The sequence below is a fragment of the Typopeltis vanoorti genome, chromosome 12 (assembly GCF_054136105.1).
Source record: "Typopeltis vanoorti isolate ZY-2024b chromosome 12, IOZ_Tvanoo_1.0, whole genome shotgun sequence".
Classification (NCBI taxonomy): domain Eukaryota; kingdom Metazoa; phylum Arthropoda; class Arachnida; order Uropygi; family Thelyphonidae; genus Typopeltis; species Typopeltis vanoorti.
The window spans coordinates 121,925,439-122,502,154 of NC_143560.1; the positions used below are offsets into that span (position 1 = coordinate 121,925,439).

The window sequence follows — 576,716 nt, forward strand, 5'->3', positions numbered from 1 at the left end:
ATGGAGTGAGTGGTTCATAGCACAAGTTAGATACGCGTGAGAAACTCGCTACGGAGGAGGAAGCCTTCTACACTGCATTAAAAGATGCTCCGAGCGAGGAACCACGGAGTATTTGTGGTGTAATCACACGATGATTGGAGGAAAATCATGCAAATAGTTTCACCCTAATTAGACTAATGATGCTCAAGTATGACACTGCAATAGAAAGCTTACTTTTCTTCGGCTAAGTGAGTGCTAAAGAGCACTATTAGGACTAACAGTCATAAAAAATAATAATAAACAAATCATCTAAATCACTTACTTGAAAAGATTTCTTAAATTACAGTTCGTAATCCATTTAGCATCAATTTATTTGGTATAGATGTGATATTGTATGGCAATCCCACCCGCTTGGTAAGACTGTCAGCCCACAGTATCAAAAAGTATTCCAGGTGGGGGCCCTAACTAGATTACAAAGATCCTGCTCTGCACACCAAAAATGGGAGTTTTTCAAGCCACCTCCGATGTCCGATAAGGGGAACTGTGGTGTCAACACCATGCGATGAAATTCACACCTAAAGACATTGACGAACATTCATGCCCCCGTGGGATTCCAACCCATATTTGGTTGGAAAGCAGGTAAGCTCTCCGCTCAGCCAAAGAAGCCAGGGTTACCATCTTCTAAATTTTCTTAACGAAGAAAAGGAATGTTATTAACTATTGTACTAAATACAAAATTTTAATATTAACCATATGTTTTTTCTAAAATCATAATTAACGAGTATTACAACGCTACAACTTTATTTTCTAAACGAAAGGGTTAACTTTAAATACGGTTATCTTTAAGTATTCGTTAATTGCCACTATCAAAAAGGTTAAAATGCGTAGAGTTATCACTTACAGTTTGTGCGCATCTCACACAACCAAACGATCGCCAATACAAGTCTTACACATTTGGAGCAGTTAAACGTATAAAAATAGTTATAGAAAGTAATTAATATTATTCAATGATGTCGCTTACAAAATAGAAAGATTTCGCCACAAAATTAAAAAAAAGTTGTCCATAGATTTCAAGCTAATTTTGGTTACACGATTTATACCCAGAAAATCAATCTAAGTATTCCGACAATCTTATTAAAGAACTGGACGATTAATTAATAATTACAAAGAGCTAAGCGGTTGTATACAAACCCAATGGTTACCTGACTATTTACTGTGCAATTATTTTGAGCAGTCACTGAGAAGATAGTTGTGTAGAATTTATATCTGAGTTCGTCCAGTTTAGTATGAAGTATTTTGAGATAATCGGTCACTATCTAACTATAGCAGAACAGCAGGGAAGTACACAAATGACATTATTTTATCTTTCTAGTGATTATACTAGTGTATTCGTACCACTAATAAAATGAACCCAGGATTTGAAAAGCCGCAAACGATTCCATCTTCAGTTCGATAAATATTGGTTCCGAATTAGCTCAATTTATGGATGATCCAAGATTATTGTTAGCGGCCACTGTTCGACGCAACACAAAGGACAAACTATCTTCGACACGAAGGCAAACAAAAGAAAAAAAAAACTGTGTGAAAAAAGGCGATGTCGTAGTCGCTGCCAGTAACATTGCCTGATTAATATACAAGCGCGTATTCGTTGTAATTAATGCGTCATGAACGCGACACAACACCAGGCAAAAATTAATATTCCTTGGGAATTCAGTGGCAGATAAAAGGTGATTAATAATTCTTATGAGAAGCAAAAATCGTAAAACTCTTTAATGCTCGATTTAAATGATTTCTTAAAACACACTCACAAAATAGTTAAGCGAAAAAATCTTTGACAACAATATATAAATGGAGAGGCATTCTGTACAACGCGACATGAGAAAATGCTCCGCGTGCGTTGCTTAGTGAGAGCTTTTTTACGATGAGTTACTTCACAGAATAGTACATCGGTATTGTGGGGATGCTAATGGTTAGATAGTCCTGCTCTCTAGGGACCAAACATGGAACTTTTTCAAGACACTTCAGGCCTCCAATAAAGGGGGTTGTGGTCTCACAGCAGTCGATGACATTTATCTACTGCCCGAGAGTGGATGCAAATATGACGGCAAATGAAAGGATAATAAAGTTGGTTCGGTTCTTAATCGCATCTTTTCCAGGCACCGATCCCAACTGTTGTCCTCAAGATATTAATTCTGTGTACATTTGATATTTAAAAAAGTATTCTTGGAAATATTAAAAGCGCAATTTCTCACAAGACAGTGCTTTTAGAGGATAATCCATATCTGAATAACTCATCCAGCAATGGCATACAAAAATGAGTTACATTTTCAGTTCTTTCAACGTCTAACAAAGAGGATGTGGCTCCTGAGTAGAGTTTTTCAAGCGTGAAGATGGGGTTCGATAGATTTTTTCAAGCATTTTTTTCTAGGACGAGTTTGCCTTTTAAAAGACCTTCGTGTTTTTAGGTGTGTTAACAGTGCAACGAGGGTTGTAAATACTCAATGTCTCCAGCCTAATTTCGCGAACAGATATGCGCGTGTATTTCCTCCCAATATTACGTGTAGTATATAAATCTTAAATCAGATTATTACATTGATATATCTGTATTCATATTTACATCTTCCTATATGTGGATCCATATTTACCTGTATATTTGTGCATCTACTTGTATTTACACGATACAATCCTGACATTATGAATTGTTCATATTACATTACAACGATTGGAACTTTGTCCTCCCAGAAACTCGAGTTTTTCATCTTGCAAACCAGTTAAACCGACCGGAAGAACATCCCCAATTTACAGGCCTGCGTAGTACGTTGGTCTCATACAGTCACTTGCTTAGTCCATAGATTCAAAACATCAACCAATTCTTATAGGGCCAAGCAGTCCCTATTGAAATTCACAAAACCAATCATTAAACCAGTGATCTTATTTCATTTTGGAAAGAAAAACAGAATGGCTAAAATACTAAATGTCATCTTATCACAGACGAGAGAGAGAGAGAGAGAGAGAGAAAGAGTTACGTGTGCGTGGCTTGCAATCATCACACAATGTGTGATACGACATTTAATTAATTATGGTTGATTCAATATATTTAACTATGCATATAATATAATAGCATGTAATGTAGTGTTTATGCTCTGTTTCTGCATCGTCTCTCTTTTATAGATACTTTATGGGCGTTACTCCCTGAACTTGCCTCTACCACCTCCCTACTTTCTTATCATATCATCCGTGCGCAGTCCAACTCTAAACGTTTCTTCTATCTATGTATACAGAGTCCGTCAAAAAAGTGTGTACACGCTTCAGAAAAAGAAAAACCTGCAGAAAAATTGTAATGCTAAAATTTATACAGACATCAAATGATGAATACAAGTTACCTTTGACTTCTACAATTACATGAGGTGCTCAACGTTGTTACCATTAACGTCCAGACACTTATCACTACGGTGAACTACTGCTTGGGCAACGTTGGCCAAAGTGTCGCTGCGCATGCGCAACAATTTCTTTCCGAAGGGCCAGCAGTTTAGCTGGTTTTCTACGATACGCTATATCCTTTAGAGTTCCCATAGGTAGGAAGTTCAGGGGTATTAAATCAGGAGAACATGGGGGGAAGACTCAACTGCACCTCTTCGGCCTATCCATAGTCCCTGCAAACTCTCATATCTCGGTGGTAGTGGTGCGCCATCTTGTTGGAAGAGAAACTGATCATTCCCATAAAGTGCATGAATGGCAGGTAAAATGGATGTGTAGATGTCTAGGTGCACTTGAGCAGTAACAGTACCTTTAAAGCAGAAAACCCCTAGATGACAATCCAGTGGATTTTCATCTAGTGGTTGAATCCACATCAGACATTGAGCCCCGGTAAATTGACTGCCTTGTCCACATGAACGCCCGAATTTTCTTGAGCCCAGTAAACACAAACGAACACGTGCAATTGTCATGTGTGTTGCAAACTCACGCCTCCATTGTCGTTGAACTTCAGCAACATTCTCAAATTTGAAATACCACTTTAAAATGGTCTTGCGTTCCTCGAACGACAATCGTGCCTCTGCCTTTATGTTTGACTGTTAATGCTAATATTCATGTAAGTAACGACATCTTTTGAGAGAACATCATACTACACACTGCTACTGCAATTCGATCAAACCTCGAAAAAAGTCCATAGATGACATCTGTTAAAGTGTGTATACAATTTTTGACGGACTGTGTGTGTGTGTATATATATATATATATACACATATATATATATATATATATATAAAAAACAAACGGAACTCTACTATTTCAGACTACTGATACGACAATATCAAGAATATACAGAAACTGAAATAAGCGAGACGTCTGGAAAGAAAAAACGGAGTTTAAAATATGACCATCCAGCAAGTACAAACCTCAACATGTTCAGAAAGCGACTTCGGAACAATAATTGCTGCACCATTTTTGGCGTCATTTACGTGAGAGAAAACGTCAGTGATGACAGCGACGCACTACAAATCGACAATCTCGGTAGCCAAAACCGTCTTCGCAAAGATGAACAGTCCTGTCCCACCAGCAACAGGAGGGATCAACCTCCCTTTAATTACATATTTAAAACAAAAATCTATAATAAGAAATCAGTTTTTAAGATAACACCGGGTAATCGTTATAAGAAATATTTACATAAATTGTTGTTAAGAACGTCATAATAAACAGCGGTGAAATACTATATGAATTATTTAAAAAACACATACGGATTTGGAAGAGCTCGTATCTTTCAAGTAGTGCGGCACCTCCGATGTTGACAGTTATATTATCATCAACTCTCTGCTAAATTCCAAAATTTAAGTTTCTTTCTATATTTGGCTATAAAATATGGATGGAGCCATCCATTTTAATAAGTTTTCTATGAAAAAACGTTTCACACTATCTTTATTCAAAATGGCGACATCTTTGATTCAGTCAGTGATTGTGTAAAAATGTCTGTCGAAACTTTTCAGTTGACAATGCAAAGATTCTGATAAATGACACGATGCTGAATTTGGTCCTTTGGTTCCTGGTGCTGCTTAAAACCTCTTTCTAAACATTGTCAAAATTCTGAAACTCAACTATGCGTTGAATTTGTATCGATGGCTCCATTTCCCGAGTAGAGCGATTGACTCCACTCGGGAAATGCTATCACCATGTTTAGTATCCTCCTGATCAGTTTAATTAGAACACATCAGTTTGCCGATAATTAATATTATCGAGTGTGTGATGTTCTCATTTATAGCACTGATATTGAATTTAGTCGAACAATGAACGTGATAAAATTTCAACGCATCTTATTAACGAGGGTGTTTGTTCTTGATGTACAAGGTGCAGTTCGTATCCCAGACTGGATTCGAGCTCCGGTTTTTCCAAGAGAAGCGCAACTGTTGCTTAGCTGGAGGGGTGAGTTCGAATCTCCGACGATACCCTTGGGTTGAAAAGACCGGCGTTCGAATCTCGCTAAGAACCTTCGTAAGGTATTTTTGACCGAAATGCATTTGATGAACGTAGACGACGGGAAAGTGACTGCAGCAGAATCATTGAGAATCATCATGCAAGACGAACGGTGTTATGCGCGATGGTGGGGGTGGAAGCACGTGGGAAAATGGATCACGAGGATAAGTTTGAAGTCTTAAAGCTATCGTAAGGTCTCTATGTAAATACAGCACGGGACTGGATGGGTGAGCAGCGCATATGTTAAGGGAGAGAGTACGATGGAATTAGCAGTATCTTTGACATTTCATGTTTTAAAAATGGCAGCGGTGCAATAAGGCTGTCTCGCATTCTCCGCTCCCTTTTGTCACGAAGTTACGAGCACGTTTTTATTCCAAGAGTGGCTGAGACCTGCACGTGGCGATATGAAATTTACGATTTTTTTAATGGGTAATCATGTCTTTCTCATATTTCGTAATAAAGTGAGATCGGGATTATTAGTGGACTTTGTAAGGATTATTAAACGGTAACCACGCTACTCGGTCATTTCGTACATCAGCGGGATTAAGAACGTGTAATAAGCTCGTGGTGTGGTTAACAAGTGCCGCGGACAAAATACGTCATCGTGAATGTTTGAAGAGGGACACGAAGTTGGGAAGCGCAACAAGAAATAACTCGCAGTATCCAACTGTTACTGAGGGGAAAGGGGGCGGTTTAGCGTTGCCTAAAGAAAGGTTGTGCATCTTAGACTGAAGCGGGAATGTTCTCGAGATGGATGGGGAAATGAAGTTCGATAATGTATTGCGAAGACGATAAACAACGCACACCCACACGATAGCTGCTACGTTGAGAAGAATATCGACGAGTGGGGATATGAGGAAGGTTGCCGTTTGTTTCTCTTTATAAACGGCCGCATCTGACCTGTGGTGCAGAGATCGCAGATTTCCGGGATGAGGGAAAACTGGCAAGAAAGAGAAGATTAAGACAATAGCAGGATTGACTAGAGAGATTTAAAGGCAGCCTTTTTTGGTAAATCTTATTATTAATCCATCCTAACAAGCTACAAAATTTGCTTCAAGTGTTGTCCAACTTTTCACGCATTGAGGTCGGAATTCGAAATTGATCTTCACGTGAATTATATTTGAGTAGAATATTAGTAATGAGGATTCCTCTCAAGTGAGGTTCGGCAGAAATTTGCTGGGAAAGATTAACACAGAAAGGTTGGCGTAGTTTTGAACACTCTCCTCATGCGAGTTCACATCTATATAAAGAACCACTCCCGACAGAGAGAGAGAGAGAGAGAGAGAGAGAGAGAGTAAGGGGGCGTCTGTTGTGCTTTGTGAATTGATATTCGTCAAAGAAAAATTTTTAGATCGTCTTAGTTAATGGTAAACACTCGAGAAATGAAGAATGTGAGAACCAAATCCTCTGTTAAACCCTTCACTCATTCAAATTGCACAGGTGAGGAAGTGGGGGGGGGGGAGTAGCAATATCGGTTTAGATGCGGCGCTTGTTCATTTGGATAAATGCATTAATCCAATATTCATTACGACGATAGAAGTGGTGACGTAGGCGTCTGTAAGTTGATCCAGAGAAAGTGGATTTGCTTTACGTGGTTACTGAAAAGAAGTGGCATCTTCACTCTTTCATCTTGCTTGTTTAGTAACGTGAAGAAGCACCACAATTTAATATACGGGATAACGTCGTAAAACACACACACAAAGCAAATTAAGTTGGTTTTTCTTTTTTTTAAAAAAAAAACTTACACTAACGCTCGTCTCATTTATATCACACGAAGAGAAAAAATGTGTAAAAAATTTCATAAATTAAAAATGGCCGCAGTCAGTAGTACTATAAATATCGAAATAATATTGCGGGTAACAAAAAAATAAATGCAGCGCAATTATTATTATTGTCCACAGGCAGTGAAATCCTCTACAAGTAAACGTCGCTTTGCTGTAGAACATTCACATTTGCCTCTAAAATATCTTTAAAATCACACGGTGACAGCTTAGAAGTGCCAGATAATCAAAACAGAATTCACAACCCTTTGTTTACTGAAAGTAGCCAGATGTGCAACACTGGAGATGAAGTAGAGATTCCCTACTTCATCAGCAAGTTGGCAAGCTCTTTAAGTGCTCTCATTTTGAATTACAGAGAACAAGAAATTATGAGGCATTGGCAAATGGAACATTCACACATACGTAGAAATTAGGATAAAGTAACCAGTTTTTACCAAGCTTTATTCTAAGACAGCTACTTGGCAAGCGACTCGTTCCAGTAATACAACTAGCAAGACTTCGTGTGGTCATAGTCAAGTATATTCTTGTAATCTCTGCCAGTACATCGGACGAAGAGCTGATTTACTAAGAAAACACATAAGAAAGTCTCATAATAAAATATTTGCTTGCAGTTACTGTAGTCGTAGGTTTGGCTGCACGTGTAATTTAAAACGACAGAAAGTACAGGGGGCATCGACCCGAGTAGTCTATTTCTAATTCATCTGCAGTATTATCTTCTCTATGTCTGAAGAATCCAGAAGTGATATTTCATTAACGGAGACCGATTCAAAAGAAACTTCTGGTGGCTATTCGGATGCCATTTTTGGTGTCCAAACTTCGGGTGTCCTTTCAGAGACTAGAAGTGAGGAACAGATGTGGCATGAAATAGACAGCAAAGAAAATGTTTTAAGCAGCGTACAATGGATGAATAATTGCGATGAAGATGGATGTTTCTTCTATAAGAAAATACCAGAACCCACAGATCTAGAAAAGGTGAGAATTAATATGAATGTAGGCACATACCGATATACACATTTCGTGGCTTGCATGCTCTGTTTTGTAAGTTTGATAACAGTTTTCAGTAGTTTCTCGTTTCTTATATAATCAATAAGAATGCACGGAAAATCATTTGATTTGTGTTAGTTATTTCTGGCATCATTTCAGATTGAATTCATCCACCTTGATTATGGTAACTGCTAACTTGAATTCACATACGACACTACGCATGAATTTCTTATTGTTTACAAGTCAGTTACTCTCCATAATTTCTAAAATTCACTCCAATTCCTCTTGATATTGCATGAAAACTTGAATTGTGGGAAGCTGAAAATTCTGAGATTTTTTCTATTTGCCTGAAATTTGAGATTGCCATTACAATTGCATTTTTACTTTTTTGACTGATGAAAACCAAAGGAGTGGGTATTATAATAGCTGTATTCTACTATGCCGCGAGTATCGTGTTGATTTGTTATATTTAAGCAAGTTTATCATTTTTATATATATATATATATATATATATATATATATATATAAGATAGATTTTGGACAAGTTTATGATGTGCCCCTATTACAATCAGCTCTCATTATAACCAGCTCATTTAAGCCAAAGGAATAATTTGTTTATAGCGAAACATTAGCAATCCTGTAGAACAGATTTTATGTTGTGCAGCTTTAGTAGAGATTCTTCATAGGCCGCTACTGCGAGTGTAGTTGTTATAGTAGTGCTTGCTGTGGTGAGAGTTGATTGTAAAATGAATGGAGCTCTCAAAGATGAAATCAAAAATCTTTTGGCGCATTTCATCTGGGATTTTATTTAAAATATTTATCGGAAGAGAAAGGAATCCAACAATAGAATCCAATTTCCTAACCATAGTTGTGGTTAATTTGTTTTGCCGATAATATCCTCATTATTCAAGATGCTCCATAAGTTGGCTGATATGTTAAAGAAGTTAAATTATAAGGTTTTCTCTATCGATTGATAATAAAATGAGAAAGTATGTGCAATCAGTGTACTGTATCTACTTAATTCATTTAAAAATGAGGATTCAGAGAAACATGCATCTCTTTTTCAAACTCATTTGGACAATAAAAGATATTGTTTTTGTAAAAGTAAAGTAGGTTGAAAAATTCAAAATGCTATATCATTAAAAAGAGGTTCTTGCACTCACAACATCCAATGGCAACTCATTCCAATCACGCACCACCCTATGAGAGAAAAATCTACCCCTCACCCCGCCCTTCTTAGCTGCCTTCATTCTCAGTTTCCAAGGATGCTCTCTCGTCCTTTCTCCATCCTCCTTAAATTGAAAAATTCCATCAGTTGAAAAACTTCCTTTCAAAAGTTTGTAAGTCTCAATCACATTACCCTTTTCTCCAGTCTACAAATTCTCAATCTGTCTTCATAATCAGTATTCCACAATCTCCTTCGCACTCCAATGTATCAGAATCACAACGGAAACCGCCAGACCAGACCTGCGCACAATAGTCCAAGTGAGGTTTTATCAAGGCCTTCTAAAGAGGCAAAATGACATCCTTATTTTTACATGTGAAAGTTGGTTTCAGCATTGAAATTATCTTTTGAGGTGTATTTGGGATCTTTGATACATGGCCCCTGAATTTAAATTGCTATCTATTAACACCCCAAGATCCCTAGCCTGATCAGTTTTTTCTAGCACAATCCCACCAATATAATACGACATTGGATATCTAATCACGCCGAAGTCAATAACTTTACATTTACAGACATTGAACTGACACCAATTTTTCCATGCCCACAGTTCCAGCCTATTCAAATCATTCTGCAAGTACTGCATATCAGCAGAATTCCTGATTACCCTACCTATCTTTGCATCATCATCATCATCATCAAATAGCTTCATGCCGCCTGTTAAATCTTTCCCGATATCACCAATGTAGAGATTGAATAACAGTGGACCAAGCACTGATCCTTGTGGTGCACCACTGGTGACCTTAAATCTTGCAGACTCGCATTCCCCGTATACCACTCTTCGATATGTCGGTCAGTCATCCTCTTATCCACGCTAATGTTCTTTAATCCAAACCCATATTCTCCAATTTATGCAATAGTCATAAATTGGAGAATATGGGTTTGTATTCTCCAATTTATGACTATGCTACATGGTAGTATTCTGACAGAATACTACCATGCTGTATTCTGTCAAAAGTGCTTGAAAAATTCAAAAGTGTCCTGATGTATCTATTCCCCTGATCTAACTCATTATTATAGAATGTTAGCAAGTTGCTAAAACATGACCTTCCCTTAATAAAACAATGCTGTCCATTGCAAAGTAGAGATTCACTGTCAACTATTTCTGAATGCGAACACTAACCAATTTTTCCAAGATCTTCACCACCACCACTCCTGAGATAGTGATTGGTCTTTGCACTACTCTTGTGCCATGGTATTACCATACATTCTTTCCACTCCTGCGGAATCTTATCTGTTCTGAGACTCAATTCACTGAGTCTGATTAAAGGAACAGCCAGTTCAGCTAAACATTCTTTTAACACCCGTGCTGATATCACATCAGTCTCTGTTGCTGAATTATTATTCAGTGTGTGCGCGCACAACAGTTCTAATACCGCCCCCTCGTACAATTGAGTTTCTTCATTCAGTGAACTCAATGTTGAATTCACAAGGTTGACAGCTTACAGCAAAACGGACACATGAATTGAACAACCTCTTCTGAATCTGTCACCCTCGCATCATTTGCATTCAGACGACCTATTTTTTCACATTCATTCTTTCTTTTACTTGCAGCATATCGATAGAATTCTTGTGGGTTGTCTTTAGCTTACAGAGCCAGTTTCTTTTCATACTCAGTCGTAGCTTTCCATACGACCTATAATACTTATAATTTTCATAACTATCATCATCCTTATGCGCACGGCATTCCTTCCACATTATCCGTTTCTTACGAATCTCTTGCTTAATAAGATCGCGCATCCATTTCACACCTACCCTATTTATTAACCTTAGGGACACGTTCTGATATTGCATGATTTAAATCATGTTTAAATGCTTCGCATGCACTGTTGATACACAGGAATAATTTGTCATTAGCCATATAAACTCCCACTCCTATGGGGAGATGTTTCCTGGTGGGAAGGTGGATTAAAAATCTCACTCGTTGCCCTCTTCTATTGCAATGTGCTTCTTACTCCTCCTCGCTGTGGGGGTCGTCAAAAAACATTCTCCATACTTTTTTTTTTTCCTTTCTGAGATTAAAATTTCTGCTTCGGTGTTTGGAATGTCCACTAAAAATCTCTAACATTTTTGTTGGCAAAAATGTTACTTGTGCTGGGTTCATTAGACCGGTAAGATCGGTCAGCAATTTAACAACTACTCACTGATTGCCTGTCTTCCCCATTGACCTGAACGCTTTCCATAATTCGAACCAATCCTTGCTTTCCGATTTTTTTTTTAAATAATTTTAGGCTGCGGATTAAGTGCTTCCGTTTTCTTTTCAAAAACTCATCTTAGCTGTAGCAAATTTGGAAATGTGTGCAGGGTCCATGACTACTGTTCTAGATGGGGTTCTCCGCTGATAATAAAAACATCTCGTCAGAATTGAAAGCAAATCTGCTGAGCGAGCATCGCTAGCGTTAAAATCAACGCAAACTGTGGATGGCTTGCTTTATATTTTATTCAGTTTATATAAAGTAGCTGTAATTACCATCAGAAACCGATGAAAATAGCGAATATTGTACTAATCGACATCAGATACCAAATGTCGCGCTTGCATTACAAAAACGAAAATTTCACAAACTGATTTATTGCAAATATTAAGAGTTGGATTAAGAACGTAAGAGGCGGAACATGTTCTCACTCTTCTCCTTCAAAATAAACATAATCCTAAGACTTGTTTCGTGACTAAGATAAAATACAATTAAAGAGATCGTTTGCAAAGAGCCCCGCTTTATACACGATAATCTGAGCATAATCCTCGAGCAGTTAATCCGAAACATAAAATAAATAAGAAATAAATAATAATAAAATCTTAAATTAAACACGTGAGGATAAAAAAAATCACAATCTAATCTGAATTAAAACAAAATAATCAGACAAGAAACGATAATACTCTTTACGCCATTGCAGTCGACCAGCGTGATCCATCGCAATGGAAAAGACGTCGTTTGAGATGAAAGAAGACGAAAGGTAAGACTTGTTTTCTTTGTATTAGCTGCAAGTTTTCACCGACTGGTTTATCAGTTTGAAAAAATTCATTAACTCGAAATAAAACCGACGCCACCTCAAAAATGAGGCAACTAACTTAACTTCGATAGGAGAAAAAGTCTTTGTAGAAATGTGCTTTGCACGGGAGGCAGAACCAGAACGCGGATCTTTCCGGCGCTGTAAGGACGCTGAAATGGGAAAAGGCCCAAGGGTTCCTGCTGTCTAATTTTACTATCCTCGATGTCCGAAAGATCTACGACCTATTCGACAACACTTACTAGCTCGAAGGTGTTGATTCCTTCTGTTGATAATCCCCCGACCAACAAAACGCGGTAACATTTCGCAGAGGAAGAAGCATTCACGACAATTTACACCCTTAATGCGATTAGGAATGTTCCTCGGCATTCAGAAAACCGTCCCGACCTACTTAAAAATAGCAAAACAAAAAACTGCCGTACATATCTGGTATTGTACCATCCTTAACTGAATGGTTACAGTCTTGTTCTCCGAATCATCATAAAGAACATGCGCAGTGGTCTCCACCTCGGAGGAAATTCATCTCCAGCAATAAACGTCGGCTTTATAGGATGGAATGCTAGGATGGTTGGGAAATGTCGAATCAGAGAGAATGCCCTTCTCCAAGCTACGCGATACTCCCTCTTCAGTATGATTTCTTTAAAAAAAATTCAAAGCAGCAACAACAGGAAAAACGAGCAAAACAGAACAGACCTCCGAATTCATGCAAATGGAAACGAACATACTCAAAAGATCCCGAGCTTCCAGGACAGGGAAATTTGTCTTCTTATGGCAGATTTCTCGCGAAACTCGAGTGGAACTTCGCAAAGATCACACGCAGTGGCGCACTCAGCATTTAATCTTGGGGAAAGAGGCGAGTTAAGTAGACGATTTGAGATTACACACTATGCATTGCATACGACCTATGACTGAACATCTGCAGGATACTCGTGATCTGTGGCCCGGCGCAGGCAAACGAAGTAGGGCTCGGTTCGCCAGAGCAACACTTCGTTCTGCCTTGCGTTCAAAGCGGCCGTGATTCCCGAGAGCTATAGGGTATTCCCACCTTATAGCGACCGCTAATTCATAAGCAGTATAGAAATAGAAGACACGACTCAACATAAAAAAAAAAATTAGGAAAAGATTTCTGAAAAATTTTCTAGTGTTTGTTTCCTTTTCCGGGGCACGCCCCCCCCCACCTGGGTGGGCCCCTGATCACACGTGCCCTCAACTCTTCCGTTGGAGACACTTAAAGAGGTCATAAATTTCAAAATGGGAATTCGATTTATCAGCGTTTGAAAGATGCGCTGCGACGATTTCAAAAGGAATCAACCAAAACACACACAAAAAAAAGTCCTGAAGTTTATAGCGTGAGTCTAAGCCCCCTTCCCCCGTTTTTTTTTTTTTTTTATTAAAGTTGTTTTTTCTTATATATCATAGAAATGTAAGCGAAGGGATAGGCCTATCCCTTCGCTTACAACAAGAAAAAAGAATGTAAAAAAAAAAAAACCTGAAAAGCCAATAATAATAATAATAATAATAAAAACCCTTTGCACTCATACTCCGCCCAATACTTTCAAGATGAAGAAAGACCCAGTTTCGCTTTCACCCGAAAACACCTTCCCTCCCATTCTAAAGATCTACCCTCTCAAATTCCTCGGAATCCATCCATTCATCAACTAGAGTATGCTCTCCCACACAGAGTAACAACTGCACTAGAAACTACCCCTCTATTTCCTTACATAATTTTAAACTAAGTTGTTGACTCCTCTGATGCCGAAAAATAAATATTTACTGAACTAAAATGTTCTTTCTTTATTTTTTTATTTTTTTTTTGCCTTTTACACATTCTCGTGAGTTACTTTGCGAGGATGAAGAATGTGCTGCCATCTACTGAGCAACTAAAACACCATAATTTTCTTTATTCTCAAGTATTAGAAACTACTGTTAAAATATAAAATTACTTAAATTTGAAAGTATTTACATTTCATTTTATTAAATGCAATGTTTTTCATTTTTACAAATAAAGGTGAGCGTCTTTATTCCTTTTATTCCATACATTTCTATGATTTATAAGAAAAAGCAACAACTTCTAGAAAAACGGGGGGGGGGGGGGTAGAGACTCACGCTATAAGCTTTAGGATTTTTTTTTTTTAATGCGTTCTGATTGATTCCTTTTGAAATCGTCACAGCACATCTTTTGAACGATGATAAATCGAATATTCGTTTTAGTTGCCTCGCTCAAACTCAGTGTGTACTTACAGTATTTAAGGATCATCACAAGTCGCAACTTCTTCCCCACGCCTCTTCATACACACGTCCCCCCCTTCCCACAATTGTAACGTGTAATGAACAATCGATTTACTGAATTCCTTAATTACAACACAAATAATTATTGTCCAAGAAAATTATTTACAGCGTATCTCTCTATTAGGAGAGTGTTGCAAATCCCCCTTTGTTGGTTCCTTTGTCAAAATGCCCCCAAAAATGCACACAGTAAAAGAAGTATATTAACATTTTTGACAGTTCTTCGTTTCCTAAGCTGTGCTAGTTCTGTGGAAATTATCTGATCTGCATTTACTTTGGAATCAAAAGTATTTGTGTAAAATGGTAAGGGAGGGAGGGATAAACAAACATTCCGAAATATGCCTGCAATAAGCTACTTATCCTACCTCGTGTAGGTTTAAAAAAGCATCCCTCATTAAGATACAAAATTCTTCAGCAGCCGAAGATTAATAAGACATCCAATACATTTGAGCACATATTATCCTTCCGTGACTCACCGCAGGAAGGCGCTCTACACTACGTCATCTACTGCTCACTACCAGCGTTTTGCTGTTTAATTTCATGTGTTCTCTGGCTGATTTGTCTGTATATGGGATGAAAAATCACAGTTGTCAAGATAAAGCAACCTCGTCTGACATCGGTTAACATCTTTGTAAGGATTAAAATTTGCCGACTTGTCTACGTTTACTCATCAATTTATGAGAAATAAAGCTTATTTTAGACAATCAAAATCCGGAATCAAAATTTATAAAATATTTTTAATTTTTATTATTTTGGTTAGCCGATATACACTCAATACATATAGTAAAGTATTACCTAGCTCAACATTAATATAAATCAGTATCATTAATAATTATTCAATGATAAGAGAGCGCTGCTAGCAAATCGCAGTGCCGCAAAAACTAAAATAAAAACTTCTTTCGTGTTCGCTGAGGAAAAGACACTGCTTGGCTAGAAAAACCACTTAGCAACATTATTGTCATATATGCAAATCTGTACGTCATTTTTATTTTCACCCAAATGACAAACAAACGAACTTTTTGCGTGGTTCAATGCAATGTGCAGCCATGTTTACACTTGGTTCACAGATGGCAAGCATTCTGCGTGTCCGACTAATCCGGTTTTAAAAGTACACATCTGAAGCGGATTACAAACGTCATTTGCTTTGAACATCGTATTTTTACGTAAGGGAATATTACAGTTGCAGAGAAAGAAAACAAAATGCAGTCCGAATGCGGTTTTGAACGTACTTGTTTGTTCACTTACTCGCTATTCAAATGAAAATGCAACTATGAAATGGCTTGAATGTGCATCCCTTAAGTAATTATTATAAAATAATTATAAGCAGTCCTTGAATGTTTGCTGCAGAAAGGTCGTGTGAGGTAAGGATCGATGATGAAAGGGATTGTTAAGACTATTCCACCTACTTTTCTTTGGCCATCGCATTCACAGCTACGGGATGTCTTTCAGTTCTACCTTGTAAGTCGGCGGATTAACCTATTTTAACTAGCGACACACTCGGCTTCTAAAACTTCGACGTCTTACGAAATGAAACTGTCACTTATCTTACAATCAAATTCTCGACTGACTTGCGTCGAACTCTTTCGATGGTTGGGAAAGAACTGAAGTAGAAAACACCAATTCGAGCACGTTTTATATCCCATCTTCCCCTCCCCCCATCTCAGTGTTGTACGAATGCCACGTATACAGTATGTGTGTGTTGCGATTGAGTGACGTACATCCCCAGTCCACTGTCAGCGAAACGGACTACTTTCCTCAAAAAAGTAATTGCTGCTCAAATGCAAATTTGGTTTCCCACGTTTGCTTCGAGTATGAGGTTGTTTTATCCTTTTCGTTAAATATTCGCCGAGTAATATTGTTTAAGTCGGCGCATAAGTGTTATTTAAAACCTCCTGCATACGCTCTGACTTCGAATTCATTTAAAATCACGTTTATTTATATTTTTTTCCTTGTGCTCTGACAATTTTCTACAATAATTTCAATTGCATGTTTATAAGAATTCTTTCAACGTCGAAACACAGTTCACTTATCTCTACGAAGGCTTTCTTTTTGGCAGAGTGGACTGGGGGTGGTGTTTGTAAACGTATGAACGGGAAGTAATCTGAAGGATATCTCACTCTCCCCCCCCTCCCAAAAAAAAAGTCTTTAGTTCCAGCTTGTGATGTTAGTATAAACGTCATATTATTCTGATAAAAATCAACCCCCCCCCCCCCGTGTTATTGATCGCAGATGTTTTTCTTGCCAATGAAACGCTGCCGGAGTAAGCATACTTGAGACATTCCCTTTCTTAAATTCTTAAAACCTTTTCTGCGTGGTGTGTGCGTGTTCTTCTCGTGCCTCCATATTTTTCTTCGCCTAGGGAAGACCAAGAAGAATACACTCCTTAAACCACGCGTTTAGATTATCTTAGCGATATTTCATGTGAATATAATGTGGATACAAATAAAATGAGGTTGAGAAGCGAAAACAGCGACATTAATTTGGGAATAACCAGACGTTTAGTAAAAACTGACGCGTTGAAAATGCGGTCTGAGGAGAACCAATCAGTTCGAAACGGCTGCCGAGTTTGATTTCATCAACTTCGCAGAAAGATTTCGGATCCGTGTTTTAACGCGATATCCTTCGGAGCGATTTCTTAGCACGTGAGATAGCTTTCCACTGCACCATTAATAAAAAAAAAAATGTTATCCCCTCCCCTCAATTCCTGCGTATATTTTAGATAAATACATCTGCCCTATATAATTAAGGTTTTAAGGATGTGCGCTTTTGATTTTTTATTTAATTCATAGTTTTATCCAGGAAAAGCTTGTCTTAGTGACTTCCGTTTCTTTTTCCGATCTTGATTTATCTCCAAAACTGACAATCAGCTATATATGACACCTTCTTACCTGTATTACGTACAGGTAAGAAGCCAAGCTACCTGACTGTCGTAAGCATTAAGCCTGATATGAAAATAAAGGATGCGATGCACTTCAGATAAATACAGACTGGAACATGCTGTCAAAAAATATTAAAAAAACAAAAAACAAAGTAACTTATTGCTCAACTAATTACTAATAATAATGTCACAAACAGACTGCGTTTGGAGCACCACTGGTCACGACTTGTGAAGCCCCCACCCAGTTAGCAAATCAGGAAATAAAAATATGAAAGAGGTTGCAGAACAGAGTAATATAGTTAAAACAATTGATTATAGCTACACAAATTTATTAGTTTCTTTAATAAACGCACACACAATTCCGAATAATTAACGAAGCACTCAGAACAGCTACAACTTGTTAGCGCGTGAACTTCAAGAGGTATTTTTAAAATTAATTCTAATCGTGAAAGTGTACTTATCTTAGAAATTTTATTCTGAGATACTTCTGACTTGCTTGCTCTGTTCTTTAGATAACAAAAGTAATCCACAAACAAAATCCTTAAATTCAAGATCACCAATGTTGCCAACTCTCATCCTTCTACTTTGCAAGTACGTTTTGCTTTAGCAATGCCCTTTTGCACTGTGGGACAAGTTTCGAATGGGCCTTTCATTCGAAATGTTTCAAAAAAAAAAAAAAAAAAATTAACATCTGGCAATTCATTACTTCCGTACAAGTTCGAAACCAAAGGAATTTGGTAACAAATGTCTTCCATCTCCTTTCTGTCATGGCCTGAAGAGTCGACCAAATTCTGCTTGCTTTTTTGTGGAGGAACAAAAGTGTCTTCTTTCGATTTCTTTTCAGGGTCTGATTATCAAATTGGGACCTTTCAAATTCTTCTTTAAGCGTTCGAAACAACAACCAAAGAATTCCAAGGAACCACACCGGGAGAGTGCTTAGTCCGCCGTGTCCACGTGATTTCGTTTTCAGTCTCAAACAGAAGGGAACGAACAATATTGAAATCCGTTTCAGATTCAAATTTTCGGTTAAAATTCAAGTGGAACTTATAATAATTCCAGCCTCGTTTTAACTGCCCAACACCGTGGACTAACTTTTGTACTTGATCCACGGTTTTGTCGACGTTAATTGCCATTCGGAGAGCGGATGGACCACTTTCGATGTATCGTTAGTTTTTCTGTCAATTTTAAATTCGCTACAAAAACATGTTGCTTCCCTTCCAGACATCGAAACAGAAATCTGTGTGAAAATGATACGCGTTTAACTTAGCTCAACATGTACACACGCATTCAGTACTGCGAGTATGTGAGTTATAGTGCGAATGCAGTTATTTATTATTACATCAAAAACCAAACTAAAGCCACGTGTGTACTATATTTAAAATTACAAAAAAAAAAAAAAAGCGACGCGATTTGCTAACACAGAAGGAATATTTTTAACCACGAGCGCTCTTGCATTAACCAGCTCTTTCTACAACTGATTAGCGGGAATTAGCGTCCGCCCCAATCAGTACGAGCTTTTTTATACTTCCTCTACCGAGGTAGATAACACGGTTTTACTTTGCCCCCCCTCCTCCCTCCCCATCTCGCGCACACATAACGACAACAGGGACGGTGTTGTGGACGAAACTGTCCACTGCCGCTGCTAACCAATGTCGACAATGTTTGTCTTTCATACCCACGAAGACGGCCGAAGCCCTGAGGACACGGAATACTATAAAGTCAGAACAAAGAAGCCTCACTCGGAGGCGGTCCAATCCAAACAGTGCGTAGATTCGCAAGAACTGAAGGGAGGGAGGGGGGGGGATGGAGAGAGTCACTAGGGTGGCGAAAGAACAGACGAAGAGAAAACAAAACCTTCGTCAGAATGTGCCGGCATTTTTTCCCGTTACGCTTATTTTCTCTATAATATTATCTCGTGCCTGGAATCTTCCTTCACTACCGCTTTTCTAAACAGGCGTAACCAACGCTCCAGGTGAACTTTGACACGAAGTAATGCCGCCTTGCCTTCGAAATAGATTCAGTGCAGATCACTCGCAAGGAATACTTTTTTTTTTTTTGTCTGAATTCATGAGCGTGGTACGGGTGTATCCTGTACCACGCTCAGCGAATGTAATCAGTCAACATAAAATACGGACGCAAATATTTCTCGACCTTCGTATGAAAACAGGGGGATGATTCATGACAAAACAGCCCAAAAATGTAAGGCGCCAAATTTTTTATAGCTATTCTTTCTAAACATAAATCTTGCGTAAATGAATGAACTTACTTTCGACGGAAAGAAAAAAACTCCCGAAGTAGTTGAGCTTCAAAATTCTTATCCCCACGCAGCAAACATCGGGTTATTCGGGTCGATTGTGAAACATCCCACTTGAACGAATATAAAATGTTGAAAAAGGGGTGGATGGGCACTCGAACTTTCAGGTTTTTTTTAAGGCAGATGAATGATTTTCGTCTTCCGATGTGATACTACCGCTACTTTGCTTATTAGCATTAAGCTGCACGTAAATAAACAGGTTTCTAAAGCCTGTTAGAGAGATCCAAGACTTCTGTTGTTGTTGTTTGTAGAATTAGCTGATCGCAGACACGCTTAAAAAATTGCATTATGGGGGGGGGAGCAACATTTCGAAATTCGTCTAAGAATACTCAACGACACTCTGAGGGGGAAGGGGGAGGAAAGCATACAAAATTCCTGTCATCAATTTTGAATCCCTTTCGCAGAAGCGACACTCGGGAATGAATGCGTTTGTTCTCTTCGCCAAAGAAATACGTCGAAGGAAAAGCTGAGGGGGGGGGGACTGGTTTAAATTACACATCAGTGTATTCTGACTTTCAACTGTATTGAAAGGCGCTGAAAATAGTTACCGAATTGAGTATTTTGAATAATTTTCGAAGGAATAAATCTCATTGGATAAAATAGAATAAAAGACTAATCCAATAAATAATTGGAATCCTTGAAGTGGGCGCAATTATTTGGGGAAGTAAAATAAAGCCCAACTGGAATAAAGTTGGGACAAAACTAGAAAAAAAAAAGGAATAAATTCAAAATTAAAATGATTGGAATGAAAAAGGGGAATCGTTCCGTGTTTCAATTATTGTACAGTTTTTCTTTTAATAGTTATAAATATTTTAAAATAAAATAAAGATACTTCTCTGTGTACAGCTTGAAGGGATTGCAGTATGGAAGACCTTCAGAGATTTTAAGGAAACACTTTACAAGTCTGTTGGCCGAGTGGATTCAATCTCAGACGTGCGCGATTATCTTTCAGTGAGAGATGAATTTCATCTTCCGGTGTGAAACCACCGCCTTGCTTATTGGAGGCCTGAAGTGGCTTGAAAGTTTCATGTTTGGTCTCTAGAACAATAGGGTTTCTGGATTATGTAAAAACGCAAAATTAATAATAAAAATAAAAAAATCCTTAGCCCACTTACCGGACTAATGTACTATAATTTTACAGAAAAACCTTTCGTGCCACAAAAAAAAAAAAAAAAATATCCGATCAGCTAAATAACTTAAATAAAAAATAGAAAAAAGATTACATATATCTGAAACTCATTGGACGACAACCTGATTTTTTCCCCCTATCTTTCAAGTTAATAATAACCAGTCATCTGGCACTCTTCTCTTCTTTCACGCTTTCGGTAAGTCTCGAGGGCATCCGAAAATACTTTCGTGACTCCAAACCTTCCCCACTCGAGATTGCAGCAATACTCCGGTTCCACAGGTCGGTCTCTAAGAAGGACAAGGGATCGAACCCGATGATAACACATCAGGAGCGGAGGGAGTCTAAGTGCTCTGGTATTTAGCGGATAAAAGAATGAACTTCTCTGTATAAGACATGCTGCCGGGATTTCACCCCACACCGTGTGACCCTAATCTGTAATTTATCTTCCCCAACACGCCATGAATAATTTCGATAACACTGGAGATCATAAATCTCCTCGAAATCCACAAAAAAGTAAATAAATAAAATAAAATGAAATGAAAAGCATATACTCCCCCCCCCCCCCGAACTTTCAATGCTGCTCTCATTCTGAATAATCCTTCCGCCGTAAGGATGGTACACCTGCGAATTGTAACGTCCCTGTTTCTTTCACCACTGATGATCTTTTCGTTTCCGTTACGGGTGATGACAACCTTATCAACTTAAATGCTACCGAAACACAATCCTGTCTTATCCCTCACAAGGAAGCCCACATTCACCTCCCCTCACCTTTGATAATGCCGAGATCTCCAGGCAAGGCCACGCATGTCTTCTTGGACCGAACATTTCTGGCTTCCCATGGCATGAGCACATTGCATTCATATCCTCTACCTCCGAGAGAAAGAAAGCGTTATTTTCTATTTAAGACATCATTTCTCACACGTGCAACTCCTAACAAAACATAAATCTCAGATCCGCCCTACCCCAGCATCTTGTTCTCACATGTGGAGTGCTGCAACGAAAATTTCTCTAGAAAGGCTTGATGGTAAACTAGCGATCCTTCCCTCACAGACTCACTCCAGCCACTCTCGTAGATAATCCGATATGCCGACTGCAATGAAAGAGGAATGAGTACGCATGCAATGAAGATGGAGTCATTACTTTATTATCTGAGTAATTTATTTGTTTTTGTCTGAATCCTGACAGCATACAGAAATCCACGAAAGGCTATAAACCTGTAGTACATTTAGTACCGCTGGGTTAAGTAAACCCAAAACCTAGCTCTAGAGGCCATATATGAGTGGGACTTTTAAAGATCATCACAGACATCGTCCATACTAATGTATCTTGGTGGAAATAGACTAACCATGAAGATAATTCGCATGCAAAGTTTGTTTGCTTGCTGTTGATAGCATTTGTACAAAACTACTGTAATGGCGTCTCAAAATTCCTAGTAACTAAGCGAAAGAATGCAAAAATTAATCTTTTCCCTTTGGCGTTTGTACTTCCTCGCTTCCCTTACTCCCTCCTCACCGAGTAGAATAAAATCGTAAGATGCGCATACGTTCCTCAGTGAGGAATTAGCATCGTCAGTGACTTAAAACGTGAGATTGGCGTTTAAGGTTCTCCTACCGAAATTTAAGTTGAGTAGTGTGTAGTTAATCAGTGGTGTAGCTAGAGCTTTTGCCGTCCGGTGCAATCCCTGAGTTTGTCGCCCCTCTCAGTACGCACTAAAAATACCACAAAAAGTCAAAACGACGTACAGGGAAATAAATTAAAACGCGATGTTTATTTTGGAAGTAAAACTTTAATTTCAACATTCTAAAATGTCATTTTTCTTGCTTTTCTGTTAGCAAATCGTCGATGACATTGGCGAAGTCTATTTCATACTAATGTAGGTAATCTTAATCAATTTTAATTTAGAAAAACTCCTCTCGCAACTAGCAACACTTACAGCAATTGTGAAGAAAATTCGCAGTAGTATTACAATATTTGGAAATGAATTCTCGAGACTGTATTTTAGAATTAACTGCAAAAGTTCAAAAAGGTTCAAAGTGCCGCCCAGGAGGGGGGAACCTCCCCCTCCGCCTCCCCTAGCTACGCCTCTGATAAGAATAAAAGCATCCGACGTCATGCATATAACGGCAGCCACAACGTAAACTGTTGATTGAGCCGAAAAACACACGCTTTGTTGTGGGATAGAAAACCCTGTGATGTTCGAGAAGTGTGTGCTTTCTCTCATATCGGAAACAATACATTGGAGCAAGTGGGAATTACTAATGTATAGGAATCAATGCTGGCAATCACATACATTACTCTATACGATTACATATTTTATATAGCCGGTACTACACTGTTGTTCTCCTGGATAGAATGAAGTGCAATTACGTGTTGTGTTTTTTGCGGAAGTTGCAAAGGACGCAACACAAAACTGCGCTTTACAGGTATTGCAACTGAATGACTGTGTACAAACTTCTAAATAACTGGAAGTGACTAACAGATTTTACTCTACGAATTCAAAGAAGCAGCTTTGCGCTAGATTAGGTGGTGCCATCTGTCGGCAAACTCCAGCATTTGTGATCACGTCTTGTATGGATTCAAAACTTCCTGTGGCCAATTTATTTTGTGTACTCCGATCATCCAGGAATTAGCTGTTTCGTCCGAGACACAGGCGGAATGTCTTATTTTATACTTTGGATGAAACGGGGACATTCTGTGGATAAATCAATAAAACTGAAGGTACTAAAATACACAATTACTTAAATGTAAAACATCTTATTAGCATATTAATGTATTATAAACTTATAATAATTTAATAATATTAACAACAAATAACTAATAATTTTATTTTGAAATAAAATAACATATTAAAACAACCGTATTTCTACGCAGAAAAACTTGTAGTTCAAAGGGGTTATTAATTTTTGAACGATAATCAAAGGGTATAAAAATAAAAGATTTAATTCGATAAAAGAGTGTTTTAGAAATACCGCGCAAAAAAAGTTCTCATTGATATTTCTGAAAGAAATGAAGTTTACTACTTGAATGATGGCTGTTTAAATGTCTATAAAAAGAAGCTTTAAGGTGTGTGTGTGTAAAACGACGGTAATATCGACAACTGAATATTTACCTCTGATTAGTAATACTCCTAACCCTCGCTCTACACGGTACTCGAATTGCACTGTCGAAATAATGCTGCAACTTTCGTTTTATACAGTACAGTTTCGGTTTTAACCCAGGTGAAGAATTTAAAAAAAAATGCACGTTGTATTAAAATGCTATGCAGGTGCGCTATTGCCATTGTTATGGGTTGCCTACCCATTGATAGCAAACATCCAGTGATTATGTTACGCCAGTTGTTATTCAACTGACACGTTACACTGAGGTAACACGTGTCTTCCAGACACGTGCGTGCTGCTTTTAGATGTTATAATTAAGCTGCAAAATAATATTATAACATATTAATTCTAATCTATTCTAATAATAGATTTATTAATTCTAATCTATTAATCTATTCTAATAATAGATTCAAATGATCTATTATTATAAGCATATAACTGGCCCACAATCTAATCTAAGTACTACCATATTATTTATGAATGTAAATTGTTTGGAATAAAACATCGCCTCAGTGGCTCAATTGGAAGAACGACGGCATATTGCGCCCTTCGATTGAAAAAGGCCTAAGTTCAATTTTCGTACAAGAATTGAACTTAGGCCTTTCAAATGAAAATAGACAATGAAATGAAATGAAAAGCCCATATAAAGGTTTCTTTATATGAGTTTTCATTGCACACGAGACCGGGTCAGCCGGTCTCATGTGGAAGTAGCAGGATTTTTTTTTTTCTCCAGAAACTCGGGTTTTTTCATCCCGCGTACAGACATATCAGCCTTCGGAACACACGCAATTTACAGACAGAATATACTGTCGGTGATGATGGTGATGACCAGTAGATGGCGTTGATGGTAGTTGCATTTAGTAGAAGTATTAAGTAGTAGGGGAGACGGTTAGGTGTGTGTGTGTATGGCAGAGTGTCATCCCGTGATGAGTTCTTAGAGGTGTCATATAATAATAATAATAATAATAATAATAATAATAATAATAATAATAATACCATTGGATGGTCTTGCAACCTCTCAATTCTGTAAACAGCCAGAGACACCTTACCATATAATGATTTATTGTAAAAATCAGAAGAAATCTGGAGTCTTGTGAAATAATGGATGCCACAGAATCAAATAATAAATGAAAATCTAATATTTTGGCTAAACAAGAAAAAGTTAAGCAGAGTACAAACAATCATAATTATTATAACTATGTATACTACTTGATCGTACAGGTGTGACCATTTTTTTGTTTGAAAATGAACTTTGTTTGAAAATATCCAAACAAAGTTCCGTAGATACCTCCAAGATGTCATGAGGAACACTGTCCTTATGAAAAAGATGAACGCAGAGGAATGGGAGTTCTCAGGAATTCACTTGCATCAAATTAACCAAGGCCACTTTTCAGATAGATGAACAGAAAGAACCTTTATATATGGTGTTTTTTTTTTGTTTTTTTTTTTTAGTGTGTGTGAGAGAGAGAGAGAGAGAATCTTAACAAGACAATTTCTGGAATGCTAAGAGAACTTTAAGAAATCAAAATGTGTAATCAAAAATATCTGACAATTAAATAGTTAATAACAGTAAAACCAAGGTACTAAGAGTTAAAACCTGAATGTAACTAATAACGTAATTAGTGTCATGTAGATTTAACTGTTAATGACTAAGAGAAGTAAGTTCACAAAATGAATGACGTGTAACAAATGGTAATACCCTTAAGGAGGGCAAAGCATATTTAAGTATGTGATGTATTTATTTGTTATTGGTTTAAGAAAATATACTCGGTGGAAGTGGCGTTTGCATCCTCTGCACTAGGTCGCCTGAAGATAGAGTTAAGTTCAAGTCTAGTCGCCGACTGGAGGAACTTTTTCTAAGCTTTTCTTCGACCGGTTCTCGAATTAGTCGATCTCTGGCACGGGAAAGCCGGTTTTTTTCTCCCGGAAGATCAGATTTTTTCTTGTAAACTCAAGAAAATCGACTGTATTTGTGGACTGAATATTGGTGGCCGCCTATAATTAGTGATAGACATGGGCCAGCTATCTCTGATTGGCTTTCGATGGAGACTGAACTGCCCACTCAGTCTCCAAAAGCTAGATAGGATTGAAGGCCTCACTTACTCCCTATTAGGGAATAAAAAGCGTTAGCTTATTATTATTATTATTTATTTTGTAAATTGTTTAAATAAAAGTTTATTTCTTTTGTTCTATAGCAGTGTATCTGTATCTAATTTAAATTTGTTTTAGAAAATACTAAATATTTAATTGAGTGTTATGTGAATTATCCCCTCATTTCATCACAAATGTTAGTCACCATTCACTGAAGTTTCATTTACACGCTATTTGCACAAACAATGTAATGTATAAATCGAGATGTTTGCATTAACGTTGTATTGTTGTGTAAAGAATACTTGACTGTTTTTTTTTAAGATTTATAATTTTGTTTTTATTAGAAAAACGAATTTAAATATTTATAATCCTATAATTTTTTCCCTCTCTCTATAAGACTTCTTCACTATTAGTCGTCATCGGTACTTGAGTTCAGTGCTACAGACGATCTGTAAGCTTACAGGAGACCAGAATGCGACAGCAACTGCCGCCATCTCGTGTTCATCATCCTAACCAATATTACTTTATGTAAAATGGTGATTTCTACTATTGATATTTCTGAACTGTGAAATTCAAAATCTGAATTTCTGGAAAGAAGAGGGAGAAACTTTATTTGCCTGTACTAAAGATCGGCTAATTCGGGAATTGGCTAAAAAGAGAACTAAAACCATTTCTGTAGTGGCGACTGTGGTCATGTTTCCCCATATTAGGCCAATGTCATCAAAGAAATGCGCAGTATCATAAAGTAGCGAAGCAGGATAATATGAAGAAAAGTAGACTTGGCCATTCTCATACAAAGGCGGCAGGGTTTTCCTTCTGGAAACTCGAGTATTTCATCCAACTTAACAAACTAACCGGCCACAATAAAATACGCAATTGACAGACATAAATAATAATCTGATCTTATTATGTCTGCTATGCCGAAGCGATACTTTAGTACTTCAGTTGGCAGTAATAATTAAGTTGCCATCCAAGAACCGTCTAGGTAAATTAAACCTCAGAAGTTATCGTGTTTTGTTACATATATTGAAATGATCGGAGCCAACGTAGCTCAGTCGGTATAGAAGAAGCCCTTTGTTCGGAAAGACCTGGGTTCGATTCCCGTCCTTGACGCGAGGAATTTTATCTGGTCTCTTTTGACTAAAGGTAAGTGAACCAGTCTCACTTTTTAACCCGGAAACTCGGGGTTTCCGTCCCTCAGAGCAAGCAAACTGGCCCATGAACACACACACACACACACACACGGATTTATAGTCATAAAATACATACTTAAAAATCCCTCGTTGCCTCGTTGGAGGGCTCAAGCAGTCCTGAGGGAATGTTGAGGAAAATTGGGATAATATCATCAAAGAAATGTCATGATCATAGGGTAGAAAAGCAGCATAATATGTGAAGCCAATCAATATCGATAAAACCGACATGAAATGGTCATTTTGTTGAATGCTTATATGAGTTACATTTAAATCTCATCTTCACATAATTCTGATCACTTGAGTGATTTGACTAGTTATTTAATGTTCATATTTATATATTCTTCTTTGACGCTATATGCCATTTTGTTTATTTATTTCTATGCGAGTAATCTCGACCGTTTGCAAATCTGTCGCATATATTGATATCTAGGATGAGTTAAGGGTTGTAGAATCCGAATCGACTTTTTATAGACCAAAACCCAGTACTTTTTTAATCTAGGCTTTTCACACCGGTACTTTTTCAAGTTCAAGCTTCCAGTAAGCAGGATAGCAATTCCACATCCAACGATGACATTTATCTACCATCTAAAGATATGCAAAGCCATCCACATCTGCACTGAGATTCTAACTACAGTCTCTCAGTTGGAAAGCGTGGAGAAGCCATCCACTTATTGCCAACCAGACCAGCAATTATTTATCTTATTTTAATTATATACTTTAATTGTATAGCTTTAAGTTACCTATCGCTATTGGTAGGGTAGCCAACTTTTGATGTTCACGAACCAAGGGCGCACGCGGGCGACATGATCAATAATAATAATAATAACAATAACAACAGAAATCCCATCCAATGAAATTTCCTTTATCGGTTCTTTTAGCTCATATATATGAATTATTCAAATAATAATCGAATAATTGCTTTATTAATAATTATAATTTTTCAATTATCATGAATGAGAAATTATAGTGAATAACGGCCTCCCACGATGAGTCTGTCGACTCCATGGAGAGTATTGTAATAACAACTGATAAAACACGTCTGTGTCTTGTTGATAATTATTAAGTCTTGTTACATTCAAATGAAGAACGGTTTAACTATAATTAAACATTTAGAACCAGTTTTTCACAGAATTTCGAAGATTTTTAAATTAATGTCTCAGAAATTAAATCCAGATCTAAATTTGGCAAAGGTATTTAAACTTGCTATATGTTTTAATAGTCCATATTATCAAATAAAATATTTTAGACATTTTGTGAAACCAATACTTAAAACTTGTAATGCGTGCTTATTTCACTGCTATTAATTACGCTGGTGGTTTCAGCAGATCATCAATAAATCATTAAAACTAATAAGTAACGAATCCTAAGTATACTTTCGTATTTTATTTTACAGGATCACTGTTTTTTTTTTTTTCAGCAGTACCTAGGCGAACTGGAGGCAGATTTCAATATTTCTCCTTTTGCTTTAATATATTCATAAAACTCCGAGCAAATTAAATCAAACTTCAGTTTTACCAGAAGCTCGGATTTGATAAGATCCACACTGCATCCGTTTCGCTTACCTGTCCGGTGTCCTGCCATTATATTGAATATCCAATCAACAAATGCATTTGAGCGTGGGATGCTTATAATACATACCTCAACTGTAAAAATGAAATGCATTGAATGTTTATTTCAGTAAGAGTTTCAAAGATTGCTGATCACTTTTGATCTACTTCTTCATCCGGTTTCATTATCCACAACCTACTTAGAATCTACGCATTCCTCATATAGTCCATATCAACATTTGAAAGCGTCAATAGCAGCGTGGAAATAATCATAATTTTTGGTTCGATCAATTAAACCAACAGATTACAAAACAAAAAAGACAGTTAGCTAATGGATTATGTAGCAGTGTAAACATGTAATGTAATCTTTATTTTGTTTGCTATTGCTTTGAATAACTTTTAAAATTCCTGAACAGTTAAGAATCCATAAAAAGTATCTGCTTTGCATCCATTGACCAGGAAATTTGTTTATGACACCAATGCTTCAAGTTAAGAAAAATTATTTGCCTCCAGCTTCTTCACGATATCTTCGAAGACATTTTGAAAAATAACATGTAAGTCTTAATGGTTGAACGATAAATATTTTCCCTTTGTCATCGATGAACTTCCAAATAAACCTTGGACATTCGTCTTTAACAAGCGACTGAAAGAATGCTGTTATCCTCGTCCAGTATTTAAGCATTCTATAAGAATTCGATAGAGTGGTACGTGATTGGAAGGGATTGCCTTTGGAGGTTGTCTGTGCAAGTAGTGTGAATGAATTCAAGAACAAGTATGATAGCTGGTGCGTGTAGTGTGGCCTACCTCGATGAGTCCCTGACTCCCTGGAGGACTCTCTTAATAATAATAATAAACAGGCAATAACGGTAGCCATTTTGTTGGTACATGTGTCAAGAGAGTAGCTGCTTTAATTTCAAGAAATTTCAATAAGTCTTTTTGGGTTTCCACCCGTTTCGATGACATTTCCAAATGCCTTGATTTTAAAAGCATCTAGCATGTCGCATGCTTTTCTTCTTCGCCATTTTTAATTATGTGGGCAAGACACTCAGCTGGAACGATTTTTCATTGGCTTTCTTTTAAAATTTTTATTAAAAAAATTCTTTTATAAAAACTGAAAAGACGACAGAAAGTTTCCTTTTCTTTTGTAAAATATCTCAGGATCAAAGGAAACATTTTGCGATTACCCAAATTGGATTGGTCTAATATAAACAAAACAGGTTTTGTTTATATCAGATAGTAATAGTTGAGTAGTGTGTGATGCCAAAACATTTGTTACCAAAGTTTTTAGATTTTTTTTTTTTTTACATAATATTTTTGTTATTGTCTTAGATTCACTGAAAACTGAGCTACACAACTTAAGGGAACAATCAAGAACTCTCTAAAAAATCGAATGTTTGTGACATACTGCACCGGCGACGGCTTTCTTTAGATTCCACATAATTTTTACCGCCAGGGCTCACACTAAATTCCTTTTTTTCTCTAAGTCATTGAGAAAGCCCGATGTTTTGAGTTTTGTACACTTCGCAACCACTGAAATAATGCCTTCCATTTTTCGTTGAATGCACACATCCTTTCACCATAATCTTTTTTTTTTTTTTTTGTGGCGAAATTCATTTGTTTGTTATAGTCTGGTTATGCATCTTCACTCAACATCGCTTGTTACTTTAAATTTTATTTCTGAAACTAACATCCTCTTATATAAAACTTAAGAACGTGTAATTGTGACTCACTTCAATGTAGTCTGCGAAACTGTGGAACCTAAAGTGAACGAATGAGTCATCACAATTTCGTAAGGAACATCCGTCCATTCCTGAAAAGTAACAACCGAACGTAGAGAGGCAAAATGGCTCGAGCCACAGATTAATACTTTATTCATAGTTCTGATTACCAGTGCTCTTTACAAAATTCAGTTTCCTTAGTTTTGTTTATTTATTATTTTTTTAAACGAATAACTCGTTCATGAAATCGGGACTTACATCTATTGGGCGGACATTTTCTGGAAAGCGTGACAAAGCTGGCCACACTAGATATTGGTGATGTATATTTTTATTATGCACATTGCAGTTTTTATTATTATTATTTTTTTATTCCTGACACCTCCAAGGAGTCCGAAGTCTCATCGCGGGAGGACACCTACAACTGTCTCAACCACTCCACCGAACCACTACTACGAATCATCTCCATCAACGCTATCTACCGCCCACCTCCACCACCACCACAACTGGTATTCTATGTCTGTAAATTGCGTGTGTTCTGAAGGGCCGATTTGTCTGAATGCGGGATGAAAAACCCGAGTTTCCCGGAGAAAAAACCCTGCTACCTCCGTATGAGTTCGGCTAACTCACCTTCGATTGAAAATCGTCCAGATAAAGATTCCTCCCGTCGCGACGAGAATCGAACTTAGGCCTGTTCCAATCGAAGGGCGCAATGTACCGTCGTTCTTCCAATTGCGCTACGGAGGATATGTTTGTGATTAGTTCATATATTGACAACTAATTACAAAAGGTTAAAATGAATGATGTAGTGTGAAAAGAGAACAACAAAAAATACTTAGGATGGCATATATGTCTGACAGAATACATAATTTAACTCATATTTCTAAAAGACGTTCTGCTTCTACTTTGTGCTTTTCTATAGACACTTTGATGACTGCTGTAGCACCAAAGTTGCAACAATAATTTCTCCGCTCCAAACATCTGTTGTCAACATCCACACACATAGTTTACCTCCGAACTCACCAACACTTCAACAGGTTTCTTCTCTCTGATGATCCACTTGCCCTTATATTCACATCCGAAAAATAGTGATTAAAAAAAAAAAAAACTTTATCCCCGCCCAAACTGCCACACGGATAAAATTAATAAAAAATGTGAGCTCCATACCCACGTTATTTCAAATTGAAATAACGTGGGTATGAAATATGGATACTTCGGATACTATTGAAATTTTCAATAGTATCCAAATGTTGTAATAACTTCGCAGACGATTCACATCCATACAGTTATTGACGTGTAAACACGTCAAGGCCGGTTCGGTGGTTAAATTAGGTGCAGGAACGCCTTTGACCCTTAACTCAGTATATAATCTATGTGGTGAACGATCTGTATCATTAATTCATCAGAACTCTGAGATATGTGTCATGGAAAATTATTCTCCATTCTTTTACACAAAATTCTATCAGTGATATTGGCCTCCAGAGAATATCCTCCACATACCTTTCACTTCTTCCAACAAGGATATTGTAGTGTTGGAAGACATGTACATTTGGTAAGAAAACACCTAGATTCGATTCAAACTGGTGGAATAAGAAATGTTTCTTTGAAATCAAAAGCCTCACTTACTAATGGAATAAAAGACGTTAGTGGATTTTTTAATCCCTCAAAATAGCCTACAAAGAAAAATGCATTTCAGATAAAAACATGGCAAGAGGTACAACTAGCCTGTAAGAGGCTTCCGTATATATTTTGATTGATGGTCAGTGTAGGAGTATGTGAAGCTGGCAGGATCTGGATTTGGAAGTGAGAAAATATTAGGAACACTGATTTTGTAGCTATAATTATATTACTTGAAACTCAGAAAAAAAGGTGCTTGGAAAGGTGTTTACCAGACAATCGACCATTTCCCATTAGATTTCATTTTAGATTGATACCTTAAACTGGCCAGTCCATTAGATCATACTGTAATGAACAGATGTGCAGGTCCTAGGAGGTGCAACATATCCTGAAGACTATACATATGAGAACAAAGCAAGTGTAGCAATGTGAAACGGCAGATTTTATTTTTGTTGACAATTCCACTCACAAATGTTATAGAGGGAGTAATGGAGTATAACCAATGACGAACAAAGAAGAGTGTTTTCACACTTTTTTTTTACTGCGATCCACAATAAAAATACATTTCACATTTGAACCCAATAAACGCATAGACATATACTAACTAAAACAAAAGTTTCACGAAACAATAACGTACCCTTATTGCATATAATTAAGTAAAAACGAAAACGTAACAAAGTTAATATCAACTATAATTTATTTCCATTTAAAAGAAAAAACTTCAAAATAAACAATACAAAAAACAGCGATTAAAAATATTTTAATTTTATTAAAATGTAATGAAATATTTTATTTGTAGTTCCTCACGATATAGCATGACTACTCTATTAAAAAGCGTGCTGAGGATTCCAAGTCATTTATATGTTTTTTGTATAGCATATTTTATGCTAATTATCAGCAATAGAGGATAATGTTACATGCATATATCTAATATATTGTTCATCATCTTTATTTCTTTTTTTCAACCGGTTCAAGATCGAGAATCCTAGTTTCGAAAATTCCCCACTCCTCGATAACGTCTTTTTGGGAAAAAAAAGCCTTGGTATGTAACAAGGAATTTTTCATAAAATACTCATGAAGATAGATGTTGCTAGAGGTCTCTAGTAAAGGCAAATGTCAGAAATCTTCCCCACACGCGCGTTAACGAATGAAAAGAATATTTTGGTAAGTGCGACGTTCATTTGCATTCTATAATTATATTTTAACACTTTCATAAAATCAGATGAAATCAAAGTATTTCAAAGCTACAAAATCTGTGGGATCCACTGTGATATTTTCTATTTTATTTCACAGGAAAAAAAAACTAGTCATAACCCATTAAGCTGATGTCACGACCCACTAATGGGGTTGCGACCTGGAGTTTAAAAAACGATGATGTAGGATATATCCAGCCAGCGGAGCACCCAGAGGGACCTTCCCCCAAAGAAAAAGGAAAAAAATCACTAGAAAATTTTCCAAAAATCTTTTCCTCATTAAAATTCATTTTTTATTTATGTTGTTGTGTCTTCTATTTCTATACTACTTATGAATTAGTGATCATTGCAGATGCTCAGTCATAGGTCGTGTGCGATGCGTAGTAGCGTGCATTCTCAAATCGTCTACTCAACTCCCCCCCACCCACCCCCAAGATTAAATCCTGAGTGCGCTACTGTATCCAGCGTTAGATAATATGGGAAATTCGCTCCAGATAAAACATTGAACTTTTGTGTTTTATAGATAAAAACGAATATAATTTTCTACAAAGAAGCAAATTAGTAAATATAATTTAACTGTCCGCCTTCAACACGGATTCATGATAGACATTGCTTTTCAATACACACTTGTGTAGTAAAATCAAGGTATGAGGCTCAGAGAATGAGAATTTTTCAAATCATTTCCCTGCCACTTCTTCCATTCTATGTTTAGCTTTACTCAACCATTACATCTCAGCAATCCTAAGAATATAATCTTGTCATCTCTTCTTTGGTCTACTGCCATCCATGAATTTCAATTCTGTTATTGATTTATACCATATTGCATTTATATAACTTGCAATGTGTCCAGACCATCTGCATTTTGGATGTATAATGTAACTGATGATGTAATGTACATCTGTTCACAATCTCATCAATTTGATAAGATAGAGAAAAGGTGCAATAATATGCAAAGTGAAAATATAACAAAACGGCTTGTACGACTTAGTGGAAGTGGAAACTGCATCCACAGCTCTAGGCCACTCGAAGAAAGACCTAAGTTCGATTTTAGTCACTGACTAAAGAAACTTTTTCTAAGCCTGCATTCGACTGGAATCTTGGGTTTTTTGGTCCCTAAAATCGATCAAATTTTAGAACCTATATTACTTCAGACAATCATATATTGTATTAGGATTACGAACCGCGAGAGATGCTGCTTAAAATTAGTGATAGTCTTCTGCTAGCTATCTCTGATTTGCTACCAGTACAGATTGAACTGCTCACTCAGTCTCCAAAATAGTCATTTTTTCATATTTTCATTTTTTGTTAAAAAGCAGTATTTGTACTTGTGATTTTTATGACAAAAACAGTAAATGAAAATATTTCAAACTACTCGAATTCATTGACATATATATGAGTCACATTTTCAATGATACTGAGAGGCCCAAAGAAATCTTCAAATGCCACTAATCACAGTAATTATGCCACATGGAATATTAAATAATGCATGAGAAAATTTTTTATTATATGTAAAACAGTATAGTGCTAAATAAAACACGTTTGCAGTTTATAAATAATATTCTTACTATTAATGTTTGGAAAGGTTTCTAGTAGTTTGTGTAATCCAGTGGAAATGGCCATGCTTGTATTCATAGCAGTAGGTCGCCGAAGAAAACCCGTTATGATATGTTGGATTACAGTTGCCGACTAGAGAAACTGTTTTCTAAGCCTCTCTTCGATCGATTGCCGACTTCGTCGATTTCTTGCATATGAATGTAGGATTTTAATACTGCATCTCTCCCCCCAAAAAATCAGTCCTGTCAGACAATAATACGAATGTTTGGCCTTAGGCGAGATGGAGCAGTTGTTTATCACACTCACTCTCCTTAAAAGCTTGGATTCGTTGACAACCTGGGCTCACTATTAGTAAAGGCATGAAGGACAGAGATTAGCTACTTAGTAGTTTAAAATATTAGTCAGGACTAAAGGAGGTCTGCCTTCTTAACTTTAAAGAATAAAAGGAGTTTGAGTCTATTCTTAGTATTTCCCATAATATAAAACATATCTCACTAAAATATGTATACTGTTATACATTATGGGTGTGGCGGGGGATCACTACCTAGATCGGTTTCAACCTTTTTTGAGGTCTCCTCAGTGAGTAGCTAGATCCTGAAATACCAAGGTTTTTAGTAATACAGAGCCTTATCAACTTACCTATACAAGTTGCTACAAGGTGCTTTTACTTTGAATAAGAAACTCTGGATGAGATAAAGATGTGAAAAGTTTTTTACCTTGGGGAAATATATATTAAGGATACCAGTAAGTTTATAAACTTACTGGTATCCTTAATATATATTTGTGTTTTTATATATATTGTGGCGTTTGCACACCATCGCGCTAGGCCGCACGAAGGAAGTCTTGGTTTCGAGTCTAGTCGGCGACTAGAGGAAATTTTTCTAAGCCTTTTTTCGACCGGTTCCCGAGTTAGTCGATCTCTGGCACGGGCAAGCAGGTTTTTCCTCCCGGAAACTTGGTATCCTTAATATATATTATCCCCAAGGTAAAAAACTTTTCTCGCACGCACACACACACACACACGCACACACATATATATATATATATATTGGGCAAGCTATCTCTGATTGGCTACAGGTGGAGATTGAACTGCCCACTCAGTCTCCAAAAGCATAATGTATAAAGGCCTCGCCTACTCCCTATAAGGGAATAAAAGGTGTTAGCTGATTTATTTTTTTAAAAAAAGGCCTGTGTAGCTCAGTGGAAGTGGCGCTTGTGTCCTTTGCACTTGATCGCTCAAAGTCAGACTTAAGTTCAAGTTTAGTCACTGACTGGAAGAACTTTTTCTAAGTCTTTCTTTGACCGATTCCCGAGTTAGTCGATCTCTGGCACGGGCAAGTGGGTTTTTCCTCCTGGAAACTCGTTTTTTTTATCCTGTAAACTCAAGAAAATTGACTGTAGTACCCACATTATTTCAGACAGTAACATATCTTGTTAGGGTAGGTACCAAGAGAGATGGCAGCACTTGTTTGCCGGCCTCTTCATCGGCATCTGCTATAACTAGTGATAGACATGGCCAGCTATCTCTGATTGGCTACCGGTGGAGATTGAACTGCCCACTCAGTCTCCAAAAGCTAGATAGGGTATAAAGGCCTCGCCTACTCCCTATAAGGGAATAAAAGGCGTTAGCTGATTTATTTTTATTTTATTATATATATATATATATATATATATATATATATATATATATATATATATATATATATATATATATATATATATATATATATATATATATATATATATATATATATATATATATATATATATATATATATAAATTTAGCTATTACTTACTGCAAAAGAAAATTCACATATTACTTTTTGAAACTCTCTTACTATTTTTTGCACATATACAGATGACTCTTGCTAGCACATTTTCTTAAAACTTCCTGATCCTAAAGCAACTTTTTAGGGTTTGCATATTCTCGCTTGTTATCCATATTTCAATGATTTCTAAGCATTTTTTTTACCTAAGTACAGACATAACCAGGTCATACGATACGTTAGATTCCAGACCACTGTCGTGTAGCGAATCAGTGCTTTTTTTGTTGTTGTTTGATTGTTTTCACTTGTACATTCATGTGATGGTTTAATAAAGGTTTTAAACAGACATATATGTACGCATATGACATAAATAAAACATTTATTTGTGTCAGATACGCAAAAAAAATAATGTTTTTTTTGCAAAGGAAAAAATTATTCTGGATAGCTCTGCTTAAGGAAACACACCTACCAGCTTGGCCATCAATGTAAATTAATAAAAGTTTATCCATTTCTGGAATAACTTCTCATATTTACGGATAACTGCAGTATTAACTAGTGTAGCACTTTCACTTCGCTTGGAACTTTATTTTTGCTATTAACAACCATAGTAACAGTAGTGAGACTTACTCGTAGTTCAATTTGCGACCTCTGTCGGAGTTCGATACACCATCGTATAATAATATAAGCGCCTCCGTAGCGCAATTGGAAGAACGACGGTACATTGCGCCCTTCGATTGGAATAGGACTAAGTTCGATTCTCGTCGCGACGGGAGGAATCTTTATCTGGACGATTTTCAATCGAAGGTAAGTTAGCCGATCTCATACGGAGGTAGCAGGGTTTTTTCTCCAGGAAACTCGGGTTTTTCATCCCGCATACAGACAAATCGGCCCTTCAGAACACACGCAATTTACAGACATAGAATACCAGTTGTTGTGGTGGTGGGAATGGGCAGTAGATGGCGTGATGGAGACGATTCGTAGTAGAGGTTCGGTGTAGTGGGTGAGATAGTTGTAGGTGTGCTTCCGCGATGAGTCCTCGGACTCCTTGGAGGTGTCAGGAATAATAATAATAATAATAATAATAATAATAATAATAATAATAATAATAATAATAATAATAATAATAATAATAATAATATAATGTAACAGGTTTACGCGTTTTCTTCTTTTCACAGGAGCAACAGCATGCTTGCTTCGAATTTTATCTGCCACCATTAACAACAGTAAACTAAAACATCGGTTATAAACAGTTTATAATTCACAGAGAAACACCAAAATACAGGTAGATATAGCTAGCAAAGTCCACGAAATTTGTTCATCAGTTGATTCGAGCGTCATTGCTAAAACAGTCGAATGAGCAAACACAGCGTCATGTAAATAGGCACTGGTTATAATGAAAAGCGTCATATGAACGGATCGTCGTAAGGCGACATATTTCTGTATTTGGCTTCCATTTTACAATCGGAGGACTGTGGAGTAAAAATTTACCCGAATGGAGACCTTAGCCTCATTAACCGCTGCATTTGTAATACATAAAAGATGAGCTTCTTATGTCGTGTCTAAATTTTCCTCTAAAATGGCTCCATTTAAACAAAACTGTACAATTCAACAAATTTTGGTAGAGATCATAAAAACTAGATTTCATCAGATTCAGTTCATTTTTTAATGAAATTCTTATTTAAAACAAAACTTATTACAAACTGAAGGCAGACGAATCTGATAAGTACTGCTCCCTTATCAAGGAAAATATTTCAGTAAAGATAATGTTAAAAAATGTAAATGAAAGAGTCTTCTTTCGTTTACTCATTTATATGCTGTGATATGTTCATAAAAATACCATACATCAAATTAAAAAAAAAAAGTGTCTGTCGTGAAAGATATTTTTATTTACTCTCGTAAATAAAAAAAAAAGAAAAGAAAAAGTTTAAAGGATTCCTTTTTTGTTTATCTTGACATTTCATAAGAATACTATATATCAAATAAAAAAATGTTAAGGAATCAGAGGATAATTCATTCACAGAAGAATAGCTATAGTAATTATTTAATTTGTGCATTATTCATATCCTTGAGAACGAGGCTTGAATTTGGTATTGCAGGAAGGCCATCATGTCAGCTCGTGTGAAATCGAAAGATGGTTTTCATCATGAAGGATAACGTATGTATCTTCTAAAGCCTTGATGTGACGTTAACAATACCTATAGTTAATTTTAGTAAATAACATGACGAATTCCAGTAACTTTTTTTCTTTTTATTTAACGCTTAATTAGTTAAAAGAAAAATCTGAAATTCTGGCTCTTCAAGAAGATGGTTCGTTTTGTATAACTACTCCTGAAATTTCTTAAATGTGTAGAATCGTGATCTAATTTTAAAAAATACAGCCAGAGAAGTATGAATGGTTTCTGTAAATTCCAGTCTGCTCCGTGCATTAATTTTTGTGTAGGACAACAATCTTTCTGATTTCTCGATAATTACCATATCAGTGCTACCACCTTGCGAGCAAATATTTAAACATCGGTAAAATTACGGGCGGTTTACGTTAAACCTAGGTGTCCAGGTAATAACTTTTTCAGTCATCATATCTTGACAAGGAAACCTTAATGTTCTCCTTTAAAGGAGTTAAGTGTTTTTATAAAAACATTAATCATTTTTAAAACTAATATGTGTGCCGCTTCAGAAAACAGAGTGAGCGGTTGCACTGTTGAACTGTGTTAACTGAATTTTAAATAAAATATGCAGTCATTACTGACGTTGCAGAAGACATCCATTCATTTACAGATGTAGATTTTTTTTTTTTTTTTTTTGAGAATTAATTTTGGAAACTTTTCTGTAACATTTCATTGAATATAAATACGCAGAATTCGCTGTCAAAACCATCCAGGATACTATCTGCTAATGTGGTAGACAGAAAAAAATCACGACATGTTTTGCTAAATTAATTTTATTAATAAAATTATTTGGATATTTTAATTATCTTAATATAATCCGTACATCAGTGTGAACTAAGTTTGCTTTTAATATCATGGCACTTTATTTGCGAATAAATGGATTAATTATCAAAAAGATCTGTCAAGCGATTGGGGTGCATTGACTTGTAGGGATTATGAAGATGATTGCCGTACTGAATAAAGCGCTATCACAAACCACAGTTGGCCTGCTACTGTCTGATTTGGTCATCTAGTTTTCAATGTGATGCAGAAGCCTTAGAGAAGGTTTAAAGTCCAGTGACTAAAGCTGGGATACAAACTCACATCCTCTTCATTAGAAAGCAAGCATAGATGGAATTTACTTTGCCATATTGTTTAATACTCCACTTTTCTATGACTTTTGTTTACTTTTCTATTACATTTACTTCACAGTGTAGTACACAAGGGTATTCTATGCATTAAAATGTTGGTCGATTGATAGACCCTCTGCTACTAATACTCCACTTTTCTGACTTTTGTTTACTTTTCTATTACATTTACTTCACAGTGTAGTACACAAGGGAATTCTATGCATTAAAATGTTGGTCGATTGGTAGAGTCTCTGCTACTAATGGCGCAGGCAAAAAAGTTAAGCAAGTTTGAGCACGGTTAGTGGTTGGAAGGGGATAATCGTTTGAAAATGTTGGCACATTCTCCCTTGATGAGTCCAAAGACACATCGAGGGAGAGTGTGCCAAGAGTGTATAATAATAATTATTATTATGTGACACCTCCAGCTGTCCAAAATCAGCTGATGGCTGAACACTCATAAGTGCTAAAGTTGAGGCATTGTCATAAACTTCTTGTGATGTGTAGACTGTTCATGTGTTTTATGCAATTCCCACTTCCAAAAGGTTTACCTATAGTACGTTAGTACCTTGTATGAACTAAGAGTTTATTTTTAAAATATTTTTATTATTAATATAAGTATTATATTTGCATCATATAGAAACCATGCTCCACAGTCCAAAGAACAGGAATTTGCTTTTTCTCCCCATAGTGAAAGGTTGTCACTAATAAGTAGGGATGGTCTCAGTAGGTAGTAAAGCTCATCTGCCTTTAACAGGAAGAAAACAGTGTTTTTCATCAAATAAGTGATTTTAGATAATACCAGTACTATTAACAAATATGAACTGTTTCCTAAAGAACAGCATTTCTCCTTGAAGAATATAATTATGCTTATTAACTATGAGAACTAGAATGCACAAAGTTGAGACATATATTCTACCATCATGATACATAACTCTCCTTGCAGTTTAATTTTCATAAGGCGAATTGTTATGTACAGCAGTTTTTTTTCTGACTGTATGTGCTATGGGGATTAACAATATGAAATTTTCTTAGATTGAAGGGTTTAGAGACATATTTTCCTTCAAGGCCAGTAAAATTGCATGCCCATGTGTCTTTCATATTTATTTGATTTTTGAAACTTGCAGATTTATTATACATTTTAACAAATATAATGAAACAAAAGTATATGAAATTTTATTAGTTATTAACCACAAACAATCAGCCAACGAATGAAATAAATCAATGATTTTAAACTTCACATCCATGTTTTGCATTATAGATAAACATGCTATGGCTGCTAGAGTAGTTAACATTTCATAATGCTAATATTTCACCATACACCACACACACATCTCTGGCAGCAGAAGCTGCCACAACAGAAAGAAGATGGATTAACATTGTTAACAGGTCACGAGTCCTCAGACATGAGGAGACAGAGGAAGAAGAATAATATTCATAATAGCTTTCACTGTTCAGAAATCAAAAGATTTCTGAACAGTGAAAGCCATTATTTTCTGACCTATGCAGGTAACATTCTTTGCTCTTTTGAAACTTTCATCACAGTAATGTGACAGCATTATCTGTTTTTTGTCTCGTCAGCTTCAACCAGGGCCTGATTTAGACTTGCTGAGGCCCTAAGCTATACAAAACCCAGAGGCCCCCTACTGTTTTAAATTACATCAGCTGGTCTTTTTGTTTTTTTATTTGAGGCTCCGGCAGATTGCGAGGCCCTAAGCTGTAACTTTTTTAGCTTATACATAAATCCGGCACTGGCTTCAACCTATCTGTAGGGAGGCAATCATTTTCAAAAGATATCTTCATTTTCTCCCCATAAGTGAAAGGTATATCTGGAAAAATGTCCACAATTTCAACAAATTTTATTACTACACATCTTATTTTCTGATTATAACAATATTGTTTCTCCTAGGTGTTTCCACATAACATGATTATACAGCCTTAGTTTTAGACTGGGAAATGTATAGTAGTAAAAAGTAACATTGACCTCTTTCATCTCCTATTCAGGTGTTGTAGATCATGCCATGGCTCATTTTAAAATCAAATGGCACTGTGCAACTCTGCACAGCCACTGTTTTTTTTAAGTATGGATGTGGAAAATGAACTGTGATAGGAATATTTTATTTTTGTTTTGATTTGTTTGATTGATCTGGTTTGAGAATATCAGTAGAGATGGATGTAGGAATGTTAGTATTATTTTTGCTAAGTGTATGTGCTCACATTTGGTTGTCTTGATTTTACAGATGAGAAAATAGTAGAAAGGATTCAGAATTGGGTAACCAGTTGGTAACAGGTCTGCTGAATGTTTGTTATGAGAGAGTATGTTTCAGGTGTGGATTGCAAAATTTAGTTCATAAGTAGAGTACCTTACAGAAAAGCATTTACAGGAGAGAAGTATGTTCAGTAATCTAATTTTCTCCTAAAGATTCCCAAAATCTGGAGAGGTAATGTACACAGATGCATGAAATAATTTCACCAATGAATGGCATTTAAGTTCATAGTTTGCTGTGCCAGTAAACTCTGCATCCTATCATTTGAATGTGATGAAATTTTACTTTTGTTTTTATTTACTCCCTTCTACTTTTTGCATTTTTGTTTTGTGGTGGGATGATGTAAGATTTAACTGATTTGTGGTGTAAGAATCAACTTCAGGTTTTTAGCATTCTTGTGGACCCAACTCCCACAGAAGCATGACCTCGACAGTTCCTTCTGCAAGCTGCTATATGCAGACTCCTCTAGTCATAGCTGGCAGAGTATGCAGCAGCAGCAGCAACAGAATTGCCAGCTGATTAGGAAGGCTTCTAAAGCATTACCAATAAGTTCAGCTCCATATACTTTTAGCAACTGGCCTACACAAAAAACCTAATTATTGCTGTACCCTTGAATGGAGGAAGTGCTTGCTCCTTAGTTTATTTATTATGATGTGGGAGGCTTGCTCATCAAGGTCATCACCACTACCTCACTTATCACATCACCAACCCTGAATGCATAAAGAAAGGGAGGGGACAGAGACCCTACTTTGGGGACAAAATGTCACAACAACTGCTTCATCCCTTCTGTAAGTGCATGGGGGGGGAGTGTTCACTGGCTGATGAAAAGTTATCTACCACCTACAGATACAGTTAGTATTTCCCATAATTAGGAAAGATCTGCTTGTAAGGCAGCAATGTTCACCTTTCCAGAGCAACATTTGTGGAAACAGGTCCTATTATATGAATGCAAGGTTGAATTGGCTGGGAGATGCTGTATATTTTGCTTCATCAGACCATGAATGGCTCCAATTAATTTACCATGAGGACCAACAAGAACTTTATGTACTTAAAATATAGCCTAAATGAATTAACAGGGTGTTACTCCCATAATCACCAAAAAAAGTAATTAACATAAAAAAAGGATTGAATCTCAGCAGTAAAACTGATGTTTTCAGGAGAATATATGATCACTTTTACCATTGAGATTCAATCTGTTCTTTATGTTAATTACTACTTGTTGATTATAGAAGTAACACTGCATCTTTGATGCTCAGTACTACCATCAGCCTTTAGGCTACTTAAAGTTCTTTTTTGGGTACTAATGGCAAATTAATTGAAACCATTAGTGGTCTGGTGATGTGCAGTGCATAGCCTCTCCAGCCAAGTCAACCTTACATTCACATATCATGACCTGTTTCCATAGATGTTACTCTGATGACGTGAGTGTTGCTGCCTTAAAAACATATCATCCTTAAGTAGGTGGGAATACCAACTGTATCTGCAGGTGGTAGATGACTTTCATCAGTGTAAAATGCCACTACCTCACTTATTGAAGGCCTGTAGGGTTTTTGCCATGTTTTGTCTCCAGAGTAGGCACCCTGGTTTTTGTCTCTCCTCTTTCTTCATAAATGCAGTGCTAGTGATGGCTTGATCGGCATGAGCACCTTCTTCATTCATTGTCATATCAATGAATGGAGTAAGCACCTTCTCCATTCATTGATATGGCATACTTTCATTGCAGTTTTAGAAAAGAAAAAAAAAGCCAGATGTTTGAAGTACATGGAGCTTTACTTGTTGGTAATGTCTTGGGAGGCTTCTTCATCAGCTGGCAGTCCTGTTGCTTACCCTACAAGGTTGTGCTTGGAGGATGTCTGGGTGTAGTGGCTTGCTGGTTGTATTGCTGATTCCATTTTGGTGTCTATGTACTCCTCTGGGAATTCTATCCATGAGTCCTTCACCCCAGCTGCATGTCTATTTCACTACTGTGAAAGGCAGCATGACAAATTAGAATGCCATTACAGTTTAAAAAATATCTGTCACAGAACCCAACATAATATTTCAAAAAATATGAAAAATGCAACAGTATGCGCAAAAAAAAAAAGCAACAAAATATACCCTCAAAAATCCAACAAAAAAAACAGAATTCCAAGTATTAAACACGTCCACGTTGACTTTGCTAACACCTGAGGTCTCATGCTAACATCAGCAATGTGCTCCAACACTTAGACACCCAAACCTGTGTTTTATTCATCACTAAACCTCAACTGGTACTTCCTCTCTCTCTCTCTCTCTCTCTCTCTCTCTGACTACTTACCATTTCTTTGTTGTCTTCATTTTCTGCCTCTCCTCTCCTTTAATTTAATTCTGACAGTTATATCAGAATAAGGAGATATCACCCAGATAGTGAAATAATCTTCTTTGGAGATTTCAGTGTCTATAATTCAGACTAGCTTTCTTTCTCTAACTTCACAGATCAAGCTTAAGAGAACCTGAATTATTTGTTAGTATGATCTAACACAAAACAGTCACTAACCTACCACAATACCAGATAATCTTCATCATTCTCTGAATACCCTGGATCTTGTTTTAACCAGCTTTTCCTCCGAATATACTGGTGACATTGTTAGATCTCCTCTTGGTAACTCTGACCATAACGTTTCTTTTTCTACAGGATTATCTTTCTTCAGGTCACTCTCAGCCTTGTATTTCATGGCTCTAGAAAGATGCCAATTACCTTCGGGAATTCTTTTCCTCTTTTCTTTAATTTGAATACTTCTTCCACTGTCCTAATCCAAGCACTTGCTCCAATTATATAACAGAATTATTCTTTTGCTGGAATGAGTGCCTTTATTCCTCACTCTTCTCAAAATCCCCTTACACCTTATGCAAGTCATAGGTGCCAGATGTGTCAGAGCCCATCTGAGACAAAAATTCAGCATACGTTCGATGGATCAAGTTTAAGAACTCCAGCTTCTCACTCAGTTTACACTAAGAGCTTACCTCTTGTTCAAATGGCATGTGAGGCTTCTGGCTCTTTGCCTTGGAGAAACAACTTCTGCCATTTCTTGTTTCAGCATTTCTCTCCTCCTGATGGCACAATAGTTACATCTTCTAAAGATAAAGTAGACCCCTTGGCATCAGTCTTTTTTTCCATCCCTTGATTAAATTACCTAGATAAATCTCATATCACTTTTCCACAAACTATCCACAGATTGTGCCCACAAATTTCTACTACGAACTACTCGCAAACTATGGCTCTTCTGATCTTTTGTCAGAAGGACATCTGAAAAATACTTAATATATATAAGCCCCTTGCCCAGATTATATCCCCTTCAGTTGCACTAAAAGTTTGTGCTCTCTAATTAACATCCATCCTGCATTGCCTTTACAAGCTCGCATACTCATCTGACATCTGTCAACAGCATGGAAGCAACCTTTTATCTAGCCTGTTCTTAAAAGAGAGAAAAGTCAGCCATCAAACTAATGATTGTTCTTGTTGCAATATTTTGAAAAATGATGGAAAAGGGATAACTAATATGGATTCCACCACTTTTGCTCCACAACAGATTTCTTAGCTTACCCCCCCCCCCCCTTTGGATACAAGCCATGAAAGACTTGGGAGAAACTTGCATAATTACTCTTGCTGTTTCTAAGGCATTTAATTGAGTCTGCCATCAGGGCCTTCTTGCCATGCTACCATCTTATGGTCTTCCATTTGTGAGTGAATTGCCAGATTTCTCTCTGGTTCATGTGTAATGGTGGATGGTTTCCTCTCATCAGGTTTTTCCATCAATGCTGGAGAACCACAGGGTTCTGCACTTCCATGTGCACTCTTCTTCCTATACATCAGTGATCTCTTACTAATACTAAATTGTATTCATAGTTTTGCTGATCATACTATTAATATTATTATTATTATTAACATCTGCCCTCCATGGAGTCAGAGATTGATCATGGGGAGGTACACATTATAGCACACAAATGCTCATCCAACCATGCCTTAAATTGATTCAATATGTCTACATTCACAACACACTCAGGCAATGCATTCCACTCACCAACCACTCCCAGTGCAAAGAACCTGCTCCTTACTTCTCTGCTCATATCCTCTTTATATAGTTTCCAGCAATAGAAACTGTTCTATCCCTCCTCCTCTTCCATGTCAACCATGGGGATATGCCACAATCATATCCCCAATTTCCTCCTCCTATTCATGAAGCTTTGCAATTTGCATTCTCTCAATCTGTCCTTATACTCTACATTCCAAAGACCACTGACCACCTTTGTGATTCTTCTCTGGATCCATTCTAACACATGCTCGTCACCATAAAAACCTGGCAATCAAATTTATGTGCACTAATCCATATTGAGGCCTGATTAGGGCTGGATATGAGAATTATTGTGCCTTGCCTTGTTATAGTGCATAAGTAAGTTAGTAAAACATGATCTCCCTTTAATAAATCCATGCTGATAACCACAGAGAATGCTGCTATTATCAACCCATTTCTGTATCCTACTTCTCACCAATCTCTCTACTACCTTCACGACAACTCCAGATATACAGATTGGCCTATGATTTGTAGCCACAGCCTTATCACCACCTTTATGCATTGGAACAATTTTACCTTCCACTTTCTTGAAACCTGTGCTGTTGTAAGACTTTTATTAAACAAGCATGTCAGTGCTACTGCCAGTCCCCTGGAACATTCTCTTAAGATGCATGGTGATATGTCATCAAATCCTATCCTTTATTGACATCAAGGTTATTTATTTCCTTAAAGTCCATGCGGTTAGCCTAGTGACTTTGCGCTTTGCAACCCTCTGCCTGGGGAAGGAGTGTCCTAGGTTTGATTCCCATCAACAACGTGAGGAGTTCAAGAGGAGTTCATAGCCAAGTTAGCCGGGCTTGGGCAGCAAAGTTTTTTCCTCCAGTTTATCTGGTGTTTTTCATCCTGCAAGCAGGTAAAGTGGTCCGAGGACACACACGGACTACAGGCAGGAATACTGACCCAGCCATATGTCTGATTCGTCACCCTATGCCGGTTCTGGAGCCGGTTTCGCGGTACCATCTAGTCCCCCCAAATATTGGATAAAATTTGGGGGGACTAGATGGTACTGCGAACTCTCGTATAAAGGGGGAACGCTGTATCATCACACGGAATTTATTTATTTATTTTTATTTATTTCTTAAATACCTCCTGCTCACCTCAGTTAAGCTATCCTCTCCTTTCTCCTCCACTCTTAAGTTAATCATGATTTCACTCTGAGGATGAAACACCCTTATAAATTTATCACTGAATACTTTATTATTACACGAGACCTCCGAGGAGTCCAAGGACTCAATGCAGGAGGGCACGCTACTCTGTTTCGCTAAATACATCTCATCCTCTCCACTACTACTACTTAATTCTACTACGACACTACTACCATCAGTGCCATCTACTGCCATCATCACCAACAACAGTATTTTTGCCTGTAAATTGCATGTGTTCTGAAAGCTGATTTGTCTGTATGCAGAATGAAAAACCCATGTTTCCAGGAGGAAAAACCTGCTACCTTCAATTGATCCATATGAGATCAGCTAAGTCACCTTCAATTGAAAAAGCCCATATAAGGATTCCCCTTGTCACGACAAGAATTGATTGATTCTCGATTGATACTTCAACAGTGTTTTCTGCAGCAGTTACCATTCTACCATTTTCATCCATTAACATCATACCATAATCGTTCTTCCTTCTACTTGCCACTTATCTGAAAACTCTCTAGGATTTTTCTTTTGCTTGATTTGCCAATTTCTTCCCCACTGCACTTCTGTTTTACTTACTGAGTTGTTCTTTATACTCTTCATGTAACTGATTATTACCATTATTCATCTTGTACTGCCTCCAAAGTACCTTCTTCCAGATTTCATGCTTAAGCCCCCTCATTCATCCATTTTGCACCTACCTTAGTCGGTCTTTTGGCCTCTGGAATATATTCACACATTGATGCTGTTATGTATTTCTTTGTCAGTTCTCAAGCAGCATTTATTTCCCTACCACTCAACTCCTCATTCCATGCTATAGCTCAAAACGGTCTCCTAAGCTTGTTATAATCACCAGCCTTGTACTTCCACAAATATCCTTTCCTCACAAGTCTATGTATGGCTTGCCACAACTCAGATGATTATTTCATGATCGCTCTCACCAGCTGGAGGTAAGTGCAAAACCCCACTCACAATTACATTCTCTGATGAAATCATGAGATGTAAAACTCTAGATCCTTGCTTTCCCTCTTTTACATGCTGCCTGAGATGGTTCTCTTCACTTTACACCACACTGTCTCATAACCTTTGCCACTGTTTTCTTCTTTCATTATGTCTACCTTATGTGAACATAATTCCCCAGCTATCATCAGCAGCACTCCTCCTCCCTTCTTGTCCTTTTGATCCTTTCAAAAAATACTGTATCCTTCTATTTCAATTAGAATATCATCTTCATTCAACCATGTTTCACTTATTGCAATGATTTGGGATGAATAAACTCAATCAATGAAACCAATTCATCTTCCTTATTTCTAACTTCTGGCCTTTAACAAATGCAGCAGTTCATAAATTAAGATATCAAACAATTATAAAGGAGATTAAACCAATATTCTTTATCCAATATATATTGGTTTAATTCTTTATCCAAGTGTAAGCAAAGAAGTTTGCACCTGAACTATTTTCAGGACTGGGGCAACTCATATAAAGAAGCTAATGACTTCACATCATTTGCCTTACTATTCCATAATGTAAAGCACATATCCTTACAGACATGTATAATGCTATGCATTATGGGAAGGGTCACTACCCAGATCACTTGCCTTTCTTTCTTTATTACTGTTATTAGGATACAGAGATGATGTTTAGCATTATCAGCATGTGACTTGGCCATATATGGCATTAATGTGCAATATAGGATTTTGTGTGTGTTGGGTGGATTGATATTTACAAAAATCTTGAATATTTCCAAATTTCAAATCATCTGGTATCATTAATGTACAAAATAAACAGATGTGGTCTAAGTTCATAGCCTTTTGTCACACCATAGGTATGTCACAGAGCCCAGTACATGCACTGGCTTTCTCTGTGATTCTGCTTTCATATACTATTCTTTGATGTCTGTCTATCTTTCTACTCACCCACACTCTTATTCATGTCACCAGCATCATATCTAATCCCATTTACCTTCAGTTTGTGCTGGATTTCTGCAGCTTCCTGTCAAATATTTTTGATATATCTGGTTGTAGCATAGCTAATTTTTTTTATCTAACTCAGCAACTGTATCTTGAAGAAATGTGCACATTACTGGAATCTATCAAATCTATCTTTCACAAAGCTGTTTCTTCTACTTCATAACTTTATATTCTCATTTATCTATTCCTGAACATCATGTAGGCCTGTAGTAATTAAATGCCATGTATAGGCTGAGGTTGATAGCAAAGTAATTGTTGATATTCTTAAAGAGCTGGAAGTGTAGTCCTTAAGGAATGCTTCTTGGAGAAGACTGTTCCACAGAACTGACATTAATAGAATAAAAGAGGACTGGGAGTAGCAGGTTCAGTTAGTCAGCAGTTCAACTGTAAAACGATGTTGGGCAGTTGTTACTCGTTTTCTTTTAGGTTTAAGAAAAATGTGGACATAATGAATACTAATTCTGTTGAGCAGCACCCATGGAAATAGAAGAGACACAATGCAGAAACTAACCATCTGTGAAACAGTGGCTGAAGAGTCTCTGAGAGAGAGGGCATCAGTCAACCAAACTGCTGTCTTCTGAGCAGCATCAAGAATTTATACAGAGGCCTTTAGTGCATGTAAGAGCAGTATTCCAAGATCAGATGGATTTGGGATTTGTACAGAGTAAGCATTTAGATAGAAGTAATGTCTTGAGCAAAAAAAGATGCCAACGTTTTTTGGAAGCTGAAGATGCTATAGCGGTGATGTGATTATGTCGAGAAAGGCTGGGAGTAAGAGTCAGTCTGAGAAGAGAGATCATCTCATATCAACTGTTAAGCATTATCAAAGGTAAGTGGAGAAGAAATAAGTTTTTTTTTTTTTTTTGTCAGAAAATAGACAAAACTATGTTTTTGAAGTGACAGGTCATTTATACGTATGAGGAAGAGGTCATCCATTGTAGTGGATGACCAGAGAGAAAACAAAGGAGGAAAGTATGCCATGAGATGGCAATATGCTGAGAAATTCTTGATGGTGGACCCTATTGGATGCCCCTTGGAAAGGTCAAGTGCAACAATGTAGGCTTCTCCAAACCTTTCCATGGCACATATCCAGAGGTGAGTGATGTATGCCAGTAGATCTGCAGTGTATCTTGATTGGCAAAATCCATATTGGTGGTCACTGATTATTTGACAGTTTTCCAGGCATAGGAAGCTGACTATTATTGATTTTCTCCATTACCTTGGACAACCCTGAGGTAAGATTAGTGAGTCGATAGTTTGATAGTAGATAGACACTTATCACTTTTTGGAATTGGCCGTACGTGGACCTACTTTCATGTGGTAGAGTGAATGCAGCTGGGTATAATATAGTGTATAGGTAATTGAGAACATGTGTTCATGTGCACATCTTTTGAGCACAACTTCTAGGATTTCAGCTGGACCAGAAGTTGTTTTGGCATCCAGGTTGTTTATGATTCTTCTGGTGTCTTTCTGGTGAAAGGTTACAGAGTTTATATAATGCAATGCTACAGGTAAAGGAAGTGATTTGCTTTAATGCATAGGAGTTGGATGAGCAGAATGATTTTGTAGGTGATATTACATTGCTACCATTGGGTAAGAAAGAGTTGGAAGCAAAAATGGACAAAAGTCGTGCCCAATAGCTTTTGTGAAGGACCAGCCAACATGACTGTCAGTCAGCAAGTTTAGCCCTTTTAATGATGGTTTTGCAAGTATTATGGCTTTGGTATAGGTTACAAATGAAGGTTGAATTTTTTTCCCTGAAGCCTTTCAGTAAACTGTTTTCTTTTTTTCTTAGCCCACCCTGGCACACGTTATGGAAAAACCATGGCTGGGATATAGGGTAAAGAATGAAAACCTCCATTCCGGTGTGGATAATTTATATAATATGATCAAAACAAGTATCTGATTTGGAGAATGGAAAAGTGGCTTGATCATGGAAAAGAGGAATAAGTCTCAGAGTTCTTACCACTTGGCCTTGTTGTAGTGCTCAATGGCTGGTGTGTATGTTGTGGAGGTGGGGGGAGGAGTGTTCCACTAGAGATGAAATTTTGTTCTTTTGTTCTTAACCACTAAGAGAAGCAGTTATCACCCCAGCAGCATTACCTGGAAGTAGAACTGATTAAGAAAGATCCAGAGTGTTGGGAGAGTGGAGAGTATTGTCGAGGATTCCAGTTGGGAGATAAATGATTTATTTTAAATCATTACTTGTAGCAAATATCTCTGATTCTCTTTCATCTTGTTCATTGGAATTTATACCACTGTGGTATAAACACCAACCTATAAGAAATTTTGGAGATTTTTTCTTTTTTTATTGCAAATTGTTTTTGACTAAAATTTTTTAATAACATGCACAGTGACTATTTAGGTTTACTGTTATGCGGAAGGACATACACCGAGAAAGATTGTTGCCCATATAGATAGCATCCAGTCTCCATGTCATAACATAGTCTTGACTATGGTGCCACTTGCATACCATTACACAGCCTACCTCTAGGCATGATCTTGCAGTGAGATTATATGCCAGCTGATTGAGAAGCCTCCTAAATGCATTGTTGTCTGTTTTGGTCCCATACTCTATCTGGCAGCCAACTTGCGGAATTGTTTTACTGCTGCACCTTTGAAGATGGGGGGGTATTGGATATCCCTCCCTACTCTGGGAGCTAAACATGGTAACACTACTACTACAGTCCACCAAGGAGCAAGGTTGTGGTAGTATTTTAGTATTTCACTGGTTGACGATGATGGTCATCTGCCACCTAGTAGGCCTAGTTGACATTTCCCAACTAGGAAGATAAATTCTTACAAGAAATACAGCCCCCACCCCCCCCAATTATTCATAAGGTTAGGGATCAGAGCACCAGCGAAAGCCAGAAATTGGGAAAAAGTGGAACCAAGTCTTTATTTAGCTTGCAAATGCAGTTTGGCTGCTGAAAAATTTAAATAACACACCATATATCACTTGTGAATGCATGCAAAAAGCTAAATAACACACTAGGATATACAAAAAGTAGAATAAAATGAGTTTAGTTTGCACTGGCATAGTGTTTTTAATTTCTTCTGAAACTTTATTCTTAACAATTGTACCAACTGTTCTGCAAGGTACACCTAGCTTGCAACCTATATCAGTTATGCACATGCCTTCCTCACTAAGTTTGATTAGTTCTTGCAAACTGAGAAGCATATGGCATCTTCATCATTCCACTTAGATAACATAATAATCACTAATATAAGTATGAATACTGTATTATAGGCAAATATAAGAGATGCGTAGCATACATTTTCTAAGAGATGTACTCTGCACAACTTCTATAAACATACTAATCACAAGAAAGAGAAGAAACGTGGAAGGTCAGTCAAAAAGCAGTGGACTACTGTACTTGTTGATGCCAGAGCTGCTTTGGTGGAAACAGGCCATGCCTCGGGAGGGTGTGTTTGACTTGATTGGGAGATGCCGTATATTGCATTTCACCAGTCATAATGACCAGTATTAACTGTGGTATAATTTGCTGCTTCATATTGGTGCCACTGTTATGAAATACATCTTTTTCACTTTGTCTACTTCTTGACCCCCCCCTTAGTACTGAGACTCAAGCAGCCAAGTCAAGCATACTGCTAGTTCTCTTGTATTTTATAGAGCACACGTTGATAGCTCATCTACTTACATGGAGAATTACATAAAATCTCAATTACATTGAGATTTTATAATATCCTAAGCACCTTCAGTTCATCAACATTTATTCTCACGTTAGCCTCTCTCACATCAGCTGCTCATTTTCTCTACCTTGATGATTCACACTCTTGAAGTGATGACTGAACAATACAACTGTTTCTTCTAATTCTGCCACTTTCCCCATCTATATTCATTAAAGTTACCATTTCATAATTTCTCTCATTTACCACACCTGAAAGAAATGGTTGGGATTTCTTATATTTTCTACTGCACATAAACTTACCTTTTCCATTATATTCCTCCCACAACATTTTCTGCAGCTGCTACTCAATGATGGTACTCATCCATTTAACTCTCATCTAATTTAACATTCTGACCCTGGATACAGTTTGATACTGCTTCCTTCACACATCCATATTTTTCATGCTCTGCTAACATCTTTCTCTTGCAGCAGTCATTTATGCCACAGCACTGCTTCAAGCTGCTCTCTAAATTTGTTATAATCACATTTTCTGTAGTTCCACATAACCAAATACCCAAACATAACTTCAAAACTCTTAGCTTAAATTTTGCCAGCGTCTCCACCTTTCAGGTCAAGACTGATGATCACCCTTCTCCCCATTTGGAATAACAGTGGTTACTTTGGTTATGGACATCCTCTGATACTGTCTAGTGATACAACTTTTATATCCATATTCTCAGGTGATCACCTCTCAAGTACAGACTGCATTTAGCTTTCCTTAGCTTCAGTGGTCAGACAAGAACTGGTACTTTAAGCTTATCTCTCTGCCTAGTTGTCACTCTCTGCAAAAAACTGGATATCACTTATTGTACTATCTTCAGTATTATTAATATGTAAATTGAATTGCAGCACTCTAAGGATAGAGTGATATGGTATTCACTGGTCATCTTCACATTCTTCCACTCTGTTGTTCTGTATATGACTTTTTGATACCTGTCATTCAGCTGCTCTTCGTTGTTACCTGCATATTTTTCATCCTCTTCAGCAGGACCATCGTGTCTACTAACTAAAGCAGCCTAGGAGTGCCAAATTTTGGAGGGTGGCAAAAACCAGCATATTGTTATCTCACCCACAAAACACTTTTACATATTTTCTTGAATTTAGAGGTGGCATGTACCCAACAGTTCTCCTACTTATCAGTTTCATATTTGTGACAGACTTTAGTGTCAACCACAGTAATAATTCTGTCAAAGTACAGTAATGTGAAATATCTATTTCTTTTGTACATCTGGATTATCATCTGTATAAAGCAAAGCAGATTTTAAGAGAAGAGTTACCCTTAACAGGACCATGCTGTCTGTACAGAGGATCATACCCAAATCCATATGTTTCAAAATATAGGTCCAAAAACTGGTTTCTCTAGTATCTTAATAAGTAACAGAGTATACTGATTAGTCCATAATTAGCTGCCTCTATTCTAATGCCACATTTTGTATAATGAAATTGTTTTGTTTATCCTTCACAGTTCATGAATCCTGCTTGTGCTGAGATCCAAGTTAAATATATACATTATAGTATACAAAATTTGCATGTGAAGTATTATCTTCATGACTATGCTACTTTGTAGTGGCTGTCGACTTCACATCGATTGCCTTAGTATAATGCAAAGTACAATTCCTTTTGGACGTGGTTATTGCTATGCATTATCAGAAGGACCACTACCGCAACTGACTTTGATCTTTTTACATGTAGCCTATTCGTGAAGATACTCCATTTACAAACTTTGTTTGCTTACACTTGGGTAAAGGATTAAGAAAGAATGTGAAATATAATTTACTTAGTAACCAAGTGAAAACACTTTCAGTAATTGTACTATTAAAAAAAAAAAGAGAGAGACCACAACTCAAAATCTGTTATTTTATTATTATTAATTTATTTTTCTTGCACATAGCTTAATATAACATATATGGATTCATTTAATTGCCATAATTCTGGGGCAGAGTGCAATATTTCAGCAGTAGGGAACATTTCTGCTTTCTAACAGTGTTTATTGAAAATAGATGCTTACATCCTTTGATATTCTCCCACATCACTCTGATCCACAAATCTATACCATTATTTTTAATGATGAGTTATCCATGATTTGCTTATCCTCAGGCTTTTAACAGCACTTATTTATCCTGTTTGTTTCCCATTCTAATACCCTGAAATCCATTATCTCTTAACTAGGTATATTCTATTCCTGTTAGTATATTCTCCTCCCTCCACAAGATTTACTAATGTGCTAATTTTCAATAAGTTTACATTGCTCATTATCACAATTTCTGTTTCTGAAACTTCTGGCATTAGTGAATAAGCATAACTGTCAATCTCTGGTCTGAGTCATTCATGCATGCCTCAGTTGTTCTCTTCCTACCAAGTAACCCATGAGAAACATTTTGCCTTCTTCCTCCCCTCACATATTCAGCAATGATCTCTACCTGTAAGATGTCTGCTCAGATGCTCCACCATTTATGTTGCAACTTTACGGCCATCTCCTCCACACATTTCTGATCAATGTTATTGTCACTATTACAAGTAATCTGTTTTATTTATATGTATCCCGCCTACAAAAGATTATAAACTTATCATATTTAGTAACATGGGTTCTCTAAGGCTTAGTTTAGAACCATGCTGTAGAGACCAAACAAGCCACTTCAGGCCTTCATATTGCTTAGTGATGGACTTGCACCAGAGATCACAAATATTGCATAAAGACTTGAACAAACATCCATGCTATAGTTGAATTTAAACTCCCTCTCTTATTGGCTGAGTAGATAGTATCTGCTCTTGGCCTGAGCTTTAAAGTACATAATTGCTTATCTTTTCAGCATAATTGGTTTCAATTGATCTATTTTTTTCTGAACCAAATAAACATGTAGTTCCAAATCTATTCAGTAGATAGAAATCATTTGATACACTACAGTGTTGGATTAAGAGCACCACTGGAATTGATGCACATGTGTTTGGGTGAGTCTGTTACTTTTATAGCAGAAAAGCATCGAACATTGTATTTCTCTATAAGATATTGATTTTTATTAATATTGAATAGGAAAAAAAATCTTCATTCACTCATGCTCATGATCAAACATGATATCTTTACCCTCCTTTACTGTGCCCTATTACTAAATTACCACCCTGATACTGAAGGAACAAGAATGGGCCGGCTGTGACATAACTAACCAGATTGTATTCTCTGTTGATTTAAACATACTGAATGCATTACAAATTGTGAATTTTTGTACTGTACGTTGATAATTATGATTGTCAGCCTTCCATTAGAAAAATTAAAGTTGTTTGTAGTGTGGCACTTGCATGAACTAAATGAATTGCCCCATACTTAGTATAAACTACTAACAAATGTGCTTGGCATTTATTATTAGTTTTATGTTTGTAAAAGAAAACTAGATGAGCTGCGTAGTGTAACTCATTTACTGTTTGATTTTCATCTATAGCCAAACTCCCATGTACAACCCAAGATTCACCATCAGAATATACAGGACAGTTCACATTCACACCTCATAGCATGACCTGTATCTCTCCTTCTTGGATTTCTTTTTAATATATGATCATCATCAAATTCTTGATATGCACACTCAAGAGTTGCACAAGGTACTTTGATGGTACCACATGAAAAGCATACATTACTAACTTCCTATTGACAGTTATCCCTCAAATGAATCTGTCACGTGTGAACACCCTGATATTGTTAGCTCTTATAGTTCTCTGTTTTGGGGCACTTCTGATTGCATCAGTCAATCTAGGTCTTGGTCTTTTTCCTCTTCACTTCTGGATTCTTTTCTTCCTCATCTTGACATCCAACACCTGCTTTGCCAACCTTTCCTTTCCCATTATATTTAATTGGCCATACCATCTCACATTAGCTCTATTCACACATTCCTGAAGGCTAACAATGTCAACTTCCTTCCTAATATCTTCATTTTTAATGAAGATATTAGGAAGGAAGAATTCAGAACTGCCTATATTTGGTCTCTGGTCTTTGAACAACTGTTTTATTTATAACCAATTCTTAGATCCATAAGTTAAAATTGGTATGAACACTATCTTGTATACTGCTAGTTTCTCTCTCTTTCTCTTATTCCATATAAATTTATTCAGTTGGCTCTTCAACATACCAGCCTTTGCTTATTTCATGGTCTACCTCCATATTTAATTTGCCATCTTCACTAAAAATTGTGCTTAAATAGTTAAACTATTTTACTTGTTCTATAGATTTTTCCATTCAGAATGTGGTTGAAGTTTTCAATGTTCATGCCTATTTTTGTAGTTATATGTGTTTTTGCTGATTTTCATACCAAATTTGTTAAAGCAGTTATTCAGTTTAGGTAAAGAATCCTGGAGACATGCACTGGATTTCTTTAGCAGTATGTCTGTTAAAAAATTAAGTTTATCAGGTTTTGATGTCATTTATGATGTGATCCATATAGATAATGAATAAGAATGGAGATAGTGTGCACTCTTGTCTAGCTCTTGATTTTACATCAGACTATCTTCCTGCACTTCCTTTATTTCTAAGTGTTGGCTAAAACTTAAAATAGACTATGTATTACTCTCTGCAGTGTACCATTTATCCCACATAATTGTAACATTTTGAAAAGCTTTTCTCTTGGCAAATTATTACTTATTACTATTAGTTTAGCTTTTAATTTTTCAGGAAATGTCAACATATACTAGAATATTAATTATAAAAACTTTAATACTTCCCTTATTTTGGCAATGTTACATTGCCATCATCAGGAATTACAAAAAAAAAACAATGATATGTGCACTTTGGCTAAATTTACCCAAAGTGCTCACACAGTATATTGGCAACACATCTTCACACATAAAAAAACTCAGCGCACTTTAAAGCTAGTATAGAAAACCTCACATTTCAACACATTGACATAACGGTCAGTTTGATGTCCCACTCAAAGATACTTTAGACCTCATCCAAGTCATATTTTCTCCTGATATCTCAGCCCTATTTCAAATTCACCATGAACTCAGGCTATTTTGTTTTGTTAAGAAAATTCTACAAACAGACCGAGGAGATTGCCATGGGTTCTCCACCCCCTGGCCAAATTCTTTATGAATATCTTTGAAGGAAAGCCTTAAACTCTGCCTCACAAAAACCCACTGTCTGGCTACACTATGTGGATATGTTCTCCATTTGGCCACATGGCCAGGATACATTCCACTGTTATTGTCAATCCATTTCTGAATCCTACAACTTTTCTCATACCTTAAAATGTTCTTTAGGATGCTCAGCATAGATTTGTTAAGGAAGCTCATACTTTAGCAATCTGCCTACATATCACAACAAGGTGGCAAATTCACTGGATAAAGGAGATGCATATTCAGTAGTATACTTTAATTTTTCAATGACCTTTGATAGATACTATGCTAATGACATTGATACTAGTTTATCTGGAGATGTGCAGCTGTTTGTCAATTATTATTATTCAGGCCTCCATGCAGTCAAAAGACTCATCATGGAGGTCTTGCCTAAGAAACACAAAGTCTATCAAGACTCATTGAGGGGACTTCCCCCCTGAGAAACACAAAGTCTATCATACCACTCCTTAAACTCATTGACCGTTCTTGCTCTCACCACTCCATCAGGCAATGCATTCCATGGTTCAACCATCCTCCATGCAAAGAAACCACTCCTCACCCTCTTGCAAACAGTTTCCTTTCGTAACTTCCAGGGATGGCCTCTTGTCATCACTCCTTCCCGCTGTTCAACTAAGCAAAAGAACTCCCCAGTGTCAACCCTGTAACCACCTCTCAACAGTTTAAAAGTCTCAATGATATCACCTCTCCTTCTATCCACCAAACTCTGCAGTCCACATTCCTTCAGCCGATCCTCATAACTAACATGATACAGTCCTGAAACTATCTTTGTTATCTGCCTTTGTAGCCTTTCCACAGTTAATTTATCCCCTTCAAATCCTGGGGACCAAATCTGAGAACAATAGTCTAAGTGTGGTCTGATCAGAGACTTATGCAATGGAATGATAACCCTTTTATCTCTGCAGTCAGTGTCCTTCTCATTATTGCAGCAATCCTCTGTGTTACCTTCACCACCTTTGCAATATGTCCCCTAAATTTTAGGTTTCTATCAATCATCAACCCCAGATCTCTTGTCTCCCCCACCTCCCCAGTATAACTCCTCCCATTGAGTATGCAGTGTCTCATCGATGTTTCCCAAACCTCAAGACCTTACATTTTGCTGCATTAAACTGACACCCCCATTCATTTGCCCATCTATCTAGCCCATTCAAATCCTTTTGCAGGGCTACCACATCTGCACTATTACTAATAATCCTTCCCAGCTTCACATCATCTGCAAACAACTGAATATTGCAATCCACTGACAATGTCATTGATATAAAGGTTAAACAATATAGGTCCCAGTACTGAGCCCTGTGGGACCCCACTTGTAACCTTCTGCTTCCTTGAAACTGTCCCACTGTACACAACTCTCTGATACCTATCGGACAGCGAATCCTGAATCCAGTTAACCAATCTGACATCCAGACCCATGTGCTGCAAGTTAAATATCAGCTTATCTTGTGGAACCCTGTCAAATGCTTTCGCTAAGTCTAAGAAAATGGCAGTATATACCTTTCCCTCATCTAATGCTCTTGTAACTTTATTATAAAAGGCTAGCCTATTGCTAAAACAAGAGCGCCCCTTCACAAATCCATGTTTTGACTCTCATGGATAATACCACCCTCATCTGCCCAATGCTGTATACTGTCCCTCACTACTTTCCCCAAGATCTTAACAACTACTGATGACACGCAAACTGGCCTATAATTAGACACTTTCAATCTGCTACCACCCTTATGCAATGGCACTATCTTACCTTCCTCCCATTCCATGGGAGGAAGGTAAGATAGTGCCATATTAATTTAGCAATATACCACCTTTCCTGCAGCCAGACTTTCATTGAAAAGCCAGGTCAAAAGCACTCTCAGTTCCCTAGAACATTCTCTCAAAACTCATGGTGAAATACCATCCAGTCCCACTGCTTTACTGACATCCAGAGTACTAAGTATCTGAAACGCACTCTCCTCCTGTACCTCTAAACCTCGAACCAGCCCTATCCCTCTAGCATTAAAACTGACTCCTCTAGGTTGAAATACCCCAATAAAGTGTTCATTGAACAATTCCACTATGTCCTCTGCATCAGTCACTTTATTCCCATTTTTATCCCACAATATCATTCTTCCACGGTCATTTCTCCTCATCCTGTTGTCCACATAGCTAAAAAATTTCCTAGGATTTTCTTTGGATCTTAGGGCCAATCTCCTCTCATATTCCAGTTTCTCCTTCCTTACCATACTAGTCACTCTTCTGGCCTGTGTCTTATATTCTTCATGCATCTTCTCTTCACCTGTCTCCTTATATCTCTTCCATAGCCTCTTTTTCGCATGCAATTCCTGCTTAATATTGTTTGTCATCCACTTTACTCCAAATTGTGTCCTCTTCTTCACTCGTGGTATACAACTTACCATTGCCTAACAAATATTCTTTCACAATTTCCCATGCACTAATGATATCCTGGCCTTCCAATTCCTCCCTCCATGAAACTTCCCCAAGTGTCTTAGACTATTATAATCACCTGCCTTATAATTCCATAAGTCAATTTCCAAGTCAAAACCGTATGGTTACTCTCTCCAACTGGTGGGAGAGATGTCATCTCAGTTATTATTAACTCTTCTGATGCTATAACCAAATCCAAAACTCTTGACATCTTGTTCTCTCTATTACATGTTGCCTAAGACATTTGTCCCTCAAGAATTCTAGAAATTCCATTCCCTTATTGCTACATGCATCTTCCTCTCCCCAATTTATACTACTGTAGTTAAAATCTCCCATAACAATCATTCTTCTTGCACTTGCCAAACTCAACTGTCTAAACAATGATGGAAAGTTGGGAAGAACTATGAAAAGTTGAGCAGATGCTGTGGCATTGCAGGAGAATCTCAATAGGCTATGTGAGTGGAGTTGTCAGTTTAATGTTGCTAAGTGCAGTGTCTTGAATTTTGGTAGGCAAGGTTAGGATGCAGAGTATACCATTAATGGAGAAATTTTGAAGGAAGTGGAAGAGATGAGAGATCTGGGAGTGAATGGCAGAGACTTGAAGTTTAGGAGTCATTGCCAAAATTGTAAGAACATCATCACAGGTTATGGCAATAATGAGAAGGACATTGACATGCAGAAGGAAAGAGGTTATGGCTCTCTTGTATAAGGCTTTGATCAGACTGCATATAGACTGCTGTGCATTGCCTAGTTTTCAAGGGGATGAGGATGTATTGGATAGGGTCCAGAGAAAGTTTACTAAGTCATTGTCAGAGTATTTTCATAGTAGAACAAGAGGCCATCCAAGCAGGTTTTTTCCTTGGAGAGTGATTGGTCACTGGAATACATTGCTGAGAGTATGGTGAGTGTAATAACTAGTAACTGTGGATGAGTTTAAGGCATGGTTTGATGATCTTTTTGCATGAGAGTATGGACTTCCCACAATGAGTCTTTTGACTCCATTGAGGTCAGATGTTAATAATTTTTCTTTCTTTATTATTATTTTTTCAACTGCTCTTTCTTTGGAACAGTCTTCCCTCTTATGTATTTCCTAAAAAGTACAAACTATATCTTCAATTCCACTGTTAACAAGTTTCTCATCTTAGTGCATTAGTATTGTGGATAGCAGAAAAATGAGAAACTTGTTAACAGTGGATTTTTGATTGAACAGTCTCATTTTGGTGGTATTACTATTAAAAAGATGGGGTCAGTTACTCATATTGCCTTCACAGTTGAACTCTGGACACACAGAACAAATTTTTCTTGTTCATTTTCTCTACTGCAGTCCTTTGGAGTAACCTATATTATACACAACAGTGCATTAGTGCCCTTCAGGTATTGAGCAGTGGCAACAGTGTCATATTGAGCAAGATTTTTTTTTTTAAACAATTGCAGTAAATTTCACACATGTTAAGGACTATATAAATGTGCTGCATTTTTTTCTTTTATTGTTGAATAAATGATGAGACATAGTTATTGTCTTAAAAAAATAGCTTGCTGTTTTTGTTGAAAAAAAGGTGATAAACCTTTTGGCAACTCCCATAGGCACAGATGACTTGCTACTGCTTCTGCCTGGTATCTCCAGCTCTGGGCCTGGCTCCCACTGAAGAGACCTCAATAAAGGTCGAAACTAGTCTGGGTAGATGGCCAATCCCTTTAATGCATAACAGTATACATATCCACATAGGAAATGTGTTTTGCATTATGGGAGATACTGGGTTAGAAGTGCCTGGTAGCTTGCTCCACCTTTGCCACGAGTTGCCTTGGTGTTACACTACTTACTGGATAAGATAGTACAACACTATATTTAGTCCTGAAGATATTTTCAGGCGCAAACTTTGTTTGCTCTCACTGGGATAAAGGATTAAACTAAATCTATTATAGCTTGCTGTTTTTTAAAACAGTAAACAAGCATAAATTCATAAATTAATTTATTTTTTAAAGATAATCAGAAAGTAAGTTATTTTTGTGCATGAATCCTGAATATGCTATTGAAATTTATGAAGCGTGTGTGATTGGGAGGGGGGCGAGGGGGGTCAATGGAAAATTCTTAGCTGTATGGATTAATCAGATTTTCACAAAGTTTTATAGATAGTTCGTTATTTTATTGACCAAGCAAATATACCTAAATTAAATCTCTTAAGTATTAAGGTTACAAATTTTGCTTTTAATATTGTTCAGAATTCTACAATTGTATCCAATTGCCACAAAAGATTTTTATTTTTGGTTTTTATCTTCAATTTAGAAATGGTAATTATTGCATTAGGCTCACTTGACACACCCACAAAAAAATTCTCATCAAACAATAAAAAAATTAAGAAAATTAATTGAGAACATTAGCTTTACTTAACTATTTGAAACGATCTGAAAAATGTTGATAAATTTGCAAATTGTTTGAAGGATTTAGAGGTCCCTTATACATGCTATGTTGAACTGGTTATACATGCCATATCCAGTTCAGTAAAGCACAGAATCATTAATATTTATAAAAGGCTGAGAAAAGTTTTTAAAACTTCAGATAGAGAGAGAGATCACCAAGATTAAACTGAGGAATATGTTATGTTTCCATAAAAAAAAAAGTGTTTATGAGAATGTACCTGATATTTCAAAATTTTGTTAGTATGCTTTATCTATGCTTCTGTAGTTAGTTTCTGGTATTGAGACCACATGATTTAAGATAATAAGTTTAATAAAATATAATCGTACAAGTTTCGGAAGTCATTGGACCATCATCGTTAGATATTAGCAAAAGTTATGCAGGAAAGAGACTAGACATATTAGTCTAATTATTTATTATTAATTACACACATTAGATGTTATAAAAACTTCACAGTTCATGCATATTAATAACCAGAATAAAGAACTACACTACCTCAGGCATAAATCTCATCCTTAATGGTGATGAACCCAAAACAATCAACAAAATTCTTAATACACCTCCTACAACTTCTGTACTTAAACAAGATTTTAAGAATGCAATCATGCTACCTTACATCAAGAATGTTAAATGGCAAAGTTGCTCCATGAGTACAACATGAAAGTGGTGTTTTCAGCATTGCATAAAATCTCCAGATTCTTACATCTGCCAAAACCTCCACATCATCCTATGAAAAAATTGGGCATTTATGAAGTTCATTGCTATTGTGGCATTTGCTATGTACGGGAAAGTTGGGGAAGATCCACCACAGGTCATCAAGTAGTTTGGCAACAAACAAAAATGCCTTAAATTGATCATAATTGTTTTACAAGAAAGCGCAAGAAAACTCTGAAATGCTGCAGATACCCACACAATGTAACAAAAAATAAAAGCTTAATTTAACACCAAATTTGGTGTGCTTTCATTAAAAATCTAATTGCTGTGGACCTAGGATACAATATGTGTGACGCAGCAGCAACTAACAATGTTCCAACATATATACAGTAATTAATTTAACGTTTTTATTTTGGTTATTTATATGTATGAATTGTGAAGTTTCTGAATAATATCTAATATCTCTAATTAATTGTTTCTAGTCCTTTTTTCTGTACAACTTTTGCTAAAACCCCTGACAATGTATGTCTGATGACTTATGCAACTTGTAGGTCATATTTTATTAAACTTGCTAATTATCTTAAAACGTTTATCTCAGTATCAGAAACAATCTACTTTCTTGTATAATGAGACCTGTGGAGTATCCATAACTATAGAATAACACGTATACCACAGTTATACATCATAAGCCATCATTCATACAAACAGCAAACAACAAGAAATTGAATAAAAAAAAAAACAGTAGTGCGCATGCATTAAATTGGAATCACTTTATGTATACAGTTGCATGTTCATGGATTAAAACTATTGGGCTGAAAATCATTAAAATTAGTTAAAAATAAAATATAAGAGATTAGAAATTTATTTAATACAATTGAGGATAACAATTTCCCACACATTTGGAAGAATAGTGAGGCAGTCATTGCGATTTAGGTTAGGTCAATGAAGTAGGGCTTCAGCACTTTCTTTGTATAAATATTTATGAATTTAGGGACACAAAATTTGTATAAACATTCATGTTTATATATGGATCTATGCAGCATCTTGGCATTTTCTAATTGGATCCTTGGCTAGTGATTTCAATTCCATGTTGTACCAGATTTGTGAGATTTTATATGCTAGATGTGGTCTTAATGTTCAGAGATACATTTACTTGCAGATTTTCCTGAAAAAGAAACTTTCTGAAGAATCTCTAAAACAAGAACTGGAAATTGTTAAAGAAACAGCCTTATTAAATACATATAATCCAAGAATAATCCAAAAAATAAATAACCACTCTCCTATACAGAGCGTATAGATAAGAAACAATAGTGCCCACAGGACTCCTGTAACATATATTAAAGCCATCTCTGAACATATGGCAAAAATTATGAAAAAATATCAGCTCATTGCTACCTATAAACTCATTAGCCAAATTCATAACCTGTTACCTTCTCCTAAAAGCACTCTCACCACTGATTGATGTTACCTGGCTTATACCAAGTACCATGTTCATACAACTTATCGTACTATGGACAAACAGGAAGATCTGTAAATGAACATCATGACCACATCCGGCTTATCAAACCTCACAAATCTGGCATGGCACACAACATAGCATTGAAAACACTAGCCACAGAATCCAATGGGAAAATACCAGGCTGCTGCTTAGATCCATATATAAACATGAACGTTTATATAAAGAAAGTGCTGAAGCACTACTTCATTGGCTAACCTAAATCATAATGACTCTCACTATTCCAAAAGTGTGGGAAATTGTTATTCTCAATTGTATTAAATAAATTTATAATCATTTATTTTATTTTTAACTAGTTTTAATTATTTTCAGCCTAATTGTTTTAAACCATGAACATGTGACTGTATACATAGAGGGATTCCAATAATACATGTGCTCTGTTTCTTTATTCAATTTCTTGTTGTTGTTTGCTGTTTGCTGATGTCTTATGATACATAAGACAAAATATTTACATAATAAATTTATTTCTACTACCATATACATGTTATTCTATAGTTAGAGAAACTATCTACAGAACTGCTGAGTCACAGAAACTTACGCATTCATTTATTTATATTTATAATTATAGTTTGCAATGTTTATCACTGCTTCTGTTTAATTCAATGGCTGGCTGTTTAAATATAAATCAGATTCCTCTTTTTATTATCAATGTACATGATTTCCACAAAAGAATGCTGGTGTATTCAGATATTATCAAACCAGTTAGTTTGATAAATACCTAACTTATGATAGTTACTCATGTACTTGTTTTATGTGTATGTGTACCCATCCCATTGTAATGTGATGGTGACAGTTCAACAGAAAGCTAAGTGGTTTATTGAATTCAATATTTGAGTAATTTTTTTTGTAATGCACTGAATTAAGTCATGAGTCTGATAGAAGTGAATCTGTCAGGCTAATGAGAACATTCACAATTGACAACATTGAGAATATTAATCTGCAGGATACACAAATTCTTTGGATGTCCATTTCCTGCAAGTAGAAAAAGAATCAACTTCCCAACTCACCCAATTTCCCAAGTCATTAGTCTGATAGAAGTGAATCTGTTAGGCTAATGACATCATTCACAATTTACAGCAATGAGAATATTAGTTATCAGGATAGACAAATTCTTTGAATGTCCATTTCTCAGTTAAGTAGAAAAATAATTAATTTCCCAACTCACCCAGGCCCAACTCATTGGTTCTTCTTCCTTTGGATAAAAGCTAGCCTTGGTTGGCCAAGTGGATAATGCTTCCATATTCAAAGCTATAGTCCACAGATATGAATTCCATTGCAATCATGGATGATTGAGGGTGATAAAATGAATTTCATTACTTGATATAAGCCAATTTCCCTGCTTTTCAGAAACCTTCATGAAATGGTTTAGTTTCCTTGAGCAAAGTTTCTGTTATCTAACTCCATGGTATTTTTTTGTGGGTGGGATTCACAAAAAATGTACATGTTAAAAATGACTTAATTTTAAGAGTTAAAAGACAGTTTGAAAATGCTATAACTGTTTCAGTTTGAAATACTGTAACTACTAGATGTTCTCCGAATCATGGAGAAAGCCAGGTTGTTATAGAGCTTCATATCAAGCTCATATTGAACTTCTTCACTCAAAAAAGAACTTACATTTCATACTGTCAGCTCAGTTTTTATTCCTGCAATGTGTTCATATTTTTTGTATTAAATATGTACAATTAAGTTACCAGCATTCTTTTGTCGTAACTCCATATTTGTAAATCAATGGAAATAGCTATTATTTTTGAGGAAATTATAATATAATTAATTAATTATAATTATAATTCTATTGTAGTTATATAATTATAATGGAAATATTATAATTAATAACTTTAATTAATACCGATATTTCTGCAATGTTACATTGCCATCATCAGGGTTCATCATCACGAACCATGGGCTCACTGCCCATTGGTGTCTGATGCCTCCTTCACTATCTTCTTCCACCTCTCTTTGCACAGTGTCGCAGTTTCTGTACACCCATTCCACACCAGTCCTTTATATCATCTATCCATTCTCTGTATGGTCTACCTCTTCTGTTTAAACCATCTAAAATACCAAACATAAATGTCTTTATCTTCTGGTCCTCACTCATTCTACAGATGTGTCCAAATAATTGCAGCTTCCATTTTATAATCTCCTGCATTAGATTCTCTTTTGGTTGTATCTTCTAATAGAGCTCTTCATTTGTGATTTTCTGTACCTATCCTATTCTTAGAATCTTCCTGTAACAAGTTCTTTCAAATACCAAAATTCTTTTTCTTGATTCCTTATTTATTACCCATGTTTCAGATCCATACAGTACACTGCTAAAGATGCAAATTCAGGTTTTATTTGTAGCTTGATCACTTTACTTTTCAAATGTTATCCATGGCCTTCAGATTTGTTCTTCCCTTTGCAGTCTTGATCTTTATTTCTTTTTTACAGTCCAAATCATACATCATTTTACTTCCGAAATATGTGAATTGTTCTACATTTTCAATATCAATTCCATCCACTTGTATCCTTTGTTTCATGTGCTTTTCACCAAATACCATTGTCTTTGTTTTTTCCAAGTTCATAACAGGTCTAAATCTCTTCCCTTCTGCAGTTTCTGCACACCCATTCCACACCAGTCCTTTATATCATCTATCCATTCTCTGTATGGTCTAGCTCTTCTGTTTAAACCATCCAAAATAACAAACATAAATGTCTTTATCTTCCAGTCCTCACTAATTCTACAGATGTGTCCAAATAATTATTATTATTATTACCCTAAGACCTCATGGAGTCAAAGACTCATCTAGGAGGTCCTTTTATCACACATACATCTCATCATACCGTGTCTTAAACACACTCAAACTCCTTGCAGACACCACACTCTCAGGCAAGGCATTCCAATCATTCACAACTCTGCATGAAAAAAACCTGCCTCTCACTCTCCTACTCACACCCTCTTTATAGTTTCCAGGGATGACCTCTGGTTTTCCCCTGATCTCCCACTATTCTCTGTAGAACTTCTCCACCATTGATCTTATAACAACCTCTTACCAACTTGTAGGTCTCTATCATATCTCCCCTCTTCCTCCTCTCCACCAGACTCTGCAAATTACATCTTCTCAATCTTTCCTCATATTCAACATTCCAGAGGTCAGAAACTACCTTAGTCAGTTGCCTTTGGACCCTTTCCAACATCGCCATTCTTCTGAAAACCCGGTGACCAAATCTGGGCACAATAGTCCATGTGTGGCCTTATCAAAGCCTTATACAACGGAACAAGAATCTCCCTACTTCTACACGTCAGTGTCCCCTGCATCATTCCCAGAAACCTTTGTGTTGTCTTCACAATTTTGGCGATGTGTCCCCTGAATTTTAGATCCTTATCCACTATCACCCCCAGATCTCTTATTTCCTCTACCTCCAACAATATATTCTCACCAAGCATAAATTCTGCATCCCATCTTTGTTTTCCAAATTTTAAAACCTTACATTTTGCAACATTGAACTCACATCCCCATTTCCGTGCCCAATCACTCAATTTATTCAAGTCTTCTTGCAAGTCCACAACATCCTCACTACTCTTTATGGTTCGTCCCAACTTTGCATCATCTGCAAACAACTGAACATCTCCATCCAAATCTTCGCCAATATCATTAATATAGAAGTTAAATAGTAATGGCCCTAAAACAGACCCTCAGGGGTCTGTTTTAGGGCCACTAGTGACTTTCCTTTTCCTGGATATCGCATCCCCATACACAACTTGTTGATACCTATCAGATAGCCAGTCTCCAATCCAATGCACTAATCTAATATCCAACCCCATCTGCTCTAGTTTGACTGTCAACTTATCATGAGGTACTCTATCACCTCCCTTTAGCAAATCCGTGCTGTCCATCAAAGATTATACCATTGTTGTCAACCCAACTCTGGATCCTAGTTCTCACAAGCTTCTCCAACAACTTAACCACAACACCTGACACAGAGATAGGCCTATAGTTTGATGCTTGAGTTTGATCACCTCTTTTATGAAGTGGCACAATCTTGCCCTCCTTCCACTCTTTAGGGACTTGACCAAGTGCAAGACTCATATTACAAAAATATGTCAAGGCAGGTGTCAACTCTCTGGAACATTCCTTCAGAATACGTGGTGATATATTATCAAGTCCCACAGCCTTATTTACATCTAGTTTACTCACCTCCCCAAACACCTCTTGCTCACTTACAGTCAGTCTCTCCTCCCCATCATCAACTGCTCTCAATCTCTCCATTAAGTCACATTCACAAGATTGAAATATCTTTATGAACTGCTCATTAAGTATCTCCACCACACATTCTGCAACAGCTGTCTTTATGCCATTTTCTCCAATCAATGTCATCCTTCCATAATCATTCTTTCTTTTGCTGGCTACATATCAAAAGAGCTCCCTAGGATTCTTTTTGGCTTCATTAGCTAACTGCTGTTCATACCTCTCTTTAGCTACTCTCACCAACCAAGTCACCCTCCTTGTCTGGTCTTTGTAGACCTCATGAAATTGGTTATTTCCACTTCTCTTATGCTGCCTCCACAATGCCCCTTTTCTCTGTATCGCATGCTTAATCTCTTTATTCATCCATCTCACACTTACCTTATTTAACCTTCTCACCCTTGGAATACATTTAGACATTGCATCTACTAGATAGTTTTTGAAAATCCCCTAAGCTACATTGATCTCTTTTCCAGCTAACTCCTCATTCCACACTACACCTGCAAGCTGTCCCCTGAGCTCTTCATAATCACTCCCCTTTGTAGTTCCACATATACCCTTTTCTCACAGGGGTCCTTGCATTGCTGGCAACCACCCAGGTAATCATCTCATGGTCACTCTCACCAATCGGTGGATGATTTGACACCTCATTTATAATTACATCTTCTGATGAGGATGTAATTATCCTCAAAAACTCAAGAAACTCATTTTCTTTACTTCCAGTTGCTATCTCATTATTCCAGTCTATATTGCCATAATTAAAATCGCCCATAATGATCACCCTTTTCTTATTTGATTGGCTAATTTGGCTATACATTTCACTGTCACCACCATCCACATTACCAGGTCTATAACAACATCCCACCAAATATTTGATTCTATTCACCTCTATCTCACACCATACTGCCTCAAAACCACTGGCCCTATTTCCCTCTTGCATCTCTACCTTGTATGGACATAACTCTTTCTCTATCATCAATAGCACTCCCCCCTTCCTTTTTACCCCTTCTATCCTCACGAAACATATCATACCCTTCCATCTCTATTTCTATCAGGATGTCGTCTTCATCCAACCATGTCTCACTTATTCCGACAATCTTTGGGTGAACAGATGCAATTAGTGCAACCATTTCATCTGCCTTGTTCCTTATACTTCTAGCATTGGTATACAAACACAACAGCTCATTTCTGGATCTACAGCTAGTTCCAATACCACTCACTCGATGTGATCTCTCCATGCTAGACTGGGGCCATTTCCCTTTCTGCTTCTTCATTTCAGAACCCTTTTCAATTCCAACTATTTCCTCTTGATCCCTGGTCATCCCATTCCTTTTCTGCCTGCACATGCTCTCACCTCCTCTTGGAGCATCCACCTTTCTCACTATGTGTACCCCTGTCCACCCTGAGCCTCCCCGTTTCCCTGCTCCTCTTGCACACCCATTCTCTCATTTTCTATACTCATACCACTCACTTCCCCATTCATAACCACTTCTTCAATCTCTCCTGTCTTACTCTCCTGCTCTTCCATATCACTTCCCTCTCGATCTGATTCATTCTCTCTATTCATTTCTCTACCTTCCAGCAGCAGTCTCTCCAAGCGACTCACCATAACCACTCAAATGCAGTCCATCGCTCCCATACAACTCACTTCGTCCCTCAAACTCATTCCACACATTAACAAACTGTACTCCCATCTCCTCACACATTTCAGCCAGCATATCATTCATAATCCTTGCTCTCCGCCTCATTTCACCACAGCCATACCTAGGCAACACACTGACTACCCTTCCTATCACACTATTTTCTTTTATCCTTCCAAGCAGCCTCCTGATATATATTCTGACATGCTTTTTGTTCTCTCTCAAATCCTTTGTACCAATTAATACTATTAACTCTTTTGCTCGCTCCCGCCTCATATCCAATGCCTCAATCACTCTACTCATTTTACCACCTGGAAAACATACCTTGTGCATTCTATCCTCTAGCGCACCTTTAATAATGGAGTCACCATACAATGCCACTCGCTCATCTTTTGTTAACTCTTTCATGCCATCATGATTTATTTTAATAGTTTTGACCTGAATTCTCTTAATTTCATTCCGCATCCATTTCATTTCTTGCCTCATCCAATCCATTTCAACTTCCTAATCCCGCAACACATTCTCTCTATCATTAAATCTTTCTAACTCTCGGCCCCCTCTTCTCACTTTCACTCTCATTCATCTTTCTTTGTTTCAGTACTTTCAGTCCAACATGCGTTCAACTTTCACCATCATTCATTCTTTCGATTTTTTTCACTTTTGATTTCTGCATCACACCATTTCTAGTTTCATTCGTTCTCTCAATTTCGTTTCCTTCTGCCACTCTCGTCTTACTTTCGTCCCTTTTAAAATCCGGTAAAAGGGACGAAATCGCTCAAATTTTCAAATCGCTCTTTTTCTTTTTTACTGATTTTTTTAACATTTTTTCGCCTCTCTTTCTCACCATCCTTCTCTTTTACATGTGCACACATGTTCCTGGCGACATTCTCGTTACTATCACTTTCTGTCATCAATTTCATATTGGCATTCATCAATTCCTCGTTCAGGTCACACTTCGCACATACCCTTCTTCCATCCACACTAAACAGCATCTTCTCTTTTATAATCTTCTGCATTAGATTCTCTTTTGGCTGTATCTTCTGATAGAGCTCTTCATTTGTGATTTTCTGTACCCATCCTATTCTTAGAATCTTCCTGTAACAAGTTCTTTCAAATGCCAAAATTATTTTTCTTGATTCCTTGTTTATTATCCACATTTCAGATCCATACAGTACACTGCTAAAGATGCATGTTTCCAGTACTTTTAGCTTTGTTTGCAGCCTGATCACTTTACTTTTCCAGATGTTATCCATGGCCTTCAGAGTTGTTCTTCCCTTTGCAATCTTGATCTTTATTCCTTTTTTACAGTCCAAATTATACGTCATTTTACTTCCGAAATATGTGAATTGTTCTACATTTTCTATATCAGTTTCATCCATTTGTATCTTTTGTTTCATGTTCTTCTCACCAAATGCCATTGTCTTTGTTTTTTCTAAGTTCATAACAAGTCCAAATCTCTTCCCTTCCTCATTTAACAGTTTCAGTGTTTTTTGTAGTTCTCTTTCATCTTCTTCAATAATAAAAATGTCATCATCAAATCTCAGATTGTTAATTCTCATTCCGTGTACAGATATTCCTTTTGCATCTTCCTTCAATTTGTCCATTGCTCTTTCTAAATGTGCGATGAAAATGCTTGGTGATATTGGGCCCCCCTGTCTAGTACCTCTGCTTATTATAAACCATTTCCCCAAATTCACCTATTCTAATGGCTGCAACTGCATTCTGATAAACATCTTTTAATATAGCTATTAGTTTTTTATCAATTCCATAGGATTCCAGAACTGCTAATGTCACTTTCTGGTCAGTACTGTCAAATGCTTTCTGAAAATCAACAAAGCAAGTATATATGTTTTTGTTTTTTCTCCTAGCTTTCTCTGCTATTAACTTCATTGTCAAAATCTGTTGAATTGTAGCTCTATCCTTTCTAAATCCTGCTTGCTCATCTGCATGGTATGCTTCCAATTGTGTTCTCAATCTTTCTGGCAATATCATTATCACTTTACCAAGGTGACTTGTCAAGGCAATTGTTCTATAATTTTTACTTTTTAGCTTATTTCCTTTCTTGTATAATGCTACTAATATTGATTTCACCCACTCCTCTGGCATTTTCCCTTCTTTCCATACCATATTACATAGTTGGTGCATTTCTCTAACCATACTTTCACTACCATATTTAATCATTTCTCCAGTGATGTTATCATTACCAGGACTATTATTGTGTTTTAACCATCCTATTGCTTTTTCTACCTCTCCTCTTAAAATGTCCATATCATGCTCATTACCTGGTGGTGATATCTGCTTCAATTCTTCAGTCAGTTTCCCAACGCTATCTAAATCTAGTTTTTCTTCATATAACCCACCGTTGTACAATTTTACCTTTATTCATCAATACTTTGCCTTTTTCATCTTTAATTGTGGTCTGTTTTGGTTGCCACTTTCTATTAATGGTTCTGATCATTTTGTATAACTCCTTTGTTGTATGCTCTCCATAGTACTGTTCTATATTGTTGCATTGGGCTTCTAACCATTTCATCTTATCCATTCTGACTGCTTTTTTCACCTCATTACACTTTCTTCTATATTGCTCCTCTATTTGTTCTGATGTATCCCTTCTTATCTTCAATTCATTCTTTTCTCCTACTAACTTCAGTGTTTCTTATCTAATCCATTTCTTTTTGATCTTCTCTTCTTCTGGTACAGTTTCTTCAATTGCATCTTCTATCGCCTTCATTACTCTTTTCACTCTTAGATTCGAGTTTTTTTCTTTCTCCACACTTTTAAGTTTCTCTTCTAACATTGTTCTTTACCCTCTTCCTATTTCTGCTTCACTTATTCTTGCTGTATCTCTTCTATTCTGATGTTGGGGTTTATATTTCTTTTTTAATTTCAACTTGATGTTTGCAATCACTAAACTATGGTTTGAGCCTCTATCCGCTCCTTGAAAAGTTTGATACTGCTGTACTGATGTTATCCATATTCTTTTAATCATAATCATATCAATCATGTTCTTGGTTTTCCCATAATTTGATCGGCATGTCAATTTTCTATACTCCTTTTGTTGGAATCTTGTGTTACAAATCATCATCTCGTGGGCCACAGCAAATTCTAGCAATTTTTCACCTTGTTCATTTCTTTCTCCGAAACCATATTTTCTCATGCCTCTTTTCCAACCATCATTATCTATTCCAACTTTGGCATTCCAATTTCCTTCAATAATTAGCACAACTTACTTTGGTATTGTTTCTATTGTCTCTGTCAGATCTTTGTAAAATAAGTCAATATCCTCATCTGTGCTGTCAGATGTGGGTGCATATATCTGGACTATCGATATGTTAAATGGTTTTGCCTGAAATCTTGCTACTATGATTCGTTCATTGACTAGTTTGTAGTCTAACAGTGCCTCTCAAGCTCTTTTGTTAAGAAGGAACTCAACTCTTGCTTGGTGTAATGTCCTGACCACATTACTTTGCATCCATTGATCTCTCCGGATGATGTCCATTGCATCTCCGGCAATCCTAGTATATTACACCAATATCTCTTCATTTCCTCATGAAGTAATTCTAATTTTCCTGACATTCAGAGCGTCCACACATTCCACATTTCTACTGATAACAATTCTGTTAGTTCCAGTTTCTGTTTCCTTTCAGTTTCATTAGGGTTCACAGAACAATATGTGCACACAGACACACACACATTACACAAGGAAAGCAACAACAATCTTCCCTTCCTAGACACTGCTTGAATGCTGCCAGCCTAATGGATTCCTGGCATTCTCTGTTTGCAGACAACCCACACATATTGGTAGATGCAGTTATCCCTTGCCCTCCAACAATATGGGATTATAAAAACCCTATATAAGAGGGCAAAATTAATCAGTTCTGATAGTAGTGTCCTAACTACTGAACTTGATCACATTCTTAATACTTTCTTAGCCAATGGCTACAACCCCCACAAAATCTGAAAAATATTAAAACCCAGTAACTGTAACCACCCCTGCCTTCATAATAGAGATTACACAAAACTGATCACCATTCTATATATCTGGGACCAATCTGAAAAACTAACAAATATCCTAAAGAAATACAACCTTACAACCACTTACAGACCACATAAAAAAATTATCCTTATCCACTCCAACACAGATGTTTTCCATGTTCCTTTCAGTTGCAAACTGTCCTACTATGGTCAAACAAGCAGGACAGCCATCAGAATTTTTGAACATGTGAACTATCCAGTTCCACCATTACAGCCACTCTGGACTTACTGACGATGCTTTGGACACCTGCTATAGGACATGCTGGAAGAAGGCCACTCTATTGCACCACAGCAAATGCAAATATGAGAGTCTGTTCTTGGAATCTGCTTTAATCCTGAGAAACTTTCCAAACCTCAACAAATTGGGATGCATGAAACTGTCCCAAAGTTCAGAAGCACTCATCCTCATATCTTTAGCCCAACGGCCAAGACCACTCAATTTATCCCATAGGGGTACCATTTAGGACTCTAGACTCAACTTTGGTTACCTTTCTTCTGCCTCATTTACCAATTGTTTGTGCCTGCATGTACACATATCATTGTTTTGTGAACCCTGATGATGGCAATGCAATGTTGATGAAATATCAGAAGTATAAATTGAAGTTATCATAATTAATATTCAGTATACATTGTAATTTCCTCAAAAATAGCCTTTTGACACCAGAAAGGAAATACTTTATTCTCCTGTCACTTAAATTTCTTTATCCATCAATCATTTAGCCATTTTTTGTCTTTCATCTGACACATCTAATTTTCCATCTATTTTATGTGCCAGATTGAATTCTGGTTTTTATTGCAACTTAACCATAGATCACCAGCTGTCAGCTAGTTGACATCATTTCAAGTAATACAACGAAGTTTTTTACCACAGAAGACATAACTGGCACATTGTTCAGAATGAAGGAAAGTATGATGAACCTGTAAGGTTGTGCTGTAACAAATGATGATAAACAATGCTACTTGATCTTTTTGAAAAGACAAAGGTAAGTGATCTGCTGCTTGTTTTACTTTGGCATTAATATTTTTCAATAAAAGTAGCCCTTTTATGAAATAAGATTCAAAATTTGAATTTTGCACTTAATCACTATGTGCGTGAGTTTGAGTGCATGCAATAAAATTTATTTTTTAACAAATTTTGCAGTGATCAATATTTAAGCAAATCTTGATCACTGCAAAATTATACCAGCTGAAAAAAAAAAGTTGCATTATTTTAAGAACATTACATTATATAGTTTAGATATTAAATTACTTTGGACATGAAGATATCGAAATTGAGTCAAGATCTGAACCAAGAGATAGCACTTATCAAGAGGGTCGATGAATCATGTGACAAATCGAAATCTGTCTTCATAGAGAAATGTACCAATACTTTGTGTCCTGATACAGCAGTAAAAAAGAATGATTGGATAACTGATGACATTCTTTCTCTCATGGAGAAGCAGATCATATAAAAATTATAGTCCAACAAAATATAAAGAGGTTTTAGAAAATTATTGAAGACAAGATCAAATAAGCAAAAGAAATCTGGATGAATGAAAAATGTAAAGAAATAGAATTTCTACAGGAAAAACATAACAGTTTTAATCTACACAAATAGCTGAAATAGACCTCAGGTATATTTAAGAAAAAACAACTATGTATCCTTCGAAACAAAAAGGGAGAAATAATATCTGAAAAGGATGATAATATACAAGAGTGGATGAAATATGTAGAAGAACTGTTTACTGATAACAGACAAAACTCATAAAATACTCATGAGCAGATGGAAGGACCATGCATTCTAAGATAAGAAGTAGAATATGCGCTGAACTTGGCTAAAAATGGTAAAGCCTTAGGCTCTGATAGAATACAGGCAGAAATAGCAAAGTTAGAGGGCGACAACATTACTATATTAATAAAGCTATGTAATAAGATTGACGATACAGGCATAATCCCTCAAGACTAGTTACAGTCAACCTTCATCGTGCTACCTAAAAATACAAATGCCAAAACTTGTAATGACTACAGAATGATCAGTCTAATGAGTCATCATCATCAAATTCCTAATATGTATCCTCAAGTGGTGTACAAGATATGATATTACTACATGAAAAACCTACATCATTACTAATTTCCTATCTACAATTTTCCTCCAAATCAACCTGTTACCCGTCAAGACTCCAACACTATCAGATCTTATATTTCTGTCTTCTCAGGAACTTTGTACCGTATCAATCCACCTATATCTTGGCCTTCCTCTGGGTCATTTTCCTGCCAACTTGGCAGAGAACACTTGTTTTGCTAATCTTTCTTCTCCCATTCTGTTTAAATGACCATACCACCTGAGATTAGCTCTGCTAACACTTTCCTGGATGCGAATAATGTTAAGTTCTTTCCTAATATCCTCGTTTTTAATATGATATTGCTACTGATGCCATCTGTTCACAGCTCTAATCTTTCTCAAGACTCTCATATCTTTGGTCTCTAGTCTTTGGTCAAGTGTTTTATTTCTAACCCAGCTCTCAGATCCAAAAGTTAAAATTGGTTTGAACATTGTCGTGTATAGAGCTAATTTAGTGTTTTGACTAATTTCTCTCTTATTAGATATAAATTTATTATTATAAATTTATAATTTATAATAATAAGGTAGGAAGTCAACAAATCTTATTAGGTATGTTGACTTCCTACCATACCAGCTTTATTGATTCTGTTGTCTGTTTCCGTATTTAATTTACCATCTTCACTAAAAATTGTGCCCAAGTAGCTGAAATGTTTTACTTGTTCTATAGGTTCTCCATTCACAATGCAGTTGATATTTTCAATGGTTCTGACTATTTTCATTGTCTTGTTAGTGTTGACTTTCATACAAAATCTATTACAACAGTTGTTCACTTTAGTCAGAGAATCTTACAGACATGTACTGGATTTATTTAGAAGTATAATATCATCTGCATATAGTAAAGAGCTAAGATTAACACCTCCAGTTTTGTTATCAGGTTTAATGCAAAATATAAAATGATGGTCCCCTAGTTCTCCCACCACCATCAGGACTGGTGGTGGGAGAACTAGGGGACACCCATGGAAGCTGGGCAAGAGCGTGGTTAGCAGGGGTGTTAGAGCTGGGTTCTTTACTTTTAGAGTGGTAAATGAGTGGAATAAGCTGCCAGAGTCTGTTGTGGGTGCTATGACAGTGAGCGAGTTCAAGGCAAGGTATGATAGATACTGTGAGAATGTTGAACAGCTGTGTGAACATGATGTTTAGGGCCTCCCTCGATGAGTCTAAGGACTCCTGGAGTAGCCCGTGGTAATAATAATAATAATAATGGTCTAATGAGTCATGTTCTCAAAATGTTTCTGAAAATAATTCAAAAAAGAATATACAGAGAGTGTGAAGACACCATCGTTGATACCTGGTTCGGCTTTAGAAGTGGTCTGGAAACGAGAGATAGGCTCTTTACTGTTCTCAAGTCTTATTCCAAAAATGTAGTGACATTGGTCACTACATTTTTGGAATAAGAAAGTATTTATTTGCTTCAAGAAAAAACAAGAAAGTATTTATTTGCTTCATTGACTTTGAGGAAGTATTTGATAAAGTCCAATGTACTAAAATGATTGAATTATTAAAAAGAATTGGATTAAATGGTAAAGACATCAGGATCATTATAAACTTATATTGGAACCAAAAGGTATCTGTTCAAATTGATGACATTATTACAGACTCCATTAATATCAAACGAGGAGCAAGGCAAGGATGTATGCTGTCACCTCTTCTTTTTGACATATACTCAGAAGCCATATTTCAAAAAATATTAAAAGGAAGAGAGGAAAGAATTAATGTAAAAGGTGAAATCATCAGTGACATCCGATATGCTGATAACACAGCTCTCCTGGTTGACAATATTCAGGATCTTCTAAACCTTCTTGAACTAGTGAATGAAGAGTGTGAAGAAATGGGATTATTAAGAATAAATATCATCAACAACCATGGGTCCAATGCCCATAGGTGTCTGCTGCCATCTTGATATGATTCTTCCATTGCATTCTGTTTTGTGCAAGATGACTCAGTTTGTGTATAGAGTTTCCGCATCATTTGACGATGTCATTGCTCCATTCTCTGTTTGGTCTTCCTCAATCATTCCAAACAGCAACGTTTTTAATTTTCTCTCATCATTCACTCTACATATATGGCCAAATAGACGTAGTTTCCTTTTGATTATTTTCTGGATCAGGTTTTCTTTTGGTTGTATTCGTCTGTAGATTTCCTCATTGTTCACTTTCTGTATTCAGCTTATTCTCAAGATCTTTCTATAGCACTTACTCTCAAATGCCAATATCCTTCTTTCAGATTCTCTCAGGAGTACCCACGCCTCACATCCATAGAGCATGCTGCTGAAGATACAGGTTTCTACAATGCGCAGTTTAGTTTGCATCTTTATAGCTTGGCTCTTCCATATTTTGTCCTTGGCTTTTAAAATAGTTGTTGCTCTGGCTGTTATAATTTTTATCTCTTTTTTGGGGTCCATGTCATGCGTCATGTGGCATCCAAGATATGTGAAGTGTTTTCCACATTTTCCAGTTGAAATCTGTCTATCGTAACTCTGTTCAGTAACTCCTGTTGTCTGAATATCATTGTTTTAGTTTTTTCAAAGTTGACATTTAGTCCATATCTTTTTCCTTCTGTGTATAGTGTTTGCAATATCTGTTCCAGCCTTGATGCGTCCTCTTCAATCACAACGATGTCATCTGCAAAGCAGACGTAGTTTATTCTTATGCCATTTATTGAAATGCCTCCACCTTCTATTTTTAATCTTATCTAGTGTTCTTCCTAGATGTGTGATGAAGATGATTGGTGATATTGGGTCCCCTTGTCTTGTGCCTTGACTAGTGGCAAACCAATCTCCAGTCTCACCTGCTATTCTCATTTTTGCTTGTGCTTGGCTGTTTATATCTTTCAGCAGGCGGATCAATTTATTATCCACACCAAAGGATTCCAAGACAGCCCATGTTATATTTTGGTCAATATTATCAAATGCTTTTTAGAAGTCCACGAAACAGCAATATATCTTTTTGTTCTTTCTTCGAGCTTTCTCTGCTATTAGTCTTAGTGCGAGTATTTGTTGCACTGTACTTCGATCTTGTCGAAATCTGGCTTGCTCATCCGAAAGATGTGCCTCCATATGCCCCTTCAGGTATTTTCATCAGCACTTTGCCAAGGTGACTTATTAATGCAATAGTTCTGTAATTGGTGCATTCTAAAGCACTGCCTTTCTTATGAAGAACAACCAAGACCGATATTTTCCACTCTTCGGGGACATACCCTGATCTCCATATTGCATTACATAGCTTATGTATTTCTTTTGCAACTGATTCTCCCCCATATTTTAGCATCTTGCCTATTATGTTGTCATTTCCAGGACTCTTGTTGTTCTATAAAAGATGTTTTATAGCCTTAATAAATATCACCAGAACTAAATTTATAGTCATAAGCAAGAAACCAATACCAATACTTAATTCATCACTTTCTTTAAACAGGAAATAAATAGAGTGACAAAATTTAAATATCTCATATGCTGACTAAATGAAGAATGCAATCCAGAAATGGAAATGAAAGTTAGAATTGAAATGGCAAGAAAAAAATTTTCCCTGATGAAATCAACACTGTGTAACTGCAATTTAAATTTAGAACTTAGAGTACGCATGGTTAAATGCTATATATGGTCTGCACTGCTGTGTGGTGCATAGTGACTTTGACCTTGAAGACAACATCGATTAACAAAAAAACTTGAAGCCTTTGAGATGTGGTTATACAGATTAATGTTAAAAATCCCATGGATAGCAGGAGGTGAATGTTAGTCCAAGCAGAGAGATCTGATCCTGATTGGTGATTTGTGTATTCTGAGCGTAAGGAATTCTGAGATTTCTTTTGCGAACAAAGTGGCAAGATTGTGCTTTAGTGGTTAAATGTGACCAGATTGTACATAGGTCACTAGTTGTAGATGATCTTCATACTTGGGATGCCTGTGTACTGACTGCATGGTTTGTCGAATGAGCAGGATGAATGTCTACAAAGCTTTGTAGACAATAGTATGTATTGTCTACAAAGTGGTGGTGGCTGAAAGTAGGTTGTTTATGCATATTTATGCATACCTTGAGGTCTCTCTTAATAGTAATAATAATGTGAGAAAGAGTCCTTTCACCACCAATGCACTCACCCCAGGACAGAGCCCTGGGGTGAGTGCATTGGTGGTGAAACTCAAAGAGAGGGACCAAGACACATAGGGAACAACCAGAGAGGAAGTTAGTAACCCATTTAAAGAGGATAGCAGTTTATTTAGCAGGCTTCAATTCCAGACACAATCAAAATCTCTGGAAATTGTCAAGAGCAACTGCAGATGTTTTGCCGAACCTTTCCATTGCACATGTCTAGCAGTGGGTAATGTATGCTAAGAAGTAAGCAGTGGATCTTGAATGGCAGAATCCATACCACTGGTGTGGATTAATTGATGGGCCTTTAGGTAGTGGAGAAGTTGGCTATTAGTGACTTTCTTCAATATTTTGGAGTGGACTGAAGCGATGGCCATTGATCTGTAGTTTGACTTCTATCTCTCTCTTTTTTTTGGAATAGGTTGCGCATGAGATTGCTTCTAGGTAGTAGGTACTATTACTGGTCAAGTGTACCTTAGACATGCTACACACACATCCATTTTACCTGCCATTCATGCACTTTATGGGAATGATCAATTTCTCTTCCAACAAGATGCCGCACCACCGTCACACTACCACGAGACGTGAGAGCTTACCTCGATGAGAGTTTGCAGGGACAATGGATAGGACGAAGAGGTGCAGGACGTTAATGGTAACTACTTTGAGCACCTCGTGTAATTGTAGAAGTCAAAGATAACTTGTATTCATTCCTTCATGTCTGTATAAATGTAGTATTACAGTTTTATACAGGTTTTTCTTTTGCTGAAGTGTGTATACATTTTTTTGACAGACTCTGTCTAGTAGTGGGTAATGTATGCTAAGAAGTCAGCAGTGGATAGGTGCTGATGTCTTAAGCACCTTAAGACATTTTTATGGTACATGTACGCTACCAATTTTCTTGAATCTCTCCTTAAATCCAAACAAAAATTACAATAGTACACTTTAAATTCCACTATATTTGCCTAATTCACTGAGCTGCCACAAATGGCATTGTGTGTGCACATGCCTGCTTAGATATTTACATCTGCACTTTGATGGAGATCTCTTAATTTTGAATGATTCTTAGCTTAATTTGCTTGCATTTAACCTTAGCTAGAGTTTTTAAGCAAGGACCAGTTCACAGTAGTGGTGTCAAGTGTAATCACAAGTCCATATTCACTTACATTATATCATTTATACCATTTCATTTTATTTAATCACTTTGTATTCAATTTACATTGAATATTTAAGTTTCCAGCAGTCCGGGGTGTTTAAGACATTTGAGTGGTGTAATTAATGGGTCAGAAGTTTAATGACGTGATAATATTACATGACCTCCGCTGGTCTAATAAAACAGCTAATCCAGCAAGGCTCTGGAACCAAGGTGCCAGAAAATCAGGTGTACCTGTATTTCTGTTTTTTTACTACAACAAGCAGTTAGGGTTGCTGTTCTTTCATAAGTTCTGCTTATGAACAAAGACATTTCCTTTACAAGCATTCCACTTTTATAAAATCACCTTATCAAAATAGTTATTCTTTCACTACAATATCTTCATCATGTTGACTTAATGTTCTCTGATAATTTCTTTGGTGCCATTTTTACCCTAAGAATATTATGAACAATAACCAACAGTGTGCAGTTTAATTGTTTTTTTTTTTTAGTTTTTTTTTTTGTGTGTGTGTGTATGCACATATGTTCATTGCCAAGTCAAATACCTACAAACTAATGCCACTATACTTGGAAAGAGACTATTTTTAGAATCATCTATGAAATACTCCCCTAACCTCAAAAAATATGGCTGCATTAATTTGCATAAGATCCAGGAGATGGTCATTCTAAGGCCCCATTTAGCTTGACTTTTCTGAATTAGCTTTAGTTTTTTTATCTGATCCTTATAAGGTGCCTTGATATGATGTTAGTTCAGTTTCTACAACATTCTAATTTATTGCCATGTTGTAATTAGTAATCACAGTTGTATTTAGTGCTCTGAAGATACGGGTTTCAAATCCAGTGAAGCATTAATAACAAATTATTTTGCTTCTTTTGTGTTATTCATACTGTAAGGTGCTATTATGAATAAAGTTACCTGACTAAGAAATCAATATTTTCCCTTCCCCTTACCAGATTGTTTTGCTAATTTCTGTAACAACCAGTTGCGGCTCATGGCTTGAAATCATGGTGATGCTGCAACTTTTGAAATATACATACACACTGTAAGTACAGTGTATACGTGTTTGGATAAAATATCAAAGTTACGGTAAAAATTTAAAAAAAAATTAAACATGAAAAAATATAGTTTATTATCGATAAAATTATACAGTTTGGTATAATTCAAAATTACTTAAAAATAATATATATTCTTCTTATTTTATTTCATGAAAAAATATTGTTTATTATCGATAAAATTATACAGTTTAGTATAATTCAAAATTATTTTAAAATTCTGAGGTCATAATTGTCAATAACCCCAGTAATGTTCTAAAATAAAAACAATAACAAATGTTGTCTTTAATTGTAATGTTGAAATATTTAAAGAGACGGAGTAAACACGATAAGCACCACGAACACTCTACTACTGGCACAAATCGCATATAAACAACAGTGGAACTGCATGACGGACATTGATACATTACGCTAATAGCTCGTCTCTCACTATGATGTGCATATGCTTGCGCATGTAGCAATATGATACTGGGGTAAACACAGTGCTGCTAGCGTCCTTCGCCTTCCTAAGTGCTACAAGATGGATTTTTATTATTTTTTATACAAAATAAGAGAATTGTATAGGATTGTTGATGATAAAATAAATATTACAAGCAAATATACATAAATTAATAAATATATTTATATATCGAGAAAAATTGGGGGTGCTGCAGTTCCGCAGTGCCTATGCGCGAGCCGCCCCTGATAACAACACAAATTATGATTTTTACTTATGAAAGAAGCAGAAATATACAAAGTGTGAAAAAAATAAAACACTTCTATATCATAATTTCATATTGTACAATAGACAAGCACTCTTTAGATTAATAAAATAAAAAGACAAAATTGAACACACAATATGGAAATGCTTATCTAGCTTATTTTAATAGCATTTACATTTTTGATTGGATAATGTGAGCAAGGAGGTTAGGAGCAGGTTCTTTGCCTGAAGAATGTATTGCCTAAGATAATGGCGAGTACAGAAATGTTGAATGAGTTTTAGGCATTGATGATCTTTTTAGTGTGATAAAGGGGGATCTCCACAAGAGTCTCTTGACTCTATCAATGTCTAATATTAATGTATGTTTTATCAGAAGTGTGAATTCTGCTATTCACAACAATTCTCTATATTTTTTTTATAGTGAAGTATATTAATTGACATTAGTACCTTTTATCAGTTTATATATTTTATAATTTGCTGGCTTGGTTGGCCGAGTGGTTAGCGTATCCGCTCTCCAGCCAAAAAAAGGCTGCGGGTTCGAATCCCACCGTGGGCATGGATGTTTGTGATTTTCTGTGAAAGCACTAGTGGTGGTAGATGGCGTTGGTGTGAGACAAAGAGTTGTAGAGTTGATGCCCTCCCTCGATGAGTCCTTGGACTCCCTGGAGGTGTGATATAATAATAATAATAAGTCACTCTTGACAATTAGGTTTGTAACTGAATGAATAGTAACTGTATTTGCATTTAAGTAAATATAAACTATCATACAGAATGATTCTAAATCAGGGGTCAGCAGGCCACATGTGCCCCAAACGTACATTTTTGGTGGCCCATAATAGGTTGACCATACTTACATGGCATATAAGCCCATATGTTGAGTTATTTAAATAATACATTTTATAATATGAATAATAAATTAAAAATAATTTTATACCTATACTTCGTGATATTGCTATGGAACTTGCCACGAGTTAACCATTTGAGTCATCATGAGTGGGGATAACAAAGGTGACTTCATTCGACGACAACCGAGATTTTGGTGCACTTTTGCAGTCGCATTCCCTGGTTCATCTTAATATGATTCAATAACGTCAGCTATTATTTTCAGAGGATATATATTTGTTAAAAATAATTTCAAAAATTATTTTTGAATCCTTTTAATGTTGACATTGATGAAGTACAACCAACTACAGATGGAAGTTTTGGAATTACAACACAATGAAACATTAAAGAACACATTTACTGCCATGAATTTTAGAAAAAATAAATTTTCTTCTCGACTGACTAATGAACATTTGCATGCTTCGATTCAAATTTGCATCTCGGATTATAAAGTGGATACAAATAATTTGGCTAAGGGAAAACAATCGCAGAAGGCATATGAAGCAGGGAGACACACTTATATTGTGATGCATAAGCTATATTACAGAAAAACCACTATATAACAGACTAATTTGGGTGAGGGGGCGTCTGTTATATAATAAAGTAGATTTTCCGAATGCGTATGTTAAAAAATTAACAATGACTTCTAATTTTTGATTTAACGTTAAATTAACTCTTTTCTGTTTGTCCATATTTTAAGGTTAGGGTTACAAAGATCTGTTTTATCATTCATACATATCTAATTTTAAATTTATATTAAATAGGCCTATAAAATGTGTACGTACATAAACCATTCACTGTGAGTAAACAAATACATACTACTGGGCGTGGCTTAGCACACGTCGGAACATCTGCTGACACGTGTTAAAACTGCCGCAGAAAGTCACACCAAGTGACAAAAGAACCAATTACAGCACAGTTGGTGTGATCACGTGCTAATCATTCGCCGAACATGTTTTATGAGCGGTGACTCATTTATGTTGGCTAAATTTCTACAGTGTTTTTCCAACATATGATGGCCTGTTTGCTAAAATTTGTTAAAAATAACAGGAAATTAATAACAAAAAATACCCTGTTAATTTAATTATAAGTAAATCTTGGTTAAAAGCATCTTAAAATTAATAGGGTGTTAATTTTCACTTGTGCATATGGACCGGAAATTTTGACCTTTAAATCCAAAGTCCATTAAATCGAGGGTTTACTGTACTTTGTTTTTACGTGATAAGTTTTCATTGAATTTCATTTTCATGCTAGTTTCATATCTCGTACTTTAAATATTTCTGTGTTTTTTAAGATTGATACTTAATTTGTCATTAAACATTCATAAATTAAGTATTTTTTTCACTCACTATTTTCTCTTAATTAAACGCTTGCGGCCTGATTATTAAAAATAAAAGTTGAATGCGGCCTGCAAGTCTGAAAAGGTTGCCAACCCCTGTTCTAAATTATTGTCATGGTTTCCCATGGCCTTTAATTTTTAAACCAGAAAGAACAAAATAAAACTGCTTACAGAATATGAAAGTGTAACTCAAAAAGTTTTATTACCTATAGAATCAATACTGCAGAATGCTAAACAACTTCAACATGCGTGCCTTTCATAGCATGTAAGATGCCCGAGTTATAATCAATTTTCCTCCAAGTGTTCTCCATCATTTACAGCGTAACTGTTTCTATCGCTGCAACAATTATGGTCTTCAGTTCATCTAGGGGAGGTATCCCCACAGGAAGAAATCAAGTGGTGTAATAACGGGTGAGCATGGAGGCCATGGAATCGAGCCAACACACCCTACTCACCTCCCAGGAAAATGCATGTCAAGAAATTCTCGGACAATAAGAGCCCAATATGGTTGTGCTCCACCTTGCTGGAACACCGCATTTGGCTGATGATTTTCCAACTGGGCTAACAGATACAGCTATAGTATGTCCAGATAGTTCACTTCTGTCACTGTTTTTTCCGCAAAGCAAAAAGAGTCCCAAAACTTCTGAACATGACAAAGCACACCAGACATTCCCCTTTGGACTATCTCTTTTGAATACTCGAATGGCTTGAGAGTTTTCTGATCCTCATATTCTGCAGTTATGATGATTTACCCTGTTTGATATACAGAACTTTGCTTCATCACTAAATATCATCTCTGAAGGTAATTTTCATCAGCTTTGACGTTTGACAAAATGTCTTGGACAAACTGGAAATGACGGGATGTATCATCCGGCTGTAAAGCCTGCAGTTTGTGGGCATGGCATTGAAGGTGGTCATGAAACTACAAACAATCATTTGTGGAGTACCTTAACTGCAAAGAAGCTCGTCTAGTTGATTTTTGTGGGCTTCGATAAAATGCTTCCTGGATTCGATCAACATCTTCCTGTTAAGTGCTCGGTCTTCCTGCTCCTTTTTGGCACTGAACATTACCAGTCTCTTGAAATTGCTTTAATGAGGATCAGATAACATGGAAAACATCCACCTTCAGATAATGCTGAGTTCTGTAATGATGTTGCATTGTAATAACGGACTTTGTTTCAAAAAAGTACACACATTTTTTTCTCTTGAACAGTTGCCATTTTGAATTATGGTATCATATCTGCAAGTACAGCATTGACAAATAAAATTTTTTGAGTTATACTTTCATATTCTGTAAGCAGTTTTATTTTGTTCTTTCCAGTTTGAAAATTATAGGCCATGGAAACCACGACAGTAATTTAGAATCACCCTGTGTGTTGTAAAACTACCTTTTGAAGTTGATTTTAAATCATGTGATATGTATGTTCATAGAAACTGGATAATCATTTTTATTACACCAAAAATGGGGAAGCAGAAATTAAAAGCCTAAAATGCTTATTTTCACTGTGTTTATTTTTTAATAAAAAATATGGTCAGTGTCTTATTTGTACATTGCATTTTAGTTTCAGTAAGCATGACTTGATAATGGTATTTCCTAATATTGTAATAAAGCTATAGTATTAATAAATTAATTAATATAAATTAATATTAATTAATTAATATTATCAAATTAATAGTAAAAATTCGATTCCCATCTAAGATGTGAGGAAACTTTATCTGGTCTCTTTTGACTAAAGGTGAGTTAGCTGATCTCATATGCAGGTAGAGGGTTTTTTCATCCGGAAACACGGATTTTTCGTCCCTCAGAACAGGCAAACCGGCCACGTGAACACACATGGATTACAGTCATGAATAATTACGACAATGACAATGTGTGGAAGAGATAGACTGGTCTTGTGACTTCGTTCCAAAAGATCATACAGATTTCAACAAGTACAACTTAGCATATTGAATTGTTCATAGTAGAAAATACTTGCATTTGGTAAAATTCAGATAATATTGTGTTTAAAGTGTAAAATATTAAGGTAATAAAATATAACAATTAGAAAGTATCAGTTTATATAATTGCAGAGATACATAACAGATTTGGAATTATATTATGTTATTTAGAAGTTTTTTTTTATGAATTATAAGTCAGGATTTAGTATTGTACAGTGTAACTAAAATTAACTTAAACACTCTACTGAGCTAATTGTAAGGATTGGTCAAAAGGTTTGGTACGTGTTAGTGTAAGCGCCTGAGGCTGTGTGATACTAGGAGCAGGTGTGCATAACAACAGTCACGTGATTGCCTGCTGCAGAAAAAAAGCGCTGACATCATTCGGAGTACGAGACTAACATAGCGCCGCACAAGGTGTTTCAGGAGAGGATAGGAGGTGCTATGTGATGCGTAATATAAGGGATTGCAGGAGGAGGAACAAGACTTTTTTCCTTTCCCGGGATCTTATGGTCGTAAGGAGAAGGTCGAGGTAGCTGGTTCCAGGCAGAATGGTGGGCGAGGATGCGTGGCAGCGGGAAGTTTGAATTGACCATAATCGTGATTGCAGATGTATGACTTGTGTTCTTCTAACCTGATGATTGCTGATCTGCCTGTCTGTCCGAAGTAAGCCAGGTTACAGGAACAAGGTATACTCTATACACTCCAGGCATTTTCATATAGCTCTTTTCCTTTGTCACCAATTCTGGTTATTTTTCTTGGATGAACAAAATCTACAAACAGGTAGAGGGAACTGCCATGGGTTCCCCCCCTTTCTCAACCCCTCTTGCAAATTTTTAAATGGAAAATTTTGAAAAACAAGCCATAGACTCTTCCCTTCTAAAACCTTCTATCTGACTAAGATATGTAGATGATGTGTTGTCTATTTGGCCTCATTGCCTAGACACATTAGACTTCTTCCTCAGTCACCTCAATAGTCTACATCCAAGAATCCAGTTTACAATGGAAAAGGAAAATAACAATAGTTTACCCTTCCTAGACACCCTAGTAACACTCCTTCCTAATGGTAACCTTTCTTTCTCTGTATATAGAAAACCTACTCATACAGGCAGATACATTCACAAACTCTCCCACCACCACCCCCTCTCAGTAATATGGCATTATTAAAACTCTAACAAATAGAGTCCACAATCTTTGTTCCAGTGAAACTGCCCTTTCAACCAAACTCAAACACATACACAACATCTTCCTTTCCAATGGCTACAATGATTATAGAATTAAAAAAATAATCAAGTCCTTCCCCATTCCCTGACCATCTCTTCAGAAGGACTTCAGAAATGCCATCACCACACCTTACATCTGTAGCACATGAGAAAAAGTAGCCAGATCGTTAAAAAAGTGCAACCTCCATACAGCTTTTAAACCCTACCGTAAACTTGCTATCCTTATCCGTTCCACCAAAGATCAGCCCCCCTCCTCTCTCAGTGCCTGGAGCATGTAGAGTGCCTTGTTCCCGCAAACTGGCTTACTTCAGACAGACAGGCAGATCAGCAGCCATTCGGTTAGAAGAACACAAATCATACTTCTGCAATCATGATTATGGTCAATCTGGCCTTGCAGACCATGGTTTGGATACAACCCACAGGATCTGGATAAAACCACCATGCTCCACCATAGTAAATTCAAAAAAGAAAGACTGTTCTTTGAATCTGCATCTGCTCTCAGGAATCAACCTAATTTAAACAAATACGGTTGCATAAAACTTCCCAAAATTTGGGAAACATTAATTATCAGAGATCCCTCTTTACATCCTAGGCCACCTGCCAACGCCCATAGAGAGCAAACCACCTAGATAGGACTTTAGTTTCACTCACTGTTGTATTGCATTTATAATCCCTGAAGATGTGACTGAGATGAAATATTTGAAGCATTAAAATTAGTTTTAATCCTTTCTCAGTGCTGATAATATTCCATTAAACCTCCAAAATGAATTCTTCACAGCACTTAAGCCTCAACACACACATAATAAATTTAGTTTAATCCTTTATCCAAGTGTAAGCAAACAAAGTTTGCACCTGAAGTATCTTCAGGACTGAGGCAACTTGTGGTAAAGTATGGGTAGTATGGGAGATACTAAGACAAGTGATGAGAGCTTAGTCCACCTTTACCATGAGTTGCCTCAGTCCTGAAGATACTTCAGGTGCAAACTTTGTTTGCTTACAAACTAAATTTATTATAGTCTAACCAAGTGGGGAAAAAACTTCCAACTTCCTACTACTTGCCTAACTGTTTCTGTTGTCTGATTTGGTATGAAGAAAGACTGATAAATGCAATTTGCAGTGGCTAGTAGATAATGGAGGGGGGGGGGTGATTGAGACATTAAATTGGTAAGGCTTTATCAGATTAACGTGGAAGAGGTTTTTCACAGAATTGGGAAAGATGGGAAGAATAAGAGGCCATCCCAAGAAGCTGTATAAGTACTGTATGTGTGTGTGAGGAGTAAATTTTTGTGGAGAGTGGTGGGTGATTGAGATGCATTACCTGAGAATATGGTTAGTATGGAGGCAAAAAATATTTAAGGCATGATGTGATGAGTGGCATGTGAAATAGTAGGACCTCCTATGATGAGTCTTTTGACTCCATCATGATCTGATGATAATAACATATAATTTTTTAATCAAACATAAATATTTTGTTGTAATTATTTATTTATTTTAGTGGAGGAAAAAATCTTTTAAACTTTACTTGTTATTACTAGTTTATTTTTCCATTTTCAAATAGTTTCTTATTTTAGCCTCTGTACAAACAGTAAAACAGTGCCACTTTTCTCTCTATTTCAGTAATTTTTTCACATATCCTAATGCCACTTCATGCTGTTTTTTGGGCAATCTTGAAGAGCCTGCATAGCCTTCTATATCCGGAGCTGCTGTTTTTTCTATGGCAATCAGACCTGGAATTAGGAATGGTAAAGTGATTATTAGATTATTTGCATCTGTGTATTAGTTTTTTTTTTGCGATTTCAGTTTAATTGCTGTTTATTTCTGATGGGATGCCTAGTGTTATACTAGTCATGAGTTTTCTTTCCAAATGTATGTTATTTTTTCCAGTAAATAAATAGAGCTAGTATTCTATATTGATTTATTTATTGCATAAGGTATGTATGAAATACTTGTTCTATATTTCATACATACTTATATATTCTCAATGACTGTTTTTTATTGTATTTAATTATAAATACTCATATCCACTAAAATTGATGAGAATTCAGATCTCAAATAATTTCCTTATAAAGGAAATGTGTAACCTTAATTGCATTAATAAGTGTTGTGCTTTTTTTTTTTTCAGTTAAAACCAGTGAAACACATATTTTAAAATAAGATTTTTGTTTGTTTGTGGATACTTACAACATTTCTGGTTCCATAATTTATTATTACACAACACCTCCAAGGAGTCCAAGAACTCATCAATGGAGAGTATTCTGCTCTATGCATTCCATCATCTGTACTACTTAAACTTCCATCTATACACTATGCCAGAACTCATCACCTACACAGCAGCATCTACCACTACTAAATAGAATTTCTGTTTATAAATTTCATGTATACTGGACCAGTTGGCACACATATATAGGATGAAAACAGGAGTTTCCAGGAGAGGGGAAAAAACCTTCTACATCTTTATGAGATTGGCTAACTTACCTTCATTTGAAAAAGCTCATGTAAAGATCCTTGTCATCTTGGAATCTAACTCAGTTCTTTTCCAGATGAAAGGCACATCGTGCTGCTATTCTTCCAGTTATTACAATATGGTGGACACTTCATTAGCATAATGCTAGATTACTAAAAGAATGTTCTTGATTGGTTCTAGTTGGTGATTAGAGGAACTTTTTTTTTTGGTCTTTTTTATCAGCTAGTTCCCAAGTTAGTTGATTTTTTGGCACAGGCAAGCAGGAATTGTTTTCTTCCATAATCTTGAGTTTTTAACCCAACCGCAAAAATTGACTGCAGAATCAAAGAACCATATGAGTTAGGATTTATCAGCATGACAGGGTGGCAATTTCCTGCCGTACTCTTGCCCTTATGCCTTCAAAATCATTAAATCCATTTTAGTCCAGTCAGTCACAGTGTTGTTATTAACACTCTGACTGGACACTGGAAGACTGGAAAAAAGTCGTGGTCTGACAAGTCATAGTCTGATGGTAGGCAGAGAGTTTGGCAGGAACTTCATGAAGCATTGAATTCAGCTTGCCTTGTAAACACAACTCAAGGTTCTGGAGGCAGGGTCATGGTGTGGGGCATGTTTTATACAGAATGGGGTCTCTGATATTGCTGGAAGGTTGAGCATCCTCCAAGGAGTTGCTGATGAAGTCCATCCTGCAATGCTGACTTTTTATCCAGCTAGTGATGGTTGTTTCATGGATGACAGTGCTACTGTCCATCACACAAGAATTGTTCAGCAGTGATTCACTGAACATGACAGTGACTTCCACCTTCTTCCCTGGCCAACACAATGTCCAGATCGGAAGCCCATTGAGAACGTATGGGATATGTTAGAAAAACAGATTTGGGAGCAAGTCCTCTTCCATCAAATCTGAGTTAAAGGACTGGTGAACATCTTTTGTGATGTAAACAAAGATGCAATCCAACACTTTATGGACTCTATGCCAAACCGCATATGTGCTGTAATTCAGGCTAAAGGAGGTCCCATCTGATATTAAATAAGTTTCTAATCCAGTTGCTGGTATGTGTAGTGGATGTGTTATTCATTTTTGAAGCAACTTGCATGCATTTAAATATAGTTGAATTTGTTATAATGTCTTGTTCTGAACATTTTTGTTATGTAAGTTTTGCTAAATACGTATTCAAGTTATTTTGGAATGCTGGTTGCATAAAATTTAATACAATTTGGGTGTACACAAACTTCCCACTGTGGTTTTTGGTTTCATTAAAATAATTTTTCTTGCCATAATATGGGGAAAAAAAAAGATTCTGACTGAAATTAATAATTCTGTATACTGGATGTATTCATGAAATTTGATATTTAATATTTTGTTCTTTGTTTCACTTTCAATTGGACCTTTTATATTGGCAAAATTAATCCCTGCCATACTGAATTAAATGAATGAATTAAAAACTAAGTTTAATTGTTTTCTACCAAATTACTATTTACACAACAATGTTTTGATAATGTAATAAGTTTTAAAAGAGGTATACCATGAGTAGACAAATCGATACAAAATTAATAACGGAAAACTCACGTACAAAGATTATTTAATAGTATAATTAAGGCATCCTCAGTACATTTTAAGCTCAAATTAAAAAATAACTGACAATTCCAAAAAGTGCCACCTAAGTGGCCGGTGTAAGATAACTAAAAAGGTTAATAAATTTCTTAACAAAAAAAAAAAATGTATACAATAAAAAGTTAGGAAAGATTAGCTGATTTATGAATTACTATCTCCCATAAAGGGGATAGACGTAAGCCGTCGGATCTGTTTAAGTTAGGAGAATGAAGTAAAGTTTCACATGTTTCTTTATAAAGGCATTCCATGAGGAACCAACTTTTGTGAAGGACTCTTGTCTTTCTCCAATGAACTCTATGTCTGGTGAAGATGGCATATTCTGCAAGTCCAGACTTTTTAGGTTTAAAGTATTCAATATAAGATTGGTGTTCTTCTAGCCGAATAGAGGCAGATCTTCCTGTTTGTCCAAAATAAGATAATCCACAAGAGCACGGAATCTGGTAGAAACCTGGATAATTAAGATGTGGCAGCTTGTCCTTAGGAGACGTGAGAAAGGTGGAGATTTTTCTAAACGGTCGAAAGGCAACAAAAATATTCAGTGGTTTTAAAACTTTTGCTATACGTTCACTAATGCCTTGTACATAAGGGATAGGAATGCGCGTTATTTCTTCTGTATTCGAAGAAGAAGACATATTAAAACTACTCAAAGTTCTTTTAATGAAGCAATTCTTATAACAATTAGATAGAAAGGAAGACGTTATATATTGCAGTTCTTTCTGTAAAAGATCGTCTGAAGAACAAAAGGAGTGGGCCTGATGAACCAGTGTTTTAATAGTTCCTGCCTTTTGACTGGGATGGTGATGAGATTCAGCATGGATATAATGGCCTGTATGAGTCTTCTTTCTATAGACTGAAATAGGCTACCATCTGGTTGACGAAGAATTAGAAGATCTAAAAAGGCTAACTGCTTCTTTTATTCTACTTCTAGGGTAAACTGGATCTTAGGATGAAGTGTGTTTAACTTAGTGAGAAATTCATCAGTCTATAGAAAGAAGACTCATACAGGCCATTATATCCATGCTGAATCTCATCACCATCCCAGTCAAAAGGCAGGAGCTATTAAAACACTGGTTCATCGAGCCCACTCCTTTTGTTCTTCAGACGATCTTTTACAGAAAGAACTGCTAAGAATTGCTTCATTAAAAGAGCTTTGAGTAGTTTTTAGCATATTATCATTGCTTTTTTGTGTGTTCATTGTACTTGGTATATTTCTTGATATTTTGTTGAAATATATAATATTAATTTGGTACCCTAAATTGATGCCAAAATCTCATGAGTCAAATAGAGCAGCAGAGAGGAATTTGAAATTGTGAACCAAGGTTGCCTCAGTGAAAAGAATCTTGCTATTTTGGAAACTAATGAGGAGATATCAAAAATGGATTAATCAAAGAAATATCGAGACAAACAAGTTATCTGTATTTAAGTTTTGTAGATTTGGAAAAGGCATATGACAAGGTGCCAAGAGTAAAGCTATTCAAAATGCTTCAGTTGTATGGTGTCAATGGAGCATTATATCAAGCAATACTTAGTCTCTATTTGAGTTGTAAGTCAGCATTTAGAATTGAAGGAAGTACAGGAAGATAGTTTTATGTTATATCTGGTGTCAGACAAGGATGTACATTATCCCCTCTCTTAATCATTATCTATATGGATCACATTATGAAGGAAAGTGGTATTAAACATGATATGAGAATTGGAGATGTTAATGTCAGCTCTTTGCTTTATGCAGACGATGTTATACTTCTAAATAAATCCAGTAAAAGGCTGCAAGATTTCCTGATTAAATTGAGTAACTGTTATAATAGATTTGGTATGAAGGTCGGCAATAACAAGACAATGCAATGAAAATAGCAATGAAATAGATGGCAATTAAAAATTGGCAGAAGCATTGAAAATATCACTGCATTGTGAATGGAGAACCTATAGAACAAGTAAAACATTTCAGCTACTTAGGCATGATTTTTAGTGAAAATAGTAAATTAAATATTGAAATAGACAACAGAATCAATGAAGCTGATATGGTAAGAAGTCAACTGAATAAATTTATATCTAATAAGAGAGAAATTAGTCAAAATACTAAATTAGCTATATACAAGACAGCGTTCAAAACAATTTTAACTTATGGATCTGAGAGCTGGGTTAGAAATAAAACACTTGACCAAAGACTAGAGACCACAAATTTGAGTCCTGAGTAAGATTAGAGCCATGAACAGATGGCATCAGTGGCAATATCATATTAAAAATGAGGATATTAGGAAAGAACGTAACATTGTTAGTATCCAGGAATGTATTAGCAGGACTAATCTTAGGTCACTTAAATAGAATGGAAGAGGAAAGATTAGCAAAACAAGTGTTCTCTGCCAGGTTGGTAGGAAAAAGACCCAGAGGAAGATCAAGATATAGGTGGATTGATACAGTAAAAATTGCCTTAGAAGATGGAAATATAAGATCTGATAATGTTGGGGTCTTGACAGGTAACAGATTGATTTGGAGGAAAATTGTAGATAAGAAGTTAGTAATGATTTTTCATGTAGTACCGTCATATCCTGTACACCCCTTGAGGGTACATGTCAAGAATTTGATGATGATGATGACAAGTTATTAGATAGATGAGTGGATGAATTGGAAAAAGTCAAAAATCAATTAGAGAGGTATCTGTAGGATGAGAAAATAAAAGAAAAAAACAACAAAACACTGAATCAAGATATTGTATAATGACAGTCAGGTAGGTGTAAAGTCTTATAAAAAAAAATGATAATATATGATATTGAGATTCAGTTATAAAATGTGTTGTGTACTTAGAGTTTTCCAAGGAATAAAATAAAAAATTGAATAAATGCAATTGAAAAACAGAAAAGTAAAAAAGATGGTAGTTCTAGTAGGAACAAGTGATTTAACTGGTGATAAATACAGTGAGAAAGTAAAAATCAATAGTATATTACCAAGATATGATAGCACTGAATTAAGAAAGGCTATGATGGCAAATGATTGAGTGCATAAGCTGTGTAGAAAGAATAGTTGAGGTGTGGTGCTCAGAGGCAGCTATACTAACTGGTATAAAGTTAACTGGATATGTGGAGTGAATTTGAAGGAAGAATGGCTTTATATAAGAGGAATAGCCTGCACTTTTCAGGAGGAGCGCCTGGAAAAATTATTTATTGATATGAGTCCTCAGGAGATTTGGGGAAATGAACATTATGGAAGAAATGATCAGAAGCTTAAGAGCGACTGAATTATGCAACAGTAATGAAAGGAATATGTTTTAATCATGGATATTATTATTGTGTTGCTCATCTGATATGGACTTAAGTATGTCCGTGTAAGTGAAATGTTAGATATGAACAGGAATCTAAAAGCTGTTGAACTAGGTCATGCAAACTACAGAAGTGAGTAAACAAAAAATCATGGAGGTAATTTATTATGTCTCTACACAAGTTCAGAAGTATCAGGAACAAAAAAGTTGAGTTTTCTTACTTTGGTGAATACATTGGGGCCTAACATTGTTGATATTAGTGAGACCTAGCTCTAAAATGGAGATATACTAAATGGTGCAGTGAGTGTAAAGAGTATAGTATTTTTAGGAAGGGTAGAAAAGATGGGAGATGAGAAGTGGTAATGCTAATGATATCAGATGATTTTAGTGATTTTAGTCCAGTCAAGGTAGAAAGCTATGGTGCCAAAGGTATTATTATTATTATGTGACACCTCCAAGGACTCATCAAGGGAGAGCACACCATTCTACAGCTCTCTGCCTCCACTACTTAATCCACCAATTACACAGAACACCATCTACTGCCCACCACCACAACTAGTATTTTTTGTTTGTAAATTGCATGTGTTCTGAAGGGCCGATTTGTCTTTATGTAGGATGAAAAACCCGAGTTTCCGGGAAAAACCCTGCTACCTCCATATGAGATTGAAAAAGTCCATATAAAGATTCCTCCCGTCACGACGAGAATCAAACGTAGGCCTTTTCTAATTGAAGGGTGCAACGTACCATCGTTCTTCCAATTGCGCTATGGATGACTTAATTAAAGAGAACATTAGGTTCAATCCCATGGCATTGGTTGTTGGATATGAAAGATATCAGCAGTCATGCACTGCCATGACTGCCAATTTTTACTACTTCCCATATGGAACTAATAAAAAACAAATAGATCAGTGATGCAATATCAGAACATTTCCCTATAGTTCGAAGAATAATTAGGTTTTGGAGTCAAATGGATGTGGACTCTTATTAAGCAAAATATTCTTAATAAAAAGATGTAGAAGGAATACCATCTACATAAGGATGATGTCAGTTATGAAAATTCTGATCTGCAGGCCAGAAGAGTTACAATTGTTGCTTGATAAGTATGAAAAGAATAATTCTACAGAAGGGTGGCAGAAGATATTGTTTGACTAATGCATGCTTAATTTACTAAAAACTATGAACCTTGTCTGTGTGGCAGGAGCTCAGTGCTACCTCTATACAGAATGAAGAAACTCAGATGTACGAGGAGGAGGATGTATTAGAGCTGTAAATTCAAATTTATATATTTCTTTACATACAAATAATATTTTAAAATATGGTATTGAATGGATGTAACAGTGTATGTTTCTCAAATGCTATATACACATTTACATTATAACAGAAAACTTTTGTTCTAAAGAGAAAAAAGGCCCACAAATATCAAACATATACAACAGTTTTTTTTTTTTAAATAACGAAACCTGTAGTGCGTTCATAATTAGAAGAAACACACGTATAAACCACAGTGAAAATTATTTAATTGTAAATATTTCATCCTAAGTATCTTAGGACATCATCAGTACAGTATTTAAACAAAAATTAGGAATAACATACAGTTAGGGCGCATGATTACAATAGAATCTCATGAAAATGTGCATAATGTGCTAAAGTAGTACAAAAAAAAAAAAAAAAACCGTTAGTTATTTAACACAGTTTTGTATGATAATTTCCCATACTTTAGGAATAGTAAGAACGTCGTTGCGGTTTAGGTTTGGTCTGTGTAGTAGGGCTTCAGAACTTTCTTTGTATAAACGTTCATGTTTAAATAAAGATCTATGTAAAAGTTTAGCCTTTTCCCAATGGATCCTATGGTTTGGTTTTCAATTCCATGTTGAGAGAGGCCAGATTTCTGCGGTTTAAGAAGATGAATGTGGTCTTGATGTTCCGAGATGCGTTTCTGAACAGACCTACCTGTCTGTCCAAAGTAAGATAATTTGCATGAGCATGGAATCTCATAAACACCAGGTAACATCAAGGGTGAGAATTTGTCCTTAGGAGAAGGTAATAAGTTGTAAATTTGGTTGTTAGGTTTGTAAGTAGTGGCAAAATTGTATTTCTTCATAATTTTAGAAAGACGGTCTGAGATGCCTTTAACGTAAGGTATGGGAATCCTATGCACTTCTTCCTGTCTGGTTTGATGTATGCAGAAGTGACTGATTTTTTGAGTTGTTTTGGGATTATATCCATTTAGGATGGCTGTATTTTTGATAACTTCTAATTCCTGGTTTAAAGATTCTTCAGAGGAGCAGAATTTGTGTGCTCTGGAAACTAGTGATTTAATAATGCCAGATTTCTGAGATGGATGATGAGCAGAAGAATTGTGAATGTAGCGACCTGAGAATGTAGGCTTGCGAAAGATGGAAGTGGCGATGGAACCGTCTTCTTTTCTTTCGATGTGTAAATCCAAAAAAGAGATACCCTGTGGAGATTCTTTTTCTAACGTAAATTAAATAAGCTACTTAATGAAACTTCCTCCTTAGATGAAGAAACAATCAAAAAACTTAAGACATACCATGCAAGACCTCCTAGAATTTATGGTTTACCTAAGCTACACAAAACTAATGTTCCACTTAGACCTGTCATAGACTGTATTGGCTGTCCAACGTACAAGTTATCAAGATTCTTATCTAACCTTCTCCGCCGTCACATAGGCCACTCAGTCTCTTCAATCAAAAATTCTGCTGAGTTTCACACAAAAATTAAAGACATTCAACTATCAAAAACTGACTTGTTAATCAGCTTCGACATTGTCTCCCTCTTCACTAACATTCCCCATAAAGAAACAATAGAATTACTAACTCAAAAATTTCCGTCTGATATAGTTGAATTGTTCAAGTTTGTTATTGCATCAGGTTACTTCACCTGGAAAGGTCAAATTTACAAGCAAGAGGAAGGAACAGCAATGGGATCTCCTTTATCACCAAACCTAGTAAATTTGTTTCTAGAACACCTTGAGGAAAAAAATATTCACTTTTGAACCCAAACCAAAAATTTGGCTAAGATATGTCGATGACGTATTTGCAATATGGAATCATCCCAAACCTGAATTACAACTGTTTCTAGATGAAATTAACCTTCTTCATCACCGCATAAACTTTACGTTAGAAAAAGAATCTCCACAGGGTATCTCTTTTTTGGATTTACACATCAAAAGAAAAGAAGACGGTTCCATCGCCACTTCCGTCTTTCGCAAGCCTACATTCTCAGGTCGCTACATTCACAATTCTTCTGCTCATCATCCATCTCAGAAATCTGGCATTATTAAATCACTATTTTCCAGAGCACATAAATTCTGCTCCTCTGAAGAATCTTTAAACCAGGAATTAGAAGTTATCAAAAATACAGCCATCCTAAATGGATATAATCCCAAAACAACTCAAAAAATCATCAGTCACTTCTGCATACATCAAACCAGACAGGAAGAAGTGCATAGGATTCCCATACCTTACGTTAAAGGCATCTCAGAACGTCTTTCAAAAATTATGAAGAAATACAATTTTGCCACTACTTACAAACCTATCAACCAAATTTACAACTTATTACCTTTTCCTAAGGACAAATTCTCGCCCTTGATGTTACCTGGTGTTTATGAGATTCCATGCTCATGCAAATTATCTTACTTTGGACAGACAGGTAGGTCTGTTCAGAAACGCATCTCGGAACATCAAGACCACATCCGTCTTCTTAAACCGCAGAAATTTGGCCTCTCTCAACACGGAATTGAAAATCCAAACCATAGGATCCATTGGGAAAAGGCTAAACTTTTACATAGATCTTTATTTAAACATGAACGTTTATACAAAGAAAGTTCTGAAGCCCTACTACACAGACCAAACCTAAACCGCAACGACGTTCTTACTATTCCTAAAGTATGGGAAATTATCATACAAAACTGTGTTAAATAATTAACGTTTTTTTTTTTTTTTTGTACTACTTTAGCACGTTATGCACGTTTTCATGAGATTCTATTGTAATCATGCGCCCTAACTGTATGTTATTCCTTCTTCTAATTATATACAACATAAACGTCACACAGAATTTCTTCTTATCTCTTTAAGACGACAGGATTTGATGACCACAAATAAAAGCAGTTAACTTCAAATTTATGAAGCACAGTTCTCTTAGTAGTGGCCATTGAAATATGATTAATTAGCTCATACCTGTTTTTCTTTGTAAACAGCAAAAATAGTTTGTGTACAGCCTTTCTTGAGTAAAATAATTGCTGCATAAACTACTAGCAAACAAAAACAAACAAATCAGACTAAAAGTATACAATACATTAGCCCTACCTGTCCTATTGTATGGAAGTGAAATCTGGACAATAAAACAAAAAGACAAAGATTATTAATAGCTGAAATGAAGTTTATATATGAGAAAAACTGCAAAAGTATACTCTATTCGATCACAGAAGAAATGAAGAAATTATGAAAGAATTAAATCAGTAATAGAAAAAATTAAAAAATATAGACATAAATGGATGGAACACATTGAAAGAATAAAAACAGAAAGATTACCAAAACAAGCCTTAAATTACAAACCACTAGGAAGAAGAAAACCAGGATGTCCTCTTAAGAGATTCAATGATGACTTCTAAGGCCGGAGCAGTCCACTCTAGGCCTAAATCCTTGACAAGCATGATGATGATAAACTACTAACTCTCTGTCTTCTTTAACACATCAGTTCCATTTTCTATCTCTACAACAAAGATAATTTAAAATTTTTTATTTTTTTTTTTGCTCTCGAGCACAAAGAACTGTCCATACTTTGGTAGAAACTGTATAATTCTTATCATTTTTACCTATACTCCAACTTAGCTTCCGAAAAAAATTCATATATTAAATTTGGGAGAATCATTTGTTTCCCTGTAACTCTTTTCCAGCGACTTAAGAAATGTCTTTCCTTTAAACTATATTTCTTCCATAAATTTCTAACTTTCAGAACCTATTCTGTTCTATCCAACAGCTGTTTTTTTACCCCTCTGTCCCGCTATATGAGCTTCCAATTCAGGAGTATAAACTTTGCATAAATATGCTGCTGGCTGGTGTGGCAGATAACATAGCAGTGAAATGAATGTAAAATCGTTTGTTGTGTAAATGAGACTACGGTTCTTTATTGGTGTGAAAACCTTCTCAGAAAGCTCAGTATTTTCTTTTCTAGTTTTTTTTTTTTTTTAGTTACAGGAACGAAACCAGATTTGAAGTTAGATGTTTTTTTACTAATAAATATTGCAATTAACAGTTTATGACAGGCCTTAACTATACAAAGATTTCTTTTATACAAAACATTAGTAAAGAAATTTCTAAATACAAGAAATGCATTATCATGATACACTTATTGAAATATTTTTGATCATGTGTAGTATGATCTTACGTATGTAATAAAACTTATCCTTCCCTTTTTATTTATTTGTTTTTTTTCTAAATCATCCATCACTAAAAATTAAAGTAAGATAATCTATCACTAAATAGCTGATATCCTCCACACGGATGCTAAAACAGTATTCAGTTGAACATACTGTTTCTTTGATCTGGCCATATAATTTAAGTATCAGCATAGTGAAGATTCTACAGGAGTGGAAAGAATGTATGATAATTCTGTTGTACATGGATGCTGCAGAAATTGGTTTCTAATTATCAACCAGTCACTATCTCTGGAATTGTGGTGAGAATTGTGGAAAAGTTGTTGAGTTGCATAGAGAATTGGGACGAATGGAAAGTTATACCCTTTGAACAATGTTTACTAAGGGAAGATCATCTTTCAGTAACTTACATTTTATAATAATGGTGTATTTGAGTTAGACAAGGAGAATGAATGATACAGCATGATACTTTTGGACTTACCTAAGACTTTTGACAATACAGTAGGAAAAACTGTTACATAAGTTGGAAGAAAAGGGATTGAATTTAAACTGTTAGCTTGAATAAAAGAATAACTAACTGTCAGATATGAAAAAGGGGATGCAAGTCTGTAAGGTTTAAGGTGACCACTGCTGTACCTCAGAGATCAGTCCTTGGTTCATTGTTATTCAGTCTTTATATTACATACATACATAGCTCATGGCAAAAACATGATGTTAAAAAAGAGAATCATGATGTCATTATATATTAACAGAATTGAAGAATTTAAAATATTTTGAGTTACAAACTTTGAAGGAAAACATAGATCTAATCCAAGGAGTTGGGAAAAAAAAAATCAGCTAATGCCTTTTTATTCCCGTATAGGGAGTAGGCGAGACCGTTTTTTTAGCCCTATCTAACTTTTGGGCCAGAGATAGCTGGCCCAAGGCTATCACTAATTAAGCAGCATGTAGTGAAGAGAGACGGCTCAAAAAGTGCCTCCATCTCATGGTCCATAACCCTAACACAATATATTTAATGTCTGAAAATAGTGTAGGTTCTACGGTCGATTTTCTTGAGTTTACGGGATGAAAAACCCGAGATTCCGGCAGAAAAAACCCGCTTCGACTAACTCGGGAACCGGTAGAAAAAAAGGCTTAAGAAAAATTTCCTCTAGTCGCCAACTAGATTCGAAACCAAGAAGTCTTCCTTCGTGCGGTCAAGCACTGTGGTGTGCAAACACCAGAGGCTCTCAGGTTGGAAAATTAAAATAAAAATAAAATAAATAAAAGTTAAAAGTAAAAGTCTTAATATATTATAATAAGAAAAAACATATATCATAAATTCAGATCTAAATTTGTTATCCAGGTCACAGCTTCAGGATCCACTTGTAAAAAGTCATTCCAGTCATTCTGATAAGCATGAAGGGTGCATTCTTTTACAATATGTTGCATAGTCTGTCGTGGAGCACCACAGTCACATACTGGTGATGATTGTCTGTTCCATTTATAGAGTATCTCCACATAGGCTATGGTTTGTCCAAATCCTATTTAGTATTGTCCAGGTTTTGTGAGGTTGATCCGATCCTGTAACGATTTGATCACCTTTAAAGATGTTATGCAAATGTTCTTTCGTATTTTTCTTCCATGTTTCCTCTCACTTTGATAAAGGATTAAAATTATTTAGAACTAGTTCTTCTGCTGCTGGCAGTGATGAATGGCGAGATTTCAATCTGTTGACGTTAAGAGTTGGGAGATCCTGATGAATAGGTAGGTTTGGATTACTAGCAATTTTTTAAAATTCACGGACTAAAGAATTCAATCTACGTAGTTCTGTAGGGATAATGCCTGCTAAAAGAGCTAACCAATATGTTGGAGTCGATCTAATAGAGCCTGTAATTAATCTTAAGGTATTATTCATTTGAGAATCGATAATTCTTGTGTGAGGGCTATTTAGCCACACTGGAGCACAATATTCAGAACTTGAGAATACCAAAGCAAGGGCTGTTGTACAAAGAGTAGAGGCTCTTGAACCCCAGGTAGTGCTGCAGAGTCTCTATAAAATATTATTACGTGTCCTTATTTGTATGCCAAGTTTGAAAGATGTTGCCTGCAAGTGAGAGAACGGTCACGTGTGACTCCCAAGTACTTAGGGAATTTATTATATGGAAGTATACTGTTGTTTGATTCAATTTTTAGTTCCACATTTGCCAAGTTATTATTTAGATGAAAACAAGATATTACTGTTTTGCTCTTATTTAAACAGGTCTCCATCTATTAAAATATTCATCCAGTATAGTTAAGTCAGCCTTTAGAATTTCTTCTGTTCAATTTATGCTGTATAGTTGTTGCTATATCGTCAGCATAACAACATTTCCTTGATGTAGTGACAGGAAGATCAGATATATACATGAATAATAAGGGAGATAAAACAGATCCCTGTGGCAATCCATTATTTAACTTCCTTTCGCTGCTAGTTTTATTACCTATAGCCACTATAAGTCTTCTATCTCTTAGCATATTGTTAATGATATGGACTGTTGTTTTACATGGGATAATTTTATATAATTTATATAGAAGGCCTTGTCTCCAGAAGGTGTTGAAGGCTGCTGACAAATCGATAAATGCTGCTGATGTTTTTAAACCTTGAAAACCAGCTTCTATGTGAGTTACTAAAGAGAGAACCTGGTCACAACACCCACGATTTAGTCTGAAGCCAGCTTGTTCTATTGGGACATATTTAAAATTGATTTTATTGATTGGGAGTACGTGATGTGTTAACAATATGTATAGCTAGTTGATCTGGGGTGATTCTTGGTTGTTCTTTAATCAGCAGAGCACTACCACCTAGTTTCCTAAGAAGGCTCCAAGCTTTATGGCTGGAATGAGTAAAGTCTATACCTTCAACTGTATTTACCCATTTTTTTCTTTGGGATATATCCAATTTTTCTAGAAGTTCGTCTGCCATTTTTGGGTCATTGTGGAGCTTATTCTATCATAAATAAGTCTTTCAAAGAGTTTATAACAGCAACTGAGGAGAGTAATAGGTCTTCTGGTTTATGATTAGGCTTACCAGGTTTTAAAATTGAAAGTATTTTTGCCTTTTTAAAAATAATGGGATGTTTACCAGTTATAAGTATGTCAGTATAGAACTTAGTTAACCGTAATCTTGCATTTCTTCCCAGATTAATCAAAAATTCTGGATAAATGTTATCAAAACCAGGAGTCTTACCAGGTTTTAATTCCTTTAAGGCTGCTTCAACTTCTTGCTGCGTAAAAGGGCATGCAAAATTTGAAGTTATAGGTGAAGACTTGAAGACTTGTATGCTTTTTATTGATTGGGGATACGTGATGTGTTAACAATATGTATAGCTTAGTTGGTCTGGGGTGATTCTTGGTTGTTCTTTAATCAATGGAGCACTACCACCTAGTTTCCTAAGAAGGCTCCAAGCTTTACGGCTGGAATGAGTAAAGTCTATACCTTCAACTGTATTTACCCATTTTTTTCTTCGGGATATATTTAATTTTTCTAGAAGTTGGTCTGCTGTTTGTGGGTCATTGTTCATCTGATATTCATTATAAAGTAATTCACATTCTTCACTCCAACCATGTATATAGTTATGCCTAATACCTCTAGGAATACTATTCTTGGCAGTAAGCAGGACTACACCTATAAATTGATTAAAATTACTACTTATTGGAGATATCAAGCAAATACATTTGTCAAGTTCATTTGCATATTTATTCCAGTCAGCCTTTTTAAATTCCAATGTGGGAAAGGCATTGATCTGACAAGTGGAATAGAAATACCAATGTCAATTAATACTGGTCTATGTTGACTATAAGGAAAGTCAGTTAAGACCCTTCTCAAATTTTGCATAGGGTGACCTGAATAATTTTTCTCACAAGACATAAATCAGAGTTAGAGTCTCTTTTCCAGACTGCAGATCTAAAATTGCCTTTGTCTTTGGCATCGTAGACTAAATGAAGATTATTTAGTTTGATCCAATCAACAAGTTTTTCACCACATTCGTTGTTTCGAGCATAATTCCACTATTCATGGTGACTATTAAAGTCCCCAATATAAATTGTGGGATGTTCAGCAATAGGAATAATTTTTTACGGCCAAGATGATCCAGATCGCTTATGAATATTCGTAATTGCAATATCTTGAACTTTTATCACTACTGTATGTATGTTTTCTTCAATATTTTGAGATAGAAGAAAAACTTCTTTAAGACAATTTCACATGTAAGTTGCTATTCCATATACTTCATGATAAATTGCACCAATAGCAGTGTAAACTGGAATGCAACCTCTTTTAAGGAGCTGTTCAGGATCAGTAGCACGTGTTTCCTGGACAGCAATCACGTCAACATTGTTGGTTAACAATAAATTCGATAAATAATCGCATTTGGCTTTGCTAATAGATTCAGTATTTAATTGACAAATACGTTGTGTAGGGCCAATGTTTCTAAATTGTGGTTTCTGCAAGTCACTATATTCAGTAGACATCATGAAATTGGCTAGGAGATCCTTAGGATGGACTGGCTACCTATCACTGTTACTCATTTAGCACCACCCAGGGGACATGTATAGCTTAAGGATCGCTATGGACACGAGCAGCATTGTCTCCCAGTCTTTATATTAATAATGTTGGAAGGATTTGACAGGAGACATATGGCTATTTGTTGACATTGCAAAGATAGGCAGAATAATCAGGAATGCATTACATGCAGTATACTTGCAAAATGATTTGATTAAGTCGGAACTGTAGGCATGTGAAAATGACTGCGAGTTCAGTGTTAGTAAATGTAAAGTTCATTATACACTAATGATTTTATATTATTTTCGATCATCTAATGAATGCAAGAGATTAACATGAACTGGGTTGTATATTGGCTGAAGGATTTTAATAATTGATACTAAGTAAAAAAAACACCAAGTTTTGCCAACTTAGCTGTCTGGCTTCGTCAGGGTGTATAAAAGAGATACAAAACAACTTAAACTGTTTGTGAAGGAATGAACTGAATACAATTGTATTTTTTTCCAAGTACAGAAGAATGTATACATCAAACGGATGGAGCATGTATGATATCAACTGTTGTTATGCAGGAACGTTCTGTAATTAGCAGCAAAATTTAACTCTGGAGTGCTTAATGATCTAATGAAAGTCTTCCAAACATCAGCTAGAATTAATTCTTAATTTCTATTGAGGATGTGTTTAGAACAGATGACTGCTATAGCTTCTTTTATGTTTCGGGAGTGGAAATCTTCCTCTAAATAGGGCATGGAGCTTTTGTCCCATTCGATGGTATGGTTTGTCCTCGAGAAATGAAGGGCTAACTCAGAGTTGTCTTCTCTGTTGTTGTTTACATCTCCGACGTGTTCTCTTTTTCTTATTTCCAGACTTCTTGAGGTCTGACAATGCAATTTAATCCACATGAACAGGGGATGTTGTAGATACTGGCGTATTTGAAGAAGGCATAACTGTCTTTCGGAGATCTTAAAAAGTGGCAGATAGTCTTTAAAGGTTTAAAAGTCACTCATATTTCATGTGGCTTGAGGAGTGTAGCAATCTTTTTAGAAACTGTCCCAGCATAAGAAATGGTAATGGTGGATTTGTAACATGTTTCCTCAGATTGTTGTTGTGGGGGGTTGCAGAAAAGTATCTTATCAATCAGGTTTTTTGGATAACTATTCTCTATCAGGGTTTTTGATATATGGGATAATTCATCTTTGAGATCTTTTTCTTCTGTTGTGATGCGAGTGGCCTTATTTTTGAGCATGTGTACGATGCTCAGTTTTTGAGAAATGTGGTGTGAACTGGAGGAGAACTCCACATAGCCTTTTAAGGAATGCAGTGAACTCACCAGGCTTCTGGCTTAATGTACAATCCTCATCTTCTTGTGGTGTATTCATTTAGTGGGTATCTACCTAGATACTGAACAAAAGAGGATGAGCTGGCAATTTGTGATTTAGCTGACCAGATGGTACAACATTGTAGAATTTCATGCCTGTTAAGGCTAGCAGAAAACCAGGACAAACAGTGAAAAGTCATCTGCTGGAACATACTCCAACCTCAGCATCAGCAGACTTCAAGATTAGCACCATCAACATATGAAACATCAATAGAAAAGAAATGCAATTATCAGAAGAATTGCATTGACATAATGAGTATTACTGAAATGAAGACAAAAACAAATAAGATTCTTCTAAGCAACAAATTCAGGCAATAATGATCAGGTAAAAGGAGTAGTAACTGTAATATTCAACACTAAATGAGGATAATTTAAAAAAAATTATATTTAAGAATTGCTATATTTAACTATAGCAATACTTAAATTATATATTTATATATAAATACGTAATTTAATAAATATAAATTTATATAAATATAAATCTATATAAATATATAATTTAGCAATATATAAATATATATATATAGCAATATATATTGCTATATATATACTGGGGAATTGGATACTGACACTTATTTGCATCTTCTGGTGCATGATTTTTTTTTTTTTTTTTTTTTCCATTAAAGAGGACATTTGACACAAAGAAAAGGAAAAGTTGGTTCTAGTTGGAGACCTAAACAGCAGAGTAGGAAATGATTACCATATATATATATATATATATATAAATGTTTTGGAGAAAAGAGCAGAGCTGATAATAAATTGTAGGTACCACTAGATTTCTGTTCAGGACATATACTAGTCATTACTAACATCATGTTCCAGCATGAAGATGTGCACAAATTCATATGGTGAGAAGACCCAAGAAATACAAAAAGTCTCATTGTACTATTGTCGATAGTTACATCTTCATGTTGGTTTAGGACACAAGAACATACAGAGAATTTAAAACAGGAATTTATCACCATTTCATTTTGAGTAGGATAAATTGAATATTGTATTGAAAAAAAAAGTGTATAAAAAAGTTCTAAAAATAATCAGAGTTGACCAATTTCAGAAGTAAACTTGGATACACATATGCATGAATGTTATTCAAGAAAAAATGAAAGAGTTCGAAAACAGTAACTAAATCTGGAAGATTCACTTGCAGAACCCTGAAGAAAACATTGATTCAACCCAAAAGTCGTGTTTTAACGTTTTCTTCAAGGATAGAAAAATCAAACTCCATGGTTGACTCAAGAAGTTACACGGCAGTCAAAGAATAAAGGAAAATGTAACAAGAGTTCCCAGCAAGTAAGTTAGAATGTGCTCTGAGAGAATACAGAAGTAAATGTAAGAAAGCAAAGCAATGTGTAAAACTGGTGGTAGAAAATATTCCAGAGGAATGTAGTCAGTCATCTTTGCTAAGGTTATCAAATGATGCAAAGTACTTGTCCTTTTGGACCTGAATATTGCTATGCATTACAGGAAAGATTACTGTTCTGACTGACTTTGAACTATATCAAAGCCTCATCAGTAGGAACTGGACTCAGAAAGATGCCAATTAATGCAGAAGTCATATTTTTCATGTACACCAGCCAGGCCAGCAGTGTTTCCACCACAGATAGTTATGCCAAAGTCCTGTAAAGAGGTGCAGCATTGCTATTATCACATACATCATTTTTACCACCTTTGCACCAGAACTCTTCAATACCTATTTGTCATTACTCAGAAATACTAAGTCTCAATATATTGGTGCATTCCTGTCAATATAATATGTTATCTGGAATCTTGTCAGATCACAATGTATAAATATTTCTCAGACACATGTATTTACAAGATTAAAGAATAATAATTATTAGTATTACAAATGTTTTGACCAGAAATTAATGCACCATCACCAGTGCATCAGCATAATTTTAAGATGAAGCTAGAACATGGAATATTTATTTCATTCTATTTTATAAAATAGAATAATAATTATTAGTATTACAAATGTTTTGACCAGAAATTAATGCACCATCACCAGTGCATCAGCATAATTTTAAGATGAAGCTAGAACATGGAATATTTATTTTTATATAACGAAACCTGTGGCGAATTCATCACTAAAAACACATGTAATAACCACAGTAATGACTATTTAATTCGTAAATATTTCATCCCAAGTATCTTGGGACATCATCAGTATAGTAATTCAAACAATACTAGGAATAACGTACAGTTAGGGCGCATGATTACAATGGAATCTCAGTATGCGTGCAGTAACGTGTTATAGAAGTAAATTAAATATAACTGAAAAAAAAAAAAATAAAATAAAATAAATAAATTAAAATATATATAAATATAAAGATTATTTTACACAATTTTGTATGACAATTTCCCATACTTTAGGAATAGTAAAAACATCATTGCGGTTTAAATTTGATCTGTGTAGTAGGGCTTCAGCACTTTCTTTATATAAACGTTCATATTTATATAAAAATCTGTGTAAAAGTTTTGACTTCTCCCAATGGATCCTATGGTTTGGATTTTCAACTCTGTGTTGGGAGAGACCAGATTTCTGCGGTTTGAAAAGACAAATGTGGTCTTGATGTTCCAAGATGCGTTTCTGAACAGACCTACCTGTCTGACCAAAGTAAGACAATTTGCAGGAGCATGGGATCTCATAAACGCCAGGTAACATCAGAGGTGAGAGTCTGTCCTTAGGAGAAGGTAACAAGTTATAAATCTGGTTGATGGGTTTGTAAGTAGTGGCAAAATTGTATTTCTTCATAATTTTTGAAAGACGTTCGGAGATGCCTTTGACGTAAGGTATGGGAATCCTATGGACTTCTTCTTGTCTGGGTTGATGTGTGGGAAGGTGATGACTGATGATTTTTTGAGTTGTTTTAAGATTATATCCATTTAGTGTAGCTGCATTTTTAATTATTTCTAGTTCTTGGTTTAGAGAATCTTCAGAGGAGCAGAATTTGTTTGCTCTGGAAACTAGTGATTTAATGATGCCAAATTTCTAGAAACAGGTTTGGTGATAAAGAAGATCCCATTGCTGTTTCTTCTTCTTGTTTGTAAGTTTGACCTTTCCAGGTGATGTAACTGGATGTAATAACAAATTTGAATAATTCAACTATATCAAAAGGAAATTTTTGAGTTAATAATTCTACTATTTCTTTGTGGGGAATGTTCGTGAAGAGGGAGACAATGTCGAAGCTAATTAACAAATCAGTTTTTAACAGTTGAATGTCTTTTATTTTTGCATGAACTTCTGTTGAATTTTTTATTGAAGAGGCTGAGTGGCCTATATGAGGACGGAGAAGGTTAGATAAGAATCTTGATAACTTGTAAGTTGGACTGCTAATAGAATCTACGATTGGTCTGAGAGGAACATTAATTTTATGAAGCTTAGGTAAGCCATAAATTCTGGGAGGTCTAGCATGGTATGTCTTGAGTTTTTTTAATCATTTCTTCATCTAAGGAGGAGGTTTCATCAAGCAACTTGTTTAATTTTCTGAGTTGACGTTTTGTAGGATCATAATCCAGTTTGGCCTAAGTATTACGATCTCGGAGTAATAAATTCATTTTTTGATCATATGAATTGGTATCAAGAACCACAGTGGTACTCCCTTTGTCAGCTCTGGTAATGATTATATTTTTATTCCGTTTTAAGGATGTAAGAACTTTCAATTCTGATGGTGGGATATTTAAGTCCGAAGGTCTGGCATCGTAGATTACTTTTGCTACCTCGAAATGAAGTCTGTTGGCTTCAATACTGGAAAGATGGCAGATGTTTCTCTCTATGTTATATATGAAATCTAGATATGGGAAACATTTGGGTGAAATCGCAAATTTATGACCTCTTGCTGGAACATGTAATTCGTCTGTTGTTAGTGGACGGTTAGATAAATTAGTTTTTTTATTTAGATATGTAGTTTTTTTTTTATACAGCTGTCTGTATCCCTTGCAATGTATAAAATTGAGTATTGTGAGGTAAAAAAATGATTTGTAAAAGGTTTAACCAAAAGAAATTCATTCGAAGTTCATGGACACTCTTCTCTTTCTTTTTCAACAATTAAGAAATCTTCTGTCAAGTTTAAACATGCCCATACCAACCTTGAAGATGATCCACGTGAAGGACGTCCAAAAAGTGTAACAACACCAGAAATCATTGATCAAGTGCACGATATGGTATTGGATGACTGGCAAGTCAAAGTCATGAAATTGCTGAGCCTATAGGCATTTCAAAAGAATGTGTAGGATATATTTTGCATGAAGAATTGCAAATGAAAAAGCTTTGCGCAAGATGAGTGCCGTGCTTGCTCACAGCAGATCCAAAATGCACTTGCGTTCTGTCTTTTGCTCTCTCTTAAATCTTGTTATTGCATGTCTTTGATATAGTCGTCTGAGCGTGATAACTTAGGACTGTTAGTTTGTCATTCCACCATGGTACTGATTTTCTTCCATCAATGTTTAGCTTCTTGGTTGTTCTGAGTGTTTGGTCGCTGGATATTTTCAGACCTGATGAAAGCACGAAGCAAGGAGGTCTATATCAGCCTGTACAGATGGCTAGGTTCTTATTTTAGCTGAGCAGTTGTTCAATGATCCCATTAAAGTGATGTTCTGAGATTAGACATGAAAATTCTCTTTTTAATGCTTTTACAAATATTTCCAGATTGGTTTTATTGGTGAAGTACTTGATGTTAATGCGATGGTTTGTGTTGTGTATTCTGTTTAAATTTTTGTTACTGATAATGAAACTTAATTATGCGATGATCAGAACAGCTTTCCTTATCTTCGCTTCTTCATTCAGATACCCAGGGTAAAATAGCGTTGTTTGCTATTGTCAGATTAATGAAGCTGTGTGCTCTGGTATTTTAAAATGATGGAGTGTTACAGTTAACGTTTAGTATGTGTAGGGAATTTGATGCTAAGAACTTCCAAATTTTTATCACCATTATTAGTGCTCTCATTAAACCATAAAATCGAATGGACGTTAATATTTATTCCAAGAATTAGGCCATGGTTGATGGTAAAATCCACGATGTTGCGCATTTTTTCTAAGTCATATTTTATATCAGCATGATAGTTTAGATACATACTTGCAGCAGAAGTTTTAATTCCTCTGTATGTAATTTCAATAAGTACTGAGTCCTGCGATTTATATTATATTAATTTATAAATAATAAATTAACAATAAGAAATAATATACTTGGTTCAATCCCTTATACAAGTGTAAGCAAACAAGTTTATTGTTTTAATATTAAGTTGTGACACCTTTTGGCAAATTGTATATGAAAATATGACTTCACCTTTGTGTCTGGCTCCCACTGATGAGACTTCAGTAAAGGTCGATACCGGTCTGGGTAGTGACCTTTCCCATAATGCATAGCATTATACATACCTGTAAGGATATGTGCTTTGCATAATGGGATACTAAGGCAAGTGATGTGAAGTCATAAGCTTCTATATACAAGTTGCCCCAGTCCTGAAAATAGTTCAGGTGCAAATATACTTTCTTGGTATCTTTAATTTATAGCAAGAATTGTTTTCAGATTTATCTTTGTTTTTAGCATTGTTTTTTAACGACTTGCAAGTATAGCTGAATAGGCTGAGCTAAGTTACCCCGTTCCTGGTTGTTTGTAGTAGTCTGTAGTTCTATTGATACTTTAGTTTCATTTTTCATTTTATTGAATACCTTCATTAGTTTGCTCACTGCATTTAGTATGTCCTTTTTAAAATCATTTCTTATATTACCGCTTACTTTGGCAACATTATGCAGCAAATTGAGGGCTTTTTCGAACTCTAATTCGTCCTGTGCCACCATCTTAATATTACTGTAGTATTATAACTTCCTATTGAACTGCTAAGTTTTCTAAGGTACAAAGTTTAAGAAAATGTACTTACAGTTTTGCTGCTTGTTTCTAGAAGTGAGCTTCCATAGAATCATACTTCAGAGGGTTGCTTCTTATTACCTTTGTGCCTCCCAGTGGCAGCAGTGGGGAGGGGGTACTTCTTTGCTCATAATAGGATTAACTGATATAGACATTGTCTTTAAGGGTAGCTGAACAATAGATGCAGTCTGACCAGCAGTATTTGGTTCATAAAGATTGAATAAAATTTACTCATAGGTGCTTAGAACTATGAAACAATTAGGAGTAAATTAGTCACTGTTAGGAAGAACACTGTGCAAGCTTTCCGTCGGTACTATATACATCCAGTTATCTTGTTCGATACCATACAAAATCAAGGTAAAAAGAGGAGCGATTCCAGGCACATCCGAGCCTACTCATGTTTATATGTCATAATTAATGTCAGCGGCGTTCCCAGTTAGTACTTGGGAGGGTTCCCAGGTGGTCATCTTCCGAAGTAATAACTGGGCTTAGGTTTGCTTAATTTCAGTTATCAGATGAGAACTGGTACTTTCAAACCGATCTGGCCATTGACCAGATCGTGTATGTGTGTGTGTTTTATACTCCAGATGATGACCTTAATATGAAGGTCGAAATGTCAGGAAATTGAAGTAATTATTCCTAACACGGTTTAGTTCTCCATAATTTACCAAAATGAATGCTGATTACTAATTTGTAACACTAATTTGTGTTAAAATCCCATTATCATCAAATTCCTGATATGTACCCTCAAGAGGTGTACAGAATACCATGATAAAACTACATGAAAAGTTTACATTATTAAGAACTTCGTATTGACGATTTCCCCCTAATTAGTCTGCTATCTCTCACATCTTTCATATTGTCATATATTCTAAGGCATTTCTACTTTATCAGTCTACCTAGATCTTGATATTCCTCTGTGTCTTTTTCTTGCTATTCTGGCATCAAACAGCTGTTTAATGCCAGCCTTTCCTCTCCCATTCTGCTTAAGTGACCATATCGCTGCAGATTAGTTCTGCACATTCTTAAATGATAACAATGTCAAGTTTTTTCTTAGTACAGGTAGCTCTTGACTATACAAGTTACCGTAATTTTTCGTGTATAAGACGAACCCTACTTTTTCAAACCCAAAATTAAGAAATCAATATTTTAAACATAAAACAGAACACATTTGATAATTTTTTAAATATTCAAAATATATTTAGTAATTAGGTAATATTTTTAAGATATATATATTAAGAAATTATGCATCACTCTCAGTTCTGGGCATATCATTTTCTTCATCACTATTAGTTCCATACATATCACTTTCTTCAACCTCTACTGCATCACTGCTGTCCTCTGAGTCACTGTCTATATATATGAGATCATCTTCAGTTCCATCCATGGCATTGTTGATTCCACATTTCTTAAAGGACTTCACAATCATCTCTTGCTTGACTCCATTCCATGAGTTTAGGACCCATTTGCATACCTCAGTAATGGTTGGTTTTTTTTCACACTTCTTGTCAGTGTCAAGTTATTACCTGCTTTTTGTATCCATTTATTCCATTATTCTTTCATCAGAACTTTGAAGGGCTTGTTGATAGAAATATCTAGTGGCTGTAACTGACCTGTAAGTCCACCAGGAATAACTGGTAGCTTTGTTCACAAATCCGCTGCAACCCTTTTTGTCTTTTCTGCTAAATGTGCTCGGAACTGATCAAACACGAGCAAAGCTGGCCTCTTCGAGAGCCCTCCAGGTCTTCTGGATCAAATATTTGCAAACCAATTAGCCATGATCTCTTCATTCATCCAGCTGTTCTCATGAACTTGGACAAGAACGCCAAGTGGTATGCTCTCTTCAGGATACATTTTCCTCTTAAAAATGAGCATAGGGGACAGTTTGGTACTATCTGCACAGCATTGAAGGACAGCAGTATAGTGTCTTTTCATGACCACTTGTTTTGATTGCCACTGTTTTGACCCCTTTCATATCAACAGTTCTGTTGGAAGGCACATCAAAATTGAGAGGCACCTCATCCATGTTTGTAATATGACTTGGTTCAAAAGTATATTTTTTCTGAAGTTTTATGACATAGAAGTAAAACTGTTGATTTTATCCTCATAAGCTGGTGGCATTTTCTGGGCTAACTTGGTTCATGTTCTCATGGCCAACCCTTCTCTCCTCATGAAGTTGAAGCACCATTTTACTTTTCCTGTGAAATCAATGATGTTCATTTCTCTTACAAACCTTTTTGCCTCATATTGAATAAGCTTGGTCCACACACACATATCCCACTCTGGCTCTGCTCCATAATCCAAGTCTTCAGCCTCTGCTCCAAGTTTGGCCATTTTGCTGGTTTTCATCTTAAGGCCCTCTTCTTTTTTGGCATCTTGAGTAGTTCTTCCTGTTTTCTCTGCTGTCTAATCATACACTCCATGGGAGGAGATCCAGACTGTCTCTCTGAAGCTTTATTTCCATGTTCTTTTGCATTATTGAATTTTGAAGAATACGACAAATGTTTTTTTATTTTCTGACATTTTTATGGGCTACTGCTCAAAATACATTAACTTATACATTAAACTACATAAAATACATTAACTGTTAATGCAATAACGTATCCTGCCAACGAGTTGCAGATGTATGAATGCTTTCAGAGGCCCGATTGGTTTATTCAGATCAGTCATCAATCATAATGACATCAGTCGACACAGTTAACAAAGGCTAGTGATTGGCAGAAGCCTGTTCGCAGAGACAGGGTACCAGCAAAGTTTTGCCACGGCAACCACAGGTTTCTCAACCGGTTATCCCCCCTCACACACACACACATGTATAAGACGACCCCCAATTTTTGGTCTAAAAATTTTAGAAAAAAGTATCGTCGTATACACGGAAAAATACAGCATATTCTTGGTATCATCTTTTATCCAAGAGTAAGCAAACAGAGTTTACATATGAAGTAATTTCACAACTGTGCTACTTGTATATAGAGGCTAATGACTTCACATCAGTTGCCTTGGTATCCCATAATGCAATGCACATCCTTGTGACATGTATAATTCTATGCATTATGAGAAGGGCCACTACACACACTGGTTTTGACCTTTATTGAGATCTCATCAGTGGGAACCAGACCCAGAAGTGATACAGAGGTTGAAGTAATGCAGAAGTCATATTTCCATATACAAGTAAACAAACAGTGTCACACGCTATTACTAAAATACTCTGGATTAGAGATAGATTTTAAAAGTTTTTCACTTGGTTATACTATAATTTAAAGATGCCTAGAAATTATATTCTTGGATTCATCCTTTATCTAAGTGTGAGCAAACAGAGTTTACATGTGAAGTCAGTTCATGACTGGGCTACTTGTATTTCATTACTTCAACTTTGGTATCACTTATGGGTCTGGCTCCCACTGACGAGACCTCAATAAAGGTCAAAACTGGTCTATGTAGTGGTTCTTCCCATAATGCATAGCATTATACATATCCACAGGAATCAACAAAGCTGGTATGGTAGGAAGTCAATTGAATAAATTCATATGGAATAAGAGAGAAATTAGTCATAACACTAAATTAGCTGTATACAAGACCGTGTTCAAACCAGTTTTAACTTATGGATCTGAGAGCTGGGTCAGAAGTAAAACACTTGACCCAAGACTAGATACCGCAGATATGAGAGTCCTGAGAAAGATTAGAGGCGTGAACAGATGGCATCAATGGCAATATCATATTAAAAACGAGGATGTTAGGAAAGAACTTGACATTGTCGGCATCCAGGAATGCATTAGCAGAGCTAATCTCAGGTGGTATAGTTACTTAAACAGAATGAGTGAGGAAAGATTAGCAAAACAAGTGTTCTCTGACAGGTTGGCAGGAAAATGACTCAGAGGAAGACCAAGATATAGGTGGATTGATACGGTACAATGTGCTTTAGATGATAGAAATATAAGATCTGATAATGATAATATTGGATTCTTGACAAGTAACACACTGATTTTGAGGAAAATTGTAGGTAGGAAGTTAGTAATGGTGTAATCCCTGTACACCCATTGAGGGTACATGTCAGGAATTTGATGATGATGGCAGGCATATGTTGGATTTCTGCTCAGGACATGGACTGGTTATTACTAACACCATGTTCCAATAATGGAGGCAACAGGCAAGGAATAAGAAAAGTTTCATTGACTATGTTATTGTTGATAATGAGGTGTAGGACACTAGAGTGTACATTGTTGATGGTGCAGGACACTGGAGTGTACAGAGGATTTGAAATTGGAAGTGATCACTATTTAGTCTTGAGCAGGATAAAACTGAATTTCATATTGAAAAGAAGAACATGTAAGAAAGTTTTAAAGCAAATAAAAGTTGAGCAGCTCTCAGATGTGAACTGTAGATTAAAATACACAAACATTATTCAAGAAAAAATGAAAGAGTTTGAGAACAGGAACCAAACTTTGGAGATTCAGTGGCAACTCTGAAGAAAACATTGATTTAGAAAGAGTGGCATGTGGTGAGGTTCTCTGCAAGAATTGAAAAATCAGAACTCCATAGTGGACACAGAAAGTTAAAGTGGCAGTGAGGGAAAGGAAGAAAGCATATCGAAAGTTCCTGGCAAATAAGTCAGCTTGTGCTCTTAGAGAATACAGAGACAAATGTAAGAAAGCTAAATACTGTGTAAAACTAGCTAAACAGAATCATGGGAAGACTTTGGTGAGAATATAGAAAATAAATATCAAGAAGATGGCAAGATATTCTGGAGGTTGTTGAAAAGTCTCTGAACTGGAGGAAAGAGTGCGGTAAAAGGAATTAGATATGATAAAGGTGACATGAAAAGTGGAGTAAAAAATATCCTTGATGTATGGAGTAATTAAGTTCGAAAAATTACTAAATGAAGCAATCAGTGACAGCACAGTCGTAAAAAAACACTAAACAGACATGCAGTCAGGAATACATATCCATACTTGAAGTAGAAAAAACAATCAATAGCTTGAAATATGGAAAGGCAGCTTGAGTAGATGATATTTGACCAGAAATGCTCAAGTATAGAGGTATAAAAGTCTTACAGTGGCTGTGCTGCATTGTTCAGAAGGACGAATTTCAGATGATTGGAGTATTACTCTCATAGTACCCATATATAAAAAGGGAAATAAAACTGAATGTGAGCAATACAGAAGTATTTCTCTACTGAGTGTTCCTGGTAAAATTTATGCCAAGTATACTTTTGAGAAACGGTTGAGAAATATTGTGGAAGAGAAGCTTGGTGAAGAACAAGCTGGATTCAGACCAAATAGAGGCTGTCAGAATCATGTTTTCACTTTACAACAAATAGTTGAGAAGTCATGGGAATATAACAAAGATCTGTATTTAAGTAGATCTGGAAAAAACATATGAGATGGTGCCATGAGAGAAGCTATTCAAAATGCTACAGTTGTATGGTGTCAGTGGGACATTATATCAAGGAATACTTAGTCTTGATTTGAATTGTAAGTCAGCAGTTAGAATTGAAGGAAGTACAGGAAGATGGTTTTATGTTATATCTGGTGTCAGACAAGGATGTACATTATCCCCTCTCTTATTCATTATCTATATGGATCACATTATGAAGGAAAGTGGTATTAAAGCTGATATAGAAATTGGAGATGTTTATGTCAGCTCTTTGCTTTATGTGGATGATGTTATACTTCTAAATAAATCTGCTACAAGTCTGCAAGATTCCCTGACTAAATTGAATAACTGTGGTAATAGATATGGTATGAAGGTCTGCAATAAAAAGACAAAGACAATGAAAATAGGCAGAAGCATTAAAAATATCAACTGCAGTGTGAATGGAGAACCTGTAGAACAAGTAAAACATTTCTGCTACTTAGTCACGATTTTTAGTGAAGATGGTAAAATAAATATGGAAATAGACAACAGAATCAACAAAGCTGGTATAGTAAGAAGTCAGCTGAATAAATTTATATGGAATAAGAGAGAAATTAGTGAAAACACTAAGTTAGCTGTATACAAGACAGTGTTCAAACTAGTTTTAACTTATGGATCTGAGAGCTGGGTTAGAAGTTAAACACTTGACCAAAGACTGGAGACTGCATATATGAGAGTCCTGAGAAAGATTAGGGGTGTGAACAGATGGCATCAATGACAATATCATATTAAAAATTGAGGATAATTGGAAGGAACTTGACATTGTTAGCAGAGCTAATCTCAGGTGGTATGGTCACTTAAACAGAATGGGAGAGGAAAGATTAGCAAAACTAGTGTTCTCTGCCAGGTTGGCAGGAAAAAGACCAAGAGGAAGACCAAGGTATTGGTGGATTGATACAGTAAAATGTGTCTTAGAAGATAGAAATATAAAATCTGACAATGCTGTAGTCTTAACAGGTAATAGATTGATTTGGAGAAAAATTGTAGATAGGAAGTTAGTAATGATGTAAATTTTTCATGTAGTACTATCATTTCCTGTACACCGTTTGAGGGTACGTCAGGAATGATTATGATGACAGGTATATGTGCATTGCGTTATGGGATACCAAGGCAGTGGACATGACGTCATTAACTTCTATGTACAAGTAGCATACATTGTGACTTCACATATACAAACTGTTTGTCTAGAAACTCTAGAGCAGAATTTCTGGGCTATTGTAAAAGATAAATGAAACAATAACACACACACACGCACACAATATATATATGTGTAATAAATTTTTTAACTTGGGGATATTGTATATTAGGATAACCAAGTTATTTTATAAACTTGGTTATTTTAACTCCTAATCCCAAGTAGGCAAACAATTAAGTTTGCGCCTGAAACAAAGTTCAAGTCTAATGATGGTACAACACCATCATTAGGGCAACTCATTGTAAAGGTGGGTAAAGCTCTGATCACTATTCTTGGTATTTTCCCATAATGTAAAGCACATCTCACTAGAAGATGTATACTGCAATGCATTATGGGTGGGGTCACTACCCAGACTGGTTTCAACCTTTTTTGAGGTCTCCTCAGTGAGTAGCTAGACCCTAAATACCAAGGTTATAGTAATACGGAGCCTTATCAACTTTACCTATAGAAGTTGCAACAAGGTGTTTTTATTTTTAATAAAAATCTTTTAATAAGAATGTGTCTTATCACCCTTACTGTACAATATATATAGTGAGCAAGTTTTTAAAAATATTTCAGAACTGAAGGGTGTAAAAGTCGGAGGTAGGAACTTCAACAACTTCAGGTATGCAGATAACACAGTTCTTATAGCTGAATCTGAAGATGATCTTCAAAACTTAATCGCAGAAATTTACAACAGAAGCTTAGGCGTGGGACTAATTATTAACCTAAAGAAAACAAAGTGCATGATTATTTCAAAAGAACCAATAAATAAGAAACTGAACATAACTGTTAACAAAAAGAAAATTGAACAGGTTCAGTCTTTTATATATTTGGGACAAATGTTTACAGACAGAGGAAATTTCCTTAAAGAAATAAAAAGAAGAATAGAGATAGCAAGAAAAACCTTGACTGATATGAAAACTGTTGTAACATCCAGAGACATTTATATAGACACAAGAAGAAGATTAATAAAATGCTATATCTGGTCAAGCCTTCTCTACAACAGTGAAACTTGGACTCTAAATAAAGAAGCAGAGAAAAAATTAGAAGCTTTCAAAATGTGGACCATCAGAGGAATGTTGAAAATACCATGGACAGAGAGAATGAAAAACGAAGATGTTTTAAAGAAAGCAAAAATGAAAAGAACATTAATGAAAATAATTAAAGAGCAAAAACTTAAATATTTTGGACATCTAACTAAACAAGAAGGCATTCAGAAATTAGTATTAGAAGGGAAATTGGATGGAAAAAGAGGGAGAGGTAGACCCAGGAGAATGTGGTTCGAAGACATTAAGGACTGGACTGGCTTGAATTACCATAAATGTTCCAGAGCAGCAAAAGAAAGAAAAAGGTTCCGTGACATGGTTGCCAATCTCCTTCTAGGAGATGACACTTGAAGAAGAAGATCCAAATGAAGAACATGCTGGGAAGTTTTCACGTGAGCTTTAGTTGTTAATGTCTTCATACAGAGAATTATATCGCGACTTATCTAAAGCATCAACACAGAGATTAATAACTGAGTTCATGCCTAAAACTACTGAAACAGCCAGTGGTACTTTTGTTCAAGACATGACAAGAAGAATTCCACAAGTTGAGGTGGAAGTCGATGACAATAATTCCATATCTAGTAATTCTAGTGATATTACAGTCTCACGAAAACGAAAGCTTTCGCGTTTATTGTCAGAAACTGATAGCGAATAACATAATTTTTTTATAGAATCTTTAGCAAACAACTGAAATGAATATGTTTTTTTTTTTCAAGTTATTAAAATTGATTATATGTATTGGTGTTCTCCACGAAATATAAATAAAAATCTTATGATCCCAACGAATTTAATGTTTGTTTTTTTCATTATTTTGCTTATATTTCAGGTTTGGAACCAATCTTCACTTTTTCTATGGAGTCAGTAGTTCTTTTTAAGCTAATTCTATTTATGCTTAATTTTTAGGAACAATCTATCCTGTAAAAAGAGGTTTAGGTGTATATAAAACCAAAGACTAGCATAAATATATCAAACAATTTTACTGTTCTTTTTACGCGAATTCTATTTACGCATAATTTTTAGGAACATATCTATCCTGTAAAAAGAGGTTTAGGTGTATATAAAACCAAAGACTAGCATAAATATATCAAACAATTTTACTGCTGATTGTGTCATGCAGGTAGACATCATTCATAAATTACAGTAAAGAAAATACCTGCTGTGATTTATATTTATATATACACTTTACTTTTATTAAAAGTAATATGTAAAAAGCAGTCAGTGGTATATGTAAACTTTGTGGCAGTTTTATATGGTGAGAATAGCACATAATAAATTTTGGGAGTTACCTTGTATGCCAGCATATATGGTAAATGTTTGGTTTAAGTGCTCCACTAGAAGACAAAGACACCTATTATAAAGATCTTTCTGAAACTGGCATGAATATCCCAGTTCACAATGTCACACTCATTGGTGGTGATTTTAATGCCCAAATTGGTAAAGACATTGCTAGTACTACTGAAAACGTGGGTAAATACACTTATCATGAAACCACAAATAACAATGGACATTCTCTTATAAACTTCTGCAATAGCCATGACATGGTAATCACCCAAACCAAATTTCCCCATCCAAAAGAAAGACTATGGACCTGGGAACATCCAAATGGTTCTCATTCCCAAATAGACCACATACTAATCAATGGAAAGTGAATCAGATCAATCAAGAACTGTCGAGCATATAACACGGTTGAACTAAACTCTGACCACAGAATAATCAGTGCCCACATTAAACTTTCACTAAAAGCCTCTAAAAATAACAAGCCTAAAATAAGCAACTGGGACAAACTAAATAACCTACAAATTGCAGCATCTTTCCACAGTACATTAGAAGTCAATATGGAAAACATTCTTAAAGATCCAGTTAATGAAAAGTATAAGGGTATCATTGAGGCAATAAACGTAACATTCAACAAAATTCTTGGAAACATGGATTACCCATTAAACTGAAAAATATATAGATGAAAGAAATAAAGCAAGGAAACTCTACCGCTTAAACAGGAATGAAAAAAATAAAAATAAACTAGACATTTTAAATAACAAGGTCAATGAACTAATGACCAGAGACAAAGAAAATCAAATAAATAAATACTGCAAGGAACTTGAAAATAATTATAAAACTGGGGATACTAGAAACACTTTTCAAATGATAAATTATATCTGTCACCATAAAACAAAAAGAAGTGGAAATATTGTCACACATGACAAAAAACAGTAGACAGCTATCAGTAAATTCGAACTTGATGAAAGAATGGAGAAACTACTTTCAAGAATTACTGAATATTGATAATCCCCAACATTCAAGTCAGTTAGCAGACCTGCATCTAACCACCACTCTACCAATAAATTCTGAAGACTTCACTGAAAAGGAACTAAAAATAGCAATAGATCAAACCAGAACAGGAAAGTCCCCAGGGATTGACAGAATTAGAGCAGAAGCTTTCAAAAATGCTGGGTATAATACATATTCCAATCTCCTTGCCATAATGAATCAAGCTTTAAACACTGAAATAATACCTCAACAATGGAAACAAGGCCTTACATTCCCTATACCCAAAAAGGGCATTCTTAATAGAATGGATAACTACAGAGTTTTTACTTTGCTATCAACCACAGTTAAAATCTACAATAGGATGATACTCAATAGAATAGAACCTTACTTAACACCACTTTTAAGAAAAAACCAAGCTGGATTTCTAAAAAAACTATGTACAACAGAACAGATACGTTGCATCAGATAATAATAAATGCAGTTTAATCCTTTATCCAAGTGTAAGCAAACAAAGTTTGCACCTGAAAATATCTTCAAGACTGAGGTAAGGTGGTGCACCACCAGGCAACTCTGAGCAAAGGTGGACCAAGCTCTCATCACTCCTTATCTCAGTATCTCCTTGTGGACATGTATACTGCTATGCATTAAGGGAAGGGCCACTACCTAGATTGGTTTCAACCTTTATTGAGGTGTTGTCAGTAGGAGGCAGACCCAAATGTGAAGATACTAAGGCAGAAACAATAGGAGAGGTCATATTTACCTATACAAGTTGCTAACAGGTGTACTGCCGTATTATTGAATTACTCTGGATTTAGAGAAAGATGTTGGAAGTTTATAAACTTCCAACATTGCATCAGAAGAATCATTGAAGGTTCACGTGATAAAAACTTACCACTCATTTTAACCTTTATAGACTTCAACAAAAGCCTTTGACTCCATTAATAGAGAAACAATGTTTAAAATACTCAGCTTCTGTGGTCTACCCTCAAAACTCATACAGGCAATCTCAGCGGCTTATAAAGATTACAATGCTATAGTAATCTTTAAAACAGAAACATCTGAATCATTTCCGGTGACAACAGGAGTCCTGCAAGGTGATGTACTAGCACCTTATTTGTTTTTAATATGCTTGGACTACATCTTCTGGACCATCAACACAGAAGATCTTGGTTTTAACATTAAAACATCCATCCACACCATGCAAATAACTGATCTTAGCTTTGCTGATGATGTTGTACTTGTTGATACAGAACCAACAAATGCACAAAAACATCTCAGTCTATTAAGAAGCACAGGCTAAACTTATTGGTCTGCAGATCAACATCCAAAAGTCCAAAGTATTCTTAATGGGTTGTGAAAACTTTATACTTCATATCAACAATAAACCCTTAGAAAGAGTAAAGGACTTTCAATACCTTGGATCATACATCAGCAATACAGAAAATGATATCAGAAAACGTAAACAGCTGGCTCTGGTCTTCCATAGCAAACTTCGTCCCATCTGGAAATCATCATTAGTAGCATTAAAGATAAAATTAAGACTATACCATGCAACCAGTAGATCCATCATCTTGTATGGTTCTCAATCCTGGACAATAAGCACCAAAAAAACTACAGATCTAATTAACTCCTTTGGAACTACATGTCTTAGACTGATCCTTGGATACACCTGGATGGACCGTGTCACTAACTCTGCTGTGCTTAATCTGGCTAAGCAAGAACCACTTGTCAGTATAGTCAAAAAACTACAACTCAGATGGCTTGGGCATCAACTCAGACATCCTAAAGTCTTGCCCTTTTTGGAATCCCTCATCCTGTACAAACCAGAAGATGGCAAACGCAGTAGAGAAAGACCATGCAAACAATTTTGGCAATACATATGTGAAACCATCATTTAGCTCAAGATAGAGAGACTTGGAAGACCATAATTTGCAATATTTAATTTTTAATATAAATGTCTTTTCCCTTTTCACATTGTATCATATTGTGAATAAACTATGTATGTATGTATGTATTTAAATTGAAGTCATGGTTGGATAACATATTGTGGGTTGGCTTGGAGATTGGTTCTGTAATAGTTCTCAGATGTTTGAGGATAATTTAGTTGTTGAAAGTTGCTTCTTATTTACTGCAAGGAGAGCTGCAGGTTTTAACCCTCTGTAAGACTTGGATGTTCATAAAAGCCCTCTGTACAAGCTTATAGCTTTTTGAATGTATAGGAATGCATCCCTGTTATTTGATTATCAGCTTCAAAAGAGTGTAAGATCTATATCTTACTCATGTTAAGATACCTTGAGCATACTCATGGATTGTAGAAGGTTAATGCCTTTCAATCTGCAAATTTAACATCACTTTTAACTTTTTCATACATTATCACAGTCTCATTTTTAATGGTATGATAAACTACATTTTGTGATACGTGTTATTATTATTATTACGTGACACCTCCAAGGAGTCCAAGCACTCATTGAGGAAGAACACCTACTCTACAACGTCTCCACCACTCATTCCACCAATTACAGCGAACTGCATCATCTACACTAATACCATCTGCTGTCCACCACCACCACTAGTATTTTCATAGACAATCGCAAACATCTGGAGAGCAGATACGCTAACCACTCAGCCAACCATGTTATAAACACTTAATCTCAATCCCATCAGAGTTGTCATGTTTTATTTTTAATTAATATTTTTATTAATTTATATTAAAATTAACATTTTATTATATTGATATTAATTATATTATAAATGTAAATAAATTTAAGTATATTAATAAACTAATTAAAAGTTAATTTTCTCAGTAAATGTTAGGTTACTTTTTTGTGGTCTGAATGCTTTTTTTCCTGTTTTAGAAGGGCAACTTATGCCACCTGGAGAACAGGAACTTGCAACAAAAATGCTGCAAATTCAGTCAAAAAGATTTTACTTGGATGTAAAACAGAATAGGCGGGGAAGGTTCATCAAAGTGGCAGAGGTAAAATTTGTTTTTGTCTGTGGGTTGTTAAGAATTCTGTACTGATTCATGAATAACTTTCAACAGTAGAATAATAAGCAAATCATCGTATTTCAATATGTAACTTTTCAATATCTCAAGTAAATTCCTCACATGCCTTGATAGCAATCAGAAACCTGCTTTAAGAAGGTGGGAGTGCATGAGCTAAGTCTTCTATGTATACTAACTTTTCTACCATATATATCTGAATTTGTATGTTCCAAAGTTTTTTAGCATAATATTTGTGTGTGGGTATGATATATTGTTAAATTTAGAATCAATAAAACTAGCAGCATAATTCGGATTGATTTATTTTTAGATGTATTTCACGTTTAATTAATTTTTATGCAAAATGTATTCATCATGACTTTATAGGTCAAAGCTTTACTATATATATATCATATCAATGGGAATTTGTTGCTTTGGAGAGCAACAAATGGAACAGTGAGTTAAAGTTCAGGGGCCACGTATATCAGATAACTATACTGTTAAAGAGAACACTAATTTGTAGAAAAGAGGAAGTTATTCTCTCACTTAACAAGGCTTTGAAGTTCATATCTGGATTACTGTGTGCAGATATAGTCACCTTGGTTCTGAAGAGATTGGAAAATGCTCAGTTACTAACTATTATAATAACGGATTAACTTGCGTCAATATTCTTTATTCGTAGAATTTTCACCTGATATCACAGGCATCATCAGTACAGGTACAAGGCTAATTAAACAATAACTGTTATATTCACAAAGCGCCACCTAAATAGCTAAGGTTAAATTTTCTAAATTTATTTAATTATTATTTTATTTATTAATTATTTTTTTAATTATTTAAATTTAATTATTTAGTTATTTAATTATTAAATAATAATTATTTAATTATTCAATTATCATGATTATTATTATTATTTTTTTTATTTTATTATTATTTTTTAATATATATATGTGTATACAATTATATGTTAGGAAAGATTTGCTGCTTTATAAAGTACTATCTCCCACAAGGGGGAAAGACGTAGACCATTGGATCTGTTTAGGTTAGGGGAGTGAAGTAATGTTTCACATGTTTCTTTGTATAACTGTTTCATTAGGAACGTGTAGGTTCTTCTGTACTTGAAGAGGATGCTGGAGCACGACTACTTAAAGCTCTTTTTATGAAGGACTTCTTATAGCCATTGGATATGAAGGAGAAATTAATATACTGTAATTCTTTTTGTAAAAGTTCTTCTGAAGAACAAAAGGAGTTGGATCTGTGAACTAGTGTTTTTATAGTACCTGCCTTTTGGCTGGGATGGTGATGTGATTCAGCATGGGTATACTAGCCTGTATGAGTCTCTTTTCTATAGACTGTGAATTGTAGATAACCATCTGGTTGGCAAAGAATCAAGAGGTCTAGAAATGCTAACTGCTTGTTTACTTCTACTTCTAGGGTGAACTGGATCCTTGGATGAAGTGCATTAATTTTTGAGAAAAACAGTTGTAGTTCTTCTGAGGTGCCCTTCCATATGGCAAAAATGTCGTCCACATATCTGAACCAAATGTCTGGGTGTAATGTTGTCAAAGATACGCTGTTCGAAATGCTCCATGAAGTAGTTGGCAATAGCAGGAGATGTTGGATTACCCATTGCTGTCCCTTCGATTTGTTGGTATAACTGGTTTTTGAAGGAAAAATAACCGGACTTTATATTACAAATTCAAATAATTTGACAATGTCTGGAGGAAATTCTTGGTGTAGTAATTCTATGCTGTCCGCCAATGGAACATTCATAAATAGCGAAACAACATCAAGACTAATCATAATCTCCAAATCGTGTAGAAATTTTATTTCTGAAGTCCACAGAATTTTTTATATATGTAGCAGTTCTTCTAGTTGAAGAAGTGAGTAAATTTGACAGAAATTTTGATATTTTGTAAGTGGGACAACCTATACAGTCTACAACCGGTCTTAATGGAATTCCTGGCTTATGTACTTTTGGAAGACCATTTAATCTCAGTGGGTACCCGAAGGAGGTCTTTAGTGTTTTCTTTTTATCTTCATCCCATATCGATATTTTTTCTATAAGGGCATTAAGCTTTTTTATTTGACTACTGGTAGAATCTGAAGTGAGGGGCCTATAAGTCAAATAGTCGCAGAGTAACAGTGATATTTTTCTTTCGTATTCTCTTCTGTCTTGGATGACTACAGCCTTCCCTTTGTCAGCTTTCGTAATAATTAGGTTCTTGTTATTTTTTTAGCGAATTCAGTGCTTTTTGTCCAGCATACGACAGGTTCGGCCGTGGAGTGTGCAAGCCAAGCCTCCGCGGCCGAACCTCTCATATGCTGGACAAAAAGCACTGAATTCGCTAAAAAATAACAAGAACCTAATTATTACGAAAGATGACAAAGGGAAGGCTGTAGTCATCCAAGACAGAAGAGAATATGCGAGAAAAATCACTGTTACTGTGAGTGGACTAAGAGTTTTTCAAATTTTTTTTTTTTTTTTTTTTTATATATTTTTAATTTTTTTTGTATATTCCAGAAGCCCTGCTCCAAATACCAAACACAGAACTTTTTTAAGCCAGTTGAGATCTCCAGTAAGTGTGGCAATAGTTTCACACTGGTCAGTGAAATTCATTTCCTGCCTAAAGACTGCCCATGGTAGGATTCAAATTGCAGTCTCTTGGCTGGAAAACAAGTAAGCTAAAACACTCAGTAAGCCATGGTAACATGTATATTTTATATAAAATAACTCATTCGTGTGCAGAATTTTTATGTAAATTAAAATAAATAAACTGTACTCCTTTAGGGGGGGGGGGCACTTAGAATAATTTGATGTGTTAATCATGATCAGTGTTTAGTGTGAACCCACAGCGAATGTACAAATATCATAGAAGTCCAGACATAGTTATTAATTATTTCTTGAGTGGCTTTCTTCATATTTTCCTTTTTTTATATGATTATGCCATCAAGCTTTGTTTTTTCTTTTTTTTTCCCCCTAGTAAATGTAGATGCTGACTTATTTAGCTAGAAATTTTATATAATTTATTCTTTTGATAGACTGCTTTTTACCTTCCTGTATGCACATTGGAGTTCTTATTTTTATGTCTTTCTGCATAACTTCCCATATGCTTACCTGCTTTGATTAGTAATTTTCTGCAAATTTTGCCCCTCAGTCTCTAAGGGTTGGTTGTTTTCAAACTCCTTTATTCCCCCCCCCCAATAATATTTGTATGTTTTATGTATGGTTTACTTAAGATGTTTATTTGATTTTGATAAGACACATTTTCTTTTCATTGCAATATTCATTTTTATCCTGTTCAGTAATAGATAGTGTTTGTTTCCTGTTTCAAATTCTTCTGTTTTGGAACTATTGAGAAGGCATCAACCATAACATAATCATAGTGTTTAGAGATTACTTTTTATTTTTATTCATAAGAGATTGTTTTACACTGAGTGTTTATTAATCACACAAGGGTTCAATTGCAATTGGTGCAATGACTTTTAACTATTTCATTTAGAATCCAAAAAATCAATGTCTCAAGACCAACTAAAAAATATATATATATATATATACATTTAATGAAACTTAAACAATATATACACTTTAAATAAAATTACATAAATAACTACAAAATTAGCTGGATCCAAGGCCTTCTAAAATAAATCTACACTTTAGAGATTTTCTTATCCAAATATTAAAATCATTCATTCTCTGACTCGTTCGTTATATTATTGGATTGTTTGACATATATTTAATCACGTCTACCAGACTAAACACCTTGTTTTCGACAAAAAATGTTCATCAGAGTAAGTTTCTTTGTTAGGCCCTTTCCAAAAACATAGAACTACCTCTTAACTTCCATGGGATCCTTTTTTAAAATTTCTAATCATTTCTCCTATTTCACTGGAGTATAAATATTCTTACCTCTTGCAGTTCTATTTATCTCTGTTTACTAATATTTGTACCAGAGAAAGAAATTTCTTCTACTACTTCATGAACAACATATCTAAGTTGAGCTCATCATGTTAAGCCACTTTACAGTTTCAAATTTCACCAGTTTCTTTTTCCACAGTAATCCAGTGTCCTTAAAACCGAAGATCAAAGTTTCCATTCAGCGTTTTCTTGAACGTTCATTTAGAACGTTGACTGCAATATCTTCTTTTATTTACTAAATACTTGTTGACAGTCTGAACTCCTCCAGTTTAAGGACTCACAGCTCTACGATTCCTTTTTAGAATCTTCTGTTAAATTTCTCCCGACTGTCATGTAAAACTTAAAAGCTTCTTAAGAACAAAATTTCTCGGTTTGCATTCTTAAACTTCCATTAGCTTTCTACTTGTTTTCCTTGTTACCCTGATACCGAACGCTCTCTCTCTCTCTCTCTGTCAGCTGTCAATCAACCATCAAACTTCTCATCAAGCATGCACACTCTATGTAAATGGCAAGCGAGGAGTTATGTATGATGGCTGACATGTTGTATTTGTTAACGTAACGAGAATGTCTTCAAAACACAAAACTTAATTTTAAATCACAATAAAGAAGATTAAAAATTATTGCAAACTATCAGAATCTAGTAAGTACGTAAATTTTCAAAATGCTTTACAATTCATTTTGAGAATAATAATATCAATAATGGACACATCGCAAGTGCCGATATACATGTTATGAAACCAAAACTAATAATATACTAAAATAAACAATTTGTAAAAATAGTCATAATTTAAAATTGTGACTATTTTTACAATAGCAAGTTTCTTCACTTTCTCAGAAAGTAAATTATACTTGATAAGAAATTGTATTCTTGCTTTTATCCTTTATCCGAGCAAACAAAAATTTGCATATTAAGTATCATTACAACTAGTTATTTTGATGCCGAGGCAATTTAATGTGAACTCAACAGCCTTCATATAAAAGTTTCCTAGTCATGAAGATATTTCATGTACAAACTTTTATTGCTCTTGCTTAGGTAATTTTTTCAATATTTTTGATGGATAGAAAACTATGCGAAATCCATTGAAAATATAACAAATATATATCCACAGTAAAAATGCTAAATTAGCAATTTATAGTGTAATTATAAATATAATTATAATTACTGTATATTCCGGCGTATAAGTCAACTTTTCAGCATTGAAAAAAAGTACTAAATTTTTTAGGTCGACTTATACGCCTTGTCAAAAATCGATTGCTTTCCAAGAAAAAACTAGTATGTATCATACTCTGTTAAATTTATTAGCAATATACAAAAAGTGTAAATAAGTAAAAATATTTCAACTTATATCAAATTTATTTACAGAAAAAATTATTTACATGTTATATAATTATTTATTTACAAAAGAAAATAGGTAGGTTTACATACATAATTCAAATTTAATTTTCACTCTGAATATATGAAAAGTTCATTGTACTCTGGTTCTGTAATTTCTTCTGGTATATGGTCATGTAAATTGTATTCGTTTTCTCCATCGATTTAGCATCAATTTCGTCATCATTGTAAACAAAATCATCTTCCGAGCCATCTGATTTGTTAGATATAGCACATTTTTTAAAAGATTTTATTACTGTATCTGAATTTATTTCATCCCATGCTTTCGCTACCCATTCACACTAGTTACTGAAGACACGTCGCATTTGTCCTCTTTTTGTGTAACTTTTCTCTCCTTCTTGCATCCATGCATTCCACTGTTTTCGTAAACTGTCTTTAAATGGCTTGTTTATACAAACATCCAATGGTTACACTAGTGAAGTTAACCCACTTGGAATCACTGCCATGTTGGTATTATTCTCTCTTAATAAAGATTTTGTGCTCTCCGTTAAATGGGATTTGAACATATCCCACACTAAAAGACTTTTAATTTTTTAATGCACCTTGTCGTGTATTCCAAATATTTTTTATCCACAGCTTAACTCCTGCTTCATCTGTCCAACCATTGTCATGAACATGGACAAAAACGTTTCTTGGAATTTTGATCTTTGGCATTGTTTTTCTTTTAAAAATTATCATAGGTTTTAATTTAGTACTATCAGCCATACAAGCCAGTACAACTGTGAAACGGCTTTTTTCATGTCCAGTTGTTTTTAAAGAAATAGGTTTACTTCCTTTCAATTCTACTGTTCTATTTCCGATCATGTCAAACATAACTGGAGTTTCATCCATATTTTCGATTTGAAACAATAAATACTTTTTTTGCTTTCTTTTAGCAATTATAAATCTTTGAAAACTTAATAACTTATCATCCAAATCCTTTGGCAGCTTCTGTGCGATTTTCGTTTTTAGGTCGAAGCACTAAATTTTTTCTTTCCATAAACCAGCTACACCAACTCACTGTAGTTTTGAAGTTTTTGCTGTCCTTTTTATTTGCTTTGCCCCACTTCAAAGTAAATAAATAAACATTATTTCTCGTTATAATGAGTCCATTTTGGCGATTTTCTCGAACCCAATCCGCAACATTATTTTCCACTTACAAATTCCTTTCCATAATGCGCTATTTTTTGGCATTTTCATTATTAAAGTTTAATTTTTTCTCCAATCGCGAACTAGTTTTTCGTTTACTCCGAACTGACATGCAGCAACACAGTATTTTATTTTGCAAATTTAATCACTTTGCACTTAAAATTCGCATCATATTTCATTCTTTTAAAAGGAGCCATTGCACTTTAGTTCACTATTGGTCAACTGGTTAATACGAAATAAAATTTCTTTTGTCAACTAGGTATTTTATATCTTTTGCTAAAACAAAGAATGGAAAGACTAAAAAGGCAGTTATGATCCTAGTGGTTGACGCTTGTATAAAAATTTTACTTAAAAACTGTCATAATTTTTATTTTTAAAGAAATTTTTCGAGTCGACTTATACGATGAGTATACTATAAAACTCAAATAAACTCAAAAAATTACAATATTGACGTATACGCCAGGTTGACTTGTATGCCGGAATATACAGTAATAGTTATAAGTGTCTCACAAACTCGTTAGTGAAAGAGAATAAATAATGGAAGTTCAAATACAGCGCTTTACAAACTATGAATTTGGATTTTCATTATTTATTCACTTTCACTGATGAGAGTCTGTGAGATGCAAGTTGAAATATTTGTAATTAGATTATAAGTTGTTAATGAAATATTTTATGGTCAATACATATTTTTGTTATATTTTCAAGACAAGAATATAATTTCATGTCAAATATAAAAAATAACATAATTGTTAAGACTACATTTTGTTGGTAACAACTTCTTTTACTTGGATAATTCTCAAGTCTTCAGACAACCTCAAATTTCATTCTCTGGCTGACTTACATCCAGCCTTTTGTGGCCCAAATGCATTGTTACAAGCAGAAATCACAAACACCCAAGCTTTTTTAGAGCTCTTATTAAGACTCTAAAAAAAAAGCTTGAGGTTATTATTAGTATTACTTTTTTGCTTAAGACTATTTCTCATCTGTTCAGCTGTATATTACTAACACTATATAAGCCCAGCATCCACCCAACCTTAGAATACTGTTCTTACATTTGGGGTAGTGTACCAAAAATCTTCCTAAAATAGCAGTACACTTAATAGATGATCTCTCTAACAGATTCACTCCAGTCACTGTTTCACTAAACTGGTCAACATCAATATTGATCAGCAGCTTCAAACTTAAAATTAAAAAAAAAATCTCATCCTTCTCCATTCTGTTTATTTCTGTTCATTAGAACATTCTTCTTCACTGTTTATCCTGTGATGATTGAGATTAACTGATATCTAAAGGAGTAGTTATATGATGTGGGTGAACCACATCAAACACTATTGATGCTGCTGATCAAACAGCTCTAACCGCCAGACAGTCACATCACTTATGTGATGTTGGTCTTCCATAGTCTACAACCATGGATCTCAAGCTTCATCCTAGCCAGATTCTAACTGTAGCTGAAGTTACAAATGATCCCCTCTCACTCAGTCTGCATAAAAATGGAAATTAAAATTTATGTGAATCTCATATGTGAAAAGTTCTCAACATTATGTTACATTAATACCATAGTTAGGCTGTAGGTTAGATAATCCAGGACACCTGCTCTAGAGACTAGATATCTTACTTTTTCACATCCATTTGTCCTTCCACTAAGCTAATCAGAGTTGTGTTTCACACCAAGCAACAGAAATTGTTTACCATCTGAAAACTTTTGCCAACAGAAGCCACAGGGATTCAAGTGTACAGCCTGTTGGTTGGAGAGCATAGATGTTATCCACCAGTCCAGCATCATCATCATCATCATCATCAAATTCCTGCCATGTACCCTCAAGGGGTGTACAGGATATGACAGTACTACATGAAAAAATTACATCATTACTAACTTCCTATCTACAATTTTCCTCCAAATCAGTCTGTTACTTGTCAAGACTCCAACATTATCAGATCTTATATTTCTATCGTCTAAGGCACTTTGTACCGTATCAATCCACCTATATCTTGGTCTTCCTCTGGGTCGTTTTCCTGCCAACCTGGCAGAGAACACTTGTTTTGCTAATCTTTCCTCTCCCATTCTATTTAAGTGACCATACCATCTGAGATTAGCTCTGCTAACGCATTCCTGGATGCTGACAATGTCAAGTTATTTCCTAATATATTCATTTTTAATATGATATTGCCAATGATGCCATCTGTTCACGCCTCTAATCCTTCTCAGGACTCTCATATCTGCGGTCTCTAGTCTTTGGTCAAGTGTTTTAGTTCTGACCCAGCTGTCAGATCCATAAGTTAAAATTGGTTTGAACACAGTCTTGTATACAGCTAATTTAGTGTTCCGACTAATTTCTTTCTTATTCCATATGAATTTATTCAATTGACTTCCCACGATACCAGCTTTGCTGATTCTGTTGTCTATTTCTATATTTAGTTTACCATCTTCAGTAAAATTCGTGCCTAAGTAGCTGAAATGTTTTACTTGTTCCACAGGTTCTCCATTCACAACACAGTTGACATTATCAACGATTCTGCCTATTTTCATAGTCTTTGTCTTTTCATTGCTGACCTTCATACCATATCTATTACAACAGCTATTCAATTTAGTCAGAGAATCTTGCAGACTTGTAGCGGATTTATTTAGAAGTATAACATCATCCGCATAAAGCAAAGAGCTGACATTAACATCTCCAATTTTGATATCAGGTTTAATACCACATTCCTTCATAATGTGATCCATATAGATAATGAATAACAGAGGGGATAATGTACATCCTTGTCTCACACCAGATTTAACATTAAACCATCTTCCTGTACTTCCTTCAATTCTAACTGCTGACTCACAACTCAAATAAAGACTAAGTATTGCTTGATATAATGCCCCATTGACACCATATAACTGCAGAGTATTGAATAGCTTCTCTCTTGGCACCTTGTCATATGCCTTTTCCAAGTCGACAAAACTTAAATACAGATCTTTGTTATATTCCCATGCTTTCTCGACTGTTTGTCATAAAGTGAAGATCTGATCCTGACAGCCTCTATTTGGCCTGAATCCAGCTTGTTCTTCACCAAGCTTTTCTTCCACAATTCTTCTCAACCGTTTCTCAAGTATACTTGCATAGATCTTGCCAGGAACACTCAGTAGGGAAATACCTCTGTAATTCTCACATTCAGTTTTATTTCCCTTTTTATATATGGGTACTATGAGAGCTCTACTCCAGTCATCGGGAATTCGTCCCTCTGTCCAGGCTTTCTGAACTATGCAGTGCAGCCACTGTAAGACTCTTATACCACCATACTTCAGCATTTCTGGTTGAATATCATCTACTCCTGCTGCCTTTCCACATTTCAAGCCTTTGATGGCTTTTTCTACTTCAAGTATGGATATGTATTCCTGACTGCATGCCTGGTTAGTGTTTTTTATCACTGTGCTGTCATCACTGCTTGTTTCATTTAGCAGTTTTTCAAAGTAATTACTCCATACTTCAAGGATATCTTTTTCACCTGTTTTCATTTCACCTTTATCATCTCTAATTCCTTTTACAGCACTCTTTCCTCCATTCCTAAGCTTCTTCAACAACCTCCAGAATATTTTGCCACCTTCTTGATATTTATTTTCTGTATTCTTGCCAAAGTCCTCCCATGACTTTTGTTTAGCTAGTTTTACACACTGTTTAGCTTTCTTACATTTGTCTCTGTATTCTGTAAGAGTAAAAGCTGACTTATTTGCCAGGAACTTTTGATATGCTTTCTTCTTTTCCTTCACTGCCTCTTTTACTTCCTGTGTCCACCAGGGAGTTCTGATTTTTTTATCTTTGCACACAACCTCACCACATGCCTCTCTCGCAGAATCAATCAATGTTTCCTTCAGAGTTTGCCACTGAATCTCCAAGGTTTGATTCCTGTTCTCAAACTTTCATTTTCTTTTCAATAATATTTCTGTATTTTAGTCTACAGTTTACATCTGAGAGCTGCTCAACTTTTATTCGCTTTAAAACTTTCTTACATGTTATTCTTTTCAATATGAAATTCAATTTTACCCTGCTCAAGACTAAATAGTGATCACTTCCAATTTCAAATCCTCTGTACACTCTGGTGTCCTGCACCAGGGAGAAAACATCACTATCAACAATAACATAGTCAATGAGACTTTTCTTATTCCTAGCCTCTTCTCTCCATGTGAATTTGTGCACATTTTTATGTTGGAACATGGTGTTAGTAAATTGATGAATTAATTTATTTAATTAATTATACAAATAAGTAATTAATACATAAAATAGTTTCAGTGGAAAAACAGAATTCATGAAGATTGGCTTTACCAGAGAGTGTGTTTCCAGTTAGCTATAGATCTGTAAAAGTTTACTTGCCACCACTTTATGTTAAACTGTGATTGGCAAAAATTTTGTTATACCTCAAAATCAGAACACTGAAATATTTATTTGGGAAGAGAAATTCCCAAGGATAAAGTGAATTTAGCATTAAAGAAGGCAGCATTAGTCCCACTGATACAAACATTTGCAATAAGACATATAATGATAAACTGATCAGTATGATTGGTCTTTGAGCATTTTTTAAACTTCCTTGATAACATCAAGTCTGATTGTTACTACAGTAATACTTCAAGTGAATGATGTATTTCATGATCAAGTTGCTCAGCTCAAAATCTGTGTAATTTGAGTGATCATATTCCAGATGATTGGAAATGGAAACAAAGAAAAACAATCAATTAGTTTTATAAGTGGAAGACTTATTTGACTCTCAAAATCAGAAGTAAATGTATATCATAATATTTATCAATCATGATATAAAATTATGAAAATTTAATAGCAGAAAGAAGTATTAAAAACAGTAAACAAGAAAGAAATAACATATTAAAGTGAAATCAGAAACTCATGGATTTTTCATCTTCACTTCATGTTTGACATGAAGACTTTGAAACATTCTTATTAATGAAGGTGCTTTTAAAGTTTTCTTGTGTGCAGCTTCATTTCTTTCTGTGCACTTCCTCATAGCATGTGTTTACATCCTTGATCAGCTGTGAAACTTTCTCACTACTTTCTTTAATGGAAAGAGTATTTGGCTCTGCATGCATTTTATTGATGTTCAACACCTTGCTTATGTTCATAATTTCGTCATCAATTTGATAATGAAATTTCAGTAACTTCTATCAGTCTTACATTCTGGAAATCATAATGTTCTATGAATTTCTGGAATCATTGGACACTAGTGTTAAATATTTTAGCTCAAGATCATTACTTTTAAGGACTCATAACTGTTTCAGAATATTTGTCGAATCACTTGGGTTGAAATGAGAATGCCTTCTTTTTGATGCCCAATCCATGAAGAATCCTTTTTTTTTCTTATAATTACACTTGACAAGAAAATTTTCCAAGTCATGCCCCCAGATTAATCTAGTTTATAGATTTCGAGGTGCTGAACATTAATATGATATTGAAAATGCAACAACAGCTATGGTTTGTGAGAAATCTGCCGTTGCTTCTTGTATAATAGAGTTCGTACTTATCGCATATACTGATAAATGTCTGCTTCTACATCCCACGTTGCTTTGCCTATTGCAAATTCAGACTAAGTATTGCTTGATGTAATGCCCCACTGACACCATACAACTGTAGCATTTTGAATAGCTTCTCTCTTGACACTTTGTCATATGCCTTTTCCAGATCTACAAAACTTAAATACAGATATTTGTTATATTCCCATGATTTCTCCACTGTTTGTCTTAATGTAAAAATCTGATTCTGACAGCCTCTATTTGGCCTGAATCCAGCTTGTTCTTCACCAAGCTTCCCTTCCACAATCCTTCTCACCTGGTAAGATATATTTGCATATATCTTACCAGGAACACTCGGTAGAGAAATACTTCTGTAATTCTCACATTCAGTTTTATTTCCCTTTTTATATATGGGTACTATGAGAGCAATACTCCAATCATCTGGAATTCGTCCTTCTGTCCAAGCCTTCTGAACTATGCAGTGCAGCAACTTTTATACCTCTATACTTGAACATTTCTTGTCAAATATCATCTACTCCAGCTGCCTTTCCACATTTCAGGCTATCGATTGCTTTTTCTACTTCAAATATGGATATGTATTCCTGACTGCATGCCTGTTGAGTGTTTTTTTTACCACTGTGCTGTCACTGATTGTTTTATTTATCAATTTTTCGAAGTAATTATTCCATTCATCGAGGATATCTTTTACTCCAGTTTTCATGTCACCTTTATCATCTCTAATTCCTTTTACAGCACTCGTTCCTTCATTTCTGAGATTTTTCAACCACCTCCAGAATATCTTGCCACCTTCTTCATATTTATTTTCTATATTCTCACCAAAGTCTTCCCATGATTCTGTTTAGCTAGTTTTATACAGTATTTAGCTGACTTATTTGGCAGGAACTTTTGATATGCTTTCTTCTTTTCCTTCTCTGCCACTTTAACTTCCAGTGTCCACCATGGAGTTCTGATTTTTCTATCCTTGCAAACAACCTCACCACATGCCTCTCTGACTGAATTAATGAATGTTTCCTTCAGGGCTTGCCATTGAATCTCCAGGGTTTGATTCCTGTTCTCAAACTCTTTCATTTTTCTTGAATAATGTTTGTGTATTTTAGTCTGCAGTTCACATCTGAGAGCTGCTCAACTTTTATTTGCTTTAAAATTTTCTTACATGTTCTTCTTTTGAATATGAAATTCAGTTTTATCATGCTCATGACTAAATGGTGATCACTTCCAATTTCAAATCCTCTGTACACTCTAGTGTCCTGCACCATGGAGAAATGGTAACTATCAACAATAACATAATCAGTGAGACTTTTCTTATTCCTTGCCTCTTCTCTCCATGTGAATTTGTGCACATTTTATGTTGGAAAATTGTGTTAGTAATAACCAGTCCATGTCCTGAGCAGAAACCCAATTGCCATTAGTATTAGCTTTACTCTTTTCTCCGAATTTTCCCAAAATATTTTTGTATGTCTGACGATAATTTCCTACTCTGCTATTTAGATCCCCAACAAGGACCAATTTTTCATTGTGTCAGTTGCTTTCTCTAAAGCCTCAAAAAAAAAATTCCTCTACTTCTACCTGAGTAGAACCTTCTGTGGGACCATACACACAAATTAGTCTCATTGTCCAGTTCCCCATTCTGATATTTGCCTACATCACTCTACTTGAGACGACCTGCCATTCAAGAAGATTAGCCTCATATTTAGTGTTGAATACTATGGTTATTACTCATTGCCTGAATATAACATTTTGTATTTATTGTTCAGAAAGATCTCACTAGTTTTTGCCTTTCTTGCTTCAGTCACCCCTATTATGTTGATCTGGTACTTATCCACTTCTTCAGGTAGCTCCATTTTCTTTGCCATTCAGGCTTCTTATGTTGATAGTACTGATCATGAACTCTGGTGATGTTGAGTTGGGGTGTGTTTTAGGATTTGTTCAAGTTGCTGACTTTTCACTGTTCACTCTGGTTCCCTGGCAAAAACAACAGGAGCCTTGTTTAAATTTTTATTCTACTTCCCTAAATTCTAAAATCAGATTTGAAATCATCCAAATTTATAAAAATTATCTAATTTTGTTTGAAGGACAAAAGCTTTGAATCAGTTGCATTGTTACATTTTTTAGTAATTTTAATATTTTGTTTCATAGTATACTAAATCATACTCATTTTTTCCATTCTTCTAAAATTTTATTCAATAAATTTTCATTAGTTTCTTTCCCCAAATATAATAACTAATTATTTTACCACTTCCTGTGATTTTATTTAACTTTTTAATTATATCTAGTACAACTAAAATTATAAAAAAAGCATTTATATCTGTCATTTGCTTATATTCTCAGACCAACCTATTTGTTTACTTTGGGAGGCTGGCAGAGGAATTTTCTACCCTTTTCCTCTGATTTCCTGTAGAGGAGGTGTGTGTGTGTGGGGGGGGGGTAAAACTGTCATCTCCATATGCTGGCCAACTAACTTTTGCTCAAAAGAATTATTTATTTTAATCACACTGCTTTCCACCTCACATGTTTAAAATAGTTTGTCGCTTTATGCAATGCACAAAGTGGGATTTATACATTTGCAAAGGGATAATTACATGAAACAACATGTTATAGAGGGGACAAGGAATTGAGGGTGTTGGATCTGATAATAGCATCAGAAGGTGTATCCATAACCAAGGTAGAGACTCTGCCTCCAATTGGGGAGAGTGACCATGCTGTCTTGTTCTGGGAAGTTGCCAAACATGTGGAGTTCTCTGTCAAGAATGGGTTTATATTCAACTATAGGGCTGGTGATTATGAGAGACTCAGGAGTCATCTTGGAACAGCACCATGACTTGAAGCTACAAGGAAAGAAATCAGTAGTACATGGCAAGTGGTCAGAGATTGCTTGAGAGTAGCAGTATCAGATTGCATACCCAAGGTCTAAAGAATAAACTAAGTTGGAATTAAGTGGATTAGTAGGGATATAAAGCAAGAGCTGAAAAAAAAAAAAAAGAAAAGAAAACATTGTGGAGGAAATATAAATAAAAAAGTGATCAGCATACTCATGAGCAGTACAAAGTACAAGTAAGAAGAGTGACTAGTATGATAAGGAAGGCCAAATCAGACTATCACAGAGAATTAGCCAAACAGGCCAAAGTAAATCCAAAAATGTTTTTTCATTATGTAGCAAGTAAGAGGAAAAATGACTATGGTAGAATGACTTTAAACAATGCTTAAGGTATTAGGGTGACTGAGCCAAAAGAAATAATTGAGTTGCTGAGTGAACATTTTGCAAAGGTGTATCATCCAGGTGGAGATTTTACAGTTGCTGATGTTACAGAGACACAGCAAAATTGAGATAGATGAAGAGATGGTGTTCAGAATATTAAAAAATACGAATGTGAACACAGCAGTGGGACTGGATTTCACATCAGCCTGTGTACTATATGAATGTGCAAGAGAATTGGCATTGATGAAGTTGTTCAATCTAAGTCTCATCTCTGGCAGGGGTAAGATAGTGCTATTGCATAAAGGTGGCTTCAAGATAGAGATAGCAAACTACAGACCCAGACCAATTAATATGTCAGGAGTAGTTGTTAAAGTATTGGAAAAGTTGGTGAAAGGTAAAATACAACAGTGGATGGATAGGGATGCAATATTATATTGTGGGCAGCATGGCTTTGTAAAGGATAGTTTCTGTCTTAGTAACTTATTCACATTTTGTAATAAAGTGCCAGCAGAATTGGATAAAAGTAATGGCTACGCCATGATACTGCTCGACTTTGCCAAGGCATTTGACAGAATACCACATGGAAAACTATTACAAAAACTGGAGCAAATGGGAATGGATATGAGGCTAGTAGCATAGATAGGGGCAGATGGACAGACACCAGAGAGTAGTATATGGTGGAGTGGAGTCTAGGAGAATGATGATGATGATGACGACTAGTGGAGTACCTCAAGGTTCAGTACTATGGCCACTACTCTTTCATTTGTATAACAATGACATAGGGAAAGATTTAAGAGAGGATATTCATTTGTTTCTGATGATGCAAAACTGGGGAGAGCAATAGCTGACAAAGGTGATGTAGATATCCTGCAGACTGATTTAAATAAATTGGCATTATGGACAAAGGATAACGATTGTCAATTTAATGTTTCAAAATGTAAGGTTATGCAGCGCGGGTTGAAAAGGTTGCATATGGTGTATCATATTGATGGTATTGGTTAGCAGGAAATTGATGAGGCTAGGGACTCGGTGGTAATGGTGGACAAAGTGTTGAAGTTCAGAGGACATATTGCAAAAGTTGGTAAAAAGCTCAACGAATTACTTGGATGCTGAAAAACACTAACAAGTAAAGATAAGGAAGTTATTATCTGTCTCTATAAGACCATGATTCAGCCATATCTTGACTACTGCACACAGATTTGGTCACCTGGGTTTTTTGGGGACCAGGAGGTGATCAAAAAAGATTCAGAGACGAGTGACCAAGATGATGACAAGTCTGTGGAATACTCCCTATGAGGATAGGTTGAAGGTTTGTGGGTTATAAAGTTTAGTTGGCATGCGGAAGCGGGGGACATGATAGAAACTTTTAAGATATTAAAGAGGTATTATAAATTTGATGCAAGCAAAATTTTTCAATATGTGACAAATGGTCAGAGAACTAGGGGCCATCTGCAGAAGTTGTGTAAGAGTGTGGTTAGTAGGAGCATGCAGACCAGATTTTTTGTGTGGAGAGTGGTAAGTGATTGAAATGGGCCAGAATTAGTTTTTAGTTCCCTGACGGTGAATGGATTTAAGGAGGGGTATTGATAGGATTGGTGTGTACGATTGTTGATTTGGGTCTCCTGCGATGAGTCTCTGGACTATATGGAGATGCCATAAAATAATAATTATTATTATAATAATTAAGTATGGAAATATAATATAGAATATTGAAAACTGGTTGTGTGTGTGTGTGAGTCAAATAGTTTTCAAACCAGTTTTAACATATCGGTCTGAAAGTTGTATTAGCAATAAAAACATTTTACTGAGGTCTGTAAGATTGCAGATATGAGAATTATATGGAGAATTAAAACAGTAAACAGATGCCATCATTTGCAGAATTATATTTAAAACTTAAGATATTTTTGAATCATCATAGCAGACTTGGGCATAGTGTTGGTTTGTAGGTGTGTTTCGTACTACTCGCAAACATTAGAAATTCCCTTATTTATCTGCTTATTATTCTCTATTTTATTTTTTCACCATTCAATCAGGTAGTTCTTTTTCCTGTATTTTTGGTTTCATGGAAAGCAGATTCAAGATAAAACTTCCATTTTGGTCTTCCATACTCTGCATTTTGGCTCTCCAGGACCAAAATGCAACTCGCAATATTCTAGAAATATTTTATCCAGTATTAAACCACAGACATAGATGTCAAAGAGAAACTATTTTTTATTTTGAAGTTTTGTGAAATACTTTGTTCTACTTCATCAGGGAATAAAAAGAATAAACTAAAAAAAAAAAAAAATAAAAAAAAAATAAAAAAAAAACCTAGAAAGCAAGTAATAATAGTTAAACATCTCAAGTGAAAAATATTTGAAAATTGTGCATTCATTGTTATGATAGTTGCTGGTTTGTGGGTTGCTATATACTTCTGGTTATGAGTGTATCATAATGGATACTCTAGGTATTGTATGATATCACTCATACACTACAGGATGGTATTGATGATAAAGATGGTAAGGATGGTAAACTTTCATGAACATCTTGTAATAGTATAATAGCATTTGAACCCACTTCCTGTTATTTGGAGACTGGAAATGCCATCCACTTGGTCAACTAGCACACAATTTTAGGACAACATGCAAGATTAGGCTGTTGTATCTTGCTCAGTAAATGCCTGCAGACTAAAGCTCATCATAGTTTAGCATGTGCATTAATAATAATAATTCATAATGATTTAAAACAAAACCTGCAAATATGTGTTTAGTCAAGTTAACATAATGACAGTTATTCCATTGCATTTAAGTTTCACAAGCCACATTGCATGATGTTAAAAAAAAAAAAAAATTAAAGCATAAACCATAAACTTCAAAGAAAATAATGTCCGACAAATCAGTGACCTCATGGTTTTAAAGATCAAAAAAGTAAGTTTAAAATTATCCATTTTATTGATATGTAACAATCTCATTGTATTTGCTAATGGACAGTAAATTAAACATAGAAATGAAAATGGAATAATTAGAAGGTATTTGATAATCTGAAAAACCTTTTGAGTGTTATAAGCATCTGAAAAATTTGTTCAGGAATTAAACCAATTAACTTGCAGTATAAACTTTTAAACAAAGATAAGGGTCATCACATATAAATCTAAAATTAATGGATTTAATCTAGGCAATATTGGTTATATTATCTTAATTTTCACATTTCTTTAAATACCCACTATATTGCAAAGGATATAGTGGAATTATTGAATGATCACTTCATCAGCATATATCATACTGGTGTAAATGATGCTGTGCAACATGTAGAAGGGAGACAAGTATTAAGACCATTGGATGTGAAAGAATCAGTGATGTATCAGGTATTGATTGGGTTAAATACTAATAATGCTGTGGGAATGGATAACATATCACCAAGTATTTTTAAGAAATGGACGTGACAGTTAGTTGTGCCCTTGACCTGGTTATTTAATGAAAGTCGTGCAGTGGGTAAGGTTCCAAAGGAGTGGAAAGAAGGCAAAATAGTATCAATCCAAGAGCATGGTTCTAGGATATAAGTTTCCAATTATAGACCAGTTCGCATAACTGCAGTTCTAGTCAAGGTGTTGGAGAGATCGGTTAGGAACAGAATACAAGATTGGTTTGAACATAGTATTCCTTATGATGGTCAGCATGGATTTGTAAAGGGTAGGTCTTGTTTTAGCAATTTACTCATTTTATAAAATAGAGAGTGTTTAGATAAGCAAGAATCATATACAGTGATATTCTTGGACTTTGCAGAAGTGTTCGATAGATTACCACATAATAAGTTGATGTACAAGCTGTAGAGAATGGGAATAAATAGTATATTGGTTACATGGATTGGTAATTGACTCTGAACTGCTCCATCATACCCAGCTTGCTGACATAAGTTGGGTATGATGGAGCAGTGTCCCAAAAAAGGAGAGTAACTCGTAGTGTGCCTTATGGTTCTGTTTTTGGGCCTCTGCTGTTTAACTTGTTTGTAAATGATATATCATGTGGACTGACTCAGGATCTTCAGCAGTTTGCTGATGATGCAAAGTTGGGAGAATTATAAGTAGTAGTGATGATGGTAATTCCCTTCAGGAAGATGTGAATAGGTTTTTGGCTTGAAGAAAGGAGTGGGGGTTGTAGTATAATGAGTGCAAGGTATTGCATTTTGGAATGCAGAAATATAAGGCTGTATACTATATTGATGGCACTGTACTGCGGGAAGTCGATGAGATTTGGGAGTGATGGGTGACAGTAAACTGAACTTTAGAGAGTATATTGAAAGTGTTGCAAAGACTGCACATCATAGTACCACTGTGATAAGAAGTGCAGTAACATGTAAGGATAAGGAAGTGGTTGTGCCACTGTTTAAAGCACTGGTCAGCCCACACAAGGACTCTTGTGCTTAGATTTGGTCACCTGATTTTCATTGTGATGTGAAACATTGGAGAGCGTCCAGAAACAAGACTAAGACAATATCAGGACTTAGAATGTTGGCTGTGGAGAGAGGTTGAAGGAATGCAAATTGCAGAGTTTGATAGGAGGATATGATAGAGCGGAGATGTGATAGAGATGTTTAGGTTTGTGAGGGGATTTTATTTGGATTAATCCAGAGGGGATTATAAAAAAGAGTAGAAGGCAAGAGAGGAAGGACCAGAGACCATCTCTGTAAGTTATATAAGAATGTGGTGAAGAAGGGTGTGAGGAGTAGAGTTTTTACATTTATAATTGTGAGTGAGGAACCCACTACCAGAATATGTTGTTAATGCAGGGAGTGTTAAGGATTTAAAGTTTCAGTATGATAAATATGTGTCAGTTGAATGAACCTCCCATGATGAGTTTGCTGACTCCATGGAGGATGTAATAACGATAAAAAAAAAGTAATAAAAAATTCTAATAGTACACACTGGCACCACAAATATTGTGAAAAATGTGCACACCAGGAAGAAGCAAAGGCAAGAAGTGCAAACACAACCATAAATCCAACAAAATGCAACAACCTTTAATTTAAAATAAATAAGTAAATAAATAAATAAACATAGTATGCTATTTAAGGAAGCCATGGCATGTTGCTAAATGTTCGTTCTGTTAATAACTTCTTGGAGTTTGGATATTTTTCAAGTGCAAAACACTATTTTGGAAGTTTTTTTCCACTTGATTAGACTATAATAAATTTCGTTTAATCTTTTATCCAAGTGTAAGCAAGGTTTGAGCCTGAAGTATCTTCATGACTGAGGCAACTTGTGGTAATGGTGGACCAAGCTCTCATCACTACTTGTCTTAGTATCTCCCATAATGCAAATCACATCTCCTTGCAGACATGTATAATGCTATGCATTAAGGGAAGGGCCACTATCCACACCGGTTTCAACCTTTATTGAGGTATCGTTAGTGGGAGCCAGACCCAGAGGTAGGGATACTAAAGTGGAAGACACAATGGAGAAGTCTAGTCATATTTACCTATATGAATTGCCAAACGGTGTCTCACCTTATTATTAAATTACTCTGGATTTAGAGAAAGATGTTGGAATTTTTTTTCCACTTGGTTTGACTATAATAAATTTAGTTTAATCCTTGATTCAAGTGTTAGCAAATAAAGTTTGCACCTGAAGTATCTTCAGGACTCAGGCAACTCGTGATAAAGGTGGACCAAGCTGGGTCTGGGTAGTGGCCATTCTCTTAATGCATAGCATTATACATGTGCTTTACATTATGGGAGATACTAAGACAGGTAGTGATGAGAACTTGGTCCACGAGTTGCCTCATTCCTGAAGATACTTCAGGCACAAACTTTGTTTGCTTACACTTGGATAAAGGATTAAACTAAATTTATTGTAGTCTAACTAAGTGGGGAAAAAACCTTCCAACATCTTTCTCTAAATCCAGAGTAATTTAATAATAAAGTGAGACATCTTTTGGCAACTCGTATAGGTAAATATGACTTCTCCATTGCTTCCACCTTAGTATTACCACCTCTGGGTCTGGCTCCCACTGACGAGATCTCAATAAAGGTCGAAACCGGTTGAAAGCTTGGGTGATGAATGGTAATACTGTAGCTATGAAGTTTTAATTGAGGCTCCGCTGTTGCTGTCACTCAGGTCCTGAGTAGGGGTGGGGGTAATGAATGGCAATGCCATAGGCCATGAAGTTAACTGAGGCACGGCTGTTGCTGTTACCTCTCAGATGACATATAAGCAAATGAGTGGCTCTGCTCGGTGGTGGGGTGAGCCTGCCATGGGGTAGAGCCAATTCTGAGAGTTCTTCTCAGTAGCAAGGTGAGCCTGCTACTTAGGGGAAGAATGCTGAGTTTTTGGAGTTTGACCTGTACTTGAACATTCAATAAAGGTCGAAACCGGTCTGGGTAGTGTCCCTTCCTTTAATGCATAGTATTATACATGTCTGCAAGGAGATGTGCTGTGCTGTGCATTATGGGAGATACCAAGACATGTAGTGATGAGAGCTTGGTCCACCTTTACCATGAGTTGCCTCAGTCCTGAAGATACTTCAGGTGCAAACTTTGTTTGCTTACACTTGGATAAAGGATTAAACTAAATTTATTAAAACAGTATTTTGTATACTTATTAATTAAATTCTGAGATAATAAAATTCTAAAACATATTAGTTTTCTATTCTTTTCAATTAATTTTTAGGTGGGTACAGCAGGTAGGAAAAGTCGTTTACTTTTAGCAATGCCTACAGCAGCAGAATTCCGAGACCATCTTACAACCTTTAGTGAAATTTATGCTTCACTAGGTAAGCTTTTGTTTGCTACTTTTAATATAATTTATCCCTTTATGTAAAAGTTTGAGTGGAGATATGAAACAGCGGTTTGAGATTTGAGATATTTTAGCATAAAAATAATACTTAGTATTGTATTTTATTGCTTGGGAATATATTTAAAGTCGTTTATTGTAATGAATTTCTCAGATACATAAGTTGTTTAGCAGTTAATGTTTTACCGAGAAATTTACATCTTAGAAGAATTGTAGTAACTAGTGTTATCATCAGGAATTATGCATAAGCCAAATCAAATTAATACACACTAACACAGTGGAGTCTCTTCATAATTTTGTGATCATAATCGTTAGATGAAAGAAAAATTATGAATTAGTAAATCTTGTTGGTAATGAAAAAAATTGTCATTACTAATAATAAGTAAATGTATGTTTGTGAATGTTTCGTCATTTTCTAGGAAAATGGAAAATGTTCTATTCTTAAGTTCAAATGAAGATTTAAGGAAACAACTTCTAAAAGTATGCCAAATGCAAACAAAAATGACCATCTCATACTCCTCAGGAATGACATCCCTTCAGCAGTCAATTAAAAAATAGTTCATACTGCAATACAGGGACTCTTCTGCCACTGCAACAATTAAATCAGCTGCTGTATGTGTCTATTTTCATCGTGAAGGAAGGACTTTGAGATTCCATTGCAAGTACTTACTGGTAACAGGTGTATGAACCTTTGCACTTCATCACTAGAATGTTGCTTTTCATATTTCATATAAAACTGATGCTAGTATATGTCTCTCTATCTAACATGAATTTTATCACTTTTCTTAAATTCACATACTTCTTCTTCCTCTTCTGCTCATAGCAGGTTGAGTTCCTCAAAGACAAATTTCTTTGTCTGCTGTCTTTTTTGTATACTTCTATTATGGAGTTTTAAGTGGATGCTTTCTTTTATGTTGTTGATTCATCTTTTTCTTGGTCTTCCTCTGCTGTCCTTCAATTCTGCCATTTAATAATATGTTTGGTAGTCTTTCTGGGTTCATTCCTTAAACATGTCCAAACCAGCTTAGTTGGTTCTTCACTATTTCTCTCTCTGGAGTAGGGCTTCTGGATTCTAACCTTCGGCCTACCCACTTATGTGTGAATGATTGATTTACAATTCTTGTGAGCAAGATTATCATAAACTTTCAAGTTACATGCTGAATGCTTCAAGCCTCACATCCTTTGCTTAATGAACGTTGCAAAGTGGGCACAAAAATCTAATAGAGTATAATATTCTTTTATCAAAGCAATATTAGAACTTGATATTTTGACACTATTTCATGCTATTATATGGTATCAAAATAATGACTGCACTCTGTTTTGTTTAATTGATACATGATACACTTTACATTCATGTGACTTACATTAACATAATCAAGAAGATTTTTACTTTAAGAGCTATGAAACTGTTATATTTAACTATTATGTTAAATGTTGAATATGCGATGATAAAATTTATCATCATTATATTCCTGATATGTTTGCTTAGAGGTGTACAGAATTAAGTTTGCATCATTACTAGGTTCCTGTTGGCAATTTTCTTTCAGATTAATCTGTTTTTGTCAGATTTCAGTATTGTCAGATGTATTTGTCTGGGAAAGGAAACACCTTCTGGTGTTTCCTCTCCCATTCTGTTTAAGTGACCATATTACTGTAGATTAGCACTGCTCACACATTCTTGAACTGATGTTGTTGAACCAATATCTTCATTTTTTATATTATGTTTATTGATACCATCTATTCACTGTCATATCTGTTGTCTCTGGATCTTGATCAACTGTTTTATTTTTTATTTCTAAACTGACTCTTAGATCCATAAGTTGAAATTGGTTTTTTCACTGTCTTCTATTCTTCTATTTTGTGATAGGTCTAATATCTCTCTTATTACATACACAATTTATTCATCTGGCTCCCCATCATATACCATCTTTGCTTATTACATTATCTATTTCCAAATTTAATTTGCCATTTTTACTAATCACTAAATAAACAAAATATTTGGAAAAAGAATAGTAAAAAAAAAAAAATGGAAATACAACTTAAAATGTTCCAAAGAGCATAGAATTACAAAAAAAGCAGACATTAGAAAGAATGAAAAAATTGTTCTCATTCACAAAGCCAAACAATTAATTAGTTGTTTAATTATTTGGAAAAGCAAAGACAAACTAGGCTGGCAATTTTGTTTGGAAAGATGACATGGATAGCTCTTACTACAGCTTATCTTCCCAGAAAGATAAGAGATCCAGAGAAATAGAACTTTCCCCACCTTTTGGTTCGATGTCATCTATTAATTGTACCTGTTCCCCCTCATTTAAATCTGTTTTGTCATCAATTAATTCATTAATTTCGTTTTCAACCATATCGCCAAAGCTCTCTAAGTGGCCATTACTATAAAAATAAATTTTTACATAAAAAAGCATTACATATTGTATGTAACTCACTAGAAAATAAAGTGCTCAGCTTGAGATTAACAAACTTATGATTTTTAATGCCCTTTCCTGGCAGAAAACAAAGATAATTTTCAATAATAAACACTTTATACAGTAAACAATTGACATACATTCATGCTAAAGGGTATTCCCCCTAATATAAATTCGCTACTTATAACTACATTTGCAATACAGGCAGATGCAAATTTAATGAAGATATAATTTGATTTTTAAGTCGCACGCTGAAAAATATATGAAAAGATAAAGGGTTACAATTTGCAAACGGTGTTATATCGAAACCACTTTGAACAAGTCTTACTACAATTTGTAGACCACGTTATATCAAAACCACATTGTGTAAGTACTGCATTATACGAGGGTTACCTGTATTTCTTTTTTTGGGGTACTTAAGGGTTAAAGCTGTATAACTGAGAGGAAACCTTCACATAGCCTTTAAAGGAATGTGGAGAACCAACCAGGGCTTCTGACCTAATGTCCAGTCCTCACCTTCTCATGGTGCACTCTATTAGGTATCTACCTGGATACTGAACGAATGAGGATGGGCTTCCAATTTGGGATTTAGCCAACCAAATTGTATTCTTACTGGCTTAAACCACAATACAAAATGATTGAACAATATAACAGAATTTCATCATGGTTGGGATGTTGCCCAGTTAAACAGAGTCCCCATTGTTTTTGTCAGGGAACCATGGAAAACAGCAAAAAGTCAGCTATACTGGAACAAATCCTAAAACACACCCCAACTCAATATTACTAGAGCTCGAGATCAGTAGTATCAACATAAGAAGACTGGATGGCAAAGAAATGGAGCTAGCAGAGGAATTGGATAAGTACCAGATAGACATAATAGGAGCGACTGAAACAAAAAAGAAAAAGACAAAAACTGGTGAAAACTTTTTGAGCAATATATACAAAATGTTATATTCAGGCAATGACAACCAAGGAAAAGAAGGAGTAGCCATAGTATTCAACACTAAATACGAGGCTAATCTTCTTGAATGGCAGGCAGTCTCAAGTAGAGTGATGAGGCAAATATCAGAATGGGAAAGTGGACAATGAGACTTATTTGTGCATATGGTCCCACAGAAGATTCAGCTAAGGTAGAAGTGGAGGAATTTTTTGAGGCTTTAGAGAAAGCAACTGGCATGGTGAAAAATGAAAAGTTGGTCATCGTTGGGGATCTAAATAGCAGAGTAGGAAATGATTGTCAAACATACAAAAATATTTTGGGAAAATTTGGAGAAAAGAGCAAAACTAATAATAATGGCAATTGGGTTTCTGTTCAGGACATAGACTGGTTATTATTAACACAATGTTCCAACATAAAATTTGCACAAATTCACATGGAGAGAAGAGGCAAGGAATAAGAAAAGTCTCACTAACTATGTTATTATTGATAATTATGTTTTCTCTCTGGTGCAGGACACAAAAGTGTGCAGAGAATTTGAAATTGGAAGTGATCACCATTTAGTGTTGAGTAGGATAAAATTGAATTTCATATTGAAATGAAGAAATACACAAACGTGATTGAAAAAAAAAAATGAACAGGATCCAAACCTTAGCGATTCAGTGGCAAACCCTGAAGAAGGTACTAATTCATTCAGCCCGAGAGGCATGTGGTGAGGTGGTCTGTAAGGATAGAAAAATCAGAACTCCATGGTGTATACAGGAAATTAAAGAGGCAGTGAAAGAAAAGAAGAAAGCATATCAAAAGTTCCTGGCAAATAAGTCAGCTTGTGCTCTTAGAGAATACAGAGACAAATATAAGAAAGCTAAACACTGTGTAAAGCTATCTACACAAAGGTCATGGGAGGACTTTGGTAAGAACCTGGAAAATAAATATCAAGAAGGTGGCAAGTATTCTAGAAGGTGTTGAAAAATCTCAGAAATGGAGGAAAGAGTGCTTTAAAAGGATTAGAGATGATAAAGGTGACATAAAAACTGGAGAAAAAGATATCTTTCATGTATGAATTATTACTTTGAAAAATTGCTAAATGAAACAAGCAGTGAAATGTTTTTTATCACAGCACAGTGGTAAAAAATACTCAACAGGCATGCAATCTGAAATACATATCCATACTTCAAGTAGAAAAAAAAAAAAGCCATCAATAGCCTGAAATGTGGAAAGGCACCTGGAGTAGATGATATTCGACCAGAAATGCTCGATTATGGAGGTATAAAAGTCTTCCAGTGGCTGCTCTGCATAGTTCAGAAAGCCTAAACAGAGGGATGAATACCAGATGATTGGAGTACAGCTCTCATAGTACCCATATACAAAAAGGGAAATAAAACTGAATATGAGAAATATAGAAGTATTTCCCTACTGAGTGTTCCTGGTAAAATTTATGCCAGTTTACTTGAGAAACGGTTGAGGAGGATTGTGGAAGAGAAGTTTGGTGAAGAACAAGCTGGATTCATGCCAAATAGAGGCTCTCAGGATCAGATTTTCACTTTGCGACAAATAGTTGAGAAATCATGGGAATATAACAAAGATCTGTATTTAAGTTTTGTAAATCTAGAAAAAGCAAGGTGCCAAGAGAGAAGCTATTCAAAATGCTACAGCTGTGTGGTGTCAGTAGGCATTATATCAAGCAATACTTAGTCTTTATTTGAGTTGTAAGTCAGCAGTTAGAATTGAAGGAAGTACAGGAAGATGGTTTAATATTAAATCTGGTGTCAGACAAGGATATACATTATCTATATGGATCACATTATGAAGGAAAGTGATATTAACCTTTCTACCAGTTGTGGTGGATGAAATAGTGAGACCAAATTGTACTTCTTATCCATGTTATTGAATAGGTGTTAAAGAATCGTATCCAGATTTTACTGGACGTCTATAGACATCTTGGTTGGGGTATTTAACCTGATATCAAAATTGCAGATGTTAATCTTATCTCTTTGCTTTATGCAGATGATGTTATACTTCTAAATAAATCCACTAGAAGCCTGCAAGATTCCCCGACTAAATTGAATAACTGTTGTAATAGATATGGTATGAAGGTCAGCAAAAACAAGACAAAAACAATGAAAATAGGCAGAAGCATTGAATATATCAACTTTTAGCATTGTGGGCAACCTATAGAACAAGTAAAACATTTCAGCTACTTAGGCAAGATTTTTAGTGAAGATGGTAGATTAAATATGGAAATAGACAACAGAATCAACAAAGCTAGTATGGTAGGCAGTCAACTGAATAAATTTATATGGAATAGGAGAGAAATTAGTCAAAACACTAAATTAGCTGTATACAAGACAGCGTTCAAACTAATTTTAACTTATGGATCTGAGAACTGAGTTAGAAGTAAAACACTTGATCAAAGACTAGATGTGACTCTCATATCTGTGATCAGAGACCACAGATATGAGAGTCCCGAGAAAGATTAGGTGCTTGAACAGAGGCATCAATGTCAATATGATATTTAAAAATGAGGATATTAGGAAAGAAGTTGATATTGTCAGCATCCAGGAATGTGTTAGCAGAGCTAATCTCAGGTAATATGGTCACTTAAACAGAATGGGCAAGGAAAGATTAGCAAAACAAGTGTTCTCTGCCAGGTTGGCAGGAAAATGACCTAGTGGAAGACCAAGATATAGGTGAATTGATACAGTAGAAAGTGCCTTAGACAATAGAAATGTAATATCTGATAATGTTGGAATCTTGACAGGTAACAGATTGATTTGGAGGAAAATTGTAGATAGAAAGTTAGTAATGATGTAAATTTTTCATGTAGTGCTATCGTATCCTGTACATTCCTTGAGAGTACATGTCAGGAATTTGATGATGTTGATGATGAGTGGAAAAAATTAGAAGTATTATTATCAGTCTACTGCATCCCAATCAGCTGTAGGATATAGTAGGATGATAATCTTCTTCTTCTTCCTCTGTACATTTTTCCTGTTTCCATTGCAGTGTCCACGTGTTATGTTGATACAACTTTTGTTAGTATCAACCCCCAGCCAGCCTGCTGCTGAGGGGGAAATGCATTTTTGACTGTAGCAGCATGTGTTCACGAGGCCAGTTTGCCTGCTTGCGGGAAGGAAAAACCCTACTGTCCATGCCCAAGGACCAGCTAACTTTGCTATGGCTGAGAAAGATCCTTAAGCTCCTCATGTCATCAATGGGAATCGAACCTAGGATACTCCTTTCCTAGGCATATGGTTGCGAAGCGCATAGCCACTATGCTAACCGTGCGGACATATAGTTGGCTGATAATAACAACAGTTTTTCTTTGAGAATGCATTCGATGTTTTCCATGAAATATTCTCTGCACTCATGCCTGTTTTTCTACTTTCTTTTTTATTACTTATTTTCATAACCAAATTTGCTATAGCAGTTAATTTATTTTAATTACACTCTTAAAGAATAGTGCTGGATTTACATATGAGTATGATGATTTCATCTGAATAAAGTAAAGTAAAAAGTTGAATGTTTCTCATTTGGATATCACGATAATGCTGTTTCCTTCATAATGTGATCCATGTAGATTATGGATAACTGTAAAAAGTATGCATCTTTGTTTGTACCACCTAATATTATATCAGACCATTTTCTTATACTTTCTCTAATTCTAACGGCTGATTTACAGTTCTAACAATACAGGCTATATATCTTCTTCTAAGCAGTTTTTATAACCATTTTTTGGTTATAGGCCTTTCCCAATTTTCTCTCTCTCTTTGTGCGTTGAAGGCTTCCCAATGTCAGTACACACACACAATATACAGAGGCACATGGACAGTGATAATGTCCCATTTACATCCTATTACTGTATGTTTTGAATTGCTTTTCTCTTGGCCTCTTATCATATGCAAATACATAACTTTTCTAATGCAGGTTTCTGATAGCTTTATATTTAAAGTATTGATATGCACTCCTGATTGCATTTCTTGTGAAAATTTGCTCTGCTGCTTAGATCCAACATGGACCACATTTTCCATTTCCTTTATTTCAGCTGCCTGTTCTAATGACTCAAAAAAATTCCTTCATTTCTTCCTATACCTGTGGTCCACAGAAAGGACCATAGGCACAGATATGCATCATTGTCCATTTCCCCATTTTGAAGTTTGCCCACATAACTCTTCTTGAAACTGCCTTCTAATCAAGAAGTTTATCTTCATGCTTGTGTTGAATGCTATCGCTACTCCTTCCTTTTCTTGATCATTATCGCCTGGAAATAACATACTATACTTATTAGTTAGTAAGATCCCACCTGTTTTTATCTTTTTTGTCTCAGTAATGCCAATGGTACTTTTCCAATTCTTCTGCAAGTTCGATTTCCTTTTTATTAATAATATTGATGGTTCCTATTTTCAGTACTTCTGATATTGGATTTATTCCTCTTCTAGATGCTGAGTTGGAGCAAGCAGCAGGCTTGATATTAGAATTGGACATGTCAAACTTTGCTTCCTTTCTTTAATTTCTCATATTAATCTCATGTATAAGAAGTTGTATGCTATATGTGGGAAAAGAGGTTAAGAAAGAAAGAATCTCTGATTTTCTTGAACATTGGAGATTGTAGACCTTAGATAACTCTATATGAAGGTATGTCAGGAAATCAGTGGAATGAAAGAAGATAAAAGAAGTTTAAATGAAAGTTGGCCAACAACTAATGAAGTTTTTATGGGAGAGCAAAATGGAGAAATGATGTAAGATAGGTGAAAATGAAAATGATGGGATCAGGTGTAATGGGTATACTATTTTTAGAAATGACAGAAGAGATAGGAGAGGAGGAGGAGTGCTACTAATGATATCAGATGACTTAAGTCCAGTTAGGGTAGAAACACAAGAAAACAATGATGGTAACAATGTCCCATGTTGCAGTGAGTTTTAATCTGTCTAGTGTGAATTGTAGGTTAACACAATGAAATACATGGTGTTACTACAGACCTGGCAGCTCAGTTGTAGGGAACAAAGAAATGCATTGCCAATTTAGTCGTATGGGTACCAAGTGAATGATCATTATGGGTGACTTTAATTTTCTAAACATTAATTGGGTAGAAAGGAATTCTCATGATAAGAAAGAAGAGGAATTTATTGAATTGTTGCGAGACGACTTTCTCGAGCAGCATGTGAAAGAAAGAACTCGAGATCAAAGAGTGTTGGATTTGCTCATAGCATCAGAAGGGGTCTCTGTCAAGAATATCACTATTTTACCACCAAATGGTGACAGTGATCATGCTGTACTTCTACTCGTATTGAAGCCCTGATTAAAACAGGTTACATGTTGAACTACAAAGCTGGAAATTATGATCAACTTAGGAGAATACTATCTTTGGTCCCATGGTATCAGTTACTGGATGGGAAAAATGTCAGCAATGCAATCTTTGAAAAAGTGCTTGAATGAGGTGGCATCTCAATGTATCCCTAGTGTTCGAAGAATAAATAGGTTGGGAGTGAAATGGATGTGCAACCTTATTAAACAAGAGATCCACAAGAAGAAGATGACGTGGAAAGAATATCGTGAGAATAAGAGTGAGAGGAGTTATGAAATATTTAAAGCTCAGGCCAGAAAAGTAACGAGTATTGTGAGGAAAGCTAAAATATGAAAAGCAAGTATGAAAAGAAATTGGCCATGCAAGCTAAAGGCAATCTAAAAGAATTTTATTGCTATGTTCACGCAAAAGAAAGAATGAATGTCGAAGAATAACTTTATTGAATGCAGATGGTACTCGAATGTCGGAAGCTAAGGAGATTGTTCAGTTAATGTGTCACTTTGCTAAGATATATCAACCAGGTGTATGGTGCACAGTGCTACTGCTACGTTGGATGAAGAGTTAGAGATTCGTGAAAATGAGGTTGAAGAGCTGTTACATAACCTGGATAAGAATTTGTCAATAGGGACAGATGGAATATCAGTCTATTTGCTAAAGGAATGTTCAGCCGAATTGGCTAGGCCTTTCACATATTTGTATAACACTTGAGTCTCAGCTCAGGAATGATACCACAGGAATGGAAGGAATGTATGATAGCTCCATTGTGCAAAGGTGGTGCAAAAACTGATGTGTCTAACTATTGACCTGTCAACATCTCTGGTGTGGTAGTGAAGATTTTAGAGAAGTCGGTAGGAACTAGCATACAGAAATGTGTAGACAAACATGCTACACTCTGCAAGGAACAGCATGGGTTTACTAAAGGAAGGTCATGTTTTAGCAATTTGCTCATATTTTTTAACAATGTTACGGCTGAGTTGGATAAAAGGAATGGATATGCTATGATAATGTTGGATTTTTCTAAGGCATTTGATAGGATACCACGCGAAAGACTGTTGCATAAACTGGAGAATATGGGATTGGAATATAATCTCTTGACTTTGGATCAGGGGATGGTTGACAGACAGATATCAAAAGGTGGTATACAGTGGGTGTGAATCTGCCAGATTTAAGGTAACTAGTGGTGTATCTCAGGGTTCAGTACTTGGGCCATTATTGTTCAATCTATACATTAACGACATCAGGCAGGGTCTATCATCAGATGTGCAATTGTTTGCCAATGATGTGAAGATAGGCAGGGCAGTCAGGGATGCTACTGATATTCAGCAATTACAAAATGATTTGAATAGACTGTAAATTTGGGCAAACGAAAATGGCTGTCAGTTTAATGTTAGTAAGTGTAAAGTTATGCACTTTACACTTTGGCATAATTAGAGTTCCAACGGCATATTATATTAGCAGGATTATGCTACAAGAAACTGAAGAGGCAAGGGATCGTGGTATATTATTGGTGGATAAGAATTTAAAGTTCAAGGGTCACATAGCAAAAGTTACAAATTCAACTCAGAGGATAATTGCGATGTTGAAATGAACCTTGACATGTAAGGATAAGAAAATCGTTTGGTCTCTTTATAAGGCTTTGATAAGACCACACCTGAATTAGTGTGCGCAGATTTGGTCTCCCACGTTCCAAAGGAATAAAGAAGCAAAGAAAGGTGGAAAGGGTGCAAAGAAGAATTACAAAGATTATATCTGAATTATGGGATTTAGATTATGAGGACAGATTGCGAATATGTGGATTGCAGAGTCTGGTTAACAGGAAAAAGAAGGCTGATATGATAGAGGTTTATGAACTTTTGAATGGGTGTTATAGGATTTCAACTGATGAAATTTTTAGATATATGGAAGGTGAGGAGAGAACACAGGGGCTTCCATGGAAGTTAAGTTTGTATACAGTCAAGAAAGGGGTAAGAGCTAGGTTTTTCTCCCAGAGAGCAGTGAGTGAGTGGAATAATTTGCCGTTAGGGGTAGTGAGTGCGTCTAGTGTGAATGAATTTAAGGAAGGTGTGATAGCTGGTTTGGATGATGTATAGCCTCCTTCACTGAGGTCTCAGATAATAATAATAATAGTTTGGTTGATCAGCATCCATGAAAATACCTATAAAAAAGACTTAGGGCAGAAACAGAATGCCTGTGAAAAAAGTGGTTTGATTGAATCTCTCTTTCTTTCTCTCACTCGCAGAGAGAGAGAGAGAGAGAGTAACAGCTAAACAGATTGAGCTCTTTCTCATTCTCATCAAGAATTTTTAGAGTGTTATTGATGTGCTATCTCTAATTCAGTAGATTTGAGATTTATGAGGCTTTATGTTATTGATTTCATTGATAGTGATAATATGAAGAGCATTCCAAAAGTAATACATTCATTGTGATAGTTCCCACCCAAAAGAGAGATGACATAAAATAAAAGCAGTTAAAAAATGCTTGGGTCTTCTGCTTTATTTTCATACCCCAATTTTCACCAAAACTCCTTTCCTTTCAATTCATTTTCTCATCTCTGTTTTGATCTCTTCATCATTTTCAAAATGAGAACGAGACATGTCTTTAGTTTAGGAAATAACCAGTGAACCTATAATAAGGATGTTCTACAACTTTGTTCACTTCAACAGGAATTGAATTAAGGCATTGTTATCAAAGGCAATGCAAAATACAGAAGCTTATACTAATTTCTTTCATAATGTTTAAAAATACATTAGTCTTTGATTGGTAAGCAAAATATGAAGAGTGTGAAAGAAAAATATAATATGCTTTTTAATTGATTTTGATATGAACTTGTTTATAATTATATATTTATGATTAAAATTGCAGGCCCACCAAATCCAGATAACGTAGCAGAAGATGGAAAATTAAAAAGCGAAATAATGGTTAAAGATAACCGACGTTATTATCTGGACTTTAAAGAAAATTCACGTGGAAGATTTTTAAGAGTAGGTTTCTTTGATTTTTCACTTGATACTTTGTACATTCTGAGGGACACAATAATGTAACTTTTTTTGATGACTATAAGCATAAAAATGTCATCATTTCCTGATATGTATATTCAATAGGTGTACTGAATACTTCGATAGTACTACCTAATTAATTTTACATTATTACTAGCTTCTTATCAATTCCATGTTTATCTGTTATTTGTAAGATTGCCGTTACTGTAAAATCTTACATTTAGGTCTTCTTGTACATCCTGCACCTCAAGTTGCTTACTTCAACTTCATTAAGCTTCAGTTTGCATCTATGAAACAGCAAATTGGAAACTATTCAGGAGTGAACTAATATAGATATTATTGAGGCGTATCATTCACATCCCCTCTGAGGAAAGGCCAGACCTCTTATATTAGGTACCACTGGACACGAGGCACCTGCATATAGATATATTTGGCTTTAGCAGAATAAAACTTTGTTTAAATTTTAAGGCTTTTGGAGTGGTATGTGTTGTGATATCTATTAATGAAGTCAAGCCTATTTGACAGACTGTCCCAATTTCAGTTTCCACTTACCTAATGTAGACTAATGGTCTGCTTTATATGTCAGTTAGGTAAGTGGAATTATAATAATTTCAAAACATATTATTATAACAAAAATATTTTTATACAACCACAAAAATTTTATAACCAAAGCATAAAAGGGTAATTCAACTGTCATAATAGATCAAACGGAAATTAGTGGCTTTCTAAAATACTCCTCTACTTACCAGATTATAAATCTGGATCCCCATCAAAAGAAAAGATATATATAAATTAATATTTTTAAATTTTTTAATTTATTAAAAGTTTAAATAGTTTTCATATATGAATATTAATTCATACATTCTTTCTTTTAAGGTTGCACGGTGGTCAGCATTCATAGTTAAGAATTTATGGAGACAAAACACATGTATTAAAATAATTAATTTACTTAATATTAGGAAAGTCACTTTCGACGTTTCGACCTCTGTATGTATTGAGGTCATCATCATCAGGAAAATACATATGTATAAGTTCCAAGCTACATGCTACTGCACTTTGCAAAACTGCTTATTAATTCATATATGAAATATATGAATTATTAAACTATCCCAGGTATATACAAGGTGTTAAACATTCACAAAACCAATACCAACCCTTTGTCATTTTGTTGTTTCAGTATTGGAATACCATTAGTTGGCATAATAATAATAACTATAAAAATGGAGGAAAAAAACTTATTTATTGCATAATTTTCACATAAGCATCATAGGCATCTTTAGTACAAGATTATATACTGCTTGGAAAGAAGTCAATGGACACCATACCCTTGGGCAAGGTGCGTCATGCCATGTAACAAGTCACGTGTTTGTAGCCAGTATAAGTTGGAGGAATATGATGCTTCCAAGTCAGTGCAACTGTGTCTGAGTAAAATGGCTGCAAGAAGGGCACTCACAGGAGTTTGAAAGAGGCATGCATTGTGATAGAATGCCATGTTGCAGGCCTATCTTTTCAGCAAATTGTTAACAGATTGGGCCATCCCAGGTCAACAATTAGTGATACCATACTGAGATGGAAGCACAAGGAGTCAACTGCAAGTGCTGCCTGCAGTGGACAACCCACCACACTCACCGAACATGACCATAGGGTGCTATAAAGGATAATATCTAAAGACTGCCATTCATTGGAAAACACACCGGATGCAGATTCCAAGCATCAACTGGAACATGAATCTGCACAAAAATTTCAGAATCAAGGCTCACAACATATATTTCCATGGCTGGACCACAACATGAAAACCCCACATTACTCGAACCAACATGCAGCATCGTCTTCAGTGTTGCAAAGAGCATGTACAGTGAGACATAGAAGCTTGGAAAGCTGTGTTGTGGAGCGACATCATACTACACCCGCTACCAAGCAGATGGGCAGGTATAAGTGTGGTGGATGCCTGGTGAATGTGGCCTTTCTATATAACTGACCTTTGTCTCTTTCAGCAAGGCAATGCACCATACCATAAGGCTGCTGTAACTGCATAGTTTGTGGATATGAATATTGCCACACTTGACTTGTCTTCACAGAGCCCCGATCTCAACCCTGTTGAACATCTGCGGGACGAACTGGAGCATTGGGTGAGGTTAAGGGACATCTGCCCCACAACAGTTCAGGACTTCATTACATGCCTACAAGAAGAATGGTCTAAAATTACCATTGGAACCTGTCATATGCTTTTGGAAAGTATTCCCCTTAGGATAGCTGCAGTCATCACTGTGAAATGAGGCCCTACATCTTATTAAGGTGGATACCATGGCTATTTTTCCTCACACTATGGTATCTGTTGACTTCTTTCCAAGCAGTATATAATGGCAATCAAACAATAACAGACAGTTTTAAATAGTGCTACCTTAATAGCTAATGTAAGATAAGTATGGTCAATAATTTCTTATTTGTTTGTAAAGGTAAAATAATTAGAAAGTATAAAAAAATCACATAGTTTAACAATATCTAAAGGAAATTCTTCTTAAATGAATTCAATTGTGTCTGATAAAGGAATATTAGTAAACAAGGATACAAATTTAAGCTGATCATAACATTGTAAGTCCATAGATGAAGACCATATATTTTATTTTTAAAATCTGAAGTGTTTTTTATCTAAGTAAAAGATCTTCTAGTAGAATCTGCAAGAAAATTGGATATGTATTTAGAAATCTTGTAAGTGGGATATCCTATACAGTCAACAACTAGTCATAAAGGAATATCTGGCTTATGAACTTTCAATAGACCATATAATCTAGGTGGACAACCATAGAAGGTTTTAAGTTTTTTCTTTTGCTCTTCATCCCAATTAAAAACCTTGTCAATAAGAGAATTATGTCTATACAAGTAGGATCAGAAGCGAGAGGTCTATAAGTAACAGTTCTATCATATTCTCTTTTATCTTGAACAACAACAGCCTTTCCTTTGTCAACTTTAGTAATAATTAATTGTTGTTATTCTTCAAGGACTTCAGCACTTTAAATTCAGAAAAAGAAATATTAGAAGATTAGGATGTTGAGGCTTATCATAAATATAATTTTTGAACATTTAATCTGAATCCTAAGCTTTTTTTTAAGAGATAAGGATCAAAGGCTTCTATCTATTCTGTGAAAAAAAAAAATCCATAAGAGGTACCATTTTTTGAGAAACAATAGTCATGGCCTTAAAACAATGAGTTTATCCATTTAGTTGATGGGTGGATGTATTGAAAACAATTTTATCCAAGTCACAGACATTATTACAACATTATTAGTCTGATTCTAAAGTGACTTACAATTAAATTAAACTTGCACTTTAAATTCTCATGAGTAGAATTAAAAACAAAATTTAGCTACTAGTATAGATTCTGTAGCAATCTTGATAGAATCGATTTCTCTATTTAACAGAACTTAAGATTTTATAGCTTCATGAAGTCGACAATTTAAAAGTGACCTACTAACCTTCAAGTAAATCTGATGGACTTTAGGAGATATAAATTTCTTTTATTTTACAACAGGCTGGAATAATCTGAGCCATCTCACAACATTTTAGAAATATTATTCTATTAATATATTTATCCCTCTTCACTGAAAGTGAGTACCTCAGTTTGATAGAGTACCTCATGATAAGTTGACAGTCAAACTAGAGCAGATGGGGTTGAATATTAGATTAGTTCATTGGATTGGAGACTGGCTATCTGATAGGTATCAACAAGTTGTGTATAGGGGTGCAATATCCAGGAAAAGGAAAGTCACTAGTGGAGTGCCTCAGGGGTCTGTTTTAGGGCCATTACTATTTAACTTGTATATTAATGATATTGGCGAAGATTTGGATGGAGATGTTCAGTTGTTTGCAGATGATGCAAAGTTGGGACGAACGATAAAGAGTAGTGAGGATGTTGTGGACTTGCAAGAAGACTTGAATAAATTGAGTGATTGGGCACGGAAATAGGGATGTGAGTTCAATGTTGCAAAATGTAAGGTTTTAAAATTTGGAAAACAAAGATGGGATGCAGAATTTATGCTTGGTGAGAATATATTGTTGGAGGTAGAGGAAATAAGAGATCTGGGGGTGATAGTGGATAAGGATCTAAAATTCAGGGGACACATCGCCAAAATTGTGAAGACAACACAAAGGTTTCTGGGAATGATGCAGGGGACACTGACGTGTAGAAGTAGGGAGATTCTTGTTCCGTTGTATAAGGCTTTGATAAGGCCACACATGGACTATTGTGCCCAGATTTGGTCACCGGGTTTTCAGAAGGATGAAGAGATGTTGGAAAGGGTCCAAAGGCAATTGACTAAGGTAGTTTCTGACCTCTGGAATGTTGAGCATGACGAAAGATTGAGAAGATATAATTTGCAGTGTCTGGTGGAGAGGAGGAAGAGGGGAGATATGATAGAGACCTACAAGTTGGTAAGGGGTTGTTATAAGATCAATGGTGGAGAAGTTCTACAGAGAATAGTGGGAGATCAGGGGAGAACCAGAGGTCATCCCTGGAAACTGTATAAAGAAGGTGTGAGTAGGGGAGTGAGAGGCAGGTTTTTTTCGTGCAGAGTTGTGAATGATTGGAATGCCTTGCCTGAGAGTGTGGTGTCTGCAAGGAGTTTGAGTGTGTTTAAGAAACAGTATGATGAGATGCGTGTGTGATAAAAGGACCTCTCAGATGAGTCTTTGACTCCATGAGATCTTGGGGTAATAATAATAATAATAAAAACATTGCAGAATTTTGGGAAAAAGGGAAAAAAATACAATACTAGTCACAATAAAAAGAGACCTTATAATGATTGACTTACTACAAATAATAGATCTGTTGTAATGACAGAAGTTGTTACAACAGAAATTATGAACTGGTTTGAAAAATTTTAAATTTCTTTCTAAAACTTTCTTTTATGTGGATTTTAGTTATCATACATCTGTTACATTGGTGTATTATGTTTCTCGCTGTATTTTACCATCATATTATTAATAAATAAATAATAGATCTGTGGCACATAAAGAAAAAAAAAGAAAAATTTTCTACTCAGAGCACACCTGAATTGCTAAAAAATCACAACCAATTAAAAAAATAAAATGACATGTGAACAAGCAGAATCAAACTGAATAAATCAAAAAGCATATGTCAGAATGTAGCTGTCCATCACAATACAAAACTAGTATATAACACAGTAAAATATCTTTCAAAAACACACAAATCTATAAAGAAGCAATCTGACTGGTAAAGTTTAAAAAAAAAATTGAAATTTGGACGGACTATTTTAAACAAACTTTTGCAAAACTTAACACTGAGAAAATTAAGGAAAAAAGTTGGTAAAAGTGAAGAGACCCCAAAAATATTAAAGATGGGAATAGATGTTGTGATCAGACATATGAAAACATTAAAGCTCTGGGTAGAGATGAAATACTAGTAGTGATTTGGAACTATGGAAGAAAAACAACAAAGCATTATTTAGCACAGTTATTTAACCAATTCTTAAATTCAGAAGAAATTCTTAATAACTGGAAATAAATTGGGAAGAATAATTCCCATACATAAAAAAGGCAGTGGGGTGCTTAAGGGTCAAAGCTCTATAACTGAGAGGAAACCTCCACATAGCCTCTAAAGGAATGCGGAGAACCGACCAGGGCTTCTGATCTAATGTCCAATCCTCACCTTCTCATGGTGCATCCTGTTAGGTAACTACCTGGATACTGAACGAATGAGAATGGGCTGGCAATTTGGAATTTAGCCGACCAAATTGTATTCTTATTGGCTTAAACCAAAATACAAAATGATGGTACAAGATGACAAAATTTCATACCTGCTGGAGCGTCACCCGGTTAAACAAGGCCCCCGTTGTTTTTGCCAGGGAACCAGGGCGAACAACGAAAAGTCAGCTACTGGAACACACCCCAACTCAATATCACCAGAGTTTAAGATCGGTACTATCAACATAATAAGCCTGAATGGCAAAGAAATGGAGCTAGCTGAGGAATTAGATAAGTACCAGATCGACATAATAGGGATGACTGAAACAAAAAAGACAAAAACTGGTGAGATCTTTCTGAGTAATAAATACAAAATGTTATATTCAGGCAATGACAATCAACGAGAAGAAGGAGTAGCCATTGTATTCAACACTAAATACGAGGCTAATCTTCTTGAATGGTAGGCAGTCTCAAGTAGAGTGATATGGGCAAATATCAGAATGGGAAACTGGACAATGAGACTTATTTTTGCCTATGGTCCCACAGAAGGCTCTACTAAGGTAGAAGTGGAAGAATTTTTTGAGGGTCTAGAGAAAGCTACTGACACGATGAAAAAGGAAAAGTTGGTCCTTGTTGGCGATCTACGAGGGCTGTTCAATAAGTAATAAGATTAATTTTACTGTCGTGAAACCACTCATCACAATATTAATTTCTGTGGAATAAAGAAATGTTGCTGTCTGTATTAACAAAAGAGGTTGATAGATGGCATATACGGGCTGATGTGCCACAGTGTCACGTGACCAAACGCAAGCTTGTTTCGGTGCGCCTACGAGCCATGACCAGTCGTCGAAATGGAAGCGTCCTTGGAACAGTGTTATGCGATTAAATATTGTGTTCATTTGCAACAATCGGCATCGGACACTTTTAACATGATACGTGAAGCTTTCCACAATGAAGCAATGTTGAAGACAAGTGTTTTTCGCTGGCATAAAACTTTTAAGGAAGGAAGGCAAAATGTGGAAGATCTTGAACGTGAGGGAAGACCTTCAACGTCCATCACAGAGACAATGATCAACACAGTAGCGATTATCATCAAGGAGGATCGCAGAATTACAGTACACCAGCTGCATGTTGTCCTGAATATATCTGTGGGAAGTCTTCACTCAATCATGGCTGAACATTTGTGACTGAAACGTGTTTGCGCCTGATGGATTCCCAAATTCTTGACACCGGAACAAATGCAGCATCGAGTGGATGTGTGCACAGAATGGAAAGAAAGACTGGAAAAAGAAGGCCATAACTTCTTAAAAAATCATCATGACAGCAGATGAAGCTTGGTTGTATCACTATCACCTACAATGAAACAACAAAGCAGTGAATGGAAACATCTGTCTTCGCCTACCCCCAAGAAAGCAAAAACTATAAAATCGGCTTGTAAAGTTATGACCATAATGTTTTTTGATTACCAACACGCTGTAGAACCCGGGAATACTGTAAATGGCTCATATTATGCAGATGTTTTACGGACAATGGTACAGCACATCAAAAGGACGCGTCCATTGCTGAAGAATGGATTCTTATTGCACCATGATAATGCAAGGCCACATATTGCTGCTGGTGTGGTGGACATTTTGCAGAAGAACAACATAGATATCCTACCACACCTCCATACAGTCCTGATCTCGCACCGTGCGATTTCTGTCTGTTTCCTCAGCTCAAGAAACCACTAAGAGGCCGCCATTTTGAAAGCAACAAACCATGTGTAAAAGCTGCGGAGGCGGTTTTCAAAGAACTCTCAAAAAACGGACTTTGACATGTGTTTAAGAAGTGGACACAACGTTGGGATAAATGCATCGTGTCTCACGGTAGTTACTTCGAAAAAGACCATGTAAATGATGACTATTAAAGATAATCTGTTTTCTGTATAAATATAGTCTTATAACTAATTGAACAGCCTACGTAAATAGCAGATTAGGAAATGATTGTCAGACATACGAAAATATTTCGGGGAAAATTTTTGGAGAAAAGAGCAAAGCTAATAATAATGGCAAATACCTGTTGGATTTCTGCTGAAGACATGGACTGGTTATAACTAACACCATGTTCCAACATAAAAATATCACAAATTCACATGGAGAGAAGAGGCAAGGAATAAGAAAAATCTCATTGACTATGTTATTGTTGAAAGTGATGTTTTCTCCCTGGTGCAGAACACCAGAGTGTACAGAGGATATGAAATTGGAAGCGATCACTATTTAGTCTTGAGCAGGATAAAATTGAATTTCATATTGAAAAGAATAACATGTAAGAAAGTTTTAAAGCAAATAAAAGTTGAGCAGCTCTCAGATGTGAACTGTAGACAAAAATACACAAAGATTATTGAAGAAAAAATGAGAGTTTGAAAACCGGAATCAAACCTTGGAGATTTAGTGGCAAACTCTGAAGGAAACATTGATTGATTCTGCGAGAGAGGCATGTGGTGAGGTTGTGTGCAAAGATAAAAAAATCAGAACTCCCTGGTGGACACAGGAAGTTAAAGAGGCAGTGAAGGAAAAGAAGAAAGCATATCAAAAATTCCTAGCAAATAAGTCAGCTTGTGCTCTTAGGGAATACAGAGACAAATGTAAGAAAGCTGAACACTGTGTGAAACTAGCTAAACAAAGTCAAGGGAGGGCTTTGACAAGAACATAGAAAATAAATATCAAGAAGGTGACAAAATATTCTGGAGGTTGTTGAAGAAGCTCAGAAATGGAGGAAAGAGTCTTGTCAAAGGAATTAGAGATGATAAAGGTGACATGAGAAAAAGATATCCTTGAAGTATGGAGTAATTCTAAAAATTGTTGAATGAAACAAGCAATGATAGCACAGTGGTAAAAAACCCTCAACAGGCATACAGTCGGGAATACTTATCTATACTTGAATTAGAAAAAGCAATCAAAGGCTTGAAATGTGGAAAGGTAGCAGGAGTAGATGATATTCGACCCAAAATGCTTATGTATGGTGGTATAAAAGTCTTAGTGGCTGCACTGCATAGTTCAGAAAGCCTGGACAGAGGGATGAATTCCCGATGATTGGAGTAGAGCTCTCATAGTACCTATATATTAAAAGGGAAATAAAACTGAATGTGAGAATTACAGAAGTATATCCCTATTGAGTGTTCCTGGTAAGATCTATGCAACTATACTTGAGAAACGGTTGAGAAGAATTGTGGAAGAAAAGCTTGGTGAAGAACAAGCTGGATTCAGGCCAAATAGAGGCTGTCAGAATCATGTTTTCACCTTACAACAAATAGTTGAGCAGTCATGGGAATAAAACAAAGATTTGTATTTAAGTTTTGTTGATCTGGAAAAGGCATATGACAAGGTGCCAAGAGAGAAGCTTTTCATTACAACTATAGTTATATGGTGTCAATGGGGCATTATATCAAGCAATAGTTAGTCTTTATTTGAGTTGTAAATCAGCAGTTAGGATTGAAGGAAGTAGAGGAAGATGGATTAATGTTAAATCTGGTGTGAGACAAGGATGTACATTATCCCCTCTGTTATTCATTATCTATGTGGATCATATTATGAAGGAAAGTGGTATTAAACCTGATATCAAAATTGGAGATGTTAATGTCAGCTCCTTGCTTTATGCAGACGATGTTATACTTCTAAAATAAATCTGCTACAAGTCTGCAAGATTCCCTGACTAAATTGAGTAACTGTTGTAATAGATATGTTATGAAGGTCAGCAATAAAAAGACAAAGACAATGAAAATTGTTGAAAATGTCAATTGCGTTGTGAATGGAGAACCTGTGGAACAATTAAAACATTTCAGCTACAAAACAAGTGTTCTTCACCAGGTTGGCAGGAAACGTCCCAGAGGAAGACAAGACCAAGATGTTTACTTTTTTATTTTTTCCAAAAACAAAAATTTTTTTTTGAAACATATTAAATGACAAACTCATACAGTAACCTAACAAAAATTAGTCTATTCAGCAGTGCATAGATTATTTGGAATTATTGTTTCAACTCCTCTATAACGAATGCGCCCAAGTTTGAAAATAAAATAAGCACATGCGCTATTTTTACCCTTCTCCCTTTTATGCTCGACAATGCGAGGCCTTTGTTAAAATTTCCATAGCTCACCACTGGTTATAATGTATACTATTTTTATGTGCACTAAAAATTTAAATTTATTTAAATGTCATATGGCATCTTATCTAAATTAAAAAAAAAATTTAGGAATAACATTGTACTAATTTTGTTGTAATGACTTTGAGCAAATCTCAATTGTTTTTAATTAATGGTGGTAAACATGAAAAATTATATTTATACATATGGCATGCTTTAGAACAAATCTCATAGTATAACAAACACCATTATAATAAATTGCTGAGAAGTTCTGACCAAAGCCTCCCATTGGCACTATATGGAAATACTGAAGAAAATTTCGTACAGCAAAACCTTACATACATACATACATCTTCAAGGCCCACCTTTCCTAATTGGGGTGTGGGGGCAACAGCTGCAAGAGGAACATCCAATGGTCACGATCCTCTGCCACCAAGCTCAGGTGTTCTGGTGGGATTCCCAAACATGTCCCCAAGGTTTTGGATATAATCTATCCAGCGAGTCCTTGGCCTTCCACGTGACCTCCCACCCTGTGGCTTGGCAAAGAGGGGCTGCTGAGGGAGCCTCTCTTGTGGCACTCTGACCAGGTGCCCGTACCAACGTAACTATGATCTCTCAACACAGAGAAGCAGCAGTTGAGTATTGAGGGTTCCCTTAATTGCAGAGCTTCTGACTCTGTTGAGTCTTGTCAGCCACAACCCCTCGAAAGAACCTCATTTCAGCTGCTTGGATTCGTGTTCGCATTCTTTCGGTCATTACCCAACTCTCATGACCATAGATGAGGATGGGGATATAGACTGTATTGAAGACAGCCAGCTTTGCCTTCTGGCTTAACTCCTGCTTCAATACTACTGAACGGCCAAGCTCCCGCAATATTGAGCTTGCTAAGCCAATTCGAGTATCTAGCTCTACGTCCCAGTTTCCATTATTCGTGAATATGGACCCAAGGTATTTAAACTTCTCCACCCGCCTCATTGGGACTCCACTTACATGTAGAGTGCACTGGGATGGTTGTCTTGAGACCACAAATGTTTCAGTTTTGGCCACGCTGATCTTCATTCCGGCATCTGCACAAACAGCTACAAACCTATCCAGGGTCCGCTGGAGGTCATCTGTGGAAGAGCTAAGCAGAACTAGGTCATTTGCAAAAAGCAGACGTCCAATGCTACATCTTCCAATTCTGACACACTCACTGCCTTGGCTGTGCCTATCAATCCAGTCCATAAATATTATGAAAAGGATGGGTGACAGAACACACCCTTTGCGGAGGCCAATGGAGACTGTGAAAGGTTCAGACTTTGTGGTGTTTACCCTGCCACAAACTCTGGGCATTCATACAGGGACTTGATGGCAGCTGATAGTTGGCCATCCACTCCATACTCCTGTACCACTTGCCAAAGCTTATCCCGAGGAACCCGGTCATATGCCTTCTCCAAGTCCACAAAACATGTGTAGACATTTTTGGCATATTCCCAAGATTTCTCAAAGACTTGCCTTAAAGTGAAGATTTGGTCAGTTGTCCTTCTACCAGGACGAAAGCCACATTGTTCTTCCTGGAACTTTGAATCAACTATACTCCTGCACCTTCTTTCCAAGCACCTAGCATACACTTTCCCAGGCATGCTAAGCAGAGAGATGCCACGATAGTTACTGCAATCCTTCTGGTCCCCCTTCTTGAAGACTGGTATTATTATGCCTGTCTGCCATTGCTTTGGTGCTCGCCCAGATATCCAAGCAGCCTGACACACTCAAGTCAGCCAGAGAACACTGTCTCGATTTAAGACTTTTAGCATTTCGGGCCAAATTTCATCATCGCAGCAGCCTTGCCCGATTTTAGCAATTTTATTGCTAAATGGACCTCTTCTGCTGTGACTAGTCATTGCCCCAATCTGCACCTCTTGGATGTCCACAACTACTGGGCCACCCAGGTTAAGAAGGCTCTCAAAGTATTCCCTCCATCTGTGGAGGATATCCTGCTCAGTTGTTAAAAGTGCACCATCATAGGCCTTAATTGCCCTTGCTGTGCACGATTTCCTCCCTTGAAGGCAGCGGTGGTCTGCCAGAATGCTTTGTTTGCATTTGCATAGGATGAGTCTAATCTTTCTCCAAAGGATTTCTGCAAAACCATCTATTATAAAAAAAACTATTTGTCCAAGGGCCCACAAAAGTACTTTTTTATTATGAGAATCAATAACCTTTGTTATAGTGAGAGATTACTTTATTTGAAACAAGAAGAAAATAATTAATACTTGCTTTATTAAGAAAGTTGTTTAAATTGTTCATTTCCTTATAAAAGCAGTAGTTATATATGAAATCTAGGAAAAAAATGAAGAAATTTCCATAATAGCAGCAGATAATTGTTCCTTATTTATGATCAAGATGGGTACTTATATTCAAGTCCTATTTCATCTCCAACATTCGTTCTTCCCGAAGTAACAAATGTTCCACATACTTGGCCACATTTAATGTTCTGTCATTGTACATAATTATGGTGACTTTTTTTGTGTGATCAACTTAAATCACCTTATATATACTTTAGTTGGCTGCTATTCAGTGAAACAAAAAACTTTATTTTACCAGAATTGACAAAATACATGGTGGTTCTATTATGAAGATGAATATCAAAATATCCATTTAACAAGGAAGCACTATGTTAGAAATAGTTCTAAATATCTGAAACAATTTTTCTCTGATTGCATTTATTGTCTTAGGATATCATCTTTTGAATGTACAGTTCACCTCAGAAGCTGCTCAGCTTTGATTCTTTAAAACTTTTATATTTCATTTTTCAGACTTTTTTTTTATTCTACTCAAAAAAATGTGGTAATAATTACCACATGCTAAAACCATGTGGTAATTACTTGCTATTTCAGGCTGTATGCTCCTGTATCCTCTACCAGTATGAAGATATCACATCAACAATAAAATGGTTAATAAGACATTTTTTTAATTTCATGTATTTTCTCTTTATGAGAATTTGTGCACATCTTTATGCCAGAACATGGTCAGTTGCATCTGTTCTTTAGACCATTTTTCCTATTTTGCAGAATGAAAAGTAGAATCTACTAGGAAAAACTTTGCCAATTTGCATCCTCCACTTGTTTCATAGATAAATTTGAATGAGACCAAGACACAAATAAGTCTCATCATCCCATTCCTCATTTTGAAATCTTCCCACATCTCAATACTTGAGACCACCTACCATTCAAGAAGTTTATCTTTGTGTTTAGTGTTGAATATTATGGCGGCTGCTTCTTTTTTCTAATCACTACTGTCCAAATATAAATCTTATAGTAAACATATCAATGTATATATGTGTGTATATATATGTTTCATTTGTTTTGATCTCAGCATTATTCTGTTGTGTCTACAGATTACTTTTTTAAGTCTTTTGCTGAATTTCCTTTGCTACTTCTTAAATTGATGATACTCATCTTAATTTCTGCTGTTGTTGACTTTTTCCTTGCAGTAGCTGGCATTTCACTGTTCTACCTGGTTCTCTGATGAAAGTATTGGTATCATCAGAGAATTCTGCAATGTCTGGTTAAACCAGTGTAATCAATAATCATTACAACTTAAAAATAATTACACTTGAGCTAAATATTAAGATAAATAGTGTTAAAGTAGAAATTTAATTTAAAATCAAACACTCTTTAAGTGAAAAGTTTTGGCTTCCAAATTGTTCTCTACAAATGCATAACCAGAAATCCATCTATTTATAAATTTGGTAACAAAACTTGGATTCTTTGCATGGAGAGTGATTTGAGTGGAATGTGTTGCCTGAAATATTGAATGCAGATACATTTGAACGAGTTTTAAAGCATGGCTTGCTGGGCTTTGTAACAGTGTTTGCCTTCCACAATGTCTTTCGATATTATTATTAGCATCAGCCCTCCATGGAGTCAGACTCATCATGGGAATTTTTTTGATGATGAAAGTTTATTTTTCACTTGGTCAGACTATAATAAATTTAGTTTAATCCTTTATCCAAGTGTGTGCAAACAAAGTTTGTGCCTGAAAGTATCTTCAGGACTGGGGTAAAGTGGTACAACACAGGGCAACTCCTTGCAAAGGTGGAGCAAGATACCAACACTCCTATCTCAGTATCTCCCATAATGCAAAACACATCTCCTTATGGATATGTATAATGTTATGCATTAAGGGAAGAGCCACTACCCAGACTAGTTTCGACCTTTATTGAGGTCTCTTCAGTGGGAGCCAAGCCCAAGTGGAGATACCAAGGCAGAAGCACTAGCAAGGTCATCTCCTCCTATAGGCTCCTATAGCTGAAGAGAACTCAATACAGGTCGAAACTAGTCTGGGTACATATCCGCAAGGAGATGTGTTTTGCATTATGGGAGATACTGAGATATGAGGGTGGGTAGCTTGCTCCACCTTTGCAAGGAGTTGCCCTGTGTTGTACCACTTTACCCCAGTCCTGAAGATACTTTCAGGCACAAACTTTTTTTTTTTTTTTTTTCACTATATAATTTAAGGAAATTACAACGTACTAGGATATACATTAAAATAAATTTTAATATATTTCGGCAACGTCACGTTGCCATTTTCAAGAACTTAAGTATAAGACACGTGCATGCAGGCACAACAAAACAATAAGTGAGGAAGAAGTAGGAAGCTATTATTTCTCCTAAAGTCCTGATGGTGCCCTCTAGCAGGCAATGTTGGTATTCTTGGGCGATTGGGCTGAAGGTCTTCTGATGTAGGTTTCCCAAATTTGAGGAAGTCTCATGCAGCCAAATTTGTTGAGGTTTGGATTGTTTCTTAGGGCTGAAGCTGATTCCACGAAAAGCCTTTCATACCTGTATTTGCTACGGTGTATTATCCTGGCTTTCTTCCACCGCATTCTATGGCAGGTATCAGCGCATGGTCAGCAAGACCAGAGTGGCTGTATTGGTGAAAACGGATGTAGTCCTTGTGTTCTGAAATTCTGATATTTGCTGTCCTGCCTGTTTGGCCAAAGTAGGACAGCTTACAGCTGCAAGGGACCTGGTATACACCAGGTAGGTCTGGGGGGGAGGTTGGTCTTTAGTAGAGCGGATAAGGGATGCCAATTTTTTATATGGTCTGTAACATGAAGTTAAGTTATGTTTTTTTAGGATTTTTTTGATTTTTTTTTTGATTTTTTCTTAGGGCTGAAGCTGATTCCACGAAAAGCCTTTCATATCTGTATTTGTTACGGTGTATTATCCTGGCTTTCTTCCACCGCATTCTATGGCAGGTATCAGCGCGTGGTCAGCAAGACCAGAGTGGCTGTATTGGTGAAAACTGATGTAGTCCTTGTATTCTGAAATTCTGATATTTGCTGTCCTGCCTGTTTGGCCAAAGTAGGACAGCTTACAGCTGCAAGGGACCTGGTATACACCAGGTAGGTCTGGGGGGGATGTTGGTCTTTAGTAGAGCAGATAAGGGATGCCAATTTTTTATATGGTCTGTAACATGAAGTTATGTTTTTTTAGGATTTTTGTGATTTTTTTTTTGATTTTTTCCGAGGTGCCTCGGATATAGGGTATGATGATGGATTTAGAGTAATCCTTGTTGTGAGGGGGGGGGGAGTTGTGGTTTATTGGTTTCAATATTTTTTGGATATTTTTTGGGGGGGGGGTAGCCATTGGCTGAGAAAGTGTTGAGAATGTGGTTTAGTTCTGTGGTTAGGGCATTGTCATTCGAGCAGATAAGTTTAGCCCTGTTGTGTAGTGTCTTAATGACTCCATATTGTTGTGAGGAGGGGTGGTGGGATTGTTGGTGAATGTATCTGCCTGTATGGATGGGTTTTCTATATACTGAGAAAACCAAGGTTCCATCAGGTTGGCGGGTGACTAGTGTGTCTAAGAAAGGAATGCAGTTGTTTTTTTCCTCTTCCAAGGTGAATTTGATTCTGGGGTGTTGGTTGTTTAAGTGTGTTAAGAAGGAGAGGAGTGCATCGGAGCCATGTGGCCAAATAGCAAATACATCATCTACATAGTGAAACCAAATGGTTGGTTTTTGTGGGACAGAGGTTAAGGCTTTCTCTTCAAAAGTCTCCATATAAAAGTTGGCCAAGGGTGGGGAGAGTGGAGAACCCATGGCTGTCCCCTCTATTTGTTTGTAGAATTTTCCTTGCCAAACAAAATAGCCTGAGTTCATTGTGAACTGAAATAGGGCTGTGATATCGGGAGTAAATTTAGCTTGGATTTGCTCTAAGGATTCTTTGAGTGGGACATTTGTGAATAAGCAGGAGACATCAAAACTTACCATTATGTCAGTGTGTTTGAGTGTAAGGTTTTCTATGCTGGCTTTGAAGTGGGCTGAGTTTTTTATGTATGAAAGTGTACAACCGACACCCCCAGAATCAAATTCACCTTGGACGAGGGAAAAAAACAACTGCATTCCTTTCTTAGACACACTAGTCACCCGTCAACCTGATGGAACCTCAGTATATAGAAAGTATATAGAAAAGATGGTTTTCTCAGTATATAGAAAACCCACCCATACAGGCAGATACATTCACCAACAATCCCACCACCCCTCCTCACAACAATATGGAGTCATTAAGACACTACACAACAGGGCTAAACTTATCTGCTCGAATGACAATGCCCTAACCACAGAACTAAACCACATTCTCAACACTTTCTCAGTCAATGGCTACCCCCCCCCCCCCCAAAAAAAAAAAAAAATCCAAAAAAATATTGAAACCAGTAAACCACAATCTCCCCTCCCCTCACAACAAGAATTACTCTAAATCCATCACCACCCTATATCCAAGGCACCTCGGGGAAAAATCACAAAAATCCTAAAAAAACATAATTTAACTTCATGTTACAGACCATATAAAAAATTGGCATCCCTTATCCACTCTACTAAAGACCAACCTCCCCCCCCCCAGACCTACCTGGTGTATACCAGGTCCCTTGCAGCTGTAAGCTGTCCTACTTTGGCCAAACAGGCAGGACAGCAAATATCAGAATTTCAGAACACAAGGACTACATCCGTTTTCACCAATACAGCCACTCTGGTCTTGCTGACCATGCGCTGGATACCTGCCATAGAATGCGGTGGAAGAAAGCCAGGATAATACACCGTAGCAAATACAGGTATGAAAGGCTTTTCGTGGAATCAGCTTCAGCCCTAAGAAACGATCCAAACTTCAACAAATTTGGCTGCATGAGACTTCCTCAAATTTGGGAAACCTACATCAGAAGACCTTCAGCCCAATCGCCCAAGAATACCAACATTGTCCGCTAGAGGGCACCATCAGGACTTTAGGAGAAATAATAGCTTCCTACTTCTTCCTCACTTACTATTTTGTTGTGCCTGCATGCACGTGTCTTATACTTAAGTTCTTGAAAATGGCAACGTGACGTTGCCGAAATATTGAAATATATTAAAATTAATTTTAATGTATATCCTAGTACGTTGTAATTTCCTTAAATTATATAGTGGAAATGCATAACCAACGTCTAAGCCTTTCCACGAGAAAGGCGCAAACTTTGCGCCTGAAAAGTATTGGTGTGCCACCTTTTTATTAAATTACTCTGGATTTAGAGAAAGATGTTGAAAATTTATTTTTCACTTGGTCAGACTATAATAAATTTAGTTTAATCCTTTATCCAAGTGTGTGCAAACTTTGTGTGTTTTGTGTGTAAAACACACATAAACCAAGTGATGCCACTAGTAGCCACCAAGGAGACCACTATGCATAGGAAATTTTTAGAGACGGCTTTACTTATTCATAAGGTTGAAACTAGTCTGGGTAGTGGCCCTTCCCTTAATGCATAATATTATACATATCCGCAAGGAGCTGTGTTTTGCATTATGGGAGATACTGAGATAGGAGTGTTGGTAGCTTGCTCCACCTTTGCAAGGAGTTGCCCAGTGTTGTACCACTTTTTCCCAGTCCTGAAGATACTTTCAGGTGCAAACTTTGTTTGCACACACTTGGATAAAGGATTAAACTAAATTTATTATCATCATGGGAAGTACACACCATTGCATACAATGCTCATCCAATCCTGTTTTAAATTGATTCAATGTGTCTACATTCACAGCACACTCAGGCAATGCATTTCACTTACCAACCATTTTCCATGCAAAAAACCTTCTCATCACTCCTCTGCTCACACTCCTCCTTATACAGTTTCCAGTGATGTCCTCTTGGTCTATCCTCCCCTCTCTCTCATTCTATGAAAAATCTTTTCTATGTCAACCTGATAACAACCTCTGACTAACTTATATGTCTTAATCATACCCTCCCCATTTCCTCTTCCTCCTATTCAAGAGATTTTGCAATGTACATTCTCTCACTGTCCTTGTACTCCACATTCCAAAAACCACTGGCCACCTTTGTGAATCTTCACTGGATCCTTTCCAACATATCCTCGTCACCATGAAAACGTGGCGACCAAAGCTGTGCTCAATAATCCATATGTGGCCTGATCAAGCCTTATACAATGGCATCATAACCTCTCTCTTTCTGAATGTCAGGATCCTCTGCATCATTGCGATTATCCAATGTGACGTCTTCACAACTTGTGCAATATGATCCCTGAATTTCAGGTCCTTGTCTACCAACACTCTTAGATCTCTCATCTCCTCTACTTCCTTTAAAGTTTCCTCACCAAGTGTATATTTCGCATCCCATCATTGCTTACCAAATTTCAAAACCTTACACTTTGCAACATTGAACTGACAGTTCCACTTACCTGCCCATTCATGCAATCTATTCAAGTCCTCTTGTAAGGCCATACCATCCTCTTGACTCTGCATTGCTCTCCTCAGTTTTGCATCATCTGCACACAGCTGTATACCACTAGTTAAACCCATCCCGATATCATTAACATACAAATTAAACAACAATGGTCCCAACACCGATCCCTACATCACACCACTAGTGACCTTCCACTTTCGGGATGCACCCCCACATATAACTTTCTGTTACTTATCTGACAGCCAGTCGCTGATCCAACTCAGAAGTCTGTTATCCAATCCCATTTGTTTCAATTTATTTACCAGCTTGTTATGCAGCATTCTTTCAAAAGCTTTTGCAAAATCCAAGTACACCACTGTATATGCATCTCTCCTGTCCAAGATATTTGTCACCTTGTTATAGTACATAAGTTAGTGAAACATGATCTCCGTTTAACAAACCCATGCTGATAACCACAGAGAGTACTGCTGTTATCAACCTATTTCTGTATCCTACTTCTCACCAATCTCTTCAGTACCTTCACAACTCCAGATATATAGATTGGCCTGTAATTTGAAGCTACAGCCTTATCACCACCTTTATGCAGTGGAACAATTTTACCCTCCTTCCACTCCCTTGAAACCTGTACTGTTGCACGACTTATTAAACAGGCATGGGCAATCTGATAGGCAGCGCCTATGAATAAGTTTCGTTAAACTTGTGCTCTCAAATTTTATCGTAATTGCAAGTATCTTTTTTGTACAAAATAACCAGTAAACGGAATACAGAGGATACTAAGGAGCCAATTACTTCTACACAACTCATAAGTACTCATAGGCCTTCATAATGGTTATTTTTACAATTAAAAAAAATAGCAACGTGAAAGCATCCGATATACCTACCATGCGAAGTAAAGATGGTGGCAACAAAGGCCAACAACGAAAGATTACTTTGAGTCCTGTCAGCGTAGCGCAGCTGATATCCAACAAACCGAAAGACAATACGAAGTGCCGCAGTTGCGAAACTGAAGTTACCGAAAGGAAAAAAGGTATATTGTGCAATTTCTGTTGCAACTGGCTGCATACTTCCTGCATGAAAATAGATGAATCAGTGCCCAAGCTTTTTATCGAACTGAACCAGCCTTTTTTCTGTTCAATGTGCCTTCCTTTTGTTAAACAGTTGCTGAACCTAGGCAAATGAGTCAAAAATCTCGAACAACACCTAAATAACACGATCGATACTTTCTCATCCAAAATCCGAAAGTTAGAAACAAAGCTGGAGATACTCGACAACCAGCGGCCAAGAGACTCAACGCTGTTATTCTGAACTTTCCAGAGGAAAACGGTAAATCTTTAAGAGAAGATGTTAGCAAACTAGCAGGTGAATGCAACTTCGATCCCAGGAATATCATCAAATGTCATTGTTTCGGACCCATAAACAAAAGAAAGGACAGAACAAACTTTCTACATCTCGTGAAAGTGATCTGTGATACACCGACAAACACATCCAAATTAATAAATAGCAAGCTAAAGGACAGTTGCCCCCAATTGCATGTACGTGCTTGACCTGACTTAACCTTTGCATAAAGGGAACAAAGATGCCAACTCCGAAGATAGCTAGAAGAAAAATGCCAAAATGGAGACAACAGCTAGACCATAGACTACAAACAAACCAAACTAGTGCAAAAACCAAGTGATGCCACTAGTAGCCACCAAGGAGATCAGTATGCAGGCACTGCATAGGAAACATGCAAGACCCCTGCAGTCAAAGCCATGCCCCACAGACCCTTGCATATCCACTACACCAACATTTGTGGTCTCAACTCCAACCTTAATAGTGTTCACTACCATCTGCAGTCAACCCAACCCCACCTACTCTTCTTAACAGAAACTCAAATTTCACTTTCCCTTGGCACTATCCATCTCAACGATCCAAACTATACACTATTTAACTTCTTTCAACCCAGGGTGGTGTGTGTGTGTGTGCATATATCTGCTCTGACATACCCTGCCAGAGAGCATCTAACCTAGAATTGCCCAACTTTGACCTTCTTTGGCTAAGAATATCCCTCCCCCACTCAGTCAAATGCATCTGCTGTCTCTATCGCTCTCCTAATACCACCAACCACTCTGAGCTCTTTAATTTCCTCTCCTCAAAAGTTGATTTCCTCCAGGCCCACTCTCCTAATAGTGAAATCATCCTTCTAAGCGATTTTAATGTCCACAACACCAACTGGCTTTCCTCTTCCAGTTGTACAGATCCTGCGGGCAGAGACTCTGAAATATTTTCCATCACCAACGACCTTACACAAATTGTTCACAAGCCGACCAGAATACCAGATAACCCAAATGACTCCCCAAATACCCTAGATCTCTTCCTTACCAATGACCCTCCCAAATACACAGTGAATGTAGTGAGCCCCCTGGATAATTCTGACCACAACCTAGTGCTCATCTCCTGCCTCATGCAACAAAGCTTATACAGTCACACCTGCACAAGTAGTTTGGCATTATAACAATGCCAAATGGGACAGCCTCCAAGACTGCTATGCTTCATTCCCATGGTTGGACTATTGTTTGCAATCTTCCAATCCAAACATATACACTGAACATATCACCAAAGTAATTCCCACTGGCATGATAACATACATTCCCCACACTTCTCTGAACTGCCACCCCCCTTTCCAAACCCTAGTTCTCCAAAAGATATGCCAAGGCTGTACAAATGAAAAATCAGGCATACCACATCTGGCTCAAATTAAGAACTCCATCCTCCTTCAGTGCTTATGCTGAATCCCAAAACAGATGCAAAAAATTATCAATGATTCCAAAACAGAATTTGAATGGGCAAAAAGCAGGAAACTTGCAGCCTGTCCTAGTGGCAGCCATGCCTTTTGGTCTCTTGCCAAAGCAGTTGGTCGCAACTTTTGCCCTACACTACTCCCACCCCTATCATACCCAGATGGCTCAATTGTAACATCACCCACAGAAAAAGCTAATCTCCTGGCCTCACACTTTGCCTTCAATGCATGCATAACTGACAATGGCAAATGCCCCCAGTCATTCCAACTGCCCAACATGCAATGCCCCCCATATCCTTTTGCCAGAAAGAGATCATAAACCTGTTGTCAAAATTAGACACACAAAAAAAAAGCTTCTGGCCCTGATGGCATTCCTCCAATTGTCCTGAAGGTCTGTGCAGCAGAATTGACTCCTATCATATGCTGTCTGTACACACTCTCTTACTCTACTGGTATATATATATCCCAAAGCCTGGAAATTGGCCTATATTCAACCTATTCCAAAAAAGGGTGACAAATCGTTGCCTTCTAACCATTGCCCTAGCTCACTCACCTCAATCCTATCTAAAGTGATGGAGAAAACCATCAATTCTCAACTCCTACTCTCCCTTGAAGGTACCCAGCTATTAAGCGACCACCAGTACCGATTCCGTCGATGCCGATCAACAGGTGACCTGCTCTCATATATCACCCATCTCTGGACATATGCCATGGAAAAATTTGGTGAATCCCAAGTAGTTGCACTTGATATCTCTACAGCCTTTGACCGGGTCTGGCACAAAGCTTACCAAGCAAACTTCCATCATTTGGACTGTCTCAGGACTTCTGCCAGCTTCCTGTCTGGATGCACACTATGTGTAATGGTAGATGGCTCCCTATCCTCCCACTGTCCAACTAATGCAGGGGTCCCACAAGGTTCAGTTCTCTCACCAACCCTCTTCCTTCTGTACATCAATGACCTACTTCAGTTGACCTCCAACCCGATACACAGTTTTGTTTATAACACTCAAATTCCCAGACAAGATGAAATTTCTCTTCTTGGAATTACTTTGACATCAGGCCTCTCTTGGCATAAACACATCACCACCATTGCATCCTCAGCTTCCAAAAAACTAGGCTTTCTCTTTCGCTCAAGACGTTACTTCACTTCAAAACAGCTGTTAACCTTATACAAATCGCAAATCCGCCCAGCTATCGAATACTGTTCCCATATTTGGAGTGGGCTCCTAAAAGCTCCCTCAAAATGCTTGACTCAATACAGAGGAGAGCAATTAAACTGATAAATGATCCATCTCTTACCAACTCACTCCCCTCATTTTCACATAGACGTTTAGTCTCTGCAATTTGTATATTCTACAAATATTTTCATGGAAAATGCTCATCTGAAACAGCATCAATAATTCCCCACTCTGCACTAAACCCATTGGAACACATACAGCTACCTCCCAACATCCCTTTACAGTACACCTTGAAACCCACAGACAAGTTTCTTTTCCTCCTCCTTCATCCCTGCTACTGCTATACTGTGGAACAGTCTTATGTATTTCCCAAGGAATACAATATACAGGCTTTTAAATCAATTGTCAACAAGTTTCTCCTTTCCCATCCCACTACCCATATACGGTACTAAAGTACTATAGGTTGACCAGCCAACCTCTCATATATGAGCCCAACACAAAAAAAAAAAAAAAAAAAAAAAAAAAGCTACTGCCAATTCCCTGAAACATTCCCTTAAGATGCATAGTGATATGTCATCAAATCTTATCGCTTTATTGACATCAAGTATATTCACTCAAATACCTCCTGCTCACTCACAATTAAGCCATCCTCTCCTGTGTCCTCTACACTTAAGTTCCTCACGATTTTACCCTGATCAGGATGAAACACCCTTATAAATTTATCACTGAATACCTCAATAATGTCTCCTGCAGCAGTTACCATTATACCACTTTCATCCATTAACATCATCTGACTATGATCAATCTTCCTTCTAATTGCCAGATATCTAAAAAACACTAGCATTTTTTCTTCACCTGATTTGCCAATTTCTGTTCATACTCTATTTTTGTTTTCCTTGCTAACTGAGTCAGTCTCCTTATTCTTTATACTTGTTCTTTATACTCTTCATGTGACTGATTATTACCATCATTCATCTTGTACTACCTCCAAAGTACTTTCTTTTTTCAGATTTCATGCTTAAGCTCCACATTCATCCATTTTACACCTACCTTGTTCAGCCTTTTGGTCTTCAGAATACATTCACACATTGATGATGATATGTATTTCTTTGTCAGTTTCCATGCAGTATTTATTTCCTTACCACTTAATTCTTCATTCCATGTTATATCTCCTAATTCCACATATATCCTTTCTTCACAAAAGTCTGCATATTGCTATCCACAACCCAGGTGATCACTGCATAATCACTTTCACCAACTGGAGGAAAGTGTGAAACCCCTCTCACAATTACATCAGATGTAGAACTCTTGATCCTCGTGTGCCCTCCTTCATGTGCTGCCTGAGATAATTATCTCTCAAGAACTCTAGAAATCCGTTTTCCTTATTCCCAAATGCTATCTCTTCATTCCAATCTATACCACCATAATTAAAATCACCCATAATAATTACTCTTCCTTTGTTCACTAATCCAAGTTGTTTACATATTTCTTCATCACCATCCCCCACAATCCCAGACCTATAGCAACATCCAGCTAAATATGTCTTCTTGTCATGTTACACCACACTATCTCATAACCATTGCCACTGTTTCCCTCTTTCATGTCTACCTTATGTGGACATAATTCACATGCTGTCATCAGCAGCACTCCCATTCTCTTCTTGTCCTTTCTATCCTCTCAAAAAATATTGTATACCTCCGTTTCTATTCCTGTTAGAATATCATCTTCATTCAACCATGTTTCACTTATTCCAATGATTTTGGGGTGAATAAACCCAATCAGTGAAACCATTTCATCTCCCTCATTTCTGATACTTTTGGCATTTGTAAACAAACACAGTAATTCATTTTTAGGTCCATAACCAGTCCTATCCATGCCATTTGTTGGTTATGATTTCCCCACCACACTTTCCCAATCACCTTTATCACCACTTACCACATATATCTTCTCAACTTCCCAACCCATATCGCATCATACTCCATCTTCATACACACATTCACTGCCACTTTCAACATCCACTCTCCCTATGCCATGCCTCCCTGTCCACCCAGGCTTTCCCCGTTTTCCTGTTCCTCTTGCATTTTCATTCTCTTTATCTCTCACACTACTGCTGTTTCCACTGCCAAGCACTTCTGTCTCTTCAGTACCACTCTCCTGATTTTTCCCTTCATTGCTTTCTTCTGATCTCTTGCACGCTTCACACACTGTACTTCCATCCATTAACACTTTCTCCATTGCACTCACTCCAAAGTTATTCAAATGCAACCCATCATGTCTGTATAATTTCATTCTTCCCTCAAACACATGCCATACATCCTCAAACTGTACTCCCTTCTCCTCACATAGTTCTGCCAGATATACCATTCATGATTTTGGCTCTTCCTCGCAACTCATCATCACCATACCTTGGCAACACACACTGACAACCCTTCCTACTACACTGTTATCTTTCACTCTTCTCAATAGCCTTCTGATGTTCACCCTCACATCCTCCTTATGTCTACTTAGATCATTTGTTCCCAGAATCACAACTAACTCTCTCTTGCTCATTTCTTCCTCATGACTATTGTCTTAATTATCCCACTCATTCTCCTTCCTGGATAGTAGACCTTATGGACTCTCTTAGTAACTAATCCTCTAACTATGGAATATCCATATACTGCTATCCTGGAATCACTTTTCACCTCTTTTACTCTTTGTTCTTTCATTCTATTCTCTTACACACTTTCATTAGTTTCCACTAGACTTCTAACATCACTTCATGTATTCCTCATTTTATTTTTCATTTTCAATGACTCTTTCATCAAATCTTGCATTCCAACTATTTCATTCTCTATGACTCCTGCAGTCTTGCAACCTCTCGTTTTTGCCGCACTTTATTTCTGTTTTCTCACTCATACTTCCTTTAGCTTCTCCATTCTTGCATGCTTCCAACTCCCTCTGTTTCTCTAGCTTTCATTTCCATTTTTTTCATTCTCTGTCACTCCCACAGTCTTGCTACCTCTCATTCTGCTGCACCTTACTTCCATTTTCTCATTCATACTTTCTTTTGTTCCCTTATGACTAACTTTCTCTTCTACATTCTTGCATTCTTTCACTCTGTAGTTTCTCTAGCTTTCATTTCATTTCTGTTTCTTTCATGTACACCATCTTCTATCTTTTCAGTCAGTTTCACATTCATTGCCTTGTGGTCTAATAATATATTGCATTTCCGACAAATTCATACTCTCTCGCATCTCTTGTTCACTCTCTCTCTCTCTCCACAAACATGTCTCTTCGCATTAAAAATTTAGAACTGGGACCAGTGATTTCTGGTTCTCATTATCCATTTGGTAAAGAACAAATTTGGAAATTTAGGCATTGTATATTATACATTGTAACATTCAATTATTGAAAGTCAACACTCTAAGATAACTAAATATTGTTGAAATATTGGATGTAGAGAGCAAGATGAGGGCAATATTTCCTGATTCTAGAGTAAGAATGGAAAAATCAAAGCTTAGAGAATGGTAAGTGGATGGATGGATAATTATAATCAAAATGGATTTTACTTCCTCTCTAATATAAGATTTGCTGTATCGGATACGGAAAGACTAGGAGAAAGGGGTGGTTGCCTTTCATTACTCATGATTCATGTCTTTATTATACTGGTTTGTAAGAATCAAGTTTTTTTTGCTAGCACCGTATAATGAACTTGTTTTTGGTAAGAGATGCATGAGGTAAATTTATAGCATTAAATTGTATCCTTATATGAAATCAAGTAAAATCATATGCATATTCAATTTTGCATTTGGAATTGAATAGCCATGTGTGTTTTCTTGAATTTTTAATATGGTTTTTCATTTCTACAAACCAGGAATATACCTTGAATGTTCATTCACTTTATAAATATTGAGTGATATAATATTCAAAACTTGCAGAATATATTAAATGTCATTTGATTTGTTCTGTATTACAAGGAAGGAATTAATCTAACTACATGCAAGCACACACACACTAGATGCTCACAGATGAATAAAGGAAATTATGGTAAATCGTACATCGATGACAAAACATAAAGAGTTGGCAAGAAACATACGTAAAACAAGCACACAAAATGACAACATGAAAAAGTACAAATGTAAACAATAATGGGAAACATAGAAAAGAACTGGAAGAGTATGAAATTATAAAAATAAAAATCCAGCATTAATGTTTAACTTTTGAAATATTATGTTAGCATAAATGTCACTTACCTGAAATCTTCATAATAAACTAAATATGTACAGTCTACACCAGGTGTTCTCAACCTGGATGTGGTTGTGGGTGCATTCGAGATTGGGAAGAAAATGGAAGGCACCAGTATTTTTTCTATGAAAATTTATACTTGTTTATCATATCAAATGACAACAATTAAGAAATTAATTAACTATGAAAGTATGATAAATACACATGTAGCATTTATTATACAACTAAATTAAACACCATCACATAACAGCAAAAGCATTTCTGTTTACTCTGGATAAAACAATAGTCTTCACAATCGTTTTTGAATTTATAGGTTTGTTGTTTTTATTTGGATTACTCATTTTGGGACAAAACTTTTAAACACGAGAAAACAATGCATATATAGCCAAAGCATGCCGATAACACTGTGAAGTGACACATCCCTCAAGCGCATGATACATAAAACATACGTACAAAATTGGCACTAGTAATGCTCGCACTCAAAGACAGAGGAATTACAAAATGTTCATAATATAATATAAATGTTAATATTTTTTATGATTTCAATAAATATTATTACTAGAAGAAGACATATTTTCCAGTTTTAATTTTATTTTTTCCTTATTTAAGAATTAACAGCAGGCACAAATAGCTCCGCAGGCATAAATGCACCCATGGGCTGAGTTGAGATTCTCAACAGGGTTGAGAATCACTGGTCTACACCATCAAAATCAAAAATAACTTCAAAACTTCACCAATCAGCCAACTTTATAACTGGTCACTTCATTTGCAAAGAGAAAGAGAACACAAGTGATGAATGTTATTATATTACGTTAGTTACTCAGCATTAGTCGGTCTGAGGGGAGGGAAAGAGTGATTGATATACAGTTGGTGTGAATGTCAGCTTTGTAATTGGACAGACACCAATGTTGTACAGCCAATATAAATTGATACAGTCCTCTTAGAACTAAAATAAAAAATATTGCACAATATGCAATATTTCTCATGTTTGAAGGATTCTTTATAAGGTCAAACATTTTAAATTTCTGATTTAGAATTTTTGACATAATTTGTGATATGAATGGTACACATATTTAGTTCATTATAAATATTTCAGGTAAGTGACATTCACCTAAATGAATGTAACATTTTGAAATTTTGAATATCATTTCTTCATTTTAATTTTTATAATTTCATAGTCTTCTTTTTTTTTTGTCTCCCATTATTGTTTGCATTTGTATTTTTTCATGTTGTCATTTTGTGTGCTTTATGTATGGTTTCTACCAATGCATTGTGTTCTGTCATTATTGTCAATGTACAATTTCCCATCATTTCCTTTATTCTATTTCTCATAATTTGTTTTATTTCTCCATGATTTTTTTTTTTTTTAATTTGTGATTTTCTTTGTTTTGGTATCACAATTTTCTTTTGTTTTATTTCTCGCAATTTCCTTTGTTTGCAGATATTTTCCTTTGTAATGTGTAGTCCATATAAACTTTTCTGCTGTATTCTTTGTCTACTGATTGTGACTTCATCTACCAAGAAATTTAGTTTGCTATTTTGAAGGTCTTGAGCCTTTACTATTTGTAATAGTGAGTTTAAAATAGCGCTGGGACTTTTCTTTAGTACATTATAGTGTACCATTTTGTTATAGTGGTGTTGGTTATACTACATGTCTTCTGTGTTTGTACACAAGAAAAGTAATGTATAATATATAGACAGGTTGTATTTTACTGCAATGCATTTGTTCCTATATGTTGGCATAGTATATTAACAAAAAAAAATAAAGAAAAATCCTGATTCCCCCCCCCCCCCCCCAAGACCTATATATTTATATGCAGTATGGTTTGTTTCAGGTTTCACAAACGATTGCTCGTGGTGGGCCACGCTCACAGATTGCTATACCAGCACAAGGCATGATTGAATTTCGTGATGCTCTCACTGATCTCTTAGAAGAATTTGGTACAGATGATGGTAGTAAGAATCAAAAAAAAAAAAACTTGTTTTAATATGTTATTTTAAGTATTATATAGTATTTGGACACCTAGTTCTGATAAAAAAAAAAAAAAAAAAAAAAAAAAAAAATTTACATTTCTAGTACCACATGGGGCCACTTTTGGCCTGGATAACAGCATCTACCCTTTGGAGTATGCTTTCAGTCAACTTTTAATATGTCGCAACAGGAATATTCTTCCATTCCTCGCACAAAGCTACTCCCATTGCTGATGACTGCCGCTATGGTCTGGAGCAAATTTGATGTTCTAATTCATCCCAAAGATGTTTCAGTGGGGGTTGAGGTCTGGACTCTGAGCCAGCCAGTCCAACACTTCAACATTTCTAAAATAAAGAGCCAAAAGGCTTCAATTCGGCGATGTAAAATTACATTAATTAAGTGGATATTAAATCCAACATCATTTCATAGCCGAATACAGAAACTATAAAAGTTTTGTGTGAAAATTGACCAGAGAGCTTGCAGGAATACATTTGCCACCATACTACGAGTTCCCTTAGCTGAACCTAATAGGAAAGCATGGATACTAAAAGTGCCTGTATATTGCCTTCTATTGGTCCATTTTGATAAGGTTTCACTGACCTGACAGCTGTTTCAAACTTATTGGTCTTCATCAGAGAAGTGTGTTTTCTGTAAGCGAACTCTCGGTCAGTGCATAAAGTATTTACTAAAATATTTACTAAAATAAAGTGCCAAAAGGCTTCAATTCAGCAATGTAAAATTACAAAAATTAACTTATAGTTTCTGTATTTGGCTATGAAATGATGTTGGATTCAATATTCACTTAATTTATGTAACTTCAACATTGTTTTGTGAAAACCAGTCTCAGACATTCAGTGCAGTTTGGCATGGTTCATTGTCATGCTGAAACATGCAAGGATCACTGCTCAAGTACTTTCACAGTATTAGAAGCATGAAATTATCCAGGATATTCAGGTAGTTATCAGAAGTCATTGTTTTGGGCATACCAACCAATGGATCAAGCCTCATCCAACTGAAACACCCCATACCATTAATGAGCCTCCACCAAATTTGACAGTTGGAAGGATGTTCTGTCAGAAGCGTTTCCCCCAGTAATCTCCAGATTCAAACATGGCCATCACTATAAACTAAAAATGCAAGAAATTATATTCTTGGTTTCATTTCATCCTTTATCCAAATGTAAGCAAACAAAGTTTGCCTGTGAAGTCGCTTCACAACTGAGCTACTTGTATATAGAGGCTAATGACTTCACATCAATTGCATTAGTAACCTATAATGCAGTGTACATATTAAATAACAAAAGAAAATAGCGAGAGAGAGAGAGTTAAGATAGTGAGTTTGTTACCATGGTATGACAGAGTCGAGCTGAGAAGGAGGGCCATAATAGTGAATGATTCGATGCATAGGTTATGCAGGAGGAGTGGTGTGGAGTTTGTGGATGTGTGGAGTGAGTTTGACAAGCGAAAGGACTTATACATCAAGGATGATTTGAATCTGAATGGAATTGGTGTTTGGAGACTGGAAAAAATGTTGCTGAATGAAGTGAAAGTGGATGTGCAGAATCAGGGAAACTAGAGCTTTTAGGGAGGGACAAGCTGTTGAGTGGATATGTAGACATCAGTGGGGCTGTTGAGTGTTGTCTTCTTCTTCTTTGAGTGCCATCTCCTATTGGAGGTCAGTGACCACCTTGGCAAATTTTGAGCGATCATCAGCCACTCTGAACAGTCCCTCAGAGCTCATTCCTGCCTGATGTCTGCCAGTCAAGATTTTCTTCTTCCATTTATCTTCCCTTTTATAATCAATTGAAGTATCTTATATTTTCATTACAAAGTAGGTGACAAAGCTATGCAGTTTTTCTTCTTTTTATGGTATTTAAAAGTTCATGTGATTTCCCCATTTGTTCCAGTACTTCTCGATTGGACGTTTTTGCTGTCCATGGGATTTTTAACATTCGTCTATATAACCACATCTCAAAGACTTCAAGTTTTTGTTTTTTTTTAATCAATATTGTCTTCAAGGTCAAAGTTTCTGTACCACACAGCAGTATACCACACATACATAGCATTTACCATGCGTACTCTAAGCTCTAAATTTAAATTATGGTTACACAGTGATTTCATCAGGAGAAAATTTTTTTTCTTGGCATTTCAATTCTAACTTTATTTCCATTTCTGGATTGCATTCTTCATTTTGCCAGCATCCAAAATATTTAAATTTTGTCACTCTTTCTATTTGTTTCTCATTTCAAGAAAGTACTGAATTAAGAATTGGTTTCTTGCTTATGACCATGAATTTAGATTTGGTGATATTTATTCTTAATCCCATTTTTTCACTCTCTTCGTTCATTAGTTCCAGAAGATTTTGAAGATCCTGAATATTGTCAGCCAGGAGGGCTGTGTCATCAACATATAGGATGTTATTGATGATTTCACCATTTACATTAATTCCTTCCTCTCTTCCTTTCTAAATACAGCTTCTGAATATATGTCTGTAAAAAGAAGAGGCGCCAGCACACATCCTTGCCTTACTCCTCGTTTGATGTTAATGGAATCCGTAATAATGTCATCAGCTTGAACAGATTCGTTTTGGTTCCAGTATAAGTTTTCAATGATACTGATGTCTTTACTATCTAATTCAATTCTTTTTAATAATTTAATCATTTTAGTATGTTGGACTTTGTCAAACTTTTACTCAAAGTCGATGAAGCAAATGAATACTTCCTTGTTTTGGTCACTACATTTTTGGAATAAGCTTTGAGAACAGAAAAGAGCCTCTCTCTCTCATTCTTAAACCATTTCTAAAGCTGAATGGAGTATCACTGATGGTGTCTTCACGTTTTCTGTATATATTTTTTTTAATTATTTTCAGAAACATTTTGAGAACATGACTCATTAGACCGATCATTCTATAGTCATTACAAGTTTTTGAATGTGCTTTTTTAGGTTGCATAATGAAGGATGACTGTGGCCAGTCTTGATGGACTATGCCTCAGTTGAGTGTAAGAATATGCATAATATGCCTAAGTTACCACTGGTAACAAACCAGAAGGGGATAGTTAGTATAAAGCATGAGCTTAGCTGTGGGACTAAGGGACTACTTTTGCACTTTAGGTACACTAATACCAGGAGCATTCAGAACAAGCGGGAGGAATTTTTGCCATTGATTAGTTCATCCTGGCGAAAGGTTATTGGTATTAGTGAGACATGGCTAACAGAAGATGATATAGTGGTGGGATAGAATGTGAAAGGTGTGTTCAGGGAAGAGGATAGAGAAAAAAGAATGGAGGGAGTGATCATATGATCCTGACATGGGAGGTGGCTAAATGTGTAGAATGTTCAGTTAAGGTGGGGTATATGTGGTAGGAGATTGTCGGTGCCACTGACCATTTTGTTTAATGTAAGTCTCTGGACATAAAACTGCAAGGGCTGGATGTTGACAGTGTTTGGAAAGTGGTAATGGAGTGTTTTAGGGAAGTAATGGCAGACTTGCATACCTAGAGTCAGGAGAGTAAATCAAGTGAGAGTTAAATGGATGAATATCATCATTAAACTGCAGCTTCAAAAAAAGAAACAAATGTGGAGGGAATTTAAGGAGGAAGGTGACCAGCAGGCACATGACCAGTACAAGGCATAGGCCAGAAAGGTAACTAGTGTGGTAAGAAAGACAAAAGCAGAGTGTGAAGGGAAGTTAGCAATGCAGGCTAAAGATAATCCCAAACAGATCTTTTGATATGCTGCAAGTAAAAGAAAGAAAGAATGTATATGGTAGAATAATTTTAACAAATGCTGATGGTAGGGAGGTAACTGAAACAGTCGAAATAGTAGAATTACTAAGTGAACACTTTGCAAGAGTATATCATCCAGGTGGTGATATTGCAAGAACGAGATAGCCAAAGGCTTATATGGCAACTGAGGTAAATGAAATGGAGGCATAGCATATTAAAGAACTTTAATGTGAATACAGCTGTGGGTTTGGATGGTATACCAGCATGATTTTTATGTGAAGCTGCTAGGAGATTGTCAGTGCCACTGACTATTGTTTAATGTAAGTCTCAGCTCTGGGTTAGTCCTGAGGGGGTGGAAAGAGGGGGAAATAGTTCCATTGCATAAAGGAGGCTCCAAGACTGATGTAGCAAATTACCAACCAATCAGCATATCAGGAATTGTTATCAAAATATTGGAGAAGTTGGTCAAGAACAAAATACAGGAATGGATAGATGGAAATTGGATACTCTATGGAAGGGGGGAGGGAAGCATGGTTTTGTGAAGGGTAGGTCATGCCTCAGCGACTTGCTTACATTTTATAATACAGTGACAGCTGACATGGATAAAAGTAATGAGTTTACAGTGATACTGCAAAACTTTGCAAAGGCCTTTGACAGGATACCACACAGAATTCTATTTAGTAAACTGCAGCACATGGGGATGGATAGGAGGGTGGTTGATGGAGAGATATCAGAAAGGAGGGAATAGAGTCCAAAAGAAGGCCTGTGACTAGTGGCGTGCCGTAAGGTTCTGTTCTAGGACCGCTAAGTTGGGTAGAGCAATAGTTAATACAGATGATGTCAAAATTTTGCAAGATGATTTGGATAGATTGGTAGACAGAGCAATGGAGAATGGATATCAGTTTAATGTAGCAAAGTGTAAGGTTATTCATTTTGAGGTGAAAAGATTATCAGCTGTATACCACATTGGTGGAACTGTACTCCAGGAAAGTGACAAAGCCAGACTTGGGAGTGTCAGTGGATAGAGAGTTAAAGTTTAGGTGACATATAGCAAAAGTGGCTAAAGCAGCTCATCAGATTACTTACCATATTTTTCAGACGATAAGACGCATTCCAAATTTATGAAACAATTTTTAGAAAAAAATATTTTATTATATAATGATATTTACAAATTCTTACTTAATTTTTATTTATTGTTACAATCATTTGCATTAGCAATATTCAGTTCATCTTCACTCTCAGTACTATCACTCGTGTCGTTAATGTCACCGTTCGTATTATTTTCGTCTGAACTATTGTTGTCACTCCCTTCAAAAACTGCATCATCTTTGGTACCATCCATCGCATTTCTTAAATGACTTTATAATCGTCTCTTCTTTCACAGTTTCCCATGAATTTTTCACCCAGGTACATACTTCTGAAATTGTTGGCCGTTTCATACATCCTGTTGCTGTAACATCGTGATTTGGCTTTGCCATCCATTTGTTCCACTATTCCTGTATAAAATTTTTGAATGGTTTATTAATAGATCCATCCAAGGGTTGTAATTGACTTGTAAGGCCTCCAGAAATTACAGCTAATTCTGTATTCATTTCTTTTAGAAGCGTCTTGGTTGATTCTGTTTTATGCGCTCTGAATTGATCCCACACTAACATCGCAGGCTTTTTAAACAACGCACCTGGACGTTTTGCCCATACCTCTTGTATCCATAATTTCATTCCTGTTTTGTCTATCCAGCCTTTATCTTGAACATGGATAATAATGCCACGAGGAATTTCATCTCTCGGTAACGTTTTTCTCTTGAAGATTAACATGGAGGGTAGTTTTGTTCTGTCTGCGCAATAATCTAAAACTACAGTGTAGTGAGTTTTTTCATGACCTGTTGTTTTGATCACTATTGATTTGGTGCCTTTTGAATCTACTGTCCGATTTGAAGGAACATCAAAAGTTAGAGGCACTTTATCCATGTTCGCAATTTGATTAAGCTCAAAGTTAAATTTCCTTCTCGCCGATATGACAAATCTATGGAATTCTATAATTTTAGCTTCATAGTCAGCCAGCATTTTTTGGGCTAGAGTGGTTTTTGTACGCATAACCCATGTCTTTTCATAAATTTAAAGCACCAAGACGGTGATCCTGTGAAATCTAAAATTCCATTAGTAGTTGCCCATCATTTCGCTTCAAAAATTATCATTTTCGTAGAAACAGATATTCCCATGTTTCGATGATTTGTTATCCAATTTTTCATTTGTACTTTTAATTCTGGCCATTTTTCCAGGTGCGAACGGAATGTTTTCTTGTGTTTACTTAGCAGTTTTAATTGTTCCTCTTGTTTTCTCCACTCACGAACCATTTTTTCTGCTGGTGGTGGACCAAAATGTCTTTCTGCTGTTCTGTTTCCATATTGTTTTGTATAATTTATCACATTTAATTTATAACTCACATTATATGAAAGTCTTTTTTGTTTTACACTCATTTTTTCTAATTTTAAGATAAAAATTTTAACGACTTATAAAAAATAATTCAAATGAACAAATAATTCAAAATAATTCTAATGACACTATTGATGCTCTCAATAGGTGATTCACCCACATGCAGCGAGATAACTTAGGTACCTACCTTCAGTGGCGTACTTACTAATTTTATTAACATATTGCGCCAGTAATTGAACTTCGCCAACAGCTTCGGTACAGTGTAAAGATTTGTATTTTAATGTTACCTTTGGTAAGACGCACCCCAATTTTCAGTCAATTGTTCTATGTGAAAAGGTGCATCTTATGGTCTGAAAAATTACAATAGTTACTAAAGAATACTTTGACAAGCAGGTTATTGTTCTTCTTTATCGAGCCTTGATAAGACCCCATCTTGACTAGTGCATGCAGATCTGGGCACTAAGGTTTCTCGGTGATGAGGTGGAGGATCCAGAGGTGAGTGACCAAGATAGTAGCAGGTCTGTGGAAGGATCCTTACGAGAACAGGTTGAAGATTTGTGAGTTGTTGAAACTTGTTGATAGGTGGAAAAGGGATGTATGATAGAGATATGCAAATTACTAAGGGGTATTTACAAGATTAATTGAAAGGAAATTTTTCAGAACAGGTGTGGTGGTGGAAGAGCTAGGGGATCATCCATGGAAACTGAGTAAGAGTATAGTTAGCAAGGTTGTTAGAACTAGGTTTTTTGTTTGGAGAGTAGTGAATGGATGAAATAGATTGCCAGAGTCTCTGTGGGTGCCATGACTGTGAATGAGTTAAAAGCATAGTATGATAGATGCTGTGCAAATGTTAGATAGTTCTTGACATGATGTTTAGGGCCTCCCTTGATGAGTCTAAGGGCTCCTTGGAGTAGCCCATAATAATAATATCCTTACAGACATGTATAATGCTGTGCACTATGGAAAGGGCCACTACCTAGACTGGTTTCAACCCTTTTAGTCTATATACAAGTAGTCCAGTCATGAAATGACTTCATGTGCAAACTTTATTTGCTTACACTTGAATAAAGGTTGAAATGGATATGAAACCAGGCAAGGCTCCAGGTTTCGATGGAATTCATCCTGATTTCCTGCTGAAGACAGTCCAAAAAGCTCGACAGTGGTTGGCTAGCTTTTTCTCTGACATCCTCCAGACTGGTAGACTTCCAAAAGAATTTAAGAGGACAAAAATTATCCCTATCTTAAAAGCAGGAAAAAACCAACAACAAACCAGAAAACTACCGACCAATTGCCCTGCTTAGCACCTGCTGTAAGCGCCTAGAAAGGCTCATCCTTAATAGAATTGCCCCTAAAATAATAGAACAAGTCCCAGTGGAATGGGCCGGATTCAGACAAACGAAGCTGCTGTGATCAGGTTCTGTCACTCACCACACATATAGAGGCAGGCTACCAACAATGCTTGAAAACAGCTGTAGCTTTTGTAGATCTTACTGCAGCTTATGACACAGTCTGGAGGCATAGTGCAGTCTGCAAGTTGCTCCGTGCAGTCCCATGCAAAACAATAGCAAAACTAATCGATAACATGCTAAGCAACCGCCTGTTCTAAGTGTGTATGGACAAGAACAAAAGCAAACAAAGAACACTGGATAATGGATTACCACAAGGGTCAGTTCTGGCTCCCCTCCTTTTTAACGTATACATCACAGATATGCCTCATATAGCCTCTAAGAAGGTTTGCTATGCTGATGACATTGCTCTAGCCACCAGGCACACTAATTTTACTACAATGGAAGATACACTAACAAACGACCTTGCAGTCCTAGATGAATACTTCAGCAAATGGAGATTATTCCCGTATCCTAACAAAACACAAGTTTCATGCTTCCACCTGAACAATAACCAGGCTAACAAAGAACTCATGGTCTACCTCAACCACAAACTGCTACACTACAACAGATTCCTGAAATATCTGGGCATTACTCTAGATAGAACACTATCTTTTAAACCACATCTCATTAACACAGCATCCAAGCTAAAAACAAGAAACAATATACTGCAAAAACTATGTGGAACAACTTGGGGTGCCTCAGCAACAATGCTTCGTTGCACTGCTCTTGGCCTCATTTACTCTACAGCTGAATACTGCTCACCCATATGGCTGAACAGCGCCCATGTGTATTTGGTTGATGCCCAGCTTAACACCACTATGTGCCTTATTTCTGGAACTGTAAAATCAACCCCAACCTACTGGCTCCCAGTGCTAAGCAACATCTTGCCTCCACACATCCGCAGATCCAACTTTCTTCTACATGAATACAGCAAAATCATGGAAATCCAAAATCTTCCAATCCGTGAAGACATCCCACCCCTAGAAATAAACAGGCTAAAGTCAAGGCACCCTCCAATCTTAACAGTAAAAAATCTTGCCGAGACAAGCTGCAACATGAAGGAGAAGTGGAAAGAGTCCTGGTGTAACACTTCAACAGGGATCTTCCCATGAATTAGTGGACCCAACACAGATACCTTCGGGTTTTGACCTACCTCGTAAAACTTGGTCTACCCTTAACCGAATCCACACACACCAACCATGGCAGATGTGCAGACCACCTTTACAAATGGGGCACGATTGCCTCACCCAGGTGCAACTGTGGATCACCTCGCCAGACAATCATATTATAACAGAATGTGTCCTACGTGCATACAGTGGAAACCTGTCAGACTTCATCCATGCTGTCAAGTGCAGTCGACTGGATAATCAACCTAGACATTCAGTTGTAGCCTATTCTTGAATGTCTCTTTTATGACTGTATTATGTCTTCTTATCATACATATGTCTATTACTATGTCCATATATATTAAGGATTAATGTAATGTAACTTTTCATGTGTGAGCCATACACTAAATAAATAAATAAGGTTGAAACAAGAATATAATTTCATGCCATGTTTAATTTATAGTATAACCAAGTGAAAACACTTTCAAAATCTGTATATAATCCAGAGTATTTTAGTAATAAGGTGTGACACCTTTGGACTACTTCTATATGGAAATATGACTTATGCATTACTTCAACCTTTGTATCACTTCTCAGTCTGGTTCATTGGTTGTTGTTGTCTTGTCCTTTGAAGAGTCTTAGATGTTTCCGTGTGCTCCTTGTACTGCTTTGGCTATGTCTGTGATTTTGTTTGTATAGAGCTGTTGTTCAGGATTAGGATCTATTTCTTGCAAGGCTGCTGTAATTGCCGGACAGGTAAAGATGTGAGTGGGTGTCAGTTCAGTATTGGGGCAGTTGTTGCAGTTTCTATATGTTCTCGTATCATCTGTATTGATCTTCGTTCCTCTATAATGTCCTGTTCGTAGTCTTGCTATCGTGGTGGAGGTCCTTCTGTCAGCATTGATCTCGGGAATTTGATGTTGTATCACTGATTTCAATGGAATTAGTTTAGCTTTTGCTAGTGCATTGGCATCAGCAAGAGTTATCATATGAGTTTCTTGGTTGAGTTCTCTGGCCTCTTTTGCTAATTTATCAGCTGCTTCGTTGTGATCAATGCCTACATGAGCAGGAATCCATTGTAAAATGCAACTTTTACCTAAACACTTTAGTTGATTTAAGAGTTTATGGATGTCTTGTGTGAGCTTGGTATTGCCATTTTTGATTGCCTCCATAGCTGATCTTGAGTCACTGTAAATTATAATTCCTTCAGATTGTTGAGATGATGATAGATTTAAGTAGGCTTCTAGTGCTTTATTTATTGCGTAGAGTTCGCTGGTAAAATTGGAAGCGATTCTCCCAGATCCAACTTTTATTGAAAGTTTTTCACCTTTCGGGAGTAGAAGGAGAAGACCAGCGCCTCCATTAATCATATTGGTGTCTGATGATCCATCGGTATAACAAATAACCTGTTTGGAGAATGAAAGAAGGTTGATGGTGTTTAGGCCTTTTTTTTTAAGCATTTCTTTTGGTTCTTTTTTTTGTACAGAGTTTGGTAAGGTTTAGATTTATGGAGGTATTTGAGGGTAAAGGACTGGAAAATAGAGGTTCTTTGTTTATGTGAACATTTAGCTGATCAAGACCTATTTCTTTCCTGATAGTGTCATCATATTGTAAAGTTGATGATCTGTGAAGTCTGCAATTTTGGTTCCAATGTTCATAAGTTTTTAGGGAGATATGATCACTTTGGTAGCTTCTGATATTATTTATGAATTTTATGGTGGAAAATTTTCGTCTGTCCTCCAGCAGGTCAAGCCCACATTCCTGTTGGGCTCTGATGTTGTTAGTGGATATGACTGCACCAATGATAATCTTGGATGCTTTTGCTTGTATTTTGTCTAGTTTTTTCTTTACCGATGAGGCCGAAGGTGACCAGATAGGTGCTGCATATTCCATTATTGGCCTTATTAGTGTAGTGTAAGTAGTTTTGAGGATTTTTGGCTTTGCACCCCAATTTGTTCCACAAAGCCTTTTCAGTATATTTAATTTTTTTAGAGCTCTGTTGGAAGTGTTAGAGATGTGTTGTGCAAAACGTAATTCCTGATCAAGCGTAATACCAAGGTATTTTGGATTTGTGACTTTTTCAATTAGCTTGTTATTGATCATGACTTTGGGATTGTAGGAATGTCTATTTTTCCTGTCTGTGCTAAATGTACTTAGTTTTGTTTTGTCTGGGTTGATTTTGAGTTTAAGTTCGTCTGACCATTTTTCTAATCCTCTCATGGATTTGTTTAGAATTTCCTCTGATTCTGTGATTTTAGCACTAGTGTGCCAGATGGCTATATCATCTGCATAGCAAGTTACTTTTGTGTCTTCTGTAAGGTAGGGATGAATATTATTGACATATAGAAGGAATAGTAAGGGACTGAGTACTGAGCCCTGGGGAACACCAGCCCAGGTTCTCCGCTCTTTTGATATTGCTGCATTGATTCTGACTTTGATCTTTCTTCCTCCGATGAAATCAGCAATCCAGATTAAAGCGTTTCCTCTAATTCCAATATCATGTATTGTTTGTATTAATTTTTTGATCCAAACACGATCGAAAGCAGCAGTCATATCAAGGAATATGGCAGTTGTCTTTTTTGTTGGTTTTTCCTGAAATGAGTCTATTATTGTTTGGCAGAAATGGAATAATTGATCTGTTGTCGAATGATGAGTTCTATAGGCAGTTTGGTAGTAGTTGATTTTCTTATTTTTTATCAGCCAGTGCATAAGCCTGGAGTGTATGATTCTTTCAGTAATTTTACAAAGTATGCTAGTTAATGCGATAGGTCTATAACTTTGACATTCTGCAGCATTTTTGTCAGGTTTCAGGATGGGTACAATAACTGATTTTTTCCATTCTTTTGGAAGTTTGCCTGTTCGCCAAGCGGTATTGAGAATGTCCAGAAGTTGTTCTTTGGCATTTTTGCCAAGGTGTTTGACCATATGACCAAAGATAAGATCATTACCAGGGGATTTATTAGGTGCAGTTTTCTCGATTGATGAATTTAGTTCACTTAGTGTAAATTCTTCGGAGAAGATGTCATTAGGTTGGTATGTTCTTGCTTGTTTTAGCATTTTACTTGTGAGTTTATTGAGGGTCTTGTCCTCTGTTATACTGAAGTTTGGAGTTGTTTGAATAGGTTTTTGCCAGTGTGTTTGCAATTTCTTGATCTGTAATAGCTTGTTTCCCAGCATTTATGATGAAGTTTGTTTTCTGTCGGTTCTCTTTTTTGATATTGTCTAGGATTCTAATAATGTTCCAGTGTTGGCTGTCTTTTCTTGGATCCAGGTTACTGCAAAGTTCCGCCCATTTCTCTTGTTTGCACTTCCAAATTTCCTGCTCTATTTTGTGTGTTATGTCCATTAATTTCTTTCTGTAATCATCAGTTTTATTAATTCTGAATTGTTCATTGATATTGTCTCTTTCTGTAATCATTGAATCAATATTGTGATCTTTCCAGTATGGTATCCAGGTATTTTTCCGCTGGCCTCTTGGTATTGTTGCTTTGGCAGCTTTACTGATGTGTGAAGTAAGGATTTGTAATTTTCTGTCGAGGTTTCCAGAGACAGGTTCATCTTGACAGAGGCTCTCCAAGGTTTGAGTAAACCTTGTCCAGTCGGCTTTTCTGAAGTTCCACGTCCTTTTGGTTTGCTGTTCTTGTTCAATCTTGAAGTTTAGTGTTGTTATTATGGGTCTGTGGTCACTGATGGCATTTCCCAGAATTTTCCATTGTGCACTTGATGCAATACTATAATTAATGGCTGTGATGTCAATAGCAGATTCAGTTCCCGTAGTTTTAGAAAGATAGGTGCTCTGTCCATTGTTAATTGTTGAGTTCCAAATCTGTAAAGAGGTCTTCCAATTGTTGACCTTTATGGTCTAAATTGGGGCAGCCCCACGTTGGGCTTTTTGCATTTAGGTCACCAAGTATAATGGTTGCATCAGTTAGAGATTTGCTTAGCTTTTCAATGATGTCTGTATCAATATTTGTATTATCAGGATGGTAGACGTTTGTGATTGAAATAGAATGGTTTGGTAGATGTATTTCAACAGCTTGAGCTTCCGTTGAACTATCATTTTTTAAATATTGATTTAGGGTGATTTCTTTGAATTTGATTTCTGGGGTCTTCAAAAGGATAGCAAGCCCGCCACCTGTTCTTTCTTCTCTATCCTTCCTAAGAACTGTGTATCCTTTGATGTTGAAGTTCAAATTTTTATTTAGTTTTGTTTCTTGTAGACAAGCTATATGGATATTATTTTTATAAAGCATGTATTTGAGTTCATCCATTTTTCTCTGAGTACCGTTGATATTGAGTTGCAAAATGTTAATATGAGTCCTCGTAGCATATTTATCATCAGGAGCCCGGACTGCAGCCCCAGACGCGTCGGCTTCCCCGGACGCAGTAGCATTGGTTGAAAACTTTTTATGACTCTTCATTAGAAAATGGGTGCCGTTGCCACGTTAGTCACCTTGAAATCGGACCATAAAAAATTTGGTCAAGAGCTTCAAGGGGTCCAGGGGGGGGCCGTGAGGAGGTGTGGTCGGACTTCTCCCCTCATTGGTGAGACCTCTATAAAAGTTGAAACTGGTCTTGGTAGTGGCCCTTCCCATAATAGCATTATACATATTATATTTACAGCCATTTTGCCTGCTTCTGTTTATGAGTGCCCCTCATTGGCTTTCTTACTCATGGATTCTTAGGGCATTGTAGATGTATGTTTACCAATAAATATATGTAGCATAAAGGAAGAGAAATTTACACATACCTTTTTCTGGGTGTTGTGGCTTTTCTTCCTTCTGCAATGTCCAAACTACTGTGGGGGGGGGGGTTAGGCAGTGTGGGAGAATTAAATAGAAATGGAAAAAACCTGGGTTTTTTGAAATATATATATATATATATTATATTATTAGGGATAGGCGGAGCGTTTTTTATATTTATATAAGGTGGGAAAGGGTGAAGGGGTTGAAAACAGCAACTGATTTTTAGAGGGGGGAAGGGGGGTTGACAGGGTGTGGTCCGTTTCAACTATGCTTGGTCGTCGTTTGAACACATGGAGGAAGTGGATGCTATGTCAGGTTGGGTAGGTGCTTCTGCTTTTGAAGTGTTTGTGTTACCGCCTATTGGTCGGGGTTGTGACCTCAATTTTATGTTGTGAAGCTTCCAAACCTCGGAGATTATATAGGGCCTGTGGACGTTGATAGAGTTTGCGTCACATTTTATGGCTATTGTTTCTGATATTCGAAGCATTGTTTCATTGTCTTGTCTATCTACTATGATGGCCTTGTCGATCTACAGGGTATGTTTTTGTTCAAGGGCGGTGAACAGCTATTTCTGTTTTTCCTGTGTTTTGTATTCGATTTTTCTTTTTGATATTGCGTTTTTTAGTGTTTAAATGTTTTGGAATAGGGATGTTACAATCGCAGAAGTGTTATTGTAGTCTTGCCCATAAATACCTGATGGTGGAACCCATGTAGGTGATATCACAGTCTTTTTGGCAGGGAAATTTATAGAACTACGTTGTGGCGTTCAAATATTTCTTTTTGTGTGTGAGATTTAGTGGGTTTTAGGAAATTTGCCAATTTTGGTTTGTGGTGAATACCAGTTTGTAGTCAGTATGTTTGAAGATGTATTTATAGGCTTTGTATGTGTTTTGGGTGTATGGTAGTTTGATAATTTTTTGTGTTGGGAAGTTTGTTATGGTACTTGGGTTGTTTTGACGGTTTTTGGCCATCTTGTTTGCGTAATTTATTAGTTGTGTAGGATAGTTGCAATTTTTGAAGATCTGTGTTAGTTTTTTTATTTCTGCATTTAGATTACTCTGATTGGTTGAAAATTTGTATGCATTTATGAATTGTGATAAGATGACCGATTTTTTAACGGAATATGTATGGTATGAGTGGAAATGGAGGTAGTTTCCGATATGCGAGGGTTTGTGGTATACTTTCGTGGCTATTTTGTTGTATGTTCTAATTAATGTCAAGTTTAAGAAATTGATGGATTTGTTCTGTTCGGTTTCTATGGTGAATTTTAGTCTGTTGGTGTAACTGTTTAGGGACACTTTTATGGTGGTGATGTGTGTAGGATTTCCAATGCACAGAATATCGCCCACGTATCTGCCATAAAAGGTGATGTCGGGGGCGGGGAGGTGGAGTAGGAGTGAGTGTGTGCTAGGAATAGTTGTCCGCTGATGTTTTGGCCCATGGAGAGTCCTAAGATTTGAATGTACATATTGTCGTTGAACTTGAAGAAGTTAGCCGAGATTATTAGTTTTTATTAAGTTAATAATGTTATTGGGTGTTAGTTTAGTACGAGAGTGTAGGGCAGTGGTTCTCAAACTTTTTGAAGTTGGGGTGCATGTAAAATCCTACAAATAATTGTAGGTGCACTATATACAAATTTCTGAGAAATATGTTATAATAATTAAGTCAAATATTACAGAAAAAAAATAATGCGATAAAAAAAAAATAAAATGAAACATACCTTAAGTTTATTCATTGAGCCTGATGTGTCCTAGCGATTGCTTCAATGTTTGGGCATATATTTGAAATGCAAACTCTCATTTCCTCGTCAATACATTGAAGAGTTCCTCTCTTTTTACACTTAATTGTGGTGAGGGTAGAAAATCCTAATTCACATAAATATGATGTTGAAAAATTGTAGGAAAATGTTCAAAGCTTTTTTAGATATTGACACATATTCTTCTTTTATAGAAATCCAAAAGGCTTCAAGAGACAATTCCTTATGTTTAATCATCAATCCACGATCAGTGGATATAGCTGCCAGTTCTTCTTCTTCTGTTAATGTTAAACCAAAATCACTTGAAGTTTCCATAAATGGGTTTCTAATCCAATCATATTGTTCAGTGTTAAGTGGTGGAAAATAAGAACTCAATTTTTCTTCTAAACTTGTTAAATGTTCAACTATTATTGGAAGTGTTTCATTTATGCAAGTGTTACTTACCAATGGAAACATTTCCAAATTACCAACAGCTTTTCTTTTCCAAATCTGTAGTTTTCTCTGAAATGCTTTCATTTTGTCAATGGATGTGAGAATATTTTCTTCTTTCCCTTGCATGCTAGTATTTAAAATATTGAGCTGCTGAAATATATCGGCCAAATACTGTAACCTGGCAATCCAAAATTTGCACCGAAGGAGATTAGAAAAATGTAATTGTTTCATCTCTTCAAAAAACGCAAGAAGTTCTTGTCATAGCTCGTGTACACGGGTAAGTACTTTCTCCCTTGACAGCCACCTTGACCTCAGTGTGTAAAAGCAGCCATCTGTGTTGTGAATCCATATTAATACAAAGCTTTTCGAATAAACGTGATTTGACAGGTCTTATTTTAATAAAGTTTACCATCTGAACAACTTGATCTAAAACTTCTCTTAATTTTTCTCCCAATGTTTTTGCCATCAAGGCCTCCCTATGAAGAAAGCAGCGAGTTACGATAACATTCTCATTTTGTTTTTTTACAAAAGATGTAAGGCCCTTAACACAGCCTACCATGGAAGGGGCTCCATCTGTACAAATTCCTACACACGACTTCCATGTTAACTGCCATTTATCAAGATGCTATTCAAAATGTTAAAAATGTCCTCACCTTTTGTAGTCACACTTAATTCTTTGCAAAAATGAAACTGATTTACTATTTGATCTTCATTAATAAAACGGACGAATGCTAAGAGTTGCACCTTGTTGGTAATGTCTGTTGACTCATCAACTTGCAATGCAAAATTTGAATACTGAAGTTTATTGCTGCATACATTTTTCTTGATATCAGAAGACATTTCTATAATACACCTGTGAACTGTATTGTTGGACACAGGAATGTTGCTTATTTTCATTGCTGCTTCATTTCCTAGCATTGTCATGACCATTTTTTTGCATGCAGGCAAAATAAGTGACTCACCTAAAGTATGATCTTTCATATTTTTTGCTATCAGTTCTGAGACATGATAAGAAGCGATTTGAGCTTTATCAGAAACAGTCATTATACTTTTAAAAGAATTTGCCGCTTTTGTTTGCTGTTTAGACAATCTCTTGAAAAAACTTACAGATTTATCTTGTAAATTAGAGTGTATAGTTTTAAAATGTTTACTCAATTTACTAGGAAGCAATGATTCATTTGCCATTTTACATCCACATACTAAACATAGTGGCAAAGGATGATCTTCACTTCCCGCCCAAGTGAAACCAAAGCTTAAATAACTTTCATTATATTTGCGAGTAGGTCGCGATTTTGCTTTCTTACTTGCACTTAACTTTTGCTCACTTCCAGAATATGATTCTTCAATATCACACTTCTTTTTGAGAAATCTATCCATTTTATTTGGGTGTATTTATCTGAAAATAAGTAATATGCACATAACATCCACTTCCAACACTTTTAAAATAAGTAATATACACAACAAGAATAAACCATATTCTTGTTCTCTTTGCAAGAAAAACCGCTGTTCATTAACATAATAAGGATGTGTTGACAAAAAGAGCGGTATATCTGTCATGAAAAGGTATAATAGAGTAACTATATTTATTTTTATATCTGGACACACATTTCTCTGGAATACCACAGGGCGTACCCGGAAATTTTCTAGGGCGCACCAGTGCACCGTGGCACACCCTTTGAGAACCACTGGTGTAGGGTATGGTCTTCTGTGAGTAGTGTGTGGACTATGTCTAAAGTTCTGGGGACATCCACGTTGGTGTATAAAGAGGCCGCATCCAATGAAGTGAGGATGTCTTCCTGAGATTGGGATAGGTTTTTTATTTTTTTGAAAAGGTCGTCCGTGTTTTTTTTATCATGAAGTTAGAAGTTGAAATTAATGGTTTGAGAAGTTTCGCAACGAATTTCGATAAAGGTGCTGTGGTGGTGTTTTTGTAGGAGACTATTGGCCTCATCGGGTACTCATCTTTGTGGGTTTTTATTTGTCCGAACATACAAGGGATGCTTGTGGTGCCAAGGATTGTGTTTTTCATTGTGGTTTTGTCGATTTTGTTTTCATTTTTTAGGGTGTGTAGGGCTGTTGATTTGTTTAATGAGGTTGGGGGTGGGGGTCAATTTGGATTTTTGGTAGGTGTGTTGGTCGGTTAAGATAGCTATTATTTTGTTGTGTTAATCAGTTTGGTTTGCGATGACTACTGTATCCCCTTTGTCAGCTTTATTGATAATGATGTTTGGGTTCCTTTTTAGGGATAATAGGGCTTTTTGTAAGTTGTGGATGATGTTTGGTTTTATTATTATTTTACTGTTTATGATGTTGTTAATTTTGTGGAATATTGTTTCTTTGTTAGGGTCGTACTCTAATTTCGCTTGAATTTCGGTAATGATGTCTCTGTTTTGTGTGCATTTTGGGGATATGCCAAAGTTTAGTCCTTTGCTCAGGATGGTGATTTCGTCGGGTGTGAGGTTGTGGTACGATAAATTGATGATGGAATTGTTTATTGTGGGTTTTAAGATGGTAATATCCGATGGGTTGGAAGCAGCACGATTTTGTATTGGGTGTTTGTTAGTGCATACCATTTCTTTGCATGTTGAGCTTCTAATAATAGCGTGTAGTCGTTGATGTGAGATTGGGTAATATCCCAAAAGACTGCCCATTCGTTTGAGGTTACTAGCGTTTTCAATCGGTTTTTGTTTTGTGAATGTATGAATATGCTTTTTGCTTCTTTTTAAATCTGTTGTTTATGGCTTGTTTTATGAGAGCAAGGTATGCCCGGTAGCAAATTTTTTTGTTGCCACGAATTTTGGTGTGATGCATTTAAAAAATGTTTATGATTTTGTTAACAGTCATTTTTTTGAGGAAAGTTATGTGTATTTTTTGTGCGATGTATGTTAGGATGGTTTTTTGGTATGTACCTTTTGTAAAGTTTATGCACTCATTGAATGTGTGACGTGCAACCATGACATATGCTTGTGTTGGTATGTGCGTTAAGTGAATGCTATTTTTAAAGGTGTTTTTGTGATCGGGGGGGGGGGGGGTGTTATGAGTAGACAATAGCCATAAAATGTGATAATACAAACTCTATCAATGTCCACAGGCCCTACATAATCTGAGGTTTGGAAGCTTCACACCATAAAATTGAGGTCACAGCCCAACCAATAGGCGGTAACACAAACACTTCAAAAGCAGAAGCACCTACCCGACCTGACATAGCATCCACTTCCTCCATGTGTTCAAATGATGACCAAGCATAGTCGAAATGGACCGCACCCCCATCAACCCCCTTCCTCCCTCTAAAAATCAGTTGCTGTTTTCAACCCCTCCACCCTTTCCCATCCTATATAAATATAAAAAAACACTCCGCTCATCCCTAATAATATAATATATATATATATATATATATATATATTATTCAAAAAACCCAGGTGTTTTCATTTCTATTTAATTCTTCCACATTGCCTACCCCCCCACACACACACAGTAATTTGGACATTGCAGAAAGAAGAAAAGCCACAACACCCAGATTTCTCTTCCTTTATGCTACATATATTTATTGGTAAATATACATCTACAATGCCCTAAGAATCCGTGAGTAAAGAAGCCAATGACATTTAAACAGAGGCACTCCTAAACAGAAGCAGGCAAAATAGTCGTAAATATAATAGTTTGTTAAGAGGAGTAACATAGGAGTTTTCCCAGAAATAATGTCCAGCGTTATACATGTTTGTAAGGATATGTGCATTGCATTATGTGATACGAAGGCAATTAATGTGAAGTCATTAGCCTCTAGATACAAGTAGTCCAGTCGTGAAGTGACTTCATGTGCACACTTTGTTTGCCTACACTTGGATAAAGGATGAAAGCAAGAGTATTTTCTTGGCATCTTTAATTTATAGTATAACCAAGTGAAAACACTTTCAACATGGCCATCAGAGTGAAATGTTTGGACGTGTGATTTGTTGTGCCACAAAACTCTTTTTCAATCATCTACAGTTCAGGAATGGTATATTTATCTACAGCTCACCTAATGTTGTTTTGGCATTGAGGTGGGGAAAGATGTGTAGCTTATTTGCAGCAGCTCTACTGTAGTAAGTTAAGGCATGCAACTCTCTGCTGGCAGTTCTAAATGCTGACAGATATCTCTGCAGCATTTTTCCAGGTTGACTGTGGAGTCTGCCATTAATGATATGCGGGTTGCTGTAACATTCTGAGACAGCTCGTCAATGAGTGTCGGTGGTCTCACGGGGGGGGGGGGGGGGGCATTTTCTTGCTGTGGTAGCACCATCAACTTTTCATCTACAAATGACATAAGCAATTGTGGATTTCAGTATACTGAGACAGGTAGCAATGTAACAGAGAGAAAGAACACTGATGTGACTGCCAACTACCATCCCATGTTGGAAGTCTATCTGTTCAGCTGAACATGACATCTTGACATTGAGTGCAATGCAAAACATGCAGCACTTATGCTTGATTATTTGCCTGCCACATAAGATGTCCAAATAGTTTTGTCAACATAGTGTTTGTGTCTGTGTGTATACAAAAACACACACACACACTATAAAATTATATATATATTATAACATTAAGTACAGGTGTCCCTCGATTAACGCAGTTAATTAATCCCTCGATGTCACCACGTATATCAAAATCACGTTAATCAAATCAATGGTAAAAATTCAATTCGTCCATGATCGATTACTGTTTTAATAATTCGTTTTATATGGTACTCTTTTAGGAAAGATAAAAAATGAATGCTAAGTAAATGTTTAATAAATACTTGTACCTACATTATTTACTGCAATTTTTTTATCAAAAGAAGTTATCAAGAGTGGTTTGAACAGTTTTAGTTCTTTTCTTATCGGTATAAATTCTACAATAACAAGCAAAGTGACTCTCCAGACCTCGACAAACAAGCAATAAAACATAAAGAACAAACATTGCAAATATAATACATGATGGTACAAATTAAGTGGATGTTGAATCCAACATTATTTCATAGCCAAATATAGAAACTATAAAAGTTTTGGTGGATGCAAGCATAAGCAACCTTATGGGCAACTTGTAGTAAAGGTGGAGTAAGCTCCAGATCACTTTCCTTAGTATTTTCCATAATGTAAAGCGCATTTCCTAGAAGACATGTATGATAAATAAGTCTTTGGTTCTCTATTTCAGTAATACATGATGGTTTATTTATTTTCAGTTACAATCTAGAAATTACTGAACAAAAAAAAAAAAAAAAAAAAAAAAAAAAAAAAAACATACTATACTGACATTGGAGGTCACGGTATCTCTCAGATACAATTTACTGTCAAATATCACAAACCATTACATAACATGTGTTAAACCAAACTGACAGCAAAAAAAACAGTTTGGAATATCACTCGTAACATATGAATACAGCTATTCATGACCTCCAAAGTATACACTGAATTGTGTAAGAATATTTATATTAAACATTTTGCATATATCTTTCTGATCAGCTGCGAGCTCCGCAGGGTTAAAGGGCCATTAACTAAAACTCTTGCCACGTATATCAAGGGATTGCCGCAATTAATTTCGCCGCATTAAGCAAGGGATACCTGTATTATATTATATTCTTACAGAACCAAATGATACATTGGATATATTGAACTTCGACATTCTGATAACAGATCTTTTATTGTCTATATGAGAAAGTCAAAATGCATACTCCAAAATAACTGATCTAATAATTATATTAACTAGTTCATTGATACTCCATTCAAAAAATATACATGCACACCCACACAAGTAATTTAAATGTGACAAAATACCAAGAACACTAGATTATGCAGCTTGAATGTCTATACCAAAAGCGTGAATAGTTTTCTGATGTCCTTCTGTTTCTTGTAATTAGTATGAGGGAGATTCAGAATTTGTGAAGATCATAGGTCTGTGTGTGTATATGCGTGTCTGTTTACACGAACACACGAGTAATACAAAAGTATAGTACAGTTTATACTTTTTAATAATTTTAAAAAATTGTGAAGATACTGTACTGCATAACTGACATGGTGACTCTACTAAAAACAGTACTGTAGTGATTAGCATACTCAGTAACAGCTGTATCGATTCATGCCTTAGTATTATTTCAGCTTTGGTGCAGAAAAGCGTGGTCACTCTACCAAGTTTATTTTTTATTACATATTGGCTATCCTTTTATGCACAATTATAAATGCCTACAAAAGAATTCTTATTAAATGAGTGTTTGAATTTTATTGGAAAAATAAACAATGCATCTGACTTTCTTATGGATGCTGATCCTAACATTGAATGAAGCATTAAAATTTGCTAAGGATTGCAAAATGCTATTTGATTTTACCATGATATGCATACAGAGAAAATGAAGAAAAACTCTGTGCAATCTCCGTTGTTTAAATAAAATTTTTCCAAATAAAAATTCATGTTCAATTATCAACAATAAAAAAAATTTTTTTTTTTTGCTTTATTTTAATCATTTTCAATTTTTAACATTAATTGATATTTCTGGTAATGATACATAATTATTTTTTTCACCAAGACTAATTTTCTGTTTGCAATGCATTACAGTATAACACATTATATTAATGTTTTAAATAGCATTGTTTTGCATAGCACAGAACTGTTTCGTACTTATTAATCACACTATGCAAGGTATTATTGTATATATATATATATATATATACCTGCTCTCCAACCAACAGGCTGTGGTTTCAAATCTCACAGTAGGTATGGATGCTTGTGATTGTCTTTAGACAGAAGATGAATTCATTGCCTGGTGTGAGACTATTGTCCTGCTTATTGCAGGCCTATAATTGCTTGAAAAATGTTGAAAGTTTATTTTTCACTTGGTTAGAGTATAATAAATTTAGTTTAATCCTTTATCCAAGTGTGAGCAAACAAAGTTTGCGCCTGAAAGTATCTTCAGGACTGGGGTAAGGTGGTACAACACCAGGGCAACTCGTTGCAAAGGTGGAGCAAGCTATCAACATTCCTGTCTCAGTATCTCCCATAATGCAAAACACAATAGGTAGAGATGACCTGCAAATGCTTCTGCCTGGTATCTCAGCTTGGGCCTGGCTCCCACTGAAGAGACCTCAATAAAGGTCGAAACTAGTCTGGGTCGTGGCCCTTCCCTTAATGCATAACATTAGACATATCTGCAAGGAGATGTGTTTTGCATTATAGGAGATACTGAGACAGGAGTGTTGGTAGCTTGCTCCACCTTTGCAACGAGTTGCCCTGGTGTTGTACCACCTTACCCCAGTCCTGAAGATACTTTCAGGCGCAAACTTTGTTTGCTCACACTTGGATAAAGGATTAAACTAAATTTATTATAGTTGCTTGAAAAGTTTTTTCATGTTTGTTCTTCAGAGCAGGGTTTCTAGACTATGTAAAAAATAAATTAAAAATACAAAATGTATATATATGTGTGTGTGTGTGTGTGTATATATTATTATTATTATTATTACCTGGCTATATGGTTAGCATACCAACAGCCTCTGGATTTGAATTCCACTCTTGGGCACAGACATTTATGAATATCTTTAAGTAAGAGATGAATTTCATTGTCTGGTGTGAAACCACCACTGTGCTAATTAGAAACCTAAAGTAGTTTGAAAAAGATTCATGTTTGCTTTCCAAACAGGGTTTTTGATTTGTCTTAACTTTTAGCTCACTCATGGGACTAATGTAATATTATTATTATTATGTGACACCTCCAGGGAATCCAAGGACTCATTGTGGGAGGGCACACTACTCTACGTCGCTAAATACATCTCATTCTCTGCACTACTACTTAATCCTCCAACTATGACATTACTACCATCAATGCCCTTTACTGCCCATCATCATCAACAACAGTATTTTTTGTCTCTAAATTGCATGTGTTCTGAAGGCCAATTTGTCTGTATGCAGGATGAAAAACCCAAGTTTCTGGGAGGAAAAACCCTGCTACCACTGTATGAGATCGGCTAACTCACCTTCACCTGAAAAAGCCCATATAATGATTCCCATTGTAATGACGAGAATCGAATCCAGGTCTTTTCCAATCGAAGGGTATGCTGTTTTGCATGTGTTCTGAAGGTCGATTTGTCTGTATGTGGGATGAAAAACCTGAGTTTCCAGAAGAAAAAACCCTGCTTCCACCGTATGAGATCGGCTAACTTGCTTTCAACTGAAAAAGCCAACATAAGGATTCCTCTCATCATGATGAGGGGAATCCTTATTTGGGTTTTTGAACCCAGGTCTTTTCCAATCAAAGGGTGCAATGTTTCACTATTCTTCCACTTGCACTATGGCAGCTACAAATGTATATGATATGTTTGCAACCATGTTTTTTGGGGGGGGGGAGGTGAGTGGAAGAATGATAAAAAAATAAACATATGTAGGTTCAAGATTTGTAAAGATAATATGTGTGTATGTGTATATATATATGTATATATATATATATATGTGTGTGTGTGTATATATATACACGAAAAGTTCTCAGCCTCGATCATTGATGGCAACACCATGGTGGTACATCTGTCATAAGCATCCATGTGAAATTGCAAGTCATTCTATCAGGTAGTTTTTTATGTACAGCTGTCTTAAGCAAAAGTGTTGTCTGTATCCCTTGAAATGAATAAAATTGAGTATCGTATGGTTATAAAATTCTTTGTAAAAGAAGGTTTAATGCCAAAAGAAATTCATTCTAAGTTCATAAAAGTTTATGGGCACTCTTCTTCCTTTTTGACAATTAAGAAATGGACTGCCGAGTTTAAGCTTGGCCGTACTAGCCTTGAAGATGATCCATGTGAGGGACGTTCAAAAAGTGTAACAACACTAGAAATCATTGATCAAGTGCATGATATGGTATTGGATGACCAGAGGGTCAAAGTGTGTGAAATTGCTGAGACTGTAGGCATTTCAAAAGAACATGTAGGATATATATTGCATGAAGAATTGCAAAGGAAAAAGCTTTGCACAAGATGGGTGCCACACTTGCTCACAGCAGATCAAAAACGCAATCACATGAAAATCTCTGAACAGTGCTTGGAGCATTTTAACAAGAGTAAAACTGATTTTTTGCATCGATTTATTACTATGGGTGAGATTTGGATTCACCATTACACACCAGAATCCAAACAGCAGTCAAAACAGTGGACAGAAGCCAATTGTTCAGCCCCAAAGAAAACAAAGTCGGTTCCATCAGCAGGAAAGGTCATGTCATCAGTGTTTTGGGATGCTAAAGGCATTTTGTTTATTAATTATCTTGAAAAGGGTAAAACAATAACTGGGGAATATTAGTCCAATCTTTTAACCAGACTAGACGAAAAAATTCGTGAGAAAAGACCCTGTTTGCAGAAGAAAAAAAATTATCTTTCATCAGGACAATGCACCTACCCACAAAGGTGTTTTGGCAATGGGAAAATTAAGGGATCTGCACTATGAATTGTTGGAACATCCACCATATTCCCCAGATTTGGCTCCCTCTGACTTCTGTCTCTTCCTAAAACTCTTCCTCGCGGGTCAGCATTTTTCTTCAAATCATGAGGTGATTGCAGCTGTAGAGGGGTATTTTTCAGATCTTACTGAGAACCACTACAGAGATGGGATAATGGCGCTGGAGGATTGCTGGAATAAATGTATTAGTCTTAAGGGAGATTATGTTAAAAAATAAAAATAATTTTGAAGTTATAAATTAGTTTTTTCATTGTTAGGCTGAGAACTTTTCAGACCACCCTCGTATATGTGTTTTATCTTCACGAATTCTGAACTTCTCTCCTCACTTTCATGTTACATACAGCAAACAAAAAAACTGTTCTTACCTTGTGACCTTCCATTGTAGCTTAAATTACTTGCATGGCATCATTAAACAATGCATTTTGTATTAGTAATTTTATATAAATTTTCAGCTACCATAAATTTTATTAGTAATGCTCAGTTATTTTTTGTAACTGATTTCATTTAACTTCTTTCGTTTCTTTCATTTAACTTCTTTCATCTCATTTTATCACTGCATGGTACACAGTAAACAATTTTAATCCCCTCCCTTTCTTATTTGGAGGGGATTCCTAAAGTGACTTGGAGAAAAGCACCATGTTTGGTCTCTAAGCAAGCTTTCTGGATTAGCTAACTTATAACCCATCTCTATTGCTTGATATACTACAGATTTATAAGTTTATTGTGATTGAGATTAACATACTCCAATAGATAGCATTGAACGTTTTTGTTAGACAGAATAAAAAATGTTGCATCTGTTTTGAAGATGGTGCTAATAATGACATTAATCCTTTTTAATGAAAGCAACAAAAATACTATATCCCTAGAATCATATTGGGAAGGTGTTACTTCTTGTCCAGAACAAAATAAATGAAAATAGAAAAGCTACTCTAGAAAGATTATATCGGAACAGTGGTGTTATTAATGATTAGTATGGCTTATCTACATCCATAGATCTAGCAGATACTTATTGTTATTAACTCTCTCCTTTACTCCCAAGTTTTTCAAACTGTTTTTGAACCAGCTTTTTCCTTTTTCTTTATATCTGCCCTCTTTGATCACTCAAAAAATTCCTGTGTTTCTTCCTTCTAGAAATTCTAATAAGACTATAGGCATGAATCTCATTGTCCAGTTTCTCAGTTTGAAATTTACCTAAATCACTCTACTTGAGATTGGCTGCATTTAAGAGACCATTGGCATATCTGCAGAAAAGGAAACAAATCCTGAACATCTGTATGAAAGAACATGGAGTAAAGAATTTTTGGGAGGTCTTAGGGACCTGACAACAAATGTGGCTGTAGATTTGAGATTTATTTAGAGAATGGTTTTTAGAGTTTACTCTGAACAACTTTTTTTCTTGCTCCAAGTATTACTTTAGTAAGACTTGGAGAAAGGATGGGCAGAAATCTCATTTCTTGGATGATGAAGAGGCATTATGTGATATGTTTCTGCCGAGAAAGGTTGGAGGTTTGAGTTATCCCAGGAGAAATTTTGTCTTGTGTAGAAAAATTGTGCATTAACAAAAGTAAGACCCAGAAAAAAAAAAACAGTTTTTGTGATAGGATGGTAAGAAGACTTCTTTATTTGTTTAGTAAGGAGGGTGCAATGTACTATCATCTTCACAGCTGTGTATTTTATTTACAGCTGACTAGAGAAGGCCATTATCTACAATAAGAAGAAAGCAGGAAAAGGAATGAAGGCTTTGGAATCTACCATTAATTTCACAGTTTGTGGATAAATATTCATCTGCCATGGTATTATCTGTCTGCTGACATTTTCAACTGGGTTGCAGATTTCTCTCTGGAGGTATTAAGAATAACCATTTGACTTTCTTTAGACTTTTCTATGGCATTTGTCCAAAGTTGGGGACATGCGCAAGAAGACCTCCTGTTGATCTGTGTCAGTGATTTGGCAGTCATTTATTAATTGAACACTTTCCTTGTAATGTAGAAGTCGAGTGTTATGATTTCTTAAGTACTTTAAAGTGAAAGCAGCAGGTCGATAATTTGATATTTGTATGCAAATGCTTGGAAATTAGCCTTTATCCAACCTGTTCCTTCTTAAAAATGTGCAGCCTTATTAAGCAAGAGATTCTTAAGAAAAAGATGATGTAGAAGGAATACTGTGTAATTAAGGGTAATGTCAATTAAGAAAGTTATAATTTGCAGGTTAAAGAGTTTCAACTGGAAATCTAAGGGTGTGTATGAAAAGAAACTGATCTTGCAGTTTCTTTTAGCCTGCACTATTGTAATAGAGCAGGCTAAAGACAATCCAAAATAATTCTGTCATGCTTTAATAGCAAGCAACCATGTATTTTATCCTCCTGTTAATCTCTACCTCACACCAAACAGCCACGAGTCCACTGCCTGTATTACTCCTACTATCACTATTCAAGATCTCTACCCAATGCACAGAAGGACTCCTGGAAACTAGTACCAGAGAACCAAAGGGTGGTAAAGAAATTTTGTACTTTGATGTTCTTCTTTACCATCCTTAGAGCTACATAGTCTTAGTTTTTATGGTAGGGAAGCTGTACATACACCACTTCTCACATCCAAATGTTGTAACATCACCCAAACACGAGGCTATCATTCTTCTTCTCTCACCTTACCAAATATAGTAAGGTGAGAGAAGAAGAATGATATGAATAAGAATGACTCCTATGCTCTTTCATGAAAGATATCAGAAGAATCTTGAATAGCTTAGATACCATCTCGTCTCCTTGTTCTAATCTCTCCTCAGTTATGCACAAAACCTGAACTCCAGAATTAATTCTCATCCTATATCATTTATACTATGTTTCATATTCTTCTGGCATCTCTTCTAGAACATGAAAGTAAGCCTGTATTCAGCCTTTTCAAAAAGAAGAAGAAAAAAAGGGAGATAAATTCAGCCATCAAATTATTGCCTCACAGTAAGTCATCAGTATACTTCATTACCACTTACTCCACAATTATTCAGTGATCACCAGTATGAATTCTGCTGCTCTTGAACCATCCCAGATTACTTCTCCAACATCAAACACTTTTGAACAAGATGGAAAGGGTTGAAGAAACATGAGTTTCTTCAACCCTTTGAAATGCCTTTAACATTTCAGAACAATTTTGACCAGGTTTTGCACAAAAGTCTGCTTACCAGACTGTCATCTTATGTTCTACCACTCACTCTTTTCACTTAGATAGCCATCTTCCTCTCTAGTCATTCCCTACATATTGTGGTGGATTGCTCCCTTTTTTCAGTTCTTCAATAGTGTAGGTTACCCTAGGGGTCTGCCTACACTCTTCCTCATATGAATCAGCTTTCCTCATTAACATCGAATCCTATCCATAGTTATACTGATGGTGTGCATTCCATTTCTCTTTGTCATTTGACAAACAGAGCTGAAAATTTCAAGCAACAAGATGCTTGATAACTCATACTAACCTCTTTGCTATATCCCAGAAAGGCAAGGACAATTCTTTTCAATTTCAGTAAATACAATTTACACCTCTTTTATATAGCATGAGCATATCACATCTATGCCTTGTCTGCCTTCAGAAAATTTGCACTAGTTTAAATACTGTTTTCACATTTGGGGTAGCCAGAAGAAGCAGTCTGGTTCATTAATGCCCCCCCCCTCTCTCTCTTGCTCTCTCTTTCTCTCACACACTTTCTGTGACATGCCTCTTCTGCAGGTATTTTCTTAGGTTCTCTTCTGCTGAATGGGCAACCACCATCCCTTGATATTTCATTAAACCTGTAAACACACGAGCAATATTCATTCGCTTTCCAGCTTCAAACCTGCCAAACCAACTTCTCATCCTTTTCTTCCTTCCACTTCTTCCTGTTCTTTGAAAAGTCTTCCTCAAACTGTTTTTCCTAAGCACTGCTTTCTTCCATTCTCAAAAAAACCAGGTTCCTTCTTTTTCATTACATACTTGCCATTACACAGCACTTATACAGAGTAATTATAAATTAAAGTATCCCTGCTTAAGGCCTTGTGGAGCACCATCCAGTGAGCTGAATGCTAACAGACTTTGCAGTCATACATTGTGCATCATGTGGAAGCGATATCTCAGAAAAAAAAAAGTAATTCCAAACTTCACCACTGGGGGCATTGTAAACACTAAATGTATGAAATTTGCATATCATGCAACTTGGCAGGTGCTGGGAGGATTTAAAAAGATGGACACAGTATTTTTCCTTCATTCTGTTTGTTAATACCATCCACAGTGATGGCACTAACCTTGCCCCAAAGTGCGTTGCTCATGAAGCCGTACTACCTAAACAATTGCAGTGCTTGCTGCACTTCATGAATTTTGTTGCCTGAACAAATGTCGGTCCACTATCTCTATGTGCTCTAATCAAAAGAACTTATAAAAAAATGCAAATATACGGATGCCTCAACAATGCTCATGTTTTTTAAGTAGTGCAAGCTAAGACAACTCTGATGCTAATGATTATATTCTCATAAGCTCTACAGTCAGTTTTCGAAGCTTTCAAAGTTTCTATACGTATATATTTATTCATAAATAAATGAATATTGGTTTATTTTCATGTTGTTATGTGATTTAGATGAAGAATTACACATTTTTTTAATCTTTCTTCATTCTGCAATTTGACTGAAGTATTGAGATTCACCCAGAACATAATTAAATTTTATAGAGAACTGTAACAGTATTTATGGCTAGACTAGGTATTTACAAATTAAGCAAACTAAACAGCCCAGTCAGAAGCAATGCCAATTCCTTTGCATATTCTCCTAATTTTCAAGCTGATAACCTATCTGATCCAACAGCAAATATTGGAAATATCTTAAGCACTTCCATTTCATAATCATAATCTATTCTCACACTTGTTCCTTTTGCATCTGTCACAGCAACTTCCTCACTTGGATGATAGACCCAGGAAAAGTGGTCACTGTAAATTTTAGAACATTTTGGATTTTAATAAATTTAGTTTAATCCTTTATCCAAGTGTGAGCAAACAACAAAGTTTGCGCCTGAAAGTATCTTCAGGACTGGGGTAAGGTGGTACAACACCAGGTCAACTCGTTGCAAAGGTGGAGCAAAATATACCAACACTCCTATCTCAGTATCTCCTATAATGCAAAACACATCTCCTTGCGGATATGTCTAATGTTATGCATTAAAGGAAGGGCCACTACCCAGACTAGTTTCGACCTTTATTGAGGTCTCTTCAGTGGGAGCCAGGCCCAAGTGTGGAGATACCAGGTAGAAGCATTAGCAGGTCATCTCTACCTATAGAAATTGCCAAATGGTGTGCCACCCTTTTTTAATAAAATTACTCTGGATTTAGAGAAAGTTGTTGAAAGTTTATTTTTCACTTGGTTAGAGTATAATAAATTTAGTTTAATCCTTTATCCAAGTGTGAGAAAACAATAAAGTTTGCACCTGAAAGTATTTTCAGGGTGGTAGCTTGCTCCACCTTTGCAACGAGTTGCCTGGTGTTGTACCACCTTACTCCAGTCCTGAAGATACTTTCAGGCGCAAACTTTATTGTTTGCTCACACTTGGATAAAGGATTAAACTAAATTTATTATACTCTAACCAAGTGAAAAATAAACTTTCAACAATTTTGGATTTTAGATTTATTATTTCAATAAATTAAAGATGCCAAGAAATTATATTCTTGGTTTAATCCTTTATCCAAGTGTAAGCAAACAAAGTTTGTGCATGAAGTAACTTCATGACTGGGCAACTTGTGCAAATATATAATGTGGTACATTGTGGGAAGGGTCACTACCCAGACGATTTTGGCCTTTGTTTAAATCGGTGGTCTCATCAATGGGAGCCAGAAAGATACCAGTTACTTGGCATCTTTAATTTATAGTATAATCAAGTGGAAAAACTTTCAGCATCTGTCTCTAATCCAGTTCTTATTTCAGTTTTAATGTACTTTAAATTTATATATTTCTTTAGCTTTTCATGAAAATGTTCCATAGTCTTCTTTTAATGCTAATTTTTAAATTCTTCAAGTATTCAGTCTTCTATAATCAGACATCCATAAATGATATCCTAAGAGGAACTGACCATATATATGCTATACATTATGGGAAAGATGGAAACAATACAGTCTTGCATTTTTAGTAAAATATAATTGACTCTCATGAACTTTACTTTCATTTCTATAAAAGGTACATAGAATAATTGGCACGTACATAGAAACATAAGTTCTGTGTTAAGACAGTCATAATTCTAAACCTCTTCTTACACTAGTAGCAAGATTTATACGTTGGTTAGACATAACTGGTAATTAGTTTACGGAATTAACAACGCATATAAAGTATATTAATTAAAGGTAACTTTAATGAATAACTTCTATATTTCGGCAATGTCACATTGCCATCTTCAGAAACATAAAGATATGGTATATGCACTCAGGAACTAATACAAAGCAAATGAGGAAGAAAGCCAGAAACTAATATTGTTCCTAAAGTCCTAATGGTGCCCTCTTGCGGGCTAATTTGGTAGTCTTGGCAGTTGGGCTGAAGTTCTCATAATGAAAGTCTCCTAAATTTGGGGCACTTTCATGCATCCAAATTTGTTGAGGTTAGGAACGTTTTTTAGAGCTGCTGAAGATTCTTTGAATAATCTTTCGTATTTAAACTTGCTGCAATGAATTATTTTTGTTTTCTTCCAACGAATTTTATGGTGGGTATCCAAGGCATGGTCTGCCAGCCCAGAGCGGCTGTATTGGTGAAACCGGATGTAGTCTTGGTGTTCTGAAATCCTGATATTTGTTGTTCTGCCTGTTTGGCCAAAGTAGGACAATTTGCAGCTGCAAGGGACCTGTTATACACCAGGTAGGTCTAGGGGAAGTGGTTGGTCTTTGGTAGAGCGGATAATGGATGCCAACTTTTTATATGGTCTGTAACAGGAAGTAAGGTCATATTTTTTGAGGATATTGGTTATTTTCTCAGAGGTGCCCTGGATGTAGGGGATGGTGATAGACTTGGTGTAATCTTTATTGTGGAGGGGGAGGGGGGTTGTGGTTTACAGGTTTTAGTATTTTTTGGGGTTATAGCCATTGGCTAAGAAAGTGTTGAGGATGTGGTTTAGTTCAATAGTCAGGGCCTTGTCATCTGAGCAGATTCATTTTGCCCTGTTATATAGTGTTTTTATCACCCCATATTGTTGTGAGGGGGGGTAGTGGGATTGCTGGTGAATGTATCTGCCAGTGTGGGTGGGTTTTCTGTAAACAGAGAAAACCAAAGATCCATCAAGCTGGCGGGTGATTAAAGTGTCTAGGAAGGGGAGGGTGTTGTTTTCCTCTTTTTCTAAGGTGAACTGGACTCTGGGGTGTTGGTTGTTTAAGTGTGCTAGGAAGGAGTGGAGTGTGTCTGAGCCATGTGGCCAAATAGCAAACACATCATCCACATAACGAAGCCAAATAGTGGGTTTTTGTGGGGCGGAGTTTAAGGCTTTCTCTTCAAATGTCTCCATAAAGAAATTGGCCAAGGGTGGGGAAAGTGGTGAATCCATGGCTGTCCCCTCTATCTGTTTGTAGAACTTTCCTTGCCAAACGAAATAGCCTGAGTTCATTGTGAACTGAAATAGGGCTGAGATATCGGGAGGAAACTTGGCTTGGATGAGCTCAAGGGTTTCTTTCAGTGGGACATTAGTGAATAGGGAGGAGACATCAAAACTGACCATTATGTCAGTATGTTGGAGTGTGAGGTTTTCTATACTGGCTTTAAAGTGGGCTGAGTTTTTTATGTGTGATGGTGTGTTGCCATTGTAGTGTGTGAGCGTTTTGGCTAAATGTTTGGCTAATTTATATGTGGAGGAATCAATGCCATCCACTATGGGACGCAATGGCACATTTTGTTTATGTATTTTTGGGAGTCCATATAATCGGGGGGGTTTAGAGTTATAAGGTTTAAGTTTGTTGGTTACTTCCACAGGCCAAGAAGTGACTTTCTTAAGGAGTCTGTGGATAGTTCTAATCTGAGAGCTGGTCAGATTATATTCAATGGGGAGGTAAGTAGTACGGTCTAGTACTAAAGAATTTAACTTACCTTTGTAGTCTTTTTGATTGAGTACCACAGTGGCGCTTCCCTTATCAGCTTTGGTGATTACTATTTTTTTTTGTTGTTTTTCAATTCTTGTAGGGCTGTATATTCGTTTTTGGATAAGTTGGATTTTGGAAGTTTGGCTTTAGTGAGAACACCGACTACATCCAGTCTCACGTTGTTGGCGATATGGTTAGGTAGGTTGCGAATTCCACGCTCTATTTGGATCATGATTTCTTCAGCAGGTATCCTTTTAGGAGCTAGGGCGAAATTGTGACCACGTGAAAGTTCTGTGAGTGCTTCAGGCTTTAAAACTGCCGACGAGAGGTTGACTAGTGTTGAGTGGTGGCTGAGGTATGGAAGTAGAAGTCTTTGTCAGGTTTTCGTATTTTTTCACGTGCCGACTACGTATTTTTTCGAATTCCTTTCTTGCCGATGCGCATGAGATGTCATGAAGTATAGACCATAGATCAAGGCCGAGTGTATTCGATAGCTCTTCCTCTAGCGCCCGTAAGGTTTTGTTTTCATCGGCAAGGAGAACGCGCGTCGCGGTAATTTGTTCTCTTAACAGGGTGAAGCTAGTGTGGTTATAAATGCGTAGAGCTTTCTCGGAAGTGAAACGGTGCTTCAATTTGACACAATAAGGAATCACTTTGTTATCCCGGCAGCGTTTTAGGAACGTCAGACGATTTATTTGCCTCGATAACTTAAGAAAGTCACTTCTTGGCCTGTGGAAGTCACCAACAAACTTAAACCTTATAACTCTAGACCCCCCCCGATTATATGGACTCCCAAAAATACATAAACAAAATGTGCCATTGCGTCCCATAGTGGATGGCATTGATTCCTCCACATATAAATTAGCCAAACATTTAGCCAAAACGCTCACACACTACACTGGCAACACACCATCACACATAAAAAACTCAGCCCACTTTAAAGCCAGTATAGAAAACCTCACATTCCAACACACTGACATAATGGTCAGTTTTGACGTCTCCTCCCTATTCACTAATGTCCCACTGAAAGAAACCCTTGAGCTCATCCAAGCCAAGTTTCCTCCCAATATCTCAGCCCTATTTCAGTTCACAATGAACTCAGGCTATTTCGTTTGGCAAGGAAAGTTCTTCAAACAGATAGAGGGGACAGCCATGGGTTCACCACTTTCCCCACCCTTGGCCAATTTCTTTATGGAGACATTTGAAGAGAAAGCCTTAAACTCCGCCCCACAAAAACCCACTATTTGGCTTCGTTATGTGGATGATGTGTTTGCTATTTGGCCACATGGCTCAGACACACTCCACTCCTTCCTAGCACACTTAAACAATCAACACCCCAGAGTCCAGTTCACCTTAGAAAAAGAGGAAAACAACACCCTCCCCTTCCTAGACACTTTAATCACCCGCTAGCTTGATGGATCTTTGGTTTTCTCTGTTTACAGAAAACCCACCCACACTGGCAGATACATTCACCAGCAATCCCACTACCCCCCCTCACAACAATATGGGGTGATAAAAACACTATATAACAGGGCAAAATTAATCTGCTCAGATGACAAGGCCCTGACTATTGAACTAAACCACATCCTCAACACTTTCTTAGCCAATGGCTATAACCCCAAAAAATTCCAAAAAATACTAAAACCTGTAAACCACAACCCCCCTCCCCCCCTCCACAATAAAGATTACACCAAGTCTATCACCATTCCCTACATCCAGGGCACCTCTGAGAAAATAACCAATATCCTCAAAAAATATGACCTTACTTCCTGTTACAGACCATATAAAAAGTTGGCATCCATTATCTGCTCTACCAAAGACCAACCACTTCCCCTAGACCTACCTGGTGTATACCAGGTCCCTTGCAGCTGCAAATTGTCCTACTTTGGCCAAACAGGCAGAACAACAAATATCAGGATTTCAGAACACAAAGACTACATCCGGTTTCACCAATACAGCCGCTCTGGGCTGGCAGACCATGCCTTGGATACCCACCATAAAATTCGTTGGAAGAAAACAAAAATAATTCATTGCAGCAAGTTTAAATACGAAAGATTATTCAAAGAATCTTCAGCAGCTCTAAAAAACGTTCCTAACATCAACAAATTTGGATGCATGAAACTGCTCCAAATTTGGGAGACTTTCATTATGAGAACTTCAGCCCAACTGCCAAGACTACCAAATTAGCTCGCAAGAGGGCACCATTAGGACTTTAGGAACAATATTAGTTTCTGGCTTTCTTCCTCATTTGCTTTGTATTAGTTCCTGAGTGCACATACCATATCTTTATGTTCCTGAAGATGGCAATGTGACATTGCCGAAATATAGAAGTTATTCATTAAAGTTACCTTTAATTAATATACTTTATATGCATTGTTAATTCCGTAAACTAATTACCAGTTATCTTCTGACACTAGTAACTTTTTTTTTAATCTAATTATAATTATGTTAAAAATTTTCAACTCATTTAAACATAATTAGACATTTAAATTTACAAATTAATATTACAGAAAACTTTATCATTAAAAATTCTTATGTAAGTTTTGTGTTGTATTAATTTTTACATTTAAATGTTTAAAAACATGCTTGACAGCAAAAGGATTAGCATTTGATAAATGAAAGCCAACTTAAGAAAAAAAATTCTTAGGTAAAGCCATAGCTATGTAAAAATTTATAACTAACTCAATAAATAAAACAACAAAATTATATTCATATGTTATATAGAAATGACCTTTCAACATGTGTGCCATTACTTTATACAGGCTTTAAAGGAGAGCTACCTGAGGGACGGCATATGCGTGTAGAAAATAAAAATTTCTATTTTGATATTGGCCAAAACAGCAGGGGTATCTACATGCGCATATCAGAGGTATGTGTATCTTTTATTTAGCTATTTGTTTCAATCAACTCATTATGCAGTGTATGCTGTTTAAATGAGTACTTGTAGTACAGCTGAAAAGTCCTGGTCAAAGCAAAGATATTTTAAAATCATGATTGTAAAAAAAAAAAAAAAAAAGCTGCTTCATTAAGCCACATTTATTAATAGGCATTATCCAAATGTGAATCCTAAGATTTTTCATGTGGAAATGTAGATGTTAATTTAGTCAGTAATATGCAGATCAGAAAGATGTCACAATGTTGAAAGATATGATTTCGTGGAAATTGGAGGAACAATAGGCACTGAAGCAGGTTTTGAAGGGAGGGCAGCATTAACTAACTGGCAAGGATACAAGATACTAATTATCATTCATACTTTTTCTTCAAGAAAGAAACGGAAATCTAGGGATGATAATTAAATAACCTTTTATTAAATTATTACCAATATTTTGCTTTAGTCACTAAGGATATGATGCGCACATGCATGCAGTCAGAATTTTAGGAAAGCAAACATAGGCTGAGTTTAAAAATGGCATATCCCAATGTCCTAAATGGTTCTTACATATCAGGAGAGTTTTGATCATTACAGTCTCATGAGGATAATCTCCCAGATTTTTATAGAGTGAGGCAGTAGTATTTATTTATTTAGATTAAGCAAATATTGTATGGTTACAGGCAAATTCATTGAAAAACAGTTAATCGAAAGACAATTCATCAAACAGCAATTCGCCGAATAATCAATTCATCAAACGACAATTTAACGAATGGCAATTCGTCGAAAAGGCAATTCATTGAACGACAATTCGTTGAAAATGCAATTCGTCGAAAAAACAATTCACTGAAAATTTTTCGATGAATTCTTCCATAATTCATCGAAAAGTAATTTTTCGTGCAAAGTATTGTTTAAAAATCTTCGGTAACAATACGGGACGTTACTTCTGATACAGACAACATATGAAAGTGGTCATTGAAACATAATAATTATTTTCTTGCATTTTATAACATTTAATGTAAGTGTACATGCTGTGTTATTGTTCAGATAGCGATTTATCTGTAGAGAAGACATTTCGTTCTACCAAATTTTGTCACAATAACTCCAATCCAACTGAAGTTAAAAATTTCACTAAATTTCATCCAGCCCAAGTGGAATTGATAATATCATTTCGGGAATAACTTCTTTATGGAAATGTTATGATAAAAGTGATCCATTTGGAACTGAACCATGCAGACAGTTTCTTGTACTGAAAACTTCTGCTAAGTCAGCGAGTTATTGTAATACGTAATTTCGACACTTTTCTTTGTAGCCCTGAATATAGCTGAACTGAAAACTGAAATGGTTCGACAATTTTTTGTAAAAGTTTCAAATAGCAAATCTGAGTAAAATTTGTTCATTAAGAAATGTATGAGGTGCATAATTTTTATCAGTCATCTCTGTATTAGGCCTACTAACTTATCTTCAGTTGAAGAGGCTTTTCCTCCTGGAAATAGGCAAATCAGTCCAATGAACACATATATACAGACAGGAAACTCTTATCGGACAAGCAAGACAATAAGAATCCATATTGTTCTATAATTATTCCTTAGTAAAGTAGCATTGCTATACTAATAATCATTATATTGAGGAGGATGAGGTAAATAGTATTAATCATTAATATTACTACTACTAATAATAATTTTTTATATAATAATAATAATAAATTGATTCTTTGATATTAATATTTTTCACAATATAATAATAAAATATACAGGAATTCAGAGTAAAAATATTGGAAAACTTGAAAAAGAAATCATTCCTGAAGATTTTTCAATCATGTTTCACTTATTTACTCCTGTTTCTGTTATTCCTCAACGAAAGGAGTGACACATGCACTTATCTCCCGAATAACCTCGAAAGCAAGTAATTGCAGTTTAATAAGGGGAGGATTAAGCTAAGAATAACATATGCTTTCAATTTTCAGTTGTAGCTGAAAATTGTGTTACAGCTGTTTATAATAATCATTGGATACAGAAAGTGCTCAATTTATGAAAAGTAAACGTGTAACTTGAAATCAGTTTGAATTGCATTTCAGATACTCGATGCCATCCAGATACTTAAATGTTAATTTTAGATATAAAATTCTCCTGAAAATAGCTGCAACTAATATACTGAAAAACTTTGTGAAAATGCGACCGCTCAAAGCTAGTACCTGCCAGGGAAAAAAGGAACGGCAGACACTCAGATGCGAACGTGACGTGTTAATATAATTTTAAATACGGAAAGTACACACAGAGGGTTTACACTTCTTGATGAGATCAGATTATCATTGGCAAATACTACAGTGAGACAAGGATAATTGGAATTTTTTAATTCGATTTTTAAATACAACCATATAATATGCACAGAAATCGGAAAAAGTAATCACTTAAAATTATTATTTTTCTGGATTGAAAAATAATAATTTCCGGCAAGAGGGGCTGAAGGAATTTGTTTTACTTATTTATGCACAAGTTCCAATCTCCTGTTTTTCCTTAGGAATTGTGTTAGCGCATCATCATAAAATGAAGTTTTTTTACTTCAGTTCCAACATCCAATGTATTTTTCAATAGCGATTAAGCTTAGGCCATACAGCCTTTCCTGTGTTTGTATTCCTCTATAACGTATGTATTCTCTTCATCAGTGGTGCACCCAGAGGGGGACCAGGGGGGGCCCTTGCTCCCCAAAGAAAAAGGAAAAAACACTAGAAAATTTTTCAAAAATCTTTGCCTTGATCCTTGATGGACCTGTGTTTCATTCAGTATTTCTCCATGAGTGCAGGTCACAAAGATGCCTCCAACAATCTCGATCTTGAGCCTCTCTCTTCCATGTTACACCCATAAATTTCACTAGTGGATCTTCCCAGCTTGTAGGTGGTCTTCCTGCTTTTCTCTTTATTCTTGGTTGCCAGTTGAATATTCTATATGTCCATCTGTTATCCCTGAGTCTGGCTATGTGACCTGCCCATCTCATCTTGTTTTCATATACTGCAGTTACCACATCTTTTATGCCTGATCTCTTTCTTAGTTCTGTGTTCCTAACATGTTCCATTTTGCTGATGTTACAAATCCTGCATTCTATTGCCCGCTGAGTTATTCTGAGAGTTTCTTCTTCTTTTCTTGTCGTGTTCCATGTTTCTGATCCATATGTGAGTGATGAAAGTATGTCACTATTAAATAGTTTTGCCTTCGCAGAGATGTCAAGATTTGAATGATAGCCATGCAGCTTTCTTTCTTTTTGCTAGTTCTTCAGATAAAGAATTATTCATTTTTATTGTTTGTCCTAAGTAATTGTAGGAGTCGACTTGTTCTATAAGGATGTTATCAATACATAGGTTACTGTCACTTGTGTAGATGTTTTTAATCCATTTTGGTTTTTCTAGATTCATTTCTAAGCCTATCTTACTGATGTTTGTGTATATTCTCCCCCCCCCCCTCCCATTTCTTCTAGGTCTTTTGGGTTGTGCGATATCAGTACCAGATCATCGGCAAACATAAGGATTTGTAGTTTTTCACCATCTATGCTTATTCCTCTGTTTAGGTCTATTTTTTTTCAGAATATATTATAAAGTGCTGGTAAATAGATTTGGAGAGATCACATTGCCTTGACGGATCCCTCTCTTTATATCTATATTTATAGGTTGATCAAATAGGATTATTTGTGTGGTCTGATTTTTGTTAATTTCTTTTATCATGTGGACGTAAGTAGGATCCACATTATTTCCAGTAAGGCACTGATGACTGCATTGTGTTCTGTGGTATCAAATGTTTTTTTAAAATCAATAAAGAGGAAACATAGAGTAATTCAGTATTCTCTGCATTTTCTGTTAGTTGTGAAATGACCTGGATATGATCTATTGTGGAGAAGTCTCTTCTAAATCCTGCCTGCTCTCTACTGGAGTTGACTTCGAGAATGTTTTGGATTCTGTTCATGATTTTATATATATGTGAGAGAGTAGACAGAGAACAAGGAAGACATTTTTATGTCTTCCTTGTTCTCTTTTTAGAATAGAAATATGGTTTTTGAGGTCTTCCATTCCTCTGGAATCTTTCTTTCTTTGAAGTACCATGTGAATCTGGCAGCCAACGCTTTAAAAATAATTGGTCCACCTTGTTGAATTTCTTCAGCCTTAACATGATCAAGTCCTGAGGCTTTACCTTTACTCATTTTCTTAAGGGCATGTTCTAATCTTTTCCTAATAAAATTAATTTTTTAAAAATTTATGTTGTGTCTTGTCTTCTATTTCTATACTAGTGAATTAGCGATTATTGCAGATGCTCAGTCATAGGTTGTAAGCGATGTTTAGCACGTATTCTCAATCGTCTACTGAACCCCCCTCCCCAAGATTAAATCCTGAGTGTGCTACTGTGTGAATATATGTAAATATGAAAAGAAAAAAAAATTATGAGAATTTCTTTATTGTTTAACACAAAATATCAAGATTCGGATTTTTTCCAATACATTGAATTTTTTTTTTTTTTAAAAGGAAATATTTTGAAGTAGATATGTTTAAATCTTTTAAAACTTGGTATAGGTCATATGCACAGATTTATGAGCTTTGTAAAGCTGTATTCCCAGCGGCATAGGAACACTTTGGCATTGGGGAAGTTGCCATGGGCGCCAGTGACCTGCTGCATTACCAAGTATGTTACATTGCAACTGTCTAACTACATATATTATGAATAGTTAGGAATTAGTCTAGAGAGATAAAAGTCTAGCTATGCTGCCGAGTGTTCCACACACTCAGATAATCTAATATCGCAACTACTGGAATGATTCATTCCGAATGAGTGGTAATCTCAGCTGTGCTGTGTGATGTTATTAATGGTTGAAGAGAATGGGAGGGGGGGGGGGGTAGTGGTTAACAGTTTGCTAAATTAACTATGAAACGCAGTCGTTTTAATACAGTATCATAGGTTTCAGAAGTTAACTCTGCTATACATAGAAGTGATAGGTACAGTGATTATACAGACAGAGCTTATGAGAATACAATCTTCGGCAATGATCGAAGTTACCTTAGCTTCCTCTACTGAAAAGAATACTTAAAATAACTTCAGAGCTTATGGGGATTGTATTTTCATAAGCTCTCAGGTCAAATTTTGGAAACTTTCATAGATTCTAGAAATATTCGTTTAGTATCTTTTTGTATCTTTAATAGCCACTATTTCTATGTGTATCCATCAGCATGCTTTTAAAGCAGTATGCTCTAAAAATCAGCAATTTTTGAAAAGTCATTTTATTCATCTGTTCCAATATACAGGGATTATAAAAATGAAGATATTTCAGAAAGAAAGTGCATCGGTAGCATAGCATGATCATTGGAGTTTGAAAAATTCGCAGCTATGCGCCTTTTTTCAGTGTCCCATTTTTAATATAATATTGTATTAGTGGTACCCTTCTGACACCAGCCAAACCATTGCGTTCCTACCTCTGCATAATGATATATATCTCTTAGCCTTAATGGGAAAACGTTTCTGTTATAACAGTAATATAACTTGTGTTATATTACTGTTATAACAGAAACAACACTGCTTAAGTCAGCATGGTGAATACATTGCAGCGAAATGAATAACCAATGTGAAGGAAGTTTGGTTTTACAATTTGAAGTGCCATTGTGTTTTTATAAAAGTGGAATGCTCAAAAAAACATTTGTTTATATCGAGAGCATGGGATGGGGAAGAAAGAAAAAAGAAGACCATGTAATTGCTTGATGTGATAGCCAGAAAAGAGAAAACATCATAGAAATAAAGTGAACAGGAAGCAGGGGTCGTGCCGGCCATATGTGCAATGTGTGTGATGCACATAGGTGCCAGGATAGTAAAGGCGCCAAAGAGGAAGAAATACTTAAAAAAAAACGTATTTTTAAAGTGATTTTTTTTATTGAACGGGGGGAGGGGTAGGGGCACCAACTAAAGTTTTGCACACAAGCGCCGGACACTACTGGCATGCCCCTGACAGGAAGTTAGATAGCTCTAATGTAACAACTGCCGATACTCCTGTGATTCATTTACCATAATTTATCATTTTAGTTACCTTTAAAATTATTGTGAAGTTTTATTTTTTTTATTTTTTTCCTCTAACTTTTTAGAATAGCAGAGTGGATACTATCATCTATTTATTACACATACATACAGAGTATATATTTTACTTCTGACCATTTTGAATTGCATTGCCTTTTAAAATTTGAAATGCATTTTTTTAAAAATTTTTTTCTTTTCTTTTCTGAAACAGTACAACAATTATTATTTATCATTTTATATTTTTTGAATGGGAGGGGATTTAGAATTTACTATTTGATTGAAAGGATGTAATTTATGTACAGTTTAAGAAAACAATGTCTTTATATTAGAAGCAGACTTATCCTCCCAAACAGCCAGGACATCTATAGATGTCCAGCTAAATCTGGATATGATTCAGCCCACCTGTTGATAGAACAGGGATAAACAGTGCAATTTGACCTTCATGTCCATTTGAAGGTGTGATAAACCCTCACTGTTGCCTATAACAAGAAACGCAAGTTACATTACGTTATTGTCCGAGGTCTCATGCTAAGAAGCTTAGATTTTGTTTCTTCAATTTAAAACTGTCAGTGTTCGAATAAAACAGTTCATATCAACAAGTATAAAAACGTGCAGAGGCAAAATAAAGGTTTAAAATATCAGTTTGAAACTATAAGAACAAATCTGGCTAACCCATATGTGTAGGAAACAATTAAACGTTCACTTAACTGGATCTTAGTTATATTGGATAGACTAAAAATATCGAAATTATTTATATTTTTGTTTTCTCTTTTTATTGTACAATACAATTTTAATGTCTGGACAAAATAAAGATCTTGCATAATTTCTTCACTTAAATATTGCCTTACCTTGGAGAACCAATTTCATTTTTAATTTTTTTGTGCTAATTTTTTTCTAATTGCTTACTCGACAAAACATTTTCTTTGTTCTCGAAGAAATTAATTCACGATACTTATTTGAAATATTATTTTAAAAAAAAGAAAAGAAAACCGGCTGCCGACGTTCCAGATTATTTTATTTTTGTTCTAAATCATCAAAATCGAATAATACTTCACAGATTTCTTTTAGGACATGCTTGAGTCAGTTTGCTTTATAGAGAATAACATGAAATTCTTTAATCATATCACTAATTTTTTTCTTTAGAGGTGTCACCAATAATAATAATAATAATAATTGACTGTTCTTTGTACTTTCACTTTCTTGGTTTCCTTGTATAATTGGTCATTACAAAGTGAAATTAACATTTATGATTTAAATTTATATGTATATATTTTTTACATAATTCAGATATTATACTCCAATTTTTAAAGTAAGCGATACGTTTGCTTATATTTTATCATTCAAAATATGCATCAAATGTGAAATTTCATTTCCATATTTTTACAATAGACTTGAACTTTATTTCACCTTTGATAGTTTAACCCCCCCCCCACCACCATTGCATCACTATCACACACCCGAAAACTGTTATGAAACATAGGTACAGTTTTTTTTTCTAATTGCTTATTTAATTCGTTATATTTCTCTAGTAATTGTTCCGCATAACTTTAATTTTTCCAGAAACTATGTGGTGATTACTATAAATTAGCAAATTATAAATCAGAAAATATATATAATATTTCCTGATTATTATAAATCAGGAAATTATGTGATATTCGATAATAGACAAAATTAATATTTAAAATCACTGTCATCCTTCAAATGCAATATCAGAATAAAGAAAGATGGAAAAACCAAATAAGGAATTTCTGCCTGTAAAATATTCAGATATTGCTTGAGGCTCTTTAGTGTGCTGCCTACTGTGCATGTTCTATTGTTCTGTTTCTCAGTGGGGGTTAGTAATCTCCGTTAGCTTAGAGCTTATTACTGGGCAGAAAGGAATAAGTATCGAATAAAAAATGTTTAATTTCAGGGCCATTAAAACAGGTACTATCAATGTTTGTAGTCCTGAAAAGGACTACAAACATTGATAGAGAGATACCTGAATGTACTGTTTCATCGCATCTTGAAGGCGAATTTTTAAGTTCTTTTATAACACAGAATAATATTTTCGAATGAATAAAATATAAGAGGAATTGGAATACTCTTTCCAGTTCTTCAACTGGAAAGAGTATTCCAGGTAAACTATTTCACCCAAAAAATAAAAAAATAATAAAATAAAATTAATAAATAAAATATAGAAATAACAACGTGAACATTTTCACCTTGCCAACACTCAACATTGATGTGATATAGGTTCCAAATTTCTTGTTTCGGAGATATATATACATATATATATTACAAAGTTTTGTAATAAAAATTTCAGCTACAATGAAGTTTGACAGAATCAACAATTTTATTACTACCTTATTTCTGTTTCTCGTGTGGGAGAAAAATGGTGAAATGTCACTCTTTTAATTATATCAGATGTTATAATGGCAACAATAGTAAGAAAAAAATCATTTGCGCTTTCTCTTCAAAACACAAAGAAAGAACATTGTAAATTCAGCCAATGAAAAAGAAAATAATGCATATTTTTCTTCTGTTATCTGATTTTTTTTCTTGTAGTACAAAGAAGAAATCACTGCATATAACATGGAGCATGAAGGAGAGAAAAAATCTGGAAATTGGTTACATTATAACGAATAGAGAAATCATGCCAGAAAAATTATTCACATAAGATTCTAATATCAGGAGACATAACATTTTCTTCTCGTGAAGTTTTAAGTGGGGATGCTGCCTATACAAAACAATTTAAAAAAATTATTTTTTTCCTAATTAGTAACCAATTTATTAATAAATAAATCTGGATTTATTTATTAATAAATTGGTTACTGATTAGGAAAAAAAGAATTGTCCTTTAAAGGATATAGTTTTTGATTTTTCTGTTGATGTTATCATACCATAATCTTTGGTTATCTCATTTAGATCTAAAATAGCTTTCTGTAAGTTATCTTCAGAATTTGTAATTATTAATTGGTCGGCAAAAAGGAGAGTGTTTAAGTTCACTGTAGGAGAAAGTTTAATACCTTGATATAAATTTTTATTCCATTTTATTATTATTTCATTTAAGTCATCATCATTATGCGTATCACGGATTTAGGCCTAGCATGGCTTGTTCCGGCCTTAGATGCCATCGTTTAGGAGGATGTCCTGGTTTTCTTTTCTTTTAAAGAAAAATTTAAAAATTTCATTTAAGTAAATATTAAAAAGAGTTGCTGAGAGGGGACATCCCTGTTGGACCCCTTGATTTATCTCTATCGTATATGATAGCTCGTGATTTAATCTTATTTGTATTTGATTATTTTCATATATACTTGTGATAGTTTTTAGGATATTATTTGGTATTTGTCTTTCTTTTAATATGTTAAATAATATGTTTCTTTTAACTTTGTCAAATGCTTTTTCAAAGTCAATAAATGCAATATGTGTTTTCAAATTGTATTCTCTTCTTTTCTATATTATTAATTTTAGGCAAAAGGCCCAGTCTATACATGATCGTCCTTTTCTAAATTCATTCTGTACTTCTAAAATAAAGTTTTCAGAATATTTCCTTAGTTTGCTATTTAAGATTCTGCTATATATTTTGTAACAGGAATTTAGTATACTGATACCTCTATAGTTTTCATCTCTATTACCTTTTTTAAAGATAGGAATCATAATTGCTTTTCCATTCTATTGGGGGGATACCAGTTGAATAAATTTTATTTAAAAATAATAAGAGGCTTTCTTTGAATCTTGTTCCTGCATATTTATATAGATCTGAACCTAGCTTATCTTCTCTAGGTGATTTTCCATTTCTTTTTTTTTTCAGCGGATTTCTAATTCTTCTTTAGTTATTTCCTTTTCATTTTCATTAATTGTTTGACAGTTATCTTTTTTAAAAAACAAAATTATGTGTAGTAATTTAGAAATTCTTCTAATTTCAATTCTGTGCTAATAATAATAATAACAAATAATACATTGGGTCTTATTTTATATAAATCATGTTCTAAATTAGAAACAAATTTGTTCCATGATTCTCTGTCTTTTTCTGAAAATAAATAAATATTATTTAAAAATATAAATATTTGACATAATATTTTCAAAGCAAACATTTGAAAATTGTGAAATTCGAAAAAAATTGTTTCTATATTATAAGTAAAGTGAAAGAACAATCAGTGCAACACTTCCGGTACACTGATTTGTAGAATAAAATACACCAAATTTACTATCACTAAATAATCAATCCTGAAATGACCACCGATCAGCCATTGCAAAGGCTGATCGGTGGTCATTTCAGGATTGATTATTTACGCACATGTGAAATTCATTTCAATTTTTGGGAAGACACAATAAAACATTTTAGAGGCAAAAAAAGTCAAATATCTTAGGACAGTAAAGGAAATTCTAAGCAACATAATAGATGTAAAGACAGGGGGACACAAAGGTCACTCATCAACATTTAATCCACCATTGGCCCTAGAATAGAGTAATGAGGTCATCTGGGGAGGAAGGTAATGGCATGATAAAAGGTGGAATGTGGACGAAGATTTGATCCATAAAAAAAGCTAGGGAGAGCTGACTTTCATGGATCAAACATATCCACTTGGGCTGGTTGGGGGGGGGGGTTAATGCAGCAAGTGAAACTTCCATTTTTGTTTATACTGTAGTTCTGATAAATATTTCTCCCTGCTTTTGGGAATCTTCTAACAGTTAACTTCTTTGGTTTGTTTGTGAGAAAGACATTATGGCGAAAATATTATTTACTACTTTTTATTTATTATTTTTGTTTTTTAAACTGATGTAACCAAAAAGCTTTACTGATTATGTTTTAATTTAACAATAACGCGAGAAGCATTTATAATCCCTGAGATTAGTGACTTAGGGCAATAATCCTTCAAATTATTATTCTCATTACAGTAATACCAGTCTTATGACGTTTCGCTTTATGAAGATCCGCTTATACGACGTTTTTCAATTATAACAAGCACCCATTTATACGATGAGGGAGAGGGGTTCTGATGAACATCCACAAGAAAAATCAATTAATTTTATGTTTTCTTAGATTAAAATTTTCTTACATTTTAGATTAAAATTTTCTTAGATTAAAAGAAAAAGAACAAATTATCAAATTTGAAACATGCGGTTAAAGGATTTTAAGATATGTTCTTTCTTGTGGTCATAACAGTTTCTTTAAAATAATAACATTTTTGTTCTAGGTGATTATCAAAACATTCCAGCCTCCCCACCATACAATGCAGCAGTAGCTCATACTATGGTTTTTTAGCAACGAGCGGCTCTTGTGAAACAATCGCTGTGCGCTTCCGTGGCTGTTAATTTACAGCATTCATTGCTTGTTACCAGTTGCATACTCAGGATTTAATCTGGGGGGGGGGACCGAGTTGAGGTAGGTGATTTGAGAATACACACTATGCATTGCATATGACCGATGACTGAGCATCTTTCCTTTTTTTTGGGGGACAGCCCCCCCCCAGGTGAGCCACTGCTTGTCACATCTCTTTAGGTTTGGGTGTTTCATTGGCTGTGAATTCTAAACTATTTATACTAATTATTTTCTTGTCACAGCTTTGATAAAATTCCAAGTATGGTTACTATTGCTTCCAGTGAAAAGAAGTCACATGAGCTAGATGTCGCGTTACATTACCTACTAAGAATAAAATAATTAAATTTACTGAGAATGATGTATTGTAGAGAGGCCATAGGCTAAACTTACTTGGCACTACTGTTGTTGGATTTGTTAAAAACAAATATAAAGTTCTTAGTCAAGTGGGGAAAAAAAGCCACTAGTTAATATTACAGTTATCCGTAAACGTGACAATCTTTTTGACGAAATGAGAAAACCTTTAATGATGCAGATTGGTATGTAAAAAGGTCGGTGTGTTCCTTTTAGCCATGCGATTCAGAATAAGATTTACGTTTCCGAAAATTATTCTAAATATTTCTTTTGTGTAACTGACATAGACAGAAACTTTATTCACGTCATTTGCGCACATACATGACTAATCTAAAACGTTATTTAGCCATTATATGCATTTTGCAAACGTTATTTAGCCATTACATGCATTTTGCAAATGTTATTTAGCCATTACATGCATTTTATGCATTCTGATAAAAAAAAAAAAAGGCATTGGTTCACTATACTGAGGTGGTCTGGAACCTAATGTGTCGTACGACTGGGTATGCGTGTATTATTATTATTGTTATGATTATTATTATTATTAGACCTCCCGGTAGTCAACGACTCATGTCGGGAGACCCTCCATTACACACACACAGCTCATCATATTGTGGCTTGAATGCATTCACTGTCTTCACACCCATTACACTTCCAGGCAATGCATTCTAACCACCCTCAAACTCAACATCATTTATGATCTTCTTGTACAATGTCAAGGGATGGCCTCTTATTCTCCCCTGACTCCACCCATTCTATGAAAAATCTGATACTCATTATTCCGATAATTATCCCTTAATAACTTGAATATCTCGATGACGTCCCCGCCCCCTTGTCCTTGATCCACTAGACGCTACAATGGCATTCCCTCAATCTGTCTTCATGCTCAACATTCCAGAGAATAGAAACCACCATTAGTCAATCGACTTTGAATCTTTTACAACATGTCTTCATCCATTTGAAAATCAAGTAACAAAATCATGGCACAGTAATCCATATGCGGTCTGAATAAAACTTTATAGAATGGAGTCATTACATCTTTACCCCTATATTCTCGGTATCAGTGCCAGAATGCACTGTGCAGTCCTCACAATTTTAGCAAAATATCTTCAACATTTCAAATCCTTATCCACTAGCATCACCAATGTTGGTGGATAAGGATCTGAAATGTTGCATTTCCTCTACGCCCTCTAAGATATCTCCCCATCATTCTATATTCTGCTTCCCATCTTTTCCTCTCATACTATTAAATCTTGCGAGGGTGTGCGGAATATTTCTGATAACCACCGTGAAGAATTGAGGTAGAACCTCCTAACTTACAAATTATTCTACATATTCCTCACGAACTGTTATACACTTGTTACAACAATGCTGTCATTTCGAATCCCCTGTTAAAAAGTCTTTCCCTTTTGGCACAAACCAGTCCTTCATATTTCTAAATTTGTTCCTCTAAGTTTTTTATTTTTTTTATTTATTTATTTATTTTTTTAATTTGGGAATAGGAAATAATCAGATGGGGCCAGGCAGGGCCAGCTCTACCAAAGGTGAAAAACTTGCATTTGCACGGGGCGGCAAAATTGGCCTAATGTATACGAAAAATAAATCATAAAAAAGTAATTTATTCTCCTTCTCTGTTGAAATCAAACTTCAGTATGTCGTTAGTTAAATTTTTACATAATAAAACTTCATTGTGCTATATATATTTTTAAAAATCATAATAATTAAAAGAATGTAGTGTTAAAGGTTTAATTCTCTCTCTCTGTCTCTCTCTTTCTTTCTGTAAAAAATATAGTTTATGATCATTTTTCATTAACTTATGAATTTTTATTAGCTAATGCTGCTATTTATAATTTCTGATCAGAGAGGTTGAAGCCTAGCTTAACAGCATGGCTTTTAAGATGTCAATAAAAGAGATTTTTTTTTTTAATGGGAAGTGGTGGCAAAATATGCTACTGCACGGGGCGACAAAATTCCTAGGTCTGGTGAATATGGTGTTTGAGGTAGACATTGAAATCCCAAGTTGTATTGTCTGTTGGATTTCATAAGCAGTTGCATTGTCCTGCGAAAGCAACACGCCTCTGCTTAGTTTCTCGCAACGTTTTTCCTTCAGTACCTCCTTTAATTCCTTTAGAGCTGCTGTAACAGTTTCACCTTTTTTGAGGTACTTGGTAAGAATTACACCATCCATATCCTAAAAGACAATGGCACGAACCTTCCCTACTGACTTTTTAGTTCGAAACTTCTTTGGCCATAGAGAAACTTTGTGTCTCCACTCCATCGACTGTTGTATGTTCTCTGGGTCATAGTGACGAAGCCATGTTTCATCAACGGTCAGAATAAGAGCAAAACAATTTGCACCTGATTTCTCAAAATGATCAAAAATCCCTTTAGATGACAGCACATGTTTTCTGTTTTGGTTGGCATTCAAACCTTTAGGGATACTTTGTTGAGAGTATCTGCATTTCCAGATTTTGGTAGATAATGACACCAACTCGTTCCCTGGATGTCTCCAGAGTCTTTGCGATGTTTTTGGCTAGCATTTGTTCATCAAGGATCACAGCATGCATTGCATCAAAGTTTTCAAGTGTGATCGCTGTGGAAGGTCTCCAGCCCAGGATGCCCAGCTTTCAATTGTTGGTTATACTGGAAGCCACAATCCCTTAAATTCTCACGCAGTGTTTGGTGAATCTCAGTTGCAGACTTTTCTTGCAGCACGAAAAACCTGATGGCCTGCACCTCTGTGTCTTCGAATTTCTTCAAAACCACTAACATGTTTTCTTACATATCCTAAATGAAAAACAACAATTATTACGATTTCAGGAAACATAGGTGTTAAAGGGTTTTAAGATATGGTCTTACTTGTGGTTTATATCAGAATGCTTTAACATCATTTTGTTCTAGATGTTTATCAGAACTTTTCAGTTCCTCCCCCCCCCCAGCATACAGCTTGTTACTTTCAACTGGTCCTTTCACCACACCACTAGTGACTTCCTCTTCTGAGATATTGCAAAGACACATGTTGATATATCAACAAGTCCTACATGCTGATTGATATCGAGTTTACTGAATTCCTCATGTATACTTCCAACTCACTTACCATCAGTGTTCCACCTCCCTCCCCACTGACCCCAAGTTCTGTAGGATTATTTTCACAAAGATGTAATCCTTTATGAAATGTTCATTTAACATCTCAACTATATCCGCCTCAGTGGTTATCATTCACTGCAACCAGTATGCCCTGCAAAAAAAATCGCTTTCCCAACGAATTCGGATAAATAGTAGTTTACCGTATATAAGTGACCTGAAAGATATATCCCTCACAAAACATTTTTAAAAAGAATTGCGCACAAATCTTCACCCCACATGCCTTATAATTTATTTTTTGGTGAACTGTATTTTCGATGAATTGTGAATTTTCGATGAATTGTTGTTTTTCGATGAATTGTGTTTTCGATTAACTGCTGATTGGTGAATTGCTTTTTCGGGGACTTGACTTTCGAGGAATTGCTTTTTTGATTAATTGTTTATTCGGTGAATTGCTTTTTCGATAAATTGCGTTTGATGAATTGTCTTTCGGTTAACTGTTTTTCGGTGAACTCTCCGGATACCTATTGTATAACTATGGCAGATTCCAAAAACAATCACTCAGATTTCTATTTATATGGTAGAGAGGTTTTTTATTCCTCCACAGAATCTGTAATTTGGGGGTAGTTCACCAAATAACTATAAATTTTTTATGCTGTCTGAAAGGGAAGAAGTTCAGCTGACCTGTCTCTCTTTTTCTCACTGATCATTGTCTTGCAGGTGATTTATTTCTGCATTCTTTTTTTAAAGCTACCTTCCTGGCTGTTTTTTAGCATAGCTGGTTCTTCCAGCTAAAGATTAGTCAATTGGTAGAACCTCTGCTACTAATGGCTCACACAAAAAGTTAAGCAAGTTTGAGTGCAGTTAGTAGTTGGAAGGGGTCAATCGTTCGATGCTGTTGGCACACTCTCCCTCAATGAGTCTTTGGACTTCATGGAGGTGTCGCATAATAATAATAAAAACAAGCAAACAGCTTTTCCCCACACTTATTTATGGTGCAGTTGCTAACTTGCTCAACCTGTTACACCTATGCATCTTTTATTCCATCTATGTATGTGCTCAGAAACAGCCTTCCCTGTGAAGTATTTCCCAAAGACTGCATTTACTATCTCTTCAAAAAGAATAACTGTTCCACATATCTTTATCTTTGTCCACTCACCCACAACATTTTGTATTCTGCTGCTTGGTTCTCTAATAATGACCTGCTTTTTCATTGTCAGTTGCCTTTTCTGATGACTCAAAAAATTCCTCCATTAAAAAAAATTTTTTTTTGTTTGATTTTCTTCCTGGAAGGAGAAAGATACAAAAGTTTGGAACAATCAAGAATGAAAGAGGTGAAATTTTGATAGAAAAAGAAAAGATATTACAGAGATGGGAGGAATATGTAGGTAAACTGTATGAAGACAGAGAAGAAGAGAAAATTGAACGAACGGGTATAGTGGGCATAGGTTATACATTATGAGGGAGAAATTGAATCTAGCAATTCAAATGATGAAAGAAGGAAAATCCCCCAGAATAGATGATATACAGATAGAACGTATCAGAAATATAGGTGAAAAAGGTATGGAAGAGTTATGGCAAATTATTAACGGAATTTATGAGGGACAAGGAGGAGTTTAGAAGATCAATTTTTATCCCCATTTCAAAAATGATGAGTTTTAGACTGTAATATTTAGAATTTAAAATTTAGAATGATAAGTCTTACACCCTCTGTCCAAAAGTAAACCGACTTTTCTAGTTTCTTCTAAACTTCTTTCCACTAGTTTCTTCTAAAATAGAAGAAACTAGTGGCGCAACCTGTTGTATCTTTTTGTTGTTGAAAGCTTTTGGTGTCTCACCTTATTATTGACGCAACACTAATGAAGGTTGCCGCTTTCAACAACAAAAAGCTACAACAGGTGGTGCCACTAGTTTAAGAGTAAAATAGAAAAAGAAGTGAAGAACAGTTTGGTTTCCGAACAAAGGAACTATAGTGGCTATAACTTGTTTAAGAATTATTGGGGAGAAAACACTAAACCATGGTGGAAAGGTGTTTTGGGGGTTTCTAGATTTTGAAAAGGCATTTGATACAGTGAAACATAAAAGGCTTTTTGATATTCTAGAAAATATTGATAATGACTCGTATGATTTGGAAATCTTAAAGAGAATATATTGGACACAAACAGCGTCAGTATGTGTAAAAGGAGAGGAAACAGGAGAATTCCTGGTGAAGAGAGGAGTTAGATAAGGATGTAAGTTATCACCATTATTATTTATCTCCCATTAAGTATCTCCCATAATGCAAAGCACATCTCCTTGTTGACATGTATAATGCTATGCATTAAGGGAAGGGCCACTACCCAGACCGGTTTCGATCTTTATTGAGGTCTCGTCAGTGGAAGCCAGACTTTAGAGAAAGCGTTGAAGTTTTTTTTCCACTTGGTTAGACTATAATACATTTAGTTTAATCCTTTATCCAAGTGTAAGCAAAGTTTGCACCTGAAGTATCTTCAGGACTGAGGCAACTGCTGGTAAAGGTAGACGAAGCTCTCATCACTCCTTGTCTTAGTGTCTCCCATATCTCTCATAATGCAAAGCACATCTCCTTTTGGACGTGTATGATGCTATGCATTAAGACAAGATCTCGCTAAAGGTCAAAACCGGTCTTGGTAGTGACCCTTCCCTTAATTCATAGCATTATACATGTCCGCAAGGAGATGTGCTTTGCATTATGGGATGGAGTGATGAGAGCTCAGTCCTGAAGATATTTCAGGCGCAAACATTGTCTGCTTACACTTGGATAAAGGATTAAACTAAATGTATTATAGTCTAACCAAGTGGGGAAAAAACTTCCAACATCTTTCTCTAAATCCAGAGTAATTTAATAATATGGTGAGACACTTTTTGGCAACTCGTATAGGTAAATATGACTTCTCCATTGCTTCCACTTTAGTATCACCACCTCTTGGTCTAACTCCCACTGACAAAACCTCAAACCTCAACAAAGGTCGAAACTGGTTGGAAGCTTGGGTGATGAATGGCAATGCTGTAGCCCATGAAGTTTTAACTGCGGCTCGGCTGTTGCTGTCATCCAATTCCTGGGTGGGGGAGGTAATGAATGGTAATGCTGCAGCCCATGAAGTTAACTGAGGCACGGCTGATGCTGTTACCCCCTCAGATGACATATGAGCTGCTCTGCTCAGTGGTGGGATGAGCCTGTTACTGAGGGGAACAACGCTGAGTTTTTGGAGTTTGACCTATGCTTGAACATTCAATAAAGATCGAAAACGTCTGGGTAGTGGCCCCTTCTCTTAATGCATAGCATTATAAATGTCCACATGGAGTTGTGCTGTGCATTATGGGAGATACTAAGACTAGGAGTGATAAGAGCTTGGTCCACCTTCACCACGAGTTGCCTCAGTTCTGAAGATACATCAGGCGCTAACTTTGTTTGCTTACACTTGGATAAAGGATTAAACTAAAGGTATTATAGTCTAACCAAGTGGGAAAAAACTTCCAACATTATTATTTAACCTTTATAGTGAACAGATGCTTATAGAGGCACTTGAGGATATAGAAGCAATAAAAATAAATGGAAGAATCATCAATAAATAACTTAAGGTATGCAGATGATGTAGCGGTAATGGCAGAAAGCAAAAATGGATTACAACAAGTTGTTCAAAGAATTGAAACCTCCTGTAAAGAGTATGGACTAAGGATTAACACAAAGAAAACCAAGATAATGGTAGAAAAATAGGAGATAATACAAAGATAAGATGTGGAGGAAAGATTTTAGAAGTGGAAAGATTTCAATATTTAGGTAGTTGGATCTCAGAGAAAGGAACTTCAGATTTGGACATTATAAGTAGAATAGGTAAAGCTCAATCAGCATTTATGGATATGAAGAGAATTTTAATAAATAAGAATATTAAAATAAGTGTGATAATTGGAATAGTTAAAGCAACAGGTAATGGAAGCGAGTCATGGACACTCAGAAAGAATTAATGCATTGGAAATGTGGTGTTATAGAAGGATGGAAAAGATTAGCTATACAGAGAGAATATCAAATCAAGAAGTTTTAAGAAGAGTTGGGATGGAAAGAACACTGCTTGAATACATTATGCAAAGAAAGACTAGATTTGCAGGACATCTTCTGAGTGGTTCCTCAGGACATCTGACAAGAACTATATTACAAGGGAATGTTGAAGGGAAGAGAAGACGTAGAAGGCCAACCAAAGAATGGTTTAATGACATCATGGAATGGACTGGTTTAAGAATGATGGAGGCAACAAATTGAGAGAAATGGAGAAGAGCTGCTCATCTGCTGCAACCCTCTTTTTTAGTCCTTTCTTTTAAGCTTACATGGTGATCTGAATGCATTTTTGGAAATTATGGAGACAACTACCGTTTTTGAATAAAAACTTTAGTTTAACATAACTAAAATCTACATTCGACGTTTCAACCTTTATGTCAAGGTCATCTTCTGTAGCATACAGCTATACACAGAAAACAAGCTACACTACAATCGAATTGGTTTGTTAAAGATACTGACCAACCGCTACAACAATTGTTGGCCTGACCTCTGGTGAAAAAAAAATTAAAAAAAAAAAAATTATACATCAACGCTAGAGTCCTATTATTAGTGTTATCTATTGGTTGTAGAAACACATTGGGCGCAACAACAAGTATCTATCTATATACATATATTAACATCATGATTAAACCTGTATATTCCAGCCAATTGGTATGGAATAGTTTCTAATACTAGTTGAAGATTGGCTAGAGTCCTGACTTATGCTGGGTCTTATATATTAGGTAGGCTGAATGTGTGCCATCAACAGATCCTTGGAATTTTCATGCCATCTTTGTTGTTGATATTTGGGTGGTTTATCAGGATTTCACAGGCTTCCTTAAATTTCCTTTCATACCAGGTTTTTTGTGTGGTGTAAAGAGCGGGTGCTTTTCCAGTTGATTTGGTGTACGGTGTTGAGCGTGTGGTCTGAGGGCCTGCTTCACCATAATGGTTATATTTAATGTGTCTAAAGTGTTCTTTCTTGCATATAGGGATTGTCCGTCCTCCTTCACCAATGTACAGTAAGTTACAGGTGCAGCAGATGCACTAGACTTCAGGATGTGCTAATGGGAGGAGAGGATCCTTACAGGAGTTGAATATGGTTTTAAGTTTAGTGGGTGGTTTAAAGGTGGCATTGAGGTTATAATGTTGTAGGATTCTGTTGATTTTTTCTGATAACCCTTTAATGTATAATGTATGGGATGGCTATGGTTTTACTGTAATCTAGATTCATTTTTGTTGTTGTTTTATGGAGTATTTTATTAATAGTATTTTTGTTATAGCCATTATTTATGAATGTGTCGCTGATGATTTTTAGTTCTTGTTTCAGGGCTTGCTGGTTAGAGCAAATTGTTATAGCTCTGTTTTTAAGGGTGTTAATGACTCCATATTTTTGTAATGGGTGGTGGTATGAATTAGCATGTATGTATTGGCCAGCGTGTATCGGTTTTTGGTAGACCGTAAAGGATAGACTGCCTGAAGGAAGATGTGTGAGTAGTGTGTGTAGGAACGGGAGCGAATTTTGATTTTTGATTTCGATGGTAAATTGTATGCGTTTGTGTTGTTTGTTCAGGTGGCTAAGGAATATGTTTAGCGTTTGTCGTCTCGTTTTTAGGTTGCTACCAGATGACTACATTCGATTTTCAATTTTGAAATTTGTGCACATCACTCAACTTAAAATTGCCTGCTATTCAAGCAGTTTGTCTGAATATAGCATCTTACAGTTAGCAGACTATCACCCATTTTAGTCTTCTTTGTTTTGATGATGCAGATTGTCCTACTGTATCAATTTTGCTGATGTTAAGTTTATTCAAATAGCTGATTTTCACTATTCTTTCTGGTTGTTCTCTGACGAAAATATCTGGAGAGCTTGATTTAAACTGATGTCTCAGCAGGTATGGCATTTGATCATGATGTTCTTTACTTTTATTTTTAGTTTACGCCAATGTGGAATATGGAAAATAAATCCCAGATTGCTAGACCGTCCTTTAGTTAAGTATCCAAATGTATATAATACTAACAGGAAACACTGTGAGAAAGTGACATTAGGTCAGAAGCCCTGGTCGGTCCTCTTCATTCCTTGAAGATTATGTGGAGGTCTTCTCCCAGTTTTATAACTTTGACCTTAAGCAATCCTGTTGTTGCGAGTTAACACCTTTAAATAGGTTCCTCATAAATCATTTCCTCTTTTCTGTATGGATATCCTACAACATGCACTGTTATTATATGAAAGTCGCACAGTAGTTAAGTAGGTTGTGCATGTCACATCATTCAGGTCCTTTAAAATCATTAGTGTTGGTTTATCATTCGAGGTAGCTATTTTTTGATTCTGACTCCATTGCTAAGAAAAATAAGTTTTGCATGTTGTGAGGTATACTGCCAAGGAAACAAGTTTTAAAAGTGATTTATAATAGTCTAGTTTCATCAGCTGCATAAGGTAAGTATGTTTTTTAATTTTTTAAATTTTTATCAGTAGTCCACTGCTGTGAAGCATGAATGGGCTTAATGGGTTCACTGGTTAACTGCTGAAAAGTGAAATATCATGTTTTATTTCCTTTTGAAGTAAATTATTTTACTTTTTTAATGCTTGAGTCCTTTTAAGCAGGGCTCCAGGAATCTGCTCACCACTGGCAAGTGAATTTTTACAGTCCTTCTAATTGCCATCAGAATATATTATTCTTTGAAGAGTGTACATTTTGTTCATTAATTTTAAAACATCGCATTCATTGTCAAGTTATTTCATCATGGGTGGCTGCCATTGAATTTATTAAAGAAGTTTTATTTTCAACCAGGAGATAGCATCTTTATATAATTAATAAACTGAAAGTCATTAAAATCTCACTGCTGTACTTCTTTCCCTAACAGCTATCTGTCATCATTGCCATAGCATAACAATTGATAACTTTTAAACATTTTTCTTTCTATTTGAAAGACTTTATAATATCTGCTATTGAATTCCAAAAATACTATGATTTCTCTGCTCATTTTAACTGCTGACTTACAACTTAAATATACTGTGTTCTGTTCTGTTCTGTATGATGTTCTGTTTACACCATCTAATTTTGAACAGCTTTTTTCTTGACACCTTGTTACAAGCCTTTTCCACATCGACAAATAAATATCGATCCTTGCTGTATTCCTGTGAATTCTCAACTATTTGTCTTTAAGTGAAAATCTGATCCTGACTATCACTATTTGGCTTGAACCAACTTCCCCAAATATCTCTTTCAAGTTTTTCCTACCCTCTTTTCCAGAATTCTTATGTAAATATTTCTTGCAACACTCAGTAGGGAAATTCCTCTAATTCTCACATTCAGTTTTGCTTCTCTTTTTATAGATGGGCACTATGAAAGCTCCACTCCAGTCATCTGGCATTTTGCCCTCTGAACTATGCATTATGTAAAAAACGTTTATACCTCTACGTCTGATTTGAGCATTTCTTGTTGAATATTATATAATTCAGCTGTATTTTCCACTGCAGGTTTCCAATAGCTTTTTCTTCCTCAAGTACACTTATGATTGCATTCTTCTTGAATATTTTCTACCACTGTTCTGTCATTGCTAATCTTATGTAATAATATTTCAGAGTAATTATTCCAGACTTTTATTATATCTTTGTATTCACTTTTTATATCACGTTTATCATATCTGATTCATTTTATAGTATTCTCTTCTGTATTTTCAAAGTTTTTTCAGTAGTCTCTAAAACATTTTGCTACCTTTCATGATCTCTATCTTCTATATTTGTACCAGTCTTCCTGTAACTTATGCTAGCTGCTTTTACACAAAGCTTTCTTACAGGTTTTCCTCTGTCTCAGGGTATCTGTTGACTTACTTGCTAGGAACTTTCAACATACCTTCTTTCTTTCGAGGACTATGTTGTTAACTTCTTTTAAAAATCCAAATTTGACCATGGTGTTTGGACTTTCCTATTCTTGCAATCAACTATATCATATGCCTATGTAGGTTGGATCATTTGTTGTTTTCTTTGATAGTTGCCACCAGGACTTCAAGGTTTGGTTCTAGTTTTCAAAGTATTTCATTTCTTTATGAATAACATTCATGTTATTAAGTCCACAGTTCACTTCTAAAAGCTTCTCTACATTAGTATTATTATTTTTTATTTTATGTTTTTATTTCTTAGATTTTTCTCTTCAATGCAATATTTAGTCTTGTGTTTTTTCCTCTATGTGAATTTGTGTATATCTTTATGTTGAAATATGGTTGGAATATGGCATAAATCCAACAGTTACTTACTACTGTTATTCTGTGATGAGTCTATTGACTCCATGGAGATCTGCCATTATTAATTTTGCTTTTTCTCCAAATGTTTCCAAAACCTTTGTATATGCCTAGGATTCATTTCCTATTCTGCTGTTAAGATCTCAAACAAGGACCAGCATTTCATTTTTCTCTTTTGTCAGCTGCCTTCTCTAACAGTTGAAAAAATCCTCTCTCCACTTCTTCCTTAGCAGCATTTTCTGTGTACTGTAGGTTAAACTAAGTTTCATTGTTTAGTTCTTCGTTTTGAAATTTGCCTACACAACTTGACTTGAAATTGCCTGCTAAACAAGAAGTTTATCTTCGTGTTTGGTGTTGAATGTTGCAGCTATTTCTTCCTTTCCCTGATTGCTGTTGCCCAAATATAACATTTTGTATTTATTATTTACCAGAAACTCGCCTGTTCTAGTCTTCTGTATCTCAGTAGCACCAATTACATTGACATTGTGCTTCTCTAGTTCATTTTCTTTTCTGTTGCTTTTTTTACATTGCTAGTGCTTGTCTTTAGTTCTGCTGATGTTGAGTTTAAGTTTGTTTCATTAGCTGACTTTTCAGTTGCTTGTTTTTGTTCCCTAATGAAAGCAACTGGGACCTTGTTTAAGTGGGTGATGCTCTAGCCAGCATAAACTATTGTGTTGTACCATCATTTTATTTTTTGTTTTAGCAAGTACAAAATACAGTTTGGTTGGCTTAGTCCCAAATTTCTAGTTCATCCTTGTTCATTCACTGTTCAAGTGGATAGCTACTAGTGGGGCATACTACATGAAAGTGAGCACTGGACTTTGTCAAAATCTCTAGTTAGTTATCTGGTTTTGACCTTTCATTGACCCTCATAGTTGGTGTTTACAGTTCAATGCGGTGATATAACTGTACTAAAAAAATAGTTCTTTTGCTGATTTTAGGCAGAATAATACTAAATCTATGAAAGGTTTCTGGCATAATAGTAAATACCAGCTAAGGAATCCCCCCCCCCCCCAAGGCAAGATTTATAGAATAATAATAAAGAACCCTTTCATTGAACTTTCACCTTATTATAAAACCTAAATGATAGTTTTTATAATATAATTAGACTCTCTTGGTGCCATAGTTCATATTTTATTTGCTTTTAATGGTCAAGAATACATATATAAATAAATATATATAAATAACTGACCCAATTTAAATTTATCCACATGTAGTTAAATTTATGTGCTACATGAGCGTATTACTTGCAAGCACCTTGCACAGATTTTGAAGTAATGGTTACAGGTCTAGTGGATTGTGCTTACAGTAATGGGGGAAAAAAAAACAGTCCAAAGATTGATTGATAATAATAAATGTTTCACGCATCTGTGTGCAACATATAACATTGTCAGGTAACACAGCAGAATACATATTTTGATCAGGCTGTCCAGATAATATCATGCTTTTATTAACAAGTCATTTGTATATTACTTGCAGACATGTTGCATTTTATTTTATTTTTTTATTTTTTGCACTTAAATATATTCATTCTACGCATAACTGTTGTTATAGTAGTAAAATACATTTACTGTCATAAGGGTCATATCCCAATGAAGTGAACAAACTTTTACTGGGTCTGGATGATGACTCATCATTGTGCTAATTGTTTGATATTTTATTATTATTAAATTTTTGGTTTGTATGTTTTTAATTGAAAAAAATGTTTGGCACTTTCAGGTGAAAGTGACTTAAGATAACAAAATGCTGCAGGCATTTTTGCTCTTGAAAATAGATCAAGCCCAGAAGGGTCAAGTCAAAAGACAGGGCCATGAGTAGGAAAGGAAGGGAAGCTTTCTCCCAATAAATTACAAAAAAAAAAAAAAGTAGAAATTTTTTTGAAGAAGAAAGTAGTAAACCTTTCAGTTGGATTGATAAGTATATAATATAATAAAGTGAAATATTGTCATCCAGTATAAAGAAGTTTGGGATCACAAATAGAGGCAAGAATACCAACTCTTTTTCTCATACTTGATTTTCTGTTAGTTTCACAGTGCTTAGGGTTGCTTAAATAATGTAGAAGGGATGATTCAGCTTCAAATGCAGCTCTGATCCAAATTTGTTTATTATGGCCATAAATTCATATATTCATTGGGAGAAAGAAACTTTAGTAATCTTCCCCAATCATTAAATTTTCCTAGCGTACACTTAAAAAGTATCCGTCTTTGATTTGAAGTTGATTTTATTGCATTGGTTAAAGAAATATGTTAGCAGCTTAAGCAAGCTAGAAACCCAATCTGAAAAGGTGATATATTATTATTATTATTATTGTAGGCACCTTTGAGCCTGCATGGCTCAGTTGGTATAAACGAAGCCCTTTGATCAGAAACGCCTGGGTTCGATTCCTGTCCATGACGTGAGGAACATTTATCTGGTCTCTTTCAATGAAAGGTGAGTTTAGCCGGTCTCATATGGAGGTAGGGTTTTTTCTCCTAGAAACTTGAGTTTTTCGTCTCCCAGAACAGGCAAGCTGGCCCCATGAACACACACACACACACACACATCTACAGACAGAAATACATCGCCCCCTCATCCCCATGCCATGCTTGGCGACAGGCCATTGGGGTCGTTTAAAGTCACAGAATGTAATAGCAGACCCTGCACCAAGCAGGATAAAAACACTAGAAAGAAGGAATACAGGCACCTTCATGCAGTCGAAAGAATCAGAGCAGGAGACCCAAACTGTCCACACAATCTATCATACCTCCCATTGAATCCATTAACAGACAAGGTACTCCCATCTGACTCAGACAACCCCTTCCACTCATTCATAACTCTCAAAGCAAAAAACATAGTCCTCACACCCCAACTAACCATGCCTTTATTCAACTTCCAGGGATGACCTCATGTTGTTCTAGCCCCTCTATCCAAGTGCTGAAACACTTCACCTGCATCAATCCTATAAAATCATTTAAGCAACTTAAATGTTTCTATCATATTCCCTCTTTTCTCCTATCAACTGACTTCTACAATCCACACACCCCTCAATCTATTCTCATAGGGAACATTCCACAGACCACTCACATCTTGGTCGCTTTCCTCTTAATCTTCCCCAGCATTTCCTCATCAGGTTCAAGGGTCAAGTTATATGAAACCTGGTAGAACAGACCTGAGCACAGTAATCCAGATGTGGACATATCAAGACATTATAAAGAGGAATAACAACTTTCTTATCTCTACTTGTTAATCTGTTCTTCACCTTTCTCTTTATATACTCTCCACAGCATTTTCGTCTTCTGCCACTCATGCTTAATGATATTACTCATCCATCTAACTTCTATCTGATTAACCCTCCTTACCTTAGGTATACAATTTAATATTACTTCCTCTAGATTACCTTAACTATCTCCTATGCATCCTTATCCTGCAGTGTTTTATGCCATTGCACAGATTTAAGTTCCCTCCTAAGCTTGTCATAATCACCTGCCTTGACAGAATATTCCTCATGTTTTACAATCTCCCAAGTCAAGATTGCATGTTCACTTTTGCCAATCGAAAGGCAATGTTGGCCACATTGGTTAAGGATAGTTCTTCTGATCCTATGACCAGGTTCAGTACTCTCACACCCCCTCATCCTCTCCATCACATGCTGCCACTAGTAATCATCTCTCAGTAGGTGTGTAAATTTCATTTCCTTCCTGCCATGTGATCTTTCTTCCTTCCAATCTATATCTCCATAGTTGAAGTCCCCATAATAATCACTCAACCTGTATTCATTGTGCAGTTTGCTGATGTAAGTCTTCCAGATCATTCGTGGAATTCCCCGACATATGGCAACAGCCAACTGTATATTTTGTTTTACTGGCCTTGATCTCACACCAGATTGCTTCAAATTAACAGCCAACCTCCTGCCTATCTCATATTCCTTTTGGCTGCAATTCATATACTGTCATCAGCAGTACCCCCCCCCCCATCATATCTTCTCTATCTTCCCTAAAAATACTAAACATTTCACATTCTATCCCTGTAACTACATTATATGTTAGCCAGGTCTTACTAATGCCTAAAACTTTTGGTGAGGTTGCACTAACTAGTGCCAAAAACTCTTTCCTCTTGTTCCTAATGCTTTTGGCATTAGTATATAAAAACTGCAGCATCCCTTTAGTTCCCATCCACCTTTACTTCCTGAATTGAGTACCCTATCCAATATTTTTTGCTTTAGAGACTAGATTCTGCATTTGGTCATTCTCACACTCACTTGCCTCATTTGTTCCTTCACACAAACTTACCTGCTTCCACCCTAATTGTTTAAATTTTCCTGAATTAGCATTTCAGTATGCTCAATGAACAATACCCTCTCTATCTCTCGACACCTAACACCAAAACCATTTTGATGCAGTTCATCAGCATTATACAAATCCTTCTTTCCATCAAACACAAATCCACAAACCCTACATCATTTCTTCTGCACAACCTACCTATTGATTCATTAGCTACTAATGCCCTCCTCATTTTGCCTCTATCATAGCATGGCTAGAAACTTACAGTCTTCACCTTCTTACTCTTCAGTTTTGCCTCTTCTAACGACTTCTTTACATCCTCCCTCATAGATCTAACTAGTGCCAGAAACTCTTTCCTCTTGTTCCTAATGCTTTTGGCATTAGTATATAAAAACTGCAGCATCCCTTTAGGTCCCCATCCACCTTTACTACCTAATCTTTTTGCATCCGGATGGCATGACTAATATTGTGAATTTTTACACCAGAGAAACACGATTTTGTAACGCTTTCATTAAGTACTCACCTGATCATTGAGTCTCCTTACATAATTTTCTCCATAACTTGTTTTTCTTGTTTGTTCACTTTGTCTTTATTATTACTTTGGACCGCCTGCTTCTTTCTCTTCTCAGCCTTGATAATCTCTTGTCACTTCTGCATTTTTTAATTTTGCACTTTGTCCTGTGAAGGATAACATTCAAGCATGCTATTTCTTTATTTATGTTCATTACACTCTCCTCTGTTTCCATGGCCACATGTTCGACATTAATTCTGACATTTTCCATCCTACCATCAATATTATTAAAACACTTAAGGAATAGAACAACGTAGTTAAGGATATAAATTAAATTAAACTTTAATAAATATTTTCCGATATTTCGGCAATGTCACATTGCCATCTTCTAAAGGAACTTACACAAAAAAGCACGTGCACGTAGGCACTACAGACACAGTAACTGGGAATGAAGAGATGAAGCTATTGTTCTCCTAAAAGTCCTGATGGTGCCCTCTAGCGGGCTAAGTAGGTGTTCTTGGCCGTTGGGCTGAAGGTCTGCTGACGTAAGCCTCCCAAATTTGGGGCAGTCGCATACAACCAAATTTGTTGAGGTTTGGAGAATTTCTTAGGGCTGAGGCTGATTCCATAAATAGTCTTTCGTATTTGTATTTGCTATGGTGTATTACTGTAGCTTTCTTCCACCGTATTCTGTGGCGTGTATCCAGAGCATGGTCTGCAAGACCAGAATGGCTGTACTTGTGAAACCGGATGTAGTCCTTTTGTTCAGAAATTCTGATATTCGCTGTCCTGCCTGTTTGGCCAAAGTAAGACAGATTACAACTGCAAGGGACCTGGTATACACCAGGTAGGTCTAGGGGAAGTGGTTGATCTTTAGTGGAGCAGATAAGGGATGCCAATTTTCTGTAAGGTTTGTAACAGGAGGTCAGGTCATGCATTTTTAAGATTTTGGTAATCTTTTCCGAGGTGCCTCGGATGTAGGGAATGGTGATGGATTTAGAGTCCTTGTTGTGGAGGGGGGGGGGGGAGGGGGGGGGGATCTGTGGTTTGTAGGTTCTAATATTTTTTGGACTTTTCTTGGGGGGGTAGCCATTGGCTGAGAAAGTGTTGAGGATGTGATTTAGTTCAGTGTTTAGGGCCAAGTCATTTGAACAGATTAGTTTAGCCCTGTTGTATAGTGTTTTCACTACTCCATATTGTTGTGTGTGTGTGGGGGGGGGGGGATTGTTGGTGAATGTATCTGCCTGTATGGGTGGGTTTTCTGTAAACTGAGAAAACCAAGGTTCCATTAGGCTGGCGGGTGACTAGTGTGTCTAGGAAAGGGAGGCTGTTTTTTTCCTCTTTTTCCAGGGTGAATTTGATTCTCGGGTGTTGGTTGTTTAAGTGTGTTAAGAAGGAGAGAAGTGTTTCAGAGCCATGTGGCCAAATAGCGAACACATCATCAATGTAGTGAAGCCATATGGTTGGTTTTTGTGGGGCAGAGGCTAAGGCTTTTTCTTCAAAGGTCTCCATAAAGAAATTGGCCAAGGGTGGGGAGAGTGGTGAACCCATGGCTGTCCCCTCTATTTGTTTGTAGAATTTTCCTGGCCAAAAGAAATAGCCTGAGTTCATTGTGAACTGAAATAAGGCTGAGATATCGGGAGAAAATTTAGCTTGGATTAGCTCTAGAGTTTCCTTGAGTGGGACATTTGTGAATAAAGAGGAGACGTCAAAGCTGACTATTATGTCAGTATGTTGGAGTGTAAGGTTTTCTATACTGGCTTTGAAATGGGCTGAGTTTTTTATGTGTGATGGTGTGTTGCCAGTATAGTGTGTGAGCTCTTTGGCCAAATGTTTAGCTAATTTGTATGTGGGGGAATTAATGCCATCCACTATGGGACGTAATGGCACATTTTCTTTATGTATTTTCGGGAGTCCGTAAATATGGGGGGGGGGTATAGAGTTGAATGGCTTTAATCTGTTGGTAACTTCTACAGGCCAAGAAGTGACTCTCTTAAGGAGCCTGTGAAGTTTTCTAATTTGAGAGTTGGTGGGATTGTAATTGATGGGGAGGTAGGTAGCCCGATCTAAGAGAAGAGCATTCAGCTTACCTGTGTAGTCCTTTTGGTTAAGGACTACAGTTGCGTTTCCCTTATCTGCTTTGGTGATAACTATTTCTTTATTATTCTTCATTTCCTGTAGAGCTTTATATTCCTTGTTGGATATGTTGGATTTTGGTGTGACTGCTTTGGAAAGGACACAAGCTACATCCAGTCTCACACTGTTGGCGACTTGATGTGGAAGATGGCAGATTCCACGTTCGATCTGGATCATAATATCCTCACTGGGTATTTTTTTGGGAGCAATCGCGAAGTTGTGGCCAAAAAAAATACCCAGTGAGGATATTGGGTCTGAAACACTTCTCTCCTTCTTAACACACTTAAACAACCAACACCCCAGAATCAAATTTACCCTGGAAAAAGAGAAAAAAAACAGCCTCCCTTTCCTAGACACACTAGTCACCCGCCAGCCTAATGGAACCTTGGTTTTCTCAGTTTACAGAAAACCCACCCATACAGGCAGATACATTCACCAACAATCCCCCCCCCACAACAATATGGAGTAGTGAAAACACTATACAACAGGGCTAAACTAATCTGTTCAAACGACTTGGCCCTAAACACTGAACTAAATCACATCCTCAACACTTTCTCAGCCAATGGCTACCCCCCCAAGAAAAGTCCAAAAAATATTAGAACCTACAAACCACAGATCCCCCCCCCCTCCACAACAAGGATTACTCTAAATCCATCACCATTCCCTACATCCGAGGCACCTCAGAAAAGATTACCAAAATCTTAAAAAAGCATGACCTGACCTCCTGTTACAAACCTTACAGAAAATTGGCATCCCTTATCCGCTCCACTAAAGACCAACCACTTCCCCTAGACCTACCTGGTGTATACCAGGTCCCTTGCAGTTGTAATCTGTCTTACTTTAGCCAAACAGGCAGGACAGCGAATATCAGAATTTCTGAACACAAGGACTGCATCCGGTTTCACAAGTACAGCCATTCTGGTCTTGCGGACCATGCTCTGGATACACGCCACAGAATACGGTGGAAGAAAGCTACAGTAATACACCATAGCAAATACAAATACGAAAGACTATTTATGGAATCAGCCTCAGCTCTAAGAAATTCTCCAAACCTCAACAAATTTGGTTGTATGCGACTGCCCCAAATTTGGGAGGCTTACGTCAGCAGACCTTCAGCCCAACGGCCAAGAACACCTACTTAGCCCGCTAGAGGGCACCATCAGGACTTTTAGGAGAACAATAGCTTCATCTCTTCATTCCCAGTTACTGTGTTTGTAGTGCCTACGTGCACGTGCGTTTTTGTGCAAGTTCCTTTAGAAGATGGCAATGTGACATTGCCGAAATATCGGAAAATATTTATTAAAGTTTAATTTAATTTATATCCTTAACTACGTTGTTATATTGCTTAAGTGTTTTAATAATGCATAACCAACGTATAAGCCTGTCTATGAGTACCATCAATATTGTCCACTCTATTGACATTTGCTGCATTCTCGTCACCTAATAGGCACTCTCTTTTGAAAAATTTCATACACAAGCTCTCTCTAGTTTCAATTTCCTTCCACATGTACTTTAATTTCATGATGAATATATCTCACACACATACTGCACCAGAAAAAAAAAAAAAAACAAATTCAAATCACCTGACAAATGTGGTCTTTGCCACCATTGTTCAACCATGCATTGGTGCTATACTGGCAATATTGTATTTAATATTAGAAAATTATTAGAAAAATACAAGGTTTACCTGCAGAAACCATTTAAAACCAAAACTGCAATAAGTTGACCAGTATTTTCAACTAAAGTATGAAAAAATTACTTATTCTTCAGGAGTGCTAATAAACCACTCTACACACGCAGTATGCCACCTAACAGCAAAGAATTCAATATTTCAGTTATAGTCAGTAATGTGTGTGCTATAATATTCATTACAGCATAAGCATTACTTAACATAATCACGTAATGTTCATTCCCTTTTCTCCTCCCCCAGCATACATATACTTCCCAGCATATGTTGTGAGGTCTTTGGTATTTTAGATGCTACTGCTTTATTAATTTTTCATGGTTTGCTATCATGTTTATGTTTAATTGGGAAGTAGGCAATGTCACCTGCTCACTTTAAATATTAGCTGCTGTGTTTGTTTCAAAAATATTTGATTTTTGGTTTGTTTATGAACTTTTTTTTATCTTTCTTGTGTTCATTGGGTGATGTAATCTGCATGCAAACATTATTACGTCACTTACTGCTATGTATTTCTTCCCAGCAACAAATTCTAATGCTTAATGTTTCATATTTCTCATAGCATTAGGATAACAAGTAATGAGTTGAGAAAAATTAGAAAACTAAATGTCACCATGCAATTCAAATTGTTGAATATTGTTATATAAGAGGTAAGCCATATTAATATATAAAAGTTTTGTTGAATTTCCAATAAATAAGTGATCATCAAAAATGACCTAAAATTTTGTGAGTATTAACATTTATGAAAAGCACCTTAATAGGGTTTTGTCAGAGATATGTAAAACATGCCTTTGCCTCACCCAAACCTCACTTTTTGAATAAATTATCTTCAAATTCACTTATATAAGTGGGCTTTTTGGTGGTTTATGAAAACTATAGTTATACTCAGTGTCATACTTTTCTATCTATAGGTAGCAGCTCCTGTATTTTTACATGCTTTTTGGTTGCACTTGGGAACAAATGCACCACTGCAGGCTGAAGGTGAGGAGAGAATAATTTGAAGGAAGAAGAAGAAGCAACTGTGTTCAGAAATAATATCCTTGCAAAATCAAAATAAAATAATAATTGGTTCATAAAAACACTTAAATCCTAACTTCATTCACAGTATAAATTACAAAACTTAGCATGCATCTGTGAAATCTAATGTTTCTACAGAATACAATTTGAATAACGCTGATCTAGACAAGTGTGAATTAAAATTGTAATTTCTGAGGTTTAAGTACTTATAAATGTAGGTTTTTAGTGTATCTATATATTTATATATATATCATTTCTTTCATTTCATTTCATACAATAACAAATCACAAAACAATAACAAAAGGCTTCACACTATAGTTCTTTACTGGAAAACTATCCTTGGAAATGTTCAGTTCATTTCATTTTTAGCAGTCTCTCTCTTTCACAGTTGCTTGCTCTCTGTACTAGTTTTTCAGTTTATTGAAAAATTTGAATTGACAAGATCCTCATAGTAGATCCATCAAAAATTATTTACAGTAAATTGCCATTTATCAGATTGCACTGAAAAATTGATTTTTTGTTTGCAGATTTTAAGGATTGTTAACTTGATGGAATGTAGCTTTTACCTCGGGAATCATCGGTCCCAGGGCTAATGAATGCTTGCTTTTATTGTCAAATTATATAATCACTGAAATTTTCAGTTGGTTTCTTCAAATAAAATGAGGTAGTAATTAATATTTCTGGCACAATAACTTTCTCACAAGAACACAAACGAAGGTAGCAATTAAAAGAATCTTGAATCAGGAAAGGAGAGTATTAATTATAAACAAAAACATTGTTTCTATGAACAAAAATTTGCTTTCTGTTCATATTTATAATCTACAGTGCACAGCGAAATGTGTACATGTATACATGCTAAACAAATTACCACAGATGAAAAGTTACTTTACTAAGAGATCTTACCTTACCCTTACTGAAATATTTTGCTAATGCTTGTAATATTGTATGTAACATCAAGAAAAATTTTGAATGTTAAAATCCACAGATTTTTTCATCTAGGTGAAGGCATATATCGATTTGCTTCCTTTCTAAAATACTGTATCTTAATTTGGATAATTCCACCAAAAACGTCTTTGATATATTTATCCAAAGTGTAATCTGATCTAAAAAATGATGCATTTCAAAAATTGCTGATTTTTAATTAGGTTTAATGGAATAGATACAGGATGATATTTCATCTTTGTCACCAACATCTTCTGGATATAATATAAAAGTTATAATAACATAAACAAAACAGCAGGTGGAAGAAGTTAGACTAGAAGTCTATGAGATGTGCATCTATGGGTTCTGTTAGCTAGCCTTGAGTATATCTTGGAAGGTTTAATGCAGCCTTATTTATTTAGATTAGGTTGGGAATTTAAAATCTACTGCTGATTTAAAAAACAAAAAAAAAAGTCAAGTTTGTACTTGCTGCAGTGAATAATGGTTTTTTTTTATCTAGACCTGATCGACCATAATTGTAGTGACAGATGTATTTCTTGTCAAGGCATATGGCAGATCTCCTACTTTGTCCATAATATGATAAATTGTAAGAACAAGGAACTTTGTAAACACCTGGAATAGAAAAGGAAGGGAGTGGATCTTCAGAAGAATGGATTAAGGCTGCCAGTTTCAAATGAAGTTTGAAAGCAGTACAGAGATTATATTTCATTAAGGTTCTGGCTGTTTTTGTTGAGGTGGTCTGGATATATTAGAATAATGCTGTACTCGAATGTGTATATTCAGATGAACATAAGGTGATGGAAGGATCAGTTATTTTGCTAATCTTTTTAGCATTGTAGCCATTGAGCAGGAAGGTGTTGAATAAATGGGTGTTTGTTCAGCTGTGAGAGAAGCCTAGTTGGAACAGAGGTTGAAGGCTCTGTTGACAAGGGTTTTAATATTGCCATGTTCGTGGGAGGTGGGTGTGTGGGGAGACAGTGGGAAAGTTTGTGTATTTATCTACCTGTGAGGAGCAGATTTTCTGTAAACAGAAAGAAAGGGCACCATTAGGAAGATGTGTGATTCAAGAGTGTCCAGAAAAAAGCAGGCTATTGTTATTTTCTTTTTCTGTAATGAACTGGATTCTGGGGTGCTGATTGTTAGAGTGCAGGAGCAGAAAAAAAGTCTGATATGTCTGAGCCATCTGGGCTGATGGAGAACATATCAACGTATCTAAAAGATTTGAGAGTGGCAGCATGAAGAGCATATTTTTCTAACTGCTTTGTATAGAAAATGACTGGAGGGAGAGAGGAGAAAGCCCGTGGCTGTGCCTTGTATATAATTGATCCTCCCATCACCTTACATTCATCTGAACATACACATTAGAGTATAGCATTGCTCTAATTTATCCAGAGCACCTCAGAAAAAGCAGCTAGAACCTTAATGAAATATAATCTCTGCATTGCTTTCAAACTTCAAGTGTCAGAAAGGGAAATATTGGTAAATAAAGAAGTGATGTTGAAACTGACCACATTATGTCAGTATTATTTGAAACTAAATACTGGATTAAAAACTAGAGTGGGTTGAAATTTTATAAAAGATGAATTATGGCCAGTAAAGGGAGAGAATTAAATATTTAGTTGTTTGTTTAGTTTAAGGGAGTTCACTGTCAGAAACAGTCTACTGCATGGCAGAGAGGGTTATTGGGTTTATGAATTTTAGGCACATTATATACAGTAAAACCCCGAAGTTACGCGGTAGGTGGGACCAACAAAAAGCGCATAAATCAAATTGACGTAACTCTGGGTATAATTTTGCATGTAATTTATATATACAAACATACAATTGGGACCAAAGGTTTACAAAAACACCTATATTTTTTAAGAAATATAATCATAATTGTAGTTTTTCGTACATAAAAAAAAGAAAGTTATTTCGATGTCGATGGTTTCATAAAATCTAATAGATTCGTCTGATGGCATAATGTCTTTTTCTTGTCACGTAAAATTTCTTCAAGCAAGCTAATGATTTTTTATTCCTTGCCTTGTGGCTACAATTTGTTCCTCATTAGAATCTATGTCCTCCAAAATCTGTAAACCTTTCTTTTATGATTGTTCTTACTGTGGATTCTTGTAGATCGAACTTCTTTGCTAGCTCACAAATTTTCAATCCACCTTCAAAATCCTTAATAATGTTGAGTTTTGTTTCCAAAGTCAATGTTTTTCTTTTCTTGCTAGCTGTAGAAGAATCAGACTTGCTTCTTTTGGATGACATTATTATTTTTTATGTGATAAAATTTTTATCAAGAACATAACATTAAACAATCGCAAGGTTTGTAGACCATAAAAATCGTGTATGAATGGAGACCACGCGAAACACGTCAGTGCTTGTTTACAGGATCACTGGCAAATGCGGGTGGTGCCTGAAAGATATGATTAGTGGTGAGGCGTGAAGCAGGACGGGAATACGTACATATAAGAAACCATGTAACTCCGGATTCGCGTAAGTCAGGGTATGACTGTATATATATATATATATATATATATATATATATTTTTTTTTTTTAGGGTGGGGTGGGGGGTACAAAAAAGGTTTGAGTTTAATTAATGCAGTGGACCAAAATGTAACATTTTTAAGAAGTCTTTAATGTGCTTTTTCTGAGAACTGGGATTCTGAGATCTGGTGGCTTTTAAGTGATGCAGTTTCTGAGCAACATTTTCCAATGATAATTACTAGTATTGAGGATCACAGTAGCATTACCTTTATCAGCTCTAATAATTATATCTTTGCATAATTTCTGCAAAATTGTTCTTTGCAGAAATTATTTCTTTGCAGAAATCAATCCTTGATTCATATTAGGTGTCTGTGAACAGATGGCCGCGGTGGATTCTTTTATGTTACGAGCACTGAAGTTGTCCGTGTAAGGCATATAGCTCCTATTCCATTCGATGTTATGGTGTGTGTATGTGTGGAAAAACGAAAAGCCAGGTCTGAGTTGTTTTCTCTGTTGTTACTGATGTCTCCAGTATGTTCTATCTTATTGCTAAACTTCTAGATGTCTGTCCTAAGTAAGAAAGGCCACAAGAACATGGAATATTGTAGACTCAGGATGTTTGTAGAAAGGGCTGTGGTTTTTAGGCAAGCATAGTAAAGGACTTGAAGCCACTCTTATGGCATGAAATTTGAGTAGATGGTGATCTTGAAAGTCTACCAATGTAATGGAGAAGTAGAAGTCCCATAGTGAATGTTGGAATTTTGCTCTAAATAGTAGTAGTAGAGAATAGTAATTTTTCTACAAGTTTCTTTGAATATCCATTGCAAACAAGTAGTTGGAGCAGAATTTGTAATTCTTCCTTTAGTTGGTCTTTATCTCTTGTGATAGAGACTGCTCTTTTTTTTTTTTTTTTTGTTTTGAGTGTATATATAATACCTAGTCTTTGTAATACATAGTGTAATGTGGAAGAGTGCAGGTAACATAAACAGAGATGACAACTGGGCTTTTCTTCCCCCCCCCCCCCACACACACATCATAACATTGAATGGAATAAGAGCTCCATGCCTTACATAGAGGACAACTTCACTGTTCATAACATAAAAGAATCCACCACCATGGCCATCCTTTCACAAGATACACTCATTAGAAATCAAGAATCTTTCTGCATGTTGGACTACAACTTTTTGGTTAACTATCTGCACACAATCATTATATATTGTTTACAATCAAATAAACCAGTGTCATTTTCTTTGTTGAAAGTCTACATATTCTCATTATATTCTTGTTTAACCCAAGTTTGTGCTTGAAGTACATTCACTACTAGGCTACAGGTATGTAGAAGCAGTTGCTTCAGTATCCATAATCTAAAACATACTTCCTTTCAGAAATGTATTCTGTGCATTATGGGAAGTAACCACCCAGACCAGTTTTGATCTTTATTGAGGTGAAAAGGAAAGAGGCATATATCATGAACCTAAAGTGACTTTTTATATGGGTGTAAGAGAGTCTGATAGCATTATGGGAAAGAGAGAGAAAAGAAAGATGGCCTCAACTCTTTTATATCATCATGTATTCAAAGGCTATCCTTTTTCACCAGTCTCATTCAGATAAACAGTCAAAAGATCAGTTGAAATTAAAATCCAGAGACAACTAGTACCTAGGTGGGTTAGTCTTATCTAAGCTAACCACCTTGAGTTGGCCTTCTCTACCTGCAATTACTTTCCAATCATCCCTGCAGTTTACTACATGACCATGGTGAACTAAGAGGATTGAACAATAAAATAAAATTTTATTGCCCCTGGGTGAATATTTCAGAATGTGGGTGGTCCACGCCACGTAGCCAAAACTTGATCTCAAAAATCATCATCTTCTCTCTCTCTCTCTCTCTCTCTTCCATCATCTATGCAGATGATGATGATGAGGCTGAATGAACTCTCCACTTCTGTCTGGGCCTGGAGAGTCTGAACAGTTCTGACCAGTTTGGTGTGATTTGGTTTTTAGGTCCACTTTTATTTTACTATCCATCTAATTTTGGGCTGCCCTTTGGATCTTTCACCTTCCATCATTGTATACAAGGCTTTAGTTGGTAATCTTTCTGTTCCCATTCTGGTCACATGTCCAAACCATTGCAGTTTTCTTTCTTGGATTTTGTCTATTATTGTTATTTCTTGTTTTAGTCATTTCCTTATGTCTTCGTTTCTTAGTCTGTCCAGCAGAGATACTCCAAGTAATCTTCTTAGCCAACCCATTTCAGTAGTGAATAATTTTTTCTCTTCAGCTTTTTTGAGATTCCAGCATTCACTTCCATAGAGAGGTATTGGGAGGACCATTGTCTCATGGATTATTACTTTTGTTGTTTGATGTCTCTTGACTTCCATATTTTATTTAGTCGTCCAAAAGTTTGGGATACTTGGCTAATTCGTCTGTTTATATCTTTTGTAATTTCACTCTTGTACTCAATTACTCCTCCAAGGTAGGTGTAGTTTTCTACCTGCTCTAGATTCTTACTATCAATTTCAATTTTCAGATTGTTGTTTCTTTTTCCTATTTGCATAATTTTTTGTTTTGTCTACCTAATATATAACCTAATATATATTTAGGTTTAATCCAAATTTCATACATTCTTCCTTTATTTTATCAGAAATTCATTGTAGATCTTCTTCTGTGTGCTTGCAAGTAATGCAGTGTCATCTGCAAATTTTAAGTTTGTTATTTTTTTCCCATATATTTTGATTCTGGAGTCTTCTTTGTTTAAGGCTTTATTTGTTGCTTCTTCCAGTGTAAGATTGAACATGTCCAGCGACAGATTACATCCCTGTCTTACTCCACTCTCTGTGTGGAACAAGTTGGTTAAGGTGTCCTCCACTCATACTGCACTTTCAGATTTCTTGTATAGATTCTTTATTATTCTTATAGTTTTGTTGGGAATTCCAAATTCTCTAATAGTTTCCCATGGTTCTCTTCTACGGATTGAAGCAAATGCCTGATGAAAGTCTATGAAATTTATATAGCAACGTTGGTTGTAGTCTAGAGTCTTTTCTGTTAGCTGTCTTAAGGTGAATAATTGATCAATTGTGCTTTGTCCATCATGGATACCGATGCTAGTTCTATATATGGCTTAATTTGTTTTTGGTGTACTTTCGTAAAAACCTTACTTGGAATAGAATACTGAGGAGGCTAAGGTCTCTGTAATTATTGCATTCTGTTTTATCTCCTTTTTTGTATATAGGAGTTATAACTGATTTGGTCCAATCAGTAGGTACTTTTTTGTAGATCCTTTCAAATAATGTTTTTAATGGTTCCAGAAGTTGTTCCTTTCCTGCTTTTAAAAATTCTGTGTATATCTGATCAATACCAGGTGCTTCCCTAGTTTTAAGTTTATCTATGCTGTGTGCTATTGTTTCTTTGGTTAAGATATATGTTTCCTCTTCCATTTCAGTGGCTGGAATAATAATATCCTGAGAGCTGTTTTTATTATATAAGTCTCTAAAAGTATTCTTTCCATCTGGCCATTCTTTTTGTTTTACTTTCAGTTAGTTGTCCCTCTTTGTTTTTGATCATTATCATTTTTGTTTTCCTTGTCTTACTAATTTGATCTATTTGTTTATATAATCCATAAAGGTTATTTTCTTTTCATAGCTTCTCTGCCATTTTGCATTTTTCTTCTAAAAGAAAATTATTCCAGTTATTCCTGTCTCTTTTAACTAGTTTTCTGATTTCTCTGGTTAATCTATTATATTCATTTCTGTTATAGTTCATTTTTAATTTCCTGCTTTTCCTTTGGTCACTTAGCCTATTTTGTTTTTTGCCAATTTTAATATTATTTCCTTTAATTTGCACTTCATTGTTCTTCGATGCTTATATTCTGTTTTGGTAGTTCCTTCAGGTTTTTATAGCAAGGTTTTTTTTATCTTCAGGTTTTAACTTCAGGTTTTTATATATCCAAAATACTCCTTTCTAAATACAAAAATCATCCGAATGAATGATAAAATTTTCATGTGATATTGTAAAGCATTTGAATGTCACATTGCTGATTTAAAAATCCATGTTTTTTTTTTTCCTCTTTAACTCATTAATTATAAAAAAATCAAAAGTTTCTTCCTTTTGCAAGCAAGTGTGTGTGTGTGTAGGGGGTTTGCAAAAAAAAAAAAAAAAGCACCTGTTCTGTTGTAAGTAATGGAATGCCCAACACATTATTTAATCTGTTTGAAATACACAAGGCAAGAGGGCAGCTGTATAATGCATATTCTGCTGTTTTCAATCTGTCACAGATTGGATCTCTGATGTTCAAGTTATTCCATTCGATTGAATTTACTGGAAGGCAACCATATGCAATTCTGAGCAAGATTTCTTCTGTCACGGTATCCTTAGAACTTTACTAAGTTATTAAACAGTGTTATTATTAGTACCCTATCTTGGAAGTTCGTGGCAGAAGAGATTTTCATTGTGCCAAGTTTTGCTGTTATTAATGGGAAGAATGTCAGTGCCCAAATATTGAAGCAGTCTTAGAGTTAAACATAGAATGCTATTGCATTCAGGAACAATCTCAGCTCTTGGAACATTATAATAATTTATTTCAAATAGTAGAGGGTGAAAACCCAGGTAGTACCAGAGAAGTTCTGCACAGGTGTGATTGGTCTGCAATATTTCATTGATTTTTTAAGTTGTATTGCTTAAATAGTAGAATTTTAGCACCAGAAGCCCAGTGCCTCCATGCTTCTTTGATAGCTGATGAAATGTCTACGGCTGTTGATTAAGGTATGGTCTCTGTTAGGTTTTGGTTTGCTTGGTACAAATTCACTTGGTATGTGACCTGTATTCGAGAAAGGAATTTAAGAGTATAATTAGAATGGGATTGACCTTGTGGTAAAGAAAAACCTAGAACATCAGGTTCTGGTAATTTTCTTGTCTAGTATTCTTTCTAGCCTATCTTAGATGTTAACAGGAAAGGCATTTTAATGTTCCAAGAGTTATAGCTTCCCATAGTATTATAGTCTTCAAACAGATTTTTATATAGTATTTTTGAAAGGAGCCAAGGATGTCTTGTGTGGTGGGCATGTTTTCACAATTCATGCAGATTTGGGTGATTGTCATTTCTTTGCAGAATTTTGTGAACTGTCTTTTGAAGAATGCAGCTGATAGGTTATATGTTGCTGTATTCTTATTTTAAAATTTCTTTCTTCCACTTGTTTCTTCCTTTCCAATTCTGTTTCTTTGTTGATGCCTCTAATATTTGAACAGTGCAATACACCATTGTGTTGGCTTGCTATAAACCATTACCTTTCTTTATACAGGTCTTCCAACAATGGGGAAAGCCTTTCTCCATTCCATCATATTCTGTTTTACTGAGTGTTTGAATTTTGACTGTATCTCAGTGGAGGATTCACAACCCTAATCTCTAGGTTTACATGAATCAAGGTAATGGTTCCCATTTTTATCATATTGGTATCTCTTCTTCCCTTATAAATAGGGTAATTCAGATAAAACATCTTGTCATCAACATTTCAGATCATAATCTAGTCCTACTTAAATTCTACTGCATGGAACAAGTCAAGATTGTAATATATCAATTGGAACAGGCTGGAAGTTTGGTTGAAGTCTCCATGGCCTGAAACCGATCTTGACTTGTTCCATTCAGATCTGAAATGTTGATGCCAAGATGTTATATCTGAATTACCCTGTTTATAAGGGAAGAAGAGATACCAATATGATAAAAATGGGAACCATTACTTTGATTCGTGTAAACCTTGAGATTAGGGCTGTGAATCCTCCATGTCTGTCAGTTGAGCACTGTCAATGCATATTTTTAACTGTAAAAGTACATATCCTACTTTTCCACTTTTAGGGTGTCCTGGAAGAAATTTTGTCTAACTGTTCCATTAGATAGAGCATAAATATTTATAAACCTTCTACACATCCATGGTATTTCTGGTCTGCTGTCAAGATTCATCCTTCGGTATCCCTTTGGATATTACATTTGATATTACAATGACCCAAATGGGGGGAGAATAAGAACTCCTACTCCAGTCCTGGTAAACCTTCTAAAGCTCCAATAAGGAAGAAGTATCTGTCTATTAGTTTTTATATCTTTATATCTGCAGAAGTATGGTTCTTGGGGAAGCATATAACAGTTCTAGAAGAATATCAACAGATTACTGTATTCTTGACCCATCTTCATATGGCATCTGTTTGCTATAGAATCTTCTGCCTTTTTATGCAGGATAAATAATAAATAAAAACTTGATAGGGCTTAGCAAGTTTCCATACAGCTTCTTGTTTAACTGGCCTGTGCAATCATCACACATTTAACAAGGCAATACAGAATGGAGGTGATATGACTAGTGAAGTGTAATTGGTAAGTCTTTAAACTTCTAGGTTTTGGATGAACCTGATGAGTACTTCAATCTCTGAAGAAACAGTTGTGCAGCCCACTTCTTGTAAATTCTTTTACAGTTATAGAAAGTTTGGTTTTTAATTTATTATTTATTAAATCCTGTCATCAATTATACCAATTGTAGAAATAGTAAGTAGGTTTGCAGATGATGCAAAAATGATGAGAGCAGTGTGGAGTTATGCAGATGTTTTTGGCCTTACAGTAGGACATGAATAGATTGTATGATTGAGCAAGTAGGTAGAACTGTCAGCTCATTGTTGCAAAGTGTAAGTTTTGAAATTTGGTAAGCAACAATGGGATGCAAAGTAAACACTTGGTGAGGAAACTTTAAAGCAGTATATTAAATGAGAGATCTGGAGTGGTGGTTGACAGGGACCTGAAATTCATGGATCACATTGGGCAGTGGCAGTCATACATAGGCCCATGACATGCAAAAATAAAGAAGTTATGATTGCATTATATAAGGCCTTGATCATATGGATTATTGTGCACAGATATGACAACTGGGTTTTCATGATGACGAAGATACGTTAGTCAGAGAAGATTCACAAAGGTGGTAAGTGGTCTTTGGAATGTGGTGTGTGAAGACAGATTGAAAGAATGTAAATTGCAAAGCCTTGTGAATAGGAGGAGGAGGAAGAGGATATGATTGAGATGTATAATTTAGTCAGCGGTTGTTATCAAGTTAACATGGAAGAAATTTTTAATAGAATGGGAAGGGCAGGGTAAAACAAGAGGTCATCCCTGGAAACTTTATAGGAATGGTGTGAGCAAAGAAGTGAAGTTTCTTTGCATGTACAGTGGTTGGTGAGTAGAATGCATTGCCTGAGTGTGTTGTGAATGTAAGCATGTTGAATTAGTTTAAAGCACAATTGGATGAGCTTTGTGTGTGATAGCTTGCATTTCCCATGATGAATCTCTGACTCCATGGAGGTCATATGTTAATAATAATAATCTCTTTGTGACAGTAATATTTTAGGATGTCTTAGGATGCAACATATGCTGAGAATTTTTGCAAGATCTGCCTATTTTCTTTGTGAACCATGAAAGCAAATAAAGTTTGTGCGTGAAGTATCTTAGTGACTAGACTACTTGGAATATACAATCTGCTGACTTCACATTTGTTGCCTTAGTATCCCATAATGCAAAGCACACTTCATTTTGGATGTGTACATTGCTATGGTAGCTTAGTTGTGAAGATACTTCATGCCAAACTTTGTTTGCTTTTATTTGTGTAAAAGAGTAAATTCACACTTGCAAACAAATTTGTGTAATTTGTTTGCAAGTGTGAATCCCTGGGTTGATTTTTAGTTATAAAAGTAGATAACATCAAAAATTACTAAAAAATTGACCAATTCCAGAAGTGTTAATAGCTTCTTAAGAATCTTTTAATATTCATTAAATGGGAGTATGAACTATATGGTTTGTGGATTCTTAATGACTAAAGACATTTATTTCTGCACAATTAACAAAAATTTCCATTCTATTCTAAATTGCCATTTAGTCTTATTCTTTTTCCAGACTGTTTTGCTTCTATTTCTTTATTCTCCTTAAACTATCACTTTCTTCTCACTCTCTGTTGTGGAAGGATTGATGATGTCACTTAAATTCACTCCTCACAGTTTATGCAGTAGGAGTATTGTCATTATTTGACATTCACTCTTCAATTGTTTGCTGTAATGCCAGATCACAGTGTCCTTGGGAAAGTTTAATCCTCTTAATGCAGTTGAATAATTCTTGTTTTTGTTTGCTTGTTTTCATGAAAGCCTTCAAATTCTTACAAACCTAACATTGCCATTATGAGCCAAATTCTGTTCTTGGCACATCGTAATGTGGGGATTTGACATAAAATTCCTGGAAATGCATGAAATGTTTCTTACTTTTTGATAGTTTCATGGAGAACGGCCAAATTGGGACTGACAGTATTGCATGTAAATGCTTTTAATCTGTTTGGTTGCACAAATTTATAGAATAGTTTATAAAAGAATCAACAACATTCATTTTTCTTAGACAAATAATGGAAACTGAAACTTTATGCTTTTAAACAATCGAAGTTCTGATGACAGAAAATCAAGAAGCATTTGGAAGTTTTAACAAAAGTAACTGGTTTCTGTGAAATTTTATTTTAGCAGTTGATGGACATTATTCTGAAGAAAAAGTGAGGAATGTCTAGCTTTTAAGATTTTTATTGCAAAATCGTGACTTTTCTTCAGGTATATATATTATATTATATCAGTTTTTCATACGTCTGAATAAAAATTGATAGCCAATTTTTTTTAAAATTGGCCATGATTAAACATTGCCTCTTTTTAAAATAAATCTGGCTTTATGGGGTATTTTTAGGATAATAAACAACTTCATGTCTGAACCACTATCACATGGAAGCACTCACCATTACATTCTCATTTTGTGTATAAAACAACAGTTTTCAACCAAACCACAACAAATTTCCAACATTATTATTACTACGATAAAGAGCCAAGAGGCTATTTTTCTGGCTGCGTAAATTAAGTTAAGGGGATAATAAATCCCTCATTATTTTAAAGCCGGATATGAAACTCGGAGATCGAAATCTATTGAAATCTAAAAGCTTCATGCCGAAGAACTATCGGCGAGTCCAAGCGTAAGTCAACACCTGGGTAGTACAACACTAGGGAAACTCGTAGCAAAGGTGGAGCAAGATCCATCACTATCCTTAATATTTTCTCATAATGTAAAACGCAGCTCCTAGGAGATGTATAACTGTTTTACATTACGAGGAGAGGTCACTACCCAGACCGGTTTTGACCTTTATTGAGGTCTCATCAGTGAGTAGGTAGACCTGGAATACCAAGGTTTAAGTGAACCGAGACCTCAATAAAGATCAAAACCGGTCTGGGTAGTGACCTGTTCTCATAATGTAAAACAGTAATACATCTCCTAGGAGCTGTGTTTTACATTATGAAAAAATATTAAGGATAGTGATGGAGCTTGCTTCACCTTTGCTACGAGTTGCCCTAGTGTTGTACTACCCAGATGTTGACTTATGCTTGGACTCACTGATCGCTCTTTGGCATGAAACGCTTAGATTCCAATCTCCGAGTTTCGTATCCGGCTTTAAAATATAGAGGGATTTATTATCCCCTTAACTTAATTTACACAGCCAGAAAAATAGGGTCTTGGCTCTTTATCGTAGTCATAATAATATATGAGTACACTGGTCTGGCAATTTGTTAGTAGGGGTATATGTAAGTTCGGTTCACTTAAACCTTGGTATTCTAGGTCTACCTACTCACTGATGAGACCTCAATAAAGGTCGAAACCGGTCTGGGTAGTGACCTCTCCTCATAATGTAAAATAGTAATACATCTCCTAGGAGCTGCGTTTTACATTATGAGAAAATATTAAGGATAGTGATGGGTCTTGCTTCACCTTTGCTACGAGTTGCCCTAGTGTTTTACTACCCAGGGTTGACTTACGCTTGGACTTGCCGATAGTTCTTCGGCATGAAACTCTTAGATTTCAATCTCCGAGTTTCGTATCCGGCTTTAAAATAATGAGGGATTTATTATCCCCTTAACTTAAATTTCTAACATATTTTGTTTCTTGTTATTAATATTTAAAATTTATTAAAATAAAATATCTCAACACATTTTTTTTCATAAGAAAATTAACACAAAGAAAATAACATATGTTCAGAAGTATTTTATTTAATAACAGCAGTGATTTCAGACATAACCAATTAACTTTTTTTTCCTTCTGAAGGTTTTGAACAACTTGAAACTAATAGACTGACTTAGCAAATATGAATTTGGTGGCATTAAAGACACTCACTACTAACAGAAATGTTTACCCTCATTATTATTGCATTCAAATGTATATATCTCATGTTTTATTTTCTTTTGTTTCTTCTGTATTACACTACCCTTATAATTTTATTGTTTAAAATATTTAGTCTGCATCAATGCATTAATTAATGAAATGGGAATATTTGTCTTGGTACAAAGAATATAAGTAGAAATAAAAGAACTATTTTCCTTCTGTATAAGCTATGTAAAGCTGCTGAACCAATGCTCCATGGCATGCAAGAATGACATGAGTGGTACCTGAATTAGAAGGGTTCCTAAGAATTATCAACATGTTAGCACAAGAAAAGTATATTTAATATATTGCCAGATATTTCAGTTTGAAAATAAAACTATCATCAGTAGCTTGACAGGAAACAGTTTTTTACAAGGTAGAATACAAACAATTGATCATTCAAAATTAGAACGAGCTGTGTGATGTTACATCGCCAGTCACGATATCATTTCAAGGTAAACATAAGAAAGTTAAACATAAGATTGCAAAAATAATTTACAATGTCATACAAAAAACTCATCATCATCATCAAATTCCTGCCATGTACAGGAGATGATAGTACTACATGAAAAATTTACATCATTACTAACTTCCTATCTACAATTTTCCTCCAAATCAGTCTGTTACTTGTCAAGACTCCAACATTACCAGATTTTATATTTCTATCGTCTAAGGCACTTTGTACATATCAATCCACCTATATCTTGGTCTTCCTCTGGGTCGTTTTCCTGACAACACTTGTTTTGCTAATCTTTTCTCACCCATTCTGTTTAAGTGACCATACCACCTGTGATTAGGTCTGCTAACGCATTCCTGGATGCTGACAATGTCAAGTTCTTTCCTAATATTCTCGTTTTTAATATGATATTGCCATTGATGCCATCTGTTCATGCCTATAATCTTTCTCAGGACTCTCATATCTGCGGTCTCTAGTCTTTGGTCAAGTGTTTTACTTCTGATCCAGCTCTCAGATCCATAAGTTAAAACTGGTTTGAACACAGTCTTGTATACAGCTAATTTAGTGTTCCGACTAATTTCTCTCTTATTCCATATGAATTTATTCAATTGACTTCCTACCATACCAGCTTTGTTGATTCTGTTGTCTATTTCCATTTTTAATTTACCATCTTCAGTAAAAATCGTGCCTAAGTAGCTGAAATGTTTTACTTGTTCCACAGGTTCTCCATTCACAACACAGTTGACATTTTCAATGATTCTGCCTATTTTCATTGTCTTTGTCTTTTTATTGCTGACCTTCATACCATATCTCTTACAACAGCTATTCAATTTAGTCAGAGAATCTTGCAGACTTGTAGCGGATTTATTTAGAAGTATAACATCGTCTGCATAAAGCAAAGAGCTGACATTAACATCTCCAATTTTGATATCATGTTTAATACCACTTTCCTTCATAATGTGATCCATTATATAGATAATGAATAACAGAGGGGATAATGTACATCCTTGTCTCACACCAGATTCAGCATTAAACCATCTTCCTGTACTTCCTTCAATTCTAACTGCTGACTTACAACTCAAATAAAGTATTGCTTGATATAATGCCCCATTGACACAATATAACTGTAGCGTATTGAATAGCTTCTCTCTTGGCACCTTGTCATATGTCTTTTCCAAATCGACAAAACTTAAATACAGATCTTTGTTATATTCCCATGATTTCTCCACTATTTGTCATAAAGTGAAGATCTGATCCTGACAGCCTCTGTTTAGCCTGAATCCAGCTTGTTCTTCACCAAGCTTTTCTTCCACAATTCTTGTCAACCGTTTCTCAAGTATAGTTGCATAGATCTTACCAGGAACACTCAATAGGGATATACTTCTGTAATTCTCACATTCAGTTTTATTTCCCTTTTAATATATAGGTACTATGAGAGCTCTACTCCAATCATCGGGAATTCGTCCCTCTGTCCAGGCTTTCTGAACTATGCAGTGCAGCCACTGTAAGACACTTATACCACCATACTTCAGCATTTCTGGTCGAATATCATCTATTCCTGCTGCCTTTCCACATTTCAAGCCTTTGATGGCTTTTTCTACTTCAAGTATGGATATGTATTCCTGACTGCATGCCTGGGCAGTGCTTTTTACCACTGTGCTGTCATCACTACTTGTTTAATTTAGCAAATTTTCAACGTAATTACTCCATACTTCAAGTATATCTTTTTCTCCCATTTTCATTTCACCTTTATCATCTCTAACTCCTTTTACAGCATTTTTTCCTCCATTCCTAAGCTTCTTCAACAACCTCCAGAATATTTTGCCACCTTCTTGATATTTATTTTCTATGTTCTTGCCAAAGTCCTCCCATGACCTTTGTGTAGATAGCTTTACACAGTGTTTAGCTTTCTTACATTTATCTCTGTATTCTCTAAGAGCACAAGCTGACTTATTTGCCAGGAACTTTTGATATGCTTTCTTCTTTTCCTTCACTGCCTCTTTAACTTCCTGTGTCCACCATGGAGTTCTAATTTTTCTATCCTTGTAGACAACTTCACCACATGCCTCTCTAGCTGAATCAATCAGGGCTTTCTTCAAGGTTTGCCACTGAATCTCTGAGGTTTGGCTCCTGTTCTCAAACTCTTTCAATTTTCCTTCAATAATCTTTGTGTATGTTAGTCTAAAGTTCATATCTGAGAGCTGCTCAACTTTTATTCACTTTAAAACTTTCTTACATGTCATTCTTTTCAATATGAAATTCATTATCCTGCTCAAGATTAAATAGTGATCACTTCCAATTTCAAATCCTCTGTACACTCTGGTGTCTTGCACCAGGGAGAAAACATCACTCTCAACAATAACATAGTCAATGAGACTTTTCTTTTTCCTTGCTTCTTCTCTCCATGTGAATTTGTGCACATTGTTATGTTGGAACATGGTGTTAGTAATAACCAGTCCATGTCCTGAGCAGAAATCCAACAGGTATTTGCTATTATTATTAGCTTTGCTCTTTTCTCCAAATTTTCCCAAAACATTTTTGTATGTCTGACAATCACTTCCTACTCTGCTATTTAGATCCCCAACAAGGACCAACTTTTCCTTTTTCATTGTGTCAGTAGCTTTCTCTACAGCCTCAAAAAATTCCTTCACTTCTACCTTAGTAGAACCTACTGTCGGACCATAGGCACAAATAAGTTTCATTGTCCAGTTGTCCATTCTCATATTTGCCCACATTACTCTACTTGAGACTGACTGCCATTCAAGAAGATTAGCCTCGTATTTTGTGTTGAATACTATGGCTACTCCTTCTTTTCCTTGATTGTCATTGCCTGAATATAACATTTTGTATTTATTGCTCAGAAAGATCTCACCAGTTTTTGTCTTTTTTGTTTCAGTCATTATGTCGATCTGGTACTTATCTAATTCCTCCACTAGCTCCATTTCTTTGCCATTCAGGCTTCTTATGTTGATAGTACTGATCTTTAACTCTGGTGATGTTGAGTTGGGTGTGTTTTCAGATTTGTTCCAGTAGCTGACCTTTTGCTGTTTGCCCTGGTTCCCTGGTGAAAACAATGTGGACCTTGTTTAACTGGGTGACGCCCCAGCTGGCATGAAATTTTGTCATGTTGTACCATCATTTTGTATTTTGGTTTACCCAATAACAATACAGTTTGGTCGGCTAAATCCCAAATTTCCAGCCCATCCTCGTTCGTTCAGTATCCAGGTAGATACCCAACAGGGTGCACCACGAGAAGGTGCGGATTGGACATTAGGTCCAATCCTCACCTTCTCATGGTCGGTTCTCTGCATTTCTTTAAATGTGGAGGTCTCCTCTCAGTTATACAGCTTTGACCCTTAAGCACCCTATACAAAAAAAAAAAAAAAAACTTCATTTATAAAATCATATTAAAGATATCATTAAGACCTACTATCTAGAAGGTCTTAATTAAAAAAAAAAATTAATGTGTTATTCTTATCAAACTTTCCTATATTTTTGACAAGGATATGTAGTCATTCTGATTCAAGTTAGGCCATTGAAGTAAGGCTTCAGCACTCTATCTGAATAGGCATTTGAATTTATACCGCCATCTTTGTAGAAGGTGAGTTTTGGACCAGAGAATGTTGTGGTTTGTCTCTATTTCATGTTGCACCAATCCAGACTTATCAGATTTGTTGTGGAGAATATAAGATTGATGTCCTTGTATTCTTTTTTCTATAGAGCATTCAGTTTGTCCAAAGTAAGAAAGATGATAGTCACATGGAACTTGATATACACCAGGAAGAGACATAGTTTAGCATTTATCTTTAGATGATGGGAAATAGTTGGATATTTATTGAGAGGAATATAAGTAGCTGTGAGATCATATTTCTTCAGAATTCTTGAAATTGGTTCTGAAATTCTGGAGATATATGGGATTGGAACTCGACGTATTGATTCTTTGTTGTTTTGGTTTGTCTTGTAGGATTCGGACAGATGTTGTGTAGTTCTTTGGGAGAAGCTATTTAATTTCATGTATTGTTTGATAGTAGAAAGTTCTTTCTGTAAATGATGGGGAGTTGAATAATTAGTTATTGCTCATTGAATTAAACATTTTATGATTCCTGTCTTTTGAGAAGGATGATGAGTAGATTGTTTGAGAATGTAACATCCAGTAAAAGTGGGTTTTCTGTAAACAGATGTTGTAAAATTACCTGATGGTGAGTGGATGAGAAAGATGTCTGAAAAGGATAATTTGTTATCTTTTTCAATTTCCATGATGAACTTGGAAATTGAAAAATTTCCAATGTGAACTTGCAAAGTATTGATTTTGATTAAAAAAGAAGCTAAGGAATCTCTTTTGTGTGGCCACACTACAAAAATATCATGTATATATCTAACTCAAAATGAAAGTTGAGGGTAGTATATAGATGAAAAAAGGATGTCTTCTAATTGCTCCAAATAAAAGTTGGCTAGAGCAGGGAAAAGTTGACTTCCCATGGCAGTATACCTTCTACTTGAGAATTTGTTTTGACACAAGAAACATCCGGAGTATTATGAATCTACAATATCTTGTGGAAAGATGTCAGTAAGTAATTGTAAAGTCTCTTTGAGAGGTACATTTGTGAATAGAAATTCTACATCAAAGCTCACCATAAGATTAGTAGGTTGTAAGGAGACATTTTTTAATTTGTTTAAGAAATCATAAAGAAATTTAAAAGAAAATTTCTTTGTTTAAGAAATTTATAAATTAAGTTTTTTGTATGACATTGTAAATTTAAACATGTAATTTATTTCTGCACTCCTATGTTTACCTTTCTTCAGTGAAATGATATTGTGATTTGCGATATAACATCACATCATGGCTCATTCTATTTTGAACGATCAATTGTTTGTATTCTACCTTATAAAAACCTGTTTCCTGTCAAGCCACTGATGATAGTTTGTGATTTTCAAACCTGATAGTTATATTAAATATACTTTTCTTGTGCTAATTTGTTGATAATTCTTAATTTCATGCCACATGTTTCTCTTAAAAGTAGAAGGGTCCCTTCATTATGTTTAGTTATTGCCAATGAATGATTCACTTTTCCTTCTGTATACAATAACTACCATTCTGTTATGCAAAACATGTGAATTTCAATTTAGTATTCTTATGGTATTTGTCATTTAAATTAGTGAAGATAGAAATCTGCCAATAATGTCAGCAGATTTCCGAGCATATATGGTAGTGTACTTCAAATGCTACAATTGGCAAATTACTTCATTGAAGAAATTTTTAGAAGTTTCTCTTAAAAACTAACTACTAAATTCTGCTCATGCAAGAAGCAGAAGTTTATGCTCAAAATCTACAATGAGTAAAATATTTTTAGATGCATCATGTTGCAAACATGTATGACGCTCTTTAAACCATGTTAAAATTATAATAAAAAATCATTATTAAATGGAATAATTTTAATACACAAATATCATCATCATCAAATTCTTGCCATGTACCCTCAATGGGTGTACAGGATATGATAGTACTACATAAAAAATTTACATCATTACTAACTTCCTATCTACAATTTTCCTCCAAATCAGTCTGTTCCTTGTCAAGACTCTACCATTAGCAGATCTTATATTTCTATCATCTAAGGCACTTTTTGCCGTATCAATCCATCTATAACACAAATATTTGTATCATATTTTATTGTAATATGTTATTGTATTATTTGATGCCTGTTAATATAAAAGTGGACAGGAACTGAATTTAATTATTTAGGGTAATGTACAAGGCTCTTGTTAATATACATCATTGTTTACATTCTGGCAGATCAATTCCGAACCCAAAAGTTAATTATTTTCCATTTACTTTTTGTGCCAAATGGTGAGACTTGATTTCTACAAATGTTCAGCAAAGACTGTTTTTGCAATTACAAGAGTTTGTATATTTGAGAGCCAGCAGCATTAGCAAAGCACAAAAATAGTAATCTTGTCTGTGCTGAATAGACATCCTCAACAGATAATGTAACTTGTTATCTAGAATAAATTTTTGTATATAGAGGCCTGTTGACTTCACATCTATTGCCTTAGTTATCTCATAAGGCAAAGTACATCCTTTTGGATGTCTGTATTACTATGCATTATGGGAAGGGCCACTACTCAGACCAGTTATGATCTTTATTGAGGTCTCACTAATGGGAAACAGACCCAAAAACATACAAAGGTTGAATTAATGCAGAAATCATGCATTATTCATATACAAATAGCAAATCCCATAATGAAAATTTGACCTAAGAAACAGAATTATTATTATTATTTTCTGGCATCTCCATGGAGTCTGGAGACCCATCGCAGGAGACCCAAAACAACCATCATACACACAAATCCTATCATACCTCTCCTTGAATCTATTCACATTCAGGGAACTCGCAACCATTTCTGTCAACCCATTCCACTTACTCACTAATCTCCACACAAAAAATTAGGGCTGCATGCCCCTACTAACCACACTCTTACACAACTTCCACGGATGGCCCCTAGTTCTCTGTCTATTTGTCATATATTGAAAAATTTCACTTGTATTAATTTTATAAAACCCCTTTAATATCTTAAAAGTTTCTATCATGTCCCCTCTTTTCAGCCTATCAACTAAATTTTGTAACTCAGGATAGGTTGAAGGTTTGTAACCCACAAACCTTCAACCTATCCTGATGGATGAGGAAAGTGGTGGAGAAGATTCAGAGTCGAGTGACCAAGATGGTGAGTGGTCTGTGGAATGTTCCTTATGAAGATAGAATGCCAGAAATGAGACTTAGATTGAACAACTTCATAAGAGGCAATGCCAATTCTCTTGTACATTCACATGCTACACTGGCTGATATGCCATCTCATCCCACTGCTGTGTTCACATTCATATTTTTTAATACGCTGAACACCTCCTGTTCACCTACCTCAATGTTGATATGCATCTCTGTAACATCAGCAACTGTAAAATCACCACCTGGATGATACACTTTTGTAAAATGATCACTTAGCAACTCAGCTATTTCTTTTGGTTCAGTCACCTTCCTTCCACGAGCATTGTTTAAAGTCTTTCTACCATAGTCATTTGTCCTCTTACTTGCTACATAATGAAAAACTCTTGGGCTTACTTTGGCCTGTTTGGCTAATTCTGTCTCATAGTCTGATTTGGCTTTCCTTATCATACTAGTCAATCTTCTTACTTTCACTTTGTACTGCTCATGAGTATGATGATCACTTTTTTCTTTATTTCCTCCACAATGTTTTCTTTTTTTACAGCTCTTGCTTTATACCCCTACTCATCCACTTAATTCCAACTGGTTTCTCCTGACCTTCGATATGTAGTCTGATACTGCTACTCTCAAGGAGTCTCTGACCACTTGCCATTTACTACTGACATTCTTTTCTTGTAGCTTCTCAAGCCATGGCACTGTTACAAGATGACTCCTGAGTCTCTCATAATCACCAGCCTTATAGCTGAACACATGGAGTTCCCCTTCTTTGCAGAAAACTCCATGTGTTTAGCAACTTCTCAGAACAAGACCACATGGTCACACTCCCAAGTTGGAGGCAGATCTAACTTGGTTATGGATACATTTTCTGATGCTGTTATCAGATCCAACACCTTCAAACCCCTTGTCCCCTCTATAACATGTCTCCTCATGCAATTATCCCTTAGCAACTCTATAAATCCCACTTCCATCTTGTGTCTCCTTTCTTCCCTCCAATAGATGTTCCTATAGTTAGTCTCACAATAATTGTTTGGTCTGCATTCATTGGGCTAATCCGAAAATATAAATACATGGAAAAATATAGATAAATGGTATCTGTATTTTGCTTTGGATCCCCCCTCCCCCCAACTATAGCAGCATTCAACAATGTATTTTGTCCTATTTGCCTCTTCTCACATCAGACAGTCTCGAATGAACCATCTCCCTCAGACCTAAAATCCTCTTTAACTTCTAATTTTGTTGGTTGTAATTCTGCACTTATCATCAGCAATACCCCACCTCCTGTCCTGTTTCTTCTATCCTCCCTGAAAATACAATATCCATACATTCTATCCCTGTAACTATATCATTTTCAGTCAATCTGGTCTTACTGATGCCTATAATTTTTGGCCATTACCATTGTCAAAAACTCCTCACCCTTATCCTGATACTTCTTGCATTCGTGTACTTGCACTTCACCATCCCATTGTATTATTAAGTGTACCTCTTATCATCGAATTCCCTATACAATAAAATCTCTTTTCTCCCAGTTTCTTGCACTTTTTCAGAATGTTTCACTTAGTTCTGTAGCACATAAGTGGCAGAAACTGGTAGTACTTCTTGATACCTCAATTTACGCATTACTGATATCTTTTAGAAGGAAGAACAAATAGCCAGATCTGAAACAGTATATAAATAGCAAATAATAATAATAAATATTAATAAATACATAATCATAATAATGACTATATGCATAATAAGTACTTGTAATCATTGTTTTTTGCTTTAAAGTGTCACAATAAACTTTGATATTTAATAGAACATAAGAGTCTGCACTAAAGTCATAAATTAATGAAATGAAGAATAAATATTAGTATAACATTGTTAAGTAACTGTCAACCAGAGTTACTGCTATATAGCTATGGCATATAAAATATCATAACATGTCAGCTTTAGAAAAATTAATTGGCAAAAAATGTTTTCATTGTATATACATCTCATTCAGAACTTTTGAATTTAGTCTTAGATTGTTCTCACTTTTTTCTCTGGAATTGCATCCATTAGGATGTAGTTCTGAAGACAAAGTGAGAAGATTTTTAAGGTACCATACTTTTTTTTTTTTTAAAACAAAAATGTTATTTTTTCCTGTTATATTATCCATTTCATGTTGTATTTCAGTTTAGCTTACTTCTACATACATGCAAAGAGCATGGAAAAGTATGATTATTCTTAAAAATTGAACATTTTCACCTCTGGCACACATGTTACTCTTATTATTATTATGATGATGTTATTTACATCTGGTTGCTGTTTTTAGAAGTATGCTAGACACTCTGAGACCAAATTGAAAGGTTCTGAATTGAGGTTCTAAAATGAAAAACATCGTTAAATTCCTGATATGTACCATCAAGAGTGGGGATGTACAGGATATTTTGACAATACTACACAAAGTTTGCATCAATACTAACTTCCTTTTGACAGTTTTCCTCCAATTCAATCTGTTATCTGTCAGGACTCCAGTATTGTTAGATCCTATATTTCAAACTTATAAAACAATTTTTTTCTGTAAATTTTCTGGTGGTGGCCCACTATTCTCCATACCCTATCCTTTACCATTGGCGGTTAGCCTTCATATGCCAATCCAAGTGAAAAAGTGGAGTAATTGGCACAACATTATTATTATATGGGTATCTCCGTGGAGTCCAGAGACTCATTGTGGGAGACCTACACTAATATTTATATACACATAATCCATCATACTCCTCCTTAAACTCATTCACTGTCAGAGAACTCACAACTAATTTTGGTAATCCATTCCATGCATTCACTGCCCTCCATTCAAAAATTCTAGTCTACACACACCCTTACTAACCACACAGGTACGCATGTTTGGATAACCCATATCTTCAGTTTCTATCATGCCCCTCCTTTCTGCCTATCAATTAAACTTTGCAACCCACACATCTTCAACCTATCCTCATAGAATGCATTCCACTGACTTGTCACCCATCTCTGAATCTTCTCTTACCACCTCTTGATCCCCATGAAACCCAGGTGACCAAATATGTGCACAGTAGTCAAGATGCAGCCACATCATTGCTTGTTAGCATGCTTTTCAAGATCCAAGTAATCCTTTGAGCTATTTTACTAAATTTTGCAATATATCTTCTGAACTTCAATTGTTTGTCCATCATTATCCCCAAAACCCTAGCCTCATCACTTTCCTGCAATCCAGTACCATCAATGTACTGGACAGTATGTAACTCAAAGTGCATAACCTTATGTTTGCAACATTAAGTTGATAATCATTATCCTTTGCCTACAATGCCAATTTATTTAAATCATCCTTCAGGATATCTACAACTTTATCAGCTGTTGCCCTCCCTAGTTTTGCATCATTGACAAACAAATATCCCCTCCCCACTAAATCTTTCCCTATATCATTGCTATACAAATTAAAGTGTATTAGCCCTAGTACAAAACTCTGAGGTACTCCACTAGTCACCCTCATTCTACTCTATTCCATTCCACCATATACTACTTCCTGGTGTCTATCAGCCACCTCCTTTATCTGTGCTACCAGCTTCACATCCATTCCCATTTGCTCTAACTTCTATAATAGTTTTCCATGTAGTGTTCTCAAATGCCTTTGCAAAGTCTAACAGTGTCATGGTGTGTCCATTTTCCTTATCTGACTTTGCTGTCACTATTATAAAACATGAGTAAATTACTAAGGCAGGACCTACTTTTTTTACAGAACTGTGCACTATAGAGTATCACATCCCCATCTGCACACTGTTGGATTTTACCTTTAACCAACTTTTCCAATACAATATTGTTTGTCCAATACTTATATCCTGATATACATCCTCTGTCCAAAAAGAAACTGAACTTTTGATAGAAAATAAAACACAGGCCAATTATAATTATTCAAATCATTTATTTCAATCAATATACTCTCCCTCAGCTTTGATACAGCGCTTGACAAGGTCAATTAATTCGTTAAATAAGTTTTTTTATATCGGTTTTTGGGATACTGTTGAGGGTCGTGGTTACTGCCGCTCAAATGTTTTCAATAGTGTCGTAACGCTTTCCTTTCATTGGCAAATGAAGTCGGGGGAAGAGAAAGAAAGAAAGAGGAAGAGTGCTAAATCAGGTGAATACAGCGAGTGATCCAAAACACAAACTTGGTTTTTGCTGAAAAACTGTCTCACAATGTTCGAACGATGAGATGGTGCATTATCGTGCAAAAGTGACCAGTTGCCTACCTCACGATATTCATGCTGTACGCTATGAATTCTCGCTATCATTCGCTTCAAAACTTCGAGATAAAATGCACCATTGACTGTTTGGCCAGGTGGAACGAGTTCTTTGTGGATAATGCCCTTGGAATCGTAAAAACAAATCAGCATTACTTTTGACTTCTCTGAGCGACTCTTTTTCAGATGCCCCTCTTCTGGTGGTCTCCACTCAGCACTCTGGCACTTTGTTTCGGGCTCATACTTAAAACACCACATTTCGTCACAGTAACAATTGTTTCAAGGAAGTTTGAGTCCTTATGAGCGGTTATAATGAGGTCCTTACAGTGTTCAATTCGATACATTTTTTGGTCATCGGTCAACTTGTGGGGAACAAATCGCGAATTCAATTTACGAAAGCCCAAACTCTTGGTCAAATTGTGGTGCACAGTTGATTTTGGAATCCCTAATTCATCTTCAATCAATCATACACTTTTTGGATGTTAACTTTGCTCAGTCCAGTTTTTGGACAGCCCAGCTTTTCGTCATCCTCAAGCATCTCATGACCACTTTGAAATTGCTTAAACCATTTGTAAACTTGAGTGTGGAATAAGTATTCATCACCATATGCTTTTTGAAGCATTTGATGTGTTTTGGTAAAACTTTTACCAAATTTAACACAAAAGTCAATTGCAGCTCTCTGTTTGAAACTCATTTTCAGACTGTTTGTCAAAACACAATGTCACTCTTGCCACTATAACTTGGCTTCTAATGAAACAAATGTCATAAACAGTTGACACAACACTAATGAAGGTTGCCACTTTCAACAACAAAAAGATACAACAGGTGGCACCACTAGTTTCTTCTATTTTCGAAAAGTTTGGTTTCTTTTTGGACAGAGGGCGTATTAATTGGTCTGTAGTTTGCTACCTCTGTCATCGAACCACCTTTATGTAATGGAATTATCTTACCTTCTTTCCACTCCTCTGTAACCTGTCAGAGCTGAGACTTAAATTGAACAACATCATTGGAGAAATGCTAATTCTTCTGCATGTTCACTTAGTACATAGTACTACACAGCTCATGTGGTTCATTAAAAGCTCACTTTCACATCTACTTTACTAACTACCATGGCATAAACATAAATGACATCCACCATCAGTTGCAGTTTTCCAGACCAGACATCTTATTCCTGATAGAAACCCATGTCATAGCTATATCTACTACTGTCCACCTCCAGTGCCATACTACACACTTCACAATTCTTTTCACCACAAGGATGGCATGTGAAATCTAATCTAGCCTACCAGAGAATGGCTAATTTAGAATCCCCTGCTTTTGATCTCTGGTTCAAGATTGTTGCATTTACCAGTCTCCAAACACTAATAACCAATCAGATCTCTTCACCTTCCTTTCCATGTAACTTGACCATCTGCAATGCAGCTATCCAAATAGTGAGGCCATTTTCCTTGGTGATTTCAACATCCACAATTCCAACTGGCTCCCGCTATTCCAGCACAACCGGCCAAGAAGGACAAGAATGCTGTATCTCTTTTTGATCAGTTCTCCTTCCATATAAACTGTGGAGATCACCCCCTCTTCTCAGTAACTCAGACCACAATCTTGTACAAGTCTCCTCTCTCACACAGAATACTCTACTCCAACCAATCCAGACCTCATATCCTCTGGCACTACAAAGGAGCCAATTGGAATGACCTCTGGAATTTCTATTCTCTTCCTTGGTCTCACTATTGCTCCACTAACCTGACCTTAACACCTTCTATAAATGAGCCAAGAAATTATTCTTACTGGTATGAAGGCTGGGGGATGAAGCCCCATTCAACTCATAATCCACATCCACTTTCCAAGTTCTGGTTCAACCAAAAATGTGTCAAAGAAAAAAATTCAGCTTACCACATGTGGCTCGTATCAAGAACTCCAGCTTCATACTCTGCCTGTACCAAAGTGCACAACATATGTAAATCAATCATCAGCCAATCCTGATTTCATAAAGGCCACCAGCAGAAAACTCACTTCCTATCCAAATAAATGGAAGTTATACTTTCTGATCACTTGTTAAGGCCATTGGATGCAACCTCTGCTCACATGCCCTTCCACTGCTGTCTCATCCTGATGGCACCACTGTTACTTCACCCAAAGATAAAGCTGACCTCCTAACATCACTCTTTTCCTCATATTCCTGCATAAATGTGCCCTTCTACCATACCAAAATCCAAGCACTGTTTGCCTCCTATAGTTTTTCAACAAAAGGTCATCAGAAAACTACTAAATAACTTAGATACTACAAAATCTTCTGATCAAGATGGCATGTCCCCAATTGTTCTCAAACATTGTACTCCAGAATTAACACCCATTCTGCATCATCTCTATAATTTATTATACATATTTGGTACTTATCCCAATGCATGGAAGCAATCTCATATCCATCCTATTCCAAAAAAGTGATAGAATTGTATCGTCAGACCAGTTGCCATCACCTCTGTCCTCTCTAAAATAACAGAGAAAGTAATCAATAACCAACTCTTCCACTACTTAGATGCCCACAAATTAATCAGTAACCACCAGTATGGATTTTGCCATTCAAAATTCACAGCTGTGGATCTTGAAAGGCTATTGTAATCACACTTTACTGTTTCAATCTACTGCGGTTTTCCTCTGGGTCTTTTTTTTTTTTTTTTTCTGACATCCTGACAAAAAAATACCTTTGGCTAACCTCTCCCCTTCCTTCCCATTCTGTTTAAGTGAATTTAGATTAGCTCTGCTCACACATTTCTGGAGCTAACAGTCAGATTCCTTTCTAATAATAACAGTGACAGAATCATTTTTAATATGATTATTCTGCCAGTGATATCACTTCCTTAATCTTACTCAAACTGTCATCTCTGTGGTCTGTGCTTTTTGACTTTTTATCTCTAACCCTGTTCTCAAGTCCATAAGTTAAAATTAGTTTGAACCCTACCTTGTGTATAGCTAGTTGGTTTAGTTTTTTGACTGATTTCTCTCATGTTCTTTATAAGTTTGTTCAATTGACTTTCTACCGTACCAGCCTTGCTGATTCTGTTGTCTCTTTCCATATTTAATTTTCCATCTTTACTATAAAAAAAAAAAGTCTCAATAGCTTAAATGTTTTACTTGATCTACAGATCCTCCATTCAGGATGCAGTTGATGGTTTCAGTATTCCTGCTTAATTTCATAATCTTTGCCTTTTATTATTTCTGACTTTCATACCAAATTTCTTACAGCATTTATTCAATTTAGTTAGAGACTCTTGCAGACAACTGGATTTATTTAGGAGCATAACATTTGCATAAAGTAAATAGCTGAGATTAATATTTTCAATTTTGATATCTGGTTTAATGCCATTTTTCTTCATAATATAAATTTTCTCCCTGTAAATGATGAATAATGGTGGTGATAATGTGTATCCTTGTATCACACCTGATTTAATATCGATACATCTTTCTTTATTTCCTTCAATTCTAGCTGCTAACTTACATCTCATATATAGACTTTGTTGCTCAATATGATGTCTTATTTACACATATAACTAGCATTTTGAACAACTTTTCTCTTTGCACCTTGTCATATATATGCCTTTTTGAAATCTACAAACTTAAATGCAAAGTGTTGTTATATTCCCATTATTTCTCAACCGTTTGTCTTGAAGTAAAGATTTGCTCCTGACCTCTCCTTTTTCCTGAAACCAGCTTGTTTTTCTTCCACAATTTTTCTTAACATTGTATCAAATATGCTTGCATAGATATTACCTGAAGCATTCATTACTTATTTTTAACGGTATTAACAACACCAAACAATTTTATCAAAAGAGTGTTTTATTAATTGCTAAATACCGTTAAAAATAAGTAATGAATAACCGTCAACACCTAAGCTTATCTATTAGATTGACTTACCTGAAGCACTCAGCAGGAAGAGTCCTCTATAATTCTTAAACTCAATTTTATTTCCTTTGTTACAGATGAGTATTCTGAGAGCTCTATTCCAGTCATCTGGAATTTGATCTTGAACTGGACTTTCTGAATTATGAGCAGCTACTATAAAACTTTTATACTTCCATATTTCAGCCTTTCTGGTCAAATAGGTATTTGCTTCTTTTTCTACTTCAAGTATTGATTATGTACTTGTGATTGTATTTCTCTTGACTGTTTTCTACCATTGCATGCTGTCACTGCATTCATTTAATACGCTTTCAAAGTGATTACTGCAGACATCTAGAAATATTTAAGTTTTAAAGCCTTGTTATCATCTCCAATTCCTTTTTTTTTTTTTTTATTTACTCTTTCATTTATTTCTGCAACTGCTTTCTATAGCTGGAGAGTGTATTCCAAACATTTTTCCACCTTTCTAATATTTATCTTCAATATTCTTATCAAAGTCTTCCTATGACTTCTTTTTAGCTAATTCTACACATTGCTTCACGTTCTTACATTTTTCTCTGTTTCATCTCACTACACATTATTATTATTATTATTATTATTATTATTATTAAGAGATACCTCCTGAGAGTCAGGTACTCATTGAGGAAGGCCACATACTACACACACCAGCTGTGTCATACATGTTTCAAATTCAATCACACTGCTTGCACACACAACATCCAATGGCAATCCATTCCAATTGCACACCACTCTATGACAGAACAATCTAGCCCTACCCCCCCCCTTCTTAGCAGCATTCATTCTCAGCTTCCAAGGATGCCCTCTTGTCCTTTACCCATCTTCCATAAAATGAAAACTTCTGTCATCTGAAATCCTGTATGACCCTTTCAGAAGTTTGTAAGTCTCAATCATATCGCCCATCTTTCTCTTGTTTGCTAGTGTCTGCTGTCTACAAAATTTCAGTATATCTTCATAATCAGTATTCCACAATCCTAGTATCATTTTTAACACTCTTCTTTGCACTCTCTCCTCTGTATTTGGATCAACAAACCAGGAGACGAGACCTGTACACAATTGTCCAATTGAGGTCCTAATCAACGCCTTGTAAAGAGGCAAAATGACATCTTTATCTTTACATCAAAATTTGTTTTAGCATTGCAATTATCTTTTGAGTTGTATTTGCAATCTTTTCTACATAGCCCCTGAACTTCAACTTCCTATCTATTAACACCTGAAGATCCCTAGCCTGATCAGTTTCTTCTAGCATAATCCCACCAATATAATATGACATTGGATATCTAATCACGACAAAGTGCATGATTTTACATTTACTGACATCCATTTTCCCATGCCCACAATTCTAGCCTATTCAAATCATTCTGTAAGTACGGAATATCAGCTGCATTCCTGATTACCCTACCTATGTTTGCATCATCAGCAAATAGCCATATGTCACTGGTCAAACCCTTACCAATGTCGTTTAATGTACATATTAAATAACAGTGGACCAAGGACTGATTCTTGTGGTACACCACTAGTTATTATTATTTTATTTATTTATTAATCTTTGTACTGGTTATGGGCAGTACTACCCTTACATCACGTCCAGACTTGATATAGTTCTAAGCCTTTACAAGTGTTTTACCCTATGCCTGTTCTAGTTATCATTGTAGTCATTCTCTGGTGGCAACGGCATGCTACCAGTGTGCCCTGTACGGCCCTCAAGGAAAGAACTTTAATATCCTTCTGCGTAAGCCCAAGCTGTTTTAAGTCCTTATAGATATATGCGCTCCGTTTGACAGCACCACCTTCTCGGTGGTGCTGTCAAACCTCGGAGTTGCCCCATGCTCCTCTTGTATCTTACTAACTAGATCTTGGTTATTCTTGTAATAGTTTAACTTATTATTATGGCTATAGGCTAGTGGGTGCCCTGTTCCCACTACCTGGGCATCAACTACCCAAACGTCACCATCTCTTTTAATCACTATGTCTGGCTTATGCAAACCCACGGAGGTCCTATAATTTGGTTCCACCGTGGTCTCCCAACCTTTATTCTTAAAGCGATTGTTCAGAATGGAGACCATGGCATCATGCCTCCACATGTGGACCCCCCATGGGTGTGGAAGCAACACTGGGCTATATTAGACAATGTCTCACTGTACTGGCAGCCAGCCCTACAGTTTGAGTTGTCACTACCCCATCGAGCTGTGCGGGCTCGAGTGGGCAGAGCATTGATCCTCATCCTGACAAGGTCAATATGTTCGAACCCAGGGAGGAGTCTGGTGCCATCCCTTACCCAGTTGTGCTTGGGGAGGCACCAAATATGACTCTTTTAAAGGGGCACCATCTACAGAACAGTGCAACAGAGATGCCCATCTCTTGTGTTCTGCAGGTGCTGACTCAATTAAGGTACCTTGATAATGGGACCAGCCTTTAGCCTGCCTAAAGTCTTCTTGTATTAATGCGCTATAGAAAGCCTCTCTGCAGATAGGAGAAGAAGATAGTTCTAACTTCGCGATTCTGGACAGCCACAATCGTGGGATCAGCCATCTAAGTGATGGAACCCCGAGCCCGCTGTCCTTCACCCTCACATGGAAATATGCAGTAGGGGTGTCAGGCAGCCGTCGGAGCCATGACCTCATGGCTGAACAGATAGCCCTGTCCATTCGGGACAGTACCGAGATATATGTCCTACCAAGCACCAACTTTGGTAAAAGCAAGGTAGGAGATAGTGGGAAAGGAAAAATAGTCTTTGCTGGAGCTTGAGAGGTGCTTTCCTCAAAGAAGGGATTCCAGTTTCTAGGTTAGAAGGGACAGAAGACCTTCCTTTTGGTGTGCCATGATACCGAGGTATCTCCACTCTTCCAGGATGGTCAAAGCATGTAACGGCCTCCCATGCAAGGAAAACTCTATAATCTCGACCTTAAGCTTCTTGTCACGATCAGAGGGGACAAGAGCTAAAGAGCAGGACTTCTCTACATTAATAGAAAGGCCTCCAATAGAGAAAAAGTCAACTTCCCAGTCAAGGAGTTCCTGCAATCTTACCTTAGTAGAGGCTACTAGAATAAGATCGTCCGCAAAGGCCATAGCATTAAAGGGAGAACTGCCTAGAGAGTAGCCTATATGGCTAGGAAGAGAGTGAAGAAACTGATCTATGATGCAGTTAAAGAAAAGGAAAGATAGAGGATCACCCTGGCAAATACCCTGCACTGCAGGAATAGATATCGCACTGTACCCTGTAGTGATAGTGATTGGAGATACCCAAGTATAGCTCCATAACATAGGAAAGAAAGGGGTCTGGACATCCAGCAATAGACAGCATTCAAAGGAGAGCAGGAAGGGAGACACTATCAAAGGCCTTTTTGGAGGTCCAGCGATGGCATATATAGAGGCTTAAGGCAGTGTCAGGAATCAGGGAGAAGAAAGGAAAGAAGATATATATTCTCGGCACAGCCATCCCAAGGGACAAAAGCTCTCTGTCTATAATCATGCTGTATATGTTGCTGAAGTCATTTAACTAAGATTTTATGATAGAATCAAAGTAACACAGGGGAGATGGTAATAGGTCTAAAGTCTGATGCACTGCTTATAGTTTCTTTCTTCAGAAGATAGTTCTTGAAGCGCGTAGGTATGGTGGTATTGCTTTACTGGAAAGGAAAATGTCCAATAAGTCTTGAAGAATCTTCAACGGCACCTTCTGAAGCCTAGTGGCAGGAAAGTCATCAGGTCCAGAGGCAGAGAATTTGGATGGAAGAACTGCTTTGATCTCCTGGATGGAGACAGGCTGGTATATTTGAAGGGCAGGAATGAACTTCAATATCATAGGTTGGTCATCATCAGGGACATGTGGAGGTGGAGCAGAAAAGGCTATACTCCAGAATTTAACAAAATCATTATGTAAGTCTGCTAGAGGTGGAGGGGAGGCACTGTCAAGGATGGTCTTGGCACATTGCCCTCTATTCTTTTTATAGAGGGCCTGCATAGGCCCTCTTCCTCTGCTTTCTATTTGACAAAGTCATTCTAGAATGAGATGTAGGCTGATGCTGACAAGGCATCAAATGTTCAGAGAATTCAGCATGGAGGTAGTCATTTAACTGATCTGTGATATCCATTCCCAGAAAGTGAATCTAGATGAGAGATTTAAGAATTTGATGGTTATATTCCAGAAGAGGAGGATCATCTAGAGATGATGTCAGTCTAAGAATCAAAGCCTCTTCTTCAACAGCAGGATGGTGGCTGGAAGATGGAGAGGCAGTGACAGGAGATACGGAGATATTACCTGTCCTTACTTGTGGCAGATGGGCTGCCAATTCTTGAACTAAGGCTTTGTAACTGGCTTTCCGTCTATGACACTTGATGGCATTTAAAGATCTTAATGGGAGCACCCTAAATAAAGCCTCATTGATGTTCTTTATCCCTCGAACTGTCAACTCTATCTCATGAGCGGCGAGGATCTTTTCTTCTTCGGCAGTCCAACGTGCTTTGATGCACTCAGTTTTTATTGCAGCGTTTGGCTTCTGCTGGATGTTTTGAGGTGCGATACGGTGGAGAATGCACGATCGCAGACCTGACACACATGAATTGTCTGAGATTTGGAACTCTTTGACTGCCGGAACAAGCATGATGAGAACTTGAAGAAATGGGTTGATGACAGTCCTTGCAGAGCTTTCATTTAACTTTTTTCCTGAGGATGCCACTGGGACGGGTGGCAGGATCACCTACAAACAAGAAACAGACATCTGGAATCACACTCGACGAATTTCCTGGCTCCAGCCTATAAGAGTCGGAGCTTTCATCTGATGAGTTATTGCAAGCGAGGAAACTTAACCCTACCAGGGCTGCTAACCCTGGAAGGAAGGAATAGTGTAGCAGGCCAGTCAGTCACCCGAAGGTGTCCAGGAATCGCTCCTAGGAGGCCGCCTACTGCCGCACTTGCCAAGTGTCTCAGGGGATGTTCAAGCCAAGACAACAACACTTTGGATTCCCAAATCCTTAAATCTTGCAGACTGACATCCCCCATATAGCCTGGTCAAAGGAATAGCCAGTTCAGTTGTTGTTGTCGAGTCCACTGAAGAGCTTCTAGATATGACCATGGGCCTGTAGAACTGCTTTGATATCTGTTGGTCAGCCATCCTCTTATTCACACTAATATTTTATAATCCAATTCATTAAATTAAAGTTGCCAAGAAATTCTATTCTTGGATAAAGGATTAAACCAAGAATATAATTTCTTGGCATCTTTAATTTATAGTATAACCAAGTAGAAAAACTTCCACCAAACCTACAGTCTATAATATATATATAAAAGTTTTCCATGGTGTATCCATTCCCCTTACCTAGCTCAATGGTAACATTATTATAGAATTTGAGCAAGTTGCTAAATCATGACCTTCTCTTAGTAAACCCATGCTGTTCATTGCAAAGTAGAGATTCTCTGTCAACCCACTTCTGAATGCGAGCAATAACCAACTTTTCCACAATCTTCACCACCACTCCTGAGATACTAATTGGTTGATATTTGAACACATCGGTCTTTGCACCATCCTTGTGCAATGGGATTACCACATTCTTTCCATTCCTGTACAATCTTCCCTGTTGTGAGGTTCAATTTATATAGCCTGGTCAAAGGAATAGCCAGTTCAATTGTTGTTGTCGAGTCCACTGAAGAGCTTCTATATATGACCGTGGGCCTGTAGAATTTCTTTGGCAATCTCTTAAACTTTGATGAAGTAGAGCTTTTCTGCCAGTTCAGTTGAACACTCTTTTATCATCCATGCTGATATCCCATCAGTCCCTACTGCTGAATTCTTATTCGGTTTTTGCTAATGACTGAATAAGAATTCAGTTACCTCCTTTTCATACACTTGAGTTTCTTCATCCAGCGAAGAGGTAGCAGGGAGCTCAATGTTACATACTCCAGGTCAATGGCTTTTAGTAAATTGGGCACTCTGTAGTTGAACAATCTCTTCTGTATCTATATCTGTCACCCTCACACCATCTGTATTCAGTAGAATTTTCTCTCATGTTTACTCTTTCTTTTACTTGCAGCATAATGATAGAATTCTTTGAGGTTGTCTTTAGCTTGCAGAACCAGTGTATTTTCTTACTCACACTTAGCTTTCCATACAGCAGTTATGACTCTTCTAGCCTGCTGCTTATAATTTTCATAATGGTCATCATCCTTATTCATGCAATATTCCTTCCATGTCATCCTTTTCTTACGAATCTCATGCTCAATAAGATTACACATCCATTTGACTCCTGTCCTTTTTATTCCTTGATCTCTCGGGACACATTCTGATATTGCATCATTTAAGTATTTTTTAAATGCTTCCCATGCAATATTCCTTCCATGTCATCCTTTTCTTACAAATCTCTTGCTCAATAAGATTACACATCCATTTGACTCCTGTCCTTTTTATTCCTTGATCTCTCGGGACACATTCTGATATTGCATCATTTAAGTATTTTTTAAATGCTTCCCATGCAATATTCCTTCCATGTCATCCTTTTCTTACAAATCTCTTGCTCAATAAGACTACACATCCATTTGGCTCCTGTCCTTTTTATTCCTTGATCTCTCAGGACACATTCTGATATTGCATCATTTAAGTATTTTTTAAATACCTCCCATGCACTATCAATATTTTTCTCATTCAGCAACTGACAACATTGAGCTGAACCCAGTATACTCCTCAGTTGGTCATAATTTGCTGCTTTGTAGTTCAACATGTAACCTTTTTCAAATGACACATTCATAAACGTACTCACTTCCCAAGTGAGTCTCACATTATCGCTGTCACCAACTGGAGGCAGAGTAGCTACGCTTTAACCAAAACACCATCTAACACACTCTTTGACCTTGAGTTTCTTCTGTCACATGCTTCTTGAGGAAGTTGTCCTGCAACAGCTCAATAAATTCATTTTCATTCTCCATGGAATGAACAAGAGAATTTTAGGAAAAAAGTATTCATCTGTTTTATTGATTATAAGAAAGCGTTTGACTGCATGGATCGCAGCTGATTGTGAATTGTAATGAGATCAATGGTAATACTTCAGCATCTAATTCTCTTGATAGGAACTCTATTACAGCCAAAAAACTTCAGTAAAAACAGCCTTTGTAGAAACAGTGTTCAAGTGGAAAAAGGAGTGTGACATGGTTTTACTGTCTCCTTATCTTTTTAATATTTATAATGAATATATTATGAGAATGACTAACTTAAACAACGAAACAGCTGGAATTGAGATTAGTAGCAGAAAAATAATTGATATAACTCTCATAGCATAAATTAAGACAGATCTGGAGTGGTTGATTCTATTGGTTAAGAGGAATAGCAAGAAAGTTGGGTTTAATTTAAACATCAGCAAAACAAAAGTGATGGCCTCTGGTGATTTAGATAAATTTATGATAGAGGGAATAAAATAGAGATCACTGAAAGTTATGATTTACTGGAGTCCAGATAAAGAACTGATGGTAAATGTGAAGATGAAATTAAAAGAATGGCCATGAGGGAAGAAAAAGCTATATTAAACCTGACAAAAATTTTCAAAGATAGAGGTGTATCATCATCATCATCATCAAATTCCTGCCATATACCCTCAAGGGGTGTACAGGATATGATAGTACTACATGAAAAAAATTACATCATTATTAATTTCCTATCTACAATTTTCCTCCAAATCAGTCTGTTACTTGTCAAGACTCCAACATTATCAGATCTTATATTTCTATCGTCTAAAGCATTTTGTACCGTATCAATCCACCTATATCTTGGTCTTCCTCTGGGTCGTTTTGCTGCAAACCTGGCAGAGAACACTTGTTTTGCTAATCTTTCCTCGCCTATTCTGTTTAAGTGACCATACCACCTAAGATTAGCTCTGCTAACGCATTCCTGGATGCTGACAATGTCACGTTCTTTCCTAATATCCTCGTTTTTAATATGATATTGCCATTGATGCCATCTGCTCAGACCTATAATCTTTCTCAGGACTCTCATATCTGTGGTCTCTAGTCTTTGGTCAAGTGTTTTACTTCTAACTTATGGATCTGCTCTCAGATCCATAAGTTAAAACTGGTTTGAACACTGTCTTGTACACAGCTAATTTAGTGTTCCGACTGATTTTTCTCTTATTCCATATGAATTTATTCAATTGACTTTCCACCATACCAGCTTTGCTGATTCTGTTGTCTATTTCTATATTTAATTTACCATCTTCAGTAAAAATCATGCCTAAATAGCTGAAATGTTTTACTTGTTCCACAGGTTCTCCATTCACAACACAGTTGACATTTTCAATGATTCTGCCTATTTTCATTGTCTCTGTCTTTTTATTGCTGACCTTCATACCATATCTATTACAACAGCTATTCAGTTTAGTCAGAGAATCTTGCAGACTTGTAGCGGATTTATTTAGAAGTATAACATCATCCACATAAAGCAAAGAGCTGACATTAACATCTCCAATTTTGATATCATGTTTAATACCACTTTCCTTCATAATGTGATCCATATAGATAATGAATAACAGAGGGGATAATGTACATCCTTGTCTCACACCAGATTTAACATTAAACCATCTTCCTGTACTTCCTTCAATTCTAACTGCTGACTTACAACTCAAATAAAGACTAAGTATTGCTTGATATAATGCCCCATTGACACCATATAACTGAAGCGTATTGAATAGCTTCTCTCTTGGCACCTTGTCATATGCCTTTTCCAGATCGACAAAACTTAAATACAGATCTTTGTTATATTCCCATGCTTTCTCGACTATTTGTCGTAAAGTGAAGATCTGATCCTGACAGCCTCTATTAGGCCTGAATCCAGCTTGTTCTTCACCAAACTTTTCTTCCACAATTCTTCTCAACCGTTTCTCAAGTATACTTGCATAGATCTTGCCAGGAACACTCAGTAGGGAAATACCTCTGTAATTCTCACATGCAGTTTTATTTCCCTTTTTATATATGGGTACTATGAGAGCTCTACTCCAATCATCGGGAATTCGTCCTTCTGTCCAGGCTTTCTGAACTATGCAGTGCAGCCACTGTAAGACTCTTATACCACCATACTTCAGTATTTCTGGTCGAATATCATCTACTCCTGCTGCCTTTCCGCATTTCAAGCCTTTGATGGCTTTTTCTACTTCTAGTATGGATATGTATTCCTGACTGCATGCCTGGTCAGTGTTTTTTACCACTGTGCTGTCATCACTGCTTGTTTCATTTAGCAGTTTTTCAAAGTAATTACTCCATACTTCAAGGATATCTTTTTCTCCCGTTTTCATGTCACCTTTATCATCTCTAATTCCTTTTACAGCACTCTTTCCTCCATTCTTAAGCTTCTTCAACAACCTCCAGAATATTTTGCCACCTTCTTGATATTTATTTATTTTCTATATTCTTGCCAAAGTCCTCCCATGACTTTTGTTTAGCTAGTTTTACACAGTGCTTAGCATACTTGCATTTGTCCGTATATTCTCTAAGAGCACAAGCTGACTTATTTGACAGGAACTTTTGGTATGCTTTCTTCTTTTCCTTCACTGCCTCTTTAACTTCCTGTGTCCACCAGGGTGTTCTGATTTTTTTATCCTTACAGATAACCTCACCACATGCCTCTCTGGCAGAATCAATCAATGTTTTTTTCAGAGTTTGCCACTGAATCTCCAAGGTTTGATTCCTGTTCTCGAACTCCTTCATTTTTTCTTCAATAATCTTTGTGTATTTTAGCCTACAGTTCACATCTGAGAGCTGCTCAACTTTTATTCGCTTTAAAACTTTCTTACATGTTATTCTTTTCAATATGAAATTCAATTTTATCCTGCTCAAGACTAAATAGTGATCACTTCCAATTTCAAATCCTCTGTACACTCTGGTGTCCTGCACCAGGGAGAAAACATCACTATCAACAATAACATAGTCAATGAGACTTTTCTTATTCCTAGCCTCTTCTCTCCATGTGAATTTGTGCACATTTTTATGTTGGAACATGGTGTTAGTAATAACCAGTCCATGTCCTGAGCAGAAATCCAACAGATATTTGCCATTATTATTAGCTTTGCTCTTTTCTCCAAATTTTCCCAAAATATTTTTGCATGTCTCACAATCATTTCCTACTCTGCTATTTAGATCCCCAACAAGGACCAACTTTTCATTTTTCATTGTGTCAGTTGCTTTTTCTAAAGCCTCAACAAAGTCCTCCACTTCTACCTTAGTAGAACCTTTTGTGGGACCATAGGCACAAATAAGTCTCATTGTCCAGTTCTCCATTCTCATATTTGCCCACATTACTCTACTTGAGACTGACTGCCATTCAAGAAGATTAGCCTCATATTTTGTGTTGAATACTATGGCTACTCCTTCTTTTCCTTGATTGTCATTGCCTGAATATAACATTTTGTATTTATTGCTCAGAAAGATCTCACCAGTTTTTGTCTTTTTTGTTTCAGTCACCCCTATTATGTCGATCTGGTACTTATCCAATTCCTCTGCTAGCTCCATTTCTTTGCCATCCAGTCTTCTTATGTTGATACTACTGATCTCGAGCTCTAGTAATATTGAGTTGGGATGTGTTTTAGGATTTGTTCCAGTATAGCTGACTTTTTGCTGTTTTCCCTGGTTCCCTGGCGAAAACAACGGGAGCCTTGTTTAACCGGGCGACGCCCCAGCCAGCATGAAATTTTGTCATGTTGTACCGTCATTCTATATTTTGGTTTAACCAATAAGAATACAATTTGGTCGGCTAAATCCCAAATTGCCAGCCCATCCTCGTCCGTTCAATATCCAAGTAGATACCCAACAGGGTGCACCACGAGAAGGTGAGGATTGGACATTAGGTTAGAAGCCCTGGTCGGTTCTCCGCATTCCTTTAAAGGCTATGTGGAGGTCTCCTCTCAGTTATACAGCTTTGACCCTTAAGCACCCCGATAGAGGTGTAAGGCCATGAAAATTAGAGTTTTCAAAGTGATGATATATTCCAGTAGTGGTGTGTAGATGTGAAAGCTGGATTTTTGAGGCGAAAGGCAGATAGTAAATTTGAATCATTTGCATTATGGGTGTGCAGGAGATTGTTAAGAATCCCATGGACTGCAAGAATGACTAATAAGATTGTTTTAGAAAGCATAAAGACAGAATGCTCCTTGGTGGCAATGATTGCTAAATAGAAGTTAATGTGCTTTGGACATATGCAAGCAGATGAATTATTGGAAAAGGTTAGGGAAGATTGAGGGCATGAGAAGGAGAGGAAGACCTCAAAATAGTTGGATGGACAACATAAATGACTTGACTTACAATTGCTGAAAGAAAAAAAATGATGAACAAGCCTATCTTTTAAGAAAATAGCATAGATTTGTTAAGGAAAGGCTTGCTTTAGTAACTTAATTACATTTTATAATAAAGTGAGTAGTGTATTCGACAGAGAATATTCCTATGTAGTGATTTATCTGAATTTTGTTAAAGTAGCCCCAGTCCTGAAAATACTTCATGCGCAAACATAATTTGCTTACTCTTAGATAAAGGATTAAACCAAGTATATAATTTCTTGGTATCTTTAATTTAACAACAATTAGTCTATGTCGTGAACAGAAATTCTGTTAGTTGCTTACCATTATTGTTAAAGTTAAAACCAGTTTTTGTAAGATGCTTATAGCTTTCATGAGCTGCTTTGTTGTGTGTGGCATTCCTGTTATATTTCAGTAGAGTTTGCACCTAATTTCACATAATTTGGCTCTGCGGTCATGTCACTTTGACATATGCTGTAAATGACAAAACATCTATCATAGATATTTGGCTCATTCAGTTATATATATTCATATTTATATATACTGACTATAACCGAGACTAGAATAACAATTAAATTTATTCAAAACGCAACATGTTTCATTGGATTGTCCGACTTCTTCAGGCGTGGGAACATAGAAAGCAAGTAAACACTATAAGAAACATCGTATCACTATAAAATGACTATTACAAAATTTCACCTTGTTTCTTTCAAGTTGTTTCTTTCAAGTTGCATATGCAACTTGAAAGAAACAACTAATCACTCTTTCTTCTGTGAAGTGATACTATAGAAGCTGCTGTTCCAATTGTGCAATGTTGGGAGCTGCTCTATCTTGTATAAAAACAGTCTCGTCCATTGTTGTTGCTGAAGTTGTGGAATGATTAAACTGTTCAGCATATCATGATATTTCTGTGTAGTAATGGAACAAGTTACTGGTCCTTTCAGAGTGATGTCCTCAAAAAAAAGAATGGCCCTATTATAAAACCTGCAGATGAAGCCACACCAAATGATAATTTTCAGTGAATTTAAATAAAGTTCTTGGATTACATGGGATGATTTGGAAGCCCAAATAGGCACATGTTGAACACGACTATCAATAGGAATGCATTTGTGAACTTTTCCCTTTACTTTATATTCCTTAAGATGCCAGCAAAACAGGTGTTCAACTTCATTTTATGCAAATTTTTGGCTTCCTAAGCTACAACAGTGATATTCCTCTTATCGGCAACTTTTCAAACTCAATTTATTTTTCTGCTGATTCCTTTTTCCCATGTCTTGATTAATTAATTTCCCTACTAAATTTGGTGTAATTCCAGTGGTTTGATCAAGCTACATAAGGCTCTGAACAGGGGAAGTTTAATTATGGCTACCCTGTATATATTTTTTGTATTTTTAATATAACCTGGAAGTCCAGCTCTAGAGAAGATCAAACATTGAATTTTATTTCAATCCGCTTCAGGCCTCTTATAAGCAGGGTAGTGGTCGTGCATCTGACAATGAATTCATCTCTCACCTAAATACAACACAAACATCCATGCCCATGCAAGATTCAAACCCTACTGCTTGTTGGTTGGAAAACTGATATGCTAACCACTTGGCTCACCACCAGGCCAGCAAAGAAAGATGGATCTCATTCATCAGTGTGAGGTTCACAGTGCTAATAACCAGAGGTGCTGAGATAAAAACATATTGTGTTGATGAAAAGCACAGAATTGTGAAATATCTTCAGCAGATCATTTAAGCTGCTTGATATTAAAATGTATCTTTCTCTATAATTTTCATTTGGGAAAAATTAGTCATATACATTTTGAGCATTTCAAAAGGGATGTAGATTAATATGAAATGAATTTGCAACAAATTCATTCCATACAACGTTTTTTTTTTTTTTTTTTTGCAAAATTCTTTTTATACTAAAGTATTCAGAATACATTAATACTACAGATTCAAAACAAATGTTTACTTATATCTAAAGAATAATGCTGGCCTGGTTGGCCGAGTGGTTAGCGTATCTGCTCTCCAGCCAAATGCTGCAGGTTTGAATCCTGCCGTGGCCATGGATGTTTGTCAGTGAAAATACTAGTGGTGGTAGTTGGCAGTAGATGGCGTTGGTGTATATGATGAAGGTGGTTGGCGGTTATTAAACCAAACTCTTCATAAATGTTTTTTAATCTCTTTGTGTAGCTTATAATTTTTCCATGTTAAAAGAATTAGAACAGGGTGCATAATTATTTTTCTTAATACTGTCATCGATTTTGCTTATGAGCATTTATGTGAGGTAGAGATAGGCAGAATAGGATATTTAATGGGATTTTGTTATAGGCCACTGAACATAGAAGATAATGGGTGGGAAATGTTTAGACAAATTGGTGTATAAGTGATCATTATGTGCGATTTTAACTATAGCAATATAAATTGTCCATGGAAACATATATTAATAAGGGGGTGGAATTGTTGAGGGACAAAAGTCTTAGTTTTAATTTACAGCAGTGGTTCCCAACCTTTTTCCACTTGTGTACCCCTTTTAAACCCATTTCTATAAATTGTACCCCTTGTTTTTAAAATAACTGTTTTTAAATACTGACATTTTTGTTCAGTGTCCATCTTAATGTAACGCACTTACTTATACTCAGTCAATAACTGAACTAATAATGCGTACCACTAGTTGGGAACTGATGATTTAGAGGATGGATATATTCATATGGAAATATCAATTATGTGGAATTATAAAGCAGATGGTTATTATTATTATTGTTCCGGGAAACTCTAAGGAGTCGACAGACTCATCGAGGGAGGCCCTAACATCATGTCAAGAAACCAGCTTGAGTATCATGAAGAAGAATTTGAAGGAAGAATAGAAGGAGAAATGATTGTAGATGACTGATTTTGCTAGATCGTTCATGGAGGCCTTGGTTGTGACTGATTCAGATGATATAGTAGAGCTGTTTAATGATCACTTCATTTGCATGTTTCATCCATGTAAAATAGGTTTTATTCCTATGTGGATAGTGATGATTTGAAAGTTTACAAGTGCATGAAGATAAACACATACAAATATGTCAATGATGTTAGTTATGAAAATTATAAGGCACAAGCCAGAAAAGTAAAAATATTGTATGGAAACTCATGAAAAGAAACTCAAGCTAAAGACAACCCAAAAGTATTCTGTTATTATATTGCAAGTAAAAGAATGAATACTGAATGCATATGCAGAAGGGATTGTTCAACTAATGAGTACCCATTTTGCTAAGAGCTATCAAATTAGCATGTGCAACATGGAGCTCAGTGCTGCTTTTACACTGGATGAAGAAACTCAGGTGTATAAGAAGGAAGTACTAGAGTTCATCACTAAAAACACATGTATAACCACAGTGATTAGTTTTAATATGTAAATATTTCATCCCAAGTATCTTGGGACATCATCAGTACAGTAATTTAAACAATACTAGGAATAACATACAGTTAGGATGCATGATTACAATGGAATCTCAATACTAGAGTTGTTGCTTGAACTGTTGCATAAATTAGAGACTGATGGGATATCATCATGAATGCTAAAAGAGTTCAGCTGAACTGGCTGTGCTTTTGACCTTGCTGTATAATTTTAGTTTCCATATAGGGAAGATTCTACAAGAAAGAATAAGTGATAATTCCATTGCACATGCATAGACTGATGTGTTTAATTATCGCCCTATAAGTATCTCTGAAGTAATTGCAAAGATTTGGAAAAAGTTGGTACAAGCTCACATACAGAAATGACTTGACAGAGAATCTATACTTTATAATGAACAGCATGAGTTTACTAAGTCATGTTTGAATAATTTGCTCATATGCTATAATAATGTTATGGTTGACTTAGACAAGGAGAATCCATGATATTAGTGGACTTTGCTAAGATATTTGACAGAATACAGCAAAGGAGCTTTTTTTTTTACATCATAAGTTAGGGGATAGTTATAAACCACTAGCTTGGGTAAGAGGATGGTCAACTGACAGATATCAAAAAAGTGATATATTGAGTGGGGGGGGGTGAGTTTGCAAGATTTGAGGTTACCAGTGGTATATACTCCAGGGATCAGTCCTTAGTTTTTTGTTATTCATTTTTTTTTTTTTTTTACATTATTGACATTGGGAAGGATAGAACAGGAGATGTAGAGTTTTTTTTGATTGTGTCAAGTTGGCCAAGTAATCAGGAGTACAGTTTGCAGAATGATTTGAATAAGTCGGAATTGTTGTCATTCAGAATGGTTGTCATTTCAATGGTAGTAAATTTAAAATTATGCACTTTAGTATGATTGTGATATGCAGTGGTATATTGGTGGGATTATGATAGAATAAACTGATCATGCTAGAGATCTTTGGAGTTTTATTAGATAGGAAGTTGAAATTCAATTCAGAAGCCATATAGCAAAGATTGCAAATATGACTCAGAGGATGATTGCAATGCTGAAACATTGACATGTAGGGATACAAAAGTAATTTTCCACTTCATAAGGCCTTTATGCAACCTCACCCAGACTATTATGCACAGATCTGTTCTCCTGGCTTTCAAGGTGATGTAGATACAGAGGAGAGTGATATTTGGATTGTGGAATGTATATTATGAGGACAGATTGAGAATGTATTGTCTGCAGATACTAGCAAAGAAGAGAAAGGGGGATGATATGACAGAGACCTACAAACGTCTCTCAGAGTTATGAATCATTGAATTAAATAGGATTCTGGTAAATACCACTTATTGGTATCCCATATAACCCTAGCAACAAGATATGCATGCATCTGTGGAAATTGAGAATGAACGCAGTCAAGAAAAGTGATAGCTAGATTTTTCTCTCATACAGCAGTGGATGATTGGAATGACTATCTGCAGAGTAGGTGAGTACAGATAGTGTGAATGAATTCAAGATAATGTATGATAGCTAGTGTGGATAATATATGTAGCCTCCCTTGCTGAGTCCCTGACTCCTTTGGGGGGGGGCCTCTAGTAATAATAATAATAATAATAATAATAAAATGATAGGACATGCCAAGAAGGATAACTTATAGGAATTCTGAAGTCCTATTTGCAGTAGCAGCCATAATACTTATTAGCTGTCATTTTTTTATTTATGTAGATTCATTTTTCCAACATTGGCATTTTTCCCCCCTGCTTATTGAGACATATTATTTTTGGTGATGTCTGGAAATTTTGAACCTCTTCTGGTTTTGTCTAGTAGGTGGTGTGCATAGTCAACAGTCAGAGTCAATTCCATATATATATATATATATATATATATATATATATATATTGATATGGAATTGTTTCTATTTATTTTTTTGTTCTGCAGGACCCAGAGGCTCTGAGAGTCACTCCTGTGCTTTTTATTTAAAACATTGTCAGATGCTTGAAGTTGAATATTTGTTTACTAAAAACATTTAATGATTTTTTTTGTGTGTGTTTTCTTCTGATTAGTAATGTGAATTGTTTTCACCATTGTATAGTAATCAGCATATGCAAGAAATGGCAAAAGTCTCTGGATGTTCTAATAGAGGAAAAGGGCTTTTGATGGATATGTCAAAATAGTAATTTTGATAGAGAGTGGTGTACATGTTATATTTTCTAAAGGCTTTTTTTATATGCATATGAAATATAGGAATTTATTTTTTATGTGCCTTCCACTTATGAAAGGTTGTTTGTAAACCTGTAGCATGTTCATACCTTGGGTAGACTATGTTTTTTTTTTGTTTGTTTCCTTATTTTTGTTAATTATACATATATTGTTTTGTATTTTTCACTGTCCAGAAACTCTGCTCTAGACACTAAACATGGAACTTTGTCAAGCCACTTCAGGTCTCCAATATGCAAGGCAGTGTTCTCACACCAGGTGATGAAATTCATCTCCCATCTAAAGATAGTCATAAACATCCATGCCAACGGCATGATTTAAACTGACAGCTTGTTGGTTTGAGAGCTGATATGTTAACTATTCAGTTATCTAAGCCATCCACTTACTATCTGTCTTGTTTTGATTGGGTTTGAGTTTTTATTATGATCTCATTAGTTTAGTGTTATAGCCATTATTTTTGAAGGTGGAAGTACAAGATAAGCATTTGCTTTGTAGGTGGCCTTCTTTGTCATGCATGTGACTAGTACTGTATCCTAGTATGTTAAGAATACTTGTGTTTGATAGTGGTGGTGATATGAATTAGTACTCAGGTATACGTTGTTATAAATTAAGTTTCTGTAAAAGTATTAGTTGCCTTCAAGGAAGTCTTGTTATTAGGAGTATCCAGAATTTATATATAGTGATCTCTCAATTATCCAACCTTACAAATGAACTGTCAATTAACCAAACCCGGAATGGATTGGAGTTTCAGCTAACTACTGGTATGGACTGTGCAGTTGTATTTTCAGTAATCCAACTCTTGAAATATCTGACCTACAAATTCTCTCCTGATGTGGCTGGATAATTGGGGGATTACCCTGTGTGTTATCAATTGCACACATGAGGCAGAAGAACCTACAGCATATTAGTGCTTTGTGTAGAGCAAATAGTAACATTGTTTTGTTTTTGCACCAGAGTTGATACTACAGAGGAAGATATTAATAGTCTGCTGGCTGTCAAATACCAGGACATCATCAGTATACTTGGAGACTTTTGGTTTTAGAGTTGGGGAATTTAGAGCTTATTGTTCAGATAATTCCAAGTAATAATTAGCTGGAGAAGAAAAGGAGTAGAATGAAAGAGGTCAGCTACTTATACCCTCAATTATTAAGTTGAATTTACTTGCCACTTGAAATGACACCATAATAAGTTGCAGATCAGTATTTATAATTAAAAGATGTATAGGAAGATAGCATAATGTGAAATCAGGTATAAGGTAGGGTCGTACTACATCTTCACTGTTATTTATAATCTGTGTGGACCATATCTCCTATCTAAATAACAGGAAAAAGTGGTATTCATTCTGTTATTTACATAGGAGATATTGTGCTTAGTGGATGACATTATCCTTTTAAATAAACCTGTTGTACATGTAATTGCTATGATAAATTTATTATTATTATTATTATTAATGGCATCTCCATGGAGTAGGGAGACTCATTGCAGGAGACCCAAATCAACCTTTCATACATAAAAATCCTGTCATACCTCTCATTGAATCCATTTACCATCAAGAAACTTGCAACCAATTCTGGCAATCCATTCCACTCATTCACCACTCTCCATGCAAAAAATCTGGTCCACACGCCCTAACTAAGCACATTTTTACACAACTTCCATTGATGACCCCTAGTTCTCTGACTATTTGTCATATACTGAAAAATTTCACTTGCATCAATTTTATAAAACCCCTTTAACATCTTAAAAGTTTCTATCTTGTCCAATCTTTTCTGCCTATCAACTAAACTTTGTAACTAAACACAAACCTTCAACCAATCCTCAACAAGGAGTATTCCACAGGCCTTTCACCATCTTGGTCACTCGTCGCTGAATCTTTTCAACCACCTCCTGGTCCCCAAGAAACCCACGTGATCAAATCTGTGTGCAGAAGTCAAGATGCGACCTAGGTTCGATTCTCGTCCATGATATGAGGACTCCTGTCCTCACATCACAGACGAGATGACTTGATTGATAGGTCTCTTTCAAAGAATGGTGAGTTTGCCAGTCTCATACAGTGGTATGGGATTTTTTGTCACCCGAAAACTTGAGTTTTTCGTCCCCCAGAACAGGCAAACTGGCCCCATGAACACACACACGGAATACAGTCAGGAATACAGTCAGGAATACTTAAGACCCAGCCATAGGCCTGATTCATCAGCTATGCCAGTCCTGAGCCCAGAAAATTAGAGAGTGTTTGAGATAGTGCCATTCCTTCCCATAAAAGGAGCTCACGGCTGTTGTATCATCATACGAAATAAATAAAATTCACCCACTGTTGTATTTTACCTTTCACCAACCTTTCCAATACTTTAACAACCACTCCTGATATATTAATTGGTTTGTAGTTTGCTACCTCTGTCTTGGAGCCTTTCTGCAATGGTACTGTGTTACCCTCTTTTCACTCTCTTTGGAACCCTGCCAGAGATGAGACTTGGATTGAGCAACTTCGTCAGAGGCAATGCCAATTCTACTTGAATGTGCAATTCTCTTGCACATTCAAGTAGGTACGCTGGCTGATATGCCATCCAGTTCCACTGCTGTGTTCACATTCAAATTTCTTAATGTGCTTGAACACCTTCTGTTCATCACCTCAATGTTGATATGCATCTCCGTAACATCAGCAACTGTAAAATCACCACCTGGATCATACACTTTTGCAAAATGATCACTCGGCAACTCAAATATTTCCTTTGGTTTGGCCACCTTCATACCATGAGCATTATTTAGAGTCATTCTTCCTCTTACTTGCTACATAACGAAAAAACTCTTTTGGGTTTACTTTGGCCTGTTTGGCTAATTCTGTCTCATAACTTTGATTTGGCCTTCCTTACCATACTAGTCAATCTTCTTACTTTCACTTTGTACTGCTCATTAGTATGCTGATCACTTTTTTCTTTATATTTCCTCCACAATATTTTATTTTTTTATTTATTTTATTTATTTATTATTATTTTTTTTTTGGAGCGCTTGCTTTATATCCCTACTTATTCACATAATTCCAACTTGGTTTATCCTCCTGATCTTGGGTATGCAGTCTGATGCTGCTACTCTCAAAGAATTTCTGACCACTTGCCATTTACTACTGACATTCTTTCCTTGTAGCTTCTCAAGCCATCGCACTGTTTCAAGATGACTCCTGAGTCTCTCATAATCAAGAGCCTTATAATTGAACATTTAAACTTCTTCTTCACAGAGAACTCCACATGTTTGGCAACTTCCCAGTACAAGACTGCATGGTCATGCTCCCCCAGTTGGAGGCAGAGTATCTACCTTGGTTATTGATACATCTTCTGATGCTGTTATTAGATCTAACATCCTCAAACCCCTTGACCCCTCCATAAAAGTTGTTTCATGTAATTATTCCTTATCAACTGTATAAATCCTGCTTCCATCTTGCTAAATTTCATATGTAAATTTATAGTAAAAAAGACTAAAGTTAAGAGAATAAAAAAAGTCAGCAAAAATCAACAAAAAAAAATCATAATAAAATAAAATGGGAAGAGGAAGAATGATTTGTTGAAGAAGAGAAAAAAAAACCTACCGTATTTACTTGAATATAACTTGCACTTTTTTTCCCAAAAATTAAAGTTGAAAAATCATGGTGTGAGATATATGCAGGGATTTTCGGAAACCATAGTTATTCAGGAAAAAATTAAATTGACATTTATAATTAAATCCTTAGTATTCATTATAATTTATAATTGCTCATATTTATAAAATGAATGCATTTAAATTTTAATTATCAATGTTATTTATCTGATCGCCAGTTCACCTTCATCAGGCGATATATTTGAATCTTTAGTGCCTCTATTTCTGTAATTAAATTAAAACAAACAGTTTCATTATTGCTTATCCTTTTATCATTTCGGAATCAATATGATCTTTGAGTTTAAAACCAGCATTGTAACTTGAACATTTCTTCATATTTCAAGCAAAAATTACCAGTAATTTACAAGACTTAAGATATGTTATGAACAATCCTTCACGAATGACTAATGAGAAGTGAAAGTGGAGTGCAAAATGGCAATGGTAGGCAGGTAGAGATAGTGCAGCTATGAAGACATGCGATTGGTGCAGTATTAACAAAAGATTGCTCGACTCAACCACAAAGGCAAGCCAGCGATTGTTGAGCTGAAATGCTAATTCTCTTCAACCGAGTTCCAAAATATCTGAAACTGCCATACATTCACTATCTGTTTCTTAAAGTTTTAAACTTTCTTAATGTTTGAGATATATGCAAAACTTTTTAATTTCTGGAAATGTGGAAAATTTCCAGAAATATTATTTAAAAAAAATTTTTTTTTTTCATAAGCCAGCCTGGTGGCCAAGTGGTTAGTGTATCCGCTCTCCAACGAAAAGGTTGCGGGTTCAAATCCTGCCATGGGCAGGATTTGAACCCGCATATTTCCATATAGAAGTTTCAAAAAGTGTCACACCTTATTACTAAAATACTCTGGATTATAGTTACTATTAATATTTTACTATTATTACGGGCAACTCCAGGGAGTCATTAGACTCATCGAGGGAGGCCCCAGATCATATTCATCACAACTATTTGACATTCATACAGTATCTATCATACCTCGCCTTAAACTCATTCACTGTCACAGCATCCACTACAGACTCAGGGAGCACATTCCACTCATTCACTACTCTAAAAGTAAAGAACCCAGCTCTAACACCTTTACTAACCACACTTTTGCCCAGTTTCCATGGATGTTCCCTAGTCCTCCCACAACCAGCCCTGTTCTCAAAAATATCTTCTGAATTAATTTTATAGAAACCCTTCAGTAATTTGAATGTCTCAATCATATCTCCCCTCCTCCGCCTATCAACCAATTTTTGCAACCCACAAATCCTCAACCTGTTCTCATACGGTTCCTTCCACAGACCTACTATCATCTTGGTCACTCGCCTCTGGATCCTCTCCACCTCCTCCCCATCAAGAAGAAACCTAGGTGACCAAATCTGAGAACAGTAGTCTAGATGGGGTCTTATCAAGGCTCGATAGAGAGGAACAATAACCTGCTTGTCTCTGCTTGTCAACGTATTCCTCAGCAACCAAGTGATTTGATGAGCTGTTTTGGTCACTTTTGCAATGTGTCCCCTAAATTTCAATTCCTTATCTACCAACACTCCTAAATCTCGTGCCTCATCAATTTCCTGGAGCAGGGTTCCACCAATGCAGTAAACTGCCGCCAATCTTTTCACCCCAAAGTGCATAACCTTACATTTTGCCACATTAAACTGACATCCATTCTCCTTAGCCCAGACCTCCAATCTATCCAAATCATCCTGCAAAATTTTGACGTCATCTGCATTCACTATTGCCCTACCCAACTTCGCATCATCCGCAAACAAATGAACTGTTCCTCTCAGATCATTTCCTATATCATTTATGAACAAATTAAACAGCAGTGGTCCAAGAACAGATCCTTGTGGCACACCACTAGTCACAGGCCGTCTTGTGGACTCCACTCTCGAGTAAACCACTCTCTGATATCTCTCCGTCAACCACCCTCCTATCCATCTCACCAACCCCATGTCCATTCCCATATGCTGCAATTTACTGATTAGAATTCCATGTGGAATCCTCTCAAAGGCCTTGGCAAGGTCCAGCAGAATCACCGTAAACCCATTACCCTTATCCAGTTCAGCCGTCACTGTGTTATAATACGTGAGCAAGTTACTGAGGCATGACCTACCCTTCACAAAACCATGCTGTCCCCGATACAGTATCCCATTTTCTTCTATCCAATCTTGTATTTTCCTCTTGACTATTTTCTCTAAGACCTTGACAATGATTCCTGATATGCTAATTGGTCGGTAATTTACAACAGCAGTCTTGGAACCACCTTTATGCAGTGGAACTATTTTCCCCTCTTTCCACCCGCTCGGGACTAACCCAGACCCGAGACTCAAATTAAACAAAATGGTCAAGGGTACTGACAATTCTTTAGCTGCTTCTCGTACAACACGAGCTGGTATACCATCCAATCCCACAGATGTATTGACATTGAGGTTATGCAATAGACTACTCACCTCCACTTCATTAACCACAATTCCCGTATAATCTACTGGTTTATTCGTTTCTGCAATGTCACCACCTGGATGATATACTTTTGCAAAGTGCTCACTCAGTAACTCAACTATCTCAACTGATTCAGTTACCTCCCTACCATCGGCATTCTTTAAAATGAATCTGCCATGTACATTTTTCCTTTTACTTGCTACATATCTAAAAAACTGTTTAGGATTCTCTTTAGCCTGCATGGCCAATGTTCTTTCGTAATCCTTTTTTGCTTTTCTTACCACACTCGTCACCCTTCTGGCCTGCGCTTTATACCGTTCATGTGCCTGCCGGTCACCCTTCTCCTTAAATTCCCTCCATAGTTGTTTCTTTTTTTGCAACTCAAGCTTAATGGTGTTATTCATCCATTTAACCCCTACTTGATTTATTATTCGGACTCTAGGTATACAGTCAGCCATTGCTTCATGCAAGCACTTCTTAACTACCTCCCATGCACTATCAACTTCTAGTCCTTATTTAACGTTGAAAGTTTTTTTCACTTGGTTATACTATAAATCAAAGAAGCCAAGAAATGATATTCTTGGTTTCATCCTTTATCCAAGTGTAAGCAAACAAAGTATATGGAAATATCACTTCTGGGTCTGGCTTCCACTCATGAGACCACGATAAAGGTTGAATTCAGTCTGGATAGTGGCCCTTCTAATAATGCATAGCATTATACTTCTCTGTAAGGATTATGTACATTGCATTATGGGATGCTAAGGCAATTGATGTGAAGTCATTAGCCTCCATATACAGGTAGCCCAGTTGTGAAGTGACTTCACATATAAACTTTGTTTGTTTACACTTGGATAAAAGACGAAATTAAGAATATAATTTCTTGGTATCTTTATAGTATAACCAAATGAAAAAACTTTCACTGATCTCCCTTTAACAAGCCCATGCTAACAACCACAGAGAATACTGCTCTTCTTAACCCATTTCTGTATTCTACTTCTCACCAATCTCTCTAGTACCTTCACAACTCCAGATATACAAATTGGCCTATAATTTGTAGCCACAGCCTAATCACCACCTTTATGCAGTGGAATAATTTTACCTTCTTTACACTCTCTTGGAACCTATGCTGTTGTAAGACTTATTAAACTGGCACGCTAATGCTGCTGCCAATTCTCTAGAACATTCTCTTAAAGCATGTCATTAAATGCTGTTGCCTTATTGACAACAAGCTTATTTATTTCCTCATATACCTTCTGTTCACCCAAATTTAAGCAATCTTCTCCTATGTCCTTTATGCTTGACTTTGTCATGATTTCACCCTGATGAGGATGAAACACCTTCATGAATTGATCGCTGAATACCTCAACCATGTCTTCTGCAGCAGTTACTAGTCTACCATTTTTATGCATTAACATCACCTTACCATAATCATTCTTCCTTATACTTGCCACTTCTCTGTGGTTGTTAGCATGGCTTGTTAAAGGGGGATCGCTGAAAGTTTTTTCATTTGGTTATACTATGAAAGAAATTATATTCTTAATTTTATGAGAGTCACTACCTATGGGTAGTGACTCTCATAATGCATAGATAAGTGACCTTCTCGTAAGTGACTATGCATTATAAGTGACCTTCTCATAATGCATAGCATTATACATGTCTGCAAGGAGATGTGCTTTGCCTTATGGAATACTAAGGCAAGCAATGTGAAGTCTTAGCTTCCTTATACGAGTTGCCCCTGTCCTGAAAATACTTCAGGTGCAAACTTTGTTTGCTTACACTTGGATAAAAGATTAAACCAAATACTGTATATAATTTCTTGGTATCTTTAATTTATAGCAGTGGCGGCTCGTACATAAGCACTGCGACACTGCAGCACCCCCAAGGAAAAAATGAAAAAATTAAATTTTGTTTGTGTTTATAAATAATAACAATGCTTACAACATTATATAAATGCAATACAACATGTTAAAGGTTACAGCTTATGTTTTGACATTGATCGAATAGTTAATAATTGGAATTGTTCAATTAACACTTTAGATTACGAAATAAATGCACTGCTATCTAACGCAATGTCAGAATTATCACGTTAGGCGAATTGCAGCTAGACTCGCCGATATTCGTTTGCTCTTCTCATTGCACATTACAAGTGATTCCGACACTGCTCGTTTGGGTAGTGTATCGTATGCTTGCGTGCAGTTATTTCTGTGAGATACGAAACTTTTATTATTGGTGCGTGGTGAGGGTGAACTATTTTTTGTAAATGTTATTTTATTTTGTTAAAATAACATATAATTATTTATTTATTATAGATACAAGGCTGAATTATGACGAGTGTCACTGTTGAAAATATGAAAAGAATTATATTTTTTCAATTATCGTTACACGAAACAAATGCACTGTGATCTAATGCAGTGTCAGAATTATCACGTTAGGCCAATTACAGCTAGACTCGCTGATATTCGTTTGCGCTTCTCATTGCACATTACAAGTGATTCAGACTCTGCTCGTTTGGGCAATGTACTGTATGCTTGCTTGCGTTATTTCTGTGAGATACGAAACTTTTATTATTGGTGTTTGTTCGTGGTGAGGGTGAAATATTTTTAATAAAGCAATTTTTTAATATGGAAATTTATTTATTAATAAATTGGTTACTGATTAGGAAAACATTTATTTTATTTTATTTTTTTTTTTTTTTGTATATGCAGCACCCCCACTTAAAATTTTCACTGGCCTCCACTGATTTATAGTATAATCAAGTGAAAAAACTCCCAACAGATATGTTAACTACTTATATGCGTGTTTATCAATCTGTGAGAGATGAAGGAAAAATTCATACATTTAATCAATGATACGTGCATGTTTATTATTATGTGACACCTCCAAGGAGTCCAAAGACTCATCAAGGGAGGGCACCTACTTTACAACTCTCCTTCTCCATCACTCAATCCACCAACCACAACTACCATCATCATCTACACCAATGCCATCTACTACCCACCACTATTTTCACAGACAATTACAAACATCCATGCTCATGGCAGGATTCGAACTAGTAACCTTTTGGCTGGTATATATATGCTAACCACTCAGTCAGCCAGGCTTTCACATAGCATTTCTTCTATATCTCATATTACCTTTTCTTTTGAATTATGTGTAGTGAATCATCAAATTTGGTTATTATCCAAATTTTTTGCATACTGAGAGCAACTAACCTCACTGTGAATTGTCTTGAGTAGCAACTGCAATGAGTAATATTAACAAAAACAAAGTTATAATTTCTGTAAAGTGTAATATATTATTAAACTGGCTAAAACCTTTTTCACAGTAGAAACAGATTGGAATACAAAGGTACTCTTGTTAATATGGGTTTCTATGCAGTGAAGATAAATGCCAATCAAAATGCATTTCTAATGATAATGCTCATAAATACACACAAACATCAGGCAATGTATTCCCTAGGGACTGATGAGGAACTTATATCAGCTCAGGATAAGTTAGCTAAATCTCATACAGATTTGACAGAGTTTTTTCCTCCCAGGAACTCTAGTAGTTTTTATTCCCGAAAACAGATAAAGTGTTTGAAAAATATACATATAACACAGTTTACTGGGTAATTCATGAAACCCAGAACTTCTTTGAGAACCTGCTTTCTACTATAGTAATGTTTATGGTAACTGATGAAGAGTTCAAAAAAAAGGACTATTGTGAATTAACAATATGTACAAAGTATTTGTGTACTTGATAATATGATGATACATTTATTATTATTTATTTATTAATGATGTAATAATTTCACACATTTTCAGTTATAACACAATGCATTTAGAATTACTTTTATGAGAAAATAAAAAATCAGTCAATTTTATTGGAGAAGGAGTGCCAGTAAAACTGCTCAAGCCATTTTATGTTCTGTAATATTGATGAAATTTTATACATTTCACTGAAGCGATTTATTCATGCTAGCTGAGACAGCATTATAGACACAATTTGCTGAAAGCTACAATTACGGTTGCTGTAATCGTAGCTTATAGCAAACAAAGGCAAAATGGCAGTCCAAACAAGAACCATGCAACACGTTGTGCAAAAATCAAATGCCAGCAGTATAGATTTTTTTCAAGGATTGTTAATCATTGTGAGTGTAATATGAAAGCATGGGAAATGTGGATGATATGTTTCTGATAAGATTGAACAAGAGAAGTTGAGAAGGTATGAATCTGCAGAAAGTGTGATATTTTGAGGAACCGCAGGGTGTTAATTGACGATAAAAAGGAGTATATTACGTTCTTATATATTGAAACCTGTGGAGTATCTATTACTATAGAATAACATAAAAACCTGTTGGAGTATCCATAACTATAGAATAACATGTTATATCCCAATTGAATATTGGGATATAACATAATGTATATCCCAATTTACAATTATTAGGCTTTCAACTAGCCTTACATCTGAAACTCTACTTGTCTTTGTCCAAATCTTATTTATATACAAGATATCACTCAAATACAAATATTCAAGCTTCTTCAAATCTCCCCTTAGGGTCCCTAAATATTTATTTTATACTGTGCCTTTCAGGCCATTTTGTTTAAGATATAAAATTCAAAAACAAGGAGCAATTACCAAAATATGTCTGAGTGTGAAACTAATATGCAGTCGTGACCTTTATCTCATAGCTTAACAACCCCCCCCCCCCCCGCGTGATTAGGTTCGTACGTCGTTACAAGTGGTGCATTGAGCGGCAATCTCAGACAACTGTATTTTCAATGAACAAAAGTTTATTGAACTCTTAAACATGGTATAATTCATCCTTTATCAAATAAAACTCAATTCAATACTAAGAATATATAATACAAATTTTCACTAGCTAAACACAAGTATTAGGTTAAGATCCTACATGAGAATTGTGATCATATCGCCATAATAGATTCTATACATACAAACAAGTATAATCCTAGAACTAGTTAATCCTTTCTCTAACCCCTTACTGGTTTAATCACGCTATAATTCTGAATTTTCTAGGACATATATAATCAGTTACTCTAATTTTCTCACTAAGACAATATGGAATAAAATTATCCTTTTGCTGAGCTAATACACACTTTTGACCTTTAAAACTCTCTTAATTAAAATACAATGTACATGCATAAATCTCTAGGCACATGAATTACATATTAATTAATAATAACAAGCTCATTTTTATTCTAGTTTGACATGTACTAAAATCCTAGTATAATTCTCATTAATCCTTTCAACTGTTCAGCAATTGAACAATGACTACAGTTACATATGATTTGAATTGACACGAGATTTTACAGTACCTTTTGACTTGGGTCTTCTACACTGGTCTCTACCTTTTTCTGATATTTTACCTTCCTAGGATGAACTCTTCTATAACTTATCACTCCTAAGTTCTTTTGGCACTAAGATGGGCTTTCATAATCTTTACCTTACATTCTTCAATCAAGGGCATACATAGGATCATCTATTCTATGGCTGTGAAATTCACCATGTGGGCACTGGCTTCTTTATAGAATTTTCTTTCTCTTGTTATGATCACTCGACGATGAAACGTACTGACATTATCTTCTCTCTTTTTAACTAAATGGCATCCCTCATTTCTTACAATAGGAACACGGAATCAAAATCCCGCATACTTTGTTTCCTTATTGTGTCGGACGGAGAAAATGCCTAACCCACCACTCAGGAAAACCGTGTGAGACCTATATGAAGACTCATGAAGAAAAGCTCTGAGGAAAAGAGCCTCATGGGGGGGGGGGGGGAGTTCCTAACCCTTTTCTTTTCTTTCCCCCTTACTGGAGTCGATTTCACTAACCAATTAGAGTGGCGTTTTTCTGGCAAAACATCATGTGGTCTGTGTGCACATGACTGACACGTGACAAAGTCTCAATTCGGGAATTATGACCTTGAGCTTTGGTTTTTGTTTAAGCTAACCTCAATGTCATCTATACCCCTTTCCAAAATTTTCTAAGAATTAACTCGAATCTTTAATCTCTTATTTCAAGTGTATAAACTAGCCTCTCACATACAAAATCTTATGACTAATCTTTGCTTTACTTAACCTTATTTTATCATATCACAACTGTAATAAAATTCCCTTTTTTTTTTTTTTTATTTAGTTCAACAAATAATTTCAGCTATATTTTTCACTTGTATGCAAGCATGTTTTTCTTTCTTTTTTATTTTTTGTATTCATTACTTTCAAAGGCTCTTAATGATATCTACTTAGGAACAAGCTTGCTTACTTAGTTATCTATACAGGGTTTTTATTTCTTCTCTTGTTACATCATGATAACTGAAATTTTCACATTCTTAAGTTATCAGGGTATAACAATATGCAACAGTAAATAACTTTTTTATTTCATCAAGACCACATCCATCTTATCAAACTTCGCAAATACGACCTGGCACAACATGGAATTGAAAACGCTAACCACAGGATCCAGTGGCAAAATGCTAAGCTGCTATGTTTATATAAATTATTATTATTATTAAGAGAGACCTCCAGGGAGTTAGAGACTCATCAAGGGATGCCACATACTACACACACACACACACACACACACACCAGCTATCATACTTATTCTTGAATTCATTCACACTGCTTGCACTCACAACATCCAATAGCAATCCATTCCAATCAAGCACCACCCTGAGAGAAAAATCTAGCCCTCACTCTCTTCTTGGTGGTCTTCATTCTCAGCTTCCAAGGATGCCCTCTTGTCCTTTCCCCATCCTCCATCAATTGAAATCCTGTATGTCCTTTCAGAAGTTTGTAAGTCTAGATCATATCACCCTCTTTCTCCTGTTTGCTAGTGTCTGCAGTCTACAAATTCTCAATCTGTTTTCATAATCAGTATTCCCCAATCCTGATATCATTTTTAACATGCTCCTTTGTACTCTCTCTCTCCAATATATCAGAATCACAATGGAAACCAGGAGACCAGAACCAGTGCACAATAGTCCAAGTGAGGTCTTATCAAGGTCTTGTAAAGAGGCAAAATGACATCCTTATCTTTATGTGTGAACATTTTTTTCAGCATTGCAATTATCTTGAGTTGTATTTGCAATCATTGCCACATGGCCCCTGAACTTCAACTTCCTATCTACTAACACTCCAAAATCCCTAGCCTCATCAGTTTCTTCTAGCATAATCCCACCAATATAATACAACATTGGATATCTAATCATGCCCAAGTGAATGACTTTATGTTTACTGACAGTGAACTGACACCCATTTTCCCTTGCCCATAATTCCAGCTTATTCAAATCATTCTGCAAGTACTGCATATCAGCAGCATTCCTGATTACCCTACCTATCTTTGCATCATCAGCTAATAGCTGTGTGTCGCTTGTCAAATCCTTCCCAATATCATTAATCTACAGATTAAATAACAGTGGACCAAGCACTGATTCTTGTGGTACACCACTTGTTACCTTAAATCTTGCAGACTCACATCCCCTGTACATGACTTTTTGATATTTGTCAGTCAGCCATCCTCCTATCCATGCTAATATTCTATAACCCAAACCCATTTTCTCCAATTTATGCAACAGTCTGCCATTCTGTATTCTGTCAAAAGCCTTAGCAAAATCCAAAAGTATCATGGTGTATCCATCCCACTTGTCTAGTTCAATGGTAATATTTAGAATGTAAGTTGCTAAAACATAACCTTCCCTTAGTAAATCCATGTTGTTCATTGCAGTAGCAATTCACTGTCAACCCATTTCTGAATGCAAGCCCTAATCAATTTTTCTAAAATCTTCACCACCACTCCTGAGATACTAATTGGTCAATAGTTGGATACATCGACCTTTGCACCACCCTTGTGCAATGGAATTACCACATGTTCCTTCCATTCCTGCGGAATCTTCTCTGTTCTGAGACTCATATTAAACAGTCTGGTCAAAGGAGTAGCCAATTTAGCTGAACACTCTTTTAGCAAAGGTGCTGATATCCCATCAGTCCCTATTGCTAAATTCTTATTCAATTTGTGCAGCAGCTCTAATACCTTGTTCTCATACACCTGCATTTCTTCATCCAGTGAAGGGGTAACAGTGAGCTCAATGTTGCATACACCAGGTTGATAGTTTTTTACAAAATGGGCACTCATTAGCTGAACAAACTCTTCTGCATCTGTAACACTCATGCTATCTGGATTTAGAAGAGTTATTCTTTCATATTCATTTTTTCTTTTACTTACAGCATATCGATAGAATTCTTGTGGGTTGTAGCACGCAGAGCCTGTTTCTTTTCATACTCAGACTTTGCTTTCCATACAAAAGTTGTGACTATTCTAGCCTGCTGCTTATAACGTTCATAACAGACGTCATCCTTATGCACACGGTATTCCTTCCACATCATCCTTTTCTTACTAATCTCTTGCTTAATAAGATTACACATCCATTTGACTCCTATCCTAGTTATTCTGCAAATTCTCAGGACAAACTCTGATATTGCATCATTTAAGTATTGTTTAAATGCTTCCCATGCACTGTCAATATTCTTCCCATCCAGCAACTGATCCCATTTCACAGAACTCCATATACTCCTCAATTGGTCATAATTTCCTGCTTTGTAGTTCAGCATGTAACCTTTTCTGAGTGGAACATTCATAAACTTAGTCACTTCCTAAGTGAGTACCGCATGATCACTGTCACCAGCCAGAGGCAGAATAGTTATGTCTTTAACTGAAACGCCCTCTGACACTATAATCAAATCTAACACTCTTTGACCTCTAGTTCCTTCTGTCACATGCTGCTTGAGGAAGTTGTCCTGCAATCAATATTTGGATAATTGAAGTCTCCCATTATGATTACTCTTTTTGTGATTGATCTTGTTAGATTCCACCTCACGCCAGATGGCTTCAAATTCACTGCCACATGAAATATTGTTAGTAGTAGTAGTACTACAATCATAGGTCTCAACTCTAACTGGATTCAAGTCATCTGATATCATTAGCAGCACACCTCCTCCTCTCCTATCCTCTCTATCCTTCCTAAAAATACTGTACTCTGACACTTGATACCCGTTAGTAGGTCTGATTCTGATAGCCAGGTCTCACTAATACCTGCAATCTGAGGTCACAACATATTGACTAAAGAACAAATTCTACTTTTTTTGTTTCTGATACTCCCAGCATTCATGTACGGACATAATAATCTACCTGTTTGTTCTTTTGTATAGTTTTGTCTGTAGTCTGCCTGACACAGTTGGACAACTTGCAGATCTCTATTCTCCTCTAATGCCTTATACAGGTAGACATCTTTGCATACGTTTGATGGGTCCGAACCAGATGAACATAAAGCCGAAATCATTCTCTCCTCATCAACATTTCCATGACAAAGCCCATTCCCATCATTAACACAGTTATATAACATTGTCACTCTTACATTCACACCATTCTTCCCTTTATAATTTAGTTCCCCTACTGTTTCTCTGTGTTAGGTCTCATACCAGGTATTAGTTTTCCTAGACTCCTGATACCAAACACATTCAGGTGTAGGCCGTTCCTTTTATACAAATCCAATCTTCCCTCAAATTCACTCCACACATCCAAAAACTTTTATCCATTCCTTCTACACAGCCTATGCATCGAATCGTTTGCCATCATAACCCTTCTTCTTAAGTCATTTTGATCGTAGCAAGGTAAAATACTGACGATTTTCACTTTTTCACTCTTCGCTCTCACCTCTTCCAACAATCCTTTCATGTCCTCTCTCAAATAAAGAAAGTAAAAAAGTAAAAAAAAATTAAGTGATGAAGTCTTACTTCATAGATTAATCTTAAACAGAACAACTGTCTCACTATTCCAACAGTTTGGGAAATTGTTACCCTCAATTATATTAAATAAATGTATCTGTTATATTTTAATTTAATTTAATTAGTTTTAATATCAGCCTGTTAGTTTTAACCCATGAACACAGAGAGACAGGGAAACTAAATTATAAAGGAAAGAATGGTGTGAATGTAAACATAGAGGGATTCCAATTTAAGCATGTGCGCTGCTGTTTTTTTAATTCAACTCCTATTGTTGTTATATAATTGTAGTGATGATGTCCTATGATACACAAGACGAAATATTTACATAATAAAAAAAAGTTCTTTAATGTAGCATGTGTGCATTCTATAGTTAAAGGAGTATATATTAGACAAAAGAAGAAGTCGGTGAGGGGCATAAAGTTGAGAGTGGTATTATCCAGAAGTAAGAGAATGAGTTCCAAGAGTGTAATTGTAAGTGTACAGAAAAGACTGACAAAGAACAAAAGCATGAATGAAGAAATGGTAGAGAGAGACAGAGAGAGAGAGTATAACTGTTGGAACAAGAGTGATTGTGGGAACAAAAGCAAGAAAAAGTGAGTGATTGGCTATACAAAAGAGAGCACAATTGCCAGAATGTAAGACTAAAAGAATGAGGATTATGATGATAAATGAGATGAGGCATATGCAGAATTGATATCAGACATTTAGTAGATATGAACAGAAGGATGCTGAAGCATAAAATGAAAGATCGTGGAGAAAAAAGAGGTGGTGAATGACTTGAGTAGTGCTGCATTAGGATTCCATTATTAAAAGTGGTGGATGAGAAGGTGTTTTTTACGAGAAAGAATGAACAGGGTGATTGATGCTTTGGATATGAAAAGTAAACAGAGGTGGGAGTTGTAGGAATGAATGGTTTGGTGGGGTACAGGGAAAATGTGAGGAGAGATACCAGGAGATTTAGTGAAAGATAACAGTGTGGCAGGAAGGATAGTTAATGTGTTGTTCAGATACAACAATGATGAGTTGAGAAAGTAAGCAAAAATTATGAATGATATGCTAGTAGAACTCTGTGAGGAGAAAAGGATGCAGTTTATTAATGTGTGAAATGCATCATCATCAAATTCCTGACATGTACCCTCAAGGGGTGTACAGGATATGATAGTACTACATGAAAAATTTGCATCATTACTAACTTCCTATCTACAATTTTCCTCCAAATCAGTCTGTTACTTGTCAAGACTCCAACATTATCAGATCTTATATTTCTATCGTCTAAGGCACTTTGTACCGTATCAATCTACCTATATCTTGGTCTTTCTCTGGGTCATTTTCCAGCTTGGCAGAGAACACTTGTTTTGCTAATCTTTCCTCATCCATTCTGTTCAAGTGACCATACCACCTGTGATTAGCTCTGCTAATGCATTTCTGGATGCTGACAATGTCAAGTTCTTTCCCAATATCCTCGTAATATGATATTGCCATTGATGCCGTCTGTTCACGCCTCTAATCTTTCTCAGGACTCTCATATCTGCGGTCTCTAGTCTTTGGTCAAGTGTTTTACTTCTGACCCAGCTCTCAGATCCATAAGTTAAAACTGGTTTGAACACTGTCTTGTATACAGCTGATTTAGTGTTCCGACTAATTTCTCTCTTATTCCATATGAATTTATTAAATTGACTTCCTACCATACCAGCTTTGTACATTCTGTTGTCTATTTCCATATTTAATGTACCATCTTCACTAAAAATCATGCCTAAGTAGCTGAAATGTTTTACTTGTTCCACAGGTTCCCTGTTCACAACACAGTTGATATTTTCAACAATTCTACCTATTTTCATTGTCTTTGTCTTTTTAATGCTGATCTTCATACCATATCTATTACAACAGTTATTCAGTTTAGTCAGGGAATCTTGCAAACTAGTAGTGGATTTATTCAGAAGTATAACATTGTCCACATAAAGCAAAGAGCTGACATTAACATCTCCAATTCTGATATCATGTTTAATACCACTTTCCTTCATAATGTGATCCATATAGATAATGAATAACAGAGGGGATAATGTACACCCTTGTCTCACACCAGATTTAACATTAAACCATCTTCCTGTACATCCTCCAATTCTAACTGCCGACTTACAAACTCAAATAAAGTATTGCTTGATATAATGCCCCATTGACACAATATAACTGTAGCGTATTGAATAGCTTCTCTCTTGGCACCTTGTCATATGCCTTTTCCAGATCGACAAAACTTAAATACAGATCTTTGTTATATTCCCATGCTTTCTCGACTATTTGTTGTAAAGTGAAGATCTGATCCTGACAGCCTCTGTTTAGCCTGAATCCAGCTTGTTCTTCACCGAGCTTTTCTTCCACAATTCTTCTCTACCGTTTCTCAAGTATACTTGCATAGATCTTGCCAGGAACACTCAGTAGGGAAATACCTCTGTAATTCTCACATTCAGTTTTATTTCCCTTTTTATATATATGGGCACTATTAGAGCTCTTCTCCAATCATCAGGAATTTGTCCCTCTGTCCAGGCCTTCTGAACTATGCAGTTCAGTCACTGTAGGACTTTTATACTGCTATACTTCAGCATTTCTGGTCGAATATCATCTACTCCTGCTGCCTTTCCACATTTCAAGCCTTTGACGGCTTTTTCTACTTCAAGTATGGATATGTATTCCTGACTGTATGCCTGTTGAGTGTTTTTTACCACTGTGCTGTCATCACTGCTTGTTTCATTTAGCAATTTTTCGAAGTAATTACTCCATACTTTAAGGATATCTTTTTCTCCCGTTTTCATGTCACCTTTATCATCTCTAACTCATTTTACAGCACTCTTTCCTCCATTTCTAAGCTTCTTCAACAACCTCCAGAATATCTTCTTGATATTTATTTTCTATGTTCTTGCCAAAGTCCTCCCATGACTTTTGTTTAGCTAGTTTTACACAGTGTTTAGCATTCTTGCATTTGTCTCTATATTCTCTAAGAGCCAAGCTGACTTATTTGACAGGAACGTTTGATATGCTTTCTTGTTATCCTTCACCGCCTCTTTAACTTCCTGTGTCCACCAGGGAGTTCTGATTTTTTTATCTTTGCACACAACCTCACCACATGCCTCTCTGGCAGAATCAATCAATGTTTCCTTCAGAGTTTGCCACTGAATCTCCAAGGTTTGATTCCTGTTCTGAAACTCTTTCATTTTTTTTTCAATAATCTTTGTGTATTTTAGCCTACAGTTCACATCTGAGAGCTGCTCAACTTTTATTCGCTTTAAAACTTTCTTACATGTTATTCTTTTCAATATGAAATTCAATTTTATCCTGCTCAAGACTAAATAGTGATCGCTTCCGATTTCAAATCCTCTGTACGCTCTGGTGTCCTGCACCAGGGAGAAAACATCACTATCAACGATAACATAGTCAATGGGACTTTTCTTATTCCTTGCCTCTTCTCTCCATGTGAATTTGTGCACATTTTTATGTTGGAACATGGTGTTAGTAATAACGAGTCCATGTCCTGTGGAGGTTTCCTCTCAGTTATACAGCTTTGACCCTTAAACACCCAGTGAAATGCATTTCAGGAAAATGTATAAAAAGTGATGGATTGCATTTAAACAGATTTGACGTGAATCGGTCAGCTGGATATGCTGTTACTATAAGACTAATAAATAATGTGTCAGGTTCATCAAAGGATCAGATGAAGTCATACGTGATTAAAAAAAAAAAAAAAGCAGAAGTGTGGGACAGCTAAAACTAGAGTGTTTATGAAAGGAGAGGAGATTAGTGAGAGATAGGAAAGCAATAACAGGCCTGTAAGATGGATAGAGAGAAATGGGAGTAGGGGGAGTTGAAAGGAGAACCAGTGTAAAGAAGTGGATTCAAGGAATGGGATGGCCCAGAATGCATGAAGAGTAGTTCAGTCTTGGGTAAATATATAAGGTAAGGAGTTTTAAAAGTGAGTGGGCAGAGCAAGTATGGAGAAGTTACAAATGAAGGGTGTATTGGACCAGTTATAGACCAAGAAATGAATTACTATGCTTATTTACAAATCCCCAGAATATCAGAAATGCAGAAAATAAAATTATTGCATTGATAGTTTATTCTTCCCAAAATAGTCTGAATAAATGAAACATGGTTTGATGAAGATTATACCTAACTGGAATGGAAATCAAGAATATGATGCTTTCTTTGAGCTCAGGAAAAATGTATATGTATATATACATATATACTGGAGAAAATATGAATAGTGAAATTATCAAACCAGAATGTGAAGTTTAAAAAGTCTTGGACCAGAGATAATGGATGAAGAAATTAAAAGTGTGATTAATGAATTACCTAACTGGAAAACTGTAGAAACATATGAAATACCTGTTGCAATTTTAAAAAATCTGGGAGACTTAATACTAGAAGCCTTATTTAAAGTATTAGGTTAATCTATCAAGAGGATGCCAGCCATAGTTGGCTGAGTGGTTAGCATATCCGCTTTCCAGCCAAAAGGCTGCAGGTTCGAATCTCAGCAAGTGGCATGGATGCTTGTGATTGTCCTACTAACACGTTGTGGAAAGAGCATCTGGACCCTACCACTTCTTCTAGCAGAAGCAAAATAGGCACTTTTTAGTTGAACAACCTCTTCTGCATCTGTCACCCTCATACCATCTGCATTCAGTAGAGTTATTTTTTCATATTCATTCTTTCTTTTATTTGCAGCATATTGATAGAATTCTTTGGGGTTATCTTTAACTTGCAGAGCCAGTTTCTTTTCATACTCAGACTTAGCTTTCCATACAACAGTTGACTCTTCTAGCCTGCTGCTTATAATTTTCATAACAGACATCATCCTTATGTACATGGTATTCCTTCTACGTCATCCTTTTCTTACAAATCTCTTGCTTAATAAGATTACACATCCTACCTATTTCTACACATCCTACATATTCCTACCTATTTTTCCTTAAACTCTCGGGACACATTCTGATATTGCATTATTTAAGTATGTTTTAAATGCTGAAATTCATAAAACTTAAATTCTTCCCATCCAACAACCAATGAGATTGTGATGAACTCAGTATCCTCATTTGGTCATAATTTCCTGCTTTGTAGTTTAGCATGTAACATTTTCTGAATGGAACATTCATAAACTTAAATTATATAAGGAAAAAAAATTTTTTTTTAAATATATACAAAAAGACTACACTGAATAATAAAAACTTGAAGGCTTCATGTCTGCTCCTGAGTTAGTTCTGGTATGCCTGGTATCTGAATGTAATAGAGAGAAATATTTGTACACCCTCCATTTCTAAAACAAGCTAACTTAATCTCTGATAAAATCCTAAAAAGATTGCTCTCACCACATAAAATATGCATTGAAGTCTTCTTCCTCACCAATTAGTGCATGGTGTAATTCACTTGGCCACAAGGTGTCTTCCCAGTTCATATACCTAATACTTCTATTATATACATCTTCTCAATGGCTGCTTATATGTAACTATAAATTGACATTTGTTGGCAGTTAACAGAATATTTTGAGTGTTAAGAGATCAGTAGTTTGTAGTATAAGCCAGATATTCTAAGTTACTGTATTTATACTTTGAAGATAATAATCATATGAAAATTTCAAGCTTGGTGAAATGAATTATACTTATTGATATTTTTATTTATTACTTATATTGCTCACGGTAAATGAAAAATTTTAAAGCAGTGTTACTTTTGAATTTTGAAATACATGGAAACAAAATTAAAATAATCTCTCAACTCATTCTTGGCTATAAAACAGGCAGATGTTTATTATTATTTTCCATTTTAATGTGTAAATAAATAACTGTACTAATGTTTATGTAAAGAATTGTATAATTTTTTGCAGTTTTATTTTACAGTTACTGACCATAAATATTTTAGAATAAACTTTTGATAATCTAGAATTTATTGCCTTATACATTTAATCCATTTAATGTCTCACACTTAGAGTAATGTTTTTGTCTCTTCTAGGTAAAGAGTAATTTTCGGACAGCAATCACTATTCCAGAGCAGTCCTGGATACGTTTTCGGGATATATTTGGAGATTATGTAGAAAAGATGAAGGAACTAACGGAAGAATGCACTGAAGAAGGCAAATAAAAAAGATTTTTAAAAAAAAATGATGATAGCTGGAATTGAAGTAGTGTAAGCAGGAAACATACCAAGCAACCACAGTTGTATGCATATTTTCACAGAAACTTTACGGTTACAAGTTCTGTTCAGTATATATGAGGTATTCTTCTGTTACAGCTGCTGATTAATGCTTGTTTTTGATTGTTTTTCCCACTGAAAAACTTTGGGGGAAAAAAACAAATTATTCTATGACTGATTTACTTTGTATATGTTCAGGTAAGTATTATAATCACACATTCTGGGAGTGTAGCATTGCAGTGTGAACTGAAATGTCCTTTGTAATAAACCACCAACTTCAGCCATCTCCCTCAGTAAATAAAATAACAATAACCATGGTCCCATTTGATAAGTTGTATCTGAAACTGTGATCATAGTTGTATAGTACAAAATATATCTGTCAAAAGTGAAAAATAAAAATTCTTTTCTTATACTGTTTAAAGTCAGAGGAAAGTAAAATTTATTGCTCTTTAGGAATTAAGATAATTACAGTAAACCCCTATTTTACACTTTTGAAAGGGGAAGGGAACCTTAAATTGAGGAAAGTGTAAAATCAGAAAAACAAAAATTATACAACTTAAAGAAAAATGTTATTGCCTTATAGCAAAACTTTGGAAAGCCATTTAAAATACAGTGTTATGTTATACTTCTTTAAATATAGCTTAGTCCACATTAAAATTTTAGTCTTTACAAAACTTTAACCTAATTGTTCACTGTTTATGACTGCAATAACATGAACCAGAAGCAAAACATACACAGTCAAAATGTAGCCTAGGTGAACTGCTGAATATTTCCACAATGGTTACTATGTTGCAATGGTCATTTACCCACATTTCAGATATGCAGGATAATGAAGTACTCTTATTGAGTTACAGATATACTAAGACACGAAAGGAACAAATATTTGAAGTTGCATAGTGCATGCATGAATCAGCTATTGAAAATATTCACTTCAAACTGAATCATTTGCAACTCTTCACAGGGAAGGAAGTCCATTGACTCAAAGGATAAGAAATTCTGAGAAGTAACTAAAAATGTAAAACTGGATAAAATTATGGGCATTTGGTTTAAATTATGGCACTGTATAAAAGTTTGTAATTTTAATTTCACAAAAATGTAAAATCTAGAAGCACAAAATTTAAATTTCATTGTAGTACTTAAGTTTAACATTACTTCTCTGTAAATTGTATGTGTGTCATATTATATGCTCAAGGGACAAGCTCCTATGATATTCAAGCACTGTTCTATTTTCATTGCTTGTTTCAGTCAAGATTTTTCTTCCAAATTGGTGTGTTACGTCTTCAATTTTATCAGCTTAATTTTCTGTCTTTAAATCACTGTTTAATCAATGATATTTGTGAGAGTCAGCATGGATTTGTCAAGGGGCATTCTTGTTTTAGTAATCTAATTGTCTTTTATAATAAAGTAACAAGAGTGGTTGATGAGGGAAACGTATATACTGCTATTTTTTTATTTTACAAAGACATTTGACAGAGTTCCACATTATAACTGATATTTAATTTATGGAATGTGGGTTTAACGTCATGTTAGTGAGGGTTGGGAATTGGCTATCTGATATCAGAGAGTTGTGTATGAGGGAGTGGTATGAAGGAAGCAGTTACAAGTGGAGTTCCACAGGTCTCAATACCAGGATCTGTATTGTTTAACCTTTATATCAATGACATTGTCAGTGGATTCCACTGTTTGCAGATGATGTGAAATTCGATAGGCTTATTGGTAATAGTGCATACATATATGGGGTAGCCGTTCAGAAGGATTTAATTAATACCAGACAGATGTACAAATAAATGCAGTGTCAGTTTAATTAAAGTAAATGTAAAGTCCTGAAGTTTGGATATTCATGGGAGGGTGCATACTCTATTGGAGTAACTGTGCTAGAGGAAGTGGAGAAGGCAAGGGACCTTGGAATGATGATTGATAGAAACTTGAAGTTCAGAGGACATATTGCAAAGATGGTGAATGTAACCTAGATTGCTGCAATGCAGAAGGATGCCGACTAGCAGAGATAGTTCTGATTCCATTGTATAAAGCCCTAATCAGATCACACCTGGACTGTTGTGTTCAGATTTGGTCATCAGGATTTGAAGGGGATAAATTAACCTCGGAAAAAGTGCGGAGGCAGTTAACAAAAATGATATCAGGACTGTACAATGTTAATTATGCGAATAGACTGGAAAATGTGGACTGCAAAGTTTGGTAGATAGAGAGGTGATAGTATTGAGACATTTAAACTGTTGAGATGTAGTTACAGGGTTGACACTGGGGAAATTCTTTCGTATGGTAGAACAAAGGAAAGGGTTGAAGACAAAGGGGCCATTCCTAGAAGATGTAAAAGAAAAAGAAGGAAGTCATGAGCAAGAGAGTGAGAGTGGTTTCTTTGCATGGAGGATGGCTGAACTGTGGTATGCATTGCCTGTCAGGTAGTGAGAGCGCAAATGGTGGATGAGTTTAACAAGCGGTATGATAGACTTTGTGTTGTCTAGGATTGGCTTCCCATAATGAGTACTACTCCATGGAGGTTCTGAATAATAATAATAATGAAGGTAACATAAGCAAGCACATTACCACCTATTCCAACAGTATGTCATCCTCAAAACACTTATTCACCAAGCCAGGGTTATTTGTTCAAATGACACAGTCCTTAAAACTGAGCTCAGGAATCTGCATAACACCTTTCTGTAGCCAATAGCTATAGCCCATGTACAATAGATAAAAAACTCATCCCCACCTCCTACAGCCAACACACAGGATCATGGCAAAACTCTTCCAGTCATATATATTCAGGGCACATCAGAAAAGATACTAAAGTTCTCTACAAATATGATCTCCATGCCAATTTTTTAGAAGAGATTTGCTCTCCTAAAAATTAACTTCATCCTCTTGCACATCCTGGGTGAGTGACAAAGCTGCAGCCATAAGTTTCTTGTGCCTGCAGCTTGGCTTTCTTTGGATGGGCTGTTAAATCTGTTAACATCTGCCTTGAAGAACACAAAAATTACATCCATGATCATCTTTATGGAAAGTTCAGGCCTAGCAAGCAGACCGTGCTCTGAATACTCTTTCACATGGGATCAAATTGAGGAAAACATCAGTTTTACACAAGTCACTATAGGTCTGAAAGACAATTTTTAGAATCACCATCTGCTATGAAGCACTCTCCCAGCCTCAACAATTATGGTGCATCAATTTGCCAAAGATCTGGGAGACAGTCATTCTGAGACCAGATAGCCTGACTTCTCCAAATTAACTTTATGGTTATCTGGTCTATAGAGTGTACTGTGTTGGGACATTCATTTTGTGTCAGTTACAGATTCAATTGTTTTTAATGAATTAGTGTAGAAAATTATTTATGGTAGAAAACCAGCAAAATATTAGTAAGTTCAATAAATAAATTTATTTTTTCCTCTCTTGGTGTTGTTTATACTATGAAGCACTATTATGAAAAGTTTGAGCTTTGTTATCAAATTCTTTGACCTAGATGAAATCTTTTGCAGTAATTTAAAAATTTTGTGTGTGTGTATTAGCAGGATCTTAATCTATAATTTGGTATATGTAGAATGATCTCATAGATTATTCATTTTCTGTTTTGTTTGATTCATTGTATTAGCTTTACCTTTACTATTTTGGTTATAAGAGTCTCCTTATTCTATAGCTGTTTTTAAGACTTTTCTTTTTTATGGAATATTACTTTTTTGAGGGGAAGGTTGGATTTGTTAGTGATGTTTGCTACATCCAGATGAATGTTGAAGATGGCTGTTACAGGAGTTAGATCCACTTTCAATGTATATCGTATCCAGTTTCAGCTGGTACTTGCCTAGATGGACAGTGAAGTTATGACAACTAAGCATGAGGGCAGCAGCTTCCATTAAAATTGCAAATTTGCACTGGTGCATTCTTAATGTGGTTATAGTTGATCCATTGTACACTGTTTGAGAATTTCAATTTTTTGGGTGCTGACTTTAACTTTTTTTTGAATTTCTTACTTGATGCAGATTCTGAGATATTGAGGACTGCCCAAAGTACAGTATTTAAAATTTCACACAGTTCTTCACATAGAGTAACCATAGTTATATTTATTTTAAAACTGCACACAGGTAGCACTGATTTCCAACATATTAGTGCTAAACTAACTCTAATTTATTTATAAATGCATCAGGGCAGTTGAAACTTTTAAATCTGAAACAATTAAGGATGGTATTACTATCTCAGCATCTTTTTAAGAAGGCTATTTTGTTTAGCTGCTATGCTACACGTTTCCAAAAAGAAATATTTTAATTTGTCTTTGACATGGTTTTAATCAGCCAGTAGTTTTATTTTTTTTTCCCTTCAGGCAGTAGAAATTAAGCATTTTTTTCCCTATTATAATTAATATTAACTTAATGATCTATTAAAATGATCTATTTTGTTATCCAGTTTAATAGATATCATTGCTTTTATAATTATATAAATTATATAAATAGTGGTTGAGATAGTGTAAAATACTGCTGCAAAACCTGATTTTTTATGACAATATTATCCAAACGTTCAGTACAACCTATGTTACTAGAGGTTGTACTAAGGGTTAGATAATCTGAGAGCTCTGCTCTAAACACCAAACATAGTTTTTCAAATCTCCAGTATGTAGTGTGCTGGTTTCCAGTTGGGTAATGAAAACCTTCTACATCTGAAATATTCACACAATGATGGGATTCAAATTCCCATCATACTGTATTGGAGTGAAAACCAGAGATACTATCCAACCAGATGAATTCTACACTTAGTTAAAGGCAAGGCTAATTATCTTCCAGTACATTCTTAACTTCTGATGACTTGTTTAAGTACAGTCAATTCTGTATAGCAAATGCTGTTATAACAAACTATCAGAACATCTCAGCAAAAGTCCGACAGCTGCAAAGATATAAAGAAAGATGCAAAGAAACTCTACAGCTGAAGATGAATTAGCCAGTCTCATATGGAAGTGAAAGGGTACTATCCCCCAAGAAATTCAGGTTGTTTTTATTGCATAAAATAGGCTGACTGGTTACAAAAAAAAAAAAAAAAATCAAATCACAGATATAATATACAGGTATCCCTTGCTTAACACGGGATTTGATTAACGCGCCAAAATTAATTGCAGCAATCCTTTGATATACTCGGCAAGAGTTTTGATTAGCATGCCTTTAACCTTGCAGAGCTCACAGCTGATCTGACAGATACATGCAAAATGTTTAATATAAATATTCTTGCACAATTCAGTGTATAGTTTGGAAGTCATGACTAGCTATGCATTCATATGTTATGAGTGATATTCCAAACTGTTTTTTTGCTGTCAGTTTGGTTTAACACATGTTATGTAATGGTTTGTGATATTTGACAGTAAATTGTATCTGAGAGATACCGTGATTCGATGTCAGTATAGTATGGTGTAGTTTTTTTTTTTTTTTATTCTTTGTTCAATAATTTCTAGATTGTAACTGAAAATAAATAAACCATCATGTATTACTGAAATAGAGAGCCAAAGGCTTATTTATCATATGCATCCTCTAGGACAGGGATTCTCAACCTATGGTTACGCATACCACTGGTGGTACATGAGCCACTGCCTTACTGGTACACCTAATATCTTGAATTAAATATAGTGGTACGCCACTGAAAAAGGTTGAGAACCCCCTGCTCTAGGAGATGTACTTTACATTATGGAAAATACTAAGGAAAGTGATCTGGAGCTTACTCCACCTTTACTATGAGCAGTGCCGGCGCTAGGGTCTTTGCCGCCCGCATGCAATTTCTATCTAAGCGCCCCTGTAACGATCTAGGTGTGTGTGGTTCTTTTACAATAATTTACGAAGTGCACCGTAAATTTCTCCTAACTGATATCATAGAGGTCGGATCGCATTTATTTTACTTTCCCATCGCGTTTCTGATGGCTGTTTCAATGTTAAAATTTTTACGAACTTTAAAAGGATGGCCCTCACAACTCATAATTTTTCATCAATATTTCCCCATTCACCTGGATCTTCTAAATTTACAGAGACTAACAATGTGTTAGTTTTGTGGTTAACTACAACTAAATCTTCTAACTGTTTTTCACTTAAATCATGCATCTCGTTATCTTGTTCAATAGTTGCAATAGTACTTCATGCAAACTGGGTGATGTGCACGGTTCCTCAACTCTGATTTCTGATGTATCGAGTTGGTTACAATCTGCATCAGAATATTTTAATAAATTTATTAAGCATCCCAGTTTGTTTCTTAATATCTGCTTCTTTCACAGCATGACGCTTACGATTTTGTGCACCGGATAACTTTTTTTTAAAATTTTTCATTCCATTTCTATTTTATACCCACAAGAAATTATTACACAACACGACACGAAATAATAGTCCACACTACACAACTGTCAGTAGCCTACTGAAATGCGTACCATATGACTGGTTAACTAGCAACAAATGTTTTGTATGAAAATTTGTTTCTGCGCATAAAAAACTTTCACCGTTTCACTTTAAATAGACTACAGTAGACACAACATTTGCAGGCAAGCATTTAGTCTGCTCTCGCTGCAAAATTGTCAACAGCCAGCTGATCAAAGAGGCAGCAATATACAATTTTTTTTAAATTTTTATTCGGTGTATCCAGCCTTATTTATTTTAATATTGATCATTCTAAGAATTTTTGGTTTTTATGATAAAAATTTTGTTTCTTAAAAATGAACTTATGAACCATGCCCCGGCAGAGGTGTCCCCTTCGTTGCGGCGCCCACATGCACTGCATGCCCGCTTCCGCCGGTCCTGACTACGAGTTGCCCATAAGGTTACTTATGCTTGCATCCGCCGAAACTTTTAGTTCCTATATGTTCGGCATGAAACTCTTATTGTTTCTATATTCGGCTATGAAATAATGTTGGATTCAATATTTATCATACATGTCCTCTAGGACGGTGTTTCCCAAACTTCTGGATATCAGGGCCCCCTTTGGAAAAATTAAAATATTTCACAGCCCCCCCCCCTTGAAAAAAAATCGTAATATAGACATATGTTATTATAATATTTATTGTATTTATATTCAATACAAAACATTCACAGCGAATATTGCAAAAATCAAATGCAAATATTACATTTTTAGCATCTTACATACACATTTGACATGGCAGATTATCTCATATTTTTATATAGATAGATATATTGTTATTGTACATTTGCAGTACAAGCACATGAAACGTAAAACGATTAGTAATAAAGAAAGAATTAAAAACATCAACGAAGTTTAATAACAATTTAATGTGTTGGATGTGTTTTGATACTGCTACACCAACATCCGATGAAATATTTGAAACTGCAATTCTTAGATTTCTGCTTTGAAATGAAACTTATATGAATAAGCATATATTTACTAATATTCATGAAGCGCCGAAATACGTAAGAAGCAAAATTTGTGAACCCACACCAATTTGTGATTTTTTTCCATTAAAATATAAAAAACAACAAAAAAGAAATAATAAATAATAAAAATTAAATACGTTTCTTTTAAGATAAAAAAAAATCTACTTAGTCTTAAAAGATTTTAAATTTGTTTTCATTATTTCACGGCCTCCCTCAACAAAACCTACGGCTCCCAAGGGGGCAACGGCCCACAGTTTGAGAAGCACTGCTCTAGGAGATGTGCTTTACATTATGGAAAATACTAAGGAAAGTGATCTGGAGCTTACTCTACCTTTACTACGAGTTGCCCATAAGGTTGCTTATGCTTGCATCCTCCAAAACCTTTAGTTTCTATATATTCGGTATGAAACTCTTGTAGTTTCTATATTTGGCTGTGAAATAATGTTGGATTCAATATCCACTTAATTTGTACCATCATGTATTATATTTGCAGTGTTTTTTCTTTGTTTTATTGTTTGTTTGCCGAGGTCTGGAGAGTCATTTTGCTTGTTATCGTAGAATTTATGCCGATAAGAAAAAAAACTAAAACTGTTCAAATGATTCTTGATAACTTCTTTTGATAAACAGATTGCAGTAAATAATGTAGCTACAAGTATTTATTAAACATTTACTTTGCATTTATTTTTTATCTTTCCTAAAAGAGTAACATATAAAACGAATTATTAATACAGTAATCGATCATGGACGAATTGTAATTTTTACCATTGATTATTAGATTTGATTATCGCAATGTTGATATACACGGTAACATTGAGGGATTAATTAACTGCGTTAATCGAGGGATACCTGTACTGCTCTTAATTCCAAACATCCCTATTCCTCAGTTGCAATGTTATTCTCAGTGAAATTCACAATAACAAATTATTTATGTGCTCTCTCTCTCTCTTAGTTGGCTGTATTGCTTTGTATAGTAGATAACAGATCAGCTCGTATATTACTTTTGGTTAGTACCCTGTACTCTCCCAAAAGTACTCATCCTGGCCAGAAGAGGAGCATGACTTGCTACCAATAGCTAAGTGTTAGTGTATTGCTTTGGTTTGAGTTAGTTTGTTGATTCACTTTTACAGCATTGTTTTCAAGTAAATGCATTTTAATTACTGGGTTGTTTATTATTATGATTTTGTACATAAGTGACATAAAAGAGTAAGGCACCAAGTTTTGTTTTAAACTCAGTAAAACTATTTTGGAAATCCTTAAAATATTGAAAACAGCATTTTTGATAAGACAGTGAAAAGGAAAGGGCAAAATTTTGAGTGGTTTTCTATGTTCAAGATTGGATACATATCATTTGAGGAGTGTGATGAAGTTGTACAGCAAGAATTTGTTCCTGCTGACTAAATTAATTGCATTATTATTTATAATTAATAATAATTAATAGTGTAAGGTTTTGAGATTTGGTAAGCAACAATGGGATGCAAAGTATACACTTGGTGGGGAAACTTTCAAGGAAGTAGAGGAGATGAGAGATCTAGGAGTGATGGTGGACAAGGACCTGAAATTCAGGGGTCACATTGGATAATGACAATGATGCAGAGGATGCTGACTTGCAGAAATAGAGAAGTTATGATGCCAATGTATAAGTCCTTGATCAGGCCTCATATGGATTATTATGCACAGATTTGGTTGCTGGGTTTTGATGGTGACAAGGATATGTTGGAAAGGGTCCAAAGAAGATTCACAAAGGTGGTCAGTAGCCTTTGGAATTTGTAGTACGAGAACAGATTGAGAAAATGTAAGTTGTAGAGCCTCATGAATAGGAGGAAGGGGGGATATGATTGAGACATATAAGCTAGTTTCATGGAAGAGATTTTTCATGGAATGGGAGAGGGGGATAGAACAAGAGGCCATGGCTGGAAACTGTATAAGGAGAGTGTGAGCAGAGGAGAGAGGAGAAGGTTCTTTGCATGGAGAGTGGTTGGTGAGTGGAATACATTGCCTGAGTGTGTTGAATCATTTTAAAGCACAACTGGATGAGCGTTGTGTGCAATAATGTGTACCTCCCATGATGAGTCTCTGACTCCATGTAGGTCAGATGATGATAATAATTATTATTATTATTTAGGTATCCTTCAATATTTAAGAAAGATGTTTACCAATAAAATAAAAGGACTAGAAAAATCTGCATGTAGAGAAAAAAGTGGATCATAATGATGATAACTGCATATACTGCATTGTTCATAATACTGTTTTTGGTTGCAGATCAAATGGCTGTGGCATTAGAAACGTTTTGTTTCCAAAGATGAAATTGTAATTCAAAGGACAGAGATCCAGATGTGGGCAGATCTGAATATAGTTTCAAAGAAATACTACACAAGATGAATAATACAAAGAAATGCAATAGCATTTCATAACAATTTATAAGTTAAGCTGAAATGCATGTGTTTCGATTTACCTGCTTTTGTGAGAATTTTTCTGTAGCACCTTATATAAGGTTTCATATAGTTCAATGGTATGAATAGTTTTTACTTTAACACTCTATCATATATATATATATATATATATATATATATATTCATCACCAACAAAATTGAATGAGAAATTGTTGTCATATTGATATGATGATTTCTTGACTGTTTATTTTAAACCAAAAATCTAGTCTTGACAATCTTATTTTGCATGAACTCAGCTTATTCTTTAACAATTTTTTAGAGCCTCTTCTAAAGTATGGTTCGATACACTTTCATGGGAGATGCTCAGTAAGTTAATTCTTTTAAGATTCTCACATATAGTTTTATTTCCTTTTTTTTATCATTATAAATTCCTGAATTATCTAATTCTTGTTATCTGCAGAAACAATCCATATGTAATCTTGGAATGAGTCTCTGAAATCACTTATATAAATTAAAAACCAGAATACTAAAAAAATCAACTGCACAACTAAGACCAGTACAGGGAGGAGAGAACAGAACAGCAGCTGAGCCATATACCAAGTAATTGCCAGTGACTAAACTTAAGATCTACCACACTATTATACATTGGCCTTGATATATTCATACTTATAGCTTATCTTTTTTCCTCTCTTCCATTTTTCATATGTGTGTGCATGTATAATTTTCTTTATTTTTAGGTATATATTTATATACAGCAACTTAACAATTAAAGAAAAAAAATGTGTATATATATATATATATATATATACATACATACACTACAGCAACTTAACAATTAAAAAACTATATATATATATATATATATATATACATATATATACACACACACACACATCAGTTTTAATCATCCTGCCTCCACCCCTCTTATCTTATTCTTTCTTAAAACTAACTAAATTCACTGCTCCTTCTGTATCCTCTGCACTCCAATGTTTTCAACCCTAGAAATATAAAATGAGCTCTTACATTGACACTCTTCACTGATGTTTTTATTTTATTATTATACCATATAGTAGAGGAGCATAGTTTCATCACATGCAAGACTCTTGCTATATGTTATATATATATATTATTATATTCCTTTGACTAACTCATAAACTTCAAATAAGATTGTCTATCCTATTAGATACATTCAACAAGTTATGGCTAATCAAGTTCCATAACTGTCATAATAGTCCTTCCTTGTACTTAATGCATTTTCTCTGAACACCTTAGACTTTTTGCATCTGTTAAAAATTTAGGTGAGCAAAATTGTGAGCTATAATCAAATATTGGCTAGACAGAAATATATATATAATTAAAAGAAACACACGTATTAACCACAGTGAAAATTATTTAATTGTAAATATTTCATCCTAAGTATCTTAGGACATCATCAGTACAGTAGTTTTAAACAATAATAGGAACAACATACAGTTAGGGCGCATGATTACAATAGAATCTCATTAAACATGCATAACGTGCTACAGTAGTACAAAAAAAAAAAAATTATTTAACACAATTTTGTATGACAATTTCCCATACTTTAGGAATAGTAAGAACGTCGTTGCGGTTTAAGTTTGGTCTGTGTAGTAGGGCTTCAGAACTTTCTTTGTATAAACGTTCATGTTTATATAAAGATCTATGTAAAAGTTTAGACTTTTCCCAATGGATCCTATGGTTTGGATTTTTTATTCCATGTTGAGAGAGGCCAGATTTCTGCAGTTTAAAAAGACGAATGTGGTCTTGATGTTCCGAGATGCATTTCTGAACAGACCTACCTGTCTGTCCAAAGTAAGATAATTTGCATGAGCATGGAATCTCATAAACACCTGGCAACATCAAAGGTGAGAGTTTGTCCTTAGGAGAAGGTAACAAGTTGTAAATTTGGTTGATAGGTTTGTAAGTAGTGGCAAAATTGTATTTCTTCATAATTTTAGAAAGACGTTCTGAGATGCCTTTAACGTAAGGTATGGGAATCCTATGGACTTCTTCCTGTCTGGTTTGATGTGTAGAGAATTTGATGTGTTGATGATCGCACCATAGGTTTCGTTATTTAAAAAAGAAATATATATGTATGTAAAGAGATCATGATTGTTTTCTCCTATATTTCTCCTGGCTTATTTTCATTAAACCTACACTCTTCGGAGTTTCATTAATTGCCATTATGATTCTTGAATTTAAAATTCCCTGTCAACCATCATATTGTTGATGGAGGCATACAGAACATTATGATAGTACTACACAAGTTTACATCTCTACCAACTTCCCATTGACAATTTTCTTCCAAAATTAATCTATTATCTGCCAGCACTCTATTATCATCAGAGCTTTGGTCTTCTAAGACTCTTCTTGCTATATCAATCTGCCTAGATCTTGGTCTTCTTCAGCTAAATAACAGTGGAACAAAGTAAAATGTGTCTGGTTCTCCACTTGATTAGATTAGCATTTCTCGCTTTAGCCTTTTGATATAAAACAATATACATGCCTATAACAATCAGACACATGGATAGACATATATACACTCTAACATAACTTAATTCAGGCTAAAACAGAATTGGACATAACTAAATTTTACAATCAATTTCCCCTTCATCACATAACATTAGCAAATTTCTCTGAACTCTGTAAACAATTAGTTCACCGTTAATTAGAAGTACGGCTTTCCGACTTCATGAATGTTCTTTACACTAGCTAACTATGGGATCGGCATTCTTAGCCTTGATGTTCACAATCTAGGAAAGTTCTAGAAAATTCTTACTTGCAACCTTGTCAGCTAGTTCAGTACACTAGATCTTAGAGATCACGACCAGGTTCTTCTTCCTTCCAGTGAAAACCACATTTGGGCACTAGTTCTCGGCAACGTGAAACATACTCGGAGATCGTCTAGAAACTTTGTGGTGGGACTTCTGGAATAGACCGTCACTGCTGTTACGAACCTCCTATCACTGTCAGATTTCTGCGGGCGGGATGCGACTCCCCCATCCTTGGAACGGCTGGACTCGAGAACCTCTTCGAAATGAGACCAGAAGTGAGAGCCAGGAACAGAGTGCTTTGGCACTCTGTTCCTGGCTCTCGCTTCTGGCTGCTGACCTTGGAATGGCCTCAGATTAAACTGCCCGGATTTTCTTAGGGGTTTTCTCCGCCATCCTGCTGTCGCTGAGTTGCAGGAAAACCCTTAACCCATTGACCTTCACAATTTTCGCCAGCCTCAGGTCTATATGTCTAATCCTGTCTGAGCTGTTTCTTTGTTTGTACAATTTCCGTGGTTCTTAAATATTTTAACAATTTACTCTAATATTTTACTAGATTCAATACAGCAAAAAAATGAGGTAAACGTTAATTCAATTACAAGTATTTTGTATAATTTATTTCCAAGAAATATCGGTATAGAAAAATTTTGTTATAAATTCATCTTCATACAAGATTTTACACTTGTATCCTATCTGTTACAGAGTGGATTATGTTAACCACTCAGTCCACCAGGCTGAATTTTTTTCAATAGTAAAATACTATTCACTCAAGAAACATGGAATGATCACAGGCTTACTGTAACGTCCAGGAAGAAAAGGGTGGTTTAGTGCTTTCTTAATTGTATGTATTGAAGAAGTTACAAATGTGATTCAAGTAGTGATTTATTTTTATTACCACCTACTTAGATACTGAACGAACGAGGATGGGCTGGCAATTTGGGATTTAGCCGACCAAATCGTATTCTTATTGGTTAAACCAAAATAAAAAATGATGGTACAACATGACAAAATTTCATGCCGGTTGGGGCATCGCCCGGTTAAACAAGGCCCCCATTGTTTTCGCCAGGGAACCAGGGCGAACAGTGAAAAGTCAGCTACTGGAACAAATCTGAAAACAAACCCTAACTCAACATCACATCACCAGAGTTAAAGATCGGTACTATCAACATAAGAAGCCTGAATGGCAAAGAAATGGAGCTAGCTGAGGAATTAGATAAGTACCAGATCGACATAATAGGGGTGACTGAAACAAAAAAGACAAAAACTGGTGAGATCTTTCTGAGCAATAAATACAAAATGTTATATTCAGGCAATGACAATCAAGGAAAAGAAGGAGTAGCCATAGTATTCAACACAAAATATGAGGCTAATCTTCTTGAATGGCAGTCAGTCTCAAGTAGAGTAATGTGGGCAAATATGAGAATGGGGAACTGGACAATGAGACTTATTTATGCCTATGGTCCCACAGAAGGTTCTACTAAGGTAGAAGTGGAGGAATTTTTTGAGGCTCTTGAGAAAGCTACTGACACAATGAAAAAAGAAAAGTTGGTCCTTGTTGGGGACCTAAATAGCAGAGTAGGAAGTGATTGTCAGACATACAAAAATGTTTGGGGAAAATTTGGAGAAAAGAGCAAAGCTAATAATAATGGCAAATATCTGTTGGATTTCTGCTCAGGACATGGACTGGTTATTACTAACACCATGTTCCAACATAACAATGTGCACAAATACACATGGAGAAAAGAGGCTAGGAATAAGAAAAGTCTCATTGACTATGTTATTGTTGATAGTGATGTTTTCTCCCTGGTGCAGGACACCAGAGTGTACAGAGGATTTGAAATTGGAAGTGATCACTATTTAGTCTTGAGCAGGATAAAATTGAATTTCATATTGAAAAGAATAACATGTAAGAAAGTTTTAAAGCGAATAAAAGTTGAGCAGCTCTCAGATGTGAACTGTAGACTAAAATACACAAAGATTATTGAAGAAAAAATGAAAGAGTTTGAGAACAGGAATCAAACCTTGGAGATTCAGTGGCAAACTCTGAAGAAAACATTGATTAATTCTGCCAGAGAGGCATGTGGTGAAGTTGTCTGCAAGGATAAAAAAATCAGAACTCCCTGGTGGACACAGGAAGTTAAAGAGGCGGTGAAGGATAACAAGAAAGCATATCAAACGTTTCTGTCAAATAAGTCAGCTTGTGCTCTTAGAGAATATAGAGACAAATGCAAGAATGCTAAACACTGTGTAAAACTAGCTAAACAAAAGTCATGGGAGGACTTTGGCAAGAATATAGAAAATAAATATCAAGAAGATATTCTGGAGGTTGTTGAAGAAGCTTAGAAATGGAGGAAAGAGTGCTGTAAAATGAGTTAGAGATGATAAAGGTGACATGAAAACGGGAGAAAAAGATATCCTTGAAGTATGGAGTAATTACTTTGAAAAACTGCTAAATGAAACAAGCAGTGATGACAGCACAGTAGTAAAAAGCACTGCCCAGGCATGCAGTCAGGAATACATATCCATACTTGAAGTGAAAAAAGCCATCAAAGGCTTGAAATGTGGAAAGGCAGCAGGAGTAGATGATATTCGACCAGAAATGCTGAAGTATGGTGGTATAAGTGTCTTACAGTGGCTGCATTGCATAGTTCAGAAAGCATGGACAGAGGGACGAATTCCCAATGATTGGAGTAGAGCTCTCATAGTACCCATATATAAAAAGGGAAATAAAACTAAATGTGAGAATTACAGAGGTATTTCCCTACTAAGTGTTCCTGGCAAGATCTATGTAAGTATACTTCAGAAATGGTTGAGAATTGTGGAAGAAAAGCTTGGTGAAGAACAAGCTGGATTCAGGCCAAATAGAGGCTGTCAGGATTAGATCTTCACTTTACGACAAATAGTCGAGAAAGCATGGGAATATAACAAAGATCTGTATTTAAGTTTTGTCGATTTGGAAAAGGCTTATGACAAGGTGCCAAGAGATAAGCTATTCAATACGCTGCAGTTATAAATATGTCAATGGGGCATTATATCAAGCAATACTTTATTTAAGTTGTAAGTCAGCAGTTAGAATTGAAGGAAGTACAGGAAGATGGTTTAATATTGAATCTGGTGTGAGACAAGGATGTACATTATCCCCTCTGTTATTCATTATCTATATGGATCACATTATGAAGGAAAGTGGTATTAAACATGATATCAAAATTGGAGATGTTAATGTCAGCTCTTTGCTTTATGCAGACGATGTTATACTTCTAAATAAATCCGCTACAAGTCTGGAAGATTCTCTGACTAAATTGAATAGCTGTTGTAATAGATATGGTATGAAGGTCAGCAATAAAAAGACAAAGACAATGAAAATAGGCAGAATCATTGAAAATGTCAACTGTGTTGTGGAACAAGTAAAACATTTCAGCTACTTAGGCACGATTTTTACTGAAGATGGTAAATTAAATATAGATAACAGAATCAGCAAAGCTGGTATGGTGGGAAGTCAATTGAATAAATTCATATGGAATAAGAGAGAAATTAGTCTGAACACTAAATTAGTTGTATACAAGACAGTGTTCAAACCAGTTTTAACTTATGGATCTGAGAGCTGGGTCAAAAGTAAAACACTTGACCAAAGACTAGAGACCGCAGATATGAGAGTCCTGAGAAAGATTAGAGGTGTGAACAGTTGGCATCAATGGCAATATCATATTAAAAACGAGGATATTAGAAAAGAACTTGACATTGTCAGCATCCAGGAATGCGTTAGCAGAGCTAATCTCAGGTGGTATGGTCACTTAAACAGAATGGGCGAGGAAAGATTGGCAAAACAAGTGTTCTCTGCCAGGTTGGCAGCAAAACGATCCAGAGGAAGACCAAGATTTAGGTGGATTGATACGGTACAAAGTGCCTTAGACGATAGAAATATAAGATCTAATAATATTGGAGTCTCGACAAGTAACCGACTGATTTGGAAGAAAATTGTAGATTGGAAGTTAGTAATGATGTAATTTTTTTCATGTAGTACTAGCATATCTTGTACATCCCTTGAGGGTACGTGACAGGAATTTGATGATGATGATGATTTCCACTTTGTAACACAGTTTTTTTCAAAATATATTTTTAAATTACCTGGGTGTAAAAGCTTGTCTAATTTCCATATGATGTCAGTGATATGCTACTCTTAGCCTATTTCTAGCCTAAAAAGAAAAAAATGACAATATCTCTAGATAGTGGAATATGAACAGCATTGGGCTTAGAGATGTAGGAGCAATATTTCTAAAATAGGTGTAGCTACATTTTTGGTGTGAGCATGGTCATATTTAAGACAAGTACATTTTTATGGTCTTGTTGAAATAGTGTAATGTGTTGCATTACAGCAGAGGTGCTTAACCTGGGGTGTGTGCATCCCTAGGGGTGCGAGAGAAGTTTCTAGATTTTGACCCAGATTCGACAACGACAGCTATTTAATAAAAGATGAATAAAAATTGTTATTGTTAGAACAATTCTGGTGTACACATTTAGAACCTTATCCACAGCTGGCAAAAGCAGCATTGCAGACACTTTTACCATTTGCCACCACCTACCTGTGTGAAATGGGATTTTCATCACTTTTGCACTTAAAAACAAAAGCCAGAAATCGCTTAAATGTAAGTGATGACTTACGCATGGCTCTTTCAAAAAAGAAGCCTCGCTTCAAAAGTATTATTATGAATAAACAACAACATAGCCATTAAAAATTGAGATATTGTTTTGTATGTATATGTAAATGTATGTGTTTATTTTTCAATAAATAAATTATCTTGCAATAGATGTAATTTCCTAAATAAAGAAATAGAAACACATTTTTCAAGGGGGTGCGAGAACTTATTTTTAGATTCAAGGGGGTGCTGATCACTAAAAAGGTTAAGACCCACTGCATTACAGTTTGTGATATTGGTATTAGTTGTGGAACATTTTTCCACTTGGTTACAATGCATTTTATATGTTGACTTCATATCAATTGCTGTAGTATCTCATAATGCAAAATTATTATGGAAAGGGCCACTACCCAGTTTCAACCTTTATTGAGGTACTGCTAAATTGCTGGGATACCTCTCTCCAAAAACTCTGAGTGATCTACAGATCACTGAGTTTTTGGAGAGAGGTATCCCCGCCCGTTAAGATCACTCTAAATCTTGCTAAGTGACACAAAAGGATCACTAATAAACCTATTACTTCTGACCTGAATCAATCCAGGACAGGAAACTCAGCAGTGGCTGCACTCAGTGACAGGTAGACAGGAAGCAAGCTGATATACTGATGGTTGCATCAGTGAGAGCCAGACCCAAGAAGATACTAAGGTTAAATCAATACAGGAGCCATATATATTCCATATATAATTAGAAAAAAGGTTTAACACCTGATTATTAAATACTTTGGGTGAGAGAGATAGTTATGGAAAATTTTTATAATCAGGTGATACACTTCTTTTTAACTTATATATGGGAAATGTATGACTTACAACGGTGGTCTGAAAAGTTCTCGGCCTCAGATGGCAAAACTATTGGCAAGATTTTTTTCTAGGTTGGTACATCTGTCATAAGCATGTGAAATTGCAAGTCATTCTATAAAGTAGTTTGTTTTATGCAGCTGTCTGAAGCAAAAGTGTTGTTTGTATCCCTTGAAATGGATAACATTGAGTATCGTGCGGTTATAAAATTCTTTGTAAAAGAAGGTTTAATGCCAAAAGAAATTCATTTGAAGTTCATAAAAGTTTATGGGTACTCTTCTCCTTCATTTTCGACAATTAGGAAATGAACTGTCAAGTTTTAACATGGCCATACCAGCTTTGAAGATGATCCACATGAAGGACATCCAAAAAAGTGTAACAACACAAGAAATCATTCATCAAGTGCACAATATGGTATTGGATGACTGGCAAGTCAAAGTGCGTGAAATTTCTGAGATTATAGGCATTTCAAAAGAACGTGTAGGATATATTTTGCATGAAGAATTGCAAATGAAAAAACTTTTCGCAAGATGGATGCCATGCTTGTTCACAGCAGATCAAAAACATACTCGCATGAAAATCTCTGAACAGTGTTTGGAGCGATTTAACAAGAATAAAACTGATTTTGTGCATCGATTTATTACTATGGATGAGACTTGGATTCACCATTACACACCAGAATCCAAACAGCAGTCAAAACAGTGGACAGAAGCCGGTTCCATCAGCAGCAGGAAAGGTCACGGCATCGATGTTTTGGGATGCTAAAGGCATTTTGTTTATTAATTATCTTGAAAAGGGTAAAACAATAACCAGGGAATATTATTCCGATCTTTTAACCAGATTAGACAAACAAATTTGTGAGAAAAGACCTGGTTTGCAGGAGAAAAAAAATCCTCTTTCATCAGGACAATGCACCTGCCCACACAGGTGTTTTGGAAAAATTAAGGGATCTGCACTATGAATTGTTGGAACATCCACCCTATTCCCTAGATTTGGCTCCCTCTGACTTCTGTCTCTTCCCAAAACTAAAAATCTTCCTCTTCGAATCAAGAGGTGATTGCAGCTGTAGAGGGATATTTTGCAGATCTTACTGAGAACCTCTACAGGGATGGGATAATGGTGCTGGAGCATTGCTGGAATAAATGTATTAGTCTTAAGGGAGATTATGATTTAATGAGGATTTAATTGAAAAATAAAAATAATTTTGAAATTATAAATTCATTTTTCATTGTTAGGCCGAGAACTTTTCAGACCACCCTCGTATATATTGATTTAATCATGGTATCACCTGATTATTAAATACTCTGGATGAGAGAAATAGTTATGGAAAGTTTTAATAATAAGGTGCTACATTTCTTTTTAACTTATATATGGAAAATGTATGACTTATATTGATTTAATCATGGTATCTTCTTGGATCTGGCTCTTCCCATAATGATTTTGCATTATGGGATACTAAGGCAACTGATGTGATAACCACCTTGTATATACAAGTCCATGAAGTTACTTCGTGCTTGGGTATAGGATTGAAACAGGATATAATTTTTTTATCAAGTATCATATACATTATAACCAAGCATAAAAACTTTCTGCAAGTTTCTATAGTATTAAATAATAAGATGATACAATTTTTTTCTACATGTATATGGGAAATATGACTTTTGCATTAATTTAATGTTGATCTTTTTGGATCTGGCTCCCACTGGTGATGCTATCTCAGTAATGGACTAAACTGCTCTGAGCAGTGACCATTCCTATAATGATTTTGCATTATGAAATACTAAGGTAATTAATGTGAAGTCAACAGTCTCTATAAGGTATTTGTGAAGTTACTTCATGCTAATGCTTCTACTTGGGTATAGGATTGAAACAAGAATATAATTTCTTGTCAGATATATATAAGTATCCGCTTTACTTTCTTGACTTGATCATTTGAACTTGACTAAATGTTGTGAAAGTAGTTGATATACTCTGCAGTTTAAGACAATTGCAGAATGACAACACTAACCTGAACAGTTATGCAACAGTTTGCATTCTGTATTTTTTTATTTTATTTTTGTCAGAGATGTTTATTTCTTTCTTAAGTGAACTTAAATACTTGCTGATATTCTTGGCATTAATGCTTTCTGATCTAGTCAAGTTACATAGCTAGACTGCTTTATTCAATGAACCACTTACAAAGGTGCTTGATCTTAGTTGTAGTTTGCTTTGCACTCTGCAGTATCAAAGTACTCAAGCTCTGGAAGCAGTCTAAGTTGAGGATTTAATTGTATTATAATAATACAATTATTACAATTGTATTATAATGGAGAAAGCATACGATAGAGTACCAAGGCAAGAAGTCTGGAGGTGTCTGAGGGAGAAGAAGGTGCCAGAGAAATATGTCAGGTTGTTGCGGGAAATGTACAGAAATGTGAAGACAAGTGTTCGGACCTGTCTGGGACAGACAGAAAGTTTTCAAGTAACAGTTGGCTTGCATCAAGGGTCAGCATTAAGTCCGTTTAATATTGTGATGGAGGTGGTAACAGAGGAGGTGAGAGAAGATGCGCCTTGGACAATGTTGTATGCAGATGACATCTTGCTGTGTGCAGATTCAAGAGAAGAAGCGGGAACTAAACTGGAAAGATGGAGAAAAGTACTGGGAGAGAGAGGTATGAGACTGAGCAGAAGTAAGACAGAGTATATGTGTTGCACAGTGAGCCTCGGACAGGAGACAGATCTGGAGCTGGAAGGAAATGTCATCAGGAAGGTGAGAGACTTTAGATTCAACAGTGGAAGAAGATGGAGGAGCTGAGAAGGAAGTGGGATGCAGGATACAAGTGGGTTGGAGGAACTGGAGGGAGATGGCTGGAGTGTTATGCGATAAGAGGGTGCCGATCAATCTGAAAGGCAAAATCTGGACAGTAGTGAGGCCAGCTATGACATATGCTATAGAAACTGTGGCCCTGAGGAAAAATAACATCAGCAGGATGGAAGTAGCAGAGATGAGAATGCTTAGGTGGATGTGCGGTGTGACCAGAAAGGATTGTCTGAGAAATGACTATGTCAGGGAAACAGTGAAAGTTACGAACTTAGGAGCGAAAATACAGGAGGCAAGGTTGAGATGGTTTGGTCATGTGATGAGGAGGGAGGACGAATATGTGGGAAGAAGGGTCATGCAGATGGATGTGCAAGGAAGGCAGAAGCGTGGGCGACCAAAGAAGAGATGGAGGGAGCTGGTAGAAGAGGACTTGAGGATGAAGAACTTGGATGTGGTGACAGCCCAAGACAGGAAGGTGTGGAGGAGACTCATTATCAACAGTGACCCCACTTAAGTGGGAGAAGATTATCATAATAAAATATATAATAATTGTATTATTATATAATAGTATACCCCACTCATTTCCATTTATACTTGTTTAGCATGTATTACTCCTGGATTTAAATTAATTACTTAAGATAAGATCTAAGTTCATTTTAAAATCAACACTTTTTGCTGTTAGTTGTGGAACAGGATGATTAAGACGATCAAGCATCACTTCCCAGCAGATTTACAAAAAAACAGTTATTAACATGTGAAATAACCAACAAAGAAGTTAAATACAGATTGCACATACATCATTATCATTGCATTCATGAATTTTTTTTATCACCATCATTCCTAACTGCAGCAGTCCACCTATATCTTTGTATTCTTCTGGATCTTTTAAGCTGTCATCTCCTATTCTGTTTAAGTGACCATAATATCTTAACTCTGATTACACATTCTTGAATATCATTAATGTCAAGCTCTCTTCTGATAATTTTTAATTTAGTTCTGCTAGTGACCTACTGACACCATCTGTTCACTCCTCTAATTTTCCTCAGAACTTATGTTCCTGTAGTTTTTGATTAAATTCTTTTATTTCTAACCCAATTCTCTCTAATTCATATGTTCAAATTGGTTTGAACATTAAGTTATATACTGTTAATTTCATCTTCTAGCTGATTACTCTCTTGTTTCATATAAATTTATTCATCTGACTTCCTGCCATTCTTACTTACACTTAATAGCATAAGTATTATCAACTTTGCTATCTTCATGAAAAATTGTGTCTAAATAACTAAAATGTGTAATCTGTACTGTAGACTCACTTAAGAATGCAGTTAATGTTCTCTGTTTCAATGTCTTTTCACTATTTTAGACTTCTGATTTGCTATCTAAATACTGAATTTGTCACAGTCAATTTTGTTTATAATAAAGATTATATTGTCTCTATAGCTCAGCTGGTATCGACAGTACTTAGATCTGCATTCAAATCTCATTTAGGATGTGGAAAACTTTATTCAAACTTTTTCAGTTAGAGATGAGATGGCAGGGTTTTTCATCTTGCAAACCGACAAACTGGCTGAAGAAGATATGCAATTTACAGACAGTGCAGATAAGATTGCCACCCTATCACCAACACTAGTCATATTTCTAAGGAGTCGTCAAGTTATTTGACTGTGACAGGCCATTGAGCCTAAAGGGAAAATGGGATTACAGACTCCCAAAGACATCGGCATAAAGAATATTCCTTTTTGAATATCAAGTTTAATACCACTTTTCTTAATGATGTGATCTATATAAATTACAAATAACAATGGAGAAAGCATACAACACCGTACATACAGTTTAACATTGATCTGTTCTAATTTCTGATTTGTAACTTATAAGTTGTATATTGCTTATATATAAATACAATTACTATTCCATTTATACTATAGGGATTTAGTGTTTTAATATAAGTACAATTACTATTCCATTTATACTATAGGGATTTAGTGTTTTAATATAAGTACAATTACTATTCCATTTATACTATAGGGATTTAGTGTTTTAAACAGTTTAATCCCCCCCTCTTAAATGTTTATTTTATTTATATTTATTTTTTTTGAGATTTACAAAGCTTAAATGCTTATTATATTGACCATGATTTCTCATTTGTGTATTGTAAGATAAGAATGTGGTTTTTGCAATTGATCCTCTCTCTCTAGTTTAAAATACAAGATACGTTTTGAAAATAATTTTCAAAACAGCTCACACAAACCTACAATATGGCCCTGCCATGCACTTGTCTTTTTAGCCTCACAGTTCTGACCAGCCATCTGTTTTTTTTTTTGTAAGACTAAAGCACTCAATATTTCAAGATTTCTTTTCCTGTTGAAAAAGAAAACTATCTGCTCTTCCCTGACACCCTGGTCACACATCAACCAAACAGATCCCTTGTTTTTAGTCTACACAAAACCTATCCATACTGTTAGTGTAGTTTGCCCACAGGGACGCACTGACCATATGTGCAACGCACACAGGCGCCAAAGAGGAGGAAATACTTAAAAAAAAAAACGTTTTTTTTAAAGTGATTTTTTAATTGGATGGGGGGGGATAGGGGCACCAACTAAAGTTTTGCACACAGGCGCCGGACACTACTGGCGCATCCCTGTTTGCCCATACTTGCCTCACTGCTAGCAGTTTGGCTTTTATTAAGCCATTTGCTAATTAGAGAACCCAAAACTTCAATTACTGAATTGAATCACATTTGTGATAACTTAACTTTCCCTTCACCACCATGGTCTTGTTAATTCAATCAATTCTATGGAATTAACAAAACATCTCCTATTTCAAAATATTCCTCCCTTCAGAAAGCAGGTCACAGTATTTTCATAACGATCCTGAGTACTCAGGTTGCTTCTGAAAAACTAAAGAGTCCTTGAAAATATAATCTCCACACTACTATCAGGTTATACCTGAACCTGCTGTGGCATCAAAGCACTGAAAACTATTGTAGACAGAGAACAGTTTGTAGTGCAAGACAAAGAATAGCTTGATCATAATGATGTTATCCTTGGATTATTGGGTGTTCAGAACAAATTAAATTGCAGATGATTAGATTGAAGTTATAAATGAAATTAAGTTTATTTATGTGAATCACACCAACAAAAGGTTATAAACCCAGAATGTGTATGTATTGTAAGTGGGCTAAGGATTAGTTAACCTGGGAAACCTATTATAGATTAAACACAGAACTTTTTCAAGCGTCTGATACACAGAACTTTTCATTCCTGTGATTTGTAAGATGGTGGTCAGCATTAGAACTACCACCTAAAGACATTCACAAGCATCCATACACTTGGTGAAATTTGAACCCACAGCAAAGGAGCAAAACCATCTTTTAAAACACAGTGGATGACCACTTAACATGATACTACTTACTATGACACCTGCAATATTGTAGTTTTCTGAGGTACACTTTTTTTGAAATGAGTGCAATTTCATGCCCCCTATTAAGAATGAATAAAAAGCTCATACTTAGAAGTAAGGCACTAAACCACAAGATGTCATGCCATACAACCAGTGTTAAACAGGAATGTTCACTTGCATAGGAATTGGATGCTGCAGACTTTAGGGAAGCAGTTGAGTGTATGAGTGAGTATATTATGCCCAAGCGAGTACGAAGGACAACAAATCAGAATGGGATAGTTAGTATAAGGCATCAAAGTAGGGACGGGACAAATGGGCTTCTGCAATTCATGTACACTAATGCCAGGAGTATTAGGAACAAGAAGAAAGAGTTTTTGGCCTTGGTTGGCACTTCCAGGCCACAGGTTGTTGGTATTAGTGAAACATAGCTGACAGAAGATGATAAAGCTAGTGGGATTGAATGCGACGGGTATAGCGCGTTCAGGAGTGACAGGGTCAATAAAAAGGGGGGAGGAGTGTTATTGATGATAGCTGATGAGTTGCAGCCAAGGAGTATAGAAGTTGAACTGCAGGATAGAGAAAAGAGCACATTTGAGGCTGTTTGGTGTGAGATAGAATCTAGCAGAACAAAATATACAACTGGGTGCTGCTATAGACCAGTGATGGAATAGATGGCGGGGATAGTATGCATAGGCAAATAGAAGAAATGAGTGGAAGGAGGGTAATTATTATGGGTGATTTCAATTATGGTAACATTGACTGGAAAGAGGAGAGGCCACATGGAAGGAAGGAATTGGATTTTATGCGGTTATTAAGGGACAACTATCTGTGGCAGCATGCAGTGGAAAATACCAGGGGGCAGAGAGTGCTTGACCTAGTAATTGCAACTGAGAATGTGGCTGTAACGAACATGACCATGTTGCCACCAATTGGTGAGAGTGACCATAAGGTCATGACTTGGGAGGTGGCTAAAGGAGTGGAATTTACAATTAAGACAGGGTACATGTGGAATTACCGGGCTGGTAAGTATGACAAGCTTAGGTGTGTGCTTGGCTCAGTGCCATGGCATGTAAAACTGCAAGGGCTGGATGTTGATAGTGCATGGGAGGTGGTTAAGAAGTGTTTGCAGGAGGCAATGGTTGACTGTATACCAAGAGTCCGAATAATAAATCAAGTAGGGGTTAAATGGATGAATAACACTATTAAGCTTGAGCTGCAAAAAAAGAAACAATTGTGGAGGGAATTTAAGGAGAAAGGTGACAAGTAGGTGCAGGAACAGTATAAAGCTCAGGTCAGGATGGTAACAAGGGTGGTAAGAAAAGCAAAAGTGGATTACGAAAGAAAATTAGCCATGCAGGCTAAAGAGAATCCCAAACAGTTTTTTCAATATGTTGCAAGTAAAAGGAAAAATGTTCATGGTAGAATGATCTTAAAAAATGCTGAGGGTAGGGAGGTAACCGAATCAGTCGATATAGTGGAATTACTGAGCGAGCACTTTGCAAGAGTATATCATCCAGGTGGTGACATTGCAGGAATGGAAGAACCAACAGCTTATACTGAAATTGTGATCAATGAAGTAGAGGTAACTAGCCTATTACAGAACCTCAATGTCAATACATCTGTGGGATTGGATGGTATACCACCTCGTGTTGTATGTGAAGCGGCTAAAGAATTGTCAGTGCCCTTGACCATTTTGTTTAATTTGAGCCTCGGGTCTGGGTCAGTCCCAGGGGGGGGGGAGAGGGGGGGGAAATAGTTCCGCTGCATAAAGGTGGTTCCGAGGCTGCTGTTGAAAATTACCGTCCAATCAGCATAACAGGAATCATTATCTAAGTCTTGGAGAAAATAGTCAAGAGGAAAATACAAGATTGGATAGAAGAAAATGGGATACTGTATCGGAGACAGCATGGTTTTGTGAAGGGTAAGTCATGCCTCAGTAACTTGCTCACGTATTATAACACAGTGACGGCTGAACTGGATAAGGTTAATGGGTTTACGGTGATTCTACTGGACCTTGCTAAAGCCTTTGATAGGATACCACATGGAATTCTAATCAGTAAATTGCAGCATATGGGGATGGATATAGGGTTGGTAAGATGGATAGGAGGGTGGTTGACTGAGAGATGTCAGAGAGTGGTTTATTCAGGAGTAGAGTCCACAAGACGGCCTGTGACTAGTGGTGTGCCACAAGGATCTGTTCTTGGACCACTGCTGTTTAATTTGTTCATTAATGATATAGGAAAGGATCTGAGAGGAACAGTTCATTTGTTTGCGGATGATGCAAAGTTCGGTAGGGCAGTAGTGAATGCAGATGACGTTAAAATTTTGCAAGATGATTTGGATAGATTGGAGGTCTGGGCTAAAGAGAATGGATGTCAATTTAATGTGGCAAAATGTAAGGTTATACATTTTGGGGTGAAAAGATTAGCAGCAGTTTACTACATTAGTGGAACTGTACTCCAGGAAATTAATGAGGCAAGAGATTTAGGAGTGTTGGTGAATAAGGAGTTGAAGTTTAGGGGACACATTGCAAAAGTGGCCAAATCAGCTCATCAAATCACTTGGTTGCTAAAGAATATGTTGACAAGCAGGTTATTGTTCCTCTGTATCGAGCCTTGATAAGACCCCATCTCGACTACTGTGCCCAGATTTGGTCACCTAGGTTTCTTCTTGATGGGGAGGAGGTGGAGAGGATCCAGAGGCAAGTGACCAAGATGATAGCAGGTCTGTGGAATGAACCTTATGAGAACAGGTTGAAGATTTGTGGGTTGCAAAAATTGGTTGATAGGCAGAGGAGAGAAGATATGATTGAGACATTCAAATTACTGAAGGGTTTCTATAAAATTAATTCAGAAGACATTTTTGAGAACAGGGCTGGTTGTGGGAGGACTAGGGGACATCCATGGAAACTGGGCAAAAGTGTGGTTAGTAAAGGTGTTAGAGCTGGATTCTTTACTTTTAGAGTGGTGAATGAGTGGAATGTGCTCCCAGAGTCTGTGGTGGATGCTGTGACAGTGAATGAGTTTAAGGCGAGGTATGATAGATACTGTATGAATGTCGAATAGTTGTGATGAATATGATTTGGGGCCTCCCTCGATGAGTCTAATGACTCCCTGGAGTTGCCCGTAATAATAATAGGAATGTATTTTATCACACATACGAGATTTTGAGCCACATTTTTGTGCAGTTACATATTAGTTAGAGATTTATTTTTTGTCCATCCTTATACAATATAGCAAGATATAATGTGCAGATAGCACCAGAGTGAAAAAGAGGTGTGAAACATTTTACAGTCACATTTTCTTGTGATACTCACACTCATGGAGTATAAGCATATGTGCATATTAGTCAACTGAATTGTGAGAAACATAATCATTACTAAGATCTTGCAAAGCATGTAGAAAGCTCCATAAAAGTGGATAGCTAAGGAAATAAATTTTGCTACTGAAGTAGTTTGCAGATAATGGGAAAAAGACATGGATGTGTTGGCAAAAATGATTTGTGAGAAGAGAATAAAACATTCTATAGGCAGTATGCTGTTCATGATACTCGTAATAAAGATTATCCTCACTGAGTACAAATACATGGGTGGTCTGAAAAGTTCTCATCCTCGCAATGAAAATGGAATTTATAATTTAAAAATTATTTTTATTTTTCAACAACATAATCTCCCTTACAACTAATACATTTATTCCAGCGATGCTCCAGCACCATTATGCCGTCCCTGTAGTGGTTCTCAGTAAGATCTGCAAAATACCCCTCCACAGCTGTAATCACCTCTTGATTCGAAGAAAAATGCTAACCAGCGAGGAAGAGTTTTAGTTAGAGATAGAAGTCAGAGGGAGCGTGGGGAATAGGGTGGATGTTCCAACAATTCATAATGCAGATTCCTTAATTTTTCCATTGCCAAAACACCTTTGTGGGCAGGTGCATTGTCCTGATGAAAGATGATTTTTTTCTTCTGCAAACCGGGTTTTTTCTCACGAAATTTATCGTCTAGTCTGGTTAAAAGATCAGAATAATATAACCTGGTTATTGTTTTACCCTTTTCAAGATAATTAATATACAAAATGTCTTTAACATCCCAAAACACTGATGCCATGAGCTTTCCTGCTGATGGAATCAACTTTGTCTTCTTTGGCACTGAACAACCAGCTTCTGTCCACTGTTTTGACTACTGTTTGGATTCTGGTGTGTAATGGTGAATCCAAGTCTCATCCATAGTTATAAATTGACACACAAAATCAGTTTAATTCTTGTTAAAACACTCCAAGCACTGTTCAGAGATTTTCATGTGAGTGCATTCTTTTGAAATGCCTATAGTCTCAGCAATTTCATGCACTTTGACTCACTGGTCATCCAGTACCATATTGTGCACTTGATCACTGATTTCTGGTGGTGTTACTTTTTGGACATCCTTCACGGTAGTCGTCTTCAAGGCTGGTATGGCCACGTTTACTTGGCAGCCCATTTCTTAATTGTTGAAAACGAAGGAGAAGAGTGCCCATAAACTTTTATGAACTTCGAATGAATTTCTTTTGGCATTAAACCTTTTACAAGAATTTTATAACCACACGATACTCAATTTTATCCATTTCAGGGGATACAGAAACTTTTTCTTCAGACAGCTGTATAAAACAAACTACTTGATAGACTTGCAATTTCACATGGATGCTTATGACAGATGTATCAACTTAGAAAAAAAAAATCTTGCTAATAGTGTTGCCATCTATAGTCGAGACCAAGAACTTTTCAGACCATCATCGTAGATGTGCATGTTTTGGGATTTCAGAATGAACTTTAGTGATTCTGTATAGTTTTTTGAATTTGTGAGCTGTTTTATCTAGTTATGAAGCCCCCCCCCCCCCCAAAAAAAAAAACAGGAAAAGTAATACTAGTGAATCTTTGATCAAACAAAAATAAAATTACTGAACCTAAAAAGTTTACAGATTTGAATACAAAACTTCATATCACCAAACAAGCTGAAAGAGATGAACAAATAGATGCTGTTGCATACAGTGATTTAATATCATGGTCAACTGTGAAAACATTACTGCTTATTTTACACCAGTGATATCAGGAGAATGAGAAAATTCCTTTCTCATTAACTGTTTTCCTCCAGAGAATAAGCAGAGTTTTTGGAACATGGTGTTAGTACTTGTCAATGTCATGAACAGAAATCCAACAGGTACATACTATTGTTATTGGCTTCTTTTTTCTTCAAATTTTCTCAAACCATTTCTGTATGTCTAGTAATTTCCTACTCTTCTGTTTAGACATCTAACATGGAATAACTTTATCTTTGTGTCAGCTGCCTTCTCTAATGTCTCGGAAAATTCCTCCATTTCTTCCTTAGTAGACTTTTCTGTGGGAGCATAGGCACATGTCACATTGTCCAGTTTCCCATTCTAATATTTATCTACATCACTCAGAATGGGTTATATGAAGAGAATGGGCGTGCAAGAGGAACAGGGAAAAGGGGGAGGCTCAGGGTTGACCGGGGTACACAGCGTGAGAAAGGTGGATGTGAGAGCATGTGTAGACAGGAAAGGAATGGGATGACCTTGGATCAAGAGGAAACAGTTGGAATTGAAGAGGGTTCTAAAATGAATAAGCAGAAAGGGAAATGGCCCCAGTTGAGCATGGAGAGATCACATCGAATGAGTGGTAAAAATGGAACTAGCTGTAGATCCAGGAATGAGCTGTTGTGTTTGCTAGAAGTGTAAGAAACAAGGCAGATGAAATGGTTGCACTAATTGAGTCTGTTCACCCAAAAATTGTTGGAATAAGTGAGACATGGCTAAATGAGGACGACATCCTGACAGGAAAAGAGATGGAAGGGTATGATGTGTTTCGTGAGGAGAGAAGGGGTAAAAAGGGAGGGGGGGGTGCTATTGATGATAGAGAAAGAGTTATGTCCATAGAAAGTAGAGATGCAAGAGGGAAATAGTGCCAGCGGTTTTGAGACAGAGGTGAATGGAATGAAATACTTGGTTGGATATTGTTATAGACCAGGTAATGTGGATGGTGGTGATAATGAAATGTATGATCAAATTAGCCAACCAAATAAGAAAAGAGTGATCATTATGGGGATCATTATTTTAATTATGGCAATGTAGACTGGAATGATGAGATAGCAACTGGAAGTAAAGAAAATGAGTTTCTTGAGTTTTTGAGGGATAACTACCTCAGACAGTATGTAACAGAGGGCACTTGAGGATTGAGTGTCTTGAATTTGGTCATCTCATCAGAGAATGTAATTATAAATGAAGTGTCAAATCATCCACCAATTGTGAGAGTGACCATGAAGTGATTATCAGCAGTGTGAGGACCTCTGGGAGAAAAGGGTATATGTGGAACTACAAGGGGGGGGGGATTATGAAGAGCTCAGTAGACAGCTTGCGGGTGTAGCATGGAATGAGGAGTTAGCTGGAAAAGAGATCAATGCAGCTTGGGGGATTTCCAAAAACTATCTAGTAGATACAATGGCTAAATGTATTCCAAGGGCAAGAAGGTTAAATAAGGCAGGTATGAAATGGATGAATAAAGAAATAAAGAAAAATGGCATTATGGAGGCAGCATAAGAGAAGTGGAAATAACCAATTCCATGAGGTTTACAAAGACTAGGCAAGGTAGGTGACTTAGTTGGTGAGTGTAGCTAAAGTGAGGTATGAACACCAGTTAGCTAATGAACCCAAAAAGAATCCTAAGGAGTTCTTTCAATAAGTAGCCAGCAAAAGAAAGCATGACATTGATTGGAGAAAATGGTATAAAGACAGCTGTTGTGGAATGTGTGGTGGAGATACTTAATGAGCAGTTCATAAAGGTCTTTCAATCTTGTGAATGTGACTTCACATGGAGAGATTGAGAGCAAGAGGTGTATAGGGAGTTGAGCAAACTAAATGTTAATAAGGCTGTGGTACTTGATAATATATCTCCATGTATTCTGATGGAATGTGCCAGGTAGTTGACACCTGCCTTGACATATTTTTTTTAATACAAATCTTGCACTGGGTCAAGTTCTAAGGAGGGTAAGATCGTGCTACTTCATAAAGGAGGGAATAGAACTCATGCATCAAACTATAGGCCTATCTGTGTGTCAGGTGTTGTGGTTAAGTTGTTGGAGAAGCTTGTGAGAACTAGGATTCAGAATTGGGTTGGCAACAATGGTATTATCTTTGATGGATAGCATGGATTTACTAAACGGAGGTCATGTTTTGGTAATCTACTTACTTATTACAATAAAGTGACTGCTTCCTTGGACAGAGGAGAAGAATACACAGTAATATACTTAGATTTCGCAAAGGCTTTTGATAGATTATCACATGATAAGTTGATAGTCAAACTAGAGCGGATGGGGTTGGATATTGGATTAGTGCATTGGATTGGAGACTGGCTATCTGATAGGTATCAACAAATTGTATATGAGGGAGTGATATCCAGGAAAAGGAAAGTCACTTGTATATTAATGATATTGGTGAAGATTTGGATGGAGATATTCAGTTGTTTGCAGATGATGCAAAGTTGGGACGATCCATGAAGAGTAGAGAAGATGTTGTGGCCTTTCAAGAAGACTTGAATAAATTGAGTGATTGGGAATGGGGATGTGAGTTCAATGTTTCAAAATGTAAGATTTTAAAATTTGGAAAACAAAGATGGGATGCAGAATTTATGCTTGGTGAGGATATATTGTCGGAGGTGGAGGAAATAAGAGATCTGGGGGTGATAGTGGATAAGGATCTGAAATTTAGGGGACACATTGCCAAAATTGTTAAGACAACACAAAGGCTTCTGGGAATGATGTGGAGGACACCAACTTGTAGAAGTAGGGAGATTCTTGTTTCATTGTATAAAGCTTGGAATAGTCCATGTGTGGCCTAATCCAAGACTTATAGATGTTGGAAAGGGTCCAGAGGTGACTGACTAAGGTGGTTTAGAAACTACCTTAGTCCAGTCATCCAGTTTGCTATGGCTCGATGTAGAGGAACAAGTTATTGTTCCTCTATATCGAGCCCGGATAAGACCCCATCTGGACTACTGTGCCCAGATATGGGTGCCAGGGTTTCTTCTTGATGGGGAGGAGGTGGAGAGGATCCAGAGACGAGTGACCAAGATGGTGGCAGGTCTGTAGAATGAACCTTATGAGAACAGATTGAAGATTTGTGGGTTGCAAAAATTGGTTGATAGGCAGAAAAGGGGTGATATGATTGAGACATTCAAATTACTGAAGGGTTTCTATAAGATTAATCGAGAAGATATTTTTGAGAATAGAACTGATGGTGGGAGGACTAGGGGCCATACATGGAAGGTGGGCAAGAATGTGGTTAACAAGGGTGTTAGAGCTAGGTTTTTTACTTGGAGAGTGGTAAATGAGTGGAATAAGCTGCCAGAGTCTGTTGTGGGTGGTATGACCGTGAATGAGTTCAAGGCGAGGTATGAAAGATACTGTGCAAATGTCGAAGAGTTGTTCTTGACATGGTGTTAGGGCCTCCCTCGATGAGTCTGTCGACTCCTTCGAATTGCCCAAAATAATAATAATACTCTGTTGTGATTTCCCAACTACACCTGCCAAATCACATTTATCACCGCTTACTGCATATACCTGCTCAGTCTCCACCCACATTACAATATACTCCATCTTCATACACACATTCACTGCCACTTTCAACATTCACTCTATGCCACGTCTCCCTGTCCACCCGGGCTTCCTCCATTCCTCTTGTATTCCCGTTCTCTCTTCCTCTATCACACTACTACTGTTTCCACTGCCAAGCACTGCTGTCTCTTCAGTACCACTCTCCTGATTTTTCTCTTCATCTCTTCCTTCTGATCTCTGGCACAGAAGCCAGTTTTTTCTTAACATTTTGCACTGAAAATGCATGGGGTGTAATTACACCCCTGTACAGTTAACATTAAAATATTTGTACACAGAGAGAAGGTTAAATGTTCAAAAAAAATTTATATAAATTGGGTCTTATTTTATATAAATCATGTTTTCAATTAGAAACAAATTTCTTCTATGATTTTCTGTCTTTTTTTGATTTCTCTTTTAGCTATGGCTCTTATCTTTTACTGCTTAACAATTTATGATATGCTTCTTTTTTTCATTTTGATTACTTCTTTGATTGTATCATCCCATATTTAAAAATTTTTTTTTAAACTAAGCTTTCATTTGCTGCTGCATTTAGCGTCGTTCTTATATTAAGCTATTTTATTTCTTCATTTCATTTTATCTAAATATTGGTTAATTCTTTTCATATAGCCATTGTATATTTACATAATTTAATAATCTAGTTTTATAAAAAAAATGTTTTAATATTATTTGTAGAAATTTAGATTTAGGTGGTAATATTAATTTTATATTAACAAGGAAATGGTCACTATTTATTTCATATCCTCCATGGACTCTAAAGAAAACTTTGTCTTTTCATTTAAAAATGAAGTAATCTACTATTGATTTCCATCCTCTTGCTTTGGTCTCTGTCGACTCCACTATATATTACATTAAAATTTTCAGTTCTCATGGTTCCTTTTCATTTTTTTTTTTTTGTTTCAGTGATTACTGTTATTTGAAATTTTCTTTCATTTAATATTTGATCCAATTCTATCTCTTTATATGCTATTCTTCTTACATTCCAGTTTGCTATATGTATTGTATTTTGCTGTTTCCATTTTCGTATTATCTTTTCCATTCCAGAGTCATTTTCCATAGATTAATTTTGAATACCTTTCTCTAATGGCTTAGAAGTAAATTAGTGTTCTTCATGTCAGGTTACTAGCTTGGTGATGGATAGTTCAGTGGTAGGGCTGCTACCTTAAGTCTTCGGAACTTGCCTTCTTCCAAATCTAAACCCGTAGGAAGGTATATTGAATGGAAAAGAGTAGATTTTAGAGGGGACATAAATATAGGCCAGAAATGGAAAGACCATATATAGCCCTCGAGTACTCTAATAGCATAAAGGTCATAAAATAAGAATCGGCAGATATATAGGAAAGATTAAAGTGAGTGGATCTTCCTCAAAGGTGACCATGGGAGTGCCACTTCCTTCCTTCCCTTACAATCAAGATTATTGTCCCTTACGGCCCTGTTGGCTCATGAATCCTTATTCAATATATGCTGACCACCCCAAATTTGGGTCACTATCCATACCATTCAGAATTTATATGTATACTTATATAAGGAATTTTATTTTCTGTTTATTTATTTATTTATCTATTATTTTATGTATATACATGTTATTCTCCAGCTTAATTTAACTTTGTAACCTAATAGATAATAATAACAACAACACTAGCTTTGATGTAGTGAGGTTTTTTTTTAAAGTCAGGGTTTGCTGGAAACTAAGTGGGCTGAATGTGTGCCATCCAAATTCTTGGGATTTTTAAGCCCCCATTATTATCAAGATTAGGGTGGTTAATCAAAATTTCGCAGGCTTCTTTAAATTTCCATTCATACCAAGTTTTTGTATGATGCAAAGAATAATTACTTTTCCAATCAATTCGATGTAAGGTGTTAAGAGTGAGATCACCAAAATTATTATATTTAATGTGTGGTTTGTGTTCTTTTACGAATAGGGATTGTACATCCAGTTCCCCAAATATAAGGTAAATTATAGGTGCAATAGATACAATAAACTCCAGGGTGTGCCAAAGTGTATATTTTGGTTTATATTAAACTAAAGTTTTACTTTAACATGGTAGTTGTATCCATGATTTTCATAACTGTATTCTGATCACCGTGTAAGCATGAAAGAAAGGATTCTCATAATCCATGGAGATGCTACGGTAAGCTAACGATACATTTCTCTTTTGATCAATCGGCTGGCTTCTTTGAAGAGATGCAGAAACAGCAATCTTATTCCTAACTGCATCAAGCTGAAAAAGAAATTTACTTCTGGTAAAGCACTTCGCATCTATGCACTTACAGAGAAAGTGTTTCTTAGAGAACAAATTGAAGCAGCCTGCAAATCTACCAAAAACAAGTTTTAAATTTACTATCTGAACTCTTTAGTTATATGAATCCAGTTATTTTAAATGTGCTCACAAGAATCACTGATAATAAAGAAAAACTTAAGGCCAAATTTCATATTTTAAAACAACAGCAAAATTGAATGTCAATCATACAAATCTAACCAATAGGATCTCGCTTCCCCGGCAAATAACACCAACAGTGAACAACAAACAAGTGAGACGAGAAACGATCAACGACATGCAAGCAACTTATCTACGTAAACAATGGTCAACTTGCATTACTTGATAAAGGCCTAAACTTCTCAGTAGCACCTAGAACTATTAAGAAACTGGATGTTATATACCACATAGAAAGAGGCATTAAATCTCTTCCAAATAATATAAAATTCGTTTAGAAACCAGCAATGTTTTGAATAAAAAGAAAACAAATGTAGCAATTTGACAAAAACAGAACTAGCAGCAATCAAGTCATTAAAGGCCAATCAAGATATAATTATAACAAAATCGGACAAAGGTAATGCCATGGTCATCCTTGAGAAATCAACTTATATTCATCAGATGAATCAACTAGTCTCTGATAACAGCACTTATCAGCTTGTGAACTATAATCCAACCAACTGGATAAAGAAAAAACTGTGAAATAACGTTCTGCTTCAGCTGATAGTTGAGGGAATAGATAGCCCTAATTATCACCTAGCCAAGAAATTAGCATCAACACTCAAGGAGTTGGTAGGTCATTCCCCCTCCCATATAAAGAACACACAACACCTCATAAACAAAATTAAAAACATAACACTCGGCAAAATTGATTTAAAGTCAGTTTTGACATTTCTACTCTTTTCACAAATGTCCCAATCAATGATACAATTCTTCTTCTACAGAACAAATTTCCGCCCGATATTATGGCTCTCTTTGTCCACGTACTACGTTTGGTTACTTCATGTGGAAAAATAAATTTTACCTACAAAAAGAAGGTATGGCCATGGGCACACCACTATCCCCCACCCCCATTTGCTAATTTTTATATGGAAGCTTTTGAGCAACATACCCTTGATTCCTTTACTCTAAAACCTACAGTTTGGTTTAGATACATTGACGATGTTTTCGTTATCTGGCACACAGTCACCAAACGTTAAACACATTCCTTAGCCACCTGAACAAATAACATGAGCACATACAATTTACTACTGAAATTGAAAATCAGAACTCGCTCCCATTCCTGGATACACTGGTCACACGTCTTCCCTCAGACAGTCCATTCTTCACTGTTTACCGTAAGCCTACACACACCAGCCAATTCATATCACCACCCTTCACAAAAATTTGGAGTCATCAACACCCTCAAAAACAGGGCTATAACAATTTGCTTGAACAAGCTCTTAAACAAGAATTGAAAATTATTAGTAATATCCATTTATAAATAACGGATATAGCAAAAATACTATTAATAAAATTCTTCATAAAACTTCATCAAAAAGTAATATAGATTACAGTAAAACCATAACACTCCCATACATTAAAGGGTTATCAGAAAAAATTAATAGAATCCTACATCATATACTCTTAATGCCACTTTTAAACCACCTTTAAAATTAAAAAACATAATAAACACCTCTAAGGATGCTCTTCCCCCATTGGCACACCCTGGAGTTTATTGTACCTGCAACTTACCATATATTGGAGAAACTGGACGTACAATCCCTATCTGTAAAAAAGAACACAAACAACACATTAAATATAATAATTTTGGTGAAGCAGGCCTCTCAGATCATGCTCTTAACACCCTACATCGAATTGACTGGAAAAGTACTTGTTCTTTGCATCATACAAAAACTTGGTATGAACGGAATTTTTTGCTGGAAACTAATCCCACTTAGTTTCCAGCAAACCCTGACTTTAGGACTCTAAGCAATTTTTTGTTGGCCACTATCCATACCAGTTGCAATTTATATGTATACTTATATAAGTAATTTTATTTTCTGTTTATTTATCTATTATTTTATGTACGAACATGTTACTCTCCAACTTAATTTAACTTCGTAACCTAATAGATAATAATAACAACAGTACTCTAGCTTTGATGTAGTGAGGGTTTTTTTTTTCTTTTTTAGCAAACAGAGGTCAGGCAAACGGTTGATCAGTAACTTTAGCATGCCATGTAGATCACAGTGTAGCTTGTTTCTTTGTATATATACGTATACTCCAGAAGATGACCTTAATGTGAAGGTTGAAACGTCGAGTGTATATTTTGGTTTATGTTAAACTAAAGTTTTACTCTAACACGGTAGTTGTATCCACAATTGTCATAATGAATACTTAGTGATTATTTGAGTTGTAAGTCAACAGTTAGAATTGAAGGAAGTACAGGAAGATGGTTTAATGTTAAATCTGGTGTGAGACAAGGATGTACATTATTCCCTCTCTTATTCATTATCTATATGGATAACATTATGAAGGAAAGTGGTATTAAACCTGATATCAAAATTTGAGATGTTAATCTGAGCTCTTTGCTTTATGTGGATGATGTTATACTTCTAAATAAATCTGCTACAAGTCTCCAAAATTCCCTTACTAAATTGTAGAACTGTTGTAATAGATATGGTATGAAGGTCAGCAATAACAAGACAAAGAAAATGAAAATAGGCAGAAGCATGGAAAATATCAACTGTGTTGTGAATGGAGAACCTATAGAACAAGTAAAACATTTCAGCTACTTAGGCACAATTTTTAGTGAAGATGGTAAATTAAATATGGAAATAGACAACACAATCAACAAAGCTGGTATGATCGGATGTTAAATGAATAAATTTATATGGAATAAGAGTTTTTTAGTCAAAGCACTAAATTGGCTGTATACAAGACAGTGTTCAAACCAGTTTTAACTTATGGAGCTGGGTCAGAAATAAAATATTTGACCAAAGACTAGAGACTGCAGATATGAGAGTCCTGAGAAAGATTAGAGGTATGAACAGATGACATCAATGGCAATGTCATATTAAAAACAAGGATATTACTAAAGAACTTGACATTGTTAGCAACAAGGAATGTTTTAGCAGAGCTAATCTCAGGTGGTATGGTCGCTTAAACAGAATGGGTGAGGAAAGATTAGCAAAACAAGTGTTCTCTGCAAAGCTGGCAGGAAAAAGACCCAGAAACACCAAGATATAGGTGGATTGATACGGTACAAAGTGCCTTAGAAGATAGAAATATAAAATCTAATAATGTTGGAGTCTTGGCATGTAACATATTGATTTGGAGTTAAATTGTAGATAGGAAGTTAGTAATAATGTAAATTTTTCATGTTGTACTATCATAATATCCTGTAAACCCCTTGAGGATACACGTCAGGAATTTGATGATGATATACAGTATAAACAGCGATTAATAAACATATGCAAACACCGTACTAGTTGTATTACCCATGTTTGGGACACTAATGGGCAGGGATTTGCAATATATATACAGCCTCTCCCTATGAAGTCAATTCTGCTTTCCCATGGTGTAGCATATTTCCACAAAAGTGGGTCTGCCACACACACACACAGAGCATTCCCACTGTAAAAGGATATCTTCCTAGTTGGAAGAAATGTCAACTAGATCTACCAGGTGGTAGACGACCTCCATTGCCTGTTGAAATATAAATGTATTTCACTGTTACTACCCTGCTTATTGAAGGCAAGAAGTAGCAAAGACTATGTTTGGCCTCCAGAGCAGGAGTTCTGGGATCTGTCTCTCCCTCTCTTCTTTATGCAGTGTGAGTGATGCCCTTGAAGTGCATGCTTAACATACTTAGAGACTGAGAACCATCAATTTTGCATCAATTTAAAAAAAAAAAGCTAGTCAGAAACCAGCTTTATCAATCAGGATTATACATGGGAAGGGAGTCGAAGTAGTAGTATGTTGGAGGCACTATTGAGGGCAAGGAGACTGGTCACTCTCTAGGTGTGTCATGTTCATGAGTCTACCTACCCACTCTTTTCTTTCATCTTACATTAAACCCAAAATGACAAATACAATGCAATCAAAATAAATCTCTTTCAACAACGAGTTCATATGAACAAATCAAACCAAGCACAATATTTCACATACCAGAATTCTACACAAAATAAAAAATAATTTTCACATCCACTTTACAAACATCCATGGCATAAATTCCAACAAAAATGACATTCATCACCACTTACAGACATCCAAACCAGACTTCCTCCTATTAACAAAAACCTAAATTTCAGGTACATCAACCACAGTTCACTTTCATTGCCAAAATTATACTCTTCATAATTCATTTCATAAAGTTACTTAAGTATAAAGAGCTAATAAGCTTCATTTCGGCAATGAAAATATTATTTAAATTAAGGGGATATTAAATCCCACATAGTTTTAAAACCGAATAAGAAACTCAAAGATTGGAATTAGAGAGTTTCTTGCCGAATATAGTAAACTATAAAGTATCGGCGACACTAGCGTTAGCCAATGCAAGTGTGAACCTTTATTTCATAAAGGTTCACAGGGTGACACTTCAGAGAAAGCCAAATTTAGAATTCCCTGCTTTTGACCTCCTCTGGCTCAAGTTGTCCTTGCCCCACTTAATAGCATTCATCTGTTGCATTTACTGATCTTCAGACTCTGAAATCCACTAGGACCTGTTCACCTGCCACTCCATGAAACTTGAACATCTTCAATCCAGCTATCCAAACAGCAAAGTCATCTTCCCAGGTTACCTGAATGTCCACAACTCAAATTAGCTCCCCTTTCCTTTCCCAACACTACCAATCAATACGCGTGGATAGGCTTATGTGTTCATCAGACATGTTGTAATAGGTTTCACGGTGGACACAATTTTGCCGTTACTCCAAAAGATGTGCCTAAAACCAAAATAATGGCTTCCGTTGAATGCAGGATTTACCACTTGCCTCCAGCCATAGCCAATAATATTAGGTTAGACGTGGCCAATATCCTTATCCATTCTAAGCCTCCCAAAAATAATATCCCACATAAAGAAATAATAGCGCTAAAAGAACTACGCAATAATAACCACATTACAATAACCAAATCAGACAAAGGAAACGGCACTGTAATGGATTATTACTATTATTATTACTATTATTACGGGCAACTCCAGGGAGTCATTAGACTCATCGAGGGAGGCCCCAAATCATATTCATCACAACTATTTGACATTCATACAGTATCTATCATACCTCGCCTTAAACTCATTCACTGTCACAGCATCCACCACAGACTCAGGGAGCGCATTCCACTCATTCACTACTCTAAAAGTAAAGAACCCAGCTCTAACACCTTTACTAACCACACTTTTGCCCAGTTTCCATGGATGTCCCCTAGTCCTCCCACAACCAGCCCTGTTCTCAAAAATATCTTCTGAATTAATTTTATAGAAACCCTTCAGTAATTTGAATGTCTCAATCATATCTCCCCTCCTCTGCCTATCAACCAATTTTTGCAACCAACAAATCCTCAACCTGTTCTCATACGGTTCCTTCCACAGACCTGCTATCATCTTGGTCACTCGCCTCTGGATCCTCTCCACCTCCTCCCTATCAAGAAGAAACCTAGGTGACCAAATCTGAGCACAGTAGTCTAGATGGGGTCTTATCAAGGCTCGATAGAGAGGAACAATAACCTGCTTGTCAATATTCTTCAGCAACCAAGTGATTTGATGAGCTGTTTTGGTCACTTTTGCAATGTGTCCCCTAAATTTCAATTCCTTATCTACCAACACTCCTAAATCTCGTGCCTCATCAATTTCCTGGAGCAGGGTTCCACCAATGCAGTAAACTGCCGCCAATCTTTTCACCCCAAAATGCATAACCTTACATTTTGACACATTAAACTGACATCCATTCTCCTTAGCCCAGACCTCCAATCTATCCAAATCATCCTGCAAAATTTTGACGTCATCTGCATTCACTATTGCCCTACCCAACTTCGCATCATCCGCAAACAAATGAACTGTTCCTCTCAGATCATTTCCTATATCATTTATGAACAAATTAAACAGCAGTGGTCCAAGAACAGATCCTTGTGGCACACCACTAGTCACAGGCCGTCTTGTGGACTCTACTCCCGAGTAAACCACTCTCTGATATCTCACCGTCAACCACCCTCCTATCCATCTCACCAACCCTATGTCCATTCCCATATGCTGCAATTTACTGATTAGAATTCCATGTGGAATCCTGTCAAAGGCCTTGGCAAGGTCCAGTAGAATCACCGTAAACCCATTACCCTTATCCAGTTCAGCCGTCACTGTGTTATAATACGTGAGCAAGTTATTGAGGCATGACCTACCCTTCACAAAACCATGCTGTCCCCGATACAGTATCCCATTTTCTTCTATCCAATCTTGTATTTTCCTCTTGACTATTTTCTCTAAGACCTTGACAATGATTCCTGATATGCTAATCGGTCGGTAATTTACAATAGCAGTCTTGGAACCACCTTTATGCAGTGGAACTATTTTCCCCTCTTTCCACCCGCTTGGGACTAACCCAGAGCCGAGACTCAAATTAAACAAAATGGTCAAGGGTACTGACAATTCTTTAGCTTCTTCTCGTACAACACGAGCTGGTATACCATCCAATCCCACAGATATATTGACATTGAGCTTATGCAATAGACTACTCACCTCCACTTCGTTAACTACAATTCCCGTATAATCTACTGGGTTATTCGTTTCTGCAATGTCACCACCTGGATGATATACTTTTGCAAATTGCAAAGTGCTCACTCAGTAACTCAACTGATTCAGTTACCTCCCTACCATCGGCATTCTTTAAAATCAATCTTCCATGTACATTTTTCCTTTTACTTGCTACATATCTAAAAAAACCATTTAGGATTCTCTTTAGCCTGCATGGCCAATGTTCTTCCGTAATCCTTTTTTGCTTTTCTTACCACACTCGTCACCCTTCTGGCCTGCACTTTATACCGTTCATGTGCCTGCCGGTCACCCTTCTCCTTAAATTCCCTCCATAGTTGTTTCTTTTTTTGCAACTCAAGCTTAATGGTGTTATTCATCCATTTAACCCCTACTTGATTTATTATTCGGATTCTAGGTATACAGTCAGCCATTGCTTTATGCAAGCACTTCTTAACTACCTCCCATGCACTATCAACTTCTAGTCCTTGCAGTTGTACATGACATGGCACTGAACCAATCAAACTCATAAGCTTGTCATACTTTCCAGCCCGATAATTCCACATGTACCCTGTCTTAATTGAAAATTCTACACCTTTAGCCACCTCCCAAGTTAATACCCTATGATCACTCTCACCGATTGGTGGCAATGTGGTCATATTTGTTACAGCCAAATCCTCAGATGTAATTACTAGGTCAAGCACTCTCTGACCCCTAGTATTTTCCATTACATGCTGTCGCAGATAGTTATCCCTTAATAACCGCATAAAATCCAGTTCCTTCCTCCCGTGTGTCCTCTCCTCACTCCAATCAATGCGACCATAGTTGAAATCTCCCATAATAATCACCCTCCTTCCACCCATTTCTTCTATTTGCTTGTGCATACTGTCACCACCATCTTTTCCATCACCTGGTCTATAGCAGCACCCAATTGTATATTTAGTTCTGCTAGCCACAATCTCACACCAAATGGCCTCAAATGTGCTCTTTTCTCTATCCTGCAATTCAACTTCTATTCTCCTTGGCTGGAGCTCATCAGCTATCATCAACAATACTCCTCCCCCCATTTTATTCTCTCTGTCATTCCTGAACACACTATACCCATCACATTCAATCCCACTAGTTATATCATCTACAGTCAGCCATGTTTCACTAATACCTATAACCTGTGGTCTGGAAGTGCCAACCATGGCCAAAAACTCTTCCTTCTTGTTCCTAATACTCCTAGTATTAGTGTACATGAATTTAAGACCCCCATTAACCCCAACCCTACCTTGATGCCTTATATTAACTATCCCACTCAGATTTGTTGTCCTTATTTGCTCTGGCATATTATATTCATTCTTACATTCAACTGCCTCTATAAGGACTGTATCTCTACTCCCCTCCCCTAACAACTCTAGTTTCCCTGAATTTGCACATCCACTACATTCAGCAACACTTTCTCAAGTCTTCTTACACCGTAACCATTCAAATGCAAGCCATCCATCTTATATAGATCCTTTCGCCCATCAAACTCACTCCACACATCCACAAATTCCACACCACTCGTCATACATAACCCACGCATAAAGTCATTTGCAATTATAGCCCTCCTTTTAAACATTTCACTGTCATACCGTGGCAAAAGACTAATCATTCTAACTCTCTCACTCTTTTCTTTTGCTACCTCAAACAATTCATTCAGGTCTTCTATCATTTCCATTTTATCTCCTTTCAAATCATTCGTACCTGCCACAACAATCATTTCTTTCACCCTTTCCTTTTGCTCTCTAATAGACGCAGTTACGTCCTTTATGGTCGCACCAGGTTGGTACGATTTTGTCAAATCCTCTACTAACACACCTCGTACTAACGAGTCTCCATACAGCACTCTATCCTTCATTTTGTTCATGTTCACATTCATACGTCTATTTTTCCTGTCATACCTTTTATTATTGGTTGGTTCATTCAGTCTACTTTTGTTCATGCACTCTAGCTGCTGTTTTGCTCTTTCTATCGCACTATTCAACAATGCGATCTCACTCAATGCATCTATCTCATCTTTTTTGTTCTCTGAGAAACCATTTATACTATCATTCACACTTTCTACATTCACACTCTCACAATTTTCATGTACAACCTTGCCGTTTCTTGTCATATCCCTATTTCCTTCATTCTGAAGGTTGACAAAAATATCACACTCACGATCCAAAATACACTTCAATTCCGCATTCTCCCTACATTTTCTACACACATTCAATCCTTTATTATCATCTAACCACACTCCAACCGCTCCGCAAAGCGTACATTTCACAGCTAGTACACTGACTCATTTCTTTTATGCTACCGTTCTTTGATAACGATGGCAAACCTTCATTACTGGCCGCCATTTTCCTTCGCACAGGTGCCATACTTATCTGTAACGTGTTTTGTCAAATTATACGTTATAACACACCAAAAATAGACGCACTAAAATACGCAAGGCAAACAAAACAAAACTACACAATATTAAGTAATTGTATCGATAACTGAAAATGATACTTATCTTATCTGGAGCTTGCACGAACACTACTCATTACGAATTCATCTAGCGGCGACTTCCCGACATAGATTATGTTATAAAACACTTGAGTACACTAACCACGCTAATAAAGCTCCAATAATATACCAAAATTAAACACTTAAGTCCATTAAATTAATGGATACAACAGAATATGAAAGCAAAATGCATGCACTGCTCCAAGACCAGTCTACATATCAAATCTTAGATCGAGACCCCACCAACTCACAAAAGAATACAGTGTGCAAGTTACTGAACAAAATCACTTCCTGGCCAAAAGAAATTGTCAAAAAACTCAAACCCATGCACGTTAAAGCACCCAGAATATATGGTGCTCCTTAACTACACAAACAAGGTAAACCTTTGCGTCCTATTGTAGATAGCATAAACAGTCCTACATATAAACTAGCTAAACGTTTAGCAAAATTACTAACCACTTACACAAACAATTCTCCCTCTTTTGTTAAAAATTCTACCCACCTAAAAAGTATTTTAGAAAACCACACCTTAAATAGTTCAGACCTAATGGTGAGTTTTGATATCACCTCATTATTCACTAATGTACCACTGATTGAAACACTTAACTTACTAAATTCACAAGTACAGGCAGGTTATTTTACATGGAAAGGGAAAATATACAAACAATTAGATGGGACAGCTATGGGTTCACCCCTTTCCCCCCCCTTAGCCAACTTCTACATAGAACATCTGGAAAAATTAGCTATCAACACAGCCACTCTCAAACCTAGTCTCTGGCTACGCTATGTTGACGATGTGTTTGCTTTTTGGCCACATGGCCCAGACACATTGAATACATTTTTAGTGCATCTAAATAGCCAGCACCCTAAAATCCACTTTACAATGGAACTAGAAGCCAATGACTGCCTGCCCTTCTTGGACACACTGATCACACGTCTTCCAGAAGGTTCCTTATCATTTTTGGTTTATAGAAAACCCACACATACAGGGAGATACTTACACAAACAATCACACCATCACCCTTCTCAACAATATGGTATCTTAAAAACACTAACCCATAGAGCTAGAGCAATCTGTTCCAATGACATTGCTCTCACTGCTGAACTTTCTCACCTACATCAAACCTTCTTAATCAATGGTTATAATCCCTCCAAAATAGATAACATACTAAATGCTACCCATAAATCCCCTCTATCTACCACAGAAGACTACAACATAACCATCACCATCCCATACATCAAAGGCACATCTGAAAAGATATCTAGGGTGCTTAAAAAACACCAACTACGCACAGTATTTAAACCCTATATAAAATTAGCAACTCTCATCCATTCACCTAAGGACAAATGCACTCCTTTATCACATCCAGGTGTCTATGAAGTGCCCTGTTCTTGCCATCAAGCCTAGTACGGACAGACAGGAAGAAATGTGGACATCCGCCTCAGTGAACACAAAAAATATATCTGACACTTTCGCTATGCTAAGTCGGGTCTGGCAGACCATGCTTTGGATACCTCTGCACACAGGATCAATTGGAAAGAAACAAAAGTAATGCACAGAAGCTGTTCCTGGAATCAACAGAAGCCTTAAAACATACTCCAAACCTTAACAAGTATGGCTGTATAAATCTACCAAAGATTTGGGAGACAGTCATCCTAAGACCAAATTAATATTTTTTCAATTTGAATTTTTTTGACTACTATTTCAAAACTTTGATTTTTACCTAGATGGCGCCATATTAGGACTTTAGTCTTGTGTTGCACGCTGCAATCACTTATACTAGCCCCCACTGTTACACCGGATTGTGGTTGTCTTACATTTGTAACAAACTTTGTGTTGTGTGCTCTGAAGATGCTGGATATAATACCAGTGAAATATTAGCTTTAAGTTAATAAATAGTTATTTTCTTAACCATCTGTGTTCTTATCATACTGTGAAACCTATTACAACACTACCAATCAAGCTGGAAGTTACATGCATTTGCCATAAGCAATGATCTGTGGAAAATACACCTACCTCCACAAATTCCTGATAATCCTCACCACTTTTCCAATACCCGTAATTTTTTTTTTTTAACTAGTTCTCTTTCCAGATACACTGTAGAGCTTACCTCTCCTCTCTTGTGCAAATTTCCGGTCTCACACAATGCCCCTCCTCCAACCTCATGTTCTTTGGCACTAAAAAGGTACCAAGTGGGATGACCTCTGGAACTACTACCCTTCCTTTTCATGGCATGACTATTGCTTTTGTTGAAAAAGCTCAACTTACTGCAGGTGGCTTACAGCAAGAACCCCAGCTTTATTGAAGCACACAATAAGTGTAGAACATTTATCAGCAAATCCAACTTCATAAAGAAAAAAAAAAAAAACCTTTCACTCTTGTCCTAATGGAAGCTGTGCCTTCTGGTCCCTCGCAAAAGTTTTCAGATGCAACTTTTGCTCACCTGCTCTTTCACCTCTCTCTCATCCAGAGATGGCGCCACTGTTATAGCACCCAAACATGAAGCTGACATCACTCTTTTCCTGTAACTCCTGCACAGATGACCATGTGCCGCTTCAGCAAAAAGACATAAGGAGAATATTAGATAACCTGGACACCACAAAGTCTTCTGGTGCTCCAGGGCTAACATCTATCCTCTACTGTTATTGTTTCTTCAATAGTCAGCTGGCACTTATCCTGCCACATGGAATAAGCATATATCCAAAACATTTAAAAAATCAGAGACAAAAGCCTACTGTCCAACTACCAATCAATTGCCATACCTCAGTCCTCTCCAAAATAATGAAGAAAGTTATCAAAAGTCAACTTCTTCACTACCTAGAAGCTCAACAACCACCAGTATGGAGTTCACCAATCCAGATCCATGGCTGATCCTTTAGCCTACATCACTCACCACTGGACACTTACCATGGAAAGGTTTGGAGAAACATATACTGTCGCCTTTGACATTTCCAGGGCCTTTGATCGCATCTGGTATGGAGGCCTACTTTGCAACTTCCTTCCTTTGGTCTACCTGCCACCTACTGTAACTGGATAGCTATCTTTCTCTCTCTAATCAATGTCATCCACTATGACTTGCATGGTGGATGACACCCTCACTTTGAGCTTTCCCACTAATGCAGGAATGCCTCACGGCTCTGTTTTATCATCCACCCTCTTTCTCTTATACATATATGTCCTACTCTTAGACAAACCATGTAGTTCTCAGACATCACTAACATCAGGATCATCTGCAACAGTGCATTAAATACTGATCCCCATACCATCCTTCACTGGAGCAAGGATAACCTGGTCATCTTCAATCCCATCAAAATGCAGTCCTGTCTTTTTTCTCATAAAAGGGATCTCTCAGCTTACCTTCCATTATTTTCAGTAATACACACCTCACCAGACAGGATCAGATCTCCTTCCTTGATGCCATCCAGAGGACAGCAATTCAATTCACACATGACCCTTTCTCACAGCTCACTTCAACCTCTATCTCACAGAAGCACTGTTTCAGCTCAGCCATCTCTTCTACAGGTCCTTCCATGGTCACTGCTCTTGTGAAGTGGAAAAACATCGGTCCTCCATTTGCTTCTGGGCTTGTAAAACTAGCAGCAGCTGTCCAACATCTCTTTTCAGTACAACTGAAAACACATTGAACCTGCATTGCCTCTTCCTCATAACATGTTTCCCAACAACTTCAACCTCCAGCAATTTAAGAAAATGTCAATAAATTTCTTTTTCAATCATCTCGCAATGGCACTTATATGCTATAGGCTCTTGTAGCTCTCGTGGTGGGATAAATATTAAAAAAGGGTCTACAACAGAAGAGTATATTGCAACCAGAAAGTGACATATACTATCAATAGCTTAATCTTGGTATCATGAGATGGATCAAGTTCATAGAAGCCTACATTTTGCTGGATAGATGTCTTTCAAGTATGATTTCATGATCAAAATGAAAATGACAAATTTCTGAAAATATTTCAAAAGAAATTGCCATAGTAGTAAAATAAGAAATATATCAATTTTTTTTTTTTCTTATTTTGTTCTTTTATTTTGTAAGGCAAAAATATGTCACTAGACAAAGGGAGCAGTAGTAGTACATCCACCAAGGGATGATCCATCAGATCTGTATTCTACCTCAATATATTCCAAAACAATGGTTAGTGCACGATTATTTTGGCATATTTCTTCACTTTATTACTCTGTTGTTTATTGATAGTATACTGGTAAAGAAATCCAACATATGACTTGGCAGTTAAAGTCAAGAAAACTTTTTCACATAAATTTCATGCAAAATTTAAGAATACCAACTATACAGAGAAATGTAACAATTCTTTTATTAATCCACATATTTTCAAAAAAAAAAAAAAAAAAATGCATAACAGTTATACATGATAAAGATTTTTAAAAGGAAAGAGAGAGGAATTTATCTTTACAGATGCTAGTTTTTTAAATAGTATTATATTAACAAACTGTTTAATGATGAAAAATTAAATTATTCCATTTTAATTATAAGAATTGAAACAATCAATTGGTGTCTTAAAGGGCAATTTTGTGTCAAACAATACAGTAAACAGATACACTTTATATTTATCTGTAAATTAATGAAACTGTGAGATCTGTTCTTTCATGTACTTTTGGATGCTATAGAAAAAAAGAGATATATTATATTATGAAACAACGGAAAAGCTTCAATTTGTGATATAACTTTGCCATCAGGTTCTGAAAGCTGGAAACAAACCATGTTGCATATCACAGATATTAGTCACCTTAAACTTCTTATATGGAACAATTAAACTGTTCATCTCACTTTCTGACATTCCTTTGTCTACAAATGAGTACAGGAGAATGAGCAGACTGGTGTATGCTACTGAGAGGAAGTATTTTTTTCACTTTTTCATTTCCATAATGAATATAGTGAACTAAATAATTTTTCTATATGTAACACACAGCTTCTGTAATGAGTTTAGTGCTGGAGAATATGCAGCAACAATATCACCTAGTGAGAACCTATAAGAGAGTTAAAAATCATAATCAGAAACAAACCAAAAAATATGGCATTTTAAATATAAAACAGAAGATGGTTGTTCAATATAAAGATCATCCTAAAGGGATCTGTGATACTACAAATTAATATGTTATTTGCATGGTCTCAATATTTTCAGATCTCATATTTTGTTCTTATATAAGACACTATTAACAGCACAAATTTACCTAGATCTTTTTCTTGTATATATTAAACACACTCACTCACTCACACCCACATACAAAGTAAAGATACTAAGTTCATTGATTAGTGATATACACAAATTACAAATATGCTGTAAAAGCAAGCTGTGAAATGACCCCCCCCCACGGAGGGTCAGCACCCCTAACCCCTGTGTTGTTCAAGGGTCAATTGTACTTGTTTTTCTAGTTTCTGCAGCATAGTGTTTGTTGAGGATGGAATGAGAACATTTTTATTCCAGTCTTTGGAAACAGGTGTAATAAAAATTCATTCCTGAATAACAATGAATCCTATGTATTATAAGAAGTGGTTGATCTACACCATAATACTAGCATATGTAAGAACAGCTCTACTGCCTTATTACTGATAAGACAGTAGAGCCACTGCCAAAAAAAAGGGAAGGAAAATAAATGTAGAATTTGCAAAAGAGTGGATAATTCCAAATGATGAACGTATATTATTTATCTATTACTATGTAAAATGTGTATGCTAATCATCAGTGGATAAAGGAAAATTCTTAGAAAACCATGCAAAATAAAAATTAAACAGAGAAATACACATGACAAACTGCATGATGATTTGCTGCTCCATCAACCCACATGTATTCCTGCCACACCTAATCAATATTATTAGTTAATTGAATTAGCCTATCCTTATAGTTATTTACTGAGGTAGCAAATATACATAGCAGCTGTTTATTATTGGTTAGTTATTTATGGTTCACAAACAAATCTCTTTCCCTTCACACAATTTTTTTTTTTTTTAATTATGCCATCATAAATGCACATATGCATGCCTAGAGTTTCAAGGATCATACGTTATTCGTTCCACTCCGAAACTTATAGGACACACACATATAATATCACAAATGTAAATCACTAATAATTTGTTTGCCAGTAATGAAAGTATTTCTGTTACACTGAAAGTTTGGGTGATGCCTCTTCAAGAGCATGCCAAACACACTAGAAGGATGCAGATTCTCCTCCACTCAATGTTATAGCAATAAAAGAGTTCCACACCCATCTTCCAGAGAATACATGGGATCAAACCTGATAGTAATGAATCAGAAGACTTCCCAACCAGCAAGTGATTAATCCTGCTGCTATTTCCTCTGCCAGATCATGCATGGATGGAATTGAAGTAGGCAATATGCAAAAGACATCGCAGAGACCACATGTGGGCAACAAGTTTGTATGTCTTTCGACTCCCACTGCATGTCCTTACTCTTTATCTAAATCTTCTTTCCCAATGATAGGCAATTTTTCAGCAGATCACAAACATTCCCCCCCCCCCCAAAAAAATAGTAACAAAAATCCAACAACATACAGTTTAATTCTTATATAAAATAAAAAAAAATTCTGCATCCGGCTTTAACAGTAATATAAACTATGTGCACCACCAACATTTACAATCAATCAAACCATACCTGTTTTTTCTAATGGAACCGTACTTCATGACCTCAACAACTCATTTCCATCTCAACTGTCCAAACTACACTTTACAAGTTGTCTCCCCATGTTTGGTGTGCATTTATTTTGGGATTCTCTGATATCTCATGCCAGAGAAAATCCCACCAAGAATCCTTTCCTTCCCATTAATCTGCTCTTGCTCAAATCATCACTAAAAAAATAAAATAAAATCTTGAACAAGGTATAGTTGTGTTAGTTTATTTGAAACAATAGAACTAATTTAATTTGCAATGTGGAAAGAATGTTGTTTGATCCAGCTAGGAGAAACTAGGAGGAAAGAGAATGTTAGCTCCATATGAAACTGATATACTCACTTCTGTAAACAACTTCTAAAAGGGTTCCAGCTGTTTTAAACAAGATGCAAACATATCTTTCCATTCAAGAGACAGAGCCATTCTTTCAGCTTCAGTGTAGAGTCACCGCAATATAAGTAGACATGTGTTAGAGAGAGGTATCATTCCATTAAAATGTACTTATGATATGAAATTCTAATAAGTTTCTACAACTAATTTTTCAACTTACATTGACTGCTGCAGATCCTAAAACAATCTCATACCAGTTAGGAAAAAGAAGTAGAAGGAGTATAAGGTCATCATTGCAAGTATGCTTCTGTAATGGAAAACTCCTAAAATATGCAATATGTACCTTTCTTGTTGTTTCTGGTAAAAAATAAAATAAAATAAATTAAAGATGCCAAGAAATTATATTCTTGGTTTCATCCTATATCCAAGTGTAAGCAAAAAAAATGTGCACATGAAGTAACTTCATGACAGTACAACTCATATATAGAGCCTAATGACTTCACATCAATTGCCTTAGACTGTAAGGATATGTGCATTGCATTATGGGATACTAAGACAATTGATGTGAAGCCATTATATATATTATATATATATGAAGCCTCTATATATGAGTTGTCCTGTCTGAAGTTACTTTATGTGCAAACTTTGTTTGCTTACACTTGGATAAAGGATGAAACCAAGAATACGAGGGTGGTCTGAAAAGTTATCGGCCTCAACCATAGATGGCAACATTATTGGCATTTTTTTTTCTAAGTTGATACATCTGTCATAAGCATCCATGTGAAATTGCAAGTCATTCTATCGAGTATTATTTTTTATACAGCTGTCCAAAGCAAAAGTGTTGTCAGCATTCCTTGAAATGAATAAAATTGAGAATCATGCGGTTATAAAATTCTTTGTAAAAGAAGGTTTAACACCAAAAGAAATTCATTCGAAGTTCAATGGGCACTCTTCTCCTTCATTTGCAACAATTAAGAAATGGGCTGCCAAGTTTAAACATGGCTGTACCAGCCTTGAAGATGATCCACGTGAAGGACATCCAAAAAGTGCACGATATAACAACACCAGAAATCATTGATCAAGTGCACGATATATGCTATTGGATGACTGGCGAGTCAAAGTGCGTGAAATTGCTGAGACTATAGGCATTTCAAAAGAGCGTGTAGGACATATTTTGCATCAAGAATTGCAAATGAAAAAGCTTTGCACAAGATGGGTGCCGCGCTTGCTCACAGCAGATCAAAAACGCACTCACATGAAAATCTCTGGAGAGTGCTTGGAGCGTTTTAACAAAAATAAAACTGATTCAGTGCTATGGATGAGATTTGGATTCACCAGAATCCAAACAGCAATTAAAACAGTGGACAGAAGCCGGTTGTTCAGCACCAAAGAAGACAAAGTTGGTTCCATCAGCAGGAAAGGTCATGGCATTGGTGTTTTGGGATGCTAAAGGCATTTTGTTTATTAATTATCTTGAAAAGTGTATAACAATAACTCGGGAATATTATTCTGATCTTTTAACCAGACTGGATGAAAAAAGTCATGATAACAGACCCAGTTTGCAGAAGAGAAAAAAAATCTTTCATCAAGACAATGCACCTGCCCACAAAGGTGTTTTGGTAATGGGAAAATTAAGGGATCTGCACTATGAATTGTTGGAACATCCAACCCCCCCCCTGATTTGGCTCCCTCTGACTTCTGTCTCTTCCCAAAACTAAAACTCTTCCTTGCTGATCAGCATTTTTCTTCGAATCAAGATAAGATTGCAGTTGTAGAGGGGTATTTTGCAGATCTTACTGAGAATCGCTAACTCACTACCAATCAACTACATCAGCGCCATCTATCGCCCACCACCACAACAAGTATCTTTTGTCTGTAAATTGCGTGTGTTTGTTCTGAAGGGCCAATTTGTCTGTATGCAGGATGAAAAACCCTGCTACCTCCATATGAGATCAGCTAACTCACCTTCAGTTGAAAAAGTCCATATAAAGATTCCTCCCGTCATGACAGGAATCGAACTCAGGCCTTATCCAATCGAAGGGCACAATGTACCGTCGTTCTTCCAATTGTGCTGGAGTAAATGTATTAGTCTTAAGGGAGATTATGTTGAAAAATAAAAATAATTTTGAAATTATCAATTCGTTTTTTCATTGTTAGGCCAAGAACTTTTCAGACCACCCTCATATAATTTCTTGGCATCTTTAATTTATAATACAACCAAAAAGTGGAAAAAAATTTTAACAAAAATAAGTAAACAAATAAAAAATAAATAAATTTAATGCAAAATCGTTAAACTAGAAAGTCAATGGAGACTTCTTTCTAGGTTCAGGAATATTTGGCTATCTGTAGAATCCCCCCAACAACATTTTAAAGCAACTATGTATGCAATTATATCTACCCTATATACTGTATATAAAATGATAAGCCTTTTTATGTAATTTCTATGTAACGTTTTTGTGTCACGTTTTTTGAAATGTTTTTTGAAACTCGACTACCCTGAGTTTCAAGTCTTCAAAATTTGAGTCATCAGAATTCAATGAGAACCGACCTACCAGTCTGGAACTCGGAAGGGTTGGGCGCAGTAGGTGATGGGGGAGTGGAACCCCCCTTTCGAGTCTTCAAAATTCAAGTCATCAGAATTTTCAAGGAGAACCGGCCTACCAGTCCGAAACTCAGAGGGGACCCCCTTTCAAGTCATCAGAATTCAAGGAGAACCAACCTACCAGTCCCAAACACGGGGGGGTTGGGTGCTGTAGATGCCAGGGGGCAGTGCCCCCTAGTATACAAATAAAATTTTTACTCTCTACTTTTATTGCAAAGTAAAACTTTTATCACTTATTCCATATCAATAGCTAAAAAGTAGAATACTTTTGGTATTACAGAGTGAGCACAGTTGACTTAAACAGAGGAATAAAAACTGATTCTTGTTGGCGACTTAAACAGCACGGAAAAACAAAACAAATATATATATATTTATATGTCAACACAAATGTTCGAAAGATGTTAATGTTAACATTCCCTAGTTATTGTCAACATTAACTGAATCATGTTGTTAAAGTACAAGAAAGATATTTCTCACTTTAGCTGATTAATGTTCACATTAACGGGTAAAGCATAGTATGTGTCCGAAAAATCATTAAAATAAGCTGTACGTGCACGCCCTAGGTTTGGTTAGGTTGAAAAAATAATTTACTATACAATTCGAAATACCATCAATTGCCAAGTTATACTAATAAATAACTAATTGAAACTGTCAGAAGGAAGCCTGCAATTATATTTATAGTAATTTCAATTTTGAAGTGTTTTCATTTTAAATGTTTGTCCTTTGATTTAAAATTGAAATACGAGGTGTGACAATTTAATTCCCGGAACGGCTGCATAGTGTTATCTGTGTGATGATTTGGCTGGAGTTGTAATCGTCTTTGTACACGAGGTTTGCACAATGCACTTTGTACAATGAGGTTTGCACACGCATTTAACTAATGCGTATGCAAACCTCAAGCAGATAGGGCCATTTGCTAGTTGGCTATTGCAAAAACAATAGAGATCTGTGTGTAAACTTTGGCATAAAAATGTATGATCGAAATTTGGAGCAGCATGTTAACATCAAATGTTGTGTGAAAATCAGCAAAACTGCTACTGAAGCATTGGAGCTGTTGGAAGTGGCATATGGTGTGGAATTGGATGCTCTGAAAAAGTCAAGTTTCTTTGAGTGACATAAGAGATCGAAAGGTGGGTAAGAAGATGTGAACGACATCTCCATAAGTGGGCAGCCAAAAACAAAAATGACGAATGCAAATGTGAACAGAGTGCGAGATTTGGTATGGTCCGACAGATGATTAAGTGTGCTATTAATGGCTGATGAATTGCAAATGATTCGAGAAACAGTCAGGGTAATTTTAACTGAAGAATGAGGTATACGAAAGATTTCTGCAAAGTTTGTGCCTCAGATCTTGATGGACGAACAGAAGCAGTGGTGGCTTCAAGTCGCGACTGATCTTTCTGCAAATAAGCATGGTTCCGAGAGTAATTACAAGTGATGAAACCCGGTGCTTCCAGTACAATCCCAAAACCAAACATCGAAGCATGCAGTGGAAAACCCCAAAGTTCACTACATCCAAAAAAAGCACACATCTCACTTTTGCAGTTCAAGACCATGCCGGTGTGTTTCTTTGATCACAAGGAGGGGAGGGGAAAGTACACTATGAATTCATTGGACAGGGATAAAAGTCAACCAATAATGCTATTTAGAGTAGCTGAAACATTACGAGATACTGTTTAGAGAAAAAGACCTGAAGTGTAGCCTGACAAGTAGATCATCCATCACGACAATGCACCAAACCATACTGTGCTCATTGTAAAGAGTTTCTGGCCGAAACATTGATTACCGAATTAGGCCATCCTGCTTATTCACTTGACTTAGCTCCCTGTAATTTCTGGCAGTTTGCAAAATTGAAGACTGCACTAAAATACAAATATTTTCTGACATCGCTGATATCCAGCATAATGCGATAAAGGAGCTCAAGAAAAAGAGTGCCAGGCCTGTTTCCAAGAATGGAAACACCATCTAAACCAGTGAATAAATGCACAAGGAGACTATTTAGAAGGCGACAGTAGCCACTAATATACAGTTCCGAACGTAATGCACCTGTAAAGGTTTTTTACAAGTGCATTGGCTATTGACCTATTTGTTGCAGACCATTTGCCACAGTTTGTCAAGATATCCATGCACCTGTACTTGAATGGAGCCAACTTCCAAGCTGACCTGTCTTGGTGCGTCAATTACATTTTGCTGTTATAGCCAAAAATCTGTCATCATGCTCCATTGTGCAGTATGGGCAACCTCTTAGCAAATGTCTGAAACACATTTCATTGGTTTGAAATGCTGCCCAGAGCCTGAATACAATGCTACGTGAGATTCCAACTTCTGAGGCAATATCAGTAATTCTGCAGCCTTTATCAAACTTTCCAATAATTCTTCCCTGTGTGAAATCATCTAGATCAGTGTTTCTCAACTGCCTGTCCATGGACCGGCTGGTCTGCAAAGAAATTTGACTGGTCTGCAAAAAATAGCCTGTGGTAGAGTACTAACCAGTTTGTTTGAATTAAGAACAGAAGGAAAAATATTCCTGATTGAGAGAAAGTCTCCACTCTCAGCATATTTTTCAGACACAGAGTGGATCGCAAAATTAGCTTATTTAAGTGATATATATCTGAATCCAACAAAATTGGTGGATTCAGAAAGAAACTAAGATTTATGTGCAATTTATATATTCTTACAACATATTTTTTGTACTTTTTATATTGCCAGGCCATGAAAAATTATCTGAGATTTAACTGGTCCGTGATAGACAAGAGGGTGAGAAAAGCTGATCTAGATCAGCATTTCTCAAACTTTTCCTACGACGGAACACTTCACAAATCCTGAAATTTTAACGGAACACCTTGGTTATTTTGTAATGTAATAATTAATTCATTAATAATTATTAATTACCGTATTTGCCAGCATATAAGACGCACACCCCCTTTTCTGTACACATTTTTTAGGGAAAAAAACTTTATCCAAGTTCTTCTTATCATTTTCTCAGTTTGGGGTGGCCCAAAATGACTCTTTGCAGCCCTATTTCCATGTTCTTTAGCATATGCAATCACACATAGCTGGTATGCAATATTGTAGCAATGCCGACATTTTTCAGCCATAATTTGCCAAGAAATTTGGAGAAAATTTAACAGCAGAAATTTGTCACCGTTCACAACAACCACGACAACAATTGGAAAGTTTAAACGAACAGGAACACAGCTGTGATCTTCAATGACAGTGCATGCGCATGAACTCTATATAACTGGAATGCTCTCACACACCACAAGGAAGCAAGAAAGAAATTGTGTAACTCGGAACAGAGAAAATTTCCAGAAATGAAAGTAATAAAAAACTGAGTATCAGCATGTAAGACGCACCATGTTTTTCAGATCTATTTTCAAAGAAAGAGTGTCTTATATGCCGGCAGATATGGTAATTATTAACACATTACAATATTAATAATTAATTATGGCATAATCATAAAGAGTATTAGTACACTTATGTATATGATGTGATATGTTGACAAATATAAAATTACATTTAAATCAGTTTGTGCTGATTTTCATTGACATATAAAATTTATAATATTATAAGTACTTACGAGTGAATGCAGACTTTTTCTTCTGTGTGCTGGTAGTTTTCCTCTCCTTTTGTACATCTTGGAGATCACTTTGTAGGCTAGTGGTGGTGGATGACTCACTAGGTGGATGGATCACAAGGGTAGTGGTGGTGGATGACTCACTATCTGTTGCGTCACAAACACCTTCAATAAGAGATTTCTTAATACCAAAATTATACAAAGTCCCTGTCTCTTATTCATATTAAAATTTAAATCTGCAGGCCTATTACTTTTAAAAAATCACGGCACTACGGTTTCAAAACTTTCACCCTACAATACGAACTTGCGAAGAAAGTATTCAGTATTACTAGATTTGAGAACTGGGTACAGACTTCCTTGATCTTTAATTTCAGCTTAAAAATTTTCTTTATACTTCCTTGCTGATTGGTCACTAACATTTGCAACACAGATGTTATTTCTTTCAGATTTGAGAACAGAGGATATGCCGCCACCCACTGTTGTAATCGGCTTGCAGGCAATTTTTATGATCGGTCATAAACAGTGGCATTCTCTTTCCCAATTGTTGAAAGATTTCTATGTGTGAAAATTGACGATAATTCATGAATATTTCCATGTTTAAAAATATGCCGATTGGTCACTGACATTTGCTACACATATGTTATTAGGCATTCTGGGTCAGCTTTTCGACACATTCACGAATATTATTCTCCTCAGAATATTTCCACTATAAAATATTTATTCATGACAAATTCCAGGAGAACTTCTCGTGGAACACAGTTTGAAGGGCTTCCTTCAAACACAAAAAACTTAGGTAAAAACATAGAAAATAAAGATCAGAAAGGTGGTAAAATATGTCGGAGGCTACTGAAAAAGATCAGAAATGAAGGAACAGTACTTCTAAAAGGAATTAAAGATAAGAAGAAGAAAACTGAGGACAAAAGATATTCTAGATGATTGGAGTGATTTTACTTTGAAAGACAGCTGAAACAAGCAGTAACAGCAAGGGTAGAAAAATACTCAACAGGAATGCAATCAGGAATATATTATATATCACAATACTTGAAGTAGAAAAGCCATTAAAAACCTGAAATGTGAAAAGGCAGCTGAGGTAGATGATAAGAAATGCTCAAATGTGGTGGTATAAAAGCTTAACAGTTCTACACTGCATAATGGATAAAGCACTAAATAATGGATAAAGTCGGCCTGGTTGGCCAAGTGGTTAGCATATCTGCTCTCCAGCCAAAAGGCTCGGGTTTGAATCCTGTCGGGGGCATGGATGTTTGCGATTGTCTGTGAAATTACTAGTGGTGGCAGTTGGCAGTAGATGGCATTGGTGTAGATGATGAAGGTAGTTGCAGTTGGTGGAGACGGAGAGTTCTAGCATAGGTGCTGTCCCTCGATGAGTCTTTGAACTCCCTGGAGGAGTTATGTAATAATAATAATTCAGAATGCTGCCTGGTCAGAGGATCAAATTCCAGATGCTTGGAGTAGAGCTGTGATAGTTTCCATCTATAAGAATAAAGCTGAATGGGAGAATTATAGAGGAATTTCTCTACAAATCAAATATCAGAAAAGGTTAAGAAAAATTGTGGAAGGAACGCTTAGAGAAGAATAAGCTGGGTTCAGTCCAAATAGAGGGTTGTCAGGATCAGATTTTCACTTTAAGACAAACAATTGGGAAATCACAGGAATATAGCAAGGAACCAAATCTACAAAACTCATTTAAGTTTTGTAGATTTGGGAAAGTTCTGTTGAGCAAACATGCTCTGCTCAGCAAAACAATCGAAAACCACCAGGTGCAGGCAGTTCAAAAGCAGAAATGACAGAGGAAGCTGGTGATATGATAAAATTTGAGTTGTATGAATTTCTTAAAGTTACAGAATAGCAGTTTGTTATACTAATGGATTCATTACAATAGTGTTCGTTTTAGTGAAAGTTCTGGAAGTTTGTATCAGCTGACTGTATTCAAAAAAGTGATAATGGAGGAGAAGGTATGAATCAGCACGGTTTAAGGAATCTGGAAGCTTAGTGAAACTTTTTTACTGCTAATGTAAATTTACTATTACTTCCAATATATACTTTATAGTTTTTTGGGGATTTTCATGATGAAACAGCAAACTGTAGAACTAAGGTATCAGTGAACAGAATGCTACCACAATCTATGTTCAGTACAGACCGGATATTCAGTGAGCTTTATACTTCAAATTCTGTTATTAGTGATTTGATAGTATTCATGGGAAAAAACATCTCTGTATACCCTACCCAAGAAATAATAGTGGCACAGAGCTGAGGGTATACAATCATTAGTCTTATGCTTTAGTCTGAGTAAACATGAAATTCATAAAGAAAGGAAATTAATTGATTTTGAAAGTTTATTTTTCACTTGGTTAGAGTATAATAAATTTAGTTTAATCCTTTATCCAAGTGTGAGCAAACAAAGTTTGTGCCTGAAAGTATCTTCAGGACTGGGGTAAGGTGGTACAACACCAGGACAACTCCTTGCAAAGGTGGAGTATCTTCAGGACTGGGGTAAGGTGGTACAACATCAGAGCAACTCCTTGCAAAGGTGGATTGTAAAACCACCTTTGCAAGGAGTTGCCCTGGTGTTGTACCACCTTACCTCAGTCCTGAAGATACTTTCAGGCGCGAACTTTGTTTGCTCACACTTGGATAAAGGATTAAATTAAATTTATTATTAGAAAGGAAATTAAAGGATTTAAGAAGGATGCAATAATATTTGCACATAATCCATAATATAACCTGACAACTTATTTTAAACTAAGCTTTTGACAGGATATAGCATGTAACGCTCTTGCATAAGTTGGAGGGTGTGGGACCGGACTATAAATTATTACCATGGATAAGTCCATGGACTGTCCAGCAAATATTGTAAACACAGCTCAGAGTGTGTTAGATAAGAGAATCATATACAGCGATATTCTTCGACTTTGCAAATGCCTTTAAAAGATAACTTGGTGTTCAAGCTGCAGGATCGGAATAGATAGTATAGTGGTTAGATGGATCAGAGATCAGTTCGCTGAACAATACCAGCAGGTTGAGAATGATGGGGCAACGTCTCAAAAAAGGAGGGTAACTAGTGGTGTGCCGCAGGGTTCTGTTCTTGGGCCCCTGCTGTTTAACTTGTTTGTAAATCATATATCATATGGACTGACTGGGGATCTTCAGTTGTTTGCTGATGATGCAAAATTGGGAAGAGTTATAAGTAGCACTGCTAATGTTAATTCCATTCAGGAAGATTTGAATAGACTTTTTACTTGGACAAAAGAGTGGGAGTTGTAGTTTTAATATCAATAAGTCCAAGGCATTGCATTTTGGAGAGCAGAAATATAAGGCTGTGTACTATATCGACAGTGCCATACTGCAGGAAGTGGATGAGATTAGATATTTGGGAGTGATGGTTGACAGTAAACTGAAGTTTAGTGGGCATATTGCTAGTGTTGCAAAGGCTGCACATTGTAGTGCTGCTGTAAATTAATTGTCGACTGCTGCGTTTTAGAATATATATATGGTCTTTACTTTAATTTATATTCTATCTCTCTCTCTCTTAAATTTGATTTATTTCCTTGTCTACTAAAATTTCTCTTAAGTTCTACTACTTTCTCATATATGCACATATTTAAGTATGGGAGAGAAGTTTAAGAAATTCTTGGATTTTCCAACCAGCTTGTTCCTAAGAAGGATTAGAAGCTGGTCTGACCATTTTCGCATCTTCCTTAATTCCTCAACAAATCCAAAAAATGAAAGCACATCATCACTATCGTCCCCAGAGAACAATGGGATGACAAGGTGGATTCACAGTTCTAAAGACCTCCTTGTCATCCATCATGTTAGTATTATTAGAGTCACAATTGGTAATGTCACTTTTCATGATTTACAACCTTACAATTTCTTAAATTCTAACTTCCTAATCTATTTCCAAAACTGTTTCAATCCACAATTAATCAATTTTAATTAAATGAATTAAATCCTGCCAACTGGGCCATTGTAAATTAATATCAGCTGTGCCATTGTAAAATATATTCTCTACTTTAATTTATACTCTATCTCTCCTAAATTTGGTTTATTTCCTTGTCTACTAAAATTATCCTTAAATTCTACTCATTTCTCATGTACGGGTGAATTTAATACTTAATTCAACTTAACAATAATCAGCTTATCTTAGGCCTGCAATTAATCCTTTCTAATCTCACGTATGTTCACTCTGTTAGTGAAGGACCCTTGGTTTTTAGTCTGTCCACTATAACAGGTTACCAACAGCCACACTGTGTAATTTAGAGAAATTTATTTGCTTTTCGACTGCACCACTCTAAATTATATATACATCATGAGAATTTAAGTTTGAACATATGTAAAATCTGAATCCTAATATACTCAACTCCTTAAAAGCTAGTCGTGGTAATTCTTACTTTAATCAGGCTCGCAGGTTCGATATTTATTTGGAAACAGTGCATTGGCTAATAGATCAGGCAAGAGATTTACACAAACAAAATGTTTATTTTAAGCTAAGTCAATTATACAATGCATTTAGACAAATATCAGACAAAACTTCTTAAAGGTATATCACTTGCTCATTTAGATAGCTAAATGATATCACTTGATATCATTTAGTTATCTTGAGCTGCCTCTTACATTTTACTTAGCTAAACACTCTATTTAAGCATTCATAGATTAGCATTTAACTTCTCTCTCTCTCTCCATTCCCATAACTTAATAGTTGACTAATTACAATTTAACCTCAGTAAGCATACATACAATCTCAAGTACAACTACTGTAACATTACTCACATTTTCGTTTCATATACAGTCCTAACAACTTGGACGATACTTTCATAAGTTCTGCTACACTTTGCCTTTCTTCATGGGTGCTGGCTATAATTTGGACGGCCCTTGGCGGTCTTTAGATGGCAGTTTTCCAGGACAATGTGGATTGAATCTCCTTCGATAAATTCGAACCACTGTTGACGCCTTGAATTCCACACATAAGTAGCGCATTCGGCGGCTACTGGAAATACATCGGATGGTAGCGGCCTCACCTAGGTCCCCCCCCGCACCTGGGATCATGCCTCCACATGAACAAACATGAGAGAGAGAGAGCCTGTGTGTCGGAGCTCCAAGAGCCTAGAGTCCTTTTTTGGCTCTGTTCATTCTTTGTTCTTTGGCTATAACTCCCCAGATCTTCTGCGTACATGATGATGTCACTTAAGCTACCTTCGTTTTTGGCGGCAATTTTCTACATTTGTATGCCCTTTCTAACTGTTGTTCTTACTGGGTCAAACGTAATCCTGGCTAATCCCTTATTTTCTGTTACACATACACTTACAATATACATTGTTTTTTTTTGTTTTTTTTTCAGCTTAATAGTAGAATTGTTATATAGTTGAAAAACTTTAAAAATTCTGATTTCTACATGATTTAGAACCTATATAAAAGCAATCGTGAGAATTTGTATAACAATTTCCTGTGAGAGATTTTATACTGCTATGATAAGAATCCTCTAACATGTAGGGATAAGGAAGCGATTGTGCCACTGTATAATGCACTGGTCAGACCACACTTGGACTATTCTACTCAAATCTGGTCATCTGGTTTTCAGTGTGATGTGGAGACACTGGAGAGGGTCCAGAGGTGAGTGACTAAGACAATATCAAGACTTTGGACTGCTGGATATGGAGAGAGAGGTTGGAAAAACATGGATGCAGAGTTTGGTGGATAGGAGGAACAGAGGTCATATGATAGAGACATTTAAGTTAGTGAGAGGATTTTATCAGATTAATCCAGATGAGATTATAAAAAGGAGTAGAAGGGGAAAAACCAGAGGTCATCCCTAGAAATTATGAAAGAGTGTGGTGAAGAGGGATGTGAGGAGTAGATTTTTTACATGGAGAATTGTCAGTGAATGGAATGCATTACCAGAATGTATTGTTAATGCAAGGAGTGTTAAGGATTTAAAATTTGGTATGATAAATATGTTGTCGGTTGAATGAACCTCCTACGATGAGTCTGCCGACTCCATGGAAGTGCAATAATAATAAGAAGAAAAGGATGGCTGACTGACTAACTGTATTAAAAAAGTGGTGATGGTTAAGGTGAATCAGCAAGGTTTAAGGTGACCATTGGTGTACCACAGAGATCCATTCTTGGTCTATTGGTATTCAATCTTTACATTAATGATACTGAAAAGGATTAGATTTGTGGCATACAGCTGTTTGGTGATGATGTAAAGACAGGCAGGGTAATCACGAATGTGACTGACACGCAGCACTTTCAGAATGAATAGGCTGGATGTGTGTGGGGGGGGGGGGTCAAAAATGGTTGTCAACTCAATGTTAATAAAGCTATGCATTCAATCCAAAGAGATGCCCAATGTCATATTATATTAATGGGATTAAGCTAGAAGAATAAACTTATTAGGCATGAGATCTTGAAGTTTTATTAAGTTGAATTTCAAGGACTGTTCAGCAAAGATTGTAAACACAGCTCAGGAATAATTGAAATGATGAAATATACAAGGATAAGGAAGTCATTTTTGCTCTTTATAAGGCTTTTGTATGACTTCATCCGGACTATTTTTTTTACAGATCTTGTCCTGGTTTCTGAAGTAATGCAGATACAGTGAAGAGAGAATTAAAAATGATATCAAGACTGTGGAATGCAGATTATGAGGACAGATTTGTGAACTGCAGATGCTAACAAATAAGAGAAAGAGGAGTGATTAGATAGATTTACAGACTTCTGAAAAGGATATATTGTATAACCATTAGTTAAATTTTTAACTTTATAGAGGTGTGCAGAGAGAATGAGAGGGCATCCACAGAAATTGAGAATGAATTCAGAGTGTGATGGGAGGAGCTAGATTTTTCTCTCATATAGTAGTGTGTGATTGGAATGGATTGCTTTTGGAGATCTTGAGTGCAAATAGTGTGGATGAATTCAAGAATAGGTGTAATAGCTGGTATGAGTGATATGGATGTTTCTCAATGACTTCCTGAAGGTAATAATAATAAGAAGAAATAATAATTTTTTTGTTTTGCATAATTTTTTCAGCACACATTTCAAATTATGCCTTCTCTAACAATTATTATTTTTAATAATCTGTAAGTTCCCAGAGGACAATTCAATTACAGCTAATTTGAAAATGCAAAACAGTATTCAGAATTCAAGTTTGCAGTAATGATTTATTTAAAAAAAGTTTAATGAAAAGTACACACCTTCAGGTGATGTTAGTAGCAGTAAAACCAGACCTTGAACCTTTCTTGGAAATAAAGATATCTGAAGAAATATATCATGAATAAATTAGACAAATTCATGCAATATAAGATTACTTCATAATAATAATAAAATTAAATTATGTCGATGGATATACTAAAAACAAAAAAAGTTGATTTCTCATATAACTATTTTGTTTATCTTAAAATAATATTCTTTCACATACCATTCTTTCTGTATGAATCATGAATGAAGGCATGAAGATAATGTCCCATTGTGTAGGTTTACGATACACTTTAAAAGTAGCACCACTTTCAACAGCTTTTTAGCAATGAGAAAATCAAGAAAATAGAGTTTATCATCTTTTTCAAGCTTTAATGTAAATTTGCTGTAAATTTATTGTAAATAAGTAGGTTTGTAAGAGTAAGAGAATGGTGAAATTGTTGCAGTATTGGAAGACCAAGTTTCCAAATAAAGATATCATCCATGTATTTTCATCATACTGCCGGTTTTAGACATGTTTCTGTTAGAAAAATCTTCTCAAAATTCTCCATGAAAAGGTCAGCAGAAGGAGCAGAGAGGGAAACTACACCTACACAAAGCAAGTCCAAATTTTTATTTGTAAAACGTATTGTTCCACTGAAAAAAACTTGACCAAACACATAGGCAGAAAGAAGTCTTTAAGAAGATCTAACATATCATCAACAGAACATTGATAAAGAGGGACACAACATCAAGACTTGCAAGATGTCAGTAGATTCTAACTGTATAGTTTTTGAACAAAATGGGAGGAATTTTAGGTAAAATTCAGGTGACCTTAAGTCCTGTCTTAGAAAATTAGCAAAATGCTTAGACAAGACATAAAGCAGTCGAGTTTATGCTATCTGCTATAGATTTCAGTGGGACATCAGGCTTGTAAATTTTTGGCAACCCATAAAGTCATGGAGGAAGAAGATATAATGACTTGAGCTTTTGTAGCAATTCTCGAGGGGACCAGTTTTAGACATTTTAAGTACATTGTTTTCTCTCGAGTCAACCAAGAATAGAGTAAGTTTTTGGAAGTATCAGAAAGCAGACTTTTTTATTATTCTTATAACAATGTTATTATAACATTGTTATTATAACAAATTATTATTATAATAAATAAATTTAAAATGTATTCAAAACTACTGTTGTATTCCCTTTATCAGCTTTTAAGATTACTATGTTCCTGTTCTTTCTAAGAGAGAGTAAAGCTTTCCTTTCCACAGCTGAAATATTACATCTCAGAAATCATGGAGAAAGGAGCAGCATAGCGGTTTTTGGTCTGATAATATTGCCAACATCTTGTTTGAGGATACTAATTCCTTTCTCAATAATGAATAAATAAAAAAAAATCGACTTTTAGAACATAATCCAAAGTTACAGCATAATTAAAATCTTTCCTAAAACAGATTTCTCTGAATGTGTTAAGCAATGGTGTGTGACTTTGGATAAAGTCATACAATGGTATGATTTTATCTAAAGGTAAAGGCAGCTATCTATTCATCTAAGGTCATTGTAATAAATTAAATTTCCTTCTTATTCTATTACTGCAAGAATTAACAAAAACATTGATTGGAGCTATGAACCTGCTAATACTGTTCCAAGGAACTGTATCTAACTCATTGGTTAAATGAAATATAATTTCATTCTATGAAATTATATTTTATACATTTGAGACATTTAGAATCTAGTTTATTGATCTCATACTTCATATAATATATATATGTTCGTGTAATAGTGTCAATAAAGCATTTTGATAAATAAACCTCACTCTAACTGACATCACCCATTCCTTAATACACACAAACTTAGGACTTCTTCTTCTTATTGTGCTATCTTCTATCAAAGGTCAGCGACCATCTTGGCGAACAAACTGCGCTCTTGTGTTAATCTGAGCAGTTGCGCACTGCTCTTTCCTGTCCACGTCTTGATGTTGTCAAACCATGATATTCTTTTTCTTCCTCTAGTTCCTTTGCCACCAATTCTTCCTATCAAAATAGTTTGTAGAAGTTGGTATTTGCTGTTTCTCATGATGTGGCCAAGATATCAAAACAACTATAAATACAAAGATCACAGAGTTGAAAAACTGTTACAAATACATAAATTAATGCTAGACAATAAACTTCACTTCTCCATTAGAGCTGCTCTATACTTTCCTAAAGAATAGAATAGCTTTTATTATTCAAAATGATGACTGACTCAAGAAAGAACTCCAGACTTTCTCTAATTTTTTGTTCTAAATAGCTATTTCAAGAAAACAGTTGATAAGATTTTATTTTTGAACACTTCCAATAACCAGAATATCCAATACAAAGACTACATTTGATACCAACCTTTCAACTATGCCTTACATAAAATAAAACTGTTCTTCTGTAAACATAGGGTCTCTTGTTCCCATTATATACTTTACGCTATTACTTATTTACTTTATTTTACTCTATCTTCTTTTACTTTAATTTCTCTACATATCTTTACTTTCTCTATATATACTCTATTTACTTTACTTTTTACACTTTTACTTAAGTTACTACAAGTTATCTAATTTCTAATACCTTGGGAACCTTGGAAAATTTATTTAATGTTATGACTGCACCACCAAGATCCCCCTTTATGGGTATTAAATATAATTAAAATTACTTGCAGTACCTCTCCATATCTATTTCATGCGTTATTGACAGTCGTGGCTACTCATATTTATCTTCGCTCACATGTTCGTAATTTTTTAGAAATAGTGCATTGGAATAAGGATTGGTGAATACACATTGTTTAACATAACAAACATATTTATTAAACTAGGATGCAATAATACAGTTTCATAAATGAATTGGCTCTTCAGAAAATTAAAAGCTAAGAATTATAGTCTCACGCAATACACACACATTAAATTACACAACAATACTATCATACACCTATCTATAATCGCACTCGTTCTGCTGCTAAGAATTATAATATCTCATACATTGTACATACATAATAAACATGCAGCAACACTATCATATAAGAATCTATGTTCTTATCCTAAAACTAATTTGTTCAAGCAATACATATATATTTCAATCAACAAGTTTCTCATATCTAAGTTATCTCAACTATTCTTTAGCCTCTTAGTCCAGGACAAATTATCACAACTTAACTTTATATATGTCCCGCCGAATATATATATATATATATATATATATATATATATATATACTTCCAACAACAAGTATACCATATCTAAATTATACCAATTTTTCTTTAGCCTCTTAGTCTGGAACATATAACCACACTATAACCACACAAATGTAAATGTCCTGCCAAATATCAGTCAATCTTCCGAAATGTTAAACATACACATAAAGGTTATACTCACAGTTCTTCTCTTGACACATATACATAAAGGTTATACTCACAGTTCTTCTCTTGACACATATATCTGAACTGGCTCTTTCATCTCTTATCTGGTTCCACTGACTTCTTTTCCATCCTGGGCCTCAACATTCATACGGGCTTCTTTTTCTTTAGCTCCGTCACATCGTGGAAAATTTTCGGGGATTGGAGCATATCTCACCAACCTGCTATTCCGTTCTGGGCCTTAACATTTGTGTGGGCTTCTTTCCTTTAGCACCATCGCATTGTGAAGAATTCCCGGGACGTTATGCATCTTATGGTTCGACTTCTCATTAGACATTTCCCTACTTCTCTCCGGATGTCCAACGGACCTGCGATGCTGAATTCCGAGACACTACGAGAGGAAACTGTGTTTCTGCATACCTGCTTCCTTCCTCATTTTTTGCCTCTGCATACAGCATACTGCCATTGCATCACTGCATACTGCCTCCGCCTACTACATACTGGATCTGCTGACTCTGGATACCTCTGGATCTCTCTCGATACTTCTGGATCCCTTCTTATACTTCCTCTAGCTGACCCTGGATTAAGGGCTAAGAACTCTTAACATTCCTGCGCAAAGTGGGATGTGACCTTCAGAGTTGTTGATTACTTCTGTTTCCCCCAGAACACACAAAAACAATCTTATTCATGGGAGATCCTTAGTTGTTCGCCGTCTGTTGTTGCACTGTCCTTGAGACATGTATTAGGTTAAGCTCGAACAATTGAAGGCACTTTACATTTTACAAGCAAAGCTTCTAAGCTCTTTCTTTGAAATTGGAACCATTTAAAATGACGGGCCGCTTTCTAAGGCATTACCCTTGAAATACACAGCTTAACATTCCTACCATTTCATTACATACTTGTATGGTTTTTCAAATCACAAAAATTATTATACCTAGTTAATATAAACCTTATATACAAAATTCCACAATCAGTATTAAATTACAATATCCTTCTATGTACAATATTTGTGACCTCTGTAAAAGTCGATGCAAAGTTAAAAAAAAAATTCCTACTGCATCGAATTTTACACCTCCATATTTTAGAATCTGTTACAGTTATCCATTCACAAATCACTGAATAAAAAACAAGCACTGACAATAATTGACACATGGAAATCTCTTATTAATTTTTTAACATTAAAGATTTTAACTTCATCAACAATCACCTTCTATTGGTAACTGCAGACAGCCACGAGTCTTTACGTTTATTGTCCAGTATGTATTTACCTATCTGTATTATAACGGTTTTTCAGCGTTTAATCAACTTTGTGATCACGGTATTTATAGTTGTTATCTATTAATTTGTTATCTGTCTAAACTGCAATAATATCAGATCTTACAATTCTCTCTTCTAAGGTTCTTTATACCATATTAATCCACCTAGCTCTGGTCTTCCTCTGGGTCTTTTTCCTCTTGCATTCTGTTTAAGTGGCCACACTATCTGATATTAGCAGAGCTAATCTCAGGTGGTATGGCCTTAAGTTCTTTCCTAATATCCTCATTTTTAATATGATACTTTAATTGATGCCATCTGTTCATCCCCTAATCTTTCTCAGAACTCTCATATCTGGTCCCCAGTCTTTGATCATGTGTGTTATTTCTAACCAAGCTCTCCAATTCATAAGTTAAAATTGGTTTGAACACTCTTGTATACAACTAGTTTAGTGTTTGAAAGTTTATTTTTCACTTGGTTAGGGTATAATAAATTTAGTTTAATCTTTTATCCAAGTGCGAGCAAACAAAGTTTGCGTAATGCATAACATTAGACATATCCACAAGGAGATGTGTTTTGCATTATAGGAGATACTGAGACAGGAGTGTTGGTATCTTGCTCCACCTTTGCAACGAGTTGCCCTGGTGTTGTACCACCTTACTCCAGTCCTGAAGATACTTTCAGGCGCAAACTTTGTTTGCTCACACTTGGATAAAGGATTAAACTAAATTTATTATAGTTTAGTGTTTTGACTAATTTCTCTCTCATTCCATATACATTTATTCAGTTGACTTCCTATCATAAATGGTTTGCTAATTCTCTTGTCTATTTCCATATAATATATATATATATATATATATATATATATAAAAAGATGACTTACTGCTAGTATGTGAGTCTACATACTAGATTACAAAATTTAATAATTGAAAATAAATGAATTTACAATTACTTACATTTATCTATTTAAAAAAATCTTTAATTGTTGATTGTTTTTGCTTTTTGTTTTTTTTTTTGACATAGCACCAGATTGCTTTGCATTGAGTTCAATGCTTGACCTGTTTTTTTACTATCGTGTTCAAAGTGGACATGAGAGTCCAAGATCTTTTGCTAAATGCACACGTGTTCCGGTATACCAATCTACACGTCACAGAATTGCCATCTTTTCTTCTACCGAAATACATTTTCTGTCTTTTTTTCTCCATATTACTAACATGGATAATCCACCAAGGCAACTTGAAAGCAACTTTCACACACTAAATTACGTAGCAGAAATTCTGCAATATCAATTTGTACTGCGATTGAAAAATCATGGTATCGCTCATCACTACATTACTGCTGCAAGCATGCAAGTCACCGTGATGACGGAAACGAAACTACAGCCAAAAGCAACCATCTGGGAACAGAAATGCACAGATTTCCGCAGAAATCAATTTGAAAATCAGTATTGTCACCCGAGAAAAAAACACAAATCACGGGAAATAACGTCCACATCAAGCTGTTAATGGCGGGAAAACAATATATCGTAAGAATAGTCCTTAAGACAGGACCAACAGAAAATGACGTAAATGGCAGGAAAACGTAAATTACAGGAACGTAAAAACGAGGTTTTACTGTATACAGTTTTTTTTTTTAGTGTAGTTCCCACGCACAAAAGCTTGTATGCTTATAGTATACTAGTACCATGAGTAGGCTGTGGATTTTTTTTTTTACTCTATTTTATTTTTTTATTAATTTTTATAATTTTGTTTTGTATTTTATATGGATTTTTTTTTTTTTTTACATAGTCTGGAAACACTGCTCTAGAGACCAAACATGGAACTTTTTGAAGCCACTTCAAGCCTCCAATAAGCAGGATGGTGGTCTCACACCGAATTTATCTCCCACGTAAACACAATCATAAAGATCCATGTCCATAACAGGATTAGAATGCAAGACCTGTTGGTTGGAGAGCAGATATGCTAACCTCTCAGCCAACCAAGCCAGCAAACAGCTGAAATGTTCTATTTACTTGTTCTATAGGTTCTCCATTCAGGATGCAATTGATGTTTTCAATGTTTCTGCCTATTTGATTATTATTATTATTCAGAAACATCACCCAAACTAGCTGCCATATCTTCTCTTGAGCTCATTCATACTAGATGCACTCACTGCTCTGTAAGCGAAAGCTTTCTTAACCATGAATGGTATATATTTACCTTTGTTTCTACCTTATATATCCACCAATATATCTGCCTTAGATATATATTGGTATATATATCTACCTTTTATTTTCCAGACTTTACCCCAATACAATTTTTGCACTGGTCATTTGATTAATAGGTAAATTGCATCTAAGATGGTTTTTGATGCTGATGTCTCAGACAAAGTGGTTGGGCCCAAGCACACTTAAAAGTTATAAAGTTTGTGGAGTATCTATGAAATATACCTCACGCTCTGTGCTGATCCTTTTTGGCTGCCTGACATTCTGAGTTCCACCAAGGCTTTGGATAGAGTAGAAAATGAGACGATGTTCTTGGAATGGAGGCTGTTGCTGCCTGGACAATGTAGTTTATTACACATTTTACTGCTTCATTGATAGGTGTTTGATTGACTGTATCAGCATTAAATTTTGCAAGACGTAAAGTGTACCAGTGAACTTGCTCAATTTTCTAACATGATATCCATTATGTAGTATGTTGCGTATGTTGCTGCCCATGCAGAAAAGTGGATATCATGGGAAAGTAATTACTCCCAAATAGATTGTCATCAATTTCCCATTTAAACAGTGGAAAAAGACAGGTTGAACAGGCAGTTAAGTCTATGGCAGTGAATATTTGGGTAGGCATATGGAAGGTGTTGCCTCCTGTGTATAGGAGGGATAGATTATTACTGTTGAGCCTACACTCAACAACTCTTCATCTGATGTTTGTGCAAGCACTACCACAGAGCATTTTGTGCATTTAAATCCCCCCCATTAAAAGTAAATGTGATGGTAACTATAAGACGACATCATCAAGGTCATATTGAGAAATATCTGCAGCAAGAGGAAGGTACATGCAGCATATTGTTATTATATTTCCAAGTAAGAATCAGATAGCAACTACTTCTATGTTAGTGTTAAGTTGGATTTGCTGGAAGGGAGGATGGCTGCCCACAAGGATGGTGACTCCTCCATGTGGCAGGGTCCATCTCCTGTCCTGCCCTTATGAATGATGCTAACATTATGGAGAGCTGAACACCACTTAGCTTGAGGTACATTTCCTGCAGGCAGAAGAAGATTGGTTTATACTTCTGCAAGAAAACCTTGATGATGTTGATTTTTGTCAAAATCCACAAAAATTCCATTGTAGGAATGTTTTCATCATCCTTTTGGTGGTATCACTGGACCGACGTACCTCAGTCGGTATGGACAAAGCCCTTTGGTTGGAAAGACCTGGGTTCAATTCCCATCAATGCCGTGAGGAACTGAGGAACCTTTATTTGGTCTCTTTCAACTAAAGATGAGTAGCAGGTCTCATATGGAGGTAGAGGGTTTCTTCACCCAGAAACTCGGGTTTTTGTCCCTCAGAACAGGCAAATTGGTCACATGAACACACACGAATCTACAGTTATAAAATGCATGCTTAATCAGTCATTAGGAAGGGCTCAACCCATCCTAAGAGATGGGGGAAGAAAGGGAAAACCCCATACGAAATAAATAAATTTGGTTTTTTTCATAAGTCTTAGATTTTTTTCTTTTTAGAGAACTGTAGAGGGCCTATATCCATCATTTCTTCTTCTTCATCTGGAAAAATATCCAAGACATTGTCAAATTCCACTCTTTCTACGGCACTTGGTATATTGTTTTATCTTTGTGAGGGAAAGCAGAGGTATCCATACTATCCACTGACAGGCCATCTAATAAAGGGTCTGGAGGCATGTCTTTGATCCTCTGTGGTGCTCATTCCATTATTTTTTTTAATAAGATTATTTTCATGTAGTGGGACCATTTTTGACATATACCCCCATGCTTTAATTTGCTCTAGGGAAACAGCAAACAAATCATATCTTTCAGGGATGTTGTAGTTGTGAGAAGGCAGGATCTCAACTGACATTGCTTTACAGTCACCTTCTAAGCATAAGAAGGTTCATCAGATGTTGCTGCTGCTGTTGAGTTATACTGCCTCTTCACCTCCTGAAAGATGATACATTGCTCTGTTTTTAATTTTTGTATCTTCTTTTCTTTTTTTTTTCACCTTACACCGGAGACCACCCAGCATTGCTCAGGAGTATGCTGCATAGTCTCCCTCACAGTTAAAGCATTTATTTCGAGCTTTCAGTCTTTATTCTTGTGATATGCCACACTGAGCACAGATGGCAAAGCAGGCAGTTTGAGAATGACCATAAAAAGCAGCATAAAGGGTTCAGGATATAGAGACAACAACTGAACAGTTGTCTCTATTTGGATATTTTGATAGATGTCGGCTGTTTGGTTTGCTGAAAGTAAAAATGATGTTTCTAGTAGGAACCAGATGCTCATATCTATATATAGGGATTCTTTTTTTTTTTTTTTTTTTTTTTTTTTTTTACGGCTGTCACTCCTTGGTCCTTGAGTTCAGAGCAGATCTCCTCATCGGGAGCATAAAGGAGATCCAACTCTAATATTTTAAAGTTTTTGTGGAGAGGTAACTGTAATTGGTATTCCCCTGACAGATGTTGTATGGAGTAATTTTTCTGTGCTATGTTGATTCTTCAATTAGGATATCTCCTGAACACAGTTTCTTTACAGATTTTGGAGATCCTGCCAATCCTTCCAAACCCTTCTGGATGAAGAAGGGTGACACGTTTCCAATTGCACATTCACTTATTGAGTGTAAGATTAAGAACAGTGGTGTAGTTGTTGCAGCCTCTGACATTTTGTTTTCCGTTTCTTACTTAGGTTTTCTGCTGATGATTCTATGGTTTCTGAACTTGGTTGGGTCCTGTTAAAGGACCCCTGATATACAAGAAGATGAAAAATTATTTATTCTCAGGAGATATTTGATTCAGTGCCAGAGTTTCCCACCCACCAAAGCGCTACACATGAATGCCACTCTCAGGCAAGCAATGACTATGCTTGGTAGTTGCAGTAAATTTTCTACCATAAGTAGAAAACTTACTGCAACACCATTGGTAATTGATTGATCCTGGCTGGGCCATCCAGCACTGTCTGTCTTGCCAAAGTAGTGCAAGACTACCAGGATCTGCCTTTCCAGATGTCCATGGGTCACGCTGCATGGCAAACACAGCAGCAGGATATTGAATCCCAATGATAATGGACTGGAAGATGGGACAGTAAAAAAAGACTCAAGATATGGGAAGAAAAGCAAAGAAAAGAGAAAAAAAATAAAAAGAGCCAGTATCATCACTGGGATGTCCTCTCCACACAGGGTGCCCCATAAAAAGGATCACACCTTTGCCAAGAGTTACTTCGGTCTATACCAAACTGAAGTAATACATAAAAAGACAAGTGTCACAAATATGGTGGAAGTGCTCTTAATTTTCAGTATCTATACATGCTACAGAATAATCTCAGAATAAGTTATATATCTAATGACAACTTAAGTTGGAAAACAACTGCCAGTTGTTTTCCAACTTCAGTTCAAGTTCAAGGCAAGTTCAAATTCATGTGGCAATGATGTTTGTGGTTCAGGACACAACAATGTGAACATTGTTGTGACCTGAATAGGCTAAGAAATGTTTAATGTAAATTATTGAGGTCACAACTTTAATACAATTTAGGCAGAGAATATGGAATGTTGGCAATAGGATAAGTGTAAGCTGTTTACAAGTACAAAACAATTAAAATTTAGGAATTTCATGAATTTGTATGATAAGCTTTTATATTTTATATATAATCTGTATTAAGTCTGAACCAGATATAGAGATCCATGTAAGCTGGCAAATCCATTTGAAAAAGCCAGTCTCTAGTACTAAATTAGCAAAGCCTATGAGTCAGGGTTCAAGGGTCACTTTGCCGTCCTGCAATATGAAAGAGAAGGGAGGGAGAGAAGTATTGGAAAAGGAAACCTAAGCGTCTTCCAAGAAAGGAAGGCAGACACACGTGCGAAAAAAATAGAGGGAGCTAAGGTGACCGACGTTGGCACACATTACTGCATTGGCGCGCATCGCGAAGATCGAGATTTGCCGAGAGGAAAGAATTATACAAAAAGGCCTTGCAAAGACGATTCGAGATCTTTTTTCCTGGATTCCTGGTTCCTGATCTCTCGGACAGTGGTCGAGCTCGTCGTCATCGGGGAAGTTTCCTGGCCAGTTGGGAAAGGCATTTGGTTCGTCTGTCGTAGCATTCGTATTGGGCCAAGCTATGTCCATGCTCTAGGATAGCTGTGCATTGTCATGCGACGGAAGAACCAAATTTGATGCCGGCCGTACAAGGCAGCGTTACCGTGCCACCTCCCAGTTTTCCCACAGAGATTCTACTCACACAAATCTATGGAAGATATCCTCTAAAGCGACTATATTGAAGGCCTTGATGATCAGACAAGGCAGGAACAAGTTTAAGAAATCAAGGACAGAGATGGTAATGTAGACTTTTGAAATTCTAATTCCAGTTATAGAAGAGAGTGAATTCCATGTGAGAACATTTATATTGGACTGAAACTTAAGGGACTGTAAAAGTAGCCTACAACTAGGCATAAGTCTGAAACAATGTTAAGATTTGTTAGCCCACGAGGCCGAGTAGATATCTGATTATGCTAAACTTAATGTGTTAATTGTGCTGTTATGTTAACTAATGGCCACGTGTATCTGAATGGCATGGTAATGACCTGTGAATTTATACTAAAATGATTATATTAGTGGTTATTGCAATTTAATATGTGTGATTAGAAAAAAATAATTAGAGCCTTTGATCTAAATTGAGTGCAACCATATTAACCTGTTTGAATTGTATTATTGTGTATCACCTTAAAGCTAATTAAATTGTTTCATTCATGTACTTGCCTGATCTGCTTACGTTATATGAATTCAAAACTACCGCTCATAAAAATATCAACGAACTAAGCGGGATAAACCCATGAGTACAAGTATATTAAGCTAGCCACGACTGTGAGAAAGAATTAAGCAAGTGGAAGGGTAAGATTAATCTGGATCTGAATATCATGTGGCACTCTGAAGGGGTCACCCTGAGCAAGAATTATTTGCATCCTAGGTATTAGCTGGAGCAGTAAAAAAATAAATGTGTTAATACTTATAGGGTGAACTCCATCAGATTGTTGTGCGATAAAGTGATGTTTAGAAAATAGAGAGGCCAATAAGACTGCAAAGATCCTAATAAATAAGTTAATTTGATAGGAGACAAGCGATTTACTTGCATGTGTGAAAGAGAAAGGATAAATATGTAAAGATAAGGTGTCGTGGTAAGCCTGCTATATAAAACAAGAACGAGGAAACCAAATAAGAAAAGAAAAACATATAACAACATCTTTAGATAGCATTTTATTTTCACTGCCTGGTGCAAGACTACCATTCTGCTTACTGGAATACGTGACTGTAAGAGTAGCCTACAACTAGGCATAAGTCCGAAACAGTGTTAAGATCTGTTAGCCCACGAGGCTAGATCTGATTATGAATTTTCATGGCTAGGATTGTCTTTAAAAAAAAAAAAAAAAAAAATGAAAATTGCAATTTTTTAGTTAATTTTTTTTAAATTTAATATTTATATAATTTTGAGTGTACCATGGTCTTACATGATGTGTTACTTCTTTTTTCTTTAAGATATATATATATATATATATATATATGCATGTACATACATGTATCTACATGATATGTAAATACAAAATACTTACAAATGATTCCTCAACACATTTCTCTTGTACAGAAGTCCCAAATATATGAATAAATTTAGCTATTAAGGAATGAAAGCTGACGCTGTACCATACAGATTTCATTATTTTAAGTGCACTTTGGAATAAGTCAGCATTATCGCTGCAGATCTGAGGCTTAAAAAAAAATAACAAAAAATTTTTAAAAATTACTGCAGAAAATCAATATAATTAATATTATATCAAGATGAAACTGATTTGTTTTTATTCAAACCATCTAATCATAAAATATTAACAACAGTTCATATATATATCTGAAATTCATTATGAACCATATAATTAGCAAACTACAAGGATGATCTGAAAAGCTCTCTACCTCGACCATAGATGGCAACATTATCTGCAAGATTTTTTTTTTCTAAGTTGGTACATCTGTCATAAGCATCCATGTGAAATTGCAAGTCATTCTATCAAGTAGTTAGTTTTATACAGCTGTCCGAAGCAAAAGTGTTGTCTGTATCCCTTGAAATGGATAAAATTGAGTATCGTGCGGTTATAAAATTCTTTGTAAAAGAATGTTTAATACCAAAAAAAATTTATTAAGTTCATAAAAGTTTATGGGAACTCTTCTCCTTCATTTTCGACAATTAAGAAATGGGCTGCCGAATTTAAACATGGCCGTACCAGCCTTGAAGATGATCCATGACAAGGACATCCAAAAAGTGTATCAACACCAGAAATCATTGATCAAGTGTGATATGGTATTGGATGACTGGCGAATCAAAGTGCGTGAAATAGCTGAGACTATAGGCATTTCAAAAAGAATGTGTAGGATATATTTTGCATGAAGAATTGCAAATGAAAAAGCTTTGTGCAAGATGGGTGTGCATGAAAATCTCTGAACAGTGCTTGGAGCATTTTAACTAGAATAAAACTGATTTTGTGCATCGATTTATCACTATGGATAAGACTTGGATTCACCATTACATACCAGAATCCAAACAGCAGTCAAAACAGTGGACAGAAGTTGGTTGTTCAGAGCCAAAGAAGACAAAGTGAGTTCCATCAGCAGGAAAGGTCATGGCATCAGTGTTTTGGGATGCTAAAAGCATTTTATTTATAATTATCTTGAAAAGGGTAAAACAATAACCGGGGAATATTATTCCGATCTTTTAACCAGACTGGACAAAAAAATTCATGATAACAGACCCAGTTTGCAGAAAGGAAAAAAAATCTTTCATCAAGACAATGCACCTGTCCACAAAGGTGTTTTGGCAATGGGAAAATTAAGGGATCTGCACTATGAATTGTTGGAACATCCGCCCTATTCCCCAGATTGGGCTCCATCTGACTTCTGTCTCTTCCCAAAACTAAAACTCTTCCTCACTGGTCAGTGTTTTTCTTCGAATCAAAAGATGATTGCAGCTGTAGAGGGGTATTTTGCAGATCTTACTGAGAACCACTACAGAGACGAGATAATGCTGCTGGAGCATCACTGGAATAAATGTATTCGTCTTAAAAGAGATTGTTATAAAATAAAAATAATTCTGAAATTATAAATTCAATTTTTCATTGTTAGACGAGAATTTTTCAGACCACCCTCGTAACTCTACGTTTAATCCGAGACCGCTATTTGCTAATGGTTCCATATTAGTGACTGACTTTTTTTTACCCTTGTGGAAGGTTATAGTAAACTGGTATATAAAAATAAAAAGGAAAAATCAAACCAGTAAGTATAACCATCTTCAACCCAACCCATTTGTATGAAGTAATATTCCACACCAGCCAAAGAAGAATACATAACCTACTTGAACCAGGTGACACTTCAAAAGTCTAAAATAATGATGGAACTGATATTCAGATAATCACAATAGTGTGTGTGTGTGTGTGTTGAACTTCAGAAAGTCCAGTCTGTAGCATTGAAATACTCTGCCTACAGCATCATATTGGTATGCCTGTTAGAAATTATGGTAACTCCCAGCCAATAATCATTAAGCCACTTGGTTAAGTGACATCTATGAAAGAACTAACATGCGAGAACAGAGATGTAGCATCCAAATAAAGGAATAACTTTTGTAGTACTTACACTTTTAAAAAAATGGGGACAGTCTGCATCAATCCCTCTCTATGTTGTTTCAACTCTAAACAGCTTCTTCCAGGTTTATTGCCTATTGGTTGACAACTATATCCAGGACTACTCAGACCAACCAGACTTCACCAAAATTCCTACACATTTTGGTGAAGTTCATCCCTTTGTGGTAGTCAGATGTTCTTGTTTTTAAGTTTACACATCTGTGTAACATACTGGGGGGGGGGGGGGGATGATGCTAATGTGACATTAGTGAAATACTGGCTGTAGTGTCACATTAGCATCATCAGAGTAACAAAGGCTAAAAAATTACATTTAAAATTATACTGATATCTGTTTGCTAAATAAAACAACAGAAGGATATTAAATCGAGATGTTCATTTTTTGGATAACTTCTTCCCAAATACAAGAGACTAAAATGGAATCAGCATGACTGAGATATGGTTAATGCAGTAAATCTTCACACATTCTTTGAACAATGTTGTACATTTAAAAGTACTATGATGAAGAATTGGCATTCCTACCATGTAATATAATGATCTGTATCAATGTCATGCAACACTGATGGAAATAAATGCAGATGATATGCTCTTCATATCTAACTTAAGCTTAATGCAGACTTTCACTAGATCAGTAAAGGAATGAAGCAGTAAGTCTTTTGAAGTAGCAGTTTTTGAAACAGAAAAGAAAAAGGTAGAAAATAGGAATTTTTTTTTAAGAATATAAGTGATCCTTTCCTTCATGGTTACAGAGTGATCAGCATTCATTATTAAAAATTATGGAAATCTTTTCATTATTTTTAATAACGTAGCAGTGAATTTTTCAGAAATATATTTTTTATGTAGAAAATAATTATCCTATTTCAATTCATATCAGATGGCTACTTAGGAAAATAACTATCACGTATCCTATTAACAGTAGACATTACAGCTACTTAAATAGAGATAATTTCATATCTGATCAAATATCCTCATCAGAACAGACAACACAGGCTCAATTTGCATGAGTTTTGAAGGTGCCAAACTTCTGATGTGGACTCTCACAAGTACATTTCCTTGTGAAAATTTACTTCTGGTGGATGAGAGTGCAGAAGTAAATTTTTTTATGAAAGTAAGTTTTCTGTAGAAAATCTTCAAAGAATCCTGCAATTTTCCATATTGACCAAATAATTTCAATCCAAATTGAAATTTGGAATCCAAATCCAAATGCTGCAAAACTTTGCAGGAATACATTGTGCATCATATGGAAAGTGATATCTGGGGGGAGGGGGTTCACCACCAGAGGACACTGTATGCTGTACCAAATGTAGATATAGTAATTTGTCTGCCTGTGTAAGGAGAAAAGCGACGAGCATAAATAATACATTTTTATTCACCTCTATTATGCATTCATGGGCTTACGGTTCAATGTGCTGCCCTTCCTAGTATGACACAAACTGCCAATGGAAGAATGCAGCTGGTTGGGACTGATGCTGCACACATGCTGGCAAGTAATCAGGATGATCCCAATAAACTCTGTCTTTTAGAAATCTCCAGAGCCAAAAACCAGAGGGGATCAGATCAGGTGAACGAGGTGCCCATGCAGTGGGAAATGCATGGCAGATCAATCTGGTTTCCATGAAATGTCTTTGAAGAATCTCCTGATATGTGGATGGGCCCCATCCTGCATAAAAATGACTGAATTCATGCACAGGTGCTGCTGAAGCTGTGGCACAACAAAATTGTTTACCATATCGTGATACCTCTTGGCAGTAACTGAGCAGGTCAAAGGACTCAACTGGTAAATGTCCTCAAAGAAGAATGGTCTAATGATAAACGAAGCTGTAAACCTGCATGCAATCCATCAAAGGAATTTGTCAGAAGATTGCATGCTGGTTTTGTGTAGCACATACTCAGCAACTGTGGGTATTCAAGGCTCCATTCAGGTGAAAGTGAGCCTCATCTCTCTCTCTCTCTACAAAATCACCCATGGTCACACAGCATCCAAGTCAACTCGAGTCAAAACAAGCAAATGTCAGTTGACTTTCAGAGTCCAGCGGGTCTAACTTATGTGTCAGGGTTATCTTGACTAGGCAGAAATGTGGAATCTTCCTTAGAATTTTCCAGATAGTTGCATAAGACCGTGTGTCTTAATACAGCACATGCACTTCAGGAACCAACTTCATTCACTTGTTGTGAACTAATTAGTTGGTAATCTCTGCCAGGTCTAAATCCCAATGATCCTGTTTCTTCAAAACAACTAATCATTCATCACAGAGCAGATATAGATAGTGGACCCCTTTGACATTTGTTCATGTGACAAAATTCATGGAGTGTAGCAACAGCACTGCAATTGTTAGGCAGTACAGCTTCATGAACAAAGCACGTTGGAGCAAGGTTAGTGCCATTGCTGTGTATGGTATTAACAACCAGAATGAAGGGAAAAATCCTATGTCCATCTTTTAAAATCCTCCTGGCACCTGCCAAGTAGCATGATATGCAAATTTCATTCATTTGGTGTTTACACAGTTACAAACCTGCCATCAGTGCCCCTGGTGGCAGGTTTTGGAACTCCTTCCCATCCAACCACCACCTTAGATATCGCTTCTGCATGACATACAATGCATCCCTGCAAAGTTTCACAGCATTTGGATCACTGGATTTTGCTCCATAATGCCATAATTAAATAGGGATACTTGAATTTTGATTACGCTGTATTTCTAAATATGTTTTATTTAGCAAACAGAGATATCACTATCACTTAAAATGCAAATTTTTACAAACTGCTACGCTAATTGTTTACTTTAGCTCCTGTTTCTCTGACAATGCTAGTGTGAACACTGAAGAATTTTCCTCAACTTTCTGGTTATTTGTTAAATTATTGTAATATAGCCTGATAGTCACATCATTTTTATAGTGATTTTTAAATCATTTTTATAATGATTTTTAAATGACTCAAGTTTTCTACTTTTTATGAAAAAGGTCTAAAAGTAGAAAACTTGAGTCATTTCCAACTGATAGTTATACTTTCTAGTTCCTTGCTAAAGTTAGTAGTTCATATTTTTGCCTTTCACCTCCTCTTCCATATCTGAATGGGTTTATTGCATTATTTTTCAGAAAAGACAAACATCGCAGCTTATTGCTTTTTTTTCCGATTCCTGCACTGATCTTGGTAAATATCCTCTTACCATTCCAAGCACACAACATTCATTACCTCTTCGATTTTTGCAAGAAAGAGATTATAAGAACATCATCTTATTGGGATACCAAAAAGTGTGGCATTGATGGAATTTTTTCGACTGTTCTGAAAGTTTTGTGCTCTTGAGATGACCACTGTTTTGGTCACCTTTTCATATTCTTCTATTCTAATAGTATTTGCCTTTTTAAAAGGGGGTATTGGAAACATTCTTCTTAAGATAGCCAAGGCAATCTTAAGAAGAATCTCAAGACACTGCAGTCATGCGAATCTAGAGGTAAACATCAGAAGTCTAAACATTAATGGAACTGGCATATAAGCAACACAGTTTGAAGTATGCATAACTTCAGTAAAGTCTGGTCAGCCTGACACAATCAAATCCTCTGCTTACACCTTCTTATTAACAGGCCTGTTAATAGCCCAGGAAATGTCCTTCAAGCCTCCCCAACTAAGGGGCATTAAACTATCAGGCTGAAGGAAACTATTCAGAAGTGAACTTACATAGGCAGAAAAGGAGTGGCATTCACACCTTGCAGAAGAAAGACTATTCCTAAACATCACTAAGTTGTAAATGAGTTTCACTGCCTAGTGTAATATGATCACTTTGCTCTGGAGTCCAAATCATGTTTGAACTCTAAATGCCAGGGATTTACTTGTTTGCTATTTTTTTTTAGTGTACGATAAGTGTTATGTTTTCAGGAATATGTCAGACATCATGGATATAAAAAATATTTCTTCTTTTCTACCATCTTCAAAATGGATATTCTGCAGATTAGCCACTATGCACAGTAATCCTTCATTTATCTGCAAAATCAATTTTTTTTTGTTCAAGGATTTGAAAATAAAACTATATACTGCTTATTAATAATAATAAGCAGTATATAGTTTAATTTTGTGTCTGTATACAAACTAAGCCAAATAGCTGCAAATAACAGTTACTTGGTTGTTGGAAGTTTTTCCACTTGATTATACTATAAATTAAAGTTACCAAGAAATTATATACTTAGTTTAATCCTTTATCCAAGTGTAAGCAAACAAGTTTGCGCCTGAACTATTTTCAGGACTGGGGCAACTCGCATATAGAAGCTTATAACTTCACATCACTTGCCTTGGTATCCCACAATGCAAAGCACATATCCTTACAGGTATGTATAATGCTATGCATTATGGAAAGGATCACTACCCAGACAGGTGGATAAACTTCCAACAACTATCTCTAATCCAGAGTGCTCTAATAATAAGATGTGACACCTTTTGGCAACTCGTATATAAAAATATGACTTCTGCATTACTTCAACCTTGGTATCACTTCTGGATCTGGCTTCCACTGACGAGACCTCAATAAGGGTCAAAACTGGTCTGGATAGTCACCTTTCCCATAATGCATAGCATTATACATACCCATAAGTATATGTGCTTTGCATTATGGGATACTAAGGCAGGTGATGTGAAGTTATAAGCTTCTATATACGAGTTGCCCCAGTCCTGAAAATAGTTCAGGGGCAAACTTGTTTGCTTACGCTTGGTTAAAGGATTAAACCAAGTATATAATTTCTTGGTATCTTTAATTTAACAGTTACTTGGCTAAGAAATCAATATTACGTGACACCTTTGTAAAGTCCCAGGACTCATTTCAGAAAACCCCTTCTAAATTCACTACACTATATGATCAACAATTTATAGTACAGTATTGATCAACTGCTTATACCATCTCCTACATACTACACAGTACTTTCCTTTCTTTCTTTCTCTCTTTTTTTTTGGGGGGGGGGGGGGGGAATTATTAATTGCATATGTTCTCTGGCCAGTCTGCCTGTATTGTGAAATTGCAAAGCCCACTACTGCTATAGGAGATTAGCTGACTCACCTTCACATGAAAAAGACCATATAAATATTCCTTTGAGAATTAAACTCAGGTGAAGGTTTTAAAACTTATTATTTGTAAAAAGTTTAATTTATAATAAATAATATTTATTTTTTAAATCCTGTCTTGAATTACACTTGTGAATAAGTTTTAAACTATTAAATCCTGCCTACTGCAACAATAGTTTGCAAGTAGCATCAGATTTCTATATTGAAATCTAAGCACACATTTTAAATATATGAAATTTTTCTGTGATAATTTGCTATCTATTCTCAAAATTCAATCTGAGCTTCAACAATAGTCAAGTAAATGGAGTCTTCACCCCTCTGTACATAAAAACACAAAGCAGTTTAATAATATTAAGATATATTTAAAAAATGCAATATTCTGAATGCTTCTTCAACAACAGAAACTTGTCTTAAAATCTAAGAAGGCACGCAAACAAATCACATCTGGTTTTTGGGCCCAAAAATACAACAGCTAAAAAGAAAAAAAACTTAACTGCATCCAGACCTCTCTTGAAAGAGACAGTTCTCCTGAAAATCACTTTATCATGGAAATAACTGTAGATTTCCCATTCTCAGTTAGTGATATGAAAAGTTAAGAGTTGACAATAAAAGCTTTAAATTCAAACACCGTCTAGTGTTCCTCCTTTAATTCGTCTAGAAAAATCCCACAAAAATGGTTCTACTTTCATCTTCAAGATTCACAATCTTTTTCTTCTTCCTGTATGAAGGATTCCCAACGAAAAATGACTGAACACTTAAAAATCAACTTGCTGTATCTTCAGAAACAGCCATTGAATCATTACTGCACTAATGGAACCTTTTAATATCTGATAAATGTTTCTCATCCTATCTGAGAAACTTTATTTATCAATTTCCAAAGTTCCTAAAACTTTCTTGAACAACTATTATTCCAATTACTTTTGTAACATTACAGGTAAATAACTTTTAAAACATCTTTTTTTTCCAAAAGACCACTACTAACGGAACTTTTTCTCATTAGTTCCAAAAACTCTTCAATATCGCCAACAAAGGTTGGTCGATTGGTAGAGCCTCTGCTACTAATAGCTCGCAAAAAGTTAAGCAAGTCTGAGCGCGGTTAGTAGTTGGAAGGGGTTCATTTTTTCGATGCTGTTGGCACACTCTCCCTCGATGAGTCTTTGGACTACCTGGAGGTGTCACATAATAATAATAATCTCTCTCTCACACAGCTCTATCCAACTATTTACTAGTTACTGTGTTCTTTTCACCACAAATGATACTTCCAGTTCTGCTTCAGTTGTGAAATAAGGGAAACTGATGCCATTACATGTTATCGTCATAGCACTTTGCTTGAAAGTAATAAAAACAAACTCACATTTTCCATCAACTAAGTAAGTCTTTTTAACTTATGTACTTTAAACATAGCTAAACATTAAACTATAATACTAATTTTGGATACAAGTAAATCTTCTACATTTACTTCATTAAAAATTAGCACTGCACATAAAATCTAATATGTAAACAATGCACTGCTATATACCTAGTCTAGCCAGAAATAATACTACAACTTGAACAGTGCATAAACCTTTAATTTATAAGTAAATCATTTACAGCTTTCAGCATATACTAATCAAATACTATATAACATGCATATAGCAGCACTCAACACTTGAAATATCCACCTTTTAACTTCACAAATACCAGAAGTCTGTGAGACCACATATTAATAGTTGCACACACAACATCCAATGGAAATGTTGCCAATGCTTGCTCCAAATCCACCTTCAGGCTGGCAATGCTTGGTGTTGTTTCTTGCAGGCTACTCTCTCTCTCTCAAGCTCTGGCCACAATTTGAAGTTCAACAGATTCAGATGCATTCCAGAAGACTAATCAGATGGTGATATGTGGTAGGGCACGTTTGCCTCCAACCATTGTTGTGTGGTCCTCGCCTTGTGTGCAGGGGCTGGTTCCTGTTGGAAGGTCCAGTGCCTATTATGAAATAAAATGTTGTTCACGGGCCATACCACAAGTTACGCATGGTGTCTTGATACACTTCTGGTAAGGGTTTACCCCTTTCTTGCAGAAATGCAACTTAGATACCCCTTGATACATCATCCCCTCACCAAACCAATTGATGCAAGGTGATGACCTCTCTGAATCTTGGGTGCTATGGCATGTGCTATATGACCCTCTGGGGTATATACCCGATCGTTTTGGAGGTTAAATGACACTTTTAACATGATAACTTATGTGACAGAGGTGATAAAAAGTGTGCAGTAGAAGATGATAGGTTCTCACTCCCAGGTCATCAGTTAGTACATGTGACAGTTCTGTGCAAAACGTTCATGTCTTGCAACATCACTTTCTGCATTCTTACGTGATTACAGTGAGGCATGCCTTCACAGTCTACACAAGCTGTTGTGTCCTAATGAAGAATGGTCAACCAGTTCTTTGGCAGTTAGATACATTTTCTGGTTAATAGTCAGATATTAACCATTATGATAGTCATTATAATGGTTAATAGTCAGATACCCAAACATCCTAATGATTCCAAATGTTTTTATAGCAGGTTGAAAATAAAAGGTGGCTGCATTCCAACCTTGTGAAGTGCTATTACAGCTACATTGTTCTCATCATCTCCCACTGCATGTTAACCTTCTAGACAGCTAGACAACTCTCTCTACAGATAAACATAAATGCAATTCTGTGTGCAGCGTAGGGCTATAATAGTATTTATGGCAAGACTGTGTGTATGTATGTATGTATGTGTGTGTATATATATATATATATCGGGGCTCCCACTGGCTACCAAGTGCATCGGAGGAAACTCTGACTACTATCTGTTGGATATCAGGGTAGTTCTGAATATATTGAATAAAGAGTCATGGATCAGTGGGTTTGGGACTGGAGATCCAATGTGAAAATACTGCCATTCACCAATCTGCAGTGGATCAGCATGGTGAATTATGGCCCAATCTTCTGATATAAATGAATAAAATGGCCCTCATTTATTGGAGGCCAGATTGTTACTACCTATGGCAGAAGGCAGTTAATGAAGACAGAGGGTGCTAAGAATCTCTGGATAACCAGATCATGCATTCTTCTGCCATTAGAAACTAGACCTTTCAACTTTAAACTGTAGGACTCTGAGTACTGAAGAACAGATAACTGAACTAAATGAAGAAATAAAGCAACTAAAATGAATCATTTTAGTTGGGACTGTATGAATTTAGACATAATGGTGATGAAATTCTTCAATTAAAAAACGGAGACATACTGTATTATAGAGGCCAAGATAAGGAAAGAATCAGCAGAGTTGGATTCATGATTAATAAATAACTGAAGAACAACCTAATAGAATTTGACAACATATCTGATCGAATAGCTTGTCCCGATCTCAAAAAAGATACACTCTCTCAAGATCATCCAAGTCTATCCCCCCAACAATAAGTCATATTGATAAAGGAATTGAAGACTTTTATCATGATGTATCCTAACTTTAGAATAAAGGAAAAAAGCATTTCGGAATTGTAATGGGAAACTTTAATGCTAGAATTGGTATACAACCAGCAGATGAAAGCTCAATGGGAAATTTTGGATATGGCATGAGAGATGATAGAGGAATAAGGCTAATAGAATTTGCAGAAAACCCGTACATCATGAATTCTTAAAAAACATAGGAACTGGACATGGAAAAGTCCAAATGACAAAACTAGTGAAATTGACTTGATCCTCAGCAATAAGAAAAACATCTTTAAGGACTGTTCTGTTATCAACACTTTCAACACTGGAAGTGACCATCATATGGTATGCAGCATAAACCTGCCAAAAAGAAGAAAAATGTTTTGAAGATTAAAGCAAAACATAGATGTACACAAACTCAACATTAAAAAAGATATATTCCAGCATGAACTAAAGAGATTTAAAAATCTTATTATAGAAGACAATTCTGATCCATCAGAAAGTAATGATATTATTATCCAAAACCTTTTACAATGCTCACTGAAATAGCAGATACCACAGAACAGAAACAAAACAGCTTATAAAGAAATGAAGAGAAAGGAAACAAGCAAATAACCTACAAAATAAAATTAAATACGTTGAATTGTGTAAAACAATCTGAAAATGCATCACAAAAGAAATAAGATAATACAATTGTAAATTCACACAACAAATGATTGAAGACAACCATAGTTTCAAAAACACCCAACAACAATAAACAGATGGTTGCAGTCAAACTATGAGATGGAGCTATAATCAGAGCTAGATATGCTATAACAAAAATAATTGAAGAATTTTATTCAGTATTATATCAGGAAGACGAATCAAATGAAGGAGAAAACTACAAAATAACTCAAGTGGCACAGATTCTACCAAAAGTTATGTGGAGCATTACAAACTTGCAAAATGGAAAAGCTGCAAGTGAGGAGGGAGTTATAACTGAACTTCTAAAAGGTGGGGAAAATGATCTACAAAATCTTGGCAAAAATATTTACCCTATGTTTGAAGAAAAATGATGTACCAAGAACATTGGAAGAATGCTACCATAATTCTGATACACAAAAATGGTGAAGTAGAAGACTTGAAAAAATATGACCCATCAGTCTATTATCAGTAGTTTACAAAAGTCTTGGCTCATAGGCTTTATGTGACTCTAGACCTAGAAGAACAGGATGGCTTTTGAAGTACAATGGACCATATTCAAGTTGTAAAACAGATTACTGAACAGTGTAATGAAACTCAATTACCATTATGTCTTGATTTTATTGATTATGAAAATGCCTTTGATTCAGTAAAAACTTATAATAGATTTAGTTTAATCCTTTATCCCAGTGAGAGCAAACAAAGTTTGCGCCTGAAAATATCTTCAGGACTAAATATAGTGTTGTACTATCTTATCCAGTAAGTAGTGCAACACCAAGGCAACTCGTGGCAAAGGTGGAGCAAGCTACCAGGCACTTGTAACCCAGTATCTCCCATAATGCAAAACACATTTCCTATGTGGATATGTATACTGTTATGCATTAAAGGGATTGGCCATCTACCCAGACTAGTTTCGACCTTTATTGAGGTCTCTTCAGTGGGAGCCAGGCCCAGAGCTGGAGATACCAGGCAGAAGCAGTAGCAAGTCATCTGTGCCTATGGGAGTTGCCAAAAGGTTTATCACCTTTTTTTAAAAATTACTCTGGATTTAGAGAAAGATGTTGAAAATTTATTTAGCACTAGGTTAGACTATAATCCCTTTAATGCATAACAGTATACATATCCACATAGGAAATGTGTTTTGCATTATGGGAGATACTGGGTTAGAAGTGCCTGGTAGCTTGCTCCACCTTTGCCACGAGTTGCCTTGGTGTTGCACTACTTACTGGATAAGATAGTACAACACTATATTTAGTCCTGAAGATATTTTCAGGCGCAAACTTTGTTTGCTCTCACTGGGATAAAGGATTAAACTAAATCTATTATAGTCTAACCTAGTGCTAAATAAATTTTCAACATCAGTAAAAACTTGTGTAATACTTAAAGCATTATGAAACTAGCATGTGGAGGAAGCATACGTCAAGACCATCAAATTAGCACATACCAATGCAACAGCAGCAGTTCATTTCAATGGAAGCATCTCTACTGTGGAAATAAACAGATATGTATAAGACAAGGTGACACAATATCTCAAAATTATTCACAGCATGCCTAAAAGAAATATTCAAACTTATTGATTTGGAAGAAAAAGGTCTGAAGACAAATGAAAGATGTTTGGGATTGGTTCAGGGTTATATTGTAAGTGGTCATGTAATTTAGCACTCGTGTAAAATTAGTGATTTTTTTTAATCTGTTTTATTGTGTTTTTTCCTTAGAAAATTAATGTATTATAGTGTATTAGAGTAGATTTTCATGTTTTTAGTGTATTTAGTATCTTTATAACATTTTTACTGTGATTTTTTGTGACAACATATTTATTGTGATGTTGTCAGCATGCACAAACACGACAAACAATGGTGGACAAAAACCATGTTGTCCAGCAACTTAAATTTGCAGGATTTTATTAAGTGGAGTGTGTATGAAATGTATTTGTTGAGAAAATTAAAATACAGTCATCCCTCAACTTATGTTAGGGTTCCGTTCCATCTGGCAGGACATCAGTCAATACATTAAATCAACAGAGTTATGGGGGTTAGGGACTTAACTGTAATAAGTATACTGTCATTTTAATTTTTAAACCTTATAAAACTGTACTGTGCGTTATCACCTTATAAAACAGGACAATAATCACATCTTCATTACCTTCCCTATGTGAAGGATCAGGCTGCGGCTCTTTTCATGTAGCCTTTGTTTATTTGTTTTTTTATGAAAATGTCCAATGTGCTTTGCTTATTTCTCTTCTTTTCATCATAAATTTGTTTATAGCAAGCAAACACATCATGTACTTTCGTTTCTACTAGTAAGCAGCGTTCACCACTGGGATCCATGTCTTCAGCCATTTTGATACATTGAAGAGAATATTTCTGCAATACCCTTCACTCTGAATTGTTTAACTACCTCCTCTTGTTTCTCCTTTTGCTCTTCCTTTTCTCGTTCTTCCTCTTCTGCAACAGTTGTTCCCCCAGTTTGACCAATTCTTCGTTGGTCAACCCTTCGGGTACACTTTCTATGAGTTGAAATATGTCATCATCATTCAATTCGAGATTCAGATTGTCTGCTAGGCCCACTATTTCTTCACTCAATTTACAAAGGTCTTTATTTTTTATTTTTTCAAAACTTCCAAAATCATGCACAGACCTTTTCAATGTCTTTTTTCATATGCCACTTATTGAGAAGTCGATTCATCCCAAGCCACAGAAATATTTTTAATAGCATGATAAATACTGAATGCTTTCCAGAATTGCATGTAAGTCTGATCATTTCCTTCAGTGGCAGAAATGGTTTGCGAAAAAGTTCTCCATAGATAATAAGCCTTAAACACAAAGAACTCCCTGATCCATTGGCTGGGTCAATGAAGTGGTGTTTGGAGGGAGAAACATGACCTTGATCTTGGGGTGAAGATCACCAATGTAAGGTGGATGACCTGGAACATTTCACTCACATAACAGTTGAATAAGGCATCCTCAAACAATTTTTGACCATCTAGAATTAGTAAAATTTTAAATTCTACATTATCTTTCACAAAATAGCTTTCCATTTCACTTGCATAACAATTAAGGCATCCTCAAACAATTTTTGACCATCCACGACTTCTTATTGCTCCAATAATGAACTGGAAGAGTAGGCTTCCTAATGTTTTCGGAGGCTTGTGGATTCTCACTGTGCCATATCACAAATGGTTTCAGTTTATATCCAGCCACTTTACACCCTAACAAAATCATAATACGGTCTTTAAGAGCATTGAAACCAGGAACATATTTTAGCTTTTTGTGGATGAATGTCTGCTCGAGCTTTTTTTTTTTTTTTTTTCTAAAAAAAAGAGGCTCACCCATATTAAATATTTGCTGTGGCAAATAATTTTCTTCCATAATAATTTTATTCAATTTTTCCACAAACTCCTTGGCAGCCTTCTCATTGGTGCTTGCAGATTCACCATACATTTTCACCTTATGCAGCACAAAATGCTGCTTGAATCTCATGAACCAACAGGAAGAAACGTTGAATTCTTAGTCATAATCAGGCCCAACTTTCTCCTTCAACATGTTGAAGACACTTAGTTCTTTAACGGTTATGATTCTAGTGCTAAGGAGTATGCACTTTTAGTTCAGGTCCTCTATCCAAGATGCAAGTAGCTTTTCCCTTTCACTGATAGGACCTTGTCATTGCTTCCTCACTATCGTCGATTCAATGGAAGCAGATCCTTTCACAGCCTCTACAATTTTATCTTTATTTTTCAAAATGGTTGTCACTGTAGAATGAGACCATCCGAAGTCATGTACAATCACATTGACAGGTTTACTAGCTTCATGTTGCTTTGTAACTTCCAACTTCGTTTCAAGATCAATTGCTCGCCTCTTTTTCTGTGATTCTTCACTAGGTTTTATAATTATGCGGGTAGAGCCATATTGCACAAAACATCGTGAAATATTTAACGATAAATACACAAATAACCCATTTCTCAAACACAAAATCAACAGAGGAACTGTTGAAGACATGTACAATTGCCAATGGAGGTTGTCGCTGCGAATGATGCATTGTTGCTAAATATAAACCTTTTAACTTTTGCTCGCATCTTGTTCAAAAGTATAGTCGAAAATATTATTTATATCCTTAGGGGATCACGGACATAACTGGAGCAGACGTAAGTCGAGGGATGACTATATGTGGAAGGAAATTGAAACTGGAGAGGCAGTATGTATTAAGCGTCTCAAAAGTGAGTGTGTGTGTTAGGTGAAGAGATTGCAACAAATACTGATGGTAGGATGAAAAATGATGTTATTAATGTTGAACATGTGGCCATGGAAATAGAGAACAAAATGGATATTAAAAAAGAAATACCATGCTTAAATGTTATCCTTCATAGAAAAAAGCAAGAAATTCAAAAATTGCAGAAGCAGCAAAAGTTAAGCTGGTCTGAAAAAATAAAGAAGCAGATAATCCGAAAAAATAATAAAGACTAACTGAAGAAACAAGAAAAACAAGTTCAGGAGAAAATTATGCACGGAGACTCAATGATCAGGAGAGTAGTTAATGAAAATGTGACAAAATCATGTTTCCTGGGTGCAAAAATTCATATTAGCCACACCATCCAGATGCAAAAAGATAAGTAGAAGGAAATTATTGTCTTGGTTGGTACAAATGATTTGAGAGGCGAGAAATATTCTATGAGAGAGGATGTAAAAGAGTTGTTAGAAGAGGTAAAACTGAAGAGCGAGAAGGTGATGATTGTAAGTCTCCTACCATGCTATGATAGAGGTGAACTGAGGAGGAGGGCATTGATAGCCAATGAGTCTATATGTAGATTGTGCAAAAGGAATGATGTAGAATTTGTGGATCTGTGGTCTCTATTTGATGGAAACTTGTACAATGCTGATGGACTACATCTAAATGGTTTGGTGTTAGGTGTCTGGAAAGAGCTTTGTTCATCAAGCATGCTGAAGTGCAAATTCAGGGAAACTTAAGCAATCAGGGTGGAAGCAAGTGAGTTTGTGTGAAGGCACCCATGAAGTGAATGAGTGTGAGAATGACCAAGTGAGGAATCTAGTTTCTCAAGCAACAATATTGAATAGGGTAGTCAATTCAGAAAGTAAAGGTGGGTGGGTGGGGTAATAAAGGATGTTGCCATTTCTATATACTAATGCCAGAAGCATCAGGAACAAGAGAGAGGAATTTTGGGCATTGGTTAGTGCAACCTCGCCAAAAGGTATAGGCATTAGTGAGACTTGGCTAACAGCAGATGATGTAGTTACAGGGATTGAATGTGTTCCCTTATTTTCAGGGAAGATAGAGAAGATAGGATGGGGGGAAGGGAGGAGTACTATTGCTGACAGCAGATGAATTGTAACCAAAAATAATAGGAGACAGGTTGGGGAGGGGGGCTGTTCATTTGAAGCAATCTGGTGTGAGATTAAGACCAATAAGACAGTAAGTTGGTTGTTGCTATAGGCCAAGGAGTTCCACAGATGATCTGGAAGACATGCATCACCAAATCAGTACAATGAATAAGGTCGAGTGATTATTATGGGGGACTTCAACTATGGAGATACAGACTGGAAGGAAGAAAGATCACATGGCAGGAAGGAAATAGAATTTATACACCTGCTAAGAGATAATTACTTAAGGTAATAACATGTAATGGAGGGGGGGGGGTTGACTTATTTGGCATGAATCTTTGATTCATGCCAAATAAGTCAACCCTAATAACTACTGCCCTATAGCATTATTCTGCAATCCTTACAAACTTTTTGAAAGGATTATCCTCCAAAAATAGAAGACATCTAATCCAATGAAGAGACTGGGTTTAGATCTGGCAGAAGCTTCTGTGACCAGGTCCTAGCTCTCACAACTCATATAGAAGCTGGATACCCAACAGGTACTGCCTTCACAGACCTAACATCAGCTTATGACACTTATGGAAGAAACATTTACTGTAAAAAGCAGCCATCATCATCAAATTCCTGATTTACCCTCAAGGGATGTACAGGATATGATAGTACTACATGAAAAATTTATATCATTACTAACTTCCTATCTACAATTTTCCTCCAAATCAATCTGTTACCTGTCAAGGCTCCAACCTTACCTCTAGAGGTCCCATATGACTAGTGGAAGTACCAGACAATGGTCTCCAGGACTGGAGGAGAAGACTCTGAAATGAACTACAAACAAGTACCTGATTACATATCCAACTATCAAATCTCAAGGATTCAATCTACCTTGATGCCTCTGGAGCTAGCTAAACAGATTTAGGGCTGGACAAGGCCACTGTGTTCACTTATTACATCTGTGGGGAATTTCGCAGTCACTCTTTTGAATGTGTGGTGCTGTGCATGATCTTATGTTTCTATCTTCTAAGGCACTTTTTATCATATCAATTCCACCTATATCTTGGTCTTCCTCTGGGTGTTTTCCTGCCAACCTGGCAGAGAACCCTTGTTTTGCTAATACTTTCTCTCCCATTCTGTTTAAGTGAAAAAACTAAAATTATTAGAACAAATGCTCTCCAATAAGAAAATAAAGGTCCAAAATTTGCAAAAAAGCAGAACATTTATCCTGTAGCATGAATTGCTACAATGATCTCTTCTAGCCCCAGCTTTATTCAACCTGTACACAAACGACATCCCTCTAACAGCTAGCCAAATGTTTATCTGTGATGATAACTGCCAATCAAGACAATACCTTCCAAGATCTTGAGGAAACACTGGGCAAAGATTGGAGCACACTACAAAATTACTTTGAAAACTGAGGACTATCTCCTAATTCCAGCAAAACTATTGTTTCTGCTTTCCCTAAAGAATCAAGAGGTGCATAGAAAACTAAAAATAAACTTCTGCAACAGGATTATAATCCATAAAAGTAACCTTGTTACCTTGGTGTCACATTCCACTGTAGTCTAACTTTAACTTTAAAAAGTTAAGTTAAAGATATCTGCAGGTACAACATCATAAACAATGTGACAGGCACAACTTGGGGGTTGTAATGCCTCAACCCTCAAGTTGTGCTCCCTAGCTTTGGTCTTCTCTGTTGCAGAGTATCGTTCACCAGTTCGAAGCAGAAGTCACCACACGACTCTCATGGACTCACATAACAATGAGAACCATCTTTGATTCTCATTGTTACGTTAAGATCTAACCTTAAAATCTACTTCTCTTCCATGGTTACCGGTTCTTTCCCACATCATTCCTTCATTCTTCAAAAGAGAAGAAACTACCATCAAAGAAATAAATAAAATCAAAAATAGAAAATACCTTCCTATATATCAAGATATCTCACCACCTGCCTTACTTCCAGATCTCCTATATGGCTAGTGGAAGTACCAGACAATGGTCTCCAGGACTGGAGGAGAAGACTCTGAAATGAACTACAAACAAGTACCTGATTACATATCCAACTATCAAACCTCAAGGATTCAATCTACCTTGATGCCTCTGAAGCTAGACAGCTTCAGAATTTCACAGTCACCCTTTTGAATGTGTGGTGCTGTGCAGATTATGCATAATATCACTGATGACTGCCCCCCCACACACACACACTTCTTTTCTAGAGATCTCAGGAACTTACATTTCTCCCGTATAATGCCATCAATTGGTTAACTGAACTCTCATTGTATATATAGTTCTGCTCAATAATTTCTTGTATTTGCAAGCTAAAACTCATAAAGGGTTGTAAAGCTAGAAGAAGAATTTCTTGTATTTTTCCCAATAAGCTATATTATTATTATTATTATTATTATTATTATTATTATTTGACACCTCCAGGAGTCCAAAGACTCATTGAGGGAGAGTGTGCCAACAGCATCGAATGACTGGTCCCCTTCCAACTACTAACCGTGCTCAAACTTACTTAACTGAGCCATTAGTAGCAGAGGCTCTACCAATCGACGAAGAGTTTGTTAAATTTAATAATTCAAAAGTCGAAGAAGTCTTACAAACGGTAAAAGACATTAAAACCAGCATTAACGCATTAACTGAGAGGCAGCACAAATTGATAAAAGACACATCGGAACTCTGTCAAGAATTTAATTCCCTCAAACAACAATACGAAGTTTTAAACCAACAACAACATAAAGAAGACCTTGTCATAAACAGTCTTCCAGAAACCGAATCCACAGAAAATCTCAGAGACGTAGTTCTAAAGTTAGGCCATGCAATTGACATCCCCTTACAGCATAATGATATTCAGACCATAAATCGGTTTCCCAGGAAGAACAGAAAACAAGGTTTGCCACGACCGGCACCAGTCATAGTTCATCTGACAAGCAAGGCTACACGACAATCTCATAAAAGCCAGCAGACTGAAAAAACCAGTAGTCAAGGATTTAAATACATCGCAAGACAATACGCCAATCTTTCTATCTGAATATTTAACACCTTTCAATCAGAATCTTTTGCACCAAGCAAGAAAGGACAAAACAGAAAAAAAGTATCAATTTTTATGGATCAAAGATGGCAAAATATTCTTGAGAAAGTCACAGACTTCAAAGTCTATACAAATAAAAAGCTCGTAAGATATAGACAGGTTGCCAGAGTGAAACAAAAGACTAACTTAGTTCAATAAGAAGATCTCAACACAACAAAAATGAATGTGAACCATCAGATAGATGTAATTACACCAGAATACATCAGTAATTGTACTTTCGCATCTCTTGATGCATGGAAACAAAACACAGTACAAGCGAGAGGTCTCTCAATCTTGCATATTAACATCAGAAGCATCCAAAAACATTAGTTATTATTACAAGCTTATCTGAGGAATTACACTGATATTATTGATATATTAATTCTTACAGACGTATCCATAACTAATGACGAAGCGACTGCTTTCCAAATTCCAGGCTTCCAACAACATAGATCATGCCGCCAAACAAGAAGAGGGGGTGGAATACTAATATTTATGAAACAAAAATTAATAGCAAAAGAAATGGCCTATCTGTTTGAGCATGCTGAAACCCTCTGCCTCAAAATCATTAATACCACGAATACACAGCATCCCATAATACTAAATGCTATTTACAGGCCACCAAACCTAAACACGGTAAAATTCTTACACGAACTCAATTGCTGGCTTTCAAGCCAAGAAATATGCTCAACCGAACACCTAATGATAATTGGCGACATAAACATTAATATTGCAAATGAAAACCAGAACAACACTGTACAATACCTAGACACACTATCCATGTACAATCTAATACCAACAATAACATCATGTACTAGAGAAGAAATATTCGGAAATATTATCACTGCCTCCTGTCTAGACCATATAAACGTCCGAGCATCACCAAATAGTTACACTGCATCAGTCATAAAGGCCAAAGTAGCAGACCATTACTTCACCGCTCTAAACCTGCACACCAAGACAATGCCCATGCAATGTCCCACAGAAGAAAAACGACAGAAAACAATAATAGACGAAGAAATAGTCAACCACGAAATAAGAAAAACAGACTGGGAACACCTGGCATCAGATTCAGCAGATATCTTATACAACAACATTAAACTCACACTGCAGGAAATATATAAGAAAGCTACAAAGAAAGTCCGAATTCGATCAAAAACAACACAAAATCCTTGGATAACACAAAACTTAATCCTAGAAATACACAGAAAGGACGCTTTATGGAAAGAATTAAAGCGATATCCAAATAACACAACCTTAAAAACTGAATATAAGATAACAAGGAATCGTCTTACAACACAAATCAGAAATGCAAAAAGAAGCTACTACAGAGACAAACTAACCTCCGCACAAAACAACATGAAACAAACCTGGCATCTGATTAATGAGATGCTAGATTCTGTTCCCAACACCACTGCCTCCGAAACCATAAAACACAGCTTCATGAAAGACGCAAAACCTATCCATCAACTAGCAAATGACTTTAAGCAATACTTTGCAGACTCCATCCAAGAACTTCACAGAAATATTCCCCCAATCACAAAACGAGACCCTCCACTTGGACCGCGATCAAAACAGACATTATGGTTCCCAACCATAAAAGAAGCAGAACTTCTCTCAGCAATACATCAAATCAAACCAAACAAAGGCCCAGGAATAGATGGTATCAGACCCAAAGATATAAAGCAACATGCAACTAGTTTAAGTCCAATCCTACTAAAACTAATAAATAAAATATTTAAAACAGGACAGATACCAAGTATGCTAAAGACCGCCATAATTACACCCATATACAAACAAGGAAAAAGAAATTTAATCAGCAATTACAGACCCATAGCAACATTACCAATTATCAATCAAATTATGGAGCAGATCATACTGAAGAAACTCACAGCATACACTGAGATCTTTAATATTATCCCCAAAACACAATATGGTTTTCAGAAAAATAAGGGAACAACATCTCTCTTGGAAGACTTTACAGACGTAATTAATACCGCCTTAGACAAAAACAAAATAGCCATGGCAGTCTTTATAGATCTAACCAAAGCATTCGATACACTGGCACATCAAACCTTGTTAGAAAAACTGAGGCATGTTGGAATAGACGGGCCTCTTCACAGGTGGTTTACAAACTACCTCCAAAATAGAAAGCATATCACATGTATCGGATCAAACCGAAGCAGAGAGCTACCAATAACCTGTGGAGTGCCACAGGGAGCTGTACTCTCCCCAACTCTATTCAACATTTACACTCACGATATTAATCAGTTACCACTCAAAGGTAAGATATTCCAGTACGCAGACAATACAGCAATAATATCCATCCATAATAATGCAAGCATAGCCCAAACAAATATGCAACATGATATAAATCTGATCATAGACTGGCTCACGAAAAACTCCATACACCTAAACTCAGAAAAGACAAAATTAATGATATTCAGAAATCCACTGACTCGACCAGTTGATAACAAATATATAACTATCCAACATCCACTTTCCAACACAAAAAACACACAGAACAGCAAAACCACCACAATCACTCAGGCTGAAACAATACGATACCTTGGAATTTACCTCGATGCAGATATGAACTGGAATAGCCATATAAAACATCTACACAACAAACTCCAAACAATAAGTGGCAAACTCTACAGATTAAAAGACATAGTACCCATACGCCTAAAAACACTAATATACAAAGCACTATGCCAAAATATACTAAGATACGCTATAACAACGTATGCTTTCTGTGCACCCTACAAATTAAATAGATTAATGTCGCTACAGTACAAAATGACAAAACTGATCTTTTGGGAACAAAGAGAAAATCACGACCTTATAAACAGTGCAATGGCAGAACACAAAATACTGACAGCAAAACATTTATGTCACTATGCAGCCTTGCTAAAACATTATTTTGATGCCAACTACAGGACAGACTACTAATTATATCACATATAAATACAATAATCACTACGGAAAGGCCACGCAAAACTTCTACATCCCAGACATGATAAACAAATTACCTTTTGAACACAGAAACCTTACAAACTACAATAGCCTGAAAAGAGCTCTAAGGACATACTACGAACAAGAAACACACACCCAAAATACCATACAAACTTAATGAAACACAATATATTCGCTCAGGCTTCCAGTTCAGTGATGCATCAGTACATTCTGATTTATTGTGTGTGTGGGGGGGGGGGCACGTGAGTGCGCACGCACGAATTTCTCAATCATAGATTCCATAGCATCCTAACACAGCAACAAAAAAAAAAAAAAAAAAAAAAAAAAACATAATAACCAACTGGTGTCATCCTCAGATAAGCTTACATTTAAGCTTCGAGGATGAAAGGAAAAAAAAATTAGTTCTCATCCAAGATGTATCATATGTAACCAAATGCATGTAATGTACGTATCACAAGAAAACCAATGTATGTATTATATGTAAACCAATGTACGTAATGTAAATATCACATGTAAACAAATGTAAGTAATGTATCATATGTAAACAAATGAATGTAATGTATATAATAACTGTAACAAATGTATGCAATGTAAAAAAAAAAAATTATTTTAAAAGTAAATCATGAGTTTACACCGTATGTTTGTGAAAATAAGGACACATAATATTCAGATTGCATATGTGTAAATACTGTTGTATAATCACACCTTTTCAAACTTGAAAAAAAAAAAAAAATAGTAAACCACAACATGTAATATTACACAACTTATGTAACTCTGAACAATATAATTGTAAATTATTATTATGATTGTTATATAAAAAAAAAAAACTGTTATCATTACTATTTAAATCTCATTATATGCAGCACAAAGTGCTGAACCTTGTAAAATAATATACTGAATAGATGATCATTGTACATATGTAAATATTTGAAAGAACAATAATAAAAAAAAAAAAATTAAAAAAATAAATAAATAAAAAAAATATTATTATTTGACACCTCCAGGAGTCCAAAGACTCATCGAGGGAGAGTGTGCCAACAGCATCGAACGACTGGTTCCCTTCCAACTACTAACCGTGCTCAAACTTACTTAACTGAGCCATTAGTAGCAGAGGCTCTACCAATCGACCAACCTTAGATACATTAATAAAATAAATAATTTTCTTTCTAAGCTAAGATATACTGTATGTACTTCCATTCTAAAATATCTTAATTTGTATAATTCCATCAAAATAATCATTTTACATATTGCACCTCTGATGAAAGGAAAAAAAAGTCAAATATTTCTGATTTTTGGTCATGCCACCTAAAAGCAAGCATATCGTATGGGTGCACTCTGATCAGAGTGCACTGTATTTACAATAATCATAGTGATTTTCCCTTAAGACTCAAATAACTGATAATGCTTCAAAAACAGTTGCACTTTAAACTTAAATGGACCCATGTGTTTTGTCATGCTGCTTATGAAAGGAACAAAAATGAAGAATTCAGAGACTTTTTAAAAGAATGAATACAATTGGTAAGAACCATCCATGAAAAATGGAAGGGCTTATATTGCATGAAAAATGTCACAGGTCAAAACATGGAATCATAATGTTTCCCTACAAAACATTTAATGCACCACAGGTGATTCAAGCAAGGTTTCTGTCAGAGTCAGAAACCTTGAGACACCTTCAATAACTTTCTTTTAAAACACCTGTATATCATATTTGAATACATTAATGATTACAATCAATATCTTCAAATGTATTTCTGAAAAATATACAATTTAATCTTGTAATTTTTCATGTGGTTGTGATGTGCAGGTATACACACAAAAAATAAAATAATAATAAAAGATTTCTTAGCCCATCAACACCCACAGTACTGATATATTACAGATTTATAACCTTTTATGGATGGGACCATAGCATGCACATATATAAATGCAATGATTTTATTACATAAATGTAAAATTAATTACATGTTGCAGGATGATCCTTGAAATATATGTTGCTTCATTCTCGTTTTTTATTTGTTTTTTTTTTGCATTTAATTTGCTTATTTATGGTCTTGTACATATTTCTAGACAAAATACATTTAAGATAAATGGAATGTGTTTGTTTTGTAATGTAATAGACTTACATGGAAAAGCCCTTTGCTCAGTGTACAATTTTAACTGGACTTATTATAATGGTATTGTATTTGTATTCAGCAATTTTATGAAGTTTCAAATGATTTTTAAAATGTTATACTGTTATGTTTCTAATCTATAAACTTCAAAATATACTCTTTTGTCATCACTGTGCTAGTTTTAAGGAAACAGCAATTGCATGAAAATGCTAATGACACTGTACGCATCATTGGCATCTTTCTGAAAAGTGCAATGCTTTTAGATACGATAGCCTGCAAGGTCACAGTGGGATTTGTTGGGCCTGACAAGGTTACTTTTGATCAACAAATGAAGAAAACACCAAGTTTTCTTTCATGCTGGGAGACTGTTTCACCTATAAGAAAAATTCCTAGAGCAGAGACAGAATCAGGTGATATCTCTCTTACATTTGGATTTGAGTGGATGTTTATACTTCTTCCTGCTCTAATCCTTCGATGGTTTCATATTTTGTCAGTAATATTTGTTGCAATGACAAATTTTTTGGCTAATATAACCAGGGAAGTGTGGTAATTAATCATAAATTCTATACTGAAATTAGCACAGCCTACAAAATTGTTTTCCCAAATTAATGCTGTGATATGCCGGCCTGGTTGGCCGAGTGGTTAGTGCAGTGATGGCGAACCTTTTTACCCAGGTGTCAAACATCTTTTTTTTTAAAATATTGACGTTGTTGATGTGCCACTTGCATACATGCATTATAAATTTAAGTACATAATCATAGATGGTAACTTATACATATCATATTAGGCTATTTATTTAATAGGACATTGATATAAAATCTATGAATTCATATTTATACAAATAATTTAATAAAGTGAAATTACAAACTTACATTACATTTAATGACTTTTCTGAGTACTGGTAGAAAGATACTTTATAGAAGGGCTATATGTGTACATTTTAATGCTACACAGGCAGCACTCAAATCATTGCTCAATCTATTTCTCCCTTTCGATTTGATATTATTTAAGGCAAAAAGTAGAGTTTCACAAGAGTATGTAGAAGAGAAAATTGTTAGAAGAGCTTTAGCAAAGATTTTAAGAGTATGGAGGTTTTCGGGAAGGCTATTCCACATGCTTAGAATTTCACAGTCTGAATTTTTACACAGGTGTGGACAGACTTATGTGTTCGTCGTACATGTTGTTTATTTTTTAACGGTATATATTAGAACATAGAAAAATAAGTAAATAATTAATTTATTAACTTATTATTGATATCCGCTATGGCAGTCAATCTCCTGGAGGGAGAAGACACCTGACAGGACAGGATATCCACTCACCCAAGGACAGCATTCACCCTTTATCACATCCAGGAGTCTATGAAGTACTCTGCTCACGTAATCAAGCCTACTACGGTCAAACAGGAAGAACTGTGAACATCTGCATTAGCGAACACAAAAGATACATCTGGCATTATCACTATGGCAAGTCGGGCCTAGCAGACCATGCTCTGGATACCCCTGCACACAGAATCAACTGGAAGAACACAGAAGTACTACACAGAAGCTCTTACAAGTCGGAGAGATTGTTCTTAGAGGCAACAGAAGCCCTGAAACACATTCCAAATCTCAACAAATATGGCTGTATAAATTTGCCTAAAATCTGGGAGACAGTCATCTTAAGAAAAAACTAGTACCGGTTTTTTTCTCTGTTTAGGACTCTGGTCTTATGTGATAGCTGCATTTTTTTTTTTTTTTTTTTTTTTCAGACAGAGGGTGCCAAAATCAGGACTCTAGTCTTTGTGTTGCTGCTACAATTTTGTTTAACTGGTCCGTTGATTACACCATGTTGTTAGTCTCGCATACTGTGACAAACTGTGTTTTTGTGCTCTGAAGATGCTGGTTATAACACCAGTGAAATATCAGCAATAAGTTAATAAATTAATTATTTACTTATTTTTCTGTGTTCTAATATATACCGTTAAAAAATAAACAACTTTTACACAAGGTATCATGCAGACATTCCCATTCAAGTTCTTCTAATTCATTTCTAAGAGCAATAAACTTTCTTTTCCAGATAGGATTACATTGGAAGTCGGCTAGTTGCATTTCTAGATCTTTTAAATCCAACCACTCAAGGCCATCTAATTTAAGAACCATGAATTCTGTTTCATCAGGATACTTTATGAATTGGATTGTTTATTCCAACATTTGAAAATTGCTCAAATCTAGAAGAAAACTGCTCAGTTACTGACTTTAGAACTTCAATAGATTGATTGAGATGTTGTTCATGATTTTTGGGGCTGGTTTCGTGAAAATTTTTTTTAACGTTGAAAATATTTTCAACATTTTAAATCACATTGAAATATTTTGAGTTTATTCTCAAAACTCTTGATCGTGCCAAACATAACGATGACAGATTTTCCGAAACCTTGCAATTGTATATTAAGTTCATTCAGGTGCAATGAAAAATCTGTGAAAAAAAACACCAGCTTACTGAGCCAAGCAGAATCGTTCAACTGAGAAAATTCGTGCTCCATGCCCTTCACATTTAACACGTTCGCTGCCATGCTACTTTGGCACAGTCTGTTCCCGTACGCCGAGCAATTTCACTTCTTCAAGGTCAGTACGGTAATCTCGTTACCGGCGGTAAGCGTCATACGAGTATACTCGTAGTTGGCTTGTGAGAGCACACACGATCTATGAGTATATACAGTTTTGCTGCTAGCTCCACAAGCCAAGCATTTTCACTTCTTCAAGGTCAGTACGGCAATCTCGTTGCTGGCGGTAAGTGTCATATGAGTATACTCGTAGCTGGCTTGTGTAGCTTATATACGAACTACGGGTATACTCGTAATTGGCAGCGAATGTGTTAAATATAATTTAATTTCATTTAAACATTCAACAAACCATTCAAGTACTTGGCCACGACTCAACCATTGAATATTATTGTACATTAATAGACCATTGTACACTGATTCAACTTCGCTTAAAAGTGAATTAAATTCTCGTTTGTTTAAAGCCCTGGCAGCTATAAAATTAGTTACCTTTGTCATAATTCTCATCACATCATCCAAATCCTTTAAGCCTGATTTCACACACAGTGTCTCCTGATGTATAATGCAATGGAAACAAACCAGGAGATGACCAACACATTCTGTAAATCGTTTGATAAAACCAACATTATGGCCAACCATATTAGGCATGCCATCAGTTGTAATCGAAAATATTTTCGATAAATCTGTTTCTCACGGAACACGTTAACAACACAGTCTCATATGTCTTTACCTGTCATATTTTGAGGTAAATTTTCTAACTTTATCAATTCCTCATGAATAGAATCACTGTGAACATACCTTGCAATAATAGCCAATTGAGCTGATGATGTAATATCTGTAGTTTCGTCGAGACAAATGGAAAAACAATGCCATGAGTTCAAGTCTTGTTGTGTTTGATTTTCTATACTAGCATTCACTGATATAACTCTGTCTTTAATAGTATTCTTACTTAATGGTAACTCTTTCATGCACTTTACAATAGCTTCCTTATTATGAAAGTCCTCAAATAAAAATGGTGCACACTGTATGAAAGCTTCTTTAATATAATCACCATCACTAAGTGGTTTCCCATGTTTAACAATAGTATGTGAAATACTGTAACTTGTGGCTACTAAATTTGAAGGTCCTGAAACAAATTTAATTAAGTTCCTGATTGTGATTCTGCCAGTTTTAGATTATTCTTTGCGTTCTTCAAAAGTTTTTTCTAAGAGCCATTTGTGCTTAGTTTCAAAATGTCTTCTTACATTCCAAGTTCTACTCACAGATAGCTCACTACACAATTTACAGAGAACTTTATCGCCTCTATCAATAACACCATATTGCTCAGTCCAGGCATCTTGAAAAATTTCTTCCACTTCCTTTCTGTGATAATTTTAGTTTTTTATAGTGCTAGAGGTATGGAGGTGTATGAGGAAGAAGCACGTGAGGTTGGTGAAGGAGATGTATGAGGGAACAGAAACTCAGGTCAGGTCTAGTGTTGGCATGACAGAAGGGTCAGTTCTGAGCCCCTACCTCTTTGACCTGTCATGGATGTACTAGTGGAGGCACCATGGGGCATGCTGTTTGCCGACAACATTGTTCTATGTGAATCATCCCGAGAGAAGCTTGAAAATATCCTGGAAGAATAGAGAAAGGTATTGGAGGAGAGAGGCATGAAAATTAACTGGGAGAAGACTGAATATATGTCAACGGGGAATGACAAGGATATGATCATATGACTTCAGGGCGAAAGGCTAATTTCAGGGAAGAAATTCAAGTACCTTGGGTCGGTCGTCAAGAGGAATGGTGACCTGGATGAGGAAATACAGCACCGAATAACATGCAGCTGGATGAACTGGAGGAAGATGAGCGGGGTCCTGTGCAACAATAGAGTGAGTTGTAAGAGGAAAGGAAAGCTGTATAAGATGGTGGTGAGGCCAGCAATGCTTCATGGCACGGAGACGTGGCCTATAACAAAGGCACAGGAGAGGAAGATGGAGGTAGCGGAGATGCAGATGTTGAGATGGATGAGTGGTGTGACAAAGAAGGACAGGATACGGAATGACTACATCAGAGGGACGGTTAAGGTGGGACCAATTGGCAAGAAGATACAAGAAAGTAGGCTGAGGTGGTTCGGACATTAGAGAGTAAGGGTGAGGAGTATGTTGGTAAACGAGTGGAGTATATGGAGTTGGAGGGAAGGAGGAAAAGAGGCAGGCCCAAGCTCAGGTGGAGGGATAAGGTGACAGAGGATCTTAGGGAGAAAGGATGGAGTCCGAAGGACGCCCTGGACTGGAGAACTTTGAAGAGGAAGGTTAAAGATCGGTGTGCCGACCGCATTTAACATGGGATAAGGTATAGTGAAAGAAGAAGATTAGTGCTAGCTGCCATTGTAAAAGGGTTCACAAATTAAAAAAGAGCACAATTATATACAGTGGTAATTAAGCAGTAATAATTAATAAGAACTAACAATTACTGGAAATTAATTATACACCAGCAACTCAAATTACTTAAGTGGCAGACCATGCATGACTACCACTATTTCTTTTAGCAGGGTTGCCAAATTTATTACCGGTACGTTTTACTCTCTATCATGCTACTAAATAGCAGCTATTTAGTAGGTTTTGTTGCGACGTCATTTTAAGTTGTTACTATTTGCATTATTTAACAAAATTTACTGAATTAATTGCAACTATAAAAATGTTTTCATTATTTACTCAGATAAATTCAATATTTAATGGTGCGAATTATATTATCTGTTAAAGTGGTTTTAAATATGTTATTATTATTATGTGACACCTCCATGTTTAGAACTTGTATTACTCAGTCGAGAGACTTGGAATGCATGCATGAACGAATTTCACACAGAAGTCAAATGAAAACTTTAAGTTTATAATATATAAAGCACGTATTTATAAGTTTGTATCATATAATATTGATAATAATTTTTATAAGTTTTTATAATATCATATGACTATGCAGAAATTATAATGATTAAGAAAGAAAACGTAAACTTAAAACGCTCGTTGTTTATAGGCTAGTTACAAAATAAAATAGAAATAAGCTAACTACAAAATAAAATAGAAATAGGCTAACTATAAAATATAATTCTTTCAATAAACCGAAACCTACCTTCGCCTTAACTGAGAGGGATCTTAAATGATTTATCACAGTTTTTTCATCAGAATACCAATATCTTTCAACATCCAAGGTGTGTCACCTGAAACCCTCAAGTGTGTCAGTGCTGACACACGTGTCATAAGTTCATCACTGGGTTAGTCTATCCGCTTTCCAGCCAAAAGGCTGTGGGTTCGAATCCTGCTGTGGATATGGATCTTTGTGATTGTCTGTGAAAATGCTAGTGGTGGTAGTGGGCAGTGGATGCTGTTGGTGCAGATGATGTGTTGGAGATGAAGAGTTGTAGAGTAGGTGCCCTCCCTCGATGAGTCTCGGACTCCCTGGAGGTGTCATAATAATAATAATAATAATACTGGTTTAAATGAAAATGCAATATTTTAATTTATTTAATCACAGAACCTTTTATTATTAAACATTTTATTATCATTAGTTTGTGCATATTTTTTTTCGTTATTGTAAATTTCTTATATATTTGTGTATGTGCCATATTATTATTATTATTATTATTTTTACTGGATAAAAGACCACTCTGTGTGTGTGTGTGTCTCCCTCTCTCTCTTGGAAAGAAGTTAATGGCACCCTATAGGCAAGGTGCATCATGCCATGTAATGAGTCATGTCATGTTTTTGTAGCTGGCATAAACTGGAGGAATATGACACACACACACACACACAAGGTGTGACAATTTAATTCCAGAATTCATCTCTAAAAAACACATGTTCCGAACTATACATTAGTGGCTACTGTCACCTTCGAAGTAGTCCCCCCTTGTGCATTTATACACTGGTTTAGACGATGTTCCCATTTTTGGAAACAGGCCTGCAATTCTTTTTCCAGAATACTCTTGAGGTCCTTTATAGTATTATGCTGGATATCAGCGATATCAGAAAATCTTCGTTCTTTTAGAGCAGTCTTTAATTTTGGAAACAGCCAGAAATCACAGAGAGCTAAGTGAGATGAATAAGCAGAATGACCTAAGTTGAAAGAATTCAACTTAGGTCATCACAGTTAATTCTTCAGTTAAAATTACCCTGACTGTTTCTTAATTCATCAGCCATTAATCGCCCACTTTATTATCTGTCAGCCCATACAAAATCTCACACACTGTTCACATTTGCATCTGTCATTTTTGTTTTTGGTTGCCCACTTCTGGGGTCGTTATTAACATCTTCTTGCCAACCTTTGAATCTTATGCCACACAAAGACACTTAATATTTTCAGAGCATCCACAACATATGCCACTTTCAACAACTCCAATGTTTTAGTAGCAGTTTTGCCAATTTTCACACAAAATTTGATGTTAACATGCTGCTCCAAATTTCGATCACACATTTTTACACCAAAGTTTACATGTAAATCTGTATTGTTTTTTTAATAGCCAACTAGCAAATGGCTCTATCGGCTTGAGGTTTATGCACGCATTAGTTATAAGATGTACAAACATGAGTGACTTATGTGACTCCAACCAAATCACCACACAGGTGACACTATGCAGCCGTTCCGGGAATTAAATTGTCACACACACACTTAGAAAGAAGTTAATGGACACTCCATGGACAAGACGCATCATGTCATGTAATGAGTCACCTGTTTGTAGCTTGCATAAATTGAAGGAATATGATGCTCCCAAGTTAGTGCAACTGTGTCTGGATGAAATGGCTGTGAGAAGTAACTGATGAAGTTTGAAAGAGGTGTTGTGATGGGATGCCATATTGCAGGAATATGTGTTCAGCAAATTGTTGACAAATCGGACCATCCTTGGTCAACAATCAGTGATACCATACTGAGATATAAGCACAGGGACTCAACTGCAAGGGCTACCTACAGTGGACAACCCACTATACTCACCAAACGTGACTGTAGGATGCTACAAAGGATAATGTGTAAAAATTGCAATTTGTTGGCCAACATGCTGAATGCGAAATTCCAGCCATCAACTGGAACATGAATCTGCACAAAAACATTCAGAACTGAGGCTCACAACATGGGTTTCTATGGTAGGACTGCAATATGCAAGCCACACATTACCCTAACCAGCATGCAGTAGTGTTGTCTTCATTGGTGCAAAGAGCATCTACAGTGGGAGGGATGTGGAAACTTGGAAAGCTGTGTTATGGAGCAACAAATCATTCTATACTCAATATATATCATCAATAGGATCAATATATAACTTAAAATTATAATAATGGAATTAACTCACATAAAATATTATTTATTAGTAGAATTTTCACCTGAGTATCACAGGCATCTTTAGTACAAGTAAAAAGCTAATTAAACAATAACTGAAAATCCCAAAAGACACCACCTAAATAGCTAATGTAAGATAACATTAGCTTATTTTTAAAAAAATAATAAAAATAGATAAATAAATTAAAAATATATATACAAATTAAAACAGGAAAGATTAGCTGATTTAAAAAGTACTATTTCCCACAAGGGGGATCCAATGGTCTACATCTATCCCCTTTAGGAATTTTAATGACCTTTTTGTAGTTATCTTACATTTTGGAATTCTTTTGGCATCTTTTGGAATTTTCAGTTATTGTTTAATTAGCTTTTTACTTGTACGGAAGATGCCTGTGATACTGGGTGAAAATTCTACTAATAAATAATATTTTACGTGAGTTAGTTCCATTATTATAATTTTAAGTAATATGTCTACTCACAGTATTTCCTTACTGAAACATATAAACAGGATCAATATATATATATAAATTAACTTGGACTTTATAAAGTCAGAATAAATTTGAATATTTCATCCAATTAACACAAAACCAACATCTTTCAGTAGATTGTAATACACAAACAGTACTTAACAAAAAATTGAAAGATATTGGAAACAAGAACCAAACCTTGGAGATTGTGCCAAACCCTGAAGAAAACATTGATTGATTCAACTAGAGAGGCATGTGGTGCAGGGATAGAAAAGAAAGTCAGCATGGGATCTTAGAGAATCCAGAGAAAAATGTAAGAAAGCAAAGCACTGACGAAAAACTAGCTAAACAAAAGTAATGGGAAGACATTGTAAGCACATAGAAAATAAATATCATTAAGGTGCAAAATATTCTGGAAGTTACTGAAACAGCTGGAAATGGAGGAAAGAGTACTGTTAAAGTAATCAGAAGTGATAAAGGTGACATTAAAACTGAAGAGAAAGATATTCTAGATGTGTGGAGTAATTACTTTGAATGACTGCTGAATGAGACAAGCAGTGACAGCATGATGATAGATAGCATTCAACAGGAGTACAATCAGGAATACATATCAATACTTGAAGAAAAAAAAAACAAACAAACATAGAAACTTGAAATGTGGAAAGGCAGCTAGAACAGATTATTTTGGACCAGAAATGCTCAAATATGAAGGTATAAACGTTTTGCAGGTGGCTATGCTGCATAATTTAGAAGGTAGAATTACAGATGATTGGAGTAGAGCTTTCATACTATCCATCTATGAAAAGGGAAATAAAACTGAATATGAGAAGTACAGAGGAATTTCCCTACTGAAGTTATTTATATTATTTATATTTTACTTAAATATAAAGAGCCAACAGGCTTCATTTCGGCGATATAAACATTAATGAAATTAAGGGGATTGATGAAACTCTCTGATTCCAATCTTTGAGTTTCTTATTCAGTTTTAAAATGATGTGGTATCTAATATCCCCTTAATTTAATTTATATTTTAGTTATAATTCTGGTAATATTTATGCAAGTATACTTGAGAAACAGCTGACAATAATTGTAGAAAGGGAATTTTGGTGAAGAACAAGATGAATTCTTGCCAAAAAGGTTGTCAGGATCAGATTTTCACTTTGAGACATATAGCTAAGAAATCATAGAAATATAACAAGGAGCTGTATTTAAGTTTTGTGGATCAGGAAAAAGCATCAAGAAAAAAGCTGTTCCAAATGCTACAGTTATATGGTGTAAATAGGACATTGTATTAAGCAACAGTTAGTCTACATTTGAGTTGTAAATCAGCAGTTTTACAACTAAAGAATTATAGGAAGATAGTTTGATGTTAAATCAGGTGTTAGACATGGGTATATATTATCTGCACTTCATTTATATGGATCACATTATAAAACAAAGCTGCACTGAACCTGATATCCAATTTTGATATATTCAAATCTCAGCTCTTTATTGTTATGCAAGAATAGTATAATATCATATACTATCATAATAACTTGGATAAAATGTCATACTTCTAAATAAATCCCTGGATTCTCTGACTAAACTGAATAACTGCTATGGTCACTTTGGTATGAAAATTGGCAAAAACATCAACTGCATTCTGAATAGAAAACCTAGAGAATTAGTAAAACATTTCAGTTATAGACACAATTTTTAGTGAAGATGACAAAGTGAATATGGAAATAGCAGAATTAGCATGGAAGGAAGTCAAATGAATAAATTTATATGGAATAAAAGAGAGAGAGAGAGAGAGAGAGAGAGAGAGAGAGATTAGTTAAAACACTGAACCAGCTGTATACAAACAAGGTACTGTTCAAACCATTCTTAACTTATGGATCAGACAGCTGGGTTAGAAATAAAACACTTGATCAAAGACTAGGGATCAGATATGAGAGTTCTGAGAAAAATTAGGGGGAGTGAATAGATGGCATAAATGGCAGTATCATGTTTAAAATGAGGATGTTAGGAAAGAACTTAACACTGTTAGCATTCAGAATGTGTTAGCAAAGCTCACTTGAACAGAATGGAAACGTTAGCAAAACAAATGTTCCTTTCCAAGATAGTAGGGAAATGACCAAGATCTAGGTGGATTAATACAGTAAAAAGTGGCTTAGAAAAGAGAAATATAAGATCTGGTAATATTGGATCCTTGACACATAACAGATTAATTGGGAGAAAAATTGTTCATAGGAAATTAGTAATGATGTAACTTATTTCATGCAGTATTATCATAATATCCTGTACACTCCCTGTAAACTTGATGATGAACAGCCATCAAATGGGAGCATCTGCACAATAAAATGGTAGATTGATAAAAGAAAGAACATCAGGCTAAGTAACTACAAATGAGAGTTACTACTATATGGCTATGAAATGATTATCATAATTTGTGTCCATCTACATAAATTACTTGGTGAAAATTTACTTTCTTATTGAGTGATATATACAAATAATTGCTTCTCTTTGGGATTACAGCCTAATATTCTGAAGACAAAGTGATACATTTTTTTAAGGTACCGTAGTTGATTTTTTTTATATGAATAATGTGATGTTTTTTTCCAGTTATATTATACGTTTCATGTTATTTTGTCTTTTAATTGATAAAATAACTTCGACGTATTATAAAGAAGTGACACCCAACGTTTTTTTAAAAAAAGAAGTAGTAATGAGGAATTAGCATGGAAAAGAGATCAACACAGCTTGGGGAATATTCAAGAACTATCTAGTAGAAGCAATTTCTAAATGTATTCAGGAGATCATATGAATATTATGGAGGCAGCATAAGAGAAATGGTAATAATCAATTCCATGAGGATTACAAAGACCAGGTAAGGTAGGTGACGTGGTTGGTAAGAATAGCAAAAGTAAGGTATGAGCAATAGCTAGCTAATGAAGCCAAAAAGGATCCCAGGGAGTTCTTTCGATATGTAGTCAGCAAAAAAGAAAGAATGATTATGGAAGGATGACATTGATTAGAGAAAATGGTATAAGGACAACTGTTGCAGAAGATATAGTGGAGATACTTAATGAGCAGTTCATAAAGGTCTTTCATTCAATGTGAATGTGACTTCATGGAGAGATTGAGAGCAGCTGATGATGGGGAAGAAAGACTGATTGTATGTTAAGTGGGAAGTTGAGCAAACTGGATGTTAATAAGGCTGTGGGACTTGATATCACCACATATTCTGAAGGAATGTGACAGGGAGTTAACATCTGCCTTGGCATATTTTTTTAATGAGTCTTGCACTGAGTCAAGTTCCAAAGGAGTGGAAGGAGGGCAAGATTGTGCTGCTTCATAAGGGAGGTGATAGAACTCATGCATCAAATTATAGGCCTATCTGTGTGTCAGGTGTTGTGATTAAGTTGTTGGAGAAGCTGGTAAGAACTAGGATCCAGAATTGGGTTGACAACAATGGTATCTTTGATGGACAGCGTGGATTTGCTAAAGGGAGGTCATGTTTTAGTAATCTACTTACTTATTACAATAAGCTGATGGCCTCCTTGGACAGAGGAGAGGGATACACAGTAATATACTTAGATTTTGCATACTTAGATTAAGATGCTTTTGATAGATTACTGCATGATAAGTTGATAATCAAACTAGAGTGGATGGGATTGGATATTAGATTAGTGCAATGGATTAGAGACTGGCTATTTGATAGGTATCAGCAAATTGTGTATGGGGGAGCAATATCCCAGAAAAGTACTCACTAGTTGTGTACCTGAGGGGTCTGCTTTAAGACTATTACTGTTTAACTTGTATGTTAATGATATTGGCAAAGATTTGGATGGAGATATTCAGTTGTTTGCAGATGATTCAAAGTTAGGACAAACTATGAAGATTAGAGAAGATGTTGTGGCCTTACAAGAAGACTTGAATAAATTGAGTGGATGGGAGCGGGAATGGGGATGCAAGTTCAATATTGCAAAATGTAAAGTTTTAAAATTTGGGAAACATAGATGGGATGTAGAATTTATGCTTGGTGGGGATATATTGTCGGAAGTGGAGGAAATAAGAGATCTTGGGGCGATAGTCGATAAGGATCTGAAATTTAGGGGACACATTGCCAAAATTGTGAGGACAACACAAAGACTTCTGGGAATGATGCAGAGGGACACTGATTTGTAGAAGTAGGGAGATTCTTGTTCCATTGTATAAGGCTTTGATTAGGCCATACATGGGCTACTCTGCACAGATTTGGTCACCTGGTTTTCAAAAGGATGAAGAGATTTTGGAAAGGGTCCAGAGGCAACTGACTAAGGTAGTTTCTGACATCTGGAATGTCGAATATGAGGAAAGGTTGAAAATATGCAATTTACAAATTCTAGTGGACAGAAGGAAGAGGGGAGATATGATAGAGACCTACAAGTTAATAAGGGGTTGTTATAGGATCAATGTTGGGGAGTTTCTACAGAAAACAGTGGGAGAACCAGAGGTCATCCCTGGAAGATGTATAAGGAGGGTGTGAGCAGGGGAGTGAGAAGTAGGTTTTTTGCATGCAGAGTTGTGAATGATTGGAATGCCTTGCCTGAGAGTGTGGTGTCTGCAGGGAGTTTGAGTGTGTTTAAGGCGCAGTATGATGAGCTGTATGTATGATAAAAGGACCTCCTAGATGAGTCTTTGACTCCATGGGGTCTTGGGGTAATAATAATAATAATGAAATTCAGTTTTACTGCACAGAGCAATGATGTGGTAAAGTACAATTTCAGAGGTATGTTGACTTATGATTCAAAGCTTTCAAGGGTTGAAATTTTGAAGGTCAGATGATTGGTAGATTACTGTATTATTCTGACACAAACCTAACAGAGTAATACTTTTTGAAACATCCAGTTCAATTAGCATCTTGCTAATTAATCATTTTGCTAGGTGTCATGGAGAAAGACTAACTAATGGCATGTGTTTGTGGGAGAAGGATATTGACAGGATCTCAATTTGAGGAGTTGGATCACTCAGATTTTTCCTTCAAGGAAGAAATCAGCATCTAGGCATAATACTTGAATAAGTTTTTATTAAATTACTATTATCACAATATCCATGAAGACAGCAGACTCAACCGACAATATATTTATCATACTGAACCTTAAAATCCCTAACACCCCCTGCAATGTGTTAATGGAATATATTAACACATTTTGTTATGTCCTCACCATCAACACTTTTTAAAATCCCTAACACCCCCTGCAATGTGTTAATGGAATATATTAACACATTCTGTTAATATATTCCATTTGCCTAAAATTCTCCATGTAAAAAAAAATCTACTTACAACCATCTTCACCACATGCTTACACAACTTCCAGAGATGGCCTCTTGTTCTTGCCCTCTCACTTTATCTTTTTATAATTCCCTCAGTAACTAAATCTTCTCTATCATATGATCTCTTTTCTTTCTATCCACTAAAATCAGTAATTTAACCTCTCTCCATAGCCAACATTCCAGAGTCCTCGTGCTTCATTAATCATTTGTCTCTGGACCTTCTCCAATGTTTCCACATAATAATGAAAACTAGGTGATCAAATATGAAGACAATAGTCCAAGTGTAGTCTTACCAGTACTTTATACAGTGGTGTAACTCCTCATCTCTACATATCAGTGTACTTCTTATCAGTTTTTGCTACTGCAATGTGCCCACTCAACTGCAGTTTACTGTCAACTCCACTCCCCCAGATCTGAAATCTCATCCACACTCTGAAGCACAGTTCCATCAATATAGTATACAGCCTAATACTGCTGCACTCCAAACTGCAACACTTTGCACTTCTTAATATTAAAACCCCACTCATTTGTCCACATTAAAAATCTATGTAAATTTTCACATTTAATATTAGCAGTGCCCCTTCTAATTCTCCCGAAGTTCGAATCATCAACAGACAACTGAAGATCCCCAGTCAATCCACATGAAATATTATAAACAATATCATTAGTTACACTTCCTTTTTTGGGATGCTTCTTCATCAGACTTTTTTGTACGGACTTTTTTCACACAGGGTCTCAAAAGCATGTTTGGCTTATGCATCTTTGACAATCCATAAATCCTGGGGGGGGGGGGGTATGATTATTATTATTACTAATATACAGGTATTTCCATGGAGTCAGAAGACTCATTATGGGAGATCAGTTATTTACACAACAACTGTCATATCTCTCAAACTAAACTCATTCGCTGACGAAGCACTCACAATGACCTCTGGCAACCTGAATTCCGTTTTTCACCAATTTCTCCAATATCTTAACCACCACTCCTGAGATGTTAATTGGCCTACAATTTGCTACTTCTGTCTTGGAACTTCTTTCATGCAGTGGGACTACTTTGTCCTCTTTCCATTCCACTGATACTTTCCCGGTGCTGAGGCTTAAATTAAACAGCTTGGTCAGAGGAGCTGATAATTCCCTTGCACATTCTCATAATACTTGGACCTATATGCCCTCTAATCCCATAGCCATGTTCACACTGATGTTCAATACTCTAATCCCCTCCAATTCTACTGTCAATCAATGTCACATCTTGGCATTGCAACATCACACCTAGATTGTAAACCCTTGCAAAATGCTCACTCAGTAATTCAACTATTTGGTTTGCTTTTGTTATGTCCTCACCATCAACACTTTTTAAATTCATTCTTTCATCATCATCGCTTTCCTGATATGTACTCCTCCCTCCAAGGGATGTTCAGATTACTATGCCATATTGTCCACGTGGTTAGCCTAGTGGCTATGCACTTTACAACCATATGCCTGGGGAAGGAGTGATCTAGGTTCGATTCCCGTCGACATGAGGAGCTTAAGGATCTCCCTCAGCCATAGCCAAGTTAGCCGGTCTTGAGCATGGACAGCAGGGTTTTTTCCACCAGTTTATCTGGGGTTTTTCATCCCGTAAGCAGGCAAACCGGTCCAGTGAACACAAGGATTACAGTCAGGAATACTGACCCAGCCATAGGTTTGATTCGTCAGCTATGCCGGTTCTGGAGCCCGGATAAAACTGGGGGGGGGGGTACCTCCCCGTAAAGGAGACTCACGGCCGTGTATCATCATACGATTATTATTATTATGCCATACTACATGTTTAAGTTTACATTATTATTAATCTCCTATCAACAATTTTCCTTCAAATCAGTATATTACTTGTGAACACTCCAATATTGTCATACCTAACATTTCATGCTTCTAAGGCACTTATGACTGAATCAAATCATCTAGACTTGAGTCTTCCTCTAGGTCTCTTTCCTGCCACCTTGGCATCAAACAGCTGTTTTGCTAACCTTTCCTCACCTAATCTATTTAAATAGCCATACCATCTTAGATTAGTCTGCTTGCACACTCCTGAATGCTCACGATGTCACGTTCCTTTCTAATATCTTCATTTTAAATATGATTCTGCCATTGATGCCATCAACTCACTCTCCTAATTTTTCTCAGAACTCTCATATCTGTGGTGTGTAGTCTTCGATTGAGTGCTTTATTTCTAACATAATCTCAAATCCATAATTTAAAACTACTGGTTTGAACAATGTCTTGTACACTGCTAGTTTCGTGTTGTGGCTAATTTCTTTCTTATTTCATATAAATTTATTCAGCTGGCTACCCACCATACCAGCTCTGCATCTTCTGTTGTCTATTTCCAGATTTATCCTGCCACCTTTGCTAAAAACTGTTTTTTAGTGAAAACTATTTAACTCTGCATTTAACATGTCAGCTGTTGAATGGCAGGTCTTACATATTATCCTTCATAGCACCCTAAAGTTACATTTGGTCCATGTGGTGAGTCATCCACTGCAGGTAGCACTTGCAATTGACTTCCTGCATTTCCATCTTAGTATGGTATCTCTGATTGTTGACCTAGGATGGCCCACTTTGTCAACATGTTGAACAGATAGGTCTACCACATGACATCCTTTCACAATGCCTCTTCCAAACTCCAGTTCCCTTCTCACAGCCATTTCACCCAGACACACACACAGTTGCACTGACTTGAGAGCTTCATATTCCTCCAATTCATACTAGCTACAAACATGTGACTCGTTACCTGGAATGATGCACCTTGCCCATGGAGATGTCCATTGACTTCTAAGCAGTGTATGTGAATTTGTGGCTGCTTAGAAAACATCATTCAACATTAGACACAAATAGTAAGGAAAGAAGTTGGCATATTTTTTATTTTAGGTGCATTATTCTTTGCAGATGACCACGTGATATTTGAAGTAACTGAGGACAATCTATAAAAAGCTGTCCATCAACTGAATTTAATAAATAAAATAACACTATATGCCAATTTCTCAAGAAAAAAACTAAAACTATAGCATTCAAAAGAAAATAACTTCAAACTAAAACAGTTAAGTCAATATAATAACTGAACAAGTCAATAATTTTAATTATTTGGATTATAAATGAAATTACAATGGATAACTTGAATTAAATTATGCTAATTTAGACAATTTTAATAAAATTAACAAATTTTCTAAATTAATATGGGAAATAATACACAAAAAAAATATGTGAAAAGTGCAGATGATGGTTTCAGGAGTAGATGTGTGAGTGACAAGAAAGTATCAAGACAGTAAAGGATGTGGGGGTGATATTTAGGTCTGGGGAGGGGTGTAGTATCAGTGATGATAGACAGGAATGGATAGGGGAGAGTATCACATGTAGTATCAGATGATACGAAGTTGGGAGAATTATGAGAAGTAGAGCAGGTGTCGTAGCTGTGCAAGAGGACCAAAATGTGGAATGTGAGGTCATGTCTGAGAAGTGGGGTCAGTGGGACTTGTGATAGAAACAGAAATGGGCTAGTGTCTATGTTCACAAATGCTAGAACTATTCAAAACAAGGGGAATGAAATTGCAGCAGTGATAGAGTTCATTTGATATGAGACATGGTTAAACTAGGATGATATTTTGACAGGAATTGAGATGGAGAAATATGTTGCCTTTTGCAAAGACAGACAACGCAAAAAGGAAGGAGGAGTATTATTGATGATGACAGAGGAGTTGGGTGGAGATGTCAGGAGCAAATACTGGCAGTGGTTTTGAAGCAGTATAATATAAAGTGGAGGTGGACCAGGAAAAATATTCAGTAGGGTGTTGCTATAGACCTGGTAATGTGGAAGGCAGTGAGAAGGAAATGTTTAGACAAATTGGTCTAGCTAATAAGAAAAGGGTGAATCATTATGGCTGATTTCAATTATGATACTACAGACTGGAATGAAAAGACAGCAACAGGAATAAAAGAGAATGAATTTCTTGAGTTTTAACAAATAACTACCTTTAGCAGTACATAACAGAGGCTACATATGGAATCTAGGGTCTTGGATTTGGTTTTCTCACCAAAAGATGTTGTAAATGAAGTGTTCACATCATCCTCCAGTTGGTAAAAGTGACCATGGCATGATCACTTAGGTGGTGGTCAGCCATATCAGGACTTTTGCGAAAAGGAGTTATATGTGGAACTATAAGTCAGGTGAGTATCACAAACTCAGGAGGCAGCTTGCAGCGATATCATGAAATGAAGAATTCCATGGGAAGGAAATCGATGCTGCTTTCGATATACTACTTACTCCCTATCGAATACAATCCCACCAACTCTCAAATTAGAAAACTTCACAGGCTCCTTAAGAAAGTCACTTCTTGGCCTATAGAAGTTACCAACAGATTAAAGCCGTTTAACTCTATACCCCCACCCCCCGTATTTATGGACTCCCAAAAATACATAAAGAAAATGTGCCATTACGTCCCATAGTGGATGGCATTGATTCCCCCACATACAAATTAGCTAAACATTTAGCCAAAGAGCTCACACACTATCTGGCAACACACCATCACACATAAAAAACTCAGCCCACTTCAAAGCCAGCATAGAAAACCTTACACTCTATTTACTGACATAATGGTCAGCTTTGACGTCTCCTTTTTATTCACAAATGTCCCACTCAAGGAAACTTTAGAGCTAATCCGAGCTAAATTTTCTCCCGATATCTCTGTCTTATTTCAGTTCACAATGAACTCAGGCTATTTCGTTTGACAGGGAAAATTCTACAAACAAATAGAGGGGACAGCCATGGGTTCACCACTCTCCCCACCCTTGGCCAATTTCTTTATGGAGACCTTTGAAGAAAAAGCCTTAGCCTCAGCCCCACAAAAACCAACCATATGGCTTCGATACGTTGATGATATGTTCGCTATTTGGCCACATGGCTGTGAAACACTTCTCTCTTTCTTAACACACATAAACAACCAACACCCCAGAATCAAGTTCACCCTGGAAAAAGAGGAAAACAACAGCCTCCCTTTCCTAGACACACTAGTCACCCACCAGCCTAATGGAACCTTGGTTTTCTCAGTTTACAGAAAACCCACCCATACAGGTAGATACATTCACCAACAACCCCCCCCCCCCTCACAACAATATGGAGTGATGAAAACACTATACAACAGGGCTAAACTAATCTGTTCAAACGACTTGGCCCTAAACACTGAACTAAATGACATCCTCAACACTTTCTCAGCCAATGGCTACCCCCCCCAAAAAAAAAATCCAAAAAATATTAGAACCTACAAACCACAGATTCCCCCCCCTCCACAACAAGGATTACTCTAAATCCATCACGATTCCCTACATCCGAGGCACCTCGGAAAAGATTACCAAAATCTTAAAAAAAAACATGACCTGACCTCCTGTTACAGACCTTACAGAAAATTGGCATCCCTTATCTGCTCCACTAAAGACCAACCACTTCCCCTAGACCTACCTGGTGTATACCAGGTCCCTTGCGGGTTATAAACTGTCTTACTTTGGCCAAACAAGCAGGACAGCAAATATCAGAATTTCTAAACACAAGGACTACATCCGTTTTCACAAGTACAGCCATTCTGGTCTTGCAGACCATGTTCTGGATACACGCCACAGAATACAGTGGAAGAAAGCTACAGTAATACACCGTAGCAAATACAAATTCGAAGACTATTTATGGAATCAGCCTCAGCCCTAAGAAATTCTCCAAACCTCAACAAATTTGGTTGTATGTGACTGCCCCAAATTTGGGAGGCTTACATCAGCAGACCTTCAGCCCAACAGCCAAGAACACCTACTTAGCCTGCTAGAGGGCACCATCAGGACTTTTAGGAGAACATTAGCTTCATCTCTTCATTCCCAGTTACTGTGTTGTAGTGCCTACGTGCACATGCTTTTTTGTAAGTTCCTTTAGAAGATGGTAACGTGATGTTGTCGAAATATCGGAAAGTATTTATTAAAGTATAATTTAATTTATATCCTTAACTACGTTGTTCAATTTCCTTAAGTGTCTTAATAATGCATAACCAACGGCTGTCTATGAGAATCTAATCTAATATAAGCCTGTCTACGAGAATCTACTCTCTACTTATGAATGCTAAAACAGTTTTTAGAAAAATATAGGCATAACAAGCAGGCCATCAGATAAAATTATATAATAATGATGTATGAAACATACTGTATAAAAGTTAAATGCAGCAGGAATCCAGTTAGATAGTTTTTGTAATTTTTTTTGAAGATCTCTTTTTTTTTTCTTTTTTTGAGGCTTTAGAATGAACTAAAAAAACCATTCTATTCTGACCTAAACAGAAGAACAGAAAATTAATTCTATCTGCTAAGATACAAACTATTTAATAACAGTGCCATATTGCAACATAAAAATAATCACAAGGTCATGTGGAGAGAACACAAACAAAACAAAACAAAAAAAAAAAAAAAAATCAGCTAACGCCTTTTTATTCCCGTATACGGGACTAGGCGAGGCCATTTAGCCCTATCTAACTTTTGGAGACTGAGTGGGCAGTTCAATCTCCACTGGTACCCAATCAGAGACAGATGGCCCAAAGCTATCACTAATTAAGCAGTATGCAGCGAAGAAAGACGGCTCAAATGTGCTGCCATCTCGTGGTCCCTAACCCTAACACAATATATTTAATGTCTGAAATAATGTGGGTTCTACAGTCGATTTTCTCGAGTTTACAGGACGAAAAACCTGCTTGCCCGTGCCAGAGATCAACTAACTCGGGAACCGGTCAAAAAAAGGCTTAGAAAAATTTCCTCTAGTCGCCGACTAGACTCGAAACAAAGTCTTCCTTCGTGCGGCCAAGCGCGGTGGTGTGCAAACGCCACATCCACTGAGCTACACAGGCTCTACAAAACAAAACATACTGCTGTTAATACATTAGTGTTAATAGCAGTATCAGTTTGGAATATCAGAGTGTAAAAGGAATTTATAGCAGTGAAGTTAAGCAGGATAAAGTCAGTATCAAACAGATCAGAAAAAAAAATGCACTTTGTTTAGAAAATAAGTGGTAAAATTTGAAGAAAACAGTGAATGACTCAGACAGAAGCATACAATGAGATTGTCTTCAAGAGTAGAACTTCATAGTAGGTCCTGAGACCTTAAACAGCAGTCATGACAATAAGAAATCACATAAGGAAGTTCCTGGCTAGTGGATCAGTATATGTGATTAGAGAATATAGAGAAAAAATGTAGGAAAATTTTGTATAAGTAGCTTAGAGAAAGTCATTGGAAATTCTAGAATGAAAGAAAGCAAGCATCATGAAGGAGACAAATACTGAAGGCTTTCTATTAAGAAAGCTTAGACACAAAGGAAAGTATCAAAATGGAATCAAAGAGCATTAAAACTGGAGATAGGGATATTCTAGAATAATCATTCTGAAAAATTATGAAATGAGCAGCTAGAAGAATTGTGCTAGAAAATATCCAGGAGGAATGGAATGTATGCACTTCAGTATTAGAAGCAGAAAACCTACTGGGAAACTGAAATGTGCAAAAGGGAAATGAAGTCTGAAAATTGAACCTGAACAGATATGCATAAATATTATTATTATTATTATTATTATTTTACATCTCCCTGGAGTCCAGAGACTCATTACAGGAGACCCAAATTAACCATTATACACACAAATCCTATCATACCTCTCCTTGAATCCATTCACCATCAAGGAACAACCAATTCTGACAATCCATTCCGCTCACTCTCCATGCAAAAAATCTGGTCTGCACATCCCCTACTAACCACATCTTACACAACTTCCACGGATGACCCTTAGTTATCCGACTATGTGTCATATATTGAAAAATTTCCTTTGCATCGATTTTATAAAACCCTTTAATATCTTAAAGGTTTTTATCATGTTCACTCTTTTCTGCCTATCAACTAAACTTTTTAAGCCACACAAAAAATCTGGTTTGCACCTATCTTCATATGGAGCATTCCACAGATCTCTCACCAACTTAGTCACTCATCTCTAAATCTTCTCTACCACCTCCTGGTCCCCCAAGAACCCCAGGTGACCAAATCTGTGCACAGTAGTCAAGATGAGGTCTAATCATAGCCTTAAAGAGAGAGATAATAATCTCCCTTATTTGTCAGTGTTTTTTTCAACATCCAAGTAATCCTTTGAACTGTCAACTTTTGCAACATGCCCTCTGAACTTCAACTCTCTATCCACCATTATACCCTAGTTGCATCAATTTTGTGCAATCCAGTACCATCGGTATGATGCATCACATGCAACCTTTTCAACCCAAAGTGCACTGCATAACCTTACATTTTGCAACAATAAATTGTGAGCATAGGTAATGAAAATCATTACCTATGCTCACAATGCCAATTTATTGGCATTGTGGGCACAGGGTAACGATTGTCTTCATGGTTGCTAATTTTCTTTCATAATCTGGTCTTTCCTACCACACTGGTCACCCTTTTTGCTTGCACTTTGTACTGCTCACGAGTATGTTCTTTGTATTTCATCTACAGCTCTTGCTTTAATATCTCTACTTATCCACTTAATCCCCACTTAGTTTATCCTCCTGACCTTTGGTATGCATTCTTATATTGCTTCTCTCACACAATCTCTGGTCACTTCCCAGGCACTACTGACATTCTTTCCTTGTAGCTTCTCAAGCCCAGCACTGCTCCAAGATGACTCCTAAGTCTGTCATAATTATCAACTTGATAGTTCAACATAAACCTTGACAGAGAATTCGATATTTTTGGCAACTTTCCAGAACAAGACTGCATGGTCACTCATCCCCAATGGGAAATAGAGTGTCTACATTGGTTATTTCTTGTAATACTATTACTAGATTCAACGCTCACAAACTCCTGGTCCCCTCTATAACATGTTGTGTCAGATAATTATCCATTAGCAAATGTATAAATTCCATTTCCATCTTCCCATACCCCCTTCCTTCCTCAATCTCTGTGCCGATAGCTAAAGGGTCCCATAATAATCATTCAGCCTACACTCATTGTGCTAATCTGCCAATACATGCCATCTACATCTTCCTGTGGACCCCTGGTCTATAGCAGCAATTAACAATATATTTTGTGGCCTCAATCTCACACCAGACATCCACAAATGAATCATCTGCTCCAGGCCTAAAATCTCTTTAATTTCTAATTTTGTTGATTGTAATTGTTCAGCTATCACCAACAGTACCCACCTCCTGTCCTATTCCTTCTATTTTCCCTGAAAATAATATACCCCTTAATTCTATTCCCATAGCTATATCATTTTCTGTCAACTAGGTCTCACTGATGTCTATAATTTTTGGCCAAGTCGAGCTCATCAATGCCAAAAACTGCTCTCCTTTATTCCTGTATGTGCATTTCAATCTTGTGTAATGTCATTACCAATCGATTTGAATTGGAAACAATCATTTCTGTATGCATGCTCATTTCTAACAGGAGTGGTAAGATACATGTTTGATTGCATTTCCTCTCTAGTTTCCTTGGTTTTGCACTTCCAAACTCTAACTAAACAACACCTTCTATAAACATCTAACTCCAAAACCAAAACAAAAGGAATTAAACATATATAAGTCCTTTTGTCCATGAAATTCGCACCATAGGGAAGTACAGGGTGTTCGGGATAAATTTGACATATTTATAATTAATTATATTTTTCCGTAAGTTACATGTATTAACACACACTTCTCTTCATTTAAAAGTTTGGACCCTTCTTCATTCATATACAAGATGTCAGAAAGGATGGATAGCTGGAACCCACCTGAATCATGGAAGAGAATAACTTGTATCATGATGATTCGTGCCCGCCATCAAAATAAGGATATTACGACTGCTGCCCAATGCTCCCTGAATACAGTAAAAACAATCAGGCATGAACTAGAGACTTGCAATGGTGACTACGAGGATGTAGCAAGAAGAAAGATCCCTAGCAGACGATCTGATTGCGTTCGTACAGCAGAATTCCTCGCAAATCTGCAGGAACAGGTGTTGAAGAACCCTGGCATTGGAATTCGGGCTTTGTTCGTGGAGTTGCTAACTGTAGTCAAGCCCTGGATAACAAGGGTAGCCAATGGTAGGCCTTATGTATGGCAGCAGGATTCGGCCCCTTGCCACACCTCTGGGAAAAGTCAAAAATGGTTGTCTGAAAATTTCTACGACTTTACCAGTCCAAATGTTTGGCCTCCAAACTCCCCAGACCTTAACCCCATGGATTATTTTGTATGGGGCGCAGTTGAAAAAGACACCAATCGCACTTCCAGTAATACAAAAGCCCAGTTAATGGATAAAATTAAAACAGTTTTTGCGGCCCTTCCCAGGGAGACTGTAGCATCAGCTTGTTCGAGGTTCCGAAGCAGAATTGAAGCTGTGATCGATGCTAATGGTGGTTATTTTGAGTAAATCTTGTTGATAGTATTGTAATTAACTCTGCCTGTAATGTTTTTTTGTCAATTCATTAAATTTAATAGATACAAAGAAGATTTTCTTTTTCCTTACGAAACTGTCAAATTTATCCCGAACACCCTGTATAAACTTTTACAGTAGCTACAATGAATTATTCAGAAAGCTTGTTTGCCAAGTCAGTTTCTAAATGAATTGGACTAAAAGTTTCACCATAGCAATTCATAAACAGAGAAACAAAAGTGAATACGAGAATGTCAATTTGTTTAATGGTATCGATTCACAGCACAAGAATAATAAGAAAATAATTAATTAACTTATTTGCAGATCAATATAATATAGCATAATTTATACACATTTATAAATTGTGAACGATAACTGATTTTTTAACTGAATATGGATGATAGGAGAGCGTAGGTAGTTCCTGATATGTGTAGGTTTATGGAATATTTTTATAGTTATTATTATTATTACTTGACACCTCCAGGGAGGGCACCTACTCTACAAGTCTGTCTCCACCACTCAATCCACCAACTACAATGAACTGCAACTACACCAATGCCATCTACTGTCCACAACCAACACTAGTATTTTCACACACAATCACAAACATCCATGCCCACGGCTGGTTTCGAACCTGCATCCTTTTGGCTGGAGAGCAGATACGCTAACCACTCAGCTGACCAGGCCAGCAATGGATCTAATTAACATTAAATTTGAAAAAAATTTATGGATTTTTCACATTGTGATTCTACGGTAAAGTCATTAAATAAGATTTGTAGAGAAGTTCCTTGGAGGCGTCAATAATAATAATAATAAAGTGATGCCTCCAAGGAGTTCAAAGACTCATCGAGGGAGGGCACCTACTCTACAACTCTGTCTCCACCACCACCACTAGAATTTTTTTTGTCTGTAAACTGCATGTGTTCTCAAGGCCAACTTGTCTATATGCAGGATAAAAAACCCAAATGTCTGGGAGGGAAAAAACTGCTATCTCCATATGAGATTGACTAACTCACCTTCAATTGAAAAAAAAAACATATAAAGAATCCTCTCGTCATGACGAGAATCGAACTTAGGCCTTTTCCAATAGAAGGGCACAACGTACTGTTATTCTTCCAATTGTTATGGAGGTGACAATACATATTTGATCTCCAATATGTAAAATATCATCCACATATCGACCATAAAAAGAAAGAAAAGTTTAGCTTATTAAACCCTTCCCTTCCTCCTGGTATTTCTTTTTATGGCCAATATGATGGGCCCCACTTAAGACTTTCTAATGTTGTCCATTACAATTTTTTAAACTATTCATACAGTTAACTGAATTGTTGCTGTTCATGTACTGTGACAAACTGTTTTTGTGCTCTGAAGATGCTGGTTAAATAAATACTAATTATTTTCTTATTATTCTTGTGTTGTGAATCAATACCATTAAAGAAATTGACACATAAACTGCCTACACATAAGCCTTTCTACTCATTTAATATGAGAATTACTTAGTATTCCAGTAAATATTTATGCATGCATTCTTAAAAGAGTCTAAGAAAAGGTGTCACAGAAACCTAGGACATATAGCTGCAATTAAGTCAAATAGGAATTTAAAAAACAGATTTTGACTTCACAACAAATATTTATGAAATTATGGGAATATAATAAAAATCTATTTAAGTTTTGTTGATTACTGAAAAAGTATATCATAAAATGCTGGGGGAAGGGAGAGCTGTTTAAAAAAGTAAAACTGTATGCTAAAAGGAATTTTATACACAGCTCAACTTTAGGTGCAAACCAACATTTACAACTGAAGAAACAGGTGTAAGGCTAGGTTGAATCCTATCTCTATTGTTATTTATAATGTATGTAGACCAAATTATTACTGAAATTGATATAAAAATTGCTGTCCAAATAGAAAATAATTCTGTACAGTTAGCCTAGTGGCTGTGCGCTTCGCAACCATATGCCTGGGGAAAGGAGTGTCCTAGGTTCGATTCCCGTCGGTGATGTGAGGAGCTGAAGGATCTTCCTCAGCCAGAGCCAAGTTAGCCGGTCTTGGGCATGGACAGTAGGGTTTTTTCCCCCCAGTTTATCCTGGGGGTTTTCATCCTACAAAGCAGGCAAACCGGCCTGAGAACTCAACATTATGACCACCTTATGTGAATGTGAATGGTTTGAGGTCTGATGATTAATTAACCCTCGACACCACAAGGTAAAAGAGGGAAAAAGGAAGATGAGATGAGATGAGATAGAAAATAAGTAGTTTGTTATACTCTTAAATATGTTTTTAACCCAAATTAAATTTAATTTTTAATTAGTTATAATTATTAAATTAAATAATTGCTCTTGAAAACTGCATATAAAAATCAGCAATCAAAAGATAAAAACTATGAAACTAGACACGAAAACAAAATTTTAGGCTTGTATTTTCAGTATTGAACTTATAGAACTGGTAACATATTTGAGCAATTTATGCAACATTTTTAGCTAAGATGACAAAATAATTAGTAGTATTATCATCGCCTGACCTCTGTAATCAAAACAAGACCCATCACAGGAGGTCTTCACTATCAAACAGAATGCTCATTTAACCACATCTTAAACACTGTTATTATTTCTTCATTCACCATACTTAGAGAAATGCATTCCACTCATCTATCGCACCCTCAAGCAGAAAAGGGCTTCTCATTCCTTAGAGCTTTTCAGGGACAGCCACTTGCAATGCTTCCTGTCTTTCTCCATTCTATGAAAAAACTCTTCTGTATTAATTGGGTATAACCTCCCACACACAGAGACCATATAGTTTTATTATTATTATTACAGGCAACTCCAAGGAGTCCTTAGACTCATCGACAGAGGCCCTAAACATCATGTCAATTGCAGTATCTATCATACTTTGCTTTGAACTCATTCACAGTCATGGCACCCACAACAGACTCTGGTAACCTATACTTATTCACTACTCTCTAAGCAAAAAACCTACTAACTTTGCTAACTACACTCTTACTCAGTTTCCATGGATGGGCCCCTCATTCTCCCACCAACACACCTGTTCTGAATAATTTCCTCTGAATTAATCTTGTAAAAACCGTTCAGTAATAGTTCTCAAATATATGACATTGTCTGTCTATCCACCAGATTATGCATAAAGCATTCCCTTAATCTGCCCTTATACCCAACATGCCAGAGATTTAATAAATACTCTAATCACCCTTCTCTGAACCTTTCCAAAATTCTTTCATCTCTTCAAAACATATATGACCACATCAGCTCACAGCAGTCCAAATATTTAGTTCAGCTATAATAGTTTTCTAAATGTTCATATCTTCTTTATCACTGCCATAAAACATTGTATTGTCCTCACAATTTTTGCAGTGTGGCCCATAAATTTCATTCCTTATCATTACTCCACATCCCTTAGCTCTTCCATTTAATTCAATAACATCCCTCGTCAACTATATATGTAGAATAAGTAAGGCTGGTCTTCTGGATTCTCCTGTATCGTATTGTTTAAGGAAATTAACAACGTATACTAGATAATAACTAAAATTATTTTTAATTATTACTTCCTATATTTTGGGAAGTTAAATCGGTATCTTCAGGGATTAATACACTGGTATTAAACATGTGCTCTCAGGCACACTTCATTAACAAAGATGGAACAAGAAAGATACAGGATGACCTAAAGATCTATAATTACCCCACCTACTGGCTTTGGTTGGATGTTCTTAACTGTTAGGTTGACTATCTGCAAATGAGAGTTTCCCATATGAGAGGAATTTTGATAAAACTATATTTGTTTAGGTTGGGATAGTTGGTAAGAGCTGCAGCAGATTTCAGGAAAAGCCTCTCAAATTTAAATTTGCTTCAATTAATTAGAGAGAAATTAGTTAAAACACTACACTAGCTGTATACAGAGCATTCGAACTAATTTTAACTTATGGTTAAATGAGAAATGGATTAGATATAAAACACTTCATCAAAGACTACAGATGAAAGTTCTGAGAAAAATTAGAGGAGTGAACAGATGGCATAAGTATTAAAATCATGGTAATAATAGAGGTACTGGAAACAGACCTAACCCTGATCATTCAGGAATATGTGAGTAGGGCTAATATAAAGTAGCATGTTCACTTAAACAGAATAAGATATAAGAAAGGTAAGCAAAATAGTTGTTTGTTATAATCTTAATTGTTAGAATGGCAAGGAAAGACCTAGAGGAAGACCAAAAGCTAGATGAAGGTAGTAGTTCATCACATATGTTAAAATGTGAGATATGACAACATGGGAAATGTAATACATGACAGATTAATTTGGAAGAAAGATGTTACAGAAGAAAAATACAAAGTTATTAATAATGTACACAATCATAATAATCTTGTATCCCTTGGGGATATATATTGGTTATTTCTTGATGATGCTGACAGTATGCTAGAGAGCAAGCTGAATAAATTTATATATGAGGAAACAGAGTTAAAGAGCATTAATAGCAGAATCATAATAAAAATGAAGATATCAGGAAGTTTTTTTCCTTATCATTTAGCATTATGGCCAAAGCAACTAAGGCTATAAGATTATACCTGTTCATTGCAGGATGTCCAGAAAGTAAGTTCCATTTTAAATATTTTCACTGCAACACTGCGATCGCAATGGTGCACATGAGTGCTGAGTTTGTTGATTCTTTAGTAAGGCATTGGTGCCATTTTCAGACATTCTCACAGTGCATACACTTCTTGGTGTGTGTGCTATAAACACACACCAAAAAGTCTAAGAAAATCGAATCACCCGCCACATCCGTTTCTTGAATGTGAGGAACATTAAAGCAGCTGAAATTCATTGTCAAATTATTGATGTTTATGGAGAATATGCAATCAGTGATTCAATGGTACGAAGATGGGTAAGACTTTTTTTAATGAAGGAAAGAAAGGTATGCACGATGATCAACAGAGCAGGTGACCATCTTTAGTGACTGACGATTTGGTGCGCTCAGTTGAAGAGAAGATTCGACGAAATAGTGCAATGTTTCTCAAAGTATGGTATGCGTACCCTCAAGGATACATGAAAGGTCTTCCAGGGGTAGTAACAATTTTCGGCTATGCATAATTAATCAATGCATGGAATTATTAAGAAAAAATAATTAATTTAAACATATATATTTCTTGATAAATTATATATATATACACACATATATATAATTTTACGAAAGATCAACATAAAAACCTGTTTCTCTACTCTTCCTAAACTAAGATCAATTTTAAGCAAATTCAAACAAGCTCACAACCATCTACAATTCCCAGGAGTGTACAAAATCACGTGTGACTGCGGGAAGCAATACTATGGCCAAACTGAAAAATCAATCCTCCTACCAGAGGGACATTGCCTACAAAAGAACTAGAGCAAGTGCCCTGTCAAGCCATGTACTGTTTTCAGTAAACACAAATGATGAAGGCCGTCAACATGAGATAAAATGGACAACAACTTCAAACCTTCATATATGCCATGACGAGGTGGAGTGTAGCATAGTCGAGTCTAAGGAAATTGTTATGGACCCTCATCATATAAATAATAACCTTAGTTATAATCTACCGGACTCTTTCAGCTCTGCTATCTGATATTGGCACACTCATGAAATCAGACGCACGTAGATGCCTAACAATAGAACTTCAACACAGACTGTAGCTACAGTTCAAAGCTAACTGAATTGTATAAGAGTCGTTTTTATAGTGATACGATGTTTCTTATAGTGTTTATTTGCTTTCTATGTTCCCATGCCTTAAGAAATTGGACAATCTGATGAAACATGTTGCGTTTTGAATAAATTTAATTTATATTCTAGTCTCGGTTCTAGTCAGTATATATAAATATGAACATATCCCAATTCCGAGTTAATACTACAAATTGTTATCATATCCCTTCTGACGGATATAATTTCCAACCTACAAAAGCTTATGAGAAGACACTTAAGAGTATTGGACTTGTTATCAACAGACTTATCTTCCTGAAACATTGCAAGTTTTCTTCTATTATTCCTAAATTCTTACAATTCAGAGAAGCCATTACCAGTGAAAAAGCACACAGAATCTACCAAAAAGCAAAACTAGAACTTTTAGGAGAGAGGATTAACGATACCAAACGTAATTTAGCTCTTCTCTTTTCTCAAAAATCATCTTTAGAAAACCATTTAGCAACCTCCTTAGATTACGTATCATGGAATCACGTTCAAGAAATAAGTACATGTCGAACATTAAGATCTCAAAACTTAAACAAACATAAGCTTATCAGAAAGTTTAATTTGCTAAAGACAACACAAGAACAACCAACCACTAATAATCTTCATGGAAGAACTAAAAAATTTGTGATAAACCAATCATCACATGTTCTAAATCATAACAAAGAACAAATTCTTGAAAAAGGTCTCAATTTTGTCCTTGCACCTAAAACTATTCCCAGGATGGAGAAAGCTGCATCACTACTTCCTGCCGCAGATGCCAGTTTACTTCGCATGAAAGAAATACTTGCAATTAACAATGCAAGACCTCCATCTGACAACATCTCCCTTGGCGAAAGGCTAGCCATAAAAAGTCTTAAAAATAACAAAGACATCGTTATCATACAAACTGACAAGGGCAACGCAACTGTGGTGCTAAATAAAACAGATTACCATGTAAAAATCTTGGCATTATTAGAGTCAGATACATACTTGAAAATTGAGAGAGATCCAACGAGGGAGATATATAACAAAACAAACAACCTCTCACAAAAAGCCACAGAACTTCCACGAAAAACATGCCTTGCCACTCGCTGTTTACATCCACTCATCCCAAGGTTATATGGTCTCCCAAAGATACACAAGGAAAACTGCCCACTGAGACCAATTGTAGATAGTATTGACTCGCCTACCTACTGCTTATTTAAGTTTCTGGCTTCATCTTTAAAACATTGTACAGGAAATTCTTCTTCATATATAAAAAAACTCAACAGATTTTATCTCGAAAATCAAAAATTTCAAACTCGAGCCTTCAGATATCATGGTGAGCTTTGACGTGGTGGCTCTATTTACAAATGTTCCAACTCAAGAGGTTCTCGATATTTTAAAAAACAAGACTTCAAAAAAGATGTTTTCCTTGCTATCACATTGCGTTCACTCCAGCTACTTTCAATGCAAGAAAAAAGTTTACAAACAAAATAAGGGATTGGCAATGGGCAGCCCCCTGTCTCCTATATTAGCTAACATCTTTTTTGAAGATTTCGAACAAAAGGCAATCTCCTCAGCTACTCTTAAACCAAAAATTTGGCTGAGATTTGTAGATGACATATTTCTTATCTGGGAACATGGCACCGATATAACCTTCAGTCTTTTTTAAATCATTTAAACAACTTCCACCAAGATATCATTTAAACAACTTCCACCAAGATATCATTTAAACAACTTCCACCAAGATATCAAATTAACAATTTGATATCTTGGTTGAAGTTGGATCTCTTCCCTTCCTGGACGTAAGACTTACTAAGACATCTGATTCTATTAAAATCTCAATCTTTAGAAAATTTACACACACAGATAGATACCTGCATGCGTCCTCACATCACTATCCTGCACAGAAAGTGGGTATCATCTCAACCCTAGCACATTGTGCCAGATCTATACTGTCAGATGATGAAGAGCTAAAAAATGAACTACAACATCTACAAAGAACCTTCACAAGTAATGGCTACTCGTCGAAAACTATTAATAAGCATCTATACGGCCATCATCAAAACAATTATATCTCCTTACCATACATCAGCTCGCTCTCCACGAAACTAAGAAGAATTTTACGAAAGTTCAACATAAAAACCTGTTTCTCTACTCTTCCTAAACTAAGATCAATTTTATTAAGCAAATTCAAACAAGCTCACAACCATCTACAATTCCCAGAGGTACAAAATCACATGTAAGCAATACTATGGCCAAACTGAAAAATCAATCCTCCTACCAGAGGGACATTGCCTACAAAAGAACTAGAACAAGTGCCCTGTCAAGCCCTACTGTTTTCAGTAAACACAAATGATGAAGGCAGTCAACATGAGATAAACTGGACAACAACTTCAAACCTTCATATATGCCATGACGAGGTGGAGTGTAGCATAGTCGAGTTTAAGGAAACTGTTATGGACTCTCATCACATAAATAATAACCTTAGTTATAATCTCCTGGACTCTTTCAGCTCTGCTATCCAATATTGGCATACTCGTGAAATCAGATGCACACAGCTGTCTAACAATAGAACTTCAACACGGACTGTAGCTACAGTTCAAAGCTAACTGAATTTATAATAGTCGTTTTTATAGTGATACGACGTTTCTTATAGTGTTTATTTTGCTTTCTATGTTCCCACACCTAAAGAAGTCGGACAATCCGATGAAACATGTTGCATTTTGAATAAATTTAATTGTTATTCTAGTCTTGGTTCTAGTCAGTATATATAAATATGAACATATCCCAATTCCGAGTTAATACTACAAATTGTATATATATATATTGAGGAAAAAAAAAAGAAATATATATATATATATATTAAATTATATTATGTATGAATTCTCCTATTCAAATTGTAAGTTACCATTACCCCAACGTTCATGTTGGGGCAATAGTAACTCGCTCCCTGCGGTAAACAACACGCCCTCCGCAACAGCTACTATAAGATACAGAGACATTTGCAGGCAGTGTGATATATTTCTCAATAAATAGTGCAATTAGAGACAACTGGGATAAAAACGGCACTAACTATTGAATCACATGCCCTGTCCCATAGAAACTGCTGTATACACTCAAGCAAAACCATATGTCACTGCAACATATGGTTTTGTTTGACACTACCCCACCGTGAACATGTTCAAACTAAGAAATACATATATATAGTGAATGTGTTTCAGATATTATGAAATTCGGTTGAAGAGAATTAGCATTTAAACTCAATTGTTGAAATGAGAGCCAACTCAATTGTCAGCTTGCTTTTGTCTTTGGGTCATGCGATATTTTGTTAACGACACACCAATCATATGTACGTTTTCATAGCTGCTCTATCTCTACTGGTCTACCATTGTTGTTTGTTTTGTGCTCTGCTTTCACTTCTCATTAGTCATTTGTGAAAGATTGTTCATTACGTATCTCAAGTCTTGAAAATTATTGGTAATTTTTGCTTGAAATAATGGGAAAGAAGATGACACTATTTGGGTAGATGACTTTCACGATGCACACAAGAAACTGCTCTCGATGCTGGAAGTAGTGATGGTGAATAGGAGCTTCTTAGCAAATCATACCCATTTTCAGTTTTTATTATTCTTACTTGACACTTCCAGGGAGTCCAAGGACTCATCGCGGGAAGACACCCCACTCTGCCTTTTTTCTGAAAACTTTAGTTTCCAAAAATCCCTGCATATATTTTGCACCACAATTTTTTTGCTTTAATTTTGAGGAAAAAATGCGAGTTATATTCGAGTAAACAGTAATTTTTTTAGCTTTCAAATTCTTAAGAGTGGATCATTATTTAAAAACTGGATTTATAAAACGCGCAAAAGAGAGCAATATAGCAGATACAAGCTTTAAGCAACAAGAAAATGTTGATATGGTATCCCTCTCGTTCATGATAAATTATTTAAATTAAGTAAAAATTTATAGTATCTTTATAAATTTTGTTCTATTAAAAATAAATCATTTTTTGTTTATATGTACATCTAAATTCAAATAAAACAGACATTTACAATGAAATATACTTTATTATTTTATTATTATTATTTTGATAAGGGGGTACTTGGTAATAATGAAAATTAAGAATGGGGTACACAGATATCTGAAGGTTGATTAACACTGAAATAGGGAATGACGTCACTCTCGCTGCAATTTCCAGAAGTTTCGTGTTCATGTCTTCATGAAATTGTGTCGGAGAAACTGAATTATCGGAAATTGTGTGCACGCTGGGTGCCGAAGTTGCTTACAGAACAACACAAAGTGTTGTTCTGTAAGCAACTGGGCTGGGCAGTGTACTGGAATTCTTGACACACACTACCATGAGGATGGCGATGCTTTCCTGAGCAGACTTGTCACTGGGAATGAGACTGGGGCGTCGCATGCAACCCCTGAATCCAAACAACAGTCCATGGAGTGGAGGCACACCCCATCACCAGTCAAGACAAAATTGAAGACAACAGTTTCCACTCAGAAAATCATGTGCACTCTGTTTTGGGACAGACAAAAAATTTTGCTGGTAGACTTCTTGGGTCAAGGCTCCACAATCAATGCAAGTTATGTACTGCCAAACCCTTAAGAAACTGTATCATGCAAACCAGAATAAACAACGTGTCATGCATACCAGGGGCGTTGTTTTGATTCATGATAACACCCACTCATACATGGCTGGCATAACACAACAACTTCTCACCACCTACAGCTGGGAACAATTTCATCATCCCCCATATAGTCCTGATCTTGCGCCAAGCAACTTTAACCTGTTCAAACATCTGAAATCTTTCCTTGGTGGCCTGTGGTTTCAAGATGACGACGAGATCAAAGAAGCAGTCAATACGTGGTTTTCGTCACAAGCGGCAACCTTCTACGACAAAGGTATACAACTCTTGGTGCCCCGTTATGATGTGCCTGAACAATGGCAGAAATTATGTAGAAAAGTAGTGAAAGATGTCTACATTAATTTCCAATAAAGTTTTTTTGTAAGTATATTTTGTATCTCTGACAGCCCATCAGACTTTCTGGACGTCCCAGATATATATATATATATATATATATATATATATATATTATTAAGGGTATTTATTCGGATTGTAGACATTTTATATTGGAATTTTACTGACTAGAAACGTTTTCTATTTTTCAAAAAACAACTCATATGGACAGATAATGCCTCCTCTCATCACTTCCCTCTGCAGGAATTATCACCACTCTGGCTCATTGGGCAAGATCTCTCATTTCAGAAGAAGAAGATCTTCAAATTGAACTAAACCACATAAAAGTACTTTCTTACTGCTACAACGGCTACTCATCTCGAAGCATTTCTAACCGTCTATACTCTCGACAAGAAGATAACTCTAACCCTATTGCACACATTCCATTACCGTATGAGAGTTCTCTATCACCCAAATTGGCGAAAATTATGAAGAAATTTAATATTAGAACTTACTTCACTACCCTACCAAAACTTCGTTCTTTCCCGAGTCAATCCAAGCCAAAACATCACCAACTTCAATTCCCAGGAGTATATAAAATCATCTGTAGTTGTGGGAAGCCGTATTATGGGCAAACCGATAAGTCTATCTCACTACGACTCGAAGAGCACCAACGTGATATCTCGTACAACAGAACCCGTGAAAGCGCCCTCTCCAGTCATATCCTTTTCTCTGCTAACTCTAATTTAGAAGAGCATCGACACCAGATAGACTGGAATCTTACTAGAAATATCCATAAATGCCCTGATGAACTAGAAAGATGTATCTTAGAATCAAAAGAAATAGTTCTGGAACCTTCACACATGAACAGTAATTTAAGTTATAGCTTACCTGATTCACACAGTGCAGTAATTCAATTTTGGCATTCTCAAGATAGTTTCCACTCACTAACGCCTCACGCTAGACCTGTCACGTGGATGCCAGTTCAAACTTGACTGTTGTTGTTCCTAACTTGTTTATGTGAGAAGTTCATTTTTTATCTTGCTAAGTTTTTCCAGTTTTTTGTGATAGTATGTACACCTGAAGAGTCTGTATTCCGATGAAACTAGTTGTGTTCTAATTAAAGTTTTTGTCTTATCTCAGTGTTTCTAGTCAGTAAAATTCCAATATATATATATATCAGAATAACAAATACTGCCATTTATGCATATAGCAGCTTCATAAAGAAATGCCATATTACAAATAACTTTCATTAAGTTTATTTTCTCATACCAAATGTGACATCTCCAAAAGTAAATATAACTGAGTGCTGCAGCCTTTAAAATCTGAGAAGATGTGAAACATCAATGACAATATTTTATATTCCAGCAACTGTGGAAGTAAGCTCCATAAGTAGGTTTCATCTCTAAATAATACTGGAAGTACATCTGTAAAATATGAACACATTAATAAAAAAAAAAGCTATATTTAAAACTGTGTTTGAATGTATGTGTGTGTGTATATATATACATAACTTTTTTCATAATGAATAATAATAACAGTGGTTGAGTCACTGCACAAAGCATCATTAGCATTAAAAATGAGTTTTCAGTTAATATCCCTTTGGAGGCTGAAAAACTTCTTTAGGTGACCTGTCATAGACAAAGACAGCGAGATGCTTCGGTCTTATCAATTCAGTTTTGTTTTCTTCCTCACAAACACAAAATAAAAATTAAAACAGTAAATATAACTGAGATCTTTTTTTTATAACAAATATTCAATACAGCAACAAAATTTTCATGCAAACTGTCATTTGCATGAAATGATCTTTTGGGAGAAAAGCTAATACTCCTCTGAAAAGATTCATTATTTAACATAAGCCAAAAAAAAAAAATCAAGGCTATTTTTTTTTTTTTATTTGTACAAAATACATAACAGAAATTGTCTCAAAGGATTAGATAAAAACAAATGATGAGGAAGAAAACTTTTCAAGTTTAGAGTCAAAGTGAAAGGAATAATGACTAACCATTGCAATGAGAATAAAGTGAGTAAATTACTTTATTTTTAAAGCCATTTTCAGTGTTCAGTGAAAGAACATTACAAACATCCATTTCAGTTCAGTCATTACAAACATCCATGCCCATGGCAGGATTCAAACCTGCAGCCTGTTGATTGGAGACAGGGTATACTAACTACTTGGCCAACTACGCCAGTGAATTGCAAATTTGGTTGGCCAAGTTGATTGCAAATTTCTTGCAAATTCAATCTCTCCATGATGGTCTCATTCCAAACTCTTTTACACATACATACTTCACTGTAAGCCACCCATCTCTACAGCTCTTATACAACTCTTCTGCTTTGGATTCAATGTCCATCCTTCTCCCCCATACATTCTCATAACACTCTCAACTATCATTTGGAGTTTCATTCTTCCTACCAAATGTCTCGACTCTATAACACACCAGTCAGTTGTTTAATAGCATTACAGGCTTGGCTGACATGATCATCTACATCTTTCTCACATGTTCCCAACTTATGAATAATAAATATATGAAATGATCTACTGCCTTGACTTTACCAACTAGAAGATCTAAATCTCTGCCTTATCCACCAACCACCAAATATTTTGTCTTGGTAAAATTTACTTTTAGACCTCCTATGCTATAAATATCAACTAGTTTTCCTCATCATTAAGTCAATGTCATCTTGATCTTGAGCAATTATCACTTGATCGTCAGCAAACAATAGTGAATGAATAACACTGTTTCCAATATCTCGATTCCAATAGCTTTATATGAAACATTCTAACGGGCCAGCACTGCATCAAGGTAAATCATAAACAATGTTGGTGACATTCCACATCCTTGTCTCAGACCTTTAGCTGTTATAAATTCAGCTGATACCAGCACCCCATACTTACTCTGTGACTTTTATATATTCTCTTAATCAAACTGATGACTGACTCACTCACATTCATTTTCTTCATCAAACCCTAGAGTCTGCTAATGGGAACTGAATCACAGGCCTTTTCAAGATCCACAAAAATTAAGTGTTTCCTTACCTTTGGCAATTCTTTTTTCTATGATCTCTCTTGCAATGAAAATATTATTAATATAAAAGTTTCCAGCAGTAAAGCCAATCTTTTCATCTGACACACAAAAGGCAATACTCTTCTTTAACCTTATAGTTATAATTGTGCTTAACCTACTCATGGAGGCAATCACACTAATGCCTCTGTAATATGAAGGATTATTCTTATTATGCTTTTTAAAGATGGGAGAGTTATATATGATAATAACCACTCATCAGGCATTATATCTCCTTCAAGAACTTGAATGTTTGTGTTGTTGTTATTCTTAGTGGCTGGTCACCTCCATACTTCCACAATTCCAAGGGTACTCCTCTACTCCTCCTGGGCCAGCTGCCTTCCTATTACATGACCTCGTCAAGGCATCTTGCACCTCACCTTCCAAAAATAGATCCACTTGCTTCTGGACCCTCATATCACCACTATATCTCCCTGAATGTATTCCTTCCTATTCTCTGTCAGAACATTCATAAAATGACTTATTCATACCATTAGGCTGCCATAGGTATTAACCTCATTAATACCTATGGAAGCATTAGGTATTAATGAGATTAATACTAATAACCACCCCGGACCTCTCATCTAGTATGTTTCTTGTATGTTTAAACCACCAAATCTAAGTTTTGTCAGTAACTTCTTTTAATAGTTCTCCCAATTTTCCAGTTAAACTCTGCATGTTCCAAATCTCAAAGTTTGTGAGCACAACCAATTTTGTTTCCTAAATTTCTGTCTGGTTCCATTTTTCTTCTGAGGATACAACACAGACTGTACTAGGCAACAGAGGCAGGTTAGCATCAGTCACCTCTACTCCTACAAGGACTGCCTTCACCCTGATTATGAGCTCCTTCTATCCATACAAGAGATTAAGGTAAGAAAACAAAAAAGAAATATCCATAGCCCTCAACTATTTTAATAGCATGAGGGATCAGAAATCAAAGGAGTTGGTTGCAAAACACCAAACAAGAAAGGCAAAACAAAGGGGGGGTGGGGGCTGTCTCAAAGTAAGTGGAAGAAGACAGTAAACCTAGCTAGGGGGACACTAAGGATGCAACTACTGTCACTATCAAGATGCTAGCCCCTAGGATCTCATTGGTCCATAGGTCCTTATTCAATATATTCAGACTACCCCATGATATCTGATGGGATCTCCCATCCACCACCTGAGAAACATTCTCTCTATACATCAGTGCTCCTTGAGATGAGTAAATTAACAATGCTAATCCTGAAAAACAATGGCCATGAAAATATCTGGGGGAAAAACATCAAAAACTGAACTTCTGCATGAAAAACAGTGGTGTACGAGGATTGTTTGAAAAGTTTGGTAAAAAAAATAAGTTAAGTACGATTTTTGGAAAAAATCACCTTTATTTCTCAATATAGTCTCCATCGAGGTTTACACATTTGGTCCAGCAAGTTTCCAATTTTTTCATCCCATCTAAAAAAAAAAGTAGGATTTGTCAAATTGTGCAAAATAGTCATTGGCATCCTTGAAAATTTTTTTCCACCAAGCCAAATTTTTAAGTTTGGGAACAAGAAGAAGTCACATGGGGCCAAGTCAGAAGAATACGGTGGATGTGGAACCAATTTGAACCTCAATTCGTTTAATTTTGCCATTGTGACGGCCGATGTGTGGGACGGTGGATTGTCTTGATGAAAGAGCACTTTTTTTGTGTTCCAATCTTGGCCATTTTTTCTTCAGTTCTTCTTTTAAACGATCCAATAATGATGCATAATAAACTCCTGTTATTTTCTTACCCTTTTTTCAAATAGTCTATCATGATAATTCCTTGGGAATCCCAAAAACAGTGGCTATCACCTTCCCAGCTGACAAAATGGTCTTTGCTTTTTTCAGTGCTCTTTCACCATTGTCCATTGTTTTGATTGCTGCTTGGACTCAGAAGTGTAGCAGTGGATCCAAGTTTCATCTACAGTCACAAATCGACACAAAAAATCTTGCAAATTGCGATTAAACATCACCAAAAACCGCATTAAAATGTCTCTTCACATGCATTTTTGATCAACAGTCAACAATCAAGGCACCTATCGCACGCACAGCTTTATCATGTGCAATTTTTCATGCAGGATATTATACACCCATTTAGCTGAGATGCCTACAATCTCAGCAATCTCACACACTTTCACTTGGTGGCCTTCCAGAACGATACTATGGATTTTGTCGATCATTTCCTTCGCAGTGACCTCAGTCAGGCATCCGAAGCTTGCTTCATCTTCGATGGGCTTACGACTACTTTTAAACTCATTTATCCAAAAATAAATAGTCATTAATGCTGGTGCTGAGTCTCCATGAACTGCATCTAACTCAGCTTTGATCTGTATGGCCATCCCCTTCTTCACGTAAAAGTGTTTTATCACTGCACAAAACTCGTTTTTCTCCATTTTTATGAAAAATGCAAACACAGTCATTTTAAATGTTTGCCAAATGAGAACTACGCATCGCATTTGGCTAAATTTTGGCAGGGTCATGAAAAAGATGATACGTGCTGACACTGGTATGAATGAACAAACTGTGTCACTGTCTACTGGAAATACACCAAACTTCTCAAACAACTCTCGTATACACCAAATTGAAAGTATATATTGGGAAGTGATTTTTTATGTTATATGTGGTTCCTGCCACAAAAGGTTATTGGTAAACCTACAGTATATTTGTACTGTGAATGGGCTGAGGATTTCCCCACCCCCATTTTCATCAATTTCATTTTTTTTTTGAAAATTTAATACATTTTTACATAGTGCAGAAACCCTGCTCTAGAAACCAAACCAAACTTTTTCAAGCCATTTCAGGCCTCTAATAAGCAGGACAGTGGTCTCACACTGGATGATGAAATTCATCTCCCAACTACAGATAATCACAAACATCCATGCCCACAGCAGGATTGTTACACCCTGATACCTTCACTATGTCGAATTTTCAGTTATAATGGTGTAACATGAAGAGAAAATTAAATAAAACCCCTGTATAAAAGCTAATACACAAATTATTTAAAGAAAGAAAAATATTCTTGCATCCAAGTAAAATATATAACAAATAAGTGTTTGTTGAACTAACTAATAAAAGGAGGAATATATTACAAGTTGTGATATGAAAAAATTAGCTAAGTAAGACAGAAAAGATTAGTCATAAGAAATTGTATGTGAGAGGCTAGAAATTAAAATATTAAGTAAATTCTTAGAAAATTTTGGAAAGGGGATTAATTTAGAGGCTAGCAAAAGAAAACAATAGACTATCGCTCAGGGTCAATTCCTGGATTGAGACATCGTCACGTGTCAGTCGCGTGCTCGCCAACCTCAGGATATTTGGCAGAAAAACGCCACCCTAATTGGTCGGTGAAGTTGAATCCAGTAAGGGACGGAAAAAAGAAATTAAAGGTGCTGGTAGGGGTCAAGGTATAAAAGGGTTAGAAACCCCACCCACAAGGCTTTTTTCTGGATAGTTTCTTCACGAGCTCCTTCGTATAGGTTTTCACGCGGTTTTCCTGAGTGGCGGGATTGGAGTTAATCTCCATCGTCACAACAAGGAAACAAAAGTGAGCGGGATTTCGCTTCCGTATTTCCTATGGTAAGAAACGAGGAATGCCATTTAGCCAAAGGAAAGAAGGTATTGGCTAAGTGTTTCGTCATCCAGTGACAACTACGAAAAAAGGAAATCTGTAAAGAAGTCGGGGTCCACGTGGTGAGTTTCACAGCCATGGTATAAATGATTCTAAAGTGTGTTCTTAATTCAAGTACGAAAAGTAAAGATCGCATAAGCACAGTTTAATGCCAAAAGAACTTAGGAGTGACCAATTATAGGAGAGATCATACCAGGATAGTTCAATCAGAAAAAGGTAGAGGCCAATATAGAAAACTCAAGAGAAAAAGGTACTGTAAAAATCTCGTGTTAACTGAAAATCGTCTGTAATATTATTCTATTACTGAACTGTTGAAGAGACTAAGGAAATTTATACTAGGACTTTAGTACATGACTGATTATACTGAGAGTATGCTTGTTTAATATTAATTATATAGGTATTCATGTGTCCTGAGAATTAAGCATGTGTATTGTAACGTATAGCAAAGTTTTAAATGTCAAAGTTATGTGTTAGTACAGTGAAAGGATAATTTAATCTAGATAATTTTGGATAGTTAAATAGAGTGAATTGATCACATATGTCCATGTGCTACAGCATATAGCATATATTCAGGCTAATATAGGGTTAACTAAGGTGTTAATTAGATCTGGGATTATACATATGATTGTATGTGTTGAAATTGTTATGGCGGCATGATCGTAATACCCATATAGGATCTTAGCCAAATACTTGTTATTTGCTAATGTTGTAAATGTTTTCTTAGTATTGAATTGAATTATATTAGAAATTGAATTGTACGATACTAATGAGTTTAATAAACCTTTGTTCATTGATAAAACAGTTGTCTGAAATTGCTGCCCAGTGCACCACTTGAAAAACGTACGAACCTAATCATGCGGGAAATTAATGTGTTAAGTTAAGAGAGTTTCACGCTCAGACATATTTTTGTATTTTGCTCCTTGTTTTCGAATTATATATCTTGAACTTAATGTCCTGAAAAGCGCAGTATAATATAAATATTAGGGACACTAAGGGGAGAAAAAGCATAAATATTTGTATTTTGGGATGATATCTCGTACATAGATAAAAGTTGAATATAGATAAGCAGAATTTCACTAGATAGAATAAAAATCATAAATTTGGACACAACAGGATTTAAACTCGCTACCCATTGATTGGAGAGCAGGTATGCTAACCACTCGACCTAGTTGTCAGAGTAGTTAGCATACCTCCTCTCATCATTTGCTGTCAGTGAAACAGTTATTAAACAACTGTGTACATCTGATTGCTGTGATATTTTTTTCATATCACTGCACACTTCTTGAACAACTTGAATATCTTGAATAGTGGAATTATCGTCAAAAGAGCTGCATAAATATCCCAGATGTAGCTATCCCAGATGTATCTCTAGCATCCTGACATATACCAAGAATCAAGTGAAAGCCAAAATCAGAAATATATCAGTATTTCTTTTCACAGATGCTAAGCAAAACAAAGAAAAACTATGCTATTTCTAAATGGGAAATAGGTACTTTAAATGGGATGACCAGAAGGCAGGGCTGGCCTTCTATATAAAGGGGCCGGATGCAAGAAACCTTTTGGGGCCCTAAAATATTTTTCAAAGGTAAAAATTAAAGGATTCGAAATAAACGTATTGTAAAACCTCTTACCTGCAAATGATTTTGGCACAGTAAACCACAAAACACATTCGAAAAATAACAGGTTAACATAATGTTTACTGAACACAAAACAAAAGTATTAAATAATTAAAATAAATAAATATTTAACACAAACAAAAGTAACCTGGCTCACCAACTAGCGCACAAAAACTATTTACAATTAATTATTGTTTAAAGTAATAAAAAAAATAAATAGGTTTACTATTTAGGGGCCTAGTTTTACTAACATGTATATTGCTTAATATGTATTTATTTAAATATGTGATTTTTTTTTTTTTGCTATGTCATTAATCATTTCCAAAAAATTAAAATTTTTGGCAATTTCCTTTTAGATGCTTAATATAGCAAGTGCATTTAAGCGTTCTTTGCACATACTTGACCGAAGATAATTCTTTATCAATTTTAATTTGCTAAAAGAATGCTCTGCACTTCTGGTAACATAAAGAAAATTTTCAATACAGTTAGTACATTTGGAAATAGTTGATTATAACTATTATTTAATATACATTGCAATATGTCTTGCATGTTATTTACATTTTTTTGGTCCAAGATCAATTCTCGTAACAAATCAATTTCCTGGATTAAGTCTTCATTTACATCTTTACTATAATATTTTACAAAATCCCTTGAGTGGTTTTCTAGTTCATTTTTTTCTAATATTTTTATATCAGTGATTAATTTAAAATAAGAAATAACATTGGGTATATTTTTAAATCTCTCATCTAATTGTACAATAACAGTATCAATCACAACATTGAAAAAGTGACATCTAAATTCCTAAAACTTCATCTTCTGCTAGTTCAGAAAATAATCTTTTTCTTTTTCAAATTCTTGAAAAAGCTCATGATCTCGAATTACAGATGACAGTTTTCTCCATTTATTAAAACCATATATAAATCGTGTTGATTGATCTTTTCCTCTTCTTTTGGAAAATAATACACAACAAAAGCAAAATACTGAGTCTTGAGCTTTTGAGTAAACTAACCAGCTGCGAAGCTGAGTTTCACCATTTGGCATTTTTTTTTTAAATAGTACGATGTAGAAAATGATCTACCTTCAACATTCTTAACAAATGCGTCTTGATGATGTTGTTTAGGTCCGATTTTAACACAAAATAATCTAAATTTATCAGTTATAATATTTGGCCACAAACCTGGATCATTTATATTCACTTGATCACCATTGTTATTGTTTTCTTCGTTATTTGCTGTATCCAAAACGTTTGTAAAATCAGACGCATCTTTTTCTACGAATCCCACAGTTTCTACATTTTCGTTGAAAAGTTGTGTAGCTTGTTTGAAGTTTTCTTCTTCAGTTGAAGTTTGAATCGCAACTGCTGAAGTCGTAGCAATTTCGTTGTCAGATTTATTTTGTAGCCATGAAAACAAATCTACTTGTGACTTTTTGAGATTTTGCTTTTCTTCTTTTTTCTTTTCTGCTGATTTCCTTTTTTGACACCCAGAGGGATGCTTTCTTGGCATGGACATTATGGGTTAGGCTTTGCCTGTCGAATAAGTAAATAATATTAAATATTTTTATCCTATGAATTAACAAAAAGTTAAATATGTACATACTTTTTACAATATTACAAAATTTTAGAAACACTCAAGGAATGTGTTTATTTTTTTCGTTTGTTTACTTCAATACATCAGTTTCACCCTTATTCATCACTATTAACTAAGTTGAAATTAATGTAGTTGAGATCTAATCACTTGCACACAACACGTCATAATTCTGAATATTGATAATACATTTCACATAGCTTTAAAAATTTACTGGAGTATTACCGTATTTACTGGAATATAACTGGTCCTCGCGTATAACTCGCACCCCTGATTTTACTTTGCGAAAAAAAGAAATTGAATAGTTTTGCGTAACCTCGCACAGAAAAAAAAAAGTGTTTAATCATGTTCACCTCATGGCAATAGTGACTCGCTTCCTGTGGAAAACCACGTGCCTTCCATACTAACCAATACGTCTGCGGACGCCAGTAAAAGTAGGTCGTTTTATTGTATCACTGAATAAGGTACAAACATTTGCAGTCTGTGTAATATATTTCTCAACAAATAGTGCAATTAGAGACAGCTGGGATAAAGGCACTAACTAATGAATTGCATGTCCCTTCCCCCAAAAACTATGCTATTTAGCCATAAGCAAAACCATATGCAAACACTAAAAACTAGATGTGTGGGAGTCTGTCCCTCCAGCTCAAATGCAGAGCAACAATAAAAATCAACAGAAAGTGTTAAAATTCGTAAACGTGTTAAAGCTAGGAAATATATAGTGAATATTGTTATGGCACTTTCAGATATTGAATTTGGTTGAAGAGAATTAGCATTTCAATTCAAAAATTGTCTGTTGACTTTTATCTTTGACTCGCGCGATCTTTTGTTAATACCGCACCAATCATATATGCACATATCTTTACTGGCCTAGTACCATAGCTGTTTGTTCATTAGTCATTCGTGAAGCATTGCTCATTAAGTATCTCAAGTCTTGTAAATTACTGCTAATTTTTGCTTGAAATAATGGGAAAGCAGATGGTGCTATTCGGGTAGGATGCACACAAGGAAACTGCTCTCTCGGCAGGAAATAGCAATTGCAATATATGCAGGGATTTTACGAAAAAAAACTGAAAACTTTAGTTTCCGAAAATCAATGTAAAGGAAATTTGCTTTTATATCTAATAAGTTAAACATATTAATTGACAATAAATACTTCCAATCCATATTTTAATGAATTAAGATTTAATTAAATCCAAATACACTTTAGAAAAAGGATACGTTCTTTACGAAACATGAAAAGATATATCAAATGATGGTAAAGGAGTCACGCCATGTCTGGATGCCTGACGAATAATGCAACAACTGAACTGGACAAAACTTGTACATCAGTATATCACGGAGATATATTGATGGCTTGGAAATAAGATGTTTGTTTCTAATTTTCTTATTACTTATTATTATGAAACAGTTGGTAGAGTTTAATTAATTATTGCATTTTTATTTGGTATAGCTGTACTATTAAGTTAAAATATGTGTCAGCGAAGATGTTTGAAATGTATTTTTTTATTTAGTTATTTTTTAAGATGAGCCCTGGGTTGAATGCTGGAAAAAAAAAAAGAGTCATTGGCATGCCATGTTTGGCAGGCATGTTAAGGGTTGTCCACCCTGCTCTAGACTAACCATATATAAAGAATATAATAAATATTTTTTCCACGGTTTCGATAACAAGCCAAATGATATAAATGTGTAACAGATTAGAAAAAATTTAATGACGAATCAGGCATTTTAGGGTAAAAATGAAATTGTTTGTTAATTTTTATACACTGCATAAACACATCAAAAGGGTTAAACAAAAACCCTAATATAATAGAGAAACACAGAGATATTATTATTACCAGGGGCCCTAAAATCCTGTCGATGAAATCCCTTTAGTTATAAGCAAAATTAGAAGAAAAAAAATAATAAAAAAATAAAAAATACATTTCCACAAATGTGTACTGACTGTGCCCACTCAATCATGGGGCCCGGGTGCATTGCACCCCCCCCCCCCCCAGAAGGCTTTCCTTTTCTGCAAATAGGTTATCATGTTAATGTAGTCCACAGATGGATATAATGTTTTAAATCACTGAGAGCTGAAAGTTCTGAAATTAGTGGAGTTGTAGTCCAATTCAGTGATTTTATATATTTCTCTCTTTCAACCTCCCCCAGTTAAACTTTTAATTGCAACTTTCTAGAAAGTTGTGAGAAAGTTTAAATGTGCTAACATAAAATATTCCATATTTTATTCATGAAAATTTGATTGCTTTAGGTTTTTAGAAATCTCAGGAACCAAATATATCAATATACTTAGGCATGTAAAATTTCATTCACTAATTGGTAACATAATTATCTTAACAAGATTCAAAACTAGTGAAAAAACAGTATATAACCAGCAAAAGTAAAACAAATGCAAAGATTGACACCTGGATTCATTGAATAGAAACTCAACTAGTTGAGACTTATTATATTATTATTATTACTAAGAAGCTATTTTTTTAATAAATAAAATTAGAGTCTGGTCTCTCTCACACACATACACACTGAATTTTAGAAATCACTAGCTTACCTATCTCCTCCCTCTTTTAATCTGAATCCATCCATGAAACGTTAAAATTTCTTTAGAAAGATAGGTGGCCTAAGATTTAAAAATAATACAGAAACACTATTCTAGAGACCATAGTACTTTTTTCATGCCACTTCAGGCCTCATAAACAGGGTGAGTGAGTCTCACAGTGTTGTTGCCGTCTCACAGTTGGACAAAAACATTGTGAGACCCACCCACCCTTTATAGAGATCCATTCTACTATAAAAATCTCTTGCAATAATTCACACTGATTTAAAGAAGCAGATACTTTCCCAATTTCAGTCATAATGTAATTTCCCTGAGTTTTTCTAAATGTCTCCCTAGTTTTTGTGACATAAGATGCTAAATTTAGTTGGGAAAACATTCACTATACCTTTATTAGTCAATGCAGATACTTCCTTTAAAAACTTGGCAACAGAGAAATAAAAAGTTGACTTTGGAGAAATTTCACTGGATTGAAGAAATAAGTTGGTACAAAGATCATGAAATCTATCTGATCCAGTTAGCCACAAGTCAAAAACTTCATCTGAAAAGTCATTTGATTTGCTGTTTGTCCCAATATTATTTAAAAATTTCTTTATAGATGACACAATCTAAAAAATCAAAAAAGTAAAAGTAGTTTTTAAAAAAGTTATCTGTATCATAAAAATGGTATACAAAAATTGTTTTTGGCACTAAAACTTAAAAATCAAGATTTTATGCAGCTCAAGTGTTTAAAGAGGAAATAATTTTACTCTTCAAGTCCCAGAATAAAAGTCCCTGAAACCTTTCAAATCAGAGGAAATTCAAGAACAAAACAATGCCTAAAGGATTTATAAGTTTACTTAAAAATTCATTATGGTGTGATGTCAAACTAACTGAAATTAAATCGCTAAAGTGATTTAATGGGTTAATAGAAATTTAATTTAATGGGTAAATAAAAATTCAATTTAATGGGTAAATAGAAATTTCATTAAAATTAAATAATTATTTAGATCAAAAGTTAAGAAAGTTTGAAAAAACTGAACAGCAAACAAAAAAAGCTTATATTTTTTAAGAACACTCTTACATACTAGTACAATGCAGATCAAAAAAACTTTTATTATCAACTACATTACAGTCAATACACAGGTATCACTTATATTTTTAGCAGAGTGCGGAACTTCTAAAAAGAATGCAGTATTTTATTAGTTAAAAGAAAGAAACAGAGAAAGTGAGAGAGAGATAGAGAGTGTGTGTGTGTATGTGTGTGCGTGCACTAATAAAAGTTTTTTTTTCCCCGAGTGGGCAGATTCTTGTAAACTTCCAATTATCTGAATTAAATGGTCACAAAAAGTCATTTCTATTTAAATTAAAAATTAAGCTATTATTTTGAAATGAAAAAATTGAAAAATTATACTTAGTTCAAATTATAATCAAATTATTTCAGGCAAGAATGTTTCTTCACTTGGTCACAGAAAAAATTAAAGATGATGAGGATGTTCCCTGATAAGTTTTGCATTCAGATCTGATGATGATACTCCAACCCAAAGAAGCAGTAAGCTTGAAATTTTTCATTTTCAAACATCTGTTTAGAAATTTGTGTACTGAGAGACAGAAGTGTGAAGCAGCACATCATTTTCAGAGTGGAATGAAGGCAATGTAAATAACTTCAAAGCTCATTATGATAGACGTATTGCTAGTTGAGAGGGCTTCCCATGACACCTGTTGACTTCACGGAGGTTACCAAAAATAATAATATATATAATAATATATAATATACTAATTATATATATATATATATATAATATAAACTCGTTATTATTAAAATAGTTATATATATGAATATAAAATTTGTGTCTCCAGGAATAATCACAGCCGACAAAATTTCATGCCAGCTGGGGCGTCGCCCGGTTAAACAAGGCCCCCGTTGTTTTCGCCAGGACGAACAGTGAAAAATCAGCTACTGGAATGAATCTGAAAGCACACCCCAACTCAACATCACCAGAGTTAAAGATTGGTACTATCAGCATAAGAAGCCTGAATGGCAAAGAAATGGAGCTAGCCGAGGAATTAGATAAGTACCAGATCGACATAATAGGGGTGACTGAAACAAAAAAGACAAAAACTGGTGAGATCTATCTGAGCAATAAATACAAAATGTTATATTCAGGCAATGAAAATCAACGAAAAGAAGGAGTAGCCATAGTAATCAACACTAAATACAATACTAATCTTCTTTGGCCGATTCAGTTTCAAGTAGAGTGTGATGTGTCCAAATATCAAAATGGGGAATTGGACAACAAGACTTATTTGTGCCTATGGTCCCAAGAAGGTTCTACTGCAATAGAAGTGGAGGAATTTTTTAGGCTCTAGAGAAAGCTACTGACACAATGAAAAAGGAAAAGTTGGTCCTTGTTGGCAATCCAAATAGCAGAGTAGGAAATGATTGTGAGACATACAAAAATATTTTGGGAAAATTTGAAGAAAAGAGCAAAGCTAATAATAATGGCAAATATCTGTTGGATTTCTGCTCAGGACATGGACTGGTTATTACTAACACCATGTTCCAACATAAAAATGTGCACAAATTCACATGGAGAGAAGAGGCAAGAAATAAGAAAAGTCTCATTGACTATGTTATTGTTGATAGTGATGTTTTCTCCCTGGTGCAGGACACCACAGTGTACAGACGATTTGGAATTGGAATGATCACTATTTAGTCTTGAAATGGATAAAATTGAATTTCAAATTAAAAAGAATGACATGTAAGAAAGTTTTAAAGCGAATAAAAATTGAGCAGCTCTCAAATGTGAACTGTAGACTAAAATACACAAAGATTATTGAAGAAAAAATGAGAGTTTGAGAACAGGAACCAAACCTTGGAGATTCAGTGGCAAGCCTTGGAGAAAACCTGATTGATTCAGCCAGAGAGGCATGTGGTGAGGTTGTCTGCAAGGATAGAAAAATCAGAACTCCATGGTGGACAGAGGAAGTTAAAGAGGCAGTGAATGAAAAGAATCAAGCATACCAAAAGTTCCGGGAAAATAAGTCAGCTTGTGATCTTGGAGATTACAGAGACAAATGTTGAAAGTAATCTCTATTTTTCACTTGGTCAGACTATAATAAATTTAGTTTAATCCTTTATCCAAGTGTGTGCAAACAAAGTTTGCACCTGAAAGTATTTTCAGGACTGGGGTAAAGTGGTACAACACCACGCAACTCCTTGCAAAGGTGGAGCAAGCTACCAACACTCCTATCTCAGTATCTCCCATAATGCAAAACAAATCTCCTTGCAGATATGTATGATGTTATGCACTAAGGGAAGGGCCACTACCCAGACTAGTTTTGACCTTTATTGAGGTCTCTTCAGTGGAAGCCAGGCCATCTCCTCCTATAGGAGCTGCCAAACGGTGTGCCACCTTTTTATTAAATTAATCTGGATTTAGAGAAAGATGTTGATAGTTTATTTTTCACTTGGTCAGACTATAATAAATTGAGTTTAATCCTTTATCCAAGTGTTTGCAAACAAAGTTTGCACACACTTGGATAAATCACTTTGCAAGGAGTTGCCCGGTGTTGTACCACCTTACCCAGTCCTGAAGATACTTTCAGGCGCAAACTTTGTTTGCACACACTTGGATAAAGGATTAAACTAAATTTATTCAGAGACAAATGTAAGACAGCTAAACACTGTGTAAAAGTAGCTAAACAAAAGTAATGAGAGGATTTTGGCAAGAACACAGAAAATAAATATCAAGAAGGTGGTAAGATATTCTGGAGGTTGTTGAAGAAGCTTAGAAATGGATGAAAGAGTACTGTAAAATGAGTTAGAGATGATAAAGGTGACATGAAAACGGTGAGAAAAAGATATCCTTGAAGTATGGAGTATTTACTACGAAATATTGCTAAATGAAACAAGCAGTGATAGCAGAGTGGTATAAAACACTCAACAGGCATATCAGGAATACATATCCATACTTGAATTAGAAAAAGCCATCAAAGGCTTGAAATGTGGGAAGTCAGCAGGAGTAGATGATATTCGACCAGAAATGCTGAAGTATGGTGGTATAAAAGTCTTACGGCGGCTGCACTGCATAGTTCAGAAGGCCTGGATAGAGGGACGAATAACTAATGATTGGAGTAGAGATCTCATAGTACCCATATATAAAAAGGGAAATAAAACTGAATGTGAGAATTACAGAGGTATTTCCCTACTGAGTGTGCCTGGTGAGATCTATGCAAGTATACTTCAGAAACGGTTGAGAAGAATTGTGGAAGAAAAGCTGGGTAAAGAACAAGCTGGATTCAGGCCAAATAGAGGCTGTCAGGATCAGATCTTCACTTTATGACAAATAATTGAGAAAGCATAGGAATATAACAAAGATCTGTATTTAAGTTTTGTCAATCTGGAAAAGGCAACTCAAATAAAGACAAGTAATACTTAGTCTTTATTTGAGTTGCAAGTCAGCAGTTAGAATTGAAGGAAGTACAGGAAGATGGTTTAATGTTAAATCTTTTGTGAGACAAGGATGTACATTATCCCCTCTGTTATTCATTATCTATATGGATCACATTATGAAGGAAAGTGGTATTAAACCTGATATCAAAATTGGAGATGTTAATGTCAGCTCTTTGCTTTATGTGGATGATGTTATACTTCTAAATAAATCCGCTAAAAGTCTGCAAGATTCTCTGACTAAATTGAATAGCTGTTGTAAGAGATATGGTATGAAGGTCAGCAATAAAAAGACAAAGACAATGAAAATAGGCAGAATCATTGAAAATGCCAACCGTGTTGTGAATGGAGAACCGGTGGAACAAGTAAAACATTTCAGCTACTTAGGTACGATTTTTAGTTAAGATGGTAAATTAAATATGGAAATAGACAACAGAATCAACAAAGCTGGTATGGTAGGAAGTCATTTGAATAAATTCATATGGAATAAGAGAGAAATTACTCGGAACACTAAGTTAGCTGTATACAAGACAGTGTTCAAACCAGTTTTAACTTATGGATCTGAGAGCTGGGTCAGAAGTAAAACACTTGACCAAAGATTAGAGACTGTCGATATGAGTCTTGAGAAAGATTAGAGGTATGACAGATGGCATCAATTGCAATATCATATTAAAAACAAGGATATTAGGAAAGAACTTGACATTGTCAGCATCCTGGAATGCGTTAGCAGAGCTAATCTCAGGTGGTATGGTCACTTAAACAGAATGGGTGACGAAAGATTAGCAAAACAAGCGTTCTCTGCCAGGTTGGCAGGAAAACGACCCAGAGTAAGACCAAGATATATAGGTGGATTGATATGGTATAAAGTGCCTTAGACAATAGAAATATAAGATCTGATAATGTTGGAGTCTTGACTAGTAACAGACTGATTTGGAGGAAAATTGTAGATAGGAAGTTAGTAATGATGTAAATTTTTCATGTAGTACTATCATATCCTGTACACCCCTTGAGGGTACATGTCAGGAATTTGATGATGAGAAAGAGGTCAAATTATTAAAATAATCCAAATATATGCACTAGAACAGTAACCATCCAGAGGAAGAAATAGAAAATTTCTATGAGGAACTACAACAGGAAATAGACAGATAAAAAAACAGAGAACTCATGATAGCGATGGGAGATTGTAATGCTAAAATAGGACAGTTCATAGTAGACAAAAAAATGTGATGGGACAATTTGGATATGGAGAGATTAACGACAGAGGAAAACAATTACTCCACTTCTATAAGGCAAATGAATCTATCAACATCTAAATAATAAATATAAATGGACATCCCCAGATGCTAATATAAAGAACTGCATAGATTATATCACCATGAACAAACAATGGAAAAAATCAGTAAATAACGAGAACCTTAAGAAGTTTTGATTTTGACACTGACCATGAAATATTAACTGCCAAAGTGAAAATAAAATTTAACAGGAAAAATAATATCAGTAAAGAAGAAAGATTCATCTATCAAAACTAAAAGACAGTTCAATCAGAAGTTAATTTTTTAAAACAGATGCACCTGAGAGTAAAACCCTCCATCTCTCAGAACAGCGGAAAATACTGGGAAGAAGGAAAAGAAACAGTGTTATCAATTGCAAAAGATATTCTAGGTCCTTGTTCTTCAACAGCGGAAAATACTGGGAAGAAGGAAAAGAAACAGTGTTATCAATTGCAAAAGATATTCTAGGTCCTTGTTCTTCAACCTGTGGTCTGCGGACTGATGCCAGTCCGCAGAAATTTCCCAGCGGTCCACCAAACATTTCCCCCTAATCATGTAGCAGCCCGAAGTATAGGCGAAGTGTGAGGCCGTTTGTTGAATGAGGAATGGATGGCTAAGCTTGCGTATATGATGGACATATTTAGCCTTCTTAACAAACTTAATATTTCTCTTCAGGGGTCTTGTACAAATATTTTTACACTGAGAAATAAAATGGATGCGTTCAAAAAGAAGCTGGCTCTTTGGGATAGTCGCGTACAAGAGGAAGATATAGAAATATTTCCACTTTTGGGAGAATTTTTGATTGTCTCCCTAATTATTTCCCTGAAAATGAGGATCTTTGTGAAGGTAACCTCTGGATGAATAATCCCTTCATGGAAGATATAAAATCATGCGCACTTGATCCTTGTGAAAAAGAAAAACTGATCGAGTTGTCTTCTGATGTCACTCTGGTGTCCAGACATAAAATGCAATCATTGTCTCAATTTTGGATATCATTCGAAAAAGAATATCCATCTCTGAGTTATAAAGCTATCAAACTGTTGGTCATTTTTTCGACTTCCTATTTGTGTGAAAAGACTTTTTCAGCCATGTCAGTAATAAAAACCAAACAGAAAAATCCAATGGATGTTATTAGCAGCGCTTTGTCTCTCAGAAACAACACTCCAGCCACGTATATCAAATTTTCTTACCTCTAAGCAGCAACAGATGTCGCACTAGCTAAAAATTGTAATTTTATAACACTGGATTTAATAAATAAAATACTCTCTACATTAGATTATGTTTCTGTCTTCCGCAAAATATTTCTCCTATTTTACCCGGTCCACATGTGTAAAAAGGTTGAAGAATGCTGTTCTAGGTAACAAACCCAAAATAAACAATCAGTGCATAGCCCAAGAAATCCTAACCTCAATAGAAGAAAAAAGAGAGGCAAAAAAACTTGTAAACCAACAAAACAATGAAGAGGATAGAGTAAAATACAGAGCACTAAAAAATAAAGTTGATAACCTGTGCAAAAAAAGCCAAAGAAAAAGCTAAAAAATGAGAAGCATACCAACAAAACAGCCTAAAAGTTTTCCATGACACTACAAGAGAAATTATAAAGAAATTCTCAGAAAAAGCAGTGACAATGATAAACACCAAGATGACTGAAACCAGGGATATTGAAGAGATAAGGAAAATCTGGTCGAGGAAATCAAGGAAATAAAACTACAATTCCAACACAACAGAAGAAAATAACGATCATCCAAAAATTAAAAAAAAAAAAGAAGTTAGATACGCAATAAAACAAATGAAAAATAATAAAGCACCAAGCATTGATACTATCCCTACTGAATTTTGGTCATATAGAGACAGCACATCAATAGAACATTTGACAATCCTATTCAACAAAATACTAGAAACAGGAGAGATGCCAAATGACTGGAGAACTGGAAACATCATCCCAATATACAAGAAAGGAGACAAAAGAGATTGCAGAAATTACAGACCAATCAATTTACTCTCCCACAACTATAAAATATTCGTAAGAATTATACAGAATAGATTAAAAAGCACCTATGATACTTGTAAAGTATCATAGGTGCTTTTCGTATCGAGGAAACTATTCAACAATAGACCAGATTTTCACATTGCACCAACTAGCAGAACTCAGCTGGGAAGGCCATAAAGCCCTATATTGTTGGTTTGTGGATTTTAAGCAAGATTTCGATAGCATCAATAGAGAAATTCTTCTTAAAGTTCTACTAGGAAAAGCAATAGATAAATATATAATATAGTTTCTGATAAAATATTACTCTAACACAAATGCAATAATTAAAAAGGACACACTCACAACAGAATCCATAGAGATCCAAAAAGGAGTAATGCAAGGATGTCCACTATCCCCATGCCTATTCAATATATATCTAGAAGAAGTTGTAAAGAATGCAAGGGATAATGAGCCTAGAATCAATATCAATGGTTTAAATATAAATAATATCAAATATGCAGATGATCTTGTTCTTATTGCAAGAACCCCAAATGAACTACAAAGATTGATAAACAAACTAAACAAAACTTGTAAAATATATGACATGGTAATAAATATACAAAAGACAAAAGTGATGAAAATAGGAAGGAACAAAACTAACATCTCAGTCACCTTAAATGGAGAACAAGTAGATAACTTCATACATCTTGGGTCAAAACTAACAGAAACAATAGATGTACTCGAAACAAACACAGAATAACGACAGGATGGACCACCATGGGAAAGATTCAGAAAATCTGGAAAACAAACAAGATATCTAAACAAGCCAAAATCAAATTATATGAATCAATAATTATACCACCAGTTATCTATGGAGCAGAAGTATGGACAATTAAGAAAAGAAAGGAGAAAAAACTGTTGGCATTTCAACAATATCAGAAAAAATTAGAAAACAAAAACTGAGATGGTTCAGCCATGCTGCATGCATGGATGCAGACAGACAGACTACCCAAGATTCTAATAAATACTTTTACAACCGAAAAAAGAAGACCCAGAAGACCAAGAATCACCTGGCTGAAATTAATAAAGAACATTTCAGGATGTAGAAATCATAATGAACTTTTTCAAAAATCAGGGAATAGAGAAGACAGGAAGATGGAAGACTTAATCTGTCTTGAACGAAAGAGAAGAAGAAGAAGATATAAAACTTTTGGACTCTCTCTCATTCAACTTTAGAGACTGCTTTGATTTTTACCAGTCCAATATACAGTTTTGCTGAGAACAGCACATTACATTCCTCCTTTTTGTTTCACAAACCTGGCAATGCACAAATTACTCAACACAATCTCTAGAGCCTTAGCCACTACTATTTTAAATACAGATCTTCAAACATTCATTGATGAGGTTTGGATAATCATGTTGATAATCCTAACAGCCTGGTTGGCTGTGTGGTTAGCGTATCCACTCTCCAACCCACAGGCTGTGGTGGTTTTGAATCCTGCTGTGGGCCTGGATGTTTGCAGTCATCTTCAGATGGGGAATGAATTTCATCACCTGGTGTGAGACCACTGTCCTGTTTATTAGATGCCTAAAGTGGCTTGAAAAAGTTCCATGTTTGGTTTTGAGAGCAGAGTCCTCAAACTATGTAAAAAAACTAAATAAATAAATAAAAAAATAGAAAAAAAATTCATAGCCTGCCCACAGTACAAATGTACTACAAGTTTGCAAAATAAACCTTTCATGGGAGGGAGCCACATAAAAAATAATAAATAAATATAAAAAAATGCTAGAAAACCCAGATCTGTCTTATTTCCCCCTACACAAAAAAAAACCCTTCTCTTACTTTTTACAAAACCCAATCCCTATGCATTATGAGATCTATCCTCTTGGAATAACACTAACCTCAAATCTCTCTTTGTACAAACATATTACAACTCTCTCCTCTTCCTCCAAAAAAATTTTGGTTTTATTTTTCACTCAAGATGTCATTTTAACTCCAAACAATTCTAACTTTATAAAAATCACAAATCTGTTTGACTTGAATATTGCTCTCATATTTGGTGTGGCTCCCCTAAGAGTTGCTTAAAGATATTGTAGCAGATTAAGTAGCCAATAATAAAGCCTTCTTGTGTAACAGAATACAATAACAATATAGGAACTTACATAATGTGTAGTTCTGTTGAATATGAGATAAGGTCTTGAAGTGACCCAGAGAGTTTATTTTTCACCACTTGGACATAAGTTCTAAATTCTCAGAAATTGTACAACAAAAAAATAGGGAAAAACATAATACTTCCAGATTTTCAAATGACTCTCATAAGAGAAATTTTTCAACATTTCATAGGCAAAGAGCAACCACTACAATGGGATGTCCACTGCCTGGTGACCAATTACTCAGATTGAACGAAAAACGATTATCATCCCTGATTCCACCTGCAGTGAAACAAGAAGAATCCCACTAGATATTGCCATGAAGAGAAGAAAAGGAGAGAGAGAGAGAGAAAAATATATGTATGTGACAAACATTGTGCTGCCCTCTATACATATACACCTATTTCGAAAATCATACAATGGCTAAACTTTGAAATGATGATGGGGGGGGGGGGGGGGGTTGCATAATGGTCAATACTGAATAAAAGTGCCAAGCAAGATTTTCAATAAAAAATTTACAAGCATCATAGTTCTGGTTAGCCATGATTTGAAAGCAAATAGCCTAAGTTAGTTTTCCCATGTCATTTTTTAATACGAATTATAAATAAAAAAAAATTGTGAAAATAAGTCAGCAAGGACAGATGGCTTTTGTTATCTAAGTAAAATGTTAATAAGCAAGTAAAAATACAATTGAAAGTAAATGAAAACTTCTGGTTTAACAAGAACATGGCAGAAAATGCAGTAGAACAGATAAAATTAAGGACACAATTGAAGGGCAAGATCATAGCAGTAGGCAGAGCATTTTGATAATCATTTCATCAATATTCACCAAAGTGATCCAATTATCCTTAGTGAGCAGACCAATTCCGCTTCTACATTTGATATCTATCCCATTACACCATCTGCGGTGAGACTGGCAAAATACAAATTAATGCTTCAATTATCACCAGGACATGATGAGAGTACTACAAAAATGCTAAATGGAAGCAGGGAGAGTGTAGTGACTTGACTGACTGAGATCTTGAAAATTAAGAGTGCCCACTTTTCAGGAAGGAGATTGCATAGTATGTGAAAATTATAGGAGTATTAGCTTATTAACTATTCTGGGTAAGGTCCTCTGAATTGTTATACTCAACAAGATAATGGAACTGGCTGACAACTTATAGATGAGCAAGTTGAATTCAGAACGGGAAGAAGCTGCTTAGACCAAATATTTTCACTGAGGCAGATCATTGAGGAATGTTTAGAATTTAAGAAACCTGTGACCATGTTTTGTTGATTTCATAAAGGCTCCTGATAAGCAAACTTTATGGAAGATTGTAAGAGTTTATGAATGTCTGACAAACTCATTAGCATTATGACTGCTTATATGATAACAGCAAGAATTGTGTTAAAGTTAATAAAGTAAATGAGTATGGAACACTGCATCATAACTGACACAGCAGCTGAAGATTGTGCGAATGTTCCAAAAGTGTGTGGAAGTAATAGCGAGGAAAAAAGTTCAATTGATGATAAAGCTGGTATAATGATGTTGAAAAATAGAGTATAATTAACTGTAAGGTGGAGAGCGGGATTGATGGCAAACAAGTGGGTGTGACTAGCAATAAAATAGCGAAAGTGAATGACAGTGAAAAAATGAGGTAAGATTTGAAAGCTGAGTTGGTGAAAGAGAAGGCAAGCAATGAGGCAGATGCAGAATGAAATGAAGAGAACTGGAGATGTATATAGCAGATTGAAGATGACAAAAACAAATGATGTCTATATGAAAAAAAGGTAATGAAAGACCCATCAGTGGCACTGTATGGTGATTCAATTATTAGAGGTGTGATACATAAGAAGATGCACAAGGTTTGTTTTCTAGGAGTTACTTACTTTCCGAAAGCTGAGTTGGTGAAAGAGAAGGCAAGCAATGAGGCAGATGCAGAATGAAATGATGAGAACTGGAGATGTATATAGAAGATTGAAGATGACAAAAACAAATGATGTCTGAATGAAAAAAAGGTAATGAAAGACCAATTAGTGGCGCTGTATGGTGATTCAATTATTAGAGGTGTGATACATAGGAAGATGCACAAGGTTTGTTTTCCAGGAGCTACTTACTTTACTTTCCGAATCCGGAACACCAATCATATCCTCTCCATCCAAAAAACAGCAGCTTGTATTGCCTTGTCAGTGACCGTCAGAATGTCATCCGTGGAGCACACAACGATTAGATCTGGGCAACATAAAAGATGTTCGTCAGTTTGGACGTCTCCGCAGTCACAGCTGTCATCATCTGCATAACCCCCATTTCATCAGGTTACTTCTGCATCTGGACACTCCCACTCTAAGACGGTTCAGAGTCCTCCAGGTGCTATAGGGTAGGTGATAATGCCTTGGTTAACTCTTCCTTAATTATGGGGGCTTCTTGAAGTTGAACAGATTCCCTCCATAGAGCAAGGTGTCGCTCCTCAGGTTTATGGATCAATGGTTTAGTTCTTTGTATAAAACTATGCCTTGATTTGAGTCGAGAAGCCGTGATGATATGGCTGTACATTGGATGTCTTTCGTCCATTATTCTGCTTTTTTTTCTCCATCTCACCGGCCACTTGACATCTTATGCCTGGTGGTGCTATGCCTGCTAAGGGATACATCTTGTTGACTGGGGTTAGTCTTAGGCATCCGGTTATGATCCTAATGGTATCATTTAAAGCCACATCCACGTGTTTTGCATGGCCGGATGCCACCCACACTGGGGCAGCATACTCCCCTTCAGCAAAACACAATGCCAAAGCCGTCGAGTGAAGTACCTCTGGTTGAGCTCCCCACGTCGTGCCGGTCATTTTTCTTATGATGTTATTTCCTGCATAGATTTTTCCTTTTAGTTCCTGGCATTGTACCTTATATGACAAGGTACGATCCAGCTTAACTCCAAGATATTTGGGATTGCTGCAGTGCCCGAGGCATTTTCCACTCCAGACAATGTTTAACTGGCGTTTTGCTTCCATGTTGCACAGATGGAAAGCGCATACCTGAGTCTTGTTTGGGTTAGGCTTCAGGCAATTGGTCTCATAGTAATTGGAGAGTATTTCTAAGGCTTATGTCAACCTCTTCTCAACTTCTTCAAAACTCCTTGCTTGACTGCATATAGCTGTGTCATCGGCATAGATAAATCTCCTCACTTGTGGGTGGGTTGGCTGATCATTAGTATAAATATTGTAGAGCATCGGGGCCAATATGCTTCCTTGAGGTAAACCATTTTTCTGATTTCTCCGTCTGCTCTTCTTTCCTTGCAAAGTTAGGTATAATCATCGATTCTGGGGCATGGTTTTAACTAGATTCACGAGGTGAAAATCTTTCGTTATTTGGTACAGCTTGACCAACAGTTTCTTGTGATGAACAGTGTCATATGCTGCTGAAAGATCGATAAAAGCTGCTCCAGTCACAGGCTTCTTCTCGTAACCAACTTTGATGTGCTGCGCGAGATTCAGAATTTGGCAACAGCAGGACTTTCCGGGATGGAAACCGGCTTGCTCGGGTATAAGTTTCTCGTCAATGTTTGCTGCTATTCTTTCCAGAATCATTCGTTCAAAAATTTTATACAAGTAGCAGAGGAGAGAAATAGGGAGAAAATTCTTCGACTCTGTAGGTTCCTTTCCTGGTTTAAGTAAAGCTACCACTTGAGCTTTCCTCCATAATTTGGGCAACTGAAGAGATTCTACACACCTATTCATCAATTTCACCAGCCACTGGATGGTTACCAGACCAAAACGCTTTATCTGTTCGGTCCGAATGTCGTCCGGGCCAGCAGCTCTATTCTCTTTCAGGTGACACATAGCTTTTCTTAGTTCTTCAGAGAATTTAGAGGCTAATGAATTAGTCTCAGCTTCTTTAATGGGTGTAAGATTGGTTTTCAGTATCTTCTTATCTGTCCTGCCATTCAATAATAGCTGGTGAGCGATCTGGTTTGGCGTGACCTCTGTTACGTAAACTGGAGATTTAGTTGGAGCGTTGCTTAAATTCTTTACCAGTTTCCATGCTGGTCTGCTGTTCTGTTTCATATCCAAATCTTGCAGTAGCTTCATCCATCTCTTCTTTCTACTATCCATGAGTTTGTCCATCAGTTTTTCGCCTGCTTCAATTGTGCCTACAGCAAAAGAATCCTTGTCATATCTGATTTTATATTCTTTTAGTTGTTCTGGCAAGATCTATGCAAGTATACTTGAGAAACGGTTGAGAAGAATTGTGGAAGAAAAGCTTGGTGAAGAACAAGCTGGATTCAGGCCAAATAGAGGCTGTCAGGATCAGATTTTCACTTTATGACAAATAGTCGAGAAAGCATGGAAATATAACAGAGATCTGTATTTAAGTTTTGTCGATTTGGAAAAGGCATATGACAAGGTGCCAAGAGAGAAGCTATTCAATATGCTTCAGTTATATGGTGTCAATGGGGCATTATATCAAGCAATACTTAGTCTTTATTTGAGTTGTAAGTCAGCAGTTAGAATTGAAGGAAGTACAGGAAGATGGTTTAATGTTAAATCTGGTGTGAGACAAGGATGTACATTATCCCCTCTGTTATTCATTATCTATATGGATCACATTATGAAGGAAAGTGGTATTAAACATGATATCAAAATTGGAGATGTTAATGTCAGCTCTTTGCTTTATGCGGATGATGTTATACTGCTAAATAAATCCGCTACAAGTCTGCAAGATTCTTTGACTAAATTGAATAGCTGTTGTAAGAGATATGGCATGAAGGTCAGCAATAAAAAGACAAAGACAATAAAAATAGGCAGAATCATTGAAAATGCCAACCGTGTTGTGAACGGAGAACCGGTGGAACAAGTAAAACATTTCAGCTACTTAGGCACGATTTTTACTGAAGATGGTAAATTAAATATAGAAATAGACAACAGAATCAGCAAAGCTGGTATGGTAGGAAGTCAATTGAATAAATTCATATGGAATAAGAGAGAAATTAGTCGGAACACTAAATTAGCTGTATACAAGACAGTGTTCAAACCAGTTTTAACTTATGGATCTGAGAGCTGGGTCAGAAGTAAAACACTTGACCAAAGACTAGAGACCACAGATATGAGAGTCCTGAGAAAGATTATAGGCGTGAACAGATGGCATCAATGGCAATATCATATTAAAAACGAGGATATTAGGAAAGAACTTGACATTGTCAACATCCAAGAATGCGTTAGCAGAGCTAATCTCAGGTGGTATGGTCACTTAAACAGAATGGGCAAAGAAAGATTAGCAAAACAAGTGTTCTCTGCCAGGTTGGCAGGAAAACGACCCAGAGGAAGACCAAGATATAGGTGGATTGATACGGTACAAAGTGCCTTAGATGATAGAAATATAAGATCTGATAATGTTGAAGCCTTGACAAGTAACAGACTGATTTGGAGGAAAATTGTAGATAGAAAGTTAGTAATGATGTAATTTTTTTCATGTAGTACTATCATATTCTGTACACCCCTTGAGGGTACATGGCAGGAATTTGATGATAATGATGACGACGATAGTTGTTCTGTCTGGTTTTGATTAAGCCCAGCGATATATTGAGTTCTGCACCCTCATGGTATGTGCCGCCGAGATACTATTTTGACGGTATTCACGAACTCTTCATAGTTACTTGGATCTGCTTCAAGAGTGTTTACTGTCTGATCAAGTTCCTTCGCAAATCCATCCCATCTTGCTTTTTTAAAATTAAACCGTCGCTTAAAAGGTACTATCTCTGGATTGATAACGGCTCTGACTTCACAAGTAACAGGTCTGTGCTGAGTTCTTGGTATCGGCTCTTCTACTATCTTCGTCGTTTGCACGGCTACTTGTTCACCGATAAAGATATTATCTGGATTATATCCTCTTCTCCACCTTCCCCTATTGAATGATGGTCTTAACTTGGGATCGTGGATCAGCTTCAGTCCTTCTCTCTCTCAAGCCCAATTTTCCAGCTCAGCACCATTCCTGTGAGTCATTTTGTAGTCCCATGTTAAACTCTGACAATTAAAGTCTCCGAGTATTATTTTAACCTTCTGGGTGTTAAAGTTGGCAGGTTCTTTGAAGACGAAATCTTCATTAGGTGGCTTATATGCCGATGTGATTGTGCAGGACTTTATATAGATGGTTAATATCTCTATATTATTATGGGATGTCATATGTTTAGATTTAATATCCAAGTCTGGTTTGTCAAATATAACACTACCGTATTGCTCGTGTGGTCTCTCAGCTACTAATTTCATGCCATGAATTTTTGGTCTACTGTTGTTTATCCCTCGATGTGTCTCTTGGATAACTAAAACATCACATTTGCGTGTATCACACATGTCTGGTAATAAAACTTCCTTTTCAGATGACAGTCCTTCAACATTTATTGAAGTCATCTTAAAAGCTAGCCTTGAAGAAGGCTGATTTATAGTTCACATGATTGTTCCGGTAGCTGAAGGATTAGCCAACACTGAGTTTCAACGTTGCCCAGGGTACGCCCGATTGTGATATCTGAGTGATCCCTTTTGTATATAACACAATCTACGAGGAGGCTCCTTCGATGTACCCTATTGGAACGTCCCACTTAACTGATTGTTCCAATTATGATGGTTTGTTCAACTTATTTTTACCTCTTTAAATTCCGTTCTTCTTCGTTAGTTGTTGATTGATGCTCATCTGAATATAAGGAAATTTATATTATACTGTGCCACCCTATATTCAGATTAGTCCAAATAATATAGAAGAATCAATCATCAACTATATTTATATTATCACTTTATTTTCAGGATGAGGTTGTTAATAGCATTTAAGGCTTCCACAAAGGTCAGGCAAACACCAAGTTTAATTCAACAAAAGAAAACATTTAATGTGGAATGGTACAACATAAACATACAAGTATAACTATCTGCTAAAAGTTATCCAATTAAAATTTACAAGAATACATATTCAGATATTAGTAACTTCTAAGTTAGGTTTGTGGATTGTGACTAATGTTGACATTTCTTAATTCTAAAGCTTTAGTATTTCTTTCACATTGTTCTCTCTATCCAATTGGATGAATCATATCATAAATATATTAGCTCAGTTTAAAGTATTCAGAATAATTACAATCCATTAATTATCAAACATTAATTTCTCAGTTCATTATGCTCAGTCAATCACATTGAGATTAGGTCTTAAAAGTTTAATTTCCAAATGTTACAATAACTAATCTTATGACAGGCTACACTGTATTCTTTCTCAGTCAGCTAACACTTAATAGAACAACATAACACTTATAGCTTCGAGGGGAATGTACTTCAGTACATTTAACATCCCACCATTGATTGACATAATACCACAGCTAAGGTCAAAATATATCTGACAGAATTAACTGATATTGCTTCACAAGTCATAGAAAGGACAAATCTTACCAGGTTACCACTTCTAAGCATCGAATTCGCATAGGCACAATTGGATTTCTTATTGACTTGGTTAAATTGCGAATGAAACTATGTTGTGTAATTTATATTTTTCATTCACATTTAACATTGCTTATTATGTATTAATCATGATTTGTAAAAATAATTATTTTATTATTTCTTAATTTAGGATTACTATTTAAATATTTATTCTAAACTTAACCTACTATTAAATTATTAAACAATAATATCTGTAGAATTTATGATAACTAAAATATATATATGATGTAATGAAAAGTATTATTATAATTAATTCAGTACGTAATGAAAGAGCTGATTAAGTAGCTCAAATATTCTGTTTATTCTTATTTGTGAAAATTTAACGTTATGTAATCACTCATGTAGTAGTAGAGCATTGTATTACATTAGCGAAATGTTTGCGTTCATTTGTTGTCATGGAGACGCATGAAATAAACAAGCACGAGTCGAAGAGAGCGTGACCTTCGGACTGAGAGGAGAGGAAAAAATATAGAAGATTATTAATTAGAGAGAAGAGAGGAAGTTTTTGCGGAGCGGGAAGGAAGGTAGGATACAAGTAAAAGAAGCAGAAGAAATTTACAAATTCTCTAGGGCAGAAATTTATGAGAATAGTGTTTAGAAGTGAGTCAAAACGTAGTGAATCATATACTTAGCTGCAAGTGAAGTCAGCTGTGTTGTAAAGGAAAATTAATGCCGTAACCGGATAAATAAAGAACTGGACATTCAATGGAAAATTCTGATTAGTTCCAGTTAGTCTAGGATTACGTCTTAATTCTATGTTGCCCCGAGAAGAATTATATCGAATTAAACTAGTTGGAGAAAAGTAAACAAGGAAAGATATCAGTGCCTTATTGATGTGTTTTCTTTAGAGTAGTGAAGCGCGATTAACAGTAGTTCAGTTAAATCATTGGAGAATTTTTATTAATGTGTTCTGCTAACGTAAATAAGTTAATTCATAAGTGTGCTCACAATTAATTGATGTATTGAAGATTGTATCTGGTAAGAGTAGTCATACTTGTTTGTTTATTCTAACATTAACATATCTTCGAAGTTCAAAGTCCGAAATAAGATTGCTTGGAATATTGTCTACTTTGATTAGTGCTTGCTGTGAATTTAAACATTAAGTACAGCTGATAGATATGTAGAGACTGATTAAATAAAAAGTTTTGTTTTATTAACTTGAGTTAAGAAAGCTTGTGATTTTGAAGCTGTGAATTGTATGTGAAAGTTTAGAACATTGAATTGCCATGAGTGACTTAGCAAGATGTATTAAGTTGATTGTGTTGTTTCATTTTAAAGCAGAATTCTTGTACTTGTTATATAATATATATTAAATGTTTTATTTTGTTAATCTAAATATTGCGTTTGCCTGAATTCCTTTTTATTGCACCGTTCATAAATATTCGAATCTTGCGAGAACCCCAAGTAGAGTAGTAAATAATTCGGCCTAAATAAATGAGGAGACTGCTAACTTAATTAAGAATTGATCCTACTATTTTATATAGACTAATCTAAAAATAGGGTGGCGCAGTATAATTATAAATTTCCCTACTTCTGGATCGGTGATCAATTTGCATTTAGTTGTTATTGATAAGAGTGACTTGAACCAAGATGGCGGATTTAGAACGTAACATGAAAATAGAACGTCACGACAACTTTTACTTTATGGCAACACAATTTAAATGAAATCTTCCAGTATAATAACTGAATTATAGACACAGAAATACATAACACTTGATGCACTTCGTTTAAGTTATTTATTGATTCCTTATTTTCTTCTATGTATTGGCTTCAGTTCTGCACTATTCTTCCACTAACCATTAGGAAATTATTGAAGTATCAGAACTCCTACAGAAGTAATTCCAAAAGCCTATTAATTCCTTGTCCTTTCCTAGACGATTTTCGTCATATATCAACTCCCCTTCTGCCACTCACTATCGATCTCTATGCTGTCTCCAGGGCTTCTCTCTTTACTTTTTCTTTCAAATCAACTATGTTCTCCTTTTCCCGCCAAAATTCGGTTTTAACCCATTCAGCTTACATCAACTGGCTTTTCTCTTTATACACAGTAGCTCATACTCTCAGCACGAGCTAACTAAAACAAACTCCGTTTCTCCATCAGTAGCCAATCAAATCCATCAGTACAATTCCATAAAATTACCTTTACTTATGGAAATAACAAAAAATATATATCACGGTTAACATAAGGTACATTTAAATTTATATACACACAGTTTCTTATAATAAATTTTACAGAATTAAGTAAATAAATTGAATGTCATTTTTATATAGAGTCTTTTTATTACTATTATATATCCTAAGGTTATACAATTAATTAATAACAAACAAAACTCAAAGCATTTATATGAATAATATATTACAAGTAAAAGACTAACGACAAATAATATTTACAAGTCTTGCTTATGACGTGGTGAATTATGTTAAATATGAATGAAGTATTATAATATACAGAATATCTTCATTCACAATCTAACAACCCTTTCCAGGAGGTAAAATCATGGCAGAGTGTTTAAAGATATCAGGAGTATGTGAGCAAAGGAGTTGAAAGTGGTAGTACAGAAAAATGACAAAATGACTTGACTGCAAACAAGAATAATTTAAGATGGAATATCAGGAGGTTGTTGAGAAGGATAAAAGATAATAGTGTGATAGGAAAGATAGTCAGTGTGTTGACCAGGTATGACAATGATGAGAAGATGCAGAGGGCAAGAATTTTGAATAATGTGTTAGCAGAAATATGTGAAGAGAAATGTGTAAAATGAATTTGAAGGAATAACTGAAACGTATAAGAGTGATGAAATGTATTTGAATGATTTTGGTGCAAGTCATTTCGAGAAACAGCTGCTGAAAGGGAGAGTAATGAGTGCAGAGAAAGAATCTGAGCAAGTAAGATGTGACATAAAAGAGCAAGAGAGTAAGGAAGGAGAGATCGATGTAGTGCTTAGAATGAAGAAGTAGATAGTATGAATATAGAGAATGAGAGAACAAATATGCAAGGGAAACAGGGAGACTCAAGGAAAAGGGAGACCCTTTTTCCAGCACTTGTAGCTTGGTGCATCCATTAAGCACAATGCCTCCTCACACCATCAAGTATTGTCTAGAATTGGAGGAAAGACAAAAATGACTCTCGTCTATAAAGAGGACATTAGCCCATTGATGTCTTGTCCAATTTTTATGGATAGAACACCAAGGAAAATGTGCTCTCTGAGGATAAAGGGAAGTAGACTACAGGCCTTCGGGCATATAGGCCTACTTGCCTCAGACATCTTCACATTGTTTGTCAAGATATTCACATACCTGTGCTTGAATGGAGTCAACTTGCAAGTTGACCTGCTGTAGTGCATCAATTACATTTTGCTTTTATAACCAAAAATCTGTCCATGGTAGAGTGAGGACGACCTCTTAGCAAATGTCTGGAACACATTCCATTGGTTTGAAATGGTTCCCAGAGTCTGGATACAATGGCATGTGAGATTCCAAACTTTCTGCCTTCTTCAAGCTTTCAAATAATAATTCCTTGCATGAAATCATCTAGATGATGTCTTTGAGACATTACAAGACATCCAAGCTTGCAAGTTTATTCCTTCACAAAAAGAGCAGTACCCACATTCTACTCGAAATCATCAGTTATACAAATTACCACAAGTTGATTCATCTGAATTTGCAGTTACAATGTTCAGAAATAGTGTTTGTCCTTAGGTTTTGGATGCTGATGTAATATAGTGAATGATTTAAAACAACAACCAGAGTAACGTCTTGTCATTTTTAAAGTGGTTAAAGTGATCTAAAAATAGTATCCGATCTGGATTATGCTGATGATTTGGCCTTATTCACAATAATGCAAAAGAAATTAACTTTATTGCTACAACTGATGATACTGGGAGTCAACTAGGTTTGATTATTATTATTTAGTAAACATATAATGAAAACAGGCGATAAAGATGAATCATTTGTATTTCTTAAAGGATATGCTATAGAACATCCTCTGCTTCCATTATCTTGGTAGTTATGTAACTGATATCGATGAGGTGAGGAATGAAGTGGATAGAATTTAAAAAAATGGCATCAGTAGTGTCTGAGAACTTATGGAAAGTTTGTAACAGCAGAGTATCAGTAAAGATGAAACTTAAAACTTACAACAATCTGGTGTTCTCTGTTCTGTGTTATAAAGCTCAGACATGGACAGTGTACAAAAGTGATGTTGAGAAACTTGATGTTTATGATCAATAGGATTTAAGGAATATTTCAGGAGGGTAAGATGACTCGACTTTATAAATACAGGAAAACCTCGCTTAATGCAAATTCGATATGTGTGATAATCAGTTAGGGCAACTGAGTGAAATGATACTATTTCCCATTTTAAGTGAGTGATTAATGCAATTTTTTATGTTAGGCAAAATTTTTGTTGCCAATCTGCAGCGAGTAGAAAAGCTGGAAGTCATTAAGACATGAAAGTCTCGCTAGTAATACTATGTGCAAAACCTGGGATACAGTGAGTCTATAGTTCGAACTATATTAAATAAGGGCAAAGAACACAAAGAACAATGAAAAGTTGCTACTGCTTCTTTAAGCATGCAGATCACCCGAAATAGAAGCCATTTAATGATATGGAGCATCCTCTATCACTCTGGATTAAGGATTATAGTCAATTTCAAGAGGAATGTGAAAGCTTTACTGCGAGTTTAGGATAATTTGACCATTTTAAAAATCAAACTGGACTGCATAACGTAAGAATAACTGAGGAATCTGCTCATGCTGATAAAGATTATGTGGCCAAGTTTCCTGAAGAATTGCAAAGGATAATTCAGGAGGGTGATTATGACATCAGCAAATATTCAACATTGATGAAATTAGTCTGTATTGGAAGCATGTGCCAACAAAAACTTTCCTAGCTAAAACTAAAGCATTTCAACTCAAAGTATCTAAAGATCATAAATGAAGCTTATTAGCTCTTTATACTTAAGTAATCTAAAGATCATCTTATGCTTTTATCAGGAGGCAATGCAGAAGGCAACTTTAAACTCAAGCCTATGTTAGTGTATTGTGCACAAAATCCAAGATCTAACATTACTGAAGAAATAAGAACAATTGGAAAAGAACTTGGATTTAATGAAATGGATAATGAAGATGTGAGAAACTTCTCAATTCCTATTCAGAACAGTTAAGCAAGAATGATCTCCTTCAACTAGAAGAACAGCATACATATGAAGAAGGAGATAAGGAGTGAGAACAAGAAGAGAATGTTACGACTAAGAAGCTAACTACAAAAGAATTTGAGCTAGTTTTCAATCACATTTAGTATGCTAAGGAAATTTTGTTTGAAGCTGATCCTGATATGGAACTAAGTTTCGAAGTCCACTGAAATCTTGATAAAGCGATCGCCAGCTTTCACAAATTGCATGACAAGATGAAAAAGTTGATCACTATTCAAACATCTTTACTTAATTTTTTTGTAAAAAAGCAGCTAAATCAAATGTTTAGACATTAAATAAAAATTTAAGCAATTGATTTTTATTAACGTTGATCATTTTATCCTCTAATATAGATTATACTGTAATTTTTTTCCAAATTTAGGCAAACTGATGGATGAGTTACAATTATTCCTATTGTTTATTGTATTTGCTTAAAGTGATTTCACTTAGCACATTAATTGATGGATTAATTAATCATGTTAAGCGAGGTTTTCCTGTAATAATGAGATATATCAGAGGAGTGGTCGGCTATCTCTTAGTCACTATTCCATGCTAAGAAAGGCTATGATGGTTCAGCCATGTTGTGAAATATAGCACATCAGCCTCATCAACAAGATGATGATCAGTGATCAGGAAAGTGTTAGGAAAAGAGGTAGGCCCAAATGAGATGGACTGACAATCTCAAACAAGACCTTAATAGAACTGGCATACAATGACATGAAGCAGCAGCAGTATATACTCAGGACACTCAACAATCAATTGCTGTAGGAAGCTGTTCTATCTAGTCAGATCACTGTGATTGCTGGTTGCTTGAGGAACTTGTATGCACATATAATTTTCTACACTTTTTTTTTTACATTATCTGAAAACCTTGTTCTAAAGACCAAACGAAGAGATCCCCCCCCCCCCCCACACACACACACCACCAGCTTATTGCAGCCACTTTTGGGATGCAGTAAGCTTTAGTCTCATAATGGGTGAAGAAATTCATCTCCCACCACAAACAACCATGCCCAAGTCAGGATTCAAACCCACAGCTTGTTGGTAGGGCATACTATGTGCTTGGCCAACCTGGCTGGCAATACCTGGCCTCATTCTAATGAAGTGAAAAACTAAAGACCTTTTTCTCAAGGAGTTATATTTCTAATTGCAAAACAGATGTGAAGATAAACATTGTAAACAAAAAAATTAAATAAAACATTTGAGAATGATCAATTTTATTATACAAAAAAATAAAATAATAATTCTGCTTCTTACCATTTCAAAAGTAAGTGAAAATATTAATAATAGCCATTACCTTCATACATACTGTTAATGGAGCCACAGATGTAAGGTACACATTTTCTTGCAAAAAATCTGTAGAAATAGTAAGCATATCCCTGAGCTGTTTCTGGAGAAAGAAGAAAAAATTAGGAAGTGCATATACTCTTTTCTACTTCTAGTTATCTAATAAAAAACTTAGCCATGTATCTAAAATTTGTTACGCAGTTCATCTATCTGCCTTATAACTATTCCATAAGGCAAATAGATGAGAGAGGCCAACAAGGTTTGTTAAGGAAAGATCATATTTTCAAAATATAGCTACATTTCATAATTTGATGACAAGTAACAAAGGAAAGGCATGTATAGAGTTACGCCTAGATTTCATTCAGGTATTTAAACTGGGACTGATTGGTTTGGATAGCCCATCAGTCTCAGTAAATACTTTAGTGAAGATATATATACAGTGATATAACTAAATTATGTAATGGCCGTTACTCTGTAATAAATTTTGAACAATTGCCAGATAACAAACTAATAATTCAACTGGGATAGATGGGTTGGATGACAGATTAATAAGTTAAACATGGGACAGGATGTGCTACTGAATGTCCTCTTGCTTCCATTATCTTGGTAGCTGGTCTGTGTAACTGATATTAGTGAGTAGAAGATAAATGGCTTCAGATGTTTTTGAGAACACTCTCAAAGTGTTCTCAAATAGTTAATGCTACTGGAAGAAGCAAAAATAGAGATAGGCAGTTCTGAAGAATGCAAAGTTAAGCAGAGCTGTGACAACTGAAACAGATATGGTGGCTCTCAAGGATTTGAATGGATTGTCCAAGTAAAAACAAAAGATTGGGCTATAATTTAAAATTGGCTTGAAATTTGGAAGGCAAAGATTAAGCTGCTTTGTATTTGATTAGCAGGGAATGTATGGAAGTAGGTGGAATAGATTAATATTTAGGGAGCCACAATGAGCTACACAAGAACAACACAATGGATTGCTGCAATGATAAGGAGAACAAGAACACTGACTTGTAGAAATAATGAGATGGAAGATCCAAGGCATTTGAACTACTGTGCAAAAATTTAGTAAAACCAGTTTTCATAGTCTCTACAATGTTGGGTACAAAGTTGAGGGGATCTGCAGAACTTGGCAAACAGGAAGAGGTCTGTAGTTATTTATTTTGATTTTCAGCCAAAGCAATTAAGGCCACAAAGCCAGTGTTCCATACTACATTATGTGTCCTGACCACAATCTAGTGCTCATCTCCTCCCCATGCAACAACACTTACCGTATTTGCCGGCATATAAGATGAACTTTTTTTCTTTGAAAATAGGTCTGAAAAACAGGGTGCGTCTTATACGCCGATACTCAGTTTTTTATTACTTTCATTTCTGGAAGTTTTCTTTGTTCCGAGTTACGCAATTTCTTTCTTGTTTCCTTGTGGTGTGTGAGAGCATTCCAGTTACGTTAGTTATGTATTCCAGTTATTGGAACACATTCTAGTATTCCAGTTGTGGATAGATAACATTTGGTCTAGACACTCTGGCTGACTGTCGAAGAAGCCTGCCCTGCTAATATGGGATTAGTTTCACTCTCACAGAACAGATGTTAAAAATAAACTCAAGGAATTGAAAACTCAGTTAGCTGTAATTCCAGGAGGTCTAACTAGTCAGCTTCAACCTTTAGATGTCTCTATTAATAAACCATTTAAGGGATTTATGAAGGAGAAGTGGAACAATGCATCCAGAAGACTGCTGGATGCAGTCTTCAGATTTTGAGGTTACACCATCAGGAAGAAGTAAGAGGCCTAGCATTTCGCAAGTGGGTCAAAGCATTATGGGATGTGTGAAAACTGAGACAGTGGTTAAATCATTTAAGAAGTGTGGCATTAGTAATGCACTGGATGGTACAGAGGACAATTTGTTGTATGAGGACTCAGATTCTGTTTTGAAGAGGTTTCAAGTGTCTCTTATTTAGCTCTGGAGATGAATTTCTCGGTTTTGACGAAGAAGATTAAAAGGTACTCTTTCGTAATTGAAAGTTTCCTGTTGAAAGTAGAACTACTTATTACTTTATATTTGAAATACTGTAAATTCATTATAATATTCAGTGATCAAGTTTTTTTCCTAAAAAATGTGTACAAAAAAGGGGGTGCGTCTCATAGGCCAGTGCATCTTATATGCTGGCAAATACGGTACATATTTGGGTTGGAAGGCCAGACTATTGCTTCTGGCCTACCACCCCAAAACATATGCACCCAAAATAATCCTCACTGGCATGGAAACATACATTCCCACACTATTCTGAACTGCCATTCTCTAACTTAACCCATGTTCTCCAAAAGATGTGCCAAGGCTGTACAAATGAAAAATCAAACATACTGTAACTGGCTCAAACCAAGAACCACAATCCTCCTTTAGAGCTTATACTGAAGCCCAAAATAGATGCAAAAAACAATCAATGCTTCCAACACAGAGTTCAAAAGAGCAAAAAGCAGGAAACTAGCAGCCTGTTCAAACAGCAGCTGAGCTTTTTGGTCTTTCGCCAAAGCAATTAGCTGTAACTTCTATACAATACTATTCTCACCTCTATCATACCCAGATGGCTCTATAGCATCATCACCTACAAAAAAAGCCAATCTTCTAGCTTCCCACTTTGCTTCCAATGCATGCATAAGTGACAATAGTAAATGTCCCCCAACCATTCCAGATGCCCAACTTACAATGCTCCTATATCCTTTTGCCAGGAAGAGATCAGAAAAATACTGTCCAAATTAGACACGAAAAAGTCTCCTGGCCCTGATGCCATTTCTCCAATTATCCCGAAAATGTGTGCACCAGAACCGACTCCTATCCTATGTCGCCTATATACGAGGTGGTATCATGAAGTTTCAAGACTAGGTTTGTAACATGCCAACAGATGGCACCACAAGGCTGCACACACAGTCACAGACAGCACCTACCTTCATAAGTCAGTGTGCCAAAACACATCATCCTGTGTACATCTGGAGTTGTGAAACTGATGCTATTCTGACCACCTGCGTTACCACATCTGCGATTTCAATTATGGATAGCAAGTTAGAACAAACAGCAAATGTGAAATTCTGCATGAAACTGGGCAAATCTGCCACAGAGACGTTTGTCTTGATTTGTCAAATTTACAGCGATGCTGGATTGAGCCATTCGAGGTATTCTGAGTGGAAGGCATGCTTCAAGAACGGAAGAACATCACTGGAAGACAATGAGAGATCAGGAAGACCTTTAACGAGCTCAACCCCCAAAAATATCGACACCATTCGGCAATTTGTGCATGAAGTTCGTCAGAGAACACTCCACAACACTGCTGCCATTGTCGGTGTGTCACAAGAAACAGTCCAGGCAATCCTCACATGTGATCTGAACATGTGCCATGTTGCTGCCAAGTTCATCCCCAGGCTGCTGACCCAGGAGCAGAAGGAACACCACATTGATGTCTACCAAGAACTCCATCAGCGTACAGTGGATGACCCATCCTTCATGTCAAGGTTCATTACCAGTGACGAAACTTGGGTGTACGCATACAACCCTGAGATGAAGCAACAGTCTTCACAGTGGAAGAGCCCATCATCTGCACGACCAAATAAGATGAGGCAGATCCACAACTCGACCAAGTGCATGCTCATCTTCTTTTTCAACATTCGTGGCATTGTACATCAAGAATTCGTCCACAGGGGCCAGACCATCAATAGCGAGTTCTACTGCCAGGTTTTAAGGCATCTGAGGACAAACATTCGGCAAAAGCGACCAGATCTGTGGTGGGAGAAAAACTGGATGCTCCACGACTACAATGCACCCTGTCACCGAGCTCTCCTCGCACGAGTTTCTCGCCAGAGACAACATGATCTCACTTCCGCACCCACCCTACTCGCCAGATTTGGCTCCTGCAGACTTCACCCTCTTCCTGAAGATGAAGATCCAGCTCAAAGGTCACCGTTTTGACACCATTGTGGAGATCCAGCACGAATTGCAGAAGGTGCTTGACATGCTCCGAAAAGAAGACTTCCAGGACACATTCCAGAAGTGGCAAGAACACTGAGAGCACTGTATTGATATGCAAGGGGACTATTTTGAAGGTGGGTGTGCAAACGTAGAAAAATAAAGTAATTTCTCGTAAACAGAGCTAGTCTTGAAACTTTTTGATACCACCTGGTATACTCTCTTACTCCACTGATATCTATCCCACAACCTGGAAACTGGCCTATATTCAGCCCATTCCCAAGAAGGGTGACAAGTCACTGCCGTTCAACTACTGCCCCATCTCGCTTACCTCAGTCCTGTCCAAAGTAATGGAAAAAATCACAGATTCCCAACTCCTACACTACCTTGAAGGCACCCACTTAATACACGACTGCCAGCATGGATTTCGTCCCTTCTGATCAACAGATCACATATGTCACCCATCTCTGGTCAAATGCCATGGAGAAGTTTGGTGAATCTCAAGTGGTTATCTCCAAAGTTTTTGACCGGGTCTGGCACAAAGGCTTACTAAGCAAACTACCATCATTTGGTCTGTCCCAGGACTTCTGTAGTTGGATTGCCAACTTCCTGTCTGGACGTACACTGTGTGTGATGGTGGATGGTTCGTTATCCTCTCATCATTCAACTAATGCTGGGGTTCCACAAGGTTTTGTACTGTCACCAACTCTCTTCCAGCTATATACTGAATTCTGATCTCCCAGCCATCCTCCAATGGGGTTCAGATAACCTCATCAATTTCATTGCTAATAAAATCCAGTTCTGTCCTATTTCTCATAAAAAAGAACCATTTTTTCCGAGTATTCTTTCTGACGATACCCAAATTTCCAGACAATTTGAGATTTCTCTTCTTGGAATTACCCTGACATCAAACCTCTTCTAGCACAAACACATCACGACCACAGCATCCTCAGCTTCAAAAAAACTAGGATTTCTCTTTCGCTCAAGACATTACCTCACCTTCTGAACAGCTGTTAACATTATACAATCACAAATCCACCCAGATATTGAATACTGCTCTCACATATGAGGATGGGGTCCCTAAAAACTCCCTCAAAATGTTTGACTCAATACAAGAGGAGAGCAATTAGACTTTCAATGCATGCATAAGTGCTTACTCCAACTCACTCCCCCCCACTTTTGCACAGACGTTTGGTTTCTGCAATATGTATAATTTGCAAATATTTCCATGGGAAATGCTTTAACGTCAATAATTCCAATAATTAGTACTAAGCTCATCGGAACACATGCAGCTGCTACTTAACATCCGTTCACAGCGCAAACTTGAAACAAACAAAACAGGTTTCTTTTCCTCTTCCTTCATCCCTGGAATACAATATACAGTCATTTAAATCAAATGTAAACAAGTTCCTTCTTTCCCAACCCACTACCATACATGGTACTATAGGTTGATACAGTACATACAATGTACCATATGTTGATCAACCAACCAACCATGTGTATGGGCTCAACATACAGGTACCTCTATATGAAACCAGCTAACTCATCTTTGGATATAAAACAATATTTAAAGATTCTTTGCATCCCACACAGGATTCGAAGCAAGTCTTTTCAACCGAAGGGGTACTGTCAATAGCAACTGGGCTACAAAGGTTCTACAAGAGGAAGGATTATATGAATGAGAAGTATAAATCAATGAGAGGCTAACACAAAATTAATTCAGAAGAGATTTTTCAGAGTGGTGAAGAGATTCCTGAAAGTTCTATAGTCAAAGAGTGAGGAGCAATTTTTTTTTTTTTTTTTTTTTTTTTTTTTTTTTTTAACTGAGTAGCGGGCAGGAAAGTTAAATGCATTCTTGAGTACAAGTGTGTAGAACCAGTAAACTGATTTAAGCCACAGTTTGATAAGAATAGTAATGACCTCTCACAGCAAACATTTTTACTTCATGAAGATTGAAATAATTAGAACTGTAAAGGATTGTTATAATCGATTAGTTGAACAGGCTGCCTGATGCATGTCAGTATGTTGTATAGTAGGAAAAGTTCCTCAGAAGAAGTAGCTAGTGACATGCCCAAGGGGGTTGTTTTAGACCATTACTAGTTAATTCATATATGTTAATGACACTAAAAGAAGTTTAAATACGATATGTAGTTATGTGAACATAATGCAAAGTTGATGAAGAGATTTGTGCAAAGGAATTTTAAAGTTCTTCTAAATGCTAGAATCCTAAAAGCATGCCCAAATACTTTCGAAGCTGGTAAGTCTCTAAAATTATACTACACAACAGGAATAAATTCATGTTGCATAAATTCTACTGACTTTTATTTATTTGGGCTGCTGATTTTTCTTCATCTCCCCAAACTCACAAAGAAGTTGCAAACCTATAGCACAATTAGTACTGTGAATGGGTTAGGAATTAGTTAATTAAGAAATCCTGCTCTACAAACTAAACAGTACTTTAAACCACTCCAGTCCTTCAATAAGCAAGGTGGTAATGGTCTTACACTGAGCAATGGAAATTATCAAACAGCAAAAGAAATTCATAAACATTCATGCTACAATGTGATTAAAAACCATAGCCTTCAGGACAATGAACAGCAGAGACTATCTGCTTAGCAGATTTTTGTTGTAGATTAAATTTCTGGGAAATATTCAAATCTTTCTTATCTCGAGTCCCAAAAAAAGCAGCTCAAAACTCAAGACATTCTAAATTCACAAATCTGAAACACACGTGTTGATTATAATTATAAAGATTATTAATTTTAGTAAAATGAGTAATTATTATGCATTAAAGAAACTAATTAATAATTGCGATAAACATAATGCCAAATATTATTTTATACAACAATTTGTGTTTCTTTTAAATATAATAATATCATTATAGAACTAATATAACTATTAATCAAGTGCAATGAAATAGTCACATGTAATAGACATTTTAATTATATTTAGCCACTCTGAGTTGGTTCATTACCCCTTATTAGGAAGTTCAAGAATAAAAACAAAAGATCTTCCAACACACTTTTGTGTGATAATGTATGGTGAAAGTTATTATTTTTCATTTTTATTTTTAAATCTGGATCGCATTTGAAACTTGTTGGTAACATAAAAATTATTATTTTTTAATTTTAATTTTTGCTTAATTTTAAAAGTGCTTGTGTAATCCAGTGGAAACAACATTTATATCCATAATAAATTTAGTTTAATCCTTTATTCAAGTGTAAGCAAACAAAGTTTGTGCCTGAAAATATCTTCAGGACTGAGGTAAGGTGGTGCAACACCAGGCAAATCCGAGCAAAGGTAGACCAAGCTCTCATCACTACTTGTCTCAGTATCTCCCATAACGCAAAGCACATCTCCTTGTGGACATGCATACTGCTGTGCATTAAGGGAATGGCCACTACCCAGAAACAATAAAGGTCGAAACAAATGGTTTAGACCTTTATTGAGGTCTCGTCAGTGGGAGGCAGACCCAAACATGGAGATACTAAGGCAGAAGCAAAAGGAGAGGTCATATTTACCTATACAAGTTGCCAACAGGTGTATCAACTTATTATTGAATTACTCTGGATTTAGAGAAAGATGTTGGAAGTTTATTTTGCACTTGGTTAGACTATAATAAATTTAGTTTAATCCTTTCTCCAATTGTAAGCAAACAAAGTTTCACCTGAAAATATCTTCAGGACTGAGGTAAAGTTGTACAACAATGGGCAACTCCTTGCAAAGTTGGAGCAAGCTACCAACACTCCTATCTCAGTATCTCCCATAATGCAAAACACATCTCCTTGTGGATATGTATAATGTTATACCTTTATTGAGGTCTCGTCAGTGGGAGGCAGACCCAAACGTGGAGATGCTAAGGCAGAAGCAATAGGAGAGGTCATATTTATCTATACGAGATGCCAACAGGTGTACCAACTTATTATTGAATTACTCTGGATTTAAAGAAAGATGTTGGAAGTTTATTTTGCACTTGGTTAGACTATAATAAATTTAGTTTAATCCTTTATCCAAGTGTATTAAACTAAATTTATTATTGTCTAAACAAGTGCAAAATAAACTTGCAACATCTTTCTCTAAATCCAGAGTAATTCAATAATAAGTTGGTACACCTGTTGGCATCTCGTATAGGTAAATATGACCTCTTCTATTGCTTCTGCCTTAGTATCTCCACGTTTGGGTCTGCCTCCCACCGACGAGACCTCAATAAAGGTCGAAACCGGTCTGGGTAGTGGCCCTTCCCTTAATGCATAGCAGTATACATGTCTGCAAGGAGATGCGCTTTGCATCCTTTATCCAAGTGTAAGCAAACAAAGTTTGCACCTGAAGCATCTTCAGGACCGAGGCAACTCGTGGTAAAGGTTGCCTAAGCTCTCATCACTTGTCTTAGTATCTCCCATAATGCAAAGCACATCTCCTAAGACAAGTGATGAGAGCTTAGGCAACCTTTACCATGAGTTGCCTCAGTCCTGAAGATACTTCAGGTGCAAACTTTGTTTGCTTACACTTGGATAAAGGATTAAACTAAATTTATTATAGTCTAACCAAGTGGGAAAAAAAACTTCCAACATCTTTCTCTAAATCCAGAGTAATTTAATAATAAGGTGAGACACCTTTTGGCAACTCATATAGGTAAATATGAATTCTCCATTACTTCCACCTCTGTGTCTAATTCCCACTGACGAGACCTCAATAAAGGTCGAAACTGGTCTGGGTAGTGGCTCTTCCTTTAAAGCATAGCATTATACATGTCTGTAAGGAGATGTGCTTTGCATTATGGGAGATACTAAGACAAGTGATGAGAGCTTAGTCAACCTTTACCACGAGTTGCCTCAGTCCTGAAGATACTTCCGGCACAAACTTTGTTTGCTTATACTTGGATAAAGGATTAAACTAAATTTATTATAGTCTAACCAAGTGGAAAAAACTTCCAACAACATTTACATCCATTGAACAAAGACAAACCATTTGATTCTAGTTCAATTCTATTTACCAACAAAAGGAACTTTTTCTAAGCCTTTCTTCAACTGGTTCCCAAGTTAGTTGATCATTGGAATGGGCCAGAAACTTAAGTATTAATCCCAAATCTCAATAAAATTGACTGTTGAACTCATACTGTGGCAGACAATAATATAATAAAGCAGTGTATGGTGGTCCGACTGTGTTTGGAGAGCTCCAAAAGCTAAGTTGTTTCGTTTTTAAAAAAAATAGTGTTAGTAGTTAAAAAAATTGTGTTCGAATTAAACTGTACTATGGAGTTAATTAGTTTTAAGTTAAAAGTTTTGTTTTAAATATTGTTAATTTAGTCTTTTTCATGCTAAGTTATGCAGTGTAGCACATTGCACAAATGCAAAGCAGAACAACGAGATCCAAGACATCATTGCTTAAAGAATTTAACGAAAAGGACTTCGTGCAGTGCAATGTCTGTGAAATGTACACATTACCAAGGGCAAATGGAATTTGGTTTCAAAGCGACAGTGGTGGGAAAGTGTGCAGAAAATGCTATGAGAGCGAGGGTCAAAAACATGTCTAAGGTTGCAAGATTGAAGGAGTGAATGGAACTCAGAATATCAGAATATGCTAGGAAATGTGTGTGATATAATGGCAGATAGAATTAAAAGAGAGATTAAATGTGATATGATTGAGAGAGATGGTAAAAGTGTTGATCGAAAGAATAGTACGACTGATATAAAGAATGAAGAATTAGCTTTATGAGGGAGATATGTGTTATGCAGAGTGATGCACAGGGCAAAGCAGGAGCTGAAATGAATGCAGAAATGTCTGATGAGTAGGTCAACTGATATCAGAAAGAAGTGTGAGATAAGAGAAATGAAGGACTGACTAAGAGAGAAGTAAAAAATCTAGGAGCAAGTCTTATACAGCAATTCAATCATAAGAGGTGTGATCGACAAGTGATTGAAAAAATAGTGCTTTTTGGGTGCAAAAATTAATTATGTTAGTGAGGTTATTAGTGCACAAAAGGGTAAAGTGAAAGAGATGATCATAAATAGCTGGAACGTATGATTGAAGGGAGAAAAGTATGGCATGAGAGAGGACATGAAAGAATTACTGGAAGTAGCAAAAGAAAAGAGGGAGAGAGTCAAGATAGTGCTGTTGCTGGAGTATGACACAGTAGAGCTGAGAAGGAGGGCCATAATAGCGAATGACTATGTGTATGTTATGCAGGAGGAGTGGTGTGGAGTTTGTGGATGTGTGGAGTGAGACTGACAGGCAAAAGGACTTATACAAGAAGGATGGTTTGCATCTGAATGGATTTGGTGTTCAGAGACTGAAAAAATTGTTGTTGAATGAAGTGAAAGTAGATGTGCAAAATCAAGGAAACTAGAGCTTTTTTTTGGAGGGGGGGGCTGTTGAGTGGATATGCAGACATCAGTGATGCAGTTGTGTGTAAGTAAGAATGTGTATAATATGTCTAAGTTGGTACAACTGGTAACAAACCTGAATGAGATAGTTAGTATAAAGTGTCAGGATAGCAGTGGGCCTAATGGGCTTTTGCACTTTATGTACACTAATACCAGGACCATTCGGAACAAGAAGGAGGTATTTTTGGCATTTGGTTAATTCATTCTGGTCAAAGGTTATTGGCTTTAGTGAGACATGGCTGACATGATATAGTTAGTGAGGTAGAATGTGAAGGGTATAGTGTGTTCAGGGAGGATAGAGAGAAAAGAATGAAGGGAGGAATATTCTTGATGATAGATGAACTGCAACCAAAGAGAGTAGAAGTTCAACTGCAAGACAGTGAAAATAACACAGTTGGATGCTGATATAGATCAGAGGATAGAAAAGATGGAGATAGTATGCACTGGCAAATAGACTCAATGAGTGGAGGACAGGTAATTATTATGGGGGATTTCACCTATGGGAACACAGATTGGAAGGAGGAGCACACATGGGAGGAAGGAAATGGAATTTATGCAGTTACTAAGGGATAATTACCTAAGGCAGCATGTGATGGAATATACTAGGGGTTCGAGAGTGCTCGATCTAGTCACTGCATCTGAGAATTTGTCTATAATGAATATGACGACATTGCCGCCAATTAGTGAGAGTGATCATATGGTCTTGAGCTGGTAGATGGCTAAATGTGTGGAATTTTCAATTAAGATGGATATATGTGGAATTACAGGGCTGATAAGTGTGACAAGCTTAGGAGACTGCTTGGATTGTGAAATGGCATGTGAAACTGCAAGAGCTGGATGTTAATAGTGCACAGGAAGTGATCAAGGAGTGTTTGAGGGAAGTAATGGCAAACTGCATACCTAGAGTCAGGAGAGTAAATCGAGTGGGAGTTAAAGGGATGAATATCATCATTAAGCAGGAGCTGCAAAAAGAGAAAATTGTGGAGGGAATTCAAGGAGAAACGTGACCAGCAGGAACATGAACAATATAAGGCACAGGCAGAGGCAAAAGAAGAGTATAAAAGGAAATTAGCAATGCAGGCTAAAGATAATCCCAAACAGTTCTTTTAATATGCTGCAAGTAAAAGAAAGAATATTTATGGTAGAATGGTTTTAATGAATGCTGGTGGTAGGGAGGTAACTGAATCAATTGAAATAGTAGAATTACTAAGTAAACACTTTGCAAGAGAGGCAAAGGATTATATAGGAACTGAGGTAAATGAAATGGAGGTGCATAGCATATTACAGAACCTTAATGCGAATACAGCTGTGGGATTGGATGGTATACCAGCTTGATTTTTACGTGAAGCTGCTAGGGAATTGTCAGTGCCCTTGACATATTGTTTAATATAAGTCTCAGCTCTGGATTAGTCCCAAGTGGGTGGAAAGAGGGGAAAATAGTTTCATTGGATAAAGGAGGCTCCAAGACTAATGTAGCAAACTACCGACCAATCAGTATATCAGGAGTTGTTATCAAAGTATTGGAGAATTGGTCAAGAGCAAAATACAGGAATGGATAGATGGAAATGGGATACTGTTTTGGGGACAACATGGTTTTGTGAAGGATAGGTCATGCCTCAGTAACTTGCTCGCATTTTATAATACAGTGACAGCTGAGTTGGATAAAGGTAATGGGTTTACAGTGATACTGCTGGATCTTTTTGTTCTAATAATACTAATGTTAACGTAAAAAAAAAGCTGTAAAGTTTTTAATAAATTTTCTTTTTCCTTAGTGCGTATTTTATCTGTTAAATTTATAACAACATTAATAAAAGTTGAGCATGTGGAGAAATTGTGCATTACATATTCATTCTTCCTGTCAAACTATCAATCAATAGTATTACCTTTTTCACTGAAAATGAGTTCTTCACTGCCACTTCCTTCGTGCACAATGCATCATCTACAATTTTTGGCCTAAAAACAACAACATGGTTGTGGTCAGTGCAATACCCCCCCCCTCCAAAAAAATAAAAAATAAATAAAACCTGGTTCTGTGATTTCTTTTTCTTTCTAGATGAAATTACAGATCAGAAGATAAGCACTATCAGCATATTCAGCAATGAATAAGCTGAATTTGCTGATAGCACTTTCACCATATTCATTGTTGAATGTGATCTCAGAAGAAGACTACTATTGAAGGGTGCATCGTGCCTCAGTACCTTGCTCACATTTTATAATACAGTGACAGCTGAGTTGAATAAAGGTAAGTAATCGGTTTACAGTGATACTGCTGGACTTTGCAAAGGCATTTGACAGGATACCACATGGAATTCTAATTAATAAACTGCAGCACATGGGGATGGATATAAGGTTTGTGAGATGGATAGGAGGGTGGTTGATGGAATGATATTAGAAAGTAATTTATCCCGGATTAGAGTCCAAAAGACTACCTTTGACTATTGGCTTGCTGCAGGGTTCTCTTCTTGGACTGCTACTGTTTAATTTATTCACTAAAAATATAGGAAAGGATCGGAGAGGAACTGTTCAATTACTTGCCCATTGGCAAGTAACTGAACAGTTCCTCTCAGATGCAAAGCTAGGTAGAGCAATAGTTAACACATATGATGTCAAAATTTTGCAGGATGATTTGGATAAATTGGCAGACTAGGAAAAGGAGAATTGATGTCAGTTTAATGTGTCAAAGTGTAAGGTTATGCATTTTGGGGTGAAAAGATTACCAGCTGTATACCACATTGGTGGAACTGTACAATATGGGGTCTTATCAAGCCTTGATAAGACCCCCATCTTGACTACTGTATGCAGATCTGGGTGCCAGGGTTTCTTGGTGATGAGGGAGAGGTGGAGATGATCCAGAAGCGAGTGACTAAGATGATAGCAAGTCTATGGAATGAACCTTACAAGAACAGGTTGAAGATTTGTGGGTTACAGGAAGTGGTTGATAGGCGGAAAAGGGTGATATGATTGAAACATACAAATTACTGAAGGGTTTATACAAGATTAATTCACAAGAAATTTTTCAGAACAGGTGTGTTGGTGGGAGAACTAGGGGACATCCATGAAAACTAAGTAAGAGTGTAGTTAGCAAGAGTGTTAGAACTAGGTTTTTTTGCTTGCAGAGTAGTGAATGAGCAGAATAGGTTGCCAGAGTCTGTTGTGGGTGCCATGACTGTGAATGTCAAATCCATGCATGGGCATGATGTTTGTGATTGTCTGTGGAAATACCAGTAATGGTCAGCAATAGATGGCGTTGGTGTAGTTGCAGTCAGTTGGTGATTGAATGAAGTTGTAGAGCAGGTACCCTCCCTCAACGAGTCCTTGGACTCCCTGGAGGTGTCAAATAATAATACTGCACAGATTGGATAGTGCTTAACAGGATGTTTAGGGCTTCCCTCAATGAGTCTGAGGACTCCTTGGAGTAGCCCATAATAATAATAATAATAGGAATGTTAAGATTTAAGGCCACAAGATGACAGCAGTTGTTCATCATACTCTCTCCTGGAAAGCTTTGATTTAATGAAAAATCTGACTCACTAAAATAAATGCTTGAAGAATGGAGACTGGCTGCCCACTAGTCATCAAAAAAGTTAGTTAGGAATAAAGGAGCTCCATCTACTTACTTCCTTTGAGGAAGAGTATTTATTTTTCTTTCTTTTTTTTTTTTTTCATATTTCCACCTTAGCTTCAAAATGAAAGTAAATAATCTGAAACATTTTAAGAAATGCAAAACTGAAAATGAGGCTCAATGCAATTAATTCCAGAGAATATTTCCTGTAAGGGACTGAACACTAGTGCATTGATGAAGCATTTACGAGAAGAGGGGGGGGGTCTGGAAAGTTCTGATAAACACCAGAACAAAAATGATATTAAAGCAAGTGATATAACCATAAGAAAGAAAAAGAACAAATTATTACAATTTGATGAATCATGGGGATTGAAGGGTTTTTAAGATCTGTTCTTTTCTTGTGGCTATATCAGTTGTTCTAATATCATTTTTGTTCTAGGTGTTTATCAGAACTTTCCAGACCCCCCCCTCCCCCTCGGTATGTACGCATGATGTAAAAAAGAGGTGCTGATGAATAATGTAATTATGAAACCTTCATGTAGCAAAAAAGATTTATGGCTAATCATTTAATTTTAAACTTTTGTAAAATAAGAAAATTAAGTGAGATTGTATCTATTTTGGTGCTGACAATGGAATCTCAATTCAAACAACTGCCAATAGTTCTTTTATATGCAGATCAATTTCAATGCAGCCTTATTAACACCAGATCCCCATTGAGAAAAAGCTCATCGTGGAGGGAAAAAAAAAAAAAAACACTGTTACATATAAACAGAACTGGCACTCGAGTCTTTGCCGCCCACATGCAATTTCTATCTAAGCACCCCTGTAACAATCCAGGTGTGTGTGGTTCTTTTACGATAATAAAAATTTAAATTATTTGAAATTTCTTAAATAAATTTTGATAGAACAGCCACACGTTGGTTCGCTAAATGTAACGAACCGGGGGTGTTGACTAGGTAGGATAATCATTAAAAACCCGAATATTCAAAAAATCCTCAAAAGCTAAAGCAAATTTTGATAAAGCCACTTCAATTTAATCGTTGAATATAATGATACAGGGATTATAGCCTTCTCACCGACCCGAATCGCTAACAAAATTAAAATGAATTTTAATTAAAGATAAAATTTATTTGAACTAAAATTTAAGAAATTCTTGCATTTTACAAGTTACTAAATTCTTAGTAACTTGTAAAAATTTTTTAATACATTTTATAAGTGAAACTATCTTTTAGGAAAATAAAAGAAACAAAAGATAGATGAGAAAATAAGAAAAGAATTCAGAAATAATTAGAATTTCTGACATTTAACATAAGTATTCAAAAAATAACATCTTTACAGAATAACAGAAAATAAATTAAATTACATAAATATACTTGAAATTTTTTTAATTAAAATTTTAGGGTTTACGACTTCATATTCACAAAATTAGAGATAATGGTCTTAACGTCTAATTCCGCACATATATCATTTTCAATAACTATTAATGCCAAACTAACAAGCTTTTTTTGTGACATATTTGTTCTTAAGTAGGTTTTAAACAATTTCAACTTGGAAAAGGAACGTTCATTGCTCGCTACACTAACAAATGAGGTTAATAGTATTCTTAAAGCAATTGAAAAGTTATGGAAAGATAAATTATTGGACACAATAGAATTAAGAATATCGAAAGGGTTCTGAATGTTTAAATTATCCTTCCGAAAAGTATCCCGGAAAGCACATAACTTGTCATATAGTTCTATTGCATTTACGTCTTTATTGTCGCCGCCCTTCAAGAGATTCTCTAAATTGTCACAATTTTTTCATAAATCTTCATTATTAATTTGTAGTAATCTATACAAGAAATTGAAATTATCATAATATTTTTTAGTTGTTCAAAATGTTCTATTAATGAACACACTGCAACGTCTAGAAGTGTATAAAACACATTCACTCTAAATTTATCTTCTGGCGATTGTGCTGTGTCTTCATGATGCTCTTAGTCAAATTCTCGTGTCTTCTTTCGTCGAACTTTCGTACCAGTTTTAAATTCTTGTTCTCCATCCATCTCTTCACTCAGTTCTTTTGCCGTTTTTAGAACTTCTTTAAAATTTGTATTTGATCGATACACTTGTAAGAATATTTTTAAGTTTTCATTAGATTCTAAATCAAATGTAATGTTCATATTTTTGTCTTGAAGCATTTTACTCATAGGGTTTATTCGGTTAAGTAAATCATGCCAAGTTATAAGAGAGCAAATAAATTTTAGTCTTTGTTTTAGCACATAATGTTTGTGCTTCATGCTGAGTTTCTTTATTAAAATTTTCATTATTTAAAATTTCAAAAAGTGCATCATAAATTTCTCCTAACTGATATTAATAAACACATTACAACATCTAGAAGTGTATAAAACACATTCACTCTAAATTTATCTTCTGGCGATTGTGACGTGTCTTCATGATGCTCGTAGTCAAATTCTCGTATCTTCTTTCGTCGAACTTTCGTACCAGTTTTAAATTGTTGTTCTTCATTCATCTCTTCACTCAGTTCTTTTGCCGTTTTTAGAACTTCTTTAAAATTTGTATTGGATCGATACTCTTGTAAGAATATTTTTAAGTTTTCGTTAGATTCTAAATCAAATGTAATGTTCATATTTTTGTCTTGAAGCATTTTACTCATAGGGTTTATTCTGTTGAGTAAGTCATGCCAAGTGATAAGAGAGCAAATAAATTTTAGTGTTTGTTTTAGCACATAATGTTTGTGCTTCATGCTGAGTTTCTTTATTAAAATTTTCATTATTTAAAATTTCAAAAAGTGCATCATAATTTCTCCTAATTGATATCGCAGAGGGCGGATTGCATTAATTTTACTTTCCCATGGCATTTCTGATGGCTGTTTCAATGTTAATTTTTTTACGAAATTTAAAAGGATTGCTTGATGTTTGTAAGAGAATGAAAAGAAATTGTATATTTCTTGAATAATTGCAAAGAAACTAATTGTATCTGCATTCACTTTGGCTGAATCGTTAATGATTAAATTTAGAGTATGAGCAGCACATGGCACATAAAAAGCTCGAGGATTTTTGTTCAAAAGCAAATTTTGGAGCCCATATTTTTTCCCTTTCATATTTGCCCCATTGAGATACCCTTGACCTCACATGTCTTCAATGGGAATGTTCCATTTTTCCAGTTGTTACATTATTGTTGCACATAAACCACGTGCTGTGGAATCTGATATATCTGCAAAACCTAAAAGGTTTTCCCTGATCTTGACAATTCCACTGTCACAGGAAACAAAGCGAATAATAATGGTCATTTGTTCTGTTTTACTTGCATCAATCTAAAATTATGGAATAATATTTAGATTTTCGAATTGATAATAAAATTGTATCCCTGATTGCATTACTTAAAGTTTCCAATATTTCATTTTGACTGTCTTTACTCAAATAGTGTACTCTATTGTTTTGTTGTAGGGCCCTTTCAACGTGATTTTCCATAACGGGATCAAACTTTGCAAACAGTTCGACTAATTTTAAAAAATTGCCGTTATTCCTTTAATATAATTTATCAGATGATCTGCGAAAAGCTAAATTTTGGCTACCAAGGAATTTTATAATTTCAATCAAGCATCCTAAAACACTCGTCCAATGTTTCTTTTCCATTTCATACATGCTTTTTCATACATGTCTGGCAATCAATAGTAGTTTTGTTTTTTAAATTTTTATCAAGTTCCTTCCATTTTAAGAAATTTTTCATGTGAGTTAAACTAGTCTCATGTCTATGCAAAGTTGTACTTACATTTCTCCAATCGTTATAACCTTCTACAAGACTATTTGATTCAGTAGGTGCGAAAAGTTTACAACAAAAGCAAAAAACAGAATTTAAAGTTTCGGAATAAATGAGCTATGTTCTTGGCACGAGCTCCCCGTTTTCCATATAATACGTGTCGCCAAATTTACGACCATATGTATCTCTGGGATATATTATATTTTTCTTTTGAACAGGCCCCATTTCAATAAAAACAACTCATAATTTTTCATCAATATTTCCCCATTCATCTGGATCTTCTAAATTTACAGAGACTAACAATGTGTTAGTTTTGTGGTCAACTACAACTAAATCTTCTCCTAACTGTTTTTCACTTAAATCATGCATCTCGTTATATTGTTTTCAATAGTTGCAATAGTACTTTCATGCAAACTGGATGATGTGCACAGTTCTTCAACTCTGACTTCTGATGTATCGAGTTGGTTACAATCTGTATCAGAATATTTTAACAAATGTATTAAGAGCCCCAATTTGTTTCTTAATATCTGCTTCTTTCGCAGCATGACGCTTACGATTTTGTGCACCGGATAACTTTTTTTTTAATTTTTCATTCCATTTCTATTTTATATCCACAAGAAATTATTACACAACACAACACAGAGACAAAATAAGAGTCCGCACTGCGCTACTGTCAGTAGCCTACTGAGATGCGTACCATATGACTGGTTAACTAGCAACAAATGTTTTGTACGAAAATTCGTTTCTGCACATAAAAACTGTTCACCGTTTCACCTTAGATAGAGTGCAGTAGACACAACATTCTGCAGGCAAGCATTTATCCTGCACTCTCGCTGCAAAATTGTAAACAGCTGGCTGATCAAAGTGGCGGCAATATACAATTTTTTAAAATTTTTATTCAGTGTATCCAGCCTTATTTATTTTAATATCGATCATTCTAAGAATTTTTTGTTTTTATGATAAAAATTTTGTTTCTTAAAAATTAACTTATGAACCGTCCTGGCGGCGGTGCCCCTTCGTAGCAGCACCCGCATGCCCGCTTCTGCCAGCCCTGCATACAAAGCCCATCAAACTGTGCTTTAAACTCTGTGGGTTTATGTGGGGCAGAGTTTAAGGCTTTTTATTCAAAGGTCTATGAAAAGCAACAAAAAAAATAGTAATTACCAAAGTGGATAAGGGAAATGCCACTATGGTAAGCTCGTCTACTTTACTTTTCTACCTACCTCCCTATAGAATATGATCCCACCAGCACACAAATCAGAACCTCCATAGGCTCCCTAAGAAGGTGGCCTGAGGGAGTCACAAACAGACTAAAACCTTTTAATTCTAGACCCCCCCCCCACTCCAGTTATATGGAACAACAAAAATCTATAAGTAAAATGTACAATTACGACCCACTGTGGATGGCATTGATTCCCCCACATACAAATTAGCCAAACATTTACAAACAAGATTAAAACCTTTTAACTCTAGATCCCCCCCCCCCTCAGGTTATATGGAGCAACAAAAATCCATAAGCAAAATATACCATTACATCCCACTGTGGATGGCATTGATTCCCCCACACACACAAATTAGTCAAACATTTAACATTTAGCCAAAGTGCTCACACAATATACTGGCAACACACACCTTCACACATAAAAAACTGATCCCATTTTAAAGCCAGTATAAAACCTCACACTCCAACACGCTGACATAATGATCAGATCTGATGTCTCCTCCTTATTCACCAATGCCTCCACTCAAAGATACCTTAGACCTCATCCCAGCCAAATTTCCTCCCGATATCTCAGCCCTATTTCAGTTCACCATACACTCAGGCTATTTTATAAAGTACTGCAAACTTTGTTTGCTTACACTTGGATAAAGGATTAAACTAAGTATATAACTTCTTGGTATCTTTAATTTAATTTATAGTATCTCTCTCTCTCTCACTCTGTTGGATCTCCTCATGCCTGAGGACTCATGACCTTCCTGATGATGCTTCGCCATTTCTTTCTCTCCTGTGCCTCTCTTATTGCTTGTTCTAGTTTAAGTTCAGTGATTCTTGATATTTGGTCAATCCACCTGTTGGGAGGTTCCCTCTTTTTCTTTTCCCACACGGTTTAGCTTGGAAGATTACTTTTTCTAGGCAGTTGCCTTCCCTTTTACATATGTGTCCAAAATATTGCAGTATTCTCTTTTCGATTAAGTTTATCAAGACACTCTTAACAATCTTCTCCAGCACCAGAGCTCGAGCATGCCAATTCTTCTTCTTCTGTCATCTTTTGTCATAGTCCAAGACTCAGAAGCATAGAGAAAGATTGAAAAAATTAAGGTTTCTACAAGCTTAATTTTTGTCTTTTTGGAGATGTGCCTGTCTTTCCAGATCTTGGTTAAATCAGTCATTGCTTTTTTAGCTAGTGCTATTCTTCTTCTTATCTCTTTTTTACATCCATCTTTTTTGTTATCATCACTCCAAGGTAGTTGAAATGGTCGACAATTTCAATTCCTCCTACATCTATCTCTTCTGCGTTGATTAAAATGATCATTTTCGTTTTATCCTGATTTATTCTTAAACCGTGGCTTAGGCTTTCCCATTCTAATTGATTCAGGATGGATTTTAATTCCTGTTCGCTTGTTGCTATTATCACTGTGTCATCTGCATACGTAGGTTAGTGATTGTTCGGCGACCTAATTTAATGCCTCCATTCCATTTTTCTAGAGATCTTTTCATTATAGTTTCGCTGTAAAGGTTGAATAGTAATGGTGAGAGTAGGCATCCTTGTCTTGATCCTTTTTCAAAATGCAATCCAGGGGACAGTGAGTTTTCAATTCTTACTGTTGCTTGATTTCCTTGATATAAGTTCTTTATGAGGGTGATTAGATGGTTTGGTATTCCTGATTCTTGCATGATATCCCATAAGATATCCCACCTCATGCAGTCAAAGGCCTTGAAGTAATCTATAAAGCATAGATAAAGGCTTAAGTTGAATTCACATGCTTTTTCAATTATTTGTCTGATGTTAGATATATGATCTTTAGTCCCTCGACCTTTTCCGAATCCTGCTTGTTCTTCTGGGATCTGATCAAAGGTCTATAAAACTTTGTAATCTCTCCTTAATAATGTGTAGTAAAATCTTGCTGGTATGTGAGATAAGGGCAATGGCATGGTAGTTTTCACAGTTGTTGTGACTGTCTTTTTTGTAGATTGGGATAATGGTGGAATTGGTCCAGTCATCCGGCCATCTTCCAGTCTTCCAGATTTTGTTGCATAAATCGTGTATCCAGTTGACTGCATTCTCTCCAAGGTTTTTCAACATTTCAGCTGGTATTGAATCAGGACCTGGGGCTTTGTTTTTCCTTAATTTTTTGATTGCTTGTTCTACTTCACTTATGAGGATCTCCAGTTCTGTTTCAATGTTTTCCATAGCTCCATCGTCTTATTGTTGAATAGCTGGATCCTTGTAAAGCTCGGCGCAATACTCTTTCTATCTTCTGGCTATGTCATTAGTGTCATTTAAGATCTTGCCATTTTCTCTGCAATTACATTAAGTTTTGGTTTGAATTTTTTGGTTATATCCTTAACCTTCTTGAATAAATCTCCTGTTTTATTAGAGTTGGAGTGTCTTTCTATTTCTTTACAGATGTTTTGGATATAGCTATTTTTAACTTTTTGACAAGATTTCTTAATAGCTTTATTCAGGTTCAGATAATTTGGGTTTTGCCAATTTATTTTAATTTGTTTCCTTTTTTCAATTAGTTCTAGGGTTTCTTTCATAATCCATGGCCTACCATTCTTCTTTTTTATTGGGATGTGTTTGACTGCAGATTTTGCAATGGTTTGTTTTAGGTGTGTCCAATATGATTCAATGCTTTGTTCCTGAGGTGTGCTTTTTTTGTTTCTTGGGCTCTGATTCAATGCTTTGTTCCTGAGGTGTGCTTTTTTTGTTTCTTGAGCTCTGATTCAATGTCCATTTGTGAAAGTCATATCTTTTGTTGCTGTTATTCTTATTTGCTTTCGGATGGATCTTTAAATTAGAGATTAATAATTGATGGTCTGATCTACAATCTGCTCCTGGCAGTGTTTTGGTGTTATTGATTAATGTACTCCCATCTTCTGTCAATTAAAATGTAGTCAATTTGATTCTTACATCGATTCCTATATGCTACCCATGTGTATAGTCTCCTCTTGTGCTGTTTGTACATTGTGTTAGTGATTGCTAATTCCCTTTCAATGCAGAACTCCAATAGTTTTTCTCCTAGCTCATTTCTAATTCCCAGTCCATATTTTCCAATGATTCCATATAAGTGATCATCATGTGCATTGAATCCCACCTTAGCATTGAAGTCTCCTAGAACTATTCAAATATCCTTTTTTTGGTATTGTATCCATAGTTTCATTTAGGTCTTTGTAGAATTCCTCACTTACTTCATCTTCTGCATTCAATGTGGGTACATAAACTTGTATAAGCGCTGTTGGAATTGGGATGGTGTTTAATCTTATTGTTATGATTCTGTCACTGACTAGGTTGTATCCTTTTACTGCTTTACTAATGTTTTTATTAACAATGATGGCAACTCCCTTTTCACTGTTATGGTCTGAACCAGAGAAAAACACCTTGTTTCCCTTATGTATTGTAAATGACCACGTTCTTTCCAGTGAGTTTCAGCCAACCCTAAGATTAGTATCTTATTGTCTTCCATTTCATTCTGTATTATGTCTAGTTTCCCAGTTTGCAGGAGTCCTCTGATGTTCCATGTTCCTATCATGAAAGTCTTTCTGAGAGTTATTTTATGATGATCTGATTGAAGATTTTGTGGGCTAGGATTGTCATCAGTCTTGTTGATGTCATAGTTCCTCAGCCTAGTAAAATTTGGTTTTTGTTGCACATTCCTTTCCCCTCCGTGCTTAGAGGTACCACTTTGGTGTGCCAGGCTGGCGGCTGCCCTTCTGTTATAAGTCTGCAAATTTATAATATAACCAAGTGGAAAAACTCCCAACATCAGGCTATTTTGTTTGGCAAGGAAAATTCTACAAACAGATAAGGGGACAACCATGGGTTCTCCACTCTCTCTTCATCCCTGGCCAACTTCTTTATAGAGACCTTTGAAGAAAAAGCCTTAAACTCTGCTCCACATAAACCCACTGTCTGGCTATGCTATGTGAATGATGTGTTCTCCATTTGGCCACATGGCCTGGATACACTCCACAATTTCACAACACACTTAAACAATCAACAACCCAGGATCCAGTATACCTTGGAAAAGGAAAACAACAGCAGTCTTCTCCCTTTCCTAGACACACTGATTACATGCCAGCCTGATGGATCCTTGGCTTTCTCCATTTACAGAAAACCTAAACGTACAGGCAGATACATTCATCAGCAGTCACCCCCCCCAAACAATATGGGATTATAAAAACCCTGTATAATATAACAAGGCAAAATTAATCAGTTCAGATAACAATGCCCTAACTACTGAACTTGACCATATCCATAACACCTTCTTAGCCAATGGCTACAACCCCTAGACAATATTAAAACCAGGTAACCACAACCTCACCCTTCAAAGCAGAGAATACTCTAACTCTATCACCATTTCATATATCTGGAGTACATCCAAAAAATTAACAAAAAATCTAAAGAAATATGACTTCACAACAAGTTAAAAACCACATAAGAAATTGGCATCTCTTATCCGCTCCACCAAGGCCAGTCATTTTTACTAGACCAACCTGGAGTATACCAGGTCCCTTGCAGTTGCAAACTGTCCTACTATGTGCCAAACAGGAAGAACAGCCAATATCAGGAAATCCAAGTACAAAGACTACATCCAATTCCACCAATATAGCCACTCAGGGATTGCTGACCATGCTTCGGACACCTACCATAGAATACACTGGAAAAATACCATTTTATTACACTGCAGCAAGTACAAGTACTTGCTGTCAGTTGGTCAGATGAAAGGCTGTTCCTTGAATCTGCTTCTACTCTGAAAAACTTTCCAAAACCTCAACAAATTTGGATGCATTAGACTGCCCCAAATTTGGGAAAGCATACATTATTCTAAGATCGTCAACCCAATGGACAAGGCAACCCAATTCAGCCCACTAGAGGGCACCGTTGAGGACTCTAGGACTGACTTTTGCTTCCTTCCTTCAGCCTCATTTACTTAGTGTAAGTGCCTGTATGCACATATCATTGTTTTGTGATCCCTGAAGATGGCAATGTAACATTGCCGAAATATAGGTAGTTATTAATTAAAGTTTTTATAATTAATAATCTAGTTTGCATTGTCATTTCCTAAAAAATTAGAAGCTATCTGAGTAATAAGTATATAAAAGTTTTATTTTAAATTCCTGATTTACGTTCACACGTAGACCTACACTTTTACCGTATAGGCATTCTGAACCGAAATCCTACGGAATAGGTTGGTTACTCCTTATTCCTGGAGGTGTCCTATGTCTGTAGAGGCATGTGTTCATGGGGCTGGTTTGCCTGCTTGCGGGAGGAAAAACCCCAGATAAACTGGGGAATAAAACCTTGCGGCCCACGCCCCAAGACCAGCTAACTTGGCTATGTCTGTGAAAGATCCTTGAGCTCCTCATGTTGTTGATGGGAATAGAAACTAGGACACTCCTTCCCCAGGTATATGGTTGCGAAGTGCATAGCCACTCGGCTAACTGAGCGGACATTTTAAATTATATATTAAAATTATATCACAAAAATTATAAAATTATATATAATTTTATTTAAGTTGCAACAAAACCAATCTCACTACTTACAAGATCCTGCAACTCAGGTTTATGTGTTTGCATATCATCCCTCATTCAAATTTGGCACTAAGAGACTTCTTAAATAGTTTTGTATGTTTTTGGCCTTGTTCCATTCTGGAAGAAATTCCATAGCGAGATATGCAGTGATGATACACAAATGATGTGTACATATAATATTCATATACATGAACAATTAAAACTAGTGTAATATGGCTTTATTCAATGCTATCAGTTCTTTTTAATGCTTTTATGTATACATCCTTGATTTTTTTACATCTTAACATGAGTTCTTACAAAACAAACTCAGTTTGATTTTTAGAGATAATTATCTGACTGTTAGTAAAAATATTAATAATCAGCAGTCAGGCATTATTATTATCATTTTTTTTTTTTTAACAATCTCATATACTAGAACAAACCTATACTAGTATATTTTAGCATATAAAATATACTATGGTATTTTGGTAGTTCATAAAATATCATGAAGAAAGATGTAGCATATTAATTGAATGTAATGTGATCGATTAACCAATGATAATAATTTCAACTGATTGAATAATTGAATCACTGATTATCTTGAAAGTTTATTTTTCCTTGGTTAGACTATAATAAATTTAGTTTAATCCTTTATCCAAGTGTGAGCAAACAAAGTTTGCACCTGAAAGTATCTTCAGGACTGGGGTAAGGTGGAATTTATATTTTTTAATAATTTATAATTTATTAAAGGTGGAATTTATGATGTTAACTTGCTCCACCTTTGCAATGAGTTTCTGGTGTTGTACCACCTTACCCCAGTCCTGAAGATACTTTCAGGTGCAAACTTTGTTTGCTCACACTTGGATAAAGGATTAAACTAAATTTATTATACTGATTATCTTATAACTCACTTCTCCAATCTTTGGATAGGGTGGAATTAAAAGATACTGCATTATCATGATTTCTGATTTAGTGGCTGTTAAAAAAGATATTTGGTAATTAATAAAAAAAGAGCCATACAGCTTCATTTTGGTGATGTAAATTACATAAAAATAATGAATATTAAAGATCCAACATTATTTCAAAGTCAAATGTTTGCAGAAACTATGATCGTTTTGCCTAGAGAGTTTATGAGAATACAATACTCAGTATCAGAGTTGCCTTAGCTTGCACTACTCAAACTTGCAGTATTAGTGCTCTAATAAAAGGCGAATATGCTTTGGCAGTAGTCATGTTCATTTAAGTAGTGCAAGCAAAGAATACAATCGTCAGCCTTAGCTAAGGCTAATGATTGTATTCTAATAAGCACTCTGGTCAAAATTACAAAACTTTCATTATTTCTACAAATGTTTGGCTTTGAAATAATGTTGGATCTTTAATATTCGCTATTTCTATGTAATTTACATTGTCAAAATGAAACCACATGGCTCTTTCTTCATTAATTATTTTATACAATGACCAAGTTCAATTATGAAAAATACATTTCTCTGACAGATTTCTGCCTGATCTCTGAAAAGAACCATCCAGTTCAATACAGATGTCAGGCCAATGAAATCTTTATTAAATGCACTAATAAAACAACACAAACTTGGTAGCAGTCATGTTCTTTAAGGTGGTGCAAGCTAAGGCAATGCCAATACCGATGATTGCATTCTCATAAGCTCTCTGGTCAAAATTACAAACATTTGGCTTTGAAATAATGTTGGATCTTTAATATCCACTATTTCTATGGAGATATTTGGTTCTATATGCATGTTAACATGATCTGTTTTCTAATTCTTTTCTAAGGAGAAAGATCTGCCTTATTTATTATTTTAACGATAATCACATGCATGGAGGGATTATCATAAAAACCTACAGTACATTAGAACCATGGATGGGCAAAAAGGAACTTGTTTGCATTTAATTTCAAAATGCTGTTGATTGTATTCCTTGGAAAACACGAGATGGGAAACTGTTTCAGAGGGCAGCAGTAGAGATGAGAAGAAACTGTTCTGTAGGTTAGGAGTTAAACAGTGAAAGAGCACGTTTAAGTGGATTAAAATGATAGTGAAGGAATTACTGATGCCAGCTCAGATGAACACTGAATATGGAAGTATATGTAGAAAGTGCAATTTTTTTCAAGAAGAAAAATCTTTCTCAAGATTAAAGACTGAAAGAAAATTATTCTTTTTTTGTGGGAGATCAGAGATCTCTCAATGTCTCTGATTATATGTGACATGTTTTAAAAATGAACATATCAATATACATTAATTTTGGACAGGACAAGAAAAATGAGCAGAACAAGAAGAAAGTAAGGTAACAATGAATGATAATAACAATAAGGTAAGTCTGTTAGAACATAAATAAAAAGAAGTAACATGATACAGCGATGCAATCACGAAATTTGTGCTTTCCAAAGGAGTCATTACTTCAAGCTTCCCAGGAGCAAAAATTAGTACTTGTTGGAACTAATGATTTATGTAGTGATATAGGAGAGGATTACAAAGGATTACTGGAAGAGAAAAAGAAAAGTGAAAGAGCAAAAACTGTTAGCTCATTAATGAGATATGACAGCACTGACTAAAAAAGGAGCTATGATAACAAATGATTCAATGTGCAGGCTGTGTAGAAGGAATTAATGGGAGTGCATGGACATGTGAAGTGAGTTTGATCGTAGAAAAGACTCGTATACAAGGGATGGCCTGTACTTGAATGGATTTGGTATCAGGAGCCTGGAGAAATTATTATTGGGTTGAGACCTAATTCAGAAAGTCAGGGAAACTTGATCGTCATGGGATGAATGATGAGAATGTGTGCAAGTACACTATTGTATGTACACATGACAATGATATGAATGTCACACATGGTTACGAATATGGTGACGGGATATGCTTTTTGGTTTAGACTTTTTTGAGTGTATGGGGACAGAAAAAAAAGAAAAGAAAGCTTTTGAATACTTATATCTACAGTCTGCTGCCCAAATGGGCCAAGCAGACTGTAGATATAAGTATTCAAAAAAATCAAAGCAATAACTTGCTATGTTATACACAAATGCCAGAGGCATCAGAAATAAAGTTCATTGCCTTGGTGAATATGTTTTTGCCTAAATTATTGGTATTTGTGAAACCTGGCTATCAAAGTCAGAAGCAGTAATTGGAATTGAATGCAGAGAGGATATAGTATAGCAGAGGGTATAGAAAGACATAAGAGGATTAGGGGGATAACTATTAATGATTCAGCTGATTTGTATCCAGTTAAGGCAGAAACTCGTGAAAACAATAACAGTCATAAAATCCCATGCAGTGAGTTTCAGGCTATTTTTTGTGAAGTTGAGGCTCTCGACTTCAAATACATGGTGGGTGTTGTTGAAAGTTTTTCCACTTGGCTATACTATAAATTAAAGATACCAAGAAAGTACATACTTGGTTCAATCCTTTATCCAATCCCCTCCATGTGGGACACCAGTTTGTGGTGGAGAGGACCTCCCAGTGATGGCCCTTTTCATTGTTCCTCTTTTTCTTTGCTTTACTTTCTGTATTCTTGGCTCTGCTTCTCCTGAGTCTTTTTCAGACCACTGGGATCCAATGCCCTGCGGCCATGTTTGCCGTGCGGTCCGACCCATGGACATCCGGAAAGGGGGATCCTGGTAATCTTGTGCTACTTCAGCCCCTGCTTCGGCAAGACGGACAATCCTGGATGGCCCAGCCAGGATCAATCCGCTAGTGAGCTTGCCTGCAAGGATCAATGCTGTTGCAGTAAGTTTCTCACCAAATGGTCCGGGGTCGGGATCCTAGACATGCTGTAGTGATGGTATAGCATCCAGGGTAGCCCTGGCATTCCACTCCTGAGTGCAGTCTTTGCTTGCCAGGTAGTGGGCATCCATATGTGGCTCCATGGTGGGTGGGGAGCTCTGGCACCGAACTAAAAACTTCTTGAGCATGAATCCTTCATCCTCAAATTTTTCAGGGACCCTCACAAAGTCCCAACCAAGTACTGATACTGTAGATACAGCATATGGAAACAGAAGGAAGAAACAAAAGATATCGGATGTTAACATAAATGTACCAACCTTTTTAATCATTCATGCAACAGGTGAAAAACCAATTGGGAAAATGTCACCCTTCTTTATTCAAAAAGGTTTAGAAGGACTAGCAGGACCTCCCAAAACTGTTAAGAAATTGCGTTCTGGTGATATCCTCGTGAAAACACTGTGTCAATAACATTCCGAGAAACTACTGAGAGCAACGACAATAGGTGGAACACAAATTGCAGTAACACCTCATACAACACTCAATTCCAGTAGAAGAGTGATATCAGAATGGGATCTCCTTGATGTTCCTGATGAGGAGATATGTTCAGAGCTTACAGATCAAGGAGTGATGGGTGTGAGGCGCATCCTGATACATAGGGATGGTCGCCTGGTTTCAACCAAGAACATCATCCTTACTTTTAATACACCTAGGTCTCCAACATCTGTAAAAGCAGGGTATCTCAGCTGTCCTGTTAGAATGTACATCCCTAACCCGCTGAGATGCTTTAAATTGTTAAATTGTGAATGAAGCTATGTTATGTAATTTATTATTTTTCATTCACATTTAACATTGCTTATTAAATATTAATCATGGCTCATATAAAATTATTTATTAGTCCTTAATTGAGAATTACTAATTAAATATTTAATTAAAACCTGATCTACTATTAATTTATGAAAGAATAATATGTTTAGAATTTTGTATAATTAAATATATATGGTGTAACGTAAACTGTTAATTTATATTTAACTGTATACGTAATCAAAAAGTTAAAGAAGTAGCTTAAATATTCTGTTGTTCTTATTTGTCAAATATTTAATGTTATGTAATCATTCATGTAAGAGTAGTAACAGAGCATACATTACATTAGCGAAATGTTTACGTTTAGTCTGTTGTCATGGAGACGCACGCGTAAACAACCACGAGTGAAGAGAGCGTGGCGTTCGAACGTAAGGTGGGAGTGAAGGTCAGATAGAATATAGAGAAAAAGGGTAAAGAAGAAGGAAGGTCATAGATAACATAGAGAGGAAGAGAAGAATTATTATTAAGGAGTGAGGAGAGAGTTTTGCGGAACCAAGATTATAAAATCCTCAGGGCAGAAATTTATGAGTATAGTGTTGGGAAGTGAACCTATAAGTAGTGAAACATAAAGTTTAATGTTATAAGCGAAATCTGCTGTTGTTATGAAGAAAGGTTAATGTCGTAATCAGATAAAAAGGAAACTGGACAGTCAATGCGAAAATTCTGATTATTTCCAGTTAATCTGGATTACGATTAAATTCTATGTTGCCCTAGGAAAAGGTTATATTGATTACTTGGAGAAAAGTGAACAGGAAAAGATATTAGTACCTAATTACTGTTGTTTGGAATAGTGAAGTGCGACTTACAGAATACAGTTTAAACTATGGAGAATCTCTATTATGTGTGTTCCGCTAATGTTAATTAAGTTAATTCATAAGTGCTCTCTCAATAATTTGATGTATTGAAGAATTTGTCTGGTAAGAGTAGTTGTACTGTATAAGTTTCTCTATTCTAGCATTAACTGTAATATATCTCCGACGCTCAAGGACCGGAATATATTTGCTTGGAATATTGTTTACGTAGTTTATTGCCTGCTGTGAATATAAACATTGAGCTGATAGATTTGTGATGACTGATTAAATGTGAAGTTGTTATGTTAACTTGAGATAAGAAGATTTGTGTTTTTGAGACTGTGAATTGTATACAAAGATTAGAACATTGAGTTGGCATACTGATTTAGGAAGATGTGTTAAGTTAATTGTATAGTTCCATTTTAAATTAGAGTTCTTGTATTTGTTAACCATATCATATATTAAATGTTTTATTTTGTTGATCTAAATATTGTGTTTGCCTGAATTCCTTATTATTGCACCGTTCATAAATATTCGAATCTTGCGGGAACCCCAAGTAAAAATGATAATAGATGATTCGGCCTAATGAGATGACTGTTAACTTAATTTAGAACTGATCCTACTATTTATATAGACTAATCTAAGAATAGGGTGGCGCAGTATAAATATAAATTTCCCTACTTTTAGATCGGTGATCAATTCGTAATTAGTTGTATTATTCATAAAAGTGACTTGAAACTAGATAGAATTAGAACACGACAGAAAAGAGTCGTCACGACAAAATGTCAGAGATATGGATATGGCCAAACTACCTGTCATGGTTCTACTTCCTGTGCCCAATGTGGTAGTAAAGAACATGATAACAAATCTTGCTGTGCAAAAAAAGCTAAATGTGTCAACTGTCAGGGAGATCATCCAGCTTACTCTCGTGCATGTCAGAAATGGAAAGATGAAAAAGAGATACAAAAAATTAAAAAGAACAAAACATAACATATCAGGATTCAAAAAGAAAGCTGGCTACCATTACAGCTCTTCTGAGATCCTCTTATGCTGAAAAAGTAACAATTAAAAAAGTGCCAACAGCAACTCAAATATGTCTGTTCCACCATATGATAATTTCACCATACCTGAACTTTATGATCACAAGTGCTTCTCTGTTGAGCGCATTAATCACAAGACCTATGGCCTTACTCCAGAGACAACTTCAAAAATGGTCCCAGTCGATTATGGTGGAGATATCATTCAAAGATAAACCACCAGACACTGGCACAGAAAAAATGGATACCCCGGTACCCACTGAAAGTAAACTAAACCTACCAACTGACCCTAACACATTTGATGTTTTGAACACTCTACCAGAGGAAGAGATGGACACTGGTCATCCATACTTCCCTAAAACAATGGATAAATATAAATCTGACAAAGTCCTCAACCTTCCGAAAACCAGACAAGTCAATAAAATCAAGACAATAGGAAAATTTTTACAATGGAACTGTCGTGTGATTCGCCAGAATATCGATGATATCAAGATGTTGGTGCAGAAACACAAACCTTTCTGTTTCTGTCTACAGGAAACGTACTTAAGACCCAATGAGGACCGTAACTTTAAGAAATTCACTGTTGTACATAAGGACAAAACTGGAGGTGGTCCTGCTCATGGAGGAGTAGCTATCCTAGTGGGCAGTCATATTCCTTTCCACCATGTCCAGCTTAATATTACTCTGGAAGCAGTAGCGATTCGGCTATCTGTGGGATTGATTTCTTGTTACAGTATGTTCAATTTATTTACCACTGAGTGCTGAGTTAAATAAAATTGATCTTGACAATCTTATCTTGCAACTGCCCTGAACCCATACTTTTGATGGGTGACTTTAATGGTCACAATACTCTGTGGGGTACTGTCAACACTAACAGACGACGTCAAATCATTGAAAGAGTCCTTGATAATAATAACCTCTCTCTTTTAAATAATAAAGTTAATACTTTCTTTCATATGCCTACCCGTTCATATTCTGCAAATGATCTTACAATCTGTTCCCCTTCCATTCTTCCACTGCTCACATGGGATGTTGAAGAGAACATATACGGAAGCGATCACTTCCTGTTCTATGTACAATGTCCTCACAAGAACCATGTTCACCCACATACCTATATGGAAAAATAATAAATTTAGTTTAATCCTTTATCCAAGTGTGTGCAAACAAAGTTTGAGCCTGAAAGTATCTTCAGGACTGGGGTAAAGTGGTACAACACCGGGCGACTCCTTGCAAAGGTGGAGCAAGCTACCAACACACTCCTATCTCAGTATCTCCCACAATGCAAAACACATCTCCTTGTGGATATGTATAATGTTATGCATTGAGGGAAGGGTCATTACCCAGACTAGTTTCGACTTTTATTGAGGTTTCTTCGGTGGAAGCTTTGTTTGCACACACTTGGATAAAGGATTAAACTAAATTTATTATAGTCTGACCAAGTGAAAAATAAACTTTCAACATCTTCCTCTGAATCCAGAGTAATTTAATAAAAAGGTGGCACACCGTTTGGCGGCTCCTATAGAAGGAGAAGACCTTGCTAATGCCTTGGTATCTCAACTTGGGCCTGGCTCCCACTGAAGAGACCTCAATAAAAGTCAAAACTAGTCTGGGTAGTGGCCCTTCCCTTAATGCATAACATTATACATATCCGTAAGGAGATGTGTTTTGCATTATGGGAGATACTGAGATAGGAGTGTTGGTAGCTTGCTCCAACTTTGCAAGGAGTTGCCCATTGTTGTACCACTTTACCCTAGTCCTGAAGATACTTTCAGGTGCAAACTTTGTTTACACATACTTGGATAAAGGATTAAATTTATTATAGTCTGACCAAGTGAAAAATAAACTTTCAACCTATATGGAAAATGGACCGAGATGATTGGAATAGTTTTTCTCATCTTGCAAAATTTAATGCTGATACTATCAGTCAGGCACCTAACAATGAAGTGGTCAAGTAAATAACAGAGTGCAATATCCAGGCAGCAGCAGCTTCCATCCCGAAAACATCATCTTGGTTTCCATTCTATTCAAAGCCTTGGTGGAACCTAGAAAAAAAAAATTTCGCAGATATCCCACCATGTCAAATTTAATAGCTTTCAAGCATGCTCGAGCCAAAGCACTTTATGTGAGACGTCAGAGTCAAAAACAATCATGGATCTAATTTACTACATCAATTAATCAAATGACCAGTCCAAAAATTGTATAGGATAAAATCTGGAAAATGAAAAGCAGATATAGTACACACTGTTTGTCTACCTTAGACCATAATGGAAGTGTTATTGCTGATCCCAAAGCTATTGCAAACACTTTGGGAGAAACATTTGCTAGAATCTCAGCAACAGCTTCATATTCTCCTGAATTTTTAATACTAAAAGAGCAGCAAGAGAAAAAGGCTTAATTTTTCTACCAACATTCTTCAGCCATATAATCAGCAGTTCCTCCTTAACAAATCATATAATTTGTTAAGGAAGAACTAAAAAGAGCTCTCCTACAATATCACCCTAGTGCAGTAGGGCCTGATGACATCCATTATGAAATGATAACACATCTATCATCATCTTCTATGGATCTTTTTCTCTTATTATACAATAGAATACTTGCATAGGAAGAGTTTCCAAATTCTTGGCATAAATCAATTGTCATTGCTATCCCAAAACCAGGAAAAGATCCTACAAGCAAATAATTATCGACCCATTGCTCTGACCAGCTGTCTTTGTAAGATACTAGAGAAAATGGTTAATACCAGACTTCTCTGGTATTTAGAAAGCAACAGTCTTCTCTCCAGTACACAATGTGGTTTCTGTAGACATCGTTCAACTTTAGACCATTTGGTTCGTTTAGAAACTTGTATAAGAGATGCATTTCTGAAGCGAGAACATCTCGTTTCAGTTTTCTTTGACATAGAAAAAGCTTATGACACAGCCTGGAGATATGACATATTAAAAGACCTCTATAACCTAAGTCTCAAAGGATGCCTCCCTGTATGTAACTTTCTGTCCAGGCGAACTTTCCAAGTCAGAGTGATAAGCATGCTATCTCGACCATATCATCAAGAACAGGGTTCTGTCTTAAGTGTGACCCTTTTTGCTATTAAAATTAACTCAATTATTGAACAGCTTCCTCCACTGTAGACAATGCTCTATATGTTGATGACTTCACAATTTACTGTCACTCACATAACATGAGGGTAATTGAAAGACAACTTCAGCAAGCAATTGATCATGTCTCTCTGTGGGCTCTTAATAATGGGTTTAGGTTTTCAACAGAAAAAAAGTGTCTGTGTACACTTCTGTCGAAAATGCACTCATCACCCAGATCCTGAATTAAGAATGGGACATACTGTTATTCCAGTAGCTACAGAAACCAAGTTCTTGGGACTCATCTTTGACAGAATACTTACATTTCTAACACACATTTGTCAACTAAGAGAAAAGTGCGAAAAAACTTTGAACCTCCTTCGCTCTCTATCCTCTATTGAGTGGGGTGCTGATCGAGCTTCATTGCTCCATCTTTATCGTGCACTTATACGTTCAAAGCTGGATGGTTCTGCAAGAGAGAGTAACCTAAGATGGTTGGATTCCATCCATCATCAGGGTATATGGATAGCTACTGGTGCCTTTCACACATCACCCACTCAAAGTCTTTATGTTGAAGCAAATGAACCAGCTCTATCACTTTGATGGAAACAGTTATCGCTTAATTATGCTCTAAAAATAAAACCTCTCCGAGATCATTCTACATGGACTAGTATCTTCTCTTTGCACTGGGAAGCTCAATATCACACACGTCAAACTGCTATACATCCTTTTGGTATGCGTGTTAAAGAAACTGTGCAAGCTGTTGGTATAAATGTTGACATTAGCTACACTAAACATAACAGCATCCCTCCATGGCAGGTTTGCACACCATCCTGCAACCTCTCACTTTGTCAGCTACAGAAATCTTATACTCCATCATCCATCTACCTGCAATTGTTTAATGCACACAGAGCAGCACACACTGATTTCTTACTCATCTATACTGATGGTTCAAGAACTAATACCTCTGTTGGCTGTGTTGCTGTGTTTCCTGACATTATCTCAAATCAGATCCCACCAGACTGCAGTAATTATACAGCAGAGTTACATGCCATTCAGCTTGCAATTGTGCATATAAAAGAAAACTGCTACCAAAAGTGTATAATTTACACAGACTCATTGAGCTCTTTACAGGCTATCTCCTCTCCTATGTATAATCCACATCCAGTACTTTATGAGGTGCTACACCTGTTTCACAAAATGAAAATCCTTAACTTTGATGTTCAGTTCTGCTGGATTCCCAGCCACATCAGAATTAAAGGAAATGAGGCTGCAGCTGCTAAATCATCTCATACCTTCTACAGTTTGACAGTTCCATATACAGACTACAGACAGCTTATAAGATCAAAGCTAATTGCTCAGTGGGAGTCAACATGGCAGGAAACATTGACAAACAAATTATATAATATTAAACCTGAAATTAAGCACTGGCATTCTAGTCAACGTACAAAGAGAAGGGAGGAGGTTGTTCTTGCTAGCCTCTGCATAGGTCACAGTCACCTTATGCATTCTTATTTATTGAGAGCTAATGACTCTCCCATATGTGAAAAATGCAATACACATCTCACTATTTATCATATTCTGGTAGAGTGTCAACAATTTACACGAGAGAGGAATGAAATTTTCACCTATCTAACCAAGCCATATACACTCAGGGAAATGCTAGCAGACTCAGGCAGATTGCATGATGTCTTTAATTTTTTAGAAAGAATTAATTTGTACAAGCACATTTGACTGTAAATTTGTTTATATATAAATACTGTATTGCTTAACTTTTATTATTATTATTATTATTATTATTCAGGCCTCCATGGAGTCAAAAGACTCATCGTGGGAGGTCCTTCCTAAGAACATAAAGTCTGTCAAGACTCATCGAGGGGAGGTCCCCCCCCCCCCTAAGAAACACAAAGTCTATCATACCACTCCTTAAACTCATTGACCGTTCTCGCTTCCACCACTCCATCAGGCAATGCATTCCACGGTTCAACCACCCTCCACACAAAGAAATTACTCCTTACCCTCTTGCTCACAGTTTCCTTTCGTAACTTCCAGGGATGGCCTCTTGTCATCACTCCTTCCCGCTGTTCAACCAAGCGAAAGAACTCCCCAGTGTCAACCCTGTAACCACCTCTCAACAGTTTAAAAGTCTCAATGATATCACCTCTCCTTCTTCTATCCACCAAACTCTGCAGTCCACATTCCCTCAGCCGATCCTGATAACTATGCTTGTACAGTCCTGAAACCATCTTTGTCATCCGTCTTTGTATCCTTTCCACAGTTAATTTATCCCCTTCAAATCCTGGGGACCAAATCAGAGAACAATAATCCAAGTGTGGTCTGATCAGAGACTTATACAACGGAATGATAAACATCTTATCTCTGCAGGTCAGTGTCCTTCTCATAATTGCAGCAATCCTCTGTGTTACTTTCACCACCTTTGCAATATGCCCCCTAAACTTCAGGTATCTATCAATCAACAACCACAGATCTCTTGTCCCCCCCCTACTTCCTCTAGTATGACTCCTCCCATAGAGTATGCAGCATCCCATTGATGTTTCCCAAACCTCAAGCCTTACATTTTGCTGCATTAAACTGACACCCCCATTTATTTGCCCATCAATCTAGCTTATTCAAATCCTCTTGCAGGGCTACCACATCTGCACTATTACTAATAATCCTTCCCAGCTTCGCATCATCCACAAACAACTGAATATTCCCTTGCAATGTCATTGATATAAAGGTTAAACAATATAGATCCTAGTACTGAGCTCTGTGGGACCCCACTTGTAACCCTCTGCCTCCTTGAAACTGCTCCACCATACACAACTCTCTGATACCTATCAGACAGCCAATCCTGAATCCAGTTCACCAATCTAACATCCAGACCCATGTGCTGCAACTTAAATATCAGCTATCTGCAAAACTGTATTATTATTATTCAGGCCTCCATGGAGTCAAAAGACTCATCGTGGGAGGGCTTGGATGCGCTCCACAATTTCTTAACAAATCTAAACTAAATCAAATCTAAATCCTCAGATATGTGGCACCCTGTCAAATGCCTTCGCTAAGTCTAAGAAAATTACAGTATATGCCTTTCCCTCATCTAATGTTCTCGTAACTTTATTTTAAAAGGCTAGCATATTGCTAAAACAAGAGCGCCCTTTCACAAATCCATGTTGACTCTCACAGGTAATGTGAGAGTCAACCTCATCTGCTCAATGCTGTATACGGTCCCTCACTATTTTCTTCAAGATCTTAAAAACTACTGATGACACACAGACTGGCCTATAATTAGACACTTCCAGTCTGTGACCACCCTTATGCAATGGCACTATCTTACCTTCCTTCCATTCCTGGGCACCTTTCCTGCAGCCAGACTTTCATTGAAAAGCCAGGTTAAGGGCACTGTCAGTTCCCTAGCACATTCTCTCAAAACTCGTGGTGAAATACCATCCAGTCCCACAGCTTTACTGACATCCAGAGTACTCAGTATCTGAAACACACTCTCCTCCTGTACCACTAAAACTCGAACCAGACCTATCCCTCTAGCATTAAAACTGACTCCTCTAGGATGAAATACCCCAATAAAGTGTTCGTTGAACAATTCCACTATGTCCTCTGCATCAGTCACTCTATTCCCATTTTTATCCCACAATATCATTCTTCCACAGTCATTTCTCCTCCTACTAGCCACATAGCTAAAAAATTCCTAGGATTTTCTTTGGATCTTAGGGCCAATCTCCTCTCATATTCCAGTTTTGCTTTCCTTACCACACTAGTCACTCTTCTGGCCTCTGTCTTATATTCTTCATGCATCTTCTCTTCACCTGTCTCCTTATATCTCTTCCATAGCCTCTTTTTTGCATGCAGTTCCTGTTTAATATTGTTTGTCATCCACTTTACTCCAAATTGTGTCCTCTTCTTCACTCGTGGTATACAACTTACCATTGCTGCTAACAAATATTCTTTCACAATTTCCCACACACTAATGATATTCCGGCCTTCCAATTCCTCCCTCCATGAAACTTCAAGAAGTTGACGTCTAAGACTATTATAATCACCTGCATTATAATTCCGCATAAGTTCCCGTCTCTTTGATACTCCTGCATGTCTATTCATTTTCCAAGTCAAAACCATATGGTCACTCTCTCCAAGTGGTGGGAGAAATGTCAAATCAGTTATTATCAACTCTTCTGATGCTATAATCAAATCCAAAACTCTTGAACCTCTTGTTCCCTCTGTTACATGTTGCCTAAGACATTTGTCCCTCAAGAATTCTAGAAATTCCATTCTCCTATTATATTATACATACATGTTATTCATTAGTTTAAATTTTGACCAATTATGTATTACTGTAGGCCTTGAGCTTGTATATTTGTGTCACCCCACAATGCTAAACTTAATTTTTATGCATATATGCTGTATTATTATTATTATTATTATTATCCAGGCCTCCATGGAGTCAAAAGAATCATCGTGGGAGGTCATTTTTAGGAAACACAAAGTTTATCATACCACTCCTTGAACCCATTGACCGTTTCCGCTCCAACCACTCTCTCAGGCAATCCATTCCAAGGTTCAACCACCTTTCACGCAAAGAAACCATTACTCACCCTCTTGCACACAGCCTGCTTTCGTTACTTCCAGGATGGCCCCTTGTCATCGCTCCTTCCCGCCGTTCCACCAAGTGAAAGAACTCTATAATAATTCCTTTCTGACTCTTTATGTATTAGTATAATAACATTTGTTGTAATCTTACTATAGGTATATACTGCTTTCCTTGACTTGTATATGCATATGTTAACCTATACTGTTATCTATTTATGTACTGCTGAAACCTCTGCAGTAATTTTGTTAATATGTAGATACTGCATTGTTTAACTTAAATTTTGTATATGCATACAAAATTTAAGTTAAACACTTATTAGTTTTATTTAATATTTAATAATAATATTTAATATTATTATTAAATATTAAGCATACATTTATTAGTTTATTTTCTGACTAATCATGTATTGCTGTAGGACACCTTGTCTATTTGTGTACGTTCTAATAATTCTGTTTATACTGCATTGCTAAATTTAATTTTCATCCGTGCATATTGTATAATAATCATTTTTTGCCTATTTTTCTACTGCTGTAAAATGTAGATACTGCATTCCTTGGCTTGGTGTTGCGTATTTTGTGTATTAACTTATATTGTTAACTATTTTTGTACTATCGTAATAACCTCTGACCTTGTGTGTTGCTGTGCCCTCTGCAGCAGTTCTGTTTATCTGTAGATGCTGCTTTGTGGAACTAGATTTTTGTACAGATATATATTTACAATTTTCTGTAACTGCTTATGTATAATTGTAACCATTAGTATGGCACAACATGACCTGTGTTGTCTTTGTGCCAAATAAACTATAAACCAAACCTTTATCCAAGGGTAAGAAAACAAAGTTTGCACCTGATGTATCTTCAGAACTAGGACAACTTGTGGTAAAGGTGATATGACTTCACATCACTTGCCTTAGTATCCCATAATGCAAAGCACATCTCCTTGTGGACATATATAATGCTATGCATTATGGGAAGAGTCACTACCCAGACAGGTTTTAACCTCTATTGAGTTCTCATCAGTGGGAGCCAGACCCAGAGGTGATACCAAGGTTGAAGTAATGCAGAAGTCACATTTTTCATATGAGTTGCCAAAAGATGTCACACCTTATTATTATAATACTCTGGATTAGAGATAGCTAGTTGTTGAAAGTTTTTCCACTTCGTTATACTATAAATTATAGATACCTCATGAGACTTCAATAAAGGTCGAGACCGGTCTGGGTAGTGACCCTTCCCATAATGCATAGCATTATACATGTCCACAAGGAGATGAGCTTTCATTATGGGATACTAAGGCAAGTGATGTGAAGTCATACCACCTTTACCACGAGTTGCCCCAGACCTGAAGACACTGCAGGTGCAAACTTTTTGTTTGCTTACACTTGGATAAAGGATTAAACCAAGTATATAATTTCTTGGTATCTTTAATTTATAGTATAACCAAGTGGAAAAACTTTCAACAAATAACTATCTCTAATCCAGAGTATTATAATAATAAGGTGTGACACCTTTTGGCAACCCGTATATGAAAAATATGTCTTCTGCATTACTTCAGCCTTAGCACATCTCTACTGCAAAATTATCGTCCAATTAATCTTATCTCCATCCTGGGTAAGGTTGCGGAGAAGATCATCCTCTCACGACTCCAAACCTCAGTAAATGACCTAAACATCCTCTCTAAAGAACAGTTTGGTTTTCGGCAACACCATAGTACTACCCAGCAAATCCACAGAATTGTGAAATACATCACCACCAACTATAACTGGTGCCAGTGCACAAGAGCTGTTTTCCTAGACCTATCCAAAGCATTTAACAAAATCTGGCATTTCGGACTCCTATACAAACTTATCTCAGCCAGTATCTCACTAAAAATGGTTCATCTAATCCATTCATATCTTCAGAATAGATCAATACAAGTCAAAATTAACGGTTCTACCTCATCCCAGCGCCATATCTTTGCTGGAGTGCCGCAGGGATCCCTACTAGCTCTATTGCTGTTTTCTATATACATGTCAGACATCCCACACAATCTGATGTCTTCCATCTTGGCCCTGTATGCGGACAATATAGCAATACTAACCAGATCTCTCCGACCCCACTTCATTACCAGAAAGCTTCAAGAAAACCTTCTAAAGCTGGAGAGTTGGTTCTCCAAATGGAAATTGGAAGTCAACCCCCCAAAAAGCTCAGCCATTCTTTTCTCGAAAAGGCCAATATCTCCTGCAGGAGATTTGTTACTATTCAATACTAAAATTCCCTGGCAGACAGAAACAAAATACCTGGGTGTAATTCTTGACAAAAAAGCTATCTTTCAACCAACATGTTAAGTCTACGTGTGCAAAGGTATCTAAAGCCATCGCTCAGATCTATCCACTAATTAATAGAAATAGCAAGCTCAGCAACAGAATCAAATTGCAGCTATACCAGATGACGATTCGTCCTATAATCACCTATGCCTCTCCAGCCTGTAGCCATCCCTCTAATACTAACATTATCAAAATATGAGTACAGAACAAGTGCATGAGAATGATTCTGAACGCCCCATGGTATGTTAGAAACAATCAACTTCATAGATACAAATATTCCCTATATTTTCTCTTTCCTACACTACTTAGCATCTAAGTTCTTCCTAAAGACATCCATACACCCCAACGATTTGGTTCAGCAAGCTGCAGCATACGAGGCAACAGACATATTCAAACATAGAAGACCAAAAGCTATATTAACCTCCTATAGCAATGCATAATCTCCATGACAATCAGGGTGAGCAAACTGCACATAAATTTTAGTCTCACTGTAACCGCAACAGATAGCAGGGAATATGAAAAGCATCTTGCTTTACTCCTAAAGACATAAATGTCAATTGTCAAAGTCCTTGGCACATCTCTGGGTCTGGCTCCCGCTGATGTTGGAAAGTTGTTACCTCAAATAAATGTTGAAACTGGCCTGGGTAGTGACCCTTCCCATAATGCACAGCATTATATCACCTCTGGGTCTGGCTCCCACTGATTAGACCTCAATAAAGGTTGAAACTGGTCTGGGTAGTGACCTTCCCATAATGCATAGCATTATACATGCCCACAAGGAGATGTGCTTTGCATTATGGGATACTAAGGCAAGTGAAGGGAAGTCATACCATCTTTACCATGAGTTGCCCCAGTCCTGACGATACTTCAAGTGCAAAGTTTGTTTGCTTACACTAAAGAATTAAACCAAGTATATCTTGGTATCTTTAATTTATGGTGGGTGTTGCAATAGAATTGGTGGTTCAGTTAATGGGAATAATGAAATGCATCACCAAATTATCCTGGTACTAACTGAGTTATCAATATGGGTGACTTAAATTATCCAAACACTGATTTGGTAGAAGAGAAACCTCAGGTTTCTCTTCTACATTGTTTCATTCTTTATTCTTAACAGGTAACATGCTGAACTACAAAGCAGGAAATTATGACAAACTCCAATGGTATCAGTTACCGAATGGAAGGATATCAACAATGCATCAGAACTGATATGAAAAGGTGCTTAAATGATGTAGCATCTGAATGTATACCTAGAGTTCAAAGAACAAATAGGGTGGGAGTGAAATGATGTTCAACCTTATTAAGCAAGAGATCCATAAGAAGATGATGATGTGGAAGGAATATCATGAGAATAAGAGTGAGAGGAGTTATGAAATATATAAAGTCATGCAGAACAGTTATAAGTATCGTACAGAAAGCTAAATCAGAGTATGAAAAGATACTGGCTGTGCAGGCTAAAAGCAATCTGATGCTATGCTGCAAGTAAAAAGGAATTGAATGTGGAAGAATAACTAGTAAATACAGAAGAAGATGAAATTGTTCAAATAAGGAGTAGTTGCTTCACTAAGATCTATCGACCAGGTGTATGTAACATGGTGCAGTGTCACCACTATACTCAATTAAGGGATAGAGGTGCATAAGAATGAGGGAACTGTTGCTTAACTTGGATATCAATTCTGTAATAGGGTCAAAGCATGTATGCTAAAGGAATGCTCAGCCGAAATGGTTTGGCCCTTGACATGTTTCTGTAACTTGAGTCTCGGCTCAGAAAAGATACTATAGAAATGGAAAGAGTGTATGATAGTTCTGTTGCACAAGTATGGTACAAAAACCAATGTTTCTAACTACTAACTTATCAGTATCTCTGGATTGGTGGTCTCTGGATTGGTGGTCAAGATTTTGGAGAAGTTAATAAGACATCGCATACAGAAGTGGATAGACAGACAAGCTATATTTTGCAAAGAATAATATGAGTTTACTAAAGGGAGGCCATCGTTTAGCAATTTGCTCATATTTCATAATAAGGAATGTTCAGCCAAATGTTTCAAATGAGATGGATAAAGGGAATGGATATACTGGTAGGCTTTGTTGAGGCATTTGATAGGACACTGCAACTGAAAGGCTGCATAAACTGGAGAATGGGATTGAAACATGAACTATTTATTTGTAAGTGGAGGTTTCTGTGGTTTAGAAGTTCACATGGTATATTCCAGTAATTGGACCACATTATTTTTTTTAATAAGCTATTAAAAGCGTGATAGCATTTTTGAAATCTTGTTTCTGAGAGATGCTTGTAGGAGGTGTGTGGAGGATTTTTTTTGATAGTCATGGTTTCCAGCATCTTCAGAAACAAGATTTCAAAAACGCTATCACACTTCCATATATCAAAAATGTTACAGACAAGATGGCTAAATTACTTAACAAATATAACATTAAAATGGCCTTTCTGCCGCTGGAAAAAATTTCGAGATTTCTACATCCCCTGAAACCTCCTCATCATCCTTCAAAAAAACCAGGTGTTTACAAAATTTATTGTTCTTGCAGCATCTGCTACGCAGGACAGATAGGAAGATCTTGGGAAATTAGCATGAATGAACACCAAAAGGATGTGCAAAACAGAAAAGAACACAAATCAGGTCTAGCTTTCCATACCACTTCCACCGGCCACAATCTACTCTGGCAGAAAACAAACATGAAACATGTCGTACATAGAAAAAAACTGTTACATAAGGAAATTTAAAGAAGCTGCAAACATGCTTAAAATACCAACACAATACAATAAAAATCAAGGATTAATTCTCCACCAAGTTTGGTCAGCTTTAATAAAAAATATACCCCAATCAGACCTCGGACATTATGAACATGAACAACAGGAACATGGCATCATCCAGCATTGTTTAAACTCAGCACTGCTTTGCATCTGCATTCTGATTTTTAATTTTATGAATAGTCAGATGGCTACAACTGTATAGTATGAAATATTACTAATAATTTCTCTTTTCTTTGTGTTTTAACCTTTTACCCCTGAAGATGCAAGTCAAACGACTTATGAAACTTGTCGGGTCTTTTATTAATTCATTGTGTTTTATATAGCTTATTAAAAAAAAATGTGGTCCAATTACCAGAATATGCCATATGAACTATTTACTCAGGCAAGTGAGTGGTTGATGGATAGGTATCAGAAAGTGGTATATAAGAGGTATGACTCTACTAGATTTAAAGCGATCAGTGGTATACTCCAGGAATCAGTCCTTAAACCATTATTGTTCTATCTATACATTAATGATATTTCAAGAGATCTGACAGGAGATATTGAATTGTATGCAAAGACAGGCAGAACAATCACGGATTCTACTGATATACAGCGCTTACAGAATGATTTTAATAAGCTGAAACAGTGTGGCAAATGATAATGGTGGTCACTTCGTTGTTAGTAAGCGTAAAGTTATCCACTTTGCTGTGATAACAGCATATTATATTAGCAGGATTATGTTACAAGAAATTGATGAGGCTAGAGATCTTGAAGTTATAGTGGATGGGAAACTGAAGTTCGAAGATCAAATTGCAAAAACTGAGAATGCAACTCAGATGATAATTGTGATGTCAAAACAAACAAGGAAGTGATTTTGCCTCTTTACAAGGCCTTAATACAGCACCTGGACTAGTGTATGCAGATGAGGCCTCCTGGATTCAAAGGGGATAAAGAGGAGTAACAAAGATGACATCAGGATTATGGCATATAGATTATGAGAAGAGATTCAGAGTTTGTGGAATGCAGACACTAGCAAATAGGAGAAAGAGAGTGCATTAATATAGGTATATAAGTTGACATACTTAGAAAAATTAAGGACAGGAACTTAAACGTATGTGAAATAAATTTATTAGCTGCAAAATTTTTGCCTATATAGCATAGGCATCCTCATCACACTGCTAATGGAACACAATATAAAATTAGAATTAAAGACAATGGGGATGGATATTAAATTGGTGATATGGATAAGAGAATAGCTCATGGACAGATACCAAAAAGTAGTGTATGGAGGAGCAGAGTCCAGGATGAAGCAGGTGACCAGTGGTGTGTCTCAAAGCTATGTGCTTGGACCATTATTGTCACTAACATAGCAAAATAACTAACCAAGCTGTTGTAGAGAGCTTGCAGGATGATTTAAATAAGCTGGCAAAATGGGCAAAAAGGTAATGGATGTCAGTTCAATGTGGAAAAGTTAAAAGTTATGCATTTTGGGATTAAAAGATTACCAGCTGTATACCACATCAGTAAAATGATACTCCGAGAGATTGATGAGGGAGTGTTAGTGAATAGGGAGTTGAAGTTCAGAGGGCACATTGCTATGGTGTCCAAAAATAGCTCATAGGATTACTTGGTTATTGAAGAACACACTAAGATGCACAGATAAAGAAGTTATTATTCCTCTTTATAAGGCGTTAATACGTCCACATCTGGATTACTGTGCTCAGGTCTGGTCGCCTGGATTCCTTGGTGATGGGGAAGTTGTAGAAAAGATTCAGAGGAAAGTGACCAAGTTGGTGAGTGGTAAGGAATGCTCCCAGCATTGATAGATTAAGAGTTTGTGGATTATAGAAGTTAGTTGATAGGCAGAGAAGGGGGGATATGATAGAAACATTTAAATTAAAATTTTTATTTATAAGATTGATGCAGGGGAAATATTTCAGCAGTGGGATAGGTGGAAGAACAAGAGGTCATCCCTGGAAATTAAGTAAAAGTGTGGTTAACAAGGGTGTGAGCACTAGATTTTTCGCTTGGAGAATGGTGAACGAACGGAATGCATTGCCTGACTCAGTTGTGAGTGCTTCGTCTGTAATGAGTTCAAGAAAAGGTATGATAGATTGTGTGGATAGTTTGGGTCTCCTGCAATGAGTCTTCTGATTCCATGGAGATACCCATATAATAATAATAATCATTTTCAAAAAGCGTCACTATAGCGTTGATAGGACAACAAACAGTCAGTAAAATTCCAACTTAAAAAAAAAAAAAAATTACAATATAATGATCAGGAATTTGCATAAACATTATGTAATAATATTTCCCATAAAGGGAATAACTGAAGGCCATCAGATCTGTTTAAGTTAGGTCGGTGTAGAAAGGTCTTGCACATAAGCACTCCATAAGGAATCTACTTCTAAAAGCTTAGTTTTCTTCCAAAAAACTCAATGTTTAGTCGAGATAGCATGTTCTGCTGGGCCAGACTGTTCTGAGTCACAGTACTGGATGTAAAATTTATGTTCTTCATGGGAGATAGTTACAGATCTGCCAGACTGTCCAAAGTGAGACAAACCACAGGTTCTGGTAGACATATGGAAAGATGAGCAGAGAAAGCTTGTCTTTAGGTAAAGAAAAGAAGGTAAAAATTTTCTGACAGGATGAAAGAATACTACAATATTGTGAGATTTTAGTACTTTAGCTATATGTTGAGAAATCCCTTTAATATAAGGGAGTAGAATCTGAGTGATATCCTCAGGAGATGTAGAGACTAGCTGTCTAAAGCTGCTAATGGCTTTCTTAATAAAAGATTCATTAAAGTCAATTCTTGTTGCAAAAGTTCTTCAGTGAAACAAATATCATGAGCATGATGTAATAGGGTTTTAATAGCTCCAATCTTTTGACTAGAATAATGTGATAATTATCATCATCCTAGTCAAAAGGGATGATGATTAGCATGAAAAGGGATTTTGCTTAGCATTATGGCATACTAATGCAGCTGATGTGAAATTATTAATCTCTATATGCAATTAGTACAGTTGTCACAATGCTTCACGTGTAAACTTGTTTGCTTACATGTGGATAAAGAATTAAACCAAGAATATAATTTCTTGGCATCTTTAACTTAATGACTGAGTTTTTGCAATCCTGAAAACTATATTTGAAAGCTGTTTTTAGCAGTAACAAGGATGCTGCTGAAAACAGTATGTGCATGCAGAAGCACACTTTGAATGGAATTAAACTTGCCAGACTCCAAAAATTCGACAGTTTGATTTTCACTGATACTTTACCTATTGTTCATATTTCTTCTAATACACTATATCTGGTCAATTTCTAGGTCTTAAATCCTTACTTTTGAATTTTAAGGGCTCTGAAAATCATAATTGTCATAATCATTGTTTTGAAAAGGAAAAAAAGTTTCCCCAGATGCAAATCCTTGCCCCACAGTATGACACTGACTAAACAAGAAAAAAAGATGTAGTCAGGGGAAATATGATTAATATGTTTACAATTTTTAATTTAATTCAACTTGTAATTTTATTAATTCCATTTTAGAAAATCATCATAGATCTCCATGGGATCCAAGATTTACTACACAAATTGCACTAACCATGTCTTAAAATGGGAGAGTTGAAGGATTAGAAGTGAATGAAAAGGATGTATTTCAAATAGTAAGCACTCTAGATGTCAATAAGGCAGTAAGAATGGATTAGATTTGCCACGTGTTTTAAGAGACTGCGTTAAGGAAGTGATCATACCATTGATCTGACTTTTTAACGAAAGTCTTGCTAACAAGCAAGTCTCTAACTAATGGAAGGAAGGTAAAATGGTGCAACTGCATAATAATGGTGGTAGAGATATGAAATGATAGTTTGCATTTCTTCTGCTTGTCAAGATGTTTGAAAAATTAGTAGGAACTTGTATACTGAATTGGGTAGAGTAATAATATTTATGAAGGTTAGCATGGATTTATCAAAGGTTGTTTTAGTAATATGGTTGCCTTTTATAATCAAATAACAAAAGCAGTTGATGAGGAAAAGACATGTACTGCTATTTTTCTGGATTCTGCCAAGACATTTGACAGGGCACCATATAATAAATTGATATTTAAGTTATTAATATTCAGGCCTCCATGGAGTCAAAAGACTCATAGTGGGAGGTCCTTCCTAAGAAACACAAAGTCTATCAAATCAAGACTCATCGAGGGGAGGTCCCCCCCCCTAAGAAACACAAAGTCTATCATACCACTCCTTGAACTCATTGACCGTTCTCGCTCTCACCACTCCATCAGGCAATGCATTCCATGGTTCAACCACCCTCCATGCAAAGAAACCACTCCTCACCCTCTTGCTCACAGTTTCCTTTCGTAACTTCCAGGGATGGCCTCTTGTCATCACTCCTTCCTGCTGTTCAACCAAGCGAAAGAACTCCCTAGTGTCAACCCTGTAACCACCTCTCAACGGTTTAAAAGTCTCAATCATATCACCTCTCCTTCTTCTATCAACCAAACTCTGCAGTCCACATCCCCTCAGCCAATCCTCATAACTATCATTGTACAGTCCTGAAACCATCTTTGTTATCCGTCTTTGTACCCTTTCCACAGTTAATTTATCCCCTTCAAATCCTGGGGGTCCGTGTGGGGACACCTGTAACCCCAATCGGGTGCGTCCCCTGGTGGCGAATCGGGGAAGGCTCGTCATAGTTTACTATGAAGGGTAGGAGAGAAATAAAATACCTCCCGCGGACCAACAGGATAGCACTTCCCTCATAGGCCGGTCTGGGGGCCTCGAAGGTGGCAGCCCCACCACCAGACTCGGGTGCTGAAGACTAATCCCCTGTACACCTTAAAATTTCACTCATTAAAAGAAATAACAAAGAGATAGCCGAATTGCCTAAATGGTTAACGACAAAGCGAGGAAAAAGGTACATGAGATACGGAACATGGAACGTTAAAAGTCTACATGGAAAAGAAAACGAATTAATAGATGAATTTAAAAAATCAAGATTGGATTTGCTAGCAGTCACAAAAACAAAAAAGAAAGGTCAAGGTTGCCAGAAAATGAAAGATGGGTATATACTTTTCTATTCAGGGGTAAACCCAAGAGAATGGGGAAAACAAGGGGTAGCTTGCATAATTAAACCAGATCTCAAAGAATATATTACTAAATGGCAACTAATAAACGAAAGGTTGTTGACAATTACTATATATTATAAATCAGACAACCAAGTATTCACTGTAATTGTTGCATATGGCCCAAACGATAATGCCAATAAAGAAATTAAAGATGAATTCTTCGAACTCTTACAAAAAACAATTGAAGAAGTTCAAGGGCATATCATACTACTAGGAGACCTTAATGGCCGGGTAGGGAATCAAGTAGATGAAGAAACGAAACAAGTGTTGGGATCACAAGGAGAAATAACCCGGAATAATAATGGAGAAAGAATAATAAATCTTTGCCTTACAAATAATTTAGTAATAGCGAATACTATGTTCAAGCATAAAGAAATCCATAAGTTTACCAGGGAAGAGCCCAATAGAAACGAAAAATCTATAATCGACTACGCCATCATAAGCAGATCGTACTGGAAATATACAAAAAATGCAAGAGTCTACAGAGGGTAAAATAGAAGAGAGGTCCTGAAATAGGCAGTGACCACTACTTATTAGTATTGGAAACAATCCATAAAATAAAAGTTGAAAAATGTAGAAAAAGTAGCAAGGAAATAAATGTTAAGATAAAGAACTACAAACTAAAGAAAGAAGAAACAGCCATGGAGTATAAAAGTAAAATAGAAGAGAAGATGAAAGAAGTAGAAAAAGAGATATATGAAGACCAAGATTTGGAAAACCTATGGTACAGGTTCAGAACACTTCTTCTAGAAACAAGCAAAGAAATTTGTGGTGTATCATTAAATAATAAACAGAAGAAACATAAAACACCCTGGTGGACTGAAGAACTAAAAGAAGAAATTAAAAAGAAAAAGCAATTATGGAAGAGATATATAACATCAAAGCTGCAGGTTGATAGAGAACTATACAACAACCAAAGAAATAAAGTTAAAACCTTAGTGAAAGCAGAGAAAAGAAAACGCTGGGAAGACTTTGGACATACTTTAGAACAAAATTTTAAAGGAAACCAAAAACTCTTCTATAATGTTTTAAGAAGAATGAGGTCAGAGAAAGAATGCCCCATAAATTTTATCAAAAATAAGGATGGAAAGTTACTCACAAATTCCGAAGACATCATGGAAAGATGGAAACAGTACTTTCAAGAATTATTGGAAGATGCAGACACGGAAAAAATAGCACCCTAAGAGCAAGACACACAAGCAAAATAGAAGATCAGAGTGAAGAAATTCATGCAAATGAACTGTTAGCAGCAATAAATAAAATAAAACTGGGCAAATCAGCAGGCCATGACCAAATAACACCAGAAATGGTAAAGAATTTAGGAACGAAAGCCATAAAATTTCTTTTACACCTATTCAATGTTGTATGGAAAAAGAAAATTATTCCCAAAGACTGGGAAGTAGTTATAATAATCTAACCCCTATATTTAAGAAAGGAGACAACTGCAAATGTGAAAACCATAGAGGAATTTCGCTTTTAAGCGTTCCAGGAAAATTATATACCTGCATTTTAGAAGCGAGGCTTAGGAATCAAATAGAGGACACACTGGATGAAATGCAATATGGCTTTCGAAAAAATAGAAGCATACAGGATCTTATCTTCAGTCTTAGACAAATATCAGAGAAAACATTGGAATATGGAAAAGAACTACATTCATGTTTTATAGATTTTGAAAAGGCCTTCGATCGTGTTCCCACACACTTAATATGGCAAACATTAAGAAAAACAAGATACAAGATAACTTAATAGCAGCCATAGAAAGCCTCTACAAAAGTAATAGAAATTATGTAAGAACCAGTAATAATAGATCAAAAGAATTTGAAACAAATGTAGGAGTGAGGCAAGGCTGTATCCTCAGCCCTCTTCTCTTCATCGTAGTAATGGATGAAATTTTAAAGGCATGCCAAACAAAAACAAAAAAATTCCACTTAGGATACAGGAAACTGAAAGAAACCAGGATTACACATATGGCTTTTGCAGATGATGTAGTGATTCTAGCAAATACAGCTGAAGATCTGCAGTACAATATCAACATTTGGTATGAAGAAACAAAGAAAAGGAATATGACCATAAATATAAACAAAACTAAAACAATGATCATATCTAGAAACCAACAAAAACACATAATAAATATAGAGAATCACCAACTGGAGCAAGTCCACTCCTTTAAATACTTGGGATCATATATACAAGAAGATGGTAGACTAGACACAGAAATTAACAACAGGATAAGAGGGGGAACAAAGCTATTCTATGCAATGAAAGGCTCAGTCCTAGATAAGAAAGAAGTCACCCAAAATATCAAAATGGCAGTGTACCGTTCAGTGTTTCTACCAACATTAACACAGTTGTGAGTCTTGGTGTTTAACAACAGGAAACAGAAATAAACTACAAACAATTGAAATGAAATATCTCAGGAAAGTGGCACAAAAAACAAGACTAGACTGAATAAGAAATCAAACCATAAGAGACAGCTTTCAAGTTGCACCTCTGAATCAATTCATGACACAAGCCCAAATGAGATGGTTTGGACATCTTAATCGAATGGAAGAAGGAAGAATAGCAAAAACTGTATACGAAAGCCAGAAAATAGGAAAAAGAAACATAGGCACCCAGGAAAGGTTGGCAAAAGGAAATTAAAGAAAAATTGGAAGAGAAGGGAATTAACTGGAAAGAAGTAAAACAACAAACCTTAAACAGGACGGCATGGAAATCTCTTTGGCAAAATCTGACGCTTAAAAGCATAAGAGATCATAGACGAAGAAGAAGAAGACATCCTGGGGACCAAATCCGAGAACAATAGTCCAAGTGTGGTCTGATCAGGGTCTTATACAACAGAATGATAACTGTTTTATCTCTGAAGGTCAGTGTCCTTCTCATTATTGCAGCAATCCTCTGTGTTACCTTCACCACCTTTGCAATATGTCCCCTAAATTTCAGGTTTCTATCAATTATCAATCCCAGATCTCTTGTCTTCCCTACTTCCTCCAGTATAACTCTTCCCATAGAGTATGAAGTCCCATCAATGTTTCCCAAACCTCAAGACCTTACATTTTGCTGTGTAATATTTACAAGTTGCAGTGGATACGTTTAGATATTGGATTGGATAAGAAATTAGCTTTCTAAATTAACAAGAAACAGGAAGGTAAGAAGTGGAGTTCCACAGGGCTCAGTACTGGCACCATTACTGCTCAACCTTTAAGTCAGTACAGTATCATTAAGTCAATGATGCTGTCATTGACTTAAATGCAAAGAGATATCATTGTTTACAAATGATATGACGGATGAAATGCCTTAGTTGAGAGAAAGAGCAGTAAGTGAGTTTAAAGGAGTGGTTTGAAGACTGTTGTCTAAGCTGGACTCTTATAACTCAAGTGTGTATGGACGAGAACAAAAGTACACAAAGAACACTGGATAATGGATTACCACAAGGGTCAGTTCTGGCTCCCCGCCTTTTTAACTTATACATCACAGATTTGCCTAATACAGCTTCCAAGAAGTTTTGCTATGCTGATGACATTGCTCTAGCCACCAGACACACCAATTTTACTACAATGGAAGATACACTAACAAACGACCTTGCAGTCCTAGATGAATACTTCAGCAAATGGAGATTACACCCAAATCCTAGCAAAACAGAAGTTTCATGCTTCCACTTGAACAATAACCAGGCTAACAAAGAAATGGTCTACTTAAACCACAAACTGCTATGCTACAACAGATTCCCGAAATATTTGGGCGTCACTCTGGATAGAACTCTATCTTTTAAACCACATCTCATTAACACAGCATCCAAGCTAAAAACAAGAAACAATATACTGCAAAAACTATGCGGAACAATTTGGGGTGCCTCAGCAACAACATTTTACTGCACTGCTCTTGGCTTCCTTTACTCTGCAGCTGAATACTGCTCACATGGGTTGAACTGCACCCATGTGTATTTGGTTGATACTCAGCTTAACACCACTATGAGCCTTATTTCTGGAACTGTAAAATCAACCCCAACCTACTGGCTCCCAGTACTAAGCAACATCCCAACTCCACACATCCAATTTTCTTCTACATGAATATATCAAAATCATGGAAATCCAAAATCTTCCAATCCACAAATACATCCAACACCTAGAAATAAACAGGCTAAAGTCAAGGCACCCTCCAATCTTAACAGCAAAAAATCTTGCAGAGACAAGTTTCAACATGAAGGAGAAGTGGAAAGAGTCCTGGTATAACACTTCAACATGGGTCTTCCATGAATTAGTGGACCCAACACAGATACCTTCAGGTTTTGACCTACCTCGGAAAACTTGGTCTACCCTTAACCGAATTCGCACCAATCATGACAGATGTGCACACCACATTTACAAATGGGGAATGATTGCCTCACCCAGGTGCGACTGTGGATCACCCTGCCAGACAATCATATTACAGCAAAATGTGTCCAACGTGCATACAGTGGAAACCTGTCAGACTTCATCCATGCTACACCAAGTGCAGTTGACTGGATAATCAACCTAAACATACAGTTGTAGCCTATTCTTGAGCATCTCTTTTATGACTGTGACTGTATTATGTCTTATTATTGTACATATGTCTATTACTATGTCCGTATATATTAATAATTAATGTAAGGCAACGTTTCATCTGTGAGCCATATGCTAAATAAATAAATCTTATAACTCAGTGGAGGTCCTGAATAATAATAAATTCATTCACAGTCTTTACAGCAACCATACTTTCTAGCAACACATTCCACTCATTCACTGCTCTTAATGTAAAGCATCTCTTCCTAAACTATTTGTCCACATGCTTAATATTCAAGTATACAATTTTCAGATCGATCTTATGTTTTATCCCACAACCTTCCCCCATTAATAATTTCCTTGATCAAGTTGGAATACTCCTCTCACCAGCCTACACTACATGTGGTAATCATTTCAATCATTTTTCTTAGCTGTCCATTAATATCAACAAATCACATCCTTCAGTGTCTCATAATAGTCGTTATTCCAGTACTGATACCACTTTCAATAACTGGGGGAACCTTCTATTTTACTGCTTGATGGAGTCAACATGGAAATATAAAATGTGAACATATCCATAAACGATAATCCGAGGTATGTGTTTACTGAGAAATAAAACAAGTTCACAAATAAATAGAGTACCTTCCTGAAATGAGTCACTGGATTGCTTATAGGTGCCACATAATAATAACAATAATAAGATCTAAAGCAATAAGTTGATAGGCAGAACCCCTGTCGAAGTGTTGAATGTTAAATTTGCATGCAAGTATGTAAACTGGGAATGATAGGAATCCTGTTTAGGTAAAAATAATTTAAAATAATAAGAAATTCTTGCTGCAATTTAACATGTCAGTTTTCACTGTTCCTCCCCCACGGAACTATCACTAACAAATCCATACAAAGACTTCGTGCCATAACTGTGCCGAATTGTTTGTGCGATTAGCAGCAAATCAGTTGCTACTTGGAAAAAATCTACTAAGAAAGAGCCGCTTAATTAGAATTCCAAAGGCCTGGATGGTTCAAGATGTACTGTAAAGGTCTTAATAATTTCTGCTTTCTCCAGTCGTGTTGTACATAACTGGCTACCATCTCGAACAATGTAGTATTTGTACTGCTATTTAGCATGCAACGAGGAATATGAATACAGTTATATTGTTAGACTCCTTGGCGGTGACATGAAATTATAAATAATAATAATATATATATGCAAACATACGCGCGCGAAAGACGAAGAAAATGTTATTGTCATTAAACAATAAGTACATAGCCAATAAAACGGTAATAGAAGTTGGTTTCCTACGACAGGGATTTGAAATTACCAGCTAGACGCCCAACAAAAGCCGTCGTTATGCTATAATCACAAACCAAACAGATACATTTTCACAAGTTCACCGTAGTTTTGTAGAACTGCAGGTATCCACAGCATAAACTTAAAATGATACCAAATACATAAGTCATTGCCATTGTTCTTCACATTTCTATATAAAATCGTCACATATAATATATTTGACAGTAATACTTATGATTTTATCAACACATCTGATTTTTAATTTCTTTTTTCCATCTTGGAAAGGATTGCTGATTACATCACTTATAAAATACGAAGCAGGCGGGTTTGATGCTGTATTCATAAACAAAGCAATCCCGATAGGATAAGAGATAGGCTCCTTTAAACAGTCAGCTGTAAAACAAGCGTGAAAGTTAAGTGTTGCCACTATGAAAGTAATTAGTAGCTGTTCTTTTATAAGACAATAATATTCGCTGTGCTGTTTTCTTAATGATTTCTATGCAGTAATCGGAATTGCCTTCCATCTTGTTTGTGGAATATATTGTTTTTCATCCTCTATATTATTTTTAAAAAAATGCTTTGACCACCCGTTTTGATTTGAAAACTTGAACATGTAAATAACAAAGAGTGGTTCAAGGATTAGTGCCAATCATGTACTTCAGTACTATGAAAGTACAAAAGAATAATGAACGACCCAAAAAGCGTTAATATAATATGTGAAACTAAAATTCTTTATATGTGTGTATATAAATTTATCCTCTTTTTTTGTTCATTGTAGAGCTTTTGCTGAAAAATTCTGAGAAATTCAACAAAAGCAACGGTAGTGGTATCTAATTGCAGATATTTTCGATCTTTAAAATCTGAATGCTCTTCAGATATCAGATTTTTTTTTTTAATCTAATGATGAAATCTACATAATTCTTTTTCATCGTATATACATACAAATTCTTTAATTGATTTCGTTTCTGTGGTATGATCATCATAAAGCACTTAAAAACTCCAGTTAAAAAAAAAGGAAACACATAGCTATATAGAATGGGTAATTGTTTGAAATCTGTTTCAACTGATGACATTTCTCTTCTAAGAGAAAATCAAAGTGCCCGTGAATCCTCTTCAGATCAGCTGGGTCCACCGCCACCCTATCAAGTAAGTTGAGATTTCGTTCCTCTTTGCCCATAAATCGTTTAGTTAAATTTATTTTTATTATTGGTTGGGGTTAGTGAGTGTTTTTGATATAACTGTAAAAAAAAAGGGTTGCAAGAATATTGATTCAAACTGTTATGCACATATAGGTGAACAAAATAAGATATTTTATTACACCTATTATTATTCCAAAAAAACTACTTAACTCATACCATGATCAACTTATAATCCTAACATCAAGTTACATTACATATACATGCATACATATTCTTTAGTTGGTTACCTTTCTGTGGCATGATCATAAAGCACTTGAAACTGCCAATTAAAAAAAAAGAAAAAGAGGAAACATAACTATATAGAATGGGATTATTTGAAACCAGTAAGTTATAGGGAGGAGGTAGTAAGTGATGTGTGCTGTTCAATTAAAGACTATGTTAGTTTCATGAATAATTCTGTTCCTAAAAAAGAAAACTTTTACAGTCGAATTAAAATTCCTGTCAGTGTGAACTTGTAATTTTTAAAATTTTCTCAGTAAACATATAAAGATTCATACATATTCATTTTTCTTTGGCTTATTGACCAGTCAGTCCCATGTAGTAAAGTATGAACTTGAAACTAATTTACTGACTAAAATTCCTGGCTACTATATGATAATGTCATTTTCCATTTACATCCTAGTACATTTACCTTCTACCTTACATCCTAGTACAGCTGCTGTTATTAACTAACATAAATGTTTTCTTGCTTGAATCATTTATAAATGGTTGGCAAGACAATTGAAATCATTGCATTACAAATCATAATATGAAATAAATTGAATTACTGTGCTTACCCTTGGCTTCTGTGCAATTTTTACGTTGACATACTTTCATTTTTAAGTTGACATACTTGACAAGAATTATGTTCTTCTTGAGGAAATGATAAAAAGATGTCTTTTTATCATTTCCTCAAGCACTTGCAAACAAGGTCTGTGTGTGAAATAGCTTCTCAGTGCTTTTAATACTCATTAAACCTCTAACACGATTTCCTCCCAGCACTTATGGCAATTTGATGTTTAGTCACTCGCCTCCATGTTAGAGGTTTAATGAGTATTAAAAGCACTGAGAAAATATTAAGAACTATTTTAATTAAAATATTTTTGAAAAGCTGTTGCATAAACTACAGAATATGGGATTGGAATATAAACTATTGGTTTGGAATGTGAATCTTCCATATTTAAGGTGACCATCAGTGAGCTCCAGAGATCAGTTCTTGGATCATTGTTTAATCTATACATTAAGGATATTTGAAATGGGTTGACAGGAGATCTTCAATTGTTTACTGATGATCAAAAAAGTTCAGCAGGGCAATCAGAGATGCTACTAATACTAATATATAGTTTTTACAGGGTAATTTGAATAGGCTGGAAGTGTGGGAATATGATAATGGCTGTCAATTCAGTGTTAATAAGTGTAAAGTTGTGAACTTTGCTGTGATGTAATATCCAAGCATATTATATTGATGAGATTATGCTTGGAAGTAGAAAGTTCGAAGGTCACATAACAAACATTTAAAATACAAATCAGAGGATAATTGTGATGTTGAAACAAACATTGACATTTAAAGATATAGTTAATTTGCCTCTTTACAAGGCCTTCATATGACTACACCTGGATTACTGTGTGCAGATTTGAACTCCTGGGTTCCAAAGGGATAAAGAAGCTGTGGAAAGGCTGCAGGAAGAGTTACAAAAATGATATTGGAATTACAGGAAGATTGAGAGGATGTGGACTACAGATATTCAGACTAAAGAAAGAAGGATGACATGATAGAGGTCTGTAAACTTTCGAGAGGGTATTATAGGATATTAGTTGATAAAATTTTTCATTGGGACATTTGTGGAAGTTAGTTTGTGTCCAGTTAAGAAATGGTAAGAGCTAGATTTTTCCTTCATAGAACTATGAGTGAGTGAAACAGTTTTCGTGTTGAAGTTTTGAGTACATCTAGTGTGAATGAGTTATTTATTCATATGGTATTTTCCCCTTTCTCCCCCATCCCTTAGGATAGATTGAGCCCTCCTAATGAAAGATTAAGTATATATATTTTATGACTATAGATCCGTGTTTGTTCACAGGGCCGATTTGCCTGTTCTGAGGGACGGAAAACCTGAGTTTCTGGGTAAAAAAATCTTCTACCTGCGTATGAGACCAGCTAACTCATCTTTGGTCGAAAGAGACCAAATAAGGGTTCCTCAGGCCATGGACATTCCTACACATATGATAGGAGTCGAACCAGGTCTTTCTGACCAAAGGGCTTAGTCTATACCGACTGAGCTACGGAGGCTATGTGAATGAGTTTAAGAGAAGGTATCACAGCTGGTATGGGTGATGTATAGCCTCCCTTGATGAGTCCTTGACTCCAGGGAGGCTGGATAATAATAACAATAATAATAATTTAAACCTTCTGTGTGGCTAAGATATGTAGACAATGTATTCTCTATTTGTTCTCATAGCTCGGATACATCTCCTTCCTCTCTCACTTCAATAGTCTACATCCAAGAATCCATGTTATGATTGAAAAGGAAACTAACATCAGTCTACCTCCTAGACACTTTAGTAACACATCTTCCTAATGGTCGCTTCCCTTTCACAACATACAGGAAACCCATACACACACAGGCACATACATTCACAGACTTATTACTATTATTACATCACACCTCCAAAGACTCATTGCAGGAGAGTGCTCTGCTGCACACATGACAGTGACTTTATCTTCCTTTCACTCTCTCAACAATATGGAATCATTAAACTCTATCATACAATATTTGTTCCAGTGAATCTCTCTTTCAACAGAATTCAACTATATACATCGCACTTACCTATCTAATGGCTACCCTACAGAATTTAAAATAAAAATAAAAAATCAATCCTTGCACCAGTTCACAACCATATCTTCAAAAAAGATTTCAGGAATGCCATCATTATCTCCCATGTTTAAGATTTATTTGAAAAATTGCCAGGTCCTTAAAGAAATACACCCTCTGCACAGCCTTTAAGATCCACCAGAAACTAACTACCCTTATCTGCTCCATTAAATGCCCTGCTCTTGCAAGTTGGCATACTATGTACAGACAGGTAAATCATCCACCATCTGCATAGAAAAGTGCAAAAAATACGTTGGCAATCATGACTGTGGTCAGTCTTGTCATGCAGACTCTGCATTGGATACCATTCAATGGGAACACATCACCATGCTCCATCAGAGCAAATATAAAAAAGGAAGACTGTTTTTTGGAATCTGCAGCTGCCATCAGAAATGAGACTAATTTAAATAAATACAGATGCAAGAAACTTCTCAAAATTTGGGAAACATTAAACCTTTGAGTTGAAGATACCAAGAAATTATATTCTTGGTTTAATCCTTTATCCAAGCTTAAGGAAACAAAGTTTGCATGTGAAGTATCTTCACGACTAGGCTATTTGTACATAGAGGCTAATGACTTTACATCAATTACCTTAGTATCTCATAATACACAGCATACATCCTTTTGGGTGTTCATAATGCTGTGCACATCTGAAGGGATGGGAAGGGTGACTACCCAGTTTTGACCTGTATTTTTTCTTATTATTACATGACACCTCCAGGGAGTCCAATGACTCATCAAGGGAGGGCACCTAATCTACAACTGTCGCCACCACTCAATCCACCTACTACAATGAGCTGCAGCTACCTTCATCATTTGCACCAACGCTATCTACTGCCCACCACCACCACCACTATTATTTTCACAGACAATCACAAACATCCATGCCCATGGCAGGATTTGAACCTCAGCCTTTTGGCTGAAGAGCAGATACACTAACCACTCGGCCAACCAGGCCAGCCATTATTGAGGTCTCATCAGTGAGAGAAGTTGAACGTTGAAGTAATGCAGAAGTCATATATTTTCTATATACAAGCAGCGAAAAGATGTATCATCTTATTTAAATTACTCTGGATTTCACTACTTGTATATAGGAAATATGACATGCATTACTTCAACCCTGGTATTCCTTCTGGGTCTGGTTCCCACTGATGAGATCTCAATAAAGGTCAGAACTGGTCTGGGTAGTGAGTGGCTTTTCCCATAATGCATAGCATTGTACATGCCCCAAAGGATGTGTGTTGTGCATTATGGGATATTAAGGCAATCAATGTGAAGTCATTAGCTTCTATATACAAGTAACCTGGTCATGAAGATACTTCATGTGCAAACTTTGTTTGCTTACACTTGGATAAAGGATTAAATCAAGAATATAATTTCTTGGCACCTTTAATTTATAGTATAACCAAGTGAAAAAAAAAGCTTTCAACATTAATCCTTCGATATCCCATTTTATAACCTATGTCTCCTACACTTTCCCAGATTTGTTTCACTTAGTTTTGTCTTTCTGTTACATCTCAGATATTGAACTTCCTGACAGCGTTTCTATGACTGAGATAAAATATTGGAAGAATTAAAATAATTTTTAATCCTTTCCCAATGCTAGTTAATAATCCGTTAAACCTCCAACATGAGTTAACTCAAGTTAAAATCAACTGAAATGTCTACAGTACATGTCAGGGAGAAAGTCACTCTAGCAGCATACAAGACAAGTGCTTAAAGCAATTTTAACATATGGATCTGAGAGTTGAGTTCTATATAAAACAATCAATCTGAATACACAGATATGAGGATTATAAAGAAAATTGGAGTAGTATTTATTTATTTATTCATATGGAGTTTCCTCCCTTTTCTCTCCCATCCCTATTGTGGCAAGTTGAGCCCCCTCAAGGGGGATTAAGTATTTACGACTGTAAATTCATGTGTGTTCACTGGGCCAGTTTGCCTGCTTGCGGGATGAAAAACCCCAGATAAACTGGGGAAAAAACCCTGCTGTCCACGCCAAAGACCAACTAACTTGGCTATGGCTGAGGAAGATTCTTCAGCTCCTCACATCGGCGACGGGAATCGAACCCAGGACACTTCTTCCCCACGCATATGGTTGCCTGCTGGCACTAAGTGCAAAGGCACTAGGCTAACCGCACGGACATTGGAGTAGTGAACAGATGCCATTGCTAAATACCTTGACATTATTGGTATTCACGAATTTGTAAGGAAGACCTAAGGTTATGGTCATTTAAACAAAATCGTGGAGAAAAGATTAGTGAAACAGGTATGTCAGGCATAAATTAATGCAAAGAAGTAAAATATAGACGTTTTTTTTTAATGATTTCCATTGATTGAAGGAGTATAAACTATCCATAAATTAATACAAAGAAGTACAAATATGTAGATGTTTTTTTAATGATTCCCACTCATTGAAGGATTATAAGTATATAAGATTTATATAATTAACTCTTTTAGAAGGTAGAAAACATCTGAATAATAGACAGTATGAAAGAAAATTGTTGCTATGAAATTATAATGAAAGTTTAATTGCAGTGTATTCCTCTCTCCTTTGTGCTCACTGTGAGGGTATATGGCAGAAAACCTTGATGATAGTGATAATTCCCAAAATTTAATAATTCTCAGTACATAGCCCATCTCGCTCTTGTCAATAGTACTCGGCATCCATTTCTAAAGCGTAATTGAATTGCTATCATGACTTCTCTCTCTTACCAAACCCATGTTGTTGTTATTATGTGACACCTCCAGGGAGTCCAAAGACTCATCGAGGGAGAGTGTGCCAACAGCATCGAACAATTAAAATCCCTTCCAACTACTAACCATGCTCAAACTTGCTTAACTTTTTGCGTGAGCCATTAGTAGCAGAGGCTCTACCAAAAAGAAATTCTATCAGAAAACAAATCAGATCTTTAGAATATCACCACAGAGTTAGCTCATACTCTTATATATATATATATATATATATATATATATATATATATTTTTTTTTTTTTTTTTTTAAATCATAATTTTACTGACTAGAAACACCGAGATAAGGTAAGATAAAAACTTTAATTAAAACACAAATAGTTTCATCGGAACGCCGAAACTAGTTGTGTTTTAATTTAAATTTTTATCTTATCTTATCTCGGTGTTCCTAGTCAGTAAAATTATGATTTTAAATCATCTACAATATGAGTAAATACAAGTTACAATATATAATATTTAATATATATATATATATATATATATATATATATATATATTATATAACCACTCAGCCAGCCTGGCTGGCTGAGTGGTTAGCGTGTCCGCTATCCAGTCAAGAGGCTGTGGGTTCGAATCCCGCCGTGGGCATGGATGTTTGTGATTGTCTGTGGAAATACTAGTGGTGGTGGTCAGCTGTAGATGCCGTTGGTGTAATTGCAGTCAGTTGGTGGATTGTGAGTGGTGGAAGCAGAGTTGTAGAGTAGATGCCCTCTCTCGATGAGTCCTTGGACTCCCTGGAGGTGACTTATTATTATTATTATTATTAAACAAGACCTCATGGAGTCAAAGACTCATCTAGGAGGTCCTTTTATCTCACACACATCTAATCATACTGGGTCTTAAACACATTCAAACTCCTTGCAGACACCACACTCTCAGGCAAGGCATTCCAATCATTCACAACTCTGCATGAAAAAAACCTGCCTCTCACCCCCCTACTCACACCCTCTTTATGCAGTTTCCAGGTATGACCTCTGGTTCTCCCCTGATCTCCCACTATTCTCTGTAGAACTTCTCCACCATTGATCCTATAACAACCCCTTACCAACTTGTAGGTCTCTATCATATCTCCCCTCGTCCTTCTCTCCACTAGACTCTGCAAATTACATCTTTTCAATCTTTCCTCATACTCGACATTCCAGAGGTCAGAAACTACCTTAGTCAGTCGCCTTTGGACCCTTTCCAACATCTCTTCATCCTTCTGAAAACCAGGTGACCAAATCTGGGCACAATAGTCCATGTGTGGCCTAATCAAAGCCTTGGAACAAGAATCTCCCTACTTCTACACATCAGTGTCCTCCTCATCATTCCCAGAAGTCTTTGTGTTGTCTTCACAATTTTGGCGATGTGTCCCCTAAGTTTTAGATCCTTATCCACTATCACTCCCAGATCTCTTATTTCCTCTACTTCCAACAATATATTCTCACCAAGCATAAATTCTGCATCCCATCTTTGTTTTCCAAATTTTAAAACCTTACATTTTGCAACATTGAACTCACATCCCCATTTGCTTGCCCAATCACTCAATTTATTCAAGTCTTCTTGCAAGGCCACAACATCTTCACTACTCTTTATGGTTCGTCCCAACTTTGCATCATCTGCAAACAACTGATCTTAATAATTATATAATTATAATTATATCTTAATAATGTACTTAATAATAATAATAATATATATATGGCTTAACCATAAGTACCCAAAAATCAAAGACTATGACAAATATCAGCATATAGATATTTGCATTAGATATAATAAAGATGGAAGATCAAGGCAGGATTTTAGAACAAAAATTACAAAAACAACAGCACTCCAAAAACCAAAACCATTATGGACAGATAACAAGCTTACAATTATAAATAGATTAAGCCGTATTGACACACTAGTTAAATCAAGTTCTACTATGTATAGAAGTGAAACTTTGACCTTCCTAAAAGAAGATAAAAAGAGGTTGTTGGCATTTGAAATGAGGTGCTGTAGGCAACTCTAAAAGATCTCATATACTGATTGTCACAAATTTTGAAGTAAGACGAAGAGTCTGTTCTTTTACCACTCTAAAGCATAACACCATAACAAAGATTCAAAGAAAAACAAGTAATCTGGCTTTGTCATATCAGCAGATCTATTGGTTTCCCAGTGCAAGTTCATACCACCTAGAATAAACTGGATTTCCTGATATTTAATGGTCTTATTGTTAACTATAGAAAAAAGAAGAATCCTGTATCATCCTAATCCTATCCGATTTCTTTAAAATCTTAAAGAAATCGAATAGATATATTCGATTTCTTTAAGATTTTATCGAAAAAATACAAAAATACAAAAATCTCTCAAGTTGATGTTTAGTGAAAAAAACACACATCTAAAGATATTGACTAAATTTATTTAGCCAATTAGATTATTAAGCCAAGAATTTTTAAGTGCTATGGCATATTGAAGGGCATGTTGAAAAGGACAACAATAACAGTCTGCACTTCATTGACACTCTTGCCATCCAACTACCCTCAGCAAATTCTTATCCTTTTCTCTCTATAGAAAACTTGCCTGTATCAGAAGGTACATTCATCAGCTATCATATCACCTGTCTCTTAGCAGTATGTTGTTAGCAGAACCTTAGCAAATAGAGCAACTATCTTCTCCAACCACATTAGCCTGTCCATTGAAATTGATCACATCCAGGGCACTTTTTGGCCACTGGTTTACAAAAACAATTTCCCTTCACAATACCAACAGAACTCTATCCACCCACTTCTTCTCCCCCCCCCCCCCAAAAAAAAAGGAAAAAAATCCAGAACAAAAAATCTATAAGGTTACCTTATAAAATAATTTCATTTTCACATTCAAAAAAGTTTTGACATACAGACCTCCTTGTACCAAATATTAGCTACCCTTATGCTCTGTAAAAACCTTCACAAATCCTGAAATTTTCATGGAACACCTTGGTTATTTTGTAATGTATTAATTAATAATTACTTGTTAATTTAGCTGATTTGTATTAATTGATCATTAATTAATAATTAATTAAACATAAACATCGTTAAATTAATTTGTGCTTTTCATTGACATATCCCATTTTGATCACCAAATATTTATAATATTAAGTACTTACAAGTGAATGCAGACTTTTTTCTCCTGTTTGCTGGTAGTTTTCCCCTCCTTTTGTACATCCCAGAGATTGCTTTGTAGACTGGTAGTGGATGACTTGCTATCTGTTGCATCACAAACACCTTCAATAAGAGATTTCTTAATACCAAAATTAAACGAAGTCCCTTGTCTCTTATTCATATTAAAATTTAAATCTGCAGGCCTATCACTTTTAAAAAATCATAGCACTACGGTTTCGAAACTTTCACCCTACGATACAAACTTGCGAAGAAAGTATTTAGTATTATTAGATTTGAGAACCGGATACAGACTACCTTGATTTTCAATTTCAGAAAAATTATGATTTTTTGATTGGTCATAAACAGCAGTATTCTCTTTCCCGATTGTTGAAAGTTTTCGATGTGTGAAAATTAACGATAATTCTCGAATATTTCCATGTTTAAAAATATGCCGCTTAGTCACTGATATTTGCTACACAGATGTCATTTCCTTCAATTTTGAGAACAGGGGGATACGCTGCCCATTGTTATAATCCGCTTGCAGGCAATTTTTATGACTGGTCATAAACAGTGGTATTCCCTTTCCCAAATGTTGAAAGGTTTCGATGTGTGAAAATTAATGATAATTCATGAATACTTCCACTTTTAAAAATACACGGCTTGGTCACTAACATTTGCTACACAGATGTTATTAGGCATGCTAGGTCTGAGCTTTTCGACATATTCACGAATATTATTCTCCTCAGAATATTTCCACTATAAAATATTTATCCATGAAAAATGCTTAGAAAACTAAAATGACAAATTCCAGGAGAACTCGCGGAACACAGTTTGGGAAACCCTGATCTAGACCATCCTAAGGTCTACAGAATCCCTTGCTCCTGCAAAAGGAAGAACAGCTAATATTCATCTGGAAGAAAACAAAAATTATGTCCATTACTCACACTCCAGCTGCTCTGGTATAATGGACCATGCCATGGATATAGATCACCACATCCAATAAGACGAACCCCCCCCCCCCCTTTTATACAGAAGTGGATATAAATCAAAGAGATTATTTCTAGAATCTACCACAGCACTACAACATTCTTCAAATTTCAACAAATTCGGCTGCCTCATTTTACAAGAAATCTGGGAAACCACTACATTGACATCTTCAACAAGATTCTACCCATAGATGGCAGTTAGGACTGTAAGAACTTGCATTTCATGCTCAGATAATAATTAATAAATAATTAGGTAATAATCAACTAAATTTCTCCATCTCTGGTGTGTTTTTCTCTATTAAACTTCAACACGAATGGTAATGAACATCGAAACATCCATACCAGATAAAGAAATTTTAATTATTCTCAACATCACTGTCCTGTCGCTGGTACACAGAAAAGAATGGGGACTTTGAAAGAGGACTGCACCACCCAGAATCAACTGCATGCAAAAATGCATGGTCTACCACTTCAACCAAGAAATGCATAGTAAACTAACAAACAAGCATAAGATCGGTATGGAGATCTTAGCATTGTGGCATGAAAACAATCAACGAGACAATCTTGCTGTTGTGCTTTTAACTTGAGTCACATTAATATTAGACCATAATATAAAGAGCTTTTCAATCTGTTTCTATGGCTGGACACCTGCACATAAGCATATTGACCATAGCCATCAACAGCATGGAAAACACTTACATAAAGAACATTGTAGCTCGTTTTATGAAGCATTAAATTATGTTTCACCCTTTTCTAATTTGAAAGGTGAGGTGAGGTTTGTGAGAAATCCTCTTATACATGAGTGTATTATTCCTAACTGAAGCATGTTGAAGAGGTATAATGATCTTGAGTTCTTTCTTCTGTATGGCCCTTGAACCTTTTGTAGGACCTTGAAGAATGAATCTTGATGGTTACGAAATACTGCTGGATAAAGAACGAATGGGCTGCTTATGTGAAACAGTTACAATACACTGTTTTATGAAACTGATCCATGTCTCTAAACATGACAAGCCGACATGGCATATAATATTATTATTATCCTAAGACCCTAATGAGTCAAAGACTCATCTATGAGGTCCATTATCATACCATCATGCCTTAAACACATTCAATAGTGCATATGTGACCTAATCAAGGCCTTGTACAATGGAACCAAAATCTTCTTACTTCTACAAGTCAGTGTCTTCCTCATCATTATGAGAATTCATTGTGTAGTCCTCACAATTTTGGCAACATTTCCTCTAAATTTTAGATCTTTATCCACACCTAGGATCTCTTATTTCTTCCACCTCTGACAATATATTCTGACCCAATGTAAACTCTACATCCCATCTTTGTTTTCCAAATTTGAAAACCTTACGTTTTGCAACATTGACCTGACATTCCCACTCATCTTCCCATTCACTGTCTATTCAAGTTTTCTTATAAGGCTATTGTGGCTTTATAATATCTAGCCCCATCCACTCTAGTTTGACTATCAACTTATGTTGATATCTATCAAAAGCCTTTGCAAAATATAAGCATACTACTGTGTATCCACTTCCTCATTCAACGCAACTGTCATAAAATATGACCTCCCTTTAGCAAATCTGTGCTGTCCATCAATAATTTGATGCTGAGTTTTGTTACCTACCTTATGAAGCAGTACAATCCTACTTTCCTTCCACTCATTTGGAACTTGACCCAATGTAAGATTCATGATAAACAAATATGTCAAACATAAACACACTTTATCAAACACAAAAAGTGTAGATAAAGACTCGGTAACCAAAGAAACAAACTCTGATTGACAAGCGCAATAAAATAGAACTCAAAGAACTTAAGTAAGAACCCAAGATTCCTTTAAATATAAAAATGAACTAAGCGTATATGAAGCCCTCTCAAAAGATAAAGAAGCCTACATCCAGAATCTCTGCCAAGAGCTAGAAAACTGTCAAAAATTGCACAAAATAAGAAATGCTTACAAAATAGCCAAATCCCTGAACACAGCAGAAAGAAAACCTAGAGTATTGAGAATCAAAAAAAAAAAAAAAAAGATGGAAACTTGTTTGAAAACAAGATCAAAGACCTTATGAGTGGAAGTTATACTTCCAAACTCTGTTAAACACACCAACCCGAAACATTGATTTTGTGTTGGAAACTATAATACCGGAAACTTTTAACATATCTGCGACGATTTCACCATGCAGGAGTTCACAATGGCTCTTCAACAACAAAAAGCAGGAAAAACACCAGAAGTAGACAGTATCACAGTTGAGGCTTTAATGCACTGCTCAACAGACATCAAAGAACAACTCTTACATATATATATAAAATTTAGCACTTTCCTCCAGGTAAGTTCCTGAACAGTGGAAAGAAGGTCTGATAAATCCAATTCCAAAAAAGGGTAACCTGAACAGACCTGAAAACTACAGAGGAATCACACTCTTATCTACCCCACTAAAAATTTACAATAGAATGATACTAAATAGATTTGAACCACATATAACTCCATTACTTCATACAAACCAGGCTGGATTCCTCAAAAAATGTGGTGGTACTCTAGAACACATTCGGTGTATCAGAAAACAAATAGAGGGTTCAAAGGACAAGAACTTATCATTGCTTTTGAACTTTATTGACTTTACCAAAGCATTTGATTCTGTTGATAAGGGACGACTTTGGGAAACACTCAAACTTTATGGCATTCCACCAAAAATTATCAGGGCAATCAACGCATCCTACCAGGGTTATCAAGCTACATCAGTACTATCAGTACTAGTTAATGGAAACAAAACGGATAGTTTTCCCATCACCACAGGAGTCCTACTGGGAGATACTCTGGGCCCCATAGCTATTCATCATAGTGATTGACTATATTTTTAATTCGATTCAAGTTATATCTGGAATTCTCATCTAAGTCCCATGTACACGGATGTGCCTTGTAGACCTTAGCTTTTCAGATGGTATAGTCTTCATTGACTCTAACATCATAGATGCCCAAAACTACTTCAACAGCCTTAGGAGAACTGCAGAAATATTTAGATTAAAAATAAACTCTCAAAAAACAAAGATGTTAAAAAATCAGATAATAGGCACATTTATATAAATCAAAATGATTATCTTGATGAAGTAGAAGACTTTGTATACCTAGGATCACACATTTCAGATTCTTTAACAGATATTAAGATAAGAAAACAAAAAACACTCCAGTTCCATAGATGTCTTAAAAAATATGGAAGTTGAGCCTCATCTCAAAGGAGACGAAGATTCATCTTTACAAGTGCACCAGCCAGTCTGTCTTTGTATATGGCTCCCAGACCTTGAACATCTCTACAAAAGCAGCAACCAATACTATAAACAGCTTTGGAACTACTTGTTTAAGAAATATCCAGGACAACTACTGGCAAGACCACATTCCCAACTCTACTATATTAGAAGAAATCCAGCAAGATCCTCTAATCAGCACTGTTGAAAACAACCAACTCAGATACCCACCCTCTGCATTTTTTGATGCTCTGGTCCTTTATGCCCCTACAGACAGAAAAAGAGACTATCCCAAACTCAATATTGAAAATACATCAGCAACATTCTCCCTGTTTCCTCTCAACGCTCTGCATTAGAGATCTGTCAATTAGTATATGACAGAGAAGCCTAGCTTTCCTTCACATCATAAGAACGTACAAGTCCAATCTCAGTGTACATAGACTAATTTGTTTTGATTTGTTTCCCTATTTATAATTTAAAAAAAAATTATAAATAAATGATGATGGTGATATCATCAAGTCCCACAGCCTTATTAAGTTTGCTCCTCTTGTTCACATTCAGTCTCTCCTCATCTCCACTACTTTCAAACTCTCTATGATGTTACATTCACAAGGATGAAAGGCTTTTGTGAACTGCTCATGAAATATCTCAATTATATGCTCTATGGCAGTTGTCCTAATACCATTTTCTCCAGTTAGTGGCATCCTGCCATAATCTTTTTTTTTTGCTGGCTACTTATCGAAAGAACTCTTTTGGCTTCATTAGTGAACTGCTGCTCATACTGCACTTTTGCTACCCTTATCAACCAAATCATCCTTTTTGCATGTTCTTCATACTCCTCATGGAATTGTTACCACTCATCTTATGTTGCCTCCATAATGCTTTTTTTTTTTTTTCTATTGCATGTTTAATCTCTTCATTCATCCATTTCACACATTCCTTATTTAGCCATCTGATCCTTGGAATACATTTAGACATTACTTCTACCAGATAGTTGTTGAATATCACCCAGGCAGCATTGATCTCCTTCCTGTCCAACTCCTCAATTCATGCTACAGCTTCAAGCTGTCTCCTGAGCTTCTCATAATCAATAGCCTTGTAGTTCCATATACCTTTTCCTCATAGAAGTCCTCATGTGGCTTTAACCACCTAGGTAATCACTTTGTATGTTGCAGGTGCAACTAAACCCTCAACTCAAAAGAACATCTTTTGGGGTGAACTGGAATGTCAGGTAGAGAACAGACTTTATTCGGTGGTAGTGCTTCATAACTCAGTGGAATACCACATCTTTGCCTATGTGAATGACCAAAACTACTTTTGGACTTCAGTTTTCTCTGGAATCCTGCTTTACTTTTTCCTCATTTCTTCTTCCATTCCATATGAGTAGTGCTCTCAAAATTATATTAGACATCATGGAGAGACCCAACTTCTTTTTGAGGCTTTAAAATATTTATTCTGCAGAGCAACCACTATTAGTGGACTGAGCCTAACAGTAATGATAATTCCTTAAGTAACTTCCTTTAGGTCATCCAGCAAATAATTTTTTGCTAATATTCTAATAGATGTGCCATGAGAGAGTACCAGTAGTGGAATGTAGGAGCAAAGGAGCTGGATAAAATTTTGCATCTGCATGATTAAGCAAAGAATCTGTTATTTGATATCTCATATCCCTCTCGGTTTTCACTCAAACAGCAACCATGAAGAATCAAGCAGAGAGAAATATATTGCAGAAAATGCAAAATTTTTCAAAACTAATCAGATTCACTCCACAAATATAATTTGGTTATGGTTCCAACTTCAGTGATGCTCATTTCTAGATTCTTTCTCTTTAGCCTCTTTCCATCTACTGCTGGATATAGGCCTCCTCTTAACTTTCCAGTTCTATCTTCTAAATTTGGAACCTGGTTTCACCAGGTTCCAAATTTAGAAGTTAATTAAAGCAGTCTCTCCACTTGTTTATTTTCATATATGACCTGTGTTTTTGGTATTTAATTTCATAGGAAAAGTTTCTTTAGTTTTTTTTTTGTTTCTGTTTATTGTTTATTATGTAATTTATGTAAATTTTGTATATTTCAGTAGCATGAACATCACATGGATTATTTAGCCAATTATTATTTTTTTCTCTTTCTTTACTGCCATTTCAGTTTTCATTGAACTTTTTTTTTTGTTGTATTTTACTTTGAATCCCAATGAAGTTTCTGCTGTTCCTGTCTTAGATATGATTCCAGATGTTTTCATTATTTATTATTATTATTATGTGACACCTCCAAGGAGTCCGACTTCTTGGGATGGAGGGAACCTACTCTACAACCCTCCATCTCAACCATTTAATCCACCAACTACAGCGAACTGCCACACCTCATCACCCACACCAGTGCCATCTATTGTCCACCATGACCACTAGTATTTTTTTTGTAAATTGTGTGTGTTCACAAGGCCAATTCATTTCTATGCAGGATGAAAAACGCGAGTTTCGGGGAGAGAAAAATCCTACTAACCCTGGATGAGATCGGCTAACTCGCCTTCAATTGAAAAAAACCATATAAAGATTCCTCAACTTAGGCCTTTTCCAATTGAAGGGTGCAGCGTACTGTTGTTCTTCCAATTGTGCTATGGAAATTTTCATTCTCTTTCAGCTGATTTTTTTCAACTTTTAATTCACCCTCATATTTTCTTCTTTCCTCTGTTTTATTCCGTTTACTAGTGCTGAAAAAATATTTCATGTTATTTTAACCTTAAGAATAGCTCCAGTTAGTAAATGATTAAAAATATATATTTATTTATTTATTTTCCACATTGAGAGTTATTGATGAATAGAACGCATAACCAAAACATGTTGTAAATGCAGGCATAATTAAGGATCATAAGGTTCGATATGATAAATATATTGTTGGTTGAATGAACCTTTCACAATGATAAAGTTTGCCATTAAAAAAATATCATCATCATCAAATTCCTGACATGTACCTTCAAGGGGTGTAAAGGATTTGATAGTACTACATGAAAAATTTACATCATTACTAACTTCCTATCTACAATTTTCTTCCAAATCAGTCTGTTACTTGTCAAGACCCCAACGTTATCAGATCTTATATTTCTATGGACTAAGGCAGTGCTTCCCAAATTGTGGGTCGTAGGTTTTGTTGGGGGGGGGGGAGCGTGAAATAATGAAAACAAATTTAAAATGTTTTAAGACTAAGTAGATTTTTTTTATTTTAAAAGAAACGTATTTAACTTTTATTATTTATTATTTATTTTTTGTTATTTTATATATTTTAATGGAAAAATTCACACATGGGTGTTGGTTCACAAACTTTGCTTCCTGCATATTTCAGCGCTTAATGAATATTAGTAAATATTGCTTATTCATATGTTTCATTTCAAAGTAGTGATTAATTGTATTTAATTCGAATGCTCTCCAGGGAAGCTCCAAATCTTCCTGTCCCTTTCATCAGGCGTTCGTAATCAAGGACTGTTGATATTGACTTTATATACATATCAAAACTCATTTTATATTATCACTGTCATCCGAGCTGGTTTTCTGTTACCAATAAAAGTTTTGCATATACTTCACACATGAAGAAGAGCTGAAACAAGTTCATGTGGGGAGATAGTAACTCGCTTGCAGTGGTAAACAACATGCCCTCCCTAACAGCCACTATACTGCAGAGGCAATAAAAACAAGTACTTTTATTATGCCAGTGAATAAGGTATGAGGAGTCTGTGTAATATATTTCTCAACAAATAGTGCAATTAGAGACAACTGGAATAAAAACACACTAATTAATGAATCACATGTCCCCTCATACAGAAACTGCTGTATAGACTGAAACAAAACCATATGTTGCATGGGCAAACACAGTATCTAACTAAAAACTATTGTTATTAATTGGATGTGTGCGAGTTCGATTTCCCAAGGTAGCAATAAAATTCAACCGAATGTGTTAAAATTCGTAAAAGTGTTAAAACTAAGTAATATATATATATAATGAATGTTATGACAGTTTCACATATGGAATTCGGTTGAAGAGAGTTAGCATTTCAACTCAATTGTCAGCTGTGCTTTTATCTTTCGGTTGCACGATCTTTTGTTAATACCGCACCAATCATATGCACATTTTAATAATCTGCCTTTGCTGTCTGTTTCGCGTTAGGCTTAATTACCGTAAAGGGAGAAAAGTCGCAAAAAGAGAAAAATGTTCCTGGTCCGGGGATTCCCTTATTCAAGTAATATTCACTAATTTCATGTTATCAGTCTGTGGTGTGCCAGTATTGGTAAGTGGTGATATTATTTGATCTATTCTACGTTAAAAAATTTAACCCTGAGATGGATAAGTGGCTGATAAAAAATATAAAAAAAAATCCCGCGAACAATCAGAAGAAGCAGAAACAGACTCAAAAAAAAAAAAAAAAGGACAGTATTTCATATTTTACCAGAACAGCCTGCATCATCTTCAGAACCAAACAGTAAGAGGCAAAAAATGTAATATATGCATTTGATTTTTGCAATATTCGTTGTGTGTGTTTTGTATTGAATATAAATACAATAAATATTATAATAATATATCTCTCTATTATGATTTTTTTCTGAGGGGGGCCGTGGAATATTTTAATTTTTGCAAATGGGGCCCTGACATCCAGCAGTTTGGGAAGCACTGGTCTAAGGCACTTTGTACCGTATCAATCCACCTCTATCTTGGTCTTCCTCTGGGTCGTTTTCCTGCCAACCTGGCAGAGAACACTTGTTTTGCTAATCTTTCCTCGCCCATTCTGTTTAAGTGACCATACCACCTGAGCTTAGCTCTACTGACGCATTCCTGGATGCTGACAATGTCAAGTTCTTTCCTAATATACTTGTTTTTAATATGATATGGCCATTGATGCCATCTGTTCACGCCTCTAATCTTTCTCATTACTCTCATTTCTGAATAATTGAATAATTAAATTTAAAAAATTAAAATAAAAAAAACAAATAAATAAATAATAATAATAATTTAAATAAATTTAAGAAATTTAACCTTAGCTACTTAGGTGGTGCTTTGTGAATATAACAGTTGTTTAATTAGCCTTGTACCTGTACTGATGATGCCTGTGATACTCAGATGAAAATTCTACGAATAAAGAATAATTGATGTGAGTTAATTCCGTTATTATAATAGTTAGTAATATGTCTACTTACGGTATTTCCTTACTGAAACTTGTATTTAAGTTTTGTCGATCTGGAAAAGGCATATGACATGGTGCCAGGAGAGAAAAACAATTCAATACGCTACAGTTATATGGTGTCAATGGGGTATTATATCAAGCAATACTTAGTCTTTATTTGAGTTGTAAGTCAGCAGTTAAGAATTAAAGAAAGTAGAGGAAGATGGTTTAATGTTAAATCTGGTGTGAGACAGGGATGTGCATTATCCCCTCTCTTATTCATTATCTATATGGATCACGTAATGAAGGAAAGTGGTATTAAACATGATATCAGAATTGGAGATGTTAATGTCAGCTCTTTGCTTTATGCGGATGATGTTATACTTCTAAATAAATCCGCTATAAGTTTGGAAGATTCCCTGACTAAATTGAATAACTGTTGTAATAGATGTGGTATGAAGGTCAGCAATAAAAAGACAAAGACAATGAAAATAGGTAGAATCATTGAAAATGTCAACTGCGTTGTGAACGGAGAACCTGTGGAACAAGTAAAACATTTCAGCTACTTAGGCACGATTTTTACTGAAGATGGTAAATTAAATATGGAAATAGACAACGTAATCAACAAAGCTGGTATTGCAGGAAGTCAATTGAATAAATTCATATGGAATAAGAGAGAAATTAGTCGGAACACTAAATTAGCTGTATACAAGACAGTCTTCAAATCAGTTTTAACTTATGGATCTCTGAGCTGGGTCAGAAGTAAAACACTTGACCAAAGACTAGAGACTACAGATATGAGAGTCCTGAGAAAGATTAGAGGTGAGAACAGATGGCATCAATGGCAATATTATATTAAAAACAAGGATATTAGGAAAGAACTTGACATTGTCAGCATCCAGGAATGCATTAGCAGAGCTAATCTCAGGTGGTATGGTCATTTGAACAGAATGGGCGAGGAAAGATTAGCAAAACAAGTATTATCTGCCAGGTTAAAAGGAAAATGACCCACAGGCAAAGCAAGATATAGGTGGATTGATAGGGTACAAAGTGCCTTATACGATAGAAATATAAGAGCTGATAATGTTGGGGTCTTGATAAGTAATAGACTGATTTGGAGGAAAATTGTAGATAGGAAGTTAGCAATGAGGTAAAGTTTTCATGAAGTACTATCATATCCTGTACACCACTTGAGGGTACATGTCAGGAATTTGATGATGAGATTTCTTTACTGCTGTTATTAGCAGTAGTAGTTAAGCATTTCTGTGGGGTGTCTAGATTCACCATGGAAGGCTCATACATACCATTATTCACACAATGCCCATATATTTCCTTAAATACATTTCACTCTCCAAGCAAAACATATAGGCCTCATCCTGCTATCTATGTGTTTACTCAGCTTCCACAGTTACTGAGTAAACATATAATTAACAGTCCACACTGGTAAATTAGCCAAAAAAACACACAATTTACAGACAAAAAATACTATTGGTGGGCAGTAGATCGCATCTTGTTGATAGGTTTATGCTGTTCTGTGTTGATGACATTTAATGCAATTGTGTGTGGTTGGTGGTTTGTGTAGACTCCTTGGCAGTGACCCAATCTCATATCTTGATTACTCAAGAGAGTAATCAGGATGTGTGATTGGTCCTGAATGATGTGAGATTGAGACTGAATCCCCTCATTTTGTTATCCCCATATGTACAGGCAATTGGATGTCAGGAAAACTAGAATTACTTTGTGAGGAAATGAAGAGATATTGATGTGATAAATATGAGCACAGTAGTCCAGATGTGGGCATATTAAAGCCTTATAAAGGGGAGCAATAACCTTATCATTATTGTCAGTGCTTTTCAGCATTCAAGTTATTTTTCTGTCTTGTCCATTGAATTTTAAATATGATTATCTATCATATCATAAACAGATAGTTTATGATATGATAGATATCATAATTATTTCACTTTTCCCTAAACCATATCTGTTTATAGAAAAGTGAAGATCTGCATCATGACATGTTATTTTTCAAAATCTGAGAAGTTAAAAATTGCTAGTAGTTCATTGATGACAGAGTTTGAACATTAGATAAAAGTTAATGTATCTCAGTAATCTTTCTTTGCTAACTACAGATAACATCCCAATGTTGTACTAAAATATCAAAACCATATTCTAGCATAGTCCCATTTCCCATTTGAGCAATGGCGGCTCGTGGCTTGAAATCGTGGGGGTGCTGCAACTTTCAAAAGATACATACACACCATAAGTACAGTATATATGTGTTTGAATAAAATATCAAAATTATGGTAAAAATTTTTTAAAAAATTAAACGTGAAAAAATATTGTTTATTGATAAAATTATACAGTTTAGTATAATTCAAAATTAATTAAAAATAAAATCCATTCCTTTAATTGTAATTAAAGGAATGGATTTACAATTTTTGGACATTACAATTAAATCCTTTAATTGTAATGTCTTATTGTAATATTTAAAGAGACGGAGTAAACATGCTAAACACTACGAACACTCTACTGCTGGCACAAACTGCATATAAACAACAGTGGAACTGCGCAAAGGACAGTGCCACATTACACTAATTGCTCGCATTTCATTATGATGTGCATATGCTTGCGCACGTAGCAATATGACACTGTGTGGTAAACACAGTGCTGCTAGTGTCCTTCACCCTCCTAAGTGCTACAAGATGGATTTTTATTATTTTTTATACAAAGTAAGAGAATTGTATAGGATTGTTGATGATAAAATTAAATATTACAAGCAAATATTAATAAATATATTTATATATTGAGAAAAATTGGGGGTGCTGCACTTCCGCAGTGCCTATGCACGAGCCGCCCCAGCATTTGAGTATAAAACATAGTTAAAATATAACATCTAGTAAAGACAGAACTATTATCAGTAGTGACATGGAATGTACAGGCAATTGGATGTCAGGAAAACTAGAATTACTTTGTGAGGAAATGAAGAGATATCGATGTGATATACTAGGACTGGCAGAGATGCAATGGACATTCAGGAGAGATAAATGGATGCAAAGGCATATGGTCAGGGCATGACACTAAGCATGAAGCAGGAGTTGGCTTCCTTCTTAACAAAAGAGCTAGACAGGCACTGTTAGGCTACATAGTCAATGAACAAATCATGGTAGCAAGATTTCAAGCAAAACCATTTAACATATCAATGGTCCAGATATATGCACCCACACAATAGAAACAATACAAAAAAAAAAAAGATATACTAATTATTGAAGGAGACTGGAATGCCAAAATTGGAATAGAAAATGGTGGTTGGAAAAGCGTCACAGGAAAATATGGTTTTGGAGAAAGAAACAAATAAGGTGAAAAATTGTTAGAATTTGCTATGGACCACGAGACGATGATCTGTAACACAAGATTCCAACAAAAGGAGTGTAGAAAATGGATGTGGTGATTAAATGATGGGAAAACCAAGAACATGATCGAAATGATTACGATTAAAAGAAAATGGATATCATCAGTACAACAGTGTCGAACTTTTCAAGGTGCAGATATAGATTCAGATCATAGCTTAGTGATTGCAAACATCAAGTTGAAATTTTAAAAAAATATATAAATCCAGCCATCAGAAATGAAGAGATACAGCAAGAATAAGTGAAGCAGAAATAGGAAGAAGGTACAGAACAGTGTTAGAGAAGAAACTAAAAAGTGTGGAAAAAGAAAAAAATTTGAATCTAAGAGTGAAAGGAGTAATGAAGGTGTTAGAAGACGCAGTTGAAGAAAGTACCAGAAGAAAAGATCAGGAAGAAGTGGATTAGACAGGAAACTCTGAAGTTAGTACAGGGAAAGAGAATGTTGAAGGTAAGAAGGGATACATCAGAACAAACAGAGAAGCAATATAGAAGAAAGTGTAATGAGGTGAAAAAAGCAGTCAGAATGAATAAGATGAAATGGTTAGACGCTTAATGCAATAATATAGAACAGCACTATGGAGAGCACAAAACTATGGAGATGTACAAAATGATTAGAAACATTAATAGAAAGTGGCAACCAAAACAGATCACAATTAAAGATGAAAAGGGCAAAGTATGAATGAATAAAGATAAAATTGTACAGCGGTAGACAAGATAGCTATATGAAGACAAACTGGATTTAGATGGAATTGGGAAACTGATTGAAGAATTCTCGTAGACAAGCTTATACGTTGGTTATGGATTACTAAGTCACTTAAGGAATTTACAATGTATATAAGAATATAAATTAAATTACACTTTAATAAATATTTCCGATATTTCGGCAACATCACTTTGCCATCTGATTGAATAATTGAAGCAGAT

The 576,716-nt window shown here is 35.9% G+C and overlaps 3 protein-coding genes across 17 annotated transcripts in view; 2 read left to right on the forward strand and 1 right to left on the reverse strand.

Annotated features, from left to right (window-relative positions):
- The first annotated feature begins 38,922 nt into the window (after window positions 1-38,922).
- On the forward strand, window positions 38,923-326,275 carry LOC150101192 (transcriptional regulator protein Pur-beta-like). Of its 8 annotated transcripts, none has more exons than XM_090402259.1 (9): window positions 38,923-38,975; window positions 76,078-76,250; window positions 91,350-91,474; window positions 126,982-127,103; window positions 148,910-149,012; window positions 160,558-160,676; window positions 189,234-189,354; window positions 225,209-225,315; window positions 325,675-326,275. In XM_090402259.1, the coding sequence occupies exons 3-9, from the start codon at window positions 91,447-91,449 to the stop codon at window positions 325,801-325,803; spliced, it is 729 nt and encodes a 242-aa protein (XP_090258385.1). In that variant the 5' UTR covers window positions 38,923-38,975; window positions 76,078-76,250; window positions 91,350-91,446; the 3' UTR covers window positions 325,804-326,275. The 8 variants fall into 8 exon arrangements, with proteins under 8 accessions (XP_090258385.1, XP_090258386.1, XP_090258388.1 ...); XM_090402260.1 differs by having other exon boundaries at window positions 38,952-38,975; window positions 76,043-76,250; XM_090402262.1 differs by having other exon boundaries at window positions 38,959-38,975; window positions 76,139-76,250.
- A 48,302-nt stretch (window positions 326,276-374,577) lies between these two features.
- Window positions 374,578-553,389, reverse strand: LOC150101193 (uncharacterized). Of its 8 annotated transcripts, none has more exons than XR_016549118.1 (12): window positions 553,143-553,389; window positions 523,058-523,162; window positions 498,639-498,731; window positions 475,270-475,489; window positions 463,702-463,856; window positions 403,028-403,180; window positions 390,608-390,668; window positions 383,400-383,561; window positions 377,438-377,574; window positions 377,230-377,318; window positions 376,873-377,066; window positions 374,578-375,229 (listed from the first exon to the last, which is right to left on the reverse strand). XR_016549118.1 is itself a non-coding variant. In XM_090401115.1 (11 exons), the coding sequence occupies exons 2-10, from the start codon at window positions 523,100-523,102 to the stop codon at window positions 377,265-377,267; spliced, it is 1,080 nt and encodes a 359-aa protein (XP_090257241.1). In that variant the 5' UTR covers window positions 523,103-523,162; window positions 553,143-553,389; the 3' UTR covers window positions 374,578-375,229; window positions 377,230-377,264. The 8 variants fall into 8 exon arrangements, 2 of the variants coding, with proteins under 2 accessions (XP_090257241.1, XP_090257242.1); XR_016549120.1 differs by having other exon boundaries at window positions 553,087-553,389; XR_016549119.1 differs by having other exon boundaries at window positions 553,040-553,344.
- A 109-nt stretch (window positions 553,390-553,498) lies between these two features.
- Window positions 553,499-576,716, forward strand: part of LOC150101194 (RING finger protein 11-like) — a 52,944-nt gene continuing 29,726 nt past the window's right edge. The window contains exon 1 of the mRNA XM_090401117.1: window positions 553,499-554,257. Within this exon, the coding sequence (XP_090257243.1) occupies window positions 554,147-554,257 (111 nt within the window). The 5' untranslated portion in view covers window positions 553,499-554,146. The remainder of the gene's footprint in view (window positions 554,258-576,716) is intronic.

Excerpts from the sequence above, each read along its gene's own strand:
- LOC150101193 (XM_090401115.1), bottom strand. The coding sequence starts at position 523,102 with ATGAGGGATGATATGCAAACACATAAACCTGAGTTGCAGGATCTT. Across the intron at positions 390,669-403,027 it reads AATGTGTTGAGGAATCATTT|ATATCTTTATTTCCAAGAAA; the intron begins GTAAGTATTTTG and ends ATATTTCTTCAG. Across the intron at positions 377,575-383,399 it reads GAAAAAGTCTGCATTCACTC|AAACAACAAGAAAGGTACAT; the intron begins GTAAGTACTTAT and ends ATTTTTTACCAG.
- LOC150101192 (XM_090402259.1), top strand. The coding sequence starts at position 91,447 with ATGGCAATCAGACCTGGAATTAGGAATG. Across the intron at positions 127,104-148,909 it reads GGTTCATCAAAGTGGCAGAG|GTGGGTACAGCAGGTAGGAA; the intron begins GTAAAATTTGTT and ends ATTAATTTTTAG. Across the intron at positions 189,355-225,208 it reads ATTTGGTACAGATGATGGTA|GCTTTAAAGGAGAGCTACCT; the intron begins GTAAGAATCAAA and ends TACTTTATACAG.